Source organism: Lobosporangium transversale, assembly GCF_002105155.1.
Source record: "Lobosporangium transversale strain NRRL 3116 chromosome Unknown BCR41scaffold_1, whole genome shotgun sequence".
Taxonomy (NCBI): domain Eukaryota; kingdom Fungi; phylum Mortierellomycota; class Mortierellomycetes; order Mortierellales; family Mortierellaceae; genus Lobosporangium; species Lobosporangium transversale.
The window spans coordinates 952243-1471012 of NW_019028979.1; the positions used below are offsets into that span (position 1 = coordinate 952243).

Consider the following 518770-nt stretch of genomic DNA (forward strand, 5'->3'; position numbering starts at 1 on the left):
TCTCCGCTTCATTGGTCTATCTACAAATGGCTATATTGTGCGATTTAAGCAAGTCAGACACCAAAGTGTCTACAATTCCATTTTCCTTCAGTTCACCAATCAAGAATTTGATGCTTGGCCAATTATTTGCAATCCATGTCGCATCCTCAAGGTATATTCGCTGGTAACCATCATCTCTAAAGCATAACCTATGCAGCTTCTTCAGGCTGGCTAGTTCATCCAGACCCGCTCTTAATCTCAAGTCCAAAGTCCGTTTTCCATTACCACCCAAGCTCCACCCTGTTAAATCAAGGGAACGTAGTTGAGTCAGTTTTCCTAGTTTCTTAAAGACAATGCGCGCCTTCTCCATGCCTTCGGCAGTCTCCTGGTCAACGTCTGCCTCAAGATTGATAGACAATTCAGTCAGCCTAATGCTAACCCATTCCACACCATTAACAATCTCTGTCACCGTGATTTTGGACCCCATCAGTTGCTTCAGGCACGGGCAATTTGATAAAATAGTTTGGACAATGCCACCCATCGCAACACTTCGTATGTCGAACACCAATGTCTCAATTGTTTCGCAGAGTTTCTGTAGCCTAATCTCTCATACCATGTGTCCATTACCCAACACCGCTCGTTTGTCAGCAAGCAATTCCTGCAGGGAAAGCTGGTCAAACCCACAAAACGGAACATTGAGCCGCCTTAGCCGAGTCATCTGACTGAGAAGTGCCGCCATATCCCTGTCTTTTATTCTCATGTGGGGAAAAGAAAGATCTGATAGGTTTGTTAGAGCCCAAGGATGTCGAAGGAATGCTGCCCTGTAGAAATCATCGTGTTTTGGTTGCTTAGATCGCCTATATTCGATGATGTCGACAAATTTCAGTGCGCACAATCCTAGACATTTTCTCACCAACAGGCCGAGGCAATACGAGGGTGTATAAGGATGTGGAGGGTTGAGTATTTCGACGCCCGTAATATATAGTGTGCGTATATTTGTGAGAAGACAATTGCTGAGCTCATCATTCAGTATACTGATAGGTAGCTGGTGTATGGCTACACCATCCATGCCCAAGTGCCTAAGTTTCTTGCAGACTTGTAGAAATAAGTCAACTTCGTCATTTATACGTGTGTGAGATATTTCTAGACGCTCGAGGTTGGTGCATCTTAGTATTGTCTCCCAGAGCCCCGGTGAAGATTGAGTGTTATCCAAGCAAAGCCTAGTGATAGTGGAGTTGTGGGTTTTGATGAGGTTCAAAAAATCTATTGGTATGGGCAACCTCCATGTTAATCTTACATATTTGATGTCGTGGAGGCGGTCACATCCCTGCAATGATCCATACTCCTCTGGAAAGTTGATTTCAAATACAATCCTTTCAATATGTTTCTTGTTGTTCTGCAGTGCATCGCCAACAGGATATCTGTCAAATTCGACAGGTGTTGTGACAACGATATCTTTCCATATGCACCTGATAAGGGCTCTATGAAAAGGCCTTGGAAACGCAGATACAGTTTAGAAGGTCTTTTCGATCGAGGAAGCCACCAACAAGCGAGATGATTTCTGGGAGATCCAATAGATTCAATTTAATATTGTTCATGTGAAGAGATGATGTTAATGAGTATCATGAATGTGCAGAGGTATGTCAATAGACAAAACTTTGCACGTGTGTTAAATCAATTGCTTTAGTAGCTGCTTCCCCTTTTGATGTTGTCTATGCTCTAAATGATAACGTCCATGTTATATTGGTTGCTTCGGCATCTCTAACGTCCATCCCAAATGACCCTGCACACTTGGTTGAACCATGTCATGCTCTTACTTCATATCCGGCAATGATATGAAGATTAAAAGAACATCTGGCAATGAGAGGAAGATTAAAAGAACATACACAAGTGCCTCTCCCATCATCTTAATCTTTCTGCTCAATCGTCTCTACATCACTCAGCTCCCCATGGAATACAGGGGGACATCTCCCGGCCAATATACTAGGGCAATGAGCACTTCGTCAGTAGGATGTTTTTTTTTCGAAAAGGCGAGATCATGATAGAGTAGAAAGAAGTATCTCGGAGACAGGGATACAGTTTAAAAGGTCTTTTGATAAAGGAAGCCATCAACAAGCGAGATGACTTCTGGAACTTCCAAGGGATTCAACTCAATGCTGCTCGTGTTGCAAAGAGACGAATGCTGAAATGTGAATGGTTGGTTCAATTCAGAGCTCTTTTTATACGTATTTGTCATGGACTTATTGCCACCACTTCATTTTAATTGATTGGACTTTTTTTTACTTTTTGCGCCCACTGTTCTGAATGACTGATAGAATGTGGTAATGATGCTGTATCCATGCCAACCGCAGTCAGAAGAACTCTAACAAGGTTCGTGGCAGAATAAAAAAAAAAAAAAAGTTGATTCGACTTTTATATGCAACAGCAACATATGATTGCTCTTTGTCACGATAAAACTGTTCACTTGCCGCGTTCCTCACAAACCAACAAGAATATTATGTGAATTTAATAAGGGATTCACTTCCGTAGATGAAGATGGGTCAATCTTCGGGGGGCTCAAGCGCTTGTTTCTAGGCCAATTGGTCACAATCCTCTTAGATGCATCTTTTTTTTTTTTTGGGATCGACAGTGGGGAAGGTTAAATATGTTGCACAGAGTTATGGCAATTAGTGGCGTTAGTTCGATAAAAGATGATTAAGCTAATCACTTTTCATGTATTCCATGCATTCCATTCATAAAAAATAAAAAATAAAAAATAAAATAAAATAAAATAAAAAAAGATGATCAATAATAGTAGAAGTAATAAAGGTAGCGATGAATCGATAGATGAAAGATAGAAAGTTGATGGCATACCGGCAATGAACAAGACGTGGGATGGAAACTATTTAAACTTATTACATTTATTTTTACTTTTTGTGCATGGGTCACAAAAAATATGCAAACAAAAGATTTGCAAACTTTAGAAAACGATTGAGCAGAGGGAGTATGTAAATGTGGCTGACTGGTAGGGCATTCATCTCCATCTCTATTCCATCCCATTCATTCATTCATTCATTCATTCATTTGTTCATTCATCTGTTCATTCCTTCGTTCATTCATTCCTTCGCTCTTTCTCTTTTCTTATTCCCTTATTCTCTTTCTCTCTCTCTCTCTCTCTCTCTCTCTCTCTCTCTCTCTCTCTCTCTCTCTCTCTCTCTCTCTCTCTCTCTCTCTCTCTCTCTCTCTCTCGCTTTTTTTCTTTTTTATTATCATTTCATCAAATTCATTCAAGGGTAATCTACTCCGTCATCAAGCATATAACAGCCATCAAAGACCACAGGCACATCTATTTTTTCAAATTTAGAAAACGATTTAATCTAGACTCGCTCAAAAAAAAAAAAAAAAAGAATCCTTCAACACAATGTCGAACAATGACCCAGACAAGACCGATCCTTTTAATCGGGAAGACTTGCTTGAGCTCGACAGATTAGATCAGTCTCGGGCTCACCGTTATCAAATAGATCCTCTCTCAGACTCATCTGAAGCTGAAGACGAAGACCTGGAAGCCATGGATGAGCATCACACATTAACGGGCAAGAAGGAGTCATTACTAAAGCATCATCTTCACCCAGACAATCATATTAATTCAACCTCATCCCCTACTACGATGGCTGCTTCACGGTCTTCACGAATCAGCAATGACGACGACGACACTGATACAATTGATGTTCATATTATCCCTCTCTCCACTTCCGAAGCCATCGACCGTCAACGTGGAGATCTTCAAAGGAATGTTTCGTTTAGTAATGGATTGACATTGGTCGTTGGTATCATCATTGGCTCAGGTATCTTTGCATCCCCAGGCCCTGTCCTGTCCTATTCAAAATCTGTGGGCGTCTCCTTGATCATTTGGTTCGTCTCTGGTCTGTTGGCGTTTGCAGGATCGTTATGCTATGCAGAATTAGGAAGCGCCATGCCTAGTTCTGGAGGAGGTGAACATGCATATTTACAACATGCCTTTGGCAGTTTACCTGCATTCTTGTTCAGCTGGTCATCAATTGCACTTTTGAAGGTAAAACAAAAAAAAAAAAAAAAAAAAAAAAAAAGAACTAGAGAAATAGACAAATCTTGTATCTGAGCACGAACCAATGAACACAAAAAGAAAAATAGAAAATAGACTTGATTGATGCATGGAATCTTTGAGCTAATTTCTTCCCCACTTTTAATCTTCAAAATTATTATCCTCTAGCCAGCTGGAAATGCCATCATCTGCGTAAGTTCGCTAATGTGAAAAAAAAAAAAAGAAAAAAAAAAAAAAAAGCGTTGTTTATTGTATTTATTATTTCAGGAAACCAGCCGGAGTAGCTAGATCAATGCTGTCTAAGGAAATACATGGATTGATTATCAAATTATCTGCAACGTGTTTCAACGATCAGAAATGAGCATAGGAAAAAAAAAAAAAAAAAGAGGAAGCTGGAAAATACAACAACAATGGATAGTCTCACACGCATATCAATTCATTCTATGATTATTTCTTTTTTCTTTCTGTTATTTATTTTTTTTTTTTAAAAAAAGGTCGTTTTTGCAGAATATGTGGTCAATATTATCGCTCAGTCATCATGGGAACCAACTCAGCCAATGCGTCACTGGACCTATAAGCTTGTTGGCGTTATTTGTGTTCTCGTCCTTTCAGGATTAAACTCTATCAGTGTATCGGTTGGAACACGGATTCAGGACCTGTTTACGTTTATCAAGGTGGTAACGTTGCTTGTCATTGGCATCACCGGTGTGGTCGTGCTGGCTCAAAAATCATTATCAAGCCATAACTTTGATCATGCGTTCGAGGGTGAGACCCAACCCAGTTTAGGTGATATTGCACTGGGACTATATTCTGGCCTATGGGCGTATGATGGATGGAATAATCTGAACTACGTTTCTACAGAAATGAAGAACCCGACCAGAGATTTGCCCAGAGTCATCTTTGCAGGCGTACCTATTGTCATTATCTTTTACTTATTGGCCAACACAGCATACTATGCGGTATTGCCTGAAGCCACAGTCATGAGTACTAACACTGTTGCTATCGTAAGTTTTTTTTTTTTTTTTTTTTTTTTTTATTTATTTATTATTATTATTATTTTTTTTTTTTTAAAAAAAAAAAAAAAAAAAAAAAAAAAAAAAGAGATAGCTATTCTTTCCTCTCCTGGAAGGTGCATAATTCTCAGCGATTTTTTTTTTTTTTTTTTTTTGCCTCGACAGGACTTTGGAAAGCAAATGTTTGGAAACACAGGAGGGGTATTGTTTGCACTCTGTGTGGCATGCAGTTGCTTTGGTGCAGCGAATGGATCAATTTTCACTGGAGCACGCGTGATCTACGCATCAGCACGCGAGGGCTACCTACCAAAAATGTTTGGCAAGATCAATGAGAAACGGAAAACGCCGATTGCTGCTCTAGGTCTGCAGGCAGTCATGACGAGCATCATGATCCTTGGAGGCACCTTCTCGACGCTAGTTAACTTTTATTCTGTTGCAGCTTGGCTCTTGTAAGTGAGGAACGTTTTATTTTTTTCCTTCCTATTTTAGGATCTGGAATTGGGAAGTAACTTTTTTTTTTTTTTTTTTTTTTTTTTTTTTTTTTCCAAGTTACTTGGCAAGTATCCAGGGTTTACTCTACCTACGATATTATGAACCAAATCTAAAGCGACCATTCAGGGTATGGACCATTGTCCCAATCATGTTTACGTTCCTCGGCTTGTTCTTGTTCCTAATGCCCTTTGTGCGTGCACCACTCGAGTCGTGTTTATCGATGGTAATCGTCCTTGCGGGTCTGCCTCTCTGGGTGGTCAAGGAGCTTGTCTCTGGTAATAAAGGCACACGATGGGAAGACCTTAAAAACAAGATGCTGAGCTCATTAGGCTTCCCACCCTCAGGTGGCCGACATGAGCGTCTAGTCGGGCACTGAGATTTCATGCATTTAAAAGAAAAAGAAAGAAAAAACCATGAAAGTAGAGGATATTCATAGAATCATCAAAAAGATAAAATAGAATGGAATAGTCTCTTCACCAAAGGCAAGTATTGCACATGATATTGAAGTTGGAGTACCTGAATAAGCGTCTAACCTACAGAAGATGTATTGTACTGGGCTGTGTTTTCAGTCCAATGACGACAGGTGGACCGGGTGAACAATGGGGGGGGGAGAGAGAGCATCCTGCTTACTGCTTAATGATTTAAACGGCTCTCTTTTTATTCGCATGTGCCAGCACTGATACCACTGGATACCCTATCTCCCTTTCTCTTTGTTCAGACTTTTGCTTACTCACACAAGGATACTGGGAACAGAGAATGTAAAAGAACCGCCAATTGCTCTCAAGTTCACGCCATTTTCTATGGCTCATAAAATATAAAAAAATGAGCATATTATATATCATTCAACGAGGCAAAGAGGGTCTTTTTTTTTTTTTTTTTTTTTTTTTTTTTTTTTAATTCCCCACCTTTCCTCTTTATCTTTCATTCATTCTTTTCTTCTTCTCCACCTCCTCAACTGTCCATCTTTCCTTTTACTTTTCATTTTTCATCCTTGCTTAATCTCCCTTCTCCAAAAATAATAATAATAAGAAAAATCCAGGCACGATGATGATGAAATCAACTTTCGCACCCCTCTTTCTTCTTGTGGCCTTGATTGCTCTTTCTACCACTCAACAAGTGAAAGCTCAAGATGTTACGCCTACGACCACTCCTACGACCACAGCCAATGCCGATCCAGTGACCTCAGGATCGGGATCGAAACCCACCATCACAGGAGCCCCCTCAGTCCCAGGGGGCAATTTCACAACCATGCCCAACTTTTCATCCTTGGCCACCATGATTGCATCCTATGCAACAGGTCGATCTGTTCATCCTGGAAATGCCCCTACTTCTAAACCATCTCCCAGCTCTGCAGCGGCTTCTAGTTCTCTCTTGACGGAAGCTTCTCGTTCCTCTTTGATGGCCGGTATGGCTTTGGTCATCGTTACAACATTGATGTCTGCCATTGGAACTGTTGCTTTCTAAAAAAAAAAAAAAAAAAAAAAAAAAAAAAAATACACACACATACACACAAAGGATTAGATTATACTTAATAAATTTAAAACAAACAAAACAAACGCTATAATTACATGTGCATGTGTATGTTCATATTCATATTCACGTTTATTATTATTATTACACATTACACAAATAAACATTTAGCCGATATTTCAGGAACCTTTGGTTGGAAACCAGTCCAGAGGGGGATTGTGTAATGCAAAATGAAATGGACATTGATATCCAATTAGGCTTATTTAACTATTTTTTTTCCCCACAAAGTAGAATTTTCAGATTAACATTTTGCGTTGTCCTTTTTTTTTTTTTTTTTTTTTTTATTGTTCGTATTATAGATGTTCTATGTAAGCGAAGAGGATGGTAGAAGGTGAAGAAGAATAGAAAGGGGGGGGGGGAGATGTATATAACAGGCGATTTGGGTTTTTAGTTCTTGGCTTTGGTAGGTCCCAACATAAGCTCAGGGCGAACCCATTCCTTGAATTGCTTCTCATCCAAGAGACCGAGAGAGATGGCAGCCTCCTTCAAGGTGGTACCCTCTTTGTGGGCCTTCTTGGCGGCCTTGGCAGCATCTAATTTGCAGAAAGAAAAAAAAAAAAAAAGTCAAAATCAAAGAATAAAAATATAATAATAATAATAAAATAAAGCAGGAAAGCAAGAACGTACTGTCATAACCAATGTAGGGGTTCAAGGCAGTGACCAACATGAGCGATTCGTTCATGATAGCATTGATCTTCTTCTCGTTAGCCTCAATGCCGACAACGCAGTTGTTGGTGAACGAAGTGCAAGCATCCGACAAGAGACGGATCGACTGGATGGTGTTCTTGATCATGACAGGCTTGAAGACGTTCAACTATTCCAAGAGTAATTATTATGTTTTTAAAATAAAAAATAAAAAATGTCGTTAGCACCTTATGAAGGCATTCAGACAAAAAAAAGAACAGTGTGCATCCATCTATATAAGAAACAGTTTTTTTTTTTTTTTTTTTTTTTTTTACCTCAAAGTGACCATTGGAACCAGCAACGCTGACGGTGGTGTTGTTACCCATGACTTGGGAGCAAACCATGGTCATGGCCTCACATTGGGTAGGGTTAACCTTGCCAGGCATGATGGATGAACCAGGTTCGTTCTCGGGCAAGTTCAACTCACCAAGACCGCAACGAGGACCAGAACCCAAGAAGCGGATATCGTTGGCAATCTTCATCAATGAAACGGCCAAGACGTTCAATGAGCCATGAGCCTCCACAATGGCATCGTGGGCTGCAAGGGCCTCAAACTTGTTGGGCGCAGTCTTGAAAGGAAGGTTGGTAATGCTGGAGATGGCGTCTGCGACCTTAACATCAAAGCCCTCACGAGTATTCAAGCCCTGTGTAAATAATATATAAAAAATAAAAATGATAACGTATCAGCATCATGATAAGTATTTATGTAAAAAGGAAAAAATTCCCAGCGGAGTATAACCATTTGAGGACGCGATTCATTAATGTTTCTTTTTCAGTCTGGATCTTTGTTTGCTTCTTTATGATCCTGATGTTTGCAGCAAGAATAAAAAAAAAGTCGTTCCCCTTCCTGGTTTGTGATTCTCCAGACTGAAATCTAAAAATCTTTTTTTTTTTTTTTTTTTTTTTTTTTTTTCACATGCATTTCAAAACATGAGGCCTATTAACTTACAGTGCCAACAGCGGTACCACCTTGAGCGAGGTTGTAGAGGCGAGGAAGGGTAGCCTGGACACGCTCGAGACCATAGGTGAGCTGCTGAACATATCCAGAGAACTCCTGTCCGAGAGTCAAGGGGGTGGCATCCTGCAAATGAGTACGACCAATCTTGATGATATCCTTGAACTCCTCGCTCTTGGCCTTAAGAGCATCACGCAAGGTAGTAACAGCGGGAATGAGGCGCTGGTTGATTTCAATAGCAGCAGCGACGTGCATGGCTGTGGGAAAGGTGTCATTGGAGGACTGAGACATGTTGACATGGTCGTTAGGGTGAACAGGCTTCTTGGAGCCGAGTTCACCGCCCAACAATTCAATCGCACGGTTAGAGATGACCTCGTTGACGTTCATGTTGGTCTGGGTGCCAGAGCCGGTTTGCCAGACGACCAAAGGGAAATGGTCGAGGAGCTTGCCCTCAATGACCTCATCAGCAGCCTTGACAATAGCCTCACCAACAGTCTTGTCGAGACCGTAGGTCATATTGACAGTGGCAGCAGCACGCTTCAAAACACCAAAGGCCTTGATGAGAGGCTCTGGCATACGCTCAGTAGGACCACCAATGTCAAAGTTCTGAAGAGAACTATTTTTTTTTAAATTGATATCATTTAAAAAGGTGGTTAGGATCAGCGTGTATGCAAAAACGGCAAAAAGCGGGGTAAGAAAAAAAAAAAAAAAAAAAAGTTTACTCGCTTTCCATTTTAACAGACAGTCCATTCATGGTGGGGTAAAAAAAAAAAAAAACGTTTAAAATGAACAGTGTTTAAAGACTTACCGCTGAGTTTGGGCACCCCAGTATCTGTCAGCAGGAACCTGGAGGTTACCAAAGGTATCAGCCTCCTGACGGAACTTTTGGGCCTGTGGAGAGAGAGTAGGAGTAATGGACATCATTTAACACGGTGTAATGTCAAAGTTAGCTTGGTGAAGAATAAAGTAAAAAGGAAAAGAAAAAGAGATTGCAATATGTCGAAGGAGCCTTTTATAGGCCATCAACAATAGAACAGATGGTCCACGTAAGGGTGTGAAAAAATAAATTAAAAGGAAATGTGAATGTGGGAAGCACAGGGGTAACCATCACTGAGACAGCACAAATGATTACAGGGGAGTAAAGTGAAGGGAAATAACAGGACAGGCCTTTGTTGCACGAAAGGCAGCATGAAAAAGTTCTCACTAAAAACAACAGTAAGAAACGACAGCAATGACCATTGTCCAACAACAATAGCAATAAAGAGGCTTCTTACCCAGACTGAAGGAGCAGCGCTGAAGGAGCGCATCTGCTGGCGCATGATCTAATGGACATCATTGAAAAAAAAATAAAATAAAAAAAATAGACATTTAAATGTAATGTTCTGATCAGTTTTTGTTCAATGTTTTTTTGTTGTTGTCGAAAAATAAGAAATCGCTTTGATATTATTCTTTTGAAAATATATCCTTTTTTAGTTATTCCTTCACTTTTTTTTACTCACGGGTGTTGCCCTGACGGCATTCAGCTTGAGGATGTTCATGGCGAAATGATGAGCAGAGGAAAAAAAAAAAAAATAGAGAGGAGAGAATAGTTTCGAAGCGGGATTAGGAAACAGGGACAGTGTCGCTTTTTATAGTATTGACGCGACCTCAGTTATCTACTTCAAAATCAATTGAGTGATCGAGTGATTGGGCAAAATCGATTTAATTGAACGAAGAGTCCAAGGAGAAATTCGGGACAACAAAGCCACCCGATTTGTTTCATTCCACGTGAGCACAAAACATAGATCTGGCAATCATAACTAAGCGCGTTCACTATTTCGTTATTATTCTATTTAGACAACTCAACAACTGCTGCTCCTTCTCGCTCTCTTCTTACCTTCAGCTCTCACTGCCGTAGTAAAGGCAGCGAGAAGCTACCTTTGAGCGGCTGTTCGAAATGACCATTGATGGCTTGATTATCAATCGTGTTTTTAGGCTTGCTCGCGCTTGGTGTGCATGGAATCAGCATTGCGTTTGACACCGCATTTTGTTATGGAGCTCCACTATCAACCACGCGTACTTGAAAAGTACTCTATGCTTGCCATGGCTAAGACACTAATACGGCAGGATGATAAAGCTGTCTATAGAAAACGATTAGGCCATTAACTGGAAGGCCGTGCAGATGTCAGGAAACTTTTATAAATTTGGAACGTGTACAATATGGGGAAACAGTACATTCGTCTCGTGGCACGATAATTTAAAGGAAAATAATAATTCAAACATATCTATATTGAAGATCCATATGCAAAAAAGGCAAAGCATTAGAGAGTGAGATAGTCGTGTATAAGTTCGCTGAGGGAAAGAAGCCAACGTCGCTGAACGGATTTCCATTTTCTAATAAAGACCCAAGCACCGGTTGGCTATAGGTTTGCTTATTACTCGGAGGCGCTCAGATAGCGAGACCATATTCGTTGGCGAACGAAGAGAAGACAACGAGGAACTCAGTAATATCGTTATTCTTTTGTGTATCGCCGCCAACCTTGTCCCAAATAAGGTGAAAGGATCAGTCGGCCCTCCGCCATCCTTGCTGCCATTGGGATGAAATCTATATTGTTACACTAGCATATCTATAACCGGCCGCATCTTCCCGCAACCAGAAACCTCATAGATTGTAAATAAACGGGAATAGACGGGAATAGCACGGCGATATTTTCTCCATAATTCCTGCCGCCATGTCTATCCGCCTTGAGTTAATCGAGCCGGGGACAGCTAAAAGTGATAACCTTCTTAATCCGTCCTTCCTCTTGCTATACTGTCGCCAAACCCTGGGATTTCACCGCCAGTTACAGAAAATTAATGTCGTCAACAACATAACCTTTAATGAAATTGGGCCAGTTTGTGGATTAATCCCTTGCTCGGCCTTGTTGAAATTACTTTTATTTGTTGTTCTACCTTACAAATACAAAGTCAGTAAGTGGAAGGAGATATCAGGGATAGATGATGACACTTTTGTTCTTTAAAATATTGTCACGGCTTGGGCGCAAAGGACTGTTCATTAACTATTTACAGCCAATGAAGGCAAGATATAAAAGAGAGGAGCGAATGGGACTAGATCATCAACAGCCATCAGTCTGTCCTCGTTATTGAGTCCTTAAAACACTGGCGAAGCAATGCATTTGCCACTTGATAAAACAAATTAGTGGCGTTCATAGTCAAACAAGGTTTCGTCCAATCACATTTCAATAAAAATGTATGGCTACTCTGTGATTACGATTTAAAAAGATGCTGGTAGCTGCTCTGTGCCAAATAATAATTATTCTTGCGCATGGATAGCATATCGCACTGAGACCAAACCATTAGGCCAGTGGTCCGGCGCATTAAATGGGCAAGTTCGACAATTTTGAATGAGACCAGTGGTAGTCAATATCGCTTGTAGAGGAATATCGCAAGCAAATAGGTTATAACATGTTATTATTGGGCAAATGCTTTTTTTTTTTGTTATTTAAGCTATTGATGGGCCTGAGCAATGCCACCAGACAGCTCCTGAGCTCAGCTCAATCTTGAGGAATTATCAATGACCTGGTTTTACAAAAGTGGACGTCTTTTTGGTCATCAAAGGCATTCCAGGTCCAAATGGGGTTATGACCTGCCTTCTCTTTTATTTGGGGAAGGAAAAAAAAAAAAAAAAAAGGCGCGGTCAACTTAGAAGCATATACTGAACCTTATTGAGGCGAGGGTCCAAGCTCTCAGTCATACTTGTAGACTAATGAGAGGCCCTTCAAAGTCCGGTAGTCGATGTAGTTGGCATGCGGTACTGGCGCCTGTAAGATCGTGAGCTCGCTAGTCCCTATACTAGGTAACGGGCTGAGACGTTTTAAAGAGAAATAGTGTTTGTTTCTTCGTAGGAATTGCATTTATGACGACGAGTCCCATGTAAACACGGAACAGGGATGCTGAATATGGTAAAAAGCTGGCAGGCAATAAATCAGTTCTTGATCTCTTTGACTCACTTGTTGTAAAACATTTCAATAATACATGTATGTAGTTTTATTCATGGCCATCTGGAAGAGACAATAACGATTACTCTAGTATCAGCCTGTGAATGTGAAAGGACAGTCTTACCTGGATGCAATAAAGAGCTCCACCAGCGATAAGCAGAAGCACAGGGTCGACTTTAGGCCAGAACAACAGATGGTTAGCTATATGTTTACTTCGTAGTAAACCAAGTGGCTGCGCAAGAACTTAACTTTTTGCTTCTCGGTGACGTAATTCAGACATTTAATGTGCTGTTTTTCGGATTGTTGGTTGCCGGAAGCTGATGAATAGAAGCCATGCCAAAAAAAAAAAAAAAAAAAAAAAAAAAAAGAAGGTCCTTTTGCTCTTGAGGTGTAGGACGGAAAGGACATTCAACAAGCCCATAGTCTGTGAAGGTTTGAGCAGCGTATTTTTATTTGTATGGAGATTATTCAAATTCAAAGGATTCCATGACCCTGTTCTCCTTTCAATGTCACACAAAGGTTCAATGAGTGACTGATGAATGAAAGCTGTTGCAAAAAAAAAAATCATTATCCTAAAAAGCATATCTTTTACGCTTACTTTATGTCGAGTGTCTGCGCTGTATCAAGAAAAAATAAAAAATAAAAGAAAAGAAAAGCGCGACTTTTTCAAAATATCAGGAATCCAAACAATTAATAAATGATTCGCAACTTCTCTTTAAACATGCATCAACAAAAAAAAATAACCATGCATCGAAGCATTTATTTGGAAATTAGATCAGACTTCAAAAACTTCAAAAAAGCGTTCATTGGTCTTGTGGGCAATAGGAATTTGATGGTTTTCTCGTGTTTCAAAATATCTTGATGAGGGGAGAGTGTTATCTGTAATGAATTCCTTGATAAAGAATGATTGACCTCCCTTCCTCTCTGATCAAGTAACTGTTGATTCTCCTTGTAAGCAACCAAATCTTTTTTTTTGTATGCGCAGGGATTTAGTATGATTGCGTTGTGTCCCATAGTCCGGTCATTTGTCTGATTTTTTTTTTCCCACTTTGAACAAGTCGTTCTTTTGCTTCGAAACAAACATTCACAACACTTGTTCTAACAGCTGTCTTTCTATCTTTTTTTTTTTTTTTTTTTTTTTTTTCTTTTTTTTTTTTCCTTGAACCTGCTCCCTACTCTTTATTCTATTTTCATTGGGCACTTTCTTATCTTCTTTTTTACCCTTCTTCTTTTTTTTTTTTTTTTTTTTTTTTTCCCTTCTTTTTTTTTCTCTTTCTTTCTCAACTAACAACCTTTTTTCTCTCCTCTCTCCCTTCCTTCTTTTTTTTTTTTAACTCCTGTCGCCATAATGTACTGGCGATTTGGACATCAAAATGCGTCTGTTATCGACCACCTCCTCGAGACCGGCAACGTCTCACTCGAGGAACTGCTCGAACAAGATGACCTGATCCAGGAATGCAAGGCACAAAACCCTCGGCTCATCGAATAGTAATTTGCATCACCAAACAAAAAAAAAAAGCATTACAAACAAACATTCCAAAAAGTCATTTGGGGTCTTTCATTCATTCATTTCCTTTCATCAACATTCTACGTTGAAAAAAGTATTCGTCACTTGGGTATTTCATTTAATATCAATTATCAAAGCGGTTTCGCTTGTCTTAAATATTGTTCATTATTTCACACCTTCCATATCCTAACTTTGTGCTTAGAAGAAGGGAAAAAAGGGTCTGTTCGTTAATGACAGTTTATAAAACAATCGTCTGATGTATTCCACTTTTTGGCGCGCGGGAAAAAAAAAAACGCCATGATTAACACAGGTCCATATGAAAATTCCTGTCGTCTATACACATATTACCCTGCGTTCTTTACTGACCTCGTCCTTGGGTCGGAAAAAAAAAAAAAAAAAAAAAACATCTGCAAGGAACAAATTGTCATTAAGCAATGGGGCATTCAAAAATGTCAATGTCCATCATTTGACATCTAACGCGCCCGCGCCATCATTCTGGTAGTTTATTTTCTGTCTGTGTGGAATCCACCCCCTTTCACGAGCAAAGAAAATTTATACCACCCCGCCAAAACAGAAACGGGAAAGAAGGAAGCTTGATTCGTTATTAAACCTTCTTGGTATCTTTCCATAGACTTTTTAAAATGGTCAAGAAATGATTGTTTAACCCATCCGTCCTTCCATTCTTATCATCATCGGCTTCCCTTCATAGCCTGCGCGACCCAACTGTACTTCAACAGTTGTTGGGCTATATTATTAGTGATGACCTCGAAGACCGTGCACGGTTCAAGTAAGTGTTTTAAGAAAGAGAGACCACATGCTCGTGAGGAAAACAGTGTGGCATCACGACATCATTATCATAAATATTGACATACGCAACAACATGTGTACTACAGACGTGTATGCACACATTAAGAGAAAGGAAGAAAAGAAATAATGATAGGACGAATGATAAGGAAATAATAATAATAATAAAAGTACGGGAAAAAAGGATGCGGGAACAAAGTAGGGCTGTGTGAATTTAAGAGTGTTGAGTGTGAGGCGGATTGTGCATGTGTGAGAAAACAAGGGAATGGGGGTCTGCGCGGGCAGAGGCAGAAAGCGTGATTACGTTGGTTATTCACTGGATAAAGCTTGGGACTACGGAAAAAAAGTATAACTGACACACAGACGCACACAAACAACAATAACTCAAAGGAGGCAGCAGGAGAAAGCATTTGGATACACCATTCGGCATGGATTAAAGAAGAATACTGCTCCAACTCAGTGTTCCCATGCTCGCCACTTCTGCGGACGGGAAACTACTAACCTTGGATCAGGTAGCACGAGGCATCCCCCAATAATGAACAAACAAAAAAAAGGAAAAAATAAAAAAGGAGATGAGATGGACAACGTACGGAACAGTCGCCGGCTACTTTTTTTTTTTTTTTTTTTTTTTTATAGTTAATGGAATGATAAAAAAAGCTAGATCTGAATTAGGAGGCATATGGCTATCAAGGATTAGAGGGATTAACAGTAACTGTTGGAGCGCATAGAGGCAGATTTGGAAGTTACACTGCATAGAGAGAGGAAGAGGAAGAGAAAGGGCAAGAGAGAGAAATAAAGGGAAAAGTCGAGATTCTGACTTGATTCTTCATCCATAGTTGTGCTAAGAATGATTTTTTTTTTTTTTTTTTTTTTTTTTTTGTGTTGATTTATTACAGGTATCCTTTCATCGCATGCGAAGTCATTGCATGCGAAGTCTGGGCAATTTTCGAGTCTGCGTTGTCTAATCCCGATATGCTGGTCAGGTTTTGGGAATTCTTGGATCGACCAGCGCCCTTGAACCCTGTGCAAGCTAGCTATTTCGCCAAAGTCATTGGTGTTTTCCTTATGAAGAAAACCTCAGAGGTAAATAAGAGTAAAAACAACAGATCCATTGGCTTGTCTAAGTTTAATCGTGTGAGCTGTGCTACGAGAAGTTCTAATATCATGTCAACTCTGTCACTCTTTTTTTTTTTTTTTTTTTTTTTTTTTTTCCTCTGCAGATGCTTCAATTCATCAAAGCACAGCCTAATGTTGTTTCCAAGCTACTCACACACATGTCGACTTCTTCAATTATGGATCTACTGCTTAAGATCATCAGCATGGAAGAATCACCAGATGGCAAAGGAACTGTTCAGGTGTGATGAAGCATGGCTTTGCTTTGCTAAGCAAATAGGAGATTATAAAAAGTTTAATCGTTGCTGACCAAATTATATGACTCACTTGATTTAATACGGTTAGTGGTTAAGCGAACAAGGATTGATGCCATGGCTTGTTAATCAATTGGACCCTAATTTTGATGGGGAGGTACGATAAAAACAGTAGTATCAGGAAAGATTGTCGTCAAGTTGGGTAAACGTTTGTTTTACAACTAGAGCGTCCACATTCATTGCTAACATTGCATTGCCACGGTTGTTTGCTGACCATTATTTTTAGGTTCATTCAATTGCATCACAAGTTCTGCTCGACATCATTGCCATCTCACAATCATCTCATCCTGAACAGCCTTCTATCGGAACAAACATTTTGATCGATGAGCTGAAGAGCGAAGTAATCGTGTCTAAACTTGTTGGATTCATGTTGGATCGTAACGCTCCCTATTCAACCTCAACGCTTATCAACGGTGTTACTATATTTATTGAATTGATTCGAAGAAATAACAGGTCAGTAGGAAAAGCTGTCCTTTTTTTTTTTTTTTTTTTTTTGAAGTCCATTTGTCAATTTTTTTTTTTTTTTTTTTTTCCTTTCGTAGCGATTATGACGTCGATCCTATTTCTCCGGATTCATCCGAGCATATACGTGAAGCTGTGGATCTAAGCGATCTGTTGAAAGTACTAGCGACTAGGATCAAGGATTTCAAAGATCTTCTAGTTGTCCCTCGATCGGTGGTAAGTACAGAGTGCTTATTAAACGAGACATATCGGACACTAAGGAGAACACAATCGTTAATTAGCATTTCTATACATCTCCCTTATGCTAGACTGGTCCTATTGAAACATCAATTGGAAGACAGGTCCCACTTGGTTTCGAGAGATTGAAGATCTGTGAGATGTTTGCAGAGTTGCTTCATTGCTCGAATATGGCGATCCTTAATTCACGGCCAATAATCACTGTATCGACTGATGGAACAGTCAAAGTGCCGACTGTTTTGTCTGACCAACCCCTTATTCATCATTCACCTACGGTCAAAGAAGAGCTAAATAGCGTTAGGAATGGGCAACCAGGAGATGAAACTCCCAAGGAAATGGCAGATCAGGACCAGGAGATGAAGGAACCTTCAGATACAGACAGGGATGATGTCAAGGACAAGGGTGAAGCTGAAACAGAGAAAAAGGCGGCACCAGAACAGAGTGCATCCAACTCAACCACAGAGCCAAAAATAAGTAATGTTGAACAGCTGGAGGATGCGACAGCAACTTTGAAATTGGATGACCAAGCAACCCCAAAAGCCTCGTCTCCAATTAATCCATCTTCAAATGAAGCCACCCCAACTGCTACCCCAATAGCGACTCCATCGTCACCAAGCACAACAGCAACAGCAGTAGCAGTTACAGCAACCAATAGCGATGTGCTGATTCCTGTGGGTGATTTTTTGAAGATGCAATTCGTTGACCATCAGATCATCCCTACATGCTTTGATCTGTTTTTCCAATTTCCATGGAACAACTTCTTGCATACAGTGGTTTATGATATGGTACATCAAGTATTCCACCGACCCATGGGTGACATTGGCCGTGCGGATATGGACGGTAACTATATTCCGCCTAGAGCAGATCTAGGCGTCACAGAGGGCTGGAATAGACGATTGACCATCTCGATCTTCAAGGATGGCCAGCTCACGAAGCGGATTACGGATGCTCAGCGTCTCTGTGATTATGAATGGTAATGATTTATTTTGTTGATTCTAAGGCGCAATTGGGCTTTAGCATATACACGCGTGCTAATGCTTTTCTTTTATTTGCTTTTTTCAATTTTGTAAATTCTTTATTGCTGGACTTTTTCTTCTTTTTTTTTTTTTTTTCTGCTAAAAGTGCACAACCCAAGGGTGTCCGTCTTGGATATATGGGACATCTGACATATATTGCAGACGAAACTGTGAAACTGCTGGAACTGTATTCGCAAACGTCGTTACTGCCAATGCTGTATGAATATATGGATTTAGAAGATTGGTGGAACTATGTTTCCAAGGTACTAAAGGAAACCAAAGAACGCGATGCACAAGTTTTGGGAGGAATGCGTCCCAATCTCAACCCTATGTCCCACAAATCTTTATTGGATGATGGAGCCGATGACGATTTTATGGACGATCACGGAGACGACTTTGGTAATGCTGGTGGTTTCCTTGGCGGCGAGGGTGGCATTGTCCACGAAGGCGATGTTGCAAGTGACCAGGTAAACAAAATGTCTGTTTATCGTCTTTATAGTTGATTTTTTCTTTTTCTTTACTGCATTTTCACTTCTTCACTTTATTCTATCCTCCGGCCATAACGAAAGAGGAGGAGGAAAAGAAGGAAGAGAAGGAGAAAGAAAAAAAAAAGCTTGAAATTTCAAAGATATAGCCTTTCCTTTCTTTGGTCCTTACTCTTTTTTTAACTTCAAAAGTTTGCGCGTTATCTGAGTGAACAGATCTCTACGAATTTGCCCGAAAAGTTTGGGTCGTCAGACGAGGATGAGGACGATGAAGATGGCAATTGGATTGGTGAGTATGGTACAGACACAGATTTCGAGAGGCGTCGGGCAGCAGCAGCAGCAGCCTCAGCCTTGGATGACCCATTTGGAAGTAGACACGCTATGGATTTTGATGATAGCGATGAAGATGAGGGCGTGGATGAAGAGGCGTGGAATTCCCCTGTAAGTTCCATAATAGCTTAATTTTTGGCTTTCCTGATAAGTATTTAAGCTCATTGTGAGCTATATTCCATATTCACTCGTACTATCATTAACTTTTTTTTTTTTTTTTTTTTTTTTTTTTTTGTTTTTAGTGGCCAAATTCATTCGGAGACACAAAGCTGTCCGGCCTTGGCGCTGCATCACAGTTTAATGCATCCTTAACAGATTGGTCCGAGGACTTCCAAGATGGTTTCACAGAATTCAAGACAGCATCTGCGGATAGCAAGAATGATTTTGATATGCCACCATTCAGTATCGATCCATCATCTTCTTCTTCTACAGATCAGAAGATTGAGTCTGGATCAAATGTTTCTACAAATACCCCTGCTGGTGATAAAGAGGCTTTGGGCGATAAAACTAGTACTGCTGAACAGACAACGTCATCTTCGTTAGCACCGACATCAGAATTAACTAGTGGTACGCGGACACAAGATGACAAGTCGTTGCCTTCAGCAGGATCAGAACAGCAACAAGAACAACAAATGGACGTAGATATGGATGTAGTGCCATTAGCGCCTGTGGTCCATGGGCAACCTGCATTAGCTGATGATAAACCGGTTTCTAATCAGGACAATAATTCTCCAACAGCAATGACAAGTTTATCCTCTACAAAGGATAAGGATGTCTCGGAAGGACTGTCTTCAGAGAATGCCCAAGCAGCTTCATCAGCAACGTCGACAGATATTCAAGTTGACCTTGAACCAGTACCGTTGGCGGATCCAAATGCTCCCAAGCTGCATGAAACTGATATTATTTCACCGACATCAACAACAGCAGATAGAACACTTGAAGACAAAACAAAGGACACACCGGTTAAGAAGTCAGATGCGACCCCTTCATAATCTAATGTTAAAGTATGGAGTCTCAGAAATGTAACCCTGTAAGGGAGAAAGAGGCTTTAGCACGAGTGAGCAATAAAAAAAAAAAAAAAAAAAGGAGGATCTGAGAGAAGATGAAGGTGCAGGCAGAAGATAGACACATCACTGGGCATTCATTCAATAAACACACCATTCAAAAAAAAAAAAAAAGCCTCATCAAAGTAGATTGCATTACTAGTATGACAAATGACGTTAAAAAATGGTGTATGTATATAGAATATTCTTGTACATTCACCATGAAGAGTGCGATGACCAACTTGATCATTGGACTGCGGGGTACCGGGATGACATGGCATGACTGACCGTTGAATCATCTTGAGACTGCCTTATTCTTCTTTTGTTTTTTTCTTCACATTAGAAAAAAAGAACAGTGATGACCAGATAAATGCGCTCGAACCAAAGGTCATCTTATTGTCTAAAGAAAAAAAAAAAAAGTCATTCTTCCTTTAATATTTTGACTCATGATTTTTACTTGCTTTTAGCACAGTAACACAGGATGAACGTCAAAATGAAAATGGGCGCGGGATGGGAAAAAAAAAAAAAAAAAAAAGAACATGAGGGCTTACTTGTAGGTGAGGGCGAGTCAAAAATAGTAAACTTCCTTCGCATTGACCCAAACAGCTCAGGCACAGCCTCTCACTCTTTCTCACATTCGGTGAGTTTAACCAGATGTTTGGATGTTCCAATGGATCACTCTCCATACCGCTCGGGTCAGTATTTCTTTCTCTCTGCTCCAAAAGAGCAAAAAAACAAAAAACAAAAAGCTCTAACAACATCATCAATTATACCAACAATGAGTAGCATGAATACCAAGGGACAAACATGTCTTGCTTTCCCCTTTTTTTTTTTCGTTCCGAGGAAGTGGTGAGAGAAACATCCCAATACTTTGGTAAAAGAAAAAAAAAAATCGCGATGTAAGATCCAGATATGCCCCTATTTTTTTTTTTTTTTTTTTTTTTTTCGAGATATGTGGTTAATTTATTACGTTAAAATTTGGAATCGGCAATCAAAGTGATCAAAGGGAGAGAGACTCCAGTCGGGCTGAATTCGTCCAGGCACAATTGTGGCTGGGAGATGAGGTTTTTTTAGTGATACGCGTGCTGTCTGTGAGGCTTTTTTTAATAAGCCAGTGGTAATTTTGCATGCGCCTTTTTTTTTTTTTTTTTTTTTTTTTTTTCCTTTGAATGCGTCTTTTTTATATTTGCATGCGTCTTTTTGATATTTGTATGCGTCTTTTTGATATTTGTATGCGTCTTTTTGAAAGCGTTGCACTCCATTGCATTTGCACTGCACTTGTTTGTGATTGCTTGTTTCGCTTCTGTAAAACCATTAAAAATTATCTTTTTTCCGTTCAAACAATCGTCATTGCATGATTTCCCAGTTTTCTTTTCTTCCTTTGTCCCATTCCGTCAACATACCAGTAAAAGGAAAGGAAAAACATAAAAAGCTGTCACCATCACTCAATTTCTTTTTACTGGTTCTTTTTTTTCCTTTTTCCTTTTTTCCATTCAAGTGCCTTGAGCTAAGAACGATACTACATCACAAACACCCTGAAACCCTGTGAGTAACTACAAAATCAAATCAAGGTATGTATTTCTAAACACTTTTATACATTAGATTACTTCAGTCCCATTATTACGGTTGTGATTGGATCAAAGGTGGCAACGGTGTTGCACGAGAATACACACAACGCGCTACAATGGTTGGACAGCAACAACTTTATGATCAAAAAAAAAAAAAAAAAAGGCTAAAGGGTTTTGGAGTGCGATCTGAAGGGAATGCAGACATGCAATTATATACGAATATGTATATATATATATATATTACGCATTGGGTTAATTCGTCCAAAAGGACCCTTGTCTATCCATGCATGTCGCTTGCGTAAAATGTTGGATTGGCAATGGTTACCAATATAAAAAATAATAGCAATAATAATAATAATAATAAAAAGGAAGGAAAGAAAGAACGCTCAGAAAAAAAAAAAAAAAAAAAAAAAAAAAAGAAACGCGTGGAAGGAATGAGAAAAAGCAACCTGTTAGCAACACCGCAACATAATACTTTTTCACATTTGATTGTAGTTATGCTTGAATGATCATGGATCATGGATGATGATAATGTGAAACACAGACGCGAAATGACCCAACTTTGAACTGATGACAGGTTTGGTATAGGCCTTTTTCGGCCAAAGATGACTGAGGACAAGACAAGAGTTTAATGAAGAAAAAAGAAAGACGATATGAATATATATTATAATATCATATATCCTTTCCTTACCTCCACCTTTTTTTTAAATTTTTCTCTGTCCTTCTTCTTTCTATATTTTGTTGTAAAATATGTGCTTGCGTGGGTGGATGTGCATCTGTAATGCATAAAGAGAGGACGAGTAATCCATCGGCTGTTATTTTTAACATTTTTTATATAAAAATATATAAATATTTCTATATTCATTCGTCCAGAGTGTAGATGCAGATCAGCCAACTTGACTATATGGGACTATGTTTGGGATGTTGGGAAGGGACGATGCCCCTGTCCCTTTTTGTTTTTTTTGCTCTCGTTGCAGGTCCTGGGATCTGTCAATCTGTCAGTCTTATTTTTGTCTATTTTGTCTATTTTGTCTGTCTGCATGTATCTAAGATTTGACACAGTCGCAGTGACATTTCAGCAATGATGACAACCGTCCTTTTATTATTGCATTATTGTATATAGTATTGTATTACTGTAACTACTGTATATGTTGCTGTATTACTGTATCCATTGTTTTACTGCTTTTTTAAATTCTGTCATATAAAAAAGCATCCTTCTTGTTTCTTGAACCAGCTTCTTTGTTCAACATTTAAATCTTTTTGCTTTGATTATCATCATCATCATCGTCATTTCAACATCGTCACCACCGACAAATCTCCTTTTCCCCCTTTCCTTCTTTCACCTGATTCCACCCTTCACCAAAAGCATTTGTGTTCTCATTTTCCACATTATCTGTATCACCTTTTAGCTCTCTTCCTCGAAAGAACAAGCATCTGTCTACCTCAAACACGTCTTCCATAGACTAACTGAACTTCCTTCCGTTCTTTCTCAAACGCGACTCATTTCGTATTATAAATACACATCGACGATCTTCCTTCCCCCCCTTCTTCTTTTTTTTTTTTTTTTTTTTTTTTTTTTTTTCTTCTCTCCTTTTCTTTTCATTTTTAATCTTTACTTTTTACTCTTTACTTTCTATCTTCGGTATCTCGTTCTCTTTACACCACTTCACTTTTCTCTACACACTTCTCTACTTTTACAACAGAAAATGAACGGTGTCGATTGCGACTGGTGTCTGCTTTGTGAGAGGCATACTCCCGAAGGAGAGGCCTACTGCTCAGAAGAGTGTCGCTCCACCGATCTTATGTCATCCTCGGCAACGTCCTCATCTTCTAGCTCTGCAGGATCAGCTTACTTTGGCTCATACGACTCCAAAGGCTCTGTCCCTGCCATAACCTCGCCATCATCCTTTCCCAACAACAGCAGCAATGATAGCTATCAGATGCCTCCATTTGTCCGTAAGCAGCGTACTAGTATGCCAAACATCTATGCCCAATGCGCTGCAAACCCAAACCCTCCACTATCGCTTATGTTCAGCTCAGGAGGAAACACCGCCTCAGCACTGAGCCACCATTTGATGATGCAACAGCAACAGCAACAGCAACAACAACAACAAAAACAAGCTCACAACGACTCAATAAATCAGCCCACAGCTGCAACAACATATCCGCTATTCTATGCTACACTCAATGCCCTTAGGCCTATCACATCAACTGGTTCTCAACAATAATACGAATGAGATGATAAAACCCGATCCAAGACAGCTACTTAGTATCATAGTCCCTGAGCCTACTTGGCCATACAGTTACCCAGAAAAAGAAAAGCCTCGTTGACGTACCTCCCCTTTCCACACACACTTCGATCTCCTTAATATTACCGTCGCTTCTCCTTAATTATCCATGCCCTTTTTTTTTTTTTTTTTTTTTTTTTTTTTTTCCTTCCTTCCTAATGCGTGCCTTTCTATTACAAGCAGTATCACAGCTCAGCAATTTCTTTTTTCTTTCTTTTATAATTTTGCACTTTTATTCCTTTATGATCAATATTTTTCCAGTCTCTTTAATTTTCATGCATCAAAATTTGGCAGCAAAGTAAGAAGTAAAAAAATAAAAAAAAAAAAAAAAAAAAAAAAGGGACAGCGCGCGGGAAAACAAACAAAGCGGCTCGACCACATTCAAACTTACCCGTGCAAGTCAAGCTAAGCCAATCCAAGTCGCTCAAGTCAGCCCGGTCCACCCGATGTCGCCACTCTCAACAAATCTATTTGGTCCAATCAAATAATCAGGAATTTGTTGTGAGTCGTCACTGTCTCTTTTATCCTTTTCTTCGATCCACTCTTTACTGTCTGCTCTGTCTCCCATCAAGTCAAGCTCTCATTCGTCAGTCTTCTCATTCCTTCGTATCTTCGTGGGATAGTTCGACAGTGTTATTTCTGTCGTTCATGCCTACCATGTCCGTGTGAGAATACCGATCTCCCTCTCTCTCCTTGTTAAAAAAAAAAAAAAAAAAAAAAAAAAAAGACAAAGGGAGAGAAAATTCATCCTACTCTACTACGCACTTTATTCGCGTATCCGGGTACGACTAAATATCAGAGTAACTACGGGACTTTCGGGACAAGATGGCGTTTGCGCAGAAGTGAGACAAGAATAATATTTGGAAAAGGAACATGCCGAGTCCCTCTGTTCTATTCTTTTTGGTCCCTTTTTCTCCTTCCTATCTTGATCCAGCCGACACTTCCCAATCAAGACAAACATGTCCTATGACCCCTATTGACTGCTCGGCAGTCGTAAAAAAAAAAAAAAAAAAAAAAAAAAGACTGATGATCATTGCCACAACCGATTTATAAGAGCCTGTAGACCATTATGTTCTTTGCCTTTATGCTTCTTTCTATAGTTCTTTCTTTCTCTTTACTGTACAGAGTTTTTTTTTTTTTTTTTTTTTTTTTCTTTTTTTTCTTTTTTTTCTTTTTTTGTACTTGTCTCGGCTCATTTCCTTTCGTTTTTTATCTTTTTTTTTTTTTTTTTGCTATTCCTGCATATTTAATTGTACTTGGTTTTACATGCCTTTGCTTTATTTTTTATTTTTATTTTTCATGAATTGTATATTATTATAGTCTTCACGTTGCTTTTAGAAAAAAAAAAAAAAAAAAAAATCCAGCAATGTCAGAAAGATGCCCTGACATCACTTCTGAAAGTAAATATAACTTTGAGCATTGTAATGTTTTCTTTCGCGAGTTGGAATGATAAACAAAAGCATGCTGTAGTCTAGCAATGCAGGGCCAAATTGGAACCTTAGTTTTTATTAATACGCGTCAGACGTCAGATTGTACTAGTTCAAGTAATTAAGAGATATAAGGGAATGGATCAGAATAGACTCTTGCAGGCGAGAGATGCTACAATATCCAATATCTTAGACTGTTGTAAACGCATCCATGTTGTGTCAAGTCTTCTCTATTTCTGTGATAACTATTCAACTATCCAACACTGCTCTGCATTGCATATCTTTATGACGCGCTCTGCATATCCTCGTGGTTTGAGCAGTAGATCAGTAGATAGGAAGAACGTGTCTGTACTCTCTTTCTTCTCTCTCTTGTTTTGTCGTGAAAATATAAGAAGAAAAAAAAACCCCTTCCCACTTTGTTACAGCATACAGTATCCCACATTTTCAAGCCTTTAAGAGTCGTCAAAGAAAAAAAAAAAAAAAAAAAAAAAAAACTCTTTCATTGTCTCAAATGGTTCGTTTCTCGACCCTGGTCCGTGATGAGCGGCAGTCGAACTCATCAAATAGGAAAAATCATAGGCAGTTGGCGATGACCGTTAGTGTCACTCTGTTAGCCATGTTTATGCTTTCCTCTCAAGGACAAGGGGCCAACGCTCATCGTTCTCATTTGAAGACCCAAGGGTCCATCACACCAACTAACAGAGCTACAAAACTATTCTCCGCGCAAAGATTGGTATCAGCACCATCACAAGGCTCAGGGAGGCTATATGGCGACATTGACTTTCATGGATTGGTAAAACCTATTTCTTTCTACCAAAACCAAACAGAATCAAAACCAATTAAGGGTTTTCCCCCGAATGGGATTGATGATCGCGATGTTGATATTGGACGGCCACGTCTACGACCACCCACAATGCCACTATCGGTCGAACGTGACGAGATCGCATCTTTTGCTTCTTCAACGACGACTACCCGCGTGAATGCGGCGTTGTATCCACCCAAGGATAAGACCCCCGATGTGAAATCACCACAGGTGCAAGCATGGATTGCAGAAATTGATTGGTCCAAAGTACCAAATATCCCAGTAGCAAAAGGGTTACCGGATATTCCCCATTTCCCAGAATGTCCACCGGCCGACAAGTTGGATCGCTCGACCTGTTGGTGGAGTTGTTCAGGATGTGTGGCTCCTTCGGATGTGGTGACTTGTCCGAATCAGAATACCTGGGGCCTAAACTATGATGATGGGCCTAGTTTAGCAAGCCGAGAGATGATTCGTTATTTAGGAGAACAGAAACTGACTGCCACATTCTTCATTGTGGGGAGCCGAGTGGTAGAATTTCCAGATATTCTGAAGGAACAAGTTGCACAAGGCCATCATATTGGAATGCACAGTAAGAGGGCGAAGAAACAAAAGCGTAGACTTTTTTTTTTTTTTTTTTTTTTTTTTTTTTGATTTTAAACAGTTGGCAACTATTCACAACATCTTTTCTAAATCAAACGTATTGTTTTTTAGCCTGGTCTCATTCTGGACTGACAACGTTAACAAATCACCAAATTGTGGCCGAGATCAAATGGACAGAAAAGATTATTCGAGATGTCACTGGCTTGACCATGAAATACGTTCGTCCACCCTATGGTAACATTGGCTATTGTCTTTAGAAACTATTAATAATTACGAAGATTTTTGGATATAGGCCCACTTACCCAACACTTCTTTTTTTTTAAAAAATCAAACTATTGTTGTGATTGCACATATATAATATGTATAAAAGGTGATACTGATAACCGCGTCCGTGAGATCCTCCGTCAAATGGGCTACACAACAGTGATTTGGAGTGCAGGGTGGGATACCAATGATTGGCGGATGCTTCAGAATCAGATCCAAGAACAACAGATCTTGCGAAATTTCCAAAACAACCTCAATAATCGAACAGCAATCATGTCATCAACAAGGACCCCAGGAGGTCCAGTGACGTTAGAACATGACTTAACGAATGCCACGGTCGCTTTATCTCAAAAGTTGATCCCCATGGCTATGAGCAGTGGACTAAAACCCATGAGTATAGCACATTGTTTGAATGATCAAGGGCCCTATCAGCATGGATCCAAGTTGGGACCCAATGGTGCAGTTGAGAAGATCAACAATGGAGATGGCAAAAGCGCGTATAGAGGTATGCCAGGGATGGAAGAGCAAGATTTCAAATCTGGTCATCGGAACAAAGCATCTGCAGCAGGAGGATCATTACACTCGACAGGCATCATCATGTCTGTTGCACAAGCCTTTGTTTTGATTTTGGGAGGAATGCTGATATAATAAATTAAAAAGATATCTTTTTTAACGTACATGGTTAAATAAGTTATTTTCAAATTGTACTGACCACGAAGAATCACGTAAAACCAGGGACGACGCGTGTTTTGTTTTGTTTACATTTTCAACATTTAATTAATCATTCAACGCCACACCATCCACCACAGACGGGCAAAAAAAAAAAAAAAAAAAAAACAGACTGTTACGGTTTTGCAAGGCCTATGGCTTTTACAACAAAACACTGATTAGATAATTAGTTAGACGCGTTTTTTTTTTTTTTGTTATTATTTCCTCTTCTTTCCTTCCCTCCTCTTCTTTCTTTCTTTTCTTTTTTTGTTCTTTGCCCTTTACCCTTTTTTCATGCACGTTTTCTACATCCATTGTTTCCGTTTAATTTATCTAAATAAGAAACAAAAGACGCGTCTTCATCCAGCATTAACAACAAGCCATTCTTTGTTGTAACTCACTCCACATAACTCACCCACTCGAGTTTACTATTCCAACTTTTAAGATCATTCTATCTCATCTTTATTGCCCATTGTCATGTTTGTTATCAAGCGAGGTAAGTGTACTCTTGTATGTTTACTCTCTCACATTTTCATATACTCTTTTTCTTTTGTTCTCTCCACAAGGTCTATATAATTTATTTAACAAACACATTCCGTTTTAAACAAATGACTATAAACTAATGACAATGAACTGTTAAACCATTAAACCAGATGGAAGACGCGAAACCGTAAGTCTTGAATCCCTCTTTCTAATGTTTAAAGACAGATGTTGATTTTGTGTCTTTGAAATGCTCATGTTAAACTCACATTTACTTTTTGCATGAACAATGCTTTCATTTCCTTTTTGTTCCATCGTAGGTCCACTTTGACAAGATCACTTCCCGCATCTCCAAGCTATGCTATGGTTTGAACACTGACTTTGTGGACCCTCCTAGAGTATCCCAGAAGGTAAGAAAAGTTTTGTCAATCTATACCAATAACAAAAGGAATTCTTTTTTTTTTTTTTTTTTTTTTTGTAAACAGGAGCAAGATTAGCAAGCATATCCCTACAGATCCTCTATCTCTTCTCTTTCTATTACATCTTGTTACATTTCGTTGTTGTAGTCGTAAAAGACTTGACATACTTGTTACAACCGTTTGTCATGGTAACAACGGTCTAAAAAAAGCAAAAAAAGTAGATAAACAATAGCAAACAAGTTTGAGCTGCTTGAACAAATCAAGAAAGTTTTTTTTTGTGTTTGTTTATAAAGTTATATACATCTTACATTTGCCACCAGTTTTTCCTCCCCTCCCATGTGCCAATGATGGTGTGTATTCTCCATAGTTTCATCATCCTTATTTATTAACCCAACTTTTGACTCTATCTTACTCTGCATCCTTCTAGGTTGTCCAAGGCATGTACCAGGGTATCACTACAGTCGAGCTTGACAATCTAGCTGCTGAAACAGCTGCATATCTGACAACCAATCATCCAGATTATGCCACACTTGCAGCCCGTATTGCCATTTCCAACTTGCATAAGGAAACCAAAAAGGTCTTCTCTACAGTCATTGAAGATCTCTATACCCACTTCCACCAAAAGCTTAAAAAGAATGTGCCCTTAGTTTCCAAGGAGACATATGATATTGTGATGGAGAATGCGGATCGTCTCAACTCGGCCATTATCTACGATCGCGATTATGGCTACAACTTTTTCGGATTCAAGACCCTTGAAAAGAGCTATCTCTTGCGTATCAATGGCAAGTTGCTTTTTGTGTTTATTATTACACCTGATCGTGTTTTTAAATTTATTCAATGGCTAATAACGGTCAATTGTTTGCTTTTTTTTTTTTTTTTTTCTTGCAGATATCGTTGTTGAGCGTCCACAACACATGATTATGCGTGTTGCAATTGGTATCCATGGCCGTGATATTGATGCTGCAATTGAGACATATAACTTCATGTCCGAAAAATATTTTACACATGCGACTCCTACGTTGTTTAATGCTGGAACACCTCGTCCTCAGATGTCAAGCTGCTTCTTAGTTCAAATGGCAGACGATAGTATTGAGGGCATCTACGACACCTTGAAGACATGCTCTCTGATTTCCAAAGCTGCAGGCGGCGTTGGTATTAGTTTCCAAAAAATTCGTGCATCGGGATCATACATTGCTGGAACCAATGGCAACTCGAATGGCATCGTCCCCATGCTTCGCGTCTTCAACGATACCGCTCGCTTTGTAAACCAAGGTGGCGGGAAAAGAAACGGATCGTTTGCCATGTAAGTAACTGGAGACTATACAAGTGGAGGCTTTGCGATTTGTTACACCAAAGATCGACAAATCAATGACGCACAGATATCGTCCGTGACATGACATATTCATGTCCAAATTCTGGCATATTTACCTGGAACTAAAATACGAATTCATCACTCCCATTTTCACCTTGTACTAGGTATCTGGAGCCTTGGCATGCGGATGTATTTGAATTTTTGGATTTGCGAAAGAATACTGGCCATGAGGAACTCCGTGCACGTGACCTGTTCTTAGGTCTCTGGATCCCCGATCTCTTCATGCAGCGCGTCCAGGAGGATGGTGATTGGCATTTGTTCTGTCCAGGAGAGTGTCCTGGTCTAGATAGAGTCTGGGGCCAAGAGTTTGTTGATTTGTATAACAAATACGTGGCAGCCAACAAGCACCGCAGGGTTGTGAAAGCCCAAAAGTTGTGGTTTGCTATTGTGGATGCTCAGATTGAGACCGGAATGCCCTACATGCTATACAAAGGTAACTTCCTCATGATTCGGAAAAAAAAAAAAAAAAAAAAAAAAAAAAATGGCGCCTAGACAAGACGTTCATTTGTTAAACAATTCAAATTATTGACTTTTTTTTTTTTTTTTTTTTTTTTTTTGCGATGGTTTATATATTATAGATGCTTGTAACGCCAAATCTAACCAGCAGAATCTGGGAACTATCATGTGCTCAAACTTGTGCACGGAAATTATTGAGTATACTGCACCTGATGAAGTTGCTGTCTGTAACTTGGCATCGATCGCCTTGCCAAAGTTTGTAGATGTCAAGAACAAGTGCTTTGACTTTGATCAAATGCATATGGTTGTTAAGGTTGCGGCCAAGAACTTGAACAAGGTCATTGACCGCAACTACTATCCCGTCCCCGAGGCCGAAAAAAGCAACAAGCGTCATCGTCCGTATGTTGAATCATCTATTAGTTGAATGCACAATATGTATTGGATGTACTCGGAAGGCTCGAGCTAATATGTAACTATACACTCTCTTGATAAAAAAAAAAAAAAAAAAAAAAAGTATTGGTCTCGGTGTCCAAGGACTTGCTGACGCCTTTGTGATGCTCCGATACGCCTTTGATTCACCCGAAGCCCGTCAACTAAACAAGGACATCTTTGAGACTCTCTACCATGCAGCATTGGAAGCTTCTTGTGAGATGGCTAAGGAACAAGGACCGTATGAGACTTATGCTGGATCGCCTATTAGTAAGGGTATTCTTCAGTACGACATGTGGAATGTCAAGCCTAGTGATCGCTGGAACTGGGATCGTCTTAAAGAGAATATCCAAAAGTATGGAGTACGCAACTCACTACTGGTGGCGCCTATGCCTACAGCCTCAACCAGTCAGATCCTAGGCAACAACGAGTGCTTTGAACCTTATACATCCAACATTTACCAACGTCGAGTTATGAGCGGCGAGTTCCAGGTGGTGAACCATCATCTTTTGAACGATCTGACTCAGATGGGCTTATGGAACGAGGCGATGAAGAATCAAATCATTGCAGCTAACGGGTCGATCCAGGGTCTGTCAGAGCTAGATGATGATTTTAAGAAGTTGTATAGGACCATTTGGGAGATTCCACAGAAGGCATTGTTGGAGATGGCAGCGGATCGTGCTCCATTTATTGACCAATCACAGTCATTGAACGTCTTTATGTCAGATCCATCATCCAGCAAAATTACGTCGATGCACTTTTTCGCATGGAAGAAGGGATTAAAGACAGGCATGTACTATCTCCGCTCGCGTCCTGCTGTGGATGCGATCAAGTTCACAGTAGATCAACAAGCTTTGTTGGAGAGTTTGAAGAAACAAGCCCTAGTGGCGAAGGCTGTTAAGCAGCAAACATCAATTAAGACATCGACATCTGTGAATGGATTAACGACACCAGAACTGGAGTCTCCCAAGCTGGATGAGGCAGATCAAAAGGCACTCGATGCCATCATGTGTTCACTTGAGAATAAGGAAGCTTGCTTGATGTGCAGCGGTTAAAAAAAAAAAAAAAAAAAAAAAAAAAAAACCTTTAACTCCTGTTGTATTTATAGTTTTATTCATATCTACTTTTCACTTTTTCTATGCACCCATCGAGCTGCCCATAGCTTTCACGTTTCTTATTTAATAGTATCTTATTGGTTGCAATAGCTTAGTGGTCCTCATTCTACCATAATACGAATAAAAAATTTGCAAATTCTGAGAAGAGCGAAAGTTTATCACGCTCCTGCATTCTGCTACATGTGCATTGAGGGATACATTATTAATTGTTGATACCATTGAGATCCATTTCATATTGATAATAAAGCTAAAATCACTGCTAGTCATGGGTAATATCGAAAGACAGCTTATTGCGATGAACATGAACAGAAGATGTGCACGCGTTCTGCGTGTGAGATATGGATGACTCTCTTTTGCTTGCACACAAAACAGCTCTCATTCTTTCTTGATTTCTCTCCCTGTCTCCTCTCTCTTGGCCTTCGTCTCAACTTTTTTCCTCTTCCCCCTCTCAATCACTACTTTAGACACTCGGGTACAACCACCTCCTTGACCTCTTCCCAATTCCTAACCCTTTTTTTTCTATTTTCTATCTTTTTTTTTTTTTTTTTATCACAAAGACAATAATCATCCCCTGTTGCTTGTACATCCAGAATAAATCATAGAAAAACAGTTTAGAAGAGTTCTTTCTTGCTTTTGTCCATTGTCCTCTCCATTGCACCTTTTTATTTTGTTTTTTATTTTTTACAACAAAAAGATAAATGGTACCATGGTTCGGCGATATTTACAGCCTTTGCTTTATGGCCTGCGTCCCTTTACCGACTTGCAATCTATTGAAAAACGCAACTTTACAAGCACGACCACAACCACAATCATACTCGTCTACGATACAAGTACATGAACAGGAACAGTTTCATCAATGTTTTTTGTATGGTAGTAATAACAATGACTCGTCCATTCAAGATCCAGGCACCATGACTGTAAGCTTGTTGGGGTTCTTTTTCATCGCATTCCTATTGTCTAATTCACATCGCAAATCCTCTGCTGTTGGTAAGTAACAGAGAAAAAAAGCTAAAAAAAAAAAAAAAAAAAAAAAAAGGGCGGGAAAACTGTCTCATGAGAGAGAAAGAGAGACCATGACCTTGATCAAATGTTGCTGATCATACCCTTTTTTTTTTTTTTTTTTTTTTTTTTTTAAACAGGACGGATAGAAATGAGTATATTGTTCATGATATATTCATGTATTCTATTCCTTCAGATCTTCACGATCGGTGGCGTTGGCTCTAGTAGTAAAAAGTTTATCATATGGGCTACGGCACTCCATCTTGGAGCAACGGTTAGTTTTTTCTGGACGCTCATTGTGAATGCATTTATCCGTAAGTTCTTCACTAGTGCTGATTTTTATTTTTATATTCTTGCCATGATTGTCCCATGATATAAACAACGATCTTCCTTTTCTCCAACACTTTTAATATCATATCTTAGTTTATCAGTTTGTCGACGATGGAACGAAGCTTACCACTCGTGTAGGTGTTTTTAAAAGAAAAAAGAAAAAAGAGTAAAAAGCTAAGTCAATGTGAATTACACTTTCTTTGAGCTAAGGTTTTTTTTTTTTTTTTTTTTTTTTTTCCCCTTCTTACTTGAGCATAGTTCATTACAGGAACTAATCTTGTATGGATAGCAGGGACGACATTCATGTCGTTGGATTTGACTATGGATATCACTGGGAAGCATTATGGACAAAGCCCAGGACTCTTTTTCCTGACATTGATATTCCCAGCGATCGCAGTGTTGCTGTACATGATACTTGTCACTATTCTAGTGTTTCGGGTTTTAGAGGTGTACAAGTCACTCTGTAAGTGGATCGAATTTTTACTTATCACACTGTTGCAGATCAAGACAGGAAATTATTGACTATTAACACCAACATTTAATCCAAAAAAAAAAAAAAAAAAAAAAAAAAAAAAAGTCTACATAGCCATAGCGTCAATAATGTTTGCAGCTGGCCAGGTGGTTCGATTTGGAGTAAGCCGTTCTCTTGTGGCCTCAACTTACGGTCGAGTCAACGGCTCCATGTTCGGCACTCTATTGGATCTGATCTCAATTGCATTACTATATCAGTTCTGGAATAGTATTACAGAAGGTAAAAGACATCTATCTCTTTTTAATGTTGTATCATAGTCTTTTTCATTCATCCAGATACGCCAATTAATCCTTCCACTATCGTATTATCTGTTATCTGACCTCATAGACAGTTGCGGTGATGATACCTTTTAAAAAAAAAAAAAAAAAAAAAAAAAACGCTGTTTTTCTATAGAAATCGAATTGATATGATATTGTACAGGTTACTTTTTTATTCAGGAGGAGAATACTTTTCTTTTTTACCATCCATTTGGAAATGTTATTTCTAATGCTTGCATCTTGCGATCATGAATCTAAGATATCGAGAGACATCTCTTTTTTTTTTTTTTTTTTTTTTTTCTTTTAAACGAAGCGGAAACAATCGGACCAGACATAAAAACTTCCGTTGACAGGGTCAGGACTGAGAACAAAAGATTGTGAGAAGAGTCGTTTTTGTTTTTCATTGCTGTATTGGACTGTTCCTGAGACATTCACGATGACACTGCATGGCGTATTAGGATCCTGAGATCGCGCTAGTTTATATATTCATATAATAATTGTAAAAATAAAAATGGTCAGAGAAATGATAAGAATCCTCCAAGTCTTTTTTTTTTTTTTTTTTTTTTTTTTTTTGAATGTATATCATGTCATCTCCACATTTGGTTACATACATGGCAGTGGGTGACAGTCATATGATTCTACAGTGTGTTCGCTTGCTGGTAATTTGTTATAAAACTCTTGGAATGGTGAAATCCCCGAGTGAGCATTGCCTAATGAGAGAAACGAAAAAGAAAGAGTAAAAAATCAATACGAAAATCAAGAACTTCCAGCTGATTATCTACACACCAAGTATTTACCATTCCAGAGAATAGCCGAGCTATCGCGATAAAGATGGTTCAAGATCTTTGTTGGTTTTTAAAAAGGAAGCATTAATCCGTATGGCTTAATCAGTATTGCACACAGTTGATCATCCTGAAAGTTAAGACAGCATCAACAATATCGAAAAAAAAAAAAAAAAGTCTGGTTCTGACATACATGTCGCTTATTGTCAAACACATCATAATACAGTGTAACAAACTGGTCTGCTCCACTAGAAGAAACTTCAACATGGGCTCTAATGGGGTCCTATATGTTGACAGGGTGCAGCAAAGGGTATCATGGGTATAAAAAAAAGAAAGAAAGAAAGAAAATAACGACTGTTGAGACTGAGATTCTTTTTTTTTTTTCTGTTTATGAATGGTCCCTTCCATGACACCATGTCCATGTCCTTGTTCCTTCTTTTTGACATTCCATCAGTCCATCATCAATTCGTTTCTGGTGCTAAACTGAATGCTTATCCTGTTTTTGCAACGTACGGCCATGTCAGTCTTTTGCCTTGGAGAAATGGAATCAGTTTCTTTTAGTTTAAAGATGTCTTTGTTTAATATTGCCTTTTTTTTTTTTTTTTTTTGTGCCGCGGCAGATCTCAGTGGCTTTTTTGCCTATGACTGCTTTCTCTGTGACGATGGGTTTTGTGCACGGATCTGATCCAACAATTAAAATGCTCTGGTCGTCCTTTTTTTTTTTAATTCTTTTTTTTCTTCTTCGCCTCCAATCTTCTCCTTATTCTGCTTCATCAACACCGCAACCTTTCTTTATAATAATATGGCTACCAAGTAAATACGATATCCCTCCTCACTTTTTTTTTTTTTTTTTTTTTTTTTTCTATTCAATGTTCAAATAAACGAAACGTTTTTTTTGTCATAGATACAGTTGAAAAAAAAAAAAAAGTTAGTTTTTTAACACATCTTGCACATTCTAATTAATAAATGAACTGTTGTAGGAAGATTTTGCTCCTCGGATCTGGCTTCGTCGCTGAGCCTTGCGTCGAATACCTGTGCCGTCGCCCTGAGAACAAGTTGACTATTGGTAATACATCTAAGAAGACACTCCTCTCCCATACACACGCGCTCTTTTTTTTTTCTATTTATTGGTGGCGCGTAAAAAGAGATGTCTTTTGTTGATTATCAAAGATAACAAAAAAAAAAAAAAAAAAAAGACTTATGGGCGATTGGTAATTCGTTGTGTAGAATTGGCAGGACAGACAAGTTCAATCCAGTCTTGTTTCTTGTATTTTTGATTGTTTGAATTGTTCAAAGTGAGCGTGTGATAGTTGGGGTGGAACTGATGGGTGATGTTCAGTGAATCAACCTCTTGATTATCTTTTTTGACTGTTGGATCAAAAAAAAAAAAAAAATCTTTTTTACCAATATACTGGTGAAAGCTCTCTCCTGTCACAGACAACCCGTCACAATTGCTAAAAAGACGGGGGAGAAGAACAAGATAGGGCCCGTCGCGGGTTTCTTTTAGTGCTTAAGAGAGTGAACTTCTTTTTGCACTAATCTGTTAATTACAGATAACGGTCAGAAAGTGACCGGGCCCCGTATCTGATCGGTCTTCCCCACGATTATTAATACATTCATACAATGAGGGTTGTGACCCATCCTGATTTTTTGTTTTTTTATCCGATCACTGATCATGTCCATCTAACTATATTCATCTCTCTCTCTCTTTTTTTTTTTTTTTTTTTTTTTTTTTTTAAAAAAAAAAAATCAGCCGCTAGACGCATTGCTATTGTTCAGGACCTCGCTTCCGCTTACAAGAACACCACTGCCATCTCTTTGGATGTCGATGATGAGGTTGCCTTGGATGCTGCTGTTGCAGAGCACGACATTGTCATCTCCTTGATTCCCTACATTCACCACGCCAAGGTCATCAAGTCCGCCATTAAAGCTAAGGTCAACGTCGTGACCACCTCCTATGTCTCTCCTGCGATGATGGAATATGACGAGGCGTAAGTAAAGTCTCAAGATGGATATTCGAAACATGTATCGCCACTCTCAACAGCATCCATTGTGTCATTGTATCTAAAAAAAAAAAAAAAAAAAAAAAAAACTCTATTGTCCAATTTATATCATAGTGCCAAAGCTGCTGGTGTTGTTGTCATGAACGAGATTGGTGTTGATCCCGGTGTTGATCACTTGTATGCCGTCAAGACTATTAACGAGGTTCATGCTGAAGGTGGCAAGGTAAATAACAAATGTTTACAATCAATTAGCTTGTGGCTGACTTGTTCATGAACAAAAAAAAATTGGATTGCCAACTATCAATTGCCTTGAATTTGTCAAACACCAGATCATCTCTTTCCTTTCTTACTGCGGTGGTCTTCCTGCCCCCGAGGCCTCTAATAATCCTCTTGGATACAAGTTCTCTTGGTCCTCGCGTGGAGTGTTGCTTGCACTCAAGAACAATGCCAAGTTTTATGAGAATGGCGAGATTGTTGAGTATTCAGGCAATGATTTGATGAACTCTGCCAAACCTATCTCCATTTATCCTGCTTTTGCCTTTGTCGGATACCCCAACCGTGACTCAACTCCATACAAGCAGCGTTACAACATCCCAGAGGCTCAGACTATCCTCCGTGGTACCCTCCGCTATGCTGGATTTCCAGAGTTCGTCAAAGTCTTGGTTGATATCGGATTCTTGGATGATGCCCCCAAGGACTTTTTGACTCCTGAAGCACCCGAGATTGCTTGGGTACGTATCACATGACAGTATTCGTGGGAAAAAAAAAAAAAAAAAAAAAAAAAAAAGCTTTGACCTGATGAAAACTTTACTGTCATGCCAATTTGAAATCCAATTAACCATCGAATCAATAACTTTAATTATCACTGTTAATAGAACGATGTCACTGCCAAACGCCTTGGAGCCTCTAGCAATACCGAGACGTAAGTTGCATTAACATTGTATCGATCTAATGGGTATCTGAAAGATAGAATAGGCACATGGTCACTGACACTAGCTTATTATTGGGAATACGGTTCATATTTATAGTGATCTTGTCGAGTTGATCAAGGAGAAGGCTTCAATCAAGGGAGCCGAGCTTGATCGTATTATCAAGGGCATGAAGTGGTATGTCTCTTTGTTTATTATTATTTTATTTTTATTTTTTTATAATATGGTGGTTTACTTTAGTATGCCCGGCTGTTGATTAAAGCTTAATTTTTTTTAAAAAAAAATAATAAATTGACAGGCTTGGTATGTTCTCAACCACCCCTGCTCAGCGTCGTGGCAACTTCCTCGACACTTTGTGCGCTACTTTGGAGGATAAGATGATGTACGCCAAGGGAGAGCGTGATATGGTCATGCTTCAGCACAAATTCGAGGTTGAGCTCAAGGATGGAACTAAGGTATGAGACTTTGCGACTGGGAATATATTTCAGAACTATATCGTTTTCTAGAAGAGTTTCATTAACTGACAATGTGCCATTGATCCTTAACATATTTCCGATCTGCTATAGCAAACCCGCACTTCCACGATTTTGGAATACGGAAACCCCGAGGGCGCATCCGCCATGGCTCGCTTGGTTGGTATGCCTTGTGGTGTTGCCACTCAGTTGGTTCTTGATGGTGTGATCAACAAGCCCGGTATCCTTGCACCTATGTCTTCGGACATCAACGATCCTTTGATTAAGGCCATTGAGGCAGAAGGTGTTGTTTGCCACGAGGAGATTCTGTAAAAAAAAAAAAAAAAAAAAAAAAAAAGGTTATCAACAGTAAAAGTAGTAATACAATAAAATATATAAAATAGTTTTTAGACCTGATCTTTAGGCGCACATCAAGGATTTAACCTTTTTTTTCCTATCTGGATTAGGAGTGGAAGTTCGAACCGCGTGAACTGATGAGGTCTATGATGAAATGTGCATTGTTTGATTCACTTCTCGGCTCTTTGAATTTGAAAGTGAAGCCTATAATAAAAAATAAAAAAAATAAAAAAAACTTGCTGATCATTGATGTACCCGTGGTGACTCTCCCCTTTTCATGATCTGCTCTCCTTGACAGGTGTAAGAACACGCGGTAAAGGACAATAGTCGTAATGATCATACACTACTTCTCTTCCTCAACTCTAGTTGTTCTTTTAATTATTATCCTTCTGATGGATGAAAGCTTTGCAATCAAGCATCTCTTTTGTATACATAGGTAGGGAGAAAGAAAGATTAGATGTAGAGTTCATTGAGGGAGCGAGTGTCTAGAAACGAGATGATTGAAAGGATCACCAATTCGCTGGATAGGAAAAGCCATGTGCTGCAGCTGTGATGATTTTGGATGACAAGATCAATAAAAAAGATATTGCCCCTTTTACTTTTTCATTGACAGATCTTACAGCCATCATGACATTTATACATAAATGTGTACATGAGTATGTTATTATATTTGTATTATACATCGACATGTACTGTGTATGTATAGATATATTTTTGCAAGAGTTGGAAGCATATTGCATGCATGTTACGACAGATCACTGCTTCTACGCATGTGAATCAGCTATGTACATGTAGTGATTGAGAAAGTGAATTTTAATTCCTTTATTCTTTTCTATTTTAATTTCGATTAACAAAGAAAGCAATTACTTACTGCACATGAATTAAATGAATATTATAAAGCAAAAAAAGATAATCAAGACAAGGATAAATTACGCCTGTCAATGTTTCGGCTTTAAATGAACCTGTGGGGTCTTTTTTTTTTTTTTTTTTTTCTGTTTCTCTTTCCACTCTCCCCATTCTTTTTTTCGTTTTTACTTTTCTCCTCTTCTCCTCCTTCTCCTCCTTCTCTTCTCTCTTCTCCTTTTTTTTTTTCCTTTACACTTATTCTTCCCCTTTACTCATTATCTAACTTCTTCCCTTTTGTTTCTTTTTCTTTTCTTTCTTCGACCCATTCTTCATTCCATTTGCTTTTTTCTTCTTTTGAATTGCTCATTCTTCGCTTTGATCTGTATTTTAAAGCAGGTTGTACAAATCAGGCTAGCTTTCTGATTTTCATTTCTCACACTCACACACGACCAACGAAAATATCTTGCAATTATTGCAACACAACATTGTCCCTTTTTTCCCTCTTGTCTTCCCAACAACAGTTACTGTAGTAAACTAGCAACAACAGCAACAGCAACAGCAACAGCAACAGCAACAGCAACAGCAACAGCAACAGCAATAACAAAAATAAACCCCTCCTTCTGTCCTTGTTAAATCCTTTTATAAAACAATGTTGACCGATCAACGATTTCAGGAATGCCTTGCAGAGTTGCAGGTTCCCAAGGTGGCAGACTGGGAGCTGTTTTTGGAGTCTCATGGGTTCAAGATCTATCGCAAAACACTTCCCAACACTGCTTTGTACGAATACAAGGCCCTGGGTTACTATCCTGATGTGCCTTCTCATCTTTTGGCAGATGTCTTCACGGATCTAGAGTACCGTAAGACCTGGGACAAGAACATGGTTGGATACAACGTTCTTGAAAACGATGTGACCCATTATACCACAAAGTTTCCATGGCCGTTGTCACCACGCGAGTACTTTTATCAGTTGACGGTGCATGAGCCCAAGAAGGGCCATTTCTGTGTCAGTTCTCAAACTGTGGGCAAGATTAGAGCTGCCGATGGCACTCTTCAGAACTTTTATAACACCAACAACTACAAGTCCATGGTGACCCTTGCTCCATCTTCCATGACTTCATCTTTCTCTTCGTCATCACCACATCTCAGTATACCTGGAGCAGCATCAGCATCAGCCATATCTTTGCCTACATCATCAGATCAGCAGCACAGAGTATTCCAGTTGCCGCCTGGGAATAAATCTGTACGTGTTGAGGAGTATCGTCAGGATGTGGTTATGGTCCCATCAGAGGATCAAAAAGGCTGCCATGTATGGTTCGGCTATTTTGATGATCCCAAGGTAACGAATTAAACAAATCATACAGGACCCCTTTGTTTGCTTTATTTGATTACTTGTTTGTTTTGTTTTGTTTCCTTCCTCCTTTTCTCGTCATCCTTTCTCCTTGCCCTTTTTTATTTATTTATTTATTTTTATTTATTTTTTGCAAGAAGGATGTCAGGGTGTCAGGGTGTCAGGGTGTCAGGATGAAAATAGACTTGCGATTTATCGGACTCATATCAATTACAACATCGTATTAGCTCGTATTAGCTCTTGTATCACAACATTTGCTGATGCTATCATCGTCATCATCATTATTATTATCGATTTTTATTGTTATTTATTATTACTATTATTTTTTGTAATCTGCTCTGTTGGGTATCCACTTTTTGTTGATTTTAAATCTTTGAGGCGGCATGGGAAGATGGAGAATAGGAAGTGAAGAGTAGCCAAGTATCTTCTTGTTCAGGCAGGCTCGTATAGGTTGTAATGGCGCCTTCATTAAGGATTTTTAAGGAAATTAATGAGCTAATAAGACAAAGACTTGAGTTAGGAAGTGCAAAACAAATTTTGTTCAGTGATGCTGTTTGGTGTTGCTGGGATTATCTATGCTATTCTGATCCAAGACCCATTGGTTCACAAAGAATGATGCACAGCTTTTTTAATAGATGCACTTTTTTTTGGGCTGAATCTCGCTTGGGCCATGGCCCATGACGAATCTCCCATCCTATCCAATTGCGAGATGAACTTACCTTTTTTTTTTTATTTTTTTATTTTTTTATTTTTTTTTAGGGCCATATCCCCTCATCCATTGTGAATTGGGCTACGAAACATGGGATCCCTGGTAAGAAAAGAATGATAACAAAATTTTTTGTGTGTAATATACTTGTATTGTAAAGTGCCAATCGATGCATTCCAAGCTGACTTGCATATCAAACCATAGGTTTCCTCAAAGCGATTCAGGATGCTTGTCTCAGGAGAGCAGCAGCTCAGAACGGATCGTTTGTGCCATCATCATCTTTTACGGCTCTTAGGAATAGACCATCCACACCAGACAGTGGCATTGAAGCTTAGAGGAACATGACCCCCTCTCTCTGTATCCACACCCATAACAACAACACACTGAACACTGAACACTGAACACGTTATCGATTTCTCTTTCGAACAGTTAGATAATTAGAGCAAGTGCCATTTAGACTTTTTATTTTTTTATTTCAGTATTTCAGTTTAGCTATCCTTTCGCTGGAGTTTTGTTTGTATTTTGAAATTTTCTCTGGACTTGAATGCTGGTTCATTCAAGCCCAATAAACAGAGAATAACTGTAGGTTGGGGTTGGATAGTTAACCTGCATGTTTCGAGGTGCTGAATAAAGAATAAGAAATGACATGGGCCTCCATTCTCTCCCCCAAACACAGCAGATCATGATTAAAAAATATGTGTCTATATTTGGGGAGCCACAATTATCATTTCAAGGTGGACTTCTTCACATGCCAAGTAAAGGACCGTCTGTGGTCCGATCGATGATTGGTTCGACATACCGCCACCATGCGCAAAAAAATTAGTCCAAGCCCTGGTGGCCTGATTGTTCTAGGCAACGTGGCTGACTTGGCCAGAAAATCCATGGGAGAAGAAAAGCCGGAAAAAAATGATCGAGCATGGGTAAATGAGGCGGAGAAGAAAGGTGGAGAGCATTGCAGGGATGTGGATGATAATCCATACTTGAGGACAGGACCCTTCATTTATAAATAAAGTTGGAGGTGGCTAGCGTGCTAAGACTTTCCCTACTCTGGACTGATCAATTACTTTTATTATATCTCTCTTCCTTTCTCTCTCTAATATCTTAAATAGTCCTCCTCCCTCATTCCCTGCATCCCTCCTCATTTGACTACATCTGATTGAATCCGATTAATCGCATTTATTCATCTCTTGGAAACATGAGTCATTCTGCTGGTCAGCATCAACATGACAAGAATCATGTGAAAACAGCGGCTAGTGACCATAGTACAACCCTCAACGAAGCAGAAGCTACTGTTAAAAAGGACCACAACTCCTCAATTTCAAATAAGGGCGTTAAAATTTCACCAGCTTTGGCATGTGCTGTTCGAGTATGCATTCGATCATATGGAGTTGGGTTCGTCTTTGCAACTGCTCCCAAACTAATCAGGACGTTGATCACTTTTATCTTGAGCCCCCGTAAGGCCACACCCAAGGGTCAAAACTTCATTGCAGCCTTCCTGAAAACTATCTGGGCTGTACTCAAGGACGGTGCGAGCCCTAGAAAGGATGGTATGAGCATGCTATTGATGATCTCGTTGGGAGGATATAAGTTACTAGAAGTGTTTTTGAACCATGGGATGAAGAAGGTCATTCTTACACAGCACCTACAACAACAGCAGCAAAAGCAACAGCAATCCCAACAATGGTCCAGGGGCGACACATCCAAGGTTGAGCTCCCTGCAGATCTGCGACAGCGTACTACGATGATGGCCTCATTCCTGGCCTCTGCTGCAGCAATTATCTTTATGCATAAAAGACGGCCTGGATACGCAACAATTGATTATACTCTGTTTGCAGTGGTGCGTGCTTTGGATGTATTTGGCCATGTAGCAGTCAAAAATCGGTGGGGACCAAGCTGGTTAGGTTCTTATGGAGCCGTTGCAGTCTTTGTATTGGCTTGCACTGAAATTATGTTCTCATGGATATATGAGCCTGAGCGATTGCCAGGGTAAAGGAAAAAAAAAAAAAATCGAGAAATTGCTACGAGAATACGTGTTGCTTATGGATGTGAAGCCTTCTATTAACTAGATTTTTCTTTTTGTGTCATGTATTGGTAGGCCATATGCTTTCTGGATTACAAAGATGTCGCGAATGGACAAGCGGCTACTGGAAACCTTGCGTGCTGTTAGAGCAGGCACTGCTCAATTTGGCCAGTCCAATCCTCCAGAAGTGAGTGGATTGTTGACGAGCCTGTGCGAAGACCTTGGCATGGATCCCAAGATGGGTAAGGGCTATGAGAAGCTAGGCTTTGGAGTTGTATAAGCCATATTTTTTCATAAAAAAAAAAAAAAAAAAAAAAAAAATTAGGTCCTAAAGCGATACTTTTTTTTTTCATATATTTTTTTTTATTTAGGCGACTTGGAGTTGCGTAGGCGCCTATCTTGCAAGGTTGTGCATCAGGGTATCAGTCCATCGTGTGAGGTATTTCCAATCAACTGCTCATGGCATGTGGTCGTCTTGTATTTTTTCTATTTTTAAAGGATTGTAGTGACATTTGACACGTTTTCCTCCTTCCAACAAACACTTTATCAAGGTACACACTGGTTATCGCTGGATTCAAGGCTTCCTAGTATCTTCAGGAGTACGTACTGTTCATAAAAAACTAGGACTTCGTGAACAGCTGGATTGCCCTTTTGTTTTTCTTTCTCTCCTAAACACCTCTTTTGCTTTCATCTTCCATCATGAAAATGAATAGATCTATTTGCCAGTGCATCTCTTGCCAGCGCTACTCAATCCGAAGGTATTCTTCCAGAAACTTCATGATAATCCTATTGCCACAGTTACATCCACACTGCTGGCAACGGCTCGATCCAGTGCGTTCCTCGCAACTTATATTGCCTTGATCTGGTATGGAATCTGTTCCTGGCGATCCAAGGTGATGCCTTTGACCATGAAGCTGACTGGCAAACGCTATAACGGCAATGTGGTCGACAATATCTATGGACCTTTACTGGGATCTTTCATGTGTGGATTCTCGGTTTTGATTGAAAAGCCTCATCGTCGTGCAGAGATGGCACTGTATGTCTTGCCAAGAGCCATGTATTCTATGTGGAGTCGAGTGATGTCTGGACGGTTGAGCAGAAGGGTTGAGATGATGGGAGAGACATTTATTTATGCTTTTTCAATGTCTGTATTATTGACGGGAATGAAGTGGAGGCGTGATATGGTTCGACCAAGTATGCAGGGTCTTTTAGGATGGATGTTAGAGATGCCCAAACAACGTGGACCCCGTCACGGACACCATGGACAACACCAGCATAAGCAAAAACCAGAAGGAAAGCCAAGTAACGATATCCATCCACACACAGAAGCGGAAGCAAGCGTGAAGACAAATCAAACAAAAGTAACCGATTCATCCAGCTAGCTTGTATCAAATAAGTAGAAGCCAATATTATTGAATACATATCAGTTTATACGCTTTTTTCTGTACACCTCTTGAGGATAAGCGATAATAGAAAAAAAAAAAATTAGTGTAGTAGTTGGTTCAAGTTCTTTGACTTGTTTATTGCTTGAAAGCAGAATTAGATTGAATTCAATGTATGATAACTTCACCCAAAGCTGACATGATGTTATACCTAATGAAATTTGTCCTGACCAAACGACGTGGTCCTGCACTGACATGCCTATGCCTATCCATAACTGCGCTCCATCAGCATCCTCTCTTTACAACATCACCAATGCCAAATTGAATCCTTTGGAGGCTGCAGAAATCATCGCACTTATTGGCGATTTCCTCAATCGAAAAGACCTTTTGAAATGTATTCGCGTCTCCAAGATATTTACTCTACTTTTATTAGGTTCACATGGAGGGAAATCTCGATCAACTCACCTTTCCAAAAAAAAAAAAAAAAAAAAAAAAAATAACAGCTTACTGGTTAAGCACTGCAGAAACTCAAGAAATACACTGAGGGGATTAATTTTCTATCAGATGGCATTTTACAAGAGTATCGGTCATTGAGAGATGTGATCGCCATCAGTTCATTGCATGCGAAAATAGGGTCCTATGGGAGTCCCTCGAACCGGCTGAACTTTCGAACCTCGTCAAAACTCACAACTTCACCGTGGCTAAATTCCACTTTGGCTGTTACAAGCATTCATAATGGCTCTGGGAGATGCTACTGGTGTATCCGCATCTCAAAGACTTATCATAGGTTTCTTATTAGTTTTATATGGAGAAGGATTGTGATCTTGCCTTTTCCAAAAAGATAACCCTACTGCCGAGGCGCTACAGAATAACAAGAAGTATATTGAGGAACTTTGGTTTCGAGACGATGCTTCATGGAAGTATGCATTGCAGGGATATAATCGCCTCTGGCGCATCGAATACAAATCAAGGATGTATTCCGCACCGGTTTGAGCTTTTGAGCCTTATTAAGATTCACAACTCAAGTTAGGTGCTTAAACTTGGATTGTATGTCCATATACCAGATACCATCAACTTCATGGATAGCGAGGGAAGTGAACACATTTTCCCAAATATGCAGGCAATAAGTATTAATTCTGTCAGGATAATCAACCCTCTACAACCGTACACATCATCGTGCTGCCTCAGTATGATGGTCAGAAGATGTCCAGGTTTGGCTGCACTGGAATTTGTCGATAAAAGCGAGGCTAGCAACCAAATCACGATGATTTCTGTAGGGTAGCGTTCTTTCAGGGCCCTTGAGTGCTTGCAAGTTTATCTGATTTATTCCTCTCTTTTATGAAGGTATGGAAGTACTTTTCAGATAGTTGGCCGGACTGAAGCAGCTAGATGTTCCACACTGCAAGTTCGCTTCGACAAATGGACATATGATATGGAAAATGAGGATGAGGCCTCGAAAACTCTGCGAGACAGTGGAGACATTAATTGTCGATTCAGAAAGCACTAGCACAGACGTACCTGTGTTTGCAAGCAATAATCTTGTATGCAAAAATTGACATAGAAGTTAAACTACGGCTGTAACCAGAGAAAAAATGAGATTACTTCGCCAATATCACCCTTATCATTTTGGCTACAATGAGTTCTTTTTCCAGCATTCCGCTCAAGAATAGTATATCCAGTCATTTGTTCATTCTCTATACCATCCAGTTCATTCATAGCCCCTAGTTCAGGCCATTCTTAAAGCCTTAAATCTGGACAAGGCTTTTAACTTCGCCAAGGGCACCAAGCTAACCATTCTATAGATCTCAGCTGCAATCAGCTGAAGCGATCTACTCTCTGGAGCTTGCTTGGCTATTTAAACGCAAATCTTTTCAATATATGTCTATATACACTACTGAGCAAAAATACACCAATGGTCCTCTTTTTTCTGAATCTTCTTTCCGTTTCCTAGTCATCGCTTATGTAGGCACTATCCATACTTGACATCAATAAAGTCCCGGTCATCTTCTACATCACTAATTTGTATGAAACTTTCAGCTTGATTCCTTATTGAATAAGTGGTCGTTGACACAATTTTTGAGGTAAAAAACCGGATAAACCGATTCTTAGCTTTGACCTGCTTGCATCAAAGCCCGTGCCCTCTAGGCGTCACGATAGTAGTTTCGCAGAGCAAGCTTTTTTCCTGTGGCAGATTTGTGAGGTAAGAGTCGCTAAAATCATATGGTATTTTTTTGAATTTGACGTTGGATATCACCAGCAATGGCCTAACTTTATGACCTGAGTATCGGCTTTTGTAGAAGACACGGCACTGGGCCATATACCTAAATCTCAGCTAATTAACTTCCCATCTGAAGCCGATATGAAGTAAAGAGATATCACTCCTGTCAATTTTACTAGGGTATCATAGCAAAACACAGTTGCCGCTTCGTTATTTGACGCTATTACTTAATATCATAGTGTTCGGTAGCTCGCAGTTCAAATTATCTTCCTCAAGCAGGGCATCGTTGGTTGGTATGCCAAATGAAGAATAAGAGGCAAAAAGTAATATTTCCCCATATGATTTTACGCGACTTTCACTTCACATATCTGCCTCAGGGAGGAGGTTGTTCTACGAGACTACTATCATGGCATTTAGAGGGCACGGGCTTTGATGCAAGCAGGTCAAAGCTAAGAAAGAGCAAAGAATCGGTTTATCCGGTTTTTTACCTCAAAAATTGTGTCAACGACCACTTATTCAATAAGGAATCAAGCTGAAAGTTTCATACATATTAGTGATGTAGAAGATGGCCGGGACTTTATTGATGTCAAGTATGGACAGTGCCTACCTAAGCGATGACTAAGGCCGTTGGCGTATTTTTGCTCAGTAGTATATGTATTATATATTTGTATGAACGCGCTTCTAACACCAAGTCGGACTTCAAGAAATCAGTTACTCTGCCTTAATTTTAGATCATTTACAAAAGTCGTATTACAAATATGAATAATGCCCCAATGCATAGGGTGTCCTCTGAATAACGTTCGACATGGCAGCTTCTACGACAAGACCCTGCTGGCAATAAATCAAGTAGGCCTACATACAGGTTGCATAACCTCGGTGCTCAGCAGAGCAAATAGTGCTAACCCATCCCTATTGCCAAAGTGCTGGCATGTAAACAGCACTCTAAGGCTATCAATGTACGGAAGGTCACCCACCGCTTTGCCTATCTATTCTCCCTGTCCTTTGCTTGAGGTTTCCAGTGTTTTCGCAGGACCCAAAGATAGGCATTACGGCCACGCATGATTCCATGTCTGGCCTCGAACACGACAACCTCTGCTATCTCAATCCTACAGCAAGGCCCAGACTTGCTCAGCATCGCCACCAAAACCCAACCGACTTCATCCATCCGCAACCACTGCTACCCATCACATCACACTAAAACCCCCGCATCACATAGAAATATCTGTTGGCGCCTGCTGATTAACAAACTGCCGTGATTTTGTCCAGTTATTATAGGGACCAAAGCGCGACCTGGTCGCGAGCCTGGTAACCGATATTGCAAAAGCACTGCAGCCCCAGGTATGGACCTCAATAGTTATAAAAAATATTCTATCTCACAATATCTCTTACTGTGGTCCTAATTGTGGGAGTAGTTGTATCCCTTTACACAACTTGAAGAGGTCATTCCAGATAGATGCATGAGGACTCTCCCTTCGCCCTAAGCATACCTTCAACAATTATGCAGCTCAACAATCATGCAGCCCAACAATTTACCCGCTCGACATTTTGGATACTTAGTTGAACTCGTCTATCCTTTTTTTTTTTTTTTTTTTTTTTTTTTTTTAATTTTCTCGATCGCTTCCTTGTTCCTTCAACGCGTTTCATATAAATAAACAAACAAACAAACAAACAAGACAGAGCTATGCAGGACACATTGCGCCCATTTCATACATCAACAAACAAACGTATTGTAGACAATTGTCTTAAAAACATACCAAATAGAACGCATTACAGCTTTTCGCATATGCCTGAATAGTTTAGGCCAGCCTCACACCTCAAAAGAAGTTTCTGCGATGCTCATTGGCTAATTCAAAAAGGTGGAAAATAAGGCGCTTCAATTGGTTGATGTTTTTGCTCTTCTCACTCGACAATTCCCTCTGCCAACAAAAAAAAAAAAAAAAAAATGAGGCTAGACTGTTAGGGAATGCATCTCCTCGGAGGTCACTCTCACGCCATCATACGACTTTAAAAGTAAACACAGCACAGACCACTGAAAAAATAAAATAACATAAAATGAAATGGACAAATATTATAAAAAAATTTATTCCTGTCAATAAAAGCTACACAAACGTGCTGATGAATAAGGGAAACATTGGAGAGGAGAGTGAAGAAAATGCATAAACAAACAGAATATGTGGTTTTAGATGGATGCATCTAGAAGCGTGAACGCTAGATACAAGCGAAGCAAGAGGGCCAATATGCATAGAAATGATGGATGGTGATACTTCAAGCAGAGCAGATGGATAGTAAAAGGAGAGTGTACAAGTCTAGTGCATGCACATTGTTCATTGTTGTTATTTTATGCGTGCAGTAGTCTGGTAGTAGATAATCAAAATACCCTTGAGGTAGCTTTAGATTGCAAGTTCGATGAAAATGATAAGACTTTGTAGTAGTCCACTCTTTATCAGTGTTGGTAATGGCTTTAACAGCTATCTGCTTAAGCATACCTTTACAATTTGTTTCACATGTTGGCAATGGTAGTAATTTTGGCCATGGTAGTAATTTTGGCAATTGGCAGAGACATCGGATGGGTATTTTTGCCGTAACGGCGCTTAGGTTAGCACCACAAAGAGGCAGTGGTCCTCACGGCTTATTTAAAATGTATTATAAAATACGTGATGGCCAAAGTCGGACAATAAAAATTCGCGTGAGAATTGTTTGAGCATGAATGAAAAGGCATCATGCAGCGCTCAGGCCGGCATTGCAAACGTTTGCTTCCATATTATATGAGGATTGTGCAGGGAAGGATTTAGGATTCATGCATAGTTTTCTGAAGGGTCAGAGGGTAAGAGGGATTAACAAAAAAAAAAAAAAAAAAAAAAAAAAAAAAGGACCGTTGTTCAACAACATAAAAGGCTCCCTCCGCTCCCGTTCAGAACACTAGTCAATTAGCAGATTTGCCAAATCCCAAATTTGACCTACTTCTCTATCTACCTACCAAGACCACTTGCACTATTATCACACCAACATGCTATCCTTTAATGATGCAATTAACCAAGCCGATGCTCTTCATGCACGCATCACCAATGAGGCTCGACGAGCAGCAAATGCTCCGCCTTTGACTGACGCTGAGAGAGCTGCGAGCGAACAAGCCAGGCTTACGGCCATGAGTTCCCTCAATTCCACCATGGCTTTGGTGCGGGGCGCCCTTCATGCTGTCAGGGGCTCCAGGGAGGCCAGAGAAAAAAAGGATGAACCAAAGTTCCCCTTCAGAGCAAACCGCGATGTAGCCCCGCAAGCATTGTTCTCTCTTGGCTCTGCCGTCTCTACCGTTTCGCCTTCCTTCGCTAGCCTCTCTAGTCCCGTGGAAAACGTTAAGCAAGAAATGTCTGCCGAAGGGCTTAAAAAGAGCACGCAAACGCTGACTCAAATGGCGGAGGCCATCGAACCCATCATCACGAGCTTTGACCAAGTCTTGGTAAGTAATGCTGACTTTCCCATCCTTGTGTTTTATCATAGGAAATACTTTATTTATTCATATTCTATGCACTTCCCTCATTAGGTCAAGCCGTACCTAAAGAACTACAATGCTAGTCTGAACACGGTGCCAGTGCTTGGTATCAAGGATAACAAAATTATGTACGTGGAAACCAAGTCCAATGCCCTCGGATCGCTTAAAGACTCCTGGGCTTTGTTTAGCTCCCTTCCGCAGGACGCCGAAATCAAACCGGGTAAAAATGTCTTCCTCTTTCCGTTCAAAGGGGATATCTGCTTGGCTATAGGCCAGGCGGTATGGAGGAAGCTCCATTACAAGGACGAGACTGACCTTAAAAAGGCTGTCGACAACTGGCCCAACATGTACCAAGCGAGCTGGGTAAAGGTTGGCGACAACGTCCTTCCTGCTGCAGACCTCCGTAGCGTTATTCCATTCGCCGTGCTCTCTGCAGATCGTCAGAACATTGATTTCCATCTGGTTGTCCTCAAGGCGGATTCTTCCATGGCTGTTCTAACCAGCGATGACCTGATTAACAATGCCTCTTTCAACCCCCTGACTTTTGGCCCCTCTAAAGAAATCACTACCGAACCCAAATGGTCGCGTATCGCTTACTGGGATAACCAGATCGTCGGCTATGATGATGCCAATAATGTTTATAATCTGGATGTCAAATTTTCGGCCAATAGCTTTACCGTTTCGGACAAGACCCCAGACACGACCATTACAGAGCTCACCGCGACCGAGGCTGGTCTAGTCGTAGCACGCAGCGATGGGTTCCTATATAAGAGACTTATCTCTATCCCGAAAGATGCAGATAAAGATGCCACTTTTAGCTGGACCAAATGGATCAGCCAAGACGGAGTTACCAACCTTGGCGTCGCATCCCCAGGTGTCATCCTCGATCTAAATCTCTTGACGCGCACTCTGCGTTCTCGCTACATTGAAGTCCAAACAGCCGTTTACCCCATGGTGGATGGGATTCGAGCCTTCTGCGTTACCCATAACTACTATCTTCAACAGCTCCAAACCGCCGCCGACACCTACAATTCTACGACAGAGCCCGAGGAAAAGAAGACTCTCGCCATCAAGCAGGCCAAAGGTTTCGTCGTTCATGCACAAACCTGGTCAAGAATTCTTAGCTCGAAGATCAAAGGGTGCAAGCAAGAAGTCAATATCATGACTGACCAGCTAAAAGGGGTGCACCGCCAACTCGAGACTCAGTTGACGCTGCTAAATGACAAGTTGGCGGGGCTTAAAAAAACGCTCGAGACGCAAAAGGATGCCTTATCAAAGCTGCAAGCCGCTTTCTGGGGTATGGTCGGAGCTATGTTCCTCGGTAAGTTATCAACGCGCTTTACTTTCTTGTTTACATGATCGAAAACCCACTGCTTACACTGTTTGCATATCCTCTTGTTCATTTACAGGTATGGCTCTTGCTGTGCTTGGACTTGCCCTTGGCGGCAACCCGTTGATCCTCACTGCAGCTGGCGTTCTCTTTGTTGGGGGACTCGTGGCCATGGTTACCCTGGGTATCAAAATGGGTGAGATGGCGCGAGCTGTTAGCGATACGGAAGCTCAGATACGAGATGTTACCACAGCCATCACCGAAATGACAGCCATTGTCGACAGCTATAGTGACCTAGATACTAAATACGGTACTCTCAACGAGTTCTGGGGAAGAATGTTTGTGGATGCAAGCGCAATTGGTACCATGGACGATGCCACGGCAGCACAACTTGGAATGGACATCTTGGTTGATGACTCTTCTATTGGAGCGGCCCGAGACATGACAACTCAAATGGGCGATGCCTGCTTAAAATACCTCGATGTTTTAAACAAGCAGGGTATCAAAGTCCCCGACCCATCGGCGTCCAGCGTAACGCCTATGTTCCTCAGCCTTGCAAGAAACGTGACAGCTGCCGAGCCCAAGGCTTCGTCTGAAGTCAGGGACTGTAACGCACAGTTCCATCAGCTCGTCAAGGTTGGACAGCAATGCCTCGCTTCTGGAGACCTGCCTGGGTATGAGGCAACCATCAACCAAGCAGTTCTCGCTTCCATGGCCACCGAAGTTGCAGGCATAGAGGCGCAGGTTATGTCAGGTCGCTGGTTTGATGTCGCATCGCTACGCTCCAATGGGTCGGTATGGGGGGGCACCTCTCTTACAGCTAAAGCGATAGCGTTGTCAATTAGTGACGCTGCCGCTTTGGTGGACCAAGGATCCAAGATGAACGGCTCCTTGCAGCAGGTGAGGCCTTACGTCGTCTCGATGTTACAACAAACAATTCAGTTGGGTCAAGTCGTCCTCGACTGGTCCTCGCGTTTCCCAGAGCCACCTACACCAGACAAGGAAGCCGAAGTCGATGCTCTACAAAAGAAATCTTTGGCAAATTGTGAAGCTGCTCAAAGCTCTGCGGCCAAGGCCAAAAATTCATTTTCGAGCTTCCAGGACGAGGCCACCAAATATCAACAAGATCTGGAAAGGAACATCAATCAAGCAAAGAACGACATCGATGGAGAACAGTCGAGGGCCAACTCTGACATGAACCATATCAGTGTCCCTTGGTATGTGTATCTAGGAGGAGTAGTGGCAGTAACAACATACATTGCGGTGCAGAGATCTGAGATCCAAAACCGACTCCATCGTACTGTCGCCAGCCTTCAAGATAACATCAAGAAACTAAAGGAATTAGAGGATAGTGGCGCAAGCTTCCAGGGCAGTGCGCTCACTTGGATCGAAATGTGCGAGCGTGTCAGTGGAAACCTCGGCACAATCTATAATATCCTCACGGCCCTCCAAGGACAGGTCATGGAGAATCCAGTATTTTATAACCAGTTGATGAAAACAGAATGGTCTGAAATTGTCAAGGATGCGTCTGAGGTCCTCAACGTGATAGAGAGCAGTGCTCCTGCTACCCTTTCTGCCTTCTTGATGCCCGCTGGGAACACTATGATGCTCGCCAGGGGAGCCACTATGACGCTTGCAGCCACTCCAAGTGTAAGCAACGCTACCCTAGTCACATCATTGCTTCCTGACTCTAATCTGGGCCCAAAAATGAAAGATCAAGCGGCCAGTGCAGACCAGGTGTTTGACCAGATGGAAACTCTCCTTCGTCTCCCACACCTTGGCGATATTATTGCATACTGGGACGAGACAAAGACAAAAAAGACAACCCTTCTCAATGTTGCAACTCAATTACGAACTCAATATGTCCAATTGGCTGCCACGGAATACGATACGATTCAACACCTTTACAGCCTCGCCATCCTCCAGCGCTATCGAGCGGACAATGTTGTGAAGGGCAAACTACCGATTGATGCCTTTGTCAAGGTATCGCTAGCATCTTTGACGCAGGCTTACAAATCTGCCAACCGAGCGGCCAGCGAATTTGCCAGGTCTGCAAGTGACTTTGATTTTGCCATGAGGCAAGTCAACTCCAATATCAAGACTATCCAAGAGAAAATTGCAAAACTCAATGTGGATATTGAAACAATGGAGAAGAAGCAGAGAGATACCATCATTTGGCTTATCGCCGATATTATCGCCTTGTCCTTTGCCACAGCTGCCTTCCTGGCAAGCTTTGGGGCATTTGGCCCTCTTACGAGCGCTGTCGCCCTTGCTACTAGGATCGGTCTAGGAGCTACAGCGACGGCTGCTAGCATCAAGACTGTTATCGACAGTTTAGCCTTGGCCGATGTGGTAATGCTTATCTCCACGACGAAAGACGTTAAACGTGACCTCGAAAAGAGCGCCGAGGAACTTGCCAAAGTTCAGCCTCGCTTCCAGAACGTTGTGGATGGAGTCACTGCCATCTCATCTTCACTTTTGCAAATGGTGTCAACTTTGTCCAAAACCTTGGATAACATTGAAGTCCTCCAACAGTTCACTCTCACTGAGGCGGATGTCGAGAAGATTGGAAATGCTTGGGATATAGTCAAAAACAATTCGCAGGATTGGATGGATGTCGTCAATAGACAAGGCATCTCGCCTGTTACATTCTCTATTCGATCGCCCAACAATTAACAAATAGGTTAGCACTGAAAAACAGGATTGTTGTGGTATATAGCGCGCGACCTGTTAAAAAAAAAGAAAGAAAGAAAAGAAAGAAAAGTTGTCTAATAAATAAATATTTGCTATTACTTGGATTTACAGTGTTTGCTTTATCGTTCCATTCCACTTTTTTTTTTTTTTTTTTTTTTTTGCTGCAAACATCTTTTCACGATCTTTCTGCATGAAAACCTCTTATTCGGGTGATATACCATTGTCCGTACTGGACAGCCAATAATCTTTTCCTTTAATCTCTTCGTACAAAGGATTAATGATTATCAAGAGTTTGTGAGCCAAATGCCATTCAAATGAACAAATGAAACAAAGGAAAGAGAGAGAGGAATGTAAGTTTGGGCTGTATTATCTGTTGCTCTCATCTTTCATGAATACTCGTGTCATCTGTGTTACTTTGTTTCCTCTCTTCTTTTTCCTTTGCTCATGTTCTCTGTTGCACAGCAGTTCCTTGTTTTATTAGAGTGATTGATTGCCAATGTACATGTTCATGTGCAGTAGGATAACATACATTTACATTTATGTGTACAGATGCTGTGGCGATATGATCAGCCGCACCCGACTTTAACTCCACAATCCTTTGTTTTTCATCCTCTCCCTTCTACTCTCCATCCCTGGCACCGCATGCTGAAATACTTTATCATGTACACATAGGAATATCCACTCATCATTGACCCATTCGTTAGCCCTACTTTATTTTTATTTTGCGCCATCGTTTGCATTCGCCCACCTTTCTTCACAAAAAGGACAACAGTTTTCCTTCACTCTTATCCACACTTCCAGCATCTTCTGTTCCCACCTCTCCTTTTTTTTTTTTTTTTTTTTTCCTCCTAACTTACGTCTCTATATACATCTCTGAACATCTCTTAATCGTTTCTTTTCATTTTCGTCTTTACTTTTTTAATGAAATTACCGTCATTTTTCCGCTTGACCACACTTGGTGTGGAACGTTCAGTGACCTCATATCTCTCTGGACCCAAGGTGCTCATGTGGACTCGCGCAGTAGGAGTTCTTTACCTGACCGCAGTACTTATCGGCGCTCTGGCCACCACACCCAGTCTTCATTATTTCATCTCCTTTTTCACCAATATTTCATTTTGTGCATTATTGATCTACTATATCGTAAGTCAGGAACAGGATCTGTACTTTCCCAAAGCAACAACAAAAAAAAAGAACCTCTAAAAAAAAAAAAAAAAGAAAAAAAAGAAAAGAAAAGAGTCTAGCTTTTTTACATTTATTTTCCTTTCCTTTTCCTTTGATAAAAAAAAATAGTGGTCATTGATAAGGTCAATCCAATATTGTAGACTCCCTCAGGAGAATAAAGAAAACTGGACAAAGCAACGAAGTCAAATTGGAGAACACATTTACTGGATCCTCTACGGCACTCTGACTGTTTTCCAGTAAGTAAAAAAATTGATTCAAGAATTTCTTTCCCCCCCATTATTTTTTTTTTTTTTTTTTTTTTTTGTACTAAGAGGCTGAACTATCCTTTTTTTTTTTTTTTTTTTTTTTTTTTTTTTTTGCCCCACCTCTTTATTAACTTTAGCATTCTAGTTCCACTTGTGTATTGGTCAGTGTTGCGCGCCCATCAAAAGCCGCACACTGGAGTGTATGAATGGGCAACCATATCAGAGCATTCAGCAGATGGGATTTTCATGATTCTAGAGATCATCTTCACGCAGATGAATCTGGATATTCGTCATTTGGTTTGGGCGCTTTTTTTCATGCTGTTGTTTTTGTTATCTGCGTTCGTGAACTATTGGACAAAGAACTGGTGGGTCTATTCGTTCTTGGATTATAACAAGCATGGATGGAAGATCGTCGGATTGTTTTATGTTGGAACTGCAGTGGCAATCATTTTACTTTATGTCCTCGTTTGGGGAGTCCATTACTATAAGGAGCATTTGGCCAGTCGTAGCAAAGGAGCACAGGCCAGGATGCGTCATGGAGCCAGTGATGGTGATCATGGAAGCAGCTATAGCGAGAATACGAGTGTTAGTAGTGTAAGCGCAAGTACGGGCGCAGGCATTGGCACATGTATGAATAATGAGAAGGCCTCAATAGACGTCACACTACAATCTGTGAAGGTCGAAAAATAAACAATCAATTTGAATCATTGTTATTCATAAGAGCCCCCATGTGGCAAATATCCTTTCAAGTCAAGCAGGCGCTTGGGCCAAGCGCTTAGACAATGGACAAGAAGTAGCTATTTTTGAAATATTCAGAAACGGCTCGGCATGTGACTGCAAGAGAGTGTGTGTCAATCTTTTTTAGTTTTCAACGATAGTAGTCGCGTGCAATCCTTTTTCCTTTTTGCTTTCCTCTATTTTCATCATCACTGCACATCAACAATGATCGCTCGTTTATCTGCAACTGTATTGTCCCCATCCCGCAGATCTGTACTTTGCTGCAACGAATATCGCACCCTGTCACATTTCCGACGCAGTGGCAGTGGCAGCGGTAGGTCTACATTTTCACAATGGATCTACAACAAAAACGTAGTCCGACACAATGCGTCGTCGCCATTATCATTGTCATCACCATCACCAATACCATTACCGCTGCTGTTTCAACAAGTTTGTTTCAAGAGCACTGAATCAAATGCTTCCTCTCAAGATCCCTTTGGTCGTAAAGAAGCCGCAAAACGTCGCCATGAAGAGAAAGGATCCAATAATACGGGTGGTTCAAAAATTACATTGGATGATGGCTCTAAACAGGATGCAAAAGACGACCCTCGAAAGCAGGCTGTGGACGAGAAGAAGGATGCCCAACAGTTTCAGGCAGCACGATTGCCTATTGTCCTCTGTCATGGTAAAATGGAGAAGAGGAAAGCTTTTTTTTTTATTATTATTTTATTTTGTTTTAAAAAAAACCTCCCGGGTTGACATGAGATTCTGAGAAACATTTGACACCCATCCATCATGATGACATACATTATTCCTTTGTTCTAAGGCAAAAAAATATTTATTTTATTTTTTTTTGCAACAAGGTTTTTTTGGATTTGACACGCTTGGAACAAACCCTGGTCTTAGTATTGATTACTGGTATGGCGTTCGAGAGGCATTGACCGAGATTGGATGCGTTGTTCATACTGCCAAAGTTCCACCGTTTGCGGCGATCGAGAAGCGTGCTGCTGAGCTGACAAAATATCTCGAACGGACGGTGCCTCAAGGATCAGAAGTCAACATGATTGGACATTCCATGGGTGGGCTCGACTGTCGCTATTTGATCTCTCAATTGAAATCACGTCACTTCAAAGTTAAATCCTTGACCACTCTCGGGACACCTCATCGTGGATCCTCATTTGCAGATTACATCATGTATGATCTAGTGGGTCGAAACAGACTCGAAGCCTTCTGGACTGTGTTAGGTGCGGTAGGGCTCGAGCGTGGTGCGGCTGAAAATCTGACGGTGGAATATCTTCAAAATGAATTCAATCCAAAGACACCGGATGATCCAGACGTTGCCTATTTTAGTTATGGAGCGTCTTTCAACCCTGGATTGTTTTCACGCTTTCGATTCTCATGGAAGGTGCTCATGGACCGGGAGGGGCCGAATGATGGACTTGTGAGCGTCCAGAGTGCGAAATGGGGCAAATATATAAAGACGATTCCCAATGCAGATCACATGGATCTAATGAACTGGGTCAATGCTTTAGCATGGAGTCGTGCTAGATTTCCATGGATCGTAGGTGGATCGAGTCATGATCCTGAGGGCCGTCCCAAGGGTGCATTCGAGACCGATAATGATGATGAGGAAGACAAGGATCAGCCCTCAGAGGAACCACCTTTGTTCAATGCGATTGAATTGTATCTGGAGATCTCTGATATGTTGTATAGACATGGCTTATAGATACCATGAAACATTTCGATAGATGTAGGTGAATAATAGACATTTAATACATTATTCTTTAGCACCCGTACAATAAAACAGCATTGCATTGGGTAGGAGACTTTTTTTTGCTGCTGATGTTGCTCTTTATTATTGATATTATAATTGTTTACTTGTCATAGATCTGATTGATGAATGTGGCGAGAGTGATATCCCGAACAGAAAGACCCTGGACATCATGAGTGGCCAACGTGATCTCGACACGGTTGTAGACCTAACAGGAGCAATTGTAAAAAGACAATCAGAAGAAGTGTTTTTTTTTTTTTTTTTTTTTTTTCACTGCAAAGGATTCCCAAAGGCATTGAAGAAACGTACGTTGAACCATTCAGGATGATGGTCATGTTTATCGGCATGAAGAGCGACACGGGTCATAAAACCAAAGGCTTCGTTAAAGTCTTTGAAGGTGAGTGTACGCTTGATGGCCTCACGACCTTCAACTAGAGACCAACCCTTGAGCTCTGGTTTGGCGAGTGCATCAGTCTGTTCTTGAGGAGTCAACTTCTGGAGAGCCATTTCTTTTTCTTTTTCTTTCTTTGATTGTACATTGATAGTATTGACGATAGTGGTAGTGGACAAAGGTTGTAGTATTGGCAAGGTAGACAAAAGGGAAGAAGGACGATAAGGTGAGTGCTTTGTAAAGGAGGGGGTTTTCAATGGGCAGCGCAATGGCATTGGTACCGATGCCAGCAAAGAAACAGTTGTAAAGGAACGACGTGCTGTTGCTGTGGTGTGCGCAATCATTATCCGAGACGGTGACAGCATTTTTATTATCTCTAATTACTATCCTTATGATTACAAACTGTCGTCTGTTGTGCTTACCAATGGGCGAGATAATAGGAAGGTGTGTGAATAAGTGAGTGAATGAGAAGTAGAGATGAGAATGAAAAGAAGAGAATCAATGGAAGAAAAGTTGAGCGAATGAAGCGTGAGAAAAAATCTATTTCAAGTTGTTGTCACACACACATTCAATAACTTGACACATCCATGCTCGTCACGCTGAAATACCATCAATTGGCATGTGGCATTGTTGCATCCACTGTATTTGTTCATTGTAATATTATTTTTTTTTATTATCATTATTATAGTATTGTTGGTCGCTGAATTGGATGACCATCTCTAGATATTAAGCAATGGAGGAGTAGTATTAAAAAAGAAAAAAGATAGGCAACAATGCAATGAGCAGTAAAAGATGAACACAGCAATTTAGTACAAACAAACAATTAGAGTAGCTAATAAAACAACAAGTTAGAGAAAGGAGGAGAGGAAAGGAAATATGAAGTCGAAAAAAAAGTGGAGAGTGTAGCATGAATGTTCATGTCTTTCACTCATCATCCACGAGCTCAAACTGAACTGCCCAGAAGACAGTACTTCCATCCAATGTCCTGCAGGTGTATCTGACAGGTTGTTCGGCCAGGTACTTGCGAATATTCATGCTTAGGCCAAGACGGATCTATTATCCCATCACAAAATAGCATGTTATTAGGAAATGAATCGGCAACTTTGAAGTACATCTATACAAATAATGAACTGTATCGCGTTGCATGTTGCTGATAGTGGATTCAAATCTGATTACTTACATCGAACGTGTTAAAGTCCATGTGTGGCGAAAAGAACTCAAAGCCATAGACAAGGTCCTTGTTATATGTAAAGTCCTTTCGGCTCTGTTCCGTCTGAAAGTATTTTCTGCGTTGAGCAGTGGTAAGACTAGCCTGACCAGGGAGGAAGAACGTGGTGTCCTCCTCAACATGCTGACGCCATTCACCAAGAGGCAATTCACTGTCATCCACTGCTGCCGCGATTTTCTTGAGCTCTTTGTTAGCATCCCAGTCAGCAGAGTTAGCGGACGAGGAGAGTGACTCTGGCTGGGGTGTGGGTGGAGATGTGATGCTTGGTACTGGTACAGGCAATGTCTGTCCGCTGTTCTGACGAAGTTTATCGACCTGATCGGATGATGCACTTCGGCTGATTCCGTAGCTGCTGCCATTGTTGCTGTCATTGTTGGATGCTGTACTACTAATACTCATGACTGAGCTACGGTTACCGCGTTTAAATTTACCCAAGAAGCCCCAAGCACTTGATACTGCACCGGTCACACTGTTCTCGGACATGGAGAAGGCTCGTGAAATATCCATAGATGGTCGAGGTGTAAGTGGTGGTGATGGAGGCTTGGCGTCTCCATGACGCCAGGCAGACATTGTATTAATGGAGGAAACCAACGGACTGAGAACCCAGGGCTTTCCATCCTTGGTAAATGACGCCTTGACAACAGGATCAATGTAGCGTGCAACCTTCAGCATCATCTCGAATCCATCAGGCAATTCTACAGGACGATCAAAATCTGTTCCAAAGTAGACTTGCTGACCATCCCACTCGCGCTTGAATCGTCCCTCAACCTAATAGGATATATCATAAAAGAATTAAAGAAAATGGCAAAAAAGAAAATCCATGTCAGTCAAGACAAGTTCCTGTCCCTAAAACAACCCTAGCATCATTCTTCTATTTTTCCACAAATATTCAAAAAAAAAAAAAAAGAGGCTTTGCTAGTCTTATTTTACCTGAATTGAGAAGCGGCGGTTTCGTCCTTTAAAGTATTCGGAGTTGTAGATCGGTTCGGAGCCATCATTTGTGATTCCAACTGTTGAGGTTGAGATAATAAGTTTTGATAAATCGCGCGGATATTCATTTAAATTAAAATAGGGTAGTGCATGCAAATGCAAGTAGTCCAAAGTGATCCATGCCATCCATTTTATGAAATTGTTCAAGTTAAAATAGAACATTTACGACCAAAGAGATACGTTTTTAGAGGGAAACAGAAAAAATAGAGCAACATGGTCAGTAAAAAGATAATTTCTCAATGGAGTATGAAAGTAGCGGCGAGTTTGTTGAAAAAGTTGAGAGCACTTTTTAACTGCATTAGGAGGATTTTTTGTTTGGGTCCTGTTCCCTGCACCAATAAAAAAGACTAAGGTCGATCCCACTTTGTACAAATCCATGGAGCCTTTCACCAACAGATACACTGCACAGGCAGGGCTTTTTTTTTTTTTTTTTTTTTTTTTTGCCGAGTGCTTTAGGGTAAGTACTGAAAGCGAGATTTGAAAAAAGTTGAAGGATCTAGAGCGCTGTGTTTGTTACCATGTCCATGCGCCGCCTTCATTTTGATCAATCACAAGGAAATCAAAGCCTTTCTTCTTGGCAATTCTGCTCATCCGATTGTTAGTTGCCTAGGCTTTTTTGTTTTTATTGTCTCCAGCTTTAACAAAATAAAATAAAGGACTAGGAATCCTGTGCTCCCTGACAGTTCCTCCGTCTGATTTTTTTCAACCAAAAAGTCAGCCAAATTTGATGGAGCGTGCGCCTGCTCTTTGGAGAAAAAAAAAAAAAAAAAAAAAATTGTCGTACGAGAGAGGAGAGCCCTGGTGTATTCATATAATTACAGCATGTGTAAAAAAAAAATATCGCAGCAAAAGGGAAAGGAGAGGGTTTACTGGGGAACAAGAATGGAATAGGCATTAACTTTTTTTTTTATGTTTTTCAACTTACCAAAATCCTTGATGCGCACAACGGCACGACCCTTGAATTCTGGAGCATCAAACTCAATAGGATGGAACTCATCATTGCAATTGATGATTGCAAGATCTGTGTATGTTCCTCCAACTTTGACGCGCAGTTTGACCATGATTGCCTGTACTTTGTCACACAGAGTAGGGTATAAAAAATACTGAAAATAATAACAAAAGGTCCCTGAATCAAGAGTAACTTAGTGGAACAAGCTGTCTTTAACAGAAAGTAAAGTCTGATGAACAAGAGAATGAGAAGGGAAAAAAAAAAAAAAAAAAAAAAATGAGAACAGAGGAAATGAAGGTTGATAAAAAAAAAACTTGCAAATAGTAAATAGCGAATAGAGGGAGGAAACCGTACTTGTTGAGGTTGCTTGAGAGAAGTGAATGAGCGAGTAGTAAGAGTGAGTGGAAGAGGAGTTGAGAAAAAGAAAAGAGAGAGAATCAACCATGGACCTCCCAATGGTTCTTTAAATACCCAAAAGACCACATGGGTCTAATAAAAATAAAGTGATATGCCAAGCAGATGAATAATCGGCTTTTTTACTTTTTTATTTTTTCCATTGCATACATTGTATACATTGTAAGCATTGTTTTGCTTGTCCTCCTCCTGATAAAAAAGAAAAATGAGCGTGCGCAGTTTAAACGATACATCGCAAAAAAGTGTTCATTCAAAAAACACATGGACTAAGCCCAAATCCCTCACTGCTGGAGTTTTTCTGCTCTCATGGTTGATAAAATATATATCTCTATGCTCCAAGATGATGACTATGACCACATCTCCACTGCTCCACTGCGCTCAAAATGACGCTTGGAAACAGCGCAGTCAAAGCATTCGCATTCAGCTGTTCATCCTTACAAATCAATTGTGGGAGCCAAAATGATCCCTATTTCTCTTTTCCCTATTTCTCTCTTCATTCCCTCACTCCTTCATTCTTTCGCCCTTTCACTATTTCATTCTTTTGTTCTTTCACTCTTTCTCCTTCGTATGAGGGAGGGAAAGGAAATCTACTAACCCCTCGAGATATCAGAGGGAAAGCTCATCTTGGCTTATCTCCTCTGTGGTGCGATGTTGTGCATGCGTTCCCGTCCAGTAAATCCTCGAGACAAAAATAACGATTCATTTTCCCTTAGTGCATCTCCATAAATCTTAAAAGTAGAATAAGATTTAACGTTAATGGCCATGCTTATATCAAGAAACAAGTAGAGAAATAAAAGAAGGATTCATTCGGCAAGAGGGGATGAGAGGCATTCGAATGAAGCTGTTCATTCACCATTCAAAGGTTGTACATTTGGACTAAGACTAGAGGCTTCAGATCTCGTTTTGGACATGCTTTGCAAAATACCCACGATTTTTCGACTTTACCACCTTTTCTCTTCTCTCTCTGTGGTCACTCCTTTTCCTGCTCGGCGCTTTTGGCTATATTTCCTATTTTATTTTATTTTACTCTATTTTACTTTAACCCGCCAACCATTGGATGCCTTCACTTGTCGTTGCAAGACTTTTTTATCAATGTTGTGTACTGTACTAAAGCATATAGTCCAAATGCTTATTTTGGCCAGTGAGATACGTGCCGTCCGTTCAGATCCAACTGTTGTGTGTCAAGAAACACCCCAGGAACACACACGTGCAGTTTGGATCCAGGGACACGCACATCCTCGGATTTCATTTGTCTTTTTATTTCCTTGCAGCAAGATAAGCATTGGAGAGGATCAGAAACAAGAGGAAGGAGAAGCTAAAAGCAATGTCATGTAATCATGTAGAACTAGCCATTAATAAACGCTGTAATTTACCACTGGCATATGCTTTATATTTTATTTTATTTTCTTGTTTATTTGTTTCTTGCAGAGAATGTATTTATGGATCACCACCAAAAGACTATACAATTAGCAGACTAGCACACGGTTGCGACTAATGGCATTTGACATTTGAATTCAAATGAGAATTCACTTTGGTACTTTACTATGGCGTCAAGTACCTGATAAGGTTCTGGAAGGCGCAAAGGATACGAAGACGGCGTAAAAATGCCCAAAAAGAAGAAAAAACTCCCAAGGTCCAATTCAACCCTGTCAAACTCAATCTTGGCACATTTAAATAAGCTAATTGTTCTCATTTTTTTTTTTTTTTGGTCCACATCAAAATCTCCTTCACTTCACTTTTTTTTTATCGGGCAGCAATGACCGCGATCCTTCTGGACACCTCATGGCTCTGTAATGGGCGCGGCTCTGAAGGATGGGTAAACAAATATGGCAAAATACAAAAAAAAATGCGCCGTAGAGAAATTTAAATATTATCACTATTTTAACCCCCTTTCCTCTATTGCTCTGTTTCTGTCATCAGGGACCAGTGAGTCCAGATCGCATGGACTTCACCCTTTGCTTCGAATACAGGTATACATATACCTTTTATAGTAGTTCTCACCCTTGTCTCTCTTTTTTTTTTTGGTCCCTTACAAACTTGCTTCTTCTAGCCTGTTCTACACTGCATCAGCCTCTGTGGCTCTTCTTCTGTCCGCTAGCCGAATATACTACCTTCGCACATCATGTCAAGCACATGGTCTCGGTTGTACAGCCTGGATCTACTGGCCTACACAGGGACTCATTGCCCTTGCTAGCATTTCCATGTTGATCCAAGCAACCTTCTTAATTCGGTCTGCTGACTCGATACCAATGCAAAGCATAGGGTCATGGATTATGGGCCTAACATGGGTAAGTCCTAAGGCCATGGATGAAAGAATGGCGTTGCCCCACTTGAGCAGTTGCTTTAATACAAGATCAGTTTACTCATATCATTGACACTGAACTAACTAGTTGCAAGCCTTAGTCCTCAATCATAATGAGCATAAATACACCATCCGATCTTCCAATTTGCTATTTGTCTTTTTTATAATCTCCATCGTGGCGACTGTGATTACGCTGCATACACTTTTTGATCTAAGCATGAATGAGCAACCAGAGTTCAAATCCGGTCTTTTATTCTTGATCTCTCTGGTACTCGGGTTTGTGGTGGAGGCATGGCCTCGTGGATCCACACATGTGCAGCGGCTGAGTAATGCACAGGCATGGGACAAGGCCAACTTCTTCTCGCAGATTAGTTTTTGGTTTTTCCAGCCCATTATCGACTTGGCAGCCAAGCAGCAGATGCTCCGTCCAACAGATATTGTAAACACCCTCCCTGAGGATCACAAGGCACAGCCGAGCTATATCCGTCTTTCTACTTGCTGGAATACAAGACTACAGTGGTACCAGGATAAGGTGCACCAACTTGAAAGTAGCAATATTTCGGGTGAAATCAAGAAAAAAGTGAAGCCACCATCACTCCTAACCACGATTTTGATTGCAAACTGGAGAAGACTTGTTCCTATTGTCATCGTCAGGATCATTCTCCCATTTACAGCATACGCGGCTCCGCTATTGCTTGGCCTCTTATTGGATTATATTGGTGACGGACCTGACCATGATATTCGTTCATCCAATCAACGCGAGGATAAGCTGTTGGGAACAGCTCCATCACATTCGTTGTTGTCGTTATCGTTGCCTGGGCGCAATGTTGAGGAGAAGCCGCTCCTCTACGGCCTTATACTTGCATCTCTCATGGTTGTGGAACGTGTGGTTATGATGGGGTTATACTCGATCTGCTTAAAAGATAACCTTCTCTTAAGTACTGAAGTCAAGTCCGCATTGGTAGCTATGATTTATCGCAAGGCACTAAGGCTCTCACCTGATGCTAGACGCAAGTCATCCACTGGTGCAATCACCAACCATATGTCCGTTGACGCCAGAACGTGGGGAGATGGCATTGAACTGCTCTCTGCCTGGATATCCATCCCATTTGACATTGGAATTTGCTTATTCCTGCGTAAGTCCTCTCTCTTTTTCCCCTCCCTCTTTCCCCTCCCTCTTTCTCTCAGTCTCTTTTAACCTTAATGAAGATATTTGTTTCTATTTTCCACATCTTTAATAGTATACCGCCTCCTTGGATGGAGCTTCTTAGCCGGGGTGTTCACGATCCTTGCTTTGATTCCGCTGCAACTTTGGCGTGGCAGCGTTTACGAAGGTCTAGAAGAAGAGCGTCTCCAAACTACGGACGAACGTGTTCGACTTACATCGGAAGTTCTCTCCAATAGCAAGATTGTGAAGCTTTATGGATGGGAATCAGCTTTTCGACATAAAGTGTTGGGTGCGCGAGCCAAGGAACTGAATGTGTTGAGGCGAATGGGGGTCTTGGAAGCTATCATGAGTGTGGTCTTTGCCTCTAGCTCTGCCGTAATTAGCCTTATGACCTTTGGAGTCTATATGGCTATTGGCCATGGCACCTTAACACCCAAGGTCGTCTTTGTAAGTATCTCTCTTTTCAAGCTGATACACGAGCCTATTAACCGGTTGGCAGAAGGGTAAGATAATATAATATCTTGTGCATTTTGATATCGCCCGAATGCAAAATATACAAAACCTTATTCTCGCCTATTTTTTTTTTAAAAAAAAAACTGAGTATAATAGAACATCGGATACGATCAGTTTGATTGTCTCTACAAAGCGTATTCAACGTTTCTTGCTGCGAGAGGAAATTGACGAGACGCAGGTCACGCGTGAGAGTCGTGAAGGCATAAACAACACTGGGATTGCTATCCAACTAAAAAACGTTGACTTGTCTTGGACTTCCGGAAAGCATACTGTTCTGGAAGAGGGTGTTGAAGAAGATGAAGGCAGTGATGAAAATCAACCACTGCTGCCTCAAGATCAGAACCATGGCGCCACCGACGGTTCTAATAATGACCAACCCTTTAAACTGACACTTCGAAACATCAATCTCACAGCTATGGATAAGACGCTGACAGCCGTAGTGGGTCGCGTAGGTCAAGGAAAGTCATCATTGCTAAGCGGCATGATTGGGGAAATGTACAAGCTTCAAGGATCTATCACCATCCGTGGAAGGGTTGCATACGTCCCACAACAAGCTTGGATTATTAACGCCACGTTAAGAGATAATATTGTTTTTGGCAATGCTTATGATCCAGAACGGTATCATGAAGTGATCTGTGCCTGTGGACTGGAACTCGATTTAGCTGTTCTCCCCGCAGGCGATATGACCGAGATTGGAGAGCGCGGTATCAACCTGTCAGGTGGCCAGAAGCAGCGCGTCTCGTTGGCAAGAGCCACATACGATAATGCGGACGTGTACTTATTGGATGATCCCCTGAGCGCTGTGGATGCGCATGTAGACCAGCATCTTTGGAATAACCTGATTGGGCCCACGGGGATGCTCAGGGACAAGACTCGGATCCTTGTCACTCATGGAATCCACCATCTGGAAAATGTGGATCAAATTGTGGTCATCAAGGATGGCGAGATTACTGAACTTGGAAAGTATAGTGACTTAATGGCAGCTGGGGGATCGTTCTACCAGCTAATCAATGGATATTCCGCTAAGCGCAAGCGCGTTAAGAAGCGCGGAAGCAGTAATAGGGCAGCAGTAGAATCTGCAGATGCAACATCAGCTACAGCAGCAACAACAAAATGCATTGAGCTCGTCCAGGCAAACGACAATACTACAGTAGGAGACCTGGTAGATAACAGTGGGCTCGATTGGGATAATATTACAATGGAAGACGATGAAGGTGAGGTGTCACAAGAGGATGACGAATCTAAAAAGCAAACAGCAGCAACGGCAACAGCAATTGGGAAGGATCAGGAGGATGAAGCAGATGAACTGATTGCAGAAGAGGTTATGAAAAAAGGTGGAGTTGAGTGGAAGTTGGTAAAGACTTATGTTAAGGCCTGTACACTACAGGTCGTTTTGGCGATCATTTTTATCTGTGTGGCGGCAGAAGCTTGTCAAGTTGGATTTAGTCTCTGGCTAAAGTACTGGACCTCCAAATCCGATGAGGAGCTTCAAGGATCTCTAGTTTTATTCTTAGGCGTTTATTTCGCCATGGCTTTGGTATTTGTGGCTCTTTACATTCATTTTGTGTATCTGTCTCTGGCTGTGGCTCGTATCCGAGCATCGGAACTGATCCATCAAAATCTCATTTCGACAGTGATTCGACTTCCCATGAAGTAAGATATTTTTGTATAAAAACACACTGCTATGATACAGTGATATGGCGATTTAAGCTTTTATCACCTATTTTATTGAATCAAGAGGCAAAAAGTGGCACTTACTAATAGTTCATTTGAACCTGTTTTCATATTAGCTTCTTTGATACAACACCACTGGGCCGCGTTTTGAATCGGTTCTCAGGCGACTTGTACTCGATCGATGAGAATTTACCCTGGAAGTTCGTAGATTTGCTCTATCTGAGTACTACTGTTGCTGCAACATTCATGGTTATTGGGTTCACGACTCCTGCCTTCATCATTATGATCCCAATTATCGCAGCATTCTTTATCCTAATCTCGAGACGATTCCTCTGGGCGACTCGGTCACTCAAAAGGATCTGGTCTGTGTCTTTCTCGCCTATTTATCAGCACTTTGACGAGTCCCTCAATGGGGTTTCGACTATCCGCGCTATGGCGATCCAGAAACAATTCATTGAAGAAAGTGATCAGCTTACAGATCACAATGCGAATGCATTCTCAGCGTACATGTATTGCAATCGCTGGGTCGATTTCCGCCTTCAGATACTCAGCGCTGGTATCTCGTTCTCAGTGGCGCTCTCGGGCGTTTTGGCGCGGTACACGGTTGATCCTAGCGCCATTGGCCTCTCACTCAATTTCGCGTTGGGTGCCGCTGAGAATATCATGTGGCTCTGCAGGGATTACACAGAGTGGCAGTCTCATCTGGTTGGGGTTGAGCGTGTGCAAGAGTACACAGACAAGTATACAGAGGCTCCTGAGCATACAGATAAAAGCATACCAGATCAATGGCCTGATAAAGGACGCATTGTCTTCAAGAATTACTCCACTCGATACCGTGAGGGGTTAGACTTGGTGATTAAGAACTTATCCTTCGAGATCCAGCCACAAGAAAAAGTCGGGATCGTAGGCAGGACTGGGGCAGGCAAATCATCACTGACATTGGCATTGTTCCGAATCATAGAAGCCGCGAACAGTCATTGGGCTCGAGCAAGCGACAATACCGGATACCACATTCGGTCACTAGAGCCTGAAAGTGAACAGCAGACTCTTCTCCGTGGGCGATCTGAACCAAATCTGCCACATTCTGGCCATTATGATGACGACGTTGATGACGATGGCAACCAAAACCAGAGCGAGGAAATGGATGGTGGATCGATTGAAATTGATGGGGTAGATATTTCGACATTGGGGCTTGTGGATCTACGCAAGCATCTAGCCATTATCCCTCAGGACCCTACTCTTTTTGCGGGTACCATCCGTGACAATCTGGATCCGTTTCAAGAAGCATCCGATCAAAGTCTCTGGGAGGCACTGGAGCGCGCACACCTGAAGGATCACATTCGGTCCTTACCTGGTGGCTTATCTGCAGAGGTTATTCAAAATGGTGAAAACTTTTCTGTTGGACAACGATCAATGATCTGTTTAGCCCGAGCATTGCTTCGTAAGTCCAAAATCTTGGTTCTGGACGAGGCGACAGCGGCTGTAGATGTGGAGACAGATGAGTTGATTCAAAAGACTATCCGAGAGGAATTCAAGGATCGAACAGTATTGACGATTGCTCATCGGATCAAGACCGTGATGGATTCGACCAAGGTCTTGGTGATGGAAAAGGGAGAAGTGATAGAATATGACACACCCGAGAGACTATTGCAGCGACCCGAGTCCTTATTCTTCAAGTTGGCACACCAGGCGGGTGAAATCACGACATTGACACAAAAATAAAAGTATTCGTACATGAATAAATATTTAGCCATTCCCAGTCTGAGGGTAGAGCCGCTCCAATTCATGATGATCTCTGCTCTTCCTATCTCAAAGCAAAGCGTCTCTTTTCCTGTTTCGAGATTATTCCGTTTGATCTGGTAAAATGGTAACGCTGGACCGCTTTCTTCGGTCGTGTATATGCATGTGTATATATGCGGTACATAATGGGCAAGTATACGACCCGCTCTAATAAATTAATTGTAGATTTGCTTTATTCCAGGATTTCTCTGCTTTCTTCCAAACGATAAAAGCTGATGAAGTGACGTTTTGATAGGAGTTTATTTGTTCCATTTCCAAAACTTGTTGCAAAGAAGAGATGGCTTTAGCGACATAGAACGAAATGTATCAAAAAAAAAAAAAAAAAAAAAAGTTTTTGTGGCGAAATGTTTTCCCATATCTGGTTATCATTTCAATTAAAAAAAATACGCCACCCTTCCCCTCCTTTTTTTTTGCTTGTCTTACAGACAATTGAATACGTTACCCGAAATATACACCATCATTACTGAAACCCCCGAGGGATGGTTTTATCTTGGATATCCTCTATACTTCTCTCACCAGAACAAGTTTTTTTTTAATGTAAACTCCCTGTTTAGAAGACTGAACATGATCCCTTTCCAAATAGTGTTTGTATACAAGTATTGAAACAAGTCTTGACATGGATAACTCATGATAAAAAAAAATTAGAATAAAAATAGTAACAATAAAAATTATAACTCTATGTATAATATATATGTATAAATGTATGTGTTTACGAAAACACAAAGGACGATGAACAGATGTAAATGTATACACAATAGCCAAGCTTGTTCTAAAAGTTTGTTTACTTCATACAAGCTGTGCTTTTGTTTATTCCAACTAGGCGTGATGTGACTGTTTGCAAAGTCGACAAAATTATACAAAGGCTGCCAAGAAGATTAGAAGCCACAATAAAGGAGCCAAGATGGAGAGTACAGATGCAAGATACATGTACATTTTTTATATTTATTTATTTTTTATTGTCCCTGGGTCTCAATCATCAATTGAAATTGGGGACGTGCATTCCTTTTTTTGACCTCGTGGTCCAAGCGACAAGCGACAAACGACACGCAAGATCAGTTTTTTTTTTTTTTTTTTTTTTTTTTTTTCAAAAGTATAACAAAAGTTTCTAGGGGCCCAGGCTCTTTGTCCCCTGCAGACAAACCACGCGCCTCCATGATCTTGTACAACGTGTAAAAGGTCCAAGGACCTTGTTTAATATTTTCATTGGACCCTTTGACTACATGTCGACGTGTCGCTTTTGGTGAAGGGCTGACCATTTCCTCGTGTAACTTTTTGGTACAGGAGGTTTTGACCATGTCTTCGTGTCGCTTTTTGGTGGAGAAGGCTTTGACCCTGTCTTCATGTTGCTTTTGGTAGAGTAGCGAGGGAGGATCAAACGTGTTCTCAGGAAGGGATAATAGATAGTCTAATTGTAAAAATAAATTAGCATTCATATAACTTGTTTAGGACACGAACATAAAATACCTTAAAAATCCGGTTTTTTATTTATCCCGGTAAAGCCAAACCAGTTTTACCTGGCGTAGACATGTTCCTCTTTTGCAAAAAAAAAATTATATTTCCCCCATGTCTCCCAAGAAAAGGGATCCTTATCCCAAGAAGCTCAGCATTCGCCCACTTCCGATTGGGTACATTGATTACTATACTTGTTGTTCAGCGATAAAAACGTATTCATTCCCAAGCAACAGCCTTGTCTCTGTACTACATGCAATAATGTAATGATAAATATATAGAATAGAATAGAATAGAATAGAATAGAATAGTCATAATAAAGTCAAATTGACCATGTCAAATCGAACGCCAAGAGGATGATGAGGTGATGAATTAGCTAAATCAGCCTCCATCTTTTTGTTTATTGTTGGATTGCTGGTGTTGGCATGCCAAAAGGAATAATGCATGCAACTTTGGTGACGCTTTTGATCTGTTCATTGATCATCGTCAAAAAGGATGATAGTCAGTTGGATCAAAACCACACAAAAAGGGGTTGAAGGACATGAACAGGCCTGATCTGGGACAGAAAAAAAATGACTTATTTTTTAATGCCGACCTGTAACAAGCCCCAGCTTGTTGTCCATAAAGTTTACTCCATTGCTCCAATCTCCCCTACGCTTCAACTGCGGATCCAGTGTGGAGGGTTCAATCTCTGCTAAACGTTTAATGTCTACAGTAAAATGTTGATGCCATTGCTCGATGCCACTGCTCGATGCTGTTGCTAATGCCAATGCTAATATTAACGCTAGTCTTTTAAGAGGAAAAAAAAAAAAAAAAAAAAAAAAAGAAAAAGGTGCTGATCATGACAATCTTTTAGATCATAAAGCTTGAACTAAGACCTGATCGTCTCAGTATCCCCACCGGTTATTGGACCGCGTAATAGGGTGTTATAAAACACAGTGACAGCTCAAACATTAAATTGAAGGCAAACAGGTAATTCTAGAAGTATAATTTACAATCCAAATGTATAAATGTAATACTATATATGTATACTATTAATAATATATTATTCAGTACCCCTTCTTTCTTCGGATATTCTTCCGTCCTTCCATTTTCTTTTTCTTCTTCATCAGCATGCACGCATTCCATGTCTCCATATTCATCATCATCGTTACTGACATCGATCCCTTTCATATGTAAAAGAGAGCGAAGGTATGGCTTCATTTTAAGAACAACATCCTGCAGATGTCTAACCTAAAGAGTCTACATTTCGCATTGTTATTTGCCAAATCTGTTCAAAAAAAGTTATTTTGTTTGTTTTGTTTATTTTATTCCAGCAATGTCAGATCTAATCCGCAGTTTCCACTCTGTATTTTAAATTTTATTTGACTCCGAAGAAGCGCACTGCACAGTTGTTTTTCAAAACATTGTTTATTTTATTTTTATTTTTTTTTTCCTTTTTCCCTCAATTGCCGTTGATACTTAAACCCCCCCACTTCCCTCTTCTCTTCGTCAACACATTTTCTCCCCTCCCCTCCCATACTGAAATGCTTTATTGACCATTCATTTCATCTTAACCTAACAACATACCCAATTTACTCTCTTTTACTTTTACCTCCCCACTCTCTTAGTTCTCAATCCCATCCTCACTTTTCATAATCATCACCTTGACTAGCCATGTCTGGTGAAGGAAAGATGGAGCTCGAGGAGCTCAAGCAATATCCCACAGCTGTCGATGCTGCCATCGCAGAGACCGTTACTACCAACAACCTCGCTGCCCCTATCACTAGCACCTCTGCTGCTGTTGCTGCTACTGCTGCTACAACATCGGAGAAACATTCCGGAAGTGTCGTAGAGACCTCCGCATCCACTGTTGCCTCGGACAAAGGCATCGTCGACACTCTTCCAAACAACAAAGGCAAAAAGAACAAGAAGGGTAAGGGTAAAGATGATGAAGCAGAAGGAAAGGATCCTGCTCCAGCTGAACCCAAGAAAACTGTCAGTTACTTTTCCCTCTACCGATTTGCCTCCAACCGGGACCTGTTTTATATCACGTAAGTGATAATGTGATACTTTGTTTCACGATGGTTTTTTTTTTTTTTTTTTCTTTCTTCCATTCCTAATTTGACCTGTATATTTCTAATCTTGGATCACTCTAGTGTTGCTATCATCGCATCGATAGCTTCTGGCGTGGGTCAGCCACTGGTTGCTCTGCTCCTAGGAAACATCGTCTCAGACTTGGCCTATTCTGAAAATAAAGAAGAGGATGTCTTGAAAAATGTGGTTATTTTCGCTATCATCGGTGCTGCTGTCTTTGTTGCTGCTGTAAGTCATGACTTTCTCTTTTATTCTGTATTCTTAATTGTCATGCCTTCCCTTGACAATTGCGAAATATTCCTTCTAGTTCTAGCGGACAAGGAAATCTGTAGCTTAAAGGCATTTGTACTAACCTGATATCCTCAATTTCTCTGTCGCCTTGCTGCATTAATAGTACCTTCAAATGTGCTTCTGGACCTTGGCAGCAGAGAACCAGGTTAAACGAATCCGTGAAAAATACCTTCATGCGATCTTACGTCAGGACATTGGATGGCACGATACTGGAAAGCAATCCGAGTCGCTCACTACTCGCCTCAACTCGGACACCCAATTGATTTACGATGGTATGGCAGATAAGGTCGGCTTGGCTTTGTCTAGCTTCACGACTTTCATTGCTGGTTTCGTCATCGGTTTCACCAAAGGATGGAAGCTCAGTTTGGTTCTCCTGACCGCTGTGCCTCTCATTGGAGCTTGTGCTGTCATGATGTCCAAGTTCACGGTTCAGAGCACCACCAAGGGTCAGGACTCTTACTCAAAGGCCGGATCTATTGCTGAGCAGACATTCTCATCCATCCGTACTATTGTTGCTTTTGGTGGTCAGAAGCGTGAGACCGATGCTTACATCAAGCAGTTGGACGAAGCCTTTAACAGCGGAAAGAAACGTGCTCTCGCCATGGGTCTTGGTATTGGAGGCTTCATGGTATGTCTTTTTTTTTTTTTTTTTTTTTGCTTTTGATTTGATATCTTCTGTTATCATGTATTTCTGAGGTATTGACCTTTTTTTTTTTTTTTTTTTTTTTTTTTTTTTGACCTTGAATTAGATTATTTTGTTCTGCACCTACGCTCTTGCTTTCTGGTTCGGTGGCCGTGAGGTTCATGATGGTAAAATGGCTTCTGGAGAGGTGTTGAACGTTTTCATGGGTATGATCATCGGCGCGTTCGCCCTTGGCAATATTGGACCTAACGTTTCAGCGTTCGCAAGTGCCCAGGGTGCTGCCTACAGTATCTTTAAGACCATTGACCGCGTCCCTACCATCGACTCTGCCAGCCCTCTTGGTGCCAAGCCAGAAAATGTTCAAGGACATATTGTTGTCCGCGATGTTGATTTTGCTTATCCTTCTCGCCCTGATGTTCAGATTTTGAAGAAGATGAACTTTGAAGTGAAACCTGGTCAGACTGTCGCTTTAGTTGGTCATTCTGGAAGTGGAAAGTCTACCATCATCGGCCTGGTTGAGCGCTTTTACGATCCTCTCTGTAAGTATTATAGTACCATCTAATGAATGTACATTGCATAGAGTCCTATCCACAGTACTAGATTTCATGAACTAAAACATATGTATTTTCATTTCATTTTATCATTCATAAGCTGGAACCGTCACCTTGGATGGCGTCGAGATCAAGGACTGGAATGTTACTTATCTTCGCGATACTATTGGAATTGTTTCACAAGAGCCTGTTCTTTTCAATGCCTCTATCAAGCAAAATATTATCTACGGTATCCGTAAGGACCAAGCTGTGCCGACTGATAAAGAGATTGAGGAGGCCTGCCGTCTTTCTAATGCACACGATTTTATCATGAAGTTACCTGAAAAGTACAACACCATGGTCGGTGAAAAGGGAGCTCTGTTGTCTGGAGGTCAAAAGCAGCGCATTGCCATCGCACGTGCTTTGATCAAGAATCCCCGTATCTTATTGTTGGATGAAGCCACCTCTGCCCTTGACACCGAATCTGAACGCATTGTGCAGGCTGCCCTGGACAAAGCTGCTAATGGACGCTCGACCATTGTGATTGCTCATCGTCTCTCCACGGTCATGAACGCGGATGTGATTTATGTGATGGACAAGGGTATTGTTCTGGAAAGCGGAACACATGAATCTCTCTTAGCCAAGGGTGGTGTCTATGCCGAATTGGTCATGAAACAGCAGCTCAAGTCTGGTGGCGTTGATGTCGACAACGTAGTTCCCGAATCTGTTGATAATACCTCAACTGCTGCACCCCATATTGCCATTGCTGATGAGAAAGTTGCTGCCCGTACCTCCACTGATGAGCGTCGCAAGAGCTTCAGTTTCTCGACCAAACTTCGCCGCATGTCCTCTGCTCGATCCGTCCCTCGCTCCGAGAAGTCACTTCAGAGAGTTGACACAACTGTCTCTATTCCTGAGACACCTGAAGAGGCAGAGGCTCGTATAAAGCGAGAGAAGGCTGCCTCGATCAAAGCACAAAAGGCTCCCATCATGCGTGTTTTAAAGTACATGCGTCCAGAATGGACACTCGTCATCATCGGTGCTATTTTGAGCGGCGGTTCAGGTGCTATGTAAGTAATTGGTTGCTGGCTTTTTGCGATTATTATTTTTTTTTATTATTCAAATGACTTTGTGGCATCATTAATCTAATTATTCTCTTTGCTGTATATTTTCTCCACTGGCTTAAAGTTTCCCAGCTTTTGCCATATTCTTTGGAGATATGTTGACCGTTTTGATGAGACCTACCGATCCTAACTTTACCAGAGATGTCAACCATAATGCGCTCATGTTTGTTGTCCTCGGAATTGCGGCATTTATCTGTAATGGAGGCTCTATTTGGGTCTTTGAATATGTAGGCGAGGTTATGGCTCGTCGTATGAGAACTCGAAGTTTTAAGGTAAAAAAAAAAAAAAAAAAAAAAAACGCTATATGAATCTACGGTATTTTAAAGATCTGATATTCTAACATCTTTTCCATCATTCGTTGGCGTTTTGTTGTATAGGCTATCATTTCTCAGGAAATGGGCTTTTTCGACAGAGAGGAGAACAGCACAGGAGCACTTTCGTCGCGTTTGGCCACTGATGCTTACCAGATGCATGAGCTCATTTCTCAAATCATGAAGCTCTCCTTCCAGACCATTGTCACCGTGGCCATGGGTCTTGGTCTCGCATTTGCCAAGAGCTGGCGTTTGACTCTTGTCATTTTGGCATGTATTCCCCTTATCGGTGCTTCTCAATACTTTGCTATGGGTGCCTTAGCTGGATTTAGCAACAAGTCCAAGAAAGCGTACGAGCAATCCGGACGTGTTGCTAATGAAGCCATCACCAACATCCGTACTGTCGTCGCACTTGCAAAGGAGTCGACTTTTGAGGAAAAATACCTTAATATTACGAAAGAACCTCATAAATTCGCGTTGCGCCGTGCCTGGCTTGGATCTTTTGGTTATGCTCTCTCACAAGGTGTAGCGTTCTGGACATATGCTATCGGATTTTATGCAGGATACCGTTTTGTGATCGCTAATTTGATGGTTTGGGACGACCTTTTCCAGACCATGTTCTATGTGATTTTTATGGCTATGGGTCTTGGACAGCTTGCTTCTCAGGCGTAAGTATTTTTCTGCTATTTACAATCTTTTGTTATCCTTTTATTATCTTGAATCTTTGCAAGCATTTTACTTATCCCACTTTCTTTAATCTCTTCCCCATGCTATTTACAGTCCTCGCTTCTTCAAGGGTAAGGAGTCGTCTATCAATGTCTTTGAGCTTTTGGATAAACAGACGACTATTGATGCTCTCAAGGATGGTATTGCTCCAACTAAGGTTGATGGATCCCTGGGTCTCGAAAATGTCGATTTCCACTACCCTACCCGCCCTGATCAGCAAATCTTCAAGGGCGTCAATGTCTCGGTTCGACCTTCACAAACAGTGGCATTGGTTGGTCCCTCTGGATGTGGTAAATCTACAATCATTGCACTGTTGGAGCGTTGGTATGACGTCTTGGGTGGCAAGGCTACAATTGACAATTACGATGTTCGCGACTTGCAGCTTAACAACATCCGTGAGCATATGGCTTTGGTCGGACAGGAGCCCGTCCTGTTTGATATCTCGATTGGTGATAACATTCGCTATGGTGTCCCTGATGGCCAGACAGTGGATGATGAACAGGTCTTCGCTGCAGCCAAGGCCGCCAACATCCATAATTTTGTGATGTCACTACCTGACAAGTACGAAACCCGTGTTGGAGACAAAGGTTCTCAGTTGTCTGGTGGTCAGAAGCAGCGTATTGCAATTGCTCGTGCCTTGATCCGTAATCCCAAGATCTTGTTATTGGATGAAGCTACTTCAGCCTTGGATTCCGAATCCGAGAAGTTGGTTCAGGATGCATTGGATAGGGCACGTGAAGGTCGTACAACAATTGTGATTGCTCATCGTCTCCGCACTATCCAGGATGCAGACTTGATTCTTGTGGTCAAGGACGGCTCGATTGTTGAGAGTGGACGGCATTATGAGCTTATCTCGCGCGGTGGCCTTTATGCCGACCTGTGCAAGAGACAGAACTTGGAAGTCACTCATTAATAGATTCTTTTTATCTTTGTCTTTATGCCTTTATTGTTAATACTACTATACTCTCCAATCACAACAAATAATCATTCACACATTTTCAATCTGTATTCCCATATTATGATCACAATTGCAAACTCTTCTTAATACAACACATGTCAAGCATAATAAAAATGTATTACAATTCATTCAATATTGCAAAAATGACTATGTAAACTAATGGGTGTGACTGCAAAGGAGAACAAAATAAGAGATTTTGAGTCTGTGAGTCTGATTGTGAGTCAATGAACGCTCCAGGTGTGCCCTGACCCAACAACTCTCACTCCAGCTTAGACTTTATTCTCTTTTTCTTTTTTCATGGTTGCCTTCTTCTCCTTTCTTCATACTCCTCCTCCTCCTCCTCCTCCTTCTTCTTCTCCCCTTATTGATATACACTCACAAGCACATTCTCTTCTCATGACCCGTGTATTAAAGGCTGGCGTTCTCGGCGCCACTGGCACTGTTGGCCAGCGTTTCATCCTTTTGCTCTCTGAACACCCCGGCTTTTCGATCCATACATTGGGTGCATCGCCTCGCTCTGCAGGCAAGCCCTACAACAAGGCTACAAAGTGGAAGATGTCTCAACCTATCCCTGCATCCGTTCGTGATATGGTCGTCCAGACTTGTGAGCCCTTGAAAGAGTTTTTGGAATGCGACGTTGTCTTTTCAGGACTTGATGCTGATGTTGCTGGCGATATTGGTAATTGTTGATCAATAGCAAAAAAAAAAAAAAAAAAAAAGGATCTTTTTTTTTTTTGAATCATGCTGACTGATCAAATCACGATGAACTACATTGCTTTTTTTTTTTTTTTTTTTTTTTAGAAATGGCATTCCTGAAAGCCGACTTGGCCTTGTTTTCGAATGCAAAGAACTATCGCACCAATGAGGATGTGCCTTTGATCGTTCCTTTGGTCAACTCTTCACACTTTGACCTTTTGGCTCACCAACGAAACAAACATCAACTTAAGAAGGGATTCTTAGTGACGAATGCTAATTGTTCGACTTCAGGTCTGGTCGTGCCATTGAAGGCGCTTCAGGATGCATTTGGACCGTTGAGCAAGATCATTGTGACGACGATGCAGGCCGTCTCGGGAGCAGGTTATCCCGGTGTACCATCGTTGGACATTCTCGATAATGTTGTCCCTTATATCGGTGGAGAAGAACCCAAGATGGAATGGGAGACCTTGAAGATCTTGGGAGGATTGAACCAGGATGCGACTGCATTCGACTTGTTGAAGACTACAAAGGTCTCTGCGACTTGCAATCGTGTGCCTGTTCTGGATGGTCATACTGAATGTGTGTCGATTGAATTTGAAAGACGTCCTGCCCCTTCAGTAGAAGAGGTGATCCAGGTCTTGGAGAACTATCGATCAGAGGCACAGGAGTTGGGCTGTCATTCTGCACCAGATCAAGCGATCATTGTCAGTAGAGAGGATGATCGGCCACAACCCCGTCTGGATCGTGAGAATGGTAAAGGTTATAGTGTTACGGTCGGTCGTGTGCGCCCATGTAATGTCTTTGATATCAAGTTTACACTCTTGGCCCATAACACTATTTTGGGTGCTGCTGGATCTGGAGTCTTGTTGGCTGAATTGGCACAGAAGAAAGGTCTTATTGCCTGAACAAAAAAAGAAAAAGTTCCTTGATTATCTATTATCATAATAAATCGTTTTTTCATTTCAAGAAACTCTTGAGGCAGATGTACCAGTAGAAATTATCAACAAAAGCATCGTAGTTTAAGTAATCGTATCGTTTGAGAGCACTCTAAATTTTGGGAAGTGGAGCATCAAAAAAAAAAAAAAAAAAAAAAAAAAAAAGGAGACCTAGACACTCGTATTTATCCTCTCTCTTTTTTTTTTTATTTTTTTTTTTTATTTGTCATTCTTCTTTTCTCCTCTTTGGCACCAACGGTAATTTGTACCTCAACAGAGGTAATCCGCTCCCTCATTTTTTTCAGAAAGAAAGTACAGGCAATAAAATGTCTTCAACAGAGATATCACAATCTGCAAAGACACGGCGACAGAGTCAGCGTCAAGGTTTACGAGGCATTCCAAGGAGCTTTTTCAAAGGCGTCATCTTCTTTATACTCTCCTCAGTCATTGTCAATGCTACTCTCTTCTTTTTTCGACTTGAAAAGAACAGTAATGACATACTACCAACTAATATCTCATCAGACGTTCCTTCCAGATCACACAGTCAACTGTCGGAAGAACCCCAACGTTTAGAACGTCGAGCCATTAACGTCCCTATCCAACTCAAAAGGGGCCGTTTGAATACACTCAATATAAAACCATGGATGGCCAATTGGCTGCAATATCAACTATTGGATAAAGAAGCTGTAGGTGATCTAAGTCAAGAGATTGTTATGGATCTAGTCTATACATGGGTCAATGGATCTGAACGTGCATTCTGGGAGATGAAGGAGCATTACAAGGATCATTCGGCTCTCTTCCGTGAGTCCCAAGCCTCGTTGAAAGAAGGAGAAGAAGTTAGACAAGTTGCATACCAAGGAGAAAGCGAAAGGAAGGGTATAGCAAGAGGAAGTAGCAACGGGAAGAGAAACTATAGTAATCAAACAGAGAATAGATACCGAGATATGGATGAGCTCAAGTATTCAATGCGGTCGGTGGCAGAATATACAACACCAGGTTTATTCCGGAAAGCATGGATTTTGACAACAGAGGTTGTAATTGATGCGGTTGGAGGCGAGAAGCGAGGACAGATACCACAATGGTTAGATATTCACAAGTTAGACAAGTTCAAGGATATGAACTATGAACAGGACCATGCTTCAGAGCTGAGACTGGAGCTAATTCCGCATACTCGGATCTATGGTGACCAGAACCATCTACCAAGTTTTAACAGTCTCTCAATCGAGAGTCAAATGCATAACATTCCTGGACTAGCTGACATTGTAAGTCTGTTTTATTATGAGTGATGTGTGTCGTTTGCTTGCTATGTCCTAGCAGCTATTACTGACTCTTTATTTTTTATTTTTTATTTTTTTCTAAAAGTATGTCTACCTCAACGACGACGTGTTTTTTGGGAAGCCTCTTGGCTCCTCCGACTTCTGGACACCACTGTATGGATTTGTGTTCCACATGGATCCCAACACTGTGGTCCCCCCTTATGTTCCTGTTGCCTCCAGTACTAATATGAATGTGGGTGAATGGTCGTCACTCCAGTATACAAACTCTATCCTTTCAAAGCAATTCGGTCCACGTCATCGAGTTTACATTGCCCATATCCCTCATATCTTGAGTGTACCTTTGCTGGAAGAGATTCAGTCGATTTGGCCCGAGGAGTTTAGCAAAACTAGTTCACATCGATTTAGGGGAGAAGGTGAAGCGCATGATCTCCAGGTGTCATTCCTGATGGCGCATTATGTGATGGAGCGACTTCGGGAGACGCAGCTAACATCCTATTGGAGGTATCATTTAGACAAGAACCAGGATGGACGGTTGGATTGGGAGGAGCGTTCGAGACTGATTCGAATTGTAGAGGAGTACGATGCGAGCCTTTTAAAACAGCGGTATCATAATCATCATTACTATCATCATCGCCATCATCACCATCATCAGCAGCAACAACAGCAGTACCACCAACAGCACCAACAATGGCATCTGAAGAAACGAGATGGTTCTCATGTACATCAAAGCTCTTCTAGCTTTTTAAATAATTATAGTAAGAACCTGGAGGACGTCAATATTCCTTGGTCTAAAGAGACGACCTATGCGTTAACGGGTCTAGATGAGTACCCGTTTATGTTAGTGGATGCAGATACGTCCAAGAGTGCTAACAGACAACATACGAAGCCCTATCAGATATCGGAAAGACGACGTTTTTGCAAATTAGATCTTGATTTCTGTTTTGGAATGGCCTTTAGGGATAAGACTGTCCAGTTTCTGGATGCAACTCTGAGGGAGGGGTCCATCTTTGAACGATTGGCGTTCACAGAGTTTCATTGCGGAGATTGTCTACTTCATATCATACGACAGCAACAACAACAGCAGCAACACCAAGAGCAGGAGCAACAGAATGATTTTGCTAATGGTGATGGCAGTAATAGTAGCGGAAATAGTAGTAATAGTAGCAACAATAGTAATAGTAATAGTAATGGTAGTAGCAGTAGCAATAGTAGAAGTAATAGCAGTCGTAGCAAGCCAAGCGGTGGACTGAGTGGATTGATGCCTTTGAAGAACGATTGGGAGGCTTTTCAGTTGGTATTGAGGGATCTAAGCAAGTACAACTATGTAATTGGGTCCTCTCATTTTGAGTTTGTACAACTTAGGAACGGAATCCAGGCACAAGAGTCATTAGATCGGTTGATGCAGCTCAAGCATCAGCATGCATTCTTTTGTATCAATGATGATGTTCAGAACAACCCTTTGATTGTGCAGAGGGTACGAAGGATCTTGGGCACGTTTCTAGAAAAGCGATTCCCAGTTCCTTCTCCGTGGGAGAAGAAACAGGGATGAGGACAAAGAGAAGGAGGAGGAGTAGGAGTAGGAAGAATACAACCCTGTTACACTAAAGAAATAAATGAGTTGATGTAAAAAAAAAAAAAAAAAAAGACGATGATTAGATTAACAAACAATAGGGACAATATGCCAAAAGTTCATCAGTATATGCCTCCTGAATAAACTAAATTTAAAGAAAACGTGCTTTCAATTTACCCTTTGTGGGATGATTCATTGGTGAGGAATCGAAATGGACGATACCAGATCACTGCGGATATTACAAATTATAAGTTTATTTTTATTGTTGAACGAATAACTAGCAGGGCAATGATGCTATCATAAAAAATCACTCATATTGTTGTTGTTGTTGTTGTTGTTGTTTTTTTCCCCTCATTGAGATCCTTTCATTCTTTACTTGCTTCAAATTCATTTCGCTCATTCATTCATTCATTCATTCATTCTTTTTTTTTTTTTTTTTTTTTTTTTTTTTTTTTTTCAAACAAAGCAAACAGCCGCACAGACAAAAAAAAAAAGTGATCAAGGATGCCTGCGATCGTAGTTGCTTCTACACCATCTAAAGTCCAAGGCCTACCTCAGCCCATCGACAATTTCCCTCGTCGAGTCCGTAATAAGATCCCACTGGCTATCCGCCAGATCATTGACACAAAAGTTCTTCATCAATGGGCCAGAGATCCTCAGCATGTTACTCGAGCCTTAAACCAGAGTGTTCGTGAGCAAGAACAGAAGCAAAAGCAACAACAGCGACAGGGTATGGAACGGAGCCTCCCCACTGCTACAACTACAAACATATCAACGCCAGGAACAAATCTGTCATCGCTGGATCAATTTGAAGAACCTTTACTACCAGTGATGGTCGCTGAGGATAGCAAGAATTTTATAGACAACCCTCAGTTTACCCGCAAGATCAATATGACTGCCAATGAGATTATTGAGAGAGTGCTTGTGCGGCCATCGTCATCATCCATGCGTCGATCTTTATCATCTATGTCAGCACTTTCATTATCGGATGCAGGGTCTGACACAGAGGACACAAGAGATGCATCAGCAACAAAAACAAATAACTGGGACATCATCCAAGAGACAGAAGTGGTTAGCGTGGATGCACAGACGTGCCACAACAACAAGCCTTCAGGCACAAACATTGCACCTATCTCAAATAATTGCCCTTTATGTGAGAATCAAGCAAATCAACAAGCTGACTTTGAGCACCTCAACAGCATTAATGATGGCGACAATAATAGCAACAACAATTACAACAACGACATCTTGAGTAGGGACCTGCTGCAATACTGTCGTTTTTACTACCGTGGAATGGTCCCTTCCTCACTATACACCGATCTTCAGATCCCGGCCTTGCTATCGTCACTCTCATTACCTCAGGAGACAACTGCATTTGCAAATGCTCCTAATCGAGATCTGATGCGGATCTGGATCTCGCTCGCAGGAGCGACCACACCATTACATTATGATCGCTGTCATGGGGTTTTGATTCAACTAGTGGGGCGTAAACGGTTCGTGGTGTTTTCACATGAGGATACTAATAATTTGTATCCATACGATGGAATCGCTGGACCAGGCCATGCCAGCAAAGTCCGGGGATTGGGACATTGTTTCCCATTTAATACGGTCTTGACTTCAAAGGAATCCCCATCAAAGAATAGCTCAGGAAAAGAAGGAGAGGAAGAAGGAAAAGAAGATATGGAACATTTGAGAGATAACATGGCAGAGTTATTGGAACGATGGCCAAAAGTCAAGAATGCAGATCCTTGGGTCATTGATTTAGAACCGGGTGATGCTCTATATACCCCGCCTGGGTTCTGGCATGAGGTGATCAGCGTTGATAACTCGATCAGCATCACTGTGCCTTGGGATATGGACGCTAATGAACTGGAGCATGTACCCCGTCATATGGCATTTTAAAAGAAAAATAGACAGATTGATATATACCTTCTAAGAATAAGGATATTTTATTTTTATTTTTATTTTCAGATAGACTATTAGAGAGAAAGCAATAAAGTAGATACACACCCGATGCAAACTGATTTCAAAGATGCTGGGAAACAGACGCCTTGAATAGTGAAAACGCCCGTTTACGCTTATTATTAAGATTTGTGCCCTATGATAAGTAGAATGTAAAACAAAGTAGTTCTAGATCGTAGTTTAACTATGTGAGAATGTGATAAGAAAGATATGAGATGATTTGTGGGCATAAAAAAAAAGACAGTTACAGAGCGGTTAAGAGGCCTGTGAGTGTTCTCACAAGTAAGCTCGAAGAAATAATAATGATATATGATGTAACTCTGTTGGCAGTTGATGAGTTGGCGCCACCCGCCTCATTGCCCTGCCCACCTAATGACCGTACGTCTCCATTCGCCGCAGTAGTATTTGGAGCACCAGCGGCGTTTGGAGGAGCACCATTGATAGCAGCATACGGTATTCTGTCACGGAGACATTCAGCTACTGATTGAACGGCAAGCTTATTTGCGATACCAAAGGGAACCAATTGCTTTGCGACTGCGACAGTATCTACAGAGAGGTCGTGTTCTAATGAAATGAAACCGCCTTTGTCCATTGCCGGATTACTCTTGTAGGTAAGGAGTGCACTTTGGAACGAAGTAACGAGTGAGGCCACAGATGCTTGCTTCAAAGCGACTATGGGGGAGGAATGGTATTAATAACGTGATTACAAAGCGGTTAGTAAAGTGAGATTAATTACAACGTGCCTTTTCAAGCAGAACAGTCATATAGGAAGCAAACGTACTTTTCCAATCATTCGTGTCATAGGCATCACTAGTCCAGTCGACCACTATGTAGCCCATTTTCTTGAGCACAAAGCGGACACGATTGTCAATGTCGCCGTAGGGTGGGCGCATGTACTTGACTCTGTAGCCTGTGAAATCCTCAATTGCCTTTTCTGTCCACTTCATTTCTGCAACAATCTGCTCATTGCTTAAAGTTGTCAGCGCATGGTGTGACCATCTATATGTTTTTTAGGAGTATAGGAATGGAGTTAATAATGATAATAATAATAATATTAATAAAAGGTTACGCAAGAATGATAAGCACATTGATGCAAGGGTCTTAATTGTTGTGCAACCATATTCTGGTTCCTTTAGTTACACCTCATCTGAGTGATTGGCCCTTGCATTATCTTCTCTAGCCCCCTTTTTTTTATATTTGGCCCATTTAGTCTCTTTTTGTGTTCTGTTATCTTGACTCTCCTTGTACGCTTATGTATCACCAAGTGGAAGCTTCCCTCCTTCCCTTCTTCCCTCCTTCCCTCCATGGGAGAAGGGGCCTAATACAGCTATATACCATTGGCTTTTCTTTTTTTTACAGTAAGCTAAGGCGTGTCATACAGCATCCGAAAATATCCTTAGGAGAGTGAAGGGTTGCTATAGACGCCAAAAGACCAAGGACTTCCATTCTGCCTTGATCTCGACTCAGAATATGTATCATCATGAAGGTAAACAAATAATACAAAAAAAAAAAAAGCATTGAGTACGTACGTGTGTGAGGCTATATGGTGGCCATGTTCGATTTCTGTCTTTACAATCTCTGGATATTTGACAACATTGCTACCGAGCAAGAAAAAAGTTGCCTTGGTATTACTACTCTTTAAAAAGGTCAGGAGATCCGGTGTCTGATCTGTAGGTCCATCATCAAAAGTCAACCCCCATGTATCTTTGTCTGGACAGATCAGCACATCATCTGCATGACATTTCTGGCATGTCCTATAACAGACATTAGGGTCCAGGTTGGCTGGACAGGCTGGCGGTGCGCCCGTGTTGAGTTGAAACGCAGGCGCTCCAGAGAGATCAAGTTCTTTGAGCCATCGCTGGACTTCTGGGGAGTCAATTGGAGGTACAGCATTTTGGGTCGGATATACAGTTGCTGGCCTTGCTACAGAAGCTACAACAGCAGCACCCGGGACTCCAGCTTGTTGTGGATTGGCATATGTCGTCAATGCCAAAGGTCCGATAATACAGATCAATGTGGGGAGTAGAAATGAACGGGAAAATGTTTTTGCAGGGCGCATTCTGGCGATAGATCTGGGTCGGCTGATGGGGATGCAAGCGGCTTTTAGCTAACTTAATGAGAATCTTGTAGTAAGAGGATGTCAAGGGAAAGAACAATAAATTAAGATAAAATAAATAATAAAAGAGGAAGGAAAAGCAAGTAAGAGCAAAATTTAAAGGATCATAGGAAAGACGCATACAAATAAGACGTCTTATCAATCTATGGGCACGTAGTCAACTAGAAAATTCTCGTTGCTGTTGGGTTATGGTACGATGTGCCAGTAGCGCATCAGAGTATTTTTGTTTTAGGGTACCACCATACCTTCGCCGCCTCGTACCAGCCAAGTCCACTGGTGAAAAAAAAAAAAAAAATGCCAGCCAACTTTTTTTCATTCGTGAAATTCAGCCTGTCAATGCTGACTGCACAGATTGATTTCTTTTCTTACAAATAAGAAATTGTACTCAGTGAGGGTGCCATGAAAGTTGCTTTGTCATTATACTCGTTACATAAATGCCTTGTACTATCTCCTATCCTCATAGTCTCCAGGCTGGCCTTACAGGAAGAGATGCCATGCTAGATTCATCTGCCAATTTTGCGGGAGCAAGATGTTCATTTCGGCAAGACAAGGGTTAGAGATTAAACGAGCTTATGTAAGACTAAATGGGCAACCTGTAAAAGAAGAAAGATAGCGCTGTAAAGGATTAGAAGGGCTCTAGGCAGCTTCTTGTCAAGCCAAGCTGACTTCAGAGTATTGTATCATAAGTGAGTCCTTTTGGTTTATTCTGGTGTCCTCCATCTTCAATTATACCCTATTGCAATTCTCATTCGCAGAGCCTATGAACAAGACCTAGGAAAAATCCTTCCTTCCTTCTGTAGCTTTCACAATATGATGATACATTTTCTCAGAAGCAAACTTGATGACATGGAAAATTTCTTGTCTTGACAAGAAATAGGGTACAGATCATATCGGAAGCTATCTAGTTTTGCGAAAAACAACTCATACTACTTTTGACACACATACACGTTTTAGAAAAAGCCCCTTTTTCCTCTACAAATCTAGGAGCACCGTTTGTTGATAGGATTCCTGGTTCTCAAGTGGTTGAGACCACTTTTTACTTACGAGGTCCAAGTATCCTAATAAAAATCAAATCTTAAACTAGGAGACTATTGGGAAGCTTCATGGTGCCTACCTAGCAATAGTGTGTACGACTTTGAGTTTGATCCTAACCTGCTAGTGCATTGTACATAAGCCACTCGGACTGGTGGCGAGCCTGATCTGCGTAATATGAGACAGTGCAGAACAATATTTTAACAGTCTCTCCCTTACTTGTAGAAGTAATTACCAAAATTCTTGATTTGTGTGTACCATGGATTCAGGGATATGCTCAAGGCATACAGGATAGCAGAACAACCATCCATCCATAAATCAACGCGCTGTTGATTTGAATTCATCACTACTAGAATCATCACAGTCTTTTTGATTACAAAGGACTAAAAAAGCGTAACTTATTATCGGAACAAAAATATTGCGCCAAACATGACATGACCAGAATTCATACCACGAAGATCTAATGGTACTTTACAAAGAGCCATGGCTGGTCAAGGGACCCAGTGGACATGTATAAGACAAGGAAAAACATTTACATTATTCAGCAATCCACGTAACAGAGTGCCGATGATCAATGGCTTTGTTCTTTTGACCAACAAACAAGCATGCGATCGGTTTCTCTATTTTTTCAAGACTTGGCTTCTGAAATCGCTATATCCCGATACTTAACCAGCATACCAACTCGCACAAAAAACAGGATGATATAACTCGGAAAAAAAAAGACCAGGAATCGTGGCAGGAAGACTGTATTCAAATCCATATCTTCACATTACAGCGGCTAACGGAGGAGTATTTTTCGCAATCAAAATTACCATATTATCTAGAAGATGGCTCAACGTCTCACCTACCGCCGCCGTTTGTCGTACAACACCAAGTCCAACAGGACTCGCGTCGTCAAGACCCCTGGCGGTCGCTTGACTTGGCTCTATGAGAAGAAGCCTGGTACTTCCCCCAAGTGCGGTGACTGCGGCGTTGCTCTCCCTGGTGTAAGTGGAGGGAATTCGGAGGAGCATTGGAATAGTTGCAGGAAGTTGAACGAAGCCATGAAAAGAGGGAGTAAAAAAATGGAAGAGCGTTTGTAGGGATGGAATTGGAAAACGATCTCGGCAGTTAAGCAATACAAATCAATGACTGAGGGATATTCTGAAAGTTGATTGCATGAACAAAAACAATACGAAACTCCAGCGTACTGTACAATTTACGTGGCCTCAACATGTCCACTATCGTTGAATCATATATGTTTTAAAGTCAGGAAGGAGCGTATGCATTCGAAAGGCGTGTACTGTGTACCAAACAAATTACCAATCATCGGGAGGAGGAGAAGAATACCAATTTGAAGAATACTGTATCAGTGAGGAATGTTTTCTCTTCCGCTCACCACGTATCTGTTCACTTTCGTCTCATTTTTTTTCAAACAGATTCCTGCTCTTCGCCCTACTGAGTATGCTCGCATCTCTCGCCGCCAGAAGACTGTCAATCGTGCCTACGGTGGTTCCCGCTGCGCCAACTGCGTTCGTGATAGAATCGTCCGCGCTTTCTTGATCGAGGAGCAGAAGATTGTCAAGAAGGTCATTAAGGCTCAGAGCAAGAACGCCAAGCCTGCTAAGGCCCCCAAAGCCGCCAAGGCCTCCAAGTAAATCATCTTTTTGTTTGACAAGAGGATATAGTAAAATAAATTAAAAAAAAAAAAAAAAAAAAAAAAACAAGCATGGCATTTGAAGACATAATGTTTGAATGATTGATATGTTTTATGTGCAGTTGCACGTTTGTCCTGTTAAACCGTATTACAATGTAAAAAGTACGTATATTTTATTGCCCATTCGTTCTTCCTGCCTCTAAACGCACGCTGACTATTGATTACAATGCCTCGAAAGACGCAGGCGCTACGGCAACAGACACATATGCGCAGGACCAAATCCTCGCGCTCGCTTCAGGGCCATGAAACAAACTCATTTCCTTCAGAACAGGAAGACTCGTCTGGCAAACAACAGCAATCTCTACCAGCTCAAGAACAGATGGGTGAAAAATTATTCGATGAAGAGCTATTCTTCAACGCAGTGGATGCTTGGAATCACGTCTACTTGCATACCATTCTTGACATGGAGGATCCCATTCATCAGATGCGTACAGAGCATAAGGAGTTGGACAAACAATGGAGTCGATTGTCTCGTAAGTTGTTTGTATTGCACTTTTTTTTTTTTTTTTTTTTCCGAATATTTTTTGAGATCTGCTCATGAATGCAAGCTTACGACTTTTAACAAAATGTATTATACAGGTGGCAAAGAGGCGTTTACGGGTGAGGATAGCAACGATAGTTTCCTGGATAAGTTCGATATATTAGAATACGGATTACAGGATGATTTTGTAGAGCGTTATAATCTTTCAGTGCTTGTACATCACCTTTTCATGCCAAAGCTCGATGTTAGTATGTGCAGGAAGGGACTCAATGAATACATCAAGATGTTTAGGCAACCTCTTAAGGAAGCTTTTGCTGTGTCAAGTGGAAACAAAGGCATCCTCTGGCGTACTGTCTTACAATTGGTCTGCGTGGTATGAGGAAAAAATGTGTCCATGTTCCCTTGATTTCAGTTTTGAAAGACTTGATTGAAAGTAATCAGAATACTGCATAATAACAAGATTATTTTGCTTGGTACTGACGGTCATCTAGATTATGGCGCTTCAGGAGCGGGAAGAGGGCGAAAATATAGCCAACCTACACCCGCCAGACATTATCGAGGAAGCATGGAGCGCTGATGGAGAGGAGCAATCGCAATGTCCTGCTGCACGGATACAGAACGCAGTTGTGGTAATGTTACATAGGCACTTGCCATGGGCATGTTCATTATCTTTGAGGACTCAATTTTTTTTTTATCTCTGTGCTTTTGCGTGTACCGCTAATCGTGCATTTCCTTTGGCATTTGCTTTGAGCGTGTAGAGTTTACTAAATGATATCGCATCGCGCGCAGCCAAGGACAGCCTTCGACTTTATGGATTGTATCAAAATACACTTCTATTGCTACTCCCTCAGCTCAGAATTCGTTTTCAATCTCTAGAGGAGCCAAGTGATAAGAAATTGGTACAGGGTCTTCTTGATCTGCGAGCGAAGGAAATGCCCACATCGAGTGATTACAACAGTGATGAACTTAAGGAACTGGATGTTCACTGGTTTATGAAAGGCCCTGCTCAGGAGCTAGACAATCATAAAGGCAGAGATGATGATCAATATGGGAAGGAACCGACATTGCTATCTCAGTCACAATCGCATCATTTACAGCAATCTTCATCCTCGGTGCCAGATCTCTCAAATAATGGACAAAATGGCCATGATGCTCACAGAGAAGTGGAGGTGGAGCAAAGTGTCGAAAGTACGGTGCAAGGTCTAGAGAACAATAGGACCGATCGAGAATATGACTATACCTATAAAACTCAAGGTTCTTCGGAAATTCCTCATCAATCTAACAATGTAGCTTCTGCCAAGGAAACTTATATATTAATCGAAAGCGATGACGAGAATGACGAATCTAACACAGCGGCATTGCCAATAAATCGTGAGGATACAGATGATGCATTGCTTCTCAAGTCACAAAGTAATGTTTCAAAAGAGGATGAGCAGCCCACTGAAGAGGCTGTCCGTATTTCGAATTGGCTCAGAGACTTGCCAGGATATGTGAATGGATTCCTCGAAGAAGAAGCAAGTGTTTTAGAGGCTTCAAATACTTCTAATGAACCAGGCAAATCTTCCATTGTAAAGGTGGATAAGGGCAAAGGTAGAAAGCTCTCATCTGACAGGTCAAGCAATGACAATACAACGTGGTACAGCATTGGCGAAGGAGATTTTTTTGAGTCTGATACGGTAATGCATAGCTCCACATCAAAGCAGGAAGAAACAGCGCCTAAGAAAATAAGACGATCTCGATCATCATCAACATCGTCATCACTATCGTTACTACCAAGGTCACCAATGCGCTCATCAACGAAAGTTTCCAAACCTCAACATATAATAGACCGAGTGGCTAGAGCTGCAGGAATGTCATCTGTGAGACATAGATTAGACAGTGACTCAGAGTTTGAAGATGATGGTGATGATCTCTCATATATCAAAATGAGGAAACCAGCAACAGTAACTTCAAGCTCTACTACTTCTTTACTTCCGGTATCGAATGGATCATTGCATAACCAGGAAAGGCTCAACAATAATGCAAAGCCCAACAACAAACATGTTTTATCCGGTGTATCATGGTCGCCTTCACCAGTCCGCGACGAGAATGATGATACGAATGGCAACAAAAGCGCTCACTCACGCGCTGAAATAGATGCAGTGCAACGATTGCAAAATCGGCAGCAGCAACACTCTCCGTTGCTTGATAATACTACCGCTGCTACTGCTCAAGGGACCTCCAATAAGAAAGCGCGCAGAGAAAATCGCCACTGGACACAGCAAGAAGTGGATCGCCTGCTGGAATTGGTACCAATGTTTCAACATGATCCTCACATATCCAAGGGCATTGTAGGTAGACGTCCTCGTACAATCAAATGGAGCCAATTGAAACGCTACGACAAGTTGCATGGAAATATCTTGCAGCATCGGACTGAGGTTATGCTCAAGGATAAGTACCGCGAAAAAACAGATAATGGGGCACATAGAGGGCGTGTCAACGAATTGTTACAAACCAAATCGCATGCTACTCCAAAACATAAATTCCCATCTCCAGATCGCCGCATATTGTAAGATCATCGATATCCGCAGATAAAGAATCAATCGTGTCATACATATACAATCTACAGCCGCATTATTGTGTCAGTGTAATACACTACATCTTTCACAGTTCTCGATCATATTTCTCAAATATCCAAATGAGTATACTTTACAAAAAAAAAATTCCCACTGTCTCATGTACAAAATTGTGTCCCATAGCAACTTGAAGGCAATTGTCTATCAAGGGCTCAAAACAAAGATGAACAATCTTTTTTTTATTCATTTTTGACCTTCATTTTCTGTGTGTCGCGTATTTACTCGTCAACGACCTGAGTCTCAAGGCCCTTGAAAGAGGTGACAGGGACGTAAGTGACATAGGTGTACAACTTCTCCTTGGCATCCTCATCATCGTTACGCTTGCGGGACAAGCGGACACGGATGCGGTGCTGGACGGTCTTGACACCACGAGCCCAGACCTGCTTGTTCAAGCTGGGATCAAGACGGACATCAGCGGTGCCCATGGTCTTCTGAGCGAAAGCTTTGATGGCCTTGATGGCATGGGGAGCACGCTTCTTGAACGATCTGTTGAAAGTTAAAGGAATTAATTGCTTTTAAAAACTTTTTCTTTCTTTCTTTTTTTTGGTTTTTTTAGTTCTGTTCCTTTGATCATAAACATTTTGCTGTCTCTTTGTACCGACAAATGCTCCATTAAACACTTATATCTCCTAAATCTCATCATATCCTTGCCGGTCAAGAAACCTTCATACAGCATTCCTTTTGCAATCTCATGAGGATCAGAAACAAATAATGGAATATCCAATATTTTCTGACTGTGAAATGTGAAAAAGTAGAAGATAGAGGAAAAACGGAGCGCCTTCCCATGCTGAACAATGCTCCTGTTGGTATGTCCTGGCATATATTTCAATATATGATATATTTTGCAAAAAGAGATCAAATATTTACCTGCCGTGGACATGCTTGTGCAAGTGAATGGTGTACTCACGAGCGACAACGTCGTGGATGGTAGAGCGCTTGGTACCCTTGGATTCCTTGGCCATTTCTAAGATTTTTATTCAAGCGAGTCCGGATAAAATAAATAAAAAAGAGAGATCCTCTGTAAGTGCTTTATAAAATTTGAGTGTAGAATATTGTTTCCAGAAAGTTGTTTCTTGCTCAGACAGCCTTGATTATCGGAGATAATGCACACACAAGTAACACACGAGGCTCAAGGCTTCAAAATGATTTCAAGGTATTGCATCAGTCAATAGATAAAGAAGAAAAGCTTTGCTGAAGTTCGGTTTGTCGAGCTCTGTTGAATAATGATTATTTGATCAAGTCCATGTCGATGTTGATCTAGATGAATGTCACCGAACTTGGAATCCGATGAAATGCCCTTCTCTCACTTTTTTTTTTTTTTTCTTCCTTAAATTGAATTAGGTGGAGTAGTGATTTAGTTATACAAATAGGTTTGTTTGATGAGTAAAGATCCGCTTTTGATCGATCGATGGATGGATGTCTCCCTGTTCAGTCTAGTTGGATGTATCCGTTCCACAAAAATCATGTAAAAATTGCGCACCTGAAAAATTGCTTTTTGAATAGAGGAGGAACCCAACACTGAACGCCAGTGAGGCTCTTTTCAAATAGATTTATTCTGTACCCTTAAGAGATTCATAAGATTACACATTAGCTTTTAAGCTACTCTAATGCCCCCAAGTTTTTACAGTCCTCCTTCCTTTCACCTATAAATTCCAAGATGGTTAGTCACGTGGATTGCTTCATAACCATCCATCCTATATCCATTAACAAGGAATACATCCATCACTACACAGCAAGGACGCGGAGGCTTTCGCTAAGGAGAGCTGCATAGAGATTTTGTTCATTTAGTTATTATGGATTTCAAAGATGAAGCTGGGCGGAACGAGGAGTTAAAACGTTTGATGGAAGTTCATTATACAGAACCGCTTCATTTTAATGGTTTTATATTCAAGCAGGAATATTGAAGTTCTTGAGACGAAACATCTGATTGTCTTGTCTCGATTTACTGGATACTTTCTCATAAGACAAAAAAAAAAGAAAGAAGGAGCAGCAGCAGGAACGAAGCCAACATCAGTTAAAGCAAACAAGGATCTGATTTGACAACTCTACATCGACTTTCGAGGAGCCTTTTGTTTTACAGATATTGAAAATCACTTTCATAATAGTTGATCTAACGTGGACAATTTACGAACTTCTATTTTTATACACATGTATTCAGGAAAAGAACGCTGTCAAGCACGCCAAAGTTACCAAGGTTCTTGGCCGTACCGGCTCCCGTGGTGGTGTCACCCAGGTCAAGGTTGAGTTGCAGGAGGACCCCTCAAACCCCGCCTCTATCCGTAATGTTATTCGTAACGTCAAGGGCCCCGTCCGTGAGGGTATGTTTTTTCTTTTCTATTATGATAGCTGATCTGATAGATAGATGCTTTCGAATGACATCAGTCAGCATTAACGGGATAAAGAGAGAGAAAAATGAAAAAAATTGATAGTCAGGTCGCAAACGAGCTTTCCGTCTCTCTTCTTTTGAAGTTCAACCAAGATTTTATTGAATAGCTGTTTATTCAGGCGACAAATTTTCAATATCATGTCTTGTTTTGTTTTATACGTGCACTGGATCAATTGAACTCTGGACGACATCAATTGCTCACCACGTACCATATTCTATACGAGATGTTTGTGGGAGTCAAATATAAACAGCAAAGTTTAACATTTTTATCATATCTGCGCTTTCCTTTTTTCTTTTCTAGGTGATATCCTCTGTCTTATGGAGTCTGAACGTGAGGCCCGTCGTCTCCGTTAAAGACGCTGTCTTGATATTAGAAGTAAAAAAAAAAAAGAAAAAAAAAAAAAGGAAATAAAGACAAAAAAATAATATATCGCAGATCGGCAATGTCTTGTTTCCATCTATTATATCCATGCTTATTTTTTTGTTTTTTCGCCTTTCGCTGCACAAAAATGAAAATGATCACTTGCGCAATAGGTGTATTTTTTTCTCTATTGTTTTAATTAATATAGTCTAAGGTTTTGCTCCAGCTCCAGCTCCAGCTCCAGTAGTAACTGCGGCTCCTTTCTTGACAGTCTCCTTCATCCAACCCCTCTTGATGAACCACCTAACTAATGGCGGCGTGATCATGCTAGTCGCGACAACACGAAGTGGAACCAAGAGTTTATGAATACCATATGCGATCACAAAGACGCTCCAAAGACCTGAGGCCTTATTGTAAACAGCACCCTCATTGTTATTAGAGGTTTCAACCTTCTTTTCATCGTGATGCTTATATCCGAAGTATTTTCCAATGTTGTCGACTACCCAATCCTGAGCCTTTTCAATTTTATCCATGCCTGCAGCTTTGACAATCACAAATGTAGCAGCGAGATCGACCATCGATATACCCAAGTAGACGGCAACACCAGTATAGCCATACTTCTTGACCATGTCCTTGAACTTGTCCATGAATCCGGAAGACTTCTTCGTAGCGGAGATGTCCCCTTGCTGTGCTTTTGATGGTATGGAGGCTGATGATGAAGAGGAGGAGGATGCTGAGGCGAAGCCGCGTCGGACAACTGGTGCAAGTCTCGTGGAGGTGGAGGAATAGTGGTTGATGGCGATGGATTGGCGGTAAGCAAGAAGACGTGATAGGCGTGCATCATTATGGTGTTTGACAATGTTAGGAGAAGGGGCATAAGAGCTGTTGTAGAATCTCTGTCCCGAACGGATCGCGCTTAATGAGGCATTGCTAAAGGGCTTGCTGATTCCGGATCGGATCGGGGCCACGACTGAAGTTGCGGTGACATTGCGCAAGGCAAAGGTAATAGACGTGCTACTATTCCTGAGAAGTGTCCAGGAGGCAGAATTCATGGCAAAGCTACGAAAAAGAATGAAAAGCAAGGAATGGTAGAGTGAAAAGAGCAAGATCAGTTCTTTTTTTATTTGTATATTTTTATTCGAGCTTCTTCGGATTGATGATTGTCCTGAAAAGGAAAAATCAGGAAAGAAAAATAAAGTCGACTTTATTATTAGGCCTTGAATTATCACACACTTTTAAACACCGTCGTTTACCAAGACTTTAGGTATGCTGCTCTTGAAGCAAACATTTGATTGTTCTATACACATGCAAGTAGAGTATGCAAGAGTAAAGGATGGTGTTTCTGAACAAAAGACCAAAAAAAAAAAATAGAAGACATTCTTGTAAAAAGCATAGTTCTAGATCCACCATGCTAATAGGAAATAAGCTTGCTGTGTCTCAGGTCAGTAAAAGGAAAAGATCTTTGTTGTCACTCAGTTTGAAAATGTAGTCACACAAAAAGGAAAAAAGAAGGCTAAAGAATTTCATATATGACACTTCCGCTTTTTTTTATCTTCCACCCAACCTTTTCTTCTCACACTTTCTTCTTAATTCAAAACAAAACTAACAACAATGGGTGGAGACACAAAGTACTACGATATCCTTGGAGTGTCGCCTAATGCAACCGATGCTGAAATCAAAAAGGTACCTTGCTTTGCTCATGAAAATCGATCCAAAAGGCATTGTTTTATTTTTCAGGAACAATTGCAAAATGGGTAAATCCCATAGACCCATCAACTCAGGATCATACAATTAACCCCCAAATCCTTGGACAATACTTATCCATTTAGGCATATAGAAAGTTGGCTATGAAACATCACCCTGATAAGAACCCTGATGCTGGAGACAAGTTCAAAGAGATTAGGTAAAGGAAAAAAATAAAAAAATAAAAGTGGGTCGGACACTTTTTTATTGTCCATAGTCTTTCAATCTCTTAGGCTGTAGCCTTATTAGGCCGCAACATCTAATTCTCTTATATTTTACTTATCTTTTATTCTTTCCCTCCTGATTCTGATAGCCATGCTTATGAAACTTTGAGTGATCCAGAGGCCCGTGAGATGTATGATCAGTATGGCGAGGATGGGCCTGGCGGTGCAGGAGGATTTGGCTTCGGAGGTATGTCTCAGGAAGAAATGTTTGCGCACATGTTCGGCGGCGGAGGATTTTTTGGAGGCGATGAGTTCCCAGGAGCAGGAGGTCGTCGGTCCAAACCACGCCGTGGTGAAGATATTTCTCATAATCTCAACGTTACTCTTGAGGACCTCTACAACGGAAAGACAACCAAGTTGTCTCTAGAGAAAAATGTTATCTGCGGTCTCTGTCATGGGTAAGCAAGAGAGCTAGATCAAAACCGACACATTATGAATAGACTTTTAGATAAAGAGACTCTTTTGAAAGTTTCTTTGTGAGAATCTGCATGTCAATGATTATATCAACCATTTCGACTAATCACCGTCTTAATCTTGCTGCAATATCATTCGTTCATAGCAAAGGAGGCAAGGCTGGTGCAGTCAAAAAGTGCACGACATGCGATGGTCGTGGAGTCAAACTAGTTGTAAGACAGATCGGTCCTGGCATGATGCAGCAAATGCAGGTCCCATGTACCGGATGTAAGTACAAATATAATTTTATGTTTTTCGTTCATAAATTTTCGGATCAATTTTTCTGAACGTTTCGCCTCACATGTTTCTAATGCTCTGTCTGCTCTTGTGTTTCTTGTGTTTAATTGTCTTTCTTTCTCATGCAACGTTATTTGATAATAGGTAAAGGCCAAGGCGAAACCATGCGCGATAAGGACAAATGTAAAAAGTGCAAAGGCAATAAGGTCGTTAATGAGAAAAAGGTCATGGAGATCTTTATCGAGAAGGGCATGCGTCACGGTGAGAAGATTCCGATGAAGGGCGAGGGTGATCAACAACCTGGTATCGAGACTGGTGATGTGGTTCTGGTTCTTCAGCAGAAACCTCATGCTTTGTTTGAGCGTAGTGGCGCTGATTTGTCATGCAAAATCACTATCCCATTGGTTGAAGCGCTCTGTGGTTTCTCAAAGATCTTGATCACTCATTTGGACGGCCGTGGGATTCATGTGGAACACCCTGCAGGAAAAATCATCAGGCCCGGTGAGGTCAAGAAGATTAGTGGAGAGGGTATGCCCCATTTCAAGAGGCCCCATGATAAGGGTGATCTTTACATTACCTTTGAGGTTGAGTTCCCTAAGGACGACTGGCTTCCTGCTGGTGACCTGAAGGTAAAGACATTTATAGGAATGTTTTACGGCGCTTTACTCTGTTCATCATATGATTCACTTCTTTTTTTTGGTTAACTTTTTTTTTTTTTTTTTTTTTTTTTTTGGGCTGCTAGGTGCTTGAGAAACTCCTACCCGCCCGTGGTCCTGCTGCAATGGAGCCTGAGTTGGTCGACCATTGCATCTTGGAAAAAGGAGACATGGACGATTATGGTGCTCAAAGCCATAGTGGCAATGCATATGATTCAGACGATTCTGAAGACGGACATGGTCATGGACCAGGAGTACAATGCGCGCAGTCTTAAGAAAAAAAAAAAGTGTTTTTCTTTTTGCTCCGTTACTGGCTTCTTTTTATTTCTCTCATTTTTTTCATGTATCATAGAATGCAAAGCGACATGCAAATAAACCAGACATAGAGCATTGACATAAAAGGAAGCTATTTTTTTATTTTATTTTCTTTATTATTTTTTTTTTATTTTCTTTATTATTATTTTTTTTTTTTTTAATTTTGTTTTACTATATTCAATATATTTTATTATGGATGAGAAACAAGAGTATGGAGTCAACTATAGAGGGATGGATTTATTTATACAAATGTCTTGGCATTATTGGCGGCGGACGTTGCTCTTATCATAAGCTTGCTGTGTGCTTTGGTTTAGACTGCTTTGAGTCAAAGCACGAGCCATAGCCTTGACATTGGGTGATGAATAAGATGGATCAGTATCATTGTCATCCCGATCGTACTTGTTAAGCGATGGAGATGATGAAGAGTGCTGAAGCTCTCTGTTGTTGTTTCTAGTGCCGCGAGCAGCGCCGGATGAAGGATTGTGAGTAAGCGCCTTCCTTGATGATGGCCGTGGAGTCGTAGGCGTTGAGGGCGAATCATTGTTCTCATGTGATTGCACAGGTGGCTGTTGTTGACCACCACTCCGGTTCCTATGAGCAGGCATTTTGATAGGTGGGAGATGCAGGGCTCTCTTATCTTCATACTGCATTGCTTTGCCAGTGGTCTTGTAGCTGTCTGTCTGATAAGATTTGGCCTTTTCCATAAAATCCGCTCCATTTCCGGAACCAGCACCATTGTTGTTGCTTCGCGTGCTGTAGCTATAAGGATCAGCAGCACGATCTGCACGATAGCGTCCAGCGACGAAAGAAGTCATATCTTGAGCACCATGGATTTTCGGAGTCGGTGGCTGATAGACCGCCTTATTGTTAGTGCTGCTGTTGTAGGTATCTCCATATTGATGCGTGGCTGATCTCGTCAAAGACTCTTTCTGATCATCAAAATGTTGATCAGTGGAGTCATAATCATATCGTTGCTGTTGACGAGTAGGAGACTGAACGCGTCCATATTTCTCAGATCCCTTGGAGACATGACTCATTTCATAACTTTCATCATTGTTGTGCTGAGTACGGGATGAGTTCTTGCCACCTTGACTTGGCGTTCTGCTATGACTACCTACGCGAGCAGCACTGGCAGATCTCTTTCCTTCCTTGGGCGTAGACGAGGACTTGTTTTCGCCGTTGAGAACCTTTTGGCTCAATATCTTCTTGGCACCATCAGGGACGAGTGCAGCAACGACCTTGGACTTGAGGGCGGGGTTCTCAAAGCTAATGAGCAAAGGATTACCCTTGCTCTTATTGTTCTTGAACAGATGTCTCTCATCACGAGCCATACCATAATCATAATAGTCAATCTTGGAGTTGTATCTTTTAGAGAGGAACAGCTTGAACAGGATGGTCAAGATTGGAAGAGGAATCAGAGCCAAGGAATGCGTGTGGGCGGTCTTAAGATTAAGAACACCAATCATGACAATCTGGAAGAGGATCAGTGCAGCTAAGAGACGATTGTAGACTACACGGAAGAGGCGACCGCCAGTTTCGATCTTGGTACGGAAGACGTACATGAGCTGGTACTTGTAAGTGAGTGAGGCCAACGAAAAGTAAACCACAGTGAAAAACAAAATTAAAGGAGCAACCACAGAGTACAACAAGGCGACTGTGAGGAGGAACATGTGGGCAGAAAAATACAATGGAAAGTCAAAGACATCAGGCTTGTTCATGTTCTTGCTCTCCCGAGGTGTCACTGTGGTCTTGGCCCAGTATAAGATCAAGGACACAATTTGGGACAAGTCTAAGAGGGCACTAAAATTGCGAAGTGAGATGTAGTTGACCCAAAATAAACTGGTATCGATCACTTTCTGGGAGAGTAATTGCACAATGTTATCCTGGCGATTCACGAAATCCTTGATCAACGACCAAGTTGCCAACGAGAATTTGAAGGAAGACAAGAACAACTTGATGTCCGAGTAAAAACCCAAAATCATTCCTGAAATTGCAAAGATGATCAAGTTGTTGATGGTGAAGAACAGATAGAACTTGGCAAGCGTGGATCGATCCATACTAGATTTAGTGATGCTGCCCTGGAACCAAGCTAAGTAGACGATGATCTTACGGACAATGTGGAGAAGAATGTCCATGATCAAGACTGGTAACAGTGACTGAAGCATACTGGCGGCAAATTTGTGATCCTTAAAGTACTCCCCCAAGTCTGGGAAGATTGCGACGATGCGCTCCAACTTGGCGATCGTGGTCAATAAGCCCATAGGGATGAAGAATAATAGAGAGAAAACCACAAATGCAGTGTTGACGATAACTTTGCGAGACTTGCGCAATTGTTTTGGGTTGGAGACGTTGAACCAAATGATGTCCTTTGGTACAGGTGAGAGAAAAACATCAGGGGGATCAATCATTTTGGATCGCTTGCGGAGCTCCAAAGGGTCGCTCAAGATCTTTGCAACGCGATGGGCGGCATGGATAGTTTCATAGGAAACAAATCCATAGTTGGTAGGTTGAGATGTATTGACCTGCATGCGTGTCTTTTCAATTTGATCCGTCAGTTCTTCAATCCGCTGAGAGTAAAAATCAATGGCATCGATCTTGGAGCCACAGAGTCCTCCTGCTCTCACTGTCGGACGCTTGGAAGGCAGTCTGTTGGGGTCTGCATAGTACTTGGCAACAACTTTCTCCAGCGCCTTGACCATCTGCTTGTGCTTATCCATGAGCTCTGGTAACTTGTCAACCTTACGGCCCACAAGCGCTAGGACAGCTTTCTCAGGTAGACCCATACCATTCATGAAGTTGGCTAGTTTATCGTCGCTCTGTAACGAGGAAGGCAATCCCGCCAACATTAAAGTTCTCGAGGCCATTTCTTCTTGATAGGCCTCGCTCTGGAAGTAATGGATCCTGAATTTGAGGAAAGTCTTGTAGCCGTGGAATGTGGCATAGTACAAGAGTAAGCTAAAGAACCAGCAAGCGGCGACATGAGCCCAGAGCCAGTTCTTTTCTTCGACACCCGCCATCGTCAGCATTCCAATTTTGTCTGTTGGCTCTTTCCCGTCCATTTGTACTCGTTTTGTAATGATGACATTAATAGGAATGAGGACACAACACCCTATAATTGCCATGACAATGAATACATTTCGACACATCCGCAGAAACCGTATAAAGACTACAGCATCAAGTCCGATCTTGTCCATAAGAACTTCATCTGGACAACTCCATACTGGTTTCATCCATGAAAACCATCCTTCCTCGAGTCTTGGTGCTCGTTTACTATTGATAAGCAAAGAAAAGGAAAGAGAAAAAAAAAAAAGATTTCCATAAGAGAAGTGGCGGTTAGTCGTTGTTTATAAATGAGGAGTGATAAACTACAATAATGAATGATGGTGAGCCCTTCTTTTTTCATTTCTTTTTTGTGAAACAATAAAGCGTATGGTTTTACAACATCTGTGGGCAAATTTGCTTTCACTGCAGCTTTCAGTTGCTTACTTACTCTTGTGGCGAGGCTTTATATTTTCGTGCATAGATGACTATATTTTAACATAAGATCATTAGATCGAGAGAACGAAAGTTAGAACGGAGACTTTTTAATTGTCGGAGGAATTTGTTACAGTTCTAACCCCTCGTCCTTTTTTTCTTTTTTCTTTTTCTTTTTCTTTTAAACGAACAGATTTATTCACTATTTTATTGGTTTGACGACTGCTGTTGTGGTAGTGGATGTATTATAAGTGTTAAAAAGAAAAAAGGGAAAGTTACCTCCATTCTTGGGTCGAAGCCAGCAAAAAGCCCCAAGTGTGAGAAGTGAGAGACCAACATTAATGCCCAAGTTGGTAGCGAGAGCTGTTGGTTGCAGCTCGTTGATGGCTGCAATTTTTTCCGCTTGACTGATACTCGTCATGTTGGATGTTCTTTATGGTTATTTCAGAACCCCTGTCTCTTTTTTATAAGGTGGTGTTTGTATATGTTCCAAGGGTTATCAAAGCTTTATAAAGCGAGAACAGAGTCGAGAAAACAAGAGTTGGGCCGAGTTGAGGTTGATAGGAGGGGAGTTGGTGAATGAATGAATTATATCGTCAAGTGTCGTCAAAAAGGTCAGTCAAAAGACAAGTGGGACATAGGAATATGTGTAGTGATAAGAGAAAGAAAATCTGATTGGAAAACTTGTTTTCTGTTCAGGAACGGTCTCACAAATATTTAAATATGAAACGATGCAAAGAGGAGGTTGTTTTGCAATGGAAGGGGGGGAGAGGATGAATGAGGAGTTGATGAATGAGGAACGAAGAAGGAAAGGAAGGAAGGAAGGTAATGACAAAGAAAAAAAGGAAAAGGAAAAGAAAAAGAAAAAGAAAAAGAGAGACAAGGGCGTAGAAAAAGGGAAAAAAGAAAGAGTAGGGCCATTATAGCCGCCTGTTTTTATATTGCTTAGATGATATGTATCTCCTTTTGACCTATTGACTTTAATTAGATCCTAATCTTATTTGTAACACTTTGATTGCACTCAAATAACTTCTTTTCCCATGTTCTCATGTTGAATATTACCGCTCATTTCACAATTTTGTGAACAATAATTTAAACGGCATCAGTGACAACAGCATACGCATGTTGTAAACGGACAGCCCATTCAGATCTGCTAGGGAAAAACAAAACAGCGACAACAGGTACACAGTAGACTGACAATAAAAGAACGAATGAGAACAACTTTACATACTCACACTCGGATAGTATTTACTTTTTGGCTAGTATTACTTTGGACATGTCCTAAAATGGTCCGATTGCGTGTGTTGTAAAACACTAAACTAGAGTTAGGAAATAGTATCACACCATTACACAAGTGTTGATGCATGCTATGCTATGCTATGCTTGGACAATAAACCGTGACGCTGGGTGACGATGGTGACGAATCCATTATTTTGTTTTGTTTGTTTTATTTCATTCTATGCGATGAAACTAAAAAAAAAAAAAAAAAAAAAAAAAAAGCTTCCCAACTGGAGTACAAAATAGACTTGTCAAAAGAATTATGTCGCCGATGATGTCTGATGTTCGGGTGTTGGTATTTTTTATTTCCACATTTGCCTGCGTTACCTTGACCCCGTGGCACATTCTCCATCATTCTGTGAATCAATCCTGGGCGTATTTTATTTATTAGCGCGGGAAACTGAAAAGATAGAAAGCCAAGGTGGCTAAACACACACAAATCAGCTAAGCAAAAAAGTCCCGAGAAACATTTGCGTGCGCAAGGGCCGATTCCCTTTTTGATTGACTCCCTATTCAATTCGAAACACGGGGGTTATTTGAAAAATTTTATCCAAGATGTGGAGTGATTGTCTGCCCACATGTACACACCCTAATTACTTAAACGGGAGACAGTTCGGGCGTTGAGGCTGGGGTGGAACAGTCGCCCATGAAGCAATTTTGGCAATATGAAGCAAAGAGAGATCATCTACAAAATCCTGAGACGTTAGGCAATAGAACTTGGAAACTTAGCTGAGAGAAGTGTCTATTTGAGAGCCTTCCTGAGCCTCGTTCAGCAGCGAATAGAGGGAATCACATAGACAATGCTATTGGGTCGTGATGTGGTGCAGAATAGAGAAAAAATATTTAGGTTGTCCAATATTTCCGCCTGATTTTCGTTCACTTCGATAGTTTCTTCTACAAATGTCGAAGTAGCAGTCGAAGAGACCAAAAATACCGTCACAACCTTTAAATCAGAATCTCCATTGGCGCTTTCCCAATCTTTCTCTTCGATGGTTGTGTTACACAACTTCCGTTTATTCGATTAATAGCCAACCATTTCCACCCCTTCGAACAGACAATTTTTGCTCTATTCACTGTTGAACGAGGCTCTGGTGCATACTGAGTGAATATAGAACATACCTCGAAAAAGAAAGTTTATTATTATTATTCTTTATATTGCACATGTGAGTAGCCCTAGATCCGTAAAACGAAAACTTCAATAGTTCATGGACAGATAAGCTAGTTCAATTAGCCATAAGGAAGATGTCGATTCCAAAGAACGAGGATCATAGTTTGTATATTATCAGTAAGCTTTAACCATATCATGTAAGTACCAGTATTGGGTACTCCAGGGGGTAGGCAGCGTTGATACGACAAACTTGTAATTGTCAGATTTCTTTTGAGAGAGAACTTGCACCAATGTTCTCCGCTCCGACTGCATCACCGCCGAGGTAGACTCGGTAATTATAGCATATGGTAGTATTTCAAGCGAGGAAAGATGACTTCGAGGAAGCATCTACAAGAATCATGGAGACATTCGTCCGGTTTCTTGAATGATGACGCGAACAAATATGCCTTTACAAATATCTCCACACTAAAGCTTCACAAGCTCAAGCTCAACATAACCAACCCTCCGCATTCGCACACAGTATCATATTGCCTTGGTGTGTTGACTAGGAGATGCCCAGAATTGCAGTCATTGAAATATTATGGATGTGACGAGGACGACGATGGAGTTGATGATATTGGCGGGAATAAGCTACCTTTGTACGATAGATTCTACAGGACAGCATTCCTTCAGCAACCCTGGGTATTCAAAAGGTTGTCCAGTCTATTCTTCCCCGCCACATATATAAAGGACGAAGATATGGCAGCAATTCTTAGGCAGATGACTATGCTAAAACAACTCACCATTTCGGAGCTTCTATTTATTTTTTCTGACCCTGCTGATGATTTGGATGATTTCGGTCAGCTCTCTATCCGGGAATTGCTAGCAGACAAACAAATGACATTGAAAAATGGGCACATGGTACAAGAGACAAGGTTCCGGAGGCTATGTGAGACAATCGAGGAAATAACGTTTGATGTATACGGCTTCAAGGCGGATGGTATTATGCAGACGATTTTATCCAATTGTCCATGCCTGAAACGACTGACAGGACCTAGAATCACGGTGACAGAAATTGTCAATGGTGCAGAATGGGTCAGCACCGAGTTGACTGACCTGAACATCTATCTCAAGGCTGACGTTGATCAAGAAACGCCGGAAGGCATGGAGAAGCAGCGCATTGTGTTTAGACAGCTAGGGAAATTGACCCGATTACGCTCCCTTGATCTGGTAGCACAGCGGTGTAACACGGATGGTAGAACACAGACGCTGGACTTGACGCTAAGAGCGAGTTTAGATGAACAAGCTAATCTGAAGAATCTAGAGAAGTTAGCGTTCAAGTCCGATGCATCTCAACGGATGCAACTAGAGGATGCGACATGGATCGTGAACAATTGGCCAAAACTTAAAGAGTTGCAAGGCTCCATGAACAACTCAGTTGTATGCGATTCGATAGTTGCCGTACTTCGGTCGCGTGGATCCTTGTCGTTCCGATTATAGCAAGGCAGTTGTTTACAGTTCAAACGACACTTTTTTTCTGGCCGTATCCTTCATATCAATATATGTATATCAAGAGATTGTTAATTTATTTAATGTAAATTGCTTACCATCGAAGATGACTACGATGGTATTGACAACAGTAAGTTCCTTTCCAGCTTTTCATTTAAGAATGGGGTATTCGATCACCCATGTTGTCTTGTCTGCCTTAGTTCATGATTCGAACTGTTCTTAAAATTGATCAAACATAACCGGGGAGAATCACTAATTTTGAATAAAGCGCTTGCAGTTTGTCTATCCAAGCAAAAATGTAGCATACTAGTCGCTCTAGTATTGACATTGCTTGGAGTGTTGAACTGTGAGTTCTTGTATATCAAAATGCTCTGTTGCTATACAGCATCATCAGTTCCGGCATTATAAAGATCAGTGTGTAGATCAGAACAGAGCAGCACTTAAGTTTAATTGTGGTATGGCTCATACGCTTTTGCATCTAAAAGGAATGTTTGTTGCTTGGCCTGATTGCCCGGGTTGCATGCCCTTGTGCTAATTTTCATTGCAATCTAAAAAAAAAAAAAAAAAAAAAAAAATGATGGCAAAGCTTCATGTAAAAATATTTGGCGTAGCAGAAGATTTTTCCACATTGTGATCACCTTTAAATTACATCTCTTGGATTGTCCTAAAACCGTTTCACTTGTTGATAACTTCCCTGGTCAAACAGACCTCACGTTGCGTCTGCATCTCAAGGGCTTCTTGTCATGCACTTGTTAGGAACATTTAGAAAAATATCGCTATTATGAGTCAAAGAGGCAAACTTCGCAATCCTACTGAGAAGGTATTACAGAACAACAAGGGATATATTGAGATTATATTTCAGAGCACTGCTCCGGAGGAGTTCAAGTCGTTACGGGGGTGTGGTCGTCTCCGTGACATCGAATACAAAGTAGATCAACCTTCTCAGACCTCATTAAGGCCCATAGCTCTGCAATCACGAAGTTCCGCCATGGAAATACTCTAACTCCATAGGAGATTTGAGAAGCACTTTTGGAATGCAGCAATCTCAATTTCCTGGAGGCCGCATCCATGTAAGTAAGCAGTGATGAAGTCGATCTTTTTCTTCAAATATGCAAGGAAGCTAAGAGGATGAGCTTGAATAACGTACCCTTTCCCCCAGCTACTTTTCAACTTCCTGAGCAATGGCCCTATTTTGTTCATATAAACGCATTTGCCTGTGCAGCGTTGTGATACTTGCCTCCGCATCCGTACACACCATCCTATTGTGTCGGTATCTTTATTAGGAGATGTTCAGAATTTTGCACACTAAGGCTTGATGGGTATAACAGGCAATAATATTGAACAACCGGTGTGTGATGAGTTTTACGGGACAGTTTTCCTTTAGTATCCTTGGATACTGACGGAGCTATCGTATCTATCAATCGCAAAAATGAATATAAAGGATGGGAAATTGATCGAACTTCTTAAACAGGTAACCAGGCTCCACCGTCTAAAGGTCACATGTTGTGATTTCGTTCGGCTCTCCTTGCGAGGCTGTTAGCAGGTGGGCAGGGAGTTTTGTATAAAGGATCATCAATACAAAAGAACTTCCTTGGTCATACCTATAAAAAATTGGGAAAAGAGATCATATAGCACGAGAGATGTGAAGCAGTTGTTTCGCTCAACACAAAACACCCTATGTTGCCATGCAGTTTGTAGAAGCTTTCTTTTATTCGTTAATTAGACACGATGCATTAATCAGATGTAGCCTTCTATGACTAGCTTTCCTCCCAACTGGAAGGTTAATTCGGAAAAATTAAGTTGAACAAACTGAACTTTATTTTTACGTGTATCGTTGCACTCAATATCCTACCATTGGTCATTACTATCCGGGTGGCACTCTACTAAATTGTAATTTTGTTCACTCTTTGTAAAGGTACTGCTTGATCTGTTCATAACTTTGGGGTGTCATTTGCCGAGACATGCAATGCACACAGAGTTTATTATTCCTGTCTATACATGCTTGGTGGAAGGCAAGTTGAGGATGGCTTTGTGGATTGTGGGAGCCATCCATATCAAGAGGTCATCTCGAGAGATGTCCCACTTGACACGGCTCCACTACATATCACCTTTAATATTATGAGCAATTCACACTTGACACAATTTTGTCGGGTATCCTATTGGGAGGAAAAAAGGAAATATGGCAGAAGGTACTAAAGAGGGTCGATTGTCCGAAAATTCACGGGCATAAACAGATCAAAGATTCATTATCTAGTCTATGCAATGGATTAAACTCAAGATATAGTAACTTGGGCTCTTCTACGCTTATTTGCCACTAACAAAGCGTCAAGGTATCTTCTAACTCTTCTTTCTTTGCAATGTCGTCATCATATGTCCTGTAGCGATGTAGAAAAGGAAGTAGAATATCGAACACATTGTCTTTCATTCCTCTCTCGTTTGTATTGGCCATAATATGGAACACCCATATTTGCTTAATTTGTGAATACCTTGGTCATGCGGTGGCTTGAGAAAAACAAAAAAAAAAAAAAAAAAAAAAAAAAAAAAAAACAAACGGTACAAGGCTTCGCCCGCCATTTCGATGATTCCGCCATATTTCGACATTGTCGGTCGACTAGTCAGTAGCAACTCACATCCCATTATTCTTCAAAAAAAGAAAAGAAAAAAAAACTGCTGAAGAAGTTTTAATGACCTATATCCCGGAAAGTTAATCGGAGTAAATGGCCAAACATGCCTAGTATCATGGCTGCGAGTATATGATAAGCATCTAACAAAATAACCACAATACAACAATCATCCTTTGTTTTATTATGACGCGAATTGAACTGTTTGCTCACAAGTATCCGGCTGCAGTACAAATGTTTAAAATCCACTTCCTCCCATGTTCTGGGATTCGCGCTGGACACGGCTAATGTAGGTACGTGACACAATGTTCCATGCCTCCATATAACGATCCATGCAGTTGGACAAACAGTTCTAAAAGAGAATTTTATTCATCCGTTATACAAAAAAGGCATGGTCAACTCATGGTTCATGTAAAATAAAAAAGAAAAAAAGGAATAGAACCAATGCAACCATTCACACATAAAAATAAGCCCTCAACATGCTCATATTCTAATAAATCGGCAATGAACTGCACGAAGACCTTGTAAAAAAAGAAAGAAAGGGGAAGAAATGTGATGATTGCTTTTATCAGATAAAGCTTCTACTAACCTGTTCACTGTTGTCAAGCTTAGTGCTGGGCTTGAGTACGCACCTTGCAAAGCACTTTTCATTGATTTTCTATTGAGAAAAAGATTAAAGGAAGGTGGCCAATAGTTTAGTCAGAGTTAGAGATAAAGTTGACGAAGCATTATGCGTGAAAAAAGGCAAAAAAAAAATACATACGTTAATGAGTTCCTGAGCATTGGCAAGCGCGAGTTCGCTGCGGACCTGGTCCATTACTTGCTGCTTCTTAGCGTCCTACGGTTGTGGTTCAGTATTTTAGAAGTTGAGCAAATTGTTAAGTGACCTCATTTGACATGACATTTATGAACAATAAAAAAAGGCGAATCCCGTCTCAAACAATAAAGAAAATAAACGTACCATAGAACCTCCACCGTAGCTGCCAAAATCAGACATGATTGTAAAGCAAATTCAAAGAAAAGTAAGAAAAGAGAAAGATCAAGGGCGTATTGATCGTTCAAGAGAGAGGTTGATCAGAATTTGAGCGGGAGCATCAAAAAAGGTCATTTTGCCTTGGATACCCACGTGACACAACCTCATCCAGACATGCAACACTTTTTTGTTTCACAATCTTATTTTGCATCATCAGATGGTTGTAAAGGACAACGCAGGAGAGGGAAAGAAGTCTTACAGGACAGAGCAGGCACAGGATAAGCTTCTTGATAATACATTAGAAGAATCACAACTATGGGGCCTCCTCCACGTATGCCTCGGCCATACGAGCTGGACCCGGACGTAAAGGCTACGCTTCGTGTCGAGTCATTCCAGGTAACGGAGAGTATATGAGACGATAATACTACGCTACCAGGTCGAGAAACAAAAATAGAAAGAAAAACAAAGAAGAAAAATGGCGTTCAGCTGACTCAACATATCTGCCTTCCATTCGTTTATTTTCTTCATCTTTGGAATAGGGTGTATTCAGTCCCAAGGTGTTTATTGAAAAGCTATCTAGTGGAATCATTACCACACGTATTAAAGAAAACTCGAATACATTCGACCCAAAGCCTTTTATTCGAACATTTGAAAGCTCACTCGAGGAACTGGAAAAATTAACCAGCAAGATGCAGAAACATACTATTGAGCTGGAACGTGAAACACAGAAAGAAGAGCTGGTATTCAAAAAGCAGGTCAAAGAACTTGGACTCGGATTTGAGGTAAATGGATCAAGATTGAAAAAAAAAAAAAAAAAAAAAAAAAGTCGGTTCCGGCATTACCTCTATAACAGTTAGAAACCGATTAATATTTATGTGTCTTACTGGCTGAACAAAAAAAAAAAAAAAAAAAAAAAAAAAAAAACGAAACCGTAGGATGTTCAAGCTACTTTAGAAAGCCTAGATTCTCGGATTAGTGAAGTGGGAAGTACAGCTATCAGGATTGGTATGTCGGAACTAGGGAACATATTATAAGCAAGAATAACAGAGAAGCATGTTCGCAAAGGATGATGAAACTTAAAATATTCACGTCTTTTTTATATTTATATATATGTATATATGATAGGTGAGAAACTGGAAACAGCAGATAAGCAACGAGCAAGAGCGGTACTGTCGAAAAAGCTGATGGAATACTTTATGCAGTTTAATGAGGGTCGGTGTCCGACTCTGGAATCTCTCATGACACAACAGGGCTTGGAAGGACAGATTGAGGCTGCTAGAATTCTTCGACAACTGGCAATTCTAGCCAAAGAAGTGGACCTCCCAGACACACAGCTGGTACTGGCCCATAATTACTTTGTGGTTTTGAATTATAGCAATGTGCATCAGATAAGGAGATACCTAACCTGACTAACCTTGCTTTACTACCACAGGCACGTGAAGGGATTGAAAAGTTTAGGGAACAGTTTGAAACAGATATGCTTTCTTCATTCGACAAGGCTTACAAGCACGCGGACCCTAGAGTTATGGCGGTAAGGATGCTTTGGACAAAAGCTTACATTTGTTTAAATACAAAAACCGCCATTATCATCATCAACCGAGCTTTATCTGACGAGAATCCATTTTGATACATATAGCATTGTGCCAAGGCTTTGCTAGAATTCAATGGAGGGCATTCATGTGTTCAGATATATGTCAATCAACATGATTTTTTCATGTTACACTCCAAAGTCAACGAATCCTCTCCTTTGGAAAGTCCAGATCAGTAAGAATAGCTGCTTTTGCGGTCCTCGCCATCAAATCGGCTGACTTTATGTTATTATCGACGTCATTTATGTTATTATCGACGTCATTTTTGTTTTTTAGTCCGCACTCTAACAGCTCCCTATTTGAAAATATAGAGAAAATATCACGGACCCAGTGGCCCCTATTCCACCAATTGATGCCGGACTGATTAAGTTATATGAAGATATTCGTACTACAGTTGAACAGGAGGCTGAAATCATTTCTATGGTTTTCCCTAACCCGGCTGCGGTCTTTCAAGTATTCATCCAGCGTGTTTTCGGTCAATCTGTAAGCATATTTTTTGATCTAAAATTCTTGGACTTCAAGTTTGTTCGGATGCATTTTTTTCTGTTGCTTATCTAATCTCTCACCACCCCACATTTTAGATCCAACAATTTATTGAAACATTGCTGGAGCGAGCACAGGCGAAATCTACACTTGCATACCTCCGTACACTTTCTTCCATTCATGAGCACACAGTAACGCTGGTTGAAGACTTAAAGAAGTGTGAAGATACTCTCAAGGTTGGCATTAATGCCAATGTCAAGGGTTCCAATGTGTCCATGACGACTCAACCACTTGCACAGACTTTAGACCGTTGTCTTGATGATCTCTTTGTCCCTTACCTCGAAGGGGACCGATATCTGGAGAAGGAACTACAGTCTCTCTGTGAGATCTATGATTCGATGTTGGCTAAATTCACAGCTTATCAGGTAATGATAAGGATATGCATTTCGCATCTTTCTTAATACCTCTGTTGACCTTATCATTGCTAAATAAATGAGCTATTTATTTTCTTAATTCAATCTTGATTAGCTGCAACGCCGTGGCGGCAACAAGTTCAGGGCGATCATTACACGTACGTTCAATCAAATCATTGATTCATCGAACAGTCGCCAGTCACTACCTCCGGTCGTGCAAGAGAATTTTGCAACAGTAAAGAACCCTGAAAAGTATCAGAACATGCAGGTTACGGAGGACGATGGAAAGCTTGTAGTCGAAGTAGTCATCAAGATGCTCAAGATCCATGCAGAAAGTGTTGTCAGGAGTGTGGGATTGTTACCCGTCTCGGGAAGGTAAAGGCTCAAAAACTTGCTGATCTGACTGACACTATATCCGAAAATGGACAGATTTGTATTGATATGAATGCATGCACTCACACTCTCTGTTTTTAATTGTTAGGCCAAAAAACACTGCAATTTTATTTCAACTTCTGAACGACTATATTGGGATGCGTTACGTGGATGCAGCGCTAGATTCGTAAGTACAGATTTTTCTCCGAAACGGGCGGTTGTTATACAGAGGGAGAGAAAATGCATAGTGAACTGATAAATGCCCTGTTTTTATTCAATCCATAATAGAGCTCTTGATGACTTGTCCGCGGCAGATCCAAAGTTGCCACCTGATATGAAACCTATCAGACGTGTCAAACTTGTAGGTGGCATTGTTCATCTGCTCCAGATGCACTTCCAAACCACTATTGTAAGTTGAAAAAAAAAAAAAAAAAAAAAAAAAAAAAAAAGTCCCCGGGAAGCCGCAATAATCTTTTACTCTTCTCCCTAACTACATTATTTGCTCCATCATACTAGCTGCCATTGACTGTGCCTTCACCACAAGTATATCGCGAGACAGTCATCCAAAAGAACAAGCTAATGGGAAATGTAGAAGCCAAGGCTAACGCAACATTACAAAAGGAGATCGATGTGATTCTAGTTTGGCTGGAAACATGCTTGAGTCGTCAACGCCGTGTAGACTTTAAGCCGAAGGATGATGAAATCGACCTGACAGGTCTAGCGACGAAACCGTGTATGGACTGCTGCGAGTTCCTGAGACGCATGTATGAAGCGATCCGCAAGAATATTGATGGCAAAAACATTGAGATGTTCCTCATGGAGGTTGGAATAGCGTTTCACGGGTATGGTTATTTTATTCAAGTTTTGTGCGCGCATGCCTGATAATGCATTCATGTAGCAAATGACTTATAAAGATATGTCATTATTTTTTAACTAGGATGCTTTTGGAGCACTTCAAGAAGTTCTCGATTAGTCCTGTTGGAGGAGTACTACTTACAAAGTAAGTCTCATAGGTTTATTAGAGTTACCAAACCCAAGCTTTCTTTTATGTCACAAAACTAGGACTAAATATTCACCTTCTTATGAAATGATGTTCTAAAAAAAAAAAAAAAAAAAAAAAGAGATATTGCAAAATACCAAGAGTCTATAAAAGTATGGAACATCCCGTCGTTGAATGAGCGGTTTGAGATGCTTCGTCAACTAGGCAACGTCTTCTTGGTGAAGCCAGAAATTTTACCTTCAGTGCTGAGTGAAGGCTACCTGGCTAAGGTAGACTTTAGGTCATTGTACCCATATCTACAGATGCGTGTTGACTTCAAGACCTCGAAGATTGATAAACTGTTTGAAAAACTGAACATGACCACTGAAACCGGTCCATCCAATGGCGGAAGTACGGGAGGAACAGCCAGCAGGATTGCTGCGTTAGAAGATTTGACAGGCGCCAAGTTTTTGAGCTATACCCTTCGCTGAAAAGAATAAATTTATTATTTTTATTAGACTGAAGAAATAACCGAAAGGGAAAGGAATGACAAAGGGGATCTGTCTATCCTCTTCTATAGATACACATATTTTTTGTTTGTTTATCTTGTTGTATTTTACGCCTTTACGTTAATTCACGTTATCTTTGGGTGGGCTTTTCTTTCTTGTTATCATATCCGACACTTATTATTATGCTGAGACAAAATTTCCAATGTATCGGATACTATACATGGGAGAACAGAAGGTAGTGAAGACAAAATGAGGATATACACTATCATTCTAGAAATGATGTAGAATATTTTCTGCGGCGGACCAATTTCCTTCTCATTCGGAGCCACTAGCCTCGCGCCTTTTTTTTTTTTTTTTTTTTTTTCTATGGATATTTAGCGGAAAAGCGCAGCGAACGCGAGCTTTGCAAAGTAGATACGATGTTCTAGACAACTGGAAGACTGGCAAATAATAAAGAGTGCGCGCTTTATCTTGATACATCATATCCAGAAGACATGATGGTAAACCCTAGAGATTCTACTTTGATGCTGTTCAATCCAAATAAAATCCCCGGAAAAAAGTCCTCTTCTTTCAAATAATACAAAGCTCTATTCAACTTTGTTCCAACCTCCTCCCCCCCCCAAAAAAAAAAAAAAAAAATCAATGAATATTCACACACTAGAATTTATTACTGTAGTATTATATATTATTTTGTCCGAGAAGATCATACTTGTATTTAGTCATAATGTAATGGTTTTTTTATTTATTTATTTATTTTCTTGCATACTTTACTCACCCTACTCACCTCATCCTTTACCGTCGCTAGAAAAGAAATAAACCCTTTAAGAGTTGGGGAAGATGGAAAGAAAAAAAGAAGCCTAGACATTTTATTGTCAACGTATCTAGATTAATAGAATATAGAACAGTTGACAATTGATGACGATCATTAATAATAAATTATAAACATTTCTTTGCGCCCACATGCTCGGGATTTCGCGCAGTAGGAGCAGCTGGCCGTTGAGCTGCCTCGCCGTTTGAAAAATTGCAGGCATCTCAAGATAGGAGGACGATGGTTGTCATCTTCAGTTTTTTGTGGATCTAGCAGAAAGGTTCAATTAGGGGGTTTATTCGTAAAAAAAAAAAAAAAGAAAGAAAGAAAGTAGTGATGTTGAGCCCATGATGCATTAAAGCATTAGGTTTACCTTCAAAGAGGTTTTTTAAAGTTATACTCTATACATTTGATGGAGCTTTTTGACTCTCATTTAGTGTGTCTGGTAGCAATATGCATGACAAACTTTTATTTTTATTACTACAAGAGCAAGAATACATGTACGCAAGCAAAAAAAAAAATGTACGAGGGCTGTGTACAAGTAAGTATACGCATCGTAAATTTTTTTTTTTATATTTGTTTGTCTTTTGGAACATGAATAGCAAACAAGGCGAGAAAAAGAGGAAGAAGTTGAGTGAATGGACAGACAACAAAGATGCACGTAATGGCAACATCAAACAATGAAAGAAAACATCCATAACTGCAATGTGTTCAAAAAAAGATGGGATTAAAAGGACAGGAATCCAAATGGGGTATGTTTCGCAATAAGATAAAAGAACACTAAGACAATACATGCATGTTTGTGTAAATGGATACTAATCCTCTCGAAGGGACAAAACGGCTCATGATAAACCCCTTTTCCACTTCATTTGATCGGCTTCAATGGATGTCTCTCAATATGGATAACCACTATAAGCAGAAAAAATTAGTATATCCAGAAAGCGATCGAGAGAGGAGCAGAAACAAAGTGGAGATCAATATCCCTGCATCCCTTGAGCACATCTGTATATACTAGCTTAAAATAACACAAACATAAGGATGAACCGCGCTCTAAACACATGTCAGAAAATAAATTCCTATTAAATATAACGATTTAAAATAAACAAACGTGGGAAGAATAACAATAATAAATCACTGCCGATCAGGCCATGACACCATAAAATCACTGCACATCGAACAATATCTATGGAAAATATATAGATATTTATTGATCAAAGACAGGAAAATGAGCATCGGTAAACATGAATTAGGAATAAGATACTTCTGTTTGTTACAAAGTTCCAAGGAAGCAGATCGGAGGGCTTGAGGTAGAAGAGACCTTTCCTCTTTTATGGAATGCAATAAGAGGAAAGGAACAATGTGAGTCTCGGTTTTATTAATATTAAAGACATACACCGTCGCTTAATTACTTGATGCTCCGCAACCACATGGCTTTAATATCATGTTTTAGCCAACCAGGGGATTCCCTTTCTGTCGATATGCCCTTTTTTCATCCTTTTTTTCCCTCCTTCATGAGAAAGTAGCACATGCTTCTCTTGAGCGGAACTTCGAATCGGATGCTTTGCTTCTGCTGCAGGGATACTTTTACCTTCTGATACTCAGCTGCCTCTGCACTCTTTGTCATGGAAGAAAGTAAAAAAGTGTGGAGAGAGAACGCTTAACACTAATGAGCTGATAGCGAATGTGACGGAATCAATGACTTTAGCGCACTTTCAGACGCTTGATGAAGCCTAGAATGAGGGCCCTTGTAAAAAACCAAAGTCCGCAATGGAAGACAGGCAATGATTGGAGAATCATCTCTTCATGGTAGCATGACCTTTCTAGTCTTGCTCTCCTATAGGTGGGGAGCAGAGCGGGATTCTATTTTATTCTTTTTTATTATGTGATGGATGAGGTGGAGCTCCACTAATGAGTTTCTGTGTCCCGGGAGAGAAATTGGATTGGCCTGCATATTGCTTTTGGCTGTTTGGCCTCTTTTTTTTTTTTTCCTCTTTCCTTTTTTTAGTGAATGATGTATGTATACAATATTGACATCCAACTGATCACTGATCTGCATTTGTACCCCTTTTGTATTTATTCGATTCATTCATTCCTAATCAAGTCATCCTTCGTAATCATCCCCAAATTTTTGCTTGACCCTTACTCCTATGCTCCGATGGGTGTACCGATCATATACACTGATCCATCAAAGATATTAACACGAAATAGCCGTGGTGCCTGACATCTCCCTGGTGATTATCATAGTTGGGGAACGTAACATCCCTCATTTACTACTTGCACATTTATATTTGGCTTTACTTCCTTACTCATTACTTATCAACATATATACATCATAGAGCACTGTACACGGGCAAAAATTAGATGAGGAATGATATTATCATATATATATATATAACAATGATTAAATAATAGCACTACACAATATATTCAATTTTCGAATAGTAAAAAATAGAGTAAAAATCAATAGATACTTTATATGCAAAGCACTTCGATTTATAGACTATCGATTGAATAGGGCTTTCGGCCGTTCTGCCACTCACGAATCCTTTTCTTTCTTTTCTGCCATTGATTTCTTGCCTCATGCTGGTCCACCTCACGGCTTCCTATCCGTACCAGCCAGTTTTTCTCTTTCTCTTGTTTATTTGCTTATTTTGCGTTCTTCGGAGTATTCTGTATAGTATAACCCCATGGAGATCATCTCTCATCTTTCTTGTGGAATGAGGAAAGAAAATCCGCAAGTTTGGCGTTGATCATTGTCTTTCCTCCAAGAGGAAATGGGAATGTATTTTTATGGATCCAGGAACAGGGGGGAGGGGGGGGGCAAATAAATTAAAGATATTGAGAACAATTGAATGAAACCAGGTTTGGGGAGAAGGACTATTTCGAACGTAGGCTGCCTCTTCTAGGCTGTTCTGGAAGAAGGGAACCAGCTTTTTACTGATCTTCATATATGGCTATAATACTTTATGTATATTTTTACTTATTTCCTTATTTATATTCCTTTAGTAATACTCCAATTGAGAATAGTTTAGGCCGAAGGGCCAGTGAACAGCAACTGTCTATTTGTTATTCTGTTACTTCAATGATTTGGTTATGAGCCAATAAACGTTTCTATTGGAAAAGAGATTGCAGATTATAGTTCACGCTTCGATCCATACTTCACATGGAGTATATCTTGAGGCAATATAAAAGACTCGGAATTTGCTTCTTTTTTCCCTCCTTTTCTTCATCTCCTCTTCATTCCTCCGATCGCCACTATCCCTTCTTTTTTAATATTAAATATTATTACGTCCTCTGCTTCAGTTTCTTTCATTCATCTTTTCGTTTTCCTTCTATCACTACCATTTTCATTTGTAAAAGCATCCATCGCTATTGTGTTTGATATTCCGATCGGAAACAAATCAAACTACTGTTTGTCTCACCTTTATACCCAAATAAATTTTCATTCTCACACAATTCTCTAAACCCAAACAGATCTCAAGGTTGATCCCCTTTATTTCCTCCAACACACCCTCCAACACACACACATACATTCCTCTCTATCCCAGAACCATGTCCGCAGAGAAGGAAAATGAGATTTACGAAGCCCGTAGTGTCCATAGTGACAAGGAGTCTATCGTTGACCTCATGGCCGAGAGGCCTGAGCAAGGATCCAATCTTTTGGCGTATGCCAACGTCGTCTGCGTTGTTGCAGGTAAATAATAATAATACTTTTTACCTTGTCAATTCCTTCTCGTCTACTAAATACTTGAACGAAAATCTTAATATATATTTTTTTTTTCTTTTTTTCTTGTTCTTTCCAGGAACCGGTACCCTGGGTCTCCCATATGCTCTTAGATTAGGTGGATGGATCAGTGTCGGTATCGTGATCCTTTCTCTCTTGATGTCTATTTATACCGCTATCCTCCTCATGAAGTGCCTTTACTATAACGGAAAGTACCGCCTTTCCTCATATCAAGAGATCGGTCGTCATGCCTTTGGCAAGCCTGGTCTCGTTGCTGTCTGGTTCTTCCATACCACAATCGTCCTTGGTGCACCAATCATGTACCTGATCTTATCAGGTACAGAGATGAAAGGTCTGGTCCCCAATGACGCTATCAGTGTTAAGGCTTGGATTTGGATCTCTGCTGCGATTGTTGCAGTTCCCTTTGTGGCAATGAAGACATTGAAGGAAGTGGCTGTCATGTCCATCTTTGGAGCTTTGGCAACTGTTGTCCTGGTCATCGTTGCTGTCCGTGGATCTATCATGGACTTGAGCAATCCCACATACGCAAATGTCGGTCATGATACTGTCATCCTTGCCAACCTGCCCACTACGGTTGCTTCCATCTCGATTTGCTTTGGAGGAAATGTCGTCTACATGCATGTCGAAGAAGCCATGAGATACCCCCGTAGCTGGAACCGTGTGGTCGCTGTAGCTCTTTTTACTTGCTCTATCCTCTACTTGGCCACAGCCATCCCCGGTTACATCACTTACGGCGATGCTGCCAGATCCCCTATCCTCGAGAACTTGCCCAAGGATGTCTTCACAAAGATTGGAACTGTAGTCATTATTATTCACGTCATCTTGGCAGCCCCTATCTTGTTGACCTCCTTTGCCTTGGAATTTGAACGTCTGTTCGACATCACAGTGGCTCGCCGAGGCAAGATCATGGAGCGTGTCTACCGCACGATTACTCGCTTGATCGTCGTTGGTTTTTGCGGAATCATTGCCTGCACTGTTCCATATTTTGGTCACTTTTTGTCTCTTTTGGGAGCCCTTGGCAACTGCACCTTGATCTTTGTATTGCCTATCCTGTGCTATTTCAAGTTGATCGGATGGAGACATTTGAAGTGGTATGAGTTGGCTTGGTGCGCTCTTATCGTGCTCATTGGTGTCATCTCTGCCATCATTGGGTCTATTGATGCTATCAAGGCTCTCAAGGAGTCCATTGAAAAAGATAGCCAGTAAACAATCAAACAGTTTTTTTTTATCGATTTTGCTCGCGGAGCACGAGCCATACCTTGTTCTTCTGCTACCAAAAAATCCACGGCAAATCAGTTGTATATTAGCTTTTTTATTTTATTTTTTTTATTTTACCTCCTCCCTCTGATTTCTCTCCAAGAGCTCTATTCTATCACTCCACAGGCGAGCTTACTGATATCCGAAGTCGTTGCTCTTGATTGTATATGTATAATAAAATAAAGAGAAAGCGTCAAAGTGTACACACATGCAATCCGTTAAACTGGTCTTGTAAATCTTGGGTTACAGTTACACAGGAATTAATTAGCCACTTTTGCTGTGCTTTCACTTTCTTTTTTTGAAGTGGATCCAAATGCAAACATTGTTTATTCTATTTTATTCTATCTCTATTTGTATTATACCAATAAATATATATATCTATGCTATGATGTTTATATTTTATACTTGTGATTATGGTTGCTGTTGCTGTTGCTGTTGTTACATCTCCTCGTCGCTGTAGTCGCTCATAAGCCCTTCTATTTGTACTGCACTTTCAATGGCACTATTATTAGTACCATCAATGTCATCGTCTTCTTGGTATTCTTCAACATCATAACCATCGTTTTCATCATACTCAAAGTCTTGCTCTTCATCTTCACTACCCTCATGATCATCATTCTCAACCCCTTCTTCTCGATCACCCTCTTCGTCATCATCAATGCTATCTGTGAATTGGTCGTCTCCTTCTATCTCGATAATCCCTGTCACGCTCTTTGCTCGCTCTCGGATCTCTGTCACAGCTCCTTCGTCCAGGCGGCAATAGGTGATATCTAAACGCTTAAATACTGTTGTCCGCTGATGAGCCGTTATCTTGTCCAAAAACTCAATCACGCCCATCTTTGTCACTTGGTCACATCCCAGAATACACAGGTCGCAAAGGTTAGTCGCTTGTTCTGACAGATAAACGAGAGATTCATTCGTGATTTGCGTGTTCGCAATCGATAGCCACCGAAGATCTGGCAAGATGTTCACAAGGCTCTTCAAATTATCATCCGAAAACTCGGGAAACACATTTCCGATATCCAAATCTCTTATTCGCTGCATCTTGCTAATGAATAACTCGAAATCTGAAAATGAATCGGCCAGGATACTATTCATGTGCAACGCTTCCAAATTAGGGCAAGCTTTCGCCAAAGGAATGAACAAATTGGCTGTAAAGGGTGCATCAATGTTGTTCAAAATTAAGCGCTTCATGGACGAGAGCCGCCCCTGTTGAGATGTGGTCGAGTCGGAGGCAGCTGAAAGACCTTGGATCACCACTTGTGTGCAATCGACTTCGGTAAGGTCAAGCTTGACCAGCTGGTGGCACCTGTCTAATATTGGAAGAAGACTATCGTCTGTTACACCTGAGGAGTACTCAAGGTTTAATGACGTCAAGTTTGACAACAAGGGTCCGAATTCCTCCAATCCAGATGACTCAAGATTACAGATGCTTAATGTCAGATGCCGCATTGACTGGGCGTGTCGCTCTTCAAAGATGTTGGTCCCTTTGACAACCTTGAAGGACTGGAGCTTATCTCTATTTTGTGCCAAAATCATCTCTGCTACCGCCTGACTCGATGTTTGTTTCATCCTAAAACCATGTAGGCGAATGTAAGAGAGGGAATGTACAGTCTTGGCGATAGCATAAAATAAATCATCGTTTAGGTCCTGACTATTCCGAAGATCAAGTCGTGCGAGGTTGCTAAAGCGTGAGATCGCGTAGATCAGCGTGCTGGTTTCGATCTTGGCTGAGGATTGGAACTCGTCAACTGAAATGCATCTCTTGGATACTTTACGTATAAGCCGGTTGAAGCACCGCTCCTGTCGAAACTCTGAAGGTGGGGATGAGGACGCAGATGAAGTGATAGAAGCCGCTGTACGAGACTCGTATCCTCTCCATGTTATACAAAAAGCGGTCCAATCCTGAATCAGGTTCGCAAACCACTAAAATTGAAGGAGAACAATGGGTTAGGAAACTGCTGTTGAGCCCCCACATGGAATCATCAATCATTTTTTATCATAAAAAGAAAGGGGGAAAGGGGAGGAAGAAGAAAAAAAAGGAGATAGAGGATGACCTCAATCAATGATAGACTTGCTCGTTAATTTTAATGACAACACATGCTTATTCCTCCTGCGAAATACGATTTTTGTTTAAACTGAGGAAGTTGATATGATGGTGGCTGGCAGATACTATTACTGTTACTACTTACAGAGCAGGAGATTTTCTCTAAATATGAAATATAGTCGTACGAGCAAGTCTGATCGTGAAGAAGCGATGCTTCCAGTGTGCGCATCAACAACCGCTGCGCCCGAGTATCGGATGTTGAAATAAACGGAGATCGATTTTGGTCCAACAATGTTAGACCATCGAAATCGGACGAAAGGGGTAAGATCGAGAAGGAAGAGGACAAAGGATCCAAGTCGCTACAACTGTGGATACTAGTGCGATCGCTTAACATGTGCTCGGCCTTATAAAGATACTCAACAGCAGCCTGCGACCATGCTCGGGAGACTAGTAGACAGGCATGAAGTGCTTGGCGATCATTTCGGAGGTGGTGTGCTACCAGCTTGATCAGTTCTATTTGGTTATAATATTGACATGAAATAAAAGAAGCATGGTTTAGTGATGGGTTTTTCGTTCTTGGTGGACTGTGTTTTTTTTTTTTTTTTTTTTGACTTCTGTAGTTGCGGAAAAGCATTGCAAAACGGCCTTCAAAGAAAAATTCTTCATGATCCACACCAACAGGACGAATAGAAGCACTCTGACAAAGTGGTCTTGGCATTTTCTACCTGCGACAAGACACAAAGAAGCCTCTTTACACTTTGCATTCTCTTTATCGAAATTAACTGGCACTGCCTCCAAGGAACAATCTCCAAATGAACAGAAAGAAACAGAGCAAGCGCTAGAATCTGGAGCTACAAAGCTCAGACCAGACAGACTAGGGCTATTCTACTTTTTTTTACAAGTGTAATGGGACATGGGCGTACAAAAAAAAGTCTTCCGCAATGACAAAACTTGTTCCACATTCTCCAATGTTGTTTCATTCACATTCTATGGTTAATAAACGATGCATGACTACAATGCATGGCTACAATGCAAAGTCATGCCAACCCCAGCCATTTCACCAAGCAAGGTCTTTCGTTTGTTTTCTTGTTCTAGAAATGAACAAGTGAGGATAAGAAGGAACAGCGATTTGGTGGTATATGTGTCTGTGTGCATCTCTTCTTCTCCATGAGGACCGCATTTCAGGGGTACCATGTGTTGTTCGTACCAGGAGGTAGCGAGATAGGAACAGTGCCATGGGCTGGAGCATGGATGAGAGCCACGTTTGATGTAGACGATGCCATGGTGTGACAAAGAATGGTATCAGTGGAAAATGAAAGATGTGATTTCAAAAAGAGCTGGTATAGGGTAAAAGGAGGGTGAAATGAAAGGGAGAGGAGGGGAACTCTCTTGAGTCGCTTGAGACTTGGACTTTATGAAAGAAAAGAGAGTTGGATGGTTCTGATTGCTCTCTCATTTTCTGTCTCTCCTTTTATATCTTTTTTTTTGTCTTTAATGTCTGAAGTCTTGTTGGTTCCTAATGGGCTACCATCCAATCACTGCAAAAAGAAAAAATTCGTATTTGTGTATTTTAGGTCCACAATGCATGACATGCATGTTCCGTTTCTTCTGCTTTTGCTATTTTGCCTGTCTGTCTGGATGTCTCTATCTGTCTACCTATCTGTCTGTCTGTTCGGCATCCTGTTCTGTTCTTGCTTCTTTTATGGTATTCTTGATGTTTCATAATCGTTGTTTCATTTGCTAATGAGGATGTGGAGTCTTTTTTAACTACGTTGTTCTGTCTATTCTGGGCAGTGACATCTGACAGGGCATAAGCATCTATCGACCGCAAGGTTTATGCCTCATGTGCACCATCTGTATATGTGTGTATCTGTGTGTCGATGTGTGGCAAAGAATAAAATGAAAGAGCAGATCGGCTACTTTTTTTTTTTTTCTTTTTTTTTTCAATGTCGTCATTGAGGAAAATTTCATAGCGGCAATCAATTAAATAAATTTAATAGGCTTATTTTATATGCTGTGCACTTCACTTTCATCGGCGGAAAGACATACAGGGATAGGGATACCCCTATTTTTGGTTGGATCAGTGTTGTATTTGCTAATTTATCAGGTACATGTACAACAACACACTTCACTTTTCCCCTGACGATTAATCTGACTCTAATACATCCTTTTTCTTCCCTTCTTAACAAGAGGAATTAAGAAACAATATAATCCTAGTATATATCCATGTATTGCCATAATACATGACATGTATACCGTCCGTTCCTGATGATTGATGTCGAAGCTGTTCAAACTTGGTCTGTCACATGATATGACTGCTTCCCTGTGGCCGCTTTTTTTTTTTTTTTTTTTTTGAGACTTGAAGCAAAGACACAATAACAAATCAAAAACCATTACATTGTCTCTCATTCCTTCATTCATTAACTTTCTCCAGTATACTTCCATTAATTATTCAATGCGCATTGCAGAAGTCAAAAATTCAAGAGAACAGCGCATTGCTGCTCATTCTCACATCAAGGTGCTCTATTCGAACACTTTTTGCTTATTGCTCGAGATCTTTTTTAAAGGCGCGTCATTTGGAAGTCAAGTTGTTGTAAATTTCGACTGACGACAAGGGTAATTTTTTTCCACTTTATGACATTTATTAGGGCCTCGGACTGAGGGACGATGGCTATGCTGAACCGATCGCTTCTGGATTTGTTGGACAAGAACAAGCTCGTGAGGTGCGTTTTTTTTTTTTTTTTTTTTTTTTGCATCAATTTTCTCAAATGGACGGTAGATAATTTTTCTACTACCGCAGAAAAAAAGACGGAAAGAAAAAAGAAAAAAGAAAAGAAAAGAAAAGAAGAAAGGATATCCATTATTGAATCCATTCGATCGAAGGACGTGTCTGAATGAGAAGCTGGATATTCATCCTATTGCATTCCTCATCTGTCACAATAAATATAGGCTTGTGGTATTGTTGTTGATCTGATCAAATCAAAAAAGATGTCAGGACGTGCATTACTGTTCGCTGGTGCCCCTGGAACAGGAAAGACTGCCATCGCCTTAGCTATTTCACAGGAGTTGGGACCTAAGGTCCCATTTTGTCCAATGGTAGGAAGTGAAGTCTTTTCTAGTGAAATCAAAAAGACAGAAGTTTTAATGGAGAACTTTCGTCGCGCTATAGGTAATAGATTTTTTCTTAATCGAAATGGCCCAGTCGTATTCGCTCAAAAATGCAAACCGCGTATAACTAAACCTTTGCTTCTTTTTTTCTGTCTTTACTAGGCTTAAGGATCAAGGAGACAAAGGAAGTTTATGAGGGAGAGATAACAGAATTGACGCCAGAGGAGACAGAGAACCCATTAGGTGGATATGGCAAGACAATTTCACACGTCTTAATTGGTCTGAAGACCGTTAAAGGGACAAAACAACTAAAACTGGATCCATCAATTTATGAGAGTATTCAAAAGGAGAAGGTCACAGTAGGAGACGTCATTTATATTGAGGCTAACACTGGAGCAGTCAAGAGAGTTGGTCGCTCAGATGCTTATGCAACGGAGTTTGACCTGGAAGCAGAGGAATATGTACCACTGCCTAAAGGTGAAGTCCACAAGAAGAAGGAGCTAATTCAAGATGTCACCCTACATGACTTGGATGTCGCTAATGCTAGACCTCAAGGTGGTCAGGATGTCATGTCGATGATGGGACAGTTTATGAAACCAAAGAAGACAGAGATCACAGACAAGTTGCGCAAAGAGATCAACAAAGTTGTCAACAAGTATATCGACCAAGGAATTGCAGAGCTAGTTCCTGGAGTATTATTCATTGACGAGGTAAAAGAAATTCTTTAGCTCTGCTGATTGTGACCAGAATTGGTCAAAGTCTATTTCTTTATAGCTAACTGCCTTTTTTTTTTTTTCTGTCATGTCTAGGTTCACATGCTTGATATCGAATGTTTCACTTACCTTAACCGTGCCCTAGAATCAACCCTTTCACCTATTGTTGTATTTGCCACCAACCGTGGCATGTGCTCTATCCGTGGCACAGAAGATATTATTTCGCCTCATGGAATCCCAGTTGATCTCTTAGATCGTTTGCTCATCATCCGAACTTTACCTTACACCTTGGAGGAAATCCGCGTCATCATCACCATCCGGGCGAAGACAGAAGGATTAACTGTACAGGACGACGCTCTAAACCATTTAGCAGATGTTGGCCTTAAGACTAGTCTACGGTACGCAATTCAACTCTTGGCTCCAGCCAATATCATGGCCAAGATTAACGGACGTGATGAAATCTTCAAGGGTGATGTCGAGGAAGCTGGAGACTTGTTCTTGGACTCGAAGCGTAGCGCGAAGATCGTCACGGAGGAAAACCGAGGATTTATCGTCTAGAGTCATGATTTGCTTGCAAAGGATTCCACGGATCAACAAATAAAAATAAAAATAAATAAAAAAAGAAAATGTAAAGAAAATTTGCATTGATAGCAATAACAACGAAATGATAAGTTCTTTTCAATGGAATGTATGCTTCAATGTCCATCAGGGTACATTCTGGATTGTTATCATACGGCTGTTTATCAATAGCAAGAATATATTCCTAAAACGCCATAATGAAGACTCTTGACTTTACAAGCTTACGAGTCAAATAGGATTGAGAGGGAAAAAAAGGAATGCTCTCTAGACCATAGTTTGAAAATTTCTGCGGATCGATAGGGATAGACCAATGGTGACTGCATGCATATTTTACGTACCCTGATGGCACTCTAGTTTATCAGTACCTACATCAGATGGATGGAGTCTATACATCGGAGCAAATTGTGCAATAATATCTATAATCGGTCGTGATCCAAGGCTGCATTCGGTCCCATCCTATTCTTCCTGTTCTACATACTCCTCTTGTTAATGGCATTATCTCAAAAACATACATGCCGAATGTAGTAGATGCAAATATAGTACAAAAAAATTAAAAAGAAAGATCTAACAAATGCAAGATTCGGCCTATTCAATCCGATAGCAGAGCCAGGGCGCCGTTTTATAGCGTAATTCATATAATAGCAGACTGCTGAGCATTTTTAGATCAAGATGGGACAAATATAGAAGAAATGAATGTTAGTTGTGTGGTTGTGGTTGTGGTTGTTCTCCTCGCTTTTTGTGTGTGCATCCTGGACCAACTGATTAAGACAAATATTCAACTCACCGCCCATCTCTTTTTTCCCGATTGGTCCATTTCCTCTGTTTGTTTTCCTTGCAACATCATTTCCTCCATGCTTTGTTTATTTGTTTTGTTTATTTTATTTTCCTTGCCTGAGTTCATTTTCCTTGGCTTTAATGGAAATGATGCTAGTCTGCCTAATATGATAGGGCGCCGACAGAGGAAATTTTCACATTCATGATTGAGAGTGTCACACATGCTCATGCCTAGTGCTTCATAGGAGTTTTTTTTACTGCAAGGAGTCGATTGTCAAACAAACAATTACAGCCTCCGGAAATCAGGCCGAGAACAGTCTGCTGATGGGAAAAGAGAGGATTTCTTTCTGACTCTTAAACCTGACTATTAACATCACCTTTATTTCTTTTGATATTCTATAATTTACAACATGATACGCCTGTACCTGTTGGAGAAGAGACCACGTTGAGTAATTTAAGCCATACTCCCCACTTTTCCAATCAAGGTCATATTCCTTTAGCTAAAGAGACGAAAGAATGAAGAGGAAGGTAATAATTATTTCTGGGTAGTGCTTCCATGACAAGAAAGCAAAAAAAAAAAAAAAAAAAAAAAAAAAAAGAACAGGAAGCCGAAAAGGTTCCGGCGCGTCATTATTTATTATACTTCATTGATAATAATCTGCAGCTCACTAAGATGCAGCTTTTGATTGGGCGCAAGCAATAATAGTCATTCTCAATGCTTGATGAGAAAATAAAACTTTCCCCCTATTCAGCAACACACAACAACAAAAAGAGGGCAAAGAGGATGTCTCGTGTCAGGGCTCAAGCTCACACGGTTTTCAATGTTACTCAAGAATACAACACCTTGCTTAATGACACATATTAGATACTTAATCCATATTATTAAATACATATTTTGTACATGTATACTTTTACAATCAAATAATTTGAATCATCCATTGCATTGATAGTGATGGCGATGATGATAGTGCTACTCAATTTTCACTTGGATATAGAACGAATTACGCATTTTTTTCCTCTCTTTTTAGTCAACTACATTATTGGAAGACTAGAGCGCATAAAGAAAAGAGTGAGCAAGCGAAGGAAGGTGTGATTAGAAAAGATGGGTAGATGTCTGGACGTCTCATGCTATCCATACTTCCAGATAAATGAGAGAGTATATGCACTAATCATCGCTGTCGAGGAGTAATACTTGATGATGTCAAGGATGATGAATTTTTTTAGTCCGCATACTCTAACGGTACGAGACACTAAAGTGAGGCACTCCGCACACGACTGCAAAAGCAGTAGCAGAATGGAACACACATACTCCAAGGGAAATTTTTTATTTCCTTAGCCCCCCTGCAAGAGCATTTTGGGCCAATCGTAGAATTTATTTTATGCTGGAGGCGCAGGGCTCGCTCTCAAGTATCGATAGTTGAAATGATTGAATAGGAAGCGTCCCTACTATTCTCACGGGATATGCTAGTGTTCTCGGTCCAAATACATTCGTACAATCAGTCCATCGAATTGTCTTTACTTATTGGATATCAAAGGTGAGTTTCTTTTACTATACTACTCTGGGAAGCAGGGATCGGTTAAGACTTGATCCAATAGTAGAAGGCCGGATATAAAAATAAAAAATAAAAAACAAGTTGGTTTGTCAATGATGGCTGATGATGACTGATGAGTTTTTGTTGGTTTAGCTGTTAGTTGCTTTAAAGTTCCATGCGAACAAAAGGTTTTTTTTCGACAGGCCAATCCCATGAACTTGATCATGCTCTTCCCAGGGTGACCCAGGCCTATCACAAGAGAGAAATCTTTTTTTTTTTTTCTTTTTTTCATTTTGGGGCCTTTTTTAGCTTGTGTGAGCTTACAGTATGCTGATAAAAAGGGTTCATTTCAAGACCTCTTCTGAGTAAAAAAAAAAAAACATGCACTTTTCTTTGTTCTAAACAAAGAGACTGAGAGCTGGTCAATCAAAGGTGATGCATTTCATCGACCCCCTGCTTTTTTTTTTTTTTTTATTTTGTATAAGGAAGCATCTAGACTCTCCTTATCCTGACCTTGATGAGAAAAAGAAGATGTAACTGTTGCGGTTATTGTTTTTATTTTGTGCGATAGCTCGTGAGAAATGCAGCAGTCTTTTGACAGGAGAGAGAACTAGGAAATGACGAAGCACTATGGGGTGAAGCAAGCTGGCCACAGTTGCTAACTGTTGAAGAAGTAGGTTTAGCTTTTCATTCATAGAATCAACCGGAATGCAAAAAAAAAAAATCTCACCACAGCAGAGCAGGCACTGCCAGAAGACTTTGCCTGCGGAAATATTTTGTGATTCATTTTCTTTGGAAACAAAAGAAACAAACATCCAAACAAAAGAAAAAGCGACACTCACGCGTCTTAAGCCTGCACAACCACAACCTACATGCAAACAACGGCGTGTTAATCTGAAGGAGAATTTTATTTATTTGTTTGTATTGCTTGGCAAGACTCATCCGCGCAATTCTGCGCCAGAGGTGAGCGCGAGAGAAACAAAAAAGCAAGTGAGCAAGCAGGACACACAAGTTCAACCCAATAGAATTTGTGTATAAATAAAAATCTAATACAAATGAGATGTACTAAAGAGAATCAAATACTGAATGCAAAGATGTAATAATAAAATAGAATCACAATAGAGTAACCAGGGAGGACATGGTTTTGGATTTAGATCCAATTGAGCCGACAACAGACGAAGCCATCCTTTTGCAGTAGCGAACACACAGGTGCCAATTGCGATCCTGGGGTTGAGAATAGGGCAAGAACTTGGAGGAAGGGTCGTGGGTGCTTCACACGGGTATGTGATCTTCTTGCTCGAGCCCAATCGTACAAGGAAAAATTTGTATGAACTCTTCTCAATTTTTATCTCTTTCCCTTCTTACTTTCTTTCGCTTCTGCCATTATCCTTCTTTGACTACTTACCAACCCTTATCCCTCTTTCTCTCACACTCAGTATCCATCATAGTCAACTCCAACTCCCCACTCCCTCTCTAAATTTTCACTCTTATTCTCATTCTTCCTGTTTCTCTCCATCCTCTTACGGTCACTACCCATATCTTTGCTACCTTCCTCCCTCTCATACACATATAATCGTTACCTTCTCTCTCTATTGTCAATTCATCCACATCCTATTTACGTACCTGTAAGTGCTGAAAGATCCAAGATACATCCAGACATACCTGACTTGGTCTCTTTGTTTCTCCATTGTGTCTATTGTCTCTCCTCAGCTATTCTCTGTCGCGATCCTCTTTGCCACCACAGTCAATTTTTTTTTTTTTTTTTTTTTTTTTGGTTGAAAGATACCATAGTACTGCCGAGTATTCCTATTGATGCCGAAAAGGAAATGACATGCTCAAAGAGTTGTGATACTCACCAATCCTTTCCTCTACCTACTTTTCCTTTAGCATCCCATTCACTTCATTTGTATACCTTTCATAGCCAATCATGAAGCCAACATTTGCTGCTGCGACAGCCGCAGTTGAACCTTCTTCCCAACATTATGACCACTATTATTCTTCCACATCCTCTTCAACTCCCAGAGCATTTTCTCCAGAGCGGAGTTACAGCCAACGTCCTCATCAATACTCGTCATCATCTTCTTCTACAGCCTTTTCCTCCTCTTCGTCTTTTTACACCCGTCACCATCCCGCAGACGATCAACATTATAGTCAGCATCGGCACCAATCAGGCGGCTATCGCCAGCATTCATCAGAGTACACTGAAGATTCACGCAGTCACCCTCACCACTCGCATCGGTATGCAGATTCATCACAGTCCTCACATTCTGAACCCCAGCCCCATAGCTCCTATTCTCCGCGCCCAACTGGTGCCCAACATGCATATCATCAGTATACACAAAACTACCATGCTTCCGGACAAAATGCCAAACACACTGAGGGATATGAGGGTAAAGTGCGTAACACAACCCGAGACAACAACGACCATTTAGTAACAGATTCATCTGCCAGGGACCAGCAACATCACCATGATCAGTATGATCGTGATCCTACTTATGGTTATTTGAAAGCACATTCACCGCGTTCACCATATTCTCCAGCAGATGAGAGTCCTCCCTCATTAAAATATAATTTACCACCTATCGAGGTGCCAGAAGAACCCTTCTACCGCAGTGATCTTCCTGGTCGCCACATGCGCTATTTTAGCAATGTGACCAGCCAGGACCGCGAGAACAGTGATGGTTACTTTTCTTCAGCTCGACATGTTGCGCCAAGCAACACGACCGGTAATTTTGGTCACGGGCCATCCATTAGCCAGTCGTTGGAACGATTCGAGAATACTCGACAACGGCAATGGCTTCAGCAGCAGCGTCAGCAAGAGCAACACGAGCAACAAGAACAGCAGCCTCAAGGTGCTCGCTTACCCTCCCTCTATACTGCATTGCCTGAGCAACGGCCAAGTGGTAGTTCATCTTCGATGACACAAAGGTATGAGCCACAACAACCACAGTCGCTGGCTCGTGCACGCTCGCCTACACGTCCTATATTAGAACATCGTCATGGATCAGATCATCCTTACCAAGAATTCTCTCAGCAAAGTCAGCAGTCGTCGCAGCCATCAGGTCAAATGAACAAGGTCAAGCCACTCCAGCCACGTTCAATCGCACCAGCACCTACTTCCTCAATTCATCACAAACCTCTCGCTTCTCCAACTACAACAACCTTTGCTCAAAGAAAGGCAGCAGTTGTCCATTCTTCTGCTCGACATAGTATGATGAAGATTGAACCCAAAGATTTAGACTTCATTGCACCCTATCATCATGTACAGCACTATCGACAGCATCAGGAACAGTACCAGTCATCAGCATCAAGTGAAACACGGCACGATATCAAACGCAAGTGGGATCGGGATCATTCTCCCATCCGTACTGACACACGCTTGAAGCCATCCCTCGAGCCAGTCCAGCAGCTGACTGAGACAGCCTCTCAAGAACTACATCTCCTTTCGCACCGTTCAATTCCTTCTATACAAGCTCAATTACGTGCATCGGTCCAGAAGAAGAACATCATCAACGATAACCAGCAACAGTCTATGCGAACAAAAATACAGCGCTATCAGATGACAACAATCCGATGCTGGCATGGTGCCATCGCTCAAAAGTCATATGGCATCGAGAAGCGATACCTCTGTCCCCCGCCCATGGTTCAAGTGTCTGCAGGCGTGAATACAAAGCTTATTCGTGATGAACAGCCTCATGTGATCATGTCTATCTTACATGAGAAGCTGAATGGTGGTCCTGGACGCCAGGCCCAGAGCGGTAGCGAGAACTTAATGGAGCAGGATTGTGCCCTTGACGATCGCCTCAAGTGCTCGTTTAGAAACCTTCATGTAACAGGCACTGGCTCAGATAGCTCCAAACGATTCAAGCTTGGTCTGCAAGTCTTTTTGAACAAAAACTCGGCCATCCCGACAGCCATTATGGACTCGAACCCAATTCCAATTATCTCTAAACCATCCAAGAAGACCGCTAAGGCTGGTAATGCCTCTTGTTTCATTTTGAATGGAATGAGCGTCTCTCTTCTAAATCGTATCAACGCCCAAACAGTGCGAACAAAATACATGGCAGTTGATAACAACGCAGTCTGTGCTAAGATTGGTTCTTGGTCTTCTTTTACGATTAAGATGGTGAAGCCTCCTCCAGCACCTCCAGTCAAACTGACCACAACTAATAATGTTAACGTATTCCGGACCCCTAATCACTCGACCAAGTATGTACCAATCCGCATGAAGGGCGATGGTGGTCAGCCCGTTGGTATAGCAAGGCAGCCAGAGCAGACCGCCACATCATACCACCAGCAGCAACAACATGGTCCATACCGCCATCAGCAGCAACCACATTCGTCGCAGTCGCACATAGGTTATCATCAACAGCAGCAACAGCGACATCAGCAACAACAACAGCAACAGCAGCAGCAGCAGCAGCAACAAGACCAGCAGCAAGAGTCCAATTACGTTTTCTCCAATTCTGAACCAGTGCTTTATGGCTCAGAGATTGTTCTCATCAACGATTTGACTGGGATCGCAACGGACCGCTTAATCATCCGCAAGGTCGAGAACGGCAAGGTGATTCGCAATGGAAGCGGACCTGTTAGCCAGATGCAAAAGATTGTATTGCAGCATCCGGACCGTGTCCATTTAGAAGATGGTCGTCCTTATTATCTCAGCGCATCTTCTATTGGTAGCCCCAAAATCGAAGGCAAGATTCCACTGCAAGCCGCTATGGATCGCAGTCCTTTACTTGAGTATAGGACGTCGTCCAAGAAGGCTTCTATTTTGGATTTGACAGAGATTTCCGAGGAAAATGAAGACGAATACTATACAGATGAGAGCTACCATGGTAGACATGGCCAGGCATCTAGACGCGTTTCAAAGGGAAATGAGAATGTCTCAGTCGATGACTTTGTCTGTTGGACCATCGCTGGTATTGGTAAGATAACTTACTAACTTGCTCTACACCTTTTTTTTTTTTTTTTTTCTCTTTCAGAGGTGTTTTCTGCCCATGTTGCTGGCCTTTGAATTAACGATTATCTCCGCATTTATAATAGCCAAATTTGACTACACTTATTTCGGGCCAATCCCACTATCAAACGACAATGAGGTGAATCCTCATAAGATACCTCAGGTACTTTCGCACCCACGCTACAACAGCCAGTCCAATACGCTGATGATGAAGGTCAAGAACGTGTTCGAGAGGCTTTCAGCGGCTGATGAGGAGGCCCGTCTTCGATCCACGTATATTGATGACCCTTATGAACGTAAAATGAGTCTCTCTGAGTTTGTGTACCGGCGATGCGAAGATGTGAGGCAGCCTATGGAGGATGAAGAAGGCCCTATTCAACTCTGGTTGGCGCAGCATGGCCCTATCCGTATGAGACGTCGTCTATTGAAGGATGTACTTCCCTCAGGATCTGAGGAAACAGAAAATGGGGCTAGTCAACAGGATCAAAATGATAATGATGAGGATGATGCCTCTGACCTCGAGGCTGAAGTCGAAGCCAAGCAGCAACAGCAACAACAACAGCAGCAAATGGAAGACAAACTGCCCAAAATCCCAACAAAGCCCAACGCAGCGTACAGTCATCAGCAACTAAAGCATCAACAGCAGTTAAAACAGCAACAACAAATGCAAACTCAACAACAACAGCAGCAATCTGCCAAGCGTGCTAAGATACTCAGACGCCCAATGGGTTTGGAGGCAGAGCTGCCTTATGGCTGTGAAGTACGTGCTGCTATTGACAGTGAAGGCAATGCGCATGCAGAAATGGACCTTTTGATGGTGGAGCGTGCTTCGGGTATTGCTTACCCAACTGGCTACAAGGTTGTATACTCGCGTAGCAATGAAAGCACCGAGTGGACTGTTGAAGTTGTCATAGCCTAAAAAAGCAAGTCAGGTCATTGATCTGTTTGTTGCTTTTCTTTCTGTAACACTATAAGTTATATGTATAATAAATCAGTCCTTTTATTGTAATAACTCGAACTATCTCTGCATAAGGATCCTTAGAACTAGTCATAGCCACCATAGCTATGTTGATGCTACTAATACTACTGGTACAGCTTCCAATAACAATTCTAGAATTGACACCAGTAGTTTCTATTTTGATTCCTTCCAAAGGGTTAAAGGTACTATAGCAGGTGCTGGAAAAGCTTGGTACTAATGTGGACATGACTCCCTCATAAATACGACCTGTAATAATTACGCCGTGCTCCTGCATCCCCGATCAACTTTCAGCCATCAATAGATATATAGCTAGGGGTTCCGCAGCCTTGAAGTTGAAATATAATCACAGGCCGGGAGTATCGCAATGAAGGCATGGTAACCTGAAGAAGATGGAAGTGGATATATTTTAGGATCAAGATCGTCATGTTGTCTGTATGTTGGGAATATAATGAGGGGATGATTGAGTCCTTGCAGATCAGCCTTGATGGCAACGCTTCCTGCTCAAACTGCTGGAGTTTTCGATGCTAAAAAAAAAAAAAAAAAAAAAAAAAAAAAAATGCTGAATAATAAGATCGCGCCGTGTCTCGTGCTTTTATATATTTATTTTTGCTTACGTCCTGCATTACGGGAACATGTACATGTGAGGGCTTGGTAGGGAAACATGTTTTTAGCCTGCGGAAGAGACACCTCCCAATGGGAGCACGATGGCTTGTCACACCATCTACTCAAGTCGGTTGAGTATGGTAAGCGTGGCCATCACTAATCTTCACCTTCCAGTGTGGGAACCCTTAGTAAACAATTAATGCAGCATACAGATATTTACAGAGGGATACCAAAAATAATAATCTCAATCTGAATAATGATGTGGTGTTCCTTGGTCCTTCGATACCAAAGGTTGTGTGATAGTTGATCTAATGCCGCTTGCTTTGGAAGAACAAAGACAAATGAGTCCTATGCTAATTTTTCTGTTCGTTTGCTACGTAGCGCCACCAATCTCATGTTTTTGTGTAACCAGTAAACCAGTCCTTCCATCCAGAGCGATTTTTTGCAATCATACAAACAGTGGTCAATCATCAGTATTGCGTTGACCGCAAAGGAAGGAAAGAAAAAGAAAGAAAAGAGGTTTAAACAAATATCATCATCAATAAGACTGTAAGAGCCCTGATACATTTTTTCCACAGCTCGAACCCGTAGTCAATTGCGGAAGGGTTTTGAGCTCGATAGCCTTGAAAACGCATAGAAGCGGCGTCAGTTATGACTAAGCAAGCGAGCTTCTTGACGTGTAAAGACGATCTTTCACAACCACACAAAGCTCCCAAGAGAATACCGACATCCTTGCCAATCCAGAAGTGTCTTACTGCCTTCTCTACTGGCGAATGGCTTCTGTTGGCGCTACTCCAAGAGATCTTTTGGCGTATGGAAAGGTCAAGTGGACTAATCAAACAACTGAGGTGAGCATCCAATCCATCCAAACCGTGTTCAATTAACGGAAGCTTACACTTGTACACGCACTTCTTTTCTACGTGACATTAACCTTAGCTATGTATTTCTTTTTTTTTCTTTTTTTTTTTTTTTTTTTTTTTGTATCGGAAGTTTGAGGAATGGGAGAGTCCAAGAAAAGCTCGACCCCCTTCAGGGTCATGCCTGTCTTGAATATCATCGCTCCTGACGGAAAGGTAAAGCATTATAAGTATAAATAAGAAATATGCATATAAACAAAATATTTAATAAGCTTCGTGTCTTTTCTATTAAACAGGAGAACTTTATTGCAGAGTCTATCGTGATCGACCACTACCTTGCAAAAAAGTTTGGACTGTTGGGGGACAACGAGTGGGAAGAGTTCACGATCAAGAGCCTGTACAACAATATTCATTATCTTCGTGAGCGCTCGCTCATGAGAATGACATGAACATATCCAGACAAGCGCAGACAGGGATTGGACACTTTCCTCAAGCAGGTGCTGCCTGAATTTATTGATGACCATGAGTTTCATCTAGAGGCTAGTGGATCAACGGCAATAAGGTAACCGTTAAAGATAGCTTCTTTATGATAACACTTTTTTTTTTTTTTTTTTTTTTTGTTCAAACTGATTAATCATCCCTTTTGTAAACTAAAAGCTCTCACTTGCAGATATCCATCTGGCCAATGTTATCGATCACTTTTCGCACCTTCCTGTCGCTAAAGGAATTATGGCACAGTTCCAAAATAGCGAACTGTTGTGGAGGGTCAAGGAGAGTGTCGAACGAGGCCCTAACATTGCGGCATGGAGGGCCACGGATGAGTTCAAGACTTTTGCTCAAGGATCCATCGACATTTACGCTCGCTCTGCTCCTCCAATCGAAGAAGATGCCACGACTAAAGAGGCTTAGAAAACCAAAGTATGTCTACCTACCTTCCTGCCTTCCTGTCTCTCTTAGAGAATGCAGTTGTGTAAATGAGACCATAGTTTATTGAATGAACGAATAAGCAACATTTGTACATTACCTGGTCAACATCATTTAATAAGAATACACGAATAAAATGTTACTTCTTACAGAAGCTCTCGTAGATATCTCTTCGTACGGTCTATTCATAATGATGCCCACTCTCACAACTGAGTCATCTTACACATCAAAACCACATCCTGGGTAGTGCCAAGACGGTGAACGATCACAATGGTCGCTCGATTGATATGTGTCTTATATAGCACCTCCTACATCAATATCTCGGATTTATAATCTAAAAGCTAAAGCATAAGTCTTGCTCGATAACAATAACTTGGAATTCTGTCCGCCAGATAACTGTGAACACTTGTCATAAACATGTTTTTCATACTTGTTTGCGGATAATATCATTCATAAAATTATGGGTGTTAGCAGCCTAAACTGCTTTGACAACTTGCTCACGAACCACAGCCTGATCATCTGTAATTTTGTGGCGAAAACTATCCCCATTCGAGACATCGAGCAGGACAAATCTGATTCACAAAAGTCATATGGAAGCACAGTTAGACGTAACCTTACTAAGAGAAGCCTGAACGACCCTCTCATACTTTATAACCAAAGCAGATATAGCCTCGTCTAACAACAAAGTCTGAGGATCTTTAATCAATTTGCGAGCAATACTAGTAGCAATACCTTGCTTATGGGCGTCAGATAACAAAGCTCCTTTCTCTTCAACCATGGCGTCGTACCCATTTGGCAGACTAGCTAGATAGGTAACAGGCAGCCTCAATCCCTTCGCTGCTGATCTTTATAAGTATCGAGAGTATGCTTTGTTCAATAATGGCGTTAATCCGAATAACATCCAGTGTAACCAAGCCATCCGAAATAATTATTTGTATTTATATTATATGCTCTGCCAAATAAACAATAGTGGACCTACTGTCCGACCGGGATTAATACCAACATTTATCATTTAAATAAGGATATCAGAGCGGCTCGAATCGTGGGCAGACGCAGAGAATCCTAAGAAATTCAGGAGGCAACAAGTCCCGTATATGTTATGGTGCACATATGACTACACAAACATTACCTGAATGTAAACTGACAACAAAGTTGTTAATAAAGACAAACACACGAACGAAGGCGGTGTGTGTGCGACAATTTTATCCATTCTCCTTTTTTGACGAATATGACTATTTCTGGTAGTCATTTTTGTTGTGGAAGCTTTATCTCCATTTAAAAAATTACCAGCAGGCCCGACATTCCCTCATTTAAATATCTCTTTTTTCTTTTTTTTAAAAAAGCCGCCAACTATTGGGCATAACTCACTCACCCTATTTTCTTATCAAGGCTCTAATAACAATCATGCAAAACTTCAAAGAGCGGTTACGGGATAGATCGTGCTGAATGGTTTCAAAATAAGATAGGATTTATAACTTTACAAAATAGTAGGAATCAAGGATTATACAGAAAATAAAAGAAGTGTACTTAAAAAGGAAATATAGACGGACAAAAGTTTTTAAACTATACTTTCTCTAGCACTGCATAGTTTGGCTATCAAACAACAAGGTATTAACCTTCTCAACGCTCTTGCGGCATTCATATCCGTCCTTAGACTGATGCTGATTATCTTGTTGTTGATGCTGTGCTTGCTGTTGCTCTTGCTGCTGCTTTTGTCGATGTTGTTGTCCTTGCTGTGGGGTGGATGATGCATCCACATGATGATCGTTTACAAAAAAGGGCAGGCTTCCACCGTGATGATCAACATCCTCTGTCAGGGTCGACATGAACGAGTCGTGGGATGCTGTCGATCCATCTGGAGAATATCCAGAAGGTGTATCACACTGTGTTTGTGCATCTTGGCGTGTACTGCCAGACATGCTAGATTCTCCATTATTATTGGGTCCATCGTCTGAGAGCGATCCTTCCATATCCATGTCATCAGATGAAATTGCTGGTGGGGAAGGAGGATCCGCTGTATCATCTTCCATCATGGCATGCTGCTGTGGCGGTTGCGACTGTGAAGAAATAACTCGAGGCTGTTGGCCAGCAACTGGTTGAGTCTGTTGCGAAGCAGGTGTAGGGACAAGAGTGGATTCAAGGGCAGCTTGCATCAGATTAAGCGCATGAGAAGCGGTGAACGTATGAGAGGAGCCTTCGAAATCACCTGTAGTCTGGGTCATTGGGACAGAAGTTTGTACAGATTGATGGATTTGCTGCTGTTGTTGTTGCTGCTGCTGTTGTTGTTGTTGCTGTGGTAGTAATGATTGTGTCTGCTGAATGGCTGTCTGTTGAACAGTATGCTGGTGCTGAAGCAAATGAGAACCTGCTTGTTGCATCAGATCGTACCCCGTACCAACTGTCGAATCAGCATGAAGATTACCCAACTGCAGTGGATCTGTATTAAATGAACCCAATCCGGTAGAACCATCGACCTGAAACATCATTGAGTCAATGGGTGCAAGTCGAAGGGCTTCAGGTAGTTCCAGAGGATTGGCAAAGAATTGCTGGTCTTGCTGAGGATCTGTGCCACCAAATGCAATAGCAGCCATTGCCACTGCTGTCGCAATATGGCTCTGCCACATGGAACTGAGTTTGGTGGAGCTTTGATCCTTACCCTCGGGCAAAGGCATCGAAAAGTTTCCATAAGGATGACGAAGTTGAATCGAGGGCGCAGGTCCTGGTCCATCTTTAGCAAGTTTGGCCAACCTAGCAGCTTCATAAATATTTCCAATTGACGTTGCCTGGAGTTGCGTCATGTCGATGAACGGAGCTACGAACGTCGAAATATCGATGAAAGAAGCTGCCATTTCTGTCGGAACAGAACTCGTTTGGCTAGCAAAGACATCCAAAGCGACAGCAATCAATGATTCTGCCACAGGGAAAGTCTTAACCAACTCGTGAGCAGCCTTGACAGTCTTGGAGAGCCCAGCACGTGTCGTCTCACGGTTACTTGGTGTGGGAGTGATAGCATTATGGACATGAACTGTGCCTGCAGCCAAGAGACAGGCCATGCCATAGTAGCAAGTATCACGGAGTTGTCCATGGAGCATCAGTGAGTCCGCAATATGACAGACATTGGTGGCAGCAGCGGTACAAATATTCCTGGAAGACACTAGAAAGTTAGGATCAATGGCAGCAGAGTTGACAGGGCGGAGATAAGGGCGATGCAGCATCGTAAGAGTAGTGTAGTAGAACATGTGCATCAAGGCAGTTGGTGGTGAAGGTGGGTGATTCGAATTAGGCGACATGGTGTATGGTGTGTACATGAGTTCATTAGGGAGTGAAAGGAACCACGACGTCAGACTGTTGTGCAGCTGAGGGAGTTGTGTCCGAGAGATGTCAGCCAAGAATGCGCCATTGATCTCGGCTTCGATGCAGTGCATTGTATTAAGGACATTGCCCATCTGCATAAACAACTTAACAGCCCATAACAATCGGCAAGAGATAATCCTCTCGGGCTCATATGGATATTCGACTGCATCGTCGCCACCAAGCTCAGAAATCCAGTCATCTGATGGCATCTGAACATTATATTCCTTGTCGCGCAAATTTAATGGTCGTCCAAGGATTCCTCCTCCAAGTCGGTCTGCAATGTAGACAGCCCACCAAACTCTCTTCCTGATTTCAGCTTCTTCGGGTTCGTTCACTTGGACGTCTTGGCGATGTAGACCAATATCCTATTGAGCAACAAAGCGTTTCATACATATGACTGTTAGTGACGATCAAAACATTAACTCGGAATAATGGCACAATACCTCTATCAATTATTGAGTGGCTTACATGAGCAATGCGTGTGGCCATTCCAGTGTAAAGCCAGCCACCTGAGTAGTTACCAACGGCGTACTGATGATGAGACATCAGCAACAACGCCTGTACAGTACTGATATGAGAGACATGGTACGTCTCGTCCAGAATAATCTTGGCTCGATTGAAGTATTTTGTAGAATCCTGTTTGATTAGCGGGTCGTCTGAGTACCAGCAAGCATTGCAAAATATGGCGTTGAGAATCAAGATTTGTGAGAGATCTGGCCGCTTCTCTTCGTACTGCCGCATAAACGACTTGCGAATGAACATGGGTGCAAATGGATACATGTAACGGAAGAACAAACTGAGCAGATTGTCCATCTCTGCCTTGGAGGGAAGTTCACGCTCGCTAGTCATTTGAAGCGAGTGGGACCATAAATCACTGTCATTCAAATGAGCCATAGGCAGAGGATCTAATTGTCGTCAGTAGAAAACAATTGGTTATTGTTGCTATTTGTTAACACAATTGATCATCTAATTATACTTAGTTAAAATACGTACAGACGCCTTTGCGGTAACGAGAGCTGAGCTGACATACGTAGAACCCGGAACTACTGCCGTGGAAACTATGATAGAGCAAGCAGACCAAGGAGAAGAGTAAATAGAGTTAGTAAAAAATAAAAATAAATAATAGAATCCACCTGTGATTCAACTCTGTTGTCAGATTTGTTTGATTGGGATGTGCGGCAGACAGAGAAGGCAAATCCAGCGTGCAAGCATGTTTGCCCACTGGAGACTTTTACTGCTGTGAGATAGCACACATCTTCCTTTTTGCCCAAAGGTAAAGTGGAGAATATTATGTGGTCTTCACAAGACATGCGATGCGAAATGCGATACGGGAAAAAGACTCTTTGTGATGTATGATTTTAGTTTAAAAAACCAAATAAAGCTGATGCGTTCTTAAGTGTCACTTACTGCTGACCATGTCCGTCCAAGCTCATTGTGCTCACAACAGATTTGAAATCCTCCCCTTTATTAGTCCCACATGAAGAGCCCCCAATGGAAGATGTCGAATCTTGTGGGTCAAGAAGTGATGAAGGTGAACCCGGGTCACTATCCCGATCAGGTCGTGAATCTCTTCGCTTTGCCTTGGGTTTTGTGGACCCCTGATCTTTCGAGACTCGCTTTTTGTTCATATTGTTGGATAAAGTAGGTTGGCTTGGATTAGAGGTAGAGTAAGAGTTGGAAGAAGACGGTGATGATGAGGAATGAGGATCCATTGTATTGACTTCTGATCCAGGTTTAAATGACGATGTTGATTTTCTTGAAGTTGACGAAGAGTGCTTTTGATGCTTCGTAGTTATATCTGTGGATGGTTGATAGGGAATGTTGTTGTAACTGGTTTGGCTTGTATAACTGTAGGAATAAGCAGGCGATGGACTTGGACTGAGACTAGAGAAACTTGTTGCGCTACTAGCAGACATTCTTCGATCAGATTGATAGTCCATCGAGTCTCTATGTTCCGTCATCTCATCGCCAGAGAAGGAGGAAGTCGATGATATGGAGCTGCGATCATGTTGATGTTGATGATAGGATGAGGGATGGGTACCGTTATTGTTATGACTGTTCTTAGAACGGTGGTATTGTTGCTGTGAATGGTCAAGTGAGGTGGAGGATGTGGATTGGGAAGGGCGAGGTTGCTTAGCGTAGAGACTTGAGGGACTGTTTGTCTTGAGGAATAAGGCCTCGTCAACAACACATTCAAGATTATGGGTGACACATCGAGCGCAGTTTGGCGTGCCAGTACACCTGAGCTTCTTGCGACGGCAGTTTGTGCAGGCTGTGCCGGCTTTGAGTCGCTTTTGACGGACAACTGGAGCTTCCATAATTTAGGGTATAAAAAGAATTTGAGTTGTATGAATGAGTGTGTGGAGAGAACGAGCGCACAGAATGTGAGTAATAAGATAGTGTCAGAAAATTTAGTGCAACTGTGAAAGAGGGAAGGGTATCAAGATCAACGTGGAATGCAAGGTGATAATTAGTATAAAGATGAGTGTGGAGAACAAGAAGATTGGATACAGATACAAGAAGAGACAAAAACAAGCAAATAAGAAAGAAAAAGAACAAACAAGATAAAAAGAAAAGAAAGAGGAAAAAGAAAAGGGAGCCACGCAACATGTTTTTGAAAGATCAGAGGCGAGTCCAATCAAAGCCAAGCTAATTTTTTGAAGAACGAGAGCATTAGACATTAGTACCAACTCATAAATATCATATTTACAAACAATCAGACATCGACCAAAATAAAACGGATGCTTTTTTACATTATGTTTGCTTGTCTGGCAATGATCTCCCTACTCCAACCTCAGTGCTAATATTGAGCTCAGGTTTTGTGGAGAACACGATATCAAACTTTGCAATCGCGGGAATTGTAACCCATGTCCCTGAATAGCACTGTTTATTTTGTTATTATCAGTTTTAATAGCAAGGGTAGTCCTTGTCACAAAATAGAATTGAGATTCAAAGGGATGCCAAGCCGGCTGCTATCTCAGGAAAAAAAAATGAGATGACGATTCTAGGTTGCTCCACCAAATAAATGTGAGTTGTTTTTACGTACGTGCATTTGCATGCATGTTTTTTGTGAGACGCATCTGCTTTATCCTCGCCAAGAAGCAAATCATTTTGATGCCGACTTTATTGATCGTGGTAAATGACGCTTTGTTTTTACGTGGCACACACATGGTCCTTTTAATTATTGCTCGCAATGTTTAGATCCTCAAGGCAAATTTATTCGAAACCTGGCATGGCGAGAAAATGAGTGCCCGTAAAGTGTACTTTTACCCCTCTTTCTTCAGTCGGCATCAGTAGAAGTGAGAGAAGGCCATTTATGATAGTGAAAGAGGTAGTTTCCTCCCCTTTCATGACCAGAAAGGTGGTTTACTCGCAAACGCCCATTTGTGGCTTTTTTTTTTTGAGTTGAGTTGAATCAGGGGCATCCCAACGGACGGAGAAAAGAAAGAAATTCCCATCCCCATCCTCAATTCGTGTGTATTTCATGCCAAAAACTACCACCTCCCTCTTTTATGCTGCTAGTCAGAGAACCTGCTATTACAAGGCGAGGGCACCTTTCTCATTGTTCTGATGCTGCTTGTTGCTTGACTGCCCGTTCTTTCAGTGTAATTTTTGTTAGATTAAACCGAGTCTTCACATGCTAATGAATTAAACCAGCCTAAAGTCCCTTGTTTGTTGGATTTACATCAAACAAGGAAGAAGGACAGATGGTCACACAAGGACCTCGCATCAGATTTATGTGTCTATTTCTTGCATTGCCTACTCATTGGATCGATTAATATGAATACGAAGGTCACGCTGTCATTGCGGCTCAAACAAACAACAAACAAATGCAATTTTTGTACTAAAAAGTGGATACGACAAATGAATATCCGAGATATACCAAATGCAGAAAGCATATCAATAAGCAACTATAATCCTAATCTGGCTCCACAGGCGTGGGAGAAACTAACTTTCCATCCTACATCTTAGCTCTTCTAGCTGTGCAATGTTTAATTGAGAGACTGATGAATATGTTTATGGAGCCTCATATATATATAATATTTATATAGCTGGCTTCACTTCATATTTTTGGATAGCCTCGAATGTATTAGGAGCCAGTAAGTTTGGAAAACATATGGGACCAAACCTGGATATATTTCTATAAATATTTTAATTTTCTTATTGACTCCAAATAAGGCTAGGACTAAACTAACTTCAGCGCCTTCATCCTGTTTGATTGTGGAGTTTCTATTGATGTGGAGAAGAGATGCCAGAGCCAAGAACCGCTTTATAAAAGTACAACCATAATGTAAAGTTCTCTTTTTTAACATTATTTTCACCGAGACTGGAACCAATAATGTTATAAAGACAGCACAATGCTTCGTGGGTATCTCCTGAGTCTTCGTCTAATATTTCAGACCTTTTGCATCAGGTGCAATTTGGTTTGCCATTGACAAGAAAACGCGATCACGAATAAAAATGTAACCGATGCTCAACAATAAAAAAGGAAATAAAATGTAAAAAAAAACTCCGAGCCGAGCATAGACGCGCAGATGAGAATGAACCGACGCATGGACAGGCATGTGTACATGTATAAACGGTTTTCATTAACATATATTTATATATAATACATATACATGTATATTTACATTTATTTGTTATTGTGACAAATGCATAGGCACAGACAAACAAGAGCGCCCACAATTGACTACGAAAATAAGATCGGTGTCCTGACAGTGAATCCGGAAATAAGCCAATGATTTAGGTGGTAGCGCTGGCAATAGAAGTAAGCATGATCTAAGAAACCAATTTAACATTTACTGCAATGCGATTGATCAACGCACAAGTCAGTCAATCAAAAAACACCATTTCCTAGACTTGGAGCTTAGATAGCGTGTCATTTTTGCCATTCGCTCTCCAACAACTACGGAAATAGAGTAAGGTTCTTCCAACTGCAATAAATCCGGGGATACCAATAGTTAAGAACGGAAATGCATAGCATTAGGCTTTAGATATAAAACCATGCCAGTCTGGCCTCCCTTAATGGCGCACGATGTAGCAAAGTGCTAGGGGGAAATGACTCCTTTGCCTGTAGCAAGAACAATGACTTAAAGGCAGAGAAGTATGTCGTTCTTGACATACTTCATTGTTTTAGCGATAGGAGCCTTCTACATCTTGATCTTTCAGGGCCTTTCCTTGTTCAAGTGAATAGGGGCCATCTCCCCTTCCTCACACGTTCCTTTTATAAACCCAACTTCTCAATCATAATATGAAGCATACCAGCATTGATGATGCTTGTAAGGTGATGAGTAACAATGATAGGATGCCCAGCTGCTGTTTGGATAATATGCTTGGACTATGCGGCCAGACGAAAGTCGTTGCGCTCAGGAACAGGATGCAATGACCCTTTATTAGTGTAGCGTGATAGCAATATGCCATTTTTCACTCTCAGGAAGCGTGGGCCCCTCTCATCCACCATATTGCTGTGCTTTTTGGAAAGCAGTGAGATGAAGCCCTGAGCACTAAACAACTGACAAATGTTCTCAAACTCTTCATCGATTGGTGCGGGCTGCCCCTTATGAATGTTATACGCAGTTCTGCTGGATCATTACATTGAATAGAATAGAATAATCCCCTGGGGAATACGATCGATTGTTTCACAAAGATGACAGACGTTGGTATCTTTGAGAGCATAGTCACCTAAAGCAATGGAGCCAACAACTTAGTCGTAAAACACTCGATAAGGCCAACAGTTGTGGATTTACCGCTACCGGAGTGACCGACAAGGCTAGCTTTCTGCCCTCGATATCCGCCTGATTAAGGATATGTACATCTAAACGTGTTGAGCAAGGTATTTTGTATAATATTTTGGTCATTGAAACCACCTCGAGTTACTTTTTTGAGACTCGATGATACAATATCAGGAGCGCAATCAATGCCGTGCAAACAACAGCCCGAGCGTTAATGTTGGCGGAAATGCTTCCGGTGCAGAATGCATCTGTGATCAAGCGGAACAATATTGTCAAAATATCGTCCGACCCCATGTCGTTCTCCTGGCTTTTCAATGTCGACAGTATAAGATAGGGCGCTACAGTCATTTCCATGGATGCTGTAGTTCGCGCTATCCCTTGCACTGTTAGGAATGGAGCAAGAGTCAGTATGAGGTGAAAAAAAAAAAAAAACATTAACAAGTTAGAAATTTCCATATCAACTATGGCTCTTTTGTATGAAGACTGCCATGTCTTGTTATCATTACTATTATCATTATTCGCCTCAACGTCAAACAAATACGATAATGCCATCTGTCGATGTTTCTACAGGTATGGAGCAATCTCTACATTTTACTTCTGCAAAAAACGGTTCGCTGGGCAAGAAATCAGCGACTGTTATTTATTTATGTTTGTGAGTAGAGCATAGTCCTGTACACAGCAGCGCACATGTATTATTAATGAAGGTGGTAGCCTTACTCACCATTAAAGAAGGCTATAAAAAGCCAAATTAACAACTGATTTAGATAGAAACCAACTTATCTTACTGCATACCTCTTTAGTATAGGCCTGTGTACTGTACAAGGCTTCCATAAAAAAGGGGTCCAAGGAGCCGATTACTACGTCTTTTATGTCATTGCAAACGTAAAATTATCCTCAAAATAGTAAACGTGCCAAAATGTTCTGCCCGTCAAAGATCATCCCTTATTTACGGGAAAAAGGTATCAGCGGCATGCCGCCTTAATGAGAAGTGCTTATATCCAAACCCATGGACAAAAAAAAAAAAAAAAAAGCGGGAAAAACGAGGGGAAGAGGTTGATTTAATGATATTAAGGACCCATTAACAGGCTTGAGCATCGCAATGAAAAAACGACCATTTGTTATAAAAATAAACAGCGAGAAAGTCTTTTATTTGTTGTAGACTTGGGATTTGGTCCCTGTCTCCTTTCTATCTAGATATTTGCATGTATTGAAGACTTTGACAGCCCCACACGTACGGTGATCTTTTAAGCTACACCAGTAAAGAGTTCAAGGAGGTTGAGTTCGAACACTGGACCAAAAAGGGGTTGGACAAGTGGACAGGCAGGCACAGAGTTGGGGGAGATAAAATGAAGGGCGTAACAAGGGGTCATTTCCTTTAAGATCAGACGTAAAGAATGAAATCAAGGAAGATCACCTACAAGCATTGGCCAAACTAGATAGGCTGCGGCCCTTGCCATTAGAGTAATCAACTTCATTAGTAAAGAAGATAAGGTATCTTTTTAAGGTAAACGACTGGTTACGGGTATGCTTCAGGAAGAGAAAAGGAGAAAGGAACGGCTGCTAGCAGGGCTTTATACATCTTTTCGGAAGCAAGGAAAGGCTAAAAAGATCCCATCCAGTCCTTGACGGAATCAGGCAGCCCTATGGCACATACCATATGATATTCGTAGTAGGGCTGCTCTTGCCGGTTCCTTAAAAGCTCTTTGTCATCCTAGCTCGTCTTTTTCTTCTCTCTTTCATCCTTACCAGTCTTTCTTTTTCGAAAACTAAAAAAACTTCTGCATCCAACGCTTTCTTGAACTGTCCTATTTCATTCGCAGCAGTTCAGAGAAACAAGCTCTTCCTCGCAATCCACTTTCCTCTTCGCTTGTTTCCGTCTCAATCACTAACTACCCGATGTGGTTTAGGCACATCTACACATTAGTCAAGGCAGCAGTTCTAGTGACCATTGTAGGTGCATATACGCGCAATGGATTCGATTCCCCTTCACTCTTTGCTGCAGGCAAGTCACTACATTAAATACATCATGTCATACACCTTTGTAAGATTTGTAGGCTGGGCGCAGCTCCATCCTTTCCTTCTTCCCATCATCTATTACCGCTGTGCTTTAATGTGTTTTTAATCATACTAGCGATATTCTTAATCAAGCATAGATCAACACCATGATCTACATCTTTCCGCTCCAGCATTACCATTAGCACCACTATCGGCATCGTATCTTACCAAGCGCTGGCATCCAGAGCCACCACCAGTGCTTCAACGTCCTTGTTTGGTGATAGATAAGATCCATGGTCGCGCATATATGATTGGCTACGACTCTAAAGATAGACTCGTTTTCAACTTTATGGACTCGACTGAAGCCTGTGATAGCAATAAGCAGGAACGGTACAAAAGCGAGGAAACAGGAGACGGTAGTAAGGGATGGCAAAAGGAGGAGCCGCTCGATTGGCAACACGCTCAGTGGATCTCTCTCCCCTTTCCAGGAGGTGCTGTCCATCGTGGGCGTCGTTTTGATACTGGGCACTGCTTTTTAAGTAGCGATCATAAATTCATGGTGCCATCCTATGAACCGAAGGTGAAGGTGGGTTTTCAGTATGGGATCATGGTCGTCGGACGTGGACCCACATTCGGATCAATCGACCCTGCACATACCATGAAGAAGAGTATGAGAAAGGAGGCAAGATGAGGATGAAGGAGGATACCAAAAGGATTAAATTTGAGCGCCCTGCTCGAATGATTGTTGTGTATCAATCCTATCGCGAGCATGCAACACATCGTCACCGTAGTACAAACCACCTTGATGGTGACAACAACGACCAAGAAGCACTGGACACAATTGTAGCCCAATGGGAAGACCGGCATGGACGTCATCACCTTACTGGCGTCCAGCTTGTGAACCACATGGTCTACTCATGTCATGATATCAAGATTGGGCAAGTTTGTGTGTTCTTTAAATGTATTCTTCCTCTGTTAATGAATTTTTTACTTACTCCCATTCCTTTCTTCCCCTTTTTCGAATGTATTGCCTCTGACCAACTTAGAAAAGGTACTCTTCCTCCAAACATCACACTCGTGGCCTCGCCCAACAACCCTTATCACTATACATTCCATAATGCCCCCAAGAAATACAAGAATGAAGGTGATCATGGCAGCCCCTGTGGAAATACAGCACTATTTCTCTTCGGCCCCCAAGGCTCGGGTTGGTTCAACATCTCCATCGCTGATCGTCCCAACCCGAGACCTATTGACATCATTTACAGACAGCATAATGTTGATAAAGCTATCAAGGATGGTTTTCACCCTCTGCCTGATATCCATATTGAAAATCCACGGGCAGTTTACTATGACGATCAGCTCTGGATCTTTGGAAAGGTAAAAAGAATAAACAGCAAGGTCAAGAAGCAGTTACAATTCAAGCTTCCTTTGAGATAGAAAGCAAATGAACTAACCTTACTCATTATCTCCAAACCTTGGTAGAATCATCGCGGCGTAGGTGTCTAGAGCATTGATGTCTCGGGATCATCTAGAAAAGACTATGAGATCATAGTCCGGCCCCAAGGAGGGCCTATTCCTGGCAGTTTGACCTGTGCATTATTTATGGTGGATGCGACCGAGCCGAGAATTGCAGTACTAACCTGCGTCCTGGCGAGCGAGGCCGAATTCAAAGCGTCGCCCCTGTCTCCATTTACAGGCCAGGTATCCACGACAGCGGTGATAACAACAATGCGAATAAGAGTGAGAATCATGGAGGTACTAGCCATACCGGACCAGATGATAGCTTAAACAGTGGTGGGGACTCCGACAGTTCAGGTTCAGGCGATTCTGGCAGTTCTGGCGGCTCGAATGGCACTAGCAATTCAGACAGCTCAAATTCAAATGCCTCTAGCAACCCTGACGATTCAAATAATTCTGATAACCCTAGTTCAGGTGATTCTAGTAACTCTGGCACAGGTGGTTCTGACAACTCTGGTTCTGGCGGCTCGGACAGCTTGGGTTCAAATAACTCTGGTAACTTTGAAGGCTTAGATGAGGCTGGTAACTCGGGGTCTGGTGACTCAGGGTCTGGTGACTCAGGCGTGCCGGCTGATTCTAGTTCATGGACTCCAGACTCAGGTGTCCCCGCGGGTACCGCCTCTGAAGGCGTACCCGATGTTCTCGACCCCAACGACCCATACCCGAACCCTGATACATCAGGCCAAGTCTTAGTTGGAGTTACATCTATCCCAATGAACACAGCGAGCGTTACAACTAGTGATACTTCTGTACCCTCAGTTAATGGCTTTCCAAATAACGTTGCCAAGAATAGCGATGATGGTTCGAAAAATCATATAGATATCATTATTGGCAGTGTACTTGTATCCCTAGCCTTAATTACGCTTGTTGCTCTCATCTTTTTTGTAGGCAGGAAGCGCCGTTCAAATGATAGTGAGCTAGGGGAGGCGGGCTCTGGGGCAGACCAAAGCATAAATGGCGCTGGGATCTTTAGCTCAGAGAGGTATGTCGGCAGCGCGCATACACAACCCAAGCAGCCCACTGGAATCAATGACATGCCGGATTTGGCGCCAGTTACTCCTAGTATCGGCGATATAGGCCTCTATGGGCTCCCTGGCCTTGATGGTCCTTCGGGCACTACGCGCCCTGTCGCAACCGTTAACAGACACAAACGCAAGGGATCAGTTAACGTACACCATGAGCCTAGTGATGTCGCTTTTTTTGAGCCCTCTACAGAGTCTGATAGTATTCCATTGTTAAGGTCCTTGCAAACCTCTAGCCCAAAGCCCTTAGTAGGTGGCGGAGACCACAGTTTACCGCACCAAGCAAGCCATACACTGTCCGCAATGGTACCTATCACTACGACTGGTCCAAAGGCTGAAGTACAAAATTATTCGTCAAATACAAGCAAAGGAGACCTTGCTGTTCGAGCCATTGGGGCGGTTTCAGGAGCAGGCGTCGCAGCACTGGTGATCCGCCAGCATAGTGAAGGACTCCGCACACAAGTTGAAGGATTTTCATCGACAACAACAATGCTCACCCAAGATGAGACGCAAGAAGTCCTCTCTGGCCGTGATATGATTGAAAGCTCGTTGAAACACACAAATACAAACACGATCGCCTTGGAGTCGTCTTTAGTCATTCACCAAGATAAAGTCAAATGCGCTTCATCCCCTGAGTCAGTCCCACGGATCACCGACGGCAAAACGGCTACAATTTCTGAAGGCATGGGTCGTAAAGAGCCCAGTATCCACAAGACCCAAATCACACTTAAGCTCAGTATCGTGTGCTATGAACGCTCCGATGCTGCTCAGGCAACACCCCATGCAAAGCCAGGCACTCTGCTCTTCTCCCAGATGGAGATGCTTGGGAATACACCTGAAATTAACACTCTAGGTTCCGCATTCTCGCATGTTCGTGACATATCGAAGACCACTAACCAAGCGGCTTCTGGCCCTAGTGGGATAGTCCTCAGCATTGAGTCAGAGTCCCACAGGCGCTCTCTGAAGTGGATGAAGAATGAGTCCCAATGGAAGCGTGAGGCAGGCATGCTGCAGTATTTGAAGTCAGATCAGTACATCGCAGAGCTTTTCACGCTCAATTCCTTGCCAGCGTTTGCCGAGTATCGCTATGTGTCAGTTATGGGTCCGTTCAACTATACACTTGAGTCTTACATCAAAAGCCGTAAGGGTGTTCACGCCATGCACCGGCCTCCTGCTGCACCAAAATACACTCTAGCTCAACAAGGGCCACTCACTTTGATAGAAATCAAAGCGATGACAGACAGTATTGCATCGGCCATCAGACGGTGCCATGACCATCACATTGTCCATCTTAGCCTTACGCCGGCGAGCGTATATTTGCAAGATGCTTATGAATCTTACGGTCAAGGATACACCTCTAGCCACCCATCCTATCCAAACAAATCTGTCTGGGAAAATAAGAACGTGTCTCAGATTCAACAACGATGGAAACTGTGGAATTTTAGTCATACTCGATTTGTAGGTGAAGCAGTGGATCTCAATATGGAGATGACCCCATATACCGCACCAGAGATTCTGGTAGCTAGTCATCACTACAAGAAGCATTTGGCGGTGATAACGGCTATTAATAATAAGAGCCCGAACGAAGGCACTACAATTACAACTATGACAAAGGGTAAAGTAACCAAGACGACAACAACCGACACAACCAAGCCCATCACGAGCCATGATACTGAAAAGTTAATAGCGAATGCAATGATGGATATGTGGTCTCTTGGACAGATCGTATATGAAATGCATACAACTCAGTCCATGTTCATGACACATGAAGATGCTCTTGAGAAGCTGTCGTCCGTATTAGAAAGGCGTGATGAGGATGGTGATTTGGACAAAGTCAATGCGCACAGCAAGATCAGACAGCAGCTGGAAGACCAGATTCAAAAGATAGAGCGGATCCCAGACCACGGTGCACGCGAAGTGATCAAGGGGTTGTTGGAGATGCAACATAAACGCCGGTTGGATCACGATGAAATCCGTGAATTATATTTGAACATTAAATAAGTCAAGCACAAATCATCTTAATAGTAGAATAGACAATTATTAACTTTATTATGAACTAGAATGTCTAGCGAAAGGGGGCTGGTTCCTGACTTTAATAATCGTTGACACCATCTCAATTGGAAAGAGCAGAGCAGCTCAACAAAGCAGACAAAGCGAATCACTCCACTCTTCACTCCACTCCTCACTCCATTCAAAAGATACTCCGCGCCAATCATGCAACCTTATTAAGGTAGAGATCGTTAGTATACACATGTATCTATACAGATTTCATGGTGTCTTCTTTTACAAAACAAGCTGTTCAGTCCAAATGAGCACAGACAGTCTAATGTTCAACAAACATACCAGACGAAATGGAAAGACGTTGTACTTTTTTTTTCATAATCCACATAGTGATCTCAATGAGATACAATTGCATCTTTCACGCTCCTGATACTCGAGTTGAACCATCAACAGCAATATTCTTATGAATTCGCCAAGGTCAGCAAGACTATGATATGGTGAGTAAAACCCATATTTTGCTATAATACTTGAATGACAAGACGACCCAGCGATTCTGGATCCAGGTTGAAAAAAGCAAAAAAAAATGAAAGGGAAGGTTGAATAGCAACTGAATGCTATTCGACAGGCGTTAGTTTTAATCAAGACAATGTTAGGAGCATGCCAAAGCGATGCTCAATTTGCACTTTATCTGTCTCTGTCCATGCCGGTCAACCAGTTAGAAGGAGAGCAGACATGTTAACGCTTGCTATGCTAAGCAAAATGACTTGTTGCGCTCTTTTTTTATCAATCACGGTAGCTCTTCTTTTCCTCACCTCTTTTCCTTCTTTCCTTCTTGTTTTTCATCTCATTCTTCTTCATTAACATTTCTTAATTTGCTTTTCATTACAGCTTCATTCAACATGGAGGAGAAAAAGAAATCCGCTTTCGGAAAGGCGTTTGCTCGCACATTTAGTCGTAAAGAAAAATCACCTACAACAGTTCCTGCAGCCCCTTCTGTTCCTGCAGTTGCTCCTGCTCCAACTACAACTCCGGTTGCCCCTAACTCATCAAATCCAATTGATCCACAAGAAAACGTGACCCTCTCGTCTTCTCCTGCCACCAATGCTGTTAACTCTGCTTCACCCATTTCCGTTGCGACGCCCAATCCGGTGACTATCTCGCCTCCCGACTCGGCCAACGTCTCTCGGGTGGCCTCTCCAACCCATGATGACTCGCCAAAATCGCCCCAGAATCACTCACTACACTTGCGTGAAGGCACTGCAATGTCAAATGCGAGCTCTACTAGCCGTCATGGTCTTGCTGGTGAGGAAGGCGAGGGCCTTAATCCTGCAGACATTCTTTTAAATCGTCTCACAGCCTTCAAGGACGTCATCAAGAACCTGCAGCACTATTTTGAAGAAGTGGTCGAGGTCGAGACTAACGTCAGCAAGGCTATGAACAAGGCTTCAGGTGTGATTACTGTTCCTTTCAAAGATGGACAGCAGTTCTTGGGCAAGGGCGGCCTTCAGGATGTGTGCACAGGCCTGAGAGACTCTGCGAAGACCAGGAGTGACCAGCACGCCAGTGCTGCTCGCTTTGTGGACGAGACCATTGTCAAAAATTTGCGTCGACTCAAGCAGGATATCAAAGGCAGGATCAAGGCGCTCAAGACCGACTCTAACTTGTACAACAACAAAGTATTCAAAGAGCGTGAGCTTACTCAGGAGAAGGTCGCTGCTTTAGCCAAGGCTATCGGTCTCTTTGATATGTCTGGCCAGCATCAATCCGACATGGAAAAGGTGCAATCCGACCCTTATGTTATCAATCTTGGTGGGTATTGTTTATATGGTTTCTTTATGGGACTCTTGTACCTATTCACTCGATGGCCGCTATTAAATGCTTATCATTTGATTTAGCGCTAATCTTGTTCTTTATTCTGTATAAAAAAGCATTGAAGTGCCAGCTGGCCAAGCAGGTCCATGAAGAAAATCTTTTTGCGCGTGCATTGAAGCAGTGCCAGGATGAGATCAAAACCTTTGAGGCTCATATCATTAAGGAGGTTAAGCAGATCTTAGCCTCGTTTGCCGAATACCAGCTCAATAACGCTACGAATACCTTCAGTCAGTCCTGGGCCCCCACCCAGCTTGCCTTAAACATGCTGCAGGAGGATAGTGAATGGAGTAACTTTGTGGAAAAGTATGGCCATCGTCTCTTTCCTTCAGATCTCGTTGATGCTAATCCTGACGATTTGGACTATCCATGCAAAGATAACCCTTATGTTATCCCTGTCAAGACAGCTCATCTTAGTCGCCAATCCTCAGTGCTCAAGAGTTGGAAGGAGGGATATTTTGTCCTCACGCTCTCAGGGTGGCTCCATGTCTTTGGATCAGCAGATCGTGAGAAAGATTCTGTTCCTGACCACTCCATATATATCCCTACCGCCACCTTGGGACCCCATACTGAGGCTGGTCAGAAGCAGCATAGCTTCTCATTAGAAGGGAAGGGTAAGGGTGGCCTCTTGCACCGTGATGCTCAGACTTTCACGTAAGTATTATTTTTATCACATTTCAATGTTTGCAACTTTTTCTTCAATATCCTAATGTCTTTGTTTGTTTCTACGCTTGCATACATGTTACCTTTCATTTCGTTGCGTTTAGCCTTCGTGCCCACTCAAGAGAAGAAATGTTGGAATGGTGGAGCGAGATTTCAAAGCGAGCTCACTCATCAACATTCACCCAGCCTGGCGATGGTAGCTTGGACCCCATTTCGCGGTCAGGTTCCGTTGTGAGATCATCATCTGTCGTCCAGTCCAAGGTTGCAGATCATCCACAAGGGCCTTCTCCTCCATATGCGGCTAACGAACATCACACCATCGATGGGAAGGCTACATCTCCCGTTGTTTCTCCTGCTGCTACTTCTGAAGTAGCTGCTTCGCCAGTGCTTGCTCAGCATGTGGCTGCTCCAGCCCCTACCTCCACTCCAGCTCCAGCTCAATAATTAGCGGTGGATGAAAGGGCTTGCTCGCGAATTAAATAATTATTAATAAACAATCTGCGTCACAGAAGGGCGAAGCGTTTGGATAAATTAAGGCATTAAAGCCTCCTTTTCATTCTTTGGCTTTACATTTGTTAATGTCATTGTCAAGTTGTCAGTCATTGTTCTCATTCTTTCGCCCATCTCATCATTTCACTCGTCCACTCCCACATATACACACGTTCTCTTCTCTCTCCCTCGTCCCTCGTCCCTTTTTTTTTTTTTTTTTTTTTTTTTTTTTTTTGTAAAAATACAATTACCTCTACAATCATCATTATTTTTGGTCAGTACCGGATAAAAGCAAAGTACAAAGTGTTCCAGCATCTCAGTGTTCTTTTTCTTATCTTTCGACCTTTTGAATTTATTATAGAGCTGGAACTAGATCTGTGACTCTGCAATGATAGGATCAACACTTCTCAACGAACGAAGCCGTCAACTGCAACAGGCACAGGCACAGACACAGCGTCAAAACCAGACATCAATTCCTATTCATTTTTCACCTTTGGCCCAAACCGCTCCTCGGTCACTCTCGCCGGAAGAACAGCTGGCGCGGATGACTCTTTTGGACGAGCTCATGGATGACATTGGCATGGGAAAATTTCAAATGCAACTCTTGGTAATGACAATAATAAATAAAGAACAAAAATGCCAACCGTGGCATTATCATCCCAACTGTACTTCTGGGTCTACTTTTATACCTCATTGGTTGTCATTTTTATCCTTTTATTGTCTAACATTTTAATAACTCCATGACTACACAGGTTCTCTGTGGATTGGGGTGGTTTGCTGATAATGTAAGTAGCAATGGCAAAAAATAAAGGAAAAAAAGTTGATTTAACAGTAAGAATTTCTCGTAAAACATCTATTTTGTCTTAAACTTGATTCCATTCACGTAGATGTGGCTACAGGTAAGAAATAAAAGTGATAATTTCAATGGTGAAGTGGTGAATACACGCTTGGGATTTAAACTGATCAAATAAAAAAATGCCCTCTATTCTTCATTGTTGATACTCCTTCTTTTGTCGATCGATATCGCATGGCGATTAGTGCATGGCACTGATTTTACCCCGCGTCCAAGGTGACTACAGAGAGCAAATTTAATACTTTGTTGCTAGTTAATTCATGACCAGCTGCTTGATTCTCTTTGCGAGTGGAATGCTCATATCTGAAAGGAGACTGTGCTAATGCTACCTATCTCTTGTTATCTCATTAAAATCAGCGCAATTTGAGGTCCAAGATCAATATATTGGTATTCTTTCTAGCTCCACATTCGTGGGAATGATGTTTGGAGCAATGTTCTGGGGCATGCTCTCAGATTCTCATGGACGCAAGCAGGCTTTTAATTTTACACTCATCGTCACAACCATTTTTGGAATCGCTGCCAGTTTCGCCAACAGTTACTGGTTGCTATGTCTCTTAGCCCTTTGCTTGGGTTTTGGGGTAAGGATCCTACTATTTGCTTTTTCTTAGTTACTAATTGCATCCAAAAATGTCAAAGGAGAGTGACTCTTTATTTTGTTCCTAATATCAATAATTACAATCCAATTTCATTAATTTTTCAGGTGGGCGGGAATATGCCAGTAAGTAATCCTAAATGAAGCTGCTCGTATCAATTCTATCATTACGGAAACATTGAGAGCGAGCTTCCAAAACAACCATTGATTTAAACTGTCTCCTTTCTCCTTTTTGTTTCTGATCCATTTCTCCCTGCATTATTCATACGGATCATAAGGTGGATGGTAATAATAATGAAATTAGGAACTAGGAGGATATGATCAAGATATGGCTTACTGTTGTAATCAGTTACTGCTCTGCTAAGCCTTCCATTTTTTATTAACAGGTGCTTTGTTCCTTGAGTTTACACCAAAGAAAAGTCAGTATCTTTTGACCTTTCTATCAATTTTCTTTTCATTCGGTGCGGTGGCAACATCTATTCTCGGATATATTTTACTACCACCATTCAGCTGCGAACTGCCTGTGCCAGGCGGCTGCCAAGAGAAAGGATGGCGATACATGTTTCTTGCATTAGGTGGTGTGGTAAGTGAATCTCTTACTGGAAGTACTTTTATTTTTATTTTATTTTATTTTATTTTTTTTTTTGGCAATAAATGATGAATAGGGTATATTGGAATGAAGAATTAATTATATTTTTAAAAAAGACGCTGTCGATGGTTGTTGGACGCGTCTTACTGTTCAGATTAGAAGAATCACCCAAATTTCTATTGAATCATAACCGCCATGAGGAAGCAGCGATGGTTCTCCGTCGAATCTATAAAATCAACCACCATAGGAACCAGCATCGTAACTCAGAAGTTTTTGAAGAGAACATTGAGACCCTCACTTCTCGATTCAACTGCTCTCACGTTGCGGATGAACTTTCCTCACCACGGTCCTCAGAGGAGGAGCTATATTCTGACTCTGAATCTGTACAAGAGACAGAGCCATCAGATAATCGTAATAACGCCGCAGTAGGGCCTGCTAGAAGGTCACAAGATGATATTCATCAACGTCCAGGACCAATACTACGAAGTAAATACGGGATGATGTTTTATAGAAAACGTCGCCAATGGCAGCAAAAGATTGATGTCGCTATCTCAAGAGTGAAGCCATTATTATCACCCAGGTTTCGACTTAGTACGATCTTGATCTGGATCATCTGGGCCTTGGTGGCATTTGCCTACACAGCATTTAACGTATTTTACCCAAAGTTTTTACAGGAACATGGTGCAGTAGGCAACCAATCCTTACGACAGGTCTACCTGGATATCCTTATTTACTCTGCTGCTGGTGTGCCTGGCTCGTTTGTATGTGATAAAAATAGCCCTAGCTGTTAAATGATGGTCTCTTTCAACTTATAATTTTTAACATTTCGCCGTCTGCTAATCTTTGTTTTCTTCTTTTTTAAAACTATACAATTCACTAGCTCGCCACAATCATGGTTGAAGGACGGCTTGGTCGTCGCTACACAATGGCCGTTGCAACACTTGGAACTGCTCTGGCCGCTGCCCTTTTCGCAGCCTTAAGCAGCCATGCAGCCATGACCACATTCTCGGCTATTCTTAGTTTATTGGCCACCTTGAACTATGCTGTCTTATACTCGTACACACCTGAAGTATTTCCTTCTGAGATCCGTGGTACAGCTTGCGGTGTAGCTGCAGCCATGTCACGATTGTAAACTAAGCATGAAATAAGCAAACTAGAAACGACTCAATGTCGTCCCAGTACAATATAATTCTACTAACTCACACTTATGTTATTGTTTCTTACTGTTTAATCGTAGGGCGGGTATTTTATCACCTCTGATTGTTGGAGCCATGCTTACTGTCAGTACTTATTTCCCGCTTTATGCGTCCTGTGTGACTTTCCTCATTTCCGGTATTTGTATGTGCTTTCTCCCTATCGAGACCAAAGGGCGAGCTGCAGAATAGAAGGAAATCAACGAGTGTAAAAATGATTACCTATAATGTACTTATTAGATACTAGAATCCACGAGGCCTCCGCTCTAAGTTAAACTTTTCATTTCTAAAGACTATTTTCAAAAGTTATCCCAGGATATCTGTGTGAAGTTTCTATTTTATTATTTTTGGCAAAGACCCACGAGATTATATAGGGTTTATAAAATAGCTGTGGGAGGTTTTTATAATGTCTTTCTAATTGTACAACGCTATAGAATTGAAGAGATTTTTTTTTTTTTTTTTTTTTTTTGATAACAAGGACCCACGAGGTCATGTAGGATTTATTTAGATGTTAACTCTATAAATGGGTACATCCTGTTCATAAACCACGTCAGCATTGAGTAGACTTCCTTGGTCCCAGAGGACCTGTGGCACGGCTCTACTCCCTACTTGACCTGTTGTGCGCGAAGGTCATCCTTTAGCCGCTGTCCTCAATCATCAAAAATTTACAGCTTTCCAGGCGCTCCATAATCGCCAATTCCACCTGCTGCCGGTAGCTTGCCGCCACTCGCCGGTCTGCCTCAGTCCTGATCGCCTTCACATCTGCTGTTCGTCGTTGTCCCTGGTGAGAGCCAAAGAATTCACCTCTGCTACGTCTGTGCCTCCCAACACAGTTGCGTCCCCTGGCGCGTTTGCTCACAAAGGTGATACCATTGTCTCTTTCCCAGTTGACGGTGACTTTGCAGCATCTGTTCCAGATTTCAGTCCTGCCGAGTTCCTCGATTGACTTGACAAAGCGGCAAACAATGTACCTTGAGATCGATGCTGTGGTTCTGAAGATCGTCTTCCATTTTTGTATCAGTCCCTTCGGCACCAAACCGTGTTACAAGTCTTGGACAGTCCAGTGGGCATCCTCACCCTCGTTCCTCCGTCCCATTTTTTTTTTTTTTTTTTTTTTGATAACAAGGACCCTCAGGGTCATGGGATTTATTTTCTACACTCTATGAACAAAATGCTCCAGAAACTATAGTCAATAAACAGCTATTACTGCACAAACGACAAGAGCCGCTGTATCCATGATTTCATAAACCCTGACCGCCGTGGTTGGTACTCAAAGTCCACCTTTCCGACGTGGCCTGTTGCGCAACGCGACAAATTATCCGCTATCCATAGTCATCAAAAACTTCATTCCACCTAGCCGCTCCATCACGTCCAGTTTGGTTTTCCCAAGGTAACTGTCCCGGACTCGGCCATCCGCGATCTTGTAGATCTCTTTTACATTCAGCTTCTGTCTTTGTCTGAGGGAAGGGACAAGGAAATCATTGCTACTACGTCTGTGCTCCCCAACACAGTTGCGTCCTCTAGCGCGTTTGCTCATAGCAGTGATTCCACGAGCCTTTTCCCATTCAACGGTGACTTTACACCGTTTGTTCCAGATTTCTGTACGACCGAATTCCTCTATGGCCTTGACGAAGCGCCCTGCCATATATGTAGCTATCATTGTTGTTGTCTTGAAGCCAACTTTCCAACTCTGAGCAATGGACTTGGGCGTAAGTCCATGGTAAATGTCCTGCACAGACCAATCTGGTGTGTGCTCTCTCTCTTCCTCATCATCGCCGTTCCTATCACCATGGCGTCGTACTTCTCGCACACCATCGATATGCATCTCCAGAGTTTCCCAAATGTAGTCCTCCTCTGCCGCAGTAAAAGTTGGCTCTTTTGTCCTTGGTGGGTCTACACCTCTCTCTCTGGCCCTTTGTGCTTGCTCCTGCACTGCTTTCAACTCTTTCCTCCATGTCCCCTCCCCTATCACATTCACATTTTGGATTATCTCCTTCCACTTCTCGGCCTGAGTCTCCATCGTCCTTGGACATCTCCAGATGTGCGATGTGTCTTCATCCTCTGTCCCACACACTCTGCAGTTGCCGTCTTCATAAAGGTCTGGCCTCCAGTGTCTCATATATGACTGTATAGGCAACATTCCATGGAGTTGCTTGATCCTGTGCGCTCGCTTTTGGCAGTCCGCTGGGCTGGTGAAGAGTCCTTTCGGTAGGTTGCTATCATGAACAATGTTCATAGTAGCTCGCCAATCAATTTTTGTCCAATCCTTAACATGCTCCTGCGTCCTGTTCTGAGCGATCCACGTGTGATGTGTACGAGTTGTTGACTGTAACTTAAGGATCTGCCTTAAGTCATCTTCCGCTGGTACACCGTTGAACTTTGCATGGCAGTACATGTCATTATGCTCCGTTATGTTGATATCCCATAGCTCGCCATAATGTCCATGTTTTGCTGCTTCGTCCGCTTCTTCGTTCCCTCTGTTGCCGGCATGTCCTTTGACCCACTCGACCGTGACTTCCGATCCTTGTTGAATAAATGCGTTGTGTATAGCTGCCCACCATACTGCATACGGTGATCTAATACGTTGTCGCAACGTGCTATCCACTCTGCCTCGGACCAATGCTCGGAATTGAGTCACAACTGCGCTGTTATCAAGTCGGATTGTCATAGGTCTGTTTCGTGGGCTGATAAGTATTCCTGCCAACAAACCAGCTAGCTCTGCCTTTGTCGAGGATGCGTTGCCTGCTACTCTACCAGATAGCGCAGTGTAAAACTCACCCTCTTGTGTCTGGACTACCACACCAAATGCCATACTTACTCTTTCAGTGCCAATATCTTTGAGAGATCCATCCGTATAAATGACATTACCCGGCTGGGTATTGTACCGTTCCCTTTGGCGTTGGATTTTCTCCTCGGTATTGGCACTAATGATAACTCCATTTGTGTCCCTGGCTAGGCCTCTGTTGACTTCAGGGATCACTTTTAGGCACGGTGTCTCGTTGGAATCCAGGTCGACTTTTGCTCTCCTTAGCAGAGCTTGCTCGCTCAGACCCTCATATCTCCTTGTGTTCTGGGTCCGGCGTCTCCTCGCTTCTTCGCGGGCTCGTATGCGTTCACCATGCCTTCGCTCTCGGTCCTGGTGGCGTTCTGCTCTTCTGACTATGGCATCTAACTTTGCTCTTTGTCGCCTAAGATTATGTTCTCTGGTTGCTCTGCGCGCCTCTTTCATAACAGCTTCTCGTCTCTTTTTCCGCTCCTTCTGTTGATCTGGCACTTTGTCCATTTATGAATTTATCTTTTGGCACTTCGTCCAACTTTTTATTATCATTTTGTTCATTTTCTGTCAATCTTTGGGATCATTAATAAATCTTTCCACGTCAATTTCCACAGAACTGGCTCTTGTGGCGCAATTGGTTAGCGCGTCTGACTGTTAATCAGGAGGTTGGTGGTTCAAGCCCACCCAGGAGCGATATCTTTTGGGAAAAGGCGACTCAAAGTGTTTTTTTGGGATGAAGTTATTTGAACTGCCCGTACACACCTTATTTACACGGGTCTTTATTTCATCTACAAACAGCAACATGTATCCTACAGATTACATGATTCTAGCTTTTTATTTCGAAGGAGATAAGCGAAGGTGAGTCTAGAGTAGAGGGGAGTCTGGGATTATTACTGTTGGAACTTGCAGCGCCGTGAGAGCTGCGATACTCATCGCGCTCTGTCGCAATATTATGATAGGTAAAAAACACTAATGCGCTAAAAAGATTAGCAGTAGAAATTAGTGGCAATAACGCGCCACACAAAGACGCGATAAATCTTTGATATGAAGTTTTTAGAACGAACCTTTATCATCTTATAGATAGATACGTAGTTACCTGGTACAAGTCCCTCTACCAGAAAATGAATAAATGCCCCATGGGTGTGGTATATGGATCCATATCTTATTCTCACTTACTTTTCTACTGCTTATTATCTATCTACAAAATACTTTTCACGCTCTATTTCGCTCTACAGTCACCCGAAAGAAAGTCTGGTCAAAGTGGGTTATTTTTATTTTTTTATTATTATTTTTTATTTTGAATCTCTAACAAACAGCTCATTTGTGACATATAAAAATACTTCACCAACCAAGATGGAAATTTACACTTTTGTTAATGAGGCCAATGTGGATAATCACTGAGGTCTTTGGGCAGCACATGCTGAGGGAAAACGGGAAGAAATAGGATTGAAGACAGCACTTCTCTTCATAACCATTTCAGAATTTTATTTTTTCAACCAAACTTTCTTTCAGGTGATTGTACAATATGAAGCTAGTCCCTAGCTGTAGAGCATCTACATGTGCTGCTGAGTATGCAGTACTGCGTGCTAAAGACGACCCAAGGCAAGTTCTGGCTATTTTATTGGTGAAAAATCAACCCTGATTGAGTATGATAATAAACTTGGAATGTAATGAGACAAAAATAAGGAACAGAAAAGAGTAATTATGTCTCTTTTCTATCACTATTAGTTACGGCTATGCTATTAAAGTATTTTAGCTATTTAGATATAGGGATATAGGCTTTGAGTGCGAACTGTCACCAACTATCAAAAGATAAGTAATCTCTCGGGTTACAAACGAGTGAGAGGATAGACATTCCACAAAATAAACTGAGGTCTACCCATTGTATTTTCGTGAATTTGATAAATAATATTTAGTGCCGAGGGCGCTTGAGCTCTTAATAAAGAAGGACAGATATAAGGACATATAAGAAAGAGAAAAGAAAGAGAGTAGTAACACGGCACGCTATGCATCGTAGCAGTGAATATGATTGTTTGTATATCTACCGAAATAAACTACACGTTAATTACTGAACTCATCGTTGTGTGCTTAATAGTGACGGAAATACTAGAGATGTATGCACGCGCTAAATGAAAGAAAGCATCGGGGAATCTATAACAACACGGCCAACAAAAGTGCAAAGTAGAGCGGCATAGTATATTTCAATTATAGATAAATCATTTGTAATTCTGTATTTAGTCCCAGAGTCGCATAAAGAATATCAACATCTACTCGGAGCTACGTACGACCTTGATAGGATAAATATTCTGGTCAGTATTTGATGCTTGGGTATCGGCTCTGGATCTAAGCTCGTATCGTGGAAGGCTTCCCGGTAGTGGTATTTAAGACTGAAATAAAGACCCCGTACAAATAAAAAAAAAAGACCTGGGGAGCAGTGTAAATAAGGTGTGTACGGGCCGTGCAAATAGATTTTTTAAGTATTTGTACGGCCCCCATGTAAATATCTTTTTCCTTTTTTTTTTTTTTTTTTTGGGTCACAGTATTCATATACAATACGACGCACCAAACAGGAAGATCCTATATCGACAGATGCCATCTGAAACTTTGAGATGGTTTAATGATCTCAAGGAATGGATTAATCTAATTGGGGCCCCATATTAAATACACCATTATTTGACAGCCTATTTTTTGGGCAGCCACTTAACTTCACACGCTTGGGTAGCAGCTGGGTTGTCAGATAATGAGGTTATTTGCACGGGGGTTATTATTTCAGTCTTTCAATTAAACCCCGTCTTTAATTGGTGGGCTTCCTCTAAATAAAAATGTCAATAGACAGGAAGCATTAAGATCGCATAAATATGTTGATGCGCCTCTAACCGTTACTGTCACTGGTGTAGCTGAATGTCGCGATCAAAAAGCTTGGTAGATCTTTTTTGTTGGATGTCAACAAGTTCAACAGGAGCTCCTGTGCTTCTCATCGGCACAGAATTGTCCTCAGTAACCGAAATACGAGGGTTTTTACAGACAAAACTAGAAGTGAGGCCAAATAACGCTAGGTAGGTTGCCAAGCAAATCATGAGGGTGTTCCGTATTGTGACAGGATGACAGTCAATTATTGGACACTGCTTTATTTGCGACTCCAGAAATGGGGCAACCCATTTATAAAGCTAGTATCTTATCAATAATCAAAGCTCAGGAAAAACGCATTTTTGGATGGGTATCCCGTTGTTACCCTTTAATGAGGTATTCGTTAATTGGGGAAATGATATTCGCCCATGTGAAAAAGCTACTACTTGCCAAAAAAAAGACTTTAAATCTGTCTAGCTCTGTATGAATTGATCAAAATTGCTAAAACCACTTTCTATCTTTTGCAATATTCTCTTGGGAGTGAGCGTATTATCAGACATATATATATATATACGAGAGGCCTCTTTAAGCATATATCAGTTAGCCAGATGCAACAGAGAGAGTAGCTTCTTTAATCCGATGCTCAAAGATATAGACTAGGGATAGAACCAATACTAAATAAAAAGAGCAAGTGGATTGGTATAGCATCAGTAGCACAGACCTTTTAATGGTTCTCAAATCTAATCGAGCATGATATGGGCGTTACAAGTTTTCCTTTTCCAAGCAGGGGAAATTCCTACTGTGCAACCATATTGAGTTCGAACTGACTTACAAAATGAACTGTACTCATCGCCTACCTCCGATGGCAGTAGTAAATCATCCAGTTATTGCCTCCGGGGCACAAGCTACACAACCGTAAGCTCTGTCATCGATTTTTTCTAGACAATCGTAATGAGTCTGGGAAATATCTTTAAGCCATAGACATCAGAACAGTACTCTCTGTAACTGACATGTTCCACACCAATTAGCTATCGAGACAGCACCACAGGAAACCGAACGTCCCTGACTTTGGATTATCCAAGAAAAAGGAAAGCGAGGATCCATAAGAGAAAAACCAGTGCTTGATGGGCCTATTGAAGGCCTCTATCCAACCTAGTAGCTAGCTTAGTGATAAGCTCAAAAATATTATCCTAGGCTCTATCAAACGCCATTACTAAAGAGTTAATCTGCTTTGCACTACTTCCTACCAGCCTTGCACTATCGCCAGTAAAGCTACCGCCATTCTTTATAACTTCGGTTCGCCTCCAACCGATACCTTGGAGGCTCGGTTGCATCAGCAGTAGAAGTCGTAATAACACAACCAATCATTCAACTATAGGGACAGCAATTGTATCTATAGTATCTGCTAGCATCAATATATATAATTTATTCATTACATCAACCAGTTTATCTAATTTTTTTTTTCCCTAAAAAAGCGAGGGGTGGTATATTAGTGCTTTACTCTTCATTGACACGAAGGCTATCGACGAACAAGCGATATTTCTGGGCGCCAATATGGTCTAGATTCTCGACATGAAGCGAGAACTTGAGCTGTTCCTCCGCGCGTTTCTCGCGAACTTCACACCAGTTGCGGCGGTTCAACAGCTTCTTATTCTCAAGTGGGCTACCATCTACATCCTGCTGGAATATTTCAGTCATTTCCTCTGAGGTATATTCGTTCAGTTTGTAGGTTTTTGACGTCTTGTGCAGCGCAGTGATAACGGCGCCAGGGGGAGGGCCACTAACGAATACGAAAATATCGATGCAGAGTGTTAGATACATCTAAAAGAGCATGAATAAAATAAATAAAACCGAAAAAAAAAAAAAAAACTTACTTGACGATAGCAGAGGATACAATTTGTACCATGTCGTAAGGATCACTCAACCGATCTTGACTTGCAGAGCCGAACAAGCGTCCAGCGCCTCCCACATGCACCTAATTAGTCATGAAGCTTGCGTGAGCGTTATTGGGCGCATTTATCTTTTAAGTATTTCAAGGCTTTAACTCTAAACCCAATCAGTTCACTAAAGGCTTACATCACCACCAACAAACGTAACACGGATACTCCGCTGAACAGCAATCTGTTGGAGCATTTCAACAAGACGTTTCTTTTCCTCAGTGTGAACTGTGCAGGCCCAGGAGTCAACCTAAGAATAAAAAAAAATATCAGTAAATGTTCACGACATTTCCTGTAATGTAATCTTTTTTGCTATGGGATGCACTTACCAAATCGTCCAAGAGCTCAGGTCCAAACTGGCCCAAGACGTTTTCAAAGGCTTTGCATTTACCAAAAATTTTCCCTATTACGCTTCCTCTAGACAGCTTATCACCCATTTTCTCCAACGCTTCTTCAAAAAGCTTCAAGGCCGGATAGACTAAGGGCGTCCCCAGAACAATGACTAAATGCTTCGTTGTTGGCAACAGTCTGGCTTTGATTTCCTCCTCCATTAGGTAGTACGTCTCATCCGAGAGAATCATCTCCTTGGAACGCTCTGATCGCGTGTCGGGTAAGACCACAAGCGTGTTCTTACCAAAGTGAGAAATGCAGCTCCAGCCTTTACCAGATTTTGAAGTCAAGAGCCCTGCCTGCTGAGTACTGCTGGCATTTGTATGCTGCTGAAAGAGAAGATAGAAGCGAGAGGCAGCTGCACCGATACCTAAAAAAAAAAAAAAAAAAAAAAAAGTTAGAGCTGCTATAGTATTGTGTTTTAGTCTGAGTGCCCTCTCATAAAGATTCCAACTGAAATGAATGGAAGCGGCAGACTTGCATTCGATTAAAGATGAAAGAAGGAGGTTGCTATGATGTCTGCGATGTTATCTTCCCTTACCTTGCATGACCTCACAGAGCTGATACCTTTCAGGATAGGAACCATAGCCATCCAGGATGTCGTGATCATCCCAAGTGTTGACCGAAGGAATTACAGAGAGAGCTTTGGAGTAAGTGCCAATGGTATAATGTTGGATATAATGCTCAAAATAATATTTCTCGACTGCATATTTCTTCTCGTTATTGAATTCAGTGGCGATACGCATGTCCCCATCCATTTTTAGCCACTCAACCATCTCGGGTGTTGCTAATACATCATCATTGTAGATTTGATCACCGCCGCCGACCATGGCATGAAACGGCTTCTTGTCATGAGTGGCCAGCAGGTCATCCCATAGAGGGTTTGCTCCATTAAAATTCTTTTCAGGATCCTCGACGTCGGATGTGAATCCATTGCAAGAGTAGAATGCCCAATTGTAGCCTTCGTCCAGAGCAGGAAGATAAAAGTTCCACTTCTGAGGCTCATCAACGCGTTCACCATTTTCAGTTTCGAACCAATACTCGATCATCTTTTCGCGATGAGACATCAGTCTTAAATGGATATCATAACGGAAGAAATGATTGCCTTCCCAGGATTCCAGATGGCGTGGATGTGAAAACCCAACACGGGCTTTGGTGGGGTCGCGGATAATGAGGCGTGGAGGAAGCCCTTCCTTGTCGGTGACAATCAGGCAAGAGCCTATCCAGCGACGCTTTTCAACCAAAATGTCCTGGAACCGAAGGACGGGCCCACACTTGAACTGAGTAGCAGGACGGATGACTTCGTAGTCTTGACGGATGACTTCGACGGAGCAATCATCACACTGATCTTCTTCGTCCAAAAGCGGATCTACTATACAGGCATCCTTTTCGTGAATGGAGACAGTAGCTTCTTCCTTGTCATCTTTTCCAAAGAGGGTAGTGACCTTGCTACCAATCTTGGACACAAAGTCTCCAACAATAGATAGATGAGGATGGTCTTCGTGGAATGTCATGAATGGAGAATGGGTAAATAAAGTGTATAAGAAAGGATAAGGAGCAGAAATAGTAAAAAAAGAAAGATGAGAGGAAAAGCAGTGGTATAAATATTCGTAAAAGTCTTCAGAGAGTTAATATATAACGCCAAAGTCTAAGGGCATGCGATGCTAAAGACAGTTAAATAGATTTTTGGTCGGTGCCATCGTTGGTACTTGAAGGGAAGTCCGCATTTAATGTTGAAAGTACTCTGAAATTAAGCATAGTGTATATCTTACATGAATTAAAGAGGTGTTGGCATGAATAGATGAGAGCAAGAGATTAAACGGAGAAACCTTTCCACGAGGACGAGAGAGTACAAATATGGACTTTGCCAATAAACAAAGGGCTTTGATATGAACGGGCTAAATGATCAACACCTTTTGAGATTAGGATCGCTGTGTGCCTGAGATATATATATATCTGAATATATACTATATAGCCAAACAAAACGGCTCACTAGGGTATTCATTGTTCAGCTATTGAAAAAGGTTGTTCCTGTGGATGCTTTCTTCCTCCGACAAAGTAAAAATAAAACCATTAATGGATTAGCGGATGCAGCAAAATGGTGGCCGAATATATGTCATAGTATACATCACTAAATAACTTTGTACATGTATGTTAATTTCGCCCTCGCTAAATGACAATGTCAAAGATAGCCATCTGTCTGAATGATAAAAGTTTTTTTTTTTTTTTTTTCACCAACAAGGCTTTCAACATTAGTTTTTACAAGTTTAAAAAAAAAGTCCTAAGCTCATGAAATACCAACATGCACGTGGCGTAGAGCGAAATAAGGTCTCTTTTTGTGTGCGTTGGATTGCGTATATTGCCTCTCTCCTTGGTCAGTCAGAAATGCCTCATGTGCAAAAGGCGGATAGTTTGTAGGAAATAATGAATGATTGACTGACCTATTCCACCCCGATCCAAATGTGACCGTGTGCCATTTGTGCATTGTGTGTGCTTGAGAAGGCTTTTGTTCATATCACGATTGGGTGCGAGAAATGAAAAAAAGTGGCCCTTGCTTTGGCCTTTCTTTCTGTCTACAAAAAATTGAGTACGGGCCACATCTCTGAGCTTTCTTTTTTCATTATTTTTCTTGAATAAGTTAAAGGCAATTACCTCTTACCCCTTGTAAGAGCAAGGTTATGGTTGCTCCATCATTTTATTGACCAAAGCGTTTGTTAGCTTAATCCAGGATTCTATTAACAAATACGTTTGTCTAAATGAACATAAAAATTAGGTCAAGACTGATTCAAGCATTTTATTTCTCTCTCTCTCTCTCTCACTCTCTCACTCTCTCTCTCTCTCTCTCTCTCTTTCCCTCTTTCTCTCTTATACACTTTATTATTTTTGTTTCATTTCTTTCTACATCGAGCCGATTTACATTCCTTCTGCTTCTTATCATCATCAACATTATCAACATTATCAACATTATCAACATTATCAACATTATCAACATTATCAACATTATCAACATTATCAACATCATCAACATCATCATCAACATCATCATCACATTTTCATCAGTTTACAGGCTGAGTGTTGAGTGAGCATCTTGCTCCCTTGCTCCTTGTTACTGTTACAAAGCCTTTTTTTTTTTTTTTTTTTTTTTTTTTTTTTTTTGATTTTAAAGAAATTGATTGAGAGAAACGGACATGACCATCCATTCTATTTCCAACCCGTCTTCCACTGCTTCGTCCCCTGTCCTCTCCTCCTCTCCCTCCACTTCCAGTACTACACCAGTAGCTTCTCACTGGTCTCCGGTTTCATCTGCCTCCCTTACTTCTGTCACGGCTGCCATGACCGCTACTCAGAGCGGAAACGGAAATGGAAATGGGCAGTTTTGGGGTTCTTCAGGACTTGATTTGTCATCCTCTTTGAGTTCGATGAAAGGGATTGATATCCTCAATAGCGGTTTCCACAGTACTAATGAGAGCATCAATGGAGGAGGAGGAGGGAACTTTAATATCACGGACTACTTTAGCTCCAGCATCCCCAAAACATATAACAATGGCAGCGAGCGAACAGAGCGGAGCAATAGTATTCACATCGGAAGTCTAACCAACGGGTTGAATAGCCTCAGCTTGGTAGCTGCTCAGCAAAGCCATAATCCAACGACATCGTCATCGCTTTGTTCAGGTCTGTACAGCAATAACAACAGCAGTTTTACGACTTTCAATAGCGGTAATGGCACGATCAATGCCTCCATCAATAACACCCATGGCAATGGCAATGGTAATGGCAATAGCAATGGCAATCAACAAGAAGAGATCTCGACTATCTTTGTGGTAGGCTTTCCTGATGACATGCAGGAGCGAGAGTTCCAAAACATGTTTGTCTTTACTCCAGGTTTTGAGGCAGCGACTCTCAAAATCCCTAACAAGGATCAGCAAGAGGATGATGTGTTGACTCTTGGGGTAAATGGAATTAATCCTCGCAAGCAGATTGTAAGTTTTTATTATCCATATATTTTTATCCTCTATCTCCTAACAAATGAATGAGGGTTGCTGAGGTAGTTCTCATTCCTTGTTCGTCTGCATGTCATCCTTTTTTTTTTTTTTTTTTTTTTTTTTTTGAGTGGTTGGTTGTGTTTACCAGCATGAAAAAGTAAACAAATGACATGTACGCTTGGCCAACAGCACCAAACAGTGAGCGAGCACGGAGCAATGACAACCATCAAACGCTAAAAAAGAGAAGGGCCAATAGAACTTATCAAATTTGAACTGCTCATCTTATCAACATGGTATTATAGATTGGATTTGCAAAATTCCGTACCCATCAGGAAGCGTTGCAGGCCATTAGTGTGCTTAGTGGACGTAGAGTTGATGCAGAGAAGGGGTCTCTTCTTAAGGCTGAGATGGCGAAGAAGAACTTACACACCCGTCGAGGACTTTCGAATGAACTTGTTACTACATCCGGATATAACTCTGCTGCAGCTATCCCTCCCACCCCTATTGGTATCAATGCTAACTACAACGGCCCTTCTAATGGCAAGCTTCCTCATCTTTTGCAGCACCGGAACAGCCTCGCAGGCACTGCCGCCTATGATGCCTTTCACTCTGTACCCTGCAGCCCTGCTTTACCGAGTGATCTGCTTTCAACTCATGATTATCCTAGCAGTTACGATCTATACGCAGATGTTTATGCTCCCAATAATTCAAATCTAACCTTCGCCGAGTCTTTTGGTGGTCGCCGTCAAAATTCAATACAACAGCAATCTGATTTCTCATCTTTGTTCATGGGCCGCCAAAGTATACACGATATGAATGGAGTGGACCCTTTGTCGACAGGAAGTCTTGGTAACAATGCTGGAGGTCTCGTTAACTCGATCGCTGGCTCGTTTCCTAGCTCTTTCAGTAGCCGACACATTGGACCTGCTAGCTCCCAGCGCTTCAGCAAAAGCTTTTTAGAATCTGATGGGGACACATCTATGCCCTCTTCTGGATTTATCTCAAAGTCAATTCCAGCTCATACAGAGCGTGGTTTCAATAGCGTCCTTTTCAACAATGAGGATGTACCTAACCCAAGATTTCAAGGTTTACCGATTAATGCTACAGCAACAGCGCCACTGGTAGCACCAACAATCCCTTCGTCTGGTGTGGCTTCTCCTGCATTCCGTCCACCCATTAACCCTGGTGATCAGAACCCACCTTGCAATACTCTCTACGTAGGAAACTTGCCAATGAACACATCCGAAGAGGAACTTCGAGCATTATTCTCACGCTGTCCAGGTTATAGGCGTTTATGTTTCCGAACAAAATCAAATGGACCAATGTGTTTTGTTGAGTTTGAGAATATTGAATACGCAACCCAAGCCTTGAACGAGCTCTATGGAAATCCTCTCAGTAACTCAGTCAAAGGAGGTATCCGTCTCAGCTACTCAAAGAATCCACTCGGTGTCCGCAACTCGACACCATCCCAGCCCAGTGGACTCAGCAACCAGCTACATAACATGAATGGCACACCTTTCTTGGATCGTCGTGATAGCATGACCGCGATGTTTGAACAGCATTATTAAGTTAGCGGTTATTCTTCAGACTTTTTTTATTTCATTTTATTGTTATTCTGCTTATTTTGGCATTTTGATACTTAGGCATACTTTTCTTTTTTTTTTTTTTTTGAAGACGACCAAAGATCATATTCGACATTCTTCTTTTGTTCTATATCCAACAGATCAGTCGAAGCATACCCCTTATCTTACAGTTCAAAGACAACATCTATACATAGTTGGCATCAGCATATCATTTTTTCATTAGCATTCATAAAGGAAAAGAACATTATTACTGTTAGCTGTCCATATTTCTCAAGGATTCGGCGACCCTGGAGGTTGCTTCGGGGTTGCTACGTAGATAGAGTGGTGCTAGAGATCTAAAATATCTTTCTAAAAGATTTTAATCTCATCAATACTACCCACGAGTAGTCCCTTTTCCCAGTGACCCAACTAGAGGGTTGCATCCTAAAGCGAATGGAGTGGATGTTTATTACTAAGCTTAGGGGGATGTATTGATGATAGGGAACCGACTAGTGTCGTTTAGTCCACCTCTCTATCGGTGTCCCTGGTATCGATTACTCGCAAAAAAAAAGTTGCAAGCAAGGACAGGAGGACAGGAAAGACAATGTGAGCAAATCGCATGTATGGGTGTGTATCCAATGACGAGCCAAGGTAGACCCATGGCCTTCTGTGGAGCTATCTGTTAACTAATAAGTTTTGTGTGTACATCTACAAAAAAAGAAAAAAAAAGAAAAACTTTGAATGATGAGGCCCCGCTTCTCTTCTTCCTATCCTCTTTTTCTTCTCGTTCGTCCATTCTACTTTCTCTTTCTCTTCAGAAGTAATAGCAACCTCTTTTCACATAGCCCAAGGCTCTATTATTAAGAAATAGCGTGATATACTCGGAGCTTAACCCTGTCCTATTTCCTTTGCAAAAGTATTTCGTCGCCTTTACTTCTCGGATCTTTTGTCTCTGGATCCACGGCCAATGCTTAGTATTTGGATGGCTATAAGCACTCCTAGCATATTTATAGAATACCACTATGAAAAGAACAGAGTAAGCATCTCTCAGTCTCTCTATTCTCACAAGTCGACTTTCTTTTGAATACGATCGTTATGATATGGTGAGCCGACATCATCAGTAATATCAATGTCTCTCATATACCAATGAGCGTAAGGCTTACTTATCCTCAATTAAGATGCCTTCACCAGTGCCAACTACATCTGCTTATAACCATATGCCTTTCAGTGTTCTTGACTATGCTGGCGAAGCATCCATGATGACTGCAACGACTACGTGTATTGCCTCAAGAGAGCGTGACTTCATTGGTAAGAGCGAGGATATCAACAAATGTAATAAGGCCTCACCTGCCCATACTCCTAACAACAATAACACATTTGAATATATCACCGCCCAAAATAAAATCCTTGCCAATACAACGATCCTAGGGAAAGGAAAAAGGAGCGTTAATCACGTCAACAAGCGCCCCTGCTAAAATACACTGACCCGCTAGCATGACTCGCGCTAATATAAAGACTCTAGTAATAGCTTCTACTTCAGGTAGAGTATCTACTGGGCAGCCCTGCCATTCATCTGAGTATAGCAAGTGAGATACCGGCGCTAGATCAGGCGAGGGCGCAGCTGAGACAAATACAAGCGGGCAAAGTTTTGCTGTGAAGCTTTGCTTATCGGTGAGAAGCGATTGATTAGAACCGTAGGCTTCATAAGGACTCCGGAGGGTACTATGGGATATGACCAATTGGGTCAGGCTCAATGAAGTCGTGCTAGGAAGCGGTAGGTTTTGGAGCATGATAGATTGGATGTTGAGGTGTAAAGGTCAGAATGAGGATGGGGGAGCCCTTTCTAGATCTTTTACGCCTTTATTGGTTGCAAAATACAGGATAGAAGGTGATGGAACGAGATGGTTTTGTTAACATCAGGCAAAGTTAGGGAGTGCAGCAGTTCCAGCAGGCGAATGGTGATAAAAGCTAGATTAATGAGGCACCGAGCATCTAATATATAACGCATTAGCGCGTTTTCTTCTTTCTACTTCTTTGCCTAATGTTATAGTGGGTGTAAAACGAGAAAAGATCAAGCAATCTATTATAAGAGCAGAGCTTGATATATTTCCTATAACAAATAGTGATAACATGTAGCGTAGTTTTTTTTACTCGAAATGCCTTACCTTGCTCGGCAAGAAGTATGTGCCCTAAGCTCCTCAGCTCGTATAAATATTTGCTCTAAGTACCGAGGGTTTATTTGTATTTCTTCATCTTCAGCTTCATTACCATCTTCTCCCCTTGACACGCTCATAGGTACTATCCACCAAACCCGGCACTTATTCTTTACAAGGTGAAACGCGAAACCAAGCACTCAAACCCTTTGCCTTTGACCATGAAAAACATCCTTTCACTCAGCGCTGCCTTCGCGGTCTTTGCCATGTCATCTGCGGCCCCTTTGGTCGAGCTCGAAACCAAGCCTATGGTTGAACTTAGGCATTCGCCTATCGAGAAGCAGCAGATCGGCGGCCTCAGCTCACCCTCAGCTCTTGCATCCACGCTCAACACTGCGTCGGGGCCCATCAACTATGGCAATCTTAATTTGGGGACAGGTATGCAGCCTAGTCAAGTGGTCCATTATGGGATCGAGAACCAACCCAGCCACGGGTTCATTGCGCCCATGGTTGCTACTACCACTGCCAAGGAAGCTATGTTTCAATTGGCACATGTAGACAAAGCCGAGGGGCCAGTCGTAAATGCGGATTTGGAGGTCGGCAAGTTGATCTTGAAGGGTGATGTCAGCAAGTACGCAGGCGCCTCGAGTGAGAGTTTCAATGATAATGATACCAACGATGATGAGAATGTGGATGTTGCTGAGTGGGGTCGTTATGGATGGGGACACCGCCAGCCTTATTGGTGGTATCGCCATGGTGACTGGCACCGGCGTCGACCCTATCGCCGTATCCCACCTTGGTGGTACAGAAGGGGAAATCCCATGGCTGCCTAATCAAGTTTTCATTCCATAGGGTACTATTTGTACTAGTTCCTTAGGCTATCAGATACTGCTCCAATAAAGAAGACATGTGCAATAACTACGGACAGCTTAACCTTTCTTCCTCTCTCTTTTTATTATTACTATTATCATTGTTTTGTTCCTTTATTGACCAAGGAATAATGAATAAAGGAAAAAAAAAAGCCTAAGATGATTTATATTCGGGCCATTGCTACTGGAGACGAAAAGTATTGAAGCGATAAAATGATCTGAAATGCTGCTTGATCCTTTATTGGTGTGAAAAAAAAAAAAAGTAGGCTATGCGCGTTGGTTAGCATTTAGGGACGCGCCTTGCAGGCCCGACGCGCTTTGGTTTAAATCCAAGGCTTGTCAAGCGCTAAACTAGGTTTGCCCGTCCATAGGCTTCCCGATGGTACATAGTTATATTACGCATGCCAATTCCTTTTTTTTTTTTTGCCATCCATATCAACCATTATCAGAAAGCTCCGAGTTTCACAAGACCGATCAAAAGATTATCACAGATGTTACGGAGGATTATATTATTTTTATTGCTGGTTAGCGTGCTCTAATGACATCCACGCAAACCTTTGTTTGCGCCTGAGTATTAGCAGAATGTTCAGTTGGTATAGCTCTCTAATTTAGTATAAATAAGATTGCTCATCCCAAAAAAAAAAGACAGCGGCAATTAGCTTCTATTCACTACAACAGTGACTTCATTCACCAACCAATCCAAGCACAAATTTCACATCATCTCTTTTTTGCAGTGTCCGATGAAGTTTTATATTGCATTCAGCGTGGTTCTTGCCGTCGCTTCGGCTGCGCCTTTGGCTGAGACCGAAACACAGCCAACTTATCTCCTTGAAAAATCTCCTATTGGTAGGCAGCAAATCGGTGGCCTTAGCCTCCCGTCGGCCTGGGCATCAACTATAAACACTGGTGCTGGTCCTATTAACTTCGGGAACGTTAATAAAGGTACCGGTCTTCAGCCCAGTCAAATCGTTCACTATGGTACTGAAAATCAGCCTCATCAGGGATACATCGCTCCCAAGGTCATTGAAACAACTGCGAAGGAAGCCATGTTCCAGGTGACCAAGGCTGAGAAGGCTGATGATCTCATCAACGTCAATATGGATGTGGGTAAGCTGGCTTGGACAGGCCGTTATAGCAAGCATGCGGCCACGAACGACGAGGACGAGGACGATGAAGATGAGAACTCCAAGTGGGCCCCTTACCCTTGGGGTTATCCGCCGTATTGGAGACACCGTCATCATTGGCGCTGGTGGCGCCGCCATCGCCACTACCCTCCATGGTGGTACTAAAAATTACTTTGAAGAGAGCATTCTTGGCCATTGCACCATGAAGCATAGCTTTTGTGTGCGCTAATCTTGGTGGCAAGCAGGGTGAGATATTTCTAAACGTCTTTTTTTTGATAAATAGCAATAAAACGCTGTCTACAAATATAGTAGTATACAGTATGTATATTGCATACTGATCTGGCTTGTCTTTAGGTAAGAAAAATAGTGGATACGTCAATATCATTTTATAAACCTATTAATCTCGCGTATTTGAGGTCAAACGAACTTTATGTATTTGATCCTTTCCCGATAATAGTTATCGAGCTTAATAAATAAAGGTTACTTTAACCTACTGCAAAGTCGTGTTAGTCATTGTGTTTATTTTATTCGAATGTCTCTCTCAAGGTCTTACTTGAGGCATATCGGAAACCAAACAGTCCAAACCACAAGCTCCATCTTGTGGCAACTTAAAAACTGAAGTTAGTTTTTTATTGACGGCGCGATCCTCGCTTCTCATCTTGGTAGATTTTCTAGTATAGGTTTGTCCTCATTAAGTAATTCATTGCAAGCTCTGAATGGGTAGGCAGCTAAATGATGGCTTGGCGACCTCCACTGTGCCATTGGTTATTACTTCTTACATGAAAGCGAGTTTTCGGCCGCACATTGTTAGACATTGTGGTGTTGAATACCAACTCGATATCATCACTTTTGATTTCGGTTACTGTTAGTAGGGATGATAGATACCGGCTGGGCATTTTATCAAGACTGAGGTTGATATAGGCAAATCTGCAGTTCTATTGACAACAGGGGATTAAAACGTTAATAAAAAGAAGAAGCATGGCGGTGATATGGATGACGGCAGGCAAATCAGTCAAATGCCATGATGGCTAATTTTGTATCGCGTCACATGCACCTGACTCTGAAGTTTGATTTCATGGCGCGTTTTTTTTTTTTTTTTTTTTTTTTGGTGCTGTGGTGTGCAATTTCAAGCTCATCTTCTCGTACACATCATCAAGATTCTATTCTCATTATTGGACATACAAAGCAGCTCGTAAAATAAAAAGGAGAGGAACGCATTGCCAGAACAACAACGAGACGACTTTAAGTTTTAAATTATTTACCCAAAAGAAGTCGATAGACTTGAAGTCACTATCAGCTCATCACCACATCTGACAATCCAATAGCAGGGAAGGCTAATTCATCATCATGGCTTCTGCAGTGTCCGCCATCTTCATCTTGGATCTCAAAGGGAAGGTCCTAATCTCACGCAACTACCGTGGAGACATTCCTATGTCTGCTGTAGAAAAGTTCTTGCCTTTGGTTCTTGAGGCAGAAGAGGAAAGTCAGGCACCAGCTCCATGCTTCACAGATGACGGGATCAACTATTTATACATTCGTCACAACAACTTGTTTTGTAAGTTCTAGTATTTTATCGCCCCCTCTCCACATTTTCACGACTGTTTCATTGTATAATAGTATACTACGTGTGAGCGCATAGAGGAAGTCTTTTGCTAGAGATAGCGACTTTTCTTAGCGCTTGGAGTGAGTTAAACCTTTCAGTTATTGAGCCAATTATTCCTTCTAACTCTTTTTTCATGATGTCAAATATTTTATCAGTACTTGCTATCACACGCAAGAATTCGAATGCAACGACAGTTATGCTCTTCTTGCACACGATTGCCGAGGTTTTGACTGAGTATTTCAAAGAGCTGGAAGAAGAATCGATTCGGGACAATTTTGTGATCATTTATGAGTTATTGGACGAAATGATGGATTTCGGATACCCACAAACGACGGAATCAAAAATCCTCCAGGAATATATCACACAGGATGCCTATAAGCTCGAGGTTCAGGTCCGTCCACCTATGGCGGTCACCAACGCAGTCTCGTGGAGATCAGAAGGTATCCGATATCGTAAGAATGAGGTCTTCTTGGACGTGGTCGAGTCTGTTAATCTATTAGTCAATGCGAATGGAAACGTATTGAGGAGCGAAATTTTAGGTGCTATTAAAATGAAGGTCTTTTTATCGGGCATGCCAGAGCTGAGATTGGGATTGAACGATAAGGTCATGTTCGAGAGTACTGGACGAGGTATTTTTTAATTTATTTTCTCATTACTCTGTCATGTAGAGTTCATTGGATAGGATATAGTGCCTCTTCAAGGCTCTATGCGTTTAACACATCCGATTCGCTTTTGTTTTTTCTTTATGAAATATTGATAGCTCCCACGAAGGGCAAGTCGATTGAAATGGAAGATGTTAAATTTCACCAATGTGTGCGTCTCTCAAAGTTTGAGAATGACAGGACCATCTCATTCATTCCTCCGGATGGCGAGTTTGATTTGATGACCTACCGTTTAAATACCCAAGTCAAACCTTTAATCTGGGTTGAGGCTTTAGTTGAGAATTACACAGGAAGCCGTGTAGAATACCTCATTCGCGTACGTTTCTCCCTCTCACTTTCATTATTGTTGTTTTTTATTATCCATTTCAATCATTTGTCAGTCTTACTCTATGGATAGTGATTGATGGGCATAAGAGACTGATAAGCCCCCCATAAATTTTATAGGCCAAAGCTCAATTCAAGCGTCGGTCATCAGCCAACAATGTCGAGATTCATATTCCTGTTCCTGAAGACGCGGATACACCGAAATTCAGAGTATGAGAGTTTTTTTTTTTTTTTTTTTTTTTTGGGACGATCTGATGGAGTTTATTAACATTGTCATTATACCTAATACTATTTGGATTCATATATTAATCAGAGTGGCATTGGATCAGTACAATATGTCCCAGAAAAGGCTTGTGTCATCTGGAAGATCAAACAGTTCCAAGGAGGCAAGGAGTTTTCAATGAGAGCGCATTTTGGATTGCCATCCGTTAAAAACTGTAAGTCTTTGAATCGTGTCAAAGTCGTTAAAATGCATGGAGGTAGCTAGAGCCATGCAAACTGTTTTATCAAGAATTTTGGTCGCTGAAATTATCACTTCCTTCTTTTTATGCAAATAGTGGAGGATGCGGACAAGCGACCACCAATGTCTATCAAGTTTGAGATCCCTTACTTCACAACATCTGGCATTCAGGTTCGGTATCTGAAGATCCAGGAGCGATCAGGATACGCTGCTCTACCATGGGTTCGATACATCACGCAGAATGGCGATTATCAAATGAGGATGCCCGATAGTATCAAGGCTTCCAAGATGGCACCAATCTAGAGAAAAAAAGAAAAAGAAAAAGAAAAGGAACCAAGGCTTTGACGCTGCACTATACCAAGACAAACGTTGTTGGCCATTTTTACTCCTTTTTACTGTGTATAGAAACCATAGTAATTGGCAGGTCTTTTTTTTTTTTTTTTTTTTTTTTTTTTAAAAAAAAAAAATACAAACTTTAGAATACATCACTCAACATGTTATGAAAGAACTCTATTTTTATAATTTATATTTATGTTTGGAGCCGCCAGGTGTTCATTGAACCCTGTTGTCTTCTCTCTTCTTGTTCAAGCTTGTCCTGATATTTCATATGCAGTTCAGCTAAGGGTGGTATTAAATTCGCCTCATAGTCAATAGTCCGATCAAGGTTTTTCAAAAGAATCCGCAATGCATTCAGGGTTTGTTTTGTCGTAGCAGAAGCTAAGGAGCTTCGGACCAAAGGGGGAATAGCGGAAGGGAGTCCTCTTGCGGAATCAGCATTGCTTAGTAATGCAGACGGAGATGCGGATGCAGACCCATCCCTAGCAATAATGCCTGGAGTTTCTGCTGCCGCCGGCGTCCCTACTGTTCCTGCTGTTCTTACAAGTGGTAGCAAAGAAGTCGAAGATGTAGTGGAAGAGATCTGTGTGGTGGAAGACTGTGTTTGTGCGTCCACAGGCCTTGTTCTTGTCTGGATTAATCCAGGAGCTGCGGGATGGTGTTGATGTTGGTTTGAAGTGAATTTTATGTCAGGCTGGGGTTGGGTTTCAGTCTGAGACTGGCGTTGTTTAGCTCGACTTCTGCGTTTCTTGGCAGGGGCCGAGGTTGATGCTGATATCGTTGATGTAAGTGGGTTCTCTGAGATCGCAGTGGCAGTGGGCGCAGCATTGCTCTTGACAGCATGAACGACCTGCTGACTAAGGTCTGCTTGTAAGGCTGATATCTGGAGATCTTCCATGGATGGAGCAGTAGTAATGGCCATACTCACCGCCATAGAGTCATCTGCCATCACAACGTCGCTATCATCATAGTCATGACTATAGCCGCTTCCACTACTTCTACTGTGAGTTGTCTCAGCGTTGCTATTATTATCTAGATCTGGACGCAATTCCATTTGTTGATCCGTGTCTTCATCGAGCTCTTTATTTGCTCGGAATCGAGCCTCTGCTATACCGCGCTCTATGAGTTCTTGATCGGTTGAAAACCCAATAATGGTGCCATTTGCCAAGTCTTCTAAAGTCGATGCCGCTGTAGCAGAGATGCCTTTAGGTTTCAACGCATCGCCCATAAACATATGTCTTTTTGTAAAGCCCGATACCCAGCCATTGGAAAAGCTCGGCATTTCAATCTCTCGAAAAGCTGGTAAGGTTTTGATTAAAGCTGCCAACTCTTTTCCCTTTTGAATGATCATCTTGTAAGAGATATGGAAATTTCGATCTTGGTTTTCCTTAACCCAGCTAACAAGGGCTAAATCCAATTCTTCACAGAGGACGGCTCGTTTTCGTTGGCTTTGAAGTTCAGACTCGGTCATATTTCTGTATCGGGATTGTTTGTTAATGATTCTAGAAAGCGTTCCCATGGCCGGTTTGCGAGCCAAGGAGAAATGTTGTTGAGCCCAAGTAGCCAAGCTGTCCAGGGTCATCTCTGGGTTGGCAGCACGCATCTCACAGATTTGTTTCCGATGGCTATTCGTGAGGTTGACATTACGGCCTATAACGGTCAATTTCCCTGTAAAATCATTAGCCACCATATTATCTGTATCACATGTCGTTGCCGTCATCGGTATTGCTGTCGTTATTGTTGCAAGCGGTCTTGAGGAGGAGGAGGAAGGAGAGGACGAAGGAGAAGAAAAAGAAGATGAAGCTGTTATTGAGGAAGGCAGTGTTGATAAAGCAGCTGTTGCATTTTGCTGCGATTTATGGGTTTGTTGTTGCTGCTGTTGTTTCTGGCGGCGCTGCCGCTGCTGTTGTTGTTGAGAAGGTATTATTTCGTGTAAATGTTGATTCTGTATGGCTAGCGACGATGATGAACTGATGGGGATCGGCGGCTGAGAATTGGCGGGACGTAATGGCCTTCTTGCAGGCATCTTGATAATTATTTTTTTTATAGCCTGTTCAGAATATACAGTTGAGACGCGACGCGTTCCTACGGATCTGGCTATGGAATGGTTTAGAAATAGAGGTTGGGAAGAGAAAGTTGGTTGTTAAAGGATAGTCATGATATTCATGTGCTCAAAAAACGTCATACCTGCACTGTTTTCAAATTGCATGGGTTGGGCGGCCCTTTTTCGTCCCTTTACGCCCCTTAAATTCGCGCCAGTGCGAAACGTGTCTCAACGTGTCAACATCGCCCAAACTGTCATTGACCTATTTGTGTCGTCGCTGTAACAAAGTATATCACAGTAAATATTTGTTCTTTTTCATAACCTTGCAAGGCTAAACACAAACATCAAATAAGACAAGTGCAAGCAAAATTTTCCTTGTTAGTTATAATGTCGGAACAGCATCAGTCGGGCGATGAATTAGACGATTACAAGGAGCAGGATCGTTTCTTACCTATTGCTAATGTAGCTCGTATCATGAAGAAGGCTCTTCCAGACAATGCTAAAATCGCGAAAGAGGCTAAGGAAACTGTACAGGAATGCGTTTCAGAATTCATTTCTTTCATCACCAGTGAAGGTAAAAAAGAAAAATGCACAAGCTTTCTTTTATGGTCTCATAACGATTGTTCAAAGGCTGTTCTGTGGGGAACTGCTTATTTGGGAAGTCGGTCCTACATAAAGCCTAATGATTCTAATGGAACTTGATCATATCTTCTCTCTCTTTTTTTTTTTTTTTTTTTTAATGTAGCAAGTGATAGATGCCAGCTTGAGAAACGTAAAACAATTAATGGTGAGGATATTTTGTGGGCAATGCAGTCGCTTGGATTCGAGAACTATGCAGAGGTGCTGAAAATTTACTTAGCAAAATATCGTGAGGCAAGTTAATATAAGAAGACACAGATGCGAACAAATGTGCATCAAAAAGAAAAAGAAGAAAAAAGAAAAAAAAAGCTAAATCCAATGGTGAATTACATTTATAATACAGATAACTAAGATTGAACGACAGGCTGCAACAGGCAAAGACAAGGAAGGCGAAGAAGATGGGAAACCAGACGAGCAACATGGGCTTATTCAGCAGCAGCATGACTTTAGTGCAGGATATTATCAAGATGGAAACGACTATCAGAATCTTCAACAGTGAAGAGAGCCATCCATATTATCCTCAATCAAGAAGCTATCTTCCCCTAGACAACCAATCTGCGCTTTGGACCTCTCTGTCTCTTTCTCTCCTCTTCTTTGTTACTTTCTTTTCCTTGCCTACATCAATTGTATCATATTCCAACGCGAAACATTAAAGAGAAGGTCTCGATCAGTTTTAACAACAATTAAATTTTAATTTGGAAATGCATGCTCTTAATGCTTTAGACACAAGGTCCAATAAGATCAGCCGCGGAGCCATCCATTTTTTGAATTTTGTGCGCGGTAGTTTCCCTTGGACTACATTTAGGGCGAAACCTTTTTCATGTGTAGTCACAGTGCCACTATTTTAACCGTTCTCATCTTCATTCACCCTTCCACATTGTCACCACTAACAAGCACGCGCCTGACATTCATCTTTACCATTAATCTACCACAGCCTATCATATTCTCTCCGTCCTCACCCTCTTCTTTGCAAAAAAAAAAAAAAAAAAAAAAAAAAAAAAAAAATAGAAGGTTTCTGGCTTCTCATTCTCATCCATTCATACTCATTTTCTATTTTGTTTTTTGTTCACAATGGGTCTCTTGACTATTCTTAAGAAGAATCGCCAGAAGGAAAAGGAAATTCGTTTGTTAATGCTCGGACTTGATAATGCTGGGAAAACGACCATCCTTAAGCGAATCAATGGTGAGGATATCGACACCATCTCTCCTACATTGGGTTTCAATATCAAGACATTGGAGCACAAAGGGTATGAAAATACGATAAAAAATAATAGACAATGTATGAGTAAGAAGAAGGATGTTTGCCAGTAGGCGCAAAGCATTGGTTATTCAGTTCTCGCACACGATTATTCAATTTGCTGTTTATTTAAATACTTCAGGTTCAAGATGAACATTTGGGATGTTGGTGGTCAAAAATCAATCCGTTCTTATTGGCGCAACTACTTTGAACAGACAGACGGTCTAGTGTGGGTGGTCGATTCTGCCGATCGGCTGCGACTTGAGGACTGCAAAAAGGAGCTCCACGAACTGCTTAAAGAGGAGGTAAAAAATATGTGTACACATTTGTCATTCCTTGTCGAAAATTTTTATTCTAAACAATTGAGTTAACTGATCATGATTTGGTTTGATTTTTGTGCAGCGCTTGTCTGGTGCATCCCTGTTGGTGTTTGCAAATAAACAAGATCTCCCTGGTGCTCTTAATGACGATCAAATCCGCGAGGCATTGGAACTTGATAGTATTCAAACTCACCATTGGGCAATCCTCGCGTGTAGTGCCAAGACAGGTGCCCACCTTCTCAAAGGCATGGATTGGATCGTAGGCGACATAGGATCAAGGATCTACTTACTTGATTAGTTTTTTGCTGCGTGGAAAAATTAGTAGTAATAAAAGGACCTTTAATGTAAAAACATTCATTGTTTGAGGATAACTTTCTGAAAAATAGGTTACAGTGTTCTGATTGGACAGGAATGTGGGGAAACAAGAGTCACACCCATTTTTTTTTTTTATCATTGTGCGTGCGTGAAAAAAGAGTCAAGTTGGATCCGATATTTTATTATCATTCCGATAAGTTTCATTGGGGATTTTTTTTCTTTCTTATTTTTCTTTCATTTGTCGTCCAAAACCCCTCTCCCCTCTCCCCCTCCCTCCCCTGATTATAATCCAACACATTCATTCCTAACAGCCATGTCCGCAATCAAGGAGAAGCAGGCACCAAAGCGTAAGGATATCCCATTTTCACACCAAATTCAGCTATGTGAAGCGTATCGCTGCTGTAAAAGATGCTGTCTATGGATGCTCAGACAACGTATATAGGAAAAGAGTGTTGTCAGTGGACTTTTGGTTCAGCAGGCTTCCAGTTAGCTCAGGATCACAATTGACTTCACGGATCTCTTTTTTAACTTTATTTCGCATCACCTTGTGTGTACAATCCATAGCCTTGCCCTTCCAGTGGCAATTCTTGGCTGGCGCTGTTGCGGGTGTTTCTGAAATATTGACCATGTATCCCCTTGACGGTGAGTTGTTTTTTGTATCGCCAGTAACATTGGTCATCTAATTTGTCATATTGATTGACTCATTAAAAAATATATATGTCTGTTTATGAATTTAACTGCATTGTAGTCGTCAAAACTCGCTTTCAACTTCAGGTTGGAACTGGAGGGGCTGACGGTTACAGCTCGATTGGCGACTGTTTCAAGAAGATTATCAAGAACGAGGGGTAAAAGCTAATGTTATTTTCTATGACAATGTGTGAATTTTTTTGGGGCGTAGGACCAGCAACTTTACTTTATTTGCTGGGATAATGCATGCGAAAGAGAAGGCTGCAAAAGACAGGTTGATTGGAACGAGCAAATCTCGATTTTGTGCACTTTGGCATGGTTATTAATTCTGCTTATGTTTGTGAGCACTTGTGATTGACAAATGTTTTCATATGGATTACGCGCTTGCATTTCTATTATTTGTTAGCTTTGGTACGTTGTATCGCGGTATTATCCCTCCTATCATGGTCGAGGCTCCTAAGCGCGCTACTAAATTTGCAGCCAACGAGCAGTACACGATTCTGTACAGGAACATTCTTGGCCAGGATGTCAACAAGCAAGCTTTGTCTATCTTAACTGGTGTCAGTGCCGGTATTACTGAGGTAAGGAAGTGAGATACATATCGAAAAATATGTTATAGACCTAATCATTGACATAATTCTCCATTTCTTCTAATGATTCTCGGCATCATTAATAGTCCTTCCTCGTCGTTCCCTTTGAGCTGGTCAAGATCCGTCTCCAAGATAAGGCTAATGTAAGATGGTCTTCACATTGTTGTATTGAACTCAAATTTTTGTATCTTGCAAATTTGCAAGAAACAGTGGGATCGTTTTTTCCCTCCTGTACCGTCATATACTAATGGTATCCTATTTGGGTTCAACAGGCTGGAAAGTACACTGGATCGGTGGACGCCCTTACCAAGATTGTGAGGCAGGAAGGACCATTAGCACTCTACAATGGTTTGGAAGCTACAGTCTGGCGTCATGCTATGTGGAATGGTGGATACTTCGGATGCATCCAAGGAGTCAGGAACGCTATTCCCGAAGCTGATGTAATAGTTTGTAAATGGCGGTATTCAAAAGAGTGACATGAGCTATGAGTTTGAGGAATCCTTAGCCTAACGATTTTTTTTTTTTTTTTTTTTTTGTAGACTTCCAATGGCAACTTGGCCCGGAATTTCATTGCTGGAGCCATTGGAGGAACTTTTGCCACTATGTTAAATACACCATTTGATGTTGTCAAGACCCGTATCCAGAACCAGGCTAAGGGTACAGTTCACAAGTACAACTGGACTTTGCCAGGGGTTGCCATTGTTTATCGCGAAGAAGGGTAAGCACCATATACCTCGCAAAAGAGTGAAGAGTACTTCAAGAATACAGACTTTAACTTTTCATTTCACTTTAACCACAGATTCCGTGCTCTGTACAAGGGATTCGTACCAAAAGTTCTTCGTTTGGGACCTGGTGGTGGTATTTTGTTGGTTGTTTTTGATACCGTTTCAAATCTCATCCGCAAGCATGTTCTTCTAGAGAATGTCTGAGGTATATGAGTATATTTCAGGCTATAATATTACAAGCAAGCGAGAGTGGGAGTCCTTCATTTCAATCATAGACTGCATCTATTTCTTTGAATAATATCTGATGTATAAATTTTTTCTTCATTGTGTGGCGCAATGGTCTTTTATTGTCAAGTGCAAGTGACTTCGCTTTGGTTTTTTTTTTTTTTTTTTTTTTTTAAAAAAAAAACCCCCTCTTCTTTTGTCTTTACCTTTCTTTCATCCGTATTTTTTTTTTTTTTTTTTTTTTTTTTTTTTCTCTCTCTTTTGTGAATGATTTCATTTGTTGGTCAATTAGTCAATTAGTCAATTTTTCTGTTGATTGCCATCCACTGTCTTTTATTTGTAATTTTATTGCGATTATTATCACGTTCAAAGTTTGCTACACTCTCTTTATATATATTTTTGTGAAGTATGTCTGCCAACGGCGCTCGAAGGACTGGAAGAGTCAAGTTCTTTAACAGCCAGAAGGGTTTTGGTTTCATTATCCCCTCTGAAAGCTCGGAAGCAAGTCCTTTGGATGAGGGTAAGCAAAAGCGAATCCTCCACAGAAAAATGAGGTTACATCACAAGCACATCTTCAACGCTATCAAATCAAAAGATTTTCACCACAGAAATATCCTCGATGATCTTCACAAACTGATTTCGGCGTTGGGAGTCTAAAAGTCTTTATGGCTTGTTATAAAGCTTTCTCGATCCATTATCTCTTCGTTTATAATACTTAAAAAAGGCTTTCAATTGTTCAATCTGGCAAAATTCATGGATTGCGTGCTTTACCCTCTTTTTTGTCTTCCTTCTTAACGCATATCAAAAGCAGACAGCGGAGCTAAAAACACCTGTGTTTTTTTTTTCAGAACGAGTGCACGTCACCTGCACAATGAAGAGTCTAAATTAATGGTCTCAGAAATAAAGAGGTGAAAGACATTTTGATCTTTTATTCGGGTGAAAGATAAAGGAAGCTAGTATTTTAGGGATCGAGAGCGATATGTGCCTTGCATGTCTGACCTCGTTGTCGTGTACTGCCAGCCAAAGTGATGTTAGGTGAGGTCGTTAGCATCAGCAGTTAGCACATTCTTACAACCGCAGGACCGGATGGAATGTCTACAGTTGATCGCATATACGCACGACTCGTAAGCTAGGTGTACATCCACAACGCGGCCCTGACACTGACACGAATAAGTCGATAGTACCTGAGGTATTCATCAGACAGATATCATTCATTGATGGAGAAGGGTTTGAAAGCAAATATCGTCTCAGTCAACCTTTATCATTCTCTATTATTTATCCTTTCGCAAACTACCTACTTCCTTTATTTTTATTATTTTATTATTTTACTATTTTATTATTTATTATTTTATTATTTTATTATTATCTTTTTTATTACTTTTATTACTTTTTATTATTAATTATTTTTAATTTTCAAAGATGAGGGCTTAACAACTTGAACGATATCCTGGTTGTGACATATTTAGTCTTCGTACATCATACCGCCATCCAGAATGATGGAGGCTTCAAGAGTCTTGCAGAGGTGCGTTTCAAAATAGACTATTTCTAAGTTTATGAGGCAAAATGTTCTTACGAGGCATGACTAAAATTTCTTACTTCATCGATTACTGAAATAATAGGGTGAAGAGGTACAGTAACATGCTTTAACAGGAAGGATAAAACAATACTTTATACTATAAGGATCTAATCCCATTAATCTACTGCACTTTATCTAGGTTGAATACGACATTGTACCTGGCCCTAAGGGTATGCAGGCTGCCAACGTGACAGGTCCAAATGGGACATCCGTTCGTGGCGATCCGAATCTTGGTCGCGGTGGTTTCGGGTAAGATAGCAAGCATGTCTGTAGAGTATTGTTGCTGGAGAAGATTGATGTGGCATATCATGACATGGCTAATCAAACTCTATGTCTATGATGTTTTATTTAGGCATAATAATAACCGATATGGTGGATATGGCGGCTCCAATGGTATGATTCAACTGCATTCTGATTTTTTAAAAAAAGTAAAAAAATTTTGACTAATCTTTTTTATTCATTATCATTTTTTTAAAGCCTATGGTGGAGGATATGGACAAGGCCCCAGTGGCCAACAAGGATATGGCCAAGGGTATCAGCAGCCTGGATTCGGCACCCAAGGATTTCAACACGGCAACAATCAATTCCAATATGGGTACTCCCAGAGTGGGTACGGCGGAGGCGCTAGTGGTGTAGGAGCCAATGTAGGAGGTCTTTCAGATGGTCAGATGGGACAGCCAGGCCATCTTAATCAGCAGTCCCAGCAGCCGAGCCCACAGGCGCAAGGATTCAGAGGTAATGCTGGAGGGCTTCCGGGCGGATGGAACGCATCTGGGGTTCCTCCACAGTACTGAAGTTTATAATCAACCTTTTTCATAGCTTTGTGAATATGTAGTGAGAGTAGACTCATTTGTCTTTTTCCACTCTCAATGCATTAACATTCAGATTAAACTATTGCGATGAGTCATGTTGACTAAATTGATGTTAAACAGAGTTTCCACCTGTCAGGAAGGAACTCTTTATTTTAACAACCATTGTGCCTGCTATTGTCCAGATGATTGAGTTGAGGAGGTCTTTTTTGAGTATTTTTTTGTAGGACAGCTTGGAGAGGAACCTCCAGCATCAATGAGAGCTTGACAGCAGCGTCCCAGCTTTTCGATCACGTCTTTACAGCGACTCTCTTGGTAGTTGTTCTTTGTAAGGCAGGACTGGATCGCGCAAGCCTCTTTGTGGCAGGGTTGAGAAGTAGAGGGGGTGGAATCGATTGCCATTTAAGTAAACGAAGCGGAAATGAATTGGAATGAGACTATGAAGATCAAAGAAAGAATGAGATACTTGTCCTCGTGTGGCTGCTGCAAGAACCGATTTATTTAGATTTGGAATGTTACATTCAACACTATTTATTTATTTTTTTCTAATGGTCTTCCACAACCCTCAAAATCTACTAGGGAGTTTTGCAGAATGGATGCCTTCATTCTCGCATCTGATTCAGCTATACTTTATCATCATAACAACTATCGCCTTGCTTGCTGCCACACTTCCTGCCTTGCATGATTCCATACTGCTCTATGGCAAATTAGACTTTCCTTCACCAGCAAGTTCTTCGTCTACTGCTCCCCCTAAATCGGCTAAAAAGTCTATTAATCGCTCAGAAACAAAAGTCCATGATCACAGCACGTTCTTCGCTGTTCTTGGGTCGTTCAAGGTTCCGAAGGCATGGTTCGCACACTTTTATGTCTTCGCCTCGTTCTGGATGATCTATCTTACACTGGATCTCCTACTCTACACTTCTTGCTCTTCTGCTTCCATTTCAACTTCACCTTGCCAAATATCTTTTTATTTACCTCAGTTTTTAATCTCTTCATATCATTCATGGAGCTTCTTGAGATTATTGAACTTGATAGGAATCATGCCTACTCATTACCTACGCAGTAGCATGACGTCTTGGACGCCACCGCCTGAGATTGTAATCGCCATGTTTTGCTATTGGATTCAGGTCCTTCGGAGATGGTATGAGTCCTGGTTTGTGGAACAGTCTTCTAAGGAAGCCAAGCTTCATCTGGGGCATTATTTTGTCGGTATTTCGTTTTATGCTGCTATGGCCCCAGCACTTTGGGTCGATGCATATGAGACCTGGAGCAGATCAACCACCACCGCCATAGCCGAAACAAAAACATTAACAAGAATATCATGGATGAATGTAAATCCTTGGTGTTGGATGGGAATGGCTCTGTTCTTGTGGGCGTCTTGGCATCAACACCGATGCCATGTCATCTTAGCCAACCTCAGACGACCCGAATCACATGAGTGGCTGATGGGCAGCAGAAATAGTGCCGGCAATGGCACTAATAACAACAATAACTTCCAAAAGTACAAGGTGCCATTTGGAGATTGGTTCGAGTACTTGGTCACGCCACACTATTCGGCCGAAATGGTAATTTATTTTGGACTTTACCTTATGGTATCATCCGCTACCATTTTTACTATTGATCTACCGTCGTTGCCGATATCATTGCCATCATTATCACGGTCGATTGCAACAGATAATTCGAGATTTAACTCATGGGCTGCTCCAACTATGCTCTATGCTTGGATCTGGGTGGTCGTGAACTTGGGTGTTGTGGCCAGAGAAACAGATCAATGGTATCGGTCCCGGTTTGGCGAAGGGTATGCAGGTACGATGGTGATGGAAACTAATGGAATGCGACACATCGTGAGGAAACGAAGAGCGATTCTCATTCCCTTTATTTATTAGCTTAGAAGGAGGAAGGAAAGAAGTAAAACAAGGAAAACATCTGTATGTAGGATTGATGTTGAGACAAAGTGTTGTAGTTGATTAGAAGCATACTAGATCAACAAGTGTTTTCAAAGAGATAAGCATGACCTGTACAAATATGCAGAGGCAAAATGAAAGTATTGTGATCAGATCATTTCATTCATTAAAAAAAAGTGTTAGGGTGTAGTCAAAGTGATTGTCATTATCGTGGCGATTGTAATGTTCGTCTTTTGTGTAATGTTTTTTGTGATTGAGAAAACTCTAAGGGTATTATGAAAAAGAGCGAGTAGTGATTTTTTTTTTTTTTTTTTTTTAAAAGGGCGTGGTGTTATGAATGAGTCTTTTCAGTGGCCAAATTGGAAGGCCCACCGTACTTGTCCTTCCAGATCCATTGATTGCCCATTAGTTCAGCTCCTTGTGCTGTAGCCATTCGATAGTACTTTGCGGACTTGTACATGTCTTTCTTAACACCCACGCCATGGAAGTAGCACCATGCAAGATCATTCTGAGCATCAGGGTCACCCTATTCAACCAAATTTACACAGAGGTTCAAGGAAGTTAGATGTGATTTGCTTTAAAGCATTCGGAAATTACAAATAAGCTCACTGTTTATACTTTCTCTCTTACCAAGTTCGCTGCAATCTCGAAATAATAGGCTGCAGTCTTTTTGTTCCTCTCAACTCCCCATCCATGCCGGAAACAGATACCAAGTTCATAGATCGCTAGTACTAGTTCACCTTTGGCTGCAGAACTTGCGAACGAGTCTCTCGAGTGAAGGTCGCCGACAGCGTGCTCTGCACTCTTTTGAAGATACTGGAATGCTAAAACTCGGTTCGCTGTACAGCCCCAGCCATGTCGAACGGACAATCCATACATTAGCATGCCCACTGGATCGCCTAACTCAGCAGCAATTCGAAAGTAATTTGTAGCTTTGGAGATATCTCCATTCTCATGAAGCTCGATCCCTTGACGGACATAATCTTCTGCCTTTTCGGGCATCGGATTTGAAGGTCCCACAGCTTCTTCAGGCCGAACATAGCCATTCGTGGGGAAATGATGAGCAGGATGCATATTAATATTGTTGTTTCCATATCCTCCTGCGCCAACACCACCCCGGGCAGTTTTTGGGAGTGGATGATGTGTGAAAGTGCCATTTCGACCTATGGTTCGGGGATAGGGACCGCCACTATTGGGGGAAATAGCGCCTCCACCACGTCCATATTGTGATCTCATGCTTTGAGAGCTCTCGTGACTAGGCCTTGGCTCAAGCTGGTAGTGCTGATCCCGGGAACCAGTCAAGGTTGAGTAGGACTGATGATTACTAGGATGAAGATGATGGTGAGCCTGTGAACGGTTAAGCTGATGTGACTGTGATTCAAGAGCAATCTGCCGGGTGGATTCTCGATGAAGCATACTATCTGCTGATATACTACGTCCGGGCGTCAGGACTTCTCTTGCCCTCACACCATGTAAAGTGTCCTCTGTATTGGATCGCTCTATCCGAGGTTGGTCATTACTTTGTGATCGAGAGTGTGAATTGACAAAATGGCGTGGCTTTGAATGTTCATAAATAATTGGATGCTGATTTGTAGATGCCAGCGAAGATGTAGACTCAGACTTTGTAACCTGAGAACTTCCTTGATGCTGCACCTGCAGTTGTTGTTTTTGGTCTCCATTGGTACCTTTCCTTTGTGCTTCTGAAGCTGATCCCGATCCAAATCGACTGTGCTGTGAGGCTGAGGGTCCCTCGTGTGGAGCAAAAAGGCTGATATTGGGGATACCAGGTCTTCCCTTGTACGATATAGAAAGTTGATGAATTGATCGACGATATGAACGTAAAGCTCCAGCTTCGCTATCATCGTCGGTATCATCTTCATCATGCTTACGAGGCGGCTTTTGCTTTAGCCTTTTCTGGTATTGCAATGCTTGTTGCTGATGCTGGTCGTAATAATCAGCACTGTCGTGATTAGAATCGCCGTCAAACGACAGACAGAGAGACGCCGTGGGGATGTCCGTCAACAGGGCAGGCAAATCTGCTTGCAAAGGAGCTGTCGGTATAATAGATGGTTGTCCCTGTCGTGGCGGTGAAGCAGGATGAGAGGATAAAGCCGGAGACATATTCTGTTTCATTCCGAGTTCGTGCTGTTGTTGATGATGATGGCTAGAAGCTGAAGGTGATGAAGTAGAGCCCGGGAATACAGATTGTTTCAGAACAGCTCCGCTCTGTCTGTCTCCATGTCCATGAGCAGATCTGTGTGCATACTCTTGATTCTGGCCACCTTGATCCGCCTGATGAGGTAATGATGGTGATACAGAGAGCCTTGGTACACATCCACCATAATGTGGCTCTTGTTGGAACTGGTAATGATACGTCTGAACCGAAGTGGATCCTTGCTTACTTGATACTCCAGTTCTATCCCATTGAACGGTTGCATTTTGAGGTTGTTGTCGTGCCTGTGTCTGTATCTGTTGTTGCTGATGTTGCTGATGTTGTTGTGTACTTGAGCTAGTCTGTCCACGTTTATTCTGCTTGTCCTTCACGGTTGACATAAACCCATTCTTTGGCTCTATGATACCTCTGGCTGGAGGACTGGAAGGAGATACAGGTGAAGGCGGAACACCTTTTTTCAGCACAGAGTAAACTTGTTGCTTTTGTTGCGTTTGTTTTTGTTGTTGGTGTTTGTCTTTGCTTTTAGTTAGTAACTGTGATGGTGAAGGTGGTAACTGTGTCATAGATAGTCTTCGAAGCGGTGGATCAGGATAGAGTGTGTAGACTTTCGGAGTATATTGATGTTGTACATGTTGGTGCCGTGAGGCTTCTGCGGTTCTTGCAGCCATTTGGATTGGTTGGATGGGGAGGGTGATTAGGTGATTGATGTTTTTGGCTAAGTGATTCCCACTACTTTGAATATATTTTGTAATTCAATGGTGATCACTGGTTTGGTTCAATAAATCGGATGATTTACTATGGTGCTACTGCAATAAAATTAAGAATAAATAAGGGCAAATAGAGCAAGCACCCCTGTGGTCGTTCTGAGGTAATCCTTTGGTGAAGGGAGTGCAGAGACAAAAATCTGTGCGAAAAGGGGATGCGCCTACTACTCTGTCTATAATCAGTGCAACAAAAAAAAGATACATGTTGGAAGAGCGACAGTCAGTCAGTGCGCACAAAAGAACTTTTTTATACGGACAGGAAAAAAAAAAAGAAAAGAAAAGGGGACGGATGAATGGACATGTGTTCCATACAACTTTCACATGCTTCCCATGTTTTTTTTAGGTGTGCATTGAATTCCATGTCATCTGAGAAATGCTCATTATGCCACACCTTCTATTGTGTTTCCTGTCCCGAGATCGTAAACTGAGAAAAAAGGAATTACTGTTGTAGTTGATAGAAGTGACAGCAGAGTAAGGATGTGTGGAATGCTTAGAAATAATTGTGATATTTTTTTTTTTTTTACTTATAATACAGGAAGAGTGTAGAAAACACAACAGCTATGTTTCTGGGTATATAGTGAAGAATAAAAATAAAAAAATTAAAGAAAATACAGTGAAAGCAGGAGAATTGAGAGGTGGAAGAGACAACAAGTAAAGGATCGAGTTGCTTTGGGAAAAAATCTTTGGCCCCTGCCCTTGTTTTTGTCTGTCTTCAGTTCGCATGGACGTCTGAAGAGGAACATTAAAAGGCTGGTTCGAAAACAATTGTAGCAGAAAATGTTACACTAGTTCATATTTCCAGACTTGGTCTCTTGCAAACCCGCCTCTTTACTCCCTGTCTTAAATTGTGTCAGTCTCGGTGTTACCTTCCTACTGCAATATCGACAATAAAATATGCCAGCAGTATCTTGATAGATATAGATCTTTCTTCTTCACTCTCGCTCGTATGCTCTCAATCATGCTCTCTCTGTCTCTCTTTGGTAACCTCTGTCTCCCTTCTTACTTGAATATGATCAATCGGCTTTCTTTGCTTTGCTCAGTTTGGGTGTGTGATCTCTCTTTGTCAGCCTGAATGTGAATGTAAATGTGCTTTGCCTCTCTTGCTTCGTCCCTTGGTGTGACAATCTGCGCAATTTAGCTTATTTTTAATTGTTTCATACCTTCAGGCACACGCGACCATCCCCATGCACAAACCGCAAAACAGACACAGCTTGACACTATTTTTGTATGCCATCCTAAACCAGGGCAGTGGAGGATGGTCTAGATAGCCAACAACAATAACTACACAAGTCCAGAACTTCCCTCTCCTGCTTTAGAAAGAAGACATTGGATATATCGTTAAACCACATTCTTCTTCTACTTTTTTTTTTTGAGTCCCCTACTCCTATATACTCCCTTGGAAAAGGAAGGTGTCAAGCTTCCGACTCTAAATGGCATCATGTCTCTTCTCTTCCATTTTCGCTTTGTCCCCCTGCATATATAAATATATGTATATTTTAAAATAAAGCTAAACACCCCTGAAATCCAATAGAACAAGGAAGAATATCAGTTGCACCGTCTTTGGACCAGCCGAGCCTTTATTCTTGTTGGTGCATCCATGAACCCAAAGGCAACGTGGCCCCTTGCAGCCCACATCCGGCCTTTTACTTTGTCCTGGTTTTTGGATATAAAGCTGGCCTTATCCTCTTGCTGTTTCTCTTTTTCCTTTCTTCATATACAAGACACTGTTACCATTGTAGCTCGATACTCTTCTACCCCTTTTTTATGAGGAAGTGTTCACTCACGAAAATTGTTCAATAGCCTAATTTATCATAGCAGCATTACCTATTTTAAAAATGTCATGCAATAGTGAAAAGAATACAATTGTTAATATTGATACAGTACCGTCGTCGGTCGAAATTGATGAAGACTCTGCCGTTAACAATAACAACAATGGTGAACGAAAGGAGCATGGCACTAAAAGACGTATTAGCCTTAATCCTGCAAAAGTCGTTATTCAAGGCGCAAATGTTGTCAAAGGAGGAATCTCACAGAGTACGTATAGCCAATGCCTTGAAGGGATAGGGTGGGAGACGCGTTCTAATTGACGTTCTATCTGTTTGTTTCATCATAGTGGAAAATAACTTGAATGAGGTTGGCGGCAAATTAACCAAAGTTCCTGGTGTCAGTCAGGGCGTATCGATATTTGCAGACTATCGCAAGTTCCTGGACCGAGGCAATGTGATTGACTTGGCAGTGGCTGTTGTCATCGGTGAGCCAATCTCCCATCTTTGTAGAGAGCGTCGACTAAGATTCGGCGAATATGTCTAATATTCATGCACATATTGTATATGATGCTTATCTGCGGCAACCTTGCTGACACTAACCTTACTTCTATTGTTTTCTTTCCGCTGCAGGTGCTGCCTTCACGGGAGTAAGTTTATATCAATACATGATTTAAAATGCAAGCTGTTTGGATCTTAATATTTAGTTATTTTCTATGACTGCTACTTTTCGTTCCTTGGCGATGTTTTAGATTGTCGACAGCCTTGTCAAAGATATCATTGCACCTATCCTTGCCCTTGCTTCTGGTAGGGCGCTTGAAGAGAACTTTGTGATCTTGCGCCGAAATGACTCTTTCCCGAATCCAGATGTAAGAAAACAATGAAGTTTACGTGTTTAAAATGTTATATAAGTCAACAAGTCATAGCTCCTTTCTTACATTCATATAGTATTCAACTAGAGCATCCGTCAAGGCGAGTGATGCCTTATCATGGAACTACGGTAACTTTATCCAGACAGTAATCAACTTTTTCATCATATCAGCCTGTGTTTTTGTCATCGTCAAATGTATGTGAAGTCCGTGGAATGTGTCAGTTTAGCGATGTATTTTTTGCATCTTTTGTTTGACTTTACACTAAACTTTATCTGCTTCTTGTTCATGCCTCTGCCCTTCAGTATATCAAATGGGACGCAACACGAAAGTGGCGGTTACAGAAAAAAAATGCCCCTTTTGTGCAGGATCGATTGATTTTAAGGCTGTAAGGTGCTCTAAGTGCACCAGTTGGCTTGACGATACGTATGCAAGATCTGAGGTATTATATACTCGTGTATTGGAGAAAAGATCTTCGTCCTCATCAAAAAGTAATGAAAAGGAGGAATGGTAGTCTCAGCCACTACAGAGTATAAGGGCTTTAAAAGCGAATAAACACAATTATAGATTGCTCTGCCACAATTAAGAAGACGGAAATATGATTAGGGTTCCCCGCTCACTAGGTCTTCGGACCATTCTCAACTTATAGACCGCTGGTTCTTGCATTCGTAAAGCCCATAAACTCTGTTATTGCTATTGAACACTGCGCTCTGAACGCTTTATTGCAAGATCCTCTCTCATCCACTCTTCACTTGCTCGCTTGTTCTCTTTCAATATCTACATCAATGAAACAGTAATCTTTTTCTTTTTTTATTATTTCAGTTGCCAATATCAATATGGTGGCACTATTTTGGCTACTGTCTGTTGCGTTTAGTACCTGGCCAATTAACGAGTAGATCTTGTACGCATTAGGAGTATACATGTATATGTTGTGTGGAATGCAAAGAACAGATGTGATCAATAGCACATGAGGGACAGTAATACTAGAGGAGGCGTTCAAACCTGCACATTCTTGAATGAGAATTTAGGGTGATATGGAGATAAAAATAAAAGACTTTAAAGATGATGACATAAATGAAAAGGATATATGTAAGAACTATGCATGGTACATGTGGGGAAGGATAGGAGAAGTAGGTACCATCTGGATACTCTATTGGTTAGAGCAATGAACATGTGGAGACAGCTATGGTCATGATTCATATTTTTGTACATACATGTGTTCATGCAAAAAGAGGGAAATGTCCAATGCTCCCCTTGCATATCTGGTGGCTACTGCCAACAATCAAAGCTTGGCCTGGTCTAAAATTGCAGAACATGTCCAATGATGCACTTGACTACGAGTTCTTCAAACAGCTCCTTTGACCTTTACGTCCGCACGTGCCTATTGTAAGACTTTTATAGTCCAAACGTGATTTGCGGAGAGCATCGGCCGAGAAGTGAGAGCAATAGAGAACAAGCAGCGATTTTTGAGTCCACATGGGTGTATGAGAGGGGAAGAATAAGCGCTGCGAAGTAATCATGGCAGCCAATCAAACCGCGTTGTCTTCACACGACGCATTTGTCTGCTAAATCCGGTGAATCTGACTTGCTAGCTGTTTTCTTTGAACATTGTCATTGTGTAGGACAAGGGAACAGGAACAAAAAAAAAAAAAATAAAAAAAAATAAAAAAATAAAAAATAGCAGCTTTGACCATTGCCTCCAGGTGCCTCAAGAGAAAGGAAAAAAAAAAGATTGAGAACTAAACAAGCATCCCAAAAGTATCTCCCAACACACATTCAACCTTTTTTACTCATTTCATCAGTGAATAACTCATATCACAGAAGATATAATTCGGTAAAACGGCAGCCTCCGTCAGCTCTTTCCATGTCCACTTTACTCGCTTTTTCCCCTTCCAATGCCTATCCTGATTGCTTAACTGACCCCAGAACGTACATGCCTTGATCATGGACTGGATGCATAGGGGATAATTATGGCTTTTCCGCTTACTTTCTGTCCATCAGGTTTTTTAAGTCACTCATTGACCTGCCATTCTCTCTTTTTCTCTTTCTCTTCCTTTTCCCATTTAATCTTTCTGTTTCCCTTTCTCTCTTTTCTCCCACTTTACCCTCTCTCTCATTCTTTCTCTCTCTCTATTTCTTTTCCTCTCTTTTTCTCTTCCTCTCTTCTCTTCTCTTTTCTTTTTCTTCTCCCATTTCCCTTTGTTATTTCTATTTCTTTCTTGATCAACCACGAAGTGCAAGGCGAAATATCGAACCTCAGTACATACATAGATCGCATAAAACCCATCCATACTATCTTGATATTTATTTTTTTTAAAAAAGCTATTACTTGTCTACTTGAAAAGTGATCTCAGATCCTTTTCTTTCCACACTTGCCTTGCTCACATACCATGCACCGACCGTGCCCCACATCAACACACAGCTTCGGATATAGGAGCACAGCTCCTTCAAATATAAGCAGCGCGGTAGCCATCAGTTCTACCCTTTTCATTGATACACAATCCACTACACCAACAGTGTCCATATCAGGATCAGTATTGACATCTGTATCAACATCAACCACATCTTCATCTGCCTGTACATCCATTTCTACTATATCAGTAACGTCTCCCCATCCTCAACCTACAACATTAGAATATAAGGACAACGAAGTCGCCTCCAATATTGCTATTCAGACGTCTACCATCATTCCTTTTACCTCTGCAGCAACGGTCATCACATCAACAGCATCTGATACTACAAAGCTGACGAGAGCTACGCTCTCTAGTCAAACGTGTATGACCGCCACATCTAGCACTTCATCATCACACTGCGATATCAAGGCAACGGCCGCTCTAGTACCAGCGCGAGTAGAGACAGCAACGACGACAGGGTCTGAATTTGATATTGTGCACCACAATGTCAAAGATACGTTGCTAATCGTCTCGACGCTTCTCTCGCTGATGGTGCGTAAGAACGATAGTCAATACAACCCTCATGTAGATCCTATCACTTTATTTCATTCACGCGCTGTTCCTCGGATTTCTATCGAATCATATTTGGCAAGAATCCTCCAGTTTATCCCCTTCACAAATGAAGTCCTACTTAATGTATTGGTTTATCTGGATCGAATTGGGGGACTGAGTGGAATGGATATGGTAGATAAACGTAGTCATACTAGTTATAGTAATCGTAATGATACAGGTAGTGATCACCCAAGCTCCAGCAGCAGAGAGCGAGAGACAGCTGCTGATGGCACTTCAGCCAACAATCTTCCAAGAAAATGCGTGGACCTGCCCGCTCAAACTGCAGTAGCTTTCCCTTCATCCACTATGTCGCCATCATCATCACCGCCACCATCATTATTACCATCTTCAACTAAACACGTGCAGAGGTGCCCTGATTCCTCTTCTTTTTCCACATCGATTCCATGCCGCTCGACTTCAGCGTACTCCGAACCGTTAACGGTACAGAAACATGGCAGAGAGGAAGAGAGTCATTGCTCTCATCCCCAGCAGCAGCAGCACACACCAAGCGTCGATGCAACTCCACAACGCGCCTTCAAGAAGCTAAAACAAGAACATGTTTCTCCAGAACATCAGCCACCCACGGCTATTGATGTTCAGTGCACACTAGGAGGATCCACACCAGCCCCCACCCCAATATTGACTGTTGCTTCCAATGGGTTTCGAATTAACAGTTTCAATATTCATCGTCTGCTCATAACCTGTTTGATGGTTGCAGCCAAATTTACTTCGGATCTCTTTTATTCAAATGCTCGGTATGCCAAGGTATGTACTATAAAAAGTACAAAAATTCTTAAAACTACAACAAGGAGCCTCACTTGCATATTTCATGTGTACACGTCCTTCGTTTTCTCGTGTTATTTTGATCCCTCATTTTAATTCTCTTCAATATTATCATAACATATTAAACTCCCCAAGTGGACAGTATTCATATAAACAATGTACTTCCGCCTTATCGTCCGTCTTGGCTCTGTGTTCTGTGTGAATCATTCTTCTTTACGATACATCGTCTAGCACTACCCTTTGTCTTTCCGTTTCCGCCCTAGATTCTTCATTTTGTTTTCGAGACAAAATGGCATGCTTTTCCAGAAAACACAGTCGTGGTAAACTGGCACGAACTGACATTTGTTTGCTCACATTTCTGTTAAAATTAGGTGGGTGGTCTTAGCTTACTTGAGTTGAATCAATTGGAGCTCGAGTTCTTGTTTACGACCCGGTTTGAGTTGAACGTCAAGATTGAAGAACTGCAACGCGTCGGTAATGCGCTTTTACGGTTCAAGAGTCGAGAAATGATCCCTGTGCAACAGGCTCAGTTACATGTAGCCAGGCAACAACAACTGCATGTTTCGCAAGCGTTGCAGAGAGGGGTTTCTTCGGTGGTTACTGCATCTACCACTACCACTTCTACTACCAGTATCCATAAACCTAGCACAGCTGCTGCAGGCAGCAGCAAATGTCAAGACGAAAGCCGGATTATGCAGCAGCAGCAGCAGCAAAAAAAAAGTCGTTCCTCCATCCCGTCACCCACAAGTCCGAAGAATGGACCCATGTCAGACAGGCCTTTGCTGACATCAGTATCATCGCTCTCTTCCGTTTTGCCTTCTTTATCCATGGCCCCTACTGGCATAGAGGCAGCAACGGTAGCTTCCTCAAGCAATACAGTAACTTCTGGAGAGGGAACAACGACTGTGGTAGTTGCCTCTCGTATCAATACTCAACGTCAGCAGCTGCTTTCTCCTCCGGAAGAGAAGCAGAGATGGTCTGAGAATGAGGTCCAAATGGCAGAAGAAAGCATCCATGAGCAAGGAAGGGCACTTCAGGGACAGGAAGCCTCATCCTCCTCGACATCCTCATCTGCATCTATGACTGACTTTTCATCACAGTAATCCTATGTTCTTTAACACATCTTCAAGTGTAAATAATACTTTCTATCTTTCCCCCCCCTAGTTTACGTGCCCGTGCTACACATCCTTCCCGAATAGAATCATGCAGCACACAGTTAATTCAGTTAATTCCTGTATATCATCCTTAACATTCTTCTCCTAATAATACATTACACAACGCGTCTGGCTCCCGTCAGTCTGTTGTGGCTTGAAGACATTGTACTCCGACCTGATTTTGTTTTGAATATAAAATTTTTTTTGCGCAGAAAATTTTTTCTTTCCTCTCTCATTTTCCATGTCCCTTCTCCCAGGTATGCAAAATAAGACGACGTGTTCCTTTACCAATAATTGGCTCCAGCTCGTTTCTCCCCCCCCCCTCTTTCTCATTTGCTTTTATGGCCTGGATGATCACCTTTTAAAAAAAATTCAAACTAGAGTTTCTGAAAGCATACATGTTTATAATGCATAATCTGAGCTAAAAAAAGAAAGAGAAAGAGAGAAAGAGGATAAATGGCAGAGTACTTGACATATTTACCCATATAAATATCATGTCTAGCGGCGGCTATCTAACGATGTTTTTGTTGGGTTTTTTATTGTCGCTATGAATTTTAGATGTGTCAACGCATACCTTAAAGTACGAGTAGCTTGTTATGGAACTGTCTCGTGCGAGGTGGAACGCAGCTGTCCAGTAAGTTTATCATACATACGATGCTTCTTTTTCCTTTTCAACGTCTCTTGGACCTGTCTTCGACAACTAGGATGAGACAAAGCAATCAAAGCTGGAATTACCGCCTGAAAAACAGTGTTGATAATTATTGCACCTTACTGAAATATTCTCGAAAAGCAGACCCTTAGAGATCTAAAAAAGAATTTTCAACCGAAAATATGAAATGAATGAGGAAAAAAAGTACTGATTGCCTTTTTTTTTTTTTTTTTTTTTTTTTTTTTTTGTTGATCATTGATTGGTACAGGATTGAAACAAACATTGGCGAGAGTCTTGTTGTGATGTCAAGACCACCTTGGTATATGTGGCTTTGTAAGTAAATGTTACTTTTTTTTTTTTTTTTTTTTTTTTGCACAAATCCACCATTGCATGGAGAAGAGTGGGTTGATGTATTTGCTTGTATGATGAGCCCCTTTGTGGGTATGCACTGGGCACTGAAAAAAGTATGTGGTCAAGCATTGATACGGCCTAGAAAACCGTGGACTGAACCAAAGCAATCAATCAACCAATCTTCTCTGAGCATGGGTGGCTTTTAACTGCATGATGTGTAAGAATAAGTTTGCTAATCGAACGTGATTCTGTACTTTCAGAATATAGATCTCTAGCCGATTCTATTCAATCAGCACTGTTTATGAAGGACGACAATTATGGTAATTAATCTATGTTAGTGTTGCCTTTATCTATATTCGTCTTTTTATGTTTCTTTTAAAGAAATGATGATACCCATATTAGATGACGAGTCTGAATGTTTTGATGCTGAGCGGTTTTCGCGACGCGTCGTTACATGTTGAGACTCTTTTTAAATACCATTCATGCATTTCTGATAACTTTAATTTGAAACACAATACGGCATTTGTTAAAGCAAGATAAAGTTTGTAGTCGTTAGACTTTGTTGTTCTTACGCTGACTCTTTTTTAATTGATGCTTGTGTAGGTTTTTTAGAAATCATCGTATCTGTTCTTTCCATTGACGTTGTTTTCTATTTTAACTGCGATTACTGCCCAGGTAAATATCTAGTTATTGCGTCCCTATTTTTCACGAACCAAACGAAACAAAGCTATACAGGGACTGCATGAGATGATTTTTCAATTAAAGACAAGCATATGTCTGATTTAAGATGACACCTTTGACCGACTGATGCATTCGAATATACCGATACTTTCTTCCTTTGCTTCATTTTCGAAAGTTGAGCTTATTGCGGGTCTCAAGTGAGTGACTAATTTATTCATTCATACTCGTCTAATAGCATGGTTCTCCGGCTTTTTTTTTTTTTTTTTTTTTTTTTTTTCCAGCTGGATATAATGATCTAATCTGATAAGGTGAGCAAAGGCAACTTTTGTTGGAATCTATAATCCTTGGCATCTTTTTCATCATTATGATGATTTATTTAATCACGACGGTCAACTTAGCACATCATATGTGCATTGATTATAACGGCTGTGACAGGCCATTCCTCTCTGACTCTACATCTCACCTTTTTGGGCGTGTTGTAGAAGCTGAAGAGATGTCTTCTGTTATTTTTTATTTATTGAATCAAACAGAATCTACGTGTATCTTACAGTCCTTTTCTATCTTATACTTTCTTAGGTATGTTTTATTACTAAAGATTATTTAGTTTTTATGGAAGATAATAAAAAAATATTCTGTATTGTTTATTGGGACATGTCTTCTGTTTGATTTGTGAGGAAAGAAACAGGTTGTTTAAAAAGATGAGGATAGTCCAGACAGCAGCCAGAGCGTCGAAAAGCTGTAGTGTAGACTGTATTGGTGGCGTTCTAAAACATGTCTTAATGATATTCTTCTGTAATCAGGACTACTTTCACAAAGGTGAAGATTCGGTTTTTTAGTCGATTGTAAAATTAAGTTTTTAAGGTGCTAATTGAAAAAGTAATCAAGGTTATTAAAAGCAGCTACATATCTTGAACAACCACTTTGGAGATACAGTGGGTTGTCTGGCCTTGCGAAAACTGCGTGACATGGCCGATATAGCGACCATGTCATGGCAAAGGCATAGTCAATTTTAGGGTGTTATCTATAATTCATACAAAAAGAGTTATGAGTACCCAAATTACGAAACATCATTGCAATAAAGGCAGGCTTGAAAAGCAAACAGCAAACACTTACGACGATGCTTCACAGCGAAGAGAAAATAGGCAACGCTGTCAACTTCCTTGGCGGTTATAGTGTTCCAATGCTTAGTTGCTGCAGCTGCAAGATCATCGCGCGATTTCGATTTTGGTTTTAGTTTATTCAATCTACAGTACCGACGTAGTGCTGCAATATCCATGTCTGCAAACTCGACCTGCATGTATCAACGTCGTTTCCCCCAAACATTCAAATTCAATACATTGAGGTGTTGAATGAGAAATCCACAAGATATAGTTAAATAAGATTCGGTGGTGCCATGGAGCAGAAAATTGAGACATCACATTGTTAGCCATTCAGTCCAAGCACCGCAACAATAACAAAAAAAAAAAAAAAAGCGGCAAGGCGCCACTAAAGTCTGCTCATTTGTCCGATCTAACTTACAGTGATAAGGGGTGCTTCTGCTCTCCGTTTTACGCTCGCTCCGCTTCCACTGCTGGGATTTTTCTCCTTGTCTCCGCTTATACCTCCAGCTGTCGATGCTGGACGGTCGCTTCCTCCTAGGCCTGAGCTTCCAGAACCTCCACGCTCGGCAGCCAAGTTCCCGTTAGCGTGTCCCTGACCTCTCTCAGAGTTTCCTTTGTGATCATTAGAATGGTTGCCTGATTTCCCTCCTGCATTGGAATTGCCTCCTACCTCGGTCGCTTTTTGTTTTGGAGCCATGAAGATGTGTTTTTATTTTTATTTTTTTTTTTATTAAAAAAAAAAAAAAGGTACAGCAAGGCGGAAATTGATGTCGTATTTTATGTAGTAGTGAATGGGGATGAAAAAGAGTAAAAGAGGGTCTAATAAAATTGGACAATAGAATGTCAAGAAGAGGAAGAAGTGGAATCAATAAAAAAGAGATTCCTGTCCAAGGTTCAAAAGAACTGATACCGGTCACAATCCCATGTTGGATCTCCACGCTTCTCTCGCAATAATTTTCAAGTAACAGAAGAAAAGGGTGGACGTCCACCAAAAGGAGGAACCATGGATGCCGAAGATCAGCAGTATCAACACCAACATTCAAGGAGCAGTAGCCACCATCGTCCACCCGTATTACTTCAATCTGATGACTTTTACCATGGAGATCACACTAGACTTGGACATGCAAATCACCCATCCCATTCTATAGGGTTTGACCTAGCAGGCGATACTCTGAGAGATCGAGACTATTATGCCCTTGCTGGAGCCCTTGCTGGAGACGTAGAGGAGCCAGTGGCTCATGTCCATTCTCAAGCTTGTCAGGATTTGTGTCCAGTGCAGGACCTATATACTGAGGCTAGTTTCTCGCGCTTCAGTAAAGGTGCTCGCACGTAAAGTTTTTTTTTTTTTTTTTTTTTTTTTCTTTCGAGTTACGAAGAATAGAGGCACCTATTATTGACTTGATACATAAGGATGAAGGGACATAAAAAACATGCGTTGACGTTTCACCGATTTCTCTCTCTCTCTTTTTTTTTTTTTTTCTTTTTTTTTTTCTAGGAACCTCTATGGTCTTGTCGTCGTTAAGGAACTTGGAGATGCATCTCAATCATATTCATCGTTGTCAACGCCACTAGCGTCAACACTTGCGCAACATCCAACTAGTCAAAATACTCAACCAGAAGTAGCTCAGGGAAAGCCTATTCAACAAACCAGTATTTTTACAAGTGATGGTGATATGGCGTATCGTCATCTGCCTGGACGATATGTTTTTGTCGCTGCAGGAAGTACAGTGAAATGCTTCATGAGCTTAAGTGAATCATATGAGTTCACGATTGGGCCAATTGCGTCCTCAACAAGTGACTCGGCACCAACGCCAATAGAGGCTGAATTAAAAGAGAAAGATCCAAGAGCTGAGAATGAAGCACCAACGGCAGAGGAGAGTTCAAAAAACGGATCTACGTCGGGATCCTCACAGACTTCAGCACGTGCTACAGCCGCACCAATATTGAATTACGAAATTATATCCATGGATGCTTATGAACGCAAGGATGAACGAGGATGCCAATTGCTCCTGGTTCTGTCGATCGCCAAGGTATGCAAAATAGGGGTCATTGGAAGGCATTAAACAGGTGGGCAAGGTTCTGTTGCTTCCTTCGTATTATGTCCACTTATTTAAGCAGTTGGTCAATCTGGCGTAGGGTGAAGATCCGACGCAGTTCGAAGTTCGATTTTATGGCATCAATTCGTTTGGCAGTAGTATCCGAGATCTTTTGCTTCGATTACCAAGTAAGGATTTTTTTTATATTTTTATTTTTATTTTTTTTTTTAATTAACATTATTCGTTCCCGTAACAGGTTTCAAAAAAGCGTCGCTCTAACTAATTATTATACTTTTTTTATCAACTTATTTAATTAGACACAACGGATGTTCAATCCATACCTCTTGCTTGGGCTCCAACAAAGATTATTCATGCACCTCTAGAAGATGATCCCTTTGAATTGGCAGTCCTTATAGCGGGGAGCGATAGTTGTGTCCATTTGTTTCTTGAGAATCCATCGACGACTGTGCCCCGTACTAAGATCTTTGAGGAACGCCCTATCGAGTCCCACTTCCCCCTTCTAGCATCCTTTCCACATTGCGAATACTGGTAAACATGTTTTAATTATACATTGAGTGCAGGGAAAAAAAAAAAAAAAAAAAAAAAAAAAAGGTAAACTCGTCGTGAGTTAAAAGATTATTCGTTGAATCTGACCTTTACGTCTTTTTACTGTTTATGTTTAGCGTTTTGAGCTTGGTGGTTAAGGATTTTCCATCATGTCGCGTGGTTGCTGCAGGAACACAGAATGGGACGTTGAACGTTGCAATTATTCCTAGGAATCCGGAAACATTAAAGCTGAATAGAGCGCAAGCCAAGACTCACACCATCGTGCTATTTGCCCCCATCACGACACTAGTAGTTTTCACTTCGCGCGTAGAACCAGAGAGAAGACAGAGTCAACAGAGGCGGACAAAGCGATACCATTCATCAGCTAATATGACCTTAGATGTGAATGAAGTGAATGAAGTAAAAAATACTTTACTGGAACAGAGCAACAGAGGCGATGTATCTAATAGGCCTACATCAGGAATTGATGATTCATGGAAATGTGGAGAGGCTAAAAAGGAAGACACGAATGAAGAGGAGGAGGAAGAGGAAGAGGAGGATGCTAGTATTCACTTACTGGTTACATGCGCTATCGAGCAAGGATGGATATACAGGTAAAGTACTAATAGAGTTCGTGAAGGGTATTGCGGCACAATATGTACTCATATTCTAAAATGGATCATCTTGTTGTATTGACATTTCGCTTCATTCTTTTAGCGATATTATTAAGCACGGGCTCAATCGACGGTCAGATCTTGCCGAATGTTCGTATCACGACAGTATCCTTGCAGCATATGTCATGGACGCAGATTGGGATGGACGTCAGGAAATCATGATTGGGACCTATGGACGTCAGCTGATGGTCTTCAAGGAGCTTGCACCTGGTCAAGGACCGTATTCCAACAGTCTATCTACTCGATCTGAATCAGGGCATCACCATACTCTAAGCCGTTTTCAACAGCAACGACGGCAGCAATACTGCCCTACTCCATCGCTTTCTAGGTTCATATCTTCTTCTTCACCTCCCGTTTGGGGTATGACATGGAATCGCCGTCTTGCTACTCCTGTGTACGGAATTTCATCAGTAGACTTGAATGACGACGGACTAGAAGAGCTGGTGGTCACAACACTTAATGGTGTATCCTTCTTCTTACCAGATCCCTTGTCTGCCAAACGGAGGCTCGCTCAAGCAGTGAATCGAATGCGGGAGATTGAGGAATTGCGTTCAACATTGGAGCAATTGCGCAGATCGAACGAGGAGATATTGGAAGCACGGCGGGGGCGGAAAGAGGAAGAAGAAAAGGAGCGCTTAAGGAAGATACAGCGACCAAAAGAGGAGAAAGAGGAAGAAGAGAAAGAGAGAGAGAGAGTGGAAAAGGAAGAGGAAGCACAACTGAGAAAAGAAGAAAAGGAGTTCCAGACGATTGAAGAAAAAGAACACCAGGAGATTGAAGAGTACTTACAACAGGAGAAGAGGTCCTTGCAAATGGACGAGGCATTAAAAGGCGGCGAGAAAAAGCCAGAGTTAAACTTGGAGGCAACATGGAATGAGGAGCCTCGGCAATCCATACAGGAAGAAAATCAAAAGAATTAAGTGTTGAGGACAGGTTCACATCAAGAGTAAAATAGACAAAGATAAACACATCACCACTCCTAAAAGAATAAAAAAGACATTGCAATCAAGAATTGAGAGGAATTCTTTTTTTCACTTTATTGTAAACAACTTTTAGTTTCGTCTTCTTTCGCTCTTTTTGTTTCTTTTCGAAAAACTGTACAAGGGTAGCCAAGAAGAGGTGGTTGTAAAAAAAAAAATGGAGATTGAACTAAACAGACATTATTGGTAGATATCAAGAAAGAATATAATAAATGAAAGCAACAACAAGAGAATAACGTCCTTGATTTTCCTTTCATCCATTTTACAACTTGTCCAAGAAGTTCTCCAGCTTGGGCATCTCGACCTTGAGACCCTTACGCTTGCGAATGCTGAGAATCAATTCTCCGAGCTTGGGGTCTGTGTCAGCGTTTCCGTTCAACAGTTCCCAGTGATCGAATACAGATTGAGGGAAGGCCTGACCTCCGGTGGCTTGACGCAAATCGGACGTGAAACCGAAGGATTCCGCAACGGGCAAGTAAGCCTTGACGACGTACATGGGGGTGCCGGGGCGCTGTTCCTCACCAATGGTGTGACCGCGACGCTTGTTCAAAACACCATAGATACCACCCATGGCCTGCTCAGGGACAGTAATTTCGACCAAGTAGATGGGCTCCATGAGACCAGGCTCAGCAACCATGGCGGAGGCATAGATGGCGCTACGGCAGGCGGGAATGATCTGTCCACCTCCACGATGGATAGCATCGGCGTGAAGAACAACATCCAAGATGTTGAAACGGCATCCACGCATCTGTTCGTCGGCGTAGACACCCTCGCGAGTTGCCCACTGGAATGCAGCAACACATGAGTCCTTGATTTCGTTGAGGTAGGCAACTCCCTTAGTCAAATCGACAAGAACGTTGGGTCCAGTTCCGTCGGGACCGAATGCCCAAATCTTACGGGCTTCCTGGTTGTCCCAACCGAAGTCATCAGACAGAACACGGGCACGGGCCTTCAACTCATCACGAGCGCTAATCTTGCCGTTTTCAATGGCATTAGAGAGATCCTCACCAATTGGTGCAGCCTTGAGGAAGAGACGGTTGTGCTTGTTGGGAGACTTTGCAAGAGCTGTGATGGAAGACTCGGCCTTGACGGTTTCCTTGTACTGAACGACTGGGTCGGACTTGCGAATAGGAATCTGAGCATGGTCTTCCTCCAAATCCTTCAAGCAAATTTCGAGATGAAGCTCTCCTGAACCAGCAACGATGTGCTCTCCGCTGTCAGAGGTAAAGCAAAGGACGCAAGGATCGGACTTGGAGAGACGCTTAAGACCTTCGACCAGCTTGGGAAGATCAGCAGCATTCTTACATTCGACAGCAACCTGGACGACAGGCGAGACAGAGAACTTCATGACCTTCAAGTTGTGTGCAGAGTCGCTGGTGGTGATGGTACCAGACTTGAGCAAGAACTGGTCAATACCGACCAAACCGACGATGTTACCAGCAGGGCAGTCCTCAATAGGCTCGACATAACGACCCATCATCAAAACAATGCGCTGGATGGACTTAACGAACAAGTCAGTCTTAGTGCCGGGTGTGTAGTTAGGGCCCTGAATGCGGACCTTGAGACCAGCACGGACTGTACCAGAGAAGACACGACCGAAGGCGTAGAAGCGACCCTTATCGGAGGTAGGAACCATCTTGGAGACGTACAACATGAGAGGACCAGTGGGGTCGCAGGCAGCGATACCCTTGGCGCACTCATCATCCATAGGACCCTCGTACAAATTCTCAACACGGTACTTTTGGGCGGTAATGGGAGATGGCAAGTGGATGACTAACATCTCCATGAGAGCCTCTCCGGCAGGCAAGAACTTCTTCATAATAGTCTTGAGCAACTGCTTGCCATCGAGTTCTTTTTCATCAGTCTTGAGAGTGATGTCGAGCTTCTCCACTAGTGCCCAGACGTCCTCCTTCTTCTTGTTCATGGTAGTATCGAAAATGCGGAAGATGGGGTCAAGGACAAAGGTGTTGAAGGCACGATCCAAGCGGTTACCCTCTGCATCGATATTCTTGGTGGTCCACTTCTTGGTCTTTGGGTTGAAGTAGTTCTCACCCCAAAGTTTGGTCATCATCTTTTGACGATCGACACCGAACTTCTTAGCATAGCGTTGAGCAAATTGACGGATCGTGAAGGCCCATCCGTGAAGACCAGAGGCGAAGGCGACGGTACCTTGCTCGGGGTAGACCTGGACATCACCAAGGACTTCATCCTTGTAGGTGGCAATGATGACGTTAACGGACTCGATGGTACGAGAGAATGACTGGTACAAATCCTCCTTGGTGACCTGCAACTCGAGGAGGGCACGATCGACTTTGTTAATGACGACAACAGGCTTGATACGTTCACCCAAAGCCTGGCGCAAGACGGTTTCGGTCTGGACACAGACACCATCAACGCAGTCGACGACAACGAGGGCACCATCAGTGACACGGAGAGCAGCAGTAACCTCAGATGAAAAGTCGACGTGTCCAGGTGAATCGATCAAATTAATCAAGAACTCCCTTCCTAAGATCGTAATAATACAACGTAAGATAGTGTATCAACGTTAGTGTTGGTATTATTTCCAGACATTATCTGCTGTAGATCATGGTTGCAAAATCACTCTCTAGTTCGTATCGTTTAAGTTGGCCTTACCATCAGTCTTCTGCTTGATATCTGTGACATCATCTTCTGACATCTCAAAGAACAGGGAAATGGCAGTGGATTTGATGGTGATACCACGATCCTGCTCGTCCTGACGGGTATCTGTGAAACGGGCCTCACCAGCACGAGCAGAAGAGATAATACCAGCCATGGAGACAAGGGAATCTGTCAAGGTCGACTTTCCGTGATCGACGTGAGCAATGACAGACATGTTACGAACGTTCGTAACCTTGTCCATCTGTTGATATCCATGATTTAATATAAGTGTCAAGAAAATAAAGGTTTAAAATTGTTAGTATATTGAGAGTGAATCCGGCACAAAGGTTTTGATGGACCATAACATGGCCGCCTGATGATCGTTAGCCGCAGCAATGTAATTCCCACGCTCCTTTATGTGGTATGTCTCAGTTTACTGAGAGTTTCAAACGAATCCCCATGTCCACAACATATTCTCTCATTTTTTTCTTAGCTGACTGATTCTCTCCCAACCTTAATCAACCAGTGGAAAGTAATCCTATTCCTATCCAAGACGCGTCACACTTGCTGATGCGTCAATTGATAACAGTTAATGTCTCTAGTACCATTCACACACGTACACAGCTTATCAACAGTACAAATCTTTACATTTTAGTCTATTACTCGGCTAACAAGTCTTTCCCAACCCAAATAGAATCAAACATTACACAAATGGGACAACAGAAAAAGACCTCAGAGCCTTAGAAAAAAAAAAAAGTTGCTGTCTCTTGTAAGATCTGGTTCCCACGCATTTTCTCCTCACCCCCCTATATCCGATCTAAAGTTGGCTGCTATGAATTTTTTTTTTTTTTTTTTTTTTTTTTTTTGCCGCAGCAAGAGGCATAGTGAACGAGGATTGACAAGTGATTGGGTATAAAGTAATAGTAATAATAGTAGCGATAACTATAAAGAAAAAAGGATAAGAAAGTGGAATAAGAGATAATGATCCCCATTTGAAGAAAAATAAAAAATAAAAAATAGAGGTACAACTGGCAAGTGTATGTCGCAACATGACCAAGTTCATGTTTATGCTTATTGTTCATGTTTCCATTCTCACACTCCTACGTAAACTTTGGCGAAAGGAAAAATGTAAATAATAATGATAAAATAAACTGAAGGCTTACCAAGGCGCGAATTTGGTCGATAGTAAAGTTAACCATGGTCGTATCTAGTTCAGCGGGTGAAGGAGCTACGTGAGAGAGGGATGAGGGAAAGAGAGAATGAGTGAAGATTCAAAAGGGAGGAAAAAAAAAAGAAAAAAAAAAAAGGGAAAAAGAAAAAACGTACACAAAAAAAAGCCTTCGTTTTTATATGTCTCTGCTGCGTAACATTACAGTACACGCATATTTTATTCAAAACAAAACAAAACAAAACAAAAAACAAAAAAAAAAAAAAAAAGACTAGACTCGGGTTTCCAAAACGCGCCAAATTAAGACATAAATCGCGCATGAGAGTTGATCAATTTTTTTTTTTCTGATTTAAAAAACTCATTCATTCAATGTCGAGTCAGCTAGGAAGAAGGACAAGGTTGAATGAGATCCCTTTCGTCTGCGCGGATAATAGCCGTGTTTCCAATTTTTTTTTTTTATTTTTTTATTTTTTTTTTTTGTTTGTTTACACAAATTTGTTCCTGCTCTGCAAAATATGAATTATTCGACCACACAAATTTGAAACTACCTCTTATCTTTCCTCTTGGGTCAAAGGTCTAAAAGAGACTTGAGACCCCCGACCATTTACACTAACTATGGTGCAGCTTATCGGGAACATGCATTTATCCCTTCGCATAACACTTAATTGGGACTTCTGAATATGTTGATCAGGAAGAAAAGGGGGACAGATAGACGGATGGATGGATGGATGGATGCCTATTTTGATGGATGCGGGGGTATTTCTTGTATTCTTGTATCATGTCATCTCATGCCATTTATGTCCAATGAACGGTCTGTGCACCCACCAATTCCAGTCTTTTTTTGTACGTGGACATGAAACAAGTCAAGTGCAATTTTGAGCTCGTCTTTTCAAATCTTTTCATATCCTAAAAAAAGACATCAGCTGGTGCGAGATTCTGGTCTGAACGCGTTTTTTTGATCTCACATCGTAGACAGCATTGGGTTCGTATATTATCCCAAAATGTTTGTGTAATAATTGATAATCACTTCACTTGTAGTCTGTCGTTGTGCTCGTGGTATCAAAGAATAATAAGAGATAGTTATTTGGAGGAGTCATTATTGTCAATATTCATCCTTACACGCGTAGCGTACGCGTTCTGGACGCGATCCATCCAAAAAAAAAAAAAAAAAAAAAAAAAAAAAAAACCTCCAAGTGCACGGGCGAAGTCTGCTTGTAAAGTTTCCAAACACCTATTTTGATTGATTGATTGAAATGCCCTTGTGATTTCCTGAGCAGGTTGAAGTGGAAAAGGGCAAAGCAAACAAGTGGGCTAAAAATAGTGCTTCCATTTCTCACTTCTTTCCTCTGTTCTGTATTACATTCATATCCTTTCTTTTTTTTTTTGCTTGTCAAGTAAACCATTTAACTATCCGCCATTGGCGCACTAGGTCAAAAAAGACCTCTCCCTGTCAGCACTTTGCTTTGCTTTGTTTTGCTTGGCACTCCCATCTTTCCGTTCTCTCAACAGCTCATCTACATTCAAGTAGCTGCCATGCCATCCGCTCCAATACTGGGTCGGTCTCTGATCCTGTTCGTTGGATGCGCTGTCTTCTTTCAGCTCATCCTTTTCTTCAAGAGCAATTTTTCGTCCTCATCTGACTTTGACCAACAGTTCTCCTCACAGCAAAATAGGGATTGGCCTTCAGATTCATCAAACAATTGGAATGAACATGTCCGGAATCGACACCCTTCGGTGCAACTCTCACTTCGAGACTATGAAGTTTTAGATGAACTAGCGGAAAAGATCGCCACAACAGAGTCGTATCGTGTCTTTGAGAATAAGGATGAAGGGCGAATCCATGGAACAAACATCAAAAAAGACCCCACCCTCGTTCGTAAAATTAGGGAACAGATCCAGTGCTGGACTACCCACGGTTCCTGGCAACGACAGGATGGGGTGTTCACACCACTCAAACATCTAGGGGACTCGCGCTTTGCTAAATGCGACAGAAATTTTATCAAAGCATTGGATCAAGAAGGTAGCGGTCACTACTTGGGTGAATTTGATCATGCAAATGAACGGTTCCTGGTTCGAGAGGCCGTCAAATATAAATGGGTACCCGATGAGAAAATCTGTGGACCAGGATCCGGAATCGGTGTGATGGGTTTGGAGGACGATCGAGCCAAGTATCAGCCCTATACTAAGCAAAGTTTCTGTCAGGTGATCAACCAACGCGACGTGCTTGTCGTGGGCGACTTGACACAGTACCAAATTCATGATGTGTTGTTGTCAGCGTTCCAAAGTTCATTTGCCTGTTATGGTGAGCTAGGCTGCCTACACCACAGTGCTCATGGACTCTGTCAGAATGTTGGTCTCAAGTATGCTAGAAATGACGTGCTGTCAGTTCCCTGGGCTGTGGACCCAGAGGAGGAAGAATATCCAAGCGCAACAACGGTAGAGCAAGCATGGGCAACAGAGGATATGCTTCTCAAATACAAAGTGTTGATCCTGAATCGCGGTCTCTTCTGGAGAACAGACGAGGTGTTCCTGAGTGAGCTGGTCTTTACTATGAAACACCTTTGGAAGTATTATCCTGATACCCTGATTATTTACCGTGCAACTCATCCTCTATCATCTAATTGCTCGCAGCTGAAGAATCAAGGTGAGGATGAGGCAATCGCGGATAAATATGGTAACTCCGTAGTTGAAGGAACTGTGCTTCAGAAGCCGCTTAAGGAACCGCCTAAAAGGCAAATAGAGCGCCAAGCAAATGGAGAGGAGTACCGCCCATCAATGGCGGATATCCAAAGGCAGAATCGCATAGCTAAGCGTGTGGTTGAGGCGGCGGGGGGTATCTACTTGGATACAGAGGCCATGTTTGCTCTGCGACATGATGGAAGAATGGGTGACGGCGATTGTGCTCGATTCTGTGCTCCAGGACCACTAGACGCTTATGTAGACCTAATTTATAACACATTGAGGATCCTGCAAGTGTAGTTGTGTGGCTGCTACTACATCCAAAATACTATTTCATTTATTGCAGCAAAATATAAAAAAAAAAAAAAAAAAAAAAAAAACATCCTGTATGATGGAAGATGATAACACTCCTACAACTATAAAACGTTTGTATGAAAGTACAGCGAGCACACCTCGATTTTAAAAATATGCTAATGATTGTCAAGATAAAATTCTATGCATCAATAAGTAAGTGAATATTTTTTTTTTTTTTTTTATTTTTTTTTTTATTTTTATTTTTTTTTTCAAAGCTGGGTATACCGAGTGATCTTCATCCTATAGAAAAGTAACTGTGGTGCACATGAGGAAGTATTAAATACATTTATATAGCAAAGCAACAGGTCTGGCTAACAATCCTTACTGCGGTTATTTTCATCGCCGGATGATTGGGACCACCATTTTTAGGCTAATAGCATCAAGGAAGTTGTACGGTTGTGCTTTGACTCCTCAGTCCACTAATCATTGCCGATTTTTTCATTCTCTTCCACTTCCTCCCCTCCCTCTATCCAGCTTTGGATAATGTTTATAGCTGTGCAGGATCACCAATAGACAGACAGCCACTGCTGCCCACCAGTCAGGTCCCAAAACAGGCACAAGTGAGTGGGCGAGTAAGTGGAAATATCAACTCGTCCTATTACACAGTTGGATGAAGATACAACATCTGAAACGCACAAGGATGAAGATAATAAGAGTGACAAGGACGATGAATGGGAATGTTGGCTCAAAATTAGGTTAGTGTGTAGTCATTGCAGGTTCTTTAAGAAGCATGGACCTCAAGGACACATCTTTTGATACAGATGAATATTGTGACAATGGAAATGCCAGCAGCTGCAAATACAATAGAATGAGCGGCCTTGTAGTAATTAAAACAAATAATAAAAATAAAAATCGTGAGTGTGGATATTCCCAGATGATAAAGACTTATTGGGATGATAAGTAGTTCGTTTTATGATTCTGGCAAATAATTGGATACCCATCCTTAAACTAAGCAGGATATATACCTTACAACGCTTTGCATTGTCAGTAAAGAAGAAAAAAAAATGATTACAACCATAATAGCAATGCTCGATGCCAAAGGAGGAAGAGGAGGAGGATATGCAGTTGCTACTCTTTACATTGAGGCGGTTATTATCAACTGCTAACTTGGGACGAGCAAATGGTGCAAGAGATCAAGAAAATGTCTTCGATTTCATTTTTGCAAAGCAAATGGCACAAGATCAGTCGTATCTAGGAGCATCTTGGTAGGTTCTGAGTTCACCAAAGTGCTTTCTATGTACAGCCCCTCTTTTCAACCAAGTTATAGAAACAAACAGAACTATTCTGAATAGCTGAACAGTTGTTTGTATTGCAACATGTGTACATGTACTGTAGATGAGGTCGAAGATGACCAATAATCAGTGGAGTAAACACAAAGATAGAAGATGGAAAGCATTAAAGTTTATTGGCTTCGAGCCTTTCTCAGCGCAAAAAAATTTTGATTTGATTTTCTTGTGATGTTTTTTTTAGGGGGGTAATTGTGTAACATGGATTTCAGCAAATTTTCAACAAATCCAATAAAAATCTATTCATTTTAGAAGCGCACGAAATTGAGGCTTGTAACTTCAGTAAGTAGTCTTCTCAAGGTGTGGAAGAAAAAAAAAAAACAGATTCTCACCCCTTCTTTCAAAAATACAAAAATGAACTCCACCCCTCCTCCATCCCAACAAAGCGACAGAAGCGAGCTTGCTCACTCTTCTACTGCTCAAGAACAACAAACTGTCAATGAAAATGAAAATGAAAATGAAGAGCCTCTGATTCGGACTCGTCCATTGTATGCCAACAACAAATCTGCTCAACCAACGCGTGTACATCAACACTGGCACCAGCAGGAAAATCAACCTCATCAGCAAATTCATCAAGTTCAACACCATCAACAGCTGCATCTTTCGCAGTACGGTCGACAGCCCCCTGCAGGCCAGGTAATGTGAAGCCTGTTGTCTTTGACCCATCAATTAAAGGTAATCGAGAAAGTTTAACCAAATCCATTTCGCTCCATTGTTGTAGAACGTTGGGGGTTCACCTCTCTCTTTCATTCCAACCTCCGCTCTACTTTATCCATCCTACCCGGGCTATCCTGTGGCAAACTTTCAGACCGAGTTTACCGCTCCACTTTCTCCTGCCTCTTCCTTCCACTCCCCTACTCCTTCTACTCATTCTTTGTCTCCGCCTCCCCTTGGTGCGATGTCCTCCATTTCATCGGGCTCGAACGCCTATCGCGTTAAACGTAAAGCGACGACAGTGACGCACGACTCTTCGGCGTCTCGCAAACGACCATCTTCGTCATCGTTACAGTCATCAGAGTTGAAGACACAGCAAGGCATGTCAGGGAGAGCTCCATCATTCTCTTTCAAAAAAGAGCACGAAACATGTATTGCTAGGCAAATGGCGCTTCCCGAAAATTGGCCAATTTTAACAGCAAGAGGGAAGGCAAGAAAAGATCGCCGATCAAAACGGGATGTCTTTGCGGACATTGCGCGAGAGCTCAACAAGAAATTCACTACAGAAGAAAGCAAACTGAAGATTGGCGAAAGCCAAGTAAAAAACAAAGTGGAGGCCATGTATAGGATCTTTTGCAAGGAATGCACTTTTTACAATTCAACTGGAAATGGTGATAAACCTGGTGGCCTAACCTTAGACGAACAGATGAATTATAGATGTCACTATTTCTTCATCCTGTTCGAGGCTGGTTCCATATCAGACGACGGTGAGATCGTTGTTCATGATAACGAATCATTTGTCCCTCCCATGATGCGTCAGGCCAGTGCCAAGGTTGATGTTCAGAATAACGTTGAAGATGTGGAATGGTCAGATACTGAAGGTAGCACGAACGAAGACAATGACGGATACAACGATGACGATGGTAACAACGGTGGTGACGATGATGTTGGCTCTAGTGACCATGGAAGACGCGCAACATCAGTTGCCTCGACTGTTGCTTCAATAAAGTCAACAAAGTCAACAAAGAAATCAAACCAGGAAACGTTGTCAGCCCCACCAAAGACAAAAGGACCACAGCAAAATGACATAACTCAAGTGGTCGATTTTATGCGCGAGGCTGAAAACAAAAAAATGGAAATAGAAAACAAAAAAATGGAAATAGAAAACAAAAAAATGGAAATAGAAAACAAAAAAATGGAAATAGAAAACAAAAAAATGGAAGTAGAAAGAATCAGGATAAAAATGGAGGAGGAAAGAGAAAAAAGGAGGCTAAAAATGGAGGAAGAAAGGCATGCGATTTATAAGAGGGAGCGCGAGCTGGAACTACGGGGCCGTGAACTGGAATTACAAGAGAGAGAGCTTAAAATGGCTTTAGAAAAAAGAAAATTGCAATCCCCAGAACGTGACCCCAGTATTAATTTTAATCTTAAGAATGTGTTTGCATTCCGCTCCAGGTCCAACAGTGCTTCACCAACTAGGTCTGGTACAGCTCATAATAATAGCCAAGGCTTTTGAAATTGTTCGAAACACTCTTCATAGGAGATTCTTATTTCTATAGTGATGTCTCATTAAACATTGTCGCTTTTAGTTTTGCTCGCTTGATATCGCCAAGTACCTTCATTGCTGCCTCGTAGCGTTCTACTGCTTTCCAATCACTAAAGTCAATGTCTTCTTCAAGACATTCCTGTGCTTGGAATCCCTCAGTCACTCCATCTTGCACTTCACGTACCCATTTTTGTTGTTCCTGTCCTTGCTCCAATGTTGCGTTTGATTCAGGGTCCATGAGTTCCTGATCATCTTTATCAAGTCTCGTAAGGACATTGTGAAGGACGACACAGGCTAGTACATGGGCTGTAGCAACATCAACGTCTTCTTGTCTTAAAACTCTAAGTCGTAGCGAAGTCAGAGATGGAAAGCGACCCTTGAGCATCCCTAATTGCGTGTTCAATCTTTGCTCGAATGTGGCTGAGGCGCTTATTGAATTCCCTTGCATTGGCGATAAGACCTTGCATTCTGGAGTAACCTGTCATTAGGGTGGGCGACGACTTGTATGCCGCATCTCCTATTAGATGTTCCTCCTCACAAAAATATTCATGTTTTTTTGTAAATTGCTTCGTTTTCTTGAATGCACTAGAATCGTGCCAAGTCCCATAATACCCTGTATAAAAGGCCGTAAAGATACCCTCATGGTCGCAAATCGCTGTCGCCCCCATTGCGAAGCGCCCTTTTCTTGTAGCCCAAAAGTCTCGTTTCCAAGATGGGGCGCGTAGGTGAGGAAGGTCAGTCCCATCAATGATACCTATGAGATCTGGAAATCCTGCCTTTGCAAACGCCAACTTAATTTCCGCTTTTCTGTTAGCATCGGGCCATTTGATGATATCGTTGGCTATGGCACAAAGTGCGGTAATAACTCGCTGGTAGTACTTGTGTGCAGTACCAACAGAAACACCCATAGAAGGGTCAATCGACTCGTACGAAGCCAGAGATCCATTGTGGGCAAGGCGTTGGAGAGCAACCATCAATTGAATTCTGACGCTTGGTTGAACCCTATAACCAGTGGACTGGAAGCAGGGGTGGTCCTTAATAAGATCAACCACAACGTCCATTTGCTCTTTCGTCATTCGAAAGGCTTTCTTAAAAATTCTGGGACTCGAATTGGCAAGGACCTGGTCCCGATGGACCGAGGACTTGAGAAAACTCAACCTAGTCCGAGAAACTAAATATCTAGCTGTCCGATATTTCTTAATGGCCAAAAGAGGCAAAAGTGCAGTAGGACAGGTCTTTGGGAACTGGAGAGTCCACATTAGTAGCATTTTCATCGCTGATAAAGTGCCCTCACGAGCGCTCAAAGGATGGCGATCAAAATTGCGATAACGGACCATTGTAAAAAGAAAAAAAGGCTTGGGGGAAGAAGGGTAGGAAGGTGTACTTTCGTGCGTTTCTAAAATGAATAGATTTTTATTGGATTTGCTGAAATCTATGTTACACAATTACCCCTAAAAAAAACATCACAAGAAAATCAAATCAAAATTTTTTTGCGCTGAGAAAGGCTACGCGTACTTCTGAACATTAAGCAATGTCCTGTGCCAGTAAACCAAACAAGGATAAGCTGTACAACATGAGCAAGCCTCAGGATGGTTTTTTTTTTTTTTTTTTTTTTTTCTCCTTCGCCACTTGGAGTGACAAGAGTGAAATGGTTAGCGCAACCCTTGGAAATGAGGAAATTCTTCAGTTTCAATCAAGATGACAGAACAATAATACCAACAATTCCGAAATGCCGACAACATCATTGAAGAAGTTTGTGTCAGAACTGCTTCCACCTCTGCAAACAATGGTAACTCATCATGCTCTGTGTGGTTGCAAGACATTCGAGAAGTGTTTCCGGATGCACTGCGATTTAAGTTGAATGGCCATCCCATTCCTTTTAGATGCTGATGGCAACAGGTATGCAAAGTTATTATTTGTTTTTTACCATGGTGCCTTATCAATTGCTCTGAAAAGAAAATGGGTGAATTTAATTTGGCAAAGTTCATTATTTTTTGTCTATTAGAATCGAACCTCCACGCATTGCGTTCTATCTTGACAAGGTCCTGGATGTCATTACAGGAATATCGCCGATCTGCAACTGCAACAATAGTAGCAACGTCAATAGCAACCGCAAAGTCGTCATCCGTTTACCTATATCGCAGAAGTTATCAAATCTGACTTCCTCACATGAACTCCTTTTACCAATATCAAATTTGGTTCAGTCTTTCAACCAATCTTTTACTGGCAACAACGCACAAGCCGAGATGATCAACTCTAACCTTGAAAAGATTGCAGAGTTGCTGCTTGAGGCCAAAGAGAAGGATGACAAAATAATTGAACCGCAATTAGAGGCTAAGGAGAAGAATGATAAAATGCTTGAGCTACAAAGCCAAGCCCTTGACAGACTTGCCATCCTTCAAAAGCAGGCCAATGCTATCCTCACTCAGAACTTTGAACTATACGAATATCCAATCCCTCGACTTTTTATCATTTTACCTGACAACACCACCACCAAATGGGACCCAAGGAAAGTTTTGAGGAACAAATTCCGCCTTTATTTCCTCTGTGAATGTGGGGATCACACTGCAGAGACAAGCAAGAGTATTCAGAACCAAATTCATATTGCCAAGCATGATGGATATGAAGTCCGAGACAGCACAGAGTTCTTTCGGAAGTATGGGAAATATATGCTAATCCTTTTACAGATGCTCAAGTTAGGAATGGGAGCAACCCCGGCTACTTCATTGACACCAGGTCCAAATCTGATCGATGCTGCTATCGCTTACTCAATCGCTTATATGGGTACGCTTTCCAAGAAATATCCAGTTTTGGACAACGCCAACGCAATCGATGACTATGGAGAGCTTGAAGGGGCTGACCTTCGACAGCTGGACACATTCCTTCGTATTAACGATGAGGGCAGAAAACTTGGTAACCTGTACAGGATCACTACAGAAACAGGCCGTGTCAAATGGGTTTGTTTTGAACACTATCGTTGGACATATAGAGAAGCAGAACAGAAAGTGTTTGAAAATGCAGTGGAGACGAATGGAGGTGAATATGACTCGCACCTTGGTAAAGTGGTTATCACATTGGAATCAAAAACTAGAGCTGGAGAATTCTTCGATGCGCTGACCAATGCAAGACGTGTTTACGAGCTGGTCATCGCATTCAGGTGGCAATGGACCAAGACTGACCTTGAAGCATTTGAGAAAGCACTCAAGATGTCTAGTGTATCGATTCTTCGACTTGATCTTGGAGAATTTCAAGGGAGCACAACCAGAAAAATACTTTCTACATCTTTACGATACGAAATACTTGTTCGCATCATGGAGATTAGCAACATGAAGACGATTCATATTGCTCTATCCCCCGACCTCATAAAGTTTTCAAATTTACAGCCCAGAAGATCGTCACAGCTTCATCAGCTATCCTTTAAGGTGCAACCTCAATCGATCAGAGCTGGTGAATATCGAGTAATTGCAAATTCACTCAAGTCCAACACAGCTTTGACCGCCTTGGACCTGAGAGATAACTTAATTGGGGAAGAAGGGGCCCTGACACTGTCTAAGGCACTAAAGACGAACACGACACTAGCCACTTTGAACTTACTCGACAACTCAATTGGAAAAGAAGGAGCTGTAGCACTGTCAGAAGCACTCAAGACGAACAGGACTTTGGCCATTCTGGATGTAGAGTACGATTCGTTTGCGTAAGAAGGAGCCCTAATGCTGTCAAGGACCAACACGACATTAACCAGTTTGGCCTTTAGTAATAAATCAATTGGAAATGAAGGAGCTTTGGCACTAGCTAAGGCACTCAAGACGGTCACAACTTTGACTTACTTGGATTTGAGATACAACTCAATTGAGGATGAAGGGGCTGTAGCACTGTCAGAGGCACTCACGATGAACACAAGTTTGACTACCTTGCACTTGGATAGCAACTCATTAGGGATGAAGGAGCTCAGGCACTGTCAGAGGCACTCAAGGTGAACAAGTTTGACTATCTTGAAGTGGTAACTCGATTAGGAATGAAGGAGCGCAGGAACTGTCAGAGGCGCTCAAGATTAACAGAAGCTTGATTACGCAGTTGCGCTTCAATAAGGTTAGGAAGGGCACTGTCTGAGGTGCTCAAGACTAGCACAACTTTAACTACTTTGGACTTGGGGTGCGAGCGTAGCATGATATTTGTTTTGTATTTTAAAACCTGAAAGATTACACTAATAATATTCTTGTGAAATGTAGTAAGAGAAAAGATATACAAGTATTCTTTCTATTATCCAAATAAAGGCGCTCATTCTCGACTCGTTATACTGCATTTGAAGTGCATTATTAATTTATATCAGGTTTGATTCCTAAGGAGTTCTGGCATTGTTTTTTGGGCGGAGCAATTTAGAAGTGCTACTGGATATCGTGCACATGGTTGTGGAAGCTACGGCTACAGCAATAGGGCTCGCGAGGGTGACAACGACAAGACTTGTGATGACAAACACGCTATAATTTGTTCCATTTGGTGTGTCAGTTGCCACCTCGGCTGCTTGTTAGCCAAATCTTGAATCTACAAGTGGTTTTTTATTTCAAACTCTTATTCACGTACAAATGTTTGGTCCTTCGATTGAATAGCCAAGGGGAACAGATAAAATATTAGCTAAATATATTTGACTGTGGATCACGGGGACTAGCAAAATTTTTGGAAAGGAAAACGCCATCAGCTCCACTTTTGTTCTTAATCTTTACACTCGAAGCCTTACCCCTCGACTAATAAGAAGCTGAAGATAGTATCGCAGCCATGCTAGTCATAAGCATATTTGACATTTCACTGATCCTGGACATGATCTCTAACAATCTGACCACGGAGGACATCTTTACCTGCTGTAGAGTCTCTAAGACCTGGGCAGTGCTCTTCACACCATACCAGTGGCGATCTCTCAAGATTGATATCCCAAGTCCACGATTACTACACTCTTCGGAGGCCAAGCTCATCTCCAGCCATGCTCATCTGATCCGGCACTTGGATATCAGTAGCCTTCGAATATTAAGCGCATTATTGTTCAATCCAGTGCCAGCGCCTCTGACATTTTTTTCAGAAGACAACACCTACAAAACAGCATGTACCGGCCTTCGGTCACTAGTTTGCAGTATTGACTCATTAGATGGAGAAGATATGTACAGTACAAACCGATTTAATAAGTCGAAGGCGCTACTTGAGCTAATTCGGCTGAACCCTCGACTCCAGCGACTTCATATTAATATATGTCATTGGAGAGTTCCTAAATACGTCGCTCAAGTATTCTCACTACTGTCCACATCTTCTCTGACAAATCTCTGTGTTTCAACACCATCTATCTTCAGTGAAAAAGTTTACCGTGTGATCCTTCGCTCATGTCCCGAAACCCTAAAATATCTCTCTGTTCATACCACCTTTGCATCTTCACTAAGACATAGCGTTGATGAAGGAGATGATGAAGATGATGCAGACGGGCCCACTGCAAACCTACCACTCTTGCCTCATGGACAGCAACGATTATTTAGTGGACTCCAGGAACTGCATCTCACAGGACTTATGGGTATCGAATGTGCTACGACGATATTCTTTCCATTGTTACGGCGCTGCTCCTCTCTTTCTGTTTTGGCCGTACCTGAGATCAATTCCGCTCTGATGATGACGTTAGGAGCTATATTGCGGGAATATTGTCCACTACTTTCAACCCTAATAGTCTATTGGGAGAATCTTTTTCCAACTGATCTCGCCGCATTGATCAAAGAAGCTTTTCCTGTAGTACCCCCTTTTTCTTGCAGGCTAAAATCCTTGACTATCGGAGGCTGGGCTCAGGGGGCTGAACCCTTCAACCCATTTGACGAAGGTGACATAATGTTTGATGCTCTTCCTGCTATCCTGGATCATTGTGGGCCGTCCCTGGAATGCTTACGGTTACTGGACGGCTTAGCCTTATCTTGGACTGATTTTGGGCGCATACTCACATCTTGCTCTACATTGAAGGAACTGTCATACGTCCCACCTATTAATGGAAGATATCTGTCGTTCGCAAAAGGGAGGAGCAGTGGTCCCTTGGAAGGGTTGGCTTCTGGCCCACAATGGTGTTTCAAGGACATAAAAGTCCTCCACTTGCATGTATTTGACTATTTAATTGTCAAACAGGAGGCGCCAATAGTTGCCAAAAATGACTCTGGAGTAGGGCTTGACTCAACAGCCCAAGAAGCTCGAGAAGACACACTAAAAATAATCAATCTATCACACGATCATGAGATAAACTCCTTAAATCTGGTATCCTCCCGATCAGTCCAAGTATGGATAGGATTGCTTTTCAAACGACTAGGCCAACTTGTCAAGCTGAGAGAATTAATTCTAGGTTGGGAGTCACCATGTATGCCCGCCAAACAGACACTCTTCTCATGGGGGTTCAAGGAGGGTCTGCAGCATTTAACGGGACTGAAAGATCTGGAAGTCTTGCATCTATGGGAAAGTTCAATCATCTATACTCCAGAGCAAGCAGCACGACTCCCAAGGAGCAAGCGGCAGGAAAGTAATCGATTCTGGGGTCAGCGAGAGCGGCAATGGATGAAGCAACATTGGCCACGACTTCGAGAATACAGTGAAATTCCAGTCATCCAGACCGGTCCCGAACGCTTTTAGTTTGCTTTTAATGTGGATTCATAATGTATATTTATATACGCGAGCTTATATATATAAAAACACGGTTGTATATACAGATAATGTTGCTTCAAAAAAAAAATCAAAGTCAATAAAATTAGAACACAAAGCTAGAAGCTTTTTTACGCATCAAACTGAAGCGAAATAAGACTTTTTATTTTATTTTATTTTATTTTTATATCTTTATTATTATTATTATTATTATTATTATTATTATTATTATTATGGAGCTACACAACGGGGGACTACAGCACGACGATCACTACAGAGCCCTCGTCCCCTTCTTCACCTTCTTTCTCCATAATACCTAGATCCTTACGTGCTTGGTCCAAGACCTTGGCCAGTTCGAGCGCACAGTTCTCTTCACCCTTCTCCAATACATTCGCTGCTATGCGAGATAATTCAAAGTCCGATATGAGAGCTTGATCATTTGGGTTCGTATTGGCCTTGCCTAGGCCCGTTGCTGTCGATGCGTCCTGTACGGAGCCATCTGCTGTAGCTATGTTTGTCAATGTGTGGGTAGTATATAGCAGTCCACGGCTCAAAAGGATTAACAATTGATCTGAAGGGCCTCTCGCAGCGTTCGCTGGTATCGATCCATTCCTTGTCTCCAGTATGAAGCGGGTGATTTTAGGGTCTGCAGAAATATAGGGAGGATCATTCAGATTGTTGATGCCAATCTCATCCTGATCTTGCTGACTTGAACGTTCAGCCCTTGGTTCCCCGTTCTGTTCTTGGCCGCTTCTAAGCGTTTGATCGATTTTTGCGCGCAATGACTTTTCGACCCAAGGTGCGACAGAAGATCTAGCTTCCTGTTCGACCTTCCAATCCAAGTCTCCGAAAGCACGGGTTACAGGCAAGCCCAGGAATTTGCCATGTCTTGTTAAGAAGGTGTTTTGTGCAGATTCTGTTGAGCTACTATCGCTGTTACTGCCGTTGGTACTGTCGGTTGTGCACGAGGTTGAGCTACCGTTGTGTTGAGTTAAGAACTGCTCTGCAGTGAGTGCACGCTCCTTTGCCTCTGATGTGACTTTATAGTATTCTTCTGAGCCTGGATACCGGACCGAATGCTCGTGAGTTTCTGGTGGGTTGAGCCGACGAGCAGTCCACTGGCCTGCCGCGTCGTATCCTGCAAGTATGGCAACGGAGTCTCCCAATTGGGCAAGATAGAGGTCATGTCGACGTAAATCTACCCCTGTTTCTGAGGATGATGGCGATGATGTGTGAGGAGCCAAGAAGGTAACTAAGGCTGTAGATCCTGTGATGACTTGAGCGATGACCTCTTGGGTTTTCTTCACTTCGTCCTCAGCGTTCATTTCAGTACCATCGGGTTGAGCTAACGAGACGGTGATAGCAGTCGCCAGAAGCAACTCGTCAAGTTCTTTAAAGGTGGATTTGAGGGTGTCGATGACCTGAATTGGGTCAATCTTGCAAGTGTTGGGGTTGGCATGGCGATGATCACGGTCATCGTCCGAATGATCTAGTTGGGTAGAGAGGGATTCATCGAGGATTGGCACAAGGTGTTGTTGGAGATATTCGGCACATTGTGGACCATGGTGGGCTAACCGCACGAAAAGATGGAGGAAATGTGCAATACAAAAATATAAAGTTAAAGTAGTGTGAGCGATGCGATAAAGGGCATTTAAGGCATGGAAATAAATAAAGTAAAGTAAAGTAAAGTAAAATAAAGTAAAATAAAGTAAAATAAAGTAAAATAAAGTAAAATAAATTAAATAAAATGAAATAAAATAAAAAAAATAAAAAATAAAAAAAGGAGTTGTGGGGTCCAAGACGGTTCATGGTTGATGTGGTTGGAAACGCGCATTTTTTTTTTTTTTTTTTTTTTTTGTAAATAAACAATTTTTGAGGAACAAAAACGGGAAATCGAGTGCCAATGGATTGGTTAGAGTTGTTGTTATTGGTGAATGTGGTCTCGTACAACCATTCCTTATTTTTGTTATCGACTGCATAAACAAGCAAGGAGTCTTGAAGGAGAAGAGCAAAGAATGTGGGGTTGCATTGACTAATTCAGAGCAAAAGGGCTAACTTACGATCGTATAATCCGACTAAAAGTCCACCTTCAAAGCCTGTAGGTTGGATGCTGACGCGTCCATTGTGCTCGCCACGACCATTTCCTTCTTGACTAGCTTGAAAGGATGTTGAGGTAACGGGGTATTGTCTGACAAACGAATGGGCTTTGATTGAATTGGCTGTAGGGATCACAGCCACGGTAGTTACTGGTTTGTTGGACTCTGGTACTGTCATTTGTTTTAAAAGAAAATTGCTATTTAGAGAGAATGATGGTTAAGCAGAAATTGAAGCAGTATACAGTGTATAATGCGATACGATGTGAAATTGGGTGGAAGGAGAAGGAAAAGGACAAGATGTAAAGGATGATCAATGGATAAGAGAGGGATAAGAAGAGAGCGAGGGACAGAAAAAGAAGAAGAAATAAATAAATAAATGTGGAATCCGATTGTGAGGATGTGTTTGCATAAATGTTCTCTCTTTCGTTTTGAGGATGCAAATGAGAAGAATAAAAAGAAAAGAAAGAAAGAAAGAAAGAAAGAGATAGAGAAAGAGAATGAAGGAAGGAAGGAAGGAAGAAAGGAAGGAAGGAATAAATAAGAAAAAAAAAAAAAAAAAAGCTGTTTGTATGCCTGTAGTGTGTGTGAACACAGGAATAAACATGTGCTGAATATGTAAACAATTCTAAATATCGGTAAAGAAGTTGCCTGTCTATACAAATGCCATGGTCATGTTCAGCATGCACATGCAACTTTTTTTATTTATTCATATATATTTTATTATAAATATTTATTTTATTATTTTATTTTACTTTATTTATTCCAGTTGAACAAAGGTTCCCTTGCTAACCTGGACTGAGCACAGGACACAAAAAAAAAAAAAATTACACACGGTTGGCGGTTGTGGTATGTCTGAATATTTATACTTTTGTGCGTTCTGGTTGGTTGTAAAGCACATTCACTCCTTTTTTTTTTTTTTTTTTTTCAAGCTTTCAAACAACAATCCTCGCCATCTCTCTATCTCTCTCTATCTCTCTCCCTCTCTCTCTTTTGCTCTTTCTCTCTTTCTCTTGCTCTCTCTCTCTCTCTCCTACTAGGACTACTTTTACTATCTTTTTTTTTTTTTTTTTTTTTTTCCTTTTTCTGTCCATCAAACACAATTCACTGTGAGCTTTGAACTCATTAAAAGGCATTAAGAAGAAACGGTAAAAAATTATTCGATTGATGCCTACGACCCGCGGTAAACAGGAAAAACAAGCTCATTCATGCATGATAAAAAATATTTTTATACAAAACGAGTATTCAAAAAGATTTCGTTGCCACTAAAAACCCACGGTTCTAGGGTATATCTTTTGCATTTTGGTTAGTGATTCACACAAGAAAAAGCCAAGACAAACAAAAAGGAGGCATCAACGTATATACAACCCTACAGAATCATAAATGCACGGAAATAAAATAAAAGAAAAAGAAAAAGAAGCCTCATTATAATGAGTAACGGTTCTTGTCATTGTTGCTTTGAAGAAGCTACAGCAATATGTGCAAGGCGGGAGATTGTTATCAGTATTGGACGTAGTACCCTGCATCCCCAAAGGCGATGGGGCACACGCGGCATATTCCCTACTCGTAATATTCATGTGTATGCCCTGTCTTCCATGCATATCCTTTTTTTTTTTTTTTTTTTTTTTTTTTCCTTCTAAATCCCAATATGTCCGACTTTATCCAGTCCCCGCGCCCACCCAACTCTATCCCTACTCATTCTGTATATTAAATAAAATGCTGTACATGTACATGTAGAATTGGGCACCAGTTTTTCCGTGCTTGCTTGACAACATGTCGATCCCAATTTTGTTTTTTCTTCTTTTTACAAAACAACAACAATAGCAGAACAAGAACATGTTAGGATTATATTTATATATATATAAATATATGTTTATGTTTTTTTTTTTTAAAAAAAAAAAAAAAAAAAAGTTTGTCATTACCCAAAGATGAATGTCAAGATCGTTGTGCGTGGGACCGAAAAGGGCTACAACAGAAAAGCTTTTTCAGATGCTCTTGTGATTCCCGCCTATGCGAACCTTGTGTTCGTGTCCAATAAAAAAAATATTGTCTTGACTGGCACAACTGGAGAGAAGAAAGAGGTACCTGCGTTCCAAATGCATAATTCTGATCCAATTATTAAAGCGGTTGGATAAGATAGACCTTTATATCGGGTGCCTCGGACATAAAAATCCTTGCATTAAATAATACTTATTCATAGAGTCCTCGCCAAAAAGTCATAAACTGGATATATTTTTCAGGCTTTTAAATTGAATAGAATACTTCCACTTTTAGACGCAGGAAAAATACGTACAAACTCAAAATTTTAATTTTTACGAGAGCGTTTTCGATTGATAAGAGGCTCGTCCTCAGACTCGCTATCCTCTATCACATTAAACATGCTTCCAGCATCTAGCGTAAGATCCACTATCTCAGGGCCTAGGGTAACAGCTTCAGCTCGCTCTTGATTTAGTACTCTAATGAGTTCTGCATCCCACTCACTATTGTCGACTTTGAAAGTGTCACTAAGGTCCACAATAGGCTCGTTTTCATCAAAAACCTCTTGATAAACCTCTTCGACTATTTCTTCCTGTGCATGACTCCTCTCGTTATAGTATCTCATGCCAATTTTCACAGACTTCTTCCATACAGAGTAAAAGACTTTACACGGAATCTGGGAAAACAAGCTTAGTAGCCTTTTTTTCAGCAAGATGGATGTCATTGTCACCATTGCTCTCGAGGCAATTATGTTTTTCACAACTGCCCAGATCTTCTCAATAGGTTGTAGCTCGCAATGGTAGGGTGGAGTCTTGAGGATTTCATGTCCACCATTCTCCTGGGCTATTTTACTGATAGAGAAATACGACTCATCAGGAAGAGCGTTAACCAATTCCATAAGCTCGTTTTTGTTCAGTGCTTTTCCATTTTCCCTTGTTGGAATAACAATCTCCTTGCCCGTGAGCCACTCTTTGATAGTTTTCACAGTGTCGCTCTTGGTTGGTTTCCTGTTTTTCTTGTGAAAGTGATATGAAGCGCCATCAAGATGGATTTTACAAGGGCCAAGTCCCATCTTATTGAGATTCTCACAAAGTCGCTTAAAGATACTATCGAACAAACTAGCGTTGAAGTTTCCATGATAATCGTGATCTGTTGCCACGACCCCTGCATTCCTGATCTCCTCAGGTACGTCATCCCACAGTTCAGCCTCCTGCTCTTGGCCTTTTTTTGATTGAGGCTTTGGTCCCTTTGATGGCCAAACATACACGCTATCATTAACGAATTTGCCTTCAACCTTTTTAGCAGCTTCATCATAATATACAATGAAGGCTGCAAATATAACCATGATTGGTTTCCTTCCTGCATCGTTAATGACACCACCGCCACTTTGCACCCAACGTCTTGCTGCAGCATGGTCAATGTGGCAGTAAGACTCGTCCAAGAAGACCTCTGGAGTCCTAGGCACCCAACTGCCGTCTACTAGTTTTAAATTCTTAAGACGGCGCTTCAGGTAAGTAGCTCGGAAGGCAATATTCTCCTTGGAGTCGTGCAAAAAGTTCTGTCGGATCCCTTTACCCCAATACAGTCCCATTTTACGGAGGTCGCGAGTGATTGATCTTGCTGATCTGTCGATTTCAAAGTCTTCTTTCAGTTGGTTTGCAATTAAACCCGCAGAATTAGGAGTCCCGCTCTTGTTTGATTCAACTATGATATTCAGCACCTTCGAGTTTAAATCCTTGTCCGCTTCTTTTTTAGGGCGTCCAGTTCTTCCTCGCCCTGTCATTTCGACGATGCCTGTTTGTGCATATTTAATTGCTGCCACACAAGTGTTTCTCCCTACACCCATCAGAATCGAAAGGTCCATTGCTCTGTTGTCTGTCTTCTTAAACCAGTCTTGGACTGCTGGTGGCGCATTCATTATAGCATTATATGTATGAGCTATTATCGCGTATTCGTCTTTAGTAACGGACGCTTTACTGCGTGTAAATGCCTTTTTTCTCTCTCCAGTTTGTTTGTCTGACAAGAATGGATTTAAATCGAGGGTATTGGGACGCTCACCGAATTGCTCTAATGAGGTAGAACTCCTTGGCTCGTTTCTGGGAGGAGTAATCCATTGATATTCGGTAGGAGACCTAATAGGGGAGAGATCGGCTTCAGTGGGCAGTTGTGGCGATCTTCGAGGCGGAGTGAAGGGTGTGCCTGAAATCATTTGGTCGATATTTCCTTCGCTATACCAACCACCAAGATCGTTGTATGAGAGTAGGTTATTGATATCAAAAGGGAAAGACATTTTACTATCTGAAGATTGCGAATAAAGTAGGTTGACAATGAGGATGAGATCGAGAATGAGATTGAGAATGATGTTGCCCATTTCTCGCAAATTCTAATATTTCTAATTAAAAACGAAGATTGAATTGGTTTGGTGGCCATGCATCTAATTCATTCCTTCTATTCAAAAAATATATGCATTTTTGTCTTCGTACGTAAATTTTTATTTTTCAAATTTTTAATTCAAATTGAGTATTGTAAAATATATCCAGTTTATGACTTTTTGGCGAGGACTCTATTATACAGACATTAATTATATTCATTTATATAGTACCATTGTATATACAATATATATATATTTGGTTGCATTAATTTTTTTTTTTTTTTTGCCAAGACCATCAGCTTACGGCATTTTTCAATTAAGAGTCCATTCCCATGTGCTCACTATACCGTGTACAAACACGATCTACACAGAGAATGAATGAGACGCGAATAAACTATAATATACTTCGAATCTACGATCACAAGTCAGATTGTCCTAGGTATCACTCGTCCTTTCGAGCAACGTTAAAATCATAATGTCAACAATACAAATACGCATCCAAAGATCAGTCAACATGAAAATGATCCAAGCACAGATTCAGAAAGAAAAAAAAAAAATAAAGAATGAAGAGGAATATAAAAACTATTGCGCGATAACATTCGATTATCTTTCCTTAACGATACAATAGTTAGCTTCCTTATTAACATTGCTATTATGAATAAAAGTAAACATATCAATACTCTGTATTTCTTCCCGGTTGACTGCTTTTTCCCTCTCAGGAACAGGCTCGCACACGTAGATGAGGACTACATTTGTATATTTGTCAATAATGACAAAAAAAAAAAAAAAAAAATGTATATTCATGTATAAATATTTGCTTGATAAATGTCATCGGTTGTATCCAATATTTCCAGTCTCCGCACAAGATCAAGTAAATAGCTTCCCTTGTTCTGAATATTTTCCCGGATTTCTTCATTTTTTTTCTTTTTTCTTTTCTTTTCTTTTTTTTTTTTACATAGTATATATTTCCTCTTAGTATCTTTGTGTACCCATGCAAACAACCACACACATTGACGCATACTTGATTCTGCACACCAACAGGTACAGACAATATTCAATCTCTTTTTTCTTCATCAAGATCAGGAAATAATAAAAAAAAAAAAAAAAAAAAAAAAAAAAAGAATGATCCAAAGACCACAGTAGCCTTCAACTTCTTTTTATTTTCTCCGACGCGTAGTTCTTCCCGTGTTTATCCATCAATCTCTCTCTTTTTTCCTTTTTTTTTTCCTTTTTCTTTTTCTTTTGTTTTTTTTCTTTTGCATCAATGATCTGTTGAAAGGTCTGGAACAGCTTTTTTTTCTTTTCTTCTTGTTTTGTTTTGTTTTTGGTACATAGGTGGGTATCCGCTCAAAAAAAAAAAAAAAAAAAAAAAAAAAGGACACAGACACAAACGTGTCAATTGAAGCTTTCACGTCCGTGCGAGATAACTGTATCATTTCAGGATTTTTGGTGATATTTTTTTTTTATATTCAATTTCATTTTCAATTGTAAATAAAATAGAATGCTTGAACAACGGGCAAATAAACATTTATGTACACAGAAATGTATGTTTATATATCAAATATGTAAATATGCATCTAAATCCATAGCACACACACATACACACACAATAGGACAAATATTTAGATCCGAGTATATAATCAACAATAAACAAATTACACCAATAGTTTTTATCAAGTCTTTATTATCCAAAGTACTTTTTTATAAAACTGAAGAACAAAGTCGACGGACTGAATTCCTTCATGCACTCAATACAATCAAGAAGTCAAGTCAACAGAAAAAAAAAAAAGCAAAACATGTTTTCTCCCGCGCATCTCTTTAGTGAGCTTTTTTACTTTTTGTTTCTTCTTGATTGGTCCCTACTTACTTTCAATGGAATGGAGGAAAGGTAGCGGTTTGTCAAGGAGCTCCATTCCACCTCCTCGCCTTCCCTCCTCTTTCTTTCTTCCCGCATTCATCGCCCAACCGTTTCTTTGTTGCCACGTTGCCATCCCCCCCCCCCTTGGTTGCAATATCCCGCCTCCAAAGTCCGCATATAGGCTGTTACTACCTCTTCTTTGTAATGTCCAATGACCATTGGTGTCCTGATCTGATGAAATATCGCTGTCTATAGAGGTAATAGGAAAATAGAATGATTCGGGTCCTGCAAGAGACGGTAAAGAGGAAGGCGGTGGTGCAGAGGGCAAATATATCGCAGGTGCGGCGGTCAAGGGTCGTGTAACGCTGTTTGAAGAAGCTACAGGAAAAGCAGAAGCAGAGACAGGGAAAGGAGGATGCAAACGAGGAAGAGCCGAAGAAGGTGCATCGATTGTAGAACTAACTTGCATTGTTGCAGCATTAAATGGCGTCACTATTTCCTCCGGCGTCCACTGGGAGGGGTGAAGCTCTCCCATTTCATGCCCCATCCTAAATCTCAACCTAATTTCCCTTGACATTGGTACTGTACGTAGATCCGGGTTTACCATACCGTCTGGGCTGGGGATTGTAGTTCCAAAGCTAGTCACTGCCGAAAAACCTGGGGTAATTGCCTTCATTAGTATTGTATTAGCGCTGAAATGCAGCGGTTGAGGTACGCCTGCAGCTGTTACAGAAATTCCAGACAGCTGTTCTTCTTGTTTCAGTACTGTTCTGGTGCTGCCATTCATAGAGGCATTGCCGAGCTCTCCATTGCCTGTAAACCGCCTCCGGAAATATTGTTGCTCCCGCCATCGACGCTGAAGCTCCATAGCATACGGTAACTGTGCATAGCAGATCTGGTTTGGAATAGACTCATTCAATCGGGACTGCTCTGATAATATAGTTGTCTATATGCTATCTGACTTGTTCCTTGGCGAGTTACCGAGGTTGCGGTGGGCTCCGCAGTAGCTGTAGATGTCGCTGCTGGGGATTCAGATGTTGCAGTCCCCATTGTCGGCATTGATCCCCAAGCTATTTCTACCCGTCCATCGTGCGCTTGTCCAGCCTGGTCCGTAGCATGGCTCCCACTAGCATAACTGCGCATGTTTCTCGTGCTGTCCGCAATTGCTCCACTTGTTCCTGTGCTAGCTGTCCACATTGACGTGAAGTGGCTCCCAGAGTACGCAGTAGTGTCTGGTTCACTACCATTCACCAACCTGAGCAGCCTCGTTAGCTGAGCCGGGCGGGCCTGCGACACTACAGAATAGGCGACCATGGCAGTTTCAAAGCCAGGCGAGCCTATAGACGCATGGTTGTGCGAGCCTTCGGGGGTTGAGATAGAAGCTGATATAGTACTGTTGGGGGTGGCAAGGGTACTATCGTTGGGGAAACCACCTACTGCTACTACTGATGCAAAGGCAGGTATAAGCACTGGTAGGTTGTTGTTTGGGAGCAGTGAACCAAGAAGACCTATAGTGAATTCAAAGCAATTGGCGTGTTATTCGAGCTCCATCTCTCATTAAATCATGATATCCATCAAAGTGCTAATACATCTTTACCATTTGGGTCAATAGTGTTGCGCAAACTGAACTGACTGCTTCAGAAGTGCCGTGATCGTTGATGCGGCCGCTGCGGGTGACCCATCTGATTCCCTATGCTGCTGCGACAAGTCGTCATGTGGCCTAGATAGATCACGGGAAGGTACCAAAATTTATTGACCCTGTCCCTCCTCCGTCCTCTGCTGCTGGCGAAATGTCACGTTCCTTGGTCGTATCTCTTCGAAAGTATATGATATCCCGTTCGAGACCGTAGCTGTAAGAGGCGTAGATGTGGTTACAGTATCAACACTGACCTCATATTCATGAGGTAAACCTTCGGTTGCACTGCCAGTGATGCTAATAGATAGACTATGAGAAGGCGAAAGGACGGTTTCTTGGTCCGTCAAGATATTGCTAGAAGTGTGGTCGGGAGACGGCTCTGCCGCATCAGTAAAGATGATGACAATGTCTGGGTGTCGAAGTCACTCGTCACTAGAAGCCAGTCCAGATGAATAATCTCTTGTGGTGTAGCGCCTGCGTGGTAAAGTTCTTGGTGTATCATGTCCATCGTGGCCCGCTAAAACTAGGGGCATTGGTTGCTGGTTCACAGACACTGATGAGTGGCTATCGTTGTTTAAAGCATTGACTTCCATCGACAAAGATGAAGATGAATGTGAGGTGCTCAGCACGGACTAGTCAGAGTCATTGGTCCTTGGGAAAGAAGGAGAGTAAAGTTGGTACTGCGTGACTTCGTCTGTTGAATTGAATATAGGATCACTTAGTGGGCAGGAAAGTTAGTTCAAAGATGGTGATAGAAATAAGAAGGGGAGATGGAAGGAAGCCTTCTATTTGTAGTGAGGTCGCCTACCTCACCACCATCTATACTGATATGTGTGGTATTTGGCGTGCTGTAAAATGAAGCGATTTGGTTTATATTCCTAGTTGATATGCATCGCGGCTGCAGCACTGATTATCCTCAGAGCTGTGTCCCATGCTCGAATACTGTATTACAGGTATCACATTCTCCCTTGAATCTATATGAGAAGACCTTAACTGCCTCGAAATCCAGACCAAATTGCTAGCGAGCTGCTGCAATGGTGGATTGTAATTTCATTCTAGACACAACTGATTGGTGTCATGCCCATGGGCATTATTGCGACTATGCACACCATGCATAGTATGGACGGTAAATCGATCGTTTGTAAGACGTTGGTGCTCTGTGCATATTCGCGTTCGTCTTCAGATTCATGCATTGATAAGTTTTGACCTGCTGGGCGCAAACTCAAGGCCCTTGGTCCATATATCTGCGTATGCGTGGACTAGATACAGGCAATGCCAACGATGATTGTACTTTCCACGTGTTAAAGTTGACATTAATAATGACCTGTTTGGGTTCATATCTGTTTACCCTAGTTCATTGTGTAGCGCCTTTGGAAGATATGGTGGCTGATGCAGATCGCTTTCCATCCGTCTTTCGATATAATGATGCTGCTGAGATTGCAATGATAGGGACCCCTCGTTCAGCCCATGGAGAGTTAGATTGTAGAAAATACTATTAGCGCTCGATGCTTCACTCGCAGACAAATAAGGCTATTACAGGCCCTGCTGAAGATGTTGCTGATGTTGTTGTTGTTGCTGGTGATATTGAAGTAATCGTTGGTGTTGACGCTGTCACTCACGTAAAACAAGCGTTAATGGAGCATGGAGCTCCAGGAGATTGTTAGAGAACGAATCCGAGTACGATGCATAAATCGGACCGTATGAGGAATAGTCCGACGACACATATTGGACGTGTAACATTAAATCAATGATGTTGGATGACTGCTTAGGGCAAAGTCATGTTTCAGGTTACTAAAATGAGAAAAGTTAATTGGCTATAGGCTTTTTAGCTGGCTCCGCGGCTTTTATTTTTATTTATTTTTCTGCAAGCATAACTAAACCAGATCGCCATGGATAAAAGAGACTTTGATGGAATCAATGGAGTAAAGAAATGTGGCAATGCCAAGTTAAAGAGCACTTCATGCCATGCACTCATAAAAAAAAAGTTCGAGGCACCTTAATGAATCGTTACTTGAAAACAAATTGGTTATAAGTGAGAGTTACACAGTTTCCTGTGTTCGAATTTGTGTTCATGTGTGTGTTTATTTATAAATGAAGGGTGTGCAACCTTGAATCAATTATTACTTGCTTGCATTATGAAGAGGCAAAAGAGAAAAGGAGTATGGAATGAGAAATCGATGGGACGGAAATGATGGCATGCAAGTCATTTAGAATGCAATGAACAAATGAGAAAAAGAAGGGACAGTGCACTCTGGTCAAATGCAGATCTGCAAAGATATTTCAAAAACAGTACTCCACCTTCCTATTCAGGCTGGACTAACGCAACATGAATATGTATATTGTATCCAGCAGATGTTTTTAAGTTGAGGGCTGAGCTCAAACCAGGGCTCCATTCTCATCCGGATGGAATATTTTTACAATGCGTCTGTCAATTAAAGGGTGTGGCACACCGAGACTGATGAGGAAGAAGGTCGTATCCATGTTGTGGAATCTCTATGGTGTTGAGAGCCTCCATTCGGGAAGCGCTTGCCGTTACTATGTTGACCGCCAGTGCCTGTTTTGTCTTTTACTCAAAAGCGAAAATGCTGTTGTCAGCATTAAGCGTATTAAACATGTATCAGAGAGCCAAGCAGAGGGCGTGCTGACAAAAAAAATAAGGTTTTCTTTTTTCTTTTCACAATGCAACTTTGTTGTCTGTTGGTTTTCCCTTCTCTCTTTTTTTTTTTCCCTTTTTCTCATCTCAACGAACGCCATTGACATCTACTTTCCCTTCATCTTTAATTCAGATTCCTCTTTAGACTCCCTACTTGTGCTCATTGTGTACTCCACAATATTAGGACTCGAACAGCTGATCTTCAACAATATACCCATATTACCCCCATGCCAGTTCCGTTTCTGGCAAGGCACCGCTGCCAACAACAGCAGCAGCAGAGCCAAAAAAGGTTCCACTTGGTGCAAGTCTCTATATTTGCGCTTCTACTTGTCTTAGCTGTCGCTCCTCGGTGTACTGCAGCAGTAAGCTTTTTTTTTATTTTTTTTTCTATTTTCTTTTTATGCGTGGCATGTCAGCAAGTCAGCAAGTCAGGGACAAGGAACAGTGTCACTCCGCATCACAAATGAATATCGGCGGCAAATCATGGAAGTCTTTGTCAATACGGTATCCATGGTTCAGAACTCATCAAGGAATATACACCTATAAAGTAGATAGGAGTGATTATCTATCCGCCTACTTTTACATCGCCCATTATTCAAATCCAGACATCATTCGATTTCTTTATTGAACGAAAGAACCAAAAATAAAGCCAAAAGTTGTTCGATCAAGTGTTTCACAACATGGCAATTTTGTGTAATCGAACGAAATTGACAATTTGTCGAATCCTAAATTTTGTCATTTCTCTCATAAAACTTTTTTTCTTTTTTTTTTTTTTCCTCCAAACAAGTCTGACGAAGCACACTCTGCTTACATATACCGCCACCCAGGACAGACTATCAAGCTCTATCAACGTCAAGTTATTCCTCCTGTTATCGGAACTAATTCACCAAGTTCTGTAAGTGAATCCAAAAGCATTCTCCCTTCTTTCTTTTTTATCCAATTTATTCGCCCCATCCCTGACTGTCCCACACACCCTGTCAACATCGTGCTCAGTTTTTTGTTTTCATGTCTGGAATGTCTCTGTTGGACAGACATACGCCCGAAAAGGGAAAACAAGGGGAAAAGAGAGCTTTTTTTCTTTTTGACGTGGAAAATTCAGTTCAAGGATTAACAGTGTGTAAGAGAGAAAACAAGTCTTTCCTCTCTTAAATCTCTCAAGTTGGAACCTAAAAAGACTAATCGATGCCAACAACCATCAACATCCATGGACTAGGAAAAAAAAAAAAAAAAAAAAAAAAAAAATTAAGGCCAACACACCACTTGAATACCATGACTGAACTCTTTTTTTTTTTTTTTTTTTTTTTGGTGATCAATAGAGTGATCCTCCTACAACCTCGTCGACTACGGTAGATGTGCCGTCCCCAACTACGCCTCTTACTCCCTCTACACCCACTTCAGCTAGTACTACCACTTCGAGCGTGCCTGTTCGACCTAATACGTCCTTGCATAACTCGAATTCTCGTACTGCTACTCAGACCTTGACATCAAGCACAGGAGTCAACACAGCACCAACTTCGTCCCCTTCTAAAACTGCTGAAGCAGCTAGTAATCACCTTGTTGTCGCAGGAGCAGCTGTAGGAGGACTAGTGTTTGCTATTGGTGTAGGTATTATTGCTTTTCGATGCACCATGAATCGGCGAGAGAGACAACGTCGGAATAAAGAGATGGCTGCAACCTTGGCAGAGAACTTTGACCGAGGTGGCGATCCTATTGGCACACCAAGAAAAGGATACTTGGAACTCAGTGATGGTCCATCTACGCCGGTACCTGGAAGAGCAGGCGCTAATCTGTCAAGACAAGGATCTCAGGATGCTTATTATGCACACAAGGAAAGCGGTGGGGGACAGCAAGACTACTATAACCCTCACTACGTTCAGGAGCGGTATGGAACTGCACCGACTGGCAACTATGGCATGTATGAAGAGACTGAGTTATCAGTGATGGGAAATAGTCACTCAATGGCGTACCCATCTACCAGTGCACCGAGCAACCATTATGGAGGCTATAATGACTATGGCAGTCACCATGATGCTGGTGGATATTATGGTGGAGCTGGGTCACAGCCTCCTCGAGGTCCTCAGGCCTATTGAACCCTTGATAAAAAATAAAAAAAGCATATGAACGATGTAAAGACAGGATCCTTTATTATTTTTAATTTTACTTTTTCAATGTACCATAGAAAGCCCTAGTCTGGTTAATAAAAAAAAAAAGTATATTTTGTTGAACGGAGTGCATTCACAGTACTGGAGAGAGAGTGAGGAGCCCTTGATTCCAACAGTAATGGAATCAAGCGTGGCTTGGCGCAAAAATGGACATTTGTTACTGAGATCTGTCCCGCCCCTTCTCCTTGGAGAGTTTCCCCTTTTTTGTGTAGCGGTCTTTTATCTTTCATCGCTACGCGCCATCACCAAAGAAGCTTTTTAGCATTTCTCTCTTTCTCCCTCATCTACCTTCTTTTCTCTTTATTTTACTATTCTTTGAACTTCATCTTCCTCACTAATATATAGAAAGTGTATTACAGAGTATTATGTCCATGGCATCTACACCACGCTCTATTCCTCTGACTTGTTCAGGTCATACGCGTCCTGTTGTCGACTTGCAATTCTCTAGGGTCATGTCCGATGGTACCTACTATATGATCAGTGCATGCAAAGGTAAAGTCTCTTGTCTTTTTTAGATTTGGTTTCACAATCCCTTTTATGCACATGAGGTCGACTGCACAAAAGAACAATTAAACATTGAGCTTTTTTTTTTTTTTTTTTTTTTTTTTTTTCTTGACATTGTGGATTTGGTGCATCAACAGATGGCAATCCTATGCTCAGAGATGGACAAACAGGAGATTGGATCGGAACGTTTATCGGACACAAGGGTGCTGTTTGGAGCGCACGTATGAGTACTGATGTCACAAAGGCCGTTACCGCTTCTGCCGACTTTACAGCGTACGTGAAGGGAAAAGGATGGAATAAGCTTTCCCTTTTCTCCTTTTGGCCCCCGGAATATTAACAAGATGCTTCTTTTTCTTTTTCTTTTCTTTTCTTTTCTTTTCTTTTCTAATGTATTATGGATGATAGTAAGGTCTGGGACACATATACCGGTGAAACCTTGTACTCATTCCCTCATCAACATATTGTTCGCGGATGTGATTTCTCTGGTGATGGCACTCGTATTGTAACCGGTGGCATGGAAAAAAAGCTGAGGATTTTTGATCTCAACAAAGAAGATCTGACCGGCCAGCCATTCCTTGTATCAGAGGGCCATTCTCAAATGATCAGGAACGTCGTTTGGGATGGTGCACGGAACATGATTTTAAGCTCTGGAGATGATATGGAAATCAAGTAAGGACATACAAGCATGCCTTTGTTTTTTTATTTTTTTTATTATTATTATTATTATTATTATTATTATTATTATTATTTTATTTTCCTCTTTCTTATTGTTCCTGGATTCCTAGATTGGGAATATATTTGTTTGACATTTTAATTGTGATTTTTCTGCTATTGCTTCGTTAGAGTATGGGATCCTCGCTCTTTTAACCAGGTTCACTCTTGTAAGATGGATGGACCTATCGCCTCCATGGAATTATCGGCAGATGGACAATACATTACCTCTACCACTGGAAAATCAGTTTACTTCTGGGATGCTCAAACGTAATGATCTCATTTTCCCTATCTTCTTTGCAGGCTCCGATATGTCATTATTGTCACCCTGTGTTGAAAGTATCTTGGCTCGCTGACTTTTTAATATTCTATTATTATTTATTGCCAACGATGTCAACATCAGCTACACATTAAGAAAACACATTAAGACCGAATATGATGTCTCGGCTGTATCTTTGCATCCCAATCACACTCGGTTCGTTGCTGGAGGATCCTCAGATCTCTGGGTGCGTATTTATGATTTTGAATCAGGTCGTGAGCTCGAAGTCTATAAGGGACACCATGGTCCTGTTCACACCGTTAGCTATAGCCCCGATGGTGAATTATATGCAACAGGATCCGAAGATGGAACAATCCGCCTATGGCAGACAACACCTGGAAAGCGTTATGGTCTCTGGCAAGGAGATGGTAATGAGGATGCATAGACAAAATACCTTTTTTCACAAGTTAGAAAATAGTATCGCTCGCTCGACGCAAAGCTGGGGGAAAAAATATGAAACAATAATAAAAAGAAATTTGCAAGAACAATAACAGGGGTAAGAACGCTAGTTCTTGTATGGATTATGACAGTACATGTTTATTGTAAGTAATGTTCAGGCGATAACGAGAATCTGTAAAGTAGGACCTGTCCTGTTGAGAAAGCTTAATGAAAGGTCAATCCTGTACCTTTGTCTTTTATTTATCTTTCAGTGTGTTCAGTCCAGATGTTGCTCTATTTTTTTTTTTTTTTTTTTCTTATTTTATTGCCTCACTTTTACCACTGCTGATTATTTTCCAAAGCCGTTCTTGCTGTTGCCGTAGGAGCGCTTGCCGATATTGAAGGGGATATAGCGGTACTTGATCATATGCCTGATTTGACGCTTCATCGTCAAGGTGAATAGAATACAAAAGTAGATCAAAAGAATAGGCCAGAAAACAGGGATGTCAAATACACGGAAAAGCGTGCAGACAAATGCAACAATGATTGCTCTTGTGGCAGAGTGCCTATTGAAAGAAAAAGACGATTTCTTGTTTGTTAGTATCAAGCAAGTCAAATAAAAGCTTGATCATCCACCCTTCTTCTTGCGGATTCTTTCACTCTAATTAAACTTTGTGTAATATCCTGCCTACTTGAAGGCAATCTCCAATAATCCCCACGCACACTCCTCCTTGATCTTACATTGCCACGTTTGATTTTTTTTTTTTTTTTTTTGCTTTTGCATAATCTGTCGATTTGGGAGCCCAAACAAGGTCATCTTGTGTTCCCCTCTTTCCTGTTGTTGACACTCGTGCAGCATCTCTTCTTCAGATAGGGAAAACATGTTCTTATTAATGTCCCCAGATCTCACAACAATTGCAAGTTGTATTTTTTTTTTTTTTTTTTTTTTTTTTGTAACCTTCATTTCGCCCAATCGTCCTCGGATTTTTATCAAAAAAAAAAAAAAAAAAAAAAAAAAAAGGATAAAGGATAAATATTATTAAAAATAGTAATAAATAAACGTTACCAGAACTTGAACTCCGGCAATCTTCGAACAAAAGGTCTGAATTCTTCGTCGGATCTTGTGGGTAACATGGGGCCACCTTCCTCTACTTCATCAGCAGCCATGTCCATCTCAAGAGAAGGGTCGAACTTTGGTTGCAAGAAGGCCAAAAATAAGTTGAGCAGATAGATGCCTAGGGCATAGGTGACGATGTACCAGCCTTGTGCATAAATGACACGAATAAAGTAGATCAAAAGAACCACGCCCGTAAAAGCCCAACGTTCTGGAGTGTGAGGGGTCACCTTGTCGAGGATGATTTGGTAACGCTAATAATAGTAAGAGGAATTTCATTCGAAAGCCGAAGATTTATAACATCAGATAAGTAAAAATGAAGAAAGAAAAAAAGAAAAAAAGCTCTTCTTTGCTGCTCACTACGATTTGTTGACAATGAAAAAGTATTTTGTCCACTTTTGGGGGATCATGAAAAGAACGAAGAGAAAAGGATATTTGTTTTTTTTTTTTTTTTTTTTTTTTTTTTTTTTTTTTTTTTTTTCATTATCGACTTGATACTCTTTTCCTGATAAATGCCATGTAATAATCAATGGACCCTGGCTGGTGCCTGCCAGAGTGCGCCAAGACAAATAAAAATAAAAAGAATGTCCACAGCCCCTTTGTCATCTTTAAAGCAGATCCGTTTTTTGTCTCCTTCCTCGCCTTGATGTCCTGATGAGAGTCATCATTTGTTAGGCCAGATGTCCTGATGTAAATTTCATTCCGATATGCTCCTCATGTCCTGGTTGATGATGAATCTGATGAGAAGAAACACAACAAAAAGAACACATCATCTCATAATAGTTTTTTTTTTTTTTTTTTTTTTTTTTTTTTTTTCTTATTCTGTGCTCTCCCCTTTATATTTTGTATGCTAATGACAAGAAAGGAAAGTAGGAGAGAAAAAAAAAAAAAAAAAAAAAAGATGAATTTGGCTTACCTGCTCGATGGCCGACTTTTGGGCCCAAAAAGTATTGGCTTCCTCTGGTGGATCAGTATTCATTTTTCTTTTCTTGAAAGGAGTATTAGATTAATAGATCCCTTGTCCTGTAGTCTACAGAGTAAAGAGAAAGAGAAAGAGAAAGAGAGAGAGAGAGAGAGAGAGAGTATATGTATTGGAGGGGGAAGAGAAATTAAGTGGAAATCTGCCTGACTTGAAATAGTCGTAGTCGTAGTTAATAGTAGTAAGGAAGAGCCGAAAGATGTTGTTCTAAAGAAAGGGCCGATTAATAAAAAAAAGAAAAGTTGTTCATGGGAAGAACAAGAAATATGAAAGTATATATTAATAGCTTGTCAATGTCAAATAAAAAAAGAAAGTCATGTATTTGTTGCATCTTTACATCAACAAACCAAAATATTACAAAAGAAAAAAAAAAAAAAAAAAAAAAAAAAAAAAAGGTAAATGATGGAGTTGAAAGGGCTGATCTGATTAGAATGACAATGGAGATGATTAGGAGAAAAAGAATATTAAAAAAAAAAAAAAAAAAAACATGCGATACGCTGGTGGTTTGATATGTATTAAAGATCCCCCATTTTTTGTTGTCGGAGCAGTCCGACGATCGAACCAAAAGCAATAGCCAAACTCCGTGGGGGAGAAGAAAAAGAGCTCATGCAATATTAGATCCTTGGATCCTTCCCCCAGAAGAAAGTGCCACGTTGAAGGAAAGACAACAACACGCCATATTCCCTTCTTTTTAATAATAGATACTGTATCTTCATCAACTTGTTACCTTGCATCCCCATTCGTTTATATACATTTATATACATGAGTATTGATGTTTATATGAAAAGGAATCTTCTCACGAAGAAGAAGATACGTCATCATTTTTTTTTTTTTATTGCACCTTTTTTTATACAAATAAAAAGTAGAGCGGAGAAGAGAGGAGAGGAAAGGACAAGCTTTGCTTTCCTTTTTTTTTCTTTTTTTTTCTTTTTTTTTTTTTTTCCCTACTACTATTTTGTCACAGGAAGGAATGTGGATCACATAAAGATCCTTTGACCTATTTGATTTGAATAAGCTCAACCTCAAAGATCAAGTCAGACTTGGGAGGAATAACATCTGGGATTCCATTTTCTCCATATGCATAGTCATAAGTGATGTTCAAGATGGCCTTCTCGCCCAGAGACATCTGAGGAACACCTTCTTCCCAACCACGGATAACGCGACCTACACCGATGGGGGTCTCGAAGGGCTTATTGCGGTCGTGAGAAGAGTCAAACTTGGTTCCGTTTGTAAGGGTACCAGTGTAATGCATGACGACTGTCTGACCACGGGTGGGGAAGGTCTTGCCATCGCCGGGTGAAAGGGTGGTCTTGGTAACGCCCATGTTGATGATGATACTTGAGAATGAAGAGAAAAAAAATAAAATGATGAGGAAAAAAAAAAAAAAAAAAAAAAAAAAAAAAAGGTCAAGGGTCCCTTATCATTGCACAAATCAGTGACGCGAAGAAAAGAATGCTTACAATCTAGTGTACATGTACATGTACATGTACAGTACACACTAGACATGGTGTGGCTTGTTTGTACACCTGTCGCGCGATAGGTCGCGACTTTGTGGGGCGAATGTCTGGTCCGTAGAAAACAGCCGCGCACTGGCTATTTATCAGGGGAAGGCTCTTTTTTTTTTTTTTCTCATCTAATCAACTTTTACTTGTACAATTTTTCTCTCACCCTTCTCTCTTCCTTCCACATCTTCTCTCGTCTCTCTACTATCTTTCATTCTTTCTCTTTTCCTCTCTTTCTCTCTCTCTCAAAAATAAAGACTAACCTTGACGATCTATCAACCCTAATCTCAGTTAAAATAAAATGGCAGACGTGTCAAAGGATTTCAGAGCAACATTCGACCCTGAAAAACAAAGTAAGAGCATATAGTGAAAGCCTTGTCAACCTTGGGGGGTTTTTATTATTATTTATTTATTCCAGAATTAGTGAACAAATGTGATGGATGTGTATTATATCATTGTTGTTTAACAATTTTTAAAATAAAACTTTTTTTTTTATTCTTTGTTTTTGAAAGGCATCGAGAACGAGCTTGCCAACTTGGACAAGGTTCCTGTGGGTGAAAGACAGCAAAAGATCGATAGCCTTGTCCAACGCATTCACGCGTTAGAGAAATCAATCACTGCAAACATTGGAGTAATCTCACCCTTTGATGCCCGTGTTTGCCTGGAGGTAAAATACCCGTATTCAATTTGTTTATTATTGTTATTGCAGTTATTTTCCCTTTTTTTTTTTTTTTTTTTTTTTTTAACACATTTTACCCTTCGTTTGAAAATAAAAAATAAAAATAAAAATAATCAGGCTGTCAGTTCTCTTTCCACGACACTAAGCCAACTGCGCGTTCAATTGATCCCCAAGCCAAAATTCACGTTCAAGTCACGGAAGGCTATATCTCCTTCAACCTTAGCCGTATCCGAGTCTGTCTCAGCCAAGGACTCCTCCAAGTCACAAACTTCTCATGTGGACGAGTCAATGTTTATGAAATTTGAGAATCGTACCAATGAGCATCTTTACATCGGCACCCTATTACAACAACAACAGCAGCAACAATCCAATTCAATGGAAGAAGTTTATCTGGGAGGACTTCCTGTTACTACAGAAAACAAAGCTTTGAATGCTGATAGCAGTGCTGCAGAAACAACGGAGGAGCAAAAGCCAAAGGATGTCGCCTTGACGAACTTGACTGATTGCACCATCAACTTGTTGCATGATAACACACCTTTGGGAGCTATCCATATCCGTAATTTGAAGCGATGTACCCTGGTCATTCCGCCAGTCTCTGGAAGTATCCTTCTGCACGATTGTGAAGGATGTGTTCTCATTGGAGCATGTCATCAGGTATGTTGATTTACCTCTATCCATAATATGCTTTACCAGACTGGATATCAATCGCTGAAATGTTAATTTTTTTTTTTTTTTTTACATAGTCACGCATGCATACTTCAACTGACATGGATATCTATCTCCATGTTACCAGCGAGCCTATTATTGAGGATTGCACCAATATGCGCTTCGCTCCTTACCCATATCATGATCTCTTCCCTACTAGTGTCGCACCGGTCCACGATATTGGCGCTACTGCTGCAACGACCTTTTCACCTGAATCTGGTGATCCAAGACTCAATCGTTTGTTTGAGTTAGCCAAATTGAATCCTCAAGTCAATTATTTTGATCGTGTCAAAGACTTTAATTGGTTGCGACAGCAAAAGTCACCCAACTGGCGTGTGGTTGACTCGAGTGAGATCAAAGAAGGAGTTGCTCCTTTGGTTCTTATCAAGGATGAGTTGGCAGAACATCAGTTGCAGCAACAACTGCGACAACAACAACAAGGACTTAGGCTCAAACGTTTTCCTGTGGTTGCGGTGTGACAACGACAGCATTACTTGACCATCATAAGCAACTTTATGCAATGGAGAGGAAGCTTGAAAAGAAGACAAGCTGAAGAGAGTGGTGATGTGCCTTTATTTATTCGGGAGAACAAGCGTCCTTGTTATTAGAAACAGAATATAAAAAAAAAAAAAAAAAAAAAAAGTTGTGCAATTAAGGTATACAAAAGATGGTTGAGAGAGAGGGGAGGTTTGGCTAGCCATAATAGAACTTTTTTCTGGATGATGTGCAAGTGGTTTTCACTAAAAGATCTCGAACTCAAGCTATCAACGATCATCGTTATAAAAAAAAAATGCATGTGTGAGCCAACGTAAAAAAAAAAAAAAAAAAAAAAAAAGAGCTGTTCTATTTTTCCGTAATAGACACAAACATTCAAAAAAAAAAAAATAAAAAAAATAAAAAAAGACTTACGTAGATCATCCCCACTTTTTGTGGGTCTCGAAGATGCATTCTCGCAGGATGGTAGATTTGTCTATTTTCCTGTTCAATAAATTCCTCCATTCTCCGGATGGCACGTTGGTAATGTGTTCCAAAGCAATGTTTGGCAGTATATGCTGTCAGGCAGTCCAGTAATGTATCTAGACAGTTAAGCATCGATTGTTCTGCATCCCGCATGCATTCATTGATTCCTTCTACAGTCTTCTTAAACTGTTGAATTGAGATCTTTTTTGTTCCCAAATTTTTTTTACAAAATTAGATGTATGATTAGGTTACTTTTTCGTGATAACAGACAAGTATAAAAAATAAGCGGGGAGACCCTTTTTTTTTTTTACCCGTCCAACAAATTCTTCAGGGAACTGCTCATTGTCAAATCGCGTGGCCTGGTCTGCCAGATTATGGTCTCGGTCTACCCGGACAATACATCGGGGGATCCCTGTAGGTGGTTCTGACAGACGCTGGTAATCAGCACTCTGGTGTTGCTGTTGCTGTTGTTGTTGTTGATGACTATTATTTGCCTCCGTCTCTGTTGAGTGATTCTGGGCTCCTCCTGGTGAAAGAGGAGATGGTAACCGAGGTTGATACTTTGGTTGCTGTGTAGTAATATTTTTTGGTAAAGACGGCAATTCTTTAGTTTTTATGGACTGATTCATTATCCCCGTTGTTGTTGATCCTGTCCCTGACCCTGTCCCTGTCCCTGTCCCTGACCTTGACCTTGACCTTGACCCTGCTTCTACTTCTCCTTCTGCTTCTGCTGTAGCTGCAGATATAATTATTGTACGGCCTTGATAGGAACTCGCGGTTATTGGAGATTCTGTACTACTTCTGTTACTATTAGTATTTCTATTGTTTTCATTATTATTAATGTGAAGCATCGATAGAGGGATGGATGTTGAGAAAGAAGAGTCTTTTGATGGCTGCGGCTCTGAAGGTGGTTGCCATTGTGAAGGTAATGCTGTGTTCATAATGATTTCTTTTATTTTGTATTTTATTCAACTTGATGTGTGAGACAATGTGTTGAGTGGTAATGTTGTTAGATGTTTTATGCGTATATGCTGCGATGATGGAGCTTTATTTTTTTTTTTTATTATTATTATTTTTTGTAATGAATGAACAAAGTCATCAAGGCGTGGAGTTTGCCATTGCCTAAAGTTGGGAGGTTGATTGTATGAATGAAGTTGTCAACAAGTTTTACAGCAAGTCTTATACGTAAAAAAAAAAAAAAAGAAAAAGAAAAAGTATGAAGGAGACAAAATAAAAAAAAAATAAAAAAAAAAAAAAAAAAAAGCTTTTGGTCCACTTTGTCCATAAAACTTTATAGTGTGTGATAAACAGGCCTGTTAAAAACCATTTGTGCTCGAGCTAATTGGGCAAGGTCCAAATGAAATATTGTTCATGTACCGCGGTAACAAGATCGCAGATTTAATAGCAATGATGAAAAGATAGACGGCATTTGTGACCAATTGCCAGCCTTAGTTCAGAAGCCAAGGAAACGTGAAAGCAAGGTGAGATACAAGTAGAACTGGGACCCAGAAACAAAAAAAAAATTTTTTTGAAGGAAGAGAACATTGCGAATGATGTCGTCGGGACTTTTGCAGCCATTCTGTGATAATCAACCATTTCACTTTTACTGCAGAGCCAGTTTAGTAAATTTTTACAGTAGCTCAGTTGTAAACTTCCTATTTGGCACATGACTATGTCGATCACGACGCGAACAGGATCTAAATGGCCACTGGTTTGCTAGACAGGTAATAATAACAGCTCAAAGTCGAAGTAGCCGCTTTGGTTTTTTCTTTCTTTATTCCTAATTGGTTTGTCCAATGTGACCGAGCTTTTCTTATTCTGGGAATCACTTTGCGTCCATTACGTACAAGCGTAACCGTTTCAGTATACATCTTCTTCCTGTCGAACTGCATCTCCTGATCGATACTTCTTTTTCTTTTTTATTATCCCAATCTTCCAGAAGTAACGATGTCTCTTCATTTTACTCTTCTCCATGTCTGCTCTAACATCAACTATTTATCGACCCAAACTCAATAGTTCGGTCCAAACTAATGGATGCAACAAAAATCAACAGCGAATTCGCTTGAGCTCACAACCACTACAGCCGGAACTACAGTCACAGGTCTCCGAGACCAAGACTATCCTCGCATACCATACTCTGACCTCGTTATCTTTTACTCATATTCAATTCTCTCCGTCCAAAAGGTTTTCTAAATTTTTCGCCTTTATATCCCTCTCTCCTTGGGGAATTCTATGTGGGAATCTGGCCATTATCCTTGCGATGCGAGATCTAGTGCCCCTCATCGTGTTTCTAGGACAAGTCTTGAATGAAAGTGTCAATCGATTTCTAAAGAAGATTAAGCAAGGTCGACCCACAGGTAAAAAAAAAAAAAAAAAAAAAAAAAAACTTACTTTTTATTTTTGCCTTCAAAGAATACCTTGGAGCTGGATACGGAATGCCTTCAAGCCATGCACAATTTATGGGTTACTTTGCATCTAGCATTACCATCCTAATGTACCAAAGGTAAAAAAACCTAACAAAAAATCATGCCATGTCAAAGCAAATGCAAATAAAATAAACTTTTGTTGATCTTTCTTGTCTTAATCCATTTTCATAAAGAGGGACGGCACCGGACGCTATTTTTCCACACATTACTGCTGGCTTCATAATCATCTGGGCTCTTTTGGTTATCTACTCTCGGTAAGGTTCTGCTTTTTCGTAACAGTTGCATTCCAACATCTTATTGCCTTTTTTTTGAGTTATTGTTAGGCCCATAATACTCATTTTTTTATTATGTTAATGTCTATAACATTGAATACCAAGTGCCCATCTTTATTATCATACCTGGCAGCAGGTCGTCGTAGGAGCAATCTGTGGAATTATATTTGCGCTGATGTACTTTTCCTTCATCAATAATGTATTACGCCCTTGTGGTTTCTTTGACTGGATTGTGGATCATCCATGGTCTCAGCAACTGTACATTCGTGATACAGATGCCATCTCAGACCGAGCTTTGTCTGACTGGGAGACATGGCGGCAGCTTCGCATGCACAAACACCGCTAATAAAAAACTATTAGCTAAACATTGATCCTAAATTAAAATAAAAGACAGGTTCTCTTTTACTCTCCTGAATGAATGAAATTTCTTTACATGACACACAGGCTTCCAACTTTTCAGCGGACAGCCCGCCAAATGTTACTTGGTGCCGCAAAACTTTTGATTTTACATTCCTCTCAGTTACAATCGCATGTTTTTTTTTTTTTTTTTTTTTTATTATTATTGTTATTAGGGATATTTAAAAGAGAAAATTATGGAAATATATTACAAATCTGTTGGAGGGAATAGGAAATTGTTGCAAAAGCTTTTTGTGAGTCCTACTTTAGGCGCTAGACTTCAAACCAACAGCAACAGCAATGTTGTTGATGAGAGTAGCGGGTGCAAGGGTAGAGAGGAACCCTTGGGTTGTGGCCGCCTCCTGGACCTTAAGAGCCTCCTTCTCTTTTTTGGTCAATTCGAGACCAACGAGCTCATGGTCAAACTCTTGGAAGATGTCAATGTTTCTAATAAAGGCCTGGCAGGACTCCTGTACAATTTGCTTATGGGTCTCTTCATCGACTTCGACCTGGTTGAGACGGATACGGTACTGTTCCTTGAACTCGTTCTTGTCCTCAATCTCATCAAAGTTATAGAAGGCAACACCCTTACCCTCGGGCAGGTCGTTGTACTTTTGGAGCTTCTTGGCCAAGATCTGTCCACCAGACAAATCACCAAGATAACGAACATAAGCATGAGCGATCAAGAGCTCAGGCTTGGTGGTGCTACAGCGGTTGATGGCATCAATGTAAGCCTGCTGAGCAGGGGAGATGGGAGTAAGCATGTCACGCCACTCAGGACCATTGAAGAATTCGAGATCCTCCTCTAGAGCTGCCTTGCGAGAAAGCTCCTTGGGGAAGTAGATGAGTTGGATATTGGCATTATCCTTATTATCATTAAGGGCCTTCTCAAGAGCACTGGAACATAATTATGAAATAACTTTAATCAATAAAAGGTGTTTTTCGCGTTTTTACCATGATGATAAAATAGAATTGTTTCTTTTTTACTCACGTGTAGACATGGTACAGAGAGATGAGGAAGCGACCATAGATAGCAGGAGAAAGCTCACCCTTGAAAAAGTACTTGATGAACTTGGAGCGCTCAGCTTCAGCATGGACAGTCTTGGTACCCTCTTTGAGATCAACAGCGAGAAGAGCCATCTTGTATGTAGTTGCTACTAGAATGATATAAAAAAAAAAAGTGTAAGTTTTTGAGTTTGCATGAGCTGTGAAATGCAACCTCATTCGTCAGGAATGACAAGAGCTAGCACCTACGGTGGTGGTGTATATGTTGAGGTGGAGGTGGGAGAAGATATTAAGGCAAAGGATGGGGGGGGGATGTGTGTTATGAGTAAAGTAAGAAAAAAAATAAAAAATAAAAAAAAAATAAAAAAAAGCTGGAGTGAGGAGGTCTTTATATATTATTTCAGAAGCAGCCAAAAGGTATGTACTTCTGAAAAGAAGCCATGGTAATTGTTGTGGTGGCGGACGTGAGCAAGAGTAAGAGAGCCTGGGCTAACTGACAAATGGCGTCTTTTTTTTTTTTTTTTTTTTTTTTTTGATTTTGAGTTTGTGTTTGTATTCAATCCAATTCAGTCCATCTTGTCAAACTATCGAATCTGATAACAAAATCTTTTATGGCCCTCCGTCTATCCCCGCAAACTCACATTCTGAATTCCTTTCTCCTACTCAGTCTTCGCCCTCTTGTCCTCTGAAACTTACTCACGGCACACCCAAAAAGAATAAAAAAAAAATACGACGCGGTCTTGTCTCATTCCAGTCAGGTTGACAGTAATGAGTTATACATCATGCCTCTCTTCAAGACTCTCTCGTTTCTTCATGACCAAACAAAGGTTCTGAATATATTTAATGTTGAGCTCAACATATTGACAATTAGTCATGCGTTGCTTGTTTATGGCTGACTGAGTTAGTCTTGATAGAAAATTGGAAAGAAACAAAGACGATGGCGACAGTCATGCATGGAGCTCCAAAAAAAAAAAAAAAATAAATAAAAATGGACACTAAATTATATATATTTGGTCAAGAGAATGCAAAAAAATCTCCGATTGGCTGATTTTCCACGTACACAGAGACTTCTTGTCACGTATTACTCTAGTTAAACGCGCGCCTTCCCTATTATTCATACTTGTCCTCTTGATTCAATTACTATTAATACCAAAGAAAAAGAATAAATGTAAAAGAAAAAACTGTTCATTCTCATTCTTCATCGATAAACATATATGCAAAAAAAAAAAGTATGGCGCCAATGTTATGCCTGACTCTGGACCCAGGAAGGAGAAGGACCCGAATCGTTGTTTTGCCACGTAAACGCATGTTCATCTGTTCGACAAAAGGAATACCGAAGAAACATTGATGTGTACAAGCCGTGCTAGTGCACTTCTGTACTGCCATAGTTGGTATGCTTTTTCGTCTAGCAATCCTAGGCACTGAGGGCTTTTTTTTTTTGCTTTTTTACACAACATTAATGTACATTTCCTTCTCACATTGCATGTCCCTCAGGTGAAACAGACAAAGAGTGAATGGAACGACTAGTGTATTCCAATTAGAAGACCAAGGCTATTTTTACGGTCTTTCAGTGCTTGATGGCCAGGACACAACCTCCAATACGAATAAATTTGGGCGCTGCCTTCCTTTATGCACGTGACCCAATCTGTAGGAAATGCGAAAACAAAAAAAAATATTCATTTTTCGTCCAGCTGTGTGGTCTTTGCAAAAAAAATTGACGATGCACGTGCAGGTCACCCCGTGGGAAGAAAAAGGCAACTGTGCCTATTCTAAGACAATAGAAATGAAGCTGCCTGTTCATTACGCGACCCATACATAATAGCTTGAGACTATTTGCTTCTTGATGTAATTACTTAGTTAGCTTCACACACATTGTCATCAAAAATTATCTCGGCTAACCGCTTACTGCCATAACAGGATACTCCTTCACCCAATATTTTACAATGTCTTTAACCGAATCTTGAAAAAGATCTGGATTCGTTCTTCTAATTTCCCTTGCATAGTATTTAACGGTTTTTATTTACACTCAAGCTGATACCACGAACAAGGTGCAATGCATTACAAATTGATTACATTCATATCCAGTCTGCTTAAAAAAGTTTTTATTGCCAAGAGATGAAATGAACAAAAGCAATGTAGGTATTGGGGGTATGAAGCCAAGCTGACACTTTAAAGAGAGAGAAGTGTTATCAGCTCTGATGACAAGTTGAAACGATTTATGACAGAAAATAAATATGAGCACAAATGAGAATTAAATATTTCTTTGGGGAAGGGGCAGGAAGGGTCTATGTCTTGGCATACACATGGAGACATTCTCCACATGTGTATGTAAAGTAAGGGCCAGCAGGAGTCCATTAGCCAAGGGTTGCGCATGATCGTCAGAAAGGTTCCTCTGGAAACAAGCCACGGTGCGAGTCTAACATTTATAAAGAACATCGGTTTCATATTATATCATCAAAACCTTTTCTCTTTAACCTAGGGTAGCCGATTAACTCTACCCCAAAGCCTTTTGCTCTTTCAACCTTTTTTTTCCCCCTCTTCTATTGCTCTTCTCTTTCCCGCAAAGTATACAAATATATTCATGCATCACTTCTACTAGAGATCAACTTTACTTGCGAACCAAGGAAAAGGAATACCCCCCTTTTTTTCTTTTTTCTTTTCTCTTCTATTCAGTTCCTGAATTCTATCCTATTACCATCCAAAACTCACCAGAAATATACTATAAGTAGCAACTATGGATGATGCCTGGGAGAACTTTCTCGAGGCCATTGCCGGACTCTTGTCTAAGGCATTGACAGATAAGGAAACAGAGAAGGTCATCGCCGGATTTAACAATTTTCAGCAGCGGTTGCAAAGACTAAGCAGGTATATGTCAACGCTTTTAAAATTTGAGAACAAAACAAAAAAGAGGCGGACTCGAGCAGAATCAATATTAAAAAAAAAGGCAGCATTTACATCTGTCATCTAATGGACAATAAACTCATTTCATCTTGCAACATTCATTCATCTCAATTAGTCATAATCTCCGAAGGCTCCATCTGGAGATTACAGAGAACGAAAAGCAAATCAATAAATGCAAACATGAGGGCAAGACATGTACCCAGAATGTTACAAGAGGCTTCTTCAAGACCTGGGCCATTGGCTATGTGGCCAAGTACCTGATTGCAGTCTTGCCTGCACTCTTGACAGGCAAAGCTTTTAAGAAGTAAGTGTTTCTCTTATCTATCTTTCAATAGTTACATTGGGCGAAAATTGGGGGGAAACACGGAATGGTTTCACAGTTCACCATTCCTTCCGATTCTGATGCAGCTGGATGCTGTGGGTACCAGAGCGGGTAAATGGTCATTGTTTTTGACTATTGTGAGACCAATGTGTCACTTGCACCAATCGGCAAGGTCTAATTTGATATAACCAATAAGACGGACTATGGGGAATAGTTGGTGGCAAACTGTTACCAATGATATCAGAGACAGCGGGACAACTCTTCCATCTGGACTAAGGGGAGCTATCAACAATTCAGACGAATATCTGGACACTGTACGTGTGGGTCAATCTCAAAGGACACGTGTTGAAGATGGAATCGGATCGGATGGCATTTCTATTGCCGGTACGCACTGGGAGTGATGTGAATAGAGATCAAGTCTATCCATTTCTAGATGAATTACCGAAAACAATTTTTACCTTTTTTTACTCCGTATTCTGTTTGTCTCATTCACATGCAAAGCAGATTTTCATTCTTAGTTCCTGACATATGCTCATCACATCTTTTGTAGTCATCGCTGTGATGCTGTCGACGCGTTCGCACCCGCCACTCTTTTATTTTTATTTTTTTTCTCACGTTTTCTGATGACTATCGTACGCCTTTGCATCTAACCTATATCGAAACATTCATTAAATCGATGTTAGTCCGAATATCCTCAAGAAAAGTGGCGGAAGTGACACTATACGCTTTGCATTCTTCCTCTCATCATTCATATCAACCTATAAGGGTGTGCTCTGCACTATGCGCCAATTCAGGCCTGATCACGAAGGAGATCGACTCAATGCATTTGTGGCAGGGTCCGTCGCAGGACTGACATTGACATTGGACAAGAACAAGAGCCGCAGGACTGCGCTTACTTTATATATTTTCACAAGATCGATCCAATTTGGATCAAGCTATGCCATGAAAAAGTGGGCAGAATACCGTGACGCCAAACGATCTCGAAATCGTCTTGCTCTTAGAGATGCGGTAGAGCGATCGGGAGAGAAGCAGGAGTTGATCACTAGAAACGGGTGGGATGATATCCTTGCAAAAGTTATGACTGTTTCTGCTGCAACGATTCTGATGTCGTTGACAGCTTCTGTGAACTTGTATTCGTGTGTGATCGAGCCCGAGGCGCTCCCACGGTCGTACTGGAACTTTTTAATGCAACATTCTGGATTGCCACAGAAGTTTGGACCTATGTTCCCACCACTTATGGAGACTTTCAAGGCGCAATACAATATTCTCAAAGAGTTGCCTGGCGGAATGGAGAACGTAGGAATTCCAAAAGGCATATCATCTAGGGATTTCGTGGCAGAGAACATGTCTCCAAACATTGCAACCTTGATCCCGGCTCATCTGCATCACGATTTCCAGCTCTGCGCTCTATTGCATCCGCTAACGCCGTGTTCCGCACATGCCTTAGACGTGATCACGGGCGAATTCGGACGAGCCCTCAAGATGTATGGAACACTCAATTTTGTAAGTTCATAATTATAGGCAAAAATTAGCTGTCTATTCAAATGCAGTTCCATCTTGGTCTAGATTATTGTTTATGTTGCAACATCAAAGATGTTCACGCTTTGCTCTTTTATTTTTTTATCGTAATAGATCGTAACCCTTGTCTTCCAGCATAAGAAGCTGGCCACTCAACCTAAGGAAGTTGCTCACCGCTATGTCAAGTCAACCCTGCGATCTTGCTTATTCTTAACTACCTATGTCTTGGCCGCCTTTTACGTCCCATGCCTTATGCGCAAGATTTTCAAGAAGGAGTTTCTTGGCACGTAAGTTGCCTTGGTGTTTTATTACACGTGTGTATTTTGCTACTAGTTGTACTCGTGTCATCTCATGTACAGTGCATACTTGCTATTGTTCATCCCCTGTTAGTTACCTCGTCAATGGTCTTATTGCAGGATTGGCTGTCTTGATAGAGGCCCCTGGTCGTCAGATGGAATTAGCACTTTACTGTTTGCCTCGTGCTCTTGAAACCGCCTGGAATTTATTGTTGAAACGTGGTCTTGTACGCAACATCTCTCATGGTGATATTGCATTGTTCAGTGCCTCCATGGGTGTTATGATGAGCCTGTATCAGAACGACCCAAGTGTGATCAACAAGCACTATCTTACAGTCCTGACTCGCGTGTTTGGACGTAATTAGAGAAGAGTAGTGGAGATAGAGAGTAATAGAGGCTTCTATAGACCTTTAACCCATAGTTGGATTGTCTTTACATGAAAAGGAGACTCCCAATGAAACAATCGCAGGACAAACCACTCGTTTCGAACATTACAAAGGACGAGAGTCTTTTTTTTTTTTAGATCAGCATGACAAAGCCACAAAGCGATCCCGTGCTTGGGACATCATTGCTTTTTAGTGTAATAAAAAAAAGTTCCATGTACATTATCATCAAGTAGTACCATCAAACCTGCGGAAGCATTCAACAGAATCGCCTTGAAAGCTAGAAGCCATGTCGACCACCACTACACAGCCCTGGAAGTTTGATTTTACATCCGTCGATGCTTCATAGTATGAAACCCTGGAAATTCCCAGTTTGTTATTCTCCGTCTTATTTTTATTCAAGATGAGATGAGAATGTCAGGAATGGGCATATTCTCAGTCATCATCAATCTTGTTTAACCTCGGTCGGTCATGCTCTAACATCAGGAGTTTTGCCGCGGTTTTACTTATTAAAAAAAAAAAAAAAAAATTAGTACCAAGACCAGCATTGCAGACCCACCAGGATATATTGGCTCAAAAGATGTTGCGTCGCGTGGACACGTATGTGATCTTTATTCTTGCTTTTATTCCAAATTATGATCCAAATCGACAAACAAAAATCACTCATTTGTTTGAATTTACCTTTGTCGAAAAAAAAAAATAGAAAGCAGCAAAGAGGAGCGAAATGGATCAAGAACTGTTGAAAGTCAAGGTAAACGAATAATTGATTGTCACAGAGCTGTTAATCTCACAGGATTAGATTAATTCAATGCACTGCCTCTATCTTAAAATTTTGGCAACGGATTTTATTTTTTTCTTCTTTCTTCTAAATTATCACTTCATTGTTTCCTATAGAAAGCATGGGATGTCGCATTGGCTCCAGGCAAGAGGTACACATGTAGTTGTAATGTGGCAGTGGAAGAGCATTAGGTTTTTCTATCCTTCGACTTTTTATGACTAATGCTGATAATAAACTTTTTCTTCTTTTTCCCTACAATGCCTCAGCCTTCCTATGCAGGCATTCATGCTTTGGATGTCTGGTAATAGTGTTCAGATCTTTTCTGTTGCTATCACGGCTATGTTGATGTTCTCACCTATTAGAGCACTTATGAGCATGTCGCAAGGTTAGTTGAACTATAAGCCAGGAAGGAAAAAAAAAAAAAAAAAAAAAAAAAAAAAAGAGCGCCATGTTAAAATTGTTCAAGTTAAAGGGTGGATTAACTAATCGAAATATATTGTTTTTCTTGTTACTACTTTAGTTTTTGAGAGATATGAAACTGTTTCACCAGTCAAGGTTAGCTTCATGGACAGTAAATTGGCGTTTCCGAAAATGACATTTGTGGCAATGCAGATCCTCACTATCTTATTGGGAATGTGGAAGTTGAACTCTATGGGACTTTTGCCTACATCTCATTCGGATTGGTTAGCCTTTTTGGATCCTAAGACGCCACTTGAGTATACAGCATAGTCCTAAAATAAAAATAAAAATAAAAACAAAGACCTTTCGTTTCTCCGTTCTAGACTATCGAATGCTCGTGTACGATTATAAATAATGAAGGAGCGCGTAAACAAATTCCTCTTCGCGATGTATGTATCTCTACGCGAGTTTACATTTTAACGATTATCTATGAATGAGATCCAGGTACTGCTTATAAATAGCTAATGACGTTATCCCAGATTGAAATCATGGAAAGAAGCAAAGACTGCGGGTAAAAAGAAATCCCTAAGTTAGACAACTCCATTGATCTTCTCTGCCAAGAAGGAAGCATGGTTTTTACATAAAATAAAGTTTTTTTTCTGAGGAGAGGCTGAGAAAAAATTTTTGACAACATGAGGCGCGGCGCCAAGCCATGATGCGATTACGACTTTTACGAAGCACAGACCTGAGTATGCATGAGCTTATTCCAAAGAAGAAAGGGATTCATAGCGAAGTGCGTTTGAGTATAAAAGGAGCTCCCTTCCCATCCTTCTTTCATTATCAACTCATCATCTCAACAATACAAATTTTAACAACAACAACAACAACAACAAGAACTTGGCTACTAACTTAACAACAACAGTAATAGCAATAACAACAACAAGTACTAAAATGTCTTCTTCTCAGTTCATTGCTTTCTTTGGTGCCACAGGCGGTTGCACAAACGCTTGTCTCGTTCATACCTTGAATGCAGGCTTCCACGCCACAGCACTGGCTCGCACACCCTCTAAATTGATCGATATGCTTCACGGTCAAGGTATCAGCCAGGCAACCATTGATGCGCAGCTGACTATCATCAAGGGCGATATCTCCGATATTGCCGCTATCAAGAGCGTCCTACTTTCTAATAAGGACAACAGCAACCCCGTCCTTGCTTCACAAATCATCTCCGGCATCGGCGGAACCCCTCAATTGCAAAGATCCCTCAAGAAGCCTGTAACCATTGATAATCCTGAAATCTGTGCCACCGCCACCAAGAACGTCATACAGGTTCTTCAGCAAATCTATACTGAATTCCCAACCACGATATCGCAACAGCAAAAGCCTGTGATTACTGTCATTTCAACTACAGGGGTCTCAGATGTAAAGGAAGATGTACCCTTTGGTTTCCAGTTCCTTTATCATGTTCTTTTGGCGGATCCACATAAGGACAAGAAGGTGATGGAAAAGCTCATTACTGAAAACACCCAAGAATCCGATGCCTCAAAGCGAGTCTTCCGAGGAGCGATCATTGTGCGGCCAAGTCTCCTGACGGGTGACCACAGTGTCAAGGGAGGCAAAGGGTGGAAAAAGCTGAAGACGGGCCAGGAAGAGAAGCCTGCAGTCGGCTATACGGTCCACAGAGCCGATGTTGGGCAGTGGATATTTGAACAAGTCGTCAAGACTGGAGGCGAGAGCTACCTGGGACAGAGGATCACTCTTACAAATTGATAAAAGAACTCGCTGGGTGCATAATCACGCTTTAATCATTTCTCTATCTCTGTAACAATATTATGTCAATAACTGCCTTAAAAATAAATTTCATAAACTATAAATTTGACTTTTAAGCTTTTTATCGCTCGCACTCATCTGTCAAGTCCATCTCTACTAACTCAAATGACCATTCCCCTCTTCCCGCTGAGGGAGTTTGAGTAGCCTTCCGTTCTCCCTTAAAAACAGAGAATTACCGGATATTATGATCAATCACTATGAATGTATACATTCAACGGCTTCGCCTATCTTATCCATCAAGGGACACCAGCTATTAGGAAGACAAAGATAGGAAGGACCTATAACAGAGTAGACTATGGAAGGATAAATTGGCTGTTGAAGGAATGGTGATTGTTCTGTATAGGCGGAGCTCACAACTAGCCCATATAGGACGCATCTGATTGGCAGGAGCATTGAACAGAAGGTTGTACATGAATTCATTGTTTAATAAAACATTACAGGACATGATCGCAATTACACCGGGGAACAGCCTTGATGTAGAAAACATTGCCAAATTGAAGACATTAGCTATATAATGATGAGGCATGGCATTTCATTACTAATCATGCTATGACGGCCATGTAGGATTGTGCGCGAGTCCATTTCTTCATCCATCATGTGTCAAAGAAAACTCTAGGAGGCTCTTGTCCAATCCATCCGAACAAGAGCATGATTTAAAGCGAGGTAGTAAATCACAGATGGAGTCATTGAAACAACATTGGTAGCAAGGTTGACAAGGCGATGGAAAATGATGTAAAGAAAGATGGTGAGTGAACAACAGGAGGTACGGTAGGCACATTGGAAGATCCTCAACAGACGGCACCTTTCTATCGAAATCAAGTAGGACAGAAAAGAGATAGAGTCGAATGTAAAATTAAAGGCAAAGGTAAGGCTGGAGCTAATGAAAATTTTTAGACAAACAAGTAGTAACTATGGAGCAGAAGTAAGTGAGAATAAGATCTGGGAACACACATCACATCCATGGGGTATTTATTCAAATTCATATCAAAGTATAACTATAAGTTTGTCTACGGGTACCATAAAGAGAGTAACCATGGGGTGTGTTTTTATGATATACAACCGTTAGTATATATTATCTTGTGTATAAAATATATTATATTTTTACATGGGATTTTATGTAACACGTGTACTGTGAAATATGCAACAGCTAATACAGGAACAAATGGTGGACTCTTTTCTAACACCCTAACGCCCTTTAGAGCTTGCTCGAAAAACAAAGTCCTGTGCTCATAGATCATAAATAAAGGACTAGGAACTCTTGGGTAAGCTACAAGGACGCATTCAGATGCAACATCTTTTTTCCGCCCATGCCATGTCTCTATGCTCTTCCAACCATAACAGCATTAATCGTACTCAAGTTGTATCATACAGCAGTACGTTATCCCCCTTCCCCTCGTTCTCGCTCCTGCCCTCGCCCTCGCCCTCTTGTGCTTCCTGGGAACATTCTATACATGTATTGAAGCCATCTTCAAGCCGATTAATTACAGTTTTGGTGTGCACATGGTACTCAATATCGTTTTGACCAATAAGAAGCGAATGACATGAGATGAAATCATGTATAAACATGTATATGTATACATAGATACTAAAGAAGGTTTCTCCCCCAACGGATTGGATCAGTGTTTGTGTCTTGGCATAACATCCGTGAGTAAGTTTCATGGATAACGTGTTTTTATGATGCGTATACGCCCTATGATCAAAATGAACAGCACTGCTGAAAGGAGGAGTTTGAAGTTTGAACGTGCATTTGCCTAGATAGGTTATAAGCCCCATTTTCGTTGATTTGTATCCTTGAACAGAAACTACTGGAATTGAATGAATTCCTGGTTGTAGCTTCTGTCATTATGGGGTCACAAGCGGGTTGTAATGAAAAGAACAGTATTTTTTTTTTTTTTTTTTTTTAACAGCCCAACGAGCCAAAAAAAAAATGTGTTGGTACATGGGAAAATTGCAAGAGGGGGCGAGGGAAAGGGCGAGGGCGAGGGCATGGGGGTAGCCAAGTCTCGTGGGTAGATTAAGTCGCAGCGTCACACAAGAGAATGTTTGCGCTGATTACGAACTGTCTAGAAAACAATTTTTTTTAACAACGATAGACTTCAAAGTATAATTATTATACATGTACAGGTATACATGTTGGGCTTTTGTTATGCATTCGCCCAGGTCCATCGCTATGCTCTTGGGTGAAACGTTAAGTGGTAAATGAGAGTGGGAAAATAATAGAACACTTCACCAGCCTATTATCGATACCTGAGGGAGTCCCCTATAAATATTCGCATCTTTACAGCTCCCTTTCCCCCCCTTTTTTTTTCAACCCCAAAAAACTTCTCTTCTCTTTCAGAACCCTCATTTTTTACCTCAAGTACTTGTACATTTTCCAAGGCAAAAAGTAACTAACCAGTGAATCAACCATGCGTTTCTCGTTCGCCATCTTCGCCTTCGCTGCCGGCCTCGCCCTTGTCCAGGCTGCTCCCGCCCCCGCCTCCGCCTCCGAGCCCAAGGCCGCCAATTTGCAGCAGCGCGGTGACTGCAGCGGAGGAACGTTTAGTGGCGGTGAGCGAATCGTTTGCCAGTACTGCAATGTGATTAACACATCAAGCGGATCCACGTATATTAGCTATGAGGACCACAGGTGGATGGTAGATGACTGCAATCAGCGAAACACTGGCACCTGCGCTGATCATGGTGCCATGAGATACTGCACTAAGTACAAGCCCGGCCCTTGCAACAACTGTTAAAAAAAAAGTCAGAAGGATGAAGAGAAATCAAAGGCCGTTAAAAAATGGAAGCACCAAGCCCCTAGTCGCCTTCTAATATCGACTTGTTTAAATCCTCCCCTTTACTCTTCTTAAATAAATGGGAGATAATAAACCTCTTGAACTGCCTTATACGTGTGAGACATAATGGAAAGTGTTGAGATTTTTTTTTACGATTACTATAGTTAATGCATTCTGCTTAAACACATTGGTCGTTTTGAGTAGCCAATGCACTATGCTTTGTTTATTTTTTATATTTCTCAAGGCTCCAGGTGTATTGTTCATCGAGTAAGACGGTTAAAGTTCGATCAAGTTTCGATCGTGGTGGTTGTGCGAACAATATGTTCTCTAGAGCTCTGAAACGGGTGCAAGGTGAAACAGAGGAGAAAGTAGTTTCGAAAGCATCCATCCAGTCTTTAGGATCCTTGCAAGATAGTATCAGCGTCGTTAATTTCTCTACGGTTTTTTTCATAAATTCTATCCAGCACATCGATCGATGAATATCCTCCTTGAAAGGTTGATCCACTAACAGCTTGAAAACCCTGAGTTGCTCTGATTGGTTGATCACAGCACTTAGATCCTCTAGTATGCTCTCATCCACATTCAAGACTGTCAAAAAAAGCTCCTCCAGGCGTGGGCGAAGAGGCGAATTTAGCGGAAATAGAGATAATGCCGGCGTTGGTGTGGATAGTGACAGCAACAGGGACGATGATGGCGATGGCGAAGACGAAGACGCTGATGATGACGATGATAGTGTTGGTGATGATGATAGGGACGAGGGTAAGATTTGAGAGACAGATTCCAGCAGTGCTGTGGAATGGGCAGCCATCCATTGAGGACCGTCGATCTTTAACTTTGTGAGCTTAGAGCCATATCTCTGGATCAAATGGAGCATGGGCCCTTTATATACATTTATTTGCAGAAGCTCTAAACACACCGCCTCTGGATCCATAATGTCTGCTGTGTAAAGCTGATTGCTGCCGCGGTAAAGGCAGACTCTTTTCAAACTTGTCGATAGTCCTTTTGTATCCATGATATTTTCTGTGACGCCACGTCGGACCGTAGTATAAAAACTGTGAAACTCTGATACATAGCAACAAACCCTAAGGTCCGTCAAAGTATTACTCCTACAGATAAGCTTCAACAAGAGTTCGCCATCACCCTGGAAGCTGGTGCGCGAAGTAATATGGAGGTATCTTATAGGGCTACCGCTTTCGAAGAGAGAGCTATAAGGGCCAAGACTAGGGATGACAACGTCCATATCAGTAATGACCTGCCCATGTTCTAAGCTGGTCGTTAGCTTTTCAACCTTGCTCGCCCTAATGGTAAGCCTTTCCAGCACAGGGCAACACTTCAAGGCCGTAAGTCTGATGGCTTGATACGTCTCATAGACTTTGGTGCTTGTGGCTAGCATCAGCTCAATGAGGTGAGGGCTAGCTGAAAGTAGCTCAATGATCCTCGACGAGTTGTTGCTCCATTCGATTTCGTCGGAAATAGATAGGGATTGTAGTTGATTCATGTAGACAGGTGAGCTGACTTTTGTAAAAAATCCCGAGTAACGCTGGAGTGAGAAAGAGCTCAAGCGTGGGTTTGATATCATTTGCCAGATAGGGTTCGCTCGTTTTGATCGGCTGAACATCTCCGTAGGCGCAGTGGATGCTGTGCAAGCAAGACGGAGGATCGCAATGCTGGAATGGCTAATGGCGTCCCGAAGAACTTTGGCTTCTGAAAAGCTAATATTCCAGTCTAGGGTGAGGTTGAGCTCCAGGATCGACCGCGTCCTCTCCAGTGCCTTGTAGAACTGTGTGGCATCGACAGCTGATGTCAGCGTTATAGTAACTCGACCATAGTGTTCTTCAAATGCGCCGCCATCGATTGCTGCAAGGATTTGAAGCTCCTTGATAGCTGCGCTATTATAACGGTTGTAATAATGGTCCAAACATATCCATCTGGTGAAGCCCTCACTTGTTGGAACTCTGTATAGATTTCCCAATGCTTCACTTTTTTGTTTTTCGCTCAATATGATAAATGATCGTAATTTACTGAGCATATTCTTTCGCTTGCCATGTGCCCCCGCCAGCTGTTGCTGCGGTCCGCTGACGTAAGTCTGAGAACCGTTTTTAGTAGCCCATGATTGTAGGAATTCGATAGCACGATTTACCGAAGACTCGAGATTACTCCCATCGACGTCCTTGGCCATCTTGGCTGCGCCACTGCTGCTGAAGCTGCTGCTACTATCATCCCCAGCGTATGTAGCGAGTGATGGAATGGTACATTCATCCGTGACAATGCCGTACTTGAGCACCTGAAGTAATACAAGGGTATATTGACCAAACTCTTGAAAAAATCCGAAGGGGTTATCCAGGTCATAGCCTTCATGCTCTGCTACATGGATATGGTGCGATAGCCAACCACCTTGGCTTTGGTCTTGGCCACTAGTTATTGTGTTTTCGCTAGCACTACAGGCGGAGGTACAATAGGGGGATTCACCACCGCTGAGGTTGTCGTTACTATTGAGATTGCTGGAGCCCCAGGCGAACCTCTTGTTGCTTCCGCTAATGGGACTATAGCTGCTTTTGGTAATAGGCCTGGCAAGACTTCCAGTACCTTCGCTATCGCTGCTGGCGTTGCTGTTGTTATATAAGCATGCCTGTATGGTTTGTTCCCCACATTCACAAAGGAAATACAATCGAAAATCTTCTGGCCTTAGCGCTTGTCCTTCACCACTACTGTGGTTCTGTGGCAATGAAGTGCTTTTTGGTAGAACGATAAACAGTCTAGGACCAGGGTTCTCGTGTAGCTCGACATCGTTGTAATGAAAAAGAATATCCCAAGCATTGTTTTGGATTGTGATAAGCCTTCCAATAGACTCAATTTGTATCTGTTTAATCGTTTGTTGCATTTGAAGCAAGCGATATTGCAGACCTTGATGCTGAGCCATTGCCAACCTCAAAAAGTCAAATTGCCACCGGAAGTCTTTGCCTGCTGTATTGGCTTGCTCCATTCGGCCAGCATCGGAGTAACGTATAAAAGATTCATAAAAAGACAAGGATTTTAAATATTGTGTTTTGAGTTCCTCATTGGGTAAGGCCGAAGGAAAGTCGGAAGCCTCAAGGGAAAGAATGTGTGCATCAATAATGGAAGTAGAGTAATTATGCTGATTGGATGATTGCAGGTTAATATTCTCTTCATCAAATATCGGCAAGTGACTCTGTGCATGGGGGTGCAATGGCGGTATGACCGTGTGAAGAATGGAGTGAATAGTGCCTTTATGTAGCAGCTGACATGACTCAAATCTTGCTTTGCTCTCGTGGTGAGGGGATATAAGCACAGTGGGAGAGGGAGGAGAGGAGTAGCTGGATTGGCACGAAGAAAGGAGCAATTCAATAGCCTTCGCATTCCTGACATGCCTTTGACTGGGTATCCGCATCGGCAACTGTAGGTCAGACCTGAGTACGACCTCCAAGGTTGTCTTGGGCAGGTAACGGACGCGCAGCGGTATCAACCTAATGTTCCCCATCCCACCCAAACGAAGAAAGTACTTTTAATGATTTCGCTGTGATCCTTGACTGCAGCAGTGGTGTTTCCTTTGCTAAGCGGACAATTGTTGTCGAGATGTTTCTATTACCTATTCCCATCACCGTCAACCATGAATCCAAGCGAACGCTTTCCGCATTGTAGCCGAATAGCCCCTGGAAAAATATCTTCTACATCCTGAAGTAAGACATAGGGCTGTCCTTTAGTCTGCTCTGTTCCCTCTCGGGCTTCAACTTCAACTGTCTGGCAATGAAGTCGCACAGTTTGCCAAAGCCCATTGCTGAAACCATAATGTGCCATACTAGGGATGACAAATAAGAAGAGGGAGGGCAAATAGGCAAGCCAGAGCACTGTATGTATTGAAGAAAGATGGGGGGATCAAGAAAGAAAGGGCAGAAGCAGGACGAGTGAACAAAAAAGAAAAATATTCAAAAGAAGAGTGTTTATTGATATATCGTCAAAACTAGGATGGTTGGGAGACAAAAAAAAAAAGCAGGAACCGATGGCGAGCCCAAGGGGAAATCTGAGCGCCAAAGCAGAACACTATGCACAATCTAGACGACATTCACGCAATTGCCAATTAAGATAAGCACAAAATGCATAATTGACCCTTATTCTGGCACACACTGTTTGTTTTGCTCACTTTTTTATTGTATTTTTTACTATTACAACAAATGCAACACAAGCATTTTCCTACCGCTTGTTAAATCTTGCATGTCCACAATGTCGTACAGAATTAATACTCGGGATGTACAAAATGATGTTGCTCCTGGGAATTTTTTCTGTCTGGTAGCATAATCTGGCAGTATAAATACACATGGTGTACCAGTGCATGATACAGAAGCTTTTTGTTTGTTTGTTTGTTTTGACTTGGTAGCCGCCACTTTCGTGCTGTTCCATTGATTTCATTTTTCTCACGGCTATAAAAGCGTACAAAGGGGTGTTGGCGGGACAGGAAAATAATAATGAAATAAATAATCAGCTAGAGCATGCTTAGCTAGCCTAGAGAATACCAGTTGAGATGCATTTCAAGTACCGCAGCTGTCCACGCCCATTTGAGAGACCACTTAATCTTCATGACAAGGTAGATGACTGGGGCATTTGTTTAGGACGCAACTGATGGTTTAAATGTTGCATCTAGCCTGAACAGATTGTTTGTGGTCCTATCAACATAAACCAATTATGCTTCAGACACAGCATACCGCTATTTTATCGGCTTCTTCTGCTTTAAATTGGTCGTGGACCACATGTACATCGTTTCGAAGGCTCTTTAATGGTTGTGGCGCCTTCACTAACGAGACCAGCATCAAGAGAGATTACCTTTATGGCTCCTTGAATTAAGGACACGAAGGATTTGATTTATCAGTTGGAGTTTATCGCTCATAATTTCATGACTAGTCATTGATGGAACGAATGAGTCGCCTTCGTCAAGAATCCATATGACCTTTTTAATATAGTAATGCAACTAGGGCCTATACAGCGATTAAACTTGAATCGCAGCCTTATCATAAGTAATAAGTCCTGTAGGAAGGGTTTGCTAGCTCGATAGACGGGTCCTTATTTCACTTCATCATTCAGGTGCTTTATTAGGTACAGTTATTTTTCATAAGGAATCATGAAAAAGAATTTCTACTCTGTGTTTCTTCATTCACCATCCCAGTGTGCATGAGCTTTAGGAATACGTCGTTTTGGGTGATGTGCGTGGATTGTTCAAATGTTACATTTTCAAGGGCTTCAAACCGGTGAGCCCCAAATGCATTCACCCAGTCGTCGCCATTCGGTTGCCATATCACCAATGACGTGATCTTGTCACTAACTGACTTCATGAATTCAATCCAATGCATCGACCGATGTACATCTGTTTTAAATGGCCGGTCCATTGTGATATGATATTCCTTTAGTTGCTCCGAGTGTTTGACTACTACAGCTAAGTCTTCTAGCATGCTCTCGTCCACTTCTCCAACAGCCTGATACAGATGTGTCAAGCTAGGGCGAAGAGGTGCATCCCCGATAGCCTGCGAAGACTCATCCGATAATGACGGCAACCTTGCTGATACTCTTTCTATCAACAGTGACGCTCTTGTGATTGACTCTAGAAAGGCGGCTGAGTGTGCTGCTTTCCATTGTGGTCCGTTAATTCTAAGCTTTGTGACCTTTGAGCCAAACCTGTCGATCAGTTGAAGTAAGGCTCCTTTATGTACATTTAGTTGCAACAGCTCTAAAGTGACTGCCTCTGGATCTATGATGTCTGTCGTGAATAGCTGGTTCTCTCCACGATACAGACACACCTTTTGAAGGCTCGGGGATTGGTTCATATCCTTGGTCTCCATGACGGCACGTCGGATAGAATCATAGAAGCTGAGAAATTCGGAAACATAGCACCAAACCTTGAACTCTGACAGTGCGTTGTTCCGGCGAATGAGCTCTAGAAATACCTTGATATCAGCTGTATAGCTAGCTCGGGAACTGATATGGATGGAGGTAATACAGACTATGTTGTCAAAGAGGCGGCTGTGGGCTCCAATGCTTGGGATGACTACCTCCATTCCAACCAGCACTTGTCCATGCTCAAGGTAAGCTACTGTCTTTTCATCCTTGCTAGCCTCCACAGTAATCTTAGACAGAAGTGGGCATCTCTTTAAAGCTTCCTGTCGAATGATATGGTAGGCCTCATAGATTTTCGTGCTGACTAAAGTCAAGTCGGTAAGCTCTGGACTCATCGCTAGTAGCTCGACGATCCGGAGCTTATCTTTGCTCCAGTCAACCTCCTCACCCAATTTAAGCACCCGAAGCGCATTCTTGGGGACATCAGACATGATTCGTCTGTAAAGGCCAGAGTATCCACAGAGTGAGAAGGAGCGCAGCCTTGGGAGCGACATGATCTGCCAGAATGGCTCCGCTCGCTTGTTTCGATTGAGCATCTCTCCGGCAGAATTAGAAGCTGTACAATTAAGCTGCACAATAACAGCGCTCGATCGAGTAATAGCATCTCGTAAGGCCTTTGCATCTGTGAAGCTGAGCTCCCATTTAAGTGTTATTGCGAGTTCCTGAACCGATCTCACTCGTTCCAGTGCTTTATAGAACTGACTGGCATCCGATGGTGTCGTAAGAGAGATTTCAATTCTGCCGTAACGTTCTTCAAATGAGCCGCCCTCGATTGCTACCAGGACTTGAAGCTCCTTGATAGCTGTGCTATTGAAGTTGTCACGGTAATGGTCTAAGCAGATCCATCTTACATACCCTTCATCCGTTACGACTCTATAGAGATTGCCCAGGATACTTTTTTCATTCTCTGTTTTCAAGTAATCCTTCAGTTGTATCAGCTTATTGACATCCAATCGCACCTTTGGATACAGTGCTGCCTCAAGGCGCCGCTCAGAGCCACTGAAGTTATTATTGTGGTGGCCATCGTTATTGGTACTGGATTGACTATGAAGATCGGCCCAACTCTGCAGGAAACTTATAGCCTGTTCGACTGCAGACCCCAAATTACTTTCGATAGAGGCCCTGCGCCCTTTGGCATTATCGCTAATGCTGGCTTGCGAAGGTACAAGTGCCGGGACGGTGAAATCCTCAATGCTGACCCCGTACTTGAGCATCTCCAGTAGGCTGAGGACATAGTGCCCGTAATTTTCTAAAAACTCTATTGGTCTGTCCAATTCATATCCTTCATGTTTTGCAAGATGGATGTGCTGCGGTAGCCACCCACTGCCGCTATTACGTCCGCCGCCATTACTGAGCGTGGTGCTAATACTGGCACTTCCATTGCCACTGCAACTACTGTTGATACTACTTGTACTCATTGTGAACTTTTTCATTATCCCAGTCAAGGGGCTACCGGGACTGCTGCTGATCTGATCGTCAGCACTGCTATGAAATCCAGCCTGTGTGGTGTGATCTCCGCATTCACACAGGAAATAGAGTCGGAACTGGTTTATTGTCGAAGGCGCTTTATCCTGAATGATATCATTTGGCAAGATGATGAATAATCGTGGAGTTGGCTGTAGGTGTATTTCTATATTATTTGACAAGATAGCACGAATGCGTTGTTGTATGTAGGTGAGCCGCTCCACTTTTTGCTCCTGAAGAAGCTGTATACTCTGCTTCATATCGACCATGATGTCTTGGACATCTAGATGGTTGACCATAATAGGCCGGAGGGTCTCGAAGTGCAGCTGAAAGTCCTGATCTATTGCATCAGCCATTTCTGTTTGTCCCGCATGTATGTGCTCCAAATAGGACTGATAAAGTAACACAGATTGGCGATATTGTGAAAGGATTTCTTCATCATCATCTGATATTGATTGAGGGACATCTGTGATGCTTGGGACAGGTATTGGCGCTGTAATTGCATTAATGGCAGAATAAATAGACAGGTGCTCATGTGGCCTGAAGGGCGATAAAGTTGTGGGCGAGGATGGCAGCTCCATCGATTGTTGCAATTGTCGTCTAAGCATCAACTCCTGTTCAAGCCCCCATTGTTTCTGCAATTGCGAGACTAATCCTTGTTTGACTTGAAGAGGCTGTTTGTCCAATTGCCACATGGATGAAAACTGAAGCGAGATATCTTGTCTTCGTTCCGGTTGCCTCTCTATTGGTTGCCATTGTGGCGGCAGAGGTAACTGTGGTGACTGTGGGGATGAAGGAGATACCGTACCCAGTTTTGGATTAAATATGTTGCTGTCGCTGCTGAGGCGTCTCAGCTGGTCTGGTAAATATAAATTTCTTTCAATAAGCCGATATGGTTTATCAGAATGACGGGGTGGCAATGCCATTTCCGCTGCAAAACGTTCGTGAGCTTTGCTGTGATACGCCGCAGATGGCGGTGGAGATTGTGATGTTGAGTTATTAGATGCTAATACGGCTTCAAGGGTTTCTCCTGGCATATATGGGACTCGAAGCGGCTGCAGTCTTGTCCAACATAGAGTAATTTTGATATCTTGTTAGTCACATTAGCAGCGACATTAACAAGTTTTACCCGCGCAAAAAAAAAAAAAAAAAAAATTGTCTATGCTAGTTCTGCGCTACCTGTTTCCATCATCATTGACCATGAATCCCAGCACACGCTTGCCAACCTGCAGTCGCACGACGCCCGGAAAGACCTCATCGACGTCTTGGAGCAGCACAAATGCCTCACCGTTTGTCTGTGTCGTCCCTAAGCGGGCTTGTACGTCAAAAGTATGCTGTCCTAGTTGTACAGTTTGCCATAGCTTTGTCATATGTGTTAGGTTGTGAAGAGATTAAATGGAATAAGAGAGGGGACGAAGGTGAGAACGAGAATAATAGAAAGAGAGTATTTTCGATTACAGAGGAGATATTGCTGGATGAACTAGTAATTGAACTACGGGCACCTTGGAAATTATGGCTGAGGGGGGAGAAAGAAAGGAGAAGGCAGGGGAGAAGGCAGGGAAGAAAGAGAGAAATGGGTCCAGAAGAAAGCAATTGAGAAACAACAGTGCTCTTCATTAGCCTTCGCCCTCCGGATGATTTTTTTTTTTTTTTTTGTTTGTGTATTTTGTACATGTACATGTATTGTTTGACTGGTTTTTGTTTGCACCACCGCACGCAAAAAGAAGAGAGATGTTTGTCAATCTGTCATCCATCTGTGAGTTGACGGCATGGCAATCAGTCCTCTAGGGGCATGACTGTTGACGCATGTCTATTCCATCCAATAAATCTTTTCTTTTTTGCACAAAATATTTTGTGCGACAAAGTTGCATAAACAAATATGAAACGCCAGGAGAGGGTAAAAAAATATTTGAATAAAAAATAGGTTGGAATGCTGTTATTTTGTTGTTGCTTCACACTCATTACTGGCCCCCGCATGCCTGGAACCAGACATCAGCAAGTAGCCGAGATCATCTGTCAGCCAGTTTATTTTAGACTTCTGTTATTTCTATCAATGACATGGACGCGCGATTTTTTTAGGGGGGAAGCCTGTTTCTTATTTCGCTGCGCCACAGAGATCCATATTTGGCTTCGCCTATATTTATAAGAACTAGTATTTATTTGGCCATCAGCATAATTTCTAGTTACAAAGAGAGGTGGAGACTTTAGGAAGAGATGGTTTTTCATAAGCACCAGCCTTTTTAAAAAGGGAAAAAAAAAAAAAAAAAAAAAAAAAACTCCCCGCTCTCAATGGCCTAGAGTCAAGAAAGCATAAATACAAGGAACGGGCTCAGCATTATTTGAATGGATGTGTTTGTGTCTGTGTGTTTTTTATTTTTTGGTAGTGACCCTTTTTTGTGCTCTTTATTCTTCATACTGCTGATATTGCTGTTGCATTTTGATCATCTTGAGTCGCATTTCAAGGATGCGCTGCTGGATATCTAACAAGCGTGGAGGCATGCCAGACTCTAAGATTTGGGACTGACGCCTAAAGTCTTCCAGGATCGCATCGGCTTGTTGAAATAGACCTGCTCGCATGTGTTGTTTAAACGACTCGTACAACATCGTCGATGCACGATACCGAGCTTTCAGTTCCTGATCTGAGGATGTGGTGATAAATTCTGGGATCTCAGCCGTCCTGCGCTCTACTGGACCAGATTTCGACGTCGGTGGTGACGTTGACATTGGTACTGTTGATACAGGCACAGTTGGTGCTACAGAATTAGGATCGAGGCCTACCAACTGAGAGTAAATAGAAGTATGGGTGTGTGGTTTGAAAGGAAGTTCGTCTGTATCGGCAGGTATCTGCATAGGTTGCTGCATTTGTCGCCGGAGCTCGAGTTCGTGTTGCAGTTGTGGGTCGTACATGAAATCGGAATGAATAGAGGATTGTGATTGGCGTGATATTGAACGATGTAGAGCGCGATCAGCATGACGAGGACGAGTCGGAGGAGGGGCTATTGGTTCTGGTGCATCTGTATAATCGTTATGCATGGTTGTTGAAGGCTTGTGTGCACTAAATCCCTGGACGACCTGCATCACAATATCTGGTGCGTATGGAACTCGTAGTGGCAATAATCTGATAGATTACAATAGAAAGAGGATGTTCATGAATGATCTTACTCTTAATACTTTACTGGACAGCTTCATACACGGATACTTTTGTAAAAGGCACATTGAGCAGTTACTTACCTATTTCCATCTGCATCAACCATGAACGAAATCGCGCGTTTGCCATACTGCAGCCGCACTACTCCAGGGAAGATGTCCTCGACGTCCTGGAATAGAACAAATGCTTCACCATTGGTCTGAGATGTACCAGGTCGGGCCTCTACCTCGAAAGTCTCGTTCATCGACTGAACACTTTGCCAATACTTTGCCGTTGGTGACATTTGGATGTGTGAGGGTAGTAGTTCTCAAGAAAGGACGCAAATAAAGTCGAAAGGAAAAGAGAAAAGGTGTATGCAAACGGCTGAAAAGAAGTGGTGGATTAGAGACTTTAGTAGGTATTGGAGATATGGAGTATGTGTAAATAAGTGTAGTGTGAAGGTGCTTATAAGTGTGAAGGAAGGGTATAGGTATAGGAAAGAACTGGAGAATTTGTATTTAAAGGCAATGCGAGGGCGTAAATAACAAAAAAGAGAGAGGAAGTGCTTGAAAGAGAAAGGAAAGCAAGATGGAGGAATGAAGTTCCTATTTAAATATATCAAACCCGCCGCATAGAGTATAAGCAGGAGTATTCGTATGCGGAGCTCGGCAAATGAAGGTGTCTGACCAATAAATCTCCAGGGATTTGTAGTAAGTAACGTCGCCTCATTTTACTTTTGTGTTTAGCCCCTTCCTCTTGCAGTTGGAATTTGTTGTCGAGTGATGGTTGTTGTGCTCCGTAATCCCACCGTGTGTGTTTGCCACCTTAATCTCTGGCGCACGTTCCTAAAGAACACTCCCGGGGGTACAAAAATCTCTGCCCCTGATTTCAGATTTTGTTGCGACAGTGGAAAACATTAAAGTTAAAAAACCTTGGGCGTGCACATCGATCAACATGGGAAAAGGCAACAAAGAAGGATAAGACGATGCACAAGCGTTTCATGAATTAACTTTCACAGCGTAGAAATCCTTGAAACACGGAGTAAGAAGATGCAAAAAAGGCTCTTGAAGGGGCCCGTTACTTCTATTTGTATGTTCAGCTCCTTCCGTTAACAAAGTAAGGCATTCACAACCGTAATAGGAGACACAAGTGCTCGCTATTTTCTTTTTAAGTTCTTATGTTGTAATAATGAAAATAGGTGCCGATTGAAGCGATGCTAAAAAAAGGAAGGATGAATTTATTATTCTTCTTCTGGGGATATGGTCCAGCCAGCCACTTTGCGAATGAAGCAAAAAAATCAACAAATGTTCCTCGCCTCTTTCATGTTTTTTATATTTTTATATTTTTTATTTTTTTATTCCTTGTCCTCTCAAATGTTACCGGCTTTTAGCCTGCGGAGCCATATTGACTCCCAATTATGCGATCCTCCCCTTGAACAGCGGATGATTCCCTATACTGTCTCTGCTCTTGATCTTCCTGTCGTAACCCTTGCAAAAGTCGTTGGGAGTGCTCAGTCCTGTATAACTGTTCAACCTCATTATCACGAGGCAACTGCAACCATAGCACAACTGTTGCAGCCAATGCAAGGATCTAGTGTTTACAAAAGTATGGAGCGGAGGAAAATGTCATTCTACTGTGCATAGTCCCATAAATACATACCAAATAAATCAAAATTGTAAATCGCAAATCGAAATAATAACCATAAATAAATGAACAAATAAACAAATAAACAAATAAACAAATAAACAAATAAACAAATAAACAAATAAACAAATAAACAAATACAAATAAACAAAAAACCACAGCAGTTCCTGAATTAGCATTTTACCTGCAAGAACTGGGTTCCACCAGTGACTGAGAGCAATGAAGCTTCATGACGCAGATACGATTCTCGAAGTCGCTCTTTACACGGGACAGTGTATCCGAATGCGGGAGAGACTCGACAAGTGACGCTTGGGTCCTTGGGCACAGCGCGATCATCCACAGAAGCGAATCCGCAACAATGAAAGCGAGTCTCAAGATCCTGAAGCAATAAAGGGTCTCGGTCATACGCTCTCTCCCATGCTTTGTCCAAAATTAAATCAACCTATTAGAAAAGAAGCGTATATAACTTTTCTATTCTTAAAATGTAGAAATGACACAAAAATGAGTATCGAATGTGCTAAGGGCTATAGCTTCTAATTAACGTTACCCTGTCATGTTGTGTGAGGGCAAAGATGATGAGACCAAGCTGAAGTAAAACTAAAAATGATACGAGGACACCATACTTTTTTTGAGAAAAAAAATATCTTGATCAGCAGTCTACATCTGATTTTGATCAATGCCACATCACCTTTCACACATCAAACTATTTTGACTCATAAAAAACATACGATAGCGAGGGTCCGCTTCGAGCCAGACAACGCTGCTGCGCACCCAAGCATTGAGATTAACAAGATAATGAGGCTCAGGATAATTAAAATCCAAGAAAGCGCCTCAGACTCAATAAGGACGCGTGTGCTGTCAGAAAGGCCAAAGATCCCAACTGCAGTTAAGCCCACGCTTGATACCTGTCAAAATCCGAAAAGGTTTTCGTCTTTGTTTTGATGAACATCAAAAAGAGATATCGGTTCAATAATGTATCAATTTTTATGCTTCTCTCTTTTACCATTGCAACAACATTCAGTCCCAGAATGAAGAGCCTAGCGGGATACTGGTAGAGGCGCGTATGGTTCATCGTAAATCAAGAAAGAGGAATTTTGGGTCTGTTACGATTACTAAACTAGGATATTATGATATGAAGAAAAAAAAAGGATGCCTGCTGAATGATCTTGCAAAGTATTATAATTCTGACCCCAACTGCGCCTGCCACGTGCCAACCATACACCCTTTTGTCTTTTTCATATTTATTATCTATTTGGGTATTATACATCTCAAAGTGACCTTATTCCTTCCACTTGCAGAGATCACTGTCTGTAACTTCTCATCGTTCTTGAGTACGAATGATGCCTTGGAAGTAGAGACCATGGCCGTAGTAGTAGTAGCAGAGGAAACCCAAGCCAACTCAAATTCCTCTGGAAGTGGCATATCCATCTTTTCAAATTTGTTGCGCACTCTTCTTCTCAACTCGGGGACACTCAACACGAAATCCTTTCTGTTCTCGACCACCTGCAATACGACAATCCGTTCTATATCCAAAATAATTTTGAATTTGATTGTAAAGGCTGCGCTCGGATGGTTGTCAATTTCATACCCATTGGCTGACATCCCATAATAAACCGAGTATGTTTTTGAGGCCCTGTCCCGTTCTGTAGTACCCTTGCCTGCTTTCCATGAGTATCCTGATAACGAAGCTCGATGCTGGCGATAGCGTGTGGAGCTATGAAGACAATCGTGCATGTGGTCAAAAGGATGAGAGTAGTGAAGAGTGGGATTGCTTTCTGAGAATAGTGTAGTCTCAAGTGCCTGCACGGAATTTGTTAGTAACGAGGGCGTTGCCTGCCACTCCGATTTCTTTACAGACGGCGACGACCTTAGGTCTGGTGCGGGAGATGATGGAGTCCTGGTTGATGATGTAGTGACTAGAAGTGTGGTGCATGCAGACGATGGAATTAGCGAGTGCAAATGGATAGGTGGCTGTAGCGGTTTTTGTAGTATGTCGGCTCTAGGGCTTAGAGAGAGTTCATCGATAACTAGTGGGGCATTAAATAGGGGTAAAGAATGTTTGTGTGTCGATGTTGTCAATGCCAATGCTGGTATTATATGCATGGATAGGAGTGATAGTGAAGACAGCGATAAAGTGTCATATTTGCTGTATAAGCTGCCATGAGCCTTATTGTGTTTGCCACTATAATCATTTTCATAATCGTTATCATCATTGCCGTTGTCATTATCATTATCATTGTCATTATCATTATCATTGTCATTATCATTATCATTGTCATTATCATTATCATCGTCATTATTATTATAAACAACTTCCTGCTTCGCCCTAGGTATCAGCCTCGATTCCGATGACATTTCGTCCTCGTCCTCCTTCTTCTCACCATCTTTATCATCACCATCATCATCATAGTCGTAATTATAATTGTACCCGACATCACTATAACCGTTATCGTCGTGGTTATCAATGAAGTCTGAATCATCACTATGATATGATGACCCTGGTGGCGAAGGGGGAGATAATTCGAAACCTCTTGAGGGTGCCAATGTAACTAAAGGCGGGAGTTGTGGTGATGAGTTCGGCACAATACTTGATGGATCATTGGGATCCCAACGCATACAGATAGGGAATGGCGTCGGTACCAGTGCGTATGGTGAGAGGGGAGCAGGGGAGGATGAGATAGGGATACTGGTTTCAGCTGGAAGCACAAGCGGGCTCGAAAGACCTTGCGAGGCTTGAGATAGGGAACTCTCATAACTGTCTCTTTTGAAAATATGCCTTTCATTCCCTAATGCCATAACTTGGTTGATGCATCTGCCTTCCAACTCTACCGCTTTCTTAACTGTTTTACTAGGGCGTGAATCTAAAGAGTTTAGCGCCAGAGGATCACGATGGTCTAGCTGGAGATGTTTATCAAGATCTGTTTTCCAGATTCCAAAGAATTCTGAGAAAAGACGACATTGGCTAACGGCTTCTCCGAGCGCAAAGAGCTCTTGAAGATGTTTGTCAAGAACATCTCGGAGGGCTGACCCAGCAATACTAGTCACCTGAAGGCCAGTCGCCGTATAAGACGATGCTTGCACTGTTGAAGATGAGGCAATAAGGGATGTAATATTGCCCTTATAGAGGTTCGCTGAAAGCTCAAGTGCCTTGAAACAAAGAAGAGAGGAGAGAGCTTGATGGTTAATTTGATGCCTCCTAAAGACATAAGAAGATATAACTAGCCTATATATCCAATATATGAGTGAGTCCAATTTATCATACCATCCGATGTGCGACGCTGGGAGAGCCGCCGATAGGCTTTAGCCATGGCCCTTTCAGCTCCCTCTCCAGTTGCATTGCAAAGTCAACTAGGTCTTCATGTTGTCTATAAATGGAATAAGATTTCCTCGGGATAGGCATTGCATCACTTCTTCCTGGGACCTGGACCGGCGAAGGATGGACCTGGATTGTGAACCATGGCTGCTGCTGACCTGGTCTGATTTCCACACTCTCGACACAGGCGCCTAATAGCGGTGGAGCGAGCTTGGCGCCTTGGTAGAATGAAATGATTGAAGATTCTTTGGTCCGTATGAAAGTATGGAATCCAATGAAAGGGAATGAGGAAGCGCCGAAATTAGAAGCCAAGCTACAAGGATTGCTGGCACCATCGCATTCATGGCGATCAGCGTGGGATATGGATGGCCAAAGGGGATGGCTTTTGGAGTTGTGGGGCGTACAAGCAGGATATGCACTAGGAGTACGGCCGAAAGGTCCCCCACCAAGTCGGGAGAAGCTTCGCTTACGACGTTTAAAGGGAGAAATAGACGTCGCCGTCGAGATGCTGATGAGCTTCTGCGAACGAGACTCGGGTGTGGGCATAGTGCGCTTCCGTAATAGCATCAGCAATGGGGAATTGAGTGATCGAATTCTAATGGATCTTCTTGAGCTGGGTATAATCAAGCCATAAGTGGGGTATAGGAAAGTTTGAACGAAGTAATTGACAAGAAAGATTTATCAGGTGTGGAATATTGAACGGACGGTAGTATACGAGAAGGAAGTAGCAGGGGTAGTATTGCATAAGCAACAGCGAAAATTGCTTATTAGTTCAAGCAATGAGAGTGGAGATAAAGGTAAAAAAGATAGTTGACTAAGTTCCTTAATATATTTGTTGTTGTGCTTATTGCGAGCTAATGATGCGAAATGTACTATGCTTCAAGAGGTTAAAATACTCTGAGAAGTATAAAATTATTATTAGGCAAGCTCTCTGCAACGCACTACGGATCAAGATCTGCAGGGGTGAAGACTAAAGAGCAGCCGCAAAAGTTAAAAGAGAAGGAGGAAAAAAAGAATAGGTGGATCGATGAGACGGTAAGGTTAACATCGGGGAATACAGATATTTCCTGTGCTCTATTTTATTCTACTATCTTCACACTCACAGGTCATTGGCATCGAGAGGCCTGTGAGCGTTGTTTATAATTTTTAAGGCTTATTTTTGTAGGAACCTCGCATATGTCATCAAAAATGGTCGAGTCCACCCTTGCATCACCCTTGCACCTTACACGTTGCAAATGGGATATAGCCATATGCCTTAAGTCTTGTTTTTAAAATGACGAACGTGCCTGAAGAGGAAGGCCATACAAGACCAGCCTATTGCTTTGTCTATTCTGTATTTTCTTCATCAATCCGATATAAACTATCCTTACAAAACCCCAATGAATCTTCTGAAGCTATTGATATATTCAGGGCGACATTTAAGTCGTTCAGACACAATAGACAATAAAAAATGCATGACGTCCGTGCACCAATCTACAAAAATTTTCAAACCAACTTTCTTTATTCAGCTCCGAATGTTAAATTTTCTCCTTCCTCCTCAATAAAAGAGAGTCGGATGCTCCCGGATCCAGATCTGGCACTCTTCCTTGGTAGCTTGAGGATGCATCAATTGCCAGCACATAACTTTGCGAAGGAACTCTGTAATCTTTGGCCCTGGTTTGACATTAAGTAGGCCTGCTATCTCCTTACCATCAACAAGATATTTCCAAGCAAAGCTGTGATCAAGTTGATAAGACTCGGCCTTAGATAAAAATGTGTTGTACCTCATAATTGTGGCCTTAGCTTCTTTATCTTTTTTTTTTTTTTTTTTTTTTTTTTTAAAAAAAAAAAAAAGAGTAGAGGGAAAAGGGTCAGAATACGCATTAATAAAAATACATGGATGAAAACAAAGTCGATATCGTTGCATGCACATACACAAACTGTGCTTAATGCAGCAATGGATGTTACGAATCATGGCCTCAAACTAAAGTAGAAAGGTAAATATATAGTTGCTCATAGATTTGCTATCATGTCACTACTTACCAAGTATTCCTGAGCGTAATGCCTCATACTTTGGAAGTAGGTCGATGCTGAGACTCAAGAGAAATGCACATGGCCACTTCTTGCCTATTACCGATACAAAACCAATATCTCTAATAACCATGCCCATGTTGGCCCTCTCAGTTCGGATGGCTTGATCGTCCACAGCAGGATTCCGTGCCAAAGTATCTACAATATCCCGCACTGCATCAATACTCTCCATAAGCTTTGTAACTATATCGATATCCAGGTTCTTTCCTTTAAGTCCATAACGTAGGATCCATGACCCTGCAGACATCACCTTCCTATTGACAGTTGCAGACATGTGACGATAAGGATACAGCATGCCTGACAAAATCAAATTTCGTGTACCAAGTTTTTCAGGATAAGGATCGTCCTTGGAGACAATCTGGGCGATATTAGATGAAGGAGCTGTAGTGACAATAGGATAAAGATGTGAAGTGAACGAGGTGCCTTTTGTTTGTGCTAGTAATGCTTCCTGTCCTTGATCAACTTCTCCCTGAAAAATTCGTCCTTCTAAATCACCATGGACAGGAATGGGGTTGATCTTTAGAAGCCATTCGATGATCCAGACCAATTTGAAAGCCTCGTCACTGTTTTCAACATTTCCTTGTACAGCTGTTGTCCCTCTTGCGGTACCATCAACCTCAGGGGGAGCAAATACGACATCATAAAGATCGAGCTCATGCAAGAGTTGGATTGCTGTGCTACGGCTAGCGCCATCGTCAATCATCTTGTCCAGTTCAGCGCCAATACGTTCCTTGGAAATCTTGGTTCTGAGTGCTCGTTTAATTTGACCATTTAGGATTGCCTGCTTGGCATCTTCTGCAATTTTGAACTGAAATCTGGCTGCAAAGCGGATGCAACGCATGACGCGGAGAGGGTCCTGCCAGAATGTCTCAAATGCCTCGAGAGGGGTCCTGATAATTTTATTTTTCAAGTCATCGAGCCCTCTGCCAGTAAAATCCTCAACTGAATGTGTGTGAATATTGTAGAAAAGTGAATTGATAGTGATGTCACGGCGGTATGCGTCTTCTGAAGGCGTTCCAAAAGTCTATCAATAACACGAATCATTTTAAAATTAGTGTTTAGAGATGTATCTAAACAATACCATATTCAAACCCACTCGTATCAACAGATTTTTGAAATTACAATTTCACTAGGAATGCGACTGGCATCATCGTAAACTTCTGAGCGCAAATTAACAAAATCTAAAGGCATGTCGTAGACAACCATGGTGGCTGTCTCTAGATGCTTTGACTTTTCTGGATTGGTAGCGATCTTTGCAATTGTGCGTTTCTCATGACCTGTTGCCTCCATATGTTCATTCACCATCATTGCGAAATCATATCCCATCATTGTATCGATTGCGATGTCTAGATCATGACAAGAAAGTCCAAGAAGCTATAAAAAAATCAATAGATCAGATGTCAATGGAGCCATTCCACAGTTTCAGCTTTTGATAGATCGGATTAGATCATTGCTCTCGATATATATACCTTATCACGGACCCAACCACCTGCGATCCTCAACTGAACCTTTTTGCCTTCTTTCTCTTGATACCTCCTGGCAACAGTATCCAGTACCTTACAGATTTTAGCCTCTTCTTCTGTAAGATTGATTACAGGTGGTATAGACATCGTTGCAGAACTGCTTTTGTTTTCTAGTTTTGACTTATCAGATGCTATTATGGAAAAGGAGAGATGTCTTGCGCCAATAGTCCCAGTATAGCAGTTTAATGACGCGAGTCTGTATTTGGTCCCGTACACGTACTTCGCTCGAGAATAGTCTCTTGAAGTAGTGCGCGTAATGGTGTTTAGTCGTCGGCGTGAGTGCTCTTGAAGTTTGAGTAAAGGTTGAAGTCGGACAAGGCGGTATGAATGAGCGGTTTTGATGTTTGAAGAAGGAAGAGGAGTTTGTTTAAAGAGCTTAAAGAGAACATCAATCATTCGTATAATTCTTTTTATTTCAAAAAGAATACCGTAGTCGGCAATGTCTCTTATAATGAATGACTCAACTCGACTCTAAATTTGTTTCATGTTGTTTCCTGCTTTGCCACCACTGTTTCTTAATGGAAATTCATCATAAATAAACTAAGCCACGAAAACACATTATTGGCAAGCTTGTCAATGCCATCTTAGAAACACTGACTCTCACTCTGCTGGCAGAGAAATCCGACCTCAAATTGTACATAGTTCCTATTCCAATTCCCATTCATACATACACCAGTAATAGCAGTGAAGCATGTCAACCATTAAGAAAAAAGGTATGGCTAATGTTGTTACTCCTTCCTTTTTATCGCTTTGTAATCCATAGCTTATTCTCATAATCCTAGTTTTTATATGCTTAATCACAATGTCTTGACCATCCTTAGGCCCTTCCCAGGTACAGCTTCCTTGTTGCAATTGTCCTTTTGTGAATTCAAACTGGCAAGGTTCACCTTCGCAATAATTCTCACTTTCTCATTCTTTCCCTCCTCCCTCTTTTTTTTCCGCCATTGCATTAGGCTGAGATTATGATCAAAGTCTGCAGTGAGATTGTATCAGAGTTAATTCAAGCTCATGAAGCAGGCAAGGATATTAATCTAAACGGACTCAAGCAGCGTTACTCGCGCAAGCACAAAGCTCAGAACCAGCCTAAGCTTGTAGATATCATTGCTGCTATTCCGGAACAATATAAAGCTGTGCTTTTGCCCAACTTGAAAGCAAAGCCCGTCCGAACAGCTTCTGGAGTAAGAACGGATCATGGGATAGGATTTATCTGCAACATTTAAGAGTCACAATAAGACAAATGAGACTAACCTCGATTTTTTTTCATTGGTTAGATTGCTGTGGTGGCGGTCATGTGCAAACCTCATCGTTGCCCCCATATCGCTATGACAGGAAATATTTGCGTGTAAGTGAAAGATCTCTAGTTATTCCAAATTAACAAGCAATATCCGAAAGACTAGGAGCTCAGCGACCGTATGGAGACGCAATAGCTGATCATAGGACCTTGCTGTATGAATAGGTATTGTCCCGGAGGTCCTGATTCAGATTTCGAGTACTCCACACAATCTTATACAGGGTATGAACCTACGAGTATGCGTGCCATCCGTGCCCGTTATAACCCGTTTGAACAATCAAGGGGACGACAAGATCAGCTTAAGTCTCTTGGACATAGCGTGGATAAAGTCGAGTACATTATTATGGGAGGAACATTCATGTCTCTACCAGAGGATTACCGGGACTGGTTCATCAGTAACCTACACGACTCTCTCTCAGGACATGCCAGTAACGATGTGGATGAGGCTGTCAGGATGTCGGAAGTCAGCCCCAATAAATGTATTGGAATCACGATTGAAACCCGGCCAGACTACTGTCTAAAGCCTCATCTAAGGTAAAGAGCGTGTCCTAGTGGAAAACCATGTTGTAATTTTCATGGATGATGGCGCCCCAGAGATATAGGCTGTATAACAAACTCTTTTTTATTGCTATTCTTCCACATAACAAAGTCAAATGCTGAGATACGGCTGCACTCGTCTTGAGATTGGTGTACAAAGTGTATATGAAGATGTGGCACGCGACACAAATCGAGGACATACTGTCAAGGCTGTCACCGAGTCATTCCAGCTGGCAAAAGATGCAGGATTTAAAGTCGTTGCTCATATGATGCCCGATCTACCTAATGTAGGTATGGAGCGTGATATGGATCAGTTCAAAGAATACTTTGAGAACCCGGCCTTCCGCTCTGACGGATTAAAGCTCTATCCCACGCTTGTTATTCGTGGAACTGGACTCTATGAGCTCTGGAGGACAGGGCGCTACAAGAATTACACACCTAACTCTCTCGTGGATCTTGTTGCAAGGATCTTGGCGCTTGTTCCACCGTGGACTCGTGTTTACAGAGTGCAGCGTGATATTCCCATGCCCTTAGTCACGTCTGGAGTAGAGCATGGCAACCTAAGAGAGCTGGCATTGCAGAGGATGAAGGACTTGGGGACTGAATGTAGAGATGTCCGTACAAGGGAGGTAGGTATTGTTGATATCCACAACAAAGTCAAGCCCGATCAAGTAGAGTTGATCCGCCGTGATTATACTGCTAATGGAGGGTGGGAAACCTTTTTGAGTTATGAGGATCCAGAACAGGACATTTTGATTGGATTGTTGAGACTGAGGAAGTGTTCGCCTTTGGCCTTCCGTCCGGAGTTGACCAAAGCAGGACCCACTTCTATTGTTCGAGAGCTGCATGTCTATGGATCTGTGGTACCTGTGCATTCAAGAGACCCCTCAAAATTCCAACATCAAGGCTATGGTACTCTTTTGATGGAGGAGGCCGAGAGGATTGCAAGGGAAGAGCACGGAAGCGTCAAACTGAGCGTCATCAGTGGCGTGGGAGTACGAAACTACTATGCCAAGCTTGGATATACTCTTGACGGTAAGTTTTTTTTTTTTTTTTTTTTTTTTAAAAAAAAAAAAAAAAAAAAAAAAAAAAAAAGTGAGAAAAGGAGGTAATGCGGCAACGGTTGGTATTATGCTTTTATTTGATGGCAATTTATTTACTTCTTTTCCTTCACGGACGTATACTAGGCCCTTATATGTCCAAGATGTTGGTGTAGTTTGACGAGGCATCCCTACCATGTACTTTAAATAAATAATATAAAAAATATACAGAACTGGTGATGAATCCGTTGACTCAATGAAGTGAGTCTAAACATAAGCTTCTAAATGATTACTTAGATGCATTCTAAATGTTCATCTATGTAAACAATACGCGTGAGAAGACTTGGGCAATTTCGCAAAAACGCAACTTTGCATGCGTGTCTGGTGGTCTCATTTTTCCACATTTGGACGATCAACACATGTTGCTTCTGTGTATCCAAAATAATACATGTGTTTTAGCATATGGCATGCAGTTGGTAAAACAACACGTGGTTGACAAAGGAAGTTCTTTGCTTTATTCATTTTGTTTCCCAGCCATCCTACATCTCAAGTTTGAAGTCCCATTGGTTCTTTTCCGCCACTAAGATTAACTCCTTCATCCCCCTGGCCGTGATCTGTGTGTTCAATAGCGACAACCCACTAAGCCCGAGCTTTGAACGACTGGGCTTCTGAAGACGATGGCTGATAGCTTTAGTAGCTGGGGATGTCAATGCTGGTCCTGATACAATTTTTACTGAAGCTTCGAGGTACTTCACCAGCAAAGTGGCTTCCTTATTCCCCATATTAGTGCGTTCTATCTGTAATTTCAATAATTTCGAAAAATCTAGTGACTTGAACAAGCATTCCCAGGCATTTACGCTACTATTACCATTGTAAATAGTATGTTTCGTCGGAACTACCTCATCCGGGCTGAGCTCCCCTTCTTCCTTTTCGAGGGGCGCCACCGGTGATCCCTTCCGTTTATCGTTCTCTCCTGGAGGGAGATTTAAGTCTGTCAGTTTTAGTGATCTCAAAGTCAGTTTTGTTCTGGAAAGGAGAGAACCACAAAGTTCTTGAAACCGTTCATAGTTGAGGCTCTGGCAATCAATCTCCAGTTCCTGTAGCGAAAGCTCTGCCGTCACCAGTACTCCGGAGTATTGGTGCTGCTGCTGCGGATTCTGCCGATGATAGGAACCATTAGTATTATAAGTGTTATTGCTACCCATCCACTTCGTAATCACACCCACCCAGGTATTGTCATGGAGATTCCTGAGCCTCAGGGCCGTCAAGGACTTGAAAGGCATCTTCAATCCAGAGCTAGACAGGAGAGATAACCACCCGACCTTACCAGGCTTTGCGCCCACAAGGTTAACGGTGAACTCCTGTATTCTGGTATCAGTATAAGTGGCAGAAGTAGCAGTAGCGTATGAAATAATTCCTTTATCGCGTATGGCAGCGCTATTACCACCATGGGTCACCTTTACGGACAAGACAGGCGAGTTTTGGTAATTAAATTGAACGTTGATGCTTGGTGTAATCCCATAGGGCTTTCTTCTCAAAGCCTCATCTCTATCACTCATTAGTTGTTTTAGACAACTGTGATAGAGATCTGACGGGCAATCCAAGGTCAAGTGCTCGAGCTGGACTGCGCGCTTTACAACTTGCAGAATTCGATCCGTATGGCCTTTAGACCAATTGTGCGAGGCGTCTGGAAAATAAAACTGCACTTGCAGTACTTTCAAGTTAAGTAGCTTTTCCACTTTGCCACCACCATTGACGCTAGAATAACGCTGCTGCTTCTGATGAAGCTGTTGTTGTTGCTGTTGCTGATGCTCTCCTTGAAAACGAACAAACCTAGGTACAGAAAGCAAGCGCAATTCCTCAAGTCTTTCGTGCTCTATTAGACGCTGGAATGAAGAACAGACAGAGTCTCTATCTTGTTTGCTGGTATAAGCACTCGAAAGGAAGTCAGATAGAGGGGAAGGGGTAGAGAAAGTAGAAGAGCGGCGGCAATCCAGTATTAAAGCCTGGATGTCTGAGGCTTTGGTGATGGCATTGACAAGGTCTTCTAAGTCCTGTTGATCCCATACCCAATCCAAAGCGATGTTGAGCCATTTTCTCAGTTGTTGTGATTGTCGCTCTTTCAGCTTCTTGTTCTCGCTTTGAATAAGAAGCCTATAGAACGAGAGGGCTTCCATCGAGCTTGTTAGTGTAATGCTTATCTTTAGCCCATCGTCCCGATTTGCATCATCTTTTACCCATTCAATCATCCCACCACATCTTTCTACGAATTTTGTTAAGCCTTCGTAAGAAGATTTAGTAAACTGTGCTGATGGTGGTGAAGCCTCTATCACTATGATGGTTGGAGCACGTGCGCTAAGCTCTTCTGAGTTCTTTGTTATCCCTGCAGTTGCTGTTTCTGGCCTCATTAGCTCTACTGTTTTCCCAATAGCAGCACCTGTTTTTTGGCTTTTAATAATATCAGTAGTGCGCGGAAACCGCTTTAATTTCTTGCATTGAGGCTGTTGATCTTGGTCTCCATCAGTTAAGGGTCCATTAGATGTATACTGTGTGGGCTGGGCCGCCATCACGCTAGGCGAGGCAGTGGTTGATTTGATTTGGCTCTTGGTTGTGCTATCTATGGATAGGCCTCGTTTACGGCCGGCCCGCTTCGAGCCCTCCTCTTTAGTTTGCTGAAACTCGTCACTGGATCCTGGTACGGAACCTACATAAAAATGAATACGATAGTTTTGATAGTTCGGGGCTTCACCACCATTGCTTAGGCTTTGAGTATCATCACTATTGTGCTTATGACGATCTATGTTGTTGGATTTTGGTGGAGCAGAATTTTTGTCGGCAGGCTTGTAGTCCTGATCGTGATGAAGACGGCCACGCTTTTTCTGTGCAGAAGGAGGGACAATGCTTCCTAAAAATCCTGACTCGGAGGAGCTTGATGAATACGAGAAACATTCAGAAGAGTTAGTGCTGCTATCATCCCTAATGAGACCATTACTAGGGCTGACACCAGTTCTACCACTGCTGCTGCTACCACTGCTGTTGCTACCATTGCTGCTGCTACCATTGCTGCTGCTACCATTGCTGCTGCTACCATTGCTGCTGCTACCATTGCTGCTGCTATCGCTGCTATTACTGCCACTATCGCTGCTGTTACTGCCACTATCACTGCTGTTACTACTGGTATCACTGCTACCATTACTATTGGATCGGCTCCTCATTAGAAGTAATGTCTTTCCAGAATACTCCATTCGATGGTTAGGTCTAGAGTTGTGACTAACATTGCTCCTATCGTCATTACCATCGCTATTGCCACTGGCATCATCATCATCATCATTGTCGATCCGAAATGGACGCTTTCGTTGCTTCTGTCCCTGCTGGTCTTTCTGCTCTTGAGGTTGTTCCTGCTGCTCTTGATATTTTTGGCGCTGCTGATGTTCTAGATGTTCCAGGCTTTCCTGCTGTCCCCGTTGCCTCTGTTCTTTACAAGCCAGCTCAAGTAACTTGATCAGGTCTTGACTTAGTCGCTCGCCTTGTTTAGAGACCACTTTCTCAACCCCACTGCATAACCTTTGAAAGAGCGAATCTGATAAATTGCAGTGGGCATCCGCAACTGGATGTGGTGATGGAAAAGGTATATTTTGCTCCTGCTGGTGTTGTTGTTGTTGTTGTTGCTTCGTAGGTAGGACTTCTTGAAGGAGAGAACAATCGTGAACGACGTGAATGACTTGTTTAGGCTGATAATGAACCCAGATAACATCGTCATCACTATCATCGCCACTACTATCCCGTGAAGCATCGCTATATCCCCTAATGTTTATAGTAAGCAGATTGTCAAGAACTTAACAACTTTTTTTTTTTTTTTTTTTTTTTTTTCATATTTCGCGATTCAATGTCAATAATAATAAAAAAAAAAGTTCATTATCTTCTATTTTTCCTCCCCTCATTTTCTTCATCGTCAGCTATTCTTACCTTGTGTTCCTGGCTCTTTTATCGTTTACTTTACTTTCTGTAACCGTATTTTTATTTGTATGGTTCGATTGCTTCCGGATATCCTGCTGTTGCTGCTGGCGCCTTCGTCGACTCGAACGAAATCCAACTTGAGGTTCGAGAGTTCTTCCATCGACTTCTAACCGAACCATCCTTGGATACATCTGTTCAATTTTATAGAGAGGAATATATTTAGTCCCTGTACGTTCATGAATCCGTACAGGCACTTTAACAGGGCCATGACATGGTCCTGGAATCGTTGGAAGAAGCTTTTGGTGTAATATCCGTGAGCCTCTATTCGTCTTCCTACGCTGAGTTGATTTTGCCATTTTTTTTTTTTTTTTTTTTTTTAAAAAAAAAAAAAAAAAGGGTACTTGACTGGGTCCTGGTCTAGTTTAGTGTTGTACAGCCAAGAGTATAAAGTATAGAAAGTGTAGAGATGATAACGTTCAGATTAATAGACAGAATGATTATGATAACAAAAAAAAAAAAAAAAAAAAAAAAAAAAAAGAGCCAACTTATTAAGCAAATCAACGCCTTCTTATGCCACTGCTGTGTTCTCAGATTTGTGAGCGACGGGGACTTGAATTCCTCGACAACCACTGCGGTGGAAGGAAAAAAAAAAATTGTGTCCACAATGAGCCTTGTCCTTTGATAAATGATCTACACAGGAACAACAGAGGGACGATCATAGACTTGTCGGTCGCTCTTTCAATTTTCAATTCGGAGGACAAATAAGCTTGATTACGTATCCACGCCCATCAACATGCAGAAATGGAGAAGTGAGATATTTACAACAATTGATTGATCAATAAACTACATGCATGTCAATGCATGTCTTGTCATACAAACAAACACAGGAGTAAGGAACAACATGGAGCTACAATCTACAAAAAGCCTTTTTTATTATATATTTCTAGTATATGTTTATCGTAAAAAGAAAAATCTTCTAAATCTATTTTACTGTTATTCATTTTCAAACCATGGGAATTAGATGGTATTTACCCTCAACTTCTGTCATCTTTGATCCATTCAAGGATCTTGGGTGTATAATATGTGATGATAAAGTTTGCTCCAGCTCTGACGAAGCCATCCATACTCTCCATAACTCCAGCCTTCAGATCGAAGACACCAGCCTTGGCTGCATGCCAAATCATAGCATACTCTCCTGAAACCTGGTACACAGAGAGAGGATAGTCGGGCGCAATCTCACGTGCATCCCTGAGAATATCTAAGTAAGGCGTTCCAGGCTTCACCATCAATACGTCGGCTCCCTCACCCATGTCTCTAACTAACGCACGGCGAGCAAGGCCACGAGCCTGATGAGGCAATTGGTAGCATTTACGGTCGCCGCTTCCAGGAGTGGAGTGGCAAGCATCACTGTTTAATGCATTAAACGAGTATAAGAGATATTGTTAGAAAAAGGAAAAAAAGCTCTTAAACTGGTCTTCATACTAAAGATCAAGAAGTGGGCAATGTTAAAATAAAAATTACCGGAATGGACCATAGAAATTGGAAGCAAACTTGGCAGAATAGGACATTAAGCTAACTTTATGGGCAATGCCTTCTTGAATAAGTGCATCCTTGATACCCTTGATGCGGCCGTCCATCATATCACTGGGAGAAATCATTTGGCATCCATTGCGTGCATATGCCATGGAGATATCCACTAAACGCTTCACTGAAGCGCGATTGTCGATGGTGCCATCATCTCGGAGAACGCCACAATGACCGTGAGAGGTGTATGGGCAAAGACAGACATCGCAAGCAAGAAGAAGATCCGGAAATGCCTTGCGCAGTACATGGAGGGCTCGGATAGTGGGAGTATTAGAATCATCAGCAGCAGATCCGACAGCATCCTATTAATCCAATCGGATGATACAAGAGTTCGGAAAACATTAACAAAGCAATAAGGCAATGAGGAGGCTGATCAAAAAGGGGGGGGGGTGAAATAAAGAGATTGAAATGTAAACAATACACAGTAAGACATGTACAACAAAGTAAGTACATGTGTCACACAAATGGTATGACTTTTTCGACCAAGAAGGAAAATAAGAGCCGAGGCCAATTCATTCATTGTAACTCTTTCATTGTAACACCTCAGTCGAACCAAATCATGAACTGCCCACTAAAATTTTCTCCACCCTTTTATTTCGCACACACCCGACACAGCAGTCTTCAATAAGGCAAAACAAAAAGTAATGGATCTCGATCTGCGCAGTAGTAATAAAGCTACTTTGATTCGATAATTTATAATGCATTCATAATATGATGTTTACCTTCTGGATATTGACAGGCACCCCAAAAATGATAACAGACTTGAGACCATTGGCTACTAAAGGAGTCAGGAAGTCAACTAGCAAATTGATACCCCAACTGACAGTAGCAGCAGAGTGAGTTTTCCAGTCTTAAAATATGAGTATGTGGATTTAAAAAAAAAAAAAAAAAAAAAAAAAAAAAAGAGTAAAAGAAAATAGGCTTTACCGAGATTGACCAGGCAATGTATCGATCTTCTCCTCGACATCGTCATTGTCGGTGACAAAGATGGGATACATAAGCATGTTTGGAGTAATGGGCTGTCCAGCTTGCCAGGTCCTGTGAAGAGGGTGGTGGTAACCTGCATGCAAAAGCGAGGTATTGCGGTTGGGTTCTTGTGCCATTTTTAGAGAAAAGAGAAAGGAAAGGAGAGAAAATCAAAACACCGTAGCGCAATCAATGCAAAAAGAATGAGAATGAATGAATGAACAAAGGATTAAATAAATGGATGTGAATAAATGCAAAGTGAAATGAAAGCGAAGTGGAGGTGAATGAGAATGAAAGAACAAGAAAAGAGAAAACAGTTCAAAAAAGCAATGCTAATGAGTCACGTGTATCCGATCCAATGTTATGAGTGCGCCACTAATTTTTTGTCAAATTTATTTCATTTAGGAAGGGGTCATTAAAATCATTATCGTCCGTTACTCCGTCTCTCTAGCGTTACTACTTATTCATTCTTCCCCGCCGTCCCATATCCTTGGTAGTATTTAGTACAAGCGCCGGCCGCCCATCCTCTCCAACTACTAATGCACAGGGCGGTGTCATATTGTTTTGCGAGTCCTTATTTTCGCGATCCAATCCTCCCCGCTCGAAAGTGGGGAGGGCAAGGAGTCAATGCGGCCTTGTCCCGTTCCGCGGTGTTGCAGTTGTGCTGTCACCCCCTCCGTGGTGATTATAGCCGCTCGTGGATGGCGTAGGTGTTATAGATCGAGATTTTTCTGTCAGGATGATCTCTGAACTATTGAAGGTTGTGGATGGGGCAGACGTTCGTCGGCCTGTCTTGCTAGGCTTGTTAGGTAGTCCATGGAATGCTGCATAAATAACGGATGAAAAGTCTTCGCTTTTGGTCTTGTTCTTTTTGTTATTATCCGCGCCCAGGGAATCCATCTCTAGTTTTACAATGAGCTGATCGTACTCATTTTGACACTCTGTATTTGAGACATAATTCGGGCCCAGCGGATGGACAAATGATACTGTCTTCAAAGCTGCGAATTCCGAGAGGCGAGGATTACCTACGCGCATGCACACAGCCTCGATCCATCCATTGGGCTCAGGACAGATGATGTGCAGCGCTGTGATCTTCTTCCCAATACCATCAATAAAATTTATCCATTTCTGGCACTGCTCTGAACCCGCCACAAAGGGCATGTCGATAATTAACTCGTATTCTATTAGGTTGGAGCGTTCAATCACCGTTTGCAAGTCCATCAATGCATTCGCGTCCACATCTGCACAGGCCTGGAAAAGATGTGTGAGCCGAGTAGCGCTCTTTTCATTAGCCAACCGGCCCACTGCCTCCAATAGTGTTGCTGAATGAGTTGGTTTCCACTTGGCTGTGTCAATCCTCAGTTTTGTCAACTTGGGCCCAAATGTGTTTAGGACTTGCCGAAGGGCAGCTTCGTGAATCCTCATCTGTAGAATCTCCAAGACTAGCAATTGAGGTGATCGAATATCTGGCGTGTATAATCGGTTCTCACCGCGGTAGAGGCACACCTTCTTAAGTTTGCTCAATGTACGTTTGGCCCCTGGCGCAGGGTTCGTTACTGCCGCTCGGATGGCTTCGTACACGGTTGGAAACTCGGAAACATAGCAAGCTACCTTGAGTTCGGTCAGACCACGGTTGCGCTGGATCACGTCCACCAAAGGTCCACAATCGTTGTATTGGGCCCTTGGGCCGCTGATATGCAAAGATGAGATACAATCAATCGATTGGAGCAGACTATTGTAGGACGGCACCGTCGGAATGGTCAGATCCATGTTGATTAATATTTGGCCAGGTTGGTCAAATTTGGCGACCAGGTGCTCATCCGTTCCAGCAGTTAATGTCAATTTGGTCAGCGAACACCGGCCGAAAGTAACCGCGCGGATTGCATCATAGGCTTCCTGTACATCATTGCAACCCAACGTGAGCTTTGTGAGACGAGGACTCACTTTGAGCAGCTCAATGACTCTTGCCGAATCTTTCTTCCAATCCACTTCCTCGTCGATTTGGAGGACTCGTAATTGGTTCCATCGAGGGTCAGCAGGGGCTGTCTTTTTGAAAAATCCAGAATACCCCTGCAGCGAAAAAGATCGGATGCTGCGGCAGGATAGGATCTGCCAGAGAGCCTCTGCACGCTTATTCCGATTCAGCAGCTCTACTGCAGAGCTGGATGCATTACATGACAACTCTAGCATCACAATCTTTGACCGTTCAATCGCCTCGTTGAGAGCCTTCGCATCCTGGTAACTGATGTCCCATCCGAAATTGATTCTGAGCTCCTGTACAGCCCTAGCCCTTTCCAGGGTCTTGTAAAACTGAAGAGCAACCGGCTGAGAAGTCAATGTGATTTCTACACGGCCATACTGCTCAAGAAACACGCCTCCGTTTCCAGTAGTGAAATCTTCCAGGTCCCTCATCGCTTCCGTGTAGTAATTGTCGCGGTAATGATCAATGCATACCCAACGAACATAACCCTCAGACGTCACGACCCTAAACTGATTTCCTAGCACATCATCAGTGCTGCTGTTTTTGAGAAACGTCCGCAATCGCCTCAGATCCGCGCTCTCCAGCAGCGAATCGATTTCTGTAGTTGTATCTCTATGAACATCTTCCTTTGCACTTGTAATGGGGTCCTGATTGACTAGACTCTGCAGATATGCAATTGCCTGATCAACTCTCTCCAATGTAAAATTAGCATTATTATATACAAAATTAGGGGTATTGCTGTTAATTTTAGTATTATTATTAAGATTTTTTTCATTGCTGTTGTGATTGCCGATGGTGTGGTTGTTTGATGTTATATTTCTGCTGATGGACGTCAAGTCGTTCTTTAGACTCGATTTATTGAGTGCAGAAACAGAGAACCCGTTCCCACTGACTCCATACTTGAGCATCTGTAGTAGCCTTAAAACATACTGTCCGTACCGTCGGAAAAACTCCTGAGGCCTTTCCAGATCGTATCCTTCATGTTTTGCCAAATGAATTTGATGTTGCATTTTGCTACGATATGACCTAGTATGCTCTCCGCATTCACACAGGAAGTAGAGCCGAAACTTGTTATGGTAGTTGCTGCTGCTAATATTGTTGTTGCTATTGCTGCTACTGGTAGTAGTGCTAATGCTGCTATTGCTGATAAGGTGGCTCTGAGCAGCTACATCAAGTTCCTTCAAATCTTCCATTGGCAGAACAATAAACAGCCTTGGATCTGGAGAATCATGGAGCTCATATCCTTGTCTCAAAATCTCCTGGATCTTATTCTGAATTTTGGCCAGTTGATCAAACGAGCCTCGCTGAACCATCCACATATGCTGTTGCATTTCGACCATCTTTTTCTGTAACTCCTTATTCTTGGCCATCTCCGCTTCAAGAGCTCTGAAATGTTTCTTGAAATTCTCCTGTGCGCAGTTAGCCTGCTCTGTCTGACCCAGCTGTGTATGCAGTAGAAACGATTCAAAGATTTTAACTGATTTGCGATATTGGCTCTTTAAAACCTCCTCGTTAGGCGCTATCATTGATGTTGTTGTCACTGTTGTTGCTGCTGTTGTTGTTGCCGTAGCCGTTGGTTTAGTCAGTTTCGTTTTGGTTGTTACCATGGTTGTAGCAAGAGATGAGGTTGTAGCTGCTGTTGGAACAGCAGTATGAGAGGCTGACTTATTGGAGCGCAAAGCAACTGAAGAGGTGGTGAGTACGGAGGATGCGGATGCAGTTGAGGATGAAGATATAAGCGGGATAGGATAGCGACGCTGAGGAATTGCGGTACGGTCAATAAGGGGAGGAATTCGCTGTGGTAGTTGCTCCTTTTGCTGCAGGGATGATTTAGTTAGTCGCAGATCGGGATATTTTTTGTTAGCCTGACTAAGAGATGTTGCAGATGAGAGCTGAACATGTTGCCGGGCAGCTTCGGGAGAGTAAGGATGGTTGGAAGGGTGTACTTTAGTGCGAGTATGGCGTGATGATGACGGTAATGATGGTGTTGATGTTGATGATATTGTTTTTGATGCTGTTGCTGTTGTTGTTGCGCCAGCCTCCGAATGCTTCTTTGAACTATGACTTGACTTGGATTTATGACTACTTGATATTACGACCTTTAATACTGTTCCTGGTATATGTGGAACACGCAATGGCCGCAATCTGTAGTTGAGAATAAAGTCCCACAGAATGTTTATTTGTTTTGTTAGTAAAGTAATTAATCAAAAGTAGAACAAAGAGGCCCTTCCTCTTTTATCTTCATGGGAAGGAAAAAACAAATACTCAACTTGTTCCCTTCGACATCAGTAATGAAGCCCAGAGGTTGGTGGTTATACGTCAACCGGACTGCACCTGGAAATACATCTTGAATATCGTGCAGTAAGATAAATGGCTTTCCGTTTGTCTGCACAGTTCCTGGCCGGACCTGAACTTCCAGTGTCTCTCCGTTTCCTTTTATCGTTTGCCATAGTTCGTTGCTGCTATTGTTAGGGTTGCTTGCCATAGGAGAGGGAATGAGATAGATATTATGTAGAAATGAAGATGTCGTTTATGTGTCTGTATGTACGCATAAGGTGTATGTAGAACAGAGGATGTGGGCAAGTGGACGAGTGAGCGTGGAGTGTTGGTTGGATCAAAATGTAAAGTGAATAGTGAATAGGAATGAAAATGCTGGAAAAAAAAAAAAAAAAAAAAAAAAAAGATAACAGGGGATGTTGATGATTGTTTGCAAAAGAAATTCAAAGAAGATTAAAAAGGGGGTAAAATAAATAAAAATACAATGCATCTGTACTCAATGGTCAAGGTATGAGCATGACTTGCAATGGTTACTTGAGAAACTGAAAAAAAAAAAGAGGCCTTTTTTTTTTTTTTTTTTTTTTTTCATGAGCCCAGTTCTGTCCCCCCGTTTGATCTTTGGGGAATTTTAAGATGTGCGCACCTTTTTCTGTCCCGCCACTTATGTCATGTTAAATGTTACAAGTATAAATATATATATGATTGTAGCATTGCAGTCCTTAGTCGGAATAATGGTCACTCAGCTATTTGTTCAAGCATAAAAATGTGTTGACATCAAACAAAACCCCTGAAAGTAGACTTTGTGCGGAACAAGTCTACCATACATACATAAAACTAGATAAAGCAATCGACACAGCAGTTTGAATCTTAAAAAAAAAAAGAGTTCATCCCACTCACCCAACTCTCGGAACCCATTTTTTAATTACAAAACAATAAACTTGCAATCTTCTCTCCATTACATATGAATCCACGCATGGAGTCCTGTTATTCTCTCTTTCTATCATCATCCAATATCAAAGCATATTTTGAATAAACAATCAGATAAACAGACAAGTAATCTTAGGTTACTGAGTATAAAACCAACAGGGTTCTTTCACTGGACAACAAATATGTATTAACTCTACTTCAATAACACTTGCAAAATAAATAAATAAATAGATAAAAAAAAGCTGTGTTTGTAGCCATTCATCAATGCAGATTAAAAAAAATATATGTTCATGATCTGTCAAGATCTATTTTCAATTGATGAATATAAAAAGTAAGGGTATCTTCATGAAAAACTAACAACTCATCTATTGATGACCCAAGTCAACTCAGCCCTGTTTATCATCTAGTAATCTCGTCTCTCTAAGTATCCAATAGACGCCGCTGCTATTTTGGGAGAAGGTCGGTAATGCCTCGAATGTCTCACCGGTTTTTGATGATACCCATCTTCTATCGCGCTATGGTTCTCAGTTGCTCCGTTGCTACTTGAAGCGTCATACATATCATACATATCATAAAACTCTTCATTATCGTCATCAGCCCCATCTATCGAGTCGCCTCCAGGAGTAGGGGTAGAGTCATAACCCCTCATAATATGTTTCTGGTCACGAGGAGCTCTCGTCTCTGGGACTACAGTCTCGGTTGAAATTAGCTCTCCCTTCCATGACGGCATCGTCGCGGATGCTGGTGTTAGTGTGGCGAGATCTTTTGCGGTTTCTGGGTCTATTTCACATCTACTCAACTTTTCCTCCTCTTCTCCCCTTCTCGAAACGTATTGTGGTCTATTCACTTTCTCTATATTGACCTCCTCCTCCTCCTCGAGGGTCTCCACATCCTTGGCAGCTTTCTTCTGTCTTTTGATAGCCAACGGCAAGAACACAAGCGGCAGCAAGATCCAAGCAGCCAAGATTGGTATGTTATATCTCAGCCGATTGTAGGACCCCATCAGCACTAACCTTGCTATCTGAACTGCATTCAGGAATGGCATCGCATAAACCCATCGATAAAACAGAGGCACTAGTTCTACAGAATTGAACACTGCAATCACGTTCAAAATCACAAACGTGATTGTAAATCCTGGAATGAAGACCACAGGGATCATATTGATTAAGAATAAGACCAAAGCGGCCACTGAGCATTGAAGCATCAACATGCCTGAGAAAAGAGACAAGAACTGAGTAGCCCCTTGTGGGAATGGGACTCCAAATGCTGGCAACAAAGCACTGTAAACCATGGATAAGGTTACGAGGTAGAAGAACAAAGGCACCAAAAGATACACCATTGTCCTGCTCACAGAAACATTCCGTGTCATGGGCTGGATTAAATGCGCTACCAAGTACGTGCTTCCTCCAGCCACCAAGAAAATCCAGATATAGGCCACTGTAGTCGCTGAGGTGATGATGGTCGCCGTTGGTGGATGGAGATCAAATTCTTCAAAGGCCACGGGCGTCCCTAGAACATGCGGTGCTACATGGAGAGCCGTCACATTCACTTTTCTTTCTTGAGAATATCGAAGAATAAACTGGATCCAGGCTGGATTAAAAATCTTGGAGAACATGAGGAACTGTGTGTACATATTGGCCACAATATGGGGCTTCACCACTAAAGGATCTCGTCCACCATCATAAATGAACGCAAATGCTTTAGTTGGATCATAATCCGGTAAGGGCCCTGCAAACGCCTTGTTTAAATTCGAAGACGCGTTGGGTTGAACAACAACAGCTCCCCAGTAGTGGCCTAGACGAACTTCTTCCTGAATCACCTCCATGGTCGGGAATTGGCTGATAGGTCCTATGGTCCAATTGGGCTGATGAGGTTGTTTGTTGAGCTGTTGTGTGAAATTAAGGTAGTTCAACCCGATCATTGCCTGATCCAGATCCACTACCAATATATTAAAATTCTTGACTCGTGTGGGCGATTGAAACTATACAAACAAATGTTACAAAGTGAGGTTAAAGTTAGAACAAAAGGAATGTTACATGTGAAGAAGAAAAAGGTTCAGATAAGAAAAAAAAAAAGTGGATCAAGATGGCCGCCACATGTGTGTACCTCTGCTCCAAAGTATAACGCCATGAGAGCAAAGTAAGCAATAGACATGACAACCAAGACCTTGATCAGCTTGATAATCACTTGTGTCCATGTCGGTTTCTCAGGCATGGCCAACATGATCTCAACAAAATTGAACAGATCTGTTTCTGGCTCCTCTCCACTCCTACCAGGTATGCCTGTCTTATGGAGATGTTTCTCTGGGGCCAAATCGTTCCTCAGATGATGTTGAGGGAAGACCAGAGCATTTGTACTGCCAGCCGCACTAAGTGATCCAGGGGTATCTGTTACTGATGCTATTGTCAACTTTGAGGGTTTTTTACTGATCTTATTGCTGCCCTTGCCTCGGGAAGACCGTCTATAAAGGAAAGAGAACAAGCCTGCTTGCGCATGTTTTCCTTCAGTGGGTGCTTTTGATTTTGCGTTACGTGAAGCTTGATTGCGATTCATCCCATGATTGCTCTTTTTGTTGTTACTTTTATTGTGTTTGTTGCTGCTAGGGTGATACCTTGGTGCAAAGTCATTACTATCCATGGAGCTCCGAGCTGTACCATCTGTGAGTGAAGGCTCAACAGCGGCATATCTTTCCTCTTGGCCAATGTTTCTGTCAAAGCGTCCCTGTTCCGTGATTGTGGATGCTCCAAATTGTGCTGCAGGAACAACTTGTCGGCTTACAAAATTCGAGTTAACATTAGAGTTGCTATTATAAATATGATGTAAAGGCGCTTGTTGTGAACGAGGCTTCGTCATAGATGTAGATGTATCATATGGTGCTTTTGTAGATGAGGTTGACTGATATAGTTCTGAAGAAGGATGAGCATGTGAAGGTGCTGATGATTGTGAATGATAGCTTTGGTCCTTACTGTCCCGCGATAGCGAGCCTGTTGCTGTTGTTCTTCTCTGAGGAGGATGTGAGGAGGATGGCTCATTTGCTGGTTTTGGCTTTGAAGGTTTAGACCGTGAGGACGCGCCTTTGTCTATGTTATTAGAGGTAGTGGGAGGAAGGGGTAAAGATTCTGGCGTTGGACTGCAAGTTCTACTACTTTGACCTGCAGAAGAAAGGGTGTCCTCATCTTGTTGGTCTTCGGGCAAGATCATGATGTCGCTGTTGACAATGATGGCATTGTGCTCATTGATGTTGGCATTGTCAGCATTTCTGCTACTGCTATTTACGTAGGGTGATCTTGACCCTTGAAACCTTGATGAGTTTTTAGGTGGTATGTGGGGCATTGTATTTGTAGCCTATTGCGTTCCTGAGAAATTCTCACAGACACAAAAAAAGGGGAAAAGAGAAAAAAGAAATGGAGGAATATCAAGACTATTTTAATGCGTGGTGCGCATAATCTCTGATGATCAACAACGTAAAGACGCAGGGGAGGATGTTAGAGAGGAGAAATAGATCTAAACAAATGCAAGGGAGGAAAGAAGTTCGAGTGGGGTTTTATATGCACTCGCAAAAGAAAAAAAGAAAAAGAAAAAAACTCATGTTATTCATGTCATTCATGTATCCATGTTGCACCGCATCCGCACACTTGATAGCCCTCTTTGGATGCTCACAAAAGTGGAGAATCACTGGATGGACATGGATGAATATGTGGATATGACTGAATATGAGAGCAATTGAGGCGGAGGAAAAAAAATAAGAAAAAGATTACTCAGCCGATGTTGGTAAAGAGACAACTCCACCGGGATTAGGATGGACCCTCCGTCATGCCATGTGTCCGTGCCATACCATACCATGCGCTCAAGGTGCCCCTGAACTCGAAATGATGACTTTTTGCTTAATTTCTCCACAGCACCTACATGAATAAAAGTACAAAGACTAGCTCACAAAATTAAGCAAAAATTAATGATTGCAGAAAACCAATATCCGGAATTGTCACCACCTTATTTGTCACACGACGTAAATTAAATCAAATATCCTTGCCAAACGCGTTGCAGAGAAGACCGACAATTCGACATGTGAAGCGCGCTTTCCTAGACCCCGTAGACCGCATATAGTTTATTTCTTTTTTACATCCTATACCATCCTCACACACGAACAGTTTGTTTGTATAGTCATGTAAACGAGACAAAAGAGCAAATTACATCTCAGGGTATCAAGGGTAAAAAAGCCTAATAAAGTTATTAAGCTTATCAAGGGTTTTCTTTCAGCTTAGCTTGATTGGCATGTGCATAGATAGCCACTCTACTTTTCCTAATCAATATCTTATTTGTATTTGTATTTTCATTTATATTTATATTCGTATATATATTTTTATTTTAAGCATAGTAGTAACAAATAAAAAAAAAAAAAATAAAAAAAATATGCAAATGCGATTCAGCCCTTCGCTCCCGCTTCTGTTTCTCTATCTCTATTTGCCTCGCGCCCACTCTTTTTTCATTTCATTTTATTTAACGCCTCTCTACCAAGATCTTGAGCTCAACACGTCCAAGATCACCAAGGTCTACGCGTGCCCGTGACTCGCCCAAGGTCTTGATCTTGGTGCCATTCACTGTAACCTTTGTATGATCAACCAAAATGCCGTGTTTCTCCTTCAGCTCCTTGACCACATCCTCAGCCTGTACGGATCCAAAGATGGATTTTGATCCAGGCAAGACTTCATTTACCGCTCGCGTAAAGACCAATGATGGCAAGGCTTGCAGACGATGACGCAGCTCCTGTAGTTGAATAATACGCTGCTCCTTCTTTACTGTCTGCTGATAAACCTATGTATAATAGTATGCATATCCCAAACCACCATGTGAATGAAATATAAGAAATAAATTGTTTTTGTACTTCATTACTTTGAACCAAAAAAAATAAAAAATAAAAAAAAATAAAAAAGATCCGTATATACCTTATTAGCTTCCTGTGCGACCTTGAAAGCATCCTGCCCTGGGCTAGTTTCCGCTTTAAATTGTTGTGCTCTCTTGTTGTTATAGTTTGCGAGGCGAAAAGGGTACAGCTGATTTCTCATTCTACCAGCTTAGATTATTGAAAGTAATACACAATGAGGTGAGTTGACATATGTGATTTGATAAATCCACAGCCTTCATGTCATTAAATCATATTGGAGAATCCTCCGCTTCCAGTACTTACGACCCACAGTGACAACATCGCCTGAATATAATCATTATTTCCATGTTCACAGAGGTAAAAAGGAAAAAAAAAAATTAATATAGAATCAATTGCACTTTGCTGATAATAAAAGGTTCATCAAGCAGACAGAAGTTGGTGCCGTGAAGTTAGACTTCTTTTTTTTTTTTGTACGAATATCAGTTGATACTAAGCTGTAGATCCTGTTCCACGTCACTTTTTTTTTCAGGTACCTGGTTTTCCTAGACCTTGTACATTTGCTCTCAGGGTGACCTCGATGGATTTTTGAGACTTCCAGCGCTATTGTAATAGTCCAGAAATGAGAGTATTTGTAAGAAGAGCTGGTAAGGCCTCTTTTTTTCCTTATTGATTCCTCATTCAACTCGCCCCTGCAATGCCATTTGAGTTTCCTTGTTTTAGTAGCAACATATAAAAAATTATGTATTTTTTTTAACAAACTAGAATGAATTTAAACACGTACCTTGACGACATTTGTGGTAGATCTATAAGCGACTCTTGAGAGCGAAGATTTGTTGATGGAGAACATTTTAGGGAGATAGTAATGTTTGTTTAGGAGTTGCGGAAGGCGACCAACTTTAAGACGATCTGTGTGACTGCAAATTACCCAATGCAAAATAAAAGAATTCCTCTCTTCTGCAATTAAAATTAGTTCAAAAAGGACAATATCACGCATTATCACTCAGAGACTTTCCTCCAACCTCCTAAACCTTTCTCCATCACTTGCCACGCGTTCATTTCAAAAGCTTAAAAGCATGTCTACAACTCGTGCCATCACCACCTCTGTAAGACCACTTTTGGCCAATACTAGGGCTAGGCTTAGCATCAACAATAGCAGCAGACAGCCCTTTCTCTGTCGCCGTTTGCTCTGCTCTGCTTCCTCGCATACATATACCCATCATACTCTTATGAATTCCAGATCTACTGCTACCTCTTCATCTACTATCCCTATTACCGCTGTTGTTGCGCGATTCATTGGGGCCCCTAGAATGTACAGCTCTTCTACTTCAGGAAAGGAATATGTTATCAGGTAAAAATAAAAATAAAAATAAAAAAGCAAGGAGATAAAAAAATAAATAAATAAAAAGATTAATTGATCAACCCTTCACAAGGCCATAAACTCCTTTGCAATTTCCTCCGCTAACAATAGTAATAATAATTAACTCTCATCTCTTGTTTAGCGACCTGACTGATGATGAGTACCACACAGTATCAGACGGATCGATGGATCGAATGGTCGAATACTTTGAGGATCTGGGCGACGAACATGAAATCCCTGGATACGATGTTGAATATCAGGTGAGTTCATGCAAAAAGGTATCCTAACCATTTTTCTGCTCCCCCACAACCTTACCCTCTTGATTTTAGTTTTAGCTCTATTTTTATTAATTTTGTTTCTTTATAAAAAAAAAAAAAAAAAAAAAAAAATCATGATCAATCATGATGGCATTGATGATCTTGGATTATAGAGCGGGGTCATGACTCTTAAGCTTGGCGACAAGGGCACTTATGTTGTCAATAAACAACCTCCAAATAAGCAACTTTGGTTATCATCGCCTACAACAGGTCCCAAGCGTTATGACTATGATGCTGAACACAAGGCTTGGTTCTATAATCGCGATCAACATACACTCAAGCATCTACTGGATACTGAAATCTCAAAGGCTATTGGAATCAATATTAATGTGCCATTAGACTCGAAAAGTTAGGACGATTGAAAAGATGACAAAGTCTTGAAGATGTTAAAAAGTAAAATAAAATAGTAAAAAAAGATAAACATCAAGCTTGAATTGATTGTTTGAGTATCGATATTTCCATGATGATTAAAGAAAAAAAAAGAAAAAAAAAAAAAAGGACCACTACGGCATGTAATAATTTTGGCTTTGTTGTGTAATTTGAATAGTAAGTGTATGGCCACCCCAACTAGGAGCATTCTTAAGAGTTTAATATATCCTGATTTGTTTTTATACAACAGAATATTCTAGTGGCGTCAAAATACTGTGCTTCGAAAACTCTACGTTTGATCCATCTGCCACAAGTGAAACCGAAAAAACCTATATGTATTCATTTCCAAAGAAAAAAGAAGTGATAGAGATTGTTGTAGGTTAGTATCCGTTAGGGTCTCCTTCTGTTCGTCATTGATCCATCGCAACTTTGGTACCCAATTGGATGAAGTGACATACATCAACGTCACAGACAAGTCGCTCGCTCTCAAACTGTACAGAGACTGGGAAGAAGCTCTCTACATCCTCGCCTGCACAATTGAACTCCAACGTCCCAGAAGCATTGGATGAGCTGATTGAAGGTAATTGCCAGATCAACACGCTCTGTTGGTGGTCTACAAAGTGCTTTCCATCTGCTTCGCCAACTGTTGGGGTTGCTCCTTGTCTATAGAATCCCGAACACAAAGGAGAGAAAAAAGAAAGTTAGATTTACTGTCCTGAATCAATAGAATAGTAAACGAACAAGCAGCTATGGTCAATTGAAACTTACGGAAGAGGGATGATAATGTTTACGTTCTTGAATTCCATTTCTTCATTCTCAAGCTGATATTCAATGTTGACATCGCATGAGCCATCGCCTGCAGGAGATGGCCAGCAATTAACTAGATAGTAAAGTATATGCGAAAAAGGAAGCATAGTGTAAGTAATCAAAAAGCCATATACCAATATAAAGGTACAATCATTAAATATTAGGAAAAAAAAAAAAAAAAAAAAACTTACTCGATAAAGGAATAGAGCTTTCATCTTTACTGAGGAACCTCCAACGTAATACTCCAGTTGATGTATTGAGAGGAAATTCTTTTGAAGAATCTCTAAATGCAATAACTTTATCACTATTGAATAGGGCCTTATTCACATTAGGATGGGTCTTGAACTGAATGCTAGGATCATCTAGATGACGAAGCGCAAGGCTGATCTTGGTTTTTGCTGGATCAGAGACGCGGAGCATCAAATCTCCTTTCACTTCCATGTTCTCCAGTCCGCCGTCTCTGTTAGCCACAACGGTAATCTTTTCCTCAATATGAACATGCACACTATCCATAGGGAAATCTGGCTGAGCAGGAGCTGAGTAGTTTTGTGCATGGTATTGTTGCTGTTGTTGCTGTTGTTGCTGTTGTTGCTGCTGTTGCTGAAGAACAGGCGAGGAATCCGCTTCTGCACGTAATGATTCAAATAAGTCTGCATTGTTTTGCTTGCGTCCCAGCTGCATGCCTCTTGCTTTTGTTGCGGGAGTCTTGGGAGCACCACTAAAAAAAAAAAAAAAAATCCCGTAGTTGTATTGAGTATTAAAATACGATTATTTATAAATAAAACCAGTTCCAAATGTTAACTGCAATGGCTTTCAATCAATTGCTTTCTTTGCTTCGTACCTAAACCGAGAGTCATCCTGAGTGAATGAGGGTGAAACAAAGCCTTGATTGCCGCCGATATCTTCAATGCCTCCTATGCCAGACTGACCACCAAAACCCATGGAACTGCTCTGACCATATCCACCACTCATGCCCATACCCATACCTACACCCATACCTGAACCATATGGGCTTCCCATGCCAGACATGTTCCTCTTTTGTTCCTTCCTTTGTATATCCAGCAGCTTGGCACGTCTCTTGAGTTCCTCTTTGGCTTCACGCTCCTTATTCTATACGACATAGCATTGGAAAAAAAGCAATGTTGGCACTCAGTTGCCAACTTTAACATCATGCGAATCTAGGCTGATGTATCCCTTCTTACCTTTTCAATCATCTCTTGGACCTTTTCTTCGTGACTTTCCATCTCTGAAATGCTGATGACCTGAGCAAGGTTGACATTTTCTCTATAACCGAGTGAGACGATCTCATCAAACGAGCCTAACAATTCAAATGCGTTTCTATCAATCTCATGCGCGTCCGTTGGTCTGCAAGTGGCCGAGACAACACGAGAGACCAATTGAAGTGTGTCAATATCTAAAATATTAAGGAGAAAAAAAACCGCTATATCAGTATATGAATAGCATATTTGTGGATGTTGATATATATAGAATCGATTTCCTTTTCACCTTGCAGGATATTGGATTGTTTGTTGGTGATGAGGATAATAAAGAGTTCCTCTAGAGGCTGGTAAACATATCGAACATGTTCAGTTTCGATTGTTGTATGTTGTTGGTCTGAGCCTGTCAGCTTTGGGAATGAAGCGATAAGACCCTCGATTCTCGCACGCGTCATTTCCCTGAACTGACGTGAAATAAGAGCTTAAAAGATAAGCAAAAGAAGCATGTTTTTTTTTTTTTTTTTTTTTTTTTTTTTTTAATACATGCGAAAGGAACAAACAAATAAATAAAAAATAAAAATAAAAATAAAAATAAAAATAAAAAGCTTTCAAATCCTTAGAAAATACCTTTCCCACTCTTTGTGCAAACAGAGATAGCAAGCACGACCTAGAACCATAGTGAGCATGAAAGAGTAGTATAGATCAGCTTGTTTTGTTTAGTCATTATGGATGCATAAAGGGTAGTTCCTGAGAAGACATTTTTGACGCGTTGTATACCATTGTTAAAAAAATAGAATTGGTAGGAGCTTAATGCACAGATGGGATTTAAATAAATGAGCAAGTGAGTAAAGGGATGGAGGAATGAATAACCAAGAGATGGTATATTTTTTTTATAAAAAAAAAAAAAAAAAAAAAAGAAAGTGTCAAGCTGGACAAGGATGAAATAAAATAAAAGAGATTTTTAATGAGGAACATGAGGGACAGGCATTGTCTCTTCGTGATCCGATGTCCATTCAGCCTGGTCTGTGGCCCATGCGAAAGTTCCACCAATTCAGCGTGATTGTTTGGATTGTTTGCTAAAATGTTACGTACATGTACAATTATAACTCCTCTCTCTTATCTCAACCACATAGAAACATGCTACCAATGCTTCCATTACTCTTTAGCAGACCGGTCAATGGTCAGAGCCTTGGAAGGTGACTTCTAGACTAAAATAAAAGACACTATTCTTGCCAATCCTCTCCATTAGTCCCCACTCAGACCCTGTTTTTTTTTTTTTTTTTTTTTTTTTTAATTCTAACAAACACCATATGTCATGTTTAGAAAAATAGTCATGTCTATCTACAACTTGGCGCCATACATCATTGATGCAACCTATTAAAAAAAAAAAAAGAAAAGAAGCATATGGCAATTAGAATCATACTTTAAATTGTAGACGATGAACAAACAAAGTTTGCCTCTTTTGCTTACCTTCATACTCTGACGCATGCCAAGATCCAACATAATTTCTTCCGATCCTCCAGGGATAGCATAGGCACGGACTTCACGATAGATACGCTCCACCTTCTCTCCCTGTCCACCACGTGTGTAGGCCAGACCTCCAAAGATCTGAGATGCCTCACGAGCGCAATACTCCAATGTTTGTGTCGACTGAGCCTTGAGCAGCGCAATGGGACCACCCAACTTGATCATCTGGAGATCTTCGGGCATGGTCATCGTTTGGTAAATTACATTCTCCATCCATGCGTGTGTTGCTTCAATCTGACGCGCCATATGCGCCAACTTGTTACGCAATACAGGGTGGTTGACTAGCTTGACACCGAAGGTCTTACGCTTACTACCATACTTGATAGCTTCTTCCAAGCAGACACGAGCCAGACGTGTCGCCTGTGTGACAATACCCATGCGCTCATGGTTGAAGTTGTCGACAATGTACTTGAATCCACGGTTCTCTTTGCCAACGAGATTACCCTTGGGGACCAATACATCCTCAAAGTTGATATAGGCCGTACCTGAAGACCAGACTCCAGAGCACTTCATGTGACGGGTGCTGACACCAGGCATGGTACGTTCGATCACCATGAGGGAGACACCGCCCATACCCTCACCACCTGTGCGTACAGCAACTGTAAAGTAGTCCGCAAAGGTACCGTTGGTGATCCATTTCTTTTCACCGTTGACAATGTATCCGTCATTGGCCTCATTTGCCACTGTAGTCAAGTTGGCAACGTCAGAACCAGCAGCAGGTTCAGTAATAGCCAAGCAGATGGTCTTGCGACCAGCCAGGCATTCTGGAACAATACGACGCCTCAACTCTTCAGAGCCATATTTAATGACTGGCGGGAGACCAATTCCGAGTCCACCACAGAGACCCCAGAGGACTCCACCAGATCCACAACGTGCGAGCTCATCGCTGACAATAAAGGAATGGAAAGCATCCCATACTGCTGGGTCAACAACAGCATCTTTACCGCCCTTGAAGAGCGTAGTCTCTTCAGGATCAAAGTATTCAAGAGGCAAGTGTCCTGTTCCAGCAATGACAGCGAGGATGCCCATGGCGGCACACTTCTTGAACAGCGAGTTGGGAACTTGCTTGGCCTCGTCCCATTCATGGACGAAAGGCATGATTTCCGCTTCGACAAATGCACGCATCACACGGCGGAGTCTACGATGGGTGGCATTGTAGTAAGGGCTGCCCCACTGTTGGTACCAGGATGGATCACCGAACGGGACCATATCGCCAAATTGCATCTCATCATCTTCATCGTTTGCTGTGGAAGCAGGTGCAGCCTCGACATTTTCTTTAGGAGGCTCGCCAATGACACCAATGCAAAGAGCGCCGTAATTCTTGAGGACATCTAGTAAAGAGAACCATAATTAATTAATCGACTGAAAGAAAAAAAAAAAAAAAAAAAAAAAACTTGTCAAAATCCAAACACGTTCTTCTTACTTGGATTATGAAATGCGTCGAATTGCTTAGTGGCATCTGTGCCAGCGTTTTTAAGAATAATTTTCTAGAGGTGTTGAAAAGAAAAAGGGACAGCAGAGTGTCAATAAGTGATGAATGACAATTTAATGGCCATTCTTTATTCATCTCAACTGCCATCTCATTCCATTGAAGCCAAGCCCATTCCTAAGGTTCATTCTCCACATGCACACATAAACGCTCCAAAGTTTTCAAGTCCGACAAACGTTTTCTCGAGTAAACTTTAGACGTTACGTCCAAGTTTTTTTTTTTTTTTTTTCTTTTTTCTTTTTTTTGTTTTCTTTAATAGAATTGCATACCTTTCCTCCAGGATGTTCGTTCAAAAAAGCGGTTACATCGTATACTTTATCGTGAATAATCACCCAGCAATCATTCTATAAGATCCGATGTAGGTTTATAAAAAAATGATGTTTCTCTAGTCAGTCAATCTTTTTTTTTTTTTTTTTTTTTTTAAAAAAAAAAAAAAAAAAAAAAAAGACGCGTCCTGAAAACAAGTCAATCAAGTACCTCAGAATTGTGGGCCGCAACCTGGCTGACAGAGAAGTATCCTGTGGTCATGATAGGAAGAGAGTGGTCTTGTCTATGTTCAAAAAAGGATTCAAGACGAGACTTGAATTGATAACGAAGAGGGAAATTGAAGTCTGAGATGGTGGAAAATGTCTAAGATAAAACACTATTCACTCAAAACTAGAAAAGAAAAGAAAAGAAAAAAAAAGTGAACAACACAGAAGAGAATAGGGGCTCTGTTGGTTGAAGAAGAATCACAGGAACGGAATAAACAAATGTGAAGGAAGAGATAAAAAAAAAAAAATAAAAAAAAAAAAAAAGCAGAAAAGGAACGTTAAAGGCGCAGGTTTTGTGGAGGAAAAAAAAAACTCGGTGCTCTCGTTCTCGGTATTTTAGACCGAGGAGAAACAACATTGTCTTGAGTGCTTATGGTGCTTGTACCACCATCTTCCTTATGCAAATGACCAACATTTCATGTGAATAACAGGATCAGTGTCGCACCATCTCCATATACCTCTCAAAGTGTCATCTGTTGACGAGGGAGGACTTCCTTGCATTGATATTGTATTAGAAGCGCCAACTGACCTTACCTGTATACAATAAAAAAACAAGAAAAAAAAAAAAGAAAGCATTTTGCAAGGGATACAGTATCAAATATGCGCTCGGAGTAATGTGGTGGTCCTAGAGTCTTAGAAGAGAAAAGAAAAGAAAAAAAAGATACATTTATTGAGTTTTGAGAAGCTTCTTCGGCTGGGAGAGCACAGTGAAATCCGTTTTACTGGCACTTCCTGTCGGGTGTAACCATCTCCTATTCATGTGTATCCATGTCAATTTTATTTCATGCAAAAAAAATAGGCCATGCACCTTGAATTGTTGATTGATAATAACGTTCGAAAATGGGTCCTTGTTATGGTTTCAGTTGGACTGGACCTACATTTCATCAATCTACATGTTTCATGTCAATATGCCACCAAACTTGGCGGTGCAGATAACACAATGAGTACAGGAAGTAAAGAAACGTGAGGAGCAAGAGTTGTACTGCTTCCTCTTCAACTCCATGTCCTTGTCCTATTTCTTCTTGAGGCATATACCCTGAAAGGAAACTTTGTGCTTTGTAAGTATGTCTTTAGCACATGTATTTGTTTCAAAGGTAGGGCTAATGAAAAGACTTAATCTGATACTAGACAAGTGCCGTATATTACTCACATATAAAGAACTACTTCCATGCAACCTTAATTGTTATTAAGCTCGTAAAAGAACCCTGAATCCCTAAAATAAACGCTCTCCAACTTGGCCCATCCTTTGTTATACTTTGCCATCAAAGCTCGAGAAAATAGCGATAATTTATAAAATAGCGGATCGAAGAGATCGGCATTTTAGGAAAGTATAAAATAAAGGCACAATGAAGGCGAACTGGTGAGTTTTTAAACAAATGAATAAAAAAAGATTGTTCGTAGTGCATGCAGGATGACAGCAAAGTACATGTATAGATCTTTATTTCATTTTAGCTGTCAGTTTCTATGCTCATCAACTTGTCCCAGTTTGTATATAAAATTAGAGTCAATTGTTTTCCAAATGGGGAAACTCTGCCGTGGCTGCCGATTTCCTTTTTTTAAACTCCACTTTCTCTTCGGAAAAATTTATCCCACACCATAAAAAAAAAAAAAAAAAAGTCCCACCCTGACAAATCAAGTTTTTTTTTTTTTTTTTTACTCTCTCATTGAGTTTGAGACTAACAATGATCCGTCTCATTATGGAGTAGAGAAAAGAAAACAAGAGAAAAAGGAAAGGTATACAGGAATGAAACCGGCCTAAATAAATTATTCGTAATCAGAGACCAGTTCACTGATGTAGCAGATCCTTTTCAACATTACAAATCGAGGCAAGCAAGCGATAAGAAAAGCAAAAAAAAAAAAAAAAAAATGAATCAGGAAGAGCAGGATGCAGGAGTCGATTGTTAAAAGTTCAAGTCCGTGGTAAAGAAAACATAACGGGGACGGGGGAATGGGGAATGGGAAATGGGGGGAATGAAAGATAAAAGGTAAATGCAACGTGGTACATTCGATGCAGCTCTACTTGTTTTATGATCTCCGAACGGCCTTTTAGAAAACCCTTTCACCCTATCTTTTCCTCGTAATGGCACAGTCTATCCATATTAAAAAGTATAAAAAATATATATATATAACAATGGTATATATATATATATATATATATATAAATATACATATATTAATATATATATACCTTGTTCTACTCCCGTGCATGTATGCCATGCAGGTTGCTATTGATAGAATAGAGAAACAGTCGTCTATGAAAGAAATAAAAAGCCCGACTGAAGTTGTGGCTTTTGCAGTCGATTAAAAAAAATGCCGTATATGAAAAAGAAAATCAGCCTGAGGGCTGATCAGGAAAGAGCATAGAAAATAAGAAAAAAAAAAAAAAAAAAAAAAATACTGGCAAGGAAATATTCTGGTGAGATGCTGAGGGAGGAGACTGGATGAAGGTAGAGGACACTCCTTATTATCAAGTTCACTTTTAACCGGGACTGAATTATAAAAAAAAAAAGAAAAAGAAAAAAGAAAAAAAATATCTTAAAGCTATTTTTGCCTCCTTCCTTGCCTGCCCTTCGTTCCCTTTCTTGATGCAGGTGGAGAAAACTTTTTTTTTTTTTCTTCGCCCTATAATGAGTTGACACACACATATATATATATATGTAGCCTATATAGGACTTATAAGATGAATGATACAAAGAGAATGGAATCCAACAAATTACGGGTGATAGAAAATGCGTCTCAGCACTATATTATTATATATAACATGTACATTTTTCAAAAAATAAATAAAATAAGTGTGAGCGTGTGGAGCTGAACAATGGTGGAGAAAGAGTTTGATATGTTGTGAACATATTGCATGTTGCGCCCAATTGGATGTGTGAGAAGGATGAAAGGGAAAGAAGATGATCAGTTTAATGGGGAAAATTAAACCCGGTTGCCATTGAGCAAACGTGGGACACGGTGGCAAGGATGATCAACTTTTTTATACTTTCAGTCGATGCTCAATTGGTTCCTATAATATATTACGAATGACTAGGCTTTATCTGCCGTGAATGATCCCCCTGAGATACTTAGGATGAACAGGCTAATTGACTTTTGAATACAATATTGTTTGACTTTAATCTGCTATTACCCCTCCTGTCTCTCTGTTTCTACTCCTTGTCAAAGAGAGGTGTCTATCTACTTTCTCTCTACCCCCGGGAGGAGTTTAGCCTTTGGTCCCTTATTAATCAGGCATTAGGTTCTTACAAGTATGGCTCTAAATATATATGACTATGATATTATCAATTTCTTCTTCGGGAATAAGAGGTGCCGGCCATATATTTGATTGAATACCAAACCAATTCAATCCAAGTATACAGAAGTATCAAAAGTTAAAAATTTATTTCCACTAAATCGAATGTCCGACTTCTTTTTTAAAATTAAAACCGCTGGTTCTATCGTATTCGAGCATTGACAGAGGAGGGAGAAAAACTCGCCTTATCAACAGTTACGGCATCGGGTAAATGGATAAACAACAGCAATGGACAAAAAAAAAAATATAAAAAGCTGGTTGTTTTCTCTAGTATTTTTTTTTTTCTTCTTTTTCTTCATCATTTCTTCATCATTTCTTCATCATCATCTCCCTTATTACCATTATTTTTTTTTTTTTTTTTCTTCATTCTTTGTATTTTACTTAATACCAACGCATAGACAACAAAAAAGCATCATTTTCACTTGCATTTTGTAACACTCATTCACGCTCTCCACTCCTTTACCCTTGTTTATTCTGCACTCCACTTTATTTAAGCAGCACAGCAATCCCCCCAAACGTGTGTAACGCATTATTGAACACCGGTTTATTTTATTCCCTATTTTCATTTCTCCACTCCCTACTCATTTTAAACAAACATAATGACGAACCCAAGTGAAAAGGACTTGGGACAGCCCCATGGTATCTTACGCAACGCTTCCCCTTATGCACAACAACAACGAGAAACCATCATCTCGCTCAATGACAGTGAAAAGACTGTTGAAAATGAGGAGGATGAAGATGAAGACAACGAGCACTCTGAAGGCGGCACTTATGAAGATGCCATCAGTGGTCGCTGGGGTGAAGGCCCTTCTCGTGTCAATGTCGTTAACGCAGAGAAGGACTTTAAGAACTTGGAACGTCAGCTTACCCGTCGATCTTCCATCTATCGCACTCAAACCGGTGAAAAAGTTCTTGGTGATAATGGTGATTTCGATCTGACCAATTATCTTCAGGACATCATCCCCCGTGCTGACGATGCTGGAATCAAGCGTCGTAACCTTGGTGTTGTCTGGGAAAACTTGGAAGTCTTGGGCGAGGGAGTAGGTGCTCAATACATCAAGACCTTTGCTGATCCTTTCATCGGTCTTTCCAATCTCATCAACCCTTACTTTTGGGCCAAGAAGGCCTTCTCCAAACAATCCTCCCAACCAAAGTCTATCACCAAGACCATTCTCCACCCTATGAATGGATACTGCAAGGATGGAGAGATGATCCTAGTCCTCGGTCGTCCTGGTGCTGGATGCTCAACCCTCTTGCGTGTCCTTGCTAATGACCGCAAGAACTATAAGGAGGTCAGCGGTGAAGTCACCTACGGACCCTTCACCGCCCATGAAATCGCTCTTCATCATCGTGGTGAAGTCTTGTATAACCAAGAAGGTAACCCTTTATACTTAATTCGCCTTTATCTTTTAGAGAGAGAGTTGAAGAGATATAAAACAATTTTTGCTAATGTAATACTTTTTGTTCTTTATTTTATCAGATGATTTCCATTACCCAACATTGACCGTCCGTCAGACCTTGACTACAGCCTTGAAGACCAAGACCCCTGGCAAGCGTCTTCCTGAGCAGTCTCACAAGAAGCAATTCGTTGACGAATTCTTGGACGTCCTCACCAAAATGTACGGTTTGACCAAACAGATTGAGACTGTCGTCGGTAATGCCTTCATCCGTGGTGTTTCTGGAGGAGAGCGCAAGCGTTTGTCCATTGCAGAGCAGATGGCGACCCGCTCATCCGTCAACATGTGGGATGGCTCCACTCGTGGTCTCGATGCCTCCTCTGCTCTCGACTACGTCAAGTCTCTCCGTGTCATGACCAACTTGATGAAGAAGGCTACCATGGTTTCTATCTATCAAGCTGTAAGTGTTTGCATATATATCTATTTTGTTATATCCTTGCAAAAAAAAAAAAAAAAAAAAAAAAGCGTATTGACTAATTGATAAACATGTCTCACATTGGTACGATTCTAGTCCGAAAACATCTATGATCTCTTCGACAAGGTCATTCTCCTCTATGAAGGTCGCTGCATCTACTTTGGTCCTGCCAACGAGGCACGCCAATACTTCATCAACCTTGGCTTTGAATGCCCTAGCCGTCAGACAACTGCTGACTTCTTGACTGCTGTGACTGATCCCCATGAGCGTAAGCCTCGTCCAGGTTTTGAGGGCAGGGTCCCCAATACTCCCAAGCAGTTTGAGGATGCATTCAGGGCCTCATCCTTTTACACCACAGTCGAGAAAAACCGTATCGAATACCAGACCTCTGTTAGTGAACACATTCCTGCAGCCCACTTCAAGGAGGCCACCAAACAGGTTAAGCAGAAACATGTCTCAGTCAAGAATCCTTATACCATCTCTTTTGCAGGCCAGGTCAAGGTTTTGACTGTGCGCCAGATTCAGCTCACCCGTGGAGACATGACCTCGGTCGTTTCTCGTTATGCCTCTAATGTAAGATATATATATATATATATATATATACATGCTTAAACATGGAGCTACAAAAATGATCAAGAGCTAACAGCTTTCTTTATTTTTTTTTTTTTTTATGAATTGTTAACAACAGGTTATCAAAGCTATTATTGTCGGATCTGTCTTCTTCAAACTTCATACCGATGGCAACGGTGCCTTCACTCGTGGAGGTGTCCTGTTCTTTGCTCTTTTGTTCAATGCCCTGATTTCTCAAGCCGAACTTCCCTCAGCTCTGCAAGGTCGCCCCATCTTGTATAAGCACAAGGGCTTTGCCATGTACCGTCCCTCTGCCTTTGCCATTGCCCAGATTGTTGTTGATATCCCCTTGATTATTGCCCAGGTTGTTCTCTTCTCCGTTGTCTTGTACTTCATGTCCGGCTTGCAACTCGAAGCAGGCAAATTCTTCTTCTTCTGTCTGGTCCTGTTCTTAGCCGCGTTCTGTATGACTGCCTTCTTCCGTATGTGGGCTGCAGTCTCCTCCACCTTCGATGCTGCCTCTCGTAACTCGGGTCTGCTTCTCTTGGCTTTGATCTTGTATTCTGGATATATGATTCCCTATCAATCCATGCATCCTTGGTTCGTCTGGATCTTCTGGATCAATCCCCTGGCCTATGCTTTCAAAGCTTTGATCTCCAATGAAATGCGTGGTCTTCAGTTTGATTGCTCTGGTTACACCATGATCCCCTCTGGTCCTTCCTACAATGATGTCCAGTACCAGGTCTGCTCTCTTGCTGGTTCCAAGCCCGGAATGACTTATGTCGATGGCTCTGATTATCTGTATGCTGCCTACCGCTACAAGACTGCTGATATGTGGTGGGATGTCCTTGCTGTCTTCTTGTTCTGGTTGCTCTTTGTTGCCATCACCTGCTTGGCTCTTGAAAAGATTGAGTTTGGCAAAGGTGGTTTCTCAACCAACGTTTTCAAGAAGGGCTCTGTCACTATCAACAACAAGCCTCAGGACGAAGAGTCTGGTCTTGCTTCTGCCGGTCCTCTCTCTGCTTCTGCCTCGACTATCGAAGCCTCGAACCCTGCTACATCTGGCGGCCGTGCCAAAAACTCTGGTATTGAACTTGAAATGGCCAAGGGAGCTGTCTTCGCCTGGGAGAACCTCGACTATGTTGTCCCTTACAAGTCAGATCCTTCCGGCAAGAAGCAACTCTTAACCAATATTGCAGGTCTTGTCAAGCCCGGTACCATGACAGCCTTGATGGGCTCCTCTGGTGCAGGAAAAACCACTCTCTTGGATGTCCTTGCTCAGCGCAAGAACATTGGTACTGTCACTGGTCAGATCGAAGTCGATGGCGAGCCCCTTCGTCGCGACTTCCAGCGCACAACCGGATACTGCGAGCAGCTCGATGTCCATGTTCCTGAATGCACTGTCCGTGAAGCCCTTCGTTTCTCCGCTTACTTGCGTCAACCTGCTGATGTCCCTGAGGAAGAGAAGAACGCCTATGTTGAGGAAATTATCCATATTCTCGAGATGGAGAACATTGCTGACGCATTGATCGGTACAACTGAATCCGGACTTGGTATCTCGGTCGAGGAGCGCAAGCGCCTCACTATCGGTGTCGAACTGGTGGCCAAGCCTAAGCTCCTGTTCTTGGACGAGCCAACATCTGGCTTGGATGCCCAGGCCTCCTATAACATCATGCGTTTCATGCGCAAGTTGACTGATCAGGGCCAGGCTATTTTGTGTACCATCCATCAGCCATCGTCTCAGCTCTTTGCTTTCTTTGATGATCTCTTGCTCTTGGCCAAGGGCGGTAAGACCGTATTCTTTGGTGAGCTTGGTCATGACTCTTCTGAATTGATCCATTACTTTGAAAAGAACGGTGCTCCCAAGTGCGCCCCAGATGCCAATCCTGCTGAATATATTTTGGACGTTGTCAATGCGCGCCATTCTGGTCTTGACTGGCCCCAGATCTGGGCCTCCTCCCCTGAGAAAACCAAGCTGTTGGAGGATATTAAGGCTACTCGCAAGACCCCTGCTCATACCAACAATGGTACCGGGCAGGCCGTTGCCTCTTCGGACGAAGGACTTGAGTTCGCAACCGACTTCCGCACACAATTCAAATATGTCTTCCGTCGCATGTCCAGGACCTACTGGCGTCTTCCTCAGTACAACTTTGGTCGTATCTTCATGATGATCGTCTTTGCTCTTCTTAACGGTTTCTCTTTTTACAAACTCGGTGCTACCAAGGTCGATCTCCAATCCCGTGTCTTTGTGATCTTCCAGATCATGGTTATGGCTGCTCTGCTCGTTAACATGGTTGAACCTCGTTTCCATACTGAGCGTCAATGGTTCTACCGCGAGTTCGCTGGCAAATACTATGGTTGGAAGCCCTTTGCATTGTCCATCATCTTGATTGAGATCCCCTACATCGTCTTGTCGGCAACTGTCTTCTTCTTGGTCTTCTACTGGACTGTTGGTTTCGTCTCAGATTCGGTCTTGACGTTCTACACTTGGTTGATGATCACAGTCTTTTCCCTGTTTGCGATCACCCTCGGCCAATTGATTGCCGCTTTGACTCCCTCGACTACAGTGGCTGCATTGCTGAACCCCTTCATTTTCAGTTCTTTGAATTTGTTCTGTGGTGTCATGATCCCCTTCGCAGCCATGCCCAAGTTCTGGTCTTCCTGGATTTACTGGTTGGATCCTTACCATTACATCATCGAGGGTTTGGTCGCAAGTCAGTTGCATAACGTACCTGTCCGCTGCGCTAACGATGAATATTCGATCTTCAATGTACCTGCTGGTCAAACTTGTGGATCCTATGCGGCTACATTCTTGGAGAAGGCTATGGGATACCTCAACAATCCCAATGATACCTCGAATTGCCAATACTGTCAATACGAATACGGTCAAGACTTCTATAGGAACTTGAATATGGACTTTGATAATCGCTGGAGGAACTTGGGTATCTTGTTCATTTACATTGCCTTCAACGTCATCATGCTCATGGTTGCGATCCGCTATGTTCGCTGGGATCGTCGCTAAAATAGAAGCAACTTTTTAGAATAAGGAAAAAAAAAAACTAATAACCAAAACATACAAATAATATTCATCTTGTATATAATAATAAATATCAAACTTTAAAAAAAAAAAAAAAAAATTCTTTCTCGTTTATTGTTCAAAATAGTCGGCCCTTGCCGCATTTCCAGGGCCTATTAATGATGACACCTGAAGGTTTGGGTGGAGTGATTTTAGAACGTACAACATTGATCGTAGGCCGATACTTCTTGATAGCGTCCATCAACTTGTTGAGAGAATTTGAACAGTCGGATACGCCATCATCCGAACCAATGTCAATATGTTCCATCCGGGGCCAACAGCACCAATCATTGTTCATTCGATCCTGCAGTAAACTCACAATGTCTTGCCAACACCCTATATTCCGTGTATCGACTCCATCGATTATGTAGTCTGGGTGAGAAAGGGAAGAAGAGGAAGAAGCCAAAACATCGTTGGATAATATAGTTTGTTCCTGTCCGTCGTGGGATTTTAGAGAATCTCGATTATCTGTAGCAATGTTCGGTTCAAAAGCGTCTTTGGAATGGCTGTTTGAAGCGAAGTCTTGCTTGAAAGAAGCCTGCGTGAGTCGTAACCGCAATTTCAATTTTTGTGCAGTTGAGAGACGTTTCTGAATCCAATCGACATTCCATGGGATTGGTGATCTGATTTCCTCTATTGACTTGATCTCCAGCCGTTCAAGCTTGTGCATCCTTGTCAACAGACAGAGTCCTGTGCCCAAATCCAAAGTAGGTATCTTGGGCAATCTTAGAGATAACTCCTCTAGGTTAGGTACCATTTTACTCAAGTACCCAAACATGATTCGACAGTCTCTAGCAGCAAGGTCACGCCGGCTCCTATCCCAGCTACGGCCAGCGCAGGCGATTTGAAGAGTGGATAGATTGCGACAGGCCCAGATCTTTTTGCAATGACGAGAAGGAGGAGAAGGAGGAGAAGAAGATGATGAAGAAGAATTGATTGTGTCCATGTCTGAGTTCGTGTCCGTATGCGAATTCATATGCAGAGCCCCACTCATATCCATCATGATAGTATCGCCATGATATTCTGGCGTTTCTTCCGGATCATCCAAGATCTCTTCAATGTCAAACCAAGCAATTGAAAACTGGACATGAGGGGCCTTGAGGTGTCGTAGCTGCCTCGCCTCACACAGAAAAGAATGAAGCAAATTTCCACACCAATCCCCGACAGAGTTAGTATCTATGATTTCCAGGGTTGTCAGAGTGTGATCCATTAGTTGAGATTGTTGTCTCTTAAGGAAAGCAAGATAAGTTGCTCGAGTAAAATCCATCGACCAAAAACTCCAATGTTTCACACAAGCGAGTTCCTCAAATATACCATCCACTTGAGAGGGTGTCCGTTGCGCCCAACCGTCATGTAGACCCCCTGAGAAATGGGCCTTGACTAGTTTAGGACAGGAGGCTGTGAGGTCAGAAAGGAACATGCCTTCGAATAATGAGGAGGCATATTGAGTGCTGAGATAAGGAAATCCATCCAAGAGATGAATCCTGCCTCGTTGAAGTCGTTTTAAACAAAGTTCTTCTAAATCTGGACAGGCTTGTAATAATCTTTTCAATGCTGTTCTTTCCACAAACATGAATCCTAGAGTGAGCGACCGTAATCGAAGGCGAGCCGGTAGTTCTATTGCTTCTATTGCTGTTGTCATTGATTTTGCCTCTTTATCCTCATTTCTTTCTTCTTCTTCTTCTTCTTCTTCATTTTCTTTTTCGTCTTCGTTTTCGTTTTTTTCGCCTTGATCTTGTTCTTCCTGTAATATAGCTGCTCCATAGTATGCAGCCATGCCTCTGCTGTTGATCCAACGAAAAGTGAGTAGCTGTGGACAGAGACATAAAATCTTGTTGATAGGGATCTGATTTGTTCGGACATGATCAACTTCAATACACGTCAGTTGATAACCAATAATAGTTAACAATGGGAATAGATGTGCTTCCGCTTCCAGAATCCCCTCGAGTTTAAGATCTTTAATCTGGAGATATCGTCGGTATTGTTGTTGTTGCTGCTGTTGGTCATTCACAGGTGTAGACAAGAGTTGGAGATGCTCTAAAAGCCCAGTCCAGCTCTCTGGATGAGTTTTATAATAGGTACTTAAACCCAATGTCTTCATGACCAAGTGTTGAGCACCGTTATCAATTTGTTGAAGAACTTGTTCCTGAAGTGTTTCACCCTCTTGCCAGATCTCCGTCCAGGTCACAACCGAGTTAGCTAGTTGCCATGCCTTTGAGATGTCGTACCATTGACGGCAGACAGGTCCTACTGAGAACCGGAGGCAGTGAGGACTGAGAAAAGAAAAAATGATTCGTAGCAACTCTGGTACTTGTAAAGGCGTTCTTTTGGAAGGGATGTAACTATTGCAATTGCTGAAGCTATGGTTACTATGTTGGTCACTAAGATGACGGTGAAAGGTGTTGGATAAAGACATCTTTGCTGAAGCCTTGGTCTGGCCCCCAAAAAAAAAGGAGTAAGGAAAAATGGGCAAAGGAAAGAAAGAAGGAAAGAAAGAAAGGAAAATGAAAAGGAGACTACACGTTTTTTGAAACATGCGGTTGATATCATTTCAATTCATTTGGCTAGTGCCTGCAGGTGGCTGTGTTCAGAGGCCAAATGATCCTGATCGTTGTAGCAAAGATGGTGATGGAGGAGGCGATGTTAATGTAGCATTGAAATGAGAGATTCTCTTTTCTTGTTTCACATCATTTAATGTTCAAAGACAGTGTCTTCAATTGAATGTATCTTATTGGATTAAATTCAACAGAGCTTCTTTACTGCAGGGACTAACTAGATCTTCATTTCAGGCACCTAAAGACCCTTGTTTTGTAATTGTCTTGAGTACGTCATGAGTTCATAATTGTTATCTGACCTCCTTGGGTTGCTGAAAATGATCCAGTCCAATCTTGGTAGTCGATCCCTGCACTCTTCTGCTCAAATCACCTATTCTCAATGGCAAAAGTCTGCTGGACTGTTGATCTTGGACTATTCTTTCGCCTGCTGATGGCATGTGGATTTTAGGTCGCTAAGAGGACATTATAGACCTACTGCAGGATCGCTGATTGAACAATTGGCGCTGTTGGCTACAGGTTGGGGGGCTCAGATTAGTGCAATTGTCATTAAATTCAATCAATATTGAAAAGATGGTGGAAGTGAAAAATATTCGTCCTGAAATCGATTTTATTGATTATTAGAAAACATATAAACTTTCAACAATGCCATGGTAGATCAGAGATAGAATAAGAAGAGAGGACCCAACAATCAAATAATGCTGTAATACAGTATCTATAATCGTGTTTACATTATAACTGTCTACGGAGAGGCAGTCCTGACATTGAGGATGACTCCAGGCTGGTATTGGATTCTTAGAGGGATGAGCCTTTTTTGAAAGGAGGAAAAATAAAAAAAAAATAAAAAATAAAAAGTTAAAAGGAATGGACATGTCCTCTGCCTCTTGATTATAATAGCGTTAAACCTTACTTACTCTTCAAGTCCATCATCTACCATGAAATTTACTATGGCTCCGTCCTTTTCTACGTATTGAACGTCAGCAAAACTCGTTTGGACATCGTCCCAGAGGATGACATGTTCGCCAGTTCTGCTATCTACTCGTGTGTTAACATAGGTGAGTTTGCCAGATGATTCGTGTCGAAAGCCTTGTTGTTCCGTCATGTTGTGTATATATAGATTTACTGAGAATATAAAATACGACAGTAGAGGAGCCACAGCTAATTATTAATATTAATATTATTATAGATTATTGTACAGAAAGAGAGGAGGCGACGTGAGAAGAAAGAGAAAAAGAAAGAAAGGATTTTTGCGCAGCGAAAAAGACATGCATGTGTCTACATATACTAATGAAGTTCGAAAAGACGAAGCATACTCGTAAATGTAAATGTTGGGCAAACTGTCTTCGTTACGGCGCCCTTCAATGACCCCATCCACACAAACACAAACTGAGCACGTCAGTATATAAAATGTATTAAAAAAAGATGTCTAATTCGCATGATGCAATCCTGTTCCTGAAGTTCATTTGGACCAACCACCAGCCAGCAACCAAAAAAAGAACAACTGGTTTACTCGGCGATTTTTCATGTCTGTGCCAACGTGTGATTGTGAATGTGTGTGTTTGTGCATGAATGGCATCTGTTTACACAGTTCATAATGTAAATTTACATGAACATGCGTGCTGTGTCTGTGTGAAGCAGGTCTCGGATCAAAAAGGGTTCTTTTGAACGTTTCAAAATGTTTAGATTAAATAAAATTACAGCAATATTTTTATTTTGGGGTTTGTGTTTTTGTACAAGGGCGATTAAAATGTAAAATGTGTCTATGCTCTTTTTTTTGGAATTATAGATTGTCATGAAAGGAAGTAAAGCCGGGGGAGTTTTTTTTTTAGGCATATAATGATACTAATACACTTGAGATCAAAAGAAGGACTTTTAGTGATGTTGGATCAAATCGTGAGCTGGCTCCGATTCGAAGACCACCCTTGTTCCTGCTGACATTGTCACTGCTGTCATTGTTGCCACTGCCATTGCCGCCACTGCTGTTATCGCCTCCTTTACCGCTACCAACTTTATCATCCTCCTCATCAGGTGGTGGCGTCTTTCCCTTGATAGTATTCTAAATACAAAAGAAAAAGAAAAAGAAAAAGAAAAAGAAACAGAAATTATTAGTTTCATTTTTTAGTCTTATTAGTAAAGCCAAGAGACAATGGAGCTACTCCTGTTTATTTCTGTTCGACTTACCAATCCAAGGTCGATGCCTTGAGTTCCAGCAGCTCCTCCTGCAGCATAGAATCCATTAGTGTTTGTGGTGGTTTGATTCTTATTAGGGCCGGTAGACTTTGTCTTGATTTTGTCACCTTCCGCATTTGTATCTGCTTTTTGGCCGATCTGCTCTACATTAGTAACAGTCATCTCGAGTGGTGGAAGCGATCCATTCGGGTCTGCACTGTTGATGACAACGTTGGCACAATGATGGTAAAACTAAGTAGGTAGAAAACGAGAAATAAAGGTTAGGAATTGATCCTCTATTGTGTTCAGAAAAGGAAAAAAAAGTTTTTTTTTCTTTACCTGGTTCGTAGCATAGGCTGTCCATGACCATGCAAATAGACAACGATCCGAGTCAGTACAGCTGGGTACATTGGCAGGAATTTGAACAGGCCATTCATAATAAATATCAGGACATGTCTTGGTGTATTGTCCAATGACGTTCCAAGTTTTACCGCCATCATACGACAAAGAAAACTCACAAGCTCCACCACCATGGCGTGCTTGAGGAATATTATCCGGTGGAGGGAATGATTGATAGTCTTTCACTTGATGGTTCCAGAACCGTACTTGAATAATGTCTCCAGCTCTGTATGTAGTTACAGGACCCTTGGGATATCCTCCTGTGTTGACAAACCAAAAATGTCAGTTTTGATTATGGAAGACAAAGGACGATTCGTTTAAAATAAAGTACAAAAAGAGCCAGAAGAGCCCAAATATGGCACAACCAACAGTGTCTCCACATTAGGGCATAGAAGAAGAGGAAAAAAAGGAAAAAGAATCAAGAGGACGTACCACATGGGAACGTCTTCCCTTTGAAGCCGATCCATGCATGAACTTCGTAACTGGGATTATCTGACCATGGACCAGCCTGGCCAGGTGGATTTGACATGGCCATGTGCGCAGATGTTGTAGGAAGGAGAGAAAAGAGGCTGGCAGTGGCAATAAGCACACTGTTTATGAAATATGTTGTCCTCATTATTGTTTTGATGTAATGTTAGTTTGTATGATGTGAATGTGAGTTTGTATGATGTGAATGTGAGTTTGTGTGATGTGTAAGGTATGAATGTATATGGTGAAGTGAGATCCAGTTGCTGTTGCTGCTGCCGTTGTTGGCTATTGACGTTGCTAGCTATTGCTGTTGTTATTTTTATAGCAGGACAAAATGTGAGTAATGGTGCTGAGATTAATCGTTAATAAAGAGTATTAGGGAAAGTGGTGAAGGAAAGTATGGGATGGATAAAGAAAAGCGAGGTTGAAGATAATGAACAACAATAATAAAAAGAAAAAGACTTCTTTTTCCCTCAGTGATGGGGCAACAAGCATGTCTTTTATATAAAATCCTTGGACAAGGTGGCTAATTCTAAGACAAGGCTTATTGACCCTGGAACCTTAAATATTCACTTGTGTCACAGACTAGCAGGTTTTGCAGATGTAACAGGGACATGGTCTGGTCTGCAGCAGTGGTTCTACTGAGGAAGAGGACTAAAAAGAGGAACGAGTAATGGTCCGCTGAGTCCAAACCGAGCTCTATGCTAGCATACCAGTGGTTGAATAGCCAAGGCGATTTCCCTATCTGTTAAAATGTAGACCATCGCAATGCACAATACTCTCGGGGATATTTTTCGCTCTTTCTCATATTTGTCAATTTTCCTTTATACCCCGAGAAGCTAATGCGGATGAGATCCTTCTAATGTTCACATAAAAACAACCCATTGCTTCCTAACATAAGCCAATTAGCTCTCTTCATAAATGTGATCCCCCGACTATGAAGGAGTAAAAATGGAAAGATTGATGAACCTGGGAACTGTTACCCATCCCTCTCTTCTCTTTTTCTTTCTCTTTACTACCGCGGACAGAATGCTCTCATCTGAACTTGGATGGGGTCCACGCGTACCTAATTTTTTTTTTCCCGCCACCTCAGCAGCTCTTTTTTTTTTTTTTTTTTTTTTTTGAAACATAACCTGAATCCCGTGCGTATGTAATGTGGATGCTGCTGAAACAAGGTCCTCTGGTGACGAGAAGGAATGTAATTGAAGCTTATCTTGATTTAATGCCTTGCGATTGCTCTCTAACATTAGACATACCCCCTTCTCTACCCTCAATGCATTGATTTATTTCAGATATCTTGCGGATGTTCATTACCTCGTGTCTTTTTCTCTATGATTTTCTGATATACTCTGTGATGTTCTAATTGCTTCGTATATTTGTATATTTTCATGCCTGTGCACGAGGCTTTGGCTGTGGGCGGATCATTAATGTGAATCATTGAGTCATCCTTTCACTTCCTTATAACCTCGCATAACCTGTTCATCAACTGTACTATACATTTATTCCTTCCCACCCTCCCTAGTGTTTCGCTTCGCTATGATTCAACATAAAGCTTCATGTTTTTTTACTTCTTGTCCTTGGTGGAGGGAAGGAGATAAGAGGTAATACTGTAAATCGTGGACTTTTCAGGGTCTGAATCAAGTCTGAAAATCCTAAAGCCTATTTCTCTCTTAATTAAAGCTCCCTGTCCGTCTGCTCTCGATTTTTTAAATCTGTCTCTTTCTGGTTTCTGATCTTTTTTTTTTTTTTTTTTTTTTTTTCACCGACATGAAGGAAGGCTCCAAATCCATTTGCCTTCATATTCCTAACCTGTACGATAACGTACAGTCTGAGAGAAGAAATTCTCAAGCATTTGAAGATTACGGAAGAAAACCAAGTATCAAGGACAGTTCCCGGAGAACGAATCCAAGTGCCTCAAAAAAACTGTCTCCAAGAGGAAGATGGTAACGATGTTCAAAAATCCGAATCGTCTCTTTAAAAGAACAAGGAAGGTAATAAGAGCAAACAGAAAAGGGTAGACAAAACCAATGAAATCAAAACGGCTGACAAGGAGCTCGACAAGTTCAATGATAGAACTACAGAAGAGCTTTACAAACCAAACGGAATCATTCAAAAGAGCTTTAGACTGAGACAAAATTCTCTATGTTACAGCTGATCAATCCATTCGAGCATCAAATTCGATGGACGGATGCTCAAAGCTACGAGACCGAAACAGGCCACTAGGGAAGTCCTCTCTGTCCGCTTCAGACGATAACGGCGAAGTGATTACAAACACTTTGAACTTTCATTGCCATTCACCCTGGAGCATTTTGCAAATTGCCCATTGGCCGTTAGCCTCAAATGCCTGATGTACATGAATCCGAAGAATCCAAGCCAACTGGAAATATGGAGAAGAGGATGAGAGAGAAGCGCCCATTGGCGCGGAAAAACCTGGCATGCACAGTCAACAGCAACGTCAAATTATTTGAAAAATTCTTCAGACGTTAAAGGGGTCATCCCTTGACGCGTGAACAGGCGAAATTTCCTCGTCCAAGATATCGGAAGGAAAGAAAAAGAAGGACACAGTACGGAAGGACGAGACAGCACAGCCCTCGGCAGTTATTGTGTTCCAACTATCATAAGCATTGGCCACCTGATTTGTTATCTGTTGATGTAAGGTGTAAGGATTTTTAAATTTAGTTGTTTAGTTTAGAAATTCGCGGCAAGACATTGCAAGGTAATGTACGCCCTTTTTTCATAGGTCACATCAATCATTTCTCAGCTTTTTTTGTTTGAATTGTGGTGTATCGAAGTCGACAGCAGTGATCGACAGTGGACGCTGACAAATACGAGTCCTCGGCATGCTCGACACTTTGGGAACAATAATTTGAGATACCAAGGTGATCATTTGAAATAAATCATTCCCTACTATTGTTTTAGTACTTTTCTCCCGTGCTGTTCCTTGATCACATTTGCATTCGCCACGACATCTTTAGTTTTGGCCTTTTGTTTCGACCAAGCTCTATTCACACCATTCTCAAACAATACCCATGCATTGTTGACACTTCTGTACGTTTTATGGACGAAGAATAGTTTCCAACATGGACCTGTCTAGCAGAAATGTGGATCCTCCGTCCTCTTTTTTTTTCTCCTGTCAAGCATTCCCTTCAATCTGGTATTGAAGCTTGATTAAAGCCCCATTGGTTCAGCTTAGAGAACAAAAGCAACAACAAGAATAATATAACAATGGGAAAATTAAAGGAAAAAATGTGTACCGTCTCTTTGTAGGTGCTGCTGTGGTTGCTACAGCCACAATACATTTGCTTTGTATTTAAAACTGCCTCTATAACTCCTAGGTACCAGCGTTTATTGTTTTTTTTTTATTTTTATATGGCGTAAAAACAGGCAAGCATAAAAAGGTCACCACCATTTCCAAGCTAATATTCGCTTTTATCTCTTGAGTATTTATCCTTCCCCGCTCCACGCTCCTATAATCACCATGAAGCGTCTTATAGTCCTTACTACCTTGTCTACTTTCTTTTGGGTCGCTTTTTTAACTGACCTTAGCTTTGGTTCGAGTGTTCCTGACAGGGTTCTCAAGGACGCCGTTGTTCCTGCTCCATCAAATTTTAACAAAAACGAAACCGTCTTGGTTGCCGTGGGTAATGAGCTATTGAACCCTCCCGCCATTATTTTTTGGTATATCTCTGAACAACGTCCCAAGATCATGCTCCGAGTGGCACCTCAGGAGTTTTATTTAGAAGGAGAAGAAGGAATACCTTGCCAACAATCATTCCATACATTTGCGGGCAAGATCCATTGCCAAGCTAGTATATATGGTGATGAATACTGCTGGCGTTATGATAGTTGGCCAGAAGATCGAAATTACAGATTTTTCCTCAGTCACAAGGATACTCATTATCGCTTTGGAGGTTGCCAATTGACTATTGACAAGGAGAGCTCGTTATGTTTGGAGATGGTTTGTTCTACCAGGGAGTTTCCACCACTTAACTAGCTACTTGAGTAGTAGTCAAAAAAAAAAAAAAAAAAAAAAAAAAAGTTCCTCATCCTGCCTCCAATGTTTATTAGTTCCTTCCATCCCAAGGAAAGGACTAGCTGAAAAAAAATAAAGAATATTAAGCCATAAAGGAAAAAACGGATATTTTGAATTTACTTCGTATTCGCATCTGGTGAATGCTTGGGAACACCATAAATATTCATATTAAATGTAGTACTTATTTATTTCTCGAAATCATCTAATCCAAGGTTCTCAATGTTGCCTCCACATCCTGCCCTTCATCAATGTCAATCTAGCCTTTCTTCAAATCAAAATAGCAACCTAATACCATACGGACCATTGACACCACTGTCGTATAATCTTTTAAATTCGAAACTCGTTTCCATAGGAGTGAAAGGAAGCCTTTTTGGCTTTGGTCGTTATCTATGGTCAAATGCTCATTCTCATCATCATTATCCAGTATTGCGAAATAGATAACTGATACAAAATATTCAACTAGCGACCCTGGACCCTCAGAGCTGATATTAATGGTATTCAGTTGTGCAAAAGGCGTCATCATGTAACAGATCTCCCAAAAAAAACCCCCCTTGGAGACACAAAACGGGGCATGTCCATGGTATAAAGTTATCTTTGTTAAAGTAAAAAAGAACCATGTTTGCCTATTTTCTACAGAAATGGTGGGTCTATTATGAATGGTTCAAGTAAAATGAGGTTCCCATCACACCAATGCAGCGACAGTAGATTCTCTTTTGTAGTGGACAGGAACAGCTTGGGGATTAGGTTTTACTGTTCCACGGCCCGCAGGCGGGGGCAAGAAGCAAAGATACGGTCGATCCGTGTTCATCCCGTCCATTCCTGCGTTATTAATAAAGTCCGGCAAATGAGCCAATGCTAAAAAGCGCACCATGTCCGAGATCCATCCCTATATGTCAAAAAAAAAAAAAAAAAAAAAAACCAATTAAAATAAAATAATAACCCTCGTAACGGATAACAATAAAGGGGTGTAAACATTCAGTTATTACCCGTGAGCTGAGAATGGTTCCAACAAGCGATGTATTCTTGAAGACTTCTTTAGCATTCGAGCTACGATACTGATAATAAGCCTTGAATGATTTTTCAATATCTTGGAGAGAATTCGAAGGAATACCATAGAGCTGGTTCACCAAATGGACGGAGTCAAGGATGGCCTGATTTGCGCCTTGGCCACCAAATGGAAGATGCTTATGACAAGCATCGCCCATCAAAACTGTGCGCTTATGATACCAAGTTGAGAAGTACTTGTCTTCTAACAGGATCTTGGAAAGGCGTTCCTTGGGCGTACGGTCTATCAAGTCGCCCACAGTACCACCTAATGGATTCTTGTAGTGACGGACCAAGTTGCATAGATCATCCGCTTCAGTAGGTTTCTAGAGTCAGAAGTTCAATATGGAAATGAATACAGTTTAGTCAAATCATGGCAAGGCGATGTTGGTTTCCAAAGTTGCTAGAAATCTAAAATACTTGCCCATTCACCACGGAAATCTTGTTCCTTGATCTCTTTGGGCTTATCCATACGAGCACAGATTTGCCATCCAAGGCGGTTCTCTGAGAATGCAAAAATATAAACCTATGACCGATATTGCATTTAAGTTAGCTACCAGGGACCTTTTTCTTTCTTTCTTTTTATATAAAGTTTCGAATTACCTGAATGGCTTTCTCTTTGCCAATGATCACATAAAAGTCACCATTCTTTTGCTTCAAAGCAGGGTAGTCCTCTAAAGATACTTCGTCTGTAACACCAACAACACAGTCAGAGTCAAACCGAAGGGGGGCCAGGTCTTTCTTGGGCAAGACAATGCCTTCTTCTTGCATGTTTTTGTACATGTTGCGACGTACAGACGAGTATGCGCCATCAGCACCAATCAAGATATCGCCTTTGTACACTACAGTGTTATTGTTATTGTTGTCATTGTTACTGAGCAGATCCTCACACTCTATTTCGACACCATGGTCGTCTTGTTTAAAGCCAACCAGACGTTTGCCCCAATGGACCTTTTCTTTGGGTACATGAGAAAGCAAGATATGATAGAGAGTTGGGCGGGTGAGGAGGATACCGCAATAACCATAATGTGTAATCTGATCGCCTGCATCCATCGACCCAACCTTGGAAAGGTCATCACGGAGGTAGTCGATCTTTGCACAGGGAAGAGAATGTTTTTGAATCTCTTCAAGAAGCCTAAAAATGCATTAAGAAAATAATGAAAGTAAATTTAGGAGGTTTATTGTTTAGACAGTGAAAGATGCAAATATTACCCCAACTGATCAAGTATGTAGTTGCAGGCAGGTGTCAAAGAGAGTGCAGAACCCAAGGGAGAGAACTTGCAAGCTTTCTCAACTACAATATAGTCCATGCCTGCACGCTCGAGTTGAATTGCTGTTAGTAGACCACAAACGCCTGCGCCGACAATGATGACCTTAACATTGGATGAAGACATGAGTGAAGAATGGGCAATGTTGATGGAATGACTGGTAGTAAAGGAAAGGAAAGATCAGAACTTTATGTTCGCCAACAGTAACTTTAGCAAACATGTTTTTTTTCTTCTTTTTTTTTTTGCAGAACTCTCGATCAATGAGAGTGGATACCCTTCTCTTCCATGCCATGCAGCTCTCATTCTTTCTATCCTTTTGACATGGGCTGTTTAGGCCAGGGCGAGCATTGTAAACAGGTTGTCTGAATATATGAAAAAAGAGAGCCGTTTATCAAAATTCAATGTAAATACAGATATTTTTATATACTTTCAATGGGCAACTGTGCACTCTTTCACCTCTGCACTTTTTCAGCTCTCTGCCGTTGCCTTATCGAAATCTAGCACAGATTGAGTCCAGGATGTAGAGGTGCCTTTCCTTTCGATAGCAGCTCCTTCTATACCTCTGCATTTCATTAAACATAGCCGGAATAGGAGTTTGAGAACAAACAGCTAAACAGCGTTACTAGATGAGGATGCGTTGTGGATAAAGTGCTAGAATAAAGTTCACTGCTCTACCTTCGTGTAATAAAAATGCCAATCCTTTCAAACAATGTCTGCTGCAACAGGAATAGGCCATACCAAGTCATAATTGCAATGGTGTATTTTGTGCCTTGTTTCCAGTGTGAGGTAAGAGAACACACAGGACTGTCATACATCATCTCTTCCCATGTCTGGTGCTATGGATGGTGGCTACTCCTCACAATAATAGTTTAAGGCCTGTTTTATAAGAGGGGGGCAAACATTAGTTATTAGCTGGCATCTCGGATTTTTTTTTTTTGCACCCATTTACCTGTATCCCCCGTTTTTTAACCTTTTTTTTTTTTTTTTTTTTTTTTTGAATGGGTAGAGCCGAGAAGCCACAATGTTGGTGGTAAAGAGAAGAGAAAAGAACCTTGTTCATACAACTAGTGGCATTTTATGTTGAGTTGGGAGATACCAGCTTATAGCTTATGTGTGAAGTAAGTATTTTCCGCAAGAGTGCTCTTATACTTGTTAAAAAGCCAAGTCCACCTTTCAAACCTCAAGCTGGTGACGAGCCTACAAAGAATAGCACCTCAATCCCGTTTCATCAGCACATCTCTTTGCAACTTCCTAAGTAGTGAGGACAATGAGTATTTATTCCAAATCTACGCACTCTATCTATGAAGGATACTATGATAGTCAATCCTACATATCCGTACACACCATTGTACTGCCTCGACATGTTGGTTAAGAGATGTCCAGAATTGTGTGCGCTTGAGTTTAAAGGACATGACAGGACCAATGAATCAAAATTCAATGATTTCTACAGAACAACATTCCTTCAACGGCACTGAACATTGGCAAATTTAACGGATCTTACCTTCCTTTCTATGAACATAGAAGACAAGGATATGACGGCGCTTCTTGGGCAGATGGCTGTACTAAGAAGATTGAATGTCCCTGCTTGTGAGCTTGGCAAGCTCTTTCTGTAAGGGTTATTAGCCGATAAGCAAGGGATTTTGGAAGGTGGACACATTGTACGCAAGGTAAGGCTTTGGAGGCCCTGCGAGACATTTGAAACATTGGAGCTCGATGTACGAGGCATCGGAATGAATGGTCTTGTTCAAACTATTTTGTCTAATTGCCCACCACTAAGGCAACGAAGAGGACCTATAATTACAATGACAGAGATTGTCAATGGCAGAGGATAGGATAGTATTGGACTGACTGAATTGTCAATCTTTCTTGAAGCACATGTTGATCAAGAGACTGTAGAAAGTATGGAGAAGCAACGCATCGCGTTTAACCAGCTAGGGAAATTGACCCAGCTACGTTATCTTGATCTAACGAGGTGCAGCTCAAGAAATCAAACACCGGACTTGAGGCTGAGAGCAAGTCTGCATGAACTGGCCAATATGAACAAGCTGATTAAGTTATCGTTCGCTAGAGGTCACCAACTATAGGACTTGAGGATGCGACATAGATTGTGAGCAATTGACGAGGAGGATGTAAACACTTTAGTGTACGATTTCCTTAAATCACACAATATCCATAGATAGGCCCTGTAAGGAATGAGTTGAATTTAAACCGTGTGGAAAGAGATTGCTTGTGATGGCATTAGAGGCCGGACACTTTCAGCTATTAAAGCCTCCTGGATTGTTAATATCTTAAGAAACAAAGAAATGTATCGTCAATTCACAACCTGATATGGAAGACAAAAAACCTTGGATATGAATCTTTCGACGGATATATATGATGATATAATTATAGTGGTAGCGATATTGCAGAAGAAGGGGCCATCATGTAGATGAACTTTTTATTTAAAGGATATCGCAGCCTGCTTCTGCATCTCAAGATTGTTAAAGCTGAATGCTTCATCAACATTTATTCGGCGGTCCTTAATCTGTTGATTATTTCAGGCTGGTTGTGGCACCTTGATGGATGAATATATTTCCTGGTTATAGCATGTTATTAAGAAGAGAATTAGAGTCTGAAATTAATGTAGGTAACAAATAGCCTTCAGGGTTTCATTAGTCCATTTGCATGCATTACAGTAATCTGAACCGAGGTTGGGAACCGGAGCACGCAGACAACATGTGCTATGTAAAAATTATGAATGAGTCTCTTGAAATGAAGAAACGATAGTACGTGCATGTAGACAGGAATGTGAGACAGAGAGTTAATTGGTGCAAAATCAGCAGTGTGCACATGTACCAGCGGATTGAAAAATCCTGGTCATGTCGAGGCTGTATATCAGTATATAACATTTAAGAATGTTTCACAGCTGGGCTTCGATGACACATGAAATGAACCCAATTTGCCCATTTTTCAGAATCTATGAACATCAAAACTCAATTAGGATTATTCTTGAAGTCAATACTCGGTCCCTTACAGTGATGCTCCCAAAAAGACCCTTGGCACTTGGGCCACCCTCAATCAATTGCAATGTATAAACTGCAGTATCAGGTGCCACGCGAACAACAATAAAGATAGACAGATTAGCAGACAAAAACAGGTTATATAGAGCCTCACTTGTTATTGTTGGCACCCCTAAAAAGAGTGCTGGGGTAAGAAACTAAAAAAAAAATTATGCAAAGCATAAATGCTGTATTGCTTGGCGTACAAAGTCATTTTATTCTGACAACTAGAACAAGTGAAAGGTGAATCTTGTGCCAACGCGAGATGGCTGCACTGCGTGTGAACTAAGCACATGTCTACTTTATTCGTTTCACAAAAATGATCTTGGCGTACAAACCATAGACAAAGCTGCAAAGGTGAGTGTGCACTGATGCATTTTTTTCATGTACGTTTAGCAATAGCAAAAAGACCATCTGTATTTTCACTTTACAACAACAATGTGGCAAGAGGAAAAAAAAAAAAAAAAAAAAAAAAAAAAAGAACAAAGTCTCGACTTGTACCTCCATGCAATCGCATTGGTCAAGCAATATGTGGAGCAGCATTTTTTATTTTTTTTTTGGAATTGGGTGTAGGGTATCCGATCATGTCAATCCTGTGCTTGTTAAGGTATTGATCTTTACTTTTTTTATTCCCAACCTGGTTTTTTTATAGTCTTAGTCTGGTCTTCTTAAGATACCGAAATAAAAATGCATTCACTCACTATTTGTGGAAAATGAAAGGTTTTGGTACATGTACTTTAAGGTGGTGTGGGTTATTGGTTTGTTTACTTGTTGAACAGAAAAAAAAGAGAAAAAAGATGCTTGCAGGACTATAAACAGACTTTATTTGTTTATTTGTTTATAAGCCTATTTGCTTAGTCTGTCCCTTCGTATGAAATTCCGTTGCAGCAATTGTATTGTCATATGTGCGCGTTCAAGTCCGACTAAAACAATTTGCTCTGTGCCCTGGTGCCTGAATATGTGAGACGGAGATGGGGGGGCATTGCATTAAACAGATTTGTGTCGAATGAATTGAAAAGTGCGGGTTATGTTTTCTAACGAAAGGTTTATGTTCATTAAAGGCAAGAGCGAGCGAATCATGCTAGGATGTGGAGTAAAGTGTCAAGGAACAAAGTTATTGTGTGCACAAACCTTCAACCTTTCTGCCATCATTCATCTCTCTCACCTTCACATTCCTTTCCTTTCATCCGCACATGTCATTCATTCATCCTTGTCTCGTTTTCACATCCGACGCGCTTCACTGACCTCATTCACTCATTCACTCACTCACTCACTCACTCACTCACTCACTCACTCACTCACTCGCCTGTCTGCGCATTTTAATTCTTCTAACATTCATAATTTTCTATTGGGCATTAAGAACCCCCCTTCCATAGCCATACATTATTTATTCTCCTTCCTTCCCACAGCCATCCCAACTGCTACGATATTCCTTCGCATCTCTAATATCGGACAACATAATATAAAATTGGGGCTACCACTTCAGTTGTTCCTCCTTTTTTTTTATATTACCTTTTGTAAATAGGTAAGATGCGACGCCAACATTATCACTGTTTCAACAACAAAATCCGTTACAAATGGTGTTTTATCCCTTTTTCCTCCTTTCCTTTTTTATCTTTTTCCTTTCCCCATTTCATTATACCTCGCTTAATGTTCTCATTTATTTGAGAAAGCATACATTTGAATTTAACATGCTTGGGGTTTTTTTTAACGATCCATGTCATATTTCTCCCGATTTCTGAGGCGGAAATGATTAGAGTTTTTTTTTTTTTTTTTTTTTTTTTTTTTTTTTTTGCTTCGTAAATTCATTGATTATGGTTTAATAGAGGGAAGAGAGAGGGACCAACTTTTGCAAAGGAAAAATACATGGATCTGAAGTACACTTTTTCATATAAAATCAGGCGTGTGTGATCAGGCTCTCGACGTATGCTATTGACAGTTTGACTGAAGAAGCCCTGAAAAAATGAAAAAGCCAATAGTCTGTTAGTCTGCTCTCTCTTTCTTTCTCTTCCCAAGTCTTAGCGATACTAGGGTGCAAATCACTTGTTGAAAGGACCATGAATTGGAGCAGGGACTGACAACAAGACCCAAAGCCAAAAAACCTGCTTTTTTTTTTTTTTTTTTTTTTAACGGCTCATTTCTTTCGAGCGGATAAAAGTGATCCTATGAGCAATTAGATGGTTAGGATAGTAGAACCTGTAGACTATGCAAGTAAAAATGGAGAGAGCTTCTAGTCTGGATTCTCCTTTTTCGACCTTTTTTGGGATGCTGCGTTATCTGCACTCTATCCACCTATATTCACATCTTACACATTCGCGCTACATGGGGTTTTTTTTTGTCTCTCTTTTTTCTCCACAAATGTAGCCACGCGTCTAGGCGTAGAAACATTTATGTCCGTTCCTCCGCGGTTGATCTTTTTGGCCATCTATAAACATATGTGGTTGAAGGTTTTCCTGGTTTCCCCTCTGCACTCTTTTCATTGCTCTTATCCGTATTCAATTATTGTATTGACATCTTTCTTCAACGTCTCTCCTTTGTCTATCTTTCATTTCTTTAGTCATCCCATATATCCTTGTTGATACAATGAGCGATTCCGATTCATCAGAGTCATCTTCCACGACATCTTCCTATACGGAATCCATTACCTCCACAATCCTCTCTACTATCAGCGAGACTTTCTCTCTACCCACAGAAACACCAGGTCCTTCTCCAACACCTACAGCACCATCCTTCCCGTCACCTACAGCTCCTTCAACACCCTCCAACCCCTCATCAGATCCTTCTACAATCAATGATGGGAACCCCTATTTGCAAACAAATCTTCTCTGTGACTGGACCAAAACAGTGGTTCACTGTCGAGATTCTGATTTTGTAAAACAGATGTTGGTCGTATCCTCGGCCGCACATCTCGCAGCAGCGCTTTTCGGCATCTGGCTGCTTAGTTACAGGAACCGTGGCTTTAACCCTAAAATTATTACAGACCTTTTTATTAAAGTCGGCACTGGAGTTCGGCCCAAACCTGTAAGTATAATATCTAATACAAGCATGTGTTGAAAAAAGCCTACATATTCAAGTTTAAAACCCAGCAAACCGTTTTATTAATACAACAATATTAGATGGATTGTATTATATTCTTCATTGTAATTGCATGTTTTATCAAGGTCTTGTGTAATCTACTCATTATCCTTGATGCTTTGCAAGAAGTCCTATGGCTACGCGTGGCGATTGAACAACTTTACTGGTAAATCCCAAGTCTATTTATCCATCCAAATAATTTATTCCTTTCGGCTTGTTCACTCTCTAAAATCGAACGGCATCCTCTATACATCTATATTGGTTTCTCTTCCCATAGGGCTGTTGTTGCATTCGGATTCTCTTCATACTTTGTAGGTCTTCTTTATGCCATGCCAGTCACTACGCGTGAAGGTATCTTTGCAGTCTACCAGCCCGAGGTGGTATATGGAGATAAACCTCTTCCACCAATCCACGTACTTACACCCACGACCATTCAAAAGAACTTTATGCTTATCATTGGTGCCGTCTATCCAGCAGTCTTTGGAGCGGGTCTTGGTATCGCTTCAAGTGAATTGGAGAGACGAGGGTATTATGAAGCTTCACGTATCCTTTTCCTACTCCAGTACTCTAATTGGGTCGTCATCATGTACGTCATGAGCGCACTCTTCTTTTACTATGGTCTAAAATACACATTCATCCTCCGAGCCAACATCATTGTCGCAGAGGCTGCTCTCAAGGCTCCTCGGGCCGCTTTCGGCATTGGGAACCTAAAGTCGCGTTCTCCAGCTCGCTTCCTGTTCATTCAGTTGCAGATCACAGGATTTGGAGGTTGTGCAGTGACTCTCTTGGCAGGAACACTCTGTATCATTTGGGTACTACTCAAAGATAAGATCTTAGAGATGCCAAATGAGAGGCTACCTCATGTGATGGCTGTCTTTTGGACATGCGCGATTGCATTAGCTTATTTTGTGGCTATGGCTTTGATTGCTGCACAAACCGTCAGGAACAGGAGAAGAGGCTTGCATGAGCAATCGACAACAACTGCAACTGGGACTCTTTCACGTTCTGGAGGCGATAATGGCCAAAGGAACATTATTGGAAGTGGAAGACTGTCAAAATCAGAACAGCACAGCCACCAGCATGAGTTTGACCCCGAAGCGCAACTGAGAGGGCATAGCTCAGGCGACCTTAGTTCTTTGGAGCATGAAAAGGTGTCCGTGTCCAAGGAAAGATTAAATGAGCAATATGAGATCTACCCCAGATACATGTCCGTAGATGGTCATCACCAGGCGGATAGAGACAGAGCTGTGGCGGCAGCATCCGTCGTTGCTATGGTGGCACTATCAGATAGAATGGATCAAGAAGCCAACGCACTATCGAGACAAAGTCGCGACTCTTTTAAATCACCTACTAGCCCAACATCGCCTTCCCGATCCTTTTCAACCCAAGCCAACAACAAGTCTACTAGTACCAACAATAATGTGCACAACAATCTACGCGAATCAGTTTTTGGAGGACGCACGCCACGCGAAGATGGTATGCCTGGATCACCTCCAGCAAATGGTGGAGGCGGATTCTCATTGCCATCTTTCCCTCTTATGGGCATGAGATCTCCCTCTAGGAACAGTAACTATCCACAACAGCAACAGCAACAGCAACAGCAACAGCAACAGCAACAGCAACAGCAACAGCAACAGCAACAGCAACAGCAACAACGCCCTTCAATCAGTTCTCGAACCCATACAACCTCAACTAATTCGTCAAAGTTTTCATCTGGTTCAAACAAGTATGGTACATCTTCGGATGGATCAATCATGCCTCCGCTATCACCCACCAGCCCTATTATGGCACCGGCGCTGGCTTTGCAGCAGCAGACCCAACAACAGCTACAGCAACTTGAGCAACAGAGCCTAGGGCATGGATCACGTGCATCTACTCAAAGAATACAAGTTATGTCTGGTGGTTTTCAGGCGATTCCTGAAAGAGGAGCCTATGGTGGTATGGATGAAGATGATGGTCCTTCACTTCCACAAATGCCACTCCCACCTTCATCTCCCCCCCATAGCCCCCTCCGGACAAAATTAAGCGGGTTTTCCTCGTCACCCAGAATTATGCAGGCCTCTTCACTAGCACACCAACAACAATATCAGCACCAGCTGCAGCAACAATATCATGATATAACATCGTTGTCTCGTCTCCCTCGACGATCTAACTCCTCTTCAAGAAGTGGTAGCAATTATAAGGATCTCTCGATCAACATTCCTCTACCTCCAGATATGCAACTTCAACAGCAACATCCACTACATCAGGTTGCTTACAAAGGTCTTTCGCCACCACCACGGTCCGTTCCGTTAAGCCCTACGCGTAGGACAGGGGGACAAAGTATGAGGACCAATAAAATGTCTCCCCCAACATCTCCAATATTAGTCTCAGGCTCAGTTGCTACCTCACCTTTTGCAATGCCAGGATCGCACCCACTGGATAGCCACAATGGTAGCTGCAGCCCAAGGCTCTCACCATCCCAACAAGCGTTCCAATTAGACTCCTCTACTCAATCTCCTCGCTTAGGCAATGGGGTTCGTCGCGTGTCCAGCAGCACCGCAGCATCACCAACGATCGACAAGGATAAAGAGTCTGGTTCTGCTAATACAGCTGCATCTCGTGGGGCTGGGGGAGGTTATCAAGCTCAAAGAACTGAGCCACCCCCAACACCTCAACCTAGTATTGCTTTTAATACCTCTCCAAAAACGATGAGACAACATACCAATGCATTCGGGGTTCCACAACAACAAGGGATAGAAGCAGAAAGTGATGATAGTCAGAGTGTTGACTCTGGAGGGGTTGATGCCTGGCCCATGCCTCCTACGTTCAAGTAGACACTATCCTGTAATAATAATAATAAAGAAGCACCCCTTCTCCTTCAATCCATTCTTATTGACTCATCCAATGCCTGTAAATAAAAAAAATCTCCATTCTCATGTCCCACAACCGCTTGAATGTTTTTTGTACTACTAGGCCAACTGACTCTGTTTGTGGTGCAGGAGTACTTGAGAAAACATTATCCAATAAAGCGTAAACTATCGAAGGAAGTATTGTAAAATAGCTCCGTCCAGTCTAGCTCATTCATAAATACTGAGCTTACTCTTGGCTTATCAATCACTGCAATGCAGGATCAGAAAATATTCCACTAAGGATTTATTTATCGATGAATAAAATCTCCCACTTGAGCTTTAAATAGCAGCAACGAGCGTTTTAACTTCGGAATGGGAAAAAAAAAAAAAAAAAAAAAAAAGTCTATGCTACAATTTTACGAAATCTTCATTATGCACAAGTAATGGGCTTGCTTTGAATAGAAACAAGGTGATATTCACGTAAAAAGTGCCCTTAAAATGCTATGCATAATGCTTATTAATTAAAAGATATATTTTGAATACATAATAATGTGTGTTTGCTTATGATCCAAAGCTTAAGATCTTGTTCACAATGCCAGCTGCGATTGTGTCACCTCCTTTTCTCAACATGACTCTTCCAAGCTCTTTTGAGTCTTTATAGGCCTCCAGGGGAATGGCTCGTCCAGACAATTTAATCTCCACCATTGCAGTCGTGTTTTTACCCAAATGTCTTGGCGATTTCTTAACAATCTCGCCAGTAACCTTATCGATTGTGGCCACTAGTTTTGAAACTACTCCTGGTTCGTTATGGGATTGACGATGGACAATCACTGGGAATCCCACTGTAATGGGAATCTTCACATCAAAGACTACAATCTGGGCTGCAAAATGGGTTGTTACTGGAATAGGAGCCTCTCGAGTACAGAGGACAGAACCGTTACTGACTTTCAAAATGTCAATCCCAGATAGTATCAATAACACAGAATCACCTGCCGCAGCCCATCTTGTCGCCTCGTGATTAACTTCCATGCCTATTGTAACGTTGATAGTCCCAGAGTCAAAGAGTGCTGTTAGCAATCACTCAATCTCGAGAAAAACAAACTTTCATTTCGATAAACAATAACAATAAAGGATAGGTGACCTCTTACTCTTTACAACAGCCATTTCAGATCCAGGCATGACCATAACGGCTTCGCCGACTTGAATATGTCCTGCCTCCAACCGTCCTGCGACCGAAACACCTCCTGCACTCTTGAACACATCTGTGACCGACATTCTGAATGGTTTCTCTATAGGGCGCATCGGCGTGTCCAACTTGTCGATTGACTCAATCAGGGTCGGGCCTTTATACCAGCTGAAAGTTGACAAGACAGCTGCTACTGATTCAGGGACAGATGTATCCGATACTGCAGATCCATTGCAAATATTTCCTGGTGTGGATCGCCTCACCAAATTCTCACCAGTAAAGCCCGAACAAGGGACAAAGACCAAATTTGATTTCTTAAAACTAGCATCCTTGACTAAGAATTGCTCTAGTTTTTGAACAATCTCCAAAAACCGTGCTTCTGACCAGTTGACTACATCCAGTTTGTTGACAGCTATTACGAGTTGTTGAACTCCCAGACTACGAGCCAATAACGCATGTTCTTTAGTCTGTCCATTAGCATCAAATCCAGATTCAAACTCGCCTGTAGTCGCATCCACAACTAGAATCGCCACATCCGCCTGAGCTGTGCCTGAAATCATGTTAGGGATAAAATCTCGATGACCTGGAGCATCCAGCAACGTAAATCGACGATGTTCAGTCTCAAATTTAGTCACACCAACATCCATCGTAATACCACGTGCTCGTTCCTCGCCAGTTTCATCCAGAACCCATGCAAACGCAAACGAAGCTTTGCCAATCTTTTGTGCATCCCTTTCATGTTTGCGAATCGTCTTCTCAGTTACTTCACCTTGGAGATAAAGCAAATGACCCATCAATGTACTCTTTCCTGCGTCAACATGTCCTATTTTGTTTATATAAAAATAATAATAAAAAAATTAGCAAAGACTGTACTTTATGCACCCTATTCACGTAGTCCTTTTTTTTTTTTATTTATTTTTTTTACCAATGACGACCAAGTTCAACGATTCTTTCTCGGCAATGCGCTTCTGATATTCAGAAATGACATCAATCCTCTTGCCCGATTTCATAGATGCTCTCGTAGGTGTTGAGACACCTGATGGAGGTGTAGATTCAACAGGTGAGGAGGTCCCCGACTGATTTGTAGTTGAAGTTACAGTCTTGGACGTTGATGTGTCTTTGGTTGTCTTGTGTGATTTATTGGATCCAAAGTTCATGGCGGACAGATCAAAGAGAAACTGCTTTGATGGTATATTGTCATTATCATCTAGGTATTCAATAGTGTCGTCGTCGTCACCATATTGCGCAGATGAAGGCCCTGTTTTTACTTTTGCTCCTGTCCCTGCTCCTGTCCTTGCTCCTGCCTTTGCTGCTGCTGCTGTTGCTGTTGCTGGTTTTGAAGCTGCATATTATGGGGAATAAATAAAATAAAATAAAGTCAGCTTCATAAAAAAAAACTTTTACAAGTTCTTTTAATTGAATAGTTTTGTTTTTTTTAATACCTTGAGTTGCAGTTGTAGTAGCAGTAGTAGGGTTTGATGGCCCCACAGGTGTTGCTGTGCCGCTTTGATTAGGTTTGTTTGATGACGCAGTTTTCTTTGCTGCGGCAGCTGATGAAGATTTTTTTTTCTTTGCCATTTCGTCTATATATATATATATATTTTGAAGAGAAAAAGATATTTAGATGAGCGAAAGGAGCTGTAATTATCGATTGTTTGTTGAGAACGTAGATTTTATCTTCTTCCCTTAGTATCAATCTCTTTCAGCAACCGACTCCATAGGGAAAAATAATAAAATTAAAAAGAAGATATTCTTCATTACCAATGAGATACACGGCTGTTTGGTCGACATCAAAGTAATAATACCACAATGCATCCTGAATCTCCTTGATTGAGATCTTGGCATCACCAAGCATTGCCTTGACTTCTTCTGTAGCATCAGCCATTTGGACTTTGTATTTTATAGTATATTTTCCATAAAACAAAATAAAAATGTTATCAGAAGTTAGCAATGGAGGAACCTTAAAAAAATCTTTCTTCAAACGACTTTTTTTTTCTGTTTTACCTTGGTCTTCTTCTGTCATAGGTTGGTCTTCGATATAATCGTCTTCATCATATCCATCGTCCAAGGCATCTATAGAAATAAATAAAATAAAATAAAATAAAATTAAATATCATATACAGAATTGTTGAGATTCAATATTTATTTGAATGGATAAATTGAATTACCTTCGAGGACCATGTTACGTACATTCCTGTGGCGCGACATTGTTTTGATATTATTAGCAATTGAAATTGAGGTTTAAAAGGAATGAAGAAGAGAGTTAAATGAGGAATGCGGATTGCTTACATTGATAAAAAAAAAAAAAACTTTTAAAACACGTACACATACTGGTACGTGATTGGCAAACATTCGCGTATCATCATCAAGTCATTCTTACTTAAGACAATTTTTATAATTTTATCTCTTTTTTTTGCTCCGCTTTTCATTTTTAACAACAACAGCATGTCCTTTAATCTCGGAAACAATGATAGGAGCCCCGCTTTCGGAGGTTCTATCTCGTCCAACAAATCCAACAACAATCGCGGTGGAGACATGGTTCTGACACCAGATCATCCAGCTTGGTCCAGGGTTGGTGAGCAACAACGACAGCAACAGCAACAGCAGCCAATACAGGATCCTAGTGCGCCTTACACAGGCGGACGGGCGACTGCAGGTGCCAATAACTTGGGTCCCTTCAGAGCAGGGCCCGATTCCGATTCTTACTTGCCCCCAGATGCTGCTCCACAAGGTGCAAGATTCGACCCTATCATGCCGGATAATGTTCAAGGACTACCTCATCGCGGCCATAGCAGTCAACAAAGAGAGAGTTCTTCTGGACTTGGTCAAGCAAGTGGAGAGCCTGATTTTGATGACCTATTGCCTCCTCAATAGGCAAAACAAAGGAATAAAAGAAAAGAATAAAAAGTCCTGAATGTTTTTATGCGTATGCGTGAGAGTGAAAATAGTGCAGACAACTTGAAAGATGATTATCTGATTATTGCAAAAGCTTATTTTATTTTTTAGCACCCTGCATGTTTTCAGTATTAATACGGAGATATCTATCATAAATGGCTGTTTGCTCTTACAACATGGTCTGTATTTTTTTTTTCCTTTCATTTACCGAATACAAACGCCATTTCCATTCAAATACCCATGCTCCTTTTCCCATTTATTGCTTGTTTCTGTCTCTTATTTGTAAACCACTTCGTCTATCTATCCTTCAACCTCACTCTCAGTGCTTTTGCCATGTCTTCATATGAATGCTATGTTCCTACTCTCACTTATATTACTTTAAAACTTTTTGCTTCACAACTTCCGTATCCTTACTGCATCTATTGCTTACATCAAATTCATGAACAAAACGTTAGGACCGTGTGAAATGAACGCCATAAACTGGACGAATCAAAGAGCTTGAACGCCATAAAATTTTCACAGACTGAAGGATGTCATGACAGATACGCATGCATAATGCACCCACCTACAAACGTAACTCGATCTGAATGCTTAGTCTAAGACAACCATTCAATCCTTGCTCTCGGACATTTCTGCTTTTAGCATCCGTCTACTATGTCCTATTGTTCTTTGTCCCGGCTTGAGGACATTCATCCGGTGGAGAGTCAGGTCGTGCTGTCCCTTCATTTGGTGCCTCGATTGTGGAGTGCAATGCTGAAGTGACAAAGTTATCGTCATCTTTATGAGCATTGCCGCTAGACTCTTTCTTAACATTTCAGAACTGACTGGATCTCCACAAGTTGTTCGAGGTTGGCAACGTCATTTTCGGGCCTCTTTTTGATATTATACAGGGAGGTATTAGCGCGATGTTGCAGGACAATGACTACAGCGCAGTCCTCCATTCTTATTATTCAAGGGAAAATTGTTTTTTGCTAATTTTTTTTATTGTTTTTTATTTGATAAAATAGTCTGCGAAGATATTGTGAGTAGTTCAAATATAGCCCACTTTTCTTTTTTCAAGTTGTCAGCACAATGTTCTCCTCAATTCTCCACCTGCCCCTACTCTATCCTTCGACAATTTTTTGCAAAAAAAAATGGATGTGAATGAGTGATCTAGGTAGATCTTTCAAGCTCACCCTCATGAGCCTTGAGGACAGAAACTGCCTCTTCGACCTTAGCGTCCAATGCTTCACTGTCCTCCAGCAAGTGCAAAAGCTCACCATTGTCCATTTCCAACAGCATACCAGTGATTTTGCCAGCATAATCAGGCTGGCGTGATGCAATCTTGGGATAAAGGTGCTCACCAACCATCTGCTTCTGCTGATCAGGATCTGCTGCAGCCAGTGCTGCAGCCGTCAGGGTGTTGGCATCACCTAATCCACCTGCACCCGATCCGCCGCTTGCAACTTGAGCAGAAGCATTGCGTCCTTGACCAGTGTTACGAGTGTATCCGCCACGTCCACCACCATGTGCTCCACGAGGTGCTCCACCAGTAGGTCCACCTTGTGCTGGAGATCCTTGTGGACGACCCTGCTGACCCGCAGCACCGCCGCGTTGAGACTGGGAGCGAGGGCCTTGGCCACGAGGACGTCCTGGACCCATAGGAGGGAAACCTTGTCCCAAGGGATATCCTGGGATAGGACCACCAGGGTGCATCTGCTGCGGCTGACCGGGGTTCACCCAGCGAGGGCGGGGAATCATACCGGGTTGACCAGGGTAAACCATTCCGCGACCACCCTGAGGAGCGAAACCAGGATAGTACATTTGAGGGGGGAAGATACCACCAGCCATCTGACCAGGGAGCTGTTGCATGCGAAGCTGACTGCGCTGAGCCATTTGAGCCTCAAGCTGTGACTTACGGACCTCCTTACGCTGAGCAAGAGCAACATAAATAGGCTTAGATCCCAACATGCGGCCATTCATTTCCGTAACAGCCTTTGTAGCCTCATCAGGAGAGGAGAAGCAAACGAATCCGAATCCCTTGGAAGGACCTTTGATCTCTTCACCGTTATCACCAATCTTCTCATCACGCATAACCTTGGCGGAAGTGATAGTGCCATAAACCAAGAATTCTTGACGAAGTCTCTCATCATCAATGTCATCATCGAGATTCTTGATGTACAGGTTGACGCCCTGGTACTTGCTAAGCTTCTCGAGCTTCTGCTGCTCATACTGTTTCTTGAGCTCTTCTTCGCGCTCACCCTTCTTTTGTGCACGAGTAACAAACAACTTCTTATCCTTGTACTCCGATTCGTGCAGTTCATCCACAGCCTTCTGTGCATCCTCATGGTTCTCAAAGTTGATAAATCCGAATCCCTTGGAACGGCCGTTTTCGTCCGTGGAAATGACCACCGAAGTAACTGGACCAAACTTGGTGAACATTGCCTCGACCTCCTCCTGAGTAACCTCGGGATCCAAGTTCTTGATGTAGACGTTAGTGAACTTAGCTTTCATCTCCTCAACCTTGGATTGACGCTCCTTCTTAGAGATATGATGCCCCACAAAGACTTTCTTGTCATTTAACAGCATGCCATTGACATGCTTGATTGCATTCTCGGCAGCTTCATAGGTTTCATAGTGAACAAAGCCATAACCCTTTGACTGACCATCCTCAGTAGCGACCTTGCAGGACAAAATGTTGCCGAAGGCAGAGAAAGTGTCATGAAGAGCCTTATTATCGATCGTAGCGTCCAAGTTCTTGATAAAAATATTGCCAGTGCCAGTCTTGCGAAGGGCAGGGTCACGCTGAGACCACATGATGCGGCAAGGACGACCCTTGATCTGCGTGTAGTTCAGCGCTTCCAAAGCACGCTCACCTATGGATGTTTTAAGGCAATTATGGCCAGAAGTTTATTAGACACAAATGAAGCGCAGAAATATCATAGGTCGAATAGAGAAATGGCTCACGACTCCAAAGAAAGGTAGACACATCTGCAAGAGAAGATGAGCAGAGTAGTGATAACCTTGGCTATATCTTCCACATGAGGTGGATGAAGCAACTACGTAAACCTTTTGTTTATACACGCTGAAACAATAGAGCTATTTGTCCTGTTAAGCCCCACTCGACACCATCTTGCCGGTTGATATCCCAAACGATAACTTTACAAAATACAAACGAGCATCTATCTTTCACGCTCTTCCGATGTGGCATATGATGCAACTATGTTCATCACCAGCCCAAAATCAAATGGAACAGACATATCGTCTGTCTCTAGTACATGTACAATCTAATCTATCAATCAACTCTTAAGCCCATGACAGGCCTTTGTGCCATTGAATGCTACCTGCGTTGATTGAAAGCATGTATCAGTGCAAGGCCTGAACTGTTCCATTCAAATCGATGCTCGTATATGCTGAATGAGTGCTTTTTTTTTTTTTTTTTGCCCCACTTACGATAAAACAAAGTACTTTTCTCTTCATTAGAAGAAGAATAATATTAACACTAACGGTAATAAAAACGGTTCACTCCTCCCCATGAACATTAAAAGAAAGTTGAACATGCCGTGTGCCTCCAAGCGTTGCTTCATAAGACTAAAGCAATAATGAATACGAATTCGGTTTAAAAGATCACAGTAATGATCCTTAATTGCCTCACAATCACATAATTCCTCTATTGTGTAATGATCCTGTGGTCGCTTCCAGGTGTGCTCCTGTTCCTGAGTAACTAAGAATTCACATTATTGTTGCTCTATCTCCACAGACCCTCCAAAGTGCCATTACCCAAATAAAAAGAAAAAGAAGTACAGGTGCATAGTTCCAGAAGAAGTAATGAGCCTACACAACTAAACACATTGACTATAACAGACCCAGAAAAGGCTCATTTGCTGTTGTTTTGTTTATGTTTTGTTGTTGTTGTTTTTTTTTTCTTACCATCCACTACATTGTGAAAATTCACATAGGCATAACCAAGAGAACGTCTCGTGACGGCATCACGGCAGACACGGATCGAAGCAACTGGACCGATCGAGTTGAACAACTCAAACAACATGGCCTCATTGACAGAGGGATCCAACTCTCCAACATAAAGCGAAGCTGAAGCAGTGGGGGCAGCAGCAGGAACAGGAGCAAAGTGAGCTGCCTGGGCAGCTTGTGCCTGGGCAGCGGCAATCTGCTGTTGTTGTTCCAAACTCAAGTGGTTGGCGCCAGAACCAGTAGGAAGGGAAGAAGAGGTGGCAGCAGTGGCCTGGGCGTCAGTGGTAGCAACAGGAGAGGACATTATAGTTAACCAACTGGATTTTTTGTTTTTTTTTTTATTTTTTTCTCTGAGGTGGCTGAAAGAGGCACAAGGGAAGTGTTCAATCAGAAGCCAAAGTCGTTCGTTTTTTTTTTTTTTTTTTTTTTATGATTTCCTTTGTGGAGAGAGCACACTGAATCAATGGCAATCGATAACGAGGGAAATCAGTCTTTTTTTTTTATGTACGGAAGAGGGTGAGGCGAAGGAGGAGGGAGAAGAGGAAGAACAGGACGGGTCAAAGAAGAAAAGACAAGAAGGAAAAAAGTATAAATTACTGTTCAGACAAAATTGTAGCATATGCAGTGATTTTTCTATCACGTGCATACACGTGCATTATTCTTATGTTGGTCGCTCAAGAGGCTCAAGAATGATCAAGGATACATCGCTCCTTTGTGCGATAAAAGCTTGCAATACATTATCCTGACCCACACCCTCATCCACACATAGTCTTCGGAGTCTTCGCAACGAGCTCAGGTGCCGCAACAGGCTGGTCAAATCATCCACACCAGGTCGTATTCCTACGTGTGGAATCTCCAATATCTCCAATGAATCCCGACTTGCCCATTCCTCTTCCGAAGAAAAACCTTCAATCTTAAGCTTGGGACATCCACCGGCTTTTAGCTCCTGTAGGCGAGATAGCCTGGCCAGCAGCTCTTTGGATGCTGTATGAGTTATTCTTGAACATCCTGTCAGATCCAGGGCCCGTAATTGTGGACAGTTTTGAGCTAATGCGAGTGCTCCTACATCATTGATCAACGTGTACGAAACATCCAACTTTGTCAACAAGGGGCATTTCTTGAATATAGAGCCGAATGTGGAGGCGGTCACACTTTTAGAGTTCCTTAGTTCCAGCATTTTCAAATTAGGACAGGTTTCTGCAATGGCATGGACGGTGGCATTCTTATTGGCGTTATGTAGCAGAACCAAAGTTGACAACTCGGGACACTGTCTCAAAATATTCTTGAGTGCTGGTTCAGAAATGAACGTTGAAACTAAATGAAGATGCTTTATGGGTAAAGGTTCTTCATGTCGCTTGATCCCTAGGAGATGGACATGTGATAGATCTGGGCCGTCAACCTTTAGTGACTTGAGACAGCGACAGCCGGTCAAAAGGATAACCATATCGTTCTCACGCCAATCTCCACTGCCTCGATCTTGTGCATGGACAGCGATTTCAAGGCTCGATAGACTCGGCAGCTTTGGAAGTCGTGCGCCTACGCTAGTACTGTTGACACCCATACAATGATCAAACACCAAATGTCGGACTCGAGCAATGCCATTGCAGAGGACATCGAGGCTGGAGGGTGTGACTTGACAGTAGCGAAGCGTAAGTGTAGACAAGTTAGTGCATTGTTGGGCAACAAACCTCATCTCGCCTCCAATCAAACGGTGTTTGGCTTCCATATTTCGAATCAAAAAGGCATGCTGATCAAAGACTTGATGGAACAGACTGTATTGCTCTGCAGAGAACGAACAGGACTCCCAGAGCAGTGGCGTACAAATTTTTGACCATTCAGTAGAAACCATGGAGCATAAGAGAAGTGAGTTCTTATCGAGAAAATGGAGAACATTTGCCAGAAGCTCTGGGACTTGTAGAGGACTTGTAGATTCCATTGGTGATTTGTTAAGAGGAGCGACGATGAATGAGAGAGAAAGAGAAAGAGAGAAGCGAGCTACTTTGTGTCTTTTAAGCTTTTAAGTGGGAGTTTTTTTTTGTATTTTTGGGTTGTTTGATTGGGCATATTGTATTGCATCGATCGTGACGCTTTATGTCTATGTTATCGTCGCGTGTAACAGACGAAGAGACTTTTGTCTGTGCGCAAAAGCAAGGTGCAGACGGGTCAGATAAACAACTGGGTAATTCTAGTCTAGAATGACCACAGACCTGTAGATGTAACGCGTCTAATCTTTGGAGCTCTTTAATGTAAGCAAGATGGAAGGATAAAGGATAACCTTGATTTCTCACTCTATAATTCTGTATAGGCGTCGAAACGTCTTGTGGTTTAGCCAGGGTCTGTTGTGCCGAAGGACAGTCAAATGAGGTTTATTTTTAAAATCTGGTTTTTAGGGTCTCCCAATCCGAATGTGAACGAATGAGCTTCCTTCGTCCTTGTCAAAGGACCAGAAAAAGGAAAAAAAGGAGAGAAAAGAGATATGAAATGGGGGAAAGACCTCAAATTGTTCAAAGATGTTTTTTCTGTTAACTTTTAGTATCACCATGGTTAGAAAAAATGAAGTAGCTGGATTGATAGGGATGTGAAGACGTCCAATGGATATTCACTAAAAAGGATAATTAAAATGAATTCATGACATGATGCACAGCTGTCAATCAATCATAAAAAGCTTGGTTCTTTTCGCTCCTTACTCACAACATCCTTTCATTCTATATTTCCATTTTTCTTAATTTCTATATTTCTATATTTCTATATTTCACTTCCTTGTTCCAATCCTTGCGCAATACTGTATCACCTTATCACGTACCCCATCGTCAACAACATTCAGCCATTTCAGCCATTTCAATCTTTCCAATCATTCAGAAACAGCCTAAAACTGACCCCATTTCTCTCATTCTGACGCATCTCTTAAAGACAACAATACCCTGCATCGCAACACAAGATCTTATTCTTTCCTTTAACCAACCTCAAACTAGTGACTATCAAAGCCTTGCATTGTTTGTTTCTTGGATATAAAATCATGTTGAACCCAACTATCCTGGCATCGCAACATGCACAAGACCAAGAAGAAGTGCATTCGCATCTAATGCATCCCATTTCTCATCATCATCACTTGGGTACAGCTGCCAGATACACTACCGAACTAGAACAACATCATCAAAATCACTTGCAGATACAGCAGATACAACAGCTGCAACTGCAGCAGCAACAGCAACTGCGTATGCTACAACAACTACATCAACCACATCCACAACTGTTATTACAGCATCACCATAGCCTTGTCGGGCTTCATGGACAGCAGATGAACCAAAATAGCCAATTTACTCAAGAGTTACTCCCTGAAACTTATCTGCAGCAACAGCAGCTACAAAACGATCAATCCGAAGATGGGCGAGGTCGTCCATCAGAGACTGTTGCTGTCGAGTCGGGATTCCAGCGGAAGCGAAGTCTATCAGTTCCATTGCTCTCCATGGGTCAACAGCAACAGTCACAGCAGCAACAACAACTTTCAGAACAAGAGCAGGGTCCAACAGTTGCTGCAGTGGCAAATCAACTCTCAGGACAGACAGGCAAAGACGATGATGGTGATCAGAACATGGAAGCAGATGAGGATCAAGATAACGATAATAATAGTAATAATAATAGCAATAACAATAACAGGGACAATGGTGATCACAATAGAGAATACCGCCATCATGATAGCTCCAACACTTCCATCGAGAACGTCAATGCAAGTACAGTTGTATCAACGACAATTGTGGCACCAGAAGCTTCTTCCGTAGTGGTGTTTAACAAACTTGCAATATCACGAGAGACTTTTCTTGCATCGTTACCGCGAACGGTTCGCCACCGCATGTACGCATCAGGCCCACAGAATTATCCGCTGTATCATCATAATAATAGGCAAAGCAACAGCAGCTATACTCTGCGCCACCATCTGCATTATAACCCTTTTACATACCGAAAGTTCCCTCCTTACCAATACTGGGGAGCTTCTGCGCAGCGTGACTACCATTTGGCCACCATTGGTGTCAGTGTCTTCAACCGTACGAATGCACAATTGTTGTCTCATGGGACAGGGTCCACAACAGCATCAGTAGGGGCCTTGAATGATTCAGGATCAACTCGACCAGGATTAAGTCCGGGAGTAGGAGACATGGTGCTACGGTCTTCGGTTACGAATGGTGGTATAAACAAGACAATGTATCGATCAAGGCTACCCGTACATTTACGCCACATTACGTCTCGTATGAACAGACGTGCAGTGATATGCACTGATGCATACGAAAATGGCAGTGCGGGAGGAGAGAGGGAAGGGGAAAGAGGAGGAGGAGGAGGAGGAGGAGGAACGGAGGAAGAAAGTAATGTCAACAGAAACATAGCAGGAAATCAAAACAGCCAAAGAGACCTAGGCATGGAAGATTCTGTAAATGGGATCCTATTGTCAAGTTTAAGTATCCATGAAGGCTCGCCCCAGAGCACATCGACACCTCTCTTCGCTGCATCGGTCACAGAGAACAGTGACGGGAGTGGTGATGGCTTCAATTCAAGCTCAAATCCTGTTTTATATTCATCGCAATCATTATCTTCACTGGAATCAGATCGGAGGAAACTTTCGGACTGGAAGCGGGTATCAGCACTTAGTGTGGATATGAGTGATACGCAAGACAATCATATCGAAAGAGGAGTGACTATGCGTCATCGAACAGGCGATGATCTTCTGATGGGCAGTAGACTTTCATCTGGACTGAGGTTGTCTTCAGTCAACGGCAGCTCCACCGGTTTGAAGAGCAACAGTAGCAGTGGCAAACACTGGATGAGTCAACGAAACGGGCTGGCAAATGTGTTACAATCCGCTGGGGGCACTGGAAGCAAATCAGGCGCTGCTAGCACTGTAGATCGACTAGTTGAAGAGATGAATAAGTGGTCTGTTTAGAGGCATGGTGATGTCAAGGAAAAGCTCCATCTTACACTAGCTCTCTCTTTCCTGCATTAGAGCGCTAACATCCCGTCTATATAGAGCTATTTCAATGAATGTGATAAAGGCCGATGATTGACTATTAAATGCTTTTTTTTATTTAATATTTTCCTTTTCTTTTACTTCTTTCCAAACTTTTGCTGCATTTGCTTCAACTTCTTTTCACTATCTGTTCTTGATGCTGCAATAGCTTTCGCAACTGCCGACATTTCTTTTGAGTTTCCATTACCATTGGTGTTTGAGTTATTATTTTTGATAATCTTCTTTCCTTTAGCGCCTCCCTTTTGTGATTTCTTGGCAACTTTTGCACCATCAGTCTTGGCCTTCAACTTGTTGATCTTTCTGTTCTTACGTTCCTGTTTCCGATCAATCTCTCCAGTCAATTGTGTGGTGAAATCCCTTTCTACATCGTCATCATCCTCGATATCATCGTCGTCATCCTTATTTGATCTTGTTTTAGTGATAGCTAATGGTTTGCCATTAGCAATGGCTTCTGCTGCCGCTGCATCTTCTTCCTCTTTGACTTTCTTCCTGTGCTGGTCCACGATCTGACTCCATGATGCTCCTACGCCCAATTTGATAACTCTCTCGAGACGAAGCTTGTCCTTATCCAAAAGATCAACCTGTCCACGGATCAAATGCAAAGGGATCTTGGTCATGATCTCAGGTACCTTAACATTGCGGAAGAAAGAAATAGAAGTGGAGAAAGAAAAGAAGAAAAAGAAAAAAGTCAGTTCTAATAAATCTTTATATAAAAACTTTAGTTCCTTAATATTTTTTTTTTTTTTCGTTTACCTCAAAGCACTTGAAGTGATACCAAAAGAACTTTGCAAACTTCTTCTTCTCCTTTTCAGATTGACGTTCCATCCGACCAACACGAAGCGATTTGTTTGGGATAACCTTGTTACATTTTTGACAGACGCTCTTCTGTGACTGAGCATATTCAACGCAGTATGTGGTAACGACCATTTTTGTTTTTTCTCAGTTTCTCAAGTTGAATACGCAAGCTTGGTTAAAAAACTCCCCCTTTTTTTTTGTCGTAAGTAGAAGAAGGAATAAGTAATTTAAAATGAATTAAGTAAACTGTGAAGGAATGAAAGAATGGGTGAGCAAAACCCATTCTTTCATTAAAAAAGTGTTGATGAATGTGGCTTGGCACGTCAGATTTGTTTTTTTTTCTTTTTTCATAATTCAACTCTGTGGTTTGGTCTGAGAAAAGGAACAAGATTACACTTTACGCGTTGCATTTATTCTACCATTCTACATGGATAAAACATATGCAACATGAAAATGTATACATATAAAAATATGTCCTTATCTATCCTATCTATATCAATATCAGAAAAAAGTGAGATTTTTTTTTAAAAAAGAGGCTATTTAGACAATGTTGCAGGAGATCCTGTTGATCTTTGGTTTTCGCATTTATTGCCACCATTGGAAAAGAAAATTATGAAAGAATAACATAATAGAAATAAAAAGATGGTAATCCTAAGCATACTCATTGAGCGGTTCCCTCTTTCTGAGTCGGTCATGGCTGGCTCGACCTACCTCATGTTTTTATTACTACTTTTTTTTCCCTTTGAATGCGATATGAATTAATTTTGTCTATTGAATTATCATCAAGATGTTCTTGACGGTGAGAGTTCCAGGTGTTCAAGCAAAAGAATAACCGAGGCGCACTAAAAGGCCTATGCCGTATGCCAAAGTGCAGGTAAAAATGTAAACATAAGCATAGATGTAGATATAGGACAAGATCCAGAATCGTTGAAGTTCTGAGATAAAAGCTCCGACTCTCATAGGCACCATTCAAAGCAGGTGATGTCACGGTCCAGCGCGCTCTGTTTCATTCTTTGTCTGTACCTTTGTGTTCACAAAGAAAAAGAAAAAAAAAAAAAAAAACACAGATCGTTGCAGAACTTCTCCATCGAGAGTGGATTTTCGTGCAGCCGAGTGCGAGCAGTTGCTGTAACAGCGACCCTTTCGCGTTTTGTAATGAATTTTACACAGACTCCCTGGAAGGCTTCAGCCAAAAAGGGCATTGGAAGCTGAAGAAGAAGCTGCAGTGCTTGGGAGGCACGCACGGGGAGGCATTGTGATAGAGTTGTAGGGATCATGCTTTCCAGAAGAGAGAAAGGCTAACAATAATAAAGTTTAAGGCCCTGATTGATTATAAATAAAGCAAGGTCTTCATTTCATATCTCAAACATTTGTTCTCGCCGAGCGAAGCGTTTTAGAGGTTTATCATGCTTATTACCTGTATTAAGGAGTCCTCTTCTACTTTTCTAGACCTATATTGCCTACTCCTTTCACTGAGGCCGGGGTTTACCTCCATCCATCATTGGAACTCCTAGTAGAGGCGCAGTTTCTACTGACAGTATGATGAGTGAGGGATTCTCTATACACGTTAGAGGTTTTCCTCGTGCGAGTATACTCTTGATTGGTTACTACAACATATCCAGTTGTATTAATAAAATGGGCCTGCTTTCGACAATAAAGCCCCTGAAAGACCATATCGTTACTGGCTTTAAGGTACTGGTAGTTAGTGTATAGAGCAATGGGCGAGGAGGCCGTGGAATACGAAAGTGGATGGTAAGGGAAATCAGAAGATAAAGAAGTAATAGGCTTTCGAAGCCGCAAAATGCGTCCACAGCTGATCGTTAATCGGAACGAATTCAAAACTGTGCAGTGGAAACCGCATGATTATGGTTCTACTCAGAACGTGCCTTTTTTTTAAAAAAAAAACACTTTGGTAGCCAGTTGGCATGGTGCAGGTACTCATGTGCTCCTGCCACGCTACATTGAATTTTAACTAGACAATACAGGATATTAGCATTCACGCGCCACAGAAGTATTTATTGATTTTTTGACAGCAATAGAACAAAACATGTCTACATCTCTGACTATGAATCTTCATATTGTAGGTACATGTGGAAAGTACACGGCCTAGTAATCTATCAATCTGTCAATCCATCCGAATATATGCTTCGGACGGCACTGTTCCCCTAGGCAGAGCGCATATCTTTGTCTGAGCGGTTGACAATAGGCTTCGGCTGTAGGCGTAGATGCTCTAGAAGCATGGATAATTGTCCGTGTCCAACGATTGCTTTTCTGAGAAGGCGGCTGGGTAATGATCACTTCGCTCGCGTCACGCTCCGTCCTCCTTAGATATATTGGCCTCGATAAGATCATCAGGATGGATGGCCTTGAGTATCCACAGGAGGAGCTTCCGTGCAAACACTGTCCTTGACACTGAGATGGCGTCGTAGACCATCAGGCCTCGAGAAGAGTTTCTTGCAATGGTGGCATTTGAAATTGCGCTCTCCTTGGTGGACAGAGGCCTGATGACGCTGTAGGTCGTGCTTGCGGGAAAAGGCCTTGCTACAATTGCCCGCTGTACAAACAAATGGGCGGATCTGGTTGGGATCATGGGTCCGCTCATGAGTACGCAGATTGTACAGACGAGCAAAGCGGAGCTCACAGCCTGGGTGTGTGCAAGGGAAGCGCTTGGCTGCTTCACCTGCAGGCCGTGGTTTGCTCCCACCCTTGGTGGGCTTGCGAGGGCCTTTGCTGCTTCCACCGCGAGGGCCCGCCAACTCTAGGCGAACTCTCTTAAAAGTCGAAGCTGGAGCATCATGACGGCTGCTGCAGAGGTACGACTCGGATTCAAATACGGCAGGGACTTTCCGCTTGCAGCTGGACGTGGGAAGCAAGCCCGCTGCCTGGGCAAGATGACGTGAAGGCACATATTCATCATCGTCATCCTGCTCACTATCCGAGTCGGAGGGAGTGGCCTTTTCTTCTTCTTCGTCAATAGAGGCAGTGTCAGACATATTATCGAACATTGCCTTGGGATGGCTCCCTGGGGAGACTGAGCGTAAGGCTGGAGAGTAAGATGAAGAAGAAGGTGAAGCCGGAGCCGAGGAGAGAGATGACTCTGGAGAATCTGAGGCGGCATAGAAAGATTTTTCAGATAGAGGGCTATGCCCTGCTTCATTTCCAAAATGCTGTCGCTGCAGCGCTGGAGAATCCATAAACAGGGTAGCAGGCTCGATCGTATTACTGCTATTAAAGGATATACGAGGAGACATGGCCGGAATCTTGTAAACGAGCTCGGGAAATAAGGAGAAGGAAGCTTGGTCGCGTAGGTGACTGATTCTACTACTGCCGCAGCCATCACTCAGGCTGCAGTCCTCAAGGAAAAAAAATTGAGTCGCGTTGGTGTGATCAGGATCGATCCCGAAATCAGCAAGGTAAGGAGTCTCGAACGGAGTGTCGAGGTACGAGGGGAAGGGTGAATCAATGTACCCTGTCGAGAAATCAACCTCGTTATTGTCATCCGGGTTCTCATCTTCATGGTTCAGCGCGACAGCAGTGATACCTGTAACATCTGGCCCTTCCAAAAAGGCCGAATATCCATCGAAAACTAATGGTTCATCCATTCTGCTGTAGCTCTCTGGCAAGTCCATTGACGGGGTTTGTGGGGTTGGGTGAGGAGCTTGTTGGGTTTGCTGTTGATGCTGGTGGTATTGCTGACGCTGTTGCCCCTGTTGATGAGGTTGATACATGTCAGATTGCTGTTGAATAGATTGAAGAATTTGTTGCGAACTCTCCTCTTGCTGCACTTGCTGCAACGACTTGACGAGCTCGGACGCGCCAGTAAAAAGCGGGTAATCGAAGGATGCTTCATCAGACTCAAAGAGATGGAAGTCACTGGAGATAGTATTCATGTTCTTGGTGATGTGGTTGTTGATCACACAAACGTCGTTAACATTATCCTGGGCGGCAGTGGAAGAAGGTAAAATGTCATTCTCACGCAAGAGAGGTTGGAGGAGCGCAGCCTCTGACGGGACGAGAGCACTGTGAGGGCGAGGGCGAACATTGGCAGCGAAAGAAGAGTTGATGTCAGGGATGGGACTGGCCAAAGGGGTGTTGGAAGCCGAGAAAGAGGCTGAGGTGTTCAACTGGTGTGTATGAGACATTGTGACAGAAATCAGCGTAAGAGAAGAAAGAAGAAACAGTTGTAAAAGAAAGAAAGGGCGAGCTTTATAAGATAAATCAGGTATGGAAGTCTGAGTGGACAGGGTGAGAGCTAAATGAGCTGCAATCCAAATGAAATGAATGTGTTTCTCAAATGAGAATGAGAAGAATGAATTGCGACTAATGAAGAGCGACTGGGAGAGGAGAAGCGCAGAGGAAAGGAAGAACGATAAAGGCGATAGAGAAACGGGAAGGAGAAGTAAAAAAAAGAAAAGAAAATGGATGGTTAGTCATGATCCACGTTCTATAATACCACCAGGTGTCAAAAAGGGGAAATAAGAAGCATCCGTGCATAGTGCATTAAAGTTGTCCTTCTCTAGAAGTATGAAAAGTATGAAAACATAAAGGGCTGAAAGGAAAAAGGATGGGTGGAGAGTCTGCTGTCTGCAAGTAAAAAAGACACGGAATGGCAGAAAAGCAGAATGATTTGAGCGCAGAACAGATATGGATTCAAACAGATGTGTCAAAGATCACTTGGGCACTACGATCAGATGTAGCTTAACAAGTAGGATTACCTTGAAACAGGCACCCATCATCGGATGGGCCTATCCCCTCATTGGCTATCAATTGGGCACTTATCAATACGATATGCACCATACCGCAGTCGTACTGCATGTCGGTAAGTCTGCCCCCCCCCCCGTCGAGTGTGTATTTGTTTATTTGTGTATTTTTTTTTTTTTTTTTTTTTTATAAAAGTCTTCGCCACCACTTGCGAGTGAGACTTACAAAAGCATGCACTTCCATTTGACCCGTTATTGCTATGTATCCACTGATGGTCGCCACTTCATCATTATTGTACGCATTAATTAAAGAACTAGGGAATGGGTGTTTGCTTTTCCTTATTCAACGGAAAGCTTTTTATTATTATTTTTCTGAAAAGGAATAAAAGGGAATATGCAAAGGGCGGTATATGAAGGGTCTATTGTTTTTCACCTTTCTAACTACAACACGGGTAGCGAACGACTTCGTCTCTACTTTATCACCTTGTTATGTTTTTTCTTTTTTTCTTTTTCAATTTTCCAAATATGTTTGTGCATGCGTGTCAATGGCCTTTCTTTTTTTTCCTTTTTCAGTCTCGTATTGAGCACAGAAAGTCAAAATGGTATCGTGTCGCTTTCGAACATGCAGACATTAAAAAAAATTACACAAACCCTTCCGAACCCTGTGCTTCCCTCCAAAAAAGTACTGCAACTGGTGTAACGAACTTCCAATATTTCTGTTACATCCAAACCCTCATGCTGTTTGCATTGTTGCTAGAGCAATGGGAAGAGTAGAATCGATTGATGTAACAGGGAGATTGCATAGCCACATTGAAAAAAATTTTCAGCCTTGACCTTTGGGACCAAGTCGTATCTGTACAGACACTTACTTTGTAAAAAAGAATTCTGTAGCGAATGTCGTCGGAAATGTGTGGATTAGAAAAAAAAAAAAAAAAAACACAAGAAAACTAAGAAGAATGAGGAGGAAGGAACCTCTTCTTGGCCTTTTTCACCAATTGTAATTGTGTTTTGCCACCATTTTTTTCCTTTTTGGATATGGTTCACTGCAGCCACAATCAAGGTTTGTAACCGTGCGTAGAAAGGAGTGACCTGCACTGTTCATATTTAATATTTATAGGAGGCACAGCGTTTATGTGAGACCTTTTGTTTTTTTTATTCTCCTGCCCAATAACTGAGGCCCAGGGAGAAAAATCCCTGATAGAAGTCATTCAATTTGTCGAAACTGTTCATGTTTTGGTTCCCACGCACTTCAAAAGAGAGAGTGCTTCTCACTGACAAGGCTTTGGTATCGGAAAGTGACGACATACTCAAAACTTATAGTATCGCTGGATCTCCAATGTAAGCTTTCATCGTTGCCAGGCATTATACTTGTATTGGTGTCTTGGTCCACGACGAATTTCCTCAATATTCAGGTGCCCATTAACATTTCTGAAGCCAGACTCGTCCGAAAAGAAAGCTCGTTTTATAGGCGTGGATGTGTGATAAAAGACTTATACTCGAACAATAGAGAATCATGCTCGATCAGGCAAACTACAAACCCCTTACATGAAGTAGTACGGCGATGTCGCATCAAATAAAATAAATTATTAAAAATAAAAAACAAAACCTTTGATTCAAGAGAAGTAAAGTGATGTAAACCCACTACATCTGGTACAGCGACCAGAATAGAAAGGGGTCATTTACTTCCAATACCATCACCCATATCGAATGTACCCAGCGATATTTAAAGACGTAAAAAAATATATACCGGGAAATGCCCTCAAATCGTAAACACCTGCAAAACCAATGGCACAAGCCAAGAGAAACTAGAAGCTGGATAATGTGATCAGGATATGCCTCATGTAGGAATGAACACTATAAGACTGCAATCCTACACAACCATACTCCGAGTAGATATTGATCCTGGGAGCCATCAGTTAGAATCCAATGCTTTCATAAGGCATTTTCTGTTTTCATAAGGATCATCATGGCATTTGAAATACATTTAGGCGTAACTTAGCTCTAGAGGCCAACACACTGGAGCCATGGGCAAGCAGCACACTCAGACCGGGGTGCGGCAGTCAGGCTATGGAGGAATAAACTACCACTAAGCCCAAGAACCATGAGAAAGCAAATGTAATGTGCATCTTCGAGAATATGCAATATTCTGACTCCATTCAGGGTTTCCAACCAGATCAAAATGAAGAAATATGGGCCAAAAGGCGCACGATAGCAGAACTTATAGGCATGATAGCACTGCCAGGCATCGTTAGAGCCAAGCTCATGGTAGATAGCTTCAACAACACTGGGAAGGTTCGACTACGTTGACAGTAGGAGCCCGAGATGTCTAGTCAGCTGAGGGCTCGCTGCCGGGGTTAATGTAAGATAGATTAGAAGGTGGAGGATTAAGACATTGCTGTGGGTCCCGAAGTCGTGGATACAATATGGCTCTGTTTTATATGGATCAGGCGAACACAAGATAGCTAATTAGAATGAAGTATAAAGAGAAGTAAAGGAATTGCCTTGAGAGAAGAAAAAGTCCCTTTATTTCTATGCTTTAAAAAGTGCCCGTCTGCCGCGGAGGCGCGGTATTGTACCACCAATCATTCGTTGCCATATATCATCGATATCACTCTCACAAGTGGGCACCAACAATAAGCTAAAGTGTAACTGCGCCGCAAATTTCAGTCCAGACTCCCATGTTCAAACAAGTAATGCCTCAGACATCAAAAACCCTATTGTTAAACAACTAACTAGACCTTTCGGCATTCTCGGGCCGTGCGTGCTCGCAATTGGTCATCACAAAGGAATGGACTACGCTACTAACTACATCTCATTGACTCTGAGGCAAGCAAAAAGCAAAATCTTGTGCCACATTATTTATTGAATGATCTTTCGTGGTGCTGCTGCCATTCTTCTTCTTACATTTGAAACAGGCTCGAGGGCTGTGGCATCGTGGATGGATGAATAGGTTTAATAAGTCAGCCTTGATTGCGATCCCAACCCAAAAAGCCTATAGTGGTCGTAAAGGCCTTGTAATAGCGTAGGTGATATTACTTCATGCCTGTGAATCAGTCTTCAGTTATGCTTGGTCTAATACTTTTGCAATCCAAAACCTGTCTGGCTACGAAAAATTTAGCTCGACTAAAAAAAAGATGTTTACGAGTTACTTCTTAGTTGTTTTTTTTATTTTGGCGTCAGACTAAGCTGCTGGGTGCATTCGATCTCTTCTAATGTCTACCTTCCTGTTGAATGGGTTGTTTGACTAAATTGGCCTTTTGAATAGTCTGAACGAGGTGCGGATTTATCTAAAAATTTAGTTTGCTCTCTGTTCTCTTCGCAATGCCGTGCCTCCACAGACCCTCGCTTTTTATTAAGAAAGACTCGCACTCATTCGCCAAATGTGTACTCCTCAAAATAATCTTGTCCCAACATAGACTCTCTCTCCCCCTTGCTCTCTGGCATACTAAATCATAGAAGGGTAGTTGTGGGTTGACTGAATATTTCCGGCGTTGGGCCCGTCCTGAATCCTAATAATTGTACTAATTTAGACACAAAAGCACCTTATCCTAATGGGATATTTTCTTATGAGTACCTGGCTCATACGTCAATTGCAGTTTGAACATGGCCTTAGTTTTTTGTGTTTTTTTTTTTTTTTTTTTTTTTTTTTTTGGTGTTGACGAAAAAGAAAGAAGAAAGGTTAAAATAAGAAGCTGCTCTTCTAGACAAAGGAGCAAAAGGATCATCATATTGCATTAGTCTAGGACGATGATGCCCTCATGAACCACAGAAAAAACCGAGAACCGCTCCACAAGTAATAAAGGCACTACAAGTGATTCACTGAGGGAAAGTTGACTAACAGGATTTGCCATATATTTTATACTAATGAAGAAGAAAAGCTGTGTGGACTGTCGAAAGAGCTGTTTTTGCGGATCCATTGCAGCTCACCACAACTTCTGTTATTTGTTACTTTAAAACTCTTCTTGGCTGGGAGTGGAGGACAATTCAAAATCTGCCTTACGCGTCTTGTTCACGTGGCATGACCTCTGTCGAAATACAGAAATGTTGATCCATGCGCGTCGTACTTGCACAGAGCCAAAGACGCGCCTCTATTTCACTCTCAACCAATAAAGCCCCAGGTTTTGACACGAAAAAAAAATAGGGGTCTTAAGAGGCATGTAATATTTTAAATCATTGCTGCAGGGCTCTGCTATCAATAGTTTGTCTTGAGTATTTTTTCGGAGTTTGTTATTCGGGCAGCTGTAAAATCGGAACCAAGCCACTTACTCCGCCCTTCTCTCGGTGTGTTTGTCCGATTGTGACATCAATCCATTAATCCGTCCACTTGGATCACATCTTCCTCTCTATCTCCATTAACTCCATTTCGTCACCATGTCTGGCATCACTCTTGTCAACCAGGTTAAGGCCTCCAAGTTCCTCTCAGGGCTTCTTCAACCCGTCGCCAATGCCTTTGTCAACGCTGCCGGCTATCGTCAGCTCGGTATGTTTTTCTATCTTCCTTTATGATCTTGCACAATCACGATTATTTCCGACCACATCCATTTATTTCTTAAATGGGCCATATACGATAACTATGCGACAGAAAAAAAAAAAGACTCGCTTTCTACTTCATGTAGAATGTAATATGAACAACCCCGGGATGTCCTTTTTCACTTGGAGAGCAAATGAATGCTGTGTTGTTACTTCTCCGGAAGACGGATATTGTAGAACAGCATGAAAATCCGCGTTTGTAAAAGCTTGCAGAAGAAAAAAAAAAAAAAAAAAAAAAAAAAAGCCATCAGGAACTTTTACCTAATTACGACTAGACTACAGGACATACACATACGCCTTGTAATCAACGTCTCGACCTCTAGTATTTTTCACTGAGAACCTAATTATTGCACGGAAGAACAATAGACAGGAGCATTTCAGGATGTAACCGTCATTTAGACAATTGCCACTTTTTTTATTTTTACTTTATCTCCATGAAAAGCACAGTCATATTCGTTTTCTTGCTATTTTTCTTACCAATTGCCTTTTTTATCATTATTATTTTTATTCACTGTTCTTCAGGTATGCGTTACGATGACATCCTCCGCGAGGAAACTGACATTATCCGCGAGGCTATTCACCGTTTGCCCGAGGAAGAGAACTATGCACGCGTATTCCGTATGAAGACTGCTTTCCAGTACTCTTTGTCCCACACCGTAGCCACCAAGGAGAATACTCTCAAAGCTGAGGATGATATCAGATACCTCACCCCCATCATTGACGAGGTTGCTGCCGAATATGCTGAGAGGGAGGACTTCAACAACATCAAGTCATTCTCCAAGTAAAAATAAACATGCAAAAAAGGTGGAATATTAAAAGAAAGCTGATGATTCATAAAAACCTTCAGTTTAGTTTGGAAGGAGTAGATACTCTTATGGCAATAAATGATTAAAATATATAAAAGACGAATATGTCCTCAATATCATTGTTAAGCACTACAGACTGAAAGGACCATGTAATAGAATACCATATAAATCGGTTCATGTGACGCAGAAAACGAACTAATACTCCGCAGCAAACATAGTTTTTTTTTTTCTCTTTCTTTCTTCAACACCACCAAGCTCTACCATCTATAAACCGCCATCAATATCGTCGCCAACAAGAAACCCAATGCCGCCACCACCAGTAATCCGCGTGTTTAGCTTGCCGGAGCTTGCAATTGTTATAGTACACTATTTGGACACGAAAGATGTTGTCGCTTGTTCGGCGGTATCCAAGGCTCTACATGGTGTCTTTGTACCTTTTGTATGGCAAGATCTTCACTTTGGAAAAGACCGATACTCTAGAGCAATATATTCCATGGATAAAGGTCTAACACCATTAGCACGAAATCTTGGCTTCTGGTACAAACCCATAATTGGATCAATAAGTCATTCTCCAAATAAACAGGAGCAAGCCCAAGGACAGCCACAAGAACAAAACCAAGAACAAAATCAAGGACTACAAAGAAAGAAGGAGAAAGAAGCTCAAGAGGCTCAAGAGGAACGCGGTCGTCAGGATTTCGAGTTATTAAGGTCTCTCCAGGAGAAGGCGCCATTAATTAAGTCAATATCAATTCGTGATCAAGACTCCATCCTTCCATTCAAGTTGGGTAGTGTCTGCACACGTCTGGAGTCCATTACTTTGGATGGCCTTTCGCTTAAGAACGCAAAACACACGAAGGAACATTGGGATGCTTGCAAAACGATGGTGGCACGGAATCGCAACCATATCAAATCATTGCATCTGATACGATGGTTCGACAACTGGGAGAAGAAGCCGTTGTTCGGTCAGCCCGTATGGAATCCTATCTTGAGGTGCCGCGCTTCTTACAACTTACGGTCGCTAACACTGGAGAATACACGCATCTTAGGGCGGCACATGTCGGCATTTTGGGCCATATGCAAGAGACTGGAGACATTGAGGATAATCGAAGTCTGCTTAGACCTAACCCATCCACAAGCGACAGTCGGAAACACGGGTTTAAAGGGGGAGCCTAAGATCACAGAGAAGGTGGCGATAGCGGTAGCCTCGGAATCTTCTGAGATGGCTATATCTAGAAGAGCAACATCAGCACCGATATCAGCATCTGTTGTTGCTGCGGAGGCGAGGCTTCCTCTGCTCCGAACTCTTGTACTTCATGCGTTGCACCCACATACTTCAATGCGACAGCTGGAGCAAATCATTGATCATTGCCCTGTCCTCGAAACACTGGACTGGAAGATAGCATGCTCTTCTCCCATCATACTCGCAGACTTCATTGTTGGTTTTGAAGAGAAGAGATGGCCAGAGTTGGACTCGATTTGTATCACCAGCTATGGGGTTTCAATCTCGGAAAAAGCCTACCACAGACTCATTCAAGCAGCCACAGACAGAAAGAAATTTTTACGCCGACTCGATATGCCATATCATTTTGCTAAGCCTGAGACATTTACACTGATGCAACCCCACTATGCAACGCTCGAGTCTCTTGATATCAGTCGTTATACTTACCTCGATCCTTGTGGTGCGAGTGCCCAGGTGATTGAGATATTGACGCTCTGCCCCAATCTCCAAAGATTTCATGCCACGTTACTAAGGGGCCAAGATATTATCGAGTCTAAACCGTTTGTTTGTAAGAGCTTGAGAGACTTCAGACTGTTCATTGATATGGAGTTTCCAAATAATGGCTCTATCCGAAGGTTCTCCACAGATGAAATTCAACAATGTCGCGCTGTATTTAAAAGGCTATCAGTATTTAAAGATCTCCGCCAGCTGGATTTACTTCATACGTTTGATACAGTCTCTACAATCTTCAGACCTCCTTCTTCCAGTCGTTTGCATGCGAAATATCGGCTCGTTCCTTTGCCGTTCCGTATCAAGGCTGGACTTGATTTGTTGGCAGGATTGACAAGACTGGAGAGAGTTTGTTTCTGGGGCGGAAGACAAAAGGTTCACATGGAGGATATAGTTTGGATGGTGAAGCATTGGAAGGATCTCAAGTCGCTTATAGGGAGATGGCGGATTTTGTGGTGTGATAGGGTGCGTAGGAAGGATGATTTTTTTGTTGGAGGAAAGATCTATGCATACTTGAAGAAACATGGGATCAGCACTTCTGGCAGTAACTTTAATACGTATTATTTCAACCCACTTGATGATATCGAATGTGTAGACTGCTATGAGTCGAGCGATGTAGAAGAAGAGAAAGTAGTAGAAGAAGCAAACTTAAAGTTAAAATAAGATGACACTTTGTACGGAATACCCCTCCGGAATACTCTCGGTCGTCATGTTCAATAAGTCAATGATAGGTATCGGGCTGTAGCTGCAACTAGTGCAGTTACTTTGTTATGTTCCTACCCTATAGCCCCCTTAAAAGGTTTGTCGTGTGGTAGCCCTCGGGAGCGCAGGAGTGTCCGTGCCATATTAAGTGGGCTACAACATTGTCAGGCTTGTGTGGAACGCTTAGTGCTATTAGTAGACTAAGTCTAATGCAGGTTGAGCGCAAGCAAATAAAGTCCTTGCATACTCAAAAGCACCTTTGCTCTACCTCTTCATCCCCCCGGCCCCCTTACCACTCACTTCCTCATTACTTCATTGCCTTATTACCTCATTACCTCATTACTTCTTGGCAGCGCTTTCGCTCTTGAAAAGAAAAGAAAAAAAAATTCAATATATCTTATCTTCGCAATTGTTGCCCTTACTCTCCTAGAACGCACAAGAAATAAAGTTTGTGTTATTCAACAAAAATTTTTTACATGGATTTAGTAGTTCGAAATATTTCCGAGCCAACCCCATGACAATATTTGGTGGCAAATTTATGAACATCTTGCTCGCCCCACTCAGAGACAACACGAGTTCTCAGTCTGATCATTATCATTAGAGGTCCTTTAAGGATTGATGATACAAGAAACAATCAGTCTATTGGTGAACTATTGGGTATAAAAAGATTGACGATCTATTATCTCTTTAACCCCACAGCAAGTCTCCATTATAAAAATCACTGGCACTTCATGGAGGCAAGCTAAGGGTGCCCACAAACACAGGACATGCTCGAAGTATGGGCCTATAGGCGGCCACCAGATTGCTATGAGTACACCGGAGCATGTTCTCACAGACGGTTTTCTTTTGGGGCAGATCTTCAGCTTTCAAAAGTGATATATCCTCACAATGATAAAAATAACGCTTAAAACAGCAGCTCGAATAGATGAAGCCTATTGAACACCGTGTAGTGTTCGTCCATGATATCATTACCAGCATGTGTTTCCCCTATACTTCCTTCAGTTCCTTCGAACTCGTCTTTTCGCACTCGAAAAGTAGCCCACAGCGGCCAAGCTTACTTTGACCACGATATGGTCGGAGAGGGAAAACAGTTCTCGTGCCTGCTGGTCCAGGTTTGGTTTCAAAAGAGGCCTGGAAAGGTTCTTGTTTACACAGCTCATCTCTGACAACAACAATTGGAAGGCAAATCCCTTCCCTTGTGTCAGCTATAATGTTTTTTTGCCTTCATGGCTAGAAGATGCCAATGCGCAAAAGCCACGTGCAGATCAAGAATTCCACTCCTTGTCATTCCAAAGGTAATAAATAAACTTTTTTTTTTTTTTTTTGCAAATCTGTACGAAAATGTTTAGGGCGATGTCTAGCTTCCTTGCAGCTCCTGCAGAAAGGGAAAGAAAGAATCTTTCAGTATCAAGCCCATGCTCACATACAGCAACATCTGCATACTTCAATGAGAAGAATAGAAATAAGGAAAGGAAGGAAACCTATTACAACCAATTGCGGCGGGATGAAATATTCTAAACGAGAGAGTACATGAACTCATCCTTGCCTTGAATCCTATGCAATGCAACATAAAATATACTTGCTTCTTTGCTCAAACATGGACATGTACAGAGCTGCACTGTTACGAGGTGAAGAATGGATCGAAGCATGCCGAAATATACCTATTTGTTTATAAATACATCTACTATATAGATACAATTAATCTTCTTCTCAATGCATGAATCAATACATTTAACTATTATTTATTTATTTTATTATAAACATGGGCAAGAGTAGCAACTATCTCCGAACCATCTCTTCTCTCTTTCTTCTTTTTTTTACTCCAATCTCCAAGCTGCCCATGTATGATGCCATATACATGTATTCTTCTTTCTCCCGTGGGTCGGTCTTTTTTTATGCTTTTATTCATGCACTTTGCATCTTCAAAAAGGCAATTAATGGAACCAAGGTTGGGCAATATTCATTTTTATTTTTTACAATCCCATCCAATGTATTTCCTCCAACGTCAACTGCTGTGGCAACCCCTGATCAGTTAGCATGGTTCTAATGGCCTGTGACACAGACTTGTCCCACATCAGTGTCAGCTGTTTGAGGGCTAATTGAGCCCGAAGCATTTGGTACAATGTCCCGAATTGCATGAATGTTGTCTGGCGTACATCCCCACGCGCCTCTCCTGTGCTCATACTTATATCCATATCTATTCCGCTACCAAAGAGGAGTCCTTGCCCTTGATTTTGGCTTTGACTAACGGAGAATATAGAAGACATATACCCATTAGTTACTACAGGATCCATGGCTCGGAGTGAAGGTTGATCGATCCAAAGTGTTAAAGATTCAAGGTTCCTGCACGCCCAATGTGTTGTCGATATTGATGCTGATGTTGATACTGATGCTGATTTTGAATCTAATACCACTCTTGCGCTTGGGGTTGCATTTGTGACTGATCCAATGGTTACCGCAGTCGTTGTTGTCATCGTCCTTTCCATTGACGAAACCTCTTGCTTAGATTTACTCTGATCCTTGTCTTTGACCATTTCCGGAGACATTTCAGCATTATTGCCACTGCTTCTTCTGCGAACAAGCTCACTGAGTGCAACATAGTCTCCTTGGACCTCCAGCTCCTTCAAATTGGGACACTGTTCCAGCACCGTAACCACACCTGACGTCCAATGGCCCATTCTCCCCCGAAATTTCAATGTCACGATCGTGTGGGTGGAACGGCATAGTAGTGCCTCAATCAGCGCTCCAGGGTTTGTTCTAGTTGACTCTGTGATAGCCAGATCGCCCCGATAATCTCCTACACAATCCAAAACCATTTCACGTAACTTGTTATTACTGCTACACTGAACCAATGGGAGAATACTACTAACACCAACGCCGTATCCTAAATCGTGATGGAATGTGTGTAGCATTGGACAACAATTGATCACAACAGGCAATAAAGCCCCATAGGCTCCAGAGCTGAGTTGCGGAAGTTTTAGCATCTCGAGTGATGGACATTGTCTTAATAAAGGTGCCAGGACAATGTTGTCGTATTCAAACAAAGACTCGTGGAAGAACAATCTTCGAAGGGCTGTTGGCTGAGATAGCTCCATTGGGCTGGGTTCTTCGTCAGTCTTATTATAGATGTCGAGCCATATCTCGAGCTCTTCTAGATTGGGCGGGCAATGGGTCAGAACTGCGATCAGAGCGCGAATATCCATCCGCATATTGATCGACAGCCTTCTTAAGGATGTATGAACTGAAAGGGTTTTGACAACTTCATCTGTGAACGGTTGAAGATAAATTCGATCTATTAAATGCTCGATCCGAAGTGTCTGTAGCCCAGGGTTCCTTGCAACTAACGAGAGCGCGTTTAGGGATGGATCAAGACGAACCCAGAGTGGATCGTATGATTGGTACCATTGACGACGAGTAGCCTCATCTTTCGGTGGCCAGGCCAAGGATCCGAGGTTGAGACACGAGAGCGTTTTTAAAAGCGTGCAGCCAGAGCTGTGGACAAGGAGTCGTGCATCAGCGAGGTCAATTGTTAGGTTTCGGATTCGATGTGTGTTTTCAAGGATACTGGATGTTTGAACTGAGTCGAGGCTGTAGGCCATCACATCCCGAAAGCGATGTGGTCCAAAAATAAGACTCCATAGCTTGCTGACTCGATAGCATTGCCAAATGTCCTTTGGCTGCAGCAGCTCAACAATAGTAGCGATGATCAATGAGTTGTCAAAGATCGAAGGATGTGGGGCAACCATAGATTAAGGGAGAGGAGGTTAAAAAAATAAAAAATAAATAAAAAAAATAAGGATGCTAGTATCGTGAAGGAATTTGAAAGTGCGAGTAAGTGTATTTGGGGGTGTATGGCGTGGGATGAAAAAAAAAAAAAAAAAAAAAAAAGGAAGGAAAGAGTTGAGTGCTGTGTACTTCTCTATTTCGAATAATAAAGTGTAGAGTGTGGGAATCAACAAGTAAAAAAAAAAAAAAAAAAAAAAAAAAAAAGAGGAGGATTAAAAGTGAGTGAAAGAAAAAGAGAGAGGAAGAGAGAGAGAAATGAAAAATAAAATAAAGGTTGTAGCACAGACCGTTGGTGATATTGGCTTTGGAAGCATTGGTCGCATTGGTCGCATTAGCGAAAATGGCAGTATCGACAGCATAGAGCATTGGCAGCAATGAAAAAACGAACAAACAACTGATGCATGTGTACACCTCTTGTTCCTTTGTTATTTTTTTTTTTTTTTTTTTTATTGTCCCAATTGGTTTGTCGATTGAGGTGCTCCACGAGCGTCATTCTGCAGAGTACATTATATTTTGCCATGTACAACATTCAGGCATCGCTCAGCGTACAATCCTCTTCCTGCCCTCTTTATTATTTTCTTTATTTTTTATTTTTTTACTCTTCCTCCCACACCTTGCTCTTACTCCGCTTACCAACGATTTCTTTAGAATTCTTTTCTTTGCCATTCCTTGTTTGTTTGTGTTTGCACCAAGAGTTGGAGATAAAAGATGAAGAGGATTAGCAGTAAGGAAGTGTACCTTGTGCTCAAATGGAACCTTGTTAAATGAATTAATTTAGTAAAAATAAAATACATAAAAATGTACTGTCTGTATTCCGTAACTGTGACAATGTCTCAATAAAACAATGCATGTATCCTCATTTTAAGAGATCATGAGCGAATGAATCTTCTCAGCACTCATCAGATCTTTTTTCTTAACCTTCCTTTTCAAAGTACACTTTCTACATGTTGAAATGCATAAAAGCCAAAGTTTACTTGTTATTGTATTCTTATTATTATAATATTGCAATTTTTTTTTTCTCCTTGTCTCCCAATGGGAATGAGTTTTTTTTTCATTTTTTTCGGCGTGGCAAACATGCAAATAAAACACAGCAAATGGTAAAATAGTCCTAAGATGAACTGATTGAAATCCTCAAAACTCTTTTTTTTTTTTTTTTTTTGATAAAATTTTTTTATTATTCCCAAGGACCCACCCGCTCTTTCGTGTCCATTAATGGGAAAGTTTCTGTGGGCAAACGTTAATTTCTCTGGGCGCAAGAGCAGGGGCAAGGCAACCGGCATGTGGGCGCATGATGTTTGTGTACTGTTGATTATATTTAATCTTTTACACCATCCAACATTTCAACATATACAATGGACACTTGGAATGTGGGCATTAACATATGTATATAATATATATTGTAATTATTACTCTCTAGATCCCCTTTAACCAGATCTATCTGACCAATCTTATAACTTAGTTGATCTTGGTTAGCTCGTAGGGTCAACGGAATGTCCGGTCCGGTATTTGATTCATAAAATATATTTGGCATAAAGCTATGAACAAATTTATTAAAATACAGTATAAGTTTTTTTTTTTTTTTTTTTTTTTTTTTTTGGTCTAAACATCCTTTGGAGGAACGGGTAGAGGTGTCCATCGTGCGCCAATGCTGCTGCCTTCTGGAGAGGGCGCTACATGATGTTGATAAACTTGCTGTTGTTGTTGCTGTGCAGTCTGCCATTGTCCCGGGCCCTGTCCCCGACCTCTCTGGTCATCAGAAGCCGCCGGCGGCTTCCACTCCATGGCCTCATAAAGCTCTCGATTGTCGCCATACTTTTGTCGTTGCAATTGTAAATGCTGCATCTGTGCATAAGAGAATGATCCTGGTGTAGGCATTATTGCTGGTAATGATGGTTGTGAGTCCCGTCGCTGCTCGGTCATCTCTATCCGTTCTTCTCCGCCAATGTCATCATTTTGTACGTCCCTTGATGACTGAGATGGCCGTGCCGAGGGCCTGTTTGAGATAGGCCGGGGACGAGGTCGATACGCGTAATGGTTATAATCAATACCCTCATCCTGGGTTTCTGTATCCCAAGCAATTGCTGATAAATCAATTCCATTCTCCTGGTTATTTTGATGCTGCTGTTGCTCCAATACATTATGGTCACGCAAGGGTGCTGTCGTACCAGGAGATTTAGCTAATTTATATAACCTCACAATCCTAGTTATCATATAAAAAAAAAGATGGCAAAAAGTTTAAATACAGGATCATTGAGGTGTAATAACTGTTTTTTTTTTTTTTTTTTTTTTACCTGACGTTCAGATTCCGCTGGCAATACGTATGTAAATGCTCATCCTTGCGTAATGAGACCAATTTCCCCATGCGGACCAAAACTAGGATAACAAGCGCTCCCAGGAACTGAACAAGATTGCAGACCTGAAGCATGATATTCAAAGCCAAGGCGAAATGTGTGATGCCGCTCAATTCTGGAAGATTCAATGTCGGCGTCTCGCCTCGGTCTTTCAGTGATTGTTGGTATCCGACCTGGACAAGAATAGTACAATTGATAACAAGGCGAGGGAGGTCGCATAGAAGATGCTGCATCCAGTCTACATTATTTTTTTTTTTTTTTTTTTTTTTTTTTTTTTGTTTTTTGTTCATCCATGGACAAATATAAAAAAAAATTGATCGTAATTTCGGTTACATTTTTTGTATTACAAAACATTTAATCATCTCTAGCATTTCAACCCAGACATTCCTTTGCATTTTTTTCCCCCTTTGCTTCCTTCGCTTGATTTGCTTACCTCGCAATGTGAACCATGCAAAAAAAACGACGGCATCCAATAGTCCATATCCTTGTCCAATTCTTTCAAAAAACATGAATCTCTCATGGTTGGTCAAGCAAACCCATCGATAGGCTTCTCTGCTCACGAAAATAGCTTGAATATGCCCTTTCTTGAGTACCTGGCTAGCTCTCCATCCGCCAAAGAGCATGATTGCTATAGATCCTGTCGTCGCTAAAGCATAGATCACCAAACCTGAGCTATTTCCTTTCCCAATTGAAGCCTTTACCCATCCAGATAAGAAGACCAAAGAAAAACAGTCCAGTAATAGTGCGAGCAAAGGCTTGAATAATAAAGATGCAAAAAGATATTGCTTGATGGTGCTGTGCTTTTGCGGGTTAGCGATAGAGCCCAGATCCAGCTCCTTGGAGAACGTTGGGACTGTAACTGCCACTGACTGAAGAAGTAGTGAGCCGACACGTTTAGGTCCTGTGGTAGAGCTATAAAACTGTGAAGTCTCAGTGGGAGGCGGCTGTGGTAGCGGCTGTTCCATTGTAAAGTTGCAAATGTGTTGGCAGGCACAAGTTGATTGCGACAAGAATGAAAGTAAAGAAGGGTTGTAAGGAAAGTGATGGTCAAGATGTAATATAAATAAGAATCAGGAGTAGGCTGACCACGCGGGTTTGTGCGCAATGACGAAAGGGGAGCTGCAGGAGATTACGCACAACAGAATGAATAACAATGAGTTTGGACAGTAAAAATGCAGCGAATCCTCTCAGTGCACGCTTTGGGAGCGCTTTTGGGACCACGTGATAAATTTTTGTGTAACAAAGAAAAAGCAAAAGCAAAAAGCGCTGTTGAAAAAAAAGCCAGGAAGTGAAGAATCTTTCAAGACCCCATTTGCAGAACTGAGGATAATTTTTTTACAGCGCTTTTACTTTTGCTTTTTCTTTGTTACAGCATCTCCCTTAACTGTGTACAATAAAAACTATCTACATGGGCCCAAAAGCGCCCCCAAAAGCGTGCACTGAGAGGAGCTTTAAATAACCTAGGAAAAGTACGAGCAAAAAAAATAAAATAAATGTAAAGCGAGAGTAAAGGGTAAAAATGGAGATCTTGAAAAATGGCTGAGGGATCCGAGTGTGATAGTTCAGTATGCTTGTATTTAATCATTTCGTTCATTGTACGCAGATGATCACAGCCGCACCTTTTCTTTTATGTTTATATGTTTACCAGTTAAAAGATTTTTTTCTGTGCACAGCACTTTCTGTCCACACCACACTGCCACCATTTTTGAGTGTCTTACATGTACTTTTTGCAAATCATTTTTGTGTGCCAAATTATATTTATTATTCGCTTTATTGTCCAAAAATTCCACAGCACAACCTGAATCTCTGATCTCTTGCTTCCATTTTCTTTTGGACCTTTGCTTTCGTTGCTTTCATTTATTATCCCTATATATTTTTTATATTGTCATGGTCGCTACACGTTCCACACGTTCGCCGTCATTATTGCCATTATTACTGCTATTTTCTTTTATAGTTGCCTAAAGGAAATGACTTCGCCCAAGATTGTAAGACAGTAACAAGGGTCAAGTGCAAACCTAAAATGGAAAGAGTGAGACATTATCAGACCTCTATTAAAGTTGAAGGTCTCTTTCTCTCACCTTCTTTCATTCACTGTAATATCTTTCGTCCTCAATCCTTTCAGCACCGAACATTGATTGCAGCATAAACTCTACATGTAGCCTGTGCAACAGCGATAAAAGAACGCACACGGATCTGCCGTCAAATACAAAGCTAATTTTATTTATTACCCTCCATGTTGTTACTGATAGCGCCCCTAGAACAAGGACATGCAGTATTTTCGATGACTCAAGATACGACCGACCCACCTTACTCTTGCTTGAGAATCTTTTTAATTTCTCTCCGATTCAACTGCACTTTTCCTTCTCAATTTCAAGTTATTTGCTAATTCAGGTTCATGCTCTCTCTCTTGCTTTTAAATTTAGATGACGGATCCAATTCAACATCTCGGCAATGTCTCATTGTGGAAAACGTTGCGAATCCAAATCCAGTCTCAAAAATCACAAGAGAGATTATCATAACCATTGTAACGTTGTATTCATAAACTCGCAAGGTGTTGAGGAGAAACTCAATCTCGAGAGAAAAGAAAACAAGTAGACTTGTCCTTTTTGTCCAGCAGAATTTGTTCCAGGAAGAGGTGCTAAATACCACGTCGGAAAGAGGCTGTGTCCAAACCTTAGACTCAATGAACTTTTATCAACGTCCTGCACCGAATTAACTGCGTGTGATTTGCTCATCCCTTCCAACTGTGACCTTTTACCAACATCCACCAGTGCCGAATTACCTTGCATTATTTGCCTCATAAAGCAGAGATATTTCCTCAAAAGAGAGGGTTTGAGGAATTAGTTCTAAGCGCCTGTCGTCAAGTTGAAAGCACAAGCCGCGATAAAAGGCGAACTCTCTTTACTGTAGAGGATCTTAATCTTTCGCCAGTCAGTCTTAGATGAATCACTGGGTTCGACTACAATCTCCTTTCTCACAAAACAATTTACGAAAAGCTTCCTGCAGACAGTCCGTTCCATGTTACAATTGATTCAACACTGCAACCAAAGAGCCTTCAAGAAGGTCGATGTACTAAATGTTGCCCCATTCCATGTGCAGGCTTGGAGAGCTTAATTGATACATCGCCTTATTCAACACTACTTCGTGGGATTATTTTCATGGAACTGAACGAAGGCATTTGCAACATCCTTAATGAAGACTGGTTAACCCGGCCTGAGCTAAAGTATTTCTGTGCGAAAACTTTTGTAGGCTGCATTATGCTTAATTCAACCAATGGGTATTCCGCCTTATTCAATTGTGTGGAACCATATGGACGAAAACAATCAATTGACGCCCACAAAGAGCCATTTCTCTTATCAAATGGCAATGCTCTTCAAACCTCAATTCCTCCCTTTGAAACAAGGCATATTGATCTGTGGCCGACAACAATTCCATGCAAGAAAGGCGACAGGTTAGTTATAGGGACGCAGGCATTTAATGTATTAATAACGTCATCGGCTCGATTGGATATCAAGGAGCCGCCTTCGCTTGGTGGAGTAACCACGTCATTTACACTGAAAGAAAGTAAATTATCCAGAAATACAAAGATTTTTCTTGACAGCGATTCTGTAATTGAGGCCTTTAAGATAATTAACAGCAAGGAAGTGTATCGAAACGCCAGAGGAAATGAACTGGAGCAGATGCGACAGGTGCGCAGCAAGTTCGACCATTGTTCTCCATATTTCTTGTGTAGAGCGGCAAGTAATATTGCCAAGAGCCATTTAATGCAACCGTATTCAGTTTTTACGCTTGTGGGGCATTTTAGTCGTGAAAAAGGGCAAAAGTGAAGGTGAGAATGAAACTAAAAAAGTTCTGACATTTATGAGACTCCGCTTGGCACAGCTAAAACTATCGACAAACACTTCTCTTTTGTCACTCGTGGCTTTAAAATATGAAAAAGAGCTACTTTAATTACATTGAAACCTCTACTAACTCAAAACAACGCTGTAGAAGTGCTGCACAATACATGCGTGATTTATCATCATCACCAGTCTCTCCTGGCTCGAGCTTATAGATCTCCCAAAGCTCCATTGCCCATTGCTGACATTCCATAATCTCGGCATAAAATTCATGTAGCAACAAGCTATCTGATAAAGCTGTAGAGGATGGTGTCACTAGGATGAGTAAATCAAACAAGATACTCTCAAGCAGATCTGGGTTATATTGCTGCGATCTTGTTGATAACAAATTCGATAAAGGCCCTCCTAATTCCCCTCCCCCTCTTCCTATTCCGAGCTCAGTGCCTTCTGTGGGTCCCGGGCGTGTTGAGATCTCAATATCCCTAGGCAGTGTGAGAGAAGTAAGTGATGGCGCAGAAAAGGCTGAAGATGAGGAGGATGTGGAACGTGGGCCCGACATGGACTGTACGGAGGGTGTGTAATATCGAAGAGCAAGCAGGAACTGGAACAGCTCTCTTGTAATAGGAAGTAAATGAGGTGAATTCCCTATAATGGATTTACATGTCAAAAAGTATTAGAAACTGCCAGTTATTAATGCAACCATCAGGCAAGAGAATTTTTGACAATTTAGCTTATCTAAATACAGGCATATTATACCTGCATAGTGCACTAGCACTCCAAGAGCGATTACGAACTTTTTCAGTAATATCGCTGGTGCCTTTTGTAACACGTCATAACCACGTTCCATACCCGCACCTCGATTTCCACCCCAGCGGCCCAAAAGCCCGCCTAAGAAAACAGGTGCTAAATTGGAAAATGCATTTGCTTTGGGCGCTGGACGACTCGCCTCGATCTGTGATTTTCGGGAAAATCGTCTAGTTCGTTCTAAAGAGATGCTGGATACAACTGAGCTAAATGTTGCTGGCTGTTGTTGAGCTATAAGTGTTGAGGTGGAAGAAGCCGCTGTAGTCCCTGAAGGCGAGTATGGATGCTTTTTCTGAGGTGCCTTCGATATCGAGGAATCTGTGGGACGATCAAAGCCAGCAAGCTCTTTAGCACCCAATGTTAATGCCGTTAAAATGTTAAGTCTTTGACCTAACGAGTTCTTTTTTTCATAGAACTGGGACGTCAATACTCTATCAGTGTAAGGCATAAGAGGGTCAGTATACTCCACCTTAAAAAAAAAAAAAAAAAAAAAAGGTTACTGATCACAAAGAATTACTGACACTAATGCTTACCCGGCTACAATGACTGGTGATGTGACAACAAGCGCCACTAAAGCATTCTCTCGCATCTTGTAAAAATTTGGCAGCTCAAAGTTGTCCATCAAATTTACGAGCACATTAGCCAATATCTCCGCAAATTCCTCTATCATATGGAAAGAATCATTATATGTGAGAGCCATTTCCACAGGGTTTCAAAGTAGGGAACATGGCGATCCGCACAGCAATTCAAAGCAAACATACCCAACTCAAGACTGCCTGTCTTGCGACGAATTAACTCAGTAGCTGTCCGTAGTCCAATATCAATCTTATCGCGGTCTTCGCTTGCACGGAGATACGACACGAGATCCCTGAGATACAGAGGCGCAGCGACTTTAGCTTTCTTGGCTGGCCCCATATCCTCATCCGGATCAGACTCGTATTCCATTGCATAAGGCTTCAAGTCATCTTCGTCACTATTAATACTATCACTATCGCCGCCGTACGTATTTGTTACCGAAAATGACTCTACAATTGCATCCGGATCTTCTTCATCATCAGAATCGTTGAACCCTCCGGCGCTGACATGCATATCATGGAAATCTTCAAGCACGCTATCCTCATTTGAGTCTTCAGCGCTCTCTGAGCTAGAAGGACATTCAGGTTTATAAGGTTGGGCTCCATCCTTGAGGTGAACAAGCGATCGTGAAAACTGAATTTCAGGGTCAGAAATATCAAGATCAAAATCTGCAGGGGCGCCTATCGTGTCTACTGCTTTAGAGAACTCTTCTGCTACAATCTAGATAATAACCTTCATAGTATCAAAACCTGGTGTCAAAAACAAAAGATCTTAGAAATCCAAAATTCAATCTCCCGACTTACAAGGCCGATTTGTTTCCGTTGAAAGCTCTCCATTTCGAGCCAGTTGCTGACGCCCGCGCCAAACACTGGGATTAGGTCCGCCTCGATTAACACCTGCGGGCTGAAGTACCCAAGCATAAGCAGTATTTGGTATGAAATATCTATTGTGTACATAGAAAGAACTCCATCAGCAATCTCCCTCTCTCTTTTTTTTTCTCTTCTTTTTCCCTTTCCTCTCTTCCTTGCTCGTAGTAACGCCAGCAATGCTGGTGTTGGCTGCCTTACATTTCTGGTAGTCAACAGATGAATGGCTTATAAACATGGGATCGGACCAAATCGTAAGTGCTTTTTTAAATGTCTTTAAAAGTACTGAATCTAGACTCAAGAACATATAAAAAAAGGCTTCTGTGAGAACGACTCTTTATGTCTCTATCATTGCCAGTCTCTATTAAATACTATCGGCTCTAGGCTTATATTGCTATTACCTTTATTTGCGTGTGCATTTGTGGGCCAGCCACTTTGTATGCAAATCAGCATTCGCAGAACACCGACCCCGTAGACTCGGCCCTGAAATAGCACTTGGTCAATAGCCTCGCTGCCCGCATCCTGATTTTTATCTCCGCTTTCGCTGTTGCTACTACTACTATTACTCTTCTCATCTTTATACTGCTGCCCTGCTCCAAATCCAATCAACTTAATCATATTGGCAGCATTATGGACTGCTGCGAGCTGAGATTGAGCTGAGGTTGAAGTAGTACCCGTGCCTTTAGTCATAGACCCTCTGATACCCTGTTTAAAATTAAGCTGATGTCGATCTAAGTACTCTACAAGAGCCCCTAAAAAGAGATGAGCAATAGATGGAGACGACAAATGTGCCAAAGCTAGCTTCCATCCAGCTGCTTTCAAGGAATGATTCCTCCCCCATAGTGTTGAAACCAAAGATTCGACAAGGATTTCTAGATCATGTAAGAGTAAGGAAGTTGATAAGGACATGTCATGATGTTTTTTTTTTTTTAAAAAAAAAAAAAAAAAAAAAAAAAAAAAAAGCACTTTTTAAAATTCCATGTTCATACTTCCATATCCCAGGCGTAGGAATTTCGCAATCACAGATCCGAATGCTCTTGCGCGATGTGTATAGGCAACCGTGTGATTCTTCTGCATGTTCATTTCCTCTCCATCTTTTGTTGTTTCTGCAGCTATATCGTCAAGACAAGATTGGAGTTGAGATGCGAATCGCTGATAAAATATCGCCTCCTGAAAACACTCTTGAATTTCTACTCTGGTAGGCGTAGCTCCTCCTAAAGCATTGGACACTCGTGTTGGGATAGAAAACAGCTTGGAGAGAAACGTGTCCCATAGCGTATCATATTCCACACTCGTTCTTGTCTCAACCGCTCCTGATGGTGATGTGAATAGTGAGCAACCCACGTAGAAATCCTGTAGTGAAATAGTCTCCAACAATTTTTTCAATAGCCGCAAGATTGTTGCGTTCAAGAACGAATGGTTCTCTTGAAACTGTCGCCCATGGATCCTGCTCACTAATATTTGTAAAGAGACAACAGACATCATGGGCCGAATGTGTTTCTTCTGGTGCTCTTGTTGCCCTTGGTCTTGCTCATGACTATCTATTGGTACACGCCTAGAGGACGAGACAAAATACGCATCAAAGAGAGACGTCTGCTGAGCAGAGGGCAACGCACTGAACCAGTCAATAGTAATATTGTCTAAGATAAAGTCGAGATGATTTGGAAGGAGGTGTTGAATAAAATAGAGCTGTTTAGCAGGTGTAGGTTCCACAGGCCCTGCCCATTGCGGAGGTAATTCCCTCACATAGTCGCTCCCTGTAGTGAAGACGAGCACACCAAGGAACGACAGTGGCTCTGCAAGGACACGCACTGCGGCTGCGAGAGACGATGTAGGTCCTCGAACTTGGTTTTGCAGATCATTCAGGTATATAGATAGGGCCTCTGCGTCCTGAATGGGCGCCATGGAGCAAAATGTATAATTTCAGGCGAGACGATGCAACGCATGTTGTGATTCTCACCACAAAACTTTAATATTAGGATGATTGGTAAACGCGTGTGGGTGGCTTTCACCTTTGATTACCTTTTTTAGAATAAAGTTCTAGCATTTTATTATTATTATTTTCCTCTGCTAGTCTACCAGCGCAATGCTCCATAGAAAATCGGACTAAGAAGAAGAATTGCATATAATAATTGCAGTATTCGAAAGCCCATGCTCTGCCTCCAAGCGTCGTCCTCTCTTTCCATCGCCTTCTGCTCCCACAGCCCTTGGCTCTCAATTTTGAAATCCATCTGCATGACCATAAATGACTCAAGAAATTTCAGGATCTGCAACACATTATCAACTGCACGACGCGACACCTGGAATCTTTCTAGCACATCATCGTAATCCCCTGCAAATGCAAAGTTATCGGAAGCCGTGTGCATGACTGAATTATATGCAGGAGCATGACCTAAACTGGACATAAAAGAAGGGTTGTGGTATGCATGATGCAAAGGCAGAGGTTGACGACGTGGATAGATTCCTCTGTCTGTCCCACCATTATTGAAAGACACGCCCGGTGAGGCTGCGCATGTCCATAATGCGCAATCACCGTACTTGACCCATTCATCTGTGCTCGTCTCCCCTAACCACGCACTAACTTTAGTATTATTTTGAGCTTCGCCTGGACGCCCGGTAGAGTCTATGGTCATATGCCGATTTGTAGGACTTCTGTATGGTTGAGGGGGATGTTGATAATGGCGACTTGAATCTGCATGAAATGTTCTCCTTGAGCGGCCAAATTCAAACTGTCGACCCGGGAAAGGGACCCCACGGCGTCCAGCACTGAATCCGAGCCCCTGTACCTGATGCTGCTGCTTTAACAAATGTTCTGGATCATCGAAATAGAGTCCTCTCAGCTCAGAACAGAACGGCATAATTACGTCCGTCAAGAGCCCCTCGCTGAAATGCTGTGTCTCTAAAACGAGGTACTTTAGCGTATTGCACGTACTCTTTAAGATTACTGCAATGCCCACATTGGTTAATACGGTAGTTCCGAATTCTAAACGCTCAAGCGGCGCGATGATCGTCTTTCTAACCATGCGAGGCTGATTGTTGGTGGCCATGTTGGCTCCATTGTGCTCAGTGTTGATTGAGTCCCCCGAACTGGCTGAAAATGCGTTTGCAGCAAGGATATCCATTTCCGTCTCGATACCCAATCCTTTCAACAAATCCCTATCCCGTGCAAGTGATCGATGGATACCTAGCACTCGCAATTTTGGACAGCGGGTTAATAGTGCTGCCAATGCATCTCCTCCAACATCTACGCAACTTGTGACAGTAAAAACTTCGATAGAGTGTCCTGCTGCCTCAATAAGCTTCTCAACTGCGCTATCTGTCACTGACCCTGGGCCCAAAAACACCTGAGAAAGACGACATGGAGAAGTAAGAACAGACTTAGAAGGACCTGGAAGAGCACTTGGATAGCGTTGACCAGTGGTAGGTCTTGAGTGGCCAGTAGCGGTGAGTTTTGGTGTGCTTAAGCCTTTGATCAATGCATAAAGTAATTGATTATCAACAAAACCGCCCTGTAGTCTCAAATAGCGCAACTTAGATAACCCCAGCCCGAAAAGTTGCTCGAGAACTTCGGGTTTCTCTAACCCTGCATCCCGCATTTTCTCGTTTGCATGAAGATCCAAGGCGACGATTTGATCAGGACAGCGTAAGCGAAGACACTCAAGCGCTTTAACGAGCATTTGAGGAGACGCCTGGGGATGAGCAAAGTTGAGCAAGACTCGTCGGACGTAACGGCGATAAGACCATCTAGACGCATTCGATCTAATTCTTCCTGTATTGGATCTACTGCTGCGAATCCTTTCATAATGTTCTGTGCCCCATTGGTAATCACGTTCATGAGTGGAGTCTGGTTCTACAAGGCTGTGTCGTCCCTGATCAGCCACGGAGATAGCTTTCCCGTTACTGAATATAGAAGTATTACCGAGCTCTTTACTTGCTAGAATTGCTGTAGTATCTCCATTTAATGAGGACACACCCGAATGTCCATGGGGTTTTGGAGACTGTCTGCAAGGACTATTTAGTTGGATCGCTCCGTGCTCTTCATCCATATGCCAAAGAGACAGAGGCTCATTCGATCCTTGCTTCGGAAAAACATTGCTGCAGCCTGCTGCAGGTCCAGATTTCATTTCCGCTACGTCGCAACTCTTGAATGCGCTCCTTGGTTCATTAGTCTGTGATTTTATCCCACCAAGCGTCGCCATCTCTTCACTCCCATCCCCCACTTCAAACAACTCCTTGAGTTCTGGACAACCTAAAAAAAGACTGTTATCGGGATCCCTGTGGTCTTTTGGCAGCTCATCGTCCATTAAGAGCACTGAGAGAAGCGATTGCATTTGGTATGTATCATGGCCATGAAAAACCAAATTGCGCCAAAGCGATTGAACAGCGGCATCAGCGAACCTCCTACTAACCAGCAAGAACTTGAAGGGCGCTGCCAAGTGTATAGATGCATCAAAGTCATCTTTGGTCTCATCACTCTCAGAGTTATTATCGGATTCGTCAGATGGTTGACAGGATGCTCCAGATCTGTCATCTCGTCTCCAAAAAGTGGATGTATGCATAGTCCCAGTGATGCTCCATGATCTATTCATGGAAGCATTTGACAGTGTCGGAGCACGTGCGCTTAAACTCATCGTTCTTCGGCGGACCAAAGAATTGTCCAGTGTGGAATTGAACCTTGTGCTAGAACTCGTTGACAGCTGAGTTCCAGCTAGTGTCGTATTTGTGAAACTTGGCTCCCCGGAAGATTCTGATGGAGTCAAGCCCATGTAAAAGGAATTGTCCGTCTCCCGATCGCAGTCATTTTCATGTTGAACCGAGTATGGAAGAAGCGAGACTAAGCTTTCAAGTTTATATACAACTCTGTTAAAGACTGAAGATGATACGGTGGTGAGATGATCGAAAGGTCTATTCAGAGAAGGCATATGTATAAAGTTGACAGTTCTTGGCCAGGGCAATCCTTGCAAGTATCTTGACTGAGCTATAGAGTTGGAAAAGAACCGCCAAAGAAGGGGCATGCGAGCCGAGTGTTGTTGCTCCATGTGGTGACACCAAGGGCGGTTTCCGTTCCTTGGGCAGGGCTTTACTTGATGTGCTTCGTGCTTTGTACATTGTGTGCTATGTGTGCTGCCAATTGTCCCTGCACAGGCTGTTCTTTTGTGGCAACGTCTTCGCCTCTTCTTTAGCTTTGGGGTGTCTAATGGCTTCTCGGGCTGTGCCTTGGGTGTATCTAAGTGTTGTGTAGCTTCTATTGGTGGTGTTGATCTTGAAGGCTTGTATGATTGCTGGTGGCTGCGTTGTTCCCTGGAGTTGACTTTGCGAGGGCTACGAGGGACTGGACCGTGACAAAGTGTACAATGGAAACAGTCGTGGCAGAATTGGTTCTCAAGTGTGACAAGTGGACAAGACCAGAGCAAAAAGTCGAGATCTTGACAACAGTACTCAAGAATTATGCATAGAATTTCATCAGGAAGGTCAAACAAGTGTCGAGGACGATGAGAAATGGACCGCCGTAGTTTGTGAAGAAGATGCATCTGGGAATTAATGGGTCTACAAAAACTAATGGAGAGAGCAGAAAAAATAAATAAAAAAAAAAAATGAAAATGAATTGCCAAGAACTGAATGGTTGAATAAGCCTCATTGCTCAGTCTTGGTCTGTCCTTTCAATTCTTCATCCTTTCTCCTGGTAAGTTGCTTTGTTATGTAACAAAGCATTGGTTTATAATTTTCTAGGCGTGTCACATCCCAATTGAAGCAAGGGACAGACGTGTCCTTGCATGATAGAATAACAGTGCTCTATTTCGTACACTTTTTTCTTCTTTTCTTCAATAGAACCTACTTGGGTTACTTTTTCATAAGACTTGTGCTCAAAAAGTGTGTGGATGTGTGATAGACTGCGGGACAGCAAAAAGAGGAAGACGCAAAGTAAAATGAAGGGAGAAACAGTACAAAAAAAAAGAATGGGACAACCAGGCACAATGGGATCAGAGCAATAGCGTCTGTGTGGTATTTTGCTGGACTCAATAGGTTCGAACAAGGATTGGTATGGTGTAGCTTTTTTCCCGTTCTTTCCAACAATCAGACTGCGCTTCTTAAAGATACTGAAGCAGTTGATAAGGGAAATTGGCCATGGATGGTTAATAAAGGAGAGATCCCTCAACTTAAATTTCGTATACAATACAATAGTTAATGGATCAAGGAACGAGGCACAATCTCCTCAATCTCGACTTTTTCCTACAATATGGGAAAGTCTCCCAAAAAAGTATCATGCATAATCACTTCTCAAACAAATAAGCAAATGATGCAAGCAATGCAAGTCATAACAACCTCGGCAGTCGAAAACAAGGCAATGGCAAAATATGCCTTTGTTTATGTCTTTTCATCACAATGTGCTTATTGAAATAGTGAGTCGTTTGTTGCCACTGAGGTATATATTTAAAATAAGACTTGAAGCGATCTTCTGGTATAAAAAAACTAAACAAGTCTGGTTGTGTTATCCTTTTGCTCCTTTTCCTTTTACAATGTGTACTCCTAAATTCAAGGCGCGTCTTTTATAAGCGATTAATATCTTGGGATACACCAGCAAAACAAGGACTTTTCTGTTGGTCGTTCATTTTAAGCTTTAAAACTACCAATGGATTTACAGAGAGCGATAATTAAAACTTCTTTGCTCAATAAAAAAAGGATTTATTTCAGGTGCCAAATATAATCAACTTTGAAGACCCTCTTTGGTAGCCCAGCTGCCAAGGAACACCTCATAATCTAATCGGCAACCCAGGTGCCAAATATTATTTGGCAGCTCATACTAATTATAGTAGTTTTTGCTATTATTTGGCAGCCTATTTTTTGGGGCTGCCACTAACTTCACACACTTGGGTAGCAACTGGGCTGCTAAATAATGAAGGGAAAAAGATATTTGCACGGGGGTCTTTTTTTTATTTGTACGGGGTCTTTATTTCAGCCCTAAATACCATAACCAGGAAGCCTTCCACGACACAGGCTTAGATCTAGAGCCGCTGCCTAAGCATCAAATACTGACCAGAATATTTATCTTATCAAGGTCGTATGTAGCTCAGAGCATTCTTTATGCGACTCTGGAACTAAATACAGAATTACAAATGATTTATCTATAATTGAAATATACTATGCCACGCTACTTTAAACTTTTGTTGGCCATGTTACTATAGATTGTGGATGGTTCCTCGATACTTTCTTTCATTTAGCGCGTGCATACATCTCTAGTATTTCCGTACACTATTAAGCACACAACGATGAGTTCAGTTATTAGGAACCTTTAATGTGTAATTTGCTTCGGTAGATATACAAACAATCATACTACCATACCCATTGCTATGATGAATAGCGTGCCATGTTGCTACTCTCTTTCTTTTTCTCTTATATGTCCTTATCTCTGTCCTTCTTTATTAAGAGCTCAAGCGCCCTTGGTACTATTTTTTGCTTATCAAATTCATCAAAATGCAATGGGTAGACCGCAGTTTGTTTTGTGGAATATCTATCCTCTCACCCGTTTGTAATCCGAGAGATTACTTTTCTTTGATAGGTGGCGCAGTTCACACTCAAAGCCGATCGTGCCACAATTACCTTTATCCCTGTATCTAAATAGCTAGAATACTTTAATAGCATAACCGTGACTTATAGTGATAGAAAAAGAGACATAAATACTCTTTTCTGTTACATTGATAAAGATCCTTATTTTTGTCGCATTGCATTTCAAGTTTGTTACCATGTTCAATCAGGGTTGATTATTCACCAATAATAGCCAGAACTTACCCCGAGTCGTCTTTAGCACCCAGTGCCGCATATTCAGCAGCGTATGTAGATGCTCACTGCGTCTAGGGACTAGCTTCATACTGTACAACCACCTGAAAGAAAGTTAGGTCAAAAAAATAAAATTTTCAGATGGTTATGAAGAGAAGCACTGTCTTCAACCCTATTTCTTGCTGTTTTCCGTCAGCATGTACTGTCCAAAAACTTCAGTGATTATCCACATTGGCCTCATTAATAAAAACGTAAATTTCCATCTTGGTTGATGAAGTATTTTTGTATGTCACAAATGAGCTGTTTGTCAGAGATTCAAAATAAAAAAATAATAAATAACCCACTTTGACCAGACTTTCTTTTGGGTGATTGTAGAGCGGAATAGAGCGTGAAAAATATTTTGTAGGTAGATAGTAAGCAGTAGAAAAGTAAGTGAGAGTAAGATATGGGCCCACACCACATCCATAGGGTATTTGTTCATTTTCTACTAGAGGGACACACCAGGCAACTACGTACCTATCTGTAGGATGACGCAGGTTCGTTTTTAACACTTCATATCAAAGATTTATCGCGTCTATGTGTGGCGCGTTATTGCCACTAGTGTTTTTTACTCCAGCTAGGCCATCATAATATTGCATACTGTGGAATACGCAACAGGGTGCGATGAGTATCACAGCTCCCACGGCGCTGCAACTCCCAAAAGTAATAATTCCAGACTCCCCTCTACTCTAGACTGACCTTCACTTATCTCCTTCGAAATAAAAAGCTAGAATCATGTAATCTGTAGGATACACGTTGCTGCTTGTAGATGAAAAAGAGACCCCTTGCAAATAATTTTTTTTATTTGCACGGGTAGAGCAGTGTAAATAAGGCGTGTACGGGGCAGTGCACGGGGGCAGAGGTGTACGGACCCGTGCAAATAACTTCATCCGTTAATAGACAGGAAGTGTTAGGATCGCATAAATATGTTGATGCGCCTCTAACCGTTACTGTCATTGGATTGTAGCTGAATGTCACGATCAAAAAGCTTGGTGAACCTTTTTTTGTTGGATCTCAACACGTTCAACAAGAGCCCCTGTGCTTCTCATCAGCACAGGATTGTCCTCAGTAAACGAGATGCGAGAGTTTTTACAAATAAAACAAGAAATAGGCCAAATAACGCTAGGTAGGCTGCCAAGCAAATCATGGGCTGCTAAAAAGAGTCTTCAAAGTTGACTATATTTGGCACCTGGATTGCCAATTAGATTAATCCCTACAAGTAACTTCATCCAAAAAAAGATCAACATATCCTTCAAAAGAAATCTCTCATGCTAGAAACATGAACTTGATTAAATTTAATGATAATGCCCACTGCAGGGATCGAACCTGCTACCTTTTGCTTACTAGGCAAACGCTCTACCAATGAGCTAAGCGGGCTCATTTTAAATTTTGTCGTAGAGCATCTACTAGTGATCTCTGGAAACTAGTAGGTAATGATGAAAAATGAAGAATTGGGCAAGAGCCTCGTGGTTTTGGGATACGATAGTGATCCTAAGTAATGCTAAGCCCAATGGCTGAGTAGTATACTCGTCAGGGCACCCCCCTGTCTAGCCGACCTCGTGGGTCCTTGTTATCAAAAAAAAAAAAAAAGGCACCCCCCTGTCTAGCCCAGGGGCCGGGTTCGAGTCCTGGTTAAGGCACATAAAGTGAAGCAGAGAGCAAAAGTCGACCTGGATTCCAACGAGACACCGTGCCTAAAAGTGATCCCTGAAGTCAACAGAGGCCTAGCCAGGGACACAAATGGAGTTATCATTAGTGCCAATACTGAGGAGAAAATCCAACGCCAAAGGGAACGGTACAATATCCAGCCGGGTAATGTCATTTATACGGATGGATCTCTCAAAGATATTGGCACTGAAAGAGTAAGTATGGCATTTGGTGTGGTAGTCCAGACACAAGAGGGTGAGTTTTACACTGCGCTATCTGGTAGAGTAGCAGGCAACGCATCCTCGACAAAGGCAGAGCTAGCTGGTTTGTTGGCAGGAATACTTATCAGCCCACGAAACAGACCTATGACAATCCGACTTGATAACAGCGCAGTTGTGACTCAATTCCGAGCATTGGTCCGAGGCAGAGTGGATAGCACGTTGCGACAACGTATTAGATCACCGTATGCAGTATGGTGGGCAGCTATACACAACGCATTTATTCAACAAGGATCGGAAGTCACGGTCGAGTGGGTCAAAGGACATGTCGGCAACAGAGGGAACGAAGAAGCGGACGAAGCAGCAAAACATGGACATTATGGCGAGCTATGGGATATCAACATAACGGAGCATAATGACATGTACTGCCATGCAAAGTTCAACGGTGTACCAGCGGAAGATGACTTAAGGCAGATCCTTAAGTTACAGTCAACAACTCGTACACATCACACGTGGATCGCTCAGAACAGGACGCAGGAGCATGTTAAGGATTGGACAAAAATTGATTGGCGAGCTACTATGAACATTGTTCATGATAGCAACCTACCGAAAGGACTCTTCACCAGCCCAGCGGACTGCCAAAAGCGAGCGCACAGGGTCAAGAAACTCCATGGAATGTTGCCTACACAGTCATATATGAGACACTGGAGGCCAGACCTTTATGAAGACGGCAACTGCAGAGTGTGTGGGACAGAGGGTGAAGACACATCGCACATCTGGAGATGTCCAAGGACGATGGAGACTCAGGCCGAGAAGTGGAAGGAGATAATCCAAAATGTGAATGTGATAGGGGAGAGGACATGGAGGAAAGAGTTGAAAGCAGTGCAGGAGCAAGCACAAAGGGCCAGAGAGAGAGGTGTAGACCCACCAAGGACAAAAGAGCCAACTTTTACTGCGGCAGAGGAGGACTACATTTGGAAAACTCTAGAGATGCATATCGATGGTGTGCGAGAAGTACGATGCCATGGTGATAGGAACGACGGTGATGAGGAAGAGAGAGAGCACACACCAGATTGGTCTGTGCAGGACATTTACCATGGACTTACGCCCAAGTCCATTGCTCAGAGTTGGAAAGTTGGCTTCAAGACAACAACAAGGATAGCTACATATATGGCAGGGCGCTTCGTCAAGGCCATAGAGGAATTCGGTCGTACAGAAATCTGGAACAAACGGTGTAAAGTCACCGTTGAATGGGAAAAGGCTCGCGGAATCACTGCTATGAGCAAACGCGCTAGAGGACGCAACTGTGTTGGGGAGCACAGACGTAGTAGCAATGATTTCCTTGTCCCTTCCCTCAGACAAAGACAGAAGCTGAATGTAAAAGAGATCTACAAGATCGCGGATGACCGAGTCCGGGACAGTTACCTTGGGAAAACCAAACTGGACGTGATGGAGCGGCTAGGTGGAATGAAGTTTTTGATGACTATGGATAGCGGATAATTTGTCGCGTTGCGCAACAGGCCACGTCGGGAAGGTGGACTTTGAGTACCAACCACGGCGGTCAGGGTTTATGAAATCATGGATACAGCGGCTCTTGTCGTTTGTGCAGTAATAGCTGTTTATTGACTATAGTTTCTGGAGCATTTTGTTCATAGAGTGTAGAAAATAAATCCCATGACCCTGAGTGTCCTTGTTATCAAAAACAAAAAATCTTTCTATAAGAGTTCTTCAACAGGCCAAGTAGGGAGTAGAGCCGTGCCATGGGACCTCAGGGACCAAGGAAGTCTACTCAATACTGACGTGATTTATGGACAGGGTGTTGTACTGTGACAGTATGACGATGCGGCTTCGGTCGATTATTGGATACCGCTTTATTTGCGACCCCAGTAATGGGGCAACCCATTTATAGAGCTAACATCTAAATAAACCTTACATAGCCTCGTAAGTCTTCGTTATCAAAAAAAAAAAAAAAAAAAAAAAAAAAAAACTTCAACCACGATTGGGTGAACCCTTGGCGTAGCCGTAGATCCTTGTTATCAAAAAAAGAAAAAGAAAAAGAAAAGAAGTAAAAGTTCTTTAATAAGGAAAAGGTGGTCTTTTGACCTAAAATCGATACGGTCTCTCGTGTGACCCTGCCACATGCGCAGCCAGTATTAGGAAGTAGGTTGGGAGGTTATTTTTTTTATTTCTTTTTTTTATAACAATGTCCCAGATAACATAAGCAATAAACAGTTTTTACTGCACAAACGGTGAGGGTCCTTATATCTATGGTTTCATAGATCCTGGCCGTCGTCGTTGGTGCTTAAAGTCCGCCTTTCTGACGTGATCTATTGCTGGCAGGTTAAGAAATAAGAACCTTTTTTTTTATAACGAGGACCCACGAGGCCGTGTAGAATTTATTAGATGTTTTACTAAAGCTGATGGCCGGTGCTCCGACGCACAAAGGCAAAGACATAAAGTTTCGGTGACGAAGCCACTAAGTGAACAGTTATTGAGAAGTCTTTCCTTCTTTCATTGTGCGTACCATTGAATTTGATCTCCAGTAGGTCTCCTGTAGTACTTTTTGTTTATATTCTTTTTTTTTTTTTTTTTTTTTTTTTTTTTAAAAAAAAACATTTGGTGATGAATTTGGTGGCATCTCTAGTAGCTATGCTTTTGTCCAAGGGAAGAAAACAAATGAAGCTAGCCGGCTAGTGTATGAGTCATTGATAGATGCAGTGAGAAGGAGAGCTCATAGTTACCATAGGATTTCAACTGAACTTTGAGCTGCTACTCGACTGTAGAGTTGGATGCGACGCCGCATTGCGCTTGTTTTTGACTGTTTTAATCAGTAAGCACTTCCTGTATGCACTACAATGGATACAATTTGACTTCCCATCAAGCAGCCGCTGGAACGTTGTCGCGTCTTCATACTGCACTATGAACCTAGTTCAGCTTCTTTCCAAGCAGCTAAAGCTACGGTATTGTAATTAGCTCATTGTGATCTCGATGTGCTAGACCTCAAAAAGGTAGAGATCGAAATACGAAATGAGATTGAGATGGTTGTCTGAGTATTGGCTGGTATCAGCTTTCTCTAAACTTTAAAGTTCGTTCTAGGTTTGTCTGGACGTCGGTTGTGAGCCATCAAATTTGCGTCTCGTTCATCCAGCTTGACAAGGCCTGTAATAAACCTCTTGTATCACATCAAATATTTGATAGAAGGTGCAGACAAATCCAATCGCGCAATGTTCCCACGAGTGAGCAAAATTAGAAAGCCTTGAGCAGTATAGACATGTTTTCTTTTCTTTCTTTGTTTCTTTGTGCAACCATCCTTCGGAGAATGAATTATTATTTCCACATTAAAAATAAACTTAGTCAAGGCACACAGCACTGTCATGGGAACAAGGGCGGGGTCTGGAGTGTTGGCGTTCAGAGCGAAAAACAATAGATCCGTGCATTTTATTTATTCTTTTGATGTATGGCAGCAGGTAACTTTATATAGAAAGCAACCAACTTTGTATAGAAATCTTCCTACTCCGATGCCATTAAACTGAAGGAATCCTTGGGATGGTCATCGGATCATGTTTTAAGAAGGAGCCCTGCCTTGGCTCCGATGCAATTCCGATGCAATAATCGAGAAAAACGAAGTAACTGAGACTATCAGCGCAGCATAACCCTGTGTTGTGTACGCATTCAGGTAACTACACGCACGAATGATGGGGCTATAAGGGAACATCAGACAACAAATCAAGTGTCTTACATTTGGCATGATGCCGGGTTATAATTCCTGTTCATCCAAGAATGTTAGGATAATATTCATTCTTCTGTTTGCTTGCCCTTGGCCCCAGCCCTCTTGCTGTTGGCGGCCCAATGAGAAGGAAATAAAAAAAAAAAAAAAAAGAAAGATTGCCATTGTCTGCGAAAATGATATCCATTGGATGATCCAATTAACGTGTGGCTCTTCAGGAAGTAAGGCTGTAGGGCCATCGATCCTTTCCAACGTAAGAAAAAAAAAAAAAGAAAAAAAGAGAGGCCATCTATATGATAAGAGTAAGAGCAAGTAAAAGCGAAAAGTATTGTTCAAAAGAGACCATGTGCAGTTTACGAGTACCTTTTTTCTCTTATGGTCGCGTCATGAAGTTCTGAGAATCAAAAATGAAGCTGAATTCACATTTCCAGACGGACGCGTTTGGCCAAATTATTATGCGTACACCTGCGTAATACGTAATGAACAAGTACAAAGTGCCAAGATGTTACCTTTATCTATTTCCTGCTGCAATGTCCGCTCCTACACCACACATTAAGTCTACAGGCCCGGGCCTAAATAAAAAATAAAAATAAAAAATAGAACACCGCTTGCTTTTTGTATTAAGCTATGAATAATTTATTACACATTGTGAATGGGAGAAAATGCATATTCTTTAATTTGTTCATTCACTCTCTTTAAGCCTGCATGCCATTATTCCACATCGCAGCTCTCTTTCCTTATCCCTTTGCTCATATCCTGGTATTATTGATTGAAATCGCGGCCAAGCCTTTGTATTGTGTCACTTCCCACGTCTTTAAGATTATTCCATTCCTTGTCTTCTACGCCATTGATCTCCAAACTTGAATTATTCATGCACAATTTTTTTTTTTTTTTTTTTTTTTTAGTATAAAAGCACCGATGTCCCTCACCCATTCCTTCCTTTCCTTATTTATTTGTTATCATCACCAAAACAATCGCCTCTAGCAAATTTCAGGTATCTACCCAACAAAATGTTTCGTTCTAGTATTTTCTTCATCGCCTTGAGCGTTATTTTCTTCGGCCTCCTATCCACAGTCTCTGCTGCTGTCATTCCCAATGACGAGATCCGTGCTCTTGGAAAAACCTTTCAGAAACTGCGCAAGATCAAGGGTCACTTTGATGGCGGCGAATATAACAAAGCTGTCGATGCCTACAATGGCGAGAAGCATCAGGTCATGAAGGTATGAAAAGCTTTTTACGCAATTTTTTTTATTTTTTATTTTTTATTTTTTTCAGATCGTTAATGAATAGTGTTTCACCCTTTTTTCCTATTATTGGGTCTCTTATTCCAAAGAAACTGGCTGAGGCTTTCGGTCGCCCTAGTGTCTCCTCCGTTGACATTGTCTCTACCATGGGCCCTTCAGATGAGATCCCTGAACATATCCTTGCTGAACTGAAACGCTCTGCCCCTCAGGTGACTCCTCCCACCAACTTCAAGTATCTCCTCTACAAGTGGCGTGGATACCATGACTACCTTTGGTTCCGTATCAATCTCAAGAACAATCATGTCTTTAACAGTGACTGGTACTTCGCTTACGAGTAAAGTACTAACAAATATATCTTTTCCATCACTGGCCATGATGCCTCTGCGCTCTCATAAAGGAAGAAGGGGCAGGGCCACGAAGTCTAGGATATCCCATATTCTTTACTTTATTACTTTAGACCTATCAATATTTGTTTATTCACATCTTTATATCTTTCTTTTGTATTTATTCCTTGCATTGAAATAAATCAAAAAAAACTTAATTTGCCTCTACTGCTTTATGGATCGAATGAATAATCATTAGCCGAGTAGATAGGTTGATTGGAGGGGAAAGCTCCGGTTTATAGCCGAGCCCAGGAGCACCACAGTGCGATCCAGTATTGGCGTTTATTTATTTATTTTTGTTATTTTTTGTCAATATCCAAATGTTGACGTCAATCTAGTTGCGACAGCCAAGCCATGGTCAGACAGCAGGTGCTAACGAGCGAAGCATGCTCAATGAGAGAGATACATTACTTTGTTGTTCACTTACACTGATATACATCTTGCGCATGTCAGAATCCAGATCTTAACTAAAGGCCCGTTTGTGTGAAGGCGACATTGTTCTTGTTCCTATCTTAGTAACTCCCTCAGCTTGACTTCTTTTACACTTACTTTTATTTTTATTTTCTAGAAGCGCCCAAAAAAAGAGAAATCAACATATTAAAAAGGAAAGATATTTCTTTTGTTTTCCTTTCTTCACGACTCCTGTAAGCATGGAAAAGGGGAGATGAAAGAAGTGCTGCAAATAACGAAACTAACCTGCTTTTAAAAAAGTCTAGCTGCCATATGAGGAGACTTGGTACTTCTATGGCGCCGTTGTTTGAAAGGAATGAGCACTAGTGTAGTGTGCAAAATCACATATGACAAGCAAATAACAATAAGGGATCTGATATTAGAGTAAATGCGTCATGAAGATTAATCAACGTGCGAATACCTTGTATTTGTTTTGTTTGTTTGTTTGTACTAGCATTGTCGCATTCCATGCGCTACTAGCGCGGTTAAGTGTGGCTCGTGCTTAGATAAAGTTGGCTCTTATTAAGCCATGAAGCTTCATTCATTAGAAAGCTTATAACCTTATCAAGGTGACACCAAAGAGCTCTTTTTCAATGAAGACCTCGGTTACTTACTCCATTGACCGTTCAAAATGCACACATATACTGTTAATAAGGCGATAGCGGTAGCTACTGGAGCATACTGAACCTGTCCCAGGGTATGTTGTGAAGCAAGTGACTATCGTTAAATAATAGTAATCTGGTCAAAGGAAGGAAGTAAAAAAATAATAATAAAGAAGTAATGGTGCTTTTATTCGTGTTCTTATTCAGACACACTCAATAATTTTTTTTTTTTTTTTTTTTTTTTTTTTTTAAGTAGACATCTGAGTGACCTACTTCATAAATTAACCTCCATTCGCGAAGAGAGGGGAGGCAGGCACTTAGAGAATGGTATGGCTTAGCACTGGTCATGACTTTGGAGCGAGAGATAATGAATGAATATGGCATATACATGGCAATGTAAAAAATATTAATTTACGTTTATATTTATTGTGCTGTATTATCTTGAATATTATTCTTTATATCGTACTGAATTAAAATATCTTTCTTCATATTTTACTCTTTCTTCGCATTGAATTCGGCCCAATATTACTTAATTTCACAATCCTTTTTAGTCCTTTTTAGCTCTTTTACTCCTTTCGATTTGCTGCCAGGTCACCAGGGCCAGAAAAAAGAAATGAAGGAAAGAAATAAAAGAAAGAGAAACCACAGTTAGTCTCTTCATGGGAAAGGGCAGATGGATATTGAAGCCAAAGCTCCCATGGTAGCACTCCTCCCCTTACCAGGGAGGAGGAAAAGCCAAAGGGAATAAAGAAGCAAAGTTGGTTAGCATTGCCAAGATGGTCTCGCTGCCTGCGAACATGAATGTAATATCACTGTGCTAATGTTATGGGCTTCCCTCACCTTTGTACTTTTTATTCCAGCCGCATCACACTGCACACTGATTCCTCATTGTCTAAATGGGCCTCTTCACTTTATCGCAAAGCACCGCCATCTGAAGGGAAATGCATAATTCATGATATCATGATAGTATGCATGACTCGCGCATTAGTTCTTTGAGAACAGGACAGTTAGATTGACATGTGATTCTTTCAAGGTTAAAAGCCTGATTCTTATCCGTGAGAGGCCTCTCCTCCTTTTGGTACTAAGGTGTACCAAAGGCTACGCTAAGGAGCGTGCCAAGAGAGGCGGATAATGAGTGGCATTGATTCCATGCATCTGCTGCTATTCGCTGTCAATTTAAGCTTAATTTTTGCCACCAACAGGAGAGACAAAATGAAACAAACGCGCACTTGATCCTCACTCAGCCCCTTTTCCCTTCATCCTTCCCCTTCTCTTTCATCCGTATTAAGCCGATATAATTATAGAGCCTCTTGGCCCCGGAACGCTTCTGAAAACGAACATTTAAAAGGATGTCATCTATCCACTTTTTCTCTTTTTTTTTTTTTTTTTTTTTTTTTTTCATTATTCATCAACCTCTTTGACGAAAATGAAAGGTAGGTACTCTTCCACAAAAAAAAAAAAAAAAAAAAAAAAAAAAAAACAGATCCACTCGTACTTGAAAAAAGTCCCAGCTCCCACTACATGTTAACCGTCTATGATCCCAACTTATTTTCTCCTTTATTTCTGTCTGTCTCTCTCTTCCTTCCCAGTCACCACAACCACAGTAAGAGCCACTGCGCCCTTCAACAGACACCCAGACCCCTGGCCTCTCTTCTGGTCGAGCTTAGGACCAGCCTTCCCCAAACCCGACGATACGTGCTGGTCGATGCCGAACACATAAAAAGCAGAGAAGCCCCCTCTAAAAAAAAAAAAAAAAAAAAAAAAAAAAAAAAAAAAACCAAAAAACCAAAAAAATTCTTAAAACACAAAAAAGAACAAAAAAGAAAAAAGAAAAAAGAAAAAAAAAGATGACCAAAAAGCAACATAAAAAGAATGTAATAATATGTAACATAATAGTATATAATAGTAGTAATATGTAATAATAATAAGAACAGAAGAAAAAAGCAAGGTACTCAAGATAGCTGAGGTACTCAAAATGCCCAAGGCGCTTGTGACAAGGCGGCTGACATTAATCTTCATAGCCTTGCCCCTAGTTGTAGCTGTTAAAAAAAACAAAGAATATTTTTTTTTAAAAAACTTTGAGCCCAAATACAGACATACCTATACTAATGTATCCCTTGTAAGAAGAGTACATAATTTTTGATGCATTAGTGGTGATGATCATGTAACTCTCGTTTACGGCAGTTGACGAAAGTGATATCACAGAAGGTTCAATGTTTAGTTGGAGAGTAGGATTGCGATAGATGCACTTTGAGATTACGGAATAGCTTGATAGACCATGCTTGTGAAGATGATGGGGCATTTAACCGAATCAATAACATAGTGTAGTATATATTGCAAACAACCTTATATTATCACGACAAACTCAATCCTAAGGAAAATTAGCGCATACAATTCAAATGGGGTTGAAAAAGAGAATTTCCGTCATAATTGAACAGAAACTAGCGTTTAAAAGAACGACAAAAACTCCACTGGACGAAAAATAATAGTATCCCTTTGGTCAGTTAAGTGTGCTTATATTTTTAGGAAATTAGGTTTCTAGAAGATTCGCCCAATTTCACTTAACATGTCAACCAAATGTGTTCACTTTTAAATCATTTTTATATATATCTACACACACTCAACATATACACCATTCAATGGATACATCCTTCAACACATACACCTTATTCACACTCTTCTCACAGACACAATATGCCACGCACTTACAACAAAATTGACGCAGTTCAGCGCCAGAAGATTATTGAATCTGTCTACAATGAACATTTAACTTTTGCCGAGACTGCCCGCCGTTATGGCTTTCCCCAGTCTACAATTCGGTCCATTGCCCGCAAGTTTGAAAAAGATGGATTATTTGATAACAAGCCGCGTGGTGGGAACCGCCTCCCAGTTCTCAATGACAAGCACATTTCATGGATCAAGGAGCAGCTTGATGCTCATCCTGATAAACCGATTCGCGAATTACACCAAGAACTGAACAGATATTTCCAAAATAACCCCCCCGTATCCATCTCTTGTGTCTCGCGTGCAGTTAGGAAACAGGCCAAGTATACTCTCAAGCTCCGAACGTGCGTCTTGGGGCCAAAACGCCATGGAAAGCGGCATATCCATTAGTGATGCCGTGTTCCTTGATGAAGCTGGGTTTGACCTTCATTTGATGCGCCGCTTTGGGCGAGCCCTACAAGGGAAAAGAGCAGTAAAGATTAGGCCTATAAATCGTGGCCGCAACCTGTCTCTTTTGGTAACAGTTGGTCGAGAAGGAATAATTACTTCTAATGCCGGACTTGGCTCCTATAATTCAGAAAAGTTTCTTGAATTCCTCAATACCAAGCTGTTCCCAAGCCTCCAAGCGCCAATGATAATACTAATGGATAATGTCAAGTTCCATAAAAGCCTAGAGATCAAAAAAATAATTGAAGGCCATGGTCATACCCTCTTGTTCCTACCCCCATATACCCCTCACTTCAATACGGTTGAATGGGTCTTTGGTCATGTTAAGGCCCATGTAGGGATCCAAGAATTAGATAAGCAAGAAATGTTAACAGAGCACGTTGAGGCAAGCCTTCGAAATATTATCCCCTCAATGTGCTGTGGGTGGATGCGTGAGGTCAATAGGAACATGTCAATAGCACTCAGAGGTGAACTTCTGGGTTGATATTACAGTTGAATAAAACTTAAGCGAATTTGGTTTGAAAGTTAAGCGAAATTGGTAAGCCACTTGGCTCAGTTGGTTGGTAAAATAGCACACTCAATTGGTCAAAGGGATAGTCGTGAGTAGAGAGAAAAACAGTTAATTGATGGGAGGACAAAATCAAACTTTGATCCTTTGGAGATGACTGCGCCCAATATCTCTAAATGTTGCATTCAATAATTTTGAAGTGCTGACATTCTCCTTCTCCCTCTCATTTCCTCTTCTGATCTTGAATGTCTACAACAAAGCTCCCTAGTGGATTCACCCACCATCAATACCTCTTTTATTACCATATCAATGAATGTCAAATATTGGTACTTCATTGAATGACAAATGGAGGTTCCTCTCGATGTCCTTACATCCAGTGCTCCTATTCGAACCATTCGCGTCATTCGAACCATTCGCGTCATTCGAGTCGATCCAGGCTAGGGCTTATTCGAACCGGTTCGAACTTACCATGATTCGTTTTCGACTCGAATGCATTCGAACCCATTCGAATTCGATGTGTTCGAATCGAATAGGAGCACTGCTTACATCTCAGTTCTCTCAAGTCCCGTCTGGTAGCCTATGGTGTGTTTTGCCTTTTAAGGGCCCAGAGTTTCAAGTAGCTCCTTGTGGTTGCCCCTACGCTCCAGTTAAGGTAAATGAGGGTCATTTTGTTTTTTTGTCAGCCTAGGCTTGATTAAGTGGATAGAGTTCTTCAAGCCTCCTAATCTCACATAACGTAGAGTAGCTTCTATACTGATGCGCACTCCCTCACTCGATTTGATGTACTGCTGAACTTCCTAAATGGATCCAAGTGTTCCTGTAGCAAGCTTGCGTGCAACTGCCCTCTTGGTAATAGGAAACCAATGGAGGTCTGCCCATTCTGGTTTCAGGAATATTTTCCTTGTCACGGTTCCTGATCCTTAGTGCCGATAAAGTAGAGATACTAAGTTCCCTGACAATTTCAGTTGTTGGCTTCCCTTGTCGAAGTAAGGTCTGGGCACTTTGCACCTTTTCCGTAAAGGACTCCGTCATAATAAATGCTAAGCGTTGTGGAATGTTGCTCGTAAGTAAAGGCTCCTGGAGGTATGGCGGAAAGTAGATTTTAGTGGAAAAAAGAGAAGTCAAAATACATTCACCTTGTAAATCTGTCAAACTGAAAGTTGATAATTTCATTACGAAGTCATGACTAAGAGTAAGACCCGAGAGTAATAGTGAAGTAAATTAACTAAAGACACGACTTGCAGTCCACTGGCGGGGTGCTAGAGGACTTTTGGTGACGACTCTACTAAAGTGGCCAAGCCATTGACCGCCAGGTTCAAATATACTTCATGAAACGCCCTCAGCAGGCTGACATGGCTATGAAGTGTATAAGCAGCTCCTTTTCCTCTTAGAAACAAGGACGCGTACATGCATATAGCAGAGGAGCCTCTCTAAGGGTATATATTTATGGGAACAATTGCTCAACCTTTGAGCCCCAAATTGCATTTCTGCACCAAGAGGGATAGGACTCGCACTGGTTCCTGTCTGGTTCCATATTCCTTCAGGATTCATTGCCAATGCCGCTCCTAGTGCCGGAGCACCAATGCCCTACAGCTTTCCCATCTTCGGCTAAAGCTGGGATTCGAGCTGTTGTAAAGATTGATAAAGGATTGACCAAGCAGAATTATTACAGGACAGCCCTCAAAATTCGTCCGGCCGTGATTATTTACAGTAGTTAGGGAGGCACGAAGAGAATGATTGAGCGAGGGGGATGACATGATGATTAGGATTTGAATGGCGGCAAAGCAGCTCGCCAAAGTGGGTCCCCAATGACCATTATCCATCGAGCCAGGACCATATATGTGTTATCTTCTTTTATTGCCTAATTTAGCGAACTTTTCAGAAAACTACCCTTAAATAAAAGAAATAAACTATATAAATCTGCTCTGCTACCAAGTTGGATCTGCATCTTCTTGATAGTGAGCCAGGAAAAATAGTAAAACTAAAGACAAAAGGGTGGGTATAGGGTGGGACATATATGGTCCTGGCTCTCGGATAATAAGCTTAAGTCGTCATGTTATTCGACTTGGCCAGCTATTATGTTTTTATTAAAAGGAAAAGAATAAGAATGGTGAAAAGAGTGAGATAAATATGAGGCTTGGCTGTCGCAATCTAGTTCGTTACAATTATTGCTTGTCCCTTTCTATGTAAAGGGCTGCCTAGACTAAAAGCTCTACACTATAGCTCATAATCAGATGTGGTGGATGCTACCATGATAGCCATCGAAGCAGCGGTGTTAGTTAGCAGGGAAAGCATATGGATTGCTCTTGTTGGAGTTTATGTGTGATTTTTTTTTTTTTTTCTTTTTTTTACAAGAGCTGTCAAGAAGAGAAGGGAAGGGAGGTTTGGTCAATTCAAGCTTGGTTTCCAAAGAAGATGGTTGTGATAGGAAAGCAGCATTCATTACTATCATACTTGGCTTAAATTTCTCCCTAAAAAGCTACTGGCGTTGTTTTATTAGGAAGATGGCCTTCACAGATAACATTCCAAGGCGGTTTTTTGCGGGAACTTTGGGAAGAAGTTTAAAAAAAAAAAAAAAAGCTACATACAATACAGGGCAACTACTAAGCTATGGCATCCTCCATTTTAATAAATGTTATGCTTGGAAGCAGTCTCTCCCTAGATTGCTTTTATGGCTCAACGCAGTAGATAGATCCGACTGGTGAGATGCCTTTGTGGCGACAGCGCTTGTCCAAGTAACGCTTGCAACCTGTTGGACCATGAGGCTGAATTACGCAAATGTTATCGTCCACAGAAAGTAAGGGAACGCAAGTATCTAAAAGGATTTTTTTTTTATTTTAAAAAAGAGGTCAGCAAGAATAGACCATCCATTTCTCTTGGAAAAATGAAAATGAGCCTTTCAGCTTAACTAACCTCCAGGGATCATTTTTTTGCGCAAAGGTTCAACAGGGATGCCCTCTGTATCGCAAATCTTGTACCACAGCTCATAAGCAGATGTGGTGGATGCCATCACGGCGATTATCAAAGCAACAGAGCAGATAATAGAAGAGAGTGTGGTATGCATTTTTTTTTGTTATCTATTCTTTTTGAAAAAAAAAAAAAAAAAAAAAAAAAAAAGAAATGAAGAAAAGAAGTAAATGGGTTCATTGAGTGTTTTTTTTTTTTTTTTTTTTTTTTTTTTTGAAAAAAAAGGACACATGTAAAAGGAGTCAATTGAAGGCGCCCTTCATTCTTAGGCGTATTTTTAGCTCCGGAGAGAGAGTTGTTTATACGCCGCTCCTCTGTCTTAAATATCACACACGCCGCTTTGACACTGAATGCTAGGCATTTAACCGCATAAAGGTATCAGTTTCGGCGGAAGTTTGTACTGAAATGCAATGCGCAATGTTGTCATGGTAAAAGATCATACCACTTAATTTGTATTTAAAAAAAGAACGAAGGGTCATCATATCGCAAATAAGGAAATATCCTTGACAATGGACATCTATTCAGGTGATATTATTGAGGTAGCTCTCTCCTCCAAGCGGGATAATTGTTGCATGCTGTTGTCCAACACAAAGACAGAGGCAAGAATCTAAAACGAAAACAAATCGCTCATTTTCATATACAGCTACAAGATATTGTTTAATGGGCAATTATATGACGCTAACTAAGCTTGCATTTCTACTTCTTGCTGACGCTCTCTCTCAGCCTTGCGTTGTTCTTTTGACTTTCTGAAATATCGCGTCTCTTCAGGATCAAAGCCTCCTTCTGGTGCACCAAAATATGCCCATGATGGTGTTTCTGCCATGTAATCCAGACTGGTGAACTTTTCCCCAGACTCGACCAAATCAAAGAATTTGTCATAGTCGATATGTGTATACCACTTTCCATCCTTTTTGAATTTGGTCGAGGCGACCAATATAGAACAAGAATGAGCGTGCTCTGCCGCAATCTCATAACCAGCGCCCAATTGCTCTTGAATCAGCTCCACAAACCGAACAACTTCTGTATGATAGGGAACATTAGCCATTGTCAAACCAGATGCACCTCCATAACCACAATAAGTTACTCCCTTGATCTCAATGAAATCAGGCTGACCACGACGGATCAGCTCAACATAGTTGGCAATTTCATCCGTATTGAAATCCTTGACCAGCGTCAATCTGTAGACTGTACGCTGACCCTTCCTGCCCAGAGCATCCAAACTGTCGAGGAATCGTTCCCAAAAGTCACGGAATAGAGGCCGGTCAATTTTCTTCAGCGATTCTTTTGTAGAGGCATCGACACTGACATACAACTGGGTTACTGGGTCCATACTAGCAATAGCATCGGGGAACTGAGCGTTTGTCACCAGGAACGATGAAATGCGCTTCTTGTGTAGCAACTTGACGAATTCATTGATATGGGGGTACTATACATGTAAAAAAAAAATTTGTTAGTCCGAGTCCACGATAATTTAGACGGATAGTATGAATCTATAGTCTTGCATGTTCCCAAGACTTACGAAAATAGGCTCGCCAACTAAAGACAGGGCGCAGTGCTTGACCTGAGTGGCCTCAACAAAACGGTCAGCGCGGACACCAGGAACGCCCTTGAGCTGCTTTAGCATTCCATAGTGGTTTTCCAATGCGCCTTCCAAAATGAACTCTGGGTCATCGACCTTCCATCTCCACTCTGTACCAACAGGATTAGTATGATGTCTCCAGCTACATCAAGTATGATAAGTAGTAAAAGAAAATAGAGTTAGCATTAATATATGTAAAGATAATGTACCATCTCAGCAGAGCATTTAAAATGCATAAAACAAAGAAAAGTACCAGAAGACACATTTGTTGGCGCATGCTAAAGAGGGGGTGGTTTCCATGCAGAGATGAGACTGAATACCATAGAACGAGTGCTTATAGCAGAATCCGCGACCTCTCAGTGCAGCCTTAGTCCAGCGGCAGATCTTGACACCAGAGTGGGTCCCAATAATTTTGTACCCTTGCTTGGTTAATGATTTGTACAGCAGAGGGCTGACCATCTCACGCACCTCTCGGGGCTTGATTGCTCTACCATCCTTGGTCTCACCAATCATACGCTTTGCACGAACTTTCTGATTCGCATAAGCTTCCTCATCCAGAGCCTTATCTTCCTTGGCTTGCCTGATCTTGCGAGCCACGTTGCCCATATCCTCTACATCAACCATGTCACCTTCTGAAGTACTGCCTCCATCAATTGTTGGTAACCCCAGCTTTTCCTCCTTGGTTTTCTTCACAGCTTGGCCATCTTCATCAAACTCTCCGTCATCATCATGTTCTGAGGCTGATGCGCCATCCTCCTCGTCTGATGAGAAATAAGCTTCGTGAACATGGCTCTGATTTGGATCCAAGAGTGATTCCAGAAGAGCGTCATTCCACTGTTTGAATGCGCCACCCTGATCTATAAAGGAGTAATTAATATCAGTATACGATACTATTGTATCTCCTTGACAATCTTTTTATTTTATTTTATTTTATTTTTTTTTTGAATTCCTTACCTCCATTCTTGTCTCCTTCACCAAAAGGCCAGACACGTTGAGCACCTAGCTGTCCAAGCCATTTATCTGCAGATCGGGGACCGTTACAGAACTCATCACCATAAGCTGAATCACCCAAACCAAAGACGGAGAACTTGAGCTTCTTGAGTGATTCTCGCTCCACACGCCAATCGAATCGTGTATCCTCAAGCCACTTCAAAAACCAGTCGTTAGGACCCTCCACGTTATAAGTCGATAGAATAAAGATGCACAATGAAGATTCACTCAAGAAATCCTCGGTATCATAGTCCACAATATCGATCAACTTGGGCTCCGGAAGGCCTCGTGAGGCAACAGATTGTGCTAGTTCTTGAGCAAAGAGCTTTGCTGTCCCAGTGATGGTCGAATAAAATACTTTCATGGGTTCTGTGAGCATAGGAAGCAGCAAAGGATCAATCTTAGCAGGGGCTGTCGGAGCAAATCCATTTGTCGATGAACAGGCACAAGCATGACCACCACAGCCATTGGAGACAGTGCTAGTAGGAACAGAAGCAGTGATGATATTGCCATCATCATCTACCATAGTGTTGTTGTGGTTATTTTCATTCTTATATTTCCCACCGCAGCATCCGGTTGAGGTATCGCCTGCAGGTTTGTTCTTGCCTCCACAACAACCGTCGACAGTCGAAGAGGTAACGATTGGAGCAGAGGCAGAAGTAGTGACCGGATCAGCTTGCTTTTTATTCTTGGGTTTCTTACGAATCACTTTGGGTAGTTTTCGGAACTCTTCCTTCTTGAGCCCCTGATGTCTGTAGGGCTTTTGCTCGGCCGTGGCATGATCCATTACTCTAGAAACGGCAGCGGGAGAGAGAGTTGGGATAGTGGGGTCATGTTCCATATCCTGAACGATCCCCTCAACCTCGTTAGGTGGTTCTTTATTCTCACTAGCATCCTTATCCCTTTTAGAGTCGCTGTTATTCTCCTTGTCTTCATTAGTGTTGTTGGTGTTTGAATTGACCTTTTCTTTGTTGGAGAGAATAATGGAAAGAGTTGCAATGGCAAAGGCCATGCAGACCAAAGGAATGCGGTACTCCTTCCAAAGCTGTAAAGCTGATGATGAACTCATGTTAAATGTATTCTTCTTTTCTTTCCGGCTAAAATAGAAAGAGGAGGGGAAAGAGAGAGTGAGGAAGGTGCAGCAACTGAAGTAAAAAAAAAAAAAAAAAAAAAGGTTCGTCCTCTGTGGTCTGTGTAGGCCCTGACTTTTTTTTTTAAGATTGTTGTTTGGGTCCAATGGACAAAGTAAATTGTCAAGCCACTTTAATGCAGTCACATTCTCCTAAATCAATTTATTATTTATTATGAAATATATACAGTTTATTTGTAGCAATGCCATAACCGACCCTTGCTTAAGATACCTAGCTCACAGATAAAGCTGTTGGGATCCCCTTCATCAACCGTTGTGCTGTGTGTGTTGCCACTTCCAGCCCCGGCCCCCTCCCCACCAGTCCCCTCGCCAGGGATTTCCTCGTCAATCTTGGCCTCCAAGTTCTCGATCGGTACCTGCCAATGGTTCTGCCCATAGACAACACTAGCCATCTTGGCCATTTTAAGTACATCTTTTAGGTTTCGAGTGCCTGAGTCAAAATAGGGCCACTCGGATGGATCCCTGACTGCATACTCAGACAAATATCGGATCGCATCTTCTATTGTGCCTCCTCCGCTCTCAATAGTGACGCTCTTTTTGGAGGTGATTCTGATCGTACTTTGAATAACGGGCCCCCTATGATGCCACAGATCCACATCGTATGTAGATGCCTGGATGGCCAACAGCATCAATCCTTGTAAGTTAAAGGTCGAATAAAAGAAACTGATAGGTCGGAAAGTTTCGTGGGGCTGTGCACCATCCTTGCGGATTTGAGGTCCAACTCTTTTCTCTTTAGCTTCCTCCATCAAAGCTCTGGCGTCTTCATTACGGCCCAAGAATTCGAGAATAGAGACGTATTGAACTGAGAAGTAGGTGCCATGGTTATTTTTAGCATTCTTCTCCTGATTAGCTTCGAACGACTCGTCTAACCAACTTATATAGGACTTGAACCAGGTCTGGAGCCTAGGAATCAATGTGGGCTCTGAATGCATGGCCTTGGATCCTTCGATTGCCTTGAGTGCATCAAACATTCTAAAACAAAAATGTGTAAAAGTAAGGAAAGAAGCATGTTAACAAAAGTCACTCGCGATTATAGAAAAAAAAAAAAATAGAAGGAAATTGGTAGAGAAAGTATAGAGAGAGTGTAGAGAGAGGCATTACCCATAGACTTTGAACATGTCAAGGACACCTTGAGCACGTCCGAGATTGTTGCCAAAGATCAAACTGCCATACTTGATATTAGGATTCATGTAGGTTTCTTCGTCTAGGAACCACTGCTTGACTCTGAATACAACCTTTTCAGCATAGCGCTCCTCGCCTGTCCAAAAATATGCCTGTCCCATATAGTAGCAGTCCCTAAAGACTTTTCTCAAAAGCCGATAATCCCATACCAAGTCCATGTCTGGGTTGGGTTTACCATCAATTCGGATATACGGCAGGCCACTGGGGGTGTTTGGATTCTTCCAGAAGTAACGTGCCAATGAGGTATAATCATGAATATCGCCTGAAGGTGGGATCTTGTCCTTGGGCTTGATGACCACTGAGTAAATAGAATTGTTGCGGTAGGCAATATTAGCCTGGCCTAAAATATATTTAACAGCCGCATCTCGCTCGAGCTTGATATGGGGCCTGCTCTTGAAATAGTCGTCCAAGGCTTTGACACCGATCTTTTCCTCAAGGAGTTTTTTAGATGCAGTCGGAAGAAACGCCTCATCAAACTCTGTCGGCAAATCGTCCTGAAGCACTCCCTTATTGTTGTCTTGGGGCTGTTGCACCAGATGTCTATTATTCCCTTCCTGTGGCGGTGTACGTTTCTCTTTCTCCTCGTCGTCGTCTTCATTATTAAACAGGATCTTGTCGTTATTGACCTCCTCTATATCCTTCCGTTCCCGATCTTCCTCTTCTTTCAGCCTTTGTTTTTCCATCTCATCCACTTTTTCATTTTCGGCTTGCTTCTGTTTCAACAATTCTCTGTACTTTTCTTCTGCTTTGAGTTGTCGTTCTGCTTCTTCTGTTTGTTGGAGTTTTTGTTTCTGTAACAAAGCTTCTTGTTGCTCTTGTGTACCGCCATTGCCTCGCCAGTTTTCATTGTTGACGCGGTTAAGAGCAGTATTAGTGTGTGGGGTAAGAACATAAAGGGTATAGAAGAGACAGAGGCCTAGCAGTACAGTAAGCCACCTCTTACTGGTTCCTCGTAAGTGAACCATGTTTGATTGATTGTTGTCTCTATTGGCAAAATTATTAGATATAAGGTTGTAGATTTTTGCAAAAAAACAAAAAACAAGGATGGGAGTGAAGAGAAGGAATCTGGACAAGAGAGGAGAGAGAGAAAAGACAAAGAGAGCAACAGAGAGAGTAGAGAAAAAGAGAGATAAACATCCACCTCTTATCCCTATGATGCGATCGATTTGTGTAGAGTATGTTTACTGGGATCAAATGTTATTTTGGGCGCCTAGGCTCGTCGGCGCGGCGTAGACACAGGATGAATCTGCATGGGCGCACACGCACGAGCTATTTTCCACAACAACCAAGATGCACAAAGCACACATGTTTTTGTGAACGAGAGCCCATTGCCATCAAACCTTGTCAAAAAAAATTGCTGATCCATCTCTCTGTCAAGGACATTTAAAAGGTTTTTATATGAATATAGCGACAATGTGCATACATAGTATTAGGAACCTTAAGAAAATCGTATCGATATGAAAAGATCTAGAATGGCCATTGTTCTGTCTAATACCTTCCTAAGTTCGTTTAGTGGTTTATTCTTAATACAAAACATGGGCGCAAAAAAAATAAAATAAATAAAAGGGCAAATCTTGTACTTCATTTGAGCCTTCACTCAAACACCAACTTTTGTTACCAGAGATTTGTAGCTTTAGAAGGCGCTACATTGCTTTTACGCGTTTTTTTTTTTTTTTTTTACTTGTTTGTTTCTCTGTTTGCTTGTTCGTTTGAATGAAGGATTTCACATGTGTACATGTATGTGTGCGATAGGTTAGAGGAGATTTTCATCAAAGGTAGTTTTATTATTAACAATTAACAATCCTCAAAATTGTCTTTTTTTAGTTTCTAGCATAGCCACAACTTAGAATTTCAATCTTCTATTCGTAAAAAAAGATGGGCAGAGCAGAGACCATCTTGGCTTGAACAATCAGTCCATTTCTTCGATAGTAGGCTGTGATGGCTGTGCTTCTTCTGCCCCTGCGCCCAGTGCTGGCCGTGACGACGATGCTGGTGGTCCTGAGAAGAGACTGCTCATTAGATCTGCTAACAAGTTAGCCTGTTTTGGTGCCCTAACCCCAAAGAACAGCTCTCCAATAGTCGCCATCATCTATATTTGTTTGTTTATGTAAAATAGTTATCAGTTTTATATCGTACTTGAAGCATAAGGGATTGCCACTACAATGCATCTTTTTTTTTTTTTTTTTTTTTTTTTTTTTTTTTTGCTGTGAATAATCACTTACCGCGCCAAAATTCTCGTCAATGGACAGAATACCTTTATACTTTGCAGAAAGCTGCTTAAAGAGAGCAGGGTTACCGGTTTCACAGGACAAGAGCAACAGCTGTGTAAAATTGAGCAGTGAGGACTTGAAGGTCTGCACAGTTTTGGTAGAACCTGAAGGGGTGTTATACTTTTGTTCTGATGCCAAATAGGTTGATGGCAATCGCTCTACAAATGTTTTATAAACAACATTAGCATCGCGTAAATTTTTCATTGATAATTCCTGAAGGACACCGCGTAACAGGTATGCGCCCTTATCATGACTAGGTTCCATTTCTGACCACTCGAACAAGGCAAGTCCCAACGCCTCTGCACTTTCTTGTGTTCCTACTAACAGATGTGCCTCTGCTTGAGCGTAGTCCTTTTCTGGGTGCGTCCCACATTGGAATAAAGTCATAGTAATTGATAATAATGATAAAAAACAATAACAATAACAATAAAAAGTCAGATGCCGCTCATGCAATAGTTTCGCAAACCTGTTAAAGGCTATGTGTGATTCATGCTTTAATATACCTCTCCAGAACAACAATCCCACATAGTGTTGAATCAGAGGATCGCCCTCCCGGTACTCTCCATTGTATCCAGACCAGCTAGATTGAAGGGTTTTTTGTAATAAGGTGAAGGATAAATAACAATAATAAAGATTCAACAATCAATTTCCAGGAGTTGCCAATTTACTCAATATTAGCTAACAGTCGTCAATTGCAGCGCGGTATAGTTTACCTGATAGCCCCTTGGAGAAATGATCTACGTTGAGTGTTCTCGGGTCCCATCAAGTCAGCAAGATCGAAAATACGATCTATCCATTATTGTTAAGGATATGTCAGTATTCCTAATACATCAAAAATAGGATAATTCCTTAACTAGCAATCCTTTTTTTTTTTTTTTTTTTTTTTTTTACCTCGAGATTCTTCTGTGACAGGAATCTTTGCCTGATTGTAGACATCAATAAGGTATATTGCCAAGTCTGTTCCTGAGTTGCCCTGCTTATGCTTCAACAGAAGCATTGCTCCAGAGTGCAAAAGATCGATCGCATCATTGTAATTTTGAGCCTTGACATAGCTGATAAAATAAATAAAAATGTTAAGGGTATGAATAATATTAGTAGTGGAAAACATCTTGCCTTGTGAATTAATTATGGTCGTTATTATTTGATTTCAACTAAAGGGATGTCCTGTTTTTTCATGTTCCTGACTTGTAAAGAGAAAAGAAAAAGGATGAAGACAAACGTACCGATTGGCTACAGTACGGTACATCTGATGGGCCTCATAATAGTTTCCGTCACCCACAGACTTTTCTAGTTTCTTCAATGTTTTTGCAGTTCCTCTTGCGGCGGCCATAATGAATGCTCTTTCCTTGTTGTTGGTGATGTAGCTTTGAAGGAGGAATGAGATGGTTTCGTCGCGTATCCTTGCGTTTTCTATGGTCTTCCACGCTCCTATCTGTGGCTCAGCACAAATTCTGTTCGCTCCGAGCAGTCACCCACTTTCTTTTCTTCATTCATTCCCTCCACATTCTTTCATTGCAAGAGGAAGCAAAACATTCCACACAATCTCGACCTCGTTTTTCTTCATTACTTCGTTAACCGACTTTCCTTTTTTTTTTTTTTTTTTTTTTTTTATATTTTTTGTTGTCCTTCGTCTCGCACTCTCTCACTCCTTTTTTTTTATTCAATTTTATTTTATTTCCCTCGCACACGACTGGCTTTGCCCAGATTTTTTTTTTTTCTTTGACAAACTCTTGGTACTCTTTCTATTTTACAACTCAGCCATGGGGATCTATCGACCTTTAGTGGTAAACAAAATAAAAAAAAAAAAAACCATTATTGTTTCCCTTTTCTTCTCAAGAATCAAAGCATTATCTTTTCTAATATGAAGGGTCTCTAATTTCATTATTTGATTATTATTAGGTGACGGCTTTAATAGAAGGATGTCAAATCCCAGCATGTGGTGTGCCCGCTACAATGGTACATGTTTATATTTATAGTCATCAATTGAAATTAAGCTTTCAACAAAGTTCCCTTTTGTCTTATATGACGCCTGATCCAGGTTATTGAATAATGACTGTAATAAATATATATGCATATAGAGAATGAACCTAATGGCTTCTAGCAGGGAGGATCCAAGGATACTCTACATTGGTATGAGGCTCTCCATTTTACACTTTTTTTTTGTCTGTTGTCTTCTACATTTTTTTTTTTCTAAATAACCGACACTTTATAGTCAACGGTGACAAGATTCTTGTGTATCATTTCTCAACGCTCACACCTTCGGGAATGCCCACTCTTTCAAATTGGCTCTCTGACCCAAGATGCACAAACGATGTAAAGAATACTAACTTAAACGAACGAACTTCTTGAGAAGAAGCTGAGAAAAAAAACAGAAAATGACCTTTTTTTTTTTTTGGTTCATGTTTTTGGGTGTAATTAGCATGTCAATGATAGAACAATCAATGTAATGAAGATTGGATACCTTGGCACAGAGGAGGTCCTGGTAACTGCTGATGAAACCGGTGATGTCTGTGTATGGTTCACTATGAACCTTCGGCGTGATCCACTGTTACTGAGGTGAGGTTTGATATCGAAGTTTTTATTTCTTTAAATTTAGTTCAAAGTTTATCGGTAAATGCGAGGAATTTTGCTTATTCATACTTTCTATTTTTTTTCTTTTTTCCTTCCTAACTCTGCCCGGTACATAGTGTTGGGAAGTCTGCATGGGGGATCGCCATTCATTCAGAGCAGCGTCTGATCGCTATATCGTGCAATGCTCATACTGTCACTGTGTTTCATTGTGGAATTGACTCTTGTTGGTCTCAGCGAGTATTGTCCAGAGATAATTCATCAACCAGGACAGATAATGGAGCAGGAGCAATATTAACAAATGTAGCTTCGTTAGCTACTTCAACTCCACTCCCATCATTCGAACCTCATATCGAGCACACCTCACAACAAATCCTTCGTGGACATCAACACAACATTCCTTCAGTCACATTTTCACGCTGCGGGAATTTTCTTGCTACAGCGTCAGTGGATCGTACTTGTAGGACCTGGCGTCTATCGGATGGACAACAAATCCAACATAAATCATTAGGGCCCCTTTGGGGCTGGGGGGTCTGTTTTGTGGATAAAGATGACTCCTGGATGACTCTTTCTCGACAAGAATATAAGCAGATCCCAAAAGACCATTTGCATCCAGGCAAATTGCCTGGTCAGAATGTCAGAGATTCTCCATTATCAACCACTGCGTTTTCACAACGACGATTACCCCCTGGAAGGGATTATCGAATGGTTCGGAGTCGATGGTTTGCTGGCCCGTTACATAATACTTCATGTGACGAGCTTGATAGTGATGATGAAGATCCTCGGAGGAGCCGTGGTGATGCTGATGGAGCGGACGAAATAGATTACATGGATGATCGAGATGCAGCCTTATTTGGGATGGACGATGATGAAGGCGAAGATGAATGGGAGGACACGAGTACTGATGGAGGAGAAGGACATGAAAGAGATGTAGAAGAGCAAGAGGAAGAAGAAGTAGGAGAGACGATGGATGAGGGTGATGATTTAGAAAACGAATTCGGGCGACGGGGTCTAGAGGCGATTCTGCAGCCAATACAACATTCGGATGTTTCTGCCGATACAGGTGACGATGCAGATATCGAGGGTACTGGTATCGATACAGAAGATGGTGGTGGCACTACTACAGAAGATGGTGCTGGCACTAGGTCTTCAACCGTACTTGCACAGCGGAGCCATCGGACAGATGTCCGGAGGCCGAGCGTTGCAGCAGCGGCCAGATCGTCAATCCAACAGCAAGGAGAGTCCTCATCAGAACATGAAGTACTAAAAGCGTCTATGTCATCAGCACGTACCACAGAGTCAAACATTGCTATTATGGACAAAATTGATGATAATGCGTCCGGCGGCCGAGGAGATCATCTTGATCAGTCACTGCCTCAGGAAGTTATAGAAGCTCGGGAATGGGCAATCAATGTAGATCCGAATGCTTTCACAGCTTATATATGCACACAACAAATTAGTGAAGGATCGCTGTCCTCCCAGCTCCGAAACCATCGCAACCGGAGATTAGGCATCGGAACAAAAGCAACGGCAGCATCAGAGCTTATTGCGGCCCAAAGATCTGTGCCGCCCTCCACGTCAAACCTGCTATCAATGCCGTCACCTTCACTTTCACATTCCACCCTAACATTACCTCCGCTACCAGCATCATCACAACCACAGCCTTCATTGCCCTCAGAGCTTTTACTCTGTGCAACAGCTCGCAACATTTATCTCCTCAGTCAAGATCATCCACCACCACCAAATAGGCGTACAAAAACATATAGCTCGAGACTAGCATCGGCAAGAGACTCTTTGGAAAGCCTCCAGTCAGACCCTCCTGATGAAGGCTTGATTACCCATAATGAGCTGTTGATGTGGCACAGTAACCTATTTCAAGACGAAGACCCCGACTACGATTCAGATCCGTATTATGACTATACTATGGATGAGCTTATGGGCACTGCGGACGATGATAGCAATAGTGGTGATAGTGAGAGTGATGATGACAACGATGACGATGACCCTTATGCGCATCACCACCATCACGATAATGATGTTGACATGGATGATCAGGATGATGAGGAGGAAGGAGTCCAGGAAGGAGGAGAAGGTCAGATTCCAGCTCTTTATACTATCTCTGTCGCACGTGCAGCTGTTGCAAGAGCCGACGGACGACGATTTCATTTCCTGGAACATTTTGATCGCATCTTCAATATATTGCTGATCCCGGAACTAAATGTCCTCATTGCAGCCAGCCAGAAGGGCGCAGTGACCATTTTTCGGTTGCTGAAGGTCTTAGACGATCCATCATGCTCAGAAACTTTGACAGCTGAAACTGCTACATCAGCAGCAGGAGCATCGTCGACAACATTGCCCACGGGCTCAACGCGAAAAGGGAGTGTAGCAGAGTGTAGCATTAGCAGTATGGAGCATAAGCTTACTGGAGACGCGCTGACAGGAGCAGGAGTAGACAACGAGGCAAGAAAGAGAATGAAAAAGAAGGCAGCGGCAGAGGGCGAAGGGATGGACCATTCAAACGATGACAAGAGCCAGCATAACAGCCGCGACCATGACCGTGACAAAGAGCATGAGCCAAAGTTTAAAGCTACCAACAAGCCCGTGGAACGATTCGTACTCTTCCCAGAAGTATATCTTCCTCGGCTGGAGCCCCCACCACAGCCACTCTTTGGTGTCTCGGTCGTCCCTCTATGTTCGCCTTCATCTTCGTCAGCATCTGCATCATCAGTGTTCCTGTTGCATCTGGCCTATATTGACACTCAGTTTTATAGTTATGAAATCCGTCTTCGAAACGAAAAGGATGATACTGTCGCTTTGAATAACATTTTTGTATAGTATATATAGTTTATCAAGAGACTTTCTTCCTCTTTGATTCATTTTTTTTTTTTTTTTTTTTTTTTTTTTTTAATGGCTGTAAACGAATAAGGTTCATGTGAGAGGTTTTGTAATATTGGCACTATAGTTTTTTTTATTAGGCGACGTTGCAGCTTTAATGTCATGCTTCTGAACATCTTTGAAATATTCTTATCTATATCAAGATATAGTCATCTAGATCCTCTGCCACTGCAGGATGGTCACCTTCCGTGGCATTGCTCTTGTCTTGAGAATCAAGGCTTGCTTGAATTTGAGTACTTTTATGTTCGGATGTCTGTTCCTGTATTTGATCCTGTGCTTGTTCTTGGGCTTGATTCTGATGATTAATAGAGACAGGTGTAGACATGCGGATGTCCTCTCTGTCCTCCGAGGTATCGTCAAGGCGCATGGGTGACTCATTTCCTTGCTCATGCCCCTGCTCCTGCTCCTGCTCCTGCTCTTGTTGCTCAACATGCGATGCGTGGCGATGATGCCGCTGAGTAGGGTAATAAGGACAGGTCGACAAGTGTGATCGGGAGCCCAATGTCAATGATGACATTTCATATTGCTCAATCATTGCTGTACTAGCACTCGTTCTGAAAGTTGATGATGATGATGAGCCAGAGCCAGAGCCAGAGCCAGAGAGACATTGATTGCTCTCTGCTTCAAGTGTCTCCTGCGATGGATATGTATAGTGATGATGGAGATGCTGTCGAAGATGCTGACGCTGGAAATCGAGTAATTGACGCTGCTGCTTCATTAGCTTTCTCATTTCTGCATAGTCGCGTTCAGCCTGCTCCAAGTCCTCCATCTGTTGCTCCAACTCCAATGCTTCATTCTCCTGTTGTTGTAGTTGCTCTAGTTGCTCTTGATCATTTGCCTCCATTGTTGTCGACATTGTGGTTATATCGACTGGTTCAGATCCTGATGCCGTCGCTGCCGCTGCCGCTGTCTCTGCAGCCTGCACAGCCAAGTTTTGGACATGGGTCTCGGTCTCTCTCAAAGTCAGACCTAGATGGGCCATAATGGCAGACGAATGTTGTCCTCCTACCACCATCGATGCGACAGTTGATCCCATGATTCTATAGTTTCTCTGGATGCTTGAAAGGGTTGCTGATGGTATCGCTGGATGATCTTGCATATACTGCCGAAGCTCCCGGACTCCCTTTCCTGAAAACACACAAAAGACTTCACGCTGATGTTCTGTAAACTCTGAAGGGGGAACTCTACAAAATTTTTGGTATCGTGGAGACATGAATGCTGGAACTCCTGTGACAGAAAGATGGGTTAACTTTGTACATTGGTTCACCAAGGCCGCCACAGCTGTGTCCGAAAGATGTACACAATATGATAGATGCACTCGCTCCAATGTCTGGGGCACGACTTGGGAGACCAACATTGCATAAATACCATGATCGGTAATGTTGGAGCATTTGACCAAGCCAATCCTGCGAAGCTTTGGTAATTGGGCCATCGCGAAGACTGCAGCATCTGTAAGTTTAGAGCAGCAAGCCATATCAAGATATCGGATGCGAGTGCAGTGCTGTGTCAGTGTGGTAATGGCCTTGTCTGTCAATTTTGAGCAATGACCTAAATGCAGATAATGCAGATGCTTGCCCAGGATTTTGATTAAGCTGGCGCCCGCATCCGTGATTTTATCGCATTTTGTTAGAGCCAAGTTGCGGAGTCGGGGAGCAGCGGGTATAATCCTGGCTAAAGTCTCATCTGTGATGTGGGCACATGAAGTCAAGTTCAAGACACGAAGCTGCTCAAACCGAATGGTGGATGATATGCCCTGCGATGGTGATGATGACGAAGTCAAAGCCAATGTAGATCCAATGGGAATAGAAGAAAACGCCTGATCCGTAAGGTTGGTGAGAAGTGTCATGTTGATATCCCGAATTTGAGATAGGGTCTTGAAGACGATGTGAATGGCGTTGTTGGTCATAAGGTTACAATTGGTGACATCAATCTCCATGAGCTGCGGACAGGACTGTATGAGCGCAAAGATGGATCGGTCTGTCAATAGAACACATTGGCCCAATTTGATCTAAATAGGAGACAAGACAGTTTTTATGTCAGGAAAAAAAGCAAATATCATGAGCAAAATTAGGAGAAAGGAGTTATCATTGTTGCCCCATGATGCATGCATAGCATGTGTTATTATGACGTGAATGTAGATAAAAACAATAAAAATAATCAGTGAGGCGAGTGTGAAATATCCCAATTATCACACTACAGCAATAATATAGTTGTAATACGATTGGGTATAATTTGTTCCTTCAGGACACCAATCCAAATCATACGATACGATTAAAAAAAAAAAAAAAAAAAAGTATTATTCCACCACTCCATCCATGTCCTGGCTTTTGAATATAAACTCTTCCGCCTATTGTGGAAAACAAAACAAAATCCCCCCAAGTGCACACTAAGAGGACTGATACAGAAGTAGGTATTGAAAAGATGTCCTATATTTAAATAGGGATATGTTGGGTGTATGAACGTGGAGTGTGATGCTGATGAACTTACTCGCTTTAGGCTTCGGCAACTGGCTGCTAGTTTTATGATTGAGTCATCTGTCAAGGCTGCACAGCCTGTCAAGTAGAGTGTATGAAGCTTTGGGCAATGAACTGCAACATGTTCCAAAACTGAATCTGTGACAGCTGGGATGTCGGACAGATCAAGGGAGTACAGTCCCCGCCCAACCTTCAAGATCTGTTTCAGCCCTTCCTCAGTGGTTTTAGTACAACCAGGCAACATCAATCGTTCAAGTCGAGTACAGCGATCGAATTGTACCAGTAATTCATCTGTCAGATCGTGTGCCAACATTGAAAAGTTTAGTCTCCGGATATAGTCTGCATAAGGGAAGACGGTCTGGGATCTGTCCAAGGAGAGTGTTGAGCAGATTTTATGAACAAGCGAAAGGTTCAGAAGTGAAGGGCGAGACCAGAGAAGGTCCATTCCACAAGAGCACCAGAGTTTGCAGACCAGGATTGCGGACCGCAAGTCCTGTGGAGTGGTCAGGAACCTGAAGATGTGCAAAGTGAGCTCCAGAGGGATTGTCAGGCAGTATTGCTGCTGTTCTAATGTCTTGTTCTGGGGTTGTTCATACTCTTGTTTATATACATGTGATGTCTGTTTTTGTTCTTTATCTTGCTCTTCTTGCTCTTCTTCTTCTTCTTCTTCTTCTTCTTCTTCTTCTTCTACTTCTTGCTCCTGTTCCCATTGTTCATCATTATCAGAGAGTTGTTGTATTGATTGATGATTATTTGTTGTAGAGGTAAGAGTGGAAGTAATACCAGTGTGGTCTAGGTCCATGTCGGAAGTGGAAGTGGAAGTGGAAGAAGAAGAGGAGGAGGATGATTTTTTAGCCTTGTCCTTGACTGAATGTGTACTTGTGCCAGTTAGACTTGTGGTTGTTGTGCCTGAGCAGTCTAAGGTTGCATAGACATCGTCTTGGTCTTGCTCAGCGCAGGGGGTAGTGCTCTGAGAGGAGGTAACGGAGAGTGAAGCGAGGGAAGAAGAAGGCAAGGGCAGTGACATGGGCAAGGGCGAAGGTGAGGGCGAAGGCGAGGATGGGGAAGACCGGAGAGGAGAAGAAGGTGAAGGAGGAGAGGATTGGAAAGGTTGTAATGTTGAATGTGAGTGTGAGGGAGAGTCGATATCCATGGTATCCATTTGGTTTAGAAGGAAAGTAGAGGCAACAAACAGTTGCAGAGAGGAAGGAGTAAAGTAAGATGAACCGAAAAGAGAGGAAAGAATGAGAATGGAATGTCAAGGTGAATGTGTCAATGTCAATGTAAAAGTGAATGTGAATGTGAATGTGAATGTGAATGTGAATGTGAATGTGAATGTGAATGTGAATGGGTAAATGTAAATGTAAATGTGAATGGAATGTGAATGTGAAAAAAGAAAGGGAAAAAAGGGAGGAAAAGGGAAAAATAAAAAAAGGGTTAAAAAAAAAAAAAAATTAGTTTTTTGGGCCAGACAGACCCAAAAACCATTTTCACATTCATCAACATTTTAATCTCATGTTTAATCGAGAGGGCAATGTATTACAAAAGGCTTTTTTGGGGTCAACACGTATGATCTTGACTAAAAAAGTTTTTCTTTCTTTTTGATCTTTGGTTTCAGGACAAAATGAACATGACAGTGGTATTCTTCCTTCCCCGATCTTGAGATCTTCTTCTTGTCATGCAGAATAGCAATGCTCAGGCGATGCTTTCTTCCTCTTACGATAATATCTCTTTTGCCTGATCAAATCAACCCTTGGGAGGTCAGGGCAAGACAACGAAGTCATGCTTTCAATCCATGCTCGATTGGATCCACCATCAAGATCGAGTCAAATAATGCGCAATAACCTGGCCATGTATGATCTGAATAACTGTTAAACCCCAATCCTTCCTTCCTTCCTCTCTTGCATCTCTATCGCTTTCTGTCCTACACACTAACGCATCATCATGTTCAAACATGGCTATCTCCATTACTAGCAAACATGTATTCCCAAGCTCATCATTCCATTTTAGTTTTATTTCTCTTTACTTTTTATTTTTTATTTATATTTTTGCTCACCTCCCCATCTTTCTCCACTGTATCTCCCTATGCTCATAGCCTATTTATTTTAGAACAGAAATCGGACTTGATTAGAAACATGGAAAGCTGTGTGGTTCCTTTTGCTTTTACTGGCTGATATCTATACGACCTATAGACTCTGGATTTTTTTTTTTTTTTTTTTTTTTTTTTTAGCGCATGGATCACCATTTGGTGTCTGCGCTCTTGTTTGTTTTTTTTTTTAAAAAGCCTTTTTTGTGTTCTTGCAGATCTGTCAATAGCCACAATGTGTCAATTTATGTATTTCATCGTCGCCGACATTTATAAAAATAAAATAAAAATAAAATAATAAAGTAATACACTTTTACTTTTTCCTTCACCTAACTATTAGTCATGAACCTATGCTTTAACTTCCCCCCCACCACCGAGCTCATATAGTAGCCTGTTGCAGAATTTCCACAAAGACTTTCAAGCTTCGGCCAACTCTGGACCATCCACATGATCGCATCCTTGGATATCCTCATCCCTGACCCAGTCATGAAATCTATACTTCTCAGTTCCTGTAATCTTTCCAGCTGCCCTAGTCCCGATTCCAAAAGCCATTCAATCCTTCCCCCCTGCTTACTCCCTGTTCTCTGAATATGATAGTTCCGGCCCAAATCAAGGTGTCTTAAGCGAGTCAGCTTTGATAGATGTTCAAATATTAAACGTGAAAGCCGTTGGTCTTCCCTACCATCACATTTCGTAGTCGAGCCCGAGTCCAAGCCCAATACCTCAGAGTCTGATTGTGAGTCTAAAAGACTGTACCGTGATCCTCGTTCTTTTGGTGCACCTGCCCGGGTCACGTCTATAAAAACTTTCCACGTTTGTAGTCCCAAACAAACCCAAGGCCCTACACTTGCGCCTTCCTCAATGTCTGACACGTGTATACAGTTGGCTGTCAAATGCTCCAACATTGGACAAGACATCAGCATTTGTTGAACCATCTTTCCTGTAATGTCTGAGCATAGACCCAGATCTAACGTTTGGATTTGAGAAAAATACCTTCCCAGTGCACTCACTGATTGTTCTTGTAAACTAAGGCTCCGTAACCGAACTAGCTTCAACTTTGTCCCAGCCCGTTTTAATAGTTCTGTTAAAAACTCTTCTGGAATGACTCTACCCTTGCCTCGATTACAGGTGATAGAAATAGACTCAAGTCCTGGCCAATGACGCTGATTCTGGTCATGGTCATGGCCATTGCGTCCTCCTCCTTGCTTTTGACAATGACAACGATGACCTTGCAAGCCAATATATTCCGTTATGGCGTCTTCAACCCGCGTGTTGCGATAGCTTTGGTGGATATTCCATTGTAGTGACAAAAGTCCAAAACTCTGTGCAATAAACACCTTGAATTGAGTCATAGGTGTCATCCCCCGAATATTCTCCAACACTAAATCCTCAAGTCTCAACGATGGTTCAAACGATCCTTGATCGACAATTCCTCCTATCCTTCTCTCTACCTCTGTCTGTGTCTTCATTGATGATAAGAATGGATGGTCAATGAGTAAATCTGAAAGCCTTACTCTCTTTAGATGAGGACCTGCTGATCTCCAGAGAAGCATCAAATTAGCTAGGCCGATTTCTCGCCCAACTATACTCAGACTTGTCAGTCGTGCAGAAGAAGGGCCGAATAGATGGGACTGCGGGGGAAAACAATCCACAACAGCTTCCCAGAATGCCCTGGATGGTATATTGGCTGGTTTCGAGAATCCAAGATTGACGTCAAGAGCTCTCAATGTATGTCGGTTTCGACGAACAAATAAAGCGAGTCGGCTCCATGCGTCGAGGCTATCATCATCTGCATATTCTCTTTCGGCTTTCACATCGTCCTCATCGTCGTTGTTCCGGTGATAACTATCTTCCAGCTGGATGTTATTACTACCGCTGTCGCTCTGTACACTATCCTCGTCAGAGGCATCGCCTTCCGACGGTAGTAAGTCCCAATTAATGGGTTGATTTTCATGGATAGTTCTATGTGATTCAGTCCCAGGAAGGGATAAGTACTCTAATCTTGTGCAATAGATGCTGACTGAAATATCGTACTGGGTCAATGGCCCTCCGTCAAAGATCAGTGACCTTGTATTGTGTGCATTGGCTTGAAAGAGAGAACGGAAGTTTATTGGTAGCTCTGATGAGCGAGAACGTGACATGGATCGTGAAGTGTAAATGGACATATTTCGCCAAAGCAAAGGGGTGAAGGACTTCTGCCAGGCTTTGCAAACAACCATACACTGCAATAGATCTTTTCGCGTCAGACATAAACCCACAAGGAGCCGGATCTCAGGCATGTCGAGGGGGCTATTTGTGTTCATGCTGTTTACAATGGCATTTCAATGTAAAAGATGAGGAGCAATGATCAATTTAACAAAATGATCTTTTTGTTTGGTTTTATTTTATCGCATTTGCCCGAGCTCACGACTCTTAAAATGATCAGAGTTTAAATTGGTAAATACGGTTGAGAACGCGCACCAATTATTCATCATCCACTGCAGATCTTCTTGTTCCAGAGAGCCTAAAATCCAACGAACGTTGAGCATACTGTAAAGGTTTATAGTACGGTGTCATGCCCCGGGAGATTCTGTCAACCGAGTATCTTCCGGTGTAGGTGCTCGAGTCAAACCCAAAGACTCAAGAGATGGCCACGATTAACGAATGTTCTGTGCTGACATCGTCACCAACGGAAACTCGGATAGATCTTGAAATGAGCACATCAAACGCGTGATATTTGGACATTGTTTGATCCATGTGGTCAGCCACCTCTCAGGACTATCAAGATGATCCATCTTAAACAGCTCCAAGGATCGCATTTGCGGGCAAACAGAGGTTACAACTCTTCAGAACTCAATCTCCTATGCCTTGTTTGTAAACGCAGCGTTCATCAAGGAAATTGATTGTAAATTTGTCTTTTGAAATAGCACCTAAGCAAAGAGGCTGTCTGCATTCAGGATTTTCAAGGGTAGTAGGTTGGGACACTGACTCAACAGCTTAAAAGGAATCCTCTGCCAGACCTTGAGGTCTTTGAGGAGTGAACAATGCTCCATTTACTTCAACATATGAGACAAAGTTTGCTCCTCATCATAAACCGCGAGTGAACGCCAGAGAATTGAAATGAAATGACTATACCATTGCTTGCAGACTCGCGTGCAGATGGGACTAGGTTCCTATGAAGATAGACCGCAATATAGAGTTCACACGTAGTTGAAAAAGGGTTTGCTTCACTTGTTTTCATCGACATGATAAATGGATATTTATATTTGAAATGTTGCAAAAAAGACAACGATATTGTTGTCACGACTGTTGCTATTATGTTAATGGATTACTACTATTGTCTTTATTTAGCTTCCATTGAATGTCCTCATATTCTCATATTTCTTGTTTAACAAGGCACCATTCTTCGCTTGATCGCTGTTCATTGGGCCCATGACATCGATGAACTTTGGCCAATGGTCTATCATCCACTGCAAATCTTCCATCTCCATAGTCTGATTAACTCTCTCTGTTAGATAAATATGCATCATACACTTGAGTGGCTCAAGTTTATCCAGGCCACTAATCACGCGGATGTCAAGAGATGGGTATGGGGAGTTGGAAGGGACATGTAAAAAAAGCGTGACCAGACGCTTTAGCTGCGATAGCAGCGCAAAGATAAATCTATGCGTAGATGGATTGCACTTGATAGGAAACTCAAATTCGATGCCGAAACTCTGCAAAGTCCCACTACAAGCCCAAGGCGTCGATTGACATTTCAAGACGTCATTCACAGGTGCATAAGCACCATGTAGCGTTACTAGCTTCGGGCAAGATATTAAAATTTCATGGGTCATCTCCCATGTTACCACTCTGTGCTCCTTTGCTTCCTCATAAGTATCCGGAGACGGGAGCAAAAGCTTCTCAAGATGTGAGAAGTGGGGCCGTAAAGCTGCATATGATAGCGGACCAAAGTCTGAGCGCATAGTCCAAAGCTCCTTGATTTGTCGCATCCCACTTAGAACAGCCGCCAACGCCCTATCAGAAATGTTGCAGTATGATAATTCTAATCTTTCTAAACGAGGCCAGAGCTCCGTCACAGTAAGAGATGACAACATCCTCAAAGGAAGCGAGCCCGCATGGGACGAATAAGCCAAAGTCTGCAAATTGGGACAGCGAGCGATCCAGTTATCGATATCTTGCAGCGATATGCCATTGACGACTGTTATTTCCAACTTCCGAAGCGGGGTAAACAGCAATGACGATGGTGGGCCTTGCGGTAAATGTGTCAAAGAGATTTTGAGCTTTTCTAAACGCGGGCAGATGTTCCAAAAGCAGCCGATTGATAGAATACTAAAGTCCAGTTTACACACTGATAAAGACTTGAGTTGTGGCAATCCTACCTCTGCAGTCCTCCAAAATGAACACTCATCCGCAAACTTGACATCATATAGGTCGAGAGTGGAGAGTTGTTGTTTGAGGGCGAGGGTATGAGGGCCGAGGTCTTTTGTGGAGTTGAGGTTCATATAGGTCAGATTAGGCGAAAATAATACGAGATAGGCTTGCCTCTTTTTGCTGCTGCTGAACTTCTTGATAAGATGTCCATATTTAATTATTTGTGCAAGAGGAGGGAGCATCTTCCTGTTGTAATCAGAATCCTCAAAGCCATGCCAAAGAGAAGGGAAAAAGAATGTATGCCATTTCTTACACACAAGAATGCAACAGGCAAGATCTATGCGACGCAAGTATTTATTGATGGAACGGCGAAGCTCTGGTAACTCGAAAGGGCTTGTTACCTCTGGCATGACAAAAAAAACAAAAACAAATGACTTTGTCAATTGAAGAGCTCAAAGAAGAAATACCGCAGCAGTATTTGTAGTAAATGCGATAAAACCCCTTAGAGCCCTTGATTCCATTCAACCATGTGTTCTTCTTCTTCTTCTGAAGAGTCATTGTTCAATTCCTCAAATCTCTTCAAATGATTTGATTGAATGACCCACTGTTTCAACTCTTCCTTGGTGATACCCTTGACAGTTTTGACTACTAATACTTGGAGCTTTCTGAATTCCATCGTCGGGTCAGGCCCATAAGCGAGTGTAGTACGAATGAGTTTGAGTGTCTCAATCCTTTGACAAATCATCCAAAAGTGCGGCACCGCATAAAAATCAACCACAGTATCACGAATGATCAAATGTTGAAGTCGATGTAAGTTTGTAGATACAGTCTGCCAGAATCCAGACGCGTCAAGAAATCTTACGCGGTCCAGACAAAGACTTGTCAAGTATACTTTCCCTTGAAGTATTGACCCACAGAGATCCATCGCAGATGCCAAGGCCAGATCACAGAGCTGTGCAGAAAATACAAGCGAATAATGAAGCGCAGTTCCTTGTAAAGCTAGCTTCTTGACTAAATGTCCATGTCTATGATATGAACTAATGGGTGGGATCTGGTTGGATCGAAAGAGGTCGACAAGCATATGCCTCCAAAAGATTGGCATTATGACTACGTTCCATCTTCGACAAACCCGAAGACAGCGCGCCTGGTCGTCTTTGGGGATGGAAAGAGCAATCTTATGGAATAATTCCGCCACCTGGAAAGGGTCCTTTGGTAGCATGATTTGATTCAATGGGGCAACAATAAGTGGATATGCGTGAATAGGTGATACTGTTTTTTTTTCTTCAAGAAGTAAACTATCAAGTGAACATCAAAAAGATGTAAAGAGAAGACACTTGCATAAAATACTTACTGCGCGTTTTGATCTAAAAGAGGCTTTTTATTGGCTCATTTCATGTTTATATTGGTGGCAACACAGAGTCGGAAAAACTCGACAAATCAGGCTCTTTTCTCATTTCACTTTTTTTTTTTTTTTTTTTTTTTTTTAAAGAAAACAAGGAGGCCCACATGCTACAGACATTGTTCAGTCGAGGGTACAGACATGGAAAGCGCAGTACAATAGCATCGATCAGGACCATAGCGCTTGACATTGTCGTTCAAAAGCAGCCACAACAATGTCGCTCATTCATCAGTCTACCCAAGTTACCCAACCTACCCAACCTACTAAAACCACTCACGTCATCTAGGCAATACAAAGATCGCATCCTAGTCAAGTATTCGCAACAGGAGTTTTATGAACTTGTTGCTAACGTGGATGATTATCAGAATTTTTTGCCTTGGTGCACTTATTCAAAAATGTCTAAACCTTCGCCAGACAATACTGTTGAACCGGATCCAGCATTGAGCCGTCATCCAGGATCAGGGTCGGAAACAGACTTGAGGTCGAGCGTTACTGTCAGACATGGAGAGCTTGGTATAGGATTCAATTCAGTTCAGGAACGATACGTCTCAACGGTGACTTGTCAGGAACCATGGACTGTTCGTGCTGTTTCATATGACTCAAAACTATTTAAAGAACTCGCTACCACCTGGAGGTTCACTCCTAATATCCCAAAAGCCTCAACACTCGAGGCTACTCTGGACCACGAACTACAAGAGAGGCAGTTACTGACTAGACTTGCAGAAGAGGAGGACAATTCAGCCAGGAGAACAAGAAGAGACACATTGCCTTCAGAATCGTCGTCATTATCATCATCGTCAATATCATCTGTTTCAGCTTCAACTGCAATCCCAAAGCAACCGGAGCAGCATCGCAGGCTCACAGCGGCTTCAGTATTTGGTGCTTCCGCAATACCAAAGCCAAAAATGTTGACGGAAAACTCGCCGACATCAGCCTCTTCTTCCATATCAGCAACGGGAGCTACGCCTTCAGCTCCAGAGTCAGATCTAGAAATTGAAGATGCTGGACCCACTCAGCAGCGACCCCTTCCTGTGCCACCAAAACAAACGATCAAGAGGATATCTTCGCCTTCAAATCTAGCAATGATGAAGCCAAGTGATTATCCTTCGTGTTGGGTGGATTTTGAAATCCAATTTGAGTTTGCATCGCCAGTGCACGCTTCCATGTCATCATTGTTCTTTGATCAAGTTAGCAAGGAGATGCTGAAGGCATTTATCAAAAGAGCGGAAACTCTATTTGGACCACGATAACAATTAAAAAAAAAAAAAAAAAAAAAAAAAAAAAAAAGCAATAGACAAGGAAGTAGTGTCACGGTTTAGAATTTTATTCATAGATTCTCCTAAATAAAAAAAAAATAAAAAATAAAAAAAATCATGGAAGACATCCTTGGCTTCGGTTATGCTACGGCTACAGCTCTGATACTATAGCCCTTAGTAATTAGACCATCGAAATTTTAACGCCGTACCATTAACGAATTAACGGACACAGAGAGCATTGCTACACCCATTGTCAGTAGCAGATAAATCATTACACTTGCGCTAATTGGGCTCAAATGTTACTATCACTGCGCTGCGGCTCAAATGTAAAAAGAGCTATTCACAAAAGCAATGATGGGTTTATTTTTTCATTCTTCTTCACCCACTTCCTTTCTCTCGCCTCCTTCGCCTTTCCCTTCAGCACCAGCATTGGTATCCAATAAGCAGCATTGGGAATCATGCCAAAGCAAAACAAGGTGCCTAACGAGATCTTCTTTCAGATCGGGCAGCTGTTAGATCTACGAAACCTTGCTCAATGTGCTCTAGTCTCTCGAGCATGGAATGCTGTATTCAGCCCCATGATCTGGTCTAACATCGCATTGGGACCAAGCAGCCGTATAATTGAGAATATCACTCAAGAAAGGATTGCAAACAAGGCTCATCATGTAAAGCACCTAATCTTGGAAGGAGATTCCTCCCCTCAACAGTTTGAATTCATCATACAATGTTTTCACCTTCAGACCATTTCGTTCCACAGAACAACGCCTTATTACTACGACAGCAACGACAATGGCAAGAGAGAGACCCGACGACAATGCTTCAAGCCCTGGAAAATTAGTTGTCGACAGATCTTTAAACAAAATCGAAGAACTCTTCGTTCACTCAAACTCCATGACTGTGTCTTGCCTACGGGAGAATACTGTGGCCAACGCTCAACCTGGAGTCCATTTCTCAGTCTTGTTCGTTTTTCTCGCTCAGTCTTGACAACGCTACGACTTGTTAACAGTATTATCCCACCAGGACCACATCTTGAAGCCTTTTGGACAATCTGTGAGCAGTTGGAAATTCTTGAGCTTAGAGAAGTCCATTTTGAGATGACTTCAGTCCCCAAAGCAGAACGAGCTGCAATGGCATTAGCAGAAGGTTATCATAATAACTTGGGCAGGCGCCATCAGGTGGTCCGTAGACGATTTCCATGCCTTAAAGAGTTAACACTCTGGAGATCCGGTCCTTACAATCCTCTTGCGCAGCTCGAACAGATCATCCGATGTGCACCACGATTAAAGTCCTTGATTTGGCGCTGTACACGACAAAGTTGGTTTCCCTATTATCGGTTCATTTATCTTATCACTGGAGATGTCGGATACTATCGGCAGCCTACACCAAAACAACGCTTACATTGTATTCCTCTAGAGCCTTGTGCGGGACCATGTTGGCCTGACCTGGGGTCCTTGACGATTACTGACTTGTGGTTTTCCTCTTACTTTAAACCAGTCGATTGTGTGCCCATCATCCGGGCCATGAAACGACTTCACAAACTGGATGTGCCTCTCGAGCACATGAGCTGTGACATGTTTATCCACATGTTCACCCAACACTCCTTGACAATAACCGACATTGACTGGCGTAGAGCCGATATGGATATGATTCCAGGATGGTTCGACACAATAATGTCTTGTCCAAATTTAAAACGATTCGCTGTCAACAATATACATGCTTACGATTTGATTCAGCCCCACAAGGAATGGAAATTTTTACATCGACTAGAGGAATTCATGGCACCTATCAGCATTGATCCCAGTGGTTATAACCCTCCTCGAACTAGGCCATTGACAGAGGCCGAAATTGATGAACAATACTCTCTTATATTCTCGCTACTAGCCAAGATGAGAGCTCTAAAAGTGCTGGATGTGAGTCCAGGTAATACTCAAATATATTGCGCCCGATGGCATTTATTGACTTTGCCGCTGAAGCTTGACAAAGGGCTGCGTCAACTCTCAGAACTGAAAAACTTGGAGTGCTTCCGGTTTAAAGGACCTCAAAATATGGGGCGAGAGGAAGTGTACTGGATAATCCAGAATTGGAAGATGTTACAAACCTTAGAGGGAGGTCTTTTGGCCCGTAATCGATCACGATACATTGAGAGGCCCAATGTCTGGGATTGCGCTTTGGCTCAGATCTTGAATCGCCACAGAATAAGTACTCCCAATAGTATATATCACCCCAATTATATTCGCAAAAACGGAGGAGTCGACTGGAGCGAACCTTGTGATCATGATTATTTCAAAGGTGACTCTATGATCGAGCCCGATATCAACACCTTGGACCTCGATCTCTTCAACTGAAAGACAAGCAAAGACATTTGTATACACAATAATAACGACTTGCGTTGCTGAATAGTAGTAATAAAGATTAGATTCAAAAAAACCACAGTATCCATATTTAATAATATTTATTGAGGACGAGAGGAGATGGATGAATGGTGGGGGATAAATGGTTGATAAAAAATCTTAGACGATTACTGCTGCTGCTGGTGACCAGCTTTCCTGGCAGCCTCACGCTCTCTCCAACCACCGGCAGTGGCAGCTCCGAACAAGGGGCGGGATGGTCCTTCCTCGCGGGGAGCCTCACGTGCAGGCTCGCGGCGGGAGTCAGTGCGAGGTCCTTCACGTACAGGCTCACGACGAGAATCACGGGAATCACGGGAATCACGGGAATCGTTACCACGAGCGCCAGGAGGACGATATGCTCCGGTAGAAGGCGCAGGAGCGCTCTCGCCAGCGGCAGCTGCAGCAGCCTTGGCTGCCTCGCGCTCTCTCCAGCTTAGCTTCTCACCTCCAGAAGCGGATGGGATAAACTTTGGAGGCGTGACAGGTGCAGCGGATCCAGTTCTTGAACTGGCCAGACGAGCTTCGATCTGCGACTCCTTCTCGCGCTGCTTGGCAGCGATAGCATCCAGCTGTCGCTTCCTCTCCTCATACTCGGCTCTCTCCTTTGCAAGTTGGGCCTCACGTTCAACACGTCTCTTCTCTTCTTCAACAGCACGATGAGCAGCTTCAGCTTCACGCTCGGCACGCTCCTTCTCTTCGCGGATTTTGCGCGCCTCGTTCTCGGCCTTGCGCTCTCTGTAAAGCTGAATACGCTTCTGTTTCTCCTCCTCGATTTTGAGACGAGCAGCCTCGCGTTTTTGAGCAAATTCTTCCTTGCGCTTCTCCTCCATCTCGCGACGGACATTCTTGTAGTCGTCCAAAATCCTGATCATACGCTTCTTGAGTTCCAACTCGTATGCATGTTTGGTAGCAGCAGCTTCGCGATGAGCCTTAACAGCAGCCTCATGATAAAGACGATCTGCTTTCTGCTGGCGCTCGTAGTCCTTGGCCAAAAGAGGACGCTCCTCCAAACGCATAGCACGTTCGACGTGATCCAAACGCTTGCCAATGGCCTTTGTACGCGCAGCCATCTCGCTCTTCTCCTTCTCCAATTGCTTGATCTGGATGGCAACCAATTTTTCTCTGTCCATGTTCTCAAGGTCCTCATCGTTCAAGTCGACGCCTGATTTGTTCTTTAGAGACTCGGCTAACTTGAGAGACTCACTCTTACGGATAGCTTCCTGCTCAGCACGGATACGCTCCTCTTCGCGCTTACGACGGTCCTCTGCAAGGCGGATCTTGAGAGCTTCCTGCTCAGCCTGCAGACGAAGGGCCTTTTCACGAGCTTCCTCCTTCTCTTTGCGAGCCAACATGGTCTCGATCAGTTCCTTCTTGCGTTCAATAATAGCCTTGCGCTCGAGAGCAAGATTGTGTTCTTCCTTCATGCTAGCGAGAGCCTTGACAAAAGCAGCCTTCTTGGCTTCCTTCTTTTCCTCAACAATCTCGGGTGAAATCATAGAAACAGTAGTGTTGAGGCAGGTGGCCAAGCGGGTGAGCTGAGTCCTCATGAGGTCGGAAGGCAATGACTGCAAGACAGGTCCGTCCGTCACCATCTTGTTCTCTGAAGCGAACAGATCGGTTTCAAAGGTCAAGGACTGAGTAGCGTGGTCGATACGGATTGACAATTCGCCCTTTTTGCATCCCTGCATGATGAACTTTTCAATGGTGGCAGAGTCGTAGTTGAAAGGGGGGGCGAAAGAAGCTAACTGAATAACGAAATCCAACTTGACAGTGGTGTAAACCTGTGACAACTGCTGGAACAGACGGGTCAAGATGACTTGATGAAGAGGTTTGACGTACTTGACAAGCTCGGGATCCTCGGTAAGTTTGGTCATGATAGGCTCGATCTTTTTGCAAATGGAGAGAGGATGAAATTGAACTTCAAGAATGTTGTACAACTCGCGAAGCTCGGGGCGGACGTGTCTGAGAATGTTTTTGCTGAGAGCCTCCTTCAAAAGACCAGCACGATTGGGAGAGCGACTAAGACCCAAAAGAGCAGCCAAACGATGGGATTTATTTTTGGACTCATCAATCTCATAGTTGCTGTCCTTGGATGAAATAACAGGGATTGCCAAAGCAGAAAGCAAGGCGAGAGAGGCCATGCGGGTCTGCTCCTCATCAGTGACAGATCTGTTCTGAGTTTTGACAAGGGTGTAGTACTTGTTCCAAGCAGCAGCGTGGAAGAGGTAGTTGTCAGAAACCATGAAAATCTTTGTCAACTTTTCATAATAGTTGGCCATCATGAAAGGTTTGGGCATCTTCTTGGACATTGTCATAAGGTTGTGAATATCCTCGACAGAGCGGAAAGCCTCCTGCCACAACTCGAGCTCAGCTGCAGCGTTGAGCTGCTGGAAACGAGTGTCCAAGTGGCGCTGGAGAGACTCAGGCTCGTTGAGGTTGATAGAATGAGGTTGGTGGGCGTATTTGGCAACATTCTGAAGATGATTTCGGAGAAGGTCGCAAAGGCGACGGAACTCGGTCTTGCGAGCGTATTTCAAGCAGAAGTGGAACGCCTGGTGAGCAGTTGTCTGATAGAGAGCCTCAAGACGGGCATTGTTCCTGAGAATGTCAAGTACAGTCCTGTATGCCTCCCAAAGGAACTTTAGCCAAGGGGTGACGACAGCACGATCAGTACGATCCTTGTTTTGTTCACCCGAAACGGTGCTGAGGAGGATGGACTCGGGGGTCTCAGTTGCCTCCAGATCGTCCAATCCGTCCAATGTGATCTTATCAGCCTTGGCCTGAGCCTCCTGGACCTTTTCCTCCGACAGCTGAATGAACTTTTTAATCACCAACTGGAAAGAGAGAAACGAAAAGATGAAAAGATATTGATTAGTCTTCTTCAGACCCTATTTACAAAACCATTTTTAAAAGAGTGAAGAGTAAGATAGAAACAATCCTACCTCGATGGTAGCAATGCTGGTGTTCTGAGAAATATTCTTGTATTGATGGAGACCCTCTTTGGCGATCTTGCCCTTGCGGAGCGAAACGCACAGCTCAACAAACTTGAGCATAATAGGCTCAAGTGAGACTAAAGGCACGCTGCGGGATCTCTTGGAGATGATCACATCGTGAAGAGCCTCCAGGGCAGCAGCATTCTGGCCGACAGCAATGAGTTCTAGAGAACAGCACAAGTGTAGGCGAACGTGTCAGCAAAAAAAAAAAAAAAAAAAAAAAAAAAAAGGACGAAATTTCGTATATGCATGCGTGTGTATGTGTGTGTAAATGGAAAATACAAAAAAAAAGTTTCCAGGGGGAAGGTAATCTAATTGCAACTTGGGTTGGAGATCCCATTTCGCGCCAGATAAAGACGAGACGAGTCAAGTTAAAGAAAAAGTCGAGTTGGCTGATAAGATGCTTTGCTTTGTCAGGATGGGTGAACACAAATATAGAGGAGGAGTACATGGATGGATAGACCGATAGATTGATGGGTAGACGGGTAGATAGATAGAGAATAAAGGATAGATGGATGATAGAGCAAGTTCAAGGGCATGGATGTGTGTCAAGGTGTATCTGTTGGATGGGTGACGACACTTCGGTCTACTACTTGCTGGCCGCAGAAATTGCCTGTAAAATTTTGACAGGTAAACAGATCAAGCAAGACCTTTTTGATTGAATATTTTGTAGAGAAAACAAAATGAAAAAGATGTGGTGGAATGTATCTTTAAGGAATAGTAAAATGTATCCGTTTACCATCGGCTCTGCGAAGCACTGATTCTGGCTTTGCGAAAGGTGCCATGATGAAGAGAGGAGGGTGATGAGGTGAGAGGGAAAAAAAAAAAAAAAAAGATTTCAGTGTTGTGTTTGCATATCACCAAAATCTAATCAGACAACGACAACACACACGCGCGCGCATAAAAAAAACGCCACTGAAATTGGAAGCTTTACACATTCACACATTCACACCTTGTGTTTTGTGTTTCGGAGACCATTTGCAAACGTGCGCTTCAATGACATCGCCATTCAACTATCCGCCACCAGGGGGCGCTCCTAATGCAAATAGCACCTTAAGTCCATTGCGTCCGTTCTATGGCACTCAGCTAGATTCGCCATTGCAGTCTTATTACCAACATACTGCTCAGCTTGAACATGACCTTGCCAACACCCACGAAGTAGACCCTGATTCACAGGCTGCTACCAAAGAACTGCTCAGATATGGCCTCCTAAAGTATTTTACCCTTGCACTCGCATCTCCATTCGAGGTTGCACAAATCTTGATGCAGGTCGAATACTCGCCTACTGACGAAAGGGACGACACTGTTAACGACTGCCTTGATACAGCAGAACAGGTATTTTACTTTTTTTTTTCTTTTTCTTTTTCTTTTTGGCTTTTGAGCGCAATCTTTTCAACATTATCAATTTGTGTATTTTGCATGCAACTGTGCCTTCATCTCACAATTGTCGATTCCTCACATAGGAGAGATATGATGAAGAGTTCCGACGTGCCCAAGAGGCCGCTGAAGAGGAAGAGTTTTTCGAAAACGAATCGGAATCAGATGGTTACTATTCCAACAGCGCTCATACCGGCCATTTCCCCTCACCTCGTTCTAACGTTAATAAATTGGACCCAAACTCTGCTGTGTTTAAGGAGCGCAAGCTGTTTGATCAGTCTGGATATTTGATCCGCGATGATGTCTATGATGAAGATCTCAGACCTGCTTTTCAGTTGGCCCCAATTAATGGGGGTGTATATTCTGTAATGAAAGCTTTGTTCAATCATCCTACAGAAGGACTCTTCTCTCTTTGGAAAGGTATCGTCATACCGGATCCACATTCAGCTGGATGTGTATCTCCTCCTTTCTCTCTTTTTTTTTTTTTTTTTTTTTTTTTTTTTTTTTTTTTCGGTATTCGGGGTAGTCGACTCATCTTCCTATTATTCTAGGTCAATATACCAACTGGCTATACGAGATTTTGCATCTATTTGCCCAACCAACATTGGAGGCTACACTAAACGATACATTCGATCTATATGACGATGCTATCCCTCTGGTGCACCTTGATCGTGTTGGACCCAACATTGCTACTTTAGTCGCCTCCCATGTTGTTGTCGGATTCATCCTCTCTCCCTTGGAGCTCGTGCGCACTAGGTAAATACAAAGACAGTGTAAGCATTGCTTATGCTGCTTCTGTTGTTTTATTGCTTGATAAACATACACACCATCTTCTAATATAAACCTTTGAATTCTGGAAATATCATACATAGACTCATTGTACAGACAGCTGACCCAAAGCAGCGCAAATATACCAGCATGCTCAATTGCATTTCAACCATCATATCTGAGGAAGGTTTTACAGCACTTTGGGGCGGTGTCAACCTCTTGCCAACCCTTCTGTATCACACAATCAACCCATTGCTTACCAACTGCATCCCTCTGGTCATTGATCGTGTTTTCAAAATTTCCGCCGAGGACTCGCCTTCCCTATATTCAGTTGCAGAATTGGGACTGGAAGTTCTGGATCTTTTGATTCGGTCGCCTCTGGAGACTGTGAGGAGACGTCTTCAGATCCAGATCCAAGCCAAGATCCCTGGGAAGCGTTATGAGACTGTGGTGGAGACAAGGAAGAGGCCTTATTCGGGCATCAAGGACTGTCTCTACAAGATTGTGCAGGAGGAAGGCGGAAAGCCTAGGAGGAGGAGACGATCTAGAAAACAAATCGAGGATGGCGATGAAGCAGACAAACCAAAAATTCCATGGTATGGTGTATGGCGTGTCCGTCGTCTGTATACAGGATTAGGTATGTTTCTCACAGGCAATCTTGTTATGTTTGCGGTGAGCACTACATCCAACCTGAATACAGAAAGCCTCGAGGACTGGTAAAGTTACAGCTGCACTAGATAATAATGATAATAATGAACAGTGGGTAGTAATACACATGTTCGTTGGCCACATTGTTTTTAACACATTGATTCAGTATAATAAAAGAAAATAAAAGAGAAGGCTCCGGTCCATAATTTGTACGCCCTTAATACTATATTATAAAAAATGCGGAACTATACTATACATAACAAGGAGATGGCTTTTAGCTTTAAAACCCATATTTGGACTGTGTCTCGGCTTTTGTTCTGCGACTGGCAGCCCAACTGGCATTCAGCTGTTGTTCATTCGCTTTCGCCTGATATGCTAGTGACATGATATTGTGCTTCCGTTTTTGTCCTAAAGAAGGTTTCAAATGCTATAGGTAAAAAAAAAAAAAAAAAAAAAAAAATTAAGGAGCGGACGGACGTCAGCCGATGTACAACATAACCATGTATTACTTCTTTTTTTAAAATTACTTACTTCAATTGACGCAAGATTCACTGGCTTTGGTTGGCCACCGTTTGCTCCCATAGCCATCCGCACATGCTGTGCTTGACTCATCTGGTCCTTTGCAGAGATGTCGACTACATTGATTGGCATGTCTCGCGCCTTTCTCATACCTAGCTTATGTAACTATTGTAGATGCGAACAAAAAAAAAAAAAAAAAAAAAAAAAAAGGTTAGGAAGGTCATTCTCTATCAAGTTCATAAGGATTTGTTATGAAATACTATAAGGACCATGGAACAATTAAGCCCCAACACCTACTGCTGCTGTATCCAGCTCAACCATATTACTGCTATGGTTTTCTGAGGATCCCTGTAAAGTATGCGCATTCATATCCGCTGTGTATCCTTCATAATTCTGATATGCATACTGATCATTTGTAGGGTAGGCGTATTGATCATTTGTCATATATCCATATTGTTCATTCCCACTGTATGCATATTCCTCATCACCCGTATAGGCGTATTGCTCATTCGTTGTTGAGACATCTACAGCTATCTGATTTTGTGCCTCCCGCTCCTCTGTAGTCAAAGGTTTCTTGTCGAAAAACAGTGGAATATAAGTGCTGGAAGCAGTTTTTCCAGACTTCGATGATGATCCCATTGATGAGCCAATGGCTGCATCCCCTAGTGGAAAGAATGATACCGGTTCTTCGGCTTCGGTTTCACCTTCACCCTCATCGTCAGACTGATTTTCCTCAACTTCTCCCTTCATCGTATCGCTGGCTTTTCCTGAGACTGAGCCTTTAGTTGTAGCAGATGTTATTGCAAGAGTAGGAGTAGAAATGGTGGTTTTTTTAATTGTCCTTGGCATGAAGCTAGGCTTCGCTAAAGTCGATGCCGTAGTAGACGAATTTTGTCCGCTCTTGGGTGCAGGTAACATTGCAAACAGAGCGCCCACACCACTGCCTGCATTTTTGGTAGCAGCAGCCAGTTTGGCTTTTTTTCTAAACTCTGAATCTTCATCGGAATCAGAGTCAGATTCAAGAGTTGGGAGAGTATGGTATTTGCTGGTCTTTGGGATCGAGGGTATTGTCACAGTCTTCGTTGAGGCAGTAGAGTTGGGTGATTTACATTTCGGTGATGGTAATAAGTTGGAGAGTGAATGGATCTTTGATGGTGTTGTTATTGTGATACCTTCAGCTGTTGCTGATGTTGACGCCGCTCCCTCTGATGCGCGAGCACTTGTGGTGAAGATAGGAGTTGATTCTGTATCAGAGTCATCTGAATCTGATCCATATGCTGCAAGAGCGTCCATGATGTGCTGTTATTGACGGACAAAAGCAAAAAAAGAGCTTTACTTCTTTTTAAGGCGAAGCGATGCATTTTGTCAGGTGTCACGAGTCTGAATACCACACAAGAACCAACGATTTTCTCAGAAACGCAGCTTATCTCAACATTGCGTTTCATTCTTTCTTTTTCTTTATCAGCTTCGAATTCTCCCGTTGTCATGCTTGAACCGAATGTATTCCAAATCCCAGAGCTCTGTGGGCGCATTGCGCGATATTTATCGATGCAAGATGCCATCAATTGTGTTCAGGTCTGCAAGGAATGGAACACCATTTTCATAAATGTTATCTGGTATACTATTGAAGTGGACGTTGAGACGAACTCGAAACTGCCAGATCAAGAGGCATTGGCCAAGCACTTCCAGTTTATCAGAAATCTCATTCTTCGAAACTCTTCATTGGATCTTATCCCATCTTCATGTCCAAACTTGCGCTCTCTAAGCATTGAGCGTGTCAGCTGTCTTCAAGCTAATATACTCCGTGGCAAACAACAACTGATTGCTCTAGAATTAAAAAGTGTCGAACTGGATGATGCCTCTGTGTTGTGGAAGTTAGTAGCATCAGAGCTTCATCAGCTTCGTGAGTTATATCTGATTGTTGCGGACATTGACCAGGACTCGATCGAGCACTTTTGGATGGTATGTTCGCGTTTATGCACCCTTCAGCTACGACGCGTTGAGTTATCTCGAGGACCAGATTCAGCTTTGGATTTCCCCCAGATGCGCTCTATGAAAATTGGTGTTTTAATCGGCCTAAACCTTGAAGACTATCGCGATTGGTTCAGTAACTGCCCCAATCTAACACACCTTCAGTGGGCCCACAGAACTACTTTCCCGTTGTCAACAATGTCAGTCCATGTTGTACGGGAATCTTGGTCACTGCTTCAATCATTGGATCTGCATCACGCAATCATTTCAGATAAAGACCTGGCAATGATTGTGGAAGGCATGAGGAAGGTCACAGAGTTGTTTGCTACTGTCGCCGGGATTGGCCCATATACGTTTTCAGCGCTGCGCCCTCATTTTGCTGGGCTTGAGGCTTTATCTTATCCATTATCGCATCATACAAGGAGCCATCTCGGTGGAGATGTGACATGCAGGATGATCAACGAGGTTCTGACATCTTGTCCAAAATTGAGACAACTTGCAGTTGGAGCACTTCGGCCAGAAGACTTGTTATCAAAGAATGAACAGCCCTGGGTCTGTACAAGTTTGAGTGTGTTGAACTTCCAAATCGGATTCCCACGAATAAGCGATCCTGCGCTTCATCATGCTATTTTTGCACAACTTTCAAGGTTACACTCGCTTGAATTTCTAGGCATCACAGGGCCTGGAAACTCCGATGCTGAAAATCGACAGTCGCTTGACTTCCGATTAAGTATGGGCTTATCCCAGCTTGCAACGTTAACCAGGCTCAAGCATATCCTACTTGAGGACGCAGAGCAGAATATGGAACTTGAGGATTTGCAGTGGCTTTTTGAAAACCTGCGTGGTCTGCAGGAGGTCTCGGGAAGGTTGAATATGGATGATAATAAGGAGCGTGAACTCCAAACAACCATTGCGATGTTTAAGACAAATCGTTATCCTTGACAAATCTTAAAGGTGTTTGGTATTTTTTTAGTAGTAGTAATATACCTATGATAACTGATCAAATCAAACCATAATGATCGAAACCTTTTACCCTCTATGGATATCCATTACAAATGTAAATTCTCTTTAATTGTTGAAAACGTAAATATGCAGGAGCCAACATAAGGTCTGTTCAGGCTCCAATTTGATCGGGCAACTCTAGAAAGTAAGCAGGGCCGGTATGGCCCGAACTTTTACATAATGAGATCCTGTTCACCCATAATCCGACCATATAATAAGTGGTTGGGTCTTTTTTGAATAGGAACATACAATGAATTGTCCTTCTAGCGCAGCAATAGTATATGTAGAGAGCGCCAAATGCAAGCATATTCCACACCGCAGAACACATCAAAGACCGGATCAACTTGAGGAACCGCTATGTCACGGGCACCTAAATTGAAAAGCGCAAGATTCCAATGCCCTGGAAGAGCCCGTCGGTGCTGAAAAGGATGTCAGTTAGATAAGCTGAGTACAGCTGTCGAAGCAGATCCTTGGACTGCTTTGACTTCTATTGTTCTAGGACGCGGTACAAGTAATCTGTACAGAGCAGGCAATGTTTCTTATCGGCAAGGAAAAGGGAGTAGTTTTCTTTTAGGAGGTCTTGCTCTCCCCCCTACGTTGCTTTCACACCTTTCCTGTCCCGATATCCAGTGTTCCCCACCATCTTCTCATTCTTCGCGATGGTGAGAACGAATCCTAAGTTCCATACCCATTAATAACTATCCAGCCTCTACTGTGTGGGTTCCGATGGTAGAACATGTTGCAGATAAATGATGTGTTTAGACAGCGCGCTATGCGTGTTACGCGTTTTGTCTGCTGAAACCTCGTTTTTTGGGGAAGTACAACTTGGAGAATGAAAGAATGAGAACATTAGACAGAGAATTAAGCACATTCTTCTTCCATCAATGGAAAGTGACTCATTATTTCGATTTAATGTGACACATCCATGCCGTCTCTTTTTTCCTTTATCTTCCTCCACCACCTTCGATAAACCTATAGGGACAAGACTTTATGCCGCAGCAGCCATTGTCAGCAGCTATCCGTACGCTGGGCCTACCCGAAATTTCGTTCAGGATCGCTCACCTTCTGCAGACAAAGGATGCTCTCGCTTTCTCAGCTGTCTCCCGCTCCTTATATTATTCTCTCACACCATTTCTTTGGCAGGAGCTGCACATTGGTAAAACTGAGGAATATGAAGACTTGGAGCTTCAGAAGCCACTCTTCACAGGTTACAAAAGACATATCTCACTCAAATCTGTGAAGCTCCCTGCAGAGCCTTTGGAGCGCCAGAGGCTTTTGCAAGGCGTCTTTGGAAACAAGGTCTCGCTGATACGGTCTCTCCATATCCTTGATGAAGATGATATCGACGCTTCGTTCATACTAGGGGAGATGTGCACTAGTATCGAATCTGTCACTATCCATGGCTACTTCACAACCAAGTCAACTGACATAAATTTCAATAAGGATCAGATCAAGCGCTGCAAGATAATGGTTCAAAAAAATCTACCCATCTAAAGTCTTTGACCTTAGTTGGATGGTCTTAGGCCGGGAGAATCGATTTGGAACCCACTCCTAAAATGTCATAAAGCCCAGAATTTGTGTTCGATGACTTTGAGGTGCTGCTCCATCCGAGGGCGGCATCTTAAAGCCATGTGGGCAGTCTTCGCTCAACTCGAAAGATTGGTGCTCTATAAAACTACTTTTGATTTGGAACATGGAACCATGTCTCTCAAAGATGAAAACAGGAGTGAAAAGCGAGTGAGGTTTCCGCGGCTGCAGGAGTTTGAACTTTGGGGCTCACGTACAACAGAGCAATGGCTGGATCTCGAGCTACTAATCGGGCAGTGCCCAGTACTCCGGAAGTTGAACTGGGTGATTGGTATCGACAAGATAGTTTATTTAGAGCATTTTTGTTCAGCTTTTTAAGGACTCTACATGGCCAGAACTTGTCTGGATTAGGGTCAAAAAAGATCGTACCCGATTTACAGATGATCTGTATGTCAGTATTTTACAAGCCGCCAAGCGTCCACTTGACCGCTTAGAGATGGACATCACTGGCCACCGCACCGACACTTTCAACTTGCTTCGAACGCATTTTGAAACTATTCAAACAATCAGTTTAAAATGCTGTTCCGATAACACGGGTGATTGGATCATTGAGGTGTTGACATCATGCCCCGCTCTAGAGTGTTTTAATGGTATGAGCATTACCGCGAAGCAGATTATCGAATCCAAGCCTTGGGTCTGCCACCGATTACAAAAGTTGAGCCTCTTTATAGATATGGGATTCGAGGATAATGCGTTGACACGTCGATGGACTATTGATGAGCTGGAGCAATGTCGAAAGGTTTTTGGACTACTAGCAGCATTGAAGAACCTACAGATTTTGGACTTTCTCGGCTCGTTTTCAACCACGTGCGGCTATTCGTTTTCATCCAGGTGCGGTTATTCGTCTTTACCTCATAATGCTCCTACGAACTCACGCTTCCGTCTTGTTCCTTTGCCTCTCCGGCTTAAAGCTGGCCTTGGTCTGCTCGCGGGGCTGACAAAGTTAGAGCAGGTCAGGTTTTGGGGACAACAGCAGAGAGTGCACATGGAAGAGTTGATTTGGATGAAGCTGCATTGGGCTAATCTTAAAACTCTTGCAGGAGGATGGTCCGTCCAAACAGGAGGGGCACAGAAGAGTGCTAATCGATACTTTCGTGAAGGACTCTTGCGTGAATGGTTGATAAAGCATGGAATCAGCACCTCAGGGTCCTATTATGTCTATGAATATCACGGAAACTTTTCGTCACACGACGTTGACTGGTGTGAAGGAAGCGATAGTGAGGAGACTAGCCATGATAACTAGAATCTCTAGCAAAGAAATACCCTACTACCCTATAGAAAAGAGAGAAAAAGAAAAAAAAAATTGTCTCAATACCATTCTTAGCTGTGGTTAAAGTAATTTAGTCCGTCCTGTAAACAGAATATCGTTACATTGAATCCATGGGTGCAGGGATTAAAGTAAAGAGTAAATTCGTAGCTGAGGAGTGAAGATGTAAAAGAACACCTTCTGCAAAGATGGCAACCTGTAAAGAGTGATAAAAAGATATCGCAGTATTGATCTGTCACATCATTTAGTGTCACCAACATCCCATTAATGAAACAAAGCTCCATCACGATTTTTATTAGGTTAGGACCTGCGCGTTTGCTTCGAAGTGAATGAGACACTTGGGAAATCCTTGCCACCCTACTGACTGAAGGAAGGAAAAACGGCTAGGGTCAATAAGTAATGAGATTGATCCTGGTCCTACTTTTGTCTATGAACAGACAGAAATAGAAAGTATATTCCAATCGCTTTGCTCTCATTCTAATAAGAATCCAAGAGATCATGGGACCCTTTCATAAAACAGTTAAAATTAGAGGCAGTGGAAACATCTGATCATCCTTTCTTCCTATGTGTCATCGATGTCACGTCTGAAAGTTGAATGCTAGTGGTGAAGAAGCATTCTGGAATAAGCTTCAAGGAGATAATAAAGGTTAAAACGCAAGCTTGATGTGGACGAAAAAGGGTATGAGTGGTGTACAGACTGTAACTAGTCCATCGACAAGACAGTTGGTTGGAAGGATACAGCCTGAAGGAATAAACTGATTGAGAGCCTTGACCAAAGAGGATGGCACTGACATGGATGAATCTGTGGGCGAAGATGTGCTCAGAGAATTTATAAATTGCTTTACCGTCCCTTTTTTTTTTTTTTTTTCTTTCTTCGTCTCTCCTACTCTTCTCACTTCATTCCTCCCTCTTTCCAACTCGTTTGAACAACCAAGTGCAGCTTTCCTTCATCATCCACTCTCCCTATATTTCCGTTCAACTCTTGATTCCTCTATCGTACTTTTTCATTTTGTAATTTGTAGTTTTTTCCTCACAGCATCTCGTCAACTATCACAAAGATTCGCCCTTCCTTTAAACCAGGCGTATCCATTATATTCGGCATTTAACTGCTCCACCATCATGCCAAGGACTGCGAACTCTGCCGAGAGCTCTGCTCCTTGTGACGAGCCAGGCGCAGGCACAAGTTCGATCTTTGATGGTAAGAAAGCAACACAACTGCTCTATGTATATCCAAGGATTTTTTTTAATTTATCTCGCAAATTACAATCAACCGAGAGGATGCCAGCGATTTCAGATGACACAATAGAAACAGAGGATGATATGGAAGAGGAATTTGTCACACCATGAGATGCATGGCATCTGAAAAAAAAAGTATTTTTATGGGAATAGAACTGCACCCCCTTTAACTTGGAAATTGCAGCATGTGGTTGGTTTGGTGGCGACATGTGTATGACATGAGTCTATGACAAACAGATGAGCCATCTTGATAGGCAGATCTCGTCATTGCATGCGCAGACGTGAACCACTTGTTCTTCATGTTTCACAAGGGACAAAAGGATATTTGCTAAACTTGTCTTGGTTAATTTTTTTTTTCCTCATAGTGTCAGTCAATATCCTGAATTGTACTGTGGGGTCAGGAATTTTAGCCTTACCGTTTGCGCTCAAGTAAGCATGATCATCTTGGCACCTACAGAACACAGAATGTGGGCCTAAGTGGGCCACATGAAAGGAACACCCCTTGAATACTGACGTATATTTATTCTACTCCTTTTTTTTTTTTCCTTTCATCAGAGAGAGCGGGTTCGGACTTGGTCTTACACTATCAGTCGTAGTATCAGCTCTCTGCTGGTTTGCTCTCTATATACTCATCATCTCGGGAAAACGCATCGGTGTATACAAGTATCCCGCTCTCTGTGAAGGTAACATTATAGTAACGAACAAATTTGCAGCATATAACTGTATGGACGGTGATCCTGATTCTGACCTAGCAACTCTTTATTTTCTTTTCTGGGGCTACAGCAACTATGGGCCCATTTGGAAACTATCTATTAAATGGAGTAATGTTTTTCCAATCGGTTGGTGCCTGCATCACATACTTGATCGTCGTAGGAGATACTATTCCTGTAGTTTTGGAGCTCGCTGGGATTGAAGCCACTCGACAATGGACTATTTTTATCTCGTCCTTGATCTTCGTAAGTCCGAGAACAACGCTTCGATGCAATACATAAATGCATGTTGTACGAAAACAAGCATGCTTTTGATTTAAAGCAGTAAACTGGTGCTTACTTTTTTGTGTTCAGATTCTTCCTTGGCTCTTTTATAGATCGATCGGATCTCTGACCACGGTTTCGATCGTCTCAGTGTTAACTCTTCCTCCCATTTTGCTCATTGTTGCTGTTCGTGGTTTTTATTATGCGCCTGAACATAAGCACTCATATGAATTCGTTGGTGATAATGTCTTCCCCGCAATTGGAGTCATGGCCTTTGCAATGCTTTCGACTCAGGTATGCAAGTGACTCATTATAGCACTCAATCTAGATATTGAACCAGGAACGATCAAGAGCAAAAAATAATGCTTACTAAAAAAAAAAAAATCTACTACTTTGCCATCTTCTGGGTATCATCTGATCACAGACTGCATTCCTCAACTTCACGACGATGGCTCAGCCTACGCGCAAAGCATGGGGACAGGCCACTGCAATTGCTGTCTTCACTTCATGGCTGGCCTCCTTTGTATTTGCAATCTTTGGCTTCGTTGCATTTGGAGTCGATGTCCAGGCCAATATCTTCAACTCCTTTCCCCTCACAGATTACTATATCAATTTGGGACGCGGTCTTCTCGGGTTCTCCATGTATTTGACATTCCCACAAGCTGTGAGTAAAATATACATATATTCATATGGTAATACATTTAGTGGACGAATGCTATCTGAATCCTTTTATTCATGATCTAGATATTTTACGCTTATTTGCTTTATAGTTCCTTCCTGCTCGTTCGTCCCTCCACAGTATCCTCGGTCACGAAGACAACACAAAATCACCCACAATCAAAGAACACCTATACACCACCATTGCCCTCTTCATCCCCATCCTTGTTATTGGAGTCTTTGTTACAAACCTAGGTCTTCTATATCAGCTCATTGGAGGCTTCTGCTCCACCTTCCTCGCTTACATCATACCCGGCGCATGCTATTTTTTGGTTTTCTGGAGGAACGATTTCATCGGCAGCGTTGGTGGTCTCTCAAGCTTGCCTTCAAACGATGATGAGTATGGAGAAGATCGCTATGAGGATGATGAGGATTCATTGGATGATGAGCAGGAGCGTTTGATAAAACAAAAGTCGGCAGTGGTTAAAACATCCACCTCCTATGGAGCAACTTCGCCATCACTCTCTACACCTTCGTCATCTGCAACCGTTCTACAAACTACCGAAATTTCCAAGAGACGTAAGGAAGATCGTAAGACTGAATTGTGGTTAGATATCGGAGCAGGTGTACTTGTAGTCTTTGGTGTGTTTGTAATGCTCATTTCGACCGCAATTACCCTCAAAAAGATGCTTGAGGTTGTATAGTTGTACAATATGGAGGCTTTTTTTTTCAACTGTACATTATTTCTATTTTTAACCGCAGCAAAAGTTAGTATAATAGAGCAAGGTTCTCATTCCATTCCTTTACCTCATTAAAGAAGAAAAAAAAAAAAAAAAAAAAAAATCCCCTCCGGCTGTAACTATACTTTATTATGGCGGTCTCTATTTCTACATCCGTCGTCAATATCAACCCATTGACAATTCCAGAACTCCTAGTACATTTGAGCGTGTATGTCGATTATACAGACCTTCTGAACTGCATCCAGGTGTCCAAGGCCTGGTACCAGGCCTTCATACCCATGGTTTGGGATACCATTAAACTTACTTTTCCGCTCGAAGTTTGGAAACCGAAAGGACTGGAAGGGTCTCCTGTAGAAAACGTGTATAAGGAAGACGGCAATGATGAAGCTGTCAATTTTAAACAGAAAGCTCTCCAGAAGCATGCTCATTTAGTCCGACATATCATTTTCTCACATGGAGTTGGTCCTGGCCACTCCATGGTATATTATCCTAACCTCTTAAGTTTAAGAGTCCTAAGGATCTTATCCAGTCAAGAAAACATTCATGCTCTCCTTACAAAGTTACAGGATCAAACCCGAAACCAGAGTCATGATACTCTTGATAGTCTGGAACAACCACAGAAACAGCAACAACAATCCCTTCTTACTCACCTTGAACTTCGTGATCATGCGCATGACTTTATGTTTGGCGCCAAACTTGATACTATTCTCTTGAATTTGATGCTTGGCTTTCCAAATCTGAAAGACTTGCGATTGTACGAGCTGTCTATCCACACAGCCGAGGATATGATCCTTTTCATGAAGTTATGTGGGCAACTCGAGACCTTAGTACTAGTCAAAACAACGCTAATGCCTCTCGACCATCCCGACCATCCCAACTTAAACTCTACAGTAACAACAGCCCTATTTCCAAAGATGAAAAAGATGAGGATTACGGTAGAACGGCGGATGTCAGCACATGACCAACTCGACTGGATCAGTCGTTGCCCATCCTTGACTAGTCTTCAATGGTCCACATCACGATCTGTAGAACCGCTCCCATTATCAAAATTCGGTCAGAGATTAACCGAAGGGACCTGGCCACTTCTTCAAGATCTTCAACTGACGAATGTGATAGCATCGGATGAAGTGTGGGCTGTTGTCATCCAAGGCATGACCCATATCCAGAAACTTTGTATCCCGGACGCTCAATTTGGTCCGCTGTCTATGAATGCACTTCGGCCTCATTTTCCACATCTTCAATATTTGAATATCACGGCCCATAAACTCATCACAGGCCCCTTCATCCCAGAGATTTTGGCTTCCTGCCCTCGATTGGAGCATCTGGAGGCCGATCATGTCTGGGGTGAAGATATTTTGGAGGGCAAACCATGGGCATGCACTTTGTCACTGAAGCACCTCGAGATTTATTTCGAACTTCCTGCACCACCAATGACTTCCAAAACAAAAGAAATCCAACTGAATATCTTTTCAAGGTTGGCTCAACTACAGAATCTAGAGGTACTGGATGTCGGCAACCGAGAACCATTTTGGCCCTCAGCCCGTCGTGGAACTCTGGTGTTCCGGCTGGAAAATGGTCTAGGAACACTAGCACCAATTAGACGATTAAGGCGGCTACATGTGGGGATGAGTCATGATCAAGATATGGGAATAGATGAAGTCCAATGGATGATAGAACATTGGAAAAACTTGAAGTTGCTCGACGGGAAAATTAACGAGCATTCTGATGTGAATGGCGATGTTAGAGCAACCCTGGCGAACGCCGGTATTCAAGTACTTCCGTATTAATAGCTGTAGAGTAAATTAATTAAACGTCTACTTTTATGCATTTAATACAGATCCTTGTGCGCGTCTTTTTATTTCTTTACTTTAACTTGAAGAATGATTTACGACTAAATTTTTATTGCTAACGATCATTCTTCGGATGCGGTATGAGTTGCCTGGTATCCAGTGGTTGCCAAATGGCTCTCAAGGTGCTCTAGAACGAATGGATACACTTCTTTGTAAGCCTTGTCGCCCACAATGCAATCCATGTGACCATAGCCTGCAATCACCTCACGCCTGTATTTGCTCTTGTAATCATATGCCATGTTGGTCATTGGCAACAGATCTCGAAGCTGCTCTACAGTCCTGAGCGTAGATTCTGGAACGAATACTTGACTCTTAGCGCCATGAATCAATAACACAGGCACATTTTCAAAAGCCCTCTTCAAATTCTCAGGCGTAACCAAATCTTTGCCCTCAGTATCCATCAATGTCTGCGCCTTACACCAGCCATTGACCATTCCTTTCAAGGTCTCAATATTGATGGAGCCCATGACTTCGTCCAAATGATCATGGAAGTTATTGGATAGCTTGTCGTGCTCCCACAGCAAGCCATAGCAGAATGAAGCACGATGGCAAATAGCATTATTGCAGTATTCATGCAGAGGCATGGGCAAGAATCTCAGCGCGTTGTCAATCGCACGATCCAGCAATGTCACTTTGTTGGAGGGCTTTTCTACTGTTGGAGCATCTGATCCCTCTGCTTTAGATGAAGGCGAATGTGTGACCACATCAAATCCATCCTGGCCCAAGACCTTCTCGAACAATGGTACAAGTTGCAAGTTTTGCTTGATTTTGTTAGCGACTGAAATCAAGGGACGAGTGGCGACTTGAAACGAGACTACCGATCCAACGCCCTCGATCTCGCCGTTTAACATACCAGCCCATAAAGTTAGAGAGCCGATACAATGAGCAACGACTTGGATGTTTTTAACCCCCGTCTCTTTCAAGATGATCTTGATGGCGGCGGCATGGTCTCGTGCACCTCCATAAATGGGCGATTGGCGGTGGGAATCCTCAACGGTGACCGAGAGGCGCCAGTCAGAAAGCCAGACATCATAGTCATTTGCCAAGAGGAAGTCACACAGATTGTGAGGGATTAAGTCGGTGGCGAACAATTCGGAGCTGATTGCAGCGCCATGAATCTTTACATGGATAATCATGAATTGAAGCAGAAAGGAAATTAAAGCAAAAATAGAAGTTTAGATACCTTTGCAATTCCGCGAAAAGATAAGTGATTGAACAACTCTGTTAAAAAAAAAAAAAAAAATTAAAAGGCATTGCTTACCAATAGAACTGGGCCTTTCTTACCCTTGTAGCGGGTGAGGCGAGTGTTGAAGCCATCCGACGAGACAACACCGTATACCTGGGATGTAGGGCGCTGACGAGGATAGCTCTTTCGAGTTTTCGAATCTTCAGGGTATTTGAGCTCGTTCAAGAAGGGCAAATAGGTTTTAACAGTAGCATTGAGCGTAGAGACACTAAAATCCTTGATTGCCTTCAAATTGGCAGTGACACTGGAGCTCTCACCCTAGAACCGATCCATAAAAAAAATAAAAAAATAAAAAAAAGTCCCTTATCCTTTAGACCTCATAGGTACTGATACGATATTGAGCAAAAAATGACAATCAGATGCCCAACTTACCCGAAAAGATGATATTTGACTGAAAAAGTCATCATCGTGTTCACCTAGCTTGCCACGTCCGAAAACTTTCTCAACGCCATCTTCGACCTTGTATATAGTCACAAGGATACGCGATGGCTTGATCCATCCTTCAAGGACATGACCAGTAGAGATAGGCTTGCGACCCTCGAGGCGGTATCGATCTCCAGTAGCGCACAACAAGATCATCTTGTACAGGATGGCATGTTCGTCAGCAGGATCTTCCTCGGTTCCGGTATAGACCATGAATACACCAGTCTCGATCATCATGGGTTGATCTGACAGAGCTCTGCAGGACACAGTTCCTACAATCCTAGCACGATGATCTGTTCTCTTGAGGAACTCCTCAATAGGACCTGTTGAAAGTGTGAGGACCACGTTCATGGTGGATCCCGCAGACCTAGCTTGATTGTCTGCTGTATCGAAATCCTCTGTCAGAATCACAGTCGAGAGGTGACCCTTCAACATCTCTGTAAAAGTAACTCCGGGTTTCTTTTTTGACTCTGCCTTCTCGGAAGACTTGCTCCAAGAGCCAAACATGGAGGGGAGCGTCCTGCTTGGTTGAGCTGTATCCTCATCAGAGTCAGAGGTATCACTTTTATCACCGGGGAATGGTTCAGAGACGATCAGTCCACGAACGTCACCCTCGGCATCAGCGACATCTTCGAGAGCAGATTTTCTAAGTTTCTGGGCCCATACATAAGATTCGGTTGCCTTTTCATCGTATGGAATAGGGAATTGGGGTGTCTTAAAGTCGATAGGGACTGTAGTAGCATCATACTTGATAGTCCAACCGCGATCGCGCGCTAAGAGAGCACATGCACGCTCTGCGAGCGCAGAGATGGTCAAGAAAGGGTTGACACCCAGTGACATGGGCATGGCAGCACCGTCCATGACGTACAATCCCTCATAGACCTCATCACCTTGCCCAGTGAAAACTTGTCCCTTGTGGTTGATAACACCCTCAGCAGCAGTGCGCCCTATGCCACAGCCTCCAATTGGGTGGACCGTGACGATAGCATCATCCGTAGCAGAAGTCAATGGGTCACGAACATATACTCCGCGAACAGCCTCGGCAAGAGGTTCAAGCAACTTGTCCAGTCTCGCGAAGTTGCGGCTGGTACCGACGCCAGGCCACTGAATACGGATCCGATCGTCTTTCAGGAGCAATTCACCACGTGCATCATCGTGTGACATAACCAAGAAAGTCTGAGTGTTGGCCATAGCGCCTCTATAAACACCAGCTACATAAGATGACAGCTCGCGTGCGTTCCTGCCAATCTTCTCCTGGAAGGTCAGATCCTGTGCGGTCTTGAATGACTTGCTCGATTTCTCGCACATGACTTGATAAATACTCCTCAATAGCAATGCAGCTTGCGCGGGAACTGCACCTTCCTCCACGACATATCCATCCATGACATTGGGTGCATCACGATAATCAATCAGTCCTGTAATGACAGGACCAACTTTTTTCTCAAACTTTTTGGGGTCTTCGTCTCCCATGGATACTCCATTCACGAGGGTTTCGCCATTGTAGGAAAACGCTAGGAACTATGCATACCAGCAATACAAAAACAGGGTCGTGAGACAACTGATTTTCACATGAAGCTTTGCCCCCTTCTGAGCATTGAACTGTTTCGAACGCCTTGCATCGAACAAAGCAGTCTCTACAGTTTTTTTTTTTTTTTTTTTTACTACTTACATCGCCATTTCCACTAAAGTGCTTGCCTAGTTGGTTTGAAGTCTGAAGCCCGCTCTTTTGAGAGCGTAGCAAGATCTCAGTCGTACCCAATGCGCCTGCTCCTAAGACAACAATGTCTGCAGTGACAAACATGGGTGCAATAGGAGCACCATGGTCTGCCAAGAATGTTGCCCGGCTTGAATCATGCCATTCAAAATACACAACATAGGGTGCTGGCTGATTGGGTTTTTTGTTAGACCGCTCGACACGAACGACGTTACAGCAGGTGAAGATTTCAGCACCATGGTTCCATGCATCAGGAATATAGTTCATGAGCGTTGTGTTCTTGCTCCAATCATTAACTCCAGTGGTGTCATTGCCTGTGAGTGTACTGGCCTTTTGAAAAACACCTGCAGGGTTGAGCGCATCCTTGAAGTGAACCGTGATGGGTGGTCGGATAAAACGGTGATGAGCACCTGCACCTTTGGCCTGAACCTCGAGTGTGGCGAGCTTGGGAAGGACAGGCCAGTCTTCAGGATAGGATGTAGGCTGGAGCATATCAATGGCACGTTGGAACGATTGGTCCAATAGTTCTTTATCCTGCCTGATCTCCTCTGGCCAAGTCTCGTCTTCGAAGATGCGGGGATCTGGCTTGAGAGCTGTATTAGCGTTCAAGAGTGATGTTCCTCCAAGGCTAGACCATTCATAAGATTAATAGAATAGTCATTAGATCTACTGCAGCACTTATTTTTCCCACAGCTTTAAGATGTTAAGTCTACTCTTAACCCCTGTTGCCAAAAAAACTATAAAAAAAAAAAAAAAAAAAAAAAAAAAGGAATTGCTTAAAGTGCATTCCTCCATTCATTGCTTACCCGCATGCAACAAAGGCCCATTGATCCTTATTTTTGTGAATCTCATAAAGTCCGGTACGCTTGCCTTCATGCCCATGCTCACCGTTAAACTGAACTTCTGAAGCACATTTCAGTGTGTCTTCAGGGTATTCACCAGGCCACCGCTCTTCGCCACGCTCAAGAATACAAACACGCTTGCCAGCTCGTGCAAGGCGCGATGCAGCAATGGAGGCACCGTAGCCCGATCCTACTACAACTACATCGTAATGGCTCTTGAGTTTTGTTAAGGAAGAACCAATCCTTGGAGGACGATTTTTCTTGCGATCAGGCATTGGATATGATATTTATTTAAATTAATTGAAGAAAGGGTATTTACAAATGATGTAGAAATGTGAATGAGCAACAGGTCAACGAATGAAAAAGAATGAGGCAAGAGAGAGAGAGAGAGAGAGAGAGAGAGAGAGAGAGAGAGAGAGAGAGAGAGAGAGAGAGAGAGAGAGAGAGAGAGAGAGAGAGAGAGAGAGAGAGAGAGAGAGAGAGAGAGAGAGAGAGAGAGAGAGAAAGAAAATACTTCTTTAACGTGGGTAGCGGAGGGCTCTCAACGGGTCTTTGTCCCATCCGTCCCGACTAATTCTTGATTTTCTTTTCTTACTGATCTTTTTCTTTTACTTGCTTATGCGATGATGTTCGTTGGTTCAAAAACATATGTGCACATCTGTGCAGTTGGTCCTAATGCTCAATGTCCCAAACCCCAAATCTCGGCCCTACATATCAAATTCCGAGGAGGAAAAATACTTTTCCACATTGACTTGATGGGCTATGTACTATCTCATTCAGCCTGTGCCTCAAGGACATGTGAATTATTTAAAAAAAAAAAAAAAAAAAAGCATTTTATAATTGACACACATGCTTCATGATCCCAAGCAAGCCCTTGACCGGACAAGCAGAACAGGACGATATCCTTATTCAAACCATGTTTTTTTTTAGAAATACTTAATGGCGCTTTGATAAAGATTAATTTGTCTGATCCTCTTCTGAATGGATGCGGATGTTGAACGTGTGCCTAACAAATAAAATTCCGGGCTGTGTTTAGTGGTGTTTCTGTTCAATATACTTTCAACGTGCCAACATGGCTGAAACATGTCAATTGACTAATTCACAAATTGACCCATTGACCATGTCTTCATTAATTCTTTGGCACAACCATCATTCTATGTCTGCATCATCCCTCTATTACCACGCAGAATGTAGTCCATTCGCAAAGTACATGACATGACCAAACAATGCCTGATTGTACCAAAGTTCAGATCTGTTGGCCACCAACGTGATATAAGGAGCCTCTTTTAGCTCCGCAGCCAGAACGTGTTCAACTCTTTTCTTTCTTTTATCCTGTTACTACATGAAACATCGAAACTTTTACGATGACAGAACCAACACCCACAGTCAAGGCTCGAGCAATTGACTTGCCGGAAATCCTTTTAAGATATCATGCTTTCTCAGCCCATCAGATCTCCTCGCCTGCTCCGCCGTATGTAAATCATTTCGTGCCGCGTTCGCACCCCTTGTTTGGAAAGACCTTCACTTTGAGGCGCCTTACCCGGTTAACAACAACCAAGCACCCTATGCACGACGTATCAATTTCCAAAATAAAACATTCGGACAACCTGCCCATAACCCTGGGGACCATTTGAAGGAGCTACTGAAGGATCAGGACAAAGATTACGCTATGATACTCGATGCAATTCAAGAAAAGGCTCATTGGATAAGATCCTTGTCCATTCATAGACATGATTCTGAACTGCCGCTCAAAGTTGGCAGCATCTGTAGAGAACTAGAATCTATCACTTTGGAGGGTCTGTCTTTGGTTCACCCCAAGCATACAAAGGAGTATGGGTTGCCTGTCAAACGATGATGACACGAAATCGAGCGCACCTGAAATCGCTTACTCTCTTAAGATGGAAACTCCAAGGTCATAAACCATTGCGTGGTGAAAGCGCATGGAATCCCATTCTCAGGTGTGGTAATGCTCAGAACCTACGATCTTTAAGTCTTACACAATGTGGCATCAGAGGGCGTCATATGGCGGTGTTTTGGACCATATGCCAGCGGTTGGAGACCTTGCATTTGAATCATGTCTTCATGGACACAACCAAAGCTCTTGATGTCGACTCGAAGCCTCACGATTCAATGCCGCCAATAGCCATGGCGCTTCGATTCCCGCGACTCCGGGAATTGTCCCTTCGCAATATGATCTACCATCAAGAGCATGAACAATTGAATCTTATCTGCCACTGTTCACTCCTTCAAACCCTTACCTGGTGTACAAGATCAAGATACGATTTGACTGACTTTACAAATCGATTCATGAGGCATACAGCTGGGTGGTTGATATTTTAACCTCATGTCCTACGCTTCGAAAACTCACAGCCAAGTTGCTCCAGGCTCGAGACATTATCGATGCCAAACCATTTGTCTGCCTTCAATTACAGGAGCTCCAAGTCTTTATAGACCTGAGATTTCCTTACCACCGATTTACCAAGGATGAGTTGCATCAATGTAGAGCGGTGTTCAAAAGATTGTCAATCTTTACAAATCTTCGTGAACTGGATTTGGTCTCTATTAATGACCCCTCCCATCCTCGCCAAAATATGGTGGGGCTTCCATTGAGGGTAAGGGCTGGATTGAGTCATTTGAGTGGATTAAAGAAGTTGGAGGCTGTTTACTTTAGCGGACGACAAAAAGTGCACAAGGAGGACTTGATCTGGATGATCGATCATTGGAAGAGCCTCAGGCGCCTGACTGGTACTTGGCAAGTCTTGTTTGGAAACAAGGACTTGGTTCGTGACGATTTTTTTCATGAAGGAAAATTACAACAGTGGCTGAAGGAGCATGGTATCCAAACTGATGGCTGCCGATATGAGTTTTATAATCCCGGAGACATGGGGATCGTGGACTGCTGTGGGAGCTCTGACGATGAGCAAGAGGACATTGATGGTGCACCTCCAAAGCCCAGATCGAAAAGCGAAGAGAAAGCTTGAATAGATGGCTCAGAACAAAACGGAATGATATATACTTTGAATTGTTTTAAAACTATGATACTTTGGAGACAAATCGCCTTTAGACAACATCAACATTGTTCTTGAGCTTGCCAGTGAGCTTTGATGAGCTCAACCTTCACATAAAGACATCCCCTTCCAGGTACATCTGTTGGAACAATCGCACACATTAACAAGCCAACCAAAGACATAAAAAAACAAAATGAGGGCGCACAGCCTGGATGATGTCAGTTGATTTTATTTTTAATACTATTACTATTACTATTACGACGACTGCGGCAGGCAAACTCATACCGAATTTCAAGAGGTTTGATGTTACAAGCAAAAAAAAAAAAAAAAAAGGATTATGCAGAAGCACGACTAGTGAGAAGACTATGGGCCTCCGCAAGCTTGGCCTCCAACTGGGCAATGCGGGCACTCTGGTCAGCCTCCTTGGAGAGATGACCATTTTTCTCAGTTTCAAGAATAGCAACCTTCATAGTGAGACGATTGTTAGTTGCCTCTAGCTCTGCAACCTTGGCTTCAAGCGTCTCCAATCGAACCAGCTTCTTAAGGCGTGAGCGACGGGCAGCGTCCGTGTTTTTAGCACGCTTGGCAATGATCTCCTCATTCTCCTCTGGAGGAGATAATGCGCGCTTCTTAGAAGCAGCTGAGGCAGGCACAAACTTGACAGCACTTACAGGGACAGGAACAGAGGTGATACTCTGCTCAACAGGCTCGGACTTTGGGACTACTGCGGGGGTAGTGTTCAATGGGGCAGCGCTGGACGAAGTGTTAAGGACAGTTGCAGCATTGGCCTGAGCAATTACGGCGAGCTCCAAATCACGGCTCCAAGGGATGTTGAGCGCTGCTGCAGCCTGCTGGAGTGCAGCACTGGTCAACAGCGACGATGGAGCGGTCACTGAGGGGACCTTGACCTGAGCGGGCGCTGTAGATAGAACAGGGGCGACAATAGAAGGAGCAGGCGTCGAAACGGGGGTCACCAAATCATTGTTGACACCAAGGGCCATGTCAAAGAGAGAAGGGCCCATGACAGTGCCAAATGAATCAAATCCCAAGTCAGGAGAATCATCCAGAGCAGAGAAGGGACTCGAAGTCAAAGAGACATCATCACCAGACAACACGCCCAATTGGAAATCATTGGCCAGCCACTCATCAAATCCACAACCATTGTTTGTGACAGTAGCGGTAGAAGCAGGAGTGGCAAAAACGTCGTTGGTATCGTTGTTGACTGCAGGAAGTGCAACCTTGCCAACTATGAAAAAGAGGAAAAAAAAAAAAAAAGAAAAAAAAAAAAAGTGTCAAAATAGGAAGAATTTGAAGTAAGACAATTTTACGAATTATGACATTATACAAGTTGCTTACATTGAGCAAGGGCAGACTCCAAAGCGTCTGCAGACTTGGTGAGCTTGGGATCGGTCATATCAAACATTGTGAAGTCGAAAGAGATGGCCATTTTGGAGGATGTGATGGTAGGTGTTTAGTCGTATAAAAGAATGAATGGATAGATCTGAAAACGTAAAGACGTTACTCTTGCTCAAAGGTAGAGACGATAAGCTTTTAAGAGTGTAATAAAGAAAGTAAATAGGTTGAGGTAGCTACTACTACGATTGAGTTATTGATGTTGTTGATATTGTTATAGTTTAAGATGGGGAGGATAATTGAGGAAACCATGGTGGGCTAACTTGTTTTAAACCGTAAAGGTTATAAAAGAGATGATTCTAAAAGGGTTAAAAGAGGGGAGCTACAAGGGTCTTGGAGGGGTATGCGCAAAGGCTATACTTGAAAAGGTTCTGGTTCTTAAAATTGGTTGTTCTGGTGCGATATGGGGGTGTACAAAGAAGTACGAAGCGTATTTAAGCGGAGAAGGCCATCTTGGGCAAGATTATGAACGGTATGTGTGAAATGTAAAGCAAAAGAAGGGGTTGGATAGTACGTCCAATAAAGAAATATAATAAAAAGAAAAAAAGCTTAAGTGGTTTGTTTGGAGAATTGGAATAGTATAAATGGGAAGGGGATAAGGTAAGGAAGAAGAAAAGAAAAGAGAAAAGAGAAAAAGAAAAAGAGAGGGAAGAGAAAAACAAAAATAATAAAAAAGAAAACATGGGACATGTTTCCTGTTCCTTAAGGGCTTTGTCTACGATTATTTTTTTTTAAAGTTTTTTGCTCGGGTCTATCTTTCCCGCATCTCTCAGGAACATGAATATAATTGCGCAGATATTGTTATTCGTACACAGGTGTTACGCCAACCACAACAAAGCAATGTACGTGGGGGTCATTGAAATGCTTTCCAAAAGCAGCGTGCAAGTTTATCATTGTTCTTTTGACAGGCTTAATTTCGTTCTTCTCACGGAAAAAAAGGTCTCGGCCATTTTGGGTGAGAAAAATGTTAGCCCTTGATCTTGTCATGTGCAAAAATAAAGTAGCAATAAATTAATAATGCAACGTGGAATGCTGCTTTTCAAGGGTCACTCAAAGGCAATATTATAGATTTTATACATGTATCATGTGGCCAGTCCCTGCATTTCCAGGTTCATATTCATGAACAGTGTAGTGCACATGACCTTTACAGAAATTACAAATGAATAAATTTATTTGGTATCACGTGCACTGGCCATCGATTATATTGCACTACCACTTACGTATCATGCATTCAGCGTCCCAAAAAATGCACTGTATACCTAGGCTATTTTTATGAAGTTTTCTAGGTACTCAGGCACCTTTTTTTTCACCTTTAATGCTGATTGGCGCAAATGAGATCACGCCATGCAAGAAAAGGTTGATTTGTAATGTCAGGAATGAATGAGGATGAAGCTGACAAAAGGAAAGGTGAGAACAATAAATTGAAGTCCATTTTGCTTCTCATTCTTTCATTCCTCTTTAACTAATCTATCTCACAAAACCACGTCATTATATCTATCTACCCGCTTTCATATTACTTAAATTATGTCTTCCTCTAACAACACTGCTTCCTCTTCCACCAGCCAAGTTGCTGGCAAAAAACGCGCTCGTGAGGAATTGGAAAACGACAAGAGCGCAAGTCGCCAGACCTCACCTTCCCTAGAAGGTCCACCTGCTGCCCTAGCGTTCCACTATGTGCCATGGGAACGTCCCACCAAAAATATACACGAAATCCAGAAGCTCTTTCTTGAGGGTCCATTCTGTACTTTCAGGGAGCGGGAAGACAGTGAGCTTTATCAGGATGGCGATGAAGGGAGTCCTCGCAAGATCCTCTTTCTAGAGGGAGTGCTAAAACGCGATTTGTCCAGCAAACCCGTGACGCGTGGCAAATTTGAGATTTTCGGGCTTCATGAACCATCGCTGATCAAGCAGCTGAAGCGTCGTGACCTCAGGCTGATCAAAAACACGGAATTGCAACGGTTAGAAGCGTTAGCTAGGGCCTCGCAACGTGCACCGGCTGCTGTCGTTTCAGTTGCAACAGAGACTGACCGTCCAGAGTCGACGCTAGAGATGTCAGAACGACAGCTCCGAACGGTTCTCACTGAACTGGAATCAGTTAATGTGGACTCGCCTCGTAACAAGCTTTTGCAAGAAAAAGCAGCACTGTTGTTAGATGTGTATAGAACCTTTAAACCAGTTGCGGAATAAAGTGTTGTTTTCAAAAATATATATTATCATGAGTATAAAAAATTCGTACGGCGGTGCACTTTGGAGAGTACATCAAAACCATAGCTTTTTATTTGCCCTTCTTCTTTTGGATAGACTTAAAGTACGCGTTTGAGGATCCAGCTTGCCTGATTGCAGTATCCATTGTCGTTTTTGCCTTTATAACTCTGTCGTTCAGTGTTGGTCCTTCAGTCTTCAGGACCTCAGCCAGAGTAGCAAAGATAATTCTTCGCTTGAGCATATACTGGTTCCTAAGATTAGGATTCCAGCCTTTGCGCCAGTCCTTTTGGAACCTATTCAAACTCCAAATCGATGGCTTTGCCCCCTGGGCCGTAAACCATTCATCCCAAAGAGGAAAAAGAGGGGTGACCCTTGACAACATAGAGAAATTTGGGGCTGCAGCTCTGACCTGGTCAATTGGGAGCTGCAAGTAAGTCTCTGCAATCTTATCCGCTAAACATTCCAACTTCATTGTTTCCATGGCTTCATTTATCCCTCCATCTTCCTCTTGTTCCTGCACCTCGGGGTCTACTTGGTCTAGTTGCTCATTTTGGCCTGGTTGCTCGTCTTGGCCTGGTCGCTCATCCTGCTCTGGTTGCTGCTCCAAAGCATCCATCCCCCTTTGTTCAAATCCCCGCGGCTGCTCCTGGAGATGCTGCCTTGGAGGTATATGATGTATAAGGTCATTCAACTGTTGTTCTTGCTCTTTCGCTTGACGCTGCTCTTGTTGCGTCAGAATGCGATGCTCGTTCTCCATATCACTAGCTAAATGCCCAAAAGACCTGGCGGTTGTCTTCGTAAGGTTCGACATTACAGTTTGAAGCCCTTGTACGATGGTTATCATCTCACGATGCATATGACTGCATGTTCTAGACCAGCCAGCATTACTATTCTCCGCTGTAGCTTGGAGTGCGCCCATAAAATCATCACGTACGTAATGATCCAAAGATGACACGCTCGATTTGATGGCTTGAAGCTCTTGATGGATGACTGGAGCATTGAAACGGAGACTGTCGTTTGTTGGTGATTGTGTCTTCTGCATGGCATCGTGAAGTCGCAAAGAAAACTCTTGGAACAGTTGCGACGAAAACACAGGGTTACTAGTGAAAACGTGGTGCTGGCTGTAGATACACAATGGATCGCCATTGCACGCCATCAGAGCAACTGCATCTTGTAAAATAACCTTGCGCAAGTGGGCTAGGATAAGCATGATTCGCATGGCTGGAATGTACTCAGCTGGATAAGGTACTGACTCATTGTCAGGACGATTCAGATCTTCGGGACGATCCATCATAACGTTCTCCATCCATCTGGCCCAATCGACATTGTCTGGAAACAGCTCCTCAATGAATGGAAAGATTTGCTTCTGTAATTCAACAGGCGGTATAACGGTGTTCCGCGGAAGCCAGAAATCCTCATTCTCGTGGAGAAATCCGGCCATTTTAAATGGTACAGTCTGCGCTACCGGACTAAGGTAATGCGTTACCAAGCGGCGATGGTTCCAATTACCATGTTGGGCAATATCTTCGATGCTAGCCCCATTGGCTTGCGCATGTTGCGCCCCAGCCTTACGGCCACTATGAGTAACCTTGGATGATGTGTAATGCGCTAGCTTCATCACCTCGCTTAGAGATCTGAGTATGGCTATGCTATTGGTTAGGAAACAGAGTACAAAAACTTCATGTAATGGCGTATTTGCATTTCTGATAATTTCACTTGCCTGTAGAGAGTCGCAGCATCCATCGCTTTGTATTTGTCAGAGGCATGTACAAGGTACTGGGATTTCCAGTCATGCATGCGGAAATTTGGAGTAGATTCTTTCGTCTGTTGTGTAAGGTAAAGGGGTATTTTAATCATGGATGAATATTAATAGACAGCTTATATGCTGAGTTAATCTTCAACAGCAACCCATAGAAGCAGCCAATACGTACCATCCACTGCTCGAATAGATAAAAAGCGAGGCATCCAACAGGGCAAATCTCTACGTCCTTGTTACGAATAAATACAGAATGGAGCGTATGATCATTGTTCATTTTTCCTTGAGGGATTGCTATTACAATCCCAAGTGCGAACTGGTGTCCATTTCCAGCAGTCGCAAAGTGGTGGGGAAATAAGTGGCTCACTAAGGCATCTCGTATACTTTGTCCCCGAGTGATCATAAAATGATTAAATGCAAAACACAGACGATTACGCGCGCCAACTAGCTTCTGTGTCCTGGAGACAGCACTCAGATGCTTATAGCTCCTGCTCCACGAGATCTTCATAAATTTCTTGAACATAGATAGAGGATATCCCGCACCAACTGTCAGTTGCAGAACGTCCTGGGACGACGTTCTTTTGTTCTGGTTCAAAAGTAACGTTCATAATCTGTTTCTAGCTCTGCTGATATAAAAAAAAAAAATAAATAAATAAAGAAAGAAGGCGTGAGACTGAGGCCATAGAGGGTCGGCGTACGGCTCTAAGCAAATGGGATACATAATGGGTCCTTTGCTCAGAAGCACTCCTCCTCTCTTAGAGGGTGTTGGTATTGCGTTTTATTGAATCCATCTTTTTTTTTTTCTAAAGGGGTTACGGGGACAAGAGACAGGAACGCCGAGAAAGTAAATGAGTGAGTGGGAAGGAGAGCTTACTCGGTTTAGAAGGGTTTGGAAAGGTGTTGGGTGTAGCAATGAAGAAGGAAGAAAAGGAATGCATGAATGCATGAGACATTTTTTTTTTTTTTTTTTTTTTTCCCAGTATAGCCTGGGAGGTATTTGCAGAGGTTACAAGCAGGATTACAATTGGTGCGAAAACACAGTCACATATATACTTATTGAATACAAATTTTGTAATTTAAATTGTTAAGATTTCATTTTGTAATCCGATTACAGCAAACTACCGTTTATACTGAAACGGTAGTTTGCTGTAATCGGATTACAAAATGAAATCTTAACAATTTAAATTACAAAATTTGTATTCAATAAGTATATATGTGACTGTGTTTTCGCACCAATTGTAATCCTGCTTGTAACCTCTGCAAATACCTCCCAGGCTATACTGGGAAAAAAAAAAAAAAAAAAAAAAATGTCTCATGCATTCATGCATTCCTTTTCTTCCTTCTTCATTGCTACACCCAACACCTTTCCAAACCCTTCTAAACCGAGTAAGCTCTCCTTCCCACTCACTCATTTACTTTCTCGGCGTTCCTGTCTCTTGTCCCCGTAACCCCTTTAGAAAAAAAAAAAGATGGATTCAATAAAACGCAATACCAACACCCTCTAAGAGAGGAGGAGTGCTTCTGAGCAAAGGACCCATTATGTATCCCATTTGCTTAGAGCCGTACGCCGACCCTCTATGGCCTCAGTCTCACGCCTTCTTTCTTTATTTATTTATTTTTTTTTTTTATATCAGCAGAGCTAGAAACAGATTATGAACGTTACTTTTGAACCAGAACAAAAGAACGTCGTCCCAGGACGTTCTGCAACTGACAGTTGGTGCGGGATATCCTCTATCTATGTTCAAGAAATTTATGAAGATCTCGTGGAGCAGGAGCTATAAGCATCTGAGTGCTGTCTCCAGGACACAGAAGCTAGTTGGCGCGCGTAATCGTCTGTGTTTTGCATTTAATCATTTTATGATCACTCGGGGACAAAGTATACGAGATGCCTTAGTGAGCCACTTATTTCCCCACCACTTTGCGACTGCTGGAAATGGACACCAGTTCGCACTTGGGATTGTAATAGCAATCCCTCAAGGAAAAATGAACAATGATCATACGCTCCATTCTGTATTTATTCGTAACAAGGACGTAGAGATTTGCCCTGTTGGATGCCTCGCTTTTTATCTATTCGAGCAGTGGATGGTACGTATTGGCTGCTTCTATGGGTTGCTGTTGAAGATTAACTCAGCATATAAGCTGTCTATTAATATTCATCCATGATTAAAATACCCCTTTACCTTACACAACAGACGAAAGAATCTACTCCAAATTTCCGCATGCATGACTGGAAATCCCAGTACCTTGTACATGCCTCTGACAAATACAAAGCGATGGATGCTGCGACTCTCTACAGGCAAGTGAAATTATCAGAAATGCAAATACGCCATTACATGAAGTTTTTGTACTCTGTTTCCTAACCAATAGCATAGCCATACTCAGATCTCTAAGCGAGGTGATGAAGCTAGCGCATTACACATCATCCAAGGTTACTCATAGTGGCCGTAAGGCTGGGGCGCAACATGCGCAAGCCAATGGGGCTAGCATCGAAGATATTGCCCAACATGGTAATTGGAACCATCGCCGCTTGGTAACGCATTACCTTAGTCCGGTAGCGCAGACTGTACCATTTAAAATGGCCGGATTTCTCCACGAGAATGAGGATTTCTGGCTTCCGCGGAACACCGTTATACCGCCTGTTGAATTACAGAAGCAAATCTTTCCATTCATTGAGGAGCTGTTTCCAGACAATGTCGATTGGGCCAGATGGATGGAGAACGTTATGATGGATCGTCCCGAAGATCTGAATCGTCCTGACAATGAGTCAGTACCTTATCCAGCTGAGTACATTCCAGCCATGCGAATCATGCTTATCCTAGCCCACTTGCGCAAGGTTATTTTACAAGATGCAGTTGCTCTGATGGCGTGCAATGGCGATCCATTGTGTATCTACAGCCAGCACCACGTTTTCACTAGTAACCCTGTGTTTTCGTCGCAACTGTTCCAAGAGTTTTCTTTGCGACTTCACGATGCCATGCAGAAGACACAATCACCAACAAACGACAGTCTCCGTTTCAATGCTCCAGTCATCCATCAAGAGCTTCAAGCCATCAAATCGAGCGTGTCATCTTTGGATCATTACGTACGTGATGATTTTATGGGCGCACTCCAAGCTACAGCGGAGAATAGTAATGCTGGCTGGTCTAGAACATGCAGTCATATGCATCGTGAGATGATAACCATCGTACAAGGGCTTCAAACTGTAATGTCGAACCTTACGAAGACAACCGCCAGGTCTTTTGGGCATTTAGCTAGTGATATGGAGAACGAGCATCGCATTCTGACGCAACAAGAGCAGCGTCAAGCGAAAGAGCAAGAACAACAGTTGAATGACCTTATACATCATATACCTCCAAGGCAGCATCTCCAGGAGCAGCCGCGGGGATTTGAACAAAGGGGGATGGATGCTTTGGAGCAGCAACCAGAGCAGGATGAGCGACCAGGCCAAGACGAGCAACCAGGCCAAAATGAGCAACTAGACCAAGTAGACCCCGAGGTGCAGGAACAAGAGGAAGATGGAGGGATAAATGAAGCCATGGAAACAATGAAGTTGGAATGTTTAGCGGATAAGATTGCAGAGACTTACTTGCAGCTCCCAATTGACCAGGTCAGAGCTGCAGCCCCAAATTTCTCTATGTTGTCAAGGGTCACCCCTCTTTTTCCTCTTTGGGATGAATGGTTTACGGCCCAGGGGGCAAAGCCATCGATTTGGAGTTTGAATAGGTTCCAAAAGGACTGGCGCAAAGGCTGGAATCCTAATCTTAGGAACCAGTATATGCTCAAGCGAAGAATTATCTTTGCTACTCTGGCTGAGGTCCTGAAGACTGAAGGACCAACACTGAACGACAGAGTTATAAAGGCAAAAACGACAATGGATACTGCAATCAGGCAAGCTGGATCCTCAAACGCGTACTTTAAGTCTATCCAAAAGAAGAAGGGCAAATAAAAAGCTATGGTTTTGATGTACTCTCCAAAGTGCACCGCCGTACGAATTTTTTATACTCATGATAATATATATTTTTGAAAACAACACTTTATTCCGCAACTGGTTTAAAGGTTCTATACACATCTAACAACAGTGCTGCTTTTTCTTGCAAAAGCTTGTTACGAGGCGAGTCCACATTAACTGATTCCAGTTCAGTGAGAACCGTTCGGAGCTGTCGTTCTGACATCTCTAGCGTCGACTCTGGACGGTCAGTCTCTGTTGCAACTGAAACGACAGCAGCCGGTGCACGTTGCGAGGCCCTAGCTAACGCTTCTAACCGTTGCAATTCCGTGTTTTTGATCAGCCTGAGGTCACGACGCTTCAGCTGCTTGATCAGCGATGGTTCATGAAGCCCGAAAATCTCAAATTTGCCACGCGTCACGGGTTTGCTGGACAAATCGCGTTTTAGCACTCCCTCTAGAAAGAGGATCTTGCGAGGACTCCCTTCATCGCCATCCTGATAAAGCTCACTGTCTTCCCGCTCCCTGAAAGTACAGAATGGACCCTCAAGAAAGAGCTTCTGGATTTCGTGTATATTTTTGGTGGGACGTTCCCATGGCACATAGTGGAACGCTAGGGCAGCAGGTGGACCTTCTAGGGAAGGTGAGGTCTGGCGACTTGCGCTCTTGTCGTTTTCCAATTCCTCACGAGCGCGTTTTTTGCCAGCAACTTGGCTGGTGGAAGAGGAAGCAGTGTTGTTAGAGGAAGACATAATTTAAGTAATATGAAAGCGGGTAGATAGATATAATGACGTGGTTTTGTGAGATAGATTAGTTAAAGAGGAATGAAAGAATGAGAAGCAAAATGGACTTCAATTTATTGTTCTCACCTTTCCTTTTGTCAGCTTCATCCTCATTCATTCCTGACATTACAAATCAACCTTTTCTTGCATGGCGTGATCTCATTTGCGCCAATCAGCATTAAAGGTGAAAAAAAAGGTGCCTGAGTACCTAGAAAACTTCATAAAAATAGCCTAGGTATACAGTGCATTTTTTGGGACGCTGAATGCATGATACGTAAGTGGTAGTGCAATATAATCGATGGCCAGTGCACGTGATACCAAATAAATTTATTCATTTGTAATTTCTGTAAAGGTCATGTGCAGTATATAGAGCGAATCTGAATCAATATTAAGACAGGGAGTGCTCTGTGTCTTGAAATGTGACTGTCACTGCTCTGTGTCTTGTTTGTGTAACCATTTTGGCGTATATTTAAGTCAAAGTGCGTATAATGTAGTCAATATAAACCACAGAATGCGTAAAATGTAGTGAAAACGGCGTATATTCCTTCCTTTTCAATCATTAGTATTTCAGATACCTTGCTATTCTGGTATTATTTAACTTTTTACAGACCACATCTGGTCAAGTTAATCTAAACTAACATTCCCTTTATCCATACTCCATACTATTCGCCATTTATTTCCCTCAACGGAAATGAGGAGAAAGTGCGTTTAGACGCTACCAAACGCCAAACGGATCGCAAACGCGCGACTCACAAACATACCAATTTCTTTTTATTTTATTTTTTTGGCAAAGCAATTAATGCATTTAGTATTTTATTACTATATCTATTATTATATATGTTACTATCGTACATGCTTCTATATATGCTATTGTTACCTACCTGGGAAGTGTATTGTCATTTATTGGTCATCTTCAGGATCCTCTTGCTCCCTAGCTTTCATGGATATCAACAGTGAGTTAATAGTCTTTCCCTCATTTGCCTGTGACCACTCAGCAACAATGTCTTCAGGATTGCGACCTTCCCTTCGTGCTGCTTCGTTGATCAGCCTAATTAACTCATATCGTCGATTGTAGGCCCTTTGGTCTGATGTATTCACTGGCCAACTCGGGTTCAATCTTTTAAATGCTGCAAGGGGCCCATGAAACTCATCCCAAGCATCTGCCACTGTGAGCTTTCCGCGGTCTGCTTTCCATTTGAAAGTGGCGCTTGATGAGCTGGGGCCTGGGGACGAGTGATGCGATGGCTCTGGCGCTCGTTGGAAGCAATGTAGAGGAGCTTGAACCAGCGATGAGTGCTGTTGAGGTACCTGTGGGGGACGCGTCGCAAACGGCTGCTGTTGAGGGACTCTGCGCAGAGCAGGATAGCTTGGCATAGTATGGGGATATGGCCCAAGAAGACCGGCTGAATTCAAGGGATGCGCTGGAGCTTGGCGAGCTGACGGATCCTGCAATAAATGTATCACTATCTCCATTTGCTGCTTTAGCGTCGCGAGCTCTGAGCTCATGGCAGACAACTGCGCCCTTTGTTGTGCTTCTTGCTGTGCCATTTGTGCTCCTTGCCGAGCAATAGCTGCTTCAAGAGATGCATTCTGGTGACTAAGGCTGTTTAGCGCGTTGGAGACCACATGTTTGTCAACTGGGACTAATGGATTGACAACATTGGCGCTCTGCTGATGCACTTCGATCGCACGAAGGAGCTCTCTCTGAAAGTCAAGGAACAGCTGACTCTCAAAGATTTCTGGAAGTGATTCTAAAAGCTTATTGCTCAGAGTCCTTCCTTTGCTGTCAGGCTTCAGGTACAGCACGGCGTCTTGAAGGATAACTCTCCTCATTTGTACCAGCAATAGTAGGAAAGCTCTTCGATCAATCATTGCGCTGTTCATGAGCTTATTGGCCGTTGCGGCGGAGCTTCCCGTAGTTTCTTCATCTTGATCCCTAGCCGCTGTCGAATGGCGCATACGCTCCTGCCAGCCTCCCCAGTGCAGGTCGTCCTCCGTGATGAGATCCGGGTTTACATCTGTCATAGCATCATTACAATCCTTGACCCATTCCTCATTCTCTCTAGCGCTGCTGTTAAAGTTCCCTTCGATCCAAGGGAAAATTTTCCTCTGCAGCTCCAAGTCAGGGATAACGAGATTACGCTCAAGGATATAAGGTTCCTGTTCCTTGTTGAAATGAGCCATATAAAACGCGCCAGTGGTGGGGTTCTTTGGAGCATAGAAACTCTCCATCTGTCCCATTACCCAACGCCCAAGGTGACGGATATGCTCCAAGCCTAAGCCCAGACGGTACGCATCTGATGTTCCTGCGTGTCGACCGGCGTGAGTGACCTTGGTCGAATAAACGCCACAGGTTCGCATCACAGAAGCTGTGGCATCGATTTGAGTCTTTGGTGCAACAGCATTCTTGCGAAGGCCTGCGTTGCGCTTCTCGATCGTACTAGCCGCGACCAAAAGCTTGATGTTGTACCAATCGTCAGGATCAGCGAAGTTTGGGACATCCTCCTTATCCAGCTATTATAGGAATGGTACGCGACCCAACATTTAACAACGAGCTAGGAAAGTACATAACCTATATTGCAGTAAGAAGAGACAAGAATGGCACAAATCTCTTACCATAAATCGTTCTAACATGTAGAAGCCAAACGCTCCTACAGTACACCTGTAAAAAACTTTATGACGAAAGGCGGTTGCATAAAGCTTAACACCCTTTTTATTTGTTTTGCCACGAGATATGCAAAACGTAAGTCCGAGAGCTGGCTGGGACCCACTTGCCGGATGGGAAGACATGATACTGAACACATCAGATAGGTTAAGATTGCGAATGTCTTCATCTCGCAGCAGCATATGGTGTCGTGCCAAGATGCAAAGGCGCTCACGCATATATTGAAATCTACCTTCCGCATGGTACACTCGCTTCCCTTTTAGCCGCAGCATTGGCTTCATACCCCACGTATGGAGGGCCATCCGAATGAACTGCTTCTCATTATAGGGGTCGCGAATAGAACAGGTATCAGTGCGCGTCGATCCCTGGAATGAGGTGTCGTACACTAGTTTCCCCTCGTATTCCTCGATAGCCTCCTTCAGCGGGATATCCTTGCGCGGATGAGGTGCAGGGTTTGGCCAATCCACCTTTGATGACGCTTGCTCCTTGTAGAGATAAATTAATGCCTTCCTGGCACAATCCACTGTTTCTATCGAGATAGGCGCATAGATGAATCTTCGGCCAGTCTCATCAGTTTGCGGATGCGAAAGAACTATATTTGGATTAAAATGAAGTGTCAGAATGTCAATTAAGAGTGAGCCACAGCTTTGAACAAGGTTATTTTGGTTACATGATTACACTAGATTTACTTTTTGCTCTTTCCGCAATGGAGGAGACCATGAGGGCTTGTGGTTCAGCAGACATGAGGGCCTCTTCTTCAGCTGGTTGCGAGTGATTTTGTTCCTCGTCTTCGCTTCCTGCATCGTCTTTGTCACCTTGGGAGGCTTCCTCAAACCCCTCAAATGCCGGAGTCTCATAAGGCTGTGAATTACGTTGGCTATAATTTTGCTCCAGCTCATGGACAACATCCTGAAAAATACTTTCCTCTGTCTCTGCTTTCCAAGCCTTTGGTTTTCTCTTATTTTCGCGAGTCAGCTTGCCCTCTAACACTGATCTGGCCGCTTGTGATGAAGCCTTTCCAACGACGCCACTGAATCCCGCGTTTGAATCAATATATTTCTTTACTGTGCGCTTGAAAACAACCTCCTCGAAAAACTTTAACATTTTTCTTGCGTCAACGCTGCAGTCCCCTTTTTCTCTTGTGCTGCAGAACACCTATCATTTATATTGTATTTGCATATTTTGTATTACGAAGCATGAAAAAAAAAATTTGACTGTCCTAAAAAATAAAATAAACAAATAAACAAAATAATAAACTTACCTGCCAAGCTTTCAAGTATGTCTTGTACTGCAGCAATGTCTTTGAGGGATTCTTGTTGGCGAGGAGAGATTCGAGAACATGGTTAGCACAGGTTTTTCTCTGCTCTGCTGTTTCTTCAGACGAAAAAGGCGACTGAAGGTGGCTGGAAGAGTTATCAGTTGTTGCACCGATAATCGTGTCTTGGGAGTAGATCCGCTTGCGAGGGGTGTGTTCCTCGGAGACGTTGTGGACGCCTACAGAACAGGCCCTTCTTTTGCCCTCGCGGATCTCTCTCCTTTTTTCTTTTTCATCTCTGGCTTCCTTAGCCTTTCGTGCATAGCCACTTCTTCCTTCTTTCCCTTGCTTCACGCTAAATTCGAAGAAGGTCCCGCTTGGACCTGAGTTTATTGATGAAGAGGCAGCGTTGCCAGAAGAAGAAGAAGCGATAGTGCGGGGCATCTTGATAGGTTACTTTATATTTTTTGTTGAGGGAATTGGGTAGATATTTGTGAGTACGATCAAGTGTTGCAAGTAGTGGTTATCGTAATAAATAGCGATGATGTATAATGTATAAAAGAAAAGAATAAAAAAGAAAAATGTAAGCGAACATGGTTTTATACTTTTAGCTCATATTGTCAAGTCCAGTTCAAGAATATACTCTCCTCATATTTCAATTGTTCAATCGCTATCTTAGTGAGCTTGATCAATTGTTAGCTTCCCTCAAGCGCGTTATTTTCCTTTGAGTACGGAATGAGTACAGATGAGGAATGAGTGGAATGAGTGGAATGGAATGCGGGAATGAAGAATTGTATGAAGCAAGGTGTTGATCAGATCAGACCGCTTTGTGAGCGCGCTACGCGCGTGTAACTAAAGATACTTTTAGTTTCTACTTTTCAGTTAGATGTAGTGAAAAGACATGTGCCTGAATTCTAACCTCTGTGTCTCTGTGTCTGTACGTGAAACCTATGAAACATTTTGCCTATTAATGGGCATACACTGGAATTTGACTTAATAAACTATTACAGTATAAATATATATATATATCTATACTTTAATTTTTTATTTTCGCTTGTGGATCTCTGCATACAATTGTTCTTCTTTTAATCTTATTTCAATAGCCGAAGCAATAGTTTGGGATATCGTCGCCATTTGGTCACGAACATAGTGTAAAAATATATTGATTGAACTGATGGCCAGAAGCGAGGACAATATAGATATATATATATCGAGGAAGTGGGGCTTCTTGATATTTTATTATCACTATAGAGACGATATGATACTTATGAAGGGACTGCTTGCTCCTCCTCTTTGTGTTTCCTTGAAGGCTTTTGTGAATTTACAGGGCTTATTTCATGTTTAAGAGGAGGTGGAAGGAACGCAATCTGTGGACGATATTGAGAATCCTTGACTACTCGACTCTTTTGTACTGACTTGGGTAGATAATGGAAGACGACATGTCGAAACAGCCTTTCGAACATCGTCTATTGATTACAAAAATACAAGCGTTAATCGATTGTTGTAAAACTATGTCAACCGGATTTTCATATACCCTTCTCCTCTTCTCAACTTTAAATGGCTTACATGACCATATTGCAGTTTAGCTGCAATTTGACTTGCTTCGTATTGTGTCTTTACATGATGATACCGTTGCGCATGATAACTTTTGAATGCTTTTTGAATTCTTCCAAAAGATAAAGGTTTAAGGTCATAAAGGCAGTTTGCTAAAACTACAGCGTCTTGCATTGCATTTATAGCACCTTGGCCAGCACTTGGAAGCATCTATCGTGACCAAGAAAAAAAAAATTAGTAACAAAATAACTTGCTTTCATTAAAGATAATTGCCATATGTCCAGCACTAACCTTGTGTGCAGCTTAGAGAGACGCGATTTAGACAAAAAAAAAAAAAAAAACTTTAAGTAAAAGAAATAACTTTTTGCAAGACAATCCATTAGTTCATGAGACACATACCATCGCCAATCAACACTGTCCGACCATGGTGCCAAGTTTCATATAGGATATCTTCAAGGAAGACTCTGCTGATTAGGTCCTTTGGTGTAGCATCGATCAAGTCGCCAAGGATACCATATGGAGTCTTGAAGTGATATACCCTCTCGATCATTTTTTTATTGTGTGCAGAGGTCCACTCGGAATTCCGAAACTGCTCATCCGCTGATGCATCGGCAGTTAGTTGCAAGACAGCACCCCAGCATATTCTGTTCCCAGGCACTTGAATGACACTCCACTACAAGGATGGTTATTTATAATAATGATGTGAATATTAAAACTATCAAGAAAGAAAAAAGTTTCTGAATTACATATTTTCTCAGGAACTGGTGTAACTCACTGCATATGGCGTTGACTTGTCGCCAACCATTAAGTTACTGTCACACGTCGGTCCTCCCAAACCAGGGTATTTAGATGGATCGAGCGCATTAGTCGTGCCTACTAGACAGATATAACCCTTTGATATCTCACGCTCATCTGAAGACGGCAATTTCTTTTGTTCAGAAAGCTCTTTGAACAAATTCTGGCGAACCGCGCTATAGGCTCCATCTGCTCCTACTAAGATGTCACCATGAACGCATGTTCCATCTTTGAGACGCACCATGACACCTTCTTGGTTCTGTAAAAAACTCATGACTTTTTTGCCCATTTGGATCTTGTGAGGAGGAATGCGATCATACAGCAACTTGTAGAGTTCGGGGCGAGGGAAAAGTGCGCTCTCATAACCAACGCTGCATCAAACAAATAATAAAATAACAATACAGTAAATGATTGTGTATCATGTATCTTGTATTGCTTTCTAAAAGAGGAGGCGACAATCTATGCAAAAGTAAATGTATATACTCACATTTTGTTATCTTCTTCACAACTATACTCTCCAATCTTCTTCATGTCGTGTGAGAAAATCCTGGTCATGGAACATGTAAACGAGATTTTGCGAAGATCCTCATATAATCCCAGCTGCTCGAAGGCAGGAAGGATATTCGCTGTCAAACTCATGACAGAGCCTACAGTCCAATACAAAAATAGAGATTAAAATTGTGAGTTTCTATATATTTACAAAGTGACAAAAGGTGAGAGAGGAAGAAATGTGTATACATACCAAGAGGTACAACCTCTTTTGCACGCTCGAAAATCTGGTATGGGATGTTTGCCTTTTCTAGGATGTTTGCCAAGAATAAGCCTGCAAGACCCCCACCAGAAATGATTACATGTGGGGGGCTATTGGAGATCTGTGGAGGTAATTCACTCGATTTGAAGGATTTAAAGATGGGCTCGGGCGAGTATTCATCTTTGACCTCGTGTGTATCTTGAGCATTTAATGTTGAAGCCATGAGCGGGTCTTTTAATTTTATTTTATTTTAATTTTTAATTTTAATTTTAACTTCCTTGAACAGGTTGAATGAATGACAGGAAAGAATGTAAATGAGAATGAAGAAGAGAGGAATGTGGAAAGTAAAAAAAAAAAAAAAAAAAAAAAAAAAAAACGAAGAGAATGTTTAGAACGAGGTAAACGTGTTTGTTCCTGAGCCTTCAATTCAATCCAATAACGGCTCTTTTTCTTTTTCTTTTTTTTTTTATTTGTATAGATGTGCTGCAATGCATTCTTGGCAAAGTTGGGTGTTTTCACAAAGCGCTATTGCGCACAAAACAAATAAACAGACAAGGGTGTAGTTGTGCATTAATTTTTTTTTATTGTTTGCATGCTCCATCATTAATACATGAAATAAATTAAACCGGATATCGATTTCCGTATTGGCAAATGACGGGAATGACAAAAAAGAAAAAAAGAAATCCTTTGTGCACTTTTTCATTGAGGCCAACCATACAAAGCCAAACGTTACCGAATGTTATATACCGAACGATATTAAAAAAAAAAAAAGCCTTCATTAGACATGTTTACCATGTTTACCATGTTTACATGCAATTGTTTTAAATTGCTCAACAGAAGAGAGAAATGTATATAAATATATATATTAAATACCCATCTGTCCGTAAAGATAACCTTTTCGCCAAAGCAAAAAAGTATAAAATTGAGTTCTACTCTCTTACACTTGGACGATCTCGACTCAAGCGATATGATTTGCATTACAAAGCATAGCAGAGTACTCTCTCTGCTTCGGTTTCTTCATGCCCCTTCATCTATTCTAGACTTTGTCTCCATTACCAACAATGCTAGCTCCAGTATGCAGATTCATACTACTGGGCTGCTGAATAAGGAACAATACCTCCGATTTCTTTTTTTTATCTTTTGTGCATGTGAATGTTAGAAGTGTATAGGGATACCCCCCTGATATCGCGTCGAAATGAAAACGCGATTGGACAACTACTATTTATAATAAATATGAAGGGATACCTCTATCTCCATGCCTTTTCTTGTAACGGTGGCATGATAATCTCAATTTCGGGCCGGATTTTGTTAATAACTCTCTGAATCTCTTTCAAAGCATAGTGTTTCTGCGCATGTCTATTTTCATTCGTTTGAAACCGCATATCAATCGTTTCCATCTCTGGCCATAAACACTCTTCCCGGTGAGCACGTCGTCCTTGGAAATAATTGATCAAATCTTGCACTTGACCAAGATGGGTCATGTCAACGCCATCAATTATTTCTCTTCCATGCTCGGACAGCTCTTTCTCATTTTTCTTCTCGTATGTCCGTTGTCCATGTTTTTGATCAGTCGCAATGTCAGGAAGCTTTATCTCCTTATTCTTGTTAAAAATACTGCCGTCGAACCTTGAACGAACTAAAGGAAATGATACTCCAAGGCTCTGCTCTGATAGACTGACACTATCATCTTTGCAGTATAAATCATTTATAGTCCGAACAGCCTTCCAAAGTCGCAGCAGCCCTTTAACCGCACTAAATTGCCTCTTATGCACTTTTTCCCATTGCTGCTTCATCTGCTCCTGTGTATCATAATAATACTGCCGTTTCATCCAGTCAATGCTATTCTCTTTCAAGGGCAAAGGATATCCTCTCAAGTACAGTTGCAGGGTCCTCAGACGCTTCAAACGTGACAATAAACACAAACTGACAGGCCCACGGATAAATACATTGGTCCTATTAATAGCCAGCTTTTCAAGATCAGGACACACCCGACTGATATATCCGAGAACCACACGCAATTGTTCCGCGAAATCCGTCATGCCTACTCGATGCTGTTCATCAATCCGGATGTGCAGTGTCTTTAACTTTCGACAGGCCCAGACCCGCTGATTTAAGGGTACCAAGGGTGAGAGGAAGGACTGTGAAACACATGGCTGACCAAAAAGCGCTTTGGTCACGTAGAGAAGGTCCAGAGGGAGATTTACCTCTAAGGCTTTGAAATGCTCCAATAATGGGCTTTCACACAAGAGTTGATGGACCCAGACCCCAATGCGTCGTTCGTCCGCCGCGGTGCTTCCTCTGCAAGGGCCTATAATTTCAACTGTCGTCAGTCGATTTACCATTCGATGCGCATCCAAGAGGACGCATGCTGATGACAAGGGATGCCTGACCATACTGGCGGTAGAAACCCCCCAATGCTCCACCAACGGGAACTGCGCAATAGGCGCAGCCTCTTCATGAATGCTCGAGGGCTCGCACACAGAAACATGAAGGCTATCCAACTTTGGACAATAGGACGACAGGCGGCCAAAAAACGCTGTTCTCCTTTCCTTTGTGAGGAGAAAATTCTTCATAGGGCCGTCATTGGATCCCCTCTCCGAGACTGGCTGAGCATTGACAATTCGGAGCTCTGTCAACTCGGGGCAAGATCGAAGGAATGACTCTAGGGCAGTCTCTGTCAAGCCTAGCTTTTCAAACGTAGCAGATCGCAATGGCCAAGGCCGCTTTTGCTTGATGTGAGCGCGAACATCGGCCAAATGGTCAGTAGAATCGTCTTGCTTAATATCGAGATCCTGCTCTTCCTCTAGCTTAGCTATGCTGTCTACTCTCCAAGGCGCATAACTTGCTGCGACAGTTGCAACAGATAGTTCTTCAAGATTCGGGCATAGGCGCCTAGTCTCAGCCATAGAAATTTTCGCAGAATAAGGAACACTGTCCAAATGTAAGCAAGTCAGGCCAGGACCAAGGATACGCAGAAGTGGGAGCAATTGAGACCAAACATCGGTATTAAGGTCAGCACTGAAAAAAAACTGTCGGATCTTGAGACCAAAGGAGTAAAATGAAGTAGCAGAGGAAGAGGCTAAAGACGCAAGGGCATTCCGGAGAATAGACCAGCTCGCTTCTTCTTGGCCAAGAGGCAGTCGTGCTGTGTAGAATTTAGGATAACTTCCTCGTTGGCAAGCCAGAGTATAGGCTAGTCCAAGCTTCTTTGCCATTACCTGTTCATTTACACCTTCCTTCAGATGGATGGCTGAAAAGTGGACTGTTCTCTTCAGGAGTACCCGAGCCATTCGATACCATTGATGTGACACCAGTGGGATATTGGTGCGGAGTGAAGCCTGTCCTACAAAGGATAAGATACGTTCAATGACCTCGGGAGGAAGTGCGGGCAGCATGCTAGCTTTAGTCGGGATATTTATAGTAAGAGAGAGAAAAAGAGGAAGTCAGGTTATGATCATTGGCAAATGAGTTTTAATGATGACAGATGGCAATGAACCTTGAAATTGCCCAAAAGTCCAGACCATCTATGGCAATGGTGGCATGCTGCGCCCATGAGGCTTAATTAAATTGGCGTTTTTTAATGTTCATGTTCATGTATGTAGTGTGCCACAGAAATCAACTTCTGGCAGTCGGTTATTAATATTTCTGTCGTCTTTACCGATCCGCGGACTACTGCCTAGACACCTAATATCCGTACAAGGTCATTTTTACCAAGTCAGTGAATTTTCTCTGGCAATGTGTCGAAATGGAGGCTACCTATACCACTGTATTTGCTGCTTAGCACCAGCATCTACGTTGTTTTTGCATCGATCTTGGTCCTGTTGTGGTGTCTAACCGCTATATTATAACTATCAATACACGAGTAGCTTAGTGCTAAGTCGAGTCTACTACTATTTAAGGCCTCACCAAAGGCCATGATTAAGGGGTAAATATGTTCTCATTTATCCACTTCTCGCCTGACGATATCTAGTATTTCCTGCATATGCTCCTTTGAGACGGACATCCCTTTAGTATTGTTTCTTGTACTATTGTGCACCAATAATCTGGAAAAAGAATGCTATGTCCGACTTGGCCTTGATGTTGGAATAAATCTTTCGTCCTGATACTTCTGATGCTCCGTTCTTTGTATCTTGGAGGACTACCATAAATTCCCCCCCATGAAGGTGGGGCAATGAGCCATCATACCATTCTTTCTTGATCTTCTCGCGCGGGGTGTATTACCTTTCCCAGCACGATCCTTGCTCCAGAGATTTTGCTGGCCTAGAATCATGCCATTTTTGAAACCATTCTCTGATGTGTCTTTTAACACCTTCTGGTTCAAGGATGTTAAAGGTATCGCCACCGCCCTATACTTAAATTATGACCAGTATGACTCCTCCATGTCTCCTACCCAGGAGTTTATCTATCATCTGTCCTGTCGCCATGAGCAGCTGTCCACATCTCTCTTCAATCCATTGCCATCTTCAATGCTTTTCTAAACGCCTCCCTGCCTGCATCTCGGGCACCGCCTGCACCCATCTCTCGTAGATGCCCTTACTTCACATCTCCTATACTTCTTCCCTCCTTCTTCTTTTTTTTTTTTTTTGATAACAAGGACCCACGAGGTCATGTAGGATTTATTTAGATGTTAGCTCTATAAATGGGTTGCCCCATTACTGGGGTCGCAAATAAAGCGGTATCCAATAATCGGCCGAAGCCGCATCGTCATACTGCCACAGTACTACATCCTGTTCATAAACCACGTCAGCATTGAGTAGACTTCCTTGGTCCCAGAGGACCTGTGGCACGGCTCTACTCCCTACTTGACCTGTTGTGCGCGAAGGTCATCCTTTAGCCGCTGTCCTCAATCATCAAAAATTTACAGCTTTCCAGGCGCTCCATAATCGCCAATTCCACCTGCTGCCGGTAGCTTGCCGCCACTCGCCGGTCTGCCTCAGTCCTGATCGCCTTCACATCTGCTGTTCGTCGTTGTCCCTGGTTTTTTTTTTTTTTTTTTTTTTTTTTTTTGATAACAAGGACCCACGAGGTCATGTAGGATTTATTTTGATGTTAGCTCTATAAATGGGTTGCCCCATTACTGGGGTCGCAAATAAAGCGGTATCCAATAATCGGCCGAAGCCGCATCGTTATACTGCCACAGTACTACATCCTGTTCATAAACCACGTCAGCATTGAGTAGACTTCCTTGGTCCCAGAGGACCTGTGGCACGGCTCTACTCCCTACTTGGCCTGTTGTGCGCGAAGGTCATCCTTTAGCCGCTGTCCTCAATCATCAAAAATTTACAGCTTTCCAGGCGCTCCATAATCGCCAATTCCACCTGCTGCCGGTAGCTTGCCACCACTCGCCGGTCTGCCCCAGTCCTGATCGCCTTCACATCTGCTGTTCGTCGTTGTCCCTGGTGAGAGCCAAAGAATTCACCTCTGCTACGTCTGTGCCTCCCAACACAGTTGCGTCCCCTGGCGCGTTTGCTCACAGAGGTGATACCATTTTCTCTTTCCCAGTTGACGGTGACTTTGCAGCGTCTGTTTGTAACTTAAGGATCTGCCTTAAGTCATCTTCCGCTGGTACATCGTTGAACTTAACACTATAAAACTGGGAGGATTGGTTTACAAGCATATTGAGAAGCATTATTAGTCACGTGATAATTAAGGGTAGTATGAATATTAATAATATATAGTAATAATTGCACGTCCTCTAACGAAGGAGGATTGGCGCAATTGGCAGCGCGTCCGTCTCCAAAGCGGAAGGTCGGGAGTTCAAGTCTCTCATTCTCCATCGAGTCTTTTTTTACTTCATGAAATAGAAAGAAAATTTGTTTTGGGTCATTTAGGACGCTACCAATTAATCATGTATTATCTCCTCAAAATTTTACTTGACCACTTTGCAAAACTCGAATGATGAAGGCGATATTCCTACATGGGGATCATCTCTTATTAAAGAATTAATCTATTTGGCAGCCTAGTTGCCAAATAACATTCATTATTTACTTGGCAGTAACTATTTTTTTTTTTTTTTTTTTTTTTCATTCCAAGGAACCGTATTGTATTTAACGCTCATATTTTAAATTAATAAAGCTCTACGTCATAGTTATGTGTAGTGACATTGTCTTGTCTCATTTAGAAAACTAATGACTTTTTTTTTTTTTTTTTTTTTTCAAGTAGGTCGCTCATACAGCTTTGGAGGTGCTATTTGGAGATCAATGCCTATGAGAGGTTTTCGCTCGGAGCAAACGCGTCTCACCTGCTACCTAGACGTCTTCAATAAATCGTTCTCTAACCGTGTACATTGAAGGCTGTTTTGTGAAGATGTCATCGCCGCTGCCCTTAGTACCTCCGGCGGCATTAGCTGTGCAAGGCAATATATCCACAGAACGCTGCTTGTTTTACCACTGATGTTATGACCCTGTTATCAAAAAAAAAAAAAAAAAAAAAAAAAAAAGACTGTATTTGGCAGCCCAGCTGCCACCCAAGAGTGCGAAGTTAAGTGGCAGCCCCCAGAAGTAGGCTGCCAAATAGAGGCAAAAATTACTATTGGTATGGGCTGCCAAATAGATTAATCCCTTATTAAAAACTTTGATGATACTAAGACTAAGAAATTGATTGCAATCAACATCCGATTAGGAGCGTGTCACCAAGTAATTTATGATCTCTTCTAGAATGTAGATATCTTCATCAACAAATATATGCCTGACAACCCCACAAACTTGGGGCTAAGTTACAAATATCTGAGTGCTCTGAATCTTAGACTAATGTACGCATCCCATTGCTGATAAAGTACTACTATATAAAACATTAAAGCATAATGAGAATATCGTACGAGCCTCATCATGAGTGAAGTAGCCAGTGGTAAAAACAAGAGTGACTAAGCCTGTTAGCTTGACATTACTGAGGTTGACTGGCTGTGGTGGCAGTCGATGGACGATTAAATTTCGTTTCTTTTTTAATAAGTAAAGGATCGTATGCACGGATCCTATTGAGTGCTGTTGCATCATCCTCGATAAGAGCGATCAACTCGGTCGAACCGGTGCTTGTCTTGATGAAGATCTATTCGTGTAACATCTTGATATGGTCTTCTACCGGCGCTGATTTCTCTGCTACTTTACTAAGTGTTACGTACCGAGGCTTGGGAATGCACCTCAGGGACACTTCCATTTTTATTCATAAGATCAGAACATTGTGTGACGGTCGTAGCGGGTCCTTAATAAAAGACTCCCGCCTGGCAACAATAATAGAGACAGCTTTGATCTCCTTGACTAGCAATACCACAGAAAACATCTCACTAAGCTCCACAGCATGAGCTTGTAGTTGCTAGATGTTAGTAGATTTTCAGACTTGACGGACTTGCTTTTGGACTTTGTAGGGCAAGCGTAGCCTCTGTGATCAGTCTTGCCAGAAACATAGCATGATTGAGGACCATTACCACCGTTCTTGTAACATTGGGCTTCAGAGTGACTGTGTCTACCACAGGCGGACGTCGAGTTCTGAGAGAATCTATATCCATGATAGATTTAACAACATAATCGTTATCTTGATGATGGTCCCGGTGTTGATGAGAGATGTTTTGATGAAAGTTGTTTCGATGATATGTAGTGTGGTTGAATGTTTAACAAAGTGAGATGTTTTCTATAGTGCTTGCGCTGGAGCCATAGATCTGCAACTCGTCGGGAGTTCTTCAGGGATTTTATCACGGAGTGGGTAGTATGCAGCCTCGAACTCACGGACAAATTCCATAACATCTGAGTTAGGTTTCATGGATAAATTGTCGTACTTGTAGCGTAGCTCGAACTCATCATCCGCTTTGGCAAACTGCTCTTTAAAATCTTGAGCGAAGTTTTTCCAAGTGAGGATATTCTTAGTCTCAAGATCGTCAATGTATCTAAGACTCCAATCACGTGCGACCTTGTCCATATGTAGAGCAACACGAACTGTGAAGAAGTTATCATTGACGTTGGGGATTTTGTACAAAGCGTCCATAGCGCGTAACCAGGATGAAACATCCGCCTTGCTGTCGAATCGTTCAATTCCTGCAAGATTAAAATGCTGATTGGTTGTAGTCAAGGAGATCAAAGTTGTCTTTATTATTGTTGCCAGGTGGGAGCCCTTTATTAAGGACCCGTCATGATCGCCACACAATGTTCTGATCTTATGAATAAAAATGGAAGTGCCCCTGAGGTACACTCTCAAGCCTCAGCACGTAGTACAAAGTCTTAGCGAATTGTGCTTTAAAGTCCTGAGCAAAGTTCTTCCAAGTAAGAATGTTCTTAGCCTCAAGGTTATCAATATGTCGAAGGCTCCAATCACGTGGAACCTTATCCATGTGTAAAGCAACCTGGACCGTGAAGTTGTCGTTGACGTTGGAAATCCTATACTGGGCGTCCATAGTGCGTAGCCAAGTTGAAGCATCTGTCTTGTTGTCAAATCGTTCTATTCCTGCAAGACTGAAGTGTTGATTGGTTGTGGCTTCTATATTTATATCACTGTCACTGTCAAGAAAACAAATCTTGGCGGAAGGTCCTGAAATGCTTTGCGCGTTGGTATTGGGTGTGGTTTGCATTGTTGATAAACAAAAGGTGCTTGGCTCCAAAAAAAAAAAAAAAAAAAAAAAAAAAAAAAGGCAAACAAGTAAAAAGACCAAAAGATTTGCTCAATGGGAAATAAAAGTTTGTGATATAATTACAGTAGAGAGGTGAATACGTACAATCGGAAAGTGTAAGGAAGAGGGACATGAAGAAATAGCTAGATCGTGATAGAGGTAAAAAGAACCTTTGCTACCATTTGTCGTAATACGTCTACTAGTGATCTCTAAAAACTAGTAGGAAAATAACAAGTCAAAAATCGGGCAAAAGCCTTGTAGAATTGGGGTGATCCTAACGAGGACGTAGAATAAATTAGATAGATGCTGCAAAAGGGTATCGATAATGGTAAGAAGAGACCTTTAATAACTGCTAATGGTTTTCTGAGGATTCATGATAAAAATAGTGAAATAAACTCACCTGCAAAAAGGGAATCGATGGTAAGAAGAGATGCCGTTTTCGCAGTAAGAAATAAAATTATTAAAGTACTAAAAAATGATAAAAAATACATAATTTGGGTAAACAAAAAAGCGTCATTTACGGTGCCCCTCCATTCTGACTGACACTACTCCTGGAGTGCTTGGATAAACGCCGTAGCTCTCTCTGATATATCTCAGCAGGGTTTGCTGGAGGAATGTTAGGAGAAGGAGCTACTGCATCACGGCTAGCGATGAGCTGCTCTTGGTCTACACGTTGTCGTGCGGCATCTTGAATTTCTGCCGTTGCTGGATCAGGTTCAAGGTAATCCGTCCATAGTATTTGTCCATAGAAAATTTATCAGAAGCACCTTTTGGCTTGTACCAAGGCACCTTTTATGGACTGACTATACTTTATTCCAACAAGGCTGGCTATGATGTGTTGGTTAAAGCTAAGGCTGATTTGATGTATAACATATGTGAAGAACATAGCCTTCTAGTCAAGGTCGGAGTGGTTGTTACTGGCAATTTAAAAAAAAAACGTCTTATTGTTACTACAATCAAGACGTGGGTGGACATTTGGGTGAATAACAAAATCTAGAATTAGCACGACTCTGGTTCGTTAATCTTATTCTACAGATCCAACTTCAGGCTATATGCACAAACGAGAAGTAGCTTTACTCAGCAGATAGCGAGATAACTCTAAGAAGGCCAGTTCCCGAATGATCGAAACACCCGCATATAGTGAGGAGCATAGATCAAAATCTAGGTTGTTTACATTATGACTCTTTATCTCTGCAATGGAGCTTCACAAGAAGCATATTTTGATAAAACCCTGTTTGACTAGTTATAACCGCATAAAATACCATTAGCCCCGTTCTACCACTTTTTTGACGCAAAAATGCATGAAAGGGCGCTAACTTGAGCTGTTTATTACTTTTTCTTTTTTCTTTAGGAAATGAGTGATAGAAGAGAAGATACTCTTAAAAATAGGAGATTCTTCCGATCTTTTTTTTTTTTTTTTTTTTTTTTGCTTACTCCGGGGCTTGGGAGTACTGATAGTGCTAGATTTGCGCTTCAAAGATTCAGAATCCTTGTCGGAACCGTTAAATGGATGCTCTGGCATATAAAGAGGGCATTTCCACTAGTTACCAATTGGAAGCGGAAGGCAGGATCTACGGACGCAGGGGTGTCATGTCTCAATGTAGCCTCAGTAAAAGGAGCAACTAAAAGAATTACCAAGAAGATAACAGTCAAAGCAAGGATAGGGCTCTTGAAGATCATTTTGGAGGAAGGGATTACTGATAGAAGGAAGAGAGAGAAGAGATGATCTTTGAAACAAAAAAAGTTGGTGTCGATAGCCATATACATCTGTAGAAGAAGCATCCACAGACGGATTGTAATGGGTTATACATAAACTGGATCATCCTGAACAAAAAAACTTATAGTTGTGATTCATTGTATATGAAATGAAGAGCTGATAAGTTTGAGGTGCCCAAAATAAAGATTAAGAGAGAATGAGTGGTATGTGATCAGAGTCAGACTATTATGCTTTTAGCATTGTCTATTCCATTGTCATTAATTATGTACATGTTCATGCACTATTATTATTATATTATTAATATGTTTTTTTTTTTTTTTTTTTTTTTTTTTTGATTGTGTCTAGGTTTATCTAATCTTGATCAACCCAATCTCTAACGATCAGCGCAGTCTCGTGACGTAGAGCATCGTTAGCACCAGGGAACAAGATCGGATGGCCAGGTGGGAAACGCATGGAACCTAGAATATTCCATTTGATACGCGTCCATTCCATATTGTAGCTAGGATCAATATCCCAAATAAGTAGCTGAATAAATTTTTATACATCGTTGTACAGGAATGATAAGAGTCATTAGCTTTAAATAAAGGTGAAAGCATAAAATAAAGTACATGAATAGTCGCACTTACATGATGCAGCAGGTGTAAATTACTTGGCGAAATCCTGCCACGCCCACCCGTGTATTGTCCTGCACTTAACCCAATATCATCACTAAGCCCTAAGTTGCCTAACCCAACATTGACTGCTGCGCCTACTCCGGCCTTGATGCCTGCACCCACACCATGTTCCCCTGACCCAACAGTCGATGTTGACGCCACGCCTTCCTTACCCTTTCTTTCACTACCATCTTTGCCGTGTTTTCCAAATGAGCGATATCCGTGGCGGCTATCAAATATACTGTCCTCTCGTATCCCCGCTCCTTGCTCATCTTCTTTTTGCGCCAGTTCATCGCCATGTTTGACATTAGTATAATTGTGGATCGAAGTCCTCAGCTCCTCCACGATAAACTCACCAAAAGCATTGACGAGGGCTATAGAAAAATCCTGCTCTGCAATGTAACAATATCCAGTCAATAGACGGACCAAGGCCGAGGCACTGATTCTATCTCGATGGAGCGCTTGCTTAAGGACATGCTTAACTGTTGGGATCAACTGACGTCCTTCCATCGGGTTCTTAATCATAAGGGTGGAGCACATATTTAATATTGCGTTGCTGTAATCCCAATGGTACACGTAATTGGTTTTTTGGACTGGTACTTTTTTCGGTTGAATTCGATGGTTATGTGAGCGGTGTTGGTTGCGGTGGTGTGAAGGCAGATGTTGCTGCTGGTATTGAGGTTGATGCCTTTGAGATGATGTAGGCGAGACCTTAGAATCCTGAGTATCGTTTTGATGGCCAGTGCCCCCAAATAGGTTCAGCTCTGGATCAATAGAATCCATGTGTTTTAGAGCACTGGGTTTTTGCTCTGTAAACAGTGGCTTCGGAGGCGCTATAGGAGGCCCAGTAGTAGAGGAGGGATTAGAAGGAGGAGCCTGAGCTGAGGACTTTGTTGTATTGGGAGGCGGCATTGTTAAGGGAGAGCCTTGTTGTGTTATTAGCGTTGCTGCATCCTCACCTGACAATGAAGTAGGGTAAGATAAGCTCAATGAAGTAGATTCGGCAGTACCTTTTTGTGACTCAATCGTAGAATCTGTTACTTCGAGTGGTGTAACTGCAGTTCCTGAAGGGGCTGTCACAGTGTGCTGGCCTATTAGGTCTAAGGCAGTCGACCCAGCAGAGGACTGTTGCTGAAGATGCATATGCTTTTGGGATGCAGGTTGCAGCCGCCACTGTTGCTGTTGGTGGAAGTGAAGTTGCTGTAATAAATTGAGTGAGGACGTATTCGAAGCCATTGTCGAGGTATTTCCTGGGAACAAATGGTTTGAAGATTGCTTTTTAGCTTGTTGCTTCATCTGCTGCTGCTGTTGATCTTGTGTTAGCCTCATCTGTTGAAGCTGCTCTTTTTGTTTTTGAATTTGCTGTTGATCCCATTCAGCTGTATATTTTGTGATTTTGGTCAGGAACTGAGCCATATCCGGCAGTAGACGTGGGTCCTGGAATTTACAATGGACCCGCTCGATATACAGCGCCAGATTGATCAAAATGGTCGACACTTGGGCTGGCTCCAATTCTCGAAAGATTGTGACTCGATCTAATATATCACGAACAGGTTGGTCTCGGAAATGGACCAGACGTACACTGGAGGCAGATGGGTCCAATGGCACCATTTCGTCCTCACCCAAGACTGTAGCTAGGACATAAAAAAGGTCTAGATCCTGATCTACTTCATGTACTTGATCTTCCCAGCCGAATGAATCTATATTATGGGCAGGCTGAGTCTGATGGCACAAATAAAAAGCAGTAAATGCTAAAGAGTTAGTATTGCACAAGTACGTTGCAATTTTTTTTTTTTTTTTTTTTTTTTTTTTTTTTCGCCATATTACCTTAAAAACGAGGACAAATAGTCCGCTACCCATGAAGTGCACAAATGCGTCATGTAAAAAATTCTTTGCCCGGTTCAGGACTGGATCGCCTGGATCATCTCTCCTTCTAGTCATCAACCGCCCCATAGCCATGATTTCTCTTGAAAGTAGCGCAGTTGTCATAGTTGAAGACCGCTTTAGAAGCGTAGAGCAGATAGATATCGACAGTAGGATGCTCTCATCAGATAGCGACTCTTCACCCGTAGGAGAATTAACATTCAGGGCAGCAGCAGCACCAGTAGTGCCTCCAGACGTCGTTATCACGTTCTTCTTAACTACCAACATGTCCACAATGCGTTTCATTAGCACAACTACGAGATCTGATAGTGGATCTACTTCTTTGATGTACTTATAGATCACAATGAACAACAGTTCAAGCCAGTCCTTCAGCCTTCCTGCAGGAAGTGCGCCCAGATCAGTCTCAGACCCAAGGAATCGCAAGATCACGTCCACAAAATATGTTCCTACGACGGGCGTATTATCGTCCAGTCGTCGTTTCTGATTGCGGCGGTAGTGGTGATGGTGATATTGTTGGTAGCGTGGTTGCAGCCCATGCTGCCCGTATGGCGAGTAATTATTCTGTTGGTATTGATTCCTTTGAGCAACATTATTTTGTTTGCCGAAAGAATCTTTTCGAAAGCTGTTGTGGTGGTCATCCTGGCGGTGCTTGTTGCGAGAGAAGTGAAGCAGATTATGACGGTGATGGGGCTCGGTTTCCCAATTGTCTTCGTCCTCCTCTTGCGAATCAGGAGCTGACCCCTGCGTCGAATCCTTGGGTGGATCAAAAACGGTGGCAGTAGTTGCGCTAAATGTTCTTTCTGTTGTTCCCATTGCTGCTGGGAGTGGTGTCGCATAGCCGCTCTGAATCATCATCGCTTCAGATCCAGATAATGTTCCCCCTTCTGTACCTCTCAAGAATTGGAGTTGGTCATAAAGTGTGGGTGGATCACGTTCATAATCCGGCTTGATCTCCACATACCTATCCAAAATTAGCTGCAGGTTTCTACAAATTGTCAACACAAAATTCTCGTGGCCAGGATCGTTTGGCAGCATAGTATTATGACCTTCTTCCTCTTTAGTGCTCGCTGCTACTGCTATGCTATGGAAAGGGCTCATCCTCTGTCGAGGAATATACTCTCCATAGCGGACCTGGAATTTACCCTGACCTAAGCTTAAAAGCTCGCAGTCTTCAAAATCGAGATAAAAGACTACCAAGTATTTGATCTGGATCACTTCATCCAGTCGAGGTTCGATACCGTTGGCCACCATCTGAAGAGCCAAATTCAGTAGACTGCAGTGGATGTCATCTTCGAGAGCTAACTGTTTCTCGCGAGATTCTATTTCCGTTTCTAGAGCTGATGAAGATGACAATTCAGCAGGCTTTGCAGACAATATGACAGAGGCACGCCGATGACTTCGTGATGGTTCGCCCGCTGGCATGAATGCCGTATTTACTGGTGACTCTGTATCCAAAGCAGCCGGGACATTAAGTGATGCCCTCCGCTCGGGTACTGTCTCATTCAGCTGCTGCTGCTGCTGTTGTAATCCTGTGTGGTGTGGTTGCGGTCCATCGAAGGTCTCTATGGGCGAAGCCGATGTAGGAGACGCCCTTCTGGTTTGCGAGCTCTCTACCTTTACTGGGCGGTGCTTGGAATCGTCCGAAGGCATGTCCGTATTCATCCCACAGTCACTTGAGGCGTCACTGCTATGCTTTATGTGACTCTCGTTTGAAGCGTCTGAGATACCGCCTGGAACAAGTTGGCCCAGTTTTCCGCTCGTGAGTAGCCTAAATATTTGCCCATAGTTCATTATCTTCCATCTAGGAAAGTAATTGTTCAAGCGTGTCATCAGCTTCAAGAGCATCTGCTGGGCCTGTGGTGGGCTGGCAATGAAATGGAGTTCCCAGGCCTTAAGTGCGTGGAGAATATGAACAGGCTGAAGTGCTTTGAGAAGTGTTTTGGCTTTAGTGCGCACTGCTTCTTCCTTATCCCACATGGAGGAAACAAAAAAAGTAAATGCGGGCCCCAGGCTCTGGAGTTGATCCGGAAGAAACTGGTAGCGGTGGTGAAGGTAGTGTTGCTCCAGTGAATCGCCTTGGCTTTTGTTTGAGTCTTTCTGGTCATACCCGCTCAAGCCTGTACCACGGCTCTCACTGTTCTCGAACTCAAATGGGTCGGCTCCCGGCCGTTTTCTGTGCTGGTGCTGTTGCTGTTGCTGTCGCTGGTCACGGGAGCGTATGCCTCCTCTTTCGACGTCTTTTCCTTTACTGCTCAACATAGTCCCCATTGCGAATGAGGTTGTCGCAACTATTGGTTGGAAGAAAAGCTTCATCACCATGGCATCGTCTAGTTTGGAGAAGAGTCCGAAAACTGGGTCAAGTGCTGAAAACCGGGTTTCCCAGTCCTGATCGTTAAAGTAATGCGAGAGGGTTTTTTGAAATATATCAGGATGTCTGGATATGAAGCGCATCAATAAAGGTAGTGTTGTCTCGGTTATGTGGTCGTTCAGTGGTGAGATCATTTCCCATACGATAGGAAGCACATCATCGTGTATGCTCTTAATGAAATCATCCATATTCGAAACCCTACGAGCATTGTCCAGGATAACAGACAGAACTTTCACGGCTTCACCCTGCAATGAGAGATAAGGAGTGCGTAGACTATATAAGAGCATGGATATCACTGCAGAGTTGCGGTCAAGCAGGAATGGCTGCCTAGAATAATGCTGTTGCTGTTGCGACGGTAAATTACCATCGCTATTGCCTCCCGAAGGGCTCTTGCCTTGCCGGCTACGAGAGAATGTAGAAATCGTGCATTAGCACGTGAATAGCTTCATGACATAACACGCGACTGAATATAACTCCTGCCGTCATCATTTTACCTGCGCTTTTCCTTAGAATTCAAACTAAGAGGCACTATCTCTGTAGCTAAGATAGTCCGTAATGGGCATCCGTATCCGTACATCGCGATTGCTAATGCATATTTGAGCAACCGTTGTTCACTACGCCATACAAATACGGAGGAAGGAAAAAAAAAGAAAAATGAGTTCAAATTAACGGCTCCTTTTCTGGAAACCATGGCTACATAACGCCCACTGTCACCTGCTATATCTATTTACTGCAGAGATAGCTTATGTTACCTGTCAAGATCCTTGCTAATTTCTCCGTTCCCGACATCCTGGTTCATAATACTCAATATTTCTGCTTGATTTATCAGCAAAATGGCCTCAACAATTTCACCTGTCTCGCTTTCTGACATTCGGTTTACAGACGTTACGATATGTCGCCAACATATTTTGAGAAAATCTCTGGATAGCTCAAGAAGCTCAGAGTCGCTCACAACATATTGCCTAATCGCCGAAGGTTTTTGGCCAGACATCGCAGTAAGTGACGAGGCATCTTTAGGTTGTGCCGACAATGTTCCTGACGTTTCATTTTGAATCTTTTCCTTATTGCTTGTTGGTACCATATCCGGGGAGTCTACTACATCCACAAGGCTTTCGCAGCACTCCAGAAATGCTTGTGCAGGTACATGGACACCACTTTGAACCATGGCATCTAGCCAAAAGAGAGCTTTATGAATACTGTTGCCCCTAGTCGCATTGCTACTACGCTCATCTGGGCCTTGAGATCGCTTCAGTATGACTCGAAGCGTATCGAGAGGACTTTCAATTAAGTCTTCAATAACTGAAGCGTCCGAAGCGATCGGTGATTGATTTCCCACAAAGGAATTCGAAGAATCATGGAACAATCTTGCTTTCAGTCGGCTCCGCCACTCATTATCTTTTTGAATGCCAGCCCCAGTATCGCTACTACCACTATTACCAACCTCCGTAGCTGCAGAATACCCGTTTAGAATAGGACGACTGAGGGTAGTATTACTATGACTATTACTGCCTCCCCCGTCAGCACTCCGAACAGCATTGCCGAGTCCCAATCCACTGCCACTTCTGGCACTAGCTTTAAAAAAGAGCTTGTTTAAAGTTTTGAAGTTCATACTCGATACATCCATACCGTCCATCAGTTCCTTGAGATTGTCCAACCAACGGCAAAGTATATTCGGGAACATATCGAACAGAAATCCTGCCTGACGAAGTTTCACAATTGATTCAAGGTAACGTTCTGCCTGGCGTTGGTGAAATCTCTATACAGGTAAGTAAAAGTAAAAGGAATCTCCATGGGTGAATGTTGGTTTCAGTTACGCCAACAGAGACAAAGAATAGCAGCAGTGCTATTTTTTTTTTTTTTTTTTTTACCTCTATCTCCTCCTGTGTAAAATATTCCTCTGCGCCCTCTTCATCTTGGGCTACCATTTCCCGTTCCAGGATCCTGATCTGGCGATATACCATATCAAAGTACCTTGTTGGGTCCAGCTTCATAATCTGTTTAAGCCAGGGGAGCGCAAACTTTTTAGCCATAAGTTTCCGGGTCATTACATAAGATCCTACGGCGCCAAAAAGATTTGAAGCCGTAGTAGTCGAATTAGTCCTCGAATATGCGTTAGCAAAGGCAGTGCCAGCAGCAGCAGTAGTAGTACTGGTCGTAGTAGGGTTTGTTGCCGCGGTCATGGAGCTTGTGGTAACCCCAGACATTAATGGGCTGTCTGTCACACCTGATCTACCACTGTTAAGAGCATCGCCACTACCAGGCGGCGTTATATTCATAGTATTCAACAACGCGCGCTTCCTCGCCATCTGCTCTTCGAGGTCATTTCGAACTCCAGGGATCTTCTTCCCTCTGGATGTATAGTTTTTATGGATAGAAATTAAATGCTCATCCTCCAGAAGCAACCAATGAAAGATACATCCTACCAACCGTTCGCAAGTATAATCCGACATGAACGGGTCTGGGCAACAATGCCTCGTCAACAACAGAAACCCGCTTTCATTAATCGATAGGTTAATGGTACTAAGGCAGCTCCAAATGGTATGGATCAAGTCCTCGACATCCCGAGTCGGGTCAATCGCATTGACCATCGGGAAAAGGCAGTGCACATCTCGAACTACCCTCTGTGAAGGCATCATAGCTGTTGTACCGTTGTTGCTTCCGACGGCTGCATCGGAATAAGATGTTTGAATTATAGGGAGCGTAGAAGTAATGGTAGCAGCACTAGCAGCAACGGTATCCAAGTCGTCTATGCGTTGATCTTGTTGCTGCTGCTGTAGGTCTAGGTTCTGCGTTAAACAAGAATCGTTAGGCGAAAATTGAGAGCGATTTGAAGGTATGCCAACAATAGTGGTGGTAGGTAAAAACTCCCCAGAACCTTGAGCTGTTATAGTGGTAGGCCTGTCCACCTCAAACAAACACAACTCTCCATCTAGACGTTCTAAAAGTCCCATCTTGACCCACTCTTGCAAAATCACTTGCATAGTCCAATGACTATGAAATTCGAGTCGCCGTATACAGAACCGTAGGATGGTAGATAGAGATATATGGCTCATTTGAACTGAGTGTTGTGCTAATAGTTGTTCCTGAGCTGTGTCCAGGTCCGGAGCAAAAATATCCTCACAAAGGCCGCCACCACTTTCTGTAGGCGTAGAAATGAAATATTGCTGGTGGTTGTACTGATGAGGATGATGATGGCTGTCTGTGTGTATAGCTTCTGTCTCCCTGATCATAGTTTTGGCCAACGCGGCAAAATGGCTCCAGTAAGATGGCGAAAAGAGTAGAAGAGTATCTGGTAGGGTGTCTTCGAAAAAATCGGCCACAAATAATGACAATGGCATCAGCTGCTGATGAGCACCAGCAGTAGCAGTACCAGAAGAAGACGAAAAGTGTTGCTGCTGCATAGATTTAACAAGATCTACAAAGAACTTTTGGAGCGTTATCAACTCAAACCCTGAAGCAGTCATTTTCATTAATAAGCCCTGCTCTAATGGTGTGGGCTGCTCTTCTGTCTCTTCCTTCGAGGCCCATTCATGCACCTGTATTTCTTCTCGTGTAATTCCTGTTAATAAAAGTTCAAGCTGTAGCATTAGGATGCTGGCGTTGCAGCTAGCTTCTTCATATGAGTATCGTTCTTTAAATTGTGCAGATAAAGGCGTAGCTGGCGAAGGAATGGAGGTTGCTGCCGTTACTGCCACTCCTGGAGCGGAAGAATACATTGATGATGCTGAAGGGTTATTGATCTCCCATATAGAGATGAGTTCCCGATAGAACTCCAGAAAGCTCTGTCGTAAATCATCATAACTAATCGATATAGGGACGAAGTTACGAGGCTCCAGCGATTGTGTAACAGTTCCGCACTCTAATGGTGTTCCTTGACAATCTAGATGCATTAGCTGTCCACAATCGCCGCATCGGTACGCTTGGAAATGATGGCCCCACAGAGGTCGTTTACAGGCCCCACAGAGACAGGTCGCAAATAAGTTAACCAGTTGAAGATGGTGGCCCGCTCGTTTCCGATATATTTGATTAGTCTTATTCTCATACAAAACATCGTTCTTATTACTTTCTGCTTCTTCTGTCGGATACATTAATTGGTTCCTCGGTCGCCTTGAGACCAGGTCGAAAGCACAACATGGTTGAGTACAGTCAATCCCTGCAAGCCGCTTGACTCCATAAAAACAGTCGAGATGAAGTGCTCCTCGGCATAGGTAGCAAAAGAGCCCAAATCCCTTCACGGCCGCCTCACAGCGTTCGCAATTGATTACCTGAACTGGATCCTGGTCATTCTCCGGCTCAAGTCCCGAAAAAATGTATGGGTATAGTTCATGGTCTGCAAGGTAGTCAGGTCCAAGGACAGGAGTGGAGCTAGTACCATTAGATGCTGTTGGAGCAGTGGCAGCATGCGGATGTATGGTTGATGATAAGATCTCTGTTGCGTGTGCTGATGATACTGCTGATCGTCGAAGTAAGGACGAACGATGGCCACGTTTAGACCGAATCCCAAAGCTACCAATAGAATCGCTTCTGACTGCTGCATTGCTCCGAGGGATTATAGGATCGTCCAATGAGCCTCGTCGAAGAGAAAACTGCACATCTGACTTTATGGTGTTTGTCCGCGACCCAGCGGTGGCACTGGTGAGGTTTGTGGGGCTGAAGCCGACAACGGAGGGTACAGCTGCTGCAGCCGTTGCCGCCATCGTAGACATATTCTCTTGAAGAGCTGATTGTCGAATCAGCAAGACAGTCTCATAGTCAAGTGGAAGGAATTTATCCGAAAGAACATGATGGCCTAAGGATGGCTTACTGATCCACCACAAGACCTCTAGAGCTCGACTTAGTATCTTCTCGTTTTCTACAACAGCAATCATTTGCAGTAGATCCATTGAGAGATCGGGCTTTATCCGTAAAAGATCTCCTATAGACTTTTGAAGTTGCTTCGCTACAGGCAGAGGCGCTTTGGTGAACGAGATCTGCTGAAGCATTGACACTAATGTGAATGAAATAAGCGAACTAGCATGCAAATCCATCGTATCCTGGGCCTGCGTGAATGAGGTTGGATTAGATCTTGAGTTGAGTACATGATGCGAGCTAGGAGAGCTGAAAGATTGCCCCCCTCCGCTTCTTCCTCGTCGAGGAGCAGCAAGCATCCCTTGCTCCTCTGTAGGCGAATGAATTTGAATCGCAAACGTTTGATTATTGTTTAATTGAACACGGATTTTGGAGGGTGATAGCGGGGAGTTCGAAGCCGATGGTGCCAATGGTGGTGTTGATGAAAATGACTGCATCCTAGAAATTGCAAAGGATGGTAGAATAGTGCCCGTCAAAAGGTCCAGTAGGCGGACAAGGGTATTATTCTGGAAGACTGTAAAGGCCGAGAGCGCAATCATCCCAATATCGTAGATAGCCTTGTGATCATGTACAAGCATTTTTGACAGGTGGAATAGGATATCGAGAATAATTGAATGCAGAGCCCATTCTGGCCGAGAGGGCCGAGGATATTGAACCTTATAGCGACAATCATGTGAGATTATATCGGACAAGGTAACCATAAGGTAATCCAACAACTGATATGATCCTGGCTCCTCGTCTACATATCGGCCAATATTAGATTGCTGAGCATTATACTCAAACTCGAATAATGAATTGGATGAATCTTGGGACGTTGCGCCTGGTGAATCTGGTGCTGGGGCGTGGACATTTGGAGATGATGCCCTGTGTGGACTTCCATGTGGTGATGCTGATCTGGTCCTGCGGCTGTTGAACATGGATGTGTAGTCCCTATGGCAGTAGAGTATAAAGAAAAGGTGTCGGACAAAATTTACTTCTATTGCATAATTCTTCAATAAAGAGCGACATTCCTGACATATATATCTTGGCGGACCTTACATGGGAAAAGTTTCTTCTCTCAGCTCTGCTATGTCCCAGCCGCCCTCAGTCGCTTTGATGAGGTAATCGCGTAGGTTCAACGTCAATTCTACAGTGTCATCGCTAAAAAACATATCTTCTGCTTCTCCTGGTACTGACTCCACGACCCACTTTGGAGGCTTGTCACCTTTGAAGTAGAGGCTATCGAGATCTGTATCTATTTGCTGATGCGGCCGCTGATTCTCCCATTGGTTTTTTAGTGCTCCTCCTTTAAGCCTAGTAGTATCCATGGTAGCACTCGATGACATATAAGCTGCTGCTGAATGTGCTGCATACCACATGATATTGGAAGGCGCTCGCTTCCGCTTTTGGATCTTTTTAAGCATCCGCTCTAGGCCCACCTGCCATTTGCTTGGCTCCTTCTTGATAACTTTGTTGTTGGATGGATTGGCAATGCCACTCACCGCATTGGCCGATGCGTTATTATTGCTTTGACTGCCACTCAATGCTGAAGCCGTAGGCGCACGACGAAACGAAGTCGTTGGGTTGAGATCAGTTTTGATATGCAGTAAGGGGAGCTTGGCCTTTTGTTTGGGTTCTTTGGCTGTCCCGACAACATCTTGGCCCTGTAATATCGCGGACCCCGATGCTTGTACAGAGACTGGAAAATTAGAGGCAGGTCTAGTATCAGATATGGACACGGGGGCTGTGTGTAGAGAATGTTGTTGGGATTGTGAATGAAGATTTTTCTTCTTAGCATAGTCCAAATCTAAAGGCTGGGGTCGGTGGAGAACTCTGCGCCCTGTCCCCTTCCGAGCCTCATTCACAGGTGATATGAGCTCGGATCCTGTGGATCCTATACGTGTTGACAATGTTACATTTCGACCTGTGGGAGCGTTGATATCCTCGCCTTGCACGAGCTCATCAGACAAGGGGAGGGTTGGCGAAGATGATACTTGCTGAAGTTTTGGAGAAAGTTGTGGTAGTTGCTTTGGAGAAGTGGAAAAAGAGGTATTAGGTGACGATGATGATTTTTGCTGTAGTGGTTGTTGCTGGACCTGTGAGTGTTGAGAGGGGTTTTCAGGTAAGGGCAGAGATGAAGCCCTCGATATTGATAATTGTTGAGGCTCGGTATTACTATTATGCATGGTAAATTTCGTATACAATTGACTGAACAATTGAAAATGGTATCAACGTCTGCTAGTGCGTGCAAGTAATATTTTTTTTCCTAGTTGAGCTGAAATAAAAATATAAATAAAAAATAAAAAATAATAGATGATGGCATTAAGATGTTAGTATGACTAAGAAGGTGTTTTTTCATTGAATTTCATGCAATAAAATGGCATGACATGATAAATGACATTAACATGGCACCTTGGCTATAGGATGATGTGAATCCGATTAGGGTATCATTGTCTGTGTGTACTAGGTGATGGATGTGCAATGGCAAAAAAAGGAACAATTGAGGAGCATGGACAAATAAAAGTCAGGTTTTGCATGGGCGTACAAAGATATTACCTGTGATTTCAATACAACATCCAAAAATGTCTGGAAGCTCTAATTTTTACTCATTTGCAAATAGGATTATATGGGTTATTTTCATTTATTGTTACTCTGAACATTTATTGACATATGCAAACGATCACAATAATATAGTGCGATCCCTAAGAATCAACAGCAGCTGTATCTGAGATGCCGTAATATCCCTTGACCTCCGAAGCTCTCAGGAAATATGGGACGCCGTGGACTTAGGAATGACCATACACTGCTCTTTTTGGTTGTTTTCTCATTATCTAGTCATGGGCGAAGTAAACGCCACCAATTACTTTTTAAATCAAATATGCAAAGATGAAAAATAAGGGTTACTAGCAAATGAAAAGATTGATGGTTTTCTAAAATATAATAGTTTATTCACGGATCGTGATTTGTTACATGTATTGTATTGAAATGGATCTAATATGCTAAAGATGGGAAAGGAAATGAGGGCTTTTGTATGCTAAATTATTCGTAGATTGCCTGACACCTCTATGAGAACAGCTTGATAGTGTGATCTGCTCCACTCGAGATCAACCATGGCTGGATGGGGTGCCACTCCACACAAAGTGCACCTATATGAATCAGAAACGTTAATATGAAAACAAATTACAATGCATTAGCGCACAGGCAGAAAAAGATGTTGATATCTGATAGACTTACCAAGTGCTTCAACACGCTCATGAACATTCTTGAGAATCTTGACAGGCACAATGAGGGGATTTTGCAGCAGATCATTGTAAACCATGCCGTGGAAAATCTGGACATTGCCATCGTCTGCACAAGATGCAAAAAGTGGATAACGTTTATGATAGGCAACAGAGCGAATCGCTTGCTGGTGATATCTTAAAGTCTTGTAGGGCTTCGACGACAGATCTAGATCAAACCAGCAAAGACGCTTATCATAAGATCCAATGATCAGATTGTCTCCTGCAGGGTGGATATCCAAAGATGAAATCCACTTGACTCCTGTCTGCATGGTCTTGACCAACTCTTGACGTTGCAAGTTGTATTGACGAACATAGCGTTGAGTTGCGACAAAGAACATGGGCTTGTTAGGATGGAACATGACGCGCTGAACAGCACCCTTGTTCTTTTTAAAAGGCTGTTGCGTCTGGTGCTTAGTGAGTTGGTGGATCAGGACTGCGGAGTTATTGGCCTCAGGTGCAACAGTCGCAAAATAATCTCCCTTGCGATGCCATGTGACCTGCTTCACTGGCTTTTGCAGATGAATCCACACTCGAATACCCTTCTCATATTCAGAGGGCGTTGGCTGCTTCCATGTTGCCTTAGGGTTCGCTTCTACAGTAGCGTTGTTGGAAAACCCTGCCTTTAAGTATTCTTCCGAATGAAGCGTCAATTCGGGCGAAAAAAGTTTCTCAGGCAAAATCAATCCGATCTTATATCCACTACACCATTATAGTTTGTCAAAAAAAAAAGAGGCATTATATAATCAAAATACATGTCTCAGAAATATGTAATGTACAATAATAATACATCAAGCACAATACAAATACTTACCAAGCAACAGCAAGTACAGCAACCTCCTTGTTTGGTCCCCAAACAACTGACGTGACAAGTTCGTCCAAATGATAAATGGTCATGCATCTTCCAGTGGCAACCTCCCAAATACGAACAGTCTTATCATCTGATCCGGAGGCGAGCCACAAGCCAGAGGGATCCACAGAAATGGAGCGAACACGACCAATGTGACCCAAAAATTCAATTGCAAGACGCGTAGGGAATGGTTGCAGATCTCGAGGAGAGGGCAGCTTGGGTATCAAACTTTCAGGATCAATATTGAGGCGGTTCTTACGCACACGAGGCGCAAGATAAAGATCTAAACAACGCTCAAACCGTTCCTGGATAAATTGACCGTAACCAGGTACATTCCTAAGAGCATTATATTTTTGTGGGAGATAGTTCTTTGGACGGTCCTCCTTATCCATTTCGTTCCACTCTTTGATCTCCTCCTCTGTTGGCAAATATTCTGCTGGGGGGTTGTAGCTTTCATCATGAGTGGGCAACTTCATCTTAGGTGCAGCGATATGCATAACATGATCTTCTCTTGGCTTATCTTCAGCATCATTCCAAAGATTGTAAAACTTTGGCTTGGGAGGTACATAGCCAGACTTGCGAGGGACAATGCGACCCTCACGAATAGCACGAACAATCTTCATGATCCTCTTTGCCTCATGCTTAGAGGGAATGAAGCGACGCTTAGGCTCAGGAGCAGCAGACAAGGGCATGACTTCTGTCTTTGATGTGAAGAATTCAACCTGCTCCTCATATGGGTTGTACTCCGCATCTGGAATTCTGTTGCCCTCCAATCTGCGGATAATTTCAAGCTCCTCTGCAGTCAACTTGACATCCTGTCCTTCCTTGTAGTTGTGAGCTGACAACCTATGCGATAAAGATGTTCACGTAATTTTCGCATGTCAGCAGTAAATCCCCAATATCCCGCTTCAGAACAATGATATCGAAATGGAGCTTGAAAGTGGAAACATACCATGAATCTGGATCATCCATCGTACTAAGGAACTTGTCAAGTTCATCACCAGTAGCTGGCTTCATAATCTTTTTGCCGTTGATGTCGTAGCCAATGTGAGGGTAATCATCATACCAGTGCATTGGAATGTTACCGACTGTATTCTCATTCTATATGCCCATCAATCATTTTAATATCAAAGGATGGTTAATAACAAAGTCCAATTACATCTACAACAACCACCATGAAAGGATCTGAGATAGAGATAGTAATAAATGTAAACAACTCTTTTTACCTCTTCTGTGGATGAATCACTATCATAGACAGGGTCGATCTCTGGGTATTCTCTCTTGATTGGATTGTATTCGCTCTCCTCTGGAAGCGGCTCGTTCAAATTATGTCCAAAGTTAGGATCAATCTCATCTTCCTCAAGATCGCCATAATCGCTTTCCGCTTCCTCTTCCTTGTCTACCTCGCTCTCGTTATCGCTTTCTTCCTGACTGTCGACGATGCTATCTCCCTCCATATAGGATCCGTCAGAATTATCGTCTTCTTCATCCTCATCCTCTTCAATATCCGCAGCAGACATATCCTGACCCTCCTCTTCTTCAGGAAATTCGTCCACATCGTCGTCTCCGTCGTCTTCAACATCGCCGTCCATTTCATCGTCATCCGAGGCCATATCAATGGCGACTTCACCAAACTCATCATCATCAGAGTCCCGTTGAGCTTCAGCAACAGTTCTCTTTTTACTCTTGGGTACTACAACAGGCTGAGTTTTAGCCATAGCCTGTGTCTTTGTAGAAAGAATTGCCTGCCTGACTTTTGCAGGCGACTGAGAAACAGCCTTTCTGGTTGGTCGTGTGCTTGGCATCGGCCTAGTGTGAAATGTCTTTATAGGGATGAAATAATGGGTGGTGTTTTCGTCGTGGTGCAAATGAAGAGGGGCAAAGGGTAAATGGAACACAGCTGGTTGACTCAAGGGAAAACACTTCTATTCAAGTTTATACCGACTGTATAATAAAATAATTATAAAAAAAAAAAAAAAAAAAAAAAAAAAAACCAACAAAACACAAGCCACGGCATGTAAATATACATTCTGCCAGCTTAAGTGAAAACACAAGCAACATGCACGAACTACAATGGATTTTCTTTTGTAACAATCTGTTCGATTATCTGTGGAGAGTAGCTTTATTGATCTCAGCGCTTCTCATGTAAAATATTTGCAGCTTATTCCCGAGACTAAAGAAACTATCCCCTGCCAACAACCACAAATGCTGCAGACACTTTACTCGGCGTGGAGGGTCTCAAGGAAAGCAGCAGAGGGCTTTGGGGCCTTCTTGGTAGACTTCTTCTGGGTCTTCTTGAGGATCTCGGCACGGCGAAGAGTTTGGGCATAGGGGTTGAGACGGTTCATAACGGCCATAGACTTCAAGGGGTTCTTCTTCTGAGTGTAAGGACGAGGAGTCTTAGCAGGACCAGCAGCCTTCAACGAGCCCTGAATCTCAGCAGAGTTGATGATGCGAGTGATATCAGGGTTAGAAATGATGTGCTGGGGAAGAGAATAGTCCTTCTTAAGGGCAGAAGGCTTGCGGTAGGTGCCATAGATCTGGTCCAAGAGAGCAAAGGCGCTCTGGGTCCAGATGATAAAGCGGCCCATGTGGCCACCGGGGGCGAGCTGCAACAAGTTAAGAGTGCGAACATTGGCGAGCTCGACACCGGGAATGTTGCGGAAGGCCTTGACAATACCGTTATCCTCAGCATAGACGACGAGAGGACCGCGGCGTTGGCGGTGACGACGGTTACGCATCTTACCAACACCAGCACGGAGCTTGCGGGAGTTGGAGACCTTAACAACATCAGCATAGGCGTTGACGGCCTCGAGGAGAGCGACGGCAGCCTTGGTCTTGGTCAAGGACTCGATACCGTTGCTGACAACGAGAGGGACCTCCTCAATCTGCTCGATTCTGTGACCACGAGCCAAGACCAATGAGGGGAGGGCAGAGGCAGCCAAAGCAGAGGCAGTAGCGAAGCGCTTCTGGTTCTGGTTGGTCTTGACGTGCCACTTGCGCCAGATCTTGGTAGGGGCGAACATGCGACCACCACGGCACATGTTTCCGAAAGCGGCCTGGCCAGAGCGGTGCGTACCGCCTCCAGAGACACGGGGAATACGGGCAACAGCGCGACCGGTACCCCAGGACTCGGCAGAGGTCTGGTGACCGGCCTTCTCAGAGACGGCATAAGCCTGGCGGTGGTTCTTGTTCATGTTCTTGTGGACGAACTGGACAACATCAGGACGGATAGGAGCCTTGAAGACAGCAGGCAGAACCTGGGTGCCAATGGCCTCCTTGCCAGACTCAGAGAAGACGGAGATAACGGGACGAGCAGCCTAAAGATATTGATGCGCATATGATGTGTCGGTGAGAGGTTAGACGCAATAATCCTCTACAGCTGGTTTCAGGTCTCACTATTGCTATTCTGCTACAGCTGTTATTGCCAGTCCACTCCATTCCAAAAACGCAGTTGGTTGACATGTCTTGTCCGTAAATCCATGCATATTGATCGTTCTTTGAGCGCTATTTTCAATTCAGTATTGCAGTCTGATTACATCCTGTTCAGCCCTTCGAGTCTAACTCGATTTTAACGATCCATGCATCTAATAACGCTTCCATTCATAGATTCCATGTAATCTTTTGCTCCAGACAGTGATAACCATGGTCTAGGATCAATTGTTTGCCAAACCGATACTTTATTGCAGGACAATGATTGAATAGGTGAATGGATGGATAGATTGATGAACGGATGGATGAACAGCCCTCCCCATTGGATTGATTGTGATCAAGTGTCACTAACCATTTGTATTATATTTAATGAAGTTGAAAGAGAGAGAACAATTTGATTCGCGTGTAGCCAAACAATAAAAATCAAAATCAGAAAGGGGGATAGAAGATTCCCAAGCCACAAAGATTAAAGTTGGAACTGCTTTGCTTGCCATTTCTGCCATGCTTTCTTCATGTCTCAATACATGGATAATGTGCGATAGACAGAAGTAGTCGCCTCCTATGCTATGCTATCGTGCACCAGGCCATAGCCTCTGGGCCCCGAAAATAATTACAAGTAATATTAATATCCCGTCTCCAAAGGCTATTTCGTTTGCAATCCAGCGAGGCGCCTTATATTATGTATACACATTAGTTTATCGAACCAGGACCAAGGCTGGCACTCTTGAATAAAACCTTAAAATGTACACGTACTGTAAATCATTGTATATAAAAAAAGACGCAAAATGTGCAGGGTCACTCCTTTTGTTTAATAAGCCATGCAGGGTGCACGACCCTTCTACGTTCAAAAGTATAGGAAACTTGTCAAAAAGTAAATCTAGATAAACACTTATTGCGTCGGATCAGTGGCAGCCATTTCATTCCAATGAAGGAATTTTAATTTCTGGAGCTTTTGCTGATTTGTTCTTTTTCTTCCGATGAAGAAGCAGCAGGGCCACCAAAGGTTCCCTTCAACTGCACCTATTGTGGTGACGATAGAAAGTGAGATAGACCAAAATGATTTAAAATTCCTCATGTTTTTTTCCTGAAAGAAACAGAGAACAAGAAGAAAGTGCGAAACATGGACCCGCGCCCTGGTTTAATAATGTCTAACGAATGAGAATCGAGTTCAAATATAATCTTCCAATCAAGGGAAAAAAAAAAAAAATTGGTAATATTTTTTTAATTCAAGAAAAAGTGACATGTTCTATGATGGATACGTGCGTCCAAATGAACCTATTTCGATCACGTCCAGGCGCGGCACCAAGGAAAGGGAATATGTCATAATTGCTTTGTTTATTTGTTTATTGTTTATTGAATTATCTGTTCCTTCGCTTTATTTATTTAAAACATCCTTCTTTGTCTTTTTTCCTGTTCCTCTTTGTTCTTTGTTCTTTCTTCCTTTGTGTGCTCTTCATATGTTCATTCCTATTTCCGTTTGAACAACTTTGATCATCTTACGACCACCTACTAAGCCTATTCAGCTTAGGCATTGCAGTATTTTTATAATCTTTCATTATTTTATTTTAACGACTACATCTTTTGCATACGAGCATATAAAACATAATAATAATGAAGTTCAAGAGACAAAAGGATACTCAGGGCACGAAAGAACCAGAAGCAAGCAACAATTTGCTTACAGTCAATAGAGGTAAAGGTTCTCTCTCAGCATTGGTAACCACTTATGTTAATCATCTTTTTAGTGGAAATGCCTCTTCTTATCCCATTAAAACACAAACAGCAGCAGCAAGCAGCCTTAAAAGTAGACAAAGGGCCGCAGAAAGTTGGCGCCTGTTCCAGTTTCGTCCTTCATTCTACCATCTTTCACCCTTTGTACTCTGCAATACAACCGTCATCCTACATTTTGCTATTTGTATCTTGCTCCCATACCGTATTGGATAGCACCAGATTTTCCTACCCGTGCTTATTTCATTTTGGCATCCACGTATTTGCCCCACCCTTTTGTCCTTTCATGCCAGGCTTACATGCACAGCTTCCTTTGTCAATTAGTTGGACCCTACGATACACTTACTATTGCTCTCTCCCTTCCTTTCTTCCTCTTTTTTTTTTTTTTTTTTTTTTTTTTTTTCTTCTTCCGACTCAGATATATACCTTAGTTTAATTTAACCATGGGAAAGAATTCTCGAGCTAACTCAGCAAAACCCCTTCACTTTAGACATCCCTCTGACCATGACGCTGACACCGAGTACGCCTTGCGATCCTTCTGGAGGCCCTCCTATGTCCTTTCCTCCAGCAGAGGAGCTCATTGATCAGGAACAACTCCACCCATATTCAACCCCTGCATCTGCTCCCTCTGCTCCCTCTGCTCCCTCTGCTCCATATACATTCCCTCCTCAAAATAGCAGCAGTAACAACAAAACCATCAATAATAATCTTCACTTAGACAACAGCAATAACACAGCATTAAAGCGTCCTTCAAACAAAAATCCATTCCCTTCTTCGACCATGATCGAAATCGATCGTATCCTTAAACAGGATGCAGCCATCGAAGGAGATTTTAGACCACCAAGGCAGGCAATGAACAGCGATGAATCCGATTTTGATTGGGATGAAGATATCAACATTGATAACGATGGTCAGGTTCACAAGCGGAAAAGGCAAAAAGCACGATCCACCTGGCGCAAACTTTCCCCCTTCCTTAGAATGGTCATCTCGATGGTTATTGTGGCCCCCATCGTTGCCATTCCCGCGATCCTCACTAGTATCTACTTGACTGTTGTCCCTAAACCAGATTATCCCCCTGCAGGATCCTCTGAGGCCGTTATGCAACAATACAATGTCGACATTGGAATTTATGAAAAGGAAAAAGTCCGTAGAGATTCCATCGTTTTAGTCTTCACTTGGCTTGCCTTCATGTGGTGTATCGTCTGTATTACTAATTGGGGGGTCGATTTTATCCCTGTGGTCGTTGTCCGTATCACTTCTCTTGTCACCTACAGCCGACTCGAGGCTGTCAAATCAAACCTCTTGATCTTTGTGGCGACAAAGAAGTATGTCAAATGGTTCATTGCAGCCTGTTGGGGCACGGGCTCATATGTATTCCTATCCAAAGTAGTTTACCCGCTCTTCGGAGAGCAATCCTGGCAGCCAATTTTAATCAAGATCCTTGCAGCTGTGATCGCAGGTTGTGCACTGGTTCTGATTGAGAAGATCCTACTTCAGATCATCTCCAAGAACTTTCATCAGACTGCCTATGCTGACCGTATTAAGGAGAACAAATACGCTCTTCAGGTCTTGGATCGCCTAGGAAACTCAAAGAAGCTCAACAAAAAGCCCAGACCGGCTCACAGCAGGAACAATACTGCAGATGGAACCGATTATATGACACCCTTTGGTCCCGGAAGTCACTCTCGTCAGCAATCGAGATCACATAGTTTGGACCCTGGCGAGGCCATGTTGTTAACAGAATCAGGATCGGCAAATAGCACTCCTATCGGCACACCAACTGAATATCCTATTAACAATACCAACGACAACAGTCGTAATTCAACTATATTGGCAACATCCCGTCGTTTGCAGCGCGAAAGCAAAGGCGCTAATAAGCATAATGATATCTTTAGAGGCATCAACCGCAGGCTACATGGAATTGCCTTGGCTGACAGCACCCCATCTAAGGACATCAGCTCAACCGATAATGCTAAACGATTAGCCAGGACACTATTCTACAATTTGCAAGGCAATGCGGAAGAATTGGTAGTTGAAGATTTCTTCCTTTACTTTGATACAGAGGAGGAGGCGAAAGAAGCCTTCGCAATTTTTGACAAGGACGGCAATGGTGATATTTCCAAGCGGGAGATCAAAGAAAAAATCTTTTACATATACAAGGAACGCAAAGATTTACATACAGCTCTCCGTGACCTCTCTCAAGCGGTCGGCAAATTAGACATCATCTTCTTGACTATCGTAACCGTAGTCTGGTTGTTGATCATCTTATCGATCTTTGGCACCAGTGTGGTCCAGAATATGCTCTCGATCGGCTCCTTCTTAGTGGCTCTCAGCTTTGTCTTTGGTAATTCTCTCAAGACCTTGTTTGAAAATATAGTCTTTTTGTTCATCACGGTAAGTTCTTTTGACTTTTTATTCAATTGATCATTAATAGAAAAGCAAAGGATGAAGTGAGATGCTAACCGGCACTATTTTATCTTGATTGTATCCTATTGATATTAGCACCCATATGACTCTGGTGATTTATGCAATATTGATGGCAATGAAATGTATGTTCGCGAAGTGGGTCTCAACAGTACTATGTTTGTGACTTGGGATGGAAAGCGTATGTATTATCCCAACAACATTCTCAGTCAGAAACCCATTCATAACGTCCGGCGTTCTCCCAACATGTCTGAGAAAATTGGTAAGAAAGATAATAACAGTAGCAATAATTAACAAGTACTTCTTTTTACAACCTTGAAATCGTTATAACTGTCCCGGTTTATTAACTTACTTGCTTCAATATATTTAGTCCTCAACATCGATTGTTATACACCTCAATCCAAGATCTTGGAGCTTCGAGCTAGGATGCGTGCCTTTTTGGCAAACGAGAGCAAAGAATTCCTGCCTGATATGGAGATTCAGATTCAAGAAATGGATTCCAAGCTGAAAATCAGTATGGTGATCGAGCACAAGGGTAACTGGCAAGACTCTGGTCGCCGATGGGCACGCAGAACAAAGGTAACAATAACGGTAACAAAAAAATCAAAACCAAAAAGCTCGTTATCGGTCCAGGAACTAATTTTCTTTTATTATTATTACATTGTAATCCTTGTGTTTCGCTTTCTAGTTCAACTTTGCATTGAAGGAGGCTGTAGAGGATATCGGCATCAAGTATTATGCTCTTCCACAGCGTATCGAGGTCATGAATCGTGATCTGATCGACTTGGACCATGACCATGGCGATCAGACAACCCTGGCCTCCGACTCTTCCACGCGCAATCGATCTCCGGAAGACTTGTCGCGATTGTATCGTAGGAAGATAAATAGTCGTCCAATTGGTGATTAAACCAATTAGCATTACCTTCCCCATGTTTATCATTGTCTCATGATCAACATTAGTGTACATATCATAAATATAGATAGAAAAAAAAAAAATAAAAAAAAGAAATGAAAATGAAAACAATTACTAATATTAATAAGTGAAAATGTAGAGTTTCTAGTCCTTAAATCTAAAGAAAAAAATATTTATTATTATGCTTTTCTCCTCTTAGTTCCTGAGCTTCTCAATCCACTTAAAGCTGCTGTGATATCTGAAGATGAAATGGTGGGTTGTGTTGGAGCAGAAGGAGCGGTTGTAGACATCATGCTTGCGAGTCTAGCCTCCAACTCTTGGCATTTTTGTTGTAGTTCTTGATAGTCCTTTGTGTCCGTCACAGACCCTCCTCCTATTGATGATGAGGTTCGTGAATTTACAAATATATTACGAACGCTTTCCAAAAGTTGATATTCTTGAGACTGACCCAAAAGATCATTTCGACTATTCCAACTCATGTTGTTTGTCTTTGACGACGCAATTATAATCTGGGGATCGTCCGCAATTGAGCTGTTGGCACTGACTTCAGGTCCTCCTTCACCAATACGGGGCTGTGGGATACGCTTGAATGCCGTGACAGGTGAAATCTTTGGTTTCTCTGTCAAAGTTGTATTGGAGTACAGATCTGCAGGTTGGAGAAGCGTGTGGATCGATGAAATGGCACCTGAGGTGTGAAAAAAAAAAAAAAAAAAAAAAAAAAAAAAAAGAATGAGAATCGCAATATAATAAAAAGCCTTTTTTTTTTTTTTTTTTTTCTTTTCTTTCGTTGCAATACCTTTGTGTTGTTTGATATCTCGGACCATCTGTCGACTAGCAACGTCCCAAACCATCAAATGGCCCTTTGAGTCTCCACTGACCAACGCGGATCCATCAAAGTTCAAGGCTAGTCTAAGAATTGGGTGATGATGTCCTCTAAAGATCAAATCTGCGCTCTTGCTACCATTCCTCTTGGATCCCCCCAATCCAATCTGTTCTAAGCCCGAATCACCGTCCACAGATTCAATTGTTGTGTACCCCTGTTGGGTATGTTTCGCTCTATATAACATCGCCTGATAAATCAAGTAATCCGCCTCGTTAGCTGTTGATGATGTAGATGCTGGTGTGCCTGATGCAGCCAAGAAATATCTCTCTGCAGGGTCAAACGCAATCGCCAGAATCTTTGTTGGGAACAAAAATGTTGTCAACAGTGCTCCTGTCGACAAATCCCAGAGTTTACAAGTATGGTCCAATGAAGATGTCACAACACGAGCACCATGAAACCGACCCACACCACATTGGATATCAGTGATAGGAAGTGTGTGGTCCGTCCATGAATAATATGGGGCTGGTGATTCTGTTTGTGAGTCGTCCAGAATAGTATTCATCATCCACACATGAACCACTGCATCTTCACTTCCTGAAAACAAGACCGTGTCATCAGCTGAAAACCGTAGAACAGTGATTTTCCTGTAATGGGCGTCAAAAGTGCGATGAAGAATTCCTGTTGCAATCTTGCAAAATCAAAAATATGTGGAATTAGCTTGGCTTAGGCGCGCAATCTTCTTATAACTAAATCGTAAGGTCATATTATTTTTCTGCCTTTTACCTCCCAGATATGGATACGACCACTTTCTGTTCCTCCAGCACAATAAGTACCACGATTAGACGCTGCTAGACAAACTAATTTATCCGGCAAAGGAAATTTCATATAAACTTGATCCTAGCATTTAACAATATGTTTTACAAGTTAATCTCCTGCCTTTTTCCAGATCTAGTCAATTTATAAATCCTGGGGCAAAGTGGATGGTATCTTCGTATAATAATCCTTCGAGCTTCACCTTCTGAAAATTATAGACATGCATTATTCCTTTGTCAGCTTGAGCACTAAGAAAGACTGAGCCAAGATTGCGAGGGTTGTTGACAAGAGCAAGGGACTGTAGTGGTGTAATGTTCTGTTTGAATGAACCCAGAACTGACCCTGTATGTAGGTTCCAGAGATAGACTGTTCCATCAGCGGCATCGGATGAGGATGTTAATGCAAGCTCAACAAACATGATGCAGTAGAGATGTTGTTTGATATTATCTGTTCGTTTGCTCAAGTTTCAAAAAAAAAAAAAAAAAAAAAAAAAAATAGTGACTTGCTAAAACAGATCAGACTGAAAACGGCACTGCTCTATTCATAATGCTTCAATAACATACAGGCTATACATATCATACAAGTAAACTAAGATGTCTACAACTTGTTTGCAGTCAACCATTCAGAAAGGCTCTCCTGTTCTCGCGACACCCATGCAGAGTTGACGTTCAATCCCTCGATGGCTTGGTCCAGTGCACGCTGGAAGTCTTTGGTATCCTTGTCCGCAAAGAACTCAGTCACCTCCTTTACCAACGCACTGTCTGAAACCTGAGCCAAGGGATACTTAACGCACATACCCAACAGGCCCATCGAAGACTTATAACGCTCCTGCAGCACAGGCCAATTGTTCTTGACAAATTCCCAAGTAGGCAAGCGAGCCTTAGGGTTAGTAGCCAGTCCAATCAAAACATAAAGAATGTCTTGAGAGCGGACAGCTCCTGAAATGGCCAACTGCTGAACCTCGGCGATCAGGTCAAGTTGCTGGACGTGACCGAGCGCCAAAAGAGCAACAACCTGCTGATCCTGCTTGGGAGCATCATGGAAGTACTTGAGGACATGACGGAACTCTTGTTCGCCACCGTTGCTTAACACGATCTCAAAGACAGTCTGACGAACCGAAGGGTGGAGAATGGAATCCTGGCTGGGATCAGAAACAAAGATGGCGAAGCGACGTTTAGCCTCTGCAACAGTAGCCTCGTGGCCAGCACGACCAGCAGTGCGAAGGATCACGTTACGGAGACGGCTCGTAAGGTAGTCCTCCCCCTCAGGGAACTCCCATCCAAGTTTGTTGACCATGTTGTCAATCAAATTGCGCTGGAAGTGGCGGATGCCCTGGTAAACGCGCTCATTGTCTGCAAAGATGGCTCCAATCTCACTTACACGTTGTGCAAGGAGCTCCCAGACGACATATGTCTTCTCATTCTTGTAGTATTGAACCAAGTCCAAAAAGTTCTTGGTGGCAGTGTGACCAGACTTGGCCAAAGATGAGATGTCAGCAATGAGACCAGCACGATCGCTCAATGATACAAGGTCCGAGCCCTCTAGGATGGCCTTTCCGATACGGGAAATGGCGCTTGGAGGATAATTAGTGCGGAACACACCATTGTAATCCTTGTTGAACAGATAAGGGCCCTCAGGGACTTCAAACTTCAGCGTACGAGTCTTGAGAGTCTGATTGGGGTCAGTGATCGAGGCAGGCTTAGGATGGACACCCAAAGGAACCCACCAGATAGTCTCATCATCCTCAGCCTTGACATCATTGGTAGATAGATAGCGGTGCTGCTCTACAGTAATAATACCAGCTTCCTCTGTAATATTCAAAACAGGGAGACCAATGACGCGAGTCCAGGTATTCATAAACTCTTTGACATCAACTTTGGACTCTTCTGAAAGAGCGTTCCAGAGATCGTCCGTAGTAGCGTTCTTATATTCGTGCTTCTTGAGATATCGGCGGATTCCAGCCAGAAAGACATCAACTGTCAACCAGTTGCTCAACATGCGAATGACAGAGGCACCTTTGGAGTAGGAGATGGCATCAAAGATCTGGTGAATCTCATGAGGGTCGTTGACAGGGACCTCAATAGGATGGGAACTGCGAAGTGAGTCCAAAGAAATACCACGTTGAACATCGGAGACAATGAAAGTAGGCCAAGTATCCCATTTGGGGAAGAGATGATCAACAGCCAAAGTTCCAACCCAGGTGGCAAATCCTTCATTCAGCCAAAGATGATCCCACCACTCCATCGTAACCAAGTTTCCGAACCACTGATGAGCGAGCTCATGAGCAACAGTGGATGCGACTTGCTCTTTGAAACGCAAATCAGAGGTCTTTTCATCAAAGAGAAGAGCAACAGTACGGTAAGTGACAAGACCCCAATTCTCCATAGCACCCATGTCAAAATCAGGAACAGCAATTTGGTCCAGCTTGGGCAGAGGATAAGCAGTTCCAAAGATTTCGGAGAAATACTCGAGGATTCTTGGCGTAATTTCGACAGCGAAACGACCTTGTTCCTTCAATCCCGGGAGGGTGTAGACACGGCAAGTAACAGGGTTTTTGAGCTTGGTGGTGGTGGACTCGACATACTCAAAATCACCTACAGCCCAAGCAACGAGCTAAGTAATCACAAGAAGTTATTTTTAGTAATGTTACTCTAGCATCATACAACAATGCATTCCAGAAATCAATAGTGATGATAATTTACATAAGTAGACATAATGGGGGTCTTCTCAAAGTGGACTGTCTTTTCTTCGGGCTCGACTTGTGTGATGGATTCAACGGGCATATTAGAGAGAGCCTCGAGCTCAACGGGGACAACAAGCTTAATCGAGAAGGTAGCTTTGACAGAGGGCTCATCCCAGCAAGGGAAGGCACGACGGGCTTCAGTAGCCTCGAATTGGGTGACACCCATAACCTTAGAGTTACCCTCTGTATCTTTATAAGTTGAGCGATAGAAACCAGCCATCTTATCATTAAGAATCCCATCATAGTAGATACTAAGGAGAGCAGAACCTTTAGGAAGCTCTGATTCGAAAGTGAATGTAGTAGTCTCACGATGCTCATCAAAAGTCGTTTCAACAGCTTCATGGCTAACGGATCAAAAAAAAAAAAAAAAAAAAAAAAAAAAACATGTTAAGTATAGTTCTAATAGTATGCGCTAAATGTATTAGGCGTGAATTATCACTTTTATTGCTCGGCAAGCCTCATGAAAGCCCAAAAGTCTTACGTTTTATCATCAATTTCGACACGGCCCCATTTAATCGTCAGTTCCTTGGTGTTGATCTGGATGGTTTTGGTAGCCTCATGAATGTTAATGCTATGTTATGATAAGGAAGAAAAATAAAAAAAAGAACATCAATATTTGTCTTATTCATTAGCACGATCCTCCTGAAATTTCATTCCCAATTGTTGAGGTCCAAGAGAAGGGACACAAAAAACTGCGCCAATGAATCAATCCTTTCTTCTTTTTAATCCCTTCCACGACTTGTATTTAAAATATTTATCAAGAGCAATTCCAACCGAGCAAAAAAAAAAAAAAAAAAAAAACAGGCTCCTATTGTGGTTCCCACGGTGTGTGTGCCTGTGTGTTATTTGTCTGTCCCTATCCCTATCCATATATCCAGTTCCTGTTTCATTTGAAAATGTAGGTCTATTGCATTTACTTGATCTCGACATATCCTCGGAAAGTGAACTCCTTGAGGTCTGGAGTGACGGTCAGGGTATAATGTGAGGGTGTGACGTGAGTGGGCAGGACTACACGGTTGGAATTGCCATGCTTGTTGCACATGATGTATGAAATGAGTCGACTAGGGATGAGTTAAAATGAATGTGTGTGAGAGTGAGAGTGAGAGAAAAAGAAAGAAAGAAAGGAGGATAGAGAGCTAATTGTAAGATGTCTTTAGTTTTATACCTTTTTTCTCATGGGAACACGCACTTCTTCTGGGTTGACAATCCCGCCATTTCTGGTACAATTGTTCATTTGACTTTACACAAACACAAACAAATCATTGATATTATATGTATAATATTGATAATAACTAAAGAAAAACGAGGGTTACCCGCGCACAACATGCACTTCTCGCCCTCTTGATTTTTTCATCTCGTCTACTTTACTTGCCATGATATCAAATATCGTTTGCTCAAACAGGTCTAAGCAATTGGGCAAGGTTGTAAAAAATATATTGCACAACTCCCTGTGGCATCAAATCGTACCTTACTTTGCTTGCAAATCAAAAACAGTTCAATTGCTTACATGTCCTTTTTTGTACCCCTTTTTCTCATTTACGGACAAATCGGTGGCATTACCATGCGCTGTGATCTTGTGTTGTCTTCGCCATTTTTACTCCAGTTATCTTCGCCTTGAGCCTTTTGATATTTGCTCCGCGGTATATTCCCAGCTTATCAACGTCGAACTGAGTTGATGGATTCTTACCCACGTTTGACCCTAGGTCCTTTAATCCATTAGAGTTTATGAAGTGCACGTCATATTAATAGACACTGAACTGCACTAAAGCGCCCAATATCATGTATTTCTATTTTCCTATTCGTATGCATCAAACCCATGTATATATATTATGAGTATTGTTTTTCCTCCCACCCCACACTTTTTTTTTGATGTTGGAAAAGTGAGCTGTGTACACAACATTTCTTGTACACTCGCCTCAAGGAGAGTGCTCATCCAATCACAGCATTCATAACCGTGTGAACGCCATTCACCCCTAAAAAGGGAACCATCTTGAATTGATATGCAGAAAGAGGATGAGTTTCATGACCAATGCGCACACACAAAATAAAAATTAAACAAACACGCATAAGAAGCCATTATGGTCAGAAATTATATACTTTGTCAGAAGCTATTCATGCCAAGCCTGTCTAGCCCTTCATTCTTTGCTGTTTATTTCCTTATTTATTTTCGGCTCGTCATTCTTTCTTGCTTTACTATATCGCTGTCTGTTTATTTCCTATTTCATCAGTAGCCCTGAGCAACAAGCCAAGATTCGAGAGCAGCCCCATCCCTTGCAACCCATTTACTGCGGATACGAAGCCCCTCTTTGGCCTGTTCTAGATCTCGCTCAAAGTCTCTGGTATCTTTATCTTTGAAGAATTCCTCCAAATCCGTCAAAAGCGATGGATCCGCCATCTTATTAATAGGGATCTTGACACAGAAGCCTAACATACCCATGTTTCCTGTATAGCGCTCCTGCAGCGTCGCCCAGTTACCCTTGATCCACTCCCAAGCTGATAAGCGTGCCTGGATGTTCATTGACAATCCTGCAAGAACATACATGAAATCCTGTGCTCTCACTTCCTCCGATAAAGCAAATTTAAACATTCGTTCAATCTGCTCTTTACCATGGACAGCTGTTCCCAGTGCGGCCAAACACAATGACTGTTGATCTTGCTTGGGTGTGGTTCTGAAGTATTGCAGAACTTGGTCAAATTCCTTGACCACGCCATGAGCAATGGCAATTTCAAATGTTGTCCTACGCGTTGATGGATGTAAGACCTTGTCTTGATCCGCACCATCCTCCATAAACAACTTGAATCGGCGTAATGCCTCCTTCACTGTCGGCTCATGACCTGATCGTCCCGCGCTAGAGATGATGGCCCCGCGTAGACGGCTGGTCAGGTAATCTTCACCTTCAGGGAATTCCCAGCCAAGCTCATGAGCAAGATCATTGACCAACTTGCGTTGAAAATGCTTAATCGCATTGTGCGTACGTTCATTGATGCTGAAAACTTGAGCAATGTGATCGAGCTTGCTGAGCAATAGGTCCCATACACTATCTCCACAAGAACAATTATTCAAAAGAAAGAAATTAGTTTTTTTTTTTTTTTTTTCATCTACAGATCCATGTGCATGACAAGGTGAATAACAGAAATATACATACACAAAGGATCTCTCATTCTTGTAATATTGGATCAAATCAAAGAGACGATCCACACCGCTGTGTCCAGATGTAGCCAAACTGGACTGATCAGCCAAAAGCCCTGCGCGCTCAGCCACTCCCAGAGCTGGATTACCTTCCAGGATAGCATGACCGAGTTGGCGGATAGCATTCGCCGGGTAGTTGGTACGGAAAACACCTGTAAAGTTTTTGTTAATCAGATAAAAGTTGGCTCCACCTTTGGCTTTGGATACCTCGAATTTGAGTTCGCGCGTTTTCAATGTCTGGTTATGGTCTGTGATGGAAGCGGGTTTTGGATGGACACCCAGAGGGACCCACCAAATGGTCTTGTCTTCCTCTTCAGTGACGTCATTAGTCGACAAGAAGCGATGCTGTTCTACAGTGACAACGCCTTCATCCTCAGTAACGTTCAAGATTGGGATACCAATGACGCGAGTCCAGGTATTCATAAACTCTTTGACATCGACCTTGGACTCCTCAGAAAGTGCGTTCCAGAGATCATCCGTTGAAGCATTCTTGTACTCATGCTTCTTGAGATATCGGCGGATTCCAGCCAGAAAGACATCAACTGTCAACCAGTTACTCAACATACGAATGACGGCGGCACCTTTGGAGTAAGATATAGCGTCAAAGATCTGATGGATCTCGTGTGGATCAGAAACTGGGACTTCAATAGGATGTGAGCTACGCAGAGAGTCCAAGCTGAGTCCCTGCTGGTACTCATTCACGATAAAGTTGGACCAGGTATCCCAGCTGGGGAATAAGTGGTCGACTGCAAGGGTGCCAACCCAAGTAGCAAACCCTTCATTTAACCAAAGATGCTCCCACCACTCCATCGTCACTAGGTTTCCAAACCATTGGTGGGCAATCTCGTGAGCAACCGTGTATGCAACCTGCTCCTTATTAGCTGCATCTGAAGTCTTCTCATCATAAAGCAGAGCCACAGTACGATACGTGATCAACCCCCAGTTCTCCATTGCACCGGCATCAAAATCGGGAACGGCAATATGGTCAAGCTTGGGGAGAGGGTAGGCACTACCAAAAATTTCAGTAAAGTACTCCAAAATCTTGGGCGTAATTTCAAGCGCAAATCGACCTTGCTCTTTCAGTCCTGGGAGTGTATAAACACGGCATGTAATTGGCTTCTCAAGCTTGGTAGTCGTTGTCTCAATATACTCAAAGTCGCCAACAGCGAACGCCACCAGCTATGGTAATCAAAAACGAACAATTGTCAGATCATGTGAAATAAATGTAGCCACCAGAAAGTAAACAAAAGGGATGAAGAACCATTTTAAACTAGAAATATTTGTTTTCCCATTCATTCAAGGAAAGTTCCATGTGATGTGCATGAACCCAAACATGGCCGAGAACGAACCATACCACAAGGTAAAGATACAAGCAAGTAGGCAATCCAAACGGATAGCCCACTAGAAGAATTCTCCGAGGCGCACCCAAACAAGAGTCTCATATCCAGGCCGAGGCCATTACAACTCTCCCCTACGGTGTAGACGAGTCCTTGAGAGTTCTGTTTCTCTTTTGTATTTTTTAAAAAAAAAAAGACGGCGTCGTTCCCTGTATATCGCATCTCCTTTTTTCCTTGTGTTACAGATGTATTGCATGATTTTTTTAACGACAATAATACACACAACCAAGAGTTCATCGCCACATCCTTTAATGATTAGGATCGAAATAAAGCAGGGGTGCTGCTCCAATTCGAATGGGATATGTAAAAAACTTACATAGGTTGACATGACAGGTGTCTTTTCAAAATACACGGTCTTGACCGCTGGATCTACAGATGTCATTTCCTTGATGGGCATATTAGAAAGAGCCTCTAGCTCCCAAGGAACCACAAGCGCCACTGAGAAGGTTGCTTTGACGGCAGGTTCATCCCAACAGGGGAATGCTTGACGAGCATCACAAGCCTCAAACTGAGTAACAACCATATACTTGGTCTGGCCTTGAGCATCTTTATACTGAGATCTATAGAATCCATTCATCCGGTCATTGTGCTCTCCTTCAAACTCGATTTGAAGAACGGCCTTTCCTTTGGGAATTGGTTGTGCAAAAGTAAAAGTTGCCACTTGATCGATCTCTGTTAACTTGATTTCTATTGCCTTATGGCTTTTTTAAAGATACAAAATTAATCGAGCTGACTTTTTTTTTTTTTTTTTTTTTGAATGACAATTAAAAAAAAAAAAACTTACTTCTCCTCACCCACAATGACATTGACCTTATTGATGGCTAATTTCTTGGCATTGACCTTGATTTCAGATGTTGGTTCATGAACATTCACACTATATTTTGCAGAAAATTGATGCGTGAGAAAAAAAAAAATAACAAAAAAAAAAAGTCCAGTATTTCAATTCTTTAATGCCTGTTCTTACTTGATGGAAACCTCGCCCTGGAAAATGAACGTGGTAAGGTTGGGCCACAACTTAATGTTATAGTGCTCAGGAGCAACATTCTTAGGGAGGACAACGCGTTCTGGTGTCATATTGAAACGTTGAAATAGTAATAATGAAATAGACGAAGAGAGAGTCGAGGAGGGAAGGGGAAAGGTGAAAAGGAGGGAAGTGAAAATCAAGAGCAATCGTTGCTTTAAAAGGTTTTTGACTGCGTAAATGCGCACTAACTAATCTGTCTTTGATGCTAGGTACAGTTTGACAATTACCTTAGCGTTGTTCACTTGCTGACAATGTGTCACGTAAAAAAGACTTTGGCCATTTAATACATATTTTTAATTCTAATCACAATTGACAATATGTTCTTCGTCTTGACCCTTTCTACAAGCTTATACGTCTATATAACTACACATCTAAACAATATGTGCTGCTCGTTCATTCTGACCGGCTTCTTCTTCTTCTTCTTCTTCTTCTTTTTTCTGGACCTTCAACTTTTGCTGCTCTTCTTGAAACCTTTTTGAAGGCTTCTGAGGGATGATATCTAGGGTCCCTCTCTTGGGTGCAGGAGGCAGGAATGCTACCTGTGGTCGATATGCTGCTGAACTCGTCAAGGTACTCTTCTGAAATTCCTTCGGCAAAAAGTACATGATGACTGTACGGACCAGCTTCGAGAACCATGTCTGACCATAGAGCAACCTTCCCGATACATTCGAGTTGCGGACCTGCTCCTTCGCATGCACAAAGCGCTGGTCTTTGTAGTCTTGGAGAGCCGCCTCGATGTCCTCCTGTGACGTACTGGATCCGAGTTCATAAATGCAGTTGGCAACTACCACAGCGTCCTGCATCGCATTGATTGCACCTAATGTCAAGATTCACGTACAAGTTAAAAAAGGCGACTGTGTTTTTTTTTTTTTTTTTTTTTTTTTTTTTTTTTTAATAAAAAAAGATGAATATACCTTGTCCTGCACTTGGAAGCATCTTATGGCAAGCTACAACATCAAAAAGATGATAACATTGGTATCAATAGGTCTGTTGTATATCAATCTTCCTCCATATCATATGTCATTTTCCTTTCTATCATTCTCTTTACCGTCGCCAATCAAAGCAATGCGTCCATGGTTCCATGTCTCAAACAGTTTTTCTTCAAGATACACATTCGAGATCAAATCTCTGGGAGTAGCTTCGATGAGGTCGCCCATCGTGCCCCCAAAAGGCGTCAAGTGATGAGCGAACGGTGCGATCGTGGCATCGATTGACTCTGGTCTCCATTCCGAGTTACGGAATGCTGTTTCTTTCTGCTCAGCTGTTAATTGAATACTAATTCCATAGCAGATTCGATTCCCCGGAACAGATATGATAGTCCACTGAGAGATGTAATATGAGGAAAGGGTATTGTAAGGAAAAGAGCAAAAATACAATACAATAAAAAAACTTTGCCTCTCATTTCTCATCCTTTTTTTTTTTTTTTTTTTTTTTTTTTTTTTCTTTCTTACTGAATATGGTTTTTGATCAGCGATGACAACCGAAAAATGTGCAAAGTCATCCTTGAGAACTGGATACTTCTCCGGGTCCAAGGGTACAGTCGTCCCTACCAAGCAGGTATAACCCACCTCTAATGACTCTGTATCGCTCTTGGGCAATAGCCGTTCCTTCTGTAGACGTTCATATAGACTCTGTCTCACAGCACTGTAGGCTCCATCGGCTCCAATAACAATATCGGACTCATGAGTAGTACCATCCGCAAAGCGAACGATTGTCCCATGCTGACTTTGACCGACCGATAGTACCTTTTTACCATAATGGACCCTCTCTGGTGGTATCCTCGATAACAGGAGATTATGGACCTGTGGGCGGCTGAAGAACTGTGTATTATAACCAATGCTTGAATTTAGTTGAAGAATAAAGAAAGAAGGAAAAAATAAATGAATGGAAAGAAACCTCCGATTTCAGTCTGTCGACGAGATAGCCCAGATGAGAAAGCCTAATTTAACTTATGTTCACCTTAGCCATACCTGTCCAAGTGTCCTCCAATGTTCATTCTGCTGATCCGGGTCATGTCTTCCTTGAAGATATCCATGCCTGTACCAGGATATGAAATCTTGCGCAATTCATCAAACAATTCTAATTGTTCGAACACTGGAAGTATGTTGGCTCCCAGAGACATTCCAGCGCCTGAAAAAAAAAAAAAAAAAAAAAAAAAAAAAAAATTAATAAAATTAACGACAATAGCAGAAACGGCTCGGATCTGTTCACTCACCATATGGCTTCAGAGAATTCGAACGCTCAAAGATATCGTATTCGATACCGATTTTTTCTAGCAAGACACCGAGCATTAGGCCTCCGAGCCCTGCTCCGACAATAGTTACTCTGAGTGTGCTGTCGTGTTCACTCATAGCAGACGTTGGGTACAGTTCTATTTCTTTTTTTTTTCTTTTTTTCCTTTTTTTGGAAGCGAGGTTTGACAGGCAAGCAATAAGAAAGGAAGAGCGAAAGGAAGAGCGAAAGGAAGTGGAGTAGAATATAAAAAGCTGGACAAAAAAGAAAGCAATAAAAGGTGGGGCCCTGATAGCTTTCAAAATTAATCTCGTTATCTAATTTAGTGATTTTATTGATTGTGCACAGCACCATTTCACTTGCAGCATGCATCGATACCAAACATCCGCTCGTGTTGCACAAATAAATTTCTCTGCGCCCGTTGAAAAAGAAAAAAGAAGGAATGCATGCATCTGTTGGCTTTTGGACTGAGTTATGCCTGTAATTTATTATTATGTGATCAATACTGGAACTACAAACGGTATATGTATACTACAGAGCAATTTTGGAGTGACTTAAGCAGCCTGTGGGGTGCTTTCCTTCAACTTCTGCTCCTCTTGATACCTTCTAGAAGGCTTTTGAGGGACAGGCATAAGAGTACCCCTCCTAGGAACACGAGGTAAGAATGTCGCCTGGATTTGATATGCCTCGGTTCTCGTAAGGTTGATCTCTTCAAGCCATTTGGGCATCCAGTTCAGCACAGCTTTGCGCAACAACCTCTCATACCAGGTTTGTCCATACAAAAGCTTTCCTGCTTGAGAAGAGTCTCCAACTGACATCTTGGCATATTCATAGCGTTGTCCTCTGTAGTCATTCAAAGCGTCCTCCACTTCCTTACGCGACGTGTTTCTCAAATCGTAGATACAGTTAGCCAAGATCACAGCATCTTGGATGGCATTGATGGCACCTTTAAAAAAAAAAAAAAAAAGCTTAGTAAGTTAACCTTTTTTTATAGCTTTGTAAGAGAATCAGAATCAAGTAATGAACAGTTGTAAATACCTTGACCAGCACTAGGAAGCATTTTGTGGCATGCTATTTCTCAAAAAAATTTCATGGAAAAGTAAATGATGAATAAGGCACTATTTCCACACTTTAGGCTTTTTTTTTTTTTTTTTTTTTTCTCAGCTCATGCTTCAGCTAGCCTTACCATCTCCTAAGAGTCCGATACGGCCATGATGCCAGGTCTCGAACAGCTTCTCCTCCAGATAGACGTTAGAGATTAGATCTTGAGGAGTGGCCTTGATGATATCCCCCAATGTGCCTCCGAAAGGAATCTTATGTTCCACGAGCTTAGCGATCGTTGCATCCACCGATTGAGATCCCCATTCAGAGTTCTTGCATGCAATCTCTCGTTCCTCATTTGAAAGCTGAATGACAATGCCATAGCATATTCTGTTTCCAGGAACATTCAAGATTGTGCACTAAATTCAACCAATAAAGCAAGCTCAGTATAAATGTAAGGTTCAAATCTTAAAAGGAATGGTCTCATTCACAAAAGAAAACCCGTTTTTCCTTGTGCGAACTGAGCCCACGAGCCACTGTTATAACCCCATTCTCCATGAATATTCCCATTAACCCTTCGCTTATCAAAACCTAATGATAAAAAGCAAATGGGGTTCACCATACCGAATGAGGCTTCTTATCCGCAATGACAACTGAGAAATGTGTGTGACGATCCTTGAGGTCTGGGTACTTTTCAGGGTCCAGAGGACGGGTTGTGCCAACCAAGCAAGTATAACCCAAGCTCATGGACTCTGTATCGCTCTTGGGCAACTTGCCTTCCTTTTGAAGGGTATCGTACAAACTTTGACGGACAGTGCTGTAAGCACCATCCGCTCCGATCAAAATATCTCCTTCATATTGAGTGCCATCTGTACAATGCAAGATCGCACGATGCTCATCCTGTTCTACAGAAGCTGCCTTCTTGCCATAAATAATCCTCTCCGCTGGCACCTTAGACAAAAGCAGACGATAAAGATCTGGTCTGCTGTATGCTACAGCATCATAACCGGTACTATACAAAAACAAAAAACAGAAAAAAAAAAGTCAATACAATTGCCTATTATTGCTTTCCCTATAGTAATATGTTTTTTGTTTGTTATTATCCATGAAATTTGTTACCGTTCACGGCTTCCTGCGATATCCATGGAGCCAATCAAGTCCAAGTTCTCGTTGAGAACATCCATCTTTAATGCAGGTGATGATAACTCAAGGAGCTCGTCCAACATTCCAAGCTGCTCAAAGAGTGGCATGATTGGGGTTCCAAAGCCCATAGCCGCACCTTTGTGGCGAAAGAATGACATTAAGAAAAAGAAATTAGTTCCATGTGGCAGTCACTCTCTTTCCTCAATGTCTCTTTTGTATTAGAGCATACCAAATGGCTTCACAATAGGGGCACGCTCAAAAATTGTGTATTCGGCACCCATCTTCTCCAGCAAATGTCCGAGCATGAGACCACCGAGGCCGGCGCCTACAATCAAGATTTTTGGGGATGAACTCATTGCTATGATTGTGGTTATTAATTGGGAAAATTTGAGGGTTGTAAAAATGAAAGCGTAGAAAATGAAAAGTGGAAGGAAGTGAAGGAAAAAAAAAAAAAAAAAAAAAAAAAGCGGAATAAAAAAATGGGTGAAGGAAGGAAAAAAAAAAAAAAAAAAAAAAAAAAGAGAGAATTAACTAAAAGTGAGAGCAGCGATGTTGGACGGGAAGTGAAAAAACTTGCTTCTGAGTCCTCACCAGAAAGTGGTCGACAAATATACTTTTAATATACTATTTTTGAATCAAAAACGATGATTAAATTGTATATTTATATTTATACACATTTGTCAATGACTTTCTCTATCAGTATGACAGCAATTAAGGTATAGCAAATGGACACAAAGACCATGCGTGTGTCAAGCATCAAGGTGACAAAAATGTTTTTTACTTCCTTCACTTATCGAAGCCACCTGAGAATTGATCATCAAGTTCGCATACTGAATTCATTTCAACTCAAACACTGATTCTTGAGATGCTATCGTTTTAAAAAGAATCGAAAGTATTAGAATACACAAGGCATTGAACGATTTGAATTCTTTTCGCCAAAAAATATCAGATGGTGAAGAGCTGTTCAACCTCTAAAACATCATAGTGTTTTACTTTTGTTAACTTTTTACATTCGGATTAGCATGTTAGTGTTCAATACACCATAAGTTTATTTTTGTGAGCATTGGTGGTGCTCCATCTTGTTCTTGTTGATCCACATGCGAGTGAGCATTGCAAATATTTTTACCGCCTGCAGTTGACAATTAGTCTATTAAAGGGTCTACATGGAATATCATACATGTACATGTACATGTATGCCTTTTGTTCATGGAGCAATTAAGCAGTAGTTGAACCATTCTGTACATGTGCATTTGCTCCCCCTGTTTTTTATTGTTTATTTTTTTTTTCTCTCTTTATATCGTATGCGTGTCAAGATCTTCACTTGCTGCTCTCCTGTCGTTGACCTCATTCATCTCAGTCTCGATCCCCTCAGCTGCACCTTTACGTCTTTGCTCTTCTAAATACTTTTTGGATGGTTTTGGGGGCTTAATGTTAAGTCGGCCTCGTTTCTTTGTAAAAGGCAGGAAGACTGCCTGAGGTTGATAGGCGGCCGCTCGGGTAAGAGTGGTCTTCTCTAACCAATTGGGCATCCAACTAAAGACCATTTTACGTCCGAATTTCTCAATCCATGTCTGGCCATAGAGAAGTTTGCCTGCCATTGCAGAGCCTTCAACCTGCATCTTCGCAAGAGGATAGCGCTGCCTTTTATAGTCCTTGAGAGCTGCCTCAATCTGCGATTGAGAGTTATCATTCATCTCATAAATACAGTTGGCTAGAGCCACTGCATCATACAATGCGTTGACCGCACCTAAAATAATAATAATAATAATAATAATAATAATAATAAGAGAGAGAGGATTGTGAAATTAGTGTGTATGCTACTGAAAATACATATGAATGTTAATGACTAAATAAAACTAAAATGTCATTCGCTGGAGGAAGGGTTTGTCCGTGTCCTCAATTGTCTGTGTCCACACAAACAGATATTTACCTTGACCTGCACTCGGAAGCATCTTGTGGCAAGCTGTAAAATCGTGTAACAAAAACTAAAATTAGGGTTTTACACACATGCTCTGTCTTTTTTTTACTTTTTCGTCGCCATCATCAATATCAGAAATATGAATGTAAAACGTAGATAAAAAAAAAAAAAGAAAATCATACCATCTCCCAATAATGCAATGCGCTTATAAGTCCATGTTTCGAAGATTTTTTCTTCTAGATAAACATTCGTAATGACATCTTTTGGAGTTGCACGGATAATGTCATGGATTGTTCCACCAAAAGGGATCGGGTGATCTTGTATTTTAGCAATTGTATTATCGAGAGACTCTGGTCCCCATTCCGAGTTTCGAAATACTGCTTCCTTCTCCTCTGGAGTCAACTGAATGACAATTCCGAAGCATATGCGATTACCCGGAACTGTAAGAATGGTAGACTTGGTGGATACAAAAAAAAAAAAATTCAGTTACGGAACAAGGTTAGCATAGGAAAACATATTGCTGAGGCCAGGTTCAGGCACAATTGCATTTAAATCTTATATTAAAATTTTAAAATAAAAAAGAATTAAATACAAAAATAAAAATACTTCAGAAGACCCTAACAAGGGAAATCCCACAAAGTAGTAAAGAGAAGAAAGAGCGCAAGAGAGAAAGAAAGTACTTCTTACCGAATGGGGCTTTCCGTCTGCAATGACGACTCCAAAGTGCGAGAAAGGATCCTTGAGGACAGGGTATTTTTCTGGGTCCATTGGTTGAGATGTTCCTACTAAGCAAGTATACCCCAAGCTCAGGGATTCTGTATCTTTTCTCGGTAGTTTACCCTCTTTTTCTAATCGGTCGTA

The 518770-nt window shown here is 41.9% G+C and overlaps 158 protein-coding genes and 3 non-coding genes across 161 annotated transcripts in view; 84 read left to right on the forward strand and 77 right to left on the reverse strand.

Annotated features, from left to right (window-relative positions):
- Nucleotides 1–376: 376 nt before the first annotated feature.
- Nucleotides 377–1583, reverse strand: BCR41DRAFT_7067 (hypothetical protein). Its single transcript, XM_022030984.1, has 2 exons — nucleotides 1277–1583; nucleotides 377–1199 (listed from the first exon to the last, which is right to left on the reverse strand). Exons 1-2 carry the CDS (start codon nucleotides 1384–1386, stop codon nucleotides 587–589), a joined length of 723 nt encoding a protein of 240 aa, XP_021886546.1. The 5' UTR covers nucleotides 1387–1583; the 3' UTR covers nucleotides 377–586.
- Nucleotides 1584–3625: 2042 nt separating this feature from the next.
- Nucleotides 3626–5920, forward strand: BCR41DRAFT_298365 (amino acid transporter; the record flags this gene model as incomplete). Its single annotated transcript, XM_022020490.1, has 5 exons — nucleotides 3626–4030; nucleotides 4208–4231; nucleotides 4534–5043; nucleotides 5218–5501; nucleotides 5602–5920. 5 exons carry the CDS (start codon nucleotides 3626–3628, stop codon nucleotides 5918–5920), a joined length of 1542 nt encoding a protein of 513 aa, XP_021886547.1.
- Nucleotides 5921–6588: 668 nt separating this feature from the next.
- Nucleotides 6589–7008, forward strand: BCR41DRAFT_391296 (hypothetical protein; the record flags this gene model as incomplete). The annotated part of the gene is made up of 1 exon (XM_022028340.1): nucleotides 6589–7008. The coding sequence occupies one exon, from the start codon at nucleotides 6589–6591 to the stop codon at nucleotides 7006–7008; it is 420 nt and encodes a 139-aa protein (XP_021886548.1).
- Nucleotides 7009–7461: 453 nt separating this feature from the next.
- Nucleotides 7462–9634, reverse strand: BCR41DRAFT_376266 (fumarate hydratase; the record flags this gene model as incomplete). The annotated part of the gene is made up of 5 exons (XM_022027034.1): nucleotides 7462–7607; nucleotides 7702–7888; nucleotides 8034–8402; nucleotides 8708–9329; nucleotides 9522–9634. 5 exons carry the CDS (start codon nucleotides 9632–9634, stop codon nucleotides 7462–7464), a joined length of 1437 nt encoding a protein of 478 aa, XP_021886549.1.
- A 4301-nt stretch (nucleotides 9635–13935) lies between these two features.
- Nucleotides 13936–18737, forward strand: BCR41DRAFT_7125 (SIT4 phosphatase-associated protein-domain-containing protein). The gene is made up of 9 exons (XM_022030988.1): nucleotides 13936–14178; nucleotides 14907–14984; nucleotides 15898–16084; nucleotides 16222–16356; nucleotides 16460–16525; nucleotides 16655–16881; nucleotides 16971–17106; nucleotides 17199–18100; nucleotides 18250–18737. The coding sequence occupies exons 1-9, from the start codon at nucleotides 14039–14041 to the stop codon at nucleotides 18644–18646; spliced, it is 2268 nt and encodes a 755-aa protein (XP_021886550.1). The 5' UTR covers nucleotides 13936–14038; the 3' UTR covers nucleotides 18647–18737.
- Nucleotides 18738–18844: 107 nt separating this feature from the next.
- On the forward strand, nucleotides 18845–20021 carry BCR41DRAFT_344221 (hypothetical protein). Its single transcript, XM_022022459.1, has 2 exons — nucleotides 18845–19069; nucleotides 19201–20021. The coding sequence occupies exons 1-2, from the start codon at nucleotides 19010–19012 to the stop codon at nucleotides 19948–19950; spliced, it is 810 nt and encodes a 269-aa protein (XP_021886551.1). The 5' UTR covers nucleotides 18845–19009; the 3' UTR covers nucleotides 19951–20021.
- Nucleotides 20022–23151: 3130 nt separating this feature from the next.
- On the forward strand, nucleotides 23152–23972 carry BCR41DRAFT_344226 (hypothetical protein). Its single transcript, XM_022022460.1, has one exon. It carries the CDS (start codon nucleotides 23276–23278, stop codon nucleotides 23795–23797), a length of 522 nt encoding a protein of 173 aa, XP_021886552.1. The 5' UTR covers nucleotides 23152–23275; the 3' UTR covers nucleotides 23798–23972.
- A 583-nt stretch (nucleotides 23973–24555) lies between these two features.
- Nucleotides 24556–24856, reverse strand: BCR41DRAFT_344227 (hypothetical protein). Its single transcript, XM_022022461.1, has one exon. The coding sequence runs from the start codon at nucleotides 24816–24818 to the stop codon at nucleotides 24624–24626; it is 195 nt and encodes a 64-aa protein (XP_021886553.1). The 5' UTR covers nucleotides 24819–24856; the 3' UTR covers nucleotides 24556–24623.
- A 1341-nt stretch (nucleotides 24857–26197) lies between these two features.
- Nucleotides 26198–27598, forward strand: BCR41DRAFT_297919 (hypothetical protein; the record flags this gene model as incomplete). The annotated part of the gene is made up of 3 exons (XM_022020467.1): nucleotides 26198–26675; nucleotides 26798–26920; nucleotides 27057–27598. The coding sequence occupies 3 exons, from the start codon at nucleotides 26198–26200 to the stop codon at nucleotides 27596–27598; spliced, it is 1143 nt and encodes a 380-aa protein (XP_021886554.1).
- Nucleotides 27599–27898: 300 nt separating this feature from the next.
- Nucleotides 27899–31869, forward strand: BCR41DRAFT_330385 (ribonucleotide reductase; the record flags this gene model as incomplete). The annotated part of the gene is made up of 8 exons (XM_022021747.1): nucleotides 27899–28154; nucleotides 28312–28328; nucleotides 28459–28548; nucleotides 28985–29339; nucleotides 29446–29860; nucleotides 30034–30362; nucleotides 30508–30784; nucleotides 30900–31869. The coding sequence occupies exons 1-8, from the start codon at nucleotides 28136–28138 to the stop codon at nucleotides 31867–31869; spliced, it is 2472 nt and encodes an 823-aa protein (XP_021886555.1). The 5' UTR covers nucleotides 27899–28135.
- A 610-nt stretch (nucleotides 31870–32479) lies between these two features.
- On the forward strand, nucleotides 32480–34047 carry BCR41DRAFT_330386 (chitin synthase III catalytic subunit; the record flags this gene model as incomplete). Its single annotated transcript, XM_022021748.1, has 5 exons — nucleotides 32480–32916; nucleotides 33069–33242; nucleotides 33352–33392; nucleotides 33517–33721; nucleotides 33836–34047. Exons 1-5 carry the CDS (start codon nucleotides 32628–32630, stop codon nucleotides 34045–34047), a joined length of 921 nt encoding a protein of 306 aa, XP_021886556.1. The 5' UTR covers nucleotides 32480–32627.
- A 295-nt stretch (nucleotides 34048–34342) lies between these two features.
- Nucleotides 34343–35397, reverse strand: BCR41DRAFT_344231 (hypothetical protein). Its single transcript, XM_022022462.1, has 5 exons — nucleotides 35343–35397; nucleotides 35023–35112; nucleotides 34845–34890; nucleotides 34659–34757; nucleotides 34343–34520 (listed from the first exon to the last, which is right to left on the reverse strand). Exons 1-5 carry the CDS (start codon nucleotides 35346–35348, stop codon nucleotides 34351–34353), a joined length of 411 nt encoding a protein of 136 aa, XP_021886557.1. The 5' UTR covers nucleotides 35349–35397; the 3' UTR covers nucleotides 34343–34350.
- A 175-nt stretch (nucleotides 35398–35572) lies between these two features.
- BCR41DRAFT_382802 (saccharopine dehydrogenase) lies at nucleotides 35573–38546 on the forward strand (the record flags this gene model as incomplete). Its single annotated transcript, XM_022027385.1, has 9 exons — nucleotides 35573–35642; nucleotides 35810–35895; nucleotides 36583–36820; nucleotides 36947–37055; nucleotides 37162–37563; nucleotides 37708–37754; nucleotides 37861–37938; nucleotides 38060–38216; nucleotides 38328–38546. The coding sequence occupies exons 1-9, from the start codon at nucleotides 35632–35634 to the stop codon at nucleotides 38544–38546; spliced, it is 1347 nt and encodes a 448-aa protein (XP_021886558.1). The 5' UTR covers nucleotides 35573–35631.
- Nucleotides 38547–39016: 470 nt separating this feature from the next.
- Nucleotides 39017–39483, forward strand: BCR41DRAFT_7302 (hypothetical protein). The gene has a single exon (XM_022030999.1). The coding sequence runs from the start codon at nucleotides 39123–39125 to the stop codon at nucleotides 39363–39365; it is 243 nt and encodes an 80-aa protein (XP_021886559.1). The 5' UTR covers nucleotides 39017–39122; the 3' UTR covers nucleotides 39366–39483.
- Nucleotides 39484–39653: 170 nt separating this feature from the next.
- BCR41DRAFT_344234 (hypothetical protein) lies at nucleotides 39654–42169 on the forward strand. The gene is made up of 3 exons (XM_022022463.1): nucleotides 39654–40752; nucleotides 41524–41575; nucleotides 41675–42169. Exons 1-3 carry the CDS (start codon nucleotides 40066–40068, stop codon nucleotides 41803–41805), a joined length of 870 nt encoding a protein of 289 aa, XP_021886560.1. The 5' UTR covers nucleotides 39654–40065; the 3' UTR covers nucleotides 41806–42169.
- Nucleotides 42170–42512: 343 nt separating this feature from the next.
- BCR41DRAFT_344237 (hypothetical protein) lies at nucleotides 42513–44924 on the forward strand. Its single transcript, XM_022022464.1, has 5 exons — nucleotides 42513–43456; nucleotides 43566–43732; nucleotides 43862–43929; nucleotides 44042–44089; nucleotides 44204–44924. Exons 1-5 carry the CDS (start codon nucleotides 42666–42668, stop codon nucleotides 44870–44872), a joined length of 1743 nt encoding a protein of 580 aa, XP_021886561.1. The 5' UTR covers nucleotides 42513–42665; the 3' UTR covers nucleotides 44873–44924.
- A 5046-nt stretch (nucleotides 44925–49970) lies between these two features.
- BCR41DRAFT_330392 (hypothetical protein) lies at nucleotides 49971–54720 on the forward strand. The gene is made up of 3 exons (XM_022021749.1): nucleotides 49971–50547; nucleotides 50632–51901; nucleotides 51990–54720. The coding sequence occupies exons 1-3, from the start codon at nucleotides 50098–50100 to the stop codon at nucleotides 54584–54586; spliced, it is 4317 nt and encodes a 1438-aa protein (XP_021886562.1). The 5' UTR covers nucleotides 49971–50097; the 3' UTR covers nucleotides 54587–54720.
- Nucleotides 54721–55525: 805 nt separating this feature from the next.
- BCR41DRAFT_391308 (hypothetical protein) lies at nucleotides 55526–56721 on the forward strand (the record flags this gene model as incomplete). The annotated part of the gene is made up of 3 exons (XM_022028341.1): nucleotides 55526–55744; nucleotides 55895–56022; nucleotides 56169–56721. The coding sequence occupies 3 exons, from the start codon at nucleotides 55526–55528 to the stop codon at nucleotides 56719–56721; spliced, it is 900 nt and encodes a 299-aa protein (XP_021886563.1).
- Nucleotides 56722–56955: 234 nt separating this feature from the next.
- BCR41DRAFT_344245 (Alpha/Beta hydrolase protein) lies at nucleotides 56956–58570 on the forward strand. The gene is made up of 2 exons (XM_022022465.1): nucleotides 56956–57433; nucleotides 57612–58570. The coding sequence occupies exons 1-2, from the start codon at nucleotides 56974–56976 to the stop codon at nucleotides 58472–58474; spliced, it is 1323 nt and encodes a 440-aa protein (XP_021886564.1). The 5' UTR covers nucleotides 56956–56973; the 3' UTR covers nucleotides 58475–58570.
- Nucleotides 58571–58622: 52 nt separating this feature from the next.
- On the reverse strand, nucleotides 58623–59026 carry BCR41DRAFT_391310 (transcriptional coactivator/pterin dehydratase; the record flags this gene model as incomplete). The annotated part of the gene is made up of 2 exons (XM_022028342.1): nucleotides 58623–58727; nucleotides 58829–59026. The coding sequence occupies 2 exons, from the start codon at nucleotides 59024–59026 to the stop codon at nucleotides 58623–58625; spliced, it is 303 nt and encodes a 100-aa protein (XP_021886565.1).
- A 645-nt stretch (nucleotides 59027–59671) lies between these two features.
- On the reverse strand, nucleotides 59672–62519 carry BCR41DRAFT_316378 (hypothetical protein). The gene is made up of 5 exons (XM_022021237.1): nucleotides 62432–62519; nucleotides 62054–62306; nucleotides 61069–61148; nucleotides 60091–60906; nucleotides 59672–59963 (listed from the first exon to the last, which is right to left on the reverse strand). The coding sequence occupies exons 2-5, from the start codon at nucleotides 62187–62189 to the stop codon at nucleotides 59835–59837; spliced, it is 1161 nt and encodes a 386-aa protein (XP_021886566.1). The 5' UTR covers nucleotides 62190–62306; nucleotides 62432–62519; the 3' UTR covers nucleotides 59672–59834.
- A 1688-nt stretch (nucleotides 62520–64207) lies between these two features.
- On the forward strand, nucleotides 64208–70105 carry BCR41DRAFT_417997 (hypothetical protein). Its single transcript, XM_022029565.1, has 7 exons — nucleotides 64208–64307; nucleotides 64412–64461; nucleotides 64542–64779; nucleotides 64882–65929; nucleotides 66035–66464; nucleotides 66571–68127; nucleotides 68265–70105. Exons 1-7 carry the CDS (start codon nucleotides 64248–64250, stop codon nucleotides 69868–69870), a joined length of 4989 nt encoding a protein of 1662 aa, XP_021886567.1. The 5' UTR covers nucleotides 64208–64247; the 3' UTR covers nucleotides 69871–70105.
- A 2742-nt stretch (nucleotides 70106–72847) lies between these two features.
- Nucleotides 72848–74022, forward strand: BCR41DRAFT_7921 (hypothetical protein). Its single transcript, XM_022031020.1, has 3 exons — nucleotides 72848–73430; nucleotides 73536–73701; nucleotides 73781–74022. The coding sequence occupies exons 1-3, from the start codon at nucleotides 73054–73056 to the stop codon at nucleotides 73784–73786; spliced, it is 549 nt and encodes a 182-aa protein (XP_021886568.1). The 5' UTR covers nucleotides 72848–73053; the 3' UTR covers nucleotides 73787–74022.
- Nucleotides 73877–78011, forward strand: BCR41DRAFT_376272 (P-loop containing nucleoside triphosphate hydrolase protein; the record flags this gene model as incomplete). The annotated part of the gene is made up of 6 exons (XM_022027035.1): nucleotides 73877–74392; nucleotides 74514–74946; nucleotides 75059–76007; nucleotides 76126–76333; nucleotides 76439–77040; nucleotides 77153–78011. 6 exons carry the CDS (start codon nucleotides 73877–73879, stop codon nucleotides 78009–78011), a joined length of 3567 nt encoding a protein of 1188 aa, XP_021886569.1.
- Nucleotides 78012–78452: 441 nt separating this feature from the next.
- BCR41DRAFT_297940 (aspartate-semialdehyde dehydrogenase) lies at nucleotides 78453–79657 on the forward strand (the record flags this gene model as incomplete). The annotated part of the gene is made up of 2 exons (XM_022020468.1): nucleotides 78453–78735; nucleotides 78858–79657. 2 exons carry the CDS (start codon nucleotides 78453–78455, stop codon nucleotides 79655–79657), a joined length of 1083 nt encoding a protein of 360 aa, XP_021886570.1.
- A 275-nt stretch (nucleotides 79658–79932) lies between these two features.
- Nucleotides 79933–82553, forward strand: BCR41DRAFT_418000 (hypothetical protein). The gene is made up of 2 exons (XM_022029566.1): nucleotides 79933–80949; nucleotides 81050–82553. The coding sequence occupies exons 1-2, from the start codon at nucleotides 80014–80016 to the stop codon at nucleotides 82511–82513; spliced, it is 2400 nt and encodes a 799-aa protein (XP_021886571.1). The 5' UTR covers nucleotides 79933–80013; the 3' UTR covers nucleotides 82514–82553.
- A 2752-nt stretch (nucleotides 82554–85305) lies between these two features.
- BCR41DRAFT_289581 (hypothetical protein) lies at nucleotides 85306–86408 on the reverse strand (the record flags this gene model as incomplete). The annotated part of the gene is made up of 2 exons (XM_022020334.1): nucleotides 85306–85495; nucleotides 86026–86408. Coding segments are annotated over 2 exons (573 nt in total), but the record flags the coding sequence as incomplete, so codon positions are not given.
- A 2060-nt stretch (nucleotides 86409–88468) lies between these two features.
- Nucleotides 88469–89331, forward strand: BCR41DRAFT_344258 (ribosomal protein L34e-domain-containing protein; the record flags this gene model as incomplete). The annotated part of the gene is made up of 2 exons (XM_022022466.1): nucleotides 88469–88630; nucleotides 89063–89331. 2 exons carry the CDS (start codon nucleotides 88472–88474, stop codon nucleotides 89279–89281), a joined length of 378 nt encoding a protein of 125 aa, XP_021886573.1. The 3' UTR covers nucleotides 89282–89331.
- A 128-nt stretch (nucleotides 89332–89459) lies between these two features.
- On the forward strand, nucleotides 89460–90096 carry BCR41DRAFT_344259 (hypothetical protein). Its single transcript, XM_022022467.1, has 3 exons — nucleotides 89460–89737; nucleotides 89894–89963; nucleotides 90045–90096. The coding sequence occupies exons 1-2, from the start codon at nucleotides 89507–89509 to the stop codon at nucleotides 89900–89902; spliced, it is 240 nt and encodes a 79-aa protein (XP_021886574.1). The 5' UTR covers nucleotides 89460–89506; the 3' UTR covers nucleotides 89903–89963; nucleotides 90045–90096.
- On the forward strand, nucleotides 89855–92509 carry BCR41DRAFT_8025 (hypothetical protein). Its single transcript, XM_022031027.1, has 3 exons — nucleotides 89855–90194; nucleotides 90313–90450; nucleotides 90580–92509. Exons 1-3 carry the CDS (start codon nucleotides 89907–89909, stop codon nucleotides 92371–92373), a joined length of 2220 nt encoding a protein of 739 aa, XP_021886575.1. The 5' UTR covers nucleotides 89855–89906; the 3' UTR covers nucleotides 92374–92509.
- A 25-nt stretch (nucleotides 92510–92534) lies between these two features.
- Nucleotides 92535–93768, reverse strand: BCR41DRAFT_344261 (ribosomal protein L31e-domain-containing protein). The gene is made up of 2 exons (XM_022022468.1): nucleotides 93304–93768; nucleotides 92535–92922 (listed from the first exon to the last, which is right to left on the reverse strand). Exons 1-2 carry the CDS (start codon nucleotides 93396–93398, stop codon nucleotides 92655–92657), a joined length of 363 nt encoding a protein of 120 aa, XP_021886576.1. The 5' UTR covers nucleotides 93399–93768; the 3' UTR covers nucleotides 92535–92654.
- A 294-nt stretch (nucleotides 93769–94062) lies between these two features.
- On the forward strand, nucleotides 94063–95363 carry BCR41DRAFT_8031 (40S ribosomal protein S28). Its single transcript, XM_022031028.1, has 4 exons — nucleotides 94063–94096; nucleotides 94595–94754; nucleotides 95124–95198; nucleotides 95357–95363. Exons 1-3 carry the CDS (start codon nucleotides 94094–94096, stop codon nucleotides 95174–95176), a joined length of 216 nt encoding a protein of 71 aa, XP_021886577.1. The 5' UTR covers nucleotides 94063–94093; the 3' UTR covers nucleotides 95177–95198; nucleotides 95357–95363.
- BCR41DRAFT_344265 (hypothetical protein) lies at nucleotides 95359–96228 on the reverse strand. The gene has a single exon (XM_022022469.1). It carries the CDS (start codon nucleotides 95828–95830, stop codon nucleotides 95393–95395), a length of 438 nt encoding a protein of 145 aa, XP_021886578.1. The 5' UTR covers nucleotides 95831–96228; the 3' UTR covers nucleotides 95359–95392.
- A 393-nt stretch (nucleotides 96229–96621) lies between these two features.
- On the forward strand, nucleotides 96622–98902 carry BCR41DRAFT_330419 (DnaJ-like protein, subfamily A, member 2). Its single transcript, XM_022021750.1, has 6 exons — nucleotides 96622–96866; nucleotides 97013–97086; nucleotides 97240–97548; nucleotides 97710–97831; nucleotides 97985–98469; nucleotides 98583–98902. The coding sequence occupies exons 1-6, from the start codon at nucleotides 96795–96797 to the stop codon at nucleotides 98769–98771; spliced, it is 1251 nt and encodes a 416-aa protein (XP_021886579.1). The 5' UTR covers nucleotides 96622–96794; the 3' UTR covers nucleotides 98772–98902.
- Nucleotides 98903–98970: 68 nt separating this feature from the next.
- Nucleotides 98971–103170, reverse strand: BCR41DRAFT_418008 (hypothetical protein). The gene is made up of 3 exons (XM_022029567.1): nucleotides 102565–103170; nucleotides 102302–102338; nucleotides 98971–102081 (listed from the first exon to the last, which is right to left on the reverse strand). Exons 1-3 carry the CDS (start codon nucleotides 102704–102706, stop codon nucleotides 99072–99074), a joined length of 3189 nt encoding a protein of 1062 aa, XP_021886580.1. The 5' UTR covers nucleotides 102707–103170; the 3' UTR covers nucleotides 98971–99071.
- BCR41DRAFT_8100 (hypothetical protein) lies at nucleotides 102765–103477 on the reverse strand. The gene is made up of 2 exons (XM_022031032.1): nucleotides 103348–103477; nucleotides 102765–103215 (listed from the first exon to the last, which is right to left on the reverse strand). Exons 1-2 carry the CDS (start codon nucleotides 103352–103354, stop codon nucleotides 102905–102907), a joined length of 318 nt encoding a protein of 105 aa, XP_021886581.1. The 5' UTR covers nucleotides 103355–103477; the 3' UTR covers nucleotides 102765–102904.
- A 1563-nt stretch (nucleotides 103478–105040) lies between these two features.
- BCR41DRAFT_391325 (hypothetical protein) lies at nucleotides 105041–106150 on the forward strand (the record flags this gene model as incomplete). The annotated part of the gene is made up of 1 exon (XM_022028343.1): nucleotides 105041–106150. One exon carries the CDS (start codon nucleotides 105041–105043, stop codon nucleotides 106148–106150), a length of 1110 nt encoding a protein of 369 aa, XP_021886582.1.
- Nucleotides 106151–108935: 2785 nt separating this feature from the next.
- On the reverse strand, nucleotides 108936–109850 carry BCR41DRAFT_344270 (Tim10/DDP family zinc finger-domain-containing protein). Its single transcript, XM_022022470.1, has 4 exons — nucleotides 109742–109850; nucleotides 109544–109618; nucleotides 109370–109438; nucleotides 108936–109132 (listed from the first exon to the last, which is right to left on the reverse strand). The coding sequence occupies exons 1-4, from the start codon at nucleotides 109775–109777 to the stop codon at nucleotides 109019–109021; spliced, it is 294 nt and encodes a 97-aa protein (XP_021886583.1). The 5' UTR covers nucleotides 109778–109850; the 3' UTR covers nucleotides 108936–109018.
- Nucleotides 109851–109974: 124 nt separating this feature from the next.
- Nucleotides 109975–114101, forward strand: BCR41DRAFT_316406 (exocyst complex protein). The gene is made up of 14 exons (XM_022021238.1): nucleotides 109975–110149; nucleotides 110293–110535; nucleotides 110689–110758; nucleotides 110879–111090; nucleotides 111186–111284; nucleotides 111390–111517; nucleotides 111654–111825; nucleotides 111924–112250; nucleotides 112354–112613; nucleotides 112720–112797; nucleotides 112899–113019; nucleotides 113127–113452; nucleotides 113548–113610; nucleotides 113732–114101. The coding sequence occupies exons 1-14, from the start codon at nucleotides 110069–110071 to the stop codon at nucleotides 114078–114080; spliced, it is 2529 nt and encodes an 842-aa protein (XP_021886584.1). The 5' UTR covers nucleotides 109975–110068; the 3' UTR covers nucleotides 114081–114101.
- A 4035-nt stretch (nucleotides 114102–118136) lies between these two features.
- BCR41DRAFT_330428 (transmembrane amino acid transporter protein-domain-containing protein) lies at nucleotides 118137–120178 on the forward strand. Its single transcript, XM_022021751.1, has 2 exons — nucleotides 118137–118600; nucleotides 118710–120178. The coding sequence occupies exons 1-2, from the start codon at nucleotides 118459–118461 to the stop codon at nucleotides 119855–119857; spliced, it is 1290 nt and encodes a 429-aa protein (XP_021886585.1). The 5' UTR covers nucleotides 118137–118458; the 3' UTR covers nucleotides 119858–120178.
- A 168-nt stretch (nucleotides 120179–120346) lies between these two features.
- Nucleotides 120347–121480, reverse strand: BCR41DRAFT_382822 (hypothetical protein; the record flags this gene model as incomplete). Its single annotated transcript, XM_022027386.1, has 1 exon — nucleotides 120347–121480. One exon carries the CDS (start codon nucleotides 121478–121480, stop codon nucleotides 120347–120349), a length of 1134 nt encoding a protein of 377 aa, XP_021886586.1.
- Nucleotides 121481–123297: 1817 nt separating this feature from the next.
- On the forward strand, nucleotides 123298–123727 carry BCR41DRAFT_8220 (hypothetical protein). Its single transcript, XM_022031035.1, has one exon. The coding sequence runs from the start codon at nucleotides 123390–123392 to the stop codon at nucleotides 123678–123680; it is 291 nt and encodes a 96-aa protein (XP_021886587.1). The 5' UTR covers nucleotides 123298–123389; the 3' UTR covers nucleotides 123681–123727.
- A 610-nt stretch (nucleotides 123728–124337) lies between these two features.
- BCR41DRAFT_316414 (TIP49 C-terminus-domain-containing protein) lies at nucleotides 124338–126367 on the forward strand. The gene is made up of 5 exons (XM_022021239.1): nucleotides 124338–124473; nucleotides 124604–124678; nucleotides 124905–125124; nucleotides 125226–125773; nucleotides 125873–126367. Exons 1-5 carry the CDS (start codon nucleotides 124411–124413, stop codon nucleotides 126332–126334), a joined length of 1368 nt encoding a protein of 455 aa, XP_021886588.1. The 5' UTR covers nucleotides 124338–124410; the 3' UTR covers nucleotides 126335–126367.
- Nucleotides 126368–130588: 4221 nt separating this feature from the next.
- Nucleotides 130589–134540, forward strand: BCR41DRAFT_391331 (hypothetical protein; the record flags this gene model as incomplete). Its single annotated transcript, XM_022028344.1, has 2 exons — nucleotides 130589–133589; nucleotides 133708–134540. The coding sequence occupies 2 exons, from the start codon at nucleotides 130589–130591 to the stop codon at nucleotides 134538–134540; spliced, it is 3834 nt and encodes a 1277-aa protein (XP_021886589.1).
- A 1700-nt stretch (nucleotides 134541–136240) lies between these two features.
- Nucleotides 136241–136969, forward strand: BCR41DRAFT_391332 (hypothetical protein; the record flags this gene model as incomplete). Its single annotated transcript, XM_022028345.1, has 3 exons — nucleotides 136241–136276; nucleotides 136357–136480; nucleotides 136731–136969. 3 exons carry the CDS (start codon nucleotides 136241–136243, stop codon nucleotides 136967–136969), a joined length of 399 nt encoding a protein of 132 aa, XP_021886590.1.
- Nucleotides 136970–137459: 490 nt separating this feature from the next.
- Nucleotides 137460–137762, reverse strand: BCR41DRAFT_391333 (hypothetical protein; the record flags this gene model as incomplete). The annotated part of the gene is made up of 2 exons (XM_022028346.1): nucleotides 137460–137503; nucleotides 137603–137762. The coding sequence occupies 2 exons, from the start codon at nucleotides 137760–137762 to the stop codon at nucleotides 137460–137462; spliced, it is 204 nt and encodes a 67-aa protein (XP_021886591.1).
- A 665-nt stretch (nucleotides 137763–138427) lies between these two features.
- On the reverse strand, nucleotides 138428–141320 carry BCR41DRAFT_8274 (fungal-specific transcription factor domain-domain-containing protein). The gene is made up of 2 exons (XM_022031039.1): nucleotides 140807–141320; nucleotides 138428–140703 (listed from the first exon to the last, which is right to left on the reverse strand). Exons 1-2 carry the CDS (start codon nucleotides 141230–141232, stop codon nucleotides 138559–138561), a joined length of 2571 nt encoding a protein of 856 aa, XP_021886592.1. The 5' UTR covers nucleotides 141233–141320; the 3' UTR covers nucleotides 138428–138558.
- Nucleotides 141321–146615: 5295 nt separating this feature from the next.
- BCR41DRAFT_391335 (hypothetical protein) lies at nucleotides 146616–152606 on the forward strand (the record flags this gene model as incomplete). Its single annotated transcript, XM_022028347.1, has 5 exons — nucleotides 146616–146640; nucleotides 148224–148484; nucleotides 148646–149011; nucleotides 149117–149442; nucleotides 149649–152606. 5 exons carry the CDS (start codon nucleotides 146616–146618, stop codon nucleotides 152604–152606), a joined length of 3936 nt encoding a protein of 1311 aa, XP_021886593.1.
- A 1262-nt stretch (nucleotides 152607–153868) lies between these two features.
- BCR41DRAFT_297896 (hypothetical protein) lies at nucleotides 153869–155133 on the forward strand (the record flags this gene model as incomplete). The annotated part of the gene is made up of 2 exons (XM_022020466.1): nucleotides 153869–154415; nucleotides 154535–155133. The coding sequence occupies 2 exons, from the start codon at nucleotides 153869–153871 to the stop codon at nucleotides 155131–155133; spliced, it is 1146 nt and encodes a 381-aa protein (XP_021886594.1).
- Nucleotides 155134–155855: 722 nt separating this feature from the next.
- Nucleotides 155856–156696, forward strand: BCR41DRAFT_344282 (hypothetical protein). Its single transcript, XM_022022471.1, has 4 exons — nucleotides 155856–155901; nucleotides 155989–156234; nucleotides 156380–156526; nucleotides 156666–156696. Exons 2-3 carry the CDS (start codon nucleotides 156016–156018, stop codon nucleotides 156434–156436), a joined length of 276 nt encoding a protein of 91 aa, XP_021886595.1. The 5' UTR covers nucleotides 155856–155901; nucleotides 155989–156015; the 3' UTR covers nucleotides 156437–156526; nucleotides 156666–156696.
- On the forward strand, nucleotides 156419–159093 carry BCR41DRAFT_8335 (major facilitator superfamily domain-containing protein). The gene is made up of 9 exons (XM_022031040.1): nucleotides 156419–156526; nucleotides 156666–156696; nucleotides 156838–157058; nucleotides 157181–157198; nucleotides 157351–157357; nucleotides 157459–157655; nucleotides 157778–158422; nucleotides 158542–158789; nucleotides 158899–159093. Exons 1-9 carry the CDS (start codon nucleotides 156515–156517, stop codon nucleotides 159044–159046), a joined length of 1527 nt encoding a protein of 508 aa, XP_021886596.1. The 5' UTR covers nucleotides 156419–156514; the 3' UTR covers nucleotides 159047–159093.
- A 3156-nt stretch (nucleotides 159094–162249) lies between these two features.
- Nucleotides 162250–162323, forward strand: BCR41DRAFT_t2. Its single transcript has one exon. It is a non-coding gene; the product is annotated as a tRNA-Asn (tRNA).
- Nucleotides 162324–165877: 3554 nt separating this feature from the next.
- On the reverse strand, nucleotides 165878–168676 carry BCR41DRAFT_344294 (hypothetical protein). The gene is made up of 5 exons (XM_022022472.1): nucleotides 167346–168676; nucleotides 166744–167174; nucleotides 166554–166664; nucleotides 166352–166452; nucleotides 165878–166257 (listed from the first exon to the last, which is right to left on the reverse strand). Exons 1-5 carry the CDS (start codon nucleotides 168316–168318, stop codon nucleotides 165975–165977), a joined length of 1899 nt encoding a protein of 632 aa, XP_021886597.1. The 5' UTR covers nucleotides 168319–168676; the 3' UTR covers nucleotides 165878–165974.
- A 665-nt stretch (nucleotides 168677–169341) lies between these two features.
- Nucleotides 169342–169929, forward strand: BCR41DRAFT_8438 (hypothetical protein). The gene has a single exon (XM_022031043.1). The coding sequence runs from the start codon at nucleotides 169561–169563 to the stop codon at nucleotides 169885–169887; it is 327 nt and encodes a 108-aa protein (XP_021886598.1). The 5' UTR covers nucleotides 169342–169560; the 3' UTR covers nucleotides 169888–169929.
- A 22-nt stretch (nucleotides 169930–169951) lies between these two features.
- BCR41DRAFT_344297 (hypothetical protein) lies at nucleotides 169952–172441 on the forward strand. Its single transcript, XM_022022473.1, has 2 exons — nucleotides 169952–170784; nucleotides 171090–172441. Exons 1-2 carry the CDS (start codon nucleotides 169993–169995, stop codon nucleotides 172353–172355), a joined length of 2058 nt encoding a protein of 685 aa, XP_021886599.1. The 5' UTR covers nucleotides 169952–169992; the 3' UTR covers nucleotides 172356–172441.
- Nucleotides 172442–174505: 2064 nt separating this feature from the next.
- BCR41DRAFT_366613 (hypothetical protein) lies at nucleotides 174506–175335 on the forward strand (the record flags this gene model as incomplete). Its single annotated transcript, XM_022026232.1, has 2 exons — nucleotides 174506–174529; nucleotides 174682–175335. 2 exons carry the CDS (start codon nucleotides 174506–174508, stop codon nucleotides 175333–175335), a joined length of 678 nt encoding a protein of 225 aa, XP_021886600.1.
- Nucleotides 175336–176111: 776 nt separating this feature from the next.
- BCR41DRAFT_366614 (hypothetical protein) lies at nucleotides 176112–176660 on the forward strand (the record flags this gene model as incomplete). Its single annotated transcript, XM_022026233.1, has 1 exon — nucleotides 176112–176660. The coding sequence occupies one exon, from the start codon at nucleotides 176112–176114 to the stop codon at nucleotides 176658–176660; it is 549 nt and encodes a 182-aa protein (XP_021886601.1).
- A 953-nt stretch (nucleotides 176661–177613) lies between these two features.
- BCR41DRAFT_344300 (AP-1 complex subunit MU-1-like protein) lies at nucleotides 177614–179971 on the forward strand. The gene is made up of 6 exons (XM_022022474.1): nucleotides 177614–178050; nucleotides 178254–178727; nucleotides 178859–179076; nucleotides 179205–179294; nucleotides 179398–179521; nucleotides 179642–179971. The coding sequence occupies exons 1-6, from the start codon at nucleotides 177843–177845 to the stop codon at nucleotides 179845–179847; spliced, it is 1320 nt and encodes a 439-aa protein (XP_021886602.1). The 5' UTR covers nucleotides 177614–177842; the 3' UTR covers nucleotides 179848–179971.
- A 2340-nt stretch (nucleotides 179972–182311) lies between these two features.
- On the forward strand, nucleotides 182312–182806 carry BCR41DRAFT_376281 (nuclear transcription factor Y subunit B-3; the record flags this gene model as incomplete). The annotated part of the gene is made up of 2 exons (XM_022027036.1): nucleotides 182312–182498; nucleotides 182670–182806. 2 exons carry the CDS (start codon nucleotides 182312–182314, stop codon nucleotides 182804–182806), a joined length of 324 nt encoding a protein of 107 aa, XP_021886603.1.
- A 745-nt stretch (nucleotides 182807–183551) lies between these two features.
- Nucleotides 183552–184459, forward strand: BCR41DRAFT_316431 (putative ADP-ribosylation factor-like 2-like protein). The gene is made up of 3 exons (XM_022021240.1): nucleotides 183552–183810; nucleotides 183943–184105; nucleotides 184203–184459. The coding sequence occupies exons 1-3, from the start codon at nucleotides 183635–183637 to the stop codon at nucleotides 184416–184418; spliced, it is 555 nt and encodes a 184-aa protein (XP_021886604.1). The 5' UTR covers nucleotides 183552–183634; the 3' UTR covers nucleotides 184419–184459.
- A 166-nt stretch (nucleotides 184460–184625) lies between these two features.
- BCR41DRAFT_344304 (mitochondrial carrier domain-containing protein) lies at nucleotides 184626–186770 on the forward strand. Its single transcript, XM_022022475.1, has 8 exons — nucleotides 184626–184782; nucleotides 185000–185077; nucleotides 185184–185280; nucleotides 185529–185703; nucleotides 185799–185855; nucleotides 185985–186152; nucleotides 186252–186430; nucleotides 186512–186770. The coding sequence occupies exons 1-8, from the start codon at nucleotides 184749–184751 to the stop codon at nucleotides 186639–186641; spliced, it is 918 nt and encodes a 305-aa protein (XP_021886605.1). The 5' UTR covers nucleotides 184626–184748; the 3' UTR covers nucleotides 186642–186770.
- A 134-nt stretch (nucleotides 186771–186904) lies between these two features.
- BCR41DRAFT_344307 (cold-shock' DNA-binding domain-domain-containing protein) lies at nucleotides 186905–189140 on the forward strand. The gene is made up of 6 exons (XM_022022476.1): nucleotides 186905–187182; nucleotides 188129–188184; nucleotides 188282–188290; nucleotides 188378–188487; nucleotides 188591–188631; nucleotides 188716–189140. The coding sequence occupies exons 1-6, from the start codon at nucleotides 187071–187073 to the stop codon at nucleotides 189030–189032; spliced, it is 645 nt and encodes a 214-aa protein (XP_021886606.1). The 5' UTR covers nucleotides 186905–187070; the 3' UTR covers nucleotides 189033–189140.
- Nucleotides 189141–189600: 460 nt separating this feature from the next.
- Nucleotides 189601–191094, forward strand: BCR41DRAFT_344311 (hypothetical protein). Its single transcript, XM_022022477.1, has one exon. It carries the CDS (start codon nucleotides 189644–189646, stop codon nucleotides 190931–190933), a length of 1290 nt encoding a protein of 429 aa, XP_021886607.1. The 5' UTR covers nucleotides 189601–189643; the 3' UTR covers nucleotides 190934–191094.
- A 188-nt stretch (nucleotides 191095–191282) lies between these two features.
- BCR41DRAFT_376284 (hypothetical protein) lies at nucleotides 191283–191953 on the reverse strand (the record flags this gene model as incomplete). The annotated part of the gene is made up of 2 exons (XM_022027037.1): nucleotides 191283–191477; nucleotides 191582–191953. The coding sequence occupies 2 exons, from the start codon at nucleotides 191951–191953 to the stop codon at nucleotides 191283–191285; spliced, it is 567 nt and encodes a 188-aa protein (XP_021886608.1).
- A 3661-nt stretch (nucleotides 191954–195614) lies between these two features.
- BCR41DRAFT_418028 (large-conductance mechanosensitive channel) lies at nucleotides 195615–197197 on the forward strand. The gene is made up of 6 exons (XM_022029568.1): nucleotides 195615–195922; nucleotides 196002–196139; nucleotides 196285–196301; nucleotides 196404–196520; nucleotides 196600–196717; nucleotides 196826–197197. The coding sequence occupies exons 1-6, from the start codon at nucleotides 195724–195726 to the stop codon at nucleotides 197032–197034; spliced, it is 798 nt and encodes a 265-aa protein (XP_021886609.1). The 5' UTR covers nucleotides 195615–195723; the 3' UTR covers nucleotides 197035–197197.
- Nucleotides 197198–198686: 1489 nt separating this feature from the next.
- BCR41DRAFT_8669 (hypothetical protein) lies at nucleotides 198687–200638 on the forward strand. The gene is made up of 2 exons (XM_022031050.1): nucleotides 198687–200290; nucleotides 200444–200638. The coding sequence occupies exons 1-2, from the start codon at nucleotides 198911–198913 to the stop codon at nucleotides 200459–200461; spliced, it is 1398 nt and encodes a 465-aa protein (XP_021886610.1). The 5' UTR covers nucleotides 198687–198910; the 3' UTR covers nucleotides 200462–200638.
- A 3137-nt stretch (nucleotides 200639–203775) lies between these two features.
- Nucleotides 203776–204975, reverse strand: BCR41DRAFT_382838 (hypothetical protein). Its single transcript, XM_022027387.1, has 3 exons — nucleotides 204662–204975; nucleotides 204257–204434; nucleotides 203776–204164 (listed from the first exon to the last, which is right to left on the reverse strand). Exons 1-3 carry the CDS (start codon nucleotides 204938–204940, stop codon nucleotides 204130–204132), a joined length of 492 nt encoding a protein of 163 aa, XP_021886611.1. The 5' UTR covers nucleotides 204941–204975; the 3' UTR covers nucleotides 203776–204129.
- Nucleotides 204976–206207: 1232 nt separating this feature from the next.
- Nucleotides 206208–208419, forward strand: BCR41DRAFT_366623 (hypothetical protein; the record flags this gene model as incomplete). Its single annotated transcript, XM_022026234.1, has 5 exons — nucleotides 206208–206273; nucleotides 206380–206467; nucleotides 206597–206828; nucleotides 206963–207439; nucleotides 207543–208419. The coding sequence occupies 5 exons, from the start codon at nucleotides 206208–206210 to the stop codon at nucleotides 208417–208419; spliced, it is 1740 nt and encodes a 579-aa protein (XP_021886612.1).
- Nucleotides 208420–208626: 207 nt separating this feature from the next.
- On the reverse strand, nucleotides 208627–212390 carry BCR41DRAFT_344321 (eukaryotic translation elongation factor 2). Its single transcript, XM_022022478.1, has 3 exons — nucleotides 212262–212390; nucleotides 211114–211360; nucleotides 208627–210984 (listed from the first exon to the last, which is right to left on the reverse strand). Exons 1-3 carry the CDS (start codon nucleotides 212295–212297, stop codon nucleotides 208742–208744), a joined length of 2526 nt encoding a protein of 841 aa, XP_021886613.1. The 5' UTR covers nucleotides 212298–212390; the 3' UTR covers nucleotides 208627–208741.
- Nucleotides 212391–212766: 376 nt separating this feature from the next.
- On the forward strand, nucleotides 212767–213296 carry BCR41DRAFT_344322 (hypothetical protein). Its single transcript, XM_022022479.1, has one exon. It carries the CDS (start codon nucleotides 212947–212949, stop codon nucleotides 213121–213123), a length of 177 nt encoding a protein of 58 aa, XP_021886614.1. The 5' UTR covers nucleotides 212767–212946; the 3' UTR covers nucleotides 213124–213296.
- A 316-nt stretch (nucleotides 213297–213612) lies between these two features.
- On the forward strand, nucleotides 213613–215292 carry BCR41DRAFT_344323 (hypothetical protein). Its single transcript, XM_022022480.1, has one exon. It carries the CDS (start codon nucleotides 213800–213802, stop codon nucleotides 215243–215245), a length of 1446 nt encoding a protein of 481 aa, XP_021886615.1. The 5' UTR covers nucleotides 213613–213799; the 3' UTR covers nucleotides 215246–215292.
- Nucleotides 215293–216914: 1622 nt separating this feature from the next.
- BCR41DRAFT_418034 (hypothetical protein) lies at nucleotides 216915–218814 on the forward strand. The gene is made up of 3 exons (XM_022029569.1): nucleotides 216915–217221; nucleotides 217307–218360; nucleotides 218382–218814. The coding sequence occupies exons 1-3, from the start codon at nucleotides 216940–216942 to the stop codon at nucleotides 218753–218755; spliced, it is 1710 nt and encodes a 569-aa protein (XP_021886616.1). The 5' UTR covers nucleotides 216915–216939; the 3' UTR covers nucleotides 218756–218814.
- BCR41DRAFT_418035 (hypothetical protein) lies at nucleotides 218793–220122 on the reverse strand (the record flags this gene model as incomplete). The annotated part of the gene is made up of 2 exons (XM_022029570.1): nucleotides 218793–219126; nucleotides 219398–220122. The coding sequence occupies 2 exons, from the start codon at nucleotides 220120–220122 to the stop codon at nucleotides 218793–218795; spliced, it is 1059 nt and encodes a 352-aa protein (XP_021886617.1).
- Nucleotides 220123–220418: 296 nt separating this feature from the next.
- Nucleotides 220419–222734, forward strand: BCR41DRAFT_8970 (hypothetical protein). The gene is made up of 2 exons (XM_022031071.1): nucleotides 220419–220684; nucleotides 220791–222734. The coding sequence occupies exons 1-2, from the start codon at nucleotides 220647–220649 to the stop codon at nucleotides 222481–222483; spliced, it is 1731 nt and encodes a 576-aa protein (XP_021886618.1). The 5' UTR covers nucleotides 220419–220646; the 3' UTR covers nucleotides 222484–222734.
- Nucleotides 222735–223514: 780 nt separating this feature from the next.
- On the forward strand, nucleotides 223515–225441 carry BCR41DRAFT_344328 (hypothetical protein). The gene has a single exon (XM_022022481.1). The coding sequence runs from the start codon at nucleotides 223559–223561 to the stop codon at nucleotides 225422–225424; it is 1866 nt and encodes a 621-aa protein (XP_021886619.1). The 5' UTR covers nucleotides 223515–223558; the 3' UTR covers nucleotides 225425–225441.
- Nucleotides 225442–225623: 182 nt separating this feature from the next.
- Nucleotides 225624–228056, reverse strand: BCR41DRAFT_418038 (hypothetical protein). Its single transcript, XM_022029571.1, has 2 exons — nucleotides 227494–228056; nucleotides 225624–227003 (listed from the first exon to the last, which is right to left on the reverse strand). The coding sequence occupies exons 1-2, from the start codon at nucleotides 227705–227707 to the stop codon at nucleotides 225688–225690; spliced, it is 1530 nt and encodes a 509-aa protein (XP_021886620.1). The 5' UTR covers nucleotides 227708–228056; the 3' UTR covers nucleotides 225624–225687.
- Nucleotides 228057–238075: 10019 nt separating this feature from the next.
- BCR41DRAFT_344331 (hypothetical protein) lies at nucleotides 238076–240207 on the forward strand. Its single transcript, XM_022022482.1, has 3 exons — nucleotides 238076–238383; nucleotides 238809–238916; nucleotides 239338–240207. The coding sequence occupies exons 1-3, from the start codon at nucleotides 238249–238251 to the stop codon at nucleotides 240109–240111; spliced, it is 1017 nt and encodes a 338-aa protein (XP_021886621.1). The 5' UTR covers nucleotides 238076–238248; the 3' UTR covers nucleotides 240112–240207.
- Nucleotides 240208–240383: 176 nt separating this feature from the next.
- On the forward strand, nucleotides 240384–242203 carry BCR41DRAFT_344334 (WD40-repeat-containing domain protein). Its single transcript, XM_022022483.1, has 5 exons — nucleotides 240384–240675; nucleotides 240825–240960; nucleotides 241093–241356; nucleotides 241531–241668; nucleotides 241802–242203. Exons 1-5 carry the CDS (start codon nucleotides 240549–240551, stop codon nucleotides 242100–242102), a joined length of 966 nt encoding a protein of 321 aa, XP_021886622.1. The 5' UTR covers nucleotides 240384–240548; the 3' UTR covers nucleotides 242103–242203.
- A 216-nt stretch (nucleotides 242204–242419) lies between these two features.
- On the reverse strand, nucleotides 242420–244560 carry BCR41DRAFT_344336 (retrieval of early ER protein Rer1). Its single transcript, XM_022022484.1, has 3 exons — nucleotides 244126–244560; nucleotides 243162–243463; nucleotides 242420–242661 (listed from the first exon to the last, which is right to left on the reverse strand). Exons 1-3 carry the CDS (start codon nucleotides 244186–244188, stop codon nucleotides 242445–242447), a joined length of 582 nt encoding a protein of 193 aa, XP_021886623.1. The 5' UTR covers nucleotides 244189–244560; the 3' UTR covers nucleotides 242420–242444.
- A 558-nt stretch (nucleotides 244561–245118) lies between these two features.
- On the reverse strand, nucleotides 245119–245570 carry BCR41DRAFT_344337 (peptidyl-prolyl isomerase). Its single transcript, XM_022022485.1, has one exon. The coding sequence runs from the start codon at nucleotides 245510–245512 to the stop codon at nucleotides 245186–245188; it is 327 nt and encodes a 108-aa protein (XP_021886624.1). The 5' UTR covers nucleotides 245513–245570; the 3' UTR covers nucleotides 245119–245185.
- Nucleotides 245571–245803: 233 nt separating this feature from the next.
- BCR41DRAFT_382849 (tubulin binding cofactor C-domain-containing protein) lies at nucleotides 245804–247693 on the forward strand. The gene is made up of 4 exons (XM_022027388.1): nucleotides 245804–246043; nucleotides 246203–246357; nucleotides 246487–247023; nucleotides 247113–247693. The coding sequence occupies exons 1-4, from the start codon at nucleotides 245992–245994 to the stop codon at nucleotides 247551–247553; spliced, it is 1185 nt and encodes a 394-aa protein (XP_021886625.1). The 5' UTR covers nucleotides 245804–245991; the 3' UTR covers nucleotides 247554–247693.
- Nucleotides 247694–247719: 26 nt separating this feature from the next.
- On the reverse strand, nucleotides 247720–249086 carry BCR41DRAFT_418044 (Golgin subfamily A member 7/ERF4 family-domain-containing protein). The gene is made up of 3 exons (XM_022029572.1): nucleotides 248346–249086; nucleotides 247984–248235; nucleotides 247720–247835 (listed from the first exon to the last, which is right to left on the reverse strand). The coding sequence occupies exons 1-3, from the start codon at nucleotides 248973–248975 to the stop codon at nucleotides 247815–247817; spliced, it is 903 nt and encodes a 300-aa protein (XP_021886626.1). The 5' UTR covers nucleotides 248976–249086; the 3' UTR covers nucleotides 247720–247814.
- Nucleotides 249087–250006: 920 nt separating this feature from the next.
- Nucleotides 250007–251110, forward strand: BCR41DRAFT_418045 (hypothetical protein; the record flags this gene model as incomplete). The annotated part of the gene is made up of 4 exons (XM_022029573.1): nucleotides 250007–250391; nucleotides 250447–250537; nucleotides 250634–250714; nucleotides 250838–251110. 4 exons carry the CDS (start codon nucleotides 250007–250009, stop codon nucleotides 251076–251078), a joined length of 798 nt encoding a protein of 265 aa, XP_021886627.1. The 3' UTR covers nucleotides 251079–251110.
- Nucleotides 251111–251394: 284 nt separating this feature from the next.
- BCR41DRAFT_418046 (hypothetical protein) lies at nucleotides 251395–252268 on the reverse strand (the record flags this gene model as incomplete). Its single annotated transcript, XM_022029574.1, has 2 exons — nucleotides 251395–252025; nucleotides 252120–252268. The coding sequence occupies 2 exons, from the start codon at nucleotides 252266–252268 to the stop codon at nucleotides 251395–251397; spliced, it is 780 nt and encodes a 259-aa protein (XP_021886628.1).
- A 2333-nt stretch (nucleotides 252269–254601) lies between these two features.
- BCR41DRAFT_344342 (hypothetical protein) lies at nucleotides 254602–257712 on the forward strand. The gene is made up of 5 exons (XM_022022486.1): nucleotides 254602–254998; nucleotides 255150–255338; nucleotides 256040–256859; nucleotides 256989–257161; nucleotides 257265–257712. The coding sequence occupies exons 1-5, from the start codon at nucleotides 254868–254870 to the stop codon at nucleotides 257533–257535; spliced, it is 1584 nt and encodes a 527-aa protein (XP_021886629.1). The 5' UTR covers nucleotides 254602–254867; the 3' UTR covers nucleotides 257536–257712.
- Nucleotides 257713–257770: 58 nt separating this feature from the next.
- BCR41DRAFT_344345 (hypothetical protein) lies at nucleotides 257771–259106 on the forward strand. Its single transcript, XM_022022487.1, has 6 exons — nucleotides 257771–257901; nucleotides 258087–258153; nucleotides 258257–258304; nucleotides 258448–258482; nucleotides 258598–258716; nucleotides 258852–259106. Exons 1-6 carry the CDS (start codon nucleotides 257843–257845, stop codon nucleotides 259058–259060), a joined length of 537 nt encoding a protein of 178 aa, XP_021886630.1. The 5' UTR covers nucleotides 257771–257842; the 3' UTR covers nucleotides 259061–259106.
- A 474-nt stretch (nucleotides 259107–259580) lies between these two features.
- On the forward strand, nucleotides 259581–260578 carry BCR41DRAFT_344346 (hypothetical protein). Its single transcript, XM_022022488.1, has one exon. The coding sequence runs from the start codon at nucleotides 259682–259684 to the stop codon at nucleotides 260498–260500; it is 819 nt and encodes a 272-aa protein (XP_021886631.1). The 5' UTR covers nucleotides 259581–259681; the 3' UTR covers nucleotides 260501–260578.
- Nucleotides 260579–262968: 2390 nt separating this feature from the next.
- Nucleotides 262969–263295, forward strand: BCR41DRAFT_391374 (hypothetical protein; the record flags this gene model as incomplete). The annotated part of the gene is made up of 1 exon (XM_022028348.1): nucleotides 262969–263295. The coding sequence occupies one exon, from the start codon at nucleotides 262969–262971 to the stop codon at nucleotides 263293–263295; it is 327 nt and encodes a 108-aa protein (XP_021886632.1).
- A 197-nt stretch (nucleotides 263296–263492) lies between these two features.
- BCR41DRAFT_344347 (hypothetical protein) lies at nucleotides 263493–267281 on the reverse strand. The gene is made up of 2 exons (XM_022022489.1): nucleotides 266942–267281; nucleotides 263493–266819 (listed from the first exon to the last, which is right to left on the reverse strand). Exons 1-2 carry the CDS (start codon nucleotides 267148–267150, stop codon nucleotides 263558–263560), a joined length of 3471 nt encoding a protein of 1156 aa, XP_021886633.1. The 5' UTR covers nucleotides 267151–267281; the 3' UTR covers nucleotides 263493–263557.
- A 1145-nt stretch (nucleotides 267282–268426) lies between these two features.
- BCR41DRAFT_344348 (hypothetical protein) lies at nucleotides 268427–272275 on the reverse strand. The gene is made up of 2 exons (XM_022022490.1): nucleotides 271879–272275; nucleotides 268427–271761 (listed from the first exon to the last, which is right to left on the reverse strand). Exons 1-2 carry the CDS (start codon nucleotides 272067–272069, stop codon nucleotides 268464–268466), a joined length of 3489 nt encoding a protein of 1162 aa, XP_021886634.1. The 5' UTR covers nucleotides 272070–272275; the 3' UTR covers nucleotides 268427–268463.
- Nucleotides 272276–273056: 781 nt separating this feature from the next.
- On the reverse strand, nucleotides 273057–274383 carry BCR41DRAFT_418051 (hypothetical protein). Its single transcript, XM_022029575.1, has 2 exons — nucleotides 273931–274383; nucleotides 273057–273817 (listed from the first exon to the last, which is right to left on the reverse strand). Exons 1-2 carry the CDS (start codon nucleotides 274128–274130, stop codon nucleotides 273103–273105), a joined length of 915 nt encoding a protein of 304 aa, XP_021886635.1. The 5' UTR covers nucleotides 274131–274383; the 3' UTR covers nucleotides 273057–273102.
- Nucleotides 274384–275212: 829 nt separating this feature from the next.
- On the reverse strand, nucleotides 275213–276542 carry BCR41DRAFT_418052 (Tetraspanin family-domain-containing protein; the record flags this gene model as incomplete). The annotated part of the gene is made up of 5 exons (XM_022029576.1): nucleotides 275213–275416; nucleotides 275655–275912; nucleotides 276018–276092; nucleotides 276199–276375; nucleotides 276474–276542. 5 exons carry the CDS (start codon nucleotides 276540–276542, stop codon nucleotides 275213–275215), a joined length of 783 nt encoding a protein of 260 aa, XP_021886636.1.
- A 176-nt stretch (nucleotides 276543–276718) lies between these two features.
- On the reverse strand, nucleotides 276719–279329 carry BCR41DRAFT_391378 (hypothetical protein; the record flags this gene model as incomplete). The annotated part of the gene is made up of 2 exons (XM_022028349.1): nucleotides 276719–278617; nucleotides 278733–279329. The coding sequence occupies 2 exons, from the start codon at nucleotides 279327–279329 to the stop codon at nucleotides 276719–276721; spliced, it is 2496 nt and encodes an 831-aa protein (XP_021886637.1).
- Nucleotides 279330–280320: 991 nt separating this feature from the next.
- Nucleotides 280321–282179, reverse strand: BCR41DRAFT_376290 (hypothetical protein; the record flags this gene model as incomplete). The annotated part of the gene is made up of 4 exons (XM_022027038.1): nucleotides 280321–280574; nucleotides 280806–281234; nucleotides 281349–281877; nucleotides 281976–282179. The coding sequence occupies 4 exons, from the start codon at nucleotides 282177–282179 to the stop codon at nucleotides 280321–280323; spliced, it is 1416 nt and encodes a 471-aa protein (XP_021886638.1).
- A 774-nt stretch (nucleotides 282180–282953) lies between these two features.
- BCR41DRAFT_330482 (elongator complex protein 3) lies at nucleotides 282954–285440 on the forward strand. Its single transcript, XM_022021752.1, has 7 exons — nucleotides 282954–283089; nucleotides 283198–283208; nucleotides 283330–283554; nucleotides 283648–283718; nucleotides 283833–284201; nucleotides 284317–285239; nucleotides 285392–285440. Exons 1-7 carry the CDS (start codon nucleotides 283068–283070, stop codon nucleotides 285418–285420), a joined length of 1650 nt encoding a protein of 549 aa, XP_021886639.1. The 5' UTR covers nucleotides 282954–283067; the 3' UTR covers nucleotides 285421–285440.
- Nucleotides 285441–285783: 343 nt separating this feature from the next.
- On the reverse strand, nucleotides 285784–289557 carry BCR41DRAFT_391381 (hypothetical protein; the record flags this gene model as incomplete). The annotated part of the gene is made up of 2 exons (XM_022028350.1): nucleotides 285784–289048; nucleotides 289211–289557. The coding sequence occupies 2 exons, from the start codon at nucleotides 289555–289557 to the stop codon at nucleotides 285784–285786; spliced, it is 3612 nt and encodes a 1203-aa protein (XP_021886640.1).
- A 648-nt stretch (nucleotides 289558–290205) lies between these two features.
- Nucleotides 290206–291888, reverse strand: BCR41DRAFT_379573 (hypothetical protein; the record flags this gene model as incomplete). Its single annotated transcript, XM_022027224.1, has 4 exons — nucleotides 290206–290608; nucleotides 290723–291087; nucleotides 291508–291604; nucleotides 291713–291888. The coding sequence occupies 4 exons, from the start codon at nucleotides 291886–291888 to the stop codon at nucleotides 290236–290238; spliced, it is 1011 nt and encodes a 336-aa protein (XP_021886641.1). The 3' UTR covers nucleotides 290206–290235.
- A 352-nt stretch (nucleotides 291889–292240) lies between these two features.
- On the reverse strand, nucleotides 292241–292681 carry BCR41DRAFT_344355 (hypothetical protein). Its single transcript, XM_022022491.1, has one exon. The coding sequence runs from the start codon at nucleotides 292649–292651 to the stop codon at nucleotides 292376–292378; it is 276 nt and encodes a 91-aa protein (XP_021886642.1). The 5' UTR covers nucleotides 292652–292681; the 3' UTR covers nucleotides 292241–292375.
- A 4589-nt stretch (nucleotides 292682–297270) lies between these two features.
- BCR41DRAFT_382861 (hypothetical protein) lies at nucleotides 297271–300269 on the reverse strand (the record flags this gene model as incomplete). The annotated part of the gene is made up of 4 exons (XM_022027389.1): nucleotides 297271–298917; nucleotides 299043–299397; nucleotides 299548–299701; nucleotides 300089–300269. 4 exons carry the CDS (start codon nucleotides 300267–300269, stop codon nucleotides 297340–297342), a joined length of 2268 nt encoding a protein of 755 aa, XP_021886643.1. The 3' UTR covers nucleotides 297271–297339.
- Nucleotides 300270–301348: 1079 nt separating this feature from the next.
- Nucleotides 301349–302717, reverse strand: BCR41DRAFT_344360 (hypothetical protein). Its single transcript, XM_022022492.1, has 5 exons — nucleotides 302600–302717; nucleotides 302352–302418; nucleotides 302122–302142; nucleotides 301880–302007; nucleotides 301349–301748 (listed from the first exon to the last, which is right to left on the reverse strand). The coding sequence occupies exons 1-5, from the start codon at nucleotides 302663–302665 to the stop codon at nucleotides 301434–301436; spliced, it is 597 nt and encodes a 198-aa protein (XP_021886644.1). The 5' UTR covers nucleotides 302666–302717; the 3' UTR covers nucleotides 301349–301433.
- A 643-nt stretch (nucleotides 302718–303360) lies between these two features.
- On the forward strand, nucleotides 303361–303845 carry BCR41DRAFT_298010 (hypothetical protein; the record flags this gene model as incomplete). The annotated part of the gene is made up of 2 exons (XM_022020474.1): nucleotides 303361–303453; nucleotides 303606–303845. The coding sequence occupies 2 exons, from the start codon at nucleotides 303361–303363 to the stop codon at nucleotides 303843–303845; spliced, it is 333 nt and encodes a 110-aa protein (XP_021886645.1).
- Nucleotides 303846–303992: 147 nt separating this feature from the next.
- On the reverse strand, nucleotides 303993–306781 carry BCR41DRAFT_316473 (Adaptor complexes medium subunit family-domain-containing protein). Its single transcript, XM_022021241.1, has 9 exons — nucleotides 306663–306781; nucleotides 306513–306552; nucleotides 306175–306366; nucleotides 305871–306082; nucleotides 305510–305778; nucleotides 304860–305386; nucleotides 304630–304741; nucleotides 304320–304524; nucleotides 303993–304190 (listed from the first exon to the last, which is right to left on the reverse strand). Exons 1-9 carry the CDS (start codon nucleotides 306663–306665, stop codon nucleotides 304101–304103), a joined length of 1650 nt encoding a protein of 549 aa, XP_021886646.1. The 5' UTR covers nucleotides 306666–306781; the 3' UTR covers nucleotides 303993–304100.
- A 445-nt stretch (nucleotides 306782–307226) lies between these two features.
- Nucleotides 307227–309581, reverse strand: BCR41DRAFT_382865 (acyl-CoA dehydrogenase/oxidase; the record flags this gene model as incomplete). The annotated part of the gene is made up of 5 exons (XM_022027390.1): nucleotides 309379–309581; nucleotides 309171–309245; nucleotides 308836–308899; nucleotides 307356–308743; nucleotides 307227–307259 (listed from the first exon to the last, which is right to left on the reverse strand). Exons 1-5 carry the CDS (start codon nucleotides 309427–309429, stop codon nucleotides 307227–307229), a joined length of 1611 nt encoding a protein of 536 aa, XP_021886647.1. The 5' UTR covers nucleotides 309430–309581.
- A 3496-nt stretch (nucleotides 309582–313077) lies between these two features.
- BCR41DRAFT_379578 (ABC-2 type transporter-domain-containing protein) lies at nucleotides 313078–318287 on the forward strand. Its single transcript, XM_022027225.1, has 4 exons — nucleotides 313078–314103; nucleotides 314207–314583; nucleotides 314695–315171; nucleotides 315287–318287. Exons 1-4 carry the CDS (start codon nucleotides 313326–313328, stop codon nucleotides 318188–318190), a joined length of 4536 nt encoding a protein of 1511 aa, XP_021886648.1. The 5' UTR covers nucleotides 313078–313325; the 3' UTR covers nucleotides 318191–318287.
- A 24-nt stretch (nucleotides 318288–318311) lies between these two features.
- BCR41DRAFT_344368 (hypothetical protein) lies at nucleotides 318312–320885 on the reverse strand. Its single transcript, XM_022022493.1, has one exon. The coding sequence runs from the start codon at nucleotides 320778–320780 to the stop codon at nucleotides 318324–318326; it is 2457 nt and encodes an 818-aa protein (XP_021886649.1). The 5' UTR covers nucleotides 320781–320885; the 3' UTR covers nucleotides 318312–318323.
- A 210-nt stretch (nucleotides 320886–321095) lies between these two features.
- Nucleotides 321096–321793, reverse strand: BCR41DRAFT_344369 (hypothetical protein). Its single transcript, XM_022022494.1, has one exon. It carries the CDS (start codon nucleotides 321666–321668, stop codon nucleotides 321417–321419), a length of 252 nt encoding a protein of 83 aa, XP_021886650.1. The 5' UTR covers nucleotides 321669–321793; the 3' UTR covers nucleotides 321096–321416.
- Nucleotides 321794–322621: 828 nt separating this feature from the next.
- Nucleotides 322622–323893, reverse strand: BCR41DRAFT_391392 (hypothetical protein; the record flags this gene model as incomplete). Its single annotated transcript, XM_022028351.1, has 4 exons — nucleotides 322622–322852; nucleotides 322978–323217; nucleotides 323305–323624; nucleotides 323797–323893. 4 exons carry the CDS (start codon nucleotides 323891–323893, stop codon nucleotides 322622–322624), a joined length of 888 nt encoding a protein of 295 aa, XP_021886651.1.
- A 3331-nt stretch (nucleotides 323894–327224) lies between these two features.
- BCR41DRAFT_344372 (hypothetical protein) lies at nucleotides 327225–327804 on the reverse strand. The gene has a single exon (XM_022022495.1). It carries the CDS (start codon nucleotides 327538–327540, stop codon nucleotides 327277–327279), a length of 264 nt encoding a protein of 87 aa, XP_021886652.1. The 5' UTR covers nucleotides 327541–327804; the 3' UTR covers nucleotides 327225–327276.
- A 743-nt stretch (nucleotides 327805–328547) lies between these two features.
- BCR41DRAFT_391394 (hypothetical protein) lies at nucleotides 328548–330303 on the reverse strand (the record flags this gene model as incomplete). The annotated part of the gene is made up of 5 exons (XM_022028352.1): nucleotides 328548–328751; nucleotides 328852–329235; nucleotides 329384–329413; nucleotides 329513–330044; nucleotides 330122–330303. 5 exons carry the CDS (start codon nucleotides 330301–330303, stop codon nucleotides 328548–328550), a joined length of 1332 nt encoding a protein of 443 aa, XP_021886653.1.
- Nucleotides 330304–335798: 5495 nt separating this feature from the next.
- On the forward strand, nucleotides 335799–339106 carry BCR41DRAFT_391395 (hypothetical protein; the record flags this gene model as incomplete). The annotated part of the gene is made up of 3 exons (XM_022028353.1): nucleotides 335799–336236; nucleotides 336377–336456; nucleotides 336568–339106. The coding sequence occupies 3 exons, from the start codon at nucleotides 335799–335801 to the stop codon at nucleotides 339104–339106; spliced, it is 3057 nt and encodes a 1018-aa protein (XP_021886654.1).
- Nucleotides 339107–339682: 576 nt separating this feature from the next.
- BCR41DRAFT_376298 (P-loop containing nucleoside triphosphate hydrolase protein) lies at nucleotides 339683–341317 on the reverse strand (the record flags this gene model as incomplete). Its single annotated transcript, XM_022027039.1, has 3 exons — nucleotides 339683–340152; nucleotides 340270–341130; nucleotides 341233–341317. 3 exons carry the CDS (start codon nucleotides 341315–341317, stop codon nucleotides 339683–339685), a joined length of 1416 nt encoding a protein of 471 aa, XP_021886655.1.
- A 1417-nt stretch (nucleotides 341318–342734) lies between these two features.
- BCR41DRAFT_344377 (hypothetical protein) lies at nucleotides 342735–343220 on the forward strand. The gene has a single exon (XM_022022496.1). It carries the CDS (start codon nucleotides 342753–342755, stop codon nucleotides 343179–343181), a length of 429 nt encoding a protein of 142 aa, XP_021886656.1. The 5' UTR covers nucleotides 342735–342752; the 3' UTR covers nucleotides 343182–343220.
- Nucleotides 343221–344173: 953 nt separating this feature from the next.
- BCR41DRAFT_344378 (hypothetical protein) lies at nucleotides 344174–347580 on the reverse strand. The gene is made up of 2 exons (XM_022022497.1): nucleotides 347112–347580; nucleotides 344174–346057 (listed from the first exon to the last, which is right to left on the reverse strand). Exons 1-2 carry the CDS (start codon nucleotides 347455–347457, stop codon nucleotides 344355–344357), a joined length of 2049 nt encoding a protein of 682 aa, XP_021886657.1. The 5' UTR covers nucleotides 347458–347580; the 3' UTR covers nucleotides 344174–344354.
- On the reverse strand, nucleotides 347561–349108 carry BCR41DRAFT_344379 (hypothetical protein). The gene has a single exon (XM_022022498.1). The coding sequence runs from the start codon at nucleotides 349087–349089 to the stop codon at nucleotides 347815–347817; it is 1275 nt and encodes a 424-aa protein (XP_021886658.1). The 5' UTR covers nucleotides 349090–349108; the 3' UTR covers nucleotides 347561–347814.
- Nucleotides 349109–349839: 731 nt separating this feature from the next.
- Nucleotides 349840–352208, forward strand: BCR41DRAFT_344380 (hypothetical protein). The gene has a single exon (XM_022022499.1). It carries the CDS (start codon nucleotides 350170–350172, stop codon nucleotides 352084–352086), a length of 1917 nt encoding a protein of 638 aa, XP_021886659.1. The 5' UTR covers nucleotides 349840–350169; the 3' UTR covers nucleotides 352087–352208.
- Nucleotides 352209–352397: 189 nt separating this feature from the next.
- BCR41DRAFT_290149 (hypothetical protein) lies at nucleotides 352398–353109 on the reverse strand (the record flags this gene model as incomplete). Its single annotated transcript, XM_022020340.1, has 2 exons — nucleotides 352398–352799; nucleotides 352924–353109. Coding segments are annotated over 2 exons (588 nt in total), but the record flags the coding sequence as incomplete, so codon positions are not given.
- Nucleotides 353110–354998: 1889 nt separating this feature from the next.
- BCR41DRAFT_344382 (hypothetical protein) lies at nucleotides 354999–357491 on the reverse strand. Its single transcript, XM_022022500.1, has one exon. It carries the CDS (start codon nucleotides 357105–357107, stop codon nucleotides 355317–355319), a length of 1791 nt encoding a protein of 596 aa, XP_021886661.1. The 5' UTR covers nucleotides 357108–357491; the 3' UTR covers nucleotides 354999–355316.
- Nucleotides 357492–361959: 4468 nt separating this feature from the next.
- On the forward strand, nucleotides 361960–363102 carry BCR41DRAFT_344383 (cytochrome b-c1 complex subunit 7). Its single transcript, XM_022022501.1, has 2 exons — nucleotides 361960–362145; nucleotides 362718–363102. The coding sequence occupies exons 1-2, from the start codon at nucleotides 362037–362039 to the stop codon at nucleotides 362978–362980; spliced, it is 372 nt and encodes a 123-aa protein (XP_021886662.1). The 5' UTR covers nucleotides 361960–362036; the 3' UTR covers nucleotides 362981–363102.
- Nucleotides 363103–367235: 4133 nt separating this feature from the next.
- On the reverse strand, nucleotides 367236–369293 carry BCR41DRAFT_344387 (hypothetical protein). Its single transcript, XM_022022502.1, has one exon. It carries the CDS (start codon nucleotides 369176–369178, stop codon nucleotides 367406–367408), a length of 1773 nt encoding a protein of 590 aa, XP_021886663.1. The 5' UTR covers nucleotides 369179–369293; the 3' UTR covers nucleotides 367236–367405.
- Nucleotides 369294–370815: 1522 nt separating this feature from the next.
- On the reverse strand, nucleotides 370816–372716 carry BCR41DRAFT_382878 (hypothetical protein; the record flags this gene model as incomplete). Its single annotated transcript, XM_022027391.1, has 3 exons — nucleotides 372003–372716; nucleotides 371510–371807; nucleotides 370816–371418 (listed from the first exon to the last, which is right to left on the reverse strand). The coding sequence occupies exons 1-3, from the start codon at nucleotides 372532–372534 to the stop codon at nucleotides 370818–370820; spliced, it is 1431 nt and encodes a 476-aa protein (XP_021886664.1). The 5' UTR covers nucleotides 372535–372716.
- Nucleotides 372717–374856: 2140 nt separating this feature from the next.
- BCR41DRAFT_293603 (hypothetical protein) lies at nucleotides 374857–375369 on the forward strand (the record flags this gene model as incomplete). The annotated part of the gene is made up of 1 exon (XM_022020389.1): nucleotides 374857–375369. A coding segment is annotated over one exon (513 nt), but the record flags the coding sequence as incomplete, so codon positions are not given.
- A 121-nt stretch (nucleotides 375370–375490) lies between these two features.
- BCR41DRAFT_418079 (telomere length regulation protein-domain-containing protein) lies at nucleotides 375491–379589 on the reverse strand. The gene is made up of 8 exons (XM_022029577.1): nucleotides 378644–379589; nucleotides 378056–378526; nucleotides 377856–377945; nucleotides 377592–377731; nucleotides 376974–377508; nucleotides 376746–376875; nucleotides 376165–376643; nucleotides 375491–376053 (listed from the first exon to the last, which is right to left on the reverse strand). Exons 1-8 carry the CDS (start codon nucleotides 379557–379559, stop codon nucleotides 375521–375523), a joined length of 3294 nt encoding a protein of 1097 aa, XP_021886666.1. The 5' UTR covers nucleotides 379560–379589; the 3' UTR covers nucleotides 375491–375520.
- A 137-nt stretch (nucleotides 379590–379726) lies between these two features.
- On the reverse strand, nucleotides 379727–383242 carry BCR41DRAFT_344390 (hypothetical protein; the record flags this gene model as incomplete). The annotated part of the gene is made up of 1 exon (XM_022022503.1): nucleotides 379727–383242. The coding sequence occupies exon 1, from the start codon at nucleotides 383183–383185 to the stop codon at nucleotides 379730–379732; it is 3456 nt and encodes a 1151-aa protein (XP_021886667.1). The 5' UTR covers nucleotides 383186–383242.
- A 3532-nt stretch (nucleotides 383243–386774) lies between these two features.
- BCR41DRAFT_t4 lies at nucleotides 386775–386846 on the reverse strand. The gene has a single exon. It is a non-coding gene; the product is annotated as a tRNA-Thr (tRNA).
- A 5120-nt stretch (nucleotides 386847–391966) lies between these two features.
- BCR41DRAFT_344400 (hypothetical protein) lies at nucleotides 391967–392852 on the forward strand. The gene is made up of 2 exons (XM_022022504.1): nucleotides 391967–392281; nucleotides 392395–392852. The coding sequence occupies exons 1-2, from the start codon at nucleotides 392072–392074 to the stop codon at nucleotides 392641–392643; spliced, it is 459 nt and encodes a 152-aa protein (XP_021886668.1). The 5' UTR covers nucleotides 391967–392071; the 3' UTR covers nucleotides 392644–392852.
- A 3582-nt stretch (nucleotides 392853–396434) lies between these two features.
- On the forward strand, nucleotides 396435–396854 carry BCR41DRAFT_366670 (hypothetical protein; the record flags this gene model as incomplete). The annotated part of the gene is made up of 1 exon (XM_022026235.1): nucleotides 396435–396854. One exon carries the CDS (start codon nucleotides 396435–396437, stop codon nucleotides 396852–396854), a length of 420 nt encoding a protein of 139 aa, XP_021886669.1.
- Nucleotides 396855–400053: 3199 nt separating this feature from the next.
- On the reverse strand, nucleotides 400054–400628 carry BCR41DRAFT_9709 (hypothetical protein). Its single transcript, XM_022031100.1, has 3 exons — nucleotides 400615–400628; nucleotides 400333–400519; nucleotides 400054–400247 (listed from the first exon to the last, which is right to left on the reverse strand). The coding sequence occupies exons 2-3, from the start codon at nucleotides 400481–400483 to the stop codon at nucleotides 400201–400203; spliced, it is 198 nt and encodes a 65-aa protein (XP_021886670.1). The 5' UTR covers nucleotides 400484–400519; nucleotides 400615–400628; the 3' UTR covers nucleotides 400054–400200.
- Nucleotides 400629–401024: 396 nt separating this feature from the next.
- On the reverse strand, nucleotides 401025–404114 carry BCR41DRAFT_344403 (hypothetical protein). The gene is made up of 4 exons (XM_022022505.1): nucleotides 402920–404114; nucleotides 402219–402822; nucleotides 401906–402107; nucleotides 401025–401812 (listed from the first exon to the last, which is right to left on the reverse strand). Exons 1-4 carry the CDS (start codon nucleotides 404022–404024, stop codon nucleotides 401069–401071), a joined length of 2655 nt encoding a protein of 884 aa, XP_021886671.1. The 5' UTR covers nucleotides 404025–404114; the 3' UTR covers nucleotides 401025–401068.
- Nucleotides 404115–404275: 161 nt separating this feature from the next.
- BCR41DRAFT_298138 (alginate lyase-domain-containing protein) lies at nucleotides 404276–405970 on the reverse strand (the record flags this gene model as incomplete). The annotated part of the gene is made up of 2 exons (XM_022020481.1): nucleotides 404276–405077; nucleotides 405207–405970. The coding sequence occupies 2 exons, from the start codon at nucleotides 405968–405970 to the stop codon at nucleotides 404276–404278; spliced, it is 1566 nt and encodes a 521-aa protein (XP_021886672.1).
- Nucleotides 405971–407050: 1080 nt separating this feature from the next.
- On the reverse strand, nucleotides 407051–408941 carry BCR41DRAFT_344405 (hypothetical protein). Its single transcript, XM_022022506.1, has 6 exons — nucleotides 408781–408941; nucleotides 408449–408609; nucleotides 408271–408346; nucleotides 408061–408137; nucleotides 407510–407913; nucleotides 407051–407376 (listed from the first exon to the last, which is right to left on the reverse strand). Exons 1-6 carry the CDS (start codon nucleotides 408885–408887, stop codon nucleotides 407197–407199), a joined length of 1005 nt encoding a protein of 334 aa, XP_021886673.1. The 5' UTR covers nucleotides 408888–408941; the 3' UTR covers nucleotides 407051–407196.
- Nucleotides 408942–409262: 321 nt separating this feature from the next.
- Nucleotides 409263–412960, forward strand: BCR41DRAFT_382885 (hypothetical protein; the record flags this gene model as incomplete). The annotated part of the gene is made up of 6 exons (XM_022027392.1): nucleotides 409263–409341; nucleotides 409457–409513; nucleotides 409636–409687; nucleotides 409770–409870; nucleotides 409977–410113; nucleotides 410245–412960. Exons 1-6 carry the CDS (start codon nucleotides 409318–409320, stop codon nucleotides 412958–412960), a joined length of 3087 nt encoding a protein of 1028 aa, XP_021886674.1. The 5' UTR covers nucleotides 409263–409317.
- A 193-nt stretch (nucleotides 412961–413153) lies between these two features.
- BCR41DRAFT_366675 (hypothetical protein) lies at nucleotides 413154–416521 on the reverse strand (the record flags this gene model as incomplete). The annotated part of the gene is made up of 2 exons (XM_022026236.1): nucleotides 413154–415028; nucleotides 415508–416521. 2 exons carry the CDS (start codon nucleotides 416519–416521, stop codon nucleotides 413154–413156), a joined length of 2889 nt encoding a protein of 962 aa, XP_021886675.1.
- A 1318-nt stretch (nucleotides 416522–417839) lies between these two features.
- On the reverse strand, nucleotides 417840–419956 carry BCR41DRAFT_9772 (hypothetical protein). The gene has a single exon (XM_022031103.1). It carries the CDS (start codon nucleotides 419881–419883, stop codon nucleotides 417910–417912), a length of 1974 nt encoding a protein of 657 aa, XP_021886676.1. The 5' UTR covers nucleotides 419884–419956; the 3' UTR covers nucleotides 417840–417909.
- Nucleotides 419957–420906: 950 nt separating this feature from the next.
- On the reverse strand, nucleotides 420907–422343 carry BCR41DRAFT_391416 (hypothetical protein; the record flags this gene model as incomplete). The annotated part of the gene is made up of 1 exon (XM_022028354.1): nucleotides 420907–422343. One exon carries the CDS (start codon nucleotides 422341–422343, stop codon nucleotides 420907–420909), a length of 1437 nt encoding a protein of 478 aa, XP_021886677.1.
- Nucleotides 422344–422435: 92 nt separating this feature from the next.
- Nucleotides 422436–423250, reverse strand: BCR41DRAFT_418088 (hypothetical protein; the record flags this gene model as incomplete). Its single annotated transcript, XM_022029578.1, has 1 exon — nucleotides 422436–423250. Exon 1 carries the CDS (start codon nucleotides 423150–423152, stop codon nucleotides 422436–422438), a length of 717 nt encoding a protein of 238 aa, XP_021886678.1. The 5' UTR covers nucleotides 423153–423250.
- Nucleotides 423251–423439: 189 nt separating this feature from the next.
- BCR41DRAFT_330521 (hypothetical protein) lies at nucleotides 423440–424582 on the forward strand (the record flags this gene model as incomplete). Its single annotated transcript, XM_022021753.1, has 3 exons — nucleotides 423440–423779; nucleotides 423840–424035; nucleotides 424429–424582. The coding sequence occupies 3 exons, from the start codon at nucleotides 423440–423442 to the stop codon at nucleotides 424580–424582; spliced, it is 690 nt and encodes a 229-aa protein (XP_021886679.1).
- A 391-nt stretch (nucleotides 424583–424973) lies between these two features.
- BCR41DRAFT_9787 (hypothetical protein) lies at nucleotides 424974–426976 on the forward strand. Its single transcript, XM_022031106.1, has one exon. It carries the CDS (start codon nucleotides 425047–425049, stop codon nucleotides 426931–426933), a length of 1887 nt encoding a protein of 628 aa, XP_021886680.1. The 5' UTR covers nucleotides 424974–425046; the 3' UTR covers nucleotides 426934–426976.
- Nucleotides 426977–427022: 46 nt separating this feature from the next.
- On the reverse strand, nucleotides 427023–430784 carry BCR41DRAFT_344415 (hypothetical protein). The gene is made up of 3 exons (XM_022022507.1): nucleotides 430711–430784; nucleotides 429921–430135; nucleotides 427023–429812 (listed from the first exon to the last, which is right to left on the reverse strand). The coding sequence occupies exons 1-3, from the start codon at nucleotides 430754–430756 to the stop codon at nucleotides 427107–427109; spliced, it is 2967 nt and encodes a 988-aa protein (XP_021886681.1). The 5' UTR covers nucleotides 430757–430784; the 3' UTR covers nucleotides 427023–427106.
- A 126-nt stretch (nucleotides 430785–430910) lies between these two features.
- Nucleotides 430911–432983, forward strand: BCR41DRAFT_316509 (mitochondrial carrier domain-containing protein). Its single transcript, XM_022021242.1, has 4 exons — nucleotides 430911–431306; nucleotides 431435–431768; nucleotides 431900–432104; nucleotides 432221–432983. The coding sequence occupies exons 1-4, from the start codon at nucleotides 430968–430970 to the stop codon at nucleotides 432834–432836; spliced, it is 1494 nt and encodes a 497-aa protein (XP_021886682.1). The 5' UTR covers nucleotides 430911–430967; the 3' UTR covers nucleotides 432837–432983.
- Nucleotides 432941–434595, reverse strand: BCR41DRAFT_9820 (proline-rich protein). The gene is made up of 3 exons (XM_022031111.1): nucleotides 434456–434595; nucleotides 433296–433448; nucleotides 432941–433191 (listed from the first exon to the last, which is right to left on the reverse strand). The coding sequence occupies exons 1-3, from the start codon at nucleotides 434555–434557 to the stop codon at nucleotides 433045–433047; spliced, it is 402 nt and encodes a 133-aa protein (XP_021886683.1). The 5' UTR covers nucleotides 434558–434595; the 3' UTR covers nucleotides 432941–433044.
- A 138-nt stretch (nucleotides 434596–434733) lies between these two features.
- BCR41DRAFT_344421 (hypothetical protein) lies at nucleotides 434734–436248 on the forward strand. Its single transcript, XM_022022508.1, has one exon. The coding sequence runs from the start codon at nucleotides 434769–434771 to the stop codon at nucleotides 436194–436196; it is 1428 nt and encodes a 475-aa protein (XP_021886684.1). The 5' UTR covers nucleotides 434734–434768; the 3' UTR covers nucleotides 436197–436248.
- A 998-nt stretch (nucleotides 436249–437246) lies between these two features.
- On the forward strand, nucleotides 437247–439086 carry BCR41DRAFT_391424 (hypothetical protein; the record flags this gene model as incomplete). Its single annotated transcript, XM_022028355.1, has 3 exons — nucleotides 437247–437726; nucleotides 437766–438114; nucleotides 438224–439086. The coding sequence occupies 3 exons, from the start codon at nucleotides 437247–437249 to the stop codon at nucleotides 439084–439086; spliced, it is 1692 nt and encodes a 563-aa protein (XP_021886685.1).
- Nucleotides 439087–439990: 904 nt separating this feature from the next.
- On the forward strand, nucleotides 439991–442786 carry BCR41DRAFT_344423 (transmembrane amino acid transporter protein-domain-containing protein). The gene is made up of 7 exons (XM_022022509.1): nucleotides 439991–440308; nucleotides 440712–440775; nucleotides 440902–441029; nucleotides 441130–441302; nucleotides 441411–441614; nucleotides 441745–441984; nucleotides 442091–442786. Exons 1-7 carry the CDS (start codon nucleotides 440230–440232, stop codon nucleotides 442679–442681), a joined length of 1479 nt encoding a protein of 492 aa, XP_021886686.1. The 5' UTR covers nucleotides 439991–440229; the 3' UTR covers nucleotides 442682–442786.
- A 16-nt stretch (nucleotides 442787–442802) lies between these two features.
- BCR41DRAFT_344427 (hypothetical protein) lies at nucleotides 442803–444532 on the forward strand. Its single transcript, XM_022022510.1, has one exon. The coding sequence runs from the start codon at nucleotides 442849–442851 to the stop codon at nucleotides 444502–444504; it is 1656 nt and encodes a 551-aa protein (XP_021886687.1). The 5' UTR covers nucleotides 442803–442848; the 3' UTR covers nucleotides 444505–444532.
- A 1-nt stretch (nucleotide 444533) lies between these two features.
- On the reverse strand, nucleotides 444534–449186 carry BCR41DRAFT_316514 (hypothetical protein). Its single transcript, XM_022021243.1, has 5 exons — nucleotides 448757–449186; nucleotides 447906–448578; nucleotides 446186–447754; nucleotides 445829–446071; nucleotides 444534–445685 (listed from the first exon to the last, which is right to left on the reverse strand). Exons 1-5 carry the CDS (start codon nucleotides 449065–449067, stop codon nucleotides 444630–444632), a joined length of 3852 nt encoding a protein of 1283 aa, XP_021886688.1. The 5' UTR covers nucleotides 449068–449186; the 3' UTR covers nucleotides 444534–444629.
- Nucleotides 449187–449982: 796 nt separating this feature from the next.
- BCR41DRAFT_418099 (hypothetical protein) lies at nucleotides 449983–451773 on the forward strand (the record flags this gene model as incomplete). Its single annotated transcript, XM_022029579.1, has 4 exons — nucleotides 449983–450263; nucleotides 450521–450622; nucleotides 450751–451055; nucleotides 451163–451773. Exons 1-4 carry the CDS (start codon nucleotides 450157–450159, stop codon nucleotides 451771–451773), a joined length of 1125 nt encoding a protein of 374 aa, XP_021886689.1. The 5' UTR covers nucleotides 449983–450156.
- Nucleotides 451774–452135: 362 nt separating this feature from the next.
- Nucleotides 452136–453247, reverse strand: BCR41DRAFT_366684 (hypothetical protein; the record flags this gene model as incomplete). The annotated part of the gene is made up of 2 exons (XM_022026237.1): nucleotides 452136–453046; nucleotides 453157–453247. The coding sequence occupies 2 exons, from the start codon at nucleotides 453245–453247 to the stop codon at nucleotides 452136–452138; spliced, it is 1002 nt and encodes a 333-aa protein (XP_021886690.1).
- Nucleotides 453248–467043: 13796 nt separating this feature from the next.
- On the reverse strand, nucleotides 467044–469241 carry BCR41DRAFT_418101 (hypothetical protein). Its single transcript, XM_022029580.1, has 7 exons — nucleotides 468913–469241; nucleotides 468658–468817; nucleotides 468151–468541; nucleotides 467775–468048; nucleotides 467667–467677; nucleotides 467388–467585; nucleotides 467044–467287 (listed from the first exon to the last, which is right to left on the reverse strand). The coding sequence occupies exons 1-7, from the start codon at nucleotides 469142–469144 to the stop codon at nucleotides 467087–467089; spliced, it is 1467 nt and encodes a 488-aa protein (XP_021886691.1). The 5' UTR covers nucleotides 469145–469241; the 3' UTR covers nucleotides 467044–467086.
- An 802-nt stretch (nucleotides 469242–470043) lies between these two features.
- BCR41DRAFT_344441 (hypothetical protein) lies at nucleotides 470044–472396 on the reverse strand. Its single transcript, XM_022022511.1, has one exon. The coding sequence runs from the start codon at nucleotides 472314–472316 to the stop codon at nucleotides 470169–470171; it is 2148 nt and encodes a 715-aa protein (XP_021886692.1). The 5' UTR covers nucleotides 472317–472396; the 3' UTR covers nucleotides 470044–470168.
- Nucleotides 472397–474624: 2228 nt separating this feature from the next.
- On the forward strand, nucleotides 474625–474697 carry BCR41DRAFT_t3. Its single transcript has one exon. It is a non-coding gene; the product is annotated as a tRNA-Trp (tRNA).
- Nucleotides 474698–478031: 3334 nt separating this feature from the next.
- Nucleotides 478032–479194, reverse strand: BCR41DRAFT_391439 (hypothetical protein; the record flags this gene model as incomplete). Its single annotated transcript, XM_022028356.1, has 4 exons — nucleotides 478032–478219; nucleotides 478592–478675; nucleotides 478949–479054; nucleotides 479150–479194. 4 exons carry the CDS (start codon nucleotides 479192–479194, stop codon nucleotides 478032–478034), a joined length of 423 nt encoding a protein of 140 aa, XP_021886693.1.
- Nucleotides 479195–479572: 378 nt separating this feature from the next.
- BCR41DRAFT_382897 (hypothetical protein) lies at nucleotides 479573–491439 on the reverse strand. Its single transcript, XM_022027393.1, has 8 exons — nucleotides 491376–491439; nucleotides 490023–491238; nucleotides 486005–489914; nucleotides 484889–485892; nucleotides 484631–484750; nucleotides 481712–484538; nucleotides 479858–481606; nucleotides 479573–479756 (listed from the first exon to the last, which is right to left on the reverse strand). Exons 2-8 carry the CDS (start codon nucleotides 491147–491149, stop codon nucleotides 479583–479585), a joined length of 10911 nt encoding a protein of 3636 aa, XP_021886694.1. The 5' UTR covers nucleotides 491150–491238; nucleotides 491376–491439; the 3' UTR covers nucleotides 479573–479582.
- Nucleotides 491440–492026: 587 nt separating this feature from the next.
- Nucleotides 492027–494548, reverse strand: BCR41DRAFT_298179 (NUC169 domain-domain-containing protein; the record flags this gene model as incomplete). The annotated part of the gene is made up of 5 exons (XM_022020483.1): nucleotides 492027–492109; nucleotides 492198–492943; nucleotides 493056–493937; nucleotides 494044–494192; nucleotides 494318–494548. The coding sequence occupies 5 exons, from the start codon at nucleotides 494546–494548 to the stop codon at nucleotides 492027–492029; spliced, it is 2091 nt and encodes a 696-aa protein (XP_021886695.1).
- A 625-nt stretch (nucleotides 494549–495173) lies between these two features.
- On the reverse strand, nucleotides 495174–496919 carry BCR41DRAFT_330540 (ribosomal protein L4 domain-containing protein). Its single transcript, XM_022021754.1, has 2 exons — nucleotides 496876–496919; nucleotides 495174–496411 (listed from the first exon to the last, which is right to left on the reverse strand). Exons 1-2 carry the CDS (start codon nucleotides 496876–496878, stop codon nucleotides 495311–495313), a joined length of 1104 nt encoding a protein of 367 aa, XP_021886696.1. The 5' UTR covers nucleotides 496879–496919; the 3' UTR covers nucleotides 495174–495310.
- Nucleotides 496920–497934: 1015 nt separating this feature from the next.
- On the forward strand, nucleotides 497935–501647 carry BCR41DRAFT_344446 (Mechanosensitive ion channel-domain-containing protein). Its single transcript, XM_022022512.1, has 5 exons — nucleotides 497935–498213; nucleotides 498739–500642; nucleotides 500751–500934; nucleotides 501043–501251; nucleotides 501361–501647. The coding sequence occupies exons 1-5, from the start codon at nucleotides 498135–498137 to the stop codon at nucleotides 501577–501579; spliced, it is 2595 nt and encodes an 864-aa protein (XP_021886697.1). The 5' UTR covers nucleotides 497935–498134; the 3' UTR covers nucleotides 501580–501647.
- A 747-nt stretch (nucleotides 501648–502394) lies between these two features.
- BCR41DRAFT_292406 (WD40-repeat-containing domain protein) lies at nucleotides 502395–503615 on the reverse strand (the record flags this gene model as incomplete). The annotated part of the gene is made up of 3 exons (XM_022020367.1): nucleotides 502395–503096; nucleotides 503192–503305; nucleotides 503424–503615. Coding segments are annotated over 3 exons (1008 nt in total), but the record flags the coding sequence as incomplete, so codon positions are not given.
- A 126-nt stretch (nucleotides 503616–503741) lies between these two features.
- On the reverse strand, nucleotides 503742–507093 carry BCR41DRAFT_418107 (peptidase family M1-domain-containing protein). The gene is made up of 4 exons (XM_022029581.1): nucleotides 506882–507093; nucleotides 506446–506535; nucleotides 505924–506308; nucleotides 503742–505834 (listed from the first exon to the last, which is right to left on the reverse strand). Exons 1-4 carry the CDS (start codon nucleotides 507004–507006, stop codon nucleotides 503819–503821), a joined length of 2616 nt encoding a protein of 871 aa, XP_021886699.1. The 5' UTR covers nucleotides 507007–507093; the 3' UTR covers nucleotides 503742–503818.
- Nucleotides 507094–508084: 991 nt separating this feature from the next.
- On the reverse strand, nucleotides 508085–511711 carry BCR41DRAFT_344450 (peptidase family M1-domain-containing protein). Its single transcript, XM_022022513.1, has 5 exons — nucleotides 511516–511711; nucleotides 511336–511425; nucleotides 510868–511252; nucleotides 509111–510333; nucleotides 508085–509002 (listed from the first exon to the last, which is right to left on the reverse strand). Exons 1-5 carry the CDS (start codon nucleotides 511623–511625, stop codon nucleotides 508189–508191), a joined length of 2622 nt encoding a protein of 873 aa, XP_021886700.1. The 5' UTR covers nucleotides 511626–511711; the 3' UTR covers nucleotides 508085–508188.
- A 142-nt stretch (nucleotides 511712–511853) lies between these two features.
- Nucleotides 511854–514080, reverse strand: BCR41DRAFT_418109 (hypothetical protein). Its single transcript, XM_022029582.1, has 6 exons — nucleotides 513791–514080; nucleotides 513546–513705; nucleotides 513027–513414; nucleotides 512624–512897; nucleotides 512490–512522; nucleotides 511854–512392 (listed from the first exon to the last, which is right to left on the reverse strand). The coding sequence occupies exons 1-6, from the start codon at nucleotides 513924–513926 to the stop codon at nucleotides 511947–511949; spliced, it is 1437 nt and encodes a 478-aa protein (XP_021886701.1). The 5' UTR covers nucleotides 513927–514080; the 3' UTR covers nucleotides 511854–511946.
- A 196-nt stretch (nucleotides 514081–514276) lies between these two features.
- Nucleotides 514277–516442, reverse strand: BCR41DRAFT_418110 (hypothetical protein). Its single transcript, XM_022029583.1, has 6 exons — nucleotides 516221–516442; nucleotides 515968–516127; nucleotides 515473–515860; nucleotides 514994–515267; nucleotides 514846–514878; nucleotides 514277–514753 (listed from the first exon to the last, which is right to left on the reverse strand). Exons 1-6 carry the CDS (start codon nucleotides 516345–516347, stop codon nucleotides 514362–514364), a joined length of 1374 nt encoding a protein of 457 aa, XP_021886702.1. The 5' UTR covers nucleotides 516348–516442; the 3' UTR covers nucleotides 514277–514361.
- An 835-nt stretch (nucleotides 516443–517277) lies between these two features.
- Nucleotides 517278–518770, reverse strand: part of BCR41DRAFT_418111 (hypothetical protein) — a 2500-nt gene continuing 1007 nt past the window's right edge. Inside the window, exons 3-6 of the mRNA XM_022029584.1 lie at nucleotides 518597–518770; nucleotides 518092–518365; nucleotides 517922–517954; nucleotides 517278–517738 (exon numbers count right to left, since the gene is read on the reverse strand). The exon at nucleotides 518597–518770 is cut by the window's right edge and continues 214 nt beyond it. Coding sequence (XP_021886703.1) covers nucleotides 517284–517738; nucleotides 517922–517954; nucleotides 518092–518365; nucleotides 518597–518770 — 936 coding nt within the window. The 3' untranslated portion in view covers nucleotides 517278–517283. The remainder of the gene's footprint in view (nucleotides 517739–517921; nucleotides 517955–518091; nucleotides 518366–518596) is intronic.

Bases quoted from the DNA above. Each gene is read 5' to 3' on its own strand.
- BCR41DRAFT_344337 (XM_022022485.1), bottom strand. From the start codon at position 245,512: ATGGGCGTTACCAAGACCACCCTTTCACCCGGCGATGGCAAGACCTTC.
- BCR41DRAFT_344342 (XM_022022486.1), top strand. From the start codon at position 254,868: ATGGATGATGCCTGGGAGAACTTTCTCGAGGCCATTGCCGGACTCTTG. The intron at 256,860-256,988 runs GTAAGTTCATAA...TTATCGTAATAG, and splicing joins TGTATGGAACACTCAATTTT to ATCGTAACCCTTGTCTTCCA. The intron at 257,162-257,264 runs GTAAGTTGCCTT...ATCCCCTGTTAG, and splicing joins AAGAAGGAGTTTCTTGGCAC to TTACCTCGTCAATGGTCTTA.
- BCR41DRAFT_344348 (XM_022022490.1), bottom strand. From the start codon at position 272,069: ATGACAAAGCTATGGCAAACTGTACAACTAGGACAGCATACTTTTGAC. The intron at 271,762-271,878 runs GTAGCGCAGAAC...ATGTTGGACAAG, and splicing joins GTCAATGATGATGGAAACAG to ACTGCAGCCGCTTCGAGTCC.
- BCR41DRAFT_344231 (XM_022022462.1), bottom strand. The intron at 34,891-35,022 runs GTATGTCAGAAC...AAACCAACAAAG, and splicing joins TGTTTGACAATAAGCGACAT to ATCTTGAACCATCTTTATCG. The intron at 34,521-34,658 runs GTATGTAACCAA...TATATAAACTAG, and splicing joins TGACTGTCACCCACTGCCAT to CGCGATCTCAGGATCCTAAT.
- BCR41DRAFT_9787 (XM_022031106.1), top strand. From the start codon at position 425,047: ATGCCAAAGCAAAACAAGGTGCCTAACGAGATCTTCTTTCAGATCGGG.
- BCR41DRAFT_344227 (XM_022022461.1), bottom strand. From the start codon at position 24,818: ATGTTTGTCTTGATTGGGAAGTGTCGGCTGGATCAAGATAGGAAGGAG.
- BCR41DRAFT_418110 (XM_022029583.1), bottom strand. From the start codon at position 516,347: ATGAGTTCATCCCCAAAAATCTTGATTGTAGGCGCCGGCCTCGGTGGT. The intron at 515,268-515,472 runs GTATGGTGAACC...GGTTGAATTTAG, and splicing joins CGGATAAGAAGCCTCATTCG to TGCACAATCTTGAATGTTCC. The intron at 514,879-514,993 runs GTAAGGCTAGCT...TTTGAGAAATAG, and splicing joins TATCGGACTCTTAGGAGATG to CATGCCACAAAATGCTTCCT.
- BCR41DRAFT_344322 (XM_022022479.1), top strand. From the start codon at position 212,947: ATGTTGATCAGGAAGAAAAGGGGGACAGATAGACGGATGGATGGATGG.
- BCR41DRAFT_344234 (XM_022022463.1), top strand. From the start codon at position 40,066: ATGTTGACCGATCAACGATTTCAGGAATGCCTTGCAGAGTTGCAGGTT. The intron at 40,753-41,523 runs GTAACGAATTAA...ATTTTTTTTTAG, and splicing joins GCTATTTTGATGATCCCAAG to GGCCATATCCCCTCATCCAT. The intron at 41,576-41,674 runs GTAAGAAAAGAA...ATCAAACCATAG, and splicing joins TACGAAACATGGGATCCCTG to GTTTCCTCAAAGCGATTCAG.
- BCR41DRAFT_8274 (XM_022031039.1), bottom strand. From the start codon at position 141,232: ATGGCTCATTTGAATGACAGTGATTTATGGTCCCACTCGCTTCAAATG. The intron at 140,704-140,806 runs GTAAGCCACTCA...GTTGCTCAATAG, and splicing joins TGGCCACACGCATTGCTCAT to GATATTGGTCTACATCGCCA.
- BCR41DRAFT_316514 (XM_022021243.1), bottom strand. From the start codon at position 449,067: ATGCCTGATCGCAAGAAAAATCGTCCTCCAAGGATTGGTTCTTCCTTA. The intron at 447,755-447,905 runs GTAAGTAGTAAA...TGGTATGCATAG, and splicing joins ACTTTAGTGGAAATGGCGAT to TTCCTAGCGTTTTCCTACAA. The intron at 445,686-445,828 runs GTAAGCAATGCC...ATCCATGTAAAG, and splicing joins AGAAAGGCCCAGTTCTATTG to ATTCATGGCGCTGCAATCAG.
- BCR41DRAFT_344345 (XM_022022487.1), top strand. From the start codon at position 257,843: ATGTCGACCACCACTACACAGCCCTGGAAGTTTGATTTTACATCCGTC. The intron at 258,154-258,256 runs GTATGTGATCTT...AAAAAAAAATAG, and splicing joins ATGTTGCGTCGCGTGGACAC to AAAGCAGCAAAGAGGAGCGA. The intron at 258,717-258,851 runs GTTAGTTGAACT...TTACTACTTTAG, and splicing joins ACTTATGAGCATGTCGCAAG to TTTTTGAGAGATATGAAACT.
- BCR41DRAFT_330428 (XM_022021751.1), top strand. From the start codon at position 118,459: ATGTCCGCAGAGAAGGAAAATGAGATTTACGAAGCCCGTAGTGTCCAT. The intron at 118,601-118,709 runs GTAAATAATAAT...TGTTCTTTCCAG, and splicing joins CGTCGTCTGCGTTGTTGCAG to GAACCGGTACCCTGGGTCTC.
- BCR41DRAFT_418038 (XM_022029571.1), bottom strand. From the start codon at position 227,707: ATGACAGTACCAGAGTCCAACAAACCAGTAACTACCGTGGCTGTGATC. The intron at 227,004-227,493 runs GTAAGTTAGCCC...TCGTGCGGTTAG, and splicing joins TTTAGTCGGATTATACGATC to CCCACCATGGTCCACAATGT.
- BCR41DRAFT_9820 (XM_022031111.1), bottom strand. From the start codon at position 434,557: ATGGATCAGATTCAGATGACTCTGATACAGAATCAACTCCTATCTTCA. The intron at 433,449-434,455 runs GTATCACAATAA...CATCTACAATAG, and splicing joins AACATCAGCAACAGCTGAAG to TTACATAAGCTAGGTATGAG. The intron at 433,192-433,295 runs GTAAGTAATTTT...TTTTACCTATAG, and splicing joins TGAATCTTGCGTCAATTGAA to CATTTGAAACCTTCTTTAGG.
- BCR41DRAFT_344403 (XM_022022505.1), bottom strand. From the start codon at position 404,024: ATGAGTTCATCATCAGCTTTACAGCTTTGGAAGGAGTACCGCATTCCT. The intron at 402,823-402,919 runs GTAAGGAATTCA...ACTCCTTTATAG, and splicing joins TGAAGGAGACAAGAATGGAG to ATCAGGGTGGCGCATTCAAA. The intron at 401,813-401,905 runs GTAAGTCTTGGG...TTACATGTATAG, and splicing joins TAGTTGGCGAGCCTATTTTC to TACCCCCATATCAATGAATT.
- BCR41DRAFT_344427 (XM_022022510.1), top strand. From the start codon at position 442,849: ATGGCGGTCTCTATTTCTACATCCGTCGTCAATATCAACCCATTGACA.
- BCR41DRAFT_344368 (XM_022022493.1), bottom strand. From the start codon at position 320,780: ATGTTTCAAAAAACGTGTAGTCTCCTTTTCATTTTCCTTTCTTTCTTT.
- BCR41DRAFT_344311 (XM_022022477.1), top strand. From the start codon at position 189,644: ATGCCTTCATTCTCGCATCTGATTCAGCTATACTTTATCATCATAACA.
- BCR41DRAFT_7302 (XM_022030999.1), top strand. From the start codon at position 39,123: ATGATTTTGGATGACAAGATCAATAAAAAAGATATTGCCCCTTTTACT.
- BCR41DRAFT_344300 (XM_022022474.1), top strand. From the start codon at position 177,843: ATGGCTTCTGCAGTGTCCGCCATCTTCATCTTGGATCTCAAAGGGAAG. The intron at 178,728-178,858 runs GTATTTTTTAAT...AAATATTGATAG, and splicing joins GTTCGAGAGTACTGGACGAG to CTCCCACGAAGGGCAAGTCG. The intron at 179,522-179,641 runs GTAAGTCTTTGA...TTATGCAAATAG, and splicing joins ATTGCCATCCGTTAAAAACT to TGGAGGATGCGGACAAGCGA.
- BCR41DRAFT_418051 (XM_022029575.1), bottom strand. From the start codon at position 274,130: ATGTCACCAACGGCAAAGTATTGGCAAAGTGTTCAGTCGATGAACGAG. The intron at 273,818-273,930 runs GTAAGTAACTGC...GTAATCTATCAG, and splicing joins GTTGATGCAGATGGAAATAG to ATTATTGCCACTACGAGTTC.
- BCR41DRAFT_344323 (XM_022022480.1), top strand. From the start codon at position 213,800: ATGCCATCCGCTCCAATACTGGGTCGGTCTCTGATCCTGTTCGTTGGA.
- BCR41DRAFT_344423 (XM_022022509.1), top strand. From the start codon at position 440,230: ATGCCAAGGACTGCGAACTCTGCCGAGAGCTCTGCTCCTTGTGACGAG. The intron at 440,309-440,711 runs GTAAGAAAGCAA...TTTTCCTCATAG, and splicing joins CACAAGTTCGATCTTTGATG to TGTCAGTCAATATCCTGAAT. The intron at 441,303-441,410 runs GTAAGTCCGAGA...TTTTGTGTTCAG, and splicing joins TTATCTCGTCCTTGATCTTC to ATTCTTCCTTGGCTCTTTTA.
- BCR41DRAFT_9709 (XM_022031100.1), bottom strand. From the start codon at position 400,483: ATGCATACCACACTCTCTTCTATTATCTGCTCTGTTGCTTTGATAATC. The intron at 400,248-400,332 runs GTTAGTTAAGCT...TAAAATAAAAAA, and splicing joins CAAAAAAATGATCCCTGGAG to AAAATCCTTTTAGATACTTG.
- BCR41DRAFT_418044 (XM_022029572.1), bottom strand. From the start codon at position 248,975: ATGAACACAGCATTACCTTCACAATGGCAACCACCTTCAGAGCCGCAG. The intron at 248,236-248,345 runs GTAAAAAAAAAA...GGAACAAAAAAG, and splicing joins CTGAAGAATTTGTTGGACGG to ATCTCAATTCAACAGTTTAA. The intron at 247,836-247,983 runs GTAAGTCTTTTT...GATCGTTGATAG, and splicing joins AAAAAGTGGGGATGATCTAC to CTTGAGTTCGAGATCTTTTA.
- BCR41DRAFT_344369 (XM_022022494.1), bottom strand. From the start codon at position 321,668: ATGTCCATTCCTTTTAACTTTTTATTTTTTATTTTTTTTTTATTTTTC.
- BCR41DRAFT_344307 (XM_022022476.1), top strand. From the start codon at position 187,071: ATGTCTGCCAACGGCGCTCGAAGGACTGGAAGAGTCAAGTTCTTTAAC. The intron at 188,488-188,590 runs GTAAGATAGCAA...TGTTTTATTTAG, and splicing joins CTTGGTCGCGGTGGTTTCGG to GCATAATAATAACCGATATG. The intron at 188,632-188,715 runs GTATGATTCAAC...ATTTTTTTAAAG, and splicing joins TGGATATGGCGGCTCCAATG to CCTATGGTGGAGGATATGGA.
- BCR41DRAFT_344270 (XM_022022470.1), bottom strand. From the start codon at position 109,777: ATGTCTGATTTTGGCAGCTACGGTGGAGGTTCTATG. The intron at 109,439-109,543 runs GTATGTATTTTT...TTTTCTCAATAG, and splicing joins ATGCTCAGGAACTCATTAAC to AAAATCAATGAAAAGTGCTT. The intron at 109,133-109,369 runs GTTAGTAGAAGC...ATTCTCTTTTAG, and splicing joins AGCTTGACAACAGTGAACAG to AACTGTTTGTCCAACTGCAT.
- BCR41DRAFT_344282 (XM_022022471.1), top strand. From the start codon at position 156,016: ATGATAGGATCAACACTTCTCAACGAACGAAGCCGTCAACTGCAACAG. The intron at 156,235-156,379 runs GTAATGACAATA...ATGACTACACAG, and splicing joins AATTTCAAATGCAACTCTTG to GTTCTCTGTGGATTGGGGTG.
- BCR41DRAFT_344446 (XM_022022512.1), top strand. From the start codon at position 498,135: ATGAAGTTCAAGAGACAAAAGGATACTCAGGGCACGAAAGAACCAGAA. The intron at 498,214-498,738 runs GTAAAGGTTCTC...CCTTCACTTTAG, and splicing joins TTTGCTTACAGTCAATAGAG to ACATCCCTCTGACCATGACG. The intron at 501,252-501,360 runs GTAACAATAACG...TTCGCTTTCTAG, and splicing joins GATGGGCACGCAGAACAAAG to TTCAACTTTGCATTGAAGGA.
- BCR41DRAFT_344379 (XM_022022498.1), bottom strand. From the start codon at position 349,089: ATGGAATCTACAAGTCCTCTACAAGTCCCAGAGCTTCTGGCAAATGTT.
- BCR41DRAFT_418109 (XM_022029582.1), bottom strand. From the start codon at position 513,926: ATGAGTGAACACGACAGCACACTCAGAGTAACTATTGTCGGAGCAGGG. The intron at 512,898-513,026 runs GTAAGAAAGAAA...TACATCTCTCAG, and splicing joins CTGATCAAAAACCATATTCA to TGGACTATCATATCTGTTCC. The intron at 512,523-512,623 runs GTAAAGAGAATG...TTGATGTTGTAG, and splicing joins CATTGCTTTGATTGGCGACG to CTTGCCATAAGATGCTTCCA.
- BCR41DRAFT_418107 (XM_022029581.1), bottom strand. From the start codon at position 507,006: ATGTGCAACAAGCATGGCAATTCCAACCGTGTAGTCCTGCCCACTCAC. The intron at 506,536-506,881 runs GTAAATGCAATA...ATCATAACATAG, and splicing joins CGAGGATATGTCGAGATCAA to CATTAACATTCATGAGGCTA. The intron at 505,835-505,923 runs GTAAATTATCAT...GTGATTACTTAG, and splicing joins CCCCCATTATGTCTACTTAT to CTCGTTGCTTGGGCTGTAGG.
- BCR41DRAFT_418000 (XM_022029566.1), top strand. From the start codon at position 80,014: ATGTCTTCAACAGAGATATCACAATCTGCAAAGACACGGCGACAGAGT. The intron at 80,950-81,049 runs GTAAGTCTGTTT...TTTTTCTAAAAG, and splicing joins TTCCTGGACTAGCTGACATT to TATGTCTACCTCAACGACGA.
- BCR41DRAFT_382897 (XM_022027393.1), bottom strand. From the start codon at position 491,149: ATGCATAATAGTAATACCGAGCCTCAACAATTATCAATATCGAGGGCT. The intron at 489,915-490,022 runs GTAAGGTCCGCC...CTACTGCCATAG, and splicing joins AGAGAAGAAACTTTTCCCAT to GGACTACACATCCATGTTCA. The intron at 481,607-481,711 runs GTAATATGGCGA...TTGTGCCATCAG, and splicing joins TATTTGTCCTCGTTTTTAAG to ACTCAGCCTGCCCATAATAT.
- BCR41DRAFT_382838 (XM_022027387.1), bottom strand. From the start codon at position 204,940: ATGGCTCCAAAACAAAAAGCGACCGAGGTAGGAGGCAATTCCAATGCA. The intron at 204,435-204,661 runs GTAAGTTAGATC...TGATACATGCAG, and splicing joins CAGAAGCACCCCTTATCACT to GTCGAGTTTGCAGACATGGA. The intron at 204,165-204,256 runs GTAAGTGTTTGC...TATGAATTATAG, and splicing joins CTTCGCTGTGAAGCATCGTC to ATAACACCCTAAAATTGACT.
- BCR41DRAFT_9772 (XM_022031103.1), bottom strand. From the start codon at position 419,883: ATGAACACAAATAGCCCCCTCGACATGCCTGAGATCCGGCTCCTTGTG.
- BCR41DRAFT_344328 (XM_022022481.1), top strand. From the start codon at position 223,559: ATGCTAGTCATAAGCATATTTGACATTTCACTGATCCTGGACATGATC.
- BCR41DRAFT_344226 (XM_022022460.1), top strand. From the start codon at position 23,276: ATGAACGGTGTCGATTGCGACTGGTGTCTGCTTTGTGAGAGGCATACT.
- BCR41DRAFT_344265 (XM_022022469.1), bottom strand. From the start codon at position 95,830: ATGGACAAGTTCAAGGACATGGTCAAGAAGTATGGCTATACTGGTGTT.
- BCR41DRAFT_344334 (XM_022022483.1), top strand. From the start codon at position 240,549: ATGTCCATGGCATCTACACCACGCTCTATTCCTCTGACTTGTTCAGGT. The intron at 240,961-241,092 runs GTACGTGAAGGG...TATGGATGATAG, and splicing joins GCTTCTGCCGACTTTACAGC to TAAGGTCTGGGACACATATA. The intron at 241,669-241,801 runs GTAATGATCTCA...TGTCAACATCAG, and splicing joins TACTTCTGGGATGCTCAAAC to CTACACATTAAGAAAACACA.
- BCR41DRAFT_316473 (XM_022021241.1), bottom strand. The intron at 306,083-306,174 runs GTGAAAAGGAAA...TTAATATTTTAG, and splicing joins ACAATCCAATATCCTGCAAG to ATATTGACACACTTCAATTG. The intron at 305,779-305,870 runs GTAAGAAGGGAT...TATGTCGTATAG, and splicing joins TCCAAGAGATGATTGAAAAG to AATAAGGAGCGTGAAGCCAA.
- BCR41DRAFT_330419 (XM_022021750.1), top strand. From the start codon at position 96,795: ATGGGTGGAGACACAAAGTACTACGATATCCTTGGAGTGTCGCCTAAT. The intron at 96,867-97,012 runs GTACCTTGCTTT...TTATCCATTTAG, and splicing joins CCGATGCTGAAATCAAAAAG to GCATATAGAAAGTTGGCTAT. The intron at 97,832-97,984 runs GTAAGTACAAAT...ATTTGATAATAG, and splicing joins GCAGGTCCCATGTACCGGAT to GTAAAGGCCAAGGCGAAACC.
- BCR41DRAFT_344378 (XM_022022497.1), bottom strand. From the start codon at position 347,457: ATGTCCTCTCCTGTTGCTACCACTGACGCCCAGGCCACTGCTGCCACC. The intron at 346,058-347,111 runs GTAAGAAAAAAA...AAACATCCATAG, and splicing joins TTTTCACAATGTAGTGGATG to GTGAGCGTGCTTTGGAAGCG.
- BCR41DRAFT_344347 (XM_022022489.1), bottom strand. From the start codon at position 267,150: ATGGCACATTATGGTTTCAGCAATGGGCTTTGGCAAACTGTGCGACTT. The intron at 266,820-266,941 runs GTAATAGAAACA...GGGGAACATTAG, and splicing joins GTTGACGGTGATGGGAATAG to GTTGATACCGCTGCGCGTCC.
- BCR41DRAFT_382849 (XM_022027388.1), top strand. From the start codon at position 245,992: ATGGCAGACGTGTCAAAGGATTTCAGAGCAACATTCGACCCTGAAAAA. The intron at 246,358-246,486 runs GTAAAATACCCG...AAAAATAATCAG, and splicing joins ATGCCCGTGTTTGCCTGGAG to GCTGTCAGTTCTCTTTCCAC. The intron at 247,024-247,112 runs GTATGTTGATTT...TTTTTTACATAG, and splicing joins TCATTGGAGCATGTCATCAG to TCACGCATGCATACTTCAAC.
- BCR41DRAFT_344372 (XM_022022495.1), bottom strand. From the start codon at position 327,540: ATGATCTTGGGACGTTGTTCAGAGATATACCAAAAAATAATGGCGGGA.
- BCR41DRAFT_344259 (XM_022022467.1), top strand. From the start codon at position 89,507: ATGCCTCGAAAGACGCAGGCGCTACGGCAACAGACACATATGCGCAGG.
- BCR41DRAFT_7125 (XM_022030988.1), top strand. From the start codon at position 14,039: ATGTACTGGCGATTTGGACATCAAAATGCGTCTGTTATCGACCACCTC. The intron at 14,179-14,906 runs GTAATTTGCATC...TTCCCTTCATAG, and splicing joins AACCCTCGGCTCATCGAATA to CCTGCGCGACCCAACTGTAC. The intron at 17,107-17,198 runs GTAAGTACAGAG...CCCTTATGCTAG, and splicing joins TAGTTGTCCCTCGATCGGTG to ACTGGTCCTATTGAAACATC.
- BCR41DRAFT_344336 (XM_022022484.1), bottom strand. From the start codon at position 244,188: ATGAATACTGATCCACCAGAGGAAGCCAATACTTTTTGGGCCCAAAAG. The intron at 243,464-244,125 runs GTAAGCCAAATT...TACTATTATTAG, and splicing joins AAAAGTCGGCCATCGAGCAG to CGTTACCAAATCATCCTCGA. The intron at 242,662-243,161 runs GTAACGTTTATT...TTCTTTCAATAG, and splicing joins TTGCCGGAGTTCAAGTTCTG to GCACTCTGCCACAAGAGCAA.
- BCR41DRAFT_418034 (XM_022029569.1), top strand. From the start codon at position 216,940: ATGAACTCCACCCCTCCTCCATCCCAACAAAGCGACAGAAGCGAGCTT. The intron at 217,222-217,306 runs GTAATGTGAAGC...CCATTGTTGTAG, and splicing joins GACAGCCCCCTGCAGGCCAG to AACGTTGGGGGTTCACCTCT.
- BCR41DRAFT_344441 (XM_022022511.1), bottom strand. From the start codon at position 472,316: ATGCTGCCCGCACTTCCTCCCGAGGTCATTGAACGTATCTTATCCTTT.
- BCR41DRAFT_344355 (XM_022022491.1), bottom strand. From the start codon at position 292,651: ATGGATTCCCTGGGCGCGGATAATAACAAAAAGAACAAGACCAAAAGC.
- BCR41DRAFT_344245 (XM_022022465.1), top strand. From the start codon at position 56,974: ATGATCGCTCGTTTATCTGCAACTGTATTGTCCCCATCCCGCAGATCT. The intron at 57,434-57,611 runs GTAAAATGGAGA...TTTTGCAACAAG, and splicing joins GCCTATTGTCCTCTGTCATG to GTTTTTTTGGATTTGACACG.
- BCR41DRAFT_344294 (XM_022022472.1), bottom strand. From the start codon at position 168,318: ATGACATTCCACGAAGACCATCCTCATCTATCTATTGTTGGAGACTTT. The intron at 167,175-167,345 runs GTAAGGGAAGAT...TTTTTTTTTTAG, and splicing joins GCTCTGTGAGGTCATGCAAG to GTATCGGTGCAGCTGCCTCT. The intron at 166,453-166,553 runs GTAAGCCTTTAG...ATGACTAATTAG, and splicing joins TTACGTTTGTTGGTGGTGAT to GTGCATGTGGGAGGCGCTGG.
- BCR41DRAFT_316378 (XM_022021237.1), bottom strand. From the start codon at position 62,189: ATGGTCAAACTGCGCGTCAAAGTTGGAGGAACATACACAGATCTTGCA. The intron at 60,907-61,068 runs GTAAAATAAGAC...ATATCCTATTAG, and splicing joins ACCGCCGCTTCTCAATTCAG to GTTGAGGGACGATTCAAGCG. The intron at 59,964-60,090 runs GTAAGTAATCAG...ATGGGATAATAG, and splicing joins TGGACTTTAACACGTTCGAT to ATCCGTCTTGGCCTAAGCAT.
- BCR41DRAFT_316406 (XM_022021238.1), top strand. From the start codon at position 110,069: ATGGGGCCTCCTCCACGTATGCCTCGGCCATACGAGCTGGACCCGGAC. The intron at 111,285-111,389 runs GTAAGGATGCTT...TGATACATATAG, and splicing joins CGGACCCTAGAGTTATGGCG to CATTGTGCCAAGGCTTTGCT. The intron at 112,251-112,353 runs GTAATGATAAGG...AATCTTGATTAG, and splicing joins CTAAATTCACAGCTTATCAG to CTGCAACGCCGTGGCGGCAA.
- BCR41DRAFT_8220 (XM_022031035.1), top strand. From the start codon at position 123,390: ATGGTTCTGATTGCTCTCTCATTTTCTGTCTCTCCTTTTATATCTTTT.
- BCR41DRAFT_8031 (XM_022031028.1), top strand. The intron at 94,755-95,123 runs GTATGTTTTTTC...TTTCTTTTCTAG, and splicing joins CAAGGGCCCCGTCCGTGAGG to GTGATATCCTCTGTCTTATG.
- BCR41DRAFT_344360 (XM_022022492.1), bottom strand. From the start codon at position 302,665: ATGTTCTCCATCAACAAATCTTCGCTCTCAAGAGTCGCTTATAGATCT. The intron at 302,143-302,351 runs GTACCTGAAAAA...GATTATATTCAG, and splicing joins ACAAGGTCTAGGAAAACCAG to GCGATGTTGTCACTGTGGGT. The intron at 302,008-302,121 runs GTAAGTACTGGA...CAATAATCTAAG, and splicing joins CGATGTTGTCACTGTGGGTC to CTGGTAGAATGAGAAATCAG.
- BCR41DRAFT_379578 (XM_022027225.1), top strand. From the start codon at position 313,326: ATGACGAACCCAAGTGAAAAGGACTTGGGACAGCCCCATGGTATCTTA. The intron at 314,584-314,694 runs GTAAGTGTTTGC...GTACGATTCTAG, and splicing joins TGGTTTCTATCTATCAAGCT to TCCGAAAACATCTATGATCT. The intron at 315,172-315,286 runs GTAAGATATATA...TGTTAACAACAG, and splicing joins TTTCTCGTTATGCCTCTAAT to GTTATCAAAGCTATTATTGT.
- BCR41DRAFT_344387 (XM_022022502.1), bottom strand. From the start codon at position 369,178: ATGGTTGCCCCACATCCTTCGATCTTTGACAACTCATTGATCATCGCT.
- BCR41DRAFT_417997 (XM_022029565.1), top strand. From the start codon at position 64,248: ATGACCGCGATCCTTCTGGACACCTCATGGCTCTGTAATGGGCGCGGC. The intron at 64,308-64,411 runs GTAAACAAATAT...TTCTGTCATCAG, and splicing joins GGCGCGGCTCTGAAGGATGG to GGACCAGTGAGTCCAGATCG. The intron at 64,462-64,541 runs GTATACATATAC...TGCTTCTTCTAG, and splicing joins ACCCTTTGCTTCGAATACAG to CCTGTTCTACACTGCATCAG.
- BCR41DRAFT_344237 (XM_022022464.1), top strand. From the start codon at position 42,666: ATGAGTCATTCTGCTGGTCAGCATCAACATGACAAGAATCATGTGAAA. The intron at 43,733-43,861 runs GTAAGGGCTATG...TTTTTTATTTAG, and splicing joins TGGCATGGATCCCAAGATGG to GCGACTTGGAGTTGCGTAGG. The intron at 44,090-44,203 runs GTACGTACTGTT...GAAAATGAATAG, and splicing joins GCTTCCTAGTATCTTCAGGA to ATCTATTTGCCAGTGCATCT.
- BCR41DRAFT_344415 (XM_022022507.1), bottom strand. From the start codon at position 430,756: ATGGCACCTTTCGCAAAGCCAGAATCAGTGCTTCGCAGAGCCGATG. The intron at 430,136-430,710 runs GTAAACGGATAC...GCTGTTCTCTAG, and splicing joins AGTGCTTCGCAGAGCCGATG to AACTCATTGCTGTCGGCCAG. The intron at 429,813-429,920 runs GTAGGATTGTTT...CTCTCTTTCCAG, and splicing joins CCAGCATTGCTACCATCGAG to TTGGTGATTAAAAAGTTCAT.
- BCR41DRAFT_418101 (XM_022029580.1), bottom strand. From the start codon at position 469,144: ATGGCTTCAACATTAAATGCTCAAGATACACACGAGGTCAAAGATGAA. The intron at 468,049-468,150 runs GTGAGTTACACC...CCATCCTTGTAG, and splicing joins ACAAGTCAACGCCATATGCA to TGGAGTGTCATTCAAGTGCC. The intron at 467,288-467,387 runs GTAAGCCATTTA...TGTAATCAATAG, and splicing joins CTAAACTGCAATATGGTCAT to ACGATGTTCGAAAGGCTGTT.
- BCR41DRAFT_344421 (XM_022022508.1), top strand. From the start codon at position 434,769: ATGCTTGAACCGAATGTATTCCAAATCCCAGAGCTCTGTGGGCGCATT.
- BCR41DRAFT_8669 (XM_022031050.1), top strand. From the start codon at position 198,911: ATGCACCGACCGTGCCCCACATCAACACACAGCTTCGGATATAGGAGC.
- BCR41DRAFT_8335 (XM_022031040.1), top strand. The intron at 156,697-156,837 runs GTGACTACAGAG...CATTAAAATCAG, and splicing joins GATTTTACCCCGCGTCCAAG to CGCAATTTGAGGTCCAAGAT. The intron at 158,790-158,898 runs GTAAACTAAGCA...GTTTAATCGTAG, and splicing joins GCTGCAGCCATGTCACGATT to GGCGGGTATTTTATCACCTC.
- BCR41DRAFT_316509 (XM_022021242.1), top strand. From the start codon at position 430,968: ATGACATCGCCATTCAACTATCCGCCACCAGGGGGCGCTCCTAATGCA. The intron at 431,307-431,434 runs GTATTTTACTTT...TTCCTCACATAG, and splicing joins GCCTTGATACAGCAGAACAG to GAGAGATATGATGAAGAGTT. The intron at 432,105-432,220 runs GTAAATACAAAG...TATCATACATAG, and splicing joins TTGGAGCTCGTGCGCACTAG to ACTCATTGTACAGACAGCTG.
- BCR41DRAFT_344304 (XM_022022475.1), top strand. From the start codon at position 184,749: ATGTCCGCAATCAAGGAGAAGCAGGCACCAAAGC. The intron at 185,078-185,183 runs GTGAGTTGTTTT...ACTGCATTGTAG, and splicing joins GACCATGTATCCCCTTGACG to TCGTCAAAACTCGCTTTCAA. The intron at 185,704-185,798 runs GTAAGGAAGTGA...CATCATTAATAG, and splicing joins TCAGTGCCGGTATTACTGAG to TCCTTCCTCGTCGTTCCCTT.
- BCR41DRAFT_344221 (XM_022022459.1), top strand. From the start codon at position 19,010: ATGGATTTTGATGATAGCGATGAAGATGAGGGCGTGGATGAAGAGGCG. The intron at 19,070-19,200 runs GTAAGTTCCATA...TTTTGTTTTTAG, and splicing joins AAGAGGCGTGGAATTCCCCT to TGGCCAAATTCATTCGGAGA.
- BCR41DRAFT_316414 (XM_022021239.1), top strand. From the start codon at position 124,411: ATGCGCATTGCAGAAGTCAAAAATTCAAGAGAACAGCGCATTGCTGCT. The intron at 125,125-125,225 runs GTAATAGATTTT...TGTCTTTACTAG, and splicing joins GAACTTTCGTCGCGCTATAG to GCTTAAGGATCAAGGAGACA. The intron at 125,774-125,872 runs GTAAAAGAAATT...TGTCATGTCTAG, and splicing joins GAGTATTATTCATTGACGAG to GTTCACATGCTTGATATCGA.
- BCR41DRAFT_344380 (XM_022022499.1), top strand. From the start codon at position 350,170: ATGTTGAACCCAACTATCCTGGCATCGCAACATGCACAAGACCAAGAA.
- BCR41DRAFT_344297 (XM_022022473.1), top strand. From the start codon at position 169,993: ATGACCATCCATTCTATTTCCAACCCGTCTTCCACTGCTTCGTCCCCT. The intron at 170,785-171,089 runs GTAAGTTTTTAT...ATGGTATTATAG, and splicing joins TTAATCCTCGCAAGCAGATT to ATTGGATTTGCAAAATTCCG.
- BCR41DRAFT_344383 (XM_022022501.1), top strand. From the start codon at position 362,037: ATGTCTGGCATCACTCTTGTCAACCAGGTTAAGGCCTCCAAGTTCCTC. The intron at 362,146-362,717 runs GTATGTTTTTCT...ACTGTTCTTCAG, and splicing joins TGCCGGCTATCGTCAGCTCG to GTATGCGTTACGATGACATC.
- BCR41DRAFT_344321 (XM_022022478.1), bottom strand. From the start codon at position 212,297: ATGGTTAACTTTACTATCGACCAAATTCGCGCCTTG. The intron at 211,361-212,261 runs GTAAGCCTTCAG...GGATATCAACAG, and splicing joins TCGACCAAATTCGCGCCTTG to ATGGACAAGGTTACGAACGT. The intron at 210,985-211,113 runs GTAAGGCCAACT...TTACGATCTTAG, and splicing joins TATCAAGCAGAAGACTGATG to GAAGGGAGTTCTTGATTAAT.
- BCR41DRAFT_8970 (XM_022031071.1), top strand. From the start codon at position 220,647: ATGGCCATCCCATTCCTTTTAGATGCTGATGGCAACAG. The intron at 220,685-220,790 runs GTATGCAAAGTT...TTTGTCTATTAG, and splicing joins TTAGATGCTGATGGCAACAG to AATCGAACCTCCACGCATTG.
- BCR41DRAFT_344450 (XM_022022513.1), bottom strand. From the start codon at position 511,625: ATGACACCAGAACGCGTTGTCCTCCCTAAGAATGTTGCTCCTGAGCAC. The intron at 511,426-511,515 runs GTAAGAACAGGC...TGCAAAATATAG, and splicing joins CAGGGCGAGGTTTCCATCAA to TGTGAATGTTCATGAACCAA. The intron at 509,003-509,110 runs GTATGTATATTT...TTGTGGAGATAG, and splicing joins AAGAATGAGAGATCCTTTGT to TGTATGGGACCTATTGCTCA.
- BCR41DRAFT_330392 (XM_022021749.1), top strand. From the start codon at position 50,098: ATGCTATCCTTTAATGATGCAATTAACCAAGCCGATGCTCTTCATGCA. The intron at 50,548-50,631 runs GTAAGTAATGCT...TTCCCTCATTAG, and splicing joins CGAGCTTTGACCAAGTCTTG to GTCAAGCCGTACCTAAAGAA. The intron at 51,902-51,989 runs GTAAGTTATCAA...GTTCATTTACAG, and splicing joins GGTCGGAGCTATGTTCCTCG to GTATGGCTCTTGCTGTGCTT.
- BCR41DRAFT_418079 (XM_022029577.1), bottom strand. From the start codon at position 379,559: ATGGCGCCCATTCAGGACGCAGAGGCCCTATCTATATACCTGAATGAT. The intron at 377,732-377,855 runs GTAAGGCAGCCA...TGTACACAATAG, and splicing joins ATCTGTTGACTACCAGAAAT to ATATTTCATACCAAATACTG. The intron at 377,509-377,591 runs GTAAGTCGGGAG...GTTATTATCTAG, and splicing joins AACGGAAACAAATCGGCCTT to ATTGTAGCAGAAGAGTTCTC.
- BCR41DRAFT_344346 (XM_022022488.1), top strand. From the start codon at position 259,682: ATGTCTTCTTCTCAGTTCATTGCTTTCTTTGGTGCCACAGGCGGTTGC.
- BCR41DRAFT_344400 (XM_022022504.1), top strand. From the start codon at position 392,072: ATGTTTCGTTCTAGTATTTTCTTCATCGCCTTGAGCGTTATTTTCTTC. The intron at 392,282-392,394 runs GTATGAAAAGCT...CTTATTCCAAAG, and splicing joins AGAAGCATCAGGTCATGAAG to AAACTGGCTGAGGCTTTCGG.
- BCR41DRAFT_316431 (XM_022021240.1), top strand. From the start codon at position 183,635: ATGGGTCTCTTGACTATTCTTAAGAAGAATCGCCAGAAGGAAAAGGAA. The intron at 183,811-183,942 runs GTATGAAAATAC...TAAATACTTCAG, and splicing joins AAGACATTGGAGCACAAAGG to GTTCAAGATGAACATTTGGG. The intron at 184,106-184,202 runs GTAAAAAATATG...ATTTTTGTGCAG, and splicing joins ACGAACTGCTTAAAGAGGAG to CGCTTGTCTGGTGCATCCCT.
- BCR41DRAFT_418008 (XM_022029567.1), bottom strand. From the start codon at position 102,706: ATGACGAGTATCAGTCAAGCGGAAAAAATTGCAGCCATCAACGAGCTG. The intron at 102,339-102,564 runs GTAACTTTCCCT...GTTAAAATATAG, and splicing joins GCTTCGACCCAAGAATGGAG to TCATCTATGCACGAAAATAT. The intron at 102,082-102,301 runs GTAAGTAAGCAA...GCTTATCAATAG, and splicing joins TATAAAGCCTCGCCACAAGA to TAAACGAGCACCAAGACTCG.
- BCR41DRAFT_8438 (XM_022031043.1), top strand. From the start codon at position 169,561: ATGAACATAAAAATTAGGTCAAGACTGATTCAAGCATTTTATTTCTCT.
- BCR41DRAFT_344382 (XM_022022500.1), bottom strand. From the start codon at position 357,107: ATGTCTCATACACACCAGTTGAACACCTCAGCCTCTTTCTCGGCTTCC.
- BCR41DRAFT_344405 (XM_022022506.1), bottom strand. From the start codon at position 408,887: ATGGCCGCCGCAAGAGGAACTGCAAAAACATTGAAGAAACTAGAAAAG. The intron at 408,610-408,780 runs GTACGTTTGTCT...TTATTTTATCAG, and splicing joins TACCGTACTGTAGCCAATCG to CTATGTCAAGGCTCAAAATT. The intron at 407,377-407,509 runs GTAAGTGATTAT...AAACAAATATAG, and splicing joins TTGACGAGAATTTTGGCGCG to ATGATGGCGACTATTGGAGA.
- BCR41DRAFT_7067 (XM_022030984.1), bottom strand. From the start codon at position 1,386: ATGCACTGCAGAACAACAAGAAACATATTGAAAGGATTGTATTTGAAA. The intron at 1,200-1,276 runs GTAAGATTAACA...CACTATCACTAG, and splicing joins GCCTCCACGACATCAAATAT to GCTTTGCTTGGATAACACTC.
- BCR41DRAFT_344377 (XM_022022496.1), top strand. From the start codon at position 342,753: ATGTCCTTTAATCTCGGAAACAATGATAGGAGCCCCGCTTTCGGAGGT.
- BCR41DRAFT_418028 (XM_022029568.1), top strand. From the start codon at position 195,724: ATGTCATGCAATAGTGAAAAGAATACAATTGTTAATATTGATACAGTA. The intron at 195,923-196,001 runs GTACGTATAGCC...GTTTCATCATAG, and splicing joins CAAAGGAGGAATCTCACAGA to TGGAAAATAACTTGAATGAG. The intron at 196,521-196,599 runs GTAAGAAAACAA...ACATTCATATAG, and splicing joins ACTCTTTCCCGAATCCAGAT to TATTCAACTAGAGCATCCGT.
- BCR41DRAFT_330482 (XM_022021752.1), top strand. From the start codon at position 283,068: ATGTCAACCATTAAGAAAAAAG. The intron at 283,555-283,647 runs GTAAGAACGGAT...TTCATTGGTTAG, and splicing joins CCGTCCGAACAGCTTCTGGA to ATTGCTGTGGTGGCGGTCAT. The intron at 284,202-284,316 runs GTAAAGAGCGTG...CACATAACAAAG, and splicing joins TGTCTAAAGCCTCATCTAAG to TCAAATGCTGAGATACGGCT.
- BCR41DRAFT_344331 (XM_022022482.1), top strand. From the start codon at position 238,249: ATGCCAGTTCCGTTTCTGGCAAGGCACCGCTGCCAACAACAGCAGCAG. The intron at 238,384-238,808 runs GTAAGCTTTTTT...CCTCCAAACAAG, and splicing joins CTCCTCGGTGTACTGCAGCA to TCTGACGAAGCACACTCTGC. The intron at 238,917-239,337 runs GTAAGTGAATCC...GGTGATCAATAG, and splicing joins GAACTAATTCACCAAGTTCT to AGTGATCCTCCTACAACCTC.
- BCR41DRAFT_344261 (XM_022022468.1), bottom strand. From the start codon at position 93,398: ATGGCCAAGGAATCCAAGGGTACCAAGCGCTCTACCATCCACGACGTT. The intron at 92,923-93,303 runs GTAAATATTTGA...AACTTTCAACAG, and splicing joins CACAAGCATGTCCACGGCAG to ATCGTTCAAGAAGCGTGCTC.
- BCR41DRAFT_7921 (XM_022031020.1), top strand. From the start codon at position 73,054: ATGTCTGGTGAAGGAAAGATGGAGCTCGAGGAGCTCAAGCAATATCCC. The intron at 73,431-73,535 runs GTAAGTGATAAT...GGATCACTCTAG, and splicing joins CGGGACCTGTTTTATATCAC to TGTTGCTATCATCGCATCGA.
- BCR41DRAFT_8025 (XM_022031027.1), top strand. From the start codon at position 89,907: ATGTATTATACAGGTGGCAAAGAGGCGTTTACGGGTGAGGATAGCAAC. The intron at 90,195-90,312 runs GTATGAGGAAAA...ACGGTCATCTAG, and splicing joins TCTTACAATTGGTCTGCGTG to ATTATGGCGCTTCAGGAGCG. The intron at 90,451-90,579 runs GTAATGTTACAT...TTGAGCGTGTAG, and splicing joins GGATACAGAACGCAGTTGTG to AGTTTACTAAATGATATCGC.